The following is a 515,134-nucleotide window of genomic DNA, read 5'->3' as shown; positions in this document are numbered from 1 at the left end:
AGACAATAAAGGTTTTAAAAGTATTTTACTTCTTAGGAAACTATATGTGCCCAAGTCTGAGTTCATTAAAGATAATGTTTTATTTAAAGTTATGATACCAAAATCTTTTAAGTTATAATCCTTAGTCCCTGAGAATGGGTCTTAGAACACACATATTTGTAAGAAATATAAAAGGCAATTTAATAAGAGAGTAATTTTTGGTTTTAGAAAGTTAGCATTCTTCATCGTAACTGTGATATATTATGATGACTTAACCATAAAGGCAAGTGTGAGAACCCAATGAATAATTCATGCCGTCTGACCCTGACATCATGCATTAATTTCATTAGAGCTCAGCTTAAGCTTTCAATGGAAAATCCACTTAAAAATAAACTGAATGGCACTGAACACAAATGGTAACAAGGGCTCTAAAAGACCATCTGGTAAACTGCAGCATTTATTATTTTTAAAAGTTAATTTTGTTTTGTCAAAGAAGAATATAAATAATGCTTAATGTAAAACTTATTCATGGTCCCCACACATTTCTAAATAGAAACATTCAAAATACATTTTCTTAAAAAATCACATCCAGCTGGCACTGTATTTGGAGGGAAACTTCTGGGACTGAGAATATGGTAGCACAAGTTGAGAAATTCAGTGATTGCTCAGTTGCCTGGCAAATCATTAAAGATGCTCATGTCCTGTCGATGTTTGTCTTTCTGATAAGACCATAAGCTTACAAGGATACTGTTCACTATATAGTACCTCATATTTGTAAGCACCCGGTAGATATTCGCTAAAAGAATGAATTAATTTTGTCCAGGTGCAAAATATCAAATGAAATATTAACAATGCTAAATTATATGCAAAAGAAAGACACATCATCAGACACGTGATAAAAATAGCACAGAGCTGGGGCGCCTGGGTGGCGCAGTCGGTTAGGCGTCCGACTTCAGCCAGGTCACGATCTCGCGGTCCGTGAGTTCGAGCCCCGCGTCGGGCTCTGGGCTGATGGCTCGGAGCCTGGAGCCTGTTTCCGATTCTGCGTCTCCCTCTCTCTCTGCCCCTCCCCCGTTCATGCTCTGTCTCTCTCTGTCCCAAAAATAAATAAAAAACGTTGAAAAAATAGCACAGAGCTGGTATTACTGTCCTCATGCAACATTTCTCGGGGTGCCAGAGAGAAAGTCTGAACTTGGCTTATTTTCCTGAGAATGGGAGTATGGAGGTGAGTAGAGAATGACTCTTGTCTGAGAGTTTGTTTTGTTTTGTTTTTTTCTTCAGCTAGTATTAACTGCGGCTAGTACTGGAAGTTAGGTCAAAAATGAGGTGGGTAACAGGAACTTTTTGGTATTAAAAACATATAAATTTTGAATGTTTAGGTACTTAAGGCAGAAATCTTCAGTTACATGGAACATCACTATATGAATCACCTTGTTCCTAGATGTACTGGATTGACAAAATGGTATTACAAAAATAAAATCTTAAGAGAGTACAAAAGTTAGATATCCATGAGATATGCAGAGGATGGGATGCACAGGAGGGCACTCAAAGAAGATAGAAGGAAAGCTGCCTTATAGCTGCATTTATTAACTTTATTTGTTTCTCTTACTAGAATGCTATATGAGTAAAAGCAAGCAGTGAGTGTCCTGATAGGAGTCTTAGGAACATGGGCCTCATACCCTCTTCTTAAACTCTGTTCAATGCCAGTAGGATTATAATCCCCCCCAGAATCCAGAAGGCTGCCTTTCTTAAATAAAATCCAAAACAAAGACCTAGAAACTGTATCATATATAGATATGGTGGGCAAAGGCTAAGAAAGGCAGAATGTGTGCATAGACCATGTTATTTCTATCCCTTCCCTCCCCTGTTAATTTGGGCAAGAGGCTTAAAGAGCAAAGGTTACACTCTCCCTCCAGTTACTTTCATTTTCTCCTGTCTCTTCAATGTTGAAGACCGCCCTGACCTCCTTCCTCAGTGATCCACCTCCCCCTTCCTGAGGTCTTGAGGGTGTGGCAGCATTCCAGGCCTGTGACCTGGTGGTTTTGTAGTCTGAGGAATGAAGTCCTAACCAAATGAAATGATTAACCTGAAATGACACCTTCATACCTGAGGCCATCAGTTTAATGCTGTTGATGAGGGGGCGTGGGGCAAGCTGAGGGCAAAATACAGACTGGCACTCCTCCCCCCACTTCTCCAGCTGGTGGGGAGAATATGTATGATATTCCTGGAACACTCCTGGCTACCCGAGAGCAAAGAAAAGGGGTTTAAGTGCTTGCCATGGTAATGTGGGAAGCTAAGGCAAATGAAAAATTAAATTCTCTTACTGCCTACAGTCCATTGACAAGTCCTTCAAATAAGCAGTGACCTCCCTCTAGGAGCTCAGCTGCCTCAATAATGACACTTTGCTGGGGGGAAAGGGAATCTTGGCTTAACATTATCCCAACCTCGAGGATACTGTAAGTCTACTTCCTTTATCTCAATTGCCCCAGGATATATGCTGGCAAGCATACTCCAAGCTTATGGCCCTCCGATATATATCTGAAGGGTCTCATGACTGATGTTTTACCTAACGGTAATAAATGGTGTTTCCCTAGTAACACCTAGTGCCTCAAGGTCCTGGAAACCTTTCTTCCAAAATTCCATAGAGACTTAGTCTATCCCTGACCACCTCCCAACCTGAGGGTATTTGATGAGTTACCGGTCACCCCAGTGCAACTCTTCCTGCCCACGGGTCCTGTCCCTGTGCTTTAATAAAATCACCTTTGTGCATCAGAGACATCTCGAAGAATTCTTTCTTGGTCATTGACTCCAGACCACCCCCCACAATCACCCCAAAACTTCATCACTGTCACTGACCTCCCTCAGTATTTTCTCTTCTCTTGTTCCTTTAGAAATATCCTTTTAGAATAATATTATTTTTATAAACATGATGCATGTTTATTACAAAAACTTCAATGAACTTAAGAAGGAAAAAAGACAAAAATATAAAATCGCACCACCTGGAAAGAGACATTATCATCATTAGATTAACAGAAAAAAGCATTAGATTAACATAACTCCAGAAATCTTTATGTATGTGTACATATCTATAGACAATAAACACATTTATAAAGAGGTATGACAGTCTGCATGCTATTTTTAAAATCCGGACGGTACATTTAAGATTATGTTTAAGAGAAGTAACTGAATTGTATAACTGTATAAGTAACTGAATAAGTAACTGAATTAATACAAGTAACTGAATTGACTGAATTTCACCATCATTTGTTTGAAGAAAGCTTCTGAACTTTTTTCTTTCCCTGACTTCTTACAGGCTTGAGAATGTCTATGGCCTTCATAATAGAATAATATGTGCAAGTACAGAATTCACTGAGACTTCTTCATTCATGACTTCATTGGCTTGATTTAATTGAATGGTACTTTTTTCAAAAGAAGGACTCAAAAGTGCTGTGGTCCCTGAGTCCTTTTATATTTGAAAGTATCTGCCTTTTGTCTTCATACTTGAATAACAGGATGACAGCAGCATGTATTCTTTTGGGGCATTTCTGCACACATTTTGGATATGCCTAGTCTGTGTTCTGGCATTAAATGTGGCTGGAATGAAGTCTGAAGCTAGCCTATTTTGCTCCCATTTTTTCTGATAAGTACATTGCTTAGATGTGCTTAGATGCGGATGTGTGAGGAATTATCTTAGAGGTAATATAACCCATCCAGGATCTGCTTAAAGGTTGATGGCTCCATATTAATTTTTTCCTGGAAGAGGGTATTTTTTCACTCTGCAGATGCAACTCTTCCTTCATTTCATGGATCTTTTCTTCATATATATATATATATATATATATATGTTTTTTTTTTCTCTGCATTTTCACAGTGGTTATCTTGATCTTTCCTCTATTAAAGCAATTCCAGTTAAGGTCTATTATGTCCTTTGTTATTTCTAATTTATTTAGAAGTTTATCATCAGTTTTGAATACTGTCTTTGTCTTCAGAGTTTGCCTCTGCAATCCTGGATCATCTCATTCTTTGGTTTTATAATGTCTTCCTGCATTATTTTATTCATGTGATAATTATGTTTTCTTTTAGTGAACTACATGGAGAAGCTTCTTCTAATTTTTAGCCTATGTTCTTAGGTTAGGTTATGGGTGGCTTCTATATTGCTGTAGTCCCTTTTTGTTTTAAGTCCTTCAGACATAAAAGGACTTCTGGCTAAATCAAAAGCTGTCATTAGCTATTATTGCTTTTATTATTTTGTCTATTTCAACCGACGATATCTTTTATTGATCTGAGAGGGTTGGATGTGGAAAGTAGGTGAAATCTGGCAGATGTCCAACAGAAGAACTCTTTCACTCTATTAGTATAGACAACAATAATTGATTTTATGTTATCAGCATTTCCACTGCCCACGGGTGAGACAACATTTTTGCTCTTCCGATAATTTGCAATGTATTTTTGGCTTTTTAGTCATTGTTGTTAAAAATATTTTCCTATCCCTTCATTGTTTGAGTCGATTCATGACTTAATAAAATGTAACTAACTTAAAGAATACTCGGGGGGCGCCTGGGTGGCTCAGTCGGTTAAGCGTCCGACTTCAGCCAGGTCACGATCTCGTGGTCCGTGAGTTCGAGCCCCGCGTCGGGCTCTGGGCTGATGGCTCAGAGCCTGGAGCCTGCTTCCGATTCTGTGTCTCCCTCTCTCTCTGCCCCTTCCCCCGTTCATGCTTTGTCTCTCTCTGTCTCAAAAATAAATAAACGTTAAAAAAAAAAAAAAAAAGAATACTCGGGTCCCAAATCTCGATACGTCTTCATTTAGTGATTTAGACTTCTATTCAGTTCTTTAAAGGTCAACAGCCACTTCCATACTTTATAAGTTTTATTTACATTCATATAATGAATGTATATTGTTCTGGCACTCTATTCATTTAATCTTCTCATGCTGAAAATATCCCAAATGTCTCAGCCCCACTCCCAGTCATGTGGTTTTAAAAGGGCTCTGGGGACAGGCATGGGACCTAGACTCCTCCTCGCTTAATTAAGCATTCCATCATTCTGGCATTAGTGATTTTTCAGCAATAGGTTTACATCCAATTCGAGCCAAGAGCGTCAACCCCAAGATTTTAGTGTCAAACTGTTTGGAGAAAGAGTTCTCGCTTCCTCTGTACTTAAACTTGAGAGGATGCTGCTAGAGCTGCTACTGCCATCTTGCTACAAAGAGAAGCCCGAGAATGGAATCAATACAGGGGGAAGTGTGGGTGGAATATGGAGAGGAAAGCTGGTTCCTGTTGTTATTTTTGTGGCTGCTTCCATTACATGAACAAACAATACCTCCTTTAAACTCCAGCCGCTTTGAATTAGAGAGTTTCACACTTGAAATGAAAAGAATATTTCTCAGCTGCTGCTAAGGGGGCTGGACTGACTGAATGGGAGTTGGGAGACTTCAGTTCCCAATCTAACTCTGCCTTTGATTATCTTTGACCTCGTCACTTTATTCACTTGACCTGGCTGTGAAAAGTGGGAGTTAAATGAGACATTCTCTTTGGTATTCTCCAGTTCTATCACTCTGTGAAACAGCTTATATGTGAGCATGTGACTCAAAAGACCATAACATGTCCTGAAGTTCTCCCACACTGGAACACATGAAGTCTGTCTTCTGTCAACTGTTCACAGAGGAGGAGCCAGGACTCATTTGCACAAGTGCCCGGCTTACCTCTCTTCACGTGTTGGTGTCTCCTGCTAAAACAATCATCAGGTGGCTCTGGGACATGTGCTAGAGCCTGTCTAGCTCTGATGCATGGTCCAGCACCGAGCCAAAACATGTCGTTTCCAGGGGAAACCTGGCCATATGGATCACTTAATTTCTATTCCTGAAAATGTCACTTTTTTTTTTTCCATTTTGGACAATTGCTGTGAAAGGACTTTTAAAGAGAATTATCAATAATGAATTAACCACCCCCTTTAAGAAATATAGACTGTATTTTTTAAAAAGTAAGTAAGCAAACTTAAGAAACACATATTGCCATGCATCTGGCTATGCTTAAAGGACGAGCATTAGCTTTAATGGGGTTGTGCAAGGGTACCTAGTATCCGAGTATATGATCTCTAAAGTTGGGCAAGTCATTGAAGTTTTCTGAGCTTCACTTGTCTCTTCTATAAAACAGGGATAGCAATATTATATATCTCATAGGGTTCTTGTGAACAGGAAATGAGAGAATAAACGTTAAATTTTGAGAGCATTCCTGACATGAGTGGTTATTCATGAGCACACATAAGGAAGACACCCAATTATAATATACACATGTATATTAATTATATGTGCATATGTGTATGCACATATCACATTTGTCATGCATGCACCCATTTTTATATGCATTTATGGGTCATCTCAAGCTATGAACATCGAATGTGTTATTCTTGCATTTCTCATTATTTCCTATACGCAATTCCAAAAAAAGTGAAAATTTCAGAAGTCACTTATTTGATACAGACAGTACCCATTTACAATAGTTCAGCTTAAAATTTTTCAACTTTATAATGGTACAAAAGTGATACGCATTCAGGAGAAACTGTGCTGCAAATTTTGAATTTTGATATTTTCTAGGATAGTGATACATTGTCATCCCGTCTCGTGATGCTGGGCTGGGGCAGCAAGCGGCAGCTCCCGGGCAGCCCTGTGATCCCAAGGGCGAACAGCAGATACACTTAACCCTTCTGTACCCAGAAAACCATTCTGTTTTGTACTTTCAGTACAGTTTTCAACAAATTATATGACATACTCCATACTTTATTAGAAAAGAGACTTCGTGTTAGATGACTTTGTTCAACCATAAGCTGCTGGTAAGTGTTCTGAGCACATTTAAGGTAGACTAGGCTAAGTAAGCTATGATGTGTGGTAGGTTATGTATACTAAATGTATTGGAAAATAATAAAATAACTGTATTTTTGACTTACCATATTTTCAACTTTTGATAGGTGTATCAGGACATAGCCTCATCATAAGTCAAAGAAGATCTATAGCTTGTAATGTAAGTTATCTGAATTCTTCATCTAAAGGGATTACCGATAAGTAGGTAAGTTCCAAATTAAACACTTCATCGTCTGCTCTGAGGAAATAGAATACAAAACAGCTTAAAACATTGTGTGTACATATAATGCCTGACTGGAAGTCCCAAGGATCATGGCAAATATAAAAGTGAATGATATTCTAGAATGCTCTGTCAACACTCACAGGGGATATTTTTCATTCAATCTTAAAAGGCAAAAAGCTAAGATTTTTTTCTCATTAAAATATCATTCTGTTATTAGAGGAGGACAAAAAAATCCTGTGTTCTGAGACAATGTTACTTATTGAGAAACAAGAGATTTATATAACCATTTAACCCACTTAGCCTGTGGAAGTCCAAAGACTATATTTAACTAATTTTCCATTAGTAACTTTCTATTACAGTTTTTATAAACTATGTGAGTATGTGCTCACTTCCAAGTCTTAAATTCACACATAGTAGGAGACGGTCTATAATTATCCTTTTTTTATTGAAGTATAGTTGACTTAAAATGTTATATTATTTTCAGGTGTACAGCATAGTGAGGTAATAATTCTATGTATTATACAGTGCTCACCATGGTAAGTGTACTTACTATTTGTCACCATGCAAAATTATTACATATTATTGGGTATATTCCCTATGCTGTACTTTTCATCCCCATGACTTATTTATTTTATAACTGGAGAGTTATATCTATATCTATATATATGATATATATGATATATTATATAATTGTCCTTTTAATAACAACTCAATGGTAAAATCCCTTGTATAAATTTCCACAGCTATTGTCTAAAGAATTCAAGACCTAGAGGTGCCTGAGTGGCTCAGTTAAGCATCTGACTCTTGATTTCGGCTCAAGTCATGAACTCATACTTTGTGAGATCGAGGCCGTCATTGGACTCTACTCTGACAGCGCGGAGCCTGCTTGGGATTCTCTCTCTCCCTCTCTCTCCTCTCCATCCCCTCCCTCTACCAAAATAAATAAATATTAAAAAAAAAAAGGAATTCAAGATCTATGTCTCATGTTGGTTGTAGTTTCAAACTGGCAGATTAACAGCTCTGTTCAGTTTTATTTTTAATGTCCACATTTTTAAGAACATACACTAAAAGTGATATAAAACTTTAGAACATACAAATTCAAATAACTTACTAAAGTTGTTTGTTAAACTTTGCTTTATAATTTTTTTAATCCCGAAAATTTGCTTCAGTTTTTAAAAAATTCTATTTTTTAATTTGTCTCCAACTTAAGTTTATATCATAGAAGAGGAAAGGTTTCTTTCTGGGTCAATCCACATAGATATTATTTATTTTCTTCTCTACAAGTGTTGGGTTTCCTCTGTGAATGAAAAAGGGAATAAGTTGAATCTACACAGAATTAGAGGGGAACTTTTGAAAAATGCAATTGGATTTGTAACAATAGCAGGAAAGACACTTTAAAGTTAAAAGAGAGTGGGGCACCTGGGTGGCTCAGTCGGTTAAGCGTCTGACTTTCACTCAGGTCATGATCACCCAGTCTGTGAGTTCCAGCCCCGTGTCCGGCTCTGTGCTGACAGCTCAGAGCCTGGAGCCTGCTTCTGACTCTGTGTCTCCTCCTCTCTCTTCCCCTCCCCTTCTCATGCTCTGTCTCTCTCTGTCTCTCAATAATAAATAAATGTTTAAAAATAAAATAAAATAAAGTTAAAAGAGAGTAGGGAATTTTTTAAATGATAAAACACAGTGGAAAATTTAATTTTAACAAATGTCATTTGTTTATGTTAGAGCACAATATTTATATTAAATATTTGACAATATAGTATTTCACTACGGTCAAATAACTTTTTGGTTTGAAGGTGAGAATGCAAAAGTTAAACATCGGCTATGCCTTAAAGGCTTGATTTAAAAACTTTGATTTGCATTAAAAAGTAACACACTTACTAAATTTATACACAAATTAATTGCATTTCCAAAAAGGAATTGTGGTAACTCCAGGCTTCCATGCTAACAGGTGGTATTAAGGCCCTAGAAGGATATATAGCATACAGTCATCTTCAAGAATTCTTCACATATGTGTGTGAATGAAAAAGATGGAATATCTAAAGTTTGGGCTACTTCTACCTGTTAGGTTCTATAAATTGTCTCCGCACTGCAGAGCCTTCCTAATGGAAACTTGCTCTTTTTCTATCTTTCATATTTAAAGTCCATTTCCCTCTTTTTTATACAGTCCTGATTGCTCAGACTTGCACACATTTATGGAGTACCTCTTGAAGAGTGGACATTTTTTCTAGATGCTGGATTTACAAAGAGAAATAATCTTTGCCTTATTTACAATCCCCTTCTGTGTAGAGAACTATATATCCTTCAAGTCTTACCTGGAGGATTCCTTCCCTCAAGAAGCATTCTCTGGGATCCCTAAGTAGCATGGATAGTGATACGGTTGTCTTGAATTCTTAATAGATTCTGAACAGATAGCTGGTATATAATCCATAGCACTTTAGGCTGCTACTTTGCTTCCATGCCTATCTTTCAGGTCTGCAGAGGGTGGGGGCCATGTTTTATCTGATTTTGACCCTCCCATTCATCATCATGTTTATCAAAAAACAGGCAGATTATTTCTTTGAATGCAAGTTCAAAGATTAGACTGAATTCCACATGGGAATCCTCTTTCCTGAAATGACTCCATCCTTCTGAGCTTAAGACTTCCTAAACTCCGGAAGGGAAAAAATACACTTAATCTCTTCAGTCTGAGCCTATTCCCAAAAGTTAATTTATTACCATGCCGGCAGCCAATGTAAGCTTTTGTTTAAATTTTGTTATATAGAACCAATTAAAGATTCACAGAAGTTGTAAAGGTAGTAGGGAGAGACCCTGTGGACCAGTTCACCAAGTTTCCCCGAATGGTTACATCGTACATAAGACTAGTACAGCATCAAAACCAAGAAATTAACATTGGCACAATGAATGTGTAATCTGTGCCATTTTATCAAGTGTAGATTTAATAATGTAACCACTATTGCAGTCAAGATGCAGTTATTCCATTACCACAAAAATCTCCCTCTTAATACACTTTTATAGTCACTCATTCCCTCCCCCTACTCTCCCTAATTTTTTCTCCATCTCTATAATTGTGTTATTTCAAGATTATATAAATAGAATCATACAAGCCATTATTACATCATTACACTGTTCATATATAACTTAACACAGTCAGTTGTTAACACTTTATCGGTAGAAGTGAAATGTAGAAAGCTTACTACTTTTATATCGCTTTACTTTCCCCCATTTATAATGTAATTGTTTACAATATTTCCTCCATATATGTTAGAATCACATCAGACAGTGTTATAATTTTGGCTTCAAGTTGTAAAATATAATTTAGAAAATTCAAGAAGAGAAGGTCTTTACTCATATTTTTACCTTTTTGGTTTTCTTTCTTCCTTCCTAATGTTCCAAGATTCTTTCTCTTATTTCTTTACATGCAGCAAATTTCTGTCAGTCATTCCGTTAGAGTAACCAATTAGTCTTCCTTTACTGAAAAATGTCTTGATTTCTCCTTCATTAATGGGGATATATATATATATATATATATATATATATTTCTCTGGAGAATACTGACTGATAAACTCGTGCACTAGATATGCCACAGGGCTATAATAAATAATTTTTAAAACTTAAAAAAAAAAGAAAGAAGAATGAGGGAGAGAGAAGGTCTTTGTAGTAATAGCACAGGAAGAGATCAACAGAACAATGGAATGGAATAGAGCTCAGAAATGACGTTTATGAATATATGGGAACTTTATCACACAAAGAACACCACAAACCAGCAAACTTTAAGGAGAAAAAAAATAGGGCCGAGTCTCTAAATTATAACCTGTACAAAGCTGAACACCAGATAGAGATCTGAATGAATCAATAGATATGTCATTAAAATTGAGAAGTTTTCTTCATGTACAGATTAACAGCTTGGTGACAATCTGTCAGACACCATTTATAATGCCTAAAACTGGCAGAAATTTTTTTGATTTACAATCATTAGAAGAAATGCAAATATAAGTATCCAAGAAATATAGGGTCAGATGCTCAACCTTGGAGTGATCATAGAATAATACATTATAGTAATGATATTGGCAAAGATTAAAGTAAGATAGAACCAAATACTGGTGAGAATATGAGGGGTACAGGATGAAAACTGTACTGTACCACTGTAGGAGTATAAATGAATACATCCTGTCCTAAGAGCATTCTGAAAGTACTAATTAAAATTTTGTGTATCTTGGGATTGGGACTCAATTTGAGATTGGGACTCAAGACATCAGATTACTCCTGGCTCTGCCAGTCATATAATTATGGATAAACTAAGGAATCCAAGAACTTAGTTATATTTTGTTCAATTTCTAAAATGAAACAGTGGAAGCAAATTCTGCAGAATTTGGAAGATGGGGTATATAATGAGGAAAATTGCCAACTATGTACTAAAAACAAACCAAGAATAGACAAAATGGTAGTGTAAGTTTCTCCCAGCAGATGTAGGAATGTATATCTTATAGGTAGAAACTACATGGAGAGCCCATGCATTAGAAGCACTAGGATATGGGCCTCCAGAGGCTTATTTTCACTTTATGGTTTGAAAATATGTAGTTTACCAGAATAAATGACATCTCTGAAATGATTTTTTCTGGAAGACAAAGATTGTTTCTCATGTTTCCCAATCTGAGTAAGAAAATGGTATTACTATTCCCTCTGTTTCCCACTCCAAGTATGTACTCATTTTCTAGTAAAGAAAAAAATGCAATACAAATATGTAATACCATCCTGAAATCGGATGCTGTCAGTGGTTCTCCACTGAAGGTGGTTGTGCCCCTCCCTGTCCCAGGAACAGATGACAATGTCTGGAGGCAGTTTTGGTTGTCTGAGCTGGGGAGGGAGACATTGCTGCTGACATCTACTGGGTAGAGGACAGGGATGCTGCTTAAACATCCTACAATTCATGGGGCTGCCTCCACAACAAAAAATTATCCCACTCCAAATGTCCATATGGCCACTGTTGAGAAACCTTCTGTAAACTATTGTGACATCATCTATTTACATCATGCCTAATCCTAAAGAGCTCTCCTAGGAAATGTTTAGTAAATCTTCCTGCATTTGTTGTATAGATAAGACTATAGTATGAAATATACGCATGTGACTGTCCCTCTATTTATTCATCTGTTTTTTTAAAATTCACTCAACTGATGTGCATTTAAATGTTTACCCTGTGCTAAGAATCAAAATATTCCAACACCAAGGAAGTCTTAAGACCTAGTCACTGCTTTGGAGACAGTCTCGATTTAGTCAGTGAGATATGTCAAAAGTGTTATGATAAATGCTGTAAAAGAATCATAAGATGCTGACATAGAGAAAAGGCTAATTGTATATTGCTATAACACATAAATTAATCAAATGTGATAAATCATCAAAGCATTTCAGCATGTTAGATAAATTGTATATATAAATCAGAACAACAAAAATTTTCATTATGTTAATTTTACACTTTTTAAGTCTTTAAAGAAGAGTCATTGCTCTTTTCTGAAGTTCTCCAAATAGATTGTAAAAGCGTGTGTGGTGATTCATCTATTAACACGCTATAGAGGATGATCAACACAATGACACATGTCGTATATAAGGTGAGATTAAAAAGGTTTGCTCTGGAAAAGCAGCATGAAGAGGGCCACCCTTGCACACATGTGCATCAGAGAGTGAGCCACTAGTACATTAAAAGATTCAGAAAATCAAAGGATGGAAGGAGAAGTATTATCTTACATGTCGAAAGAGAGGAAAAGAATGAGAATATGGCCCATAATATATTCAATATGTGCTTCTGCGCACTTGGAAAATCTCTGTAGAAAGAAGGCAGACTCTTTCTTACTTACTTCAAGAGCCACTCATCAAAGTTTTCCTACTGCAAATCTCTTCCATTCCATTTCTTTTCCAAATTTCTAGAAATTGAGTATGAAAGCTGCTATTCAAATTTATGGGTATTCATTCATTCATTTTGTTTGTTTCCTTCTTTCTTTCTCTTTCTTTCTTTTTTTTTTTTTTTTTTTTTTTTTTTTGTAAATAACTTGGAGATAAATTTGCCACATGGGAAGAGGGACTCCAACAAGCAGTGTGGCAACAGGTTTTGCCTTCTTAAGCAGCATAAGTCTCAAGGAAGGAATCTCTGGGCAGGAAGTGGTGCAGGAAGCCAGTACTCTTTTGGAGCTGGCCAGGAGGGCAGGGAGGTACTCTATGCTTCCAGCATCTCTGGAGAAGTGATGGTGAAAACATCTCTACCTAGAAATCCCACAGTGGCTCTGCCACAAGTCAGGAAAGTGCTGCCTTCAAAGAGTTTTGTGAGTTTAAAAACTATGCTGCTTTTCTCTAAGCCTATGTGATGGGGTGGCCCACATTCTTACTGACAGTATCCTCATTGTCTTTAATACCAGGCTAATTGAAACCAGTGGTCTTGCCTCATAAAGAAAAAGCCAAATCACAGTTAGAAAGTAGATTCAAGGACTGAACTTGTGTGTCATAAGCTGATGTGTTTCCTGAGACATCTGACCAGACAGAGTCAATAAAAAGTTAAAGACTTTGACATAACACAGGCATATGGAACATCTGATGTATGTGATTTTCTTTTTCTCACTAGGAAAAGTCATAACTGAGCTGTCAGTTTCTTCAAACGGATAGACACGAATATAGAAACCTTTCATGGAAGTAAAATGTATCCACGTACCAGAAACATTGCTACTGTAAATTGATCCCTCAAGGTACATTTGTAGATTTTATTTTATTTACTTTCAAAATCTTTTTTTAAGTTTTTATTTATTTTTAACAGAGAGATAAGAGAGCGAGCACAAGCTGGGGAGGGGTAGAGAGAGAAGGAGACACAGAATCTAAAGCAGGCTCCAGGCTCTGAGCTGTCAGCACAGAGCCTGACGCGGGGCTGGAACCCATGAACCATGAGATCATGACCTGGGCCAAAGTTGGACGCTTAACCGACTGAGTCACCCAGGCACCCCGATTTTATTTACTTTCAGAAGATGTTTTTACTATTTACTCTTATTCACTGTGCAAGTTGGTAAGCCTTTCTACTGAAATATACTTCCATACGAACATGAGAAAGTGGTCTGACATGCTGAAGCCTTCCATAGAAGATGAAGAAAAGCTAAAGCATGTAACATTCTAGAATGTCATTAGCAGAGAAGGAAAAAGTGGGTGAGGAAACTTCTGAGGCCAAAAGGCAGATGAAGATAGCAAATAATGTTCACATTTGCAATTTAATTTATAAACTGTACAAACCCAGGAAGGAAGAACTATATATGTTATGTGCCTATGTAACTCATAGACTTTTCTTCTGACAGAAAAACTGTCAGAAATGTCATGATGAAAGATAAGAACGATAAAATACATAACCCAGATACCTAAGTCATCCTTTCTCCACACACCCAAGATCCTTAGAAATTATGGCAGAAGAAGCAGAAAGGGACGAATGAATCCTGCGCTGACTTAGAACTCTCTGAAATGTGCTATCAATTTCTTTCTTTACTTTCCTTAAATGTTTTTTCTCAATTTCTGATTATGAAAGTGATACATGCAAAAAAAATCAGAAAAATACAAATAATGATGAAAATAAAACATATTGTCACCACCTAGGGCTTAAAATATATTCCTCCAAAAACATTTTTGTCTTAATATTAAACTAAAGAATAATTACAGGTGGTAGTGTTGACTTTGCAGAACTGAGTTCTCAGTGAATCTGTATCCTAGGCAGCTTACGCCAGCTTCCTATTATCTGTAGGGACTTTGGGAAGCCCACCAAGACATCCCAGATAGGGGAAGAGAATGGATGAGGGAAAGAGAAAAGAGGAGAAGGAGAGAAAGAAGGGAAGTTTAAACTTAAGTTTCAGCATACATTAAATGAGATGGAATAAGATGATAATATTTGAAATATCAGTTCTCAGTATGTGAAGAGAGGGTCTTTCAGGAACCCGGAAATCATGTTCTATAGATGGTTCCTTACTTCACTTGCACAGTATTTTCTAAGTTGTATCTAAGAACAAAAATGTTACAGGTCTTTCTGCTAAAGAAGAGCATGGACATCCTAGTACCAGTGGATGAATAAAAGACAGTGTGTGTGTGTGTGTGTGTGTGTACGTGTTGATTTGCTTATTTTTAAGATAATAATCATTAATTTTTATTAACGGCTTTCTATATGCCATGAGCTATGATAAGAGCTTTATATGCATTATTTCATTAATCTTCTTTCTCTCATTTTATAGATAAAAAACTAAGGTGTAGGAAAGAAAGAAAAGACATAGCCAATGGTTACAAAATGGCAGAGTTTGAATCCAAACCTAGGTTCATGTGGTACCAGGCCCATTACTCTCAACCACATTTCCTATTCCTTTCCACTCTCCCCAACATCTGTGTGGACCCATTTATTTTAAGAATATCTTTCAATCATGTCGCCCCAAATTCTGAACATTATTGAATTGTTAACACATTATAAGACATTATTGAAAAAAATGTACTCTATAGAAAGGCCAATGAAGACTCTGAACAGCCAACTGGCATTGATTAATACTTTGTTCATAAGGTATTACAGCTTTCAACCATTGGTGGTGATAGGTAATGGCATATTTGTTTCACAAGTTTGCTGCTTTTTATTACTTCTATTCGATATCATATTTTAAATAGGCATCATGTCATAGAATCTAAACTGTGATCATTTTGGGGCCCCTGGTCTTTCAAACATAGCCATGTGATCCTAAAGACGTTGATAATATATAGACAAAAAAAAAGCTTCAGCCTCAGGTCAGACTGTTCTCTCACGGCCTTCTCTTCTGCCCCACTCTGGGCCTTCCTTTCACTGCATAAACTCAGTTTGCGGGAGAAAAAACAAGGTTCCATCATAATTATTAGTATTTCTAAGAAATGTCAGTAGCCCACCTGCTTACTATCAAGTTGTGGGCATTTTCAGTTACTATACATAGTGCAGAATCATTTGCTTTCAGAGCTGATGTATAAATGTTTCTCCTCTCACTCTGGTTTCACTTTTCCTACTAGAATTTTACCCATCTTCCTCTGGGACTTCTCATTGCCCATGCCAGTCTTGATCATAACCCTCACTGAGAATTACCTTTAACACGGTTACCCTTTAAGAGGGGAAGACTTCAAATCTAATGCCTACTGCTTGGCACATTACAAAGAAAGAGACCTGAACAGATTCCCTTTGTTTCATTAGGAACTGAGAGTTAGACCAATTGTTTCTCAGTGGACACTTGGGCTGTTTCTTGCTAAGTGACAGTTCTCTGGCTAAGCATACCATGCGCCTTCTGGTCAGAAGCCAGTGAAGGCAGGTCAAAGAAGGAGTCACTTGACAAACCAATCTTCAGGCAGTTGGCCACATGAGGACATGAGGTAGTCTAGTCCCAAGAGCCCAGGCTACCTCTTTCTAGTGGAGATTAAGACTCATGTAGAATTCCAAGCATATCAGTGCTGCTTGGAAAATGTACACTTTCCAAATTAATCAAAACCCAGGTTTGTTATGGTTCCTCCTACTGGGCAGTATTTCTTTTGGCTTTGAGCTAAGAAACAGTTGCCCAAAATAGGATCTCCATTCTGCTAGAGTCAAACTCAATTGTACTGTTGATCTTAGAGTTTGACCAGTTTCAGAGAGAGAGCTGGAAATAAAGGATCAAGGAAAACTAACAGCTTTCTCAGGATACAGACTGGAACACACGTGCGTCAGGAGCAGCTTTGCTGACCCAGCTTCTCCTTCGAGAATTTGGCTTGACTTTGAGGGGTCCGTTTTCAGGGAGGTGAATGAAGAGTTGGCAGTCTGGCTCTCACTTACTGTAATTGAGTCAGACAATTAAATTGCCTCCCAGTTACTGAAAATGTAAACCACATACACCGTATGTAGGTCACAGCATTCCAGTGGTGCGTGTCCGGTATAGTGACTTAATGCCTGGATATGGACAACTCTTTTGAGTCAAAGCAGCATAGCATGCTGGCTCAGCAGATGCACATGCACGTAACAAGGGCATCACTAAAGGTCTGTAGGTTTGGAAGATAGCCTAGAATCAGCACTCCAACACATGGGTTTATTTAGACAAAACAATGTGTCAGCTTATTGTGCTATAATTTTGGGATAGCTTTTATTAAAATTTTAAAATGAACTGTGTCTATTAATGAGCCCCTTCCCTTACACACAACCTATAAAAATCTCTATGTTTTTTCCAAACCAAAGTTTTACTCAGAGATGTAAAATGAAAAAAAAAAATTACACCAACAAAATACCTAAAGTAAACAGACAAATGTTTCAGTGTGTAACGTTAGACTTTGGAGACGGTGGACTTCACAACATTATCAGAACTGGGGGAAAGGTTTGGATTGTGTCTATGTTTAATACGACAACATTAAGGCCAGTACAGTCCATTGATGATTGTTAGTATAGGTGCTAATGAGGCAGAAATGAATTTTATCATTAATCTTGTTTCACATCAGTGACTGTTTTCACAGCATATAGAGTATCTTGTCTCCTAAATGGGCTACAAACAATAGACTGGTAAAAGTTTCACTTAAAAAATTTCCTTGATCTGTGTTTGGATTTTCCATGGCAACTCTTCAATCTTTGGGCTGTATTCTTCTCCAACTCCACATGCTTTTTGACATCTGGCCCCATCATCAAGTGTTGCAGGTTTAAAGAATGCAGTTTTCCTATGCTAAGAAAAGCAGAATTACCAAGAGGTGTGTGTGTGTGTGTGTGTGTGTGTGTGTGTGTGCACGTGTGTGTGCCAGGGATGTTACCTGTGAAAGCATCCTTATACACCCTTATTTCTTTTTTTTTTAATTTTTTTTAATTATTTTTTTTGAAATTTATTGTCAAATTGGTTTCCATACAACACCCAGTGCTCATCCCAAAAGGTGCCCTCCTCAATACCCATCACCCACCCTCCCCTCCCTCCCATCCCCCATCAACCCTCAGTTTGTTCTCAGTTTTTAAGAGTCTCTTATGCTTTGGCTCTCTCCCTCTCTAACCTCTTTTTTTTTCCTTCCCCTCCCCCATGGGTTCCTGTTAAGTTTCTCAGGATCCACATAAGAGTGAAACCATATGGTATCTGTCTTTCTCTGTATGGCTTATTTCACTTAGCATCACACTCTCCAGTTCCATCCATGTTGCTACAAAGGGCCATATTTCATTCTCTCTCATTGCCACATAGTATTCCATTGTGTATATAAACCACAACTTCTTTATCCATTCATCAGTTGATGGACATTTAGGCTCTTTCCATAATTTGGCTATTGTTGAAAGTGCAGCTATAAACATTGGGGTACAAGTGCCCTTATGCATCAGCACTCCTGTATCCCTTGGGTAAATTCCTAGCTGTGCTACTGCTGATACACCCTTATTTCAATCCCTTCCTCATACTTAGCAAACCATGCTCTTAGAATTATATTCACTATTTAATGAGGAAACACAGTGTTTTTCTGGTGGGCTTGCTCTTAGGTAGGCATTCTAATTATGAGGCTATCTCTGGAAGCACCAATCTTTCTCCTACAGTGTTGGGTTAAGAGGAAAGGTATAAACCTGTGAGGTTGGCTATTTTTCTGCCACCAACTCTTATTGTTTCCATTTTGAGTGTCACAAAAGGATATGAAACTTCTCAACTTTGGAGTGGTTTGTTCTTGCTAGTTCCACCTATTCAGAGCTCTCGCAAAGCAGCTTTCTTCTTGAAGCTTCTCTCACTCAGAGCATGCACCCAAGAGCTCCATGAAAAAGCTGCACATTGGACTATGTTCAACTCTATATCTTAATATAGTGATAGGAGAAAATGCAACCCTGATGTGAAAAAAAGCCATTATTCCAAGTCCAATTTCTATTAAATAATTCAATTTTTTGAAAGTATGAGTTGTTTATAGGGAAGTATGTAGTGTTTGAAGAAGTTATGGATTAACATGGGTAATGCATGTACATTCTATTTTATGTTATTCTTTTAAAGTTTATTTTTATTTACTTCTAGTGAGAACATGCAAAAGTCGGAGAGAGGCAGAGAGAGAGGGAGAGAGAGAATCCCAAGCAGGCTTTTCACTGTCAGCCTGGATTCACAAACTATGAGATCATGACCTGAGCTAACCAAGAGCCAATACTTAATGGACTGAGCCACCCAGGTGCCCCTGTATGTCCTAATTTAGACCAACTGACATATACAGATAGAACACATAACATCTTAGAATATATTTCATTAAAATCAAGGTTCATATTCCTATGAAACCTTAACAAGATTCTATATTATTCTTGTTATATAGAAATCTTTGTTATACAATTATTTGTTATAAAGAAGCTCTTATATAGCCAACATAAACAAGGCATAAATGGAGATGAAATTATTGCATACATTATAATTCTGAAAATTAGTTTAAAAATGTTATAATGAATTTTAAAAGATGCCCAGATGCCAAATAAACTTACCCTCACAAAAAATCCCCCAAACACAGAACATACTATCTCATATATTACCCATAAATACAATAAAAAGCTTTTATTAACAATGACAATGAATACACAAACCCCTAATCTTATCCTTAATGAGAAAAATTTTACCAAGTTAAAGACAAATACAATTTAGTAGAGCATTCAGAAGAAAATTTGAATGGTGAGAAATAAAATGTTCTTATTTGAAAACATGTCAATAATTTTCAAATTATAAGATGATATAATACTAACAAAATCCCAATGAACCATTTAAACAAAAATGACAAAACTATACAAAAATCATCTAGAAAGACCAGATTTGCTCCCATTCCTCAAGTACATGTCCAGAAGCTAGCACCATTGCTCATCCTTCGGGCTATGACGTGGGGAGGAGTGTAGCACCCCCTCTCCCCCCACACACATAGGAAAATGTCCCACCTTAAACAGTGGAAGACTCCAGAAACAGATGATCAAACAGAATTAAAACTTGTGGTAAAGCAAAGTTCAATGCCAGGGAGGCAGGCAAAACTGGTGGCAACGTAAAAGGAAGGAGATACCAAGTCCCAAGTGGTGTGTGCCAGAAATCTCCAAATCCTGGAAGTTGAGAGAAAATTTAAGTGGGAAATAGTACATTAAAAAGGATCTGAAGAAACTAAAACAAGCCTGCTTCTTGTCACTTGACTAACCAGCAGGCAATATGTGAGTGATTTGGCACAGATGTCTAAGAACAAGCAGGGGAAGAAAGAGAAATTTGGGACCGAGAAGAAAGGGGTGACTACCTTCATCATTTGCTAAAGCACATTAACAAAGCCATGTTAACTCAAGCAGCATGAAACAAGTGCAGGGAATAGACAGAATCTAGTAATGATAAATATAGAACAAAGAAAGCATCACAATGTAGTTTCACCAAAGGTGTTTTTGAAAGAACCAGTTAGCAGTTTCTATCTCACATTTCAGCATAAAATAAAATACATTTCTGAGAACATAAAGAATTAAATTCACTATGTTTAAAAACAAAAGAAACAAACAAATAAAAAAGGAAATGAAAATTTACTAATTCAATGCCTATTTATGGAGCGCCTACCATGTACCTGGTGCTATTCCTTGTTCTGAGGATACAACACTGATAAAAGTCCCTGCCTTCATGGAACTTCTATGGTGATAGGGGGAGATGTGCAATAAACAGATAAACAAGTAAAATCAAAGCTATGTCCTAGGTGGCAAGACTAAAAGACCATTATAAGCAGCGAGCACAAAAGCCCCATGATGAGAGCATCCCTGATGGGTTGGGGACAGAAGTTCTTCAGTGTGGCTGGAGTGAATTAGTGAGGGGCAGGGTGGTAGGAGATGAGGTCACGGGCACAGAATGACACGGCATTGGGCCAGGACATTGGAGGTCACTGTGGGTGAAACAGAAAATCACTTCAGAGTTTTAAGTAGAAGAGTGAAATCATCCAACCTATATTTTAAAAAGATCCTTGCCTACAGGGATGCCTGGGTGGCTTAGTCGGTTAAGCATCTGACTCTTGATTTTGGCTCAGGTCATGATCTCACAGTCGTGGGATTCATCCCTGCATCTGGCTCTGCACTGAGCATGGCTTGTGTTCTCTCTCTCTCTCAAAATAAATAAATAAGCATTAAAAAATAAATAAAACAGGTCCGTGTCTACTGTAGTTAAAACAGACCATAAGGAAATAAGAATTAAATTTTATTTAGAGAAATCTAAGTGAGAAATGGTGGTGAAAAGTATTCAGATTATGAATGCATTTTAAATGAATGTAAGGACAAACTCAATGAGGATTTTGAGGGAAAAAAAGAAATCCCAAGATGTGTCTAAGTATTTGGCCAGAGAAACTGGAAAAATGGAGATGCCATTTACTGAGATGGGAAATCTGTGGGAGGACCATTTGGGGACATGATTAGCAGTTCACTTTTGGACATGTTAGTTTGAGATTCTGATGTGATATCCAAGTGGAGTTTTCAAGTGAGCCATTAGATATAGTTTGCAATTTGAGAAAGAGTTTGGGGTTGGAGAATATAAGTATTAGAGTTTTCAGAACCCAGATAATATTTAAAGTCATGAGATATGAGTAAATAAAGATGAGAAGAGAACCAAGGACTGGGCCTTGGAGCAAACATTGAAGAAATGAGAAATCAACAAAGGAGACAAAAAGAGCCACCAGTGAGGTGGGAGGAAAATAAGGAGAGTGTATGGTCTTTGAAGCCAGGAGGGGAGAAAAAGTGTTTCAAGAAGAAGGCATCAACAGAGCTGAATGCCCCTGGGGGTCTAGTGAGACAAGTAAGAACGGAGCATTGTACTTTGTATCTTGAAGGTGGAAGATGTGGTTGTAGAGTGAAGGTCTGTTTTGGTGGAATCATTGGAACAAAACTTGATTAGACTGGGATCAAGAGAGGATGGATTAAGAGGAACCAAAGGCAGTGAATACAGATAATCTTTTGAAAAGAGTTGCCCTAAAGAGGAACAGAAAAGAAAATGTCTGGAGGGAGTAATGGATTCAGGAGAGGAATGTTGGTGTCTTTGGTTGTTTTTTAAGAAGAGAGAAGTTCACAAATGGGAATTACATAATGAAGAAAAGAACTGGTGATGCGGGGGAAAGAGGAAAATTATGGAAAAAGGACCTTGAGCGTGTGCAAATGGATTCTACTGTAAAAGCGGTTGACCTTTGTTAGGTGTGGGCAGTTCATCAATAGTAACATGAGGGCACAGGTATAGGTAACATGGTTGATGTGGTGGTAGGGCCTGGCAAATAATGTTTAATTGGTTGTGGTAATTTTCAGTTATGTCTATCAGTGATTCCTCCCAACCCTTTATTCACATGCAGTTTCTCACTTCAAGAGGTTGAATCTATTTTTCTTCTCTTGAATCCAGCAGGTCTTGTGTCTTGCTTTGACCAATGGAATAAGGTGGGAGTGATGTTTTGGGATTTCCAAGCCTGGGCTTTAAGAAGTTAGCATATCTTACTTCCTCCTTCTTAGATCCTAGCTGCCATGCTCTAAGGAAATCCAGGCTATTGAATACTTAGGAGATTCATGCAAGCCATGGGGGATGAGAGGCCATTTTGGAGATCTAGGCCAGCATGTCTCCCACCTAAATAACCCTAAATGCTGCACATTGTACGCACCTAAATAACCCTAAACAAGAAGTTCTCAGCCAAACCCTCCCTAAATTCCTAATCATTTTTTTGTATTACGCCATTAAGTTTGGGAAGTTTTGTTAGGCAGAAATAATTTATTGAAATATCAGTGAAATTAATTTTTTTTTCACTTGAGAGTGGGGATGTAGAAGGTGCTAGGAGTTTAAGGGGAGAGGAGAAGATATGAAAAAGTCAGAGGAGGAGATTTAGGGAAGAAATAGTGCTATTGTTAGGAAACACGAAGGTGAATCTGAAGGGAGAAGAGTGTGTCTGCTTTTCTCCAGCCATATTCAGCTACACTGGTGCAGGCTTCGACCTGGGGAGGGTTGGATTTCAGTAGATTGGTTTTGTGCCAGGTGAGTGCGGTGAAGTGCATGGAGGCAAGTGGAAGGTATGCAAGAGAGGCATTATAATGAATGGCCATGGAGTTCCATCTCATAGGCAAATAAATCTTAGGTTTTCAACTACTTATCTGCTGATTTAGAAGAAGTAACACAATGGGGCACCTGCGTGGCTCAGTTGGTTCAGCGTGGGCTCTTGACTTCAGCTCAGGTCATGATCTCACAATTCATGAGATCCAAGCCTGCCTAGGGCTCTGCACTGACAGTGTGGAGCCTGCTTGGGATTCTCTCTCTCCCTCTCTCTGCCCCTCTCCTGCTCACTCTCTCTCTCTCAAAATAAATACATAAACTTTAAGGAAATAAAACAGAAATAACACACTTTGTCAATCCACATTGAACTCTACTGGGAAAGTATTTGTACCTGTATTTATTTGGCTCACCTCATAACCATTTTTTAATATTTTCCCAAGAAAGTAAGAAAGTGAAAAGTAAAATATTTATTTTCTATTACTTGAGGAACACATCATGCAGTAATTTTTGATGAGATATTATGGATTGGAAACTGTTTGAAGTTCTGTATGTAATTTAAAAAATCCTTCATAGAGCATGGCCGAGTGCTTTGCAAGGTAATCTAGAAAAAATTATTTAAGTGAATTAATAAATAAATATGTGCTTTAGTTCTACTCAGGTTTTATAAATAATTCTTTTTAATGGGAAGGTCAGACTTCATTAAATGTGAACTTTTCTGGTTGTGTACTCAGGCTAATGAGGACACTTGGTCCACAGTCGACACTCAGTATAGGTTTGTTGGCTGGGTGAATGAATGATCTTTCTGGTAAAACTCACAGTCTCATGAAGTAAATGAAAGGTAACCCTTGCTAAAGATTGTTTCCAATAATTTCCACATACATTTATAAAACGTCCAGTATAAGAGGGTTTTTCTGACACAGAAAAACAGTCTGACATTTCAACTTCTCTCCAAATCTCACTATCCTGATTCCAAGAAAGTCAGTAACAGTGTCACCTTCAAATCCCCACTTCTTGTATTTGCTACAATTGATTTGCACTGTATTTCCAAAACCACGGGTACTTGGGTGAACCACTGACAACATACGGAGCTATCCTAAGTCACACAACTTCTTTAGATTGCTTCTTGTCGTGCAGTAATAAAGTGTGGCCTGTTTTGAAAGGTTAAGACATGTTGATTTAAAGAGAACATTTTTTTTTCTGGTGTGAATGGATACAGACTTTTCCATTTCATTCCAGAAAATGAGTAAAAGTCTACTAATGTACCTGCACTTCGGGAAGATTCCAATTTCATGACTCAGCCAAGAGGGGAATTAAGATTCCCAAAGTAAAAAGTGTTTAATCTGCCAAGGATAGACAATTGATGATACTGTGCTTCATCATCCATTAACACTTACTTTCTTCAGAGAATTGCCATTATCAAACTTTTCAGTTCTTTTTCCAGAAAAGAGTATTACTTACACACAATATCATGGTGAGGAGAGAGATGGTTGCACAGCGACTAACATATGAAATATGATTTATTCCAGCAGTTTCAAAACCTGGTCACATGAATTACCAGCAAAGCCGTTATAAAATAAATATTCCTGGACTGCCCCCAACAAAGATTCAAATTCAGGTGGACTGGGGAGAGGTGCAGGTGGATTTATTTACAACAAGCTCCTTGGGTGAGTCTTCTCTAGCCAGTCTGGCACTGGTTCACTGACAGGTCTTTACAAACCACTGATTTATTCAACTTAAATATATGGCAGCTGCTTGTTTGTGTGACTCTATAAAGTGTGAGATGGTAATAAAATATGTTCTTTTCTCTGCACTATAGCAGATGCATGACTGTTGCTGTCACATATAAAACAACTGATACTTTTAGTTCCGAATTCAACTTTGCAAATATGTATGACCACCCAGTGCTTGCTAGTGGATTTCTGTTCACCTCATATGAGATGAACTTCTCATTGATTCAAGGGAAATAATTCTAAACCATATGTAGTCTGGTTGTCATTCTCTATGGTACTTGTTGCTTCTTCAACACCCAACAAATCCATGATTCTAAATTTGAGAGCCACATCCCCCTTAAGGACCATACTGTCATCTCAAAGTGGTAGAAAGAGCATACGTTGAAAGTCATATTCAATGTGATACTCTAATTTTTAATTTGGGGAAAAGGTTGTTTTTATAATATAATCTACAGAAAAGAAAGCTTAGCAAAACCTTGAAAAGTGGGACTACGCAGAAGACAATGGATTCCTCTGGGAATCCCCCTCCAGAGTAACACATCAAAATTGGCAGGGATTGCAAAAGCATCCGTGTCCTATAGGTATCAGAAGAAATGTATTACAAAATGTGGATCAACACTGGTTATGTGCACGCTGTTTGTTCTGTTCAACCTTGAGGCACTGTGGGTTTTAACATCTTTCAACAGCTGCTCTCTGTGACTCACTTCTTTCCTTCCTACCACATTTTCCAGCTCCACTAGCCCCTTTCCTTTTTTGCTACTTCTACCCAGATTCTAATGCTCCTTGGCTCTGCCCACAGTCAGGATGACTAAGGCACTGTTGCCCAGGAGGGGTTGCCACTTGAGGCCTGCGTACTGACTTTCAAATTAATGAGACAATTGTAGAGCTCTCTTCTGCAGTCCTAGGATAGTTACCGATTGTGTGTTGAAGCCATTTACCCTGAAGCTTAATCCATAAATTTGTAGTGAAAATGAAATAAAGATCCAATGAATTATGTTCGACATCAAACACCCATTACATTTGGCATTTGGAAAATGTTAAACCACTGTAAAATAGCTGAATTTCATTTGCCAAGCATTTCCATTACCATGATCTTTTGTTAGAAAACTCAAAGCCAGTCAGGGAAATTTAATGTTAACGAGGAAATGAATGCACACACACACACACACACACACACACACACATACTTCATAAGTGTTTGAGCCTCAACCATCAAAATGTCCCTCCTTTTCTGTTCCATTTTAGCAGCAAAGAGAGAAGATTCTGAATTTAGGTGAGCAAAGCATATGGCATATTTCCAATTCTAAATATGCTTTTTTACGAATTGGCTAATTCAAACTTCTCTTTGTTATCAATGCAATATACTCTTACTTATTTTTTGTATTTTATAGATTTTTTTGCCTTAGTGTGGCTGACACACAGAGTTACATTAATTCCACTTCTTCCCCAGACATTATTCTATGGTCGGACTTCTATTTTTCTAGCAGGAGAGTAAGATTGAGAAAGATTAAGTGACTTGCTCAAGGTCACACAGCAAATAAGCAGCACAACCATCACTAGAAGCCAGATCCCATGTCATTCAGCAAATACATGTGAGGGCTAATCTGTGCCAGGCACAATGGTCAATGGCACACACTCTCTTCTCCAGTTGCTCATATTCTGCTTGAGGCAGGTGAATGACTAACAAGGTCGCTACAAGAGACAACATGGGAACAGACATAGATCCCTATAGAATAGGGGCAGCTCAGAGAAGACTTCCCGGAGGAAGTGACATTTAATGTGACCTCTAAGCTGCCTATAAGAAAGAAGGAGTAGAAAGACATTTCAGGCAGAAGGAGTATTTCCTCATGCTTAGAGGCAAAAAAGCATATGCTGTTCAGAGAACTGTAGGTATCTCCTCACACTGGAGCATGGGAGGGCCCGGCAAGAGGCTCAGAGATATGGGACCAAGCTGGGAAGGGGCCTCAAACTTGCCAATTTTAGAAATTAGGACATTGTTGTGAAGGCCTTTGAAGAGTCACTGTAGGTGTTTTGGCAGAGCAATAAAGCTATGTAATTTGCATTTTAGCAGCAATTTTCAGACTAAAGTGTAAACATTGGACTGAAGAAAGGGAGAATAAGAGGCCAGGACAATGCTTCCCCAATTATAATACAAAGTTTCTTTGTGTTAGAATTTTAAAAAGGCAACCCTTCCTGTTGGAACATCGTCATAACACTGAGAATTTATCAGAAGACTCTCTTTATTGTCGTTTTCCAGAAAACTATTGACACAGATATAGAAATCTACATGATATGTTGTGACACCTTTGCAATGCGTAGCCTGCCCAACTGGCCGTGACCACACATTGCTTCTAGGAATCCTAAATTGGAAGTGTGACCAACATTGTACAGCTCTTGAAAATGGACAAGCCACTTTCACTAAAATTATTTGTTTGTTCTTCCTGATGAGCTTGTGAGGTCGTTAGAAAGGGTAGTATTTTTATCCTCAAACTTAGATGGTATGTTAAAAATTGGGTTAGGGGAAGTTTGGGTGATTATTTTAATTTTCTTCCTCTTTCAGATCTTCACTAGGAGGAAAAAACAAAAAGGAAAAAACTCCACAAAGTTACATTCCCTTTCTACAGCTAAGTGCTATCCTGTGGTTGCTCCAAAAACGAACGCAAGTAAGTTATAACTGCATGGGAGGGAAACTCTAGGTTAGGAGGGCATCACTGTATTTACTTACATCTGAAAGTCTGATTATGTATAATACAGCATTTCCAAGCTGATTTTGGATGATGACCATACATAGTGTGAAAAAAATGCCTTCAAATATTCAAGCGGTGTGGTCATTGTTTCCGAGGGCATTCCAATGAACAATGCTTAGAATGTAAAGGTAAAGATCAAGGCAACATATGCAATGATTTTAGCACATTTAGTGGTTTCTATGTTCACCTCCTCCACTAAAATAAGAAGTTCTGAAAACAAGAGCTGTTTAACTTTTAAAAATATTTTTACCTAGAAATAAATAGCAAACTTCAATTATTTTTCAGTAAAGAAATTGCTCAGTAACATTCTGGCTATCTCAAAAGAAAAAAAAAAAGAAAGAAATGTAGGTTTGTAATGGCCTAAATAGCAGACTTCTCTGAGTGCTGGTAACTGAAGAACATACAGCTGTGAACTTTATACCGTAATTTAAAACAGACTGGAGGATACTATAACTTTCCATAGATAGTCATTTAATTATTTCCAAGGAAATACCATTCTTCTTAAATTTCAAATGCTTAAAATTTTGTAATACAGCATAGTTTTGCAATAAAATGTTCAGAGAAAAGTAATTTCAAAATTTTTTGCCGTCTGGAGAAAAAAGAACAGGACATTTTTAAAGAGCTGAGTTGTAATGGTTACACTTCTTTTGATTACAAGTGAATGAAAATCCAAACCAAACTGGTTTGTACCAAAATAGAATTTATTGCCTCACCTAACCCAGAAGTTCAGGAATAAATCTAGCTTCGGTCAGAGCTTGACCAGACTCAAATGATATCATCAGGACATGGTTTTTCTCTGTGACTCTTGGCTCTGCCTTCTGCTTGTTGTAGAAAATTATTGTTCAAATCACAGACAAGGTTGACCTCATGGTTGCAAGCTGGCTGCCACGGCTCCAGGAGCTCACACTTCCAGGTTCCATCACGTAGGGCAGACAGTCTGCTTCTCTGAGAGCTGAAATAAAACACCTGGAGTGAAATCTCAGCAGCTAGGATTGACCACCATGGATCACTGTGACCAGAGAAAAAGGTATACCCACCCACGGGTCTGGTCTTAGATCAAATACACCATTTTCGAGCTGGGGAAGAGTTAGTTTTACCCAAAGCAAAGGATGTAACAATGGCAGAGAAGTGGCTCCCCCAGAGCAAAATGGAGGAATCGTGATTGCTTTTGTTTAATGCTCTCTCTGGGTAAGTTTTAAGCGACACGAAAGTAAGGACCTTACTGAGTTTGCTCACCATTTTATCAGTTATGTGCCATTTTATCATTTATTTAGCACACAGTACTGTGTCTGATATAGCAGAAGTGCAGTAAGTATTTACTAATTAGATGAAGATAATAATGGTATGTTCTCATTTCCACTGGGATGAATAAAGATGGGCTATGATGAGGACTCCATTAGTCTGAAACATTTTACATTCTTCCATCCAAGTACTAACCAGGCCCGACGCTGCTTAGCTCCTGAGATCAGAGGAGATGGGGCTCGGAATGAGTGGTATGGCCACAGACAGGAGCATTCTACATTCTTGATGACCCCTCCTACTTGGGACTCATCCTTCTTTGGTTTTGATGATTCTACCCCATCCTGACTCTGCTTCTGAGAATTTTGCTCCCCTTAGCATCCCCACTTGTAGTTCCCCCCTTGCCATTTCCACGGCCACTGTGGTGGTCTTGATCTTTATCATCTGTCACTTGTAAAAGGTATAGCCTCCTAATTAGTTTCTCTGCCTCTGTTTCCTCTCCTCTCTTCATCTCATTGCTTTCAGAATAGTTTGCTTAAATTTGATTAAAAAGTAGTTTGAATCTTGTCACTTAACAGTACTCATTTCCTGTTGTCCCACGTGAAGTTCAAAGTCATTAGTACTCAAGTAACATCCGTAACCTATTACTGTATTCATTTTCCTTCCCTCTTTGTTCTCAAAAACACTATAAATGCCTTAAGAGGAAGGCTTATGCCTGATTTATTGTCTTATTTGTTACTTGCCTTTCTCGAACCTATACTGATGGTTTTGTGCATGATAAACACTCAATAACTAAAAGTTAATAAACAAACAAAATAAAAAACATACACCACATTGAATGTACAATGTTATTTCAGGAATTTCATCTTTTTGGGATAATAAAGACCAAAGATACATCCGGTGAGTATAAGGTTCTTTTTTCCATAGTCCATTGTAGTTGGCTGTGGAGAAACCTTCTACTTCTACTTCTTGGTAGCTTTCAGAGACAGCTCCCTACAACTGGCTTTAATAATGCACAATATTTTGGGGCGCCTGGGTGGCGCAGTCGGTTAAGCGTCCGACTTCAGCCAGGTCACGATCTCGCAGTCCGTGAGTTTGAGCCCCATGTCAGGCTCTGAGCTGATGGCTCAGAGCCTGGAGCCTGTTTCCGATTCTGTGTCTCCCTCTCTCTCTGTCCCTCCCCCGTTCATGCTCTGTCTCTCTCTGTCCCAAAAATAAATAAACGTTGAAAAAAAAAATTAAAAAAAAATAATGCACAATATTTGTACAAAGGAAAGAGGGGAGTAGGTCCACCTTGATTTTGAAGGTGATTTTTCCCTCACTTAATAGCATCTTATCACACATACAGCACAGATTGTGATCTGATATCTTTTAAAAATATCATTGCTGGGCAATTCACTGAAAAAGTAAAACAGTTTGTCAATAAATATAAAATGCTCAACCTGAAAAATTATAATAGAAATTCAAATTCAAAGATAATAATGAATTAGTATTTTTCATTTATCCAATTAGTTAAGATCAAAGTTTGTTGCTGGCCAGTTCAAAAAAGATGTGGAGAAGCAATCATTTTCATAAACTTATGGTGGAATAACAGTGTAGCAGTACCCGCTGGAATTTTAAAAATGTATATTCCTTTGACTCATCTATTTCAATTCTAGTAATTTGTTCCACGTATAGTCTGAAATAATTGCACAAAAATATATGCACAGGGATGTTCATTGCATCATTATTTGTAATAATTTAAAAAAAAATAACTGGAAGCAATCCTAATGCCTATCAGCTGGGAACTGGAAACTAATTACTATTTAGTCATGCTTAATATTTAGCATCAAATTTAAAAGAATGAAATGGGGATATACAAGTAAGGGTGGCAGTGTGGGTAAATGTAGAAAGATCTTCTATTAAGTGGAGGGGCGCCTGGGTGGCTCAATTAAGCATCCAGTTTCGGCTCAGGTCATGATTTCATGGTTCACGAGTTCTAGCCCCACTTTGGGCTCTGTGCTGACAGCTCAGAGCCTGGAGCCTGCTTCAGATTCTGTGTCTTTGTCTCTCTCTCAGCCCCTCCTCCTTTTATGCTCTGTCTCCCTCTGCCTCAAAAATAAGTTTAAAAAAAAAACATTAAAAAATTAAAAAAAAACCTATTAGGTGGAAAAAAAGTATGCAAAATAGTACACAACATATGATGTAGTTTGTTAAAAAATTTTTTTTTGTAGCAACCCTAGAGAATGAGAGATAGGAATGGAGGCAGGTAGGGGGAGAAATCTTTGCATCTTTCTGTGTGAATTTTTGCTACACACAGTCATTACTGTTACAATACAAACTATTTTGTTTTAAAAAAGAAATACATATACACACAAATGTAAAAAAATGAGTTCCAGGGTGCCTGGGTGGTTCAGTCAGTTGATTAAGCGTTCGACTTCGGCTCAGGTCATGATCTCGCGGTCTATAAGTTCGAGCCACATGTCGGCCTTTGGGCTGACAGCTCAGAGCCTGGAGCCTGCTTCAGATTCTGTGTCTCCTCTCTCTGTCTCTCCCCCACTCTCTCTTAAAAATAAATAAAATAAAACATTTTTAAAAATGAGTTCCATAGTATTATACACAGTTCATATTTCATATTCTCTTATACATTAATTTGTTCTGCAGCTATTTGAGTGTTTTTATGGTCCAAACACCATGCAAGCTTCTTATTTCCTTCCTTCAAAGCTGTACATGTCGTTGGTATTCAAAGGTGCTTTTGCACACAGGCCCCTGCCCACATTATGGGTACTTTGCTTTTCCTAATCATGTTAAAATACTATCTTAAATGGCCCCTATATTTATGTAGCTACCTGTCAGGATATCTTCTACTCACATGTACAAAAAGCATGTTAATTCAATTGGCCATTTTCAGCTTTGTGCCGCAGGCTTGCGACTTCCCTTTGGTTTGGATGAAGGGCACTTTGTTTTTCTTGAAACATAAAATAATTGAAAACAGATTTCTGAGCATAGGTTAGCTCCATAACCAGCAGCCTGAGAAAGCAGAGCAGTGCTGCCCTCTGACTGAGACACCGCTGCTGATTGTGCTTTGATGGTATGGGAGGCAATTTCCCATCATGCCCTAATAGCCTAAAAAGAAGAGTCACCTGTTTGCATTGGACTTGGGTCTGAGAGTCAAACTCCACTTTTCTTGGCAGTGTAAAGTCAACTATGTCTCATCACACATTCCATTATTCATCAAGGGAACACCAGATAGTGCTGACATTTGTGCTCCAACACGCATTTTATTAGGGTAGATCTGCCAGGACTTTTCAAAAATAATTAACTTTTGTGGCACCTGGGTGGTTCAGTCGGTTGAGTGTCCGACTTCAGCTCAGGTCATGATCTCAGGGCTCATGAGCTCAAGTCCCACATCGGGCTCTGTGCCGATAGCTCAGAGCCAGGAGCCTGTTTCACATTCTGTGTCTCCCTCTCTCTCTGCCCCTCCCCTGCTCACGCTCTGTCTCTCTCTCTCTCTCTTTCTCAAATAAACATCAAAAAATTAAAAAAAAAAAAAACTTTTCCCTTTAATAAATACGTCTTCATGATGATGTTCATATAATATTGACTGAAAGAGGGATGTAGGCTTTATTCCTTAAAAGACCAGAACACTCAGATTATGAATCAGAATCTAACTTAGTCAAGCAAGAAATTGAAATTTTCCTCACACAGGGTTCAATGTGGGTTTTTTTTTTCTTTTTTGCCAGAATGGGGAGGATCCATTGGCACTGAGCCCAGGCCATAGTCTAATGATGGCTCTTGTAAACATGCGTACAATGTTGCAAGCACTGCGGCCTTCAACATCATCATATTAACACAAAGGAGGCTTAAACAATAATGAACATTTAATGTTTGTACTTGATATGTTACTATCACCAGGTAACCAGAAAGCATCAGAGAACTACCTTATGCCAAGGGTTCAACCAAAAGGTACCTTCCCAAAACTTTCCCCATTTTCTGACTTTAGACACATCCGTGGCTCCTAGAATTTCCTTCTATGAGCCATACATGCATGGGGTAGATCAGTGTAGATGGCTAATGTATGTTCCCAGATTTTGAGGACTATCAACGTTGGCAATACATAATCTAATGAAAAACGGTACAATTTGTGCAAAATTTAAGTGCTATGTTGTAGAATTCTGTGTTGGGTCTTCTTCAGACGCTTGATTCACAGATTTTAAAGCCTACTGCTCATTTCCAGCAGCCATTTTTTAGCTAAGAATGCAAGTGGTTTGCCACTTTGCAAGGATGTGCCCTGATCCTGCAGAGTGTTTATATTCAAGTTACCTACGAGGGTATCATTTCAAATACTTTCTCCTGTTCCCCCATAAATACACTTTAATTTTTGTTATGGCATGTGTACTAATTTTGTGCTCAGAAAATATTGCTTACCAACAAAGGAATTATTGAAAATCTTAGCTTCTTTTATTTCTCAGAAAAATCTGTTAATTATATAATGCTTAAAATTGAGTGACATCTGTAGAAACACCAGGTTTATGGCATAGCTCTACTCCTATACCTTTGAGCAGCTAGAATTTTTTTCTGTCCTTTTTGCATAACACATACCCAAAGTGTCTGCTTGTAACAACTGATTCAACTCCCCTCCTCCAAATCTTAAAGGTCTACGTTACTAAGTCCAAAAATAGGGTGAACCAATATTTTGTATAAAAAGAATGTTCTTTGTTTGCACTGGGTCAATATTTCATCAGTCGGTGAAATATTAAGCAGTTCTAAATATATCACCGTATTCCTCTTGAACTACTGGAATTTCCACTTGCAGAAAATAGAAAATAGGACATATGCATGAAATAAATATGTTCAAATGCAACTTCCACAGCGATGTGAAGAAAAATAATTGAAAGTAAGTTGTATTCATTGGTAGTTTGCTTCTTTGGTTGTGAATCATGTTAGTCTAAATAAAAGTATCCAAAAATGTGAAGGAATAAGATTACTGACGCCAACTATTACAGGATATATAAATACTTGAGTAAATCCTTATGAGAAGGAAAAATGCTTTCAAATTCTCAGCTTTTCAGAACAGAAAGAGCGTTGATTCTGGCATTGAGTGTAAACCACCTACGTATCATTTTTCATGAGCTACCAAGAGATGAAGCCAAGGGCAAAAATGTACACCGAAATTCCCTGTTGAGAAGATGGAAAAAAAGAGAAGAAACCCCAAAATAATGGAAATATTGTCTGCATATTTAATAATTCTTGACTATGCCAACCAAGAAGTGAGAATTATAAATACTTGGTCATATTCGCTTCTTGTATTTCATTTGTTGTCTATTTTGAAAAACACTAGGCAGCTTGGCCTACATTTCATCCATGTGATTGACAGTGTGGATTTGCCCAAGTTGAGCTCCAGTGAAATTAAGTTGTTGTTGTCGTTGTTGTTATTGTTGTTTTAATCTGCAGATTTTATTCCTCTGAACCGTTATCATTAGAGAAAAAAGGAAAAGGTTAATGCCAAATCTCACCATTTTTGTTCGTGAATATATATCTCTTTTAATTCCAAGTCCATATTCTAACTAGAAAATAATATAATGTTCTTACTATGTTAGTACAAATGACGAAGTTAGATTTTTTTTTTTAATGTTTATTTTTGAGACAGAGAGAGACAGAGTGTGAGCAGAGGAGGGGCAGAGAGAGAGAGGGAGACACAGAATCCGAAGCAGGCTCCAGTCTCTGAGCTGTCAGCACAGAGCCTGATGCAGGGCTTGAACCCATGGACTGTGAGATCATGACCTGAGCTGAAGTTGGACACTTAACAGACTGAGCCACCCAGGAGCTCCCACCCCTTTATTTTCTTTTTTAAGAGAGAGAGAGAGAGAAAGACAGAGTGTGAGCAGAGGAGGGGCAGAGGGAGAGAATCTTAAGCAGGTACCACACCCAGCATGGAGCTTGAACTCACGACCCTTATCAAGAGCTGTAATCAAGAGTTGTACGCTTAACTGACTGAGCCACTCAGGTGCCCCCAAAATTAGATCCTTTAAATAAAACAAGAGGGGGGCGCCTGGGTGGCTCAGTCGGTTAAACATCCAACTTCGGTTCAGGTCATGATCTCACAGTTTGTGGGTTCAAGCCCCGCCTCGGGCTCTGTGCTGACAGCTTGGAGCCTGGAGCCTGCTTCAGATTCTGTGTCCCCCTCTCTCTCTGAACCTCCCCCATTCATGCTCTGTTCCTCTCTGTCTCAAAAATAAATAAACATTAAAAAAAATTTAAAAAAATAAATAAAACAAGAAGAAGACTTTTTATATTTTTATCCAAATATGTAGTTGATTGAGGGGTTCCTGGGTTGTTCAGTCAGTTCAGTGTCTGACTCTTGATTTTGGCTCAGGTCATGATCTCAGGGTGGGGCTCTGTGCAAAGTGGGGAGCCTGCTTAAGATTCTCTGTTTCTCACTGCTCCTCTCCCCCACTTGCACTCTTTCTCTCTCTCTAAAACAAACAAACAAACAAAATTATTAAAAAAAAAAAGATGTCGGGGTGCCTGGGTGGCGAAGTCAGTTAAGCGTCCGACTTCAGCCAGGTCACGATCTCGCGGTCCGTGAGTTCGAGCCCCGCGTCAGGCTCTGGGCTGATGGCTCAGAGCCTGGAGCCTGTTTCCGATTCTGTGTCTCCCTCTCTCTCTGCCCCTCCCCCGTTCATGCTCTGTCTCTCTCTGTCCCAAAAAAATAAATAAACGTTGAAAAAAAAATTAAAAAAAAAAAGATGTAGTTGACTGACTCCTGTGAACTACTTGTTTCTCTTTTTTGTTGTTGTTGTTTTTTAATTTATATATTTTAAGAGAGAGGGAGAGAAAGAGAGAGAGAGACAGAGAGGGAGAATGAGTGGGGGAGGAGCAGAGAGAGAATCCCAAGCAGGCTCCGAGCTCCACACTGAGCTGGACTGGGGGCTCGATCTCAAAGATTGTGAGATCATGACATGCACCAAAATCAAGAGTGGGATGCTTAACCCACCAAGCCACCCCGGTGCCCCTGACTACTCATTTCTAAGAAATACTGATCTCATTCCTTGTAGAACATTTTATAAGTACTTCAATCTAACCAAATATTTAGGTGGCATTTATTCAGTTGTCATATGTAGTTAATAGACACTGCCTTTGCAAGAAGTTCTCATCAATTTCCAGAAGAGTGTTTTATTACATAGGCATGCAATACTAAGAAAACTATGTTAAATCCATCCTATGCAGTTATTATTCAGTAACTGTGCTTATGCAGTTATTGAAAGTTTATTTAAAAATAATTTTTAATATTATGAAGTAATGCTTTTTGCAAGAAATGATGCTTTTGTTAAACAAAAAGAAATATAAATCATTTTAAATGTAGTGTTAACTTATGTAAAAAATGTATGAAAAATAAAGACAGAAAGGAAATATTTCACAAAATGAATATTGGTTGCTATCCCTGTGGAACTATGATGATTTCTTTTTTCTTTTCATCCACACATCCTCAAACTTTCTCTTCTTCCTCTCTTTTTTAGTGAGGAGTTTCTTAGTGAGGTAGAGAATAATCCCTTTGTGACCTAACCCTGACCTCCCTCCTCAGCCTCATCCTTCTCTCCCCATATTTTTTCTGTATACTATAGAATGTATATATTATGCAATCTCAATCTTTAAGGGTTTGCTCAGGCTAATATGTCCTGAATAAAGTTTATTCTTAGTGTAACTTATAACTATGGTAGCTCTTCCTTCCTGGAGCATTCTTATCGGGACTAAGTCAACTAAGTATCTCTCCCATAACTCCTGGTGCTTCTCAGTTAGCCTGTATTATATAATACTGAGTTAATTTACTTAGAAATTTGTTTCCTCCACTAGATTACAAGCTTTTGGAAACAGAGGTTGTGAGTAATTCATAATTCATTCACACTGATGCTTAGCATGGATCTGAGGTAGAGCAGGCACGCAATAAATGTCTGAGGAATCAACTTATAGTCACCTAAAATTAACTGTAGACTCAATGTCTTGCTTCAGAACAATAATGCTCAAGTATATTAGGAAAAGGCAAATAGATGTTGAATACTGCAGCTGGCCAGCGTTGTCACTTACTTGGTACGATTACTAAATATTTCAAGAAACTAGTTAAACTTTTGATGTTTTGCCTCTCATTCTATTCTAGAGAACTCGTATACTAAAGTTCCTTAGACATATGAGGGCAAAGGAGACATGTTCTTCTTTAAAGCTGCATAATAAAAAAAGTAGGCAACAATACTATTTCACAAATTAGGTGGGCACAAGGTCAAGCATTGTCTCAGTTCTACATAGTTTTTGTGGCTTGGAAACTTCTGTTAGAGGCATCGTATTTTTCCTAACACTTACCTAAAAGGACATACCTAAGGTTTGGAAATCAGTAGAGAACATCCATTCCTGAGAAATTTCCAATTCTTTGTGGTTCTGGTCAAGATGGTCAAAAGCACTGTGCCGTATATCCTCTTGGTCTGGTCCCAGGCTGAGCAGAAGAAGATCCCTGAGGTCCAGGTTCAGATACTGATTAACCACAGCCTCTGGGAAAAGCAAATAAATGCCTGGGTTTCAGTTTCCATCTCTGTGACGTGTCAACATCAATTCTGCTCAGCCAAGAAGAGGTTGTCTATCCCACAGAGTGAGGCCAGACTGCCACTTTCACCATCCATTTCAGTCTCAACACCTCCCTGGCAGAAACACCGACCAGAAAAGCTCTACCTTTTAGCATGGATTATTAGTTCTTTAAGATCCTTGTCAGAAATTAAGCCTATCATTTCCGTTTTTTTTAACCATGAGCAATATTCGCGGGACGGGTTCTGCTTCTGTTTTATCTAGCCTCTGCTGACCATCTATACTCTGAAAGTTACCAAGACCTGTAACTTCACTTCTTTCATCTTTTCAGGAGCAATTTTTATAGCTTTTTTTCCCCTTTCCTCGTAAGCCAAATATTAGGTGCCTGTTGCTCACACATATTATTTAAATAAAGACACAAATTGCATTTAATATTACCAATTGGAAAAGTGTCTTTGAAAGGTAGTGAAAGCATTTGGATAGTTCTCAAAGAATTAGGTTAAATGTAATAATTTTTTCTTGGCCCCAAACTGTATTATTTCATGATCAAACATTATTTGTCAGAAATAAGAATCTAATACAAATATTTTAAATGCATTTAACTCGCTGCAATCTTATTTAGGATTACGAGAACAAGATGAATGTATTTTGCACTCATTTTTTATTTTATATTTTTATATTTTTATATTTTATTTTTATATTTTATATGTTTTATTTTTATATTTTATATTTTTATATTTTATACGTTAAAGTAAGCTAAATTTTAGAGGCATGTGAGATTATAAGAAAATGTTGCCATGATTATCTGTGTGAGGAAAATATTAAAATGAAAATATCAGTTATGATAAGTCTTGCATATTTTATGGAGATAAATGTGAAAAATAAAGGAATTTATCCTAAATAATATAATCCACTCCCTTGGATCAATTATCACTGTCATATGCTGAGTACTTTCAGTCAGTGCATAGTAATAACCAGCTATACTGGTCAGACTTTGCCATTTGGAGAACATATCACCTATCCAACAATTCCTGATGAGACAAATTCTTAGAAACTTTAGAAGAGAACTATGGTAAAATAAAGCTGGTAGCCAAATGTATTTAAAATTATGTAACTTGGGGCGCCTGAGTGGCTTCATCGGTTAAGCATCTGACTTTGACTCAGGTCATGATCTTCCAGTTCATGAGTTTAAGCCCACGTCGGGCTCTGTGCTGACAGCTCAGGGCTTGGATTCTGCTTCGGATTCTGTGTCTCCCTCTCCCTCTGTTCCTCCCCCACTCACACTCTGTCTCACTGTCTCTCTATCAAAAACAAACAAAGAATAAAAAAATTTTAATAAAAAATAATAAAAAATAAATAAAATTATGTAACTTAACTCCTGATGATTTTAGAAAATTAAGAAGCCAAAATGTCTTATTAAAATATATTATGAAGTCAACCTATTCAAAATAGTAGCATGGAAAAGCTACTTAGAAGAATGCAGTTTTTGTCCTTAAAATTGAAACACCCTAACTGTAGATGTATGAAATGTATCATGCTATGAGGCTCAAAAAAACTCAGATCAAATTCACAGGGGGGGGGGGGGTCTGGCTCGCTAGGGGCCAATCTTTTCTCCTTATTTAGAAAAATGAGTTATGGAGTTTTTGTAAGGTTGGGTTGTATGCAGTTGCTGGAGGGAAAATTCAAGAACTAGAAGGATAGAAAAGGAGATGACCTCACCTGGTCTGCATTACATAGTGAATAGATGGGTGGGAAAAATCAGAAAAGACATTATATGGCCCCTTCGATCAGGAGTCAGCAACCTTCCCTGTACAGGGTCAGACAGTAAATATCTTTGGTTTTATGGACCATTACAGTTTCTGTTGTAACCACTCAACTCTGTTATGTAGCATAGACAATGTGGAAATCAATAAGCATGACTTTATTCTAATATAACTTTATTTATGGGCACTGAAATTTTATTTTTGTGTGCCATGAATTATTCTTCTCTTGACTTGCTTTCAACCATTTAAACACATAAAATCATCGTCAGTTGGTGGACCATGCAAAGACAGGCCGTAAGCCAGTTTTGGCCTGCAGGCCGTGGTTGCCTTAGATGAATGGATGGTTTTTTGCCTGGATGGAAAAAGAAGACTTGGAACCAGAGTTGTTGCCTGGGGAGCATCCACATGCCACATCTCAATGCTTGTGGTGAACACGACCAGGGCAGATCACACCCAGTTTTGTTTTGACCAGCACTCAAGGACACTGTGGGTACAGGATAGTGGCAAGCAGCGAAAAAACAACTCTTTTGAACTATAAAGACTGGGTTGGTTTGTAGCTCTTCATAGTCAATGTGTGTCTTCTCCAAAAGCCTGGAAACTTAGGGAAAGAAAGGGTTCTGTCAATCACATTCCCTGCTCTAGCCAGTGTTCATCCCCATGCCTGGCACATAGCAACAATCTTTACATATTAGATGAACTGAACTGAATAGGGATTTCAAAGGGACCCTAGGAGGGTCCAGTCTATTCCAAATGAATCAATTCTGTTGCCTTATGATAAGGATTCTGATGTGGAAAGAAAAAAATAAAATAATATAAAGTAAGAGCTACGGCAGAAACTTCTACTTACTTATTTCACTAGCGAAAATGTCACATGACAGCTTTGAGTGACTTTGACAGCTAAGAAGGCAAGAATACATTATGTAAATGCAGCTCTACGTATTTTTAACAGAACTTCATACAGTTGCTGAGTCTATATAAAGTTTTCTGCAAACTTTAGCTGATATATAAAGAACACCACCAGAACGAGGCCTAATGAAATGTGTCTGCTTCAGCTGGAGCACAGAAGCTCAGCCCGTCCTCTGCCCCTGAATCAAATCAGGAGCAGATGGTAATTGGGACCAGATGAAATTTCAAAGGGGAGAGATGCAGGACATTCCAAAGTGCACACTAAACTTTTTTCCACAAAGACTAATGTTAATAATACAGACATCGTATTCACTGAACTTACACACACTGCAACTGAATTACCTCGAAAGTGAAGCAATTCATTTTTACAGATTGACATCATTAAGTATTTGGGGAAAAATTAATAGCAATCGGTAACTTCATAGGTCTTTTTTTGTTGTGTTTTCACATGTTTCATTTTACAAAACCACTCCTTGTAAAAGGAATAGTCCTTTTATATTTTGCTTTTCTTTACTCACAGCAATCCTTCAGTTTCAGGAAAAATGGACTAAGCCAGCAAAACAAAACAAAACAAACAAAAATCTTTCTGGAAAGTATAAACAGTAAAGCTGACTTAAAAATTTCTGTCATATATTCTATTTTTCCTGCTATATAATCCCAATACATTCTTTAAACAAATAAAAACTCGGATATTTAAGTGATAATGCTCTCAACTTTAGTACAAGCCTGAAACAGACTTTTTGAACTTCAGAACAGCAGTGTTTGACAGCTATTTATCAGATGACAGCAGCCATATGGAAAGGTATTCTTCCCTATTTATCCCCTATGGTGCCCGTGCATATTACTCTAGTGGTGGCTCTCACCACCAGCCATCAGCCATGCCAAGGAGATCATGTCTGCTGCAGATTAATCACATTGAGTGGAAATCACTGAAGATTACTACTTGGGATGTTAGACTAGCAGGAAAAGCAAGGCCTGAGTGTGAAATAGTCACCTTGTAATGATGTAGGGGACAGGTTAGTTAGATAAAAGAGAATGCCAGGATCACTGTCCTCCTCAAGAATCTTTGGGTGCTACAGTTAATACAGTGACCCAGCCAACTAGATTACCTATTTCTCAGGACACACACCTTCTGCTTACTTGTCTTTGGGCTTTTGTTCATGTCATCCTATTGTCTATTCCCTGAAACTGATGACTCCTTATCTTCAGGACCTCAGAACCCAAGTCTGTGGTATCTCTCTCTTCCACAGTAGTCCAACAGAAGTTATCATTTTAACACAGAGGTTACAAACTTAGCTGCATACAGAGGCCAAGATCATGATGAATGAGATAGGCTGGATGTAACAAGGTGCCCCCTTACATGGAGCCTCACTGTTGCACAAATGTGTTTCATCTAAATAGAGGTGATTCCTTTCTGACCCACTCGTGTGTGCCACATGGGAATGTGGGCCCAATGTTGCCATGAGTTCTTATTTTTAAAAGAATTTTGTGATGTCAGTGTGAAAATTTCTAATTTGTAAGTGTTGGCCCTTATAAATATAAATTATCAAATATGTGTATTGTACATTATTGGCCTGAGAGCAATCAGATTGGAATCTCTTCTTAACCATTCATTTGATAAATTCATTTATATGTGGTACTTAAAGTGTTTTACATTCACTATATGAGCATCATAGGTTTTACTTAAATGGGCCATGATTTTATAACACTTACTTTTTCTTCCTTATACAAATAGAACACAGATTCCTTTATATTGAGACTATATCATGTACATTTTACTTCACATACATTTTACATGTACATTATGTTGAGACTATATCATGTAATTTATACATACAAGTGTTTAATAAGTGGTAATTTGGTTGATAAGCTAATTAAAATTTTAAAAGAAAGTGAAAATTAAGTTATCATAGTAAGGTATAAAGGGGTAAAATCAAAATGGAATAATAGAAATTTTTCAATAAAAATATGTCTTAAGAAATATTATTTAGCTACAAAAAAAGAATGAAATCTTGCCATTTTCAACAACATGGATAGAGCTACAGAGTATGCTGCTAAGCAGTCAGTCAGAGAAAGATAAATATCATATGATCTTATATGTAGAATTTAAGAAACAAAAGAACAAAGGAAAAAAAAAGAGACAAACCAAGAAACGGACTCTTAACTATAAAGAAAAAACTAATGATTACTAGAGAGGAGGTAGGTGGAGGGATGGGAGAAATAAGGGGCAAGGAAATAGGGATTAAAGAGTATGCTTATTATGATGAAAAAAATTAAATAGAGCACCTGAGGGTTCAGTCAGTTGAACATCTGACTCTCGATTTCAGTTCAGGTCGTGATCCCAGGGTCAAGGGATCTAGCACCATGTCAGGCTCTGTACTGAGCGTGGAGCCTGCTTGAAGTTCTCTCTCTCTCTTTCTCTCTCTCTCTCTCTGCCCCTTACCCACTTGTGCTTTTTTTCCCTCTCTCTCTCAAATAAATAAATAATAAAATGGAGAAAATGAAGATACAAATACTCATAAGGTTGACATTAATGATATAACATGCATTGTAGGCTATTTAAAATATTATAATTGTTCATAAAACTTCAGAGATTTTATTTATTAATACAGATTTTATTTATGTCTACATTAATGAAACTACAGTAGATTAATATGACATACAGATGAAAGAGACACAGGAGGCCCATGGAAGTCAGAGTTGAGAATGTGAATGAATTTCTTACCTAGTTAAGAATACCTCAGGAACTTGGACAAAATGGGAAGAGTAAAGGCGTGGAAAAGAGAAGGCCTAACGCATCTGCTATGCACTTATTTCAATGGAGCAAATCTAGAAAAATTATTAAAGTAACCATTGCTTGATAAGCACCATGTTTACCACAAATGATTTGTCTATAAAGCTGGAACAGTTATCATCTTACTAAATATCATCTGCTTAACTCTTTAGGAGCTAATTACTCACAGAACTTTGCTTTTAGCAAGATAATGCAAAAAGAGAAAAATACCCTACAAATGCACTCAGATACTTTAATTGACTCCACATTATCAGAATCTAGAAATCTGATTATTTTTAAGTAATGAAAGTTAAAAGAATTCTTACTAAAAGGTTTAGCCATGGTCATGGTTCCCAAAAGTTTTCTTACACCATTGCACATTTCTCCAAAAATAAACAAACAAGGGGCACCTGGGTGGCTCAGTTGGTTAAGCAGACGACTCTTAGTTTTGGCTCAGGTCATGATCTTGCAGCTCCTGAGTTCCTGAGTAGGGTTCTGGGCTGACAGCACTCTCTGCCCCTCCCCCAATCGTGTGCACATGTGCGCTTTCTCCCTCTCTCTCTTTCTCTAAAAATAAATAAATAAATTTAAAAACAAACAAACAAAAAGTAGTTCTGGCTTCTTGAGCGAGCACACAATATTGGGTAAAATAACTTTTTTCTGTCACTATTAAATAGTCTGTTCTTCTTAGGCTTAATAATAAACAAAGTATTAATCAGAAAAAATATATATATATATCCTAAGAGAAACACTAGCCCAAAAGAAGCATTTGCTACAAGGCTCAGATGAGATGTGGGGTCTGAAAAATCTTTGTAAATTGCAGAGAACTATATAGATGTTAACTGTGTTATTGTGCAAAAAATACACAGAAACCTTTGTACTTCTATAACAACATAAACAATGACAATTTTATTTGCTCACCCATTAATGGTTGATACTTGTGTCTACTTCTGATGTATTGTTGGTAGTTTGACACAAAAAAGAAATATCTGAATAAAGTCATTTTCAATTCTTCAGGATTTCTTTCCTCTGTATCAATTTCCTTTCAAAACAAGCCTGTGTTTTGGATTTCAGGAAGCCCATAAGTTTGAGCAGGACAAAGAGAAATAATGTGAGAAGAAATAAACTAGGAAATTCCAAGGCAGAGCTTTTTACTTCTCTTTGTTTACTCTGGTAGCATAGCTCCCTTGAGACAGAAGTTTTTAAATGAAATCTGTTTCCAGATGAATAACTTCTTAAGAAAAAGAAATAATTAAAGTTGTTTGAATGAAAATCAAAGTTTTATACTATTACAACGATGGGAAAGATATAGAAAATGCGCCTTTTCTTTATATTTTATAAGGTTTTATATACACTCATTTGAAAAAGAAAACAGTGAAAATAAAATGTTATTATGTTTATATCAAAAAGCAACAATTCTTTCTGACCTCCTTGAGATGGTCAAAGAGGGATGTCAAAGAGGGAGTTCTGTTTGCGGTGAAAGGTAGGTCATTTATAAAATCACTTTCCAGTACATGTTACATTTTAGAGGACATCATTATGCTCTAATTGTTTCCCTTTCTCCCCAACAAGGGGCCTTTTTATGTCTGAAAGGGATACATTTGGAGTGACCTGAGGTTAACTCAAGCCTCTCTTTTCACATTTCTACTTGGGTTCCAAATGATGGGCTTGCCTCTGTCCTTGGCATCCAAGCAAGCCAATTCCTGACTGCCAAGTCTAAGTGAGAAATGGTGAGCAGATTAAAAGGAAAGTGGCATGAAACCCTCCCATCAGGAACCAAGAGTAGAGTCAACAGTGAAAGAAAGTGTCACTGGGAGCAGGTCTGGTTGGCCAAGAAGGGACTGAGAGACTCAGGGTCTCTTTGCTTTGTGGTCAGTCATGGGCCTTCCTCTGTGAGTCTCTCTCTCTCTCTCTCTCTCTTGCATTTTTCAGTTGATTTGAGATGTGAAAAATATTTATGAAAACCAATGGTGTTTGGGGTCAATATTTTGCTTTCGATACACAAGCTTATTCAACCGTCTGGGTTACTTGCAGTCTGTGTGTGAAAGAAAGAGGTTAAGAAAAGAAAAATTTTAATTCAAGAATACATTTGAGAGGGAAGGAACTTTTCAGTTACAGATTCTTCTGACGAAGCCTAGCGTAATTGAAGACCATTTTTGAAGTTTATTAGCTTGCTGGTGACATTGATGAGATGCCAGTATCCAAGGAATATATTTGTTGTAACTTTCGGAATGTGAGGAATTTGGGTCAACTATACTTTCTATAACTAATCATCTTTCCTGGAAGCTTCCACTCTGGTCCTCCGGCTCTCACCTCAGCTGCCTTCAGCATCTTGCACTGGGAGCCCATGGAAACTTCTAAAGGCCAGAAAAAAAGTGAGCAAGGGATGGGCACATGTGGAGTATTCTAGACAGAAGCAGCTAACAGAATAAGAGGATTTTTAACAACCCCAGTGATACCTCTTTTCAAATCATCCCAAATGTTAATCTTTATATAAAACAAATATAAAGCTTTGACCCTGTTTTCTTACTGGAAAGTCATCAACTGACAGCATAACAGAGTCCAAAATGGAACCTCTAGGTTCTGCTTTAATACATTGTTTTTATGTTAAATAAATTTTCATTGTATTGACCAACTATTTATAAATTAAATAAGCTTTTTGAGCCTAAATATACTCATTAGTAAAATAGGAAGAAGGGAAAGTTGGCATATTTCCCATCTATATGATGCCTTCTGAATTCTTTGTGTCAAAATAGCTTCACTAAGCAATTTAGGATACTAAATTGGCCTAAACAAATGAGGCCACCTCTAATATTATTCAGACAAAATATACATCCTAAGGCCAGAAAAAATCATGGTCATAATGATTTTTATTTATTTATTTTATTTATTTAATTTTTTTTAATATATGAAATTTATTGTCAAATTGGTTTCCATACAACACCCAGTGCTCATCCCAAAAGATGTCCTCTTCAATGACCATCTCCTCCCCTCCCCTCCCTCCCACCCCCCATCAACCCTCAGTTTGTTCTCAGTTTTTAAGAGTCTCTTATGCTTTGGCTGTCTCCCACTCTAACCTCATTTTTTTTTCCTTCCCCTCCCCCATGAGTTTCTGTTAAGTTTCTCAGGATCCACATAAGAGTGAAACCATATGGTATCTGTCTTTCTCTGTATGGCTTATTTCACTTAGCATCACACTCTCCAGTTCCATCCACGTTGCTACAAAAGGCCATATTTCATTCTTTCTCATTGCCACGTAGTTCTCCATTGTGTATATAAACCACAATTTCTTTATCCATTCATCAGTTGATGGACATTTAGGCTTTTTCCACAATTTGGCTATTGTTGAGAGTGCTGCTATAAACACTGGGGTACAAGTGCCCCTATGCATAATGAAAAAGAGAAGCCCATTTTATTTTTAAAAAATTTTAATGTTTATTTTTGAGAGAGAGAGACACAGCACAAGCAGGGTAGGGACAGAGAGAGAGGGAGACAGGCTCCAGGCTATGAACTGTCAGCACAAAGCCTATAAGGGGCTCGAACTCACAAACCTTGAGATTGTGACATGAGCCAATGTCCAATGCTTAGCTGACTGAGCCACCCAGGCACCCCGAGAAGAAGCTCAGATAAGATGTTTAGTGCATGATCCTTTGGGGTTCTAAGATTTGAAGCACTAAACACACAAAGTCTCCAACCTATGCTTCTTTTATTCAAATGAACTTAATGGAGTACTTATTGAGACCAACAGAATAAACTTAATTTGCACAAACTATAGGAAGCCCCAGAGATTGGAGGGTAGCAACTACTCAATGTACACCCAATGTCTGTTGTTTAATGTGTCTTAGAGACACCCTCTCAGATAGCAGCTTGCAGAACAGCGTCCTGTGAATCATCAGGAGCCATCCGCCCCTCTTTTAACAAACCTGGGTCACAGTCAAAGTGACCATTTGGAATCGCAGTTTTATTCCATGACCTCACTCTCATATAGCCCTACTTTTACTTAGTTGTTTAGTTCTACTTTTTTTTTCTTTTATATTTCAAACACCCGACTTTTAAATCAGTTTTTAATGTTGAAGGTTTTTAACAAGGGTCATAAATTTAAAGGCCTTCATTGCATGTGTACCATATTCATAGGATTTCTCAAGGTCTATTTCTCTTCCATTGTCTTTGTTATCTGCTAGGATTTAGTTGGCCTTCCTATCTTGTAGATTTCATAGATATAAAGTAAGGAATGCATGCTGGGCTGCCCAGAGCTATAACTTTTCCACGTAGTCAACAGAAATAACTCAAAATACAAACTAAATAATCTCTTTTTAAAAAGTGAAGTATAATTGACACACAGCTTACATTAGTTTCAGGTGTACAACAAAGTGATTCAACGACTCTGTAAGTTATGCTGTGCTCACCACAAGTGGAGCTATTGTCACCATACAATGCTGTTCGAACACATTGACTATATTCCCTATGCTGTACCTTTCATCCCATGGCTTATGCATTCCGTACCTGGAAGCCTATACCTCACCCTCCCCTTCAACCATTTTGCCCATCTCCCCCACCGCCCTCCTCTCTGGCTGCCACCAGTTGTTCTCTGCATCGAAGGGTCCGTTTCTGCTTTTTTTGGTTGATCAGTTTTTTTAGATTCCACACATAAGTGAAATCATGGTATTTGTCTTTCTCTGTCTGACTTAGCATCATATCCTCTAGATACATCCATGTTGTCAGAAATGGCAAGATCTTACTCGTTTATGTCTGAGTAATATTACACTGCATATATTCTACATACGTATATTATATATACATATATAATATACATACCACATCTTCTTTATCCGTTCATCTATCAGTGGATACTTGGGTTGCTTCCACATCTTAGCTATTGTGAATAATGCTGCAACAAACATAGAGGGACATAGATCTTCTCAAATCAGTGTTTTTGTTTTCTTTGGGTAAATACCCAATAATGCAATTACTAGATCATATGGTATTTCTATTTGTAAGTTTTTGAGGAATCTCCATAGTGTTTCCCCCAGTAGCGAAATAAACTAAAATAATCTTTTTTCAGTTTTTTGACGTTAGGAAGTAATTAAGACAAAAAGAACTACAGTAATATTTTCTCAAAGTAATTTTGATTTCAAAAATTTCTACTGGACAAACACTCTCAATGTGTCATTCAAGCATGAACCTAACAGAGGATTTAGTTAGTTGGAAACCTTGGACTGGGTTAAAACTGGTTTTAAAACCTGTTTAAAACCATGTTTGCCAGCTAAGATTCATAAACCTCTAGGGGATACGCAGCCATCTGTGGGAGGAATGAATACTCAAAATAGTAAGGGAATCAATTTTCAAGTCCTCCCCTTAGGCAGTCTTCCCTAAAACTCACTTGCCCCTGAAATATCTTGGTTGAAAGCATTCAGGCAGGGCTGGCTTTATGGGCGTGTGTGATCCATGCAGGAGCACAGGGCCCTGCCCTGGGTTTAGTGTTCTGCTATGATGACCTTAAAATTCTTAATCATTTTTTAAGAAGGGCCCTGCATTTTTTATTTTGTGGTGGACCCCACAAATTATGTAGCTCATCTCGCATTCTGTCACCACCCTTGCTCTGTTTTCTGGCCACTCCTTTTCCCAAAGCATTTCTTCCACTTTAGAAAAGCTGTACCTTCACTTACCAGTCTTACTATTACATTGTCCTGGAGAAGGGAGGACGAGGAGGATTTAAGAACCATCTGGCAGCAAATAAAGGGACAATTAGAAATATCGATGAAAGTCTTGGTAGGACCTCCTGTTCTTCTCTGCTTCTATATATCTCCTTAGGATTAAATTTGGTGTTAAAAATTTGGGATCTTGTCATTTGTGTAAATGTTCTGACTGCTAGAGTAATGAGAATTCTTATTCTTGCCCTCACTGATTTCATCCTTGGATTGCCTCCAAAAAATGCAGTGCTCTGGAGGGAGGGTCTCATATGGGCAAAGCCAAGCAAACAGTAAGAAACGCTGAAGGTGGCAGCACCCAATTCCATCTAGGTCACCAGTCTTAGGCAAGGCTATGAGCCTTTTCCATCCTCCCCACCCCCCCTCCATTGACCTGCCCACACCCAACCTTCTTACCCAGCTGTTCTGGAATTCAAATTCACAATTAAGATACTTGCCTTGAGGTTGAAAACTAACACAATTATTTAAAAGGAAAGATAAAAGTAGACATTTTCAGACAGAAGTTAACTCAAATTTAGTTGATTGGTTGATAACTGGGACTGGTTTGGAAAATTAGATTTTTTTAAATAAACTTTTTTTTTTTTAGAATAGTTTTAGATCTACAGAAAACTGGAAGAGAATTCCAATAGACTCCTCATGCGTTTCCTATTATTAATATTTCATATTAACATCTTACATTAATTAGTATGCTACATTTGTTATAATTAAGAACGAATATTGATTCATTCTTATTAACTAAAGTCCATATTTTATTTAGATTTCTTTAGTTTATACTTAGTGTTCTTTTTCTGTTCTGGGACTTCATCTAGGATATCACATTACATTTAGTCATAATTTCCCCTTAGGCTTTTTTGACTGTAACAGTTTTTCAGACTTTCCTTACTTTTGATCACCTGGGCAGTATTGTGGAGTACTGGTCGGGTATCTGGTCAAATGCCCTGCTATTTGGATTTGTGTGACTTTTTTTTTTTCAGTAGACTTTATTTTTTTTAGAGCAGTTTAATGTTCACAGCAAAATTGACTGTGACCCCCTGCCCCCACACATGCATAGCTTCCCTGACTATCAACACCCTCCCACCAGAGTGGCACATTTGTCACAATTGATGAACCTACATTGACACGTCATTGTCATTCAAAGTCCATCATTTACATTAGAGTTCACTCTTGATATTGTACATTCTATGCTTTTGGACAGCAACTAGATATTACAGGGATGTTTCCCATAATTGAATGAAGCATACCTGAAGTTCCAGTGTTTTTTACTGAAAATCAATTATTGAGCAGGTGTTAAATGCCACACATTATTCTAAAAGTTTGAGATACATTAATAATTAGAGGGGGAAAAAGGACCAAGGTTACAGCCCTCACATTCCAGAGAAGACAGACTAAATAAGTACGTTATGCTTTCTATTAGAAAGTGGTAAGTGGTAAAAAAAATAAAATAAAATAAAATAAAAGGTAAAGTAGAATAAAGGTGAATTCAGAGTACAAATTGAGAGGGAGCTGGAATATTTAATAAGGTTATAGGCCTCACTCAGATGGTATGACATATACAAAAGGTTTCTTTAAAATATTATTTTGGCAAAAATATACTTAAATTAATAACATTTACATTTTCCCAATGATTGCTGAACACATTGTGTTAAATGAGATGTCTCTAAGTGAAGAGGATGGTCCTAATTAATAGTCATTTCTGAAGTCATATTAATGACCTTGGTCATACACTTCCCAGTAGATAAACACCTCTACTGTGTAACAAAACCTTTTGCAGATCAGGTGTTTTCCAATTTTCAAATAAATTTGAAGAAAATCTAATTGAACAGCACCTTGATAAAGTATGGAAGTGTTGAATCGCTAAATTGTGTATCTGAAATTAACATTACATTTTATGTTAACTATTTGGAATTTAAATAAATAAATAAAGCATTAATATATACATTTCGATGCTATCTTTTGGCATATAACTCAGAAGTAGGTCAAAGAATTGACTCGCATTGCCATACCAAAATCTATTTCTATCTAGTTGTTGATGTAAACAATGTTCATACATATCTAGCTAGCTAGCTACCTGTCATCTATATCTATAAAATCCGTCATCTTCTTATATCTATAAAAACTAAAAAAAAGGACAGAGTTATGTTGAACCTTATTTTATGCTAAAAAAATACTTATTCACAGACACATGAACTAGCTGAAAAAATAGCCTAATTCATCTCATTAAAAATTCACTCTAGATTTTACTATTTATGCTTAATAATTATAAAAACAAATATATTGGTAGCTTTGATTATTTAAAAAACATTTTTAACCTTTATTTATTATTGAGAGACAGAGAGAGACAGAGCATGAGCACGGAAGGGGCAGAGAGAGGAGGAGACAGAATCTGAAGGAAGCTCCAGGCTCCGAGCTGTTAGCACAGAGCCTGATGCGGGGTTCGAACTCACAAACCCAGAGAGACCATGACCTGAGCCGAAGTCAGACACTCAACCAACGGAGCCACCCAGGCGCCCCATAATTTTATAATAAGGATAATTGTAGTGTTAAGTTAATCTGAAAACATATATAATGTTTAAGTGTCATGGTCACAGGTAATCAAAAATAATATTTCAGTTTATGTATATGTCTTTGTTATGAAAAGGCAAGAAAGATCATCAATAAAAGGATTATGAAGTTATAAAATCATATTCATTGGGATTAAATTCTGTGGGAGAAAACGAAATGGAATTGTAAACTCAGGGAGTAAAAACAAAAAGATAAAATTTCTAACTGTTAAAGAAGAGTTATTTCATATGTTTTTATAATAGACAACGATGGCCATCAGATTGCTCTGTTTTTTATATTCCATTGCATACATCTGGAAGAGTCATAGAACACTATTTTGTGACAATATTTATAGCTGCTGTACATTATACTATCTCTAATTATTTATAGTTATGTTGGAAAATTTTCGATATTAAACATGTGAGAGGGGACAGTTTTTCAAAATTATTTAGGAATAATCTCAGCAAATATTTGCAGACGCCACACCGCTGGCCTGGACCTCCTCTATGTTTTCATAAAGAATTTTCCTTCCTTGGGTTCTTTGATGTTGCATCCTCTGTCTTCCAACATCTCTGACCTTTATCTTCCTGTTTGCTTACTTCTCTTCTCCATATAATTCCTAAATCGTGAATACAAGACTCTTTCTTCAGGCTTCTCACACTCTTATTTCACATTCACTGTCAAAATAATCTATTTCCTTTAACTTTCATTCTGACCTCGTTGTGGATGGGTCCTAAACATAGATGGTGGGGACACCAGCCTTTGTCCTGTACCTCAATGCCTCACTGCCAACAGCCTGCTGGTAATGGTATCTAAAACTGAAGGGGCTCTATCTCCTCTCCCTTAAGCAAAATCACTTGTTCTGCCTCATGTACTGAAATAGTTTTGCTATTCTATCAGCAACACTGCCTAAAACTTGATGTAATTTCCCTACTCTTCTAAACCCCTCCCATTGTTGATTTTTGTTTTTAAAAAGCTCTGAGTATTTATGTTTGGCAAAAATGTATATGAACAGTAAGAGATGTGGCTCAGTAACTGAGTATTACTCCTTTCTTTAATCAATGAAATCTAACTAGGAGGCGGCTTCATAAACAATGAGTGGTTGATATGTTTAGCAATGGTATAAAGCATCTGGATTTAGTACTTTTGTGAAAATGAAAGCCCTTCTAATTATTCATTCTATGGTAAAATATTGATGAAGTGGAACCCATCTCCCAAGTCTCTCAAGTCCATAGGATTATTTGTTGAAGTTCAAGTTTAAAAGACAGTGATAAATAAAAAAGAAAAGCCTTATTTAAAAAATAACAAATATTTCTTTTAAAGCAATTTCCTATATGTCCTTCACTATGAAGATGTGCAAGGTGTTCATAAAACAACTGTAAAAAAAATTCCAATTATCAATATGTGCACTTGTAATAACCCTACGAAGATAGCAAAGTATATTGTATACTTGTCACTGCTTTGAAATAAAAAAAAATTCCTTGATTAATCCTGTATTTACCGGAAAACAAAATTACTCAAAACACATCTTATCCCTAACCAGTAGAATTAACAAGGCTTTGTTAATTTGTTTCCAAATGTATACAGAATTACCTACTACATACCAAAGTAACTACCACTTAGAATTACTCAAAGGGATTACCTTTTTTTTTCAAAAATAGAAAAATCAAGGTTTTTGAAGTTAAGAAGTGTGTATTTTAATCAATAAGGAATACTGAATGAAATGTCCTTCTAAATTAAAACCAAAGAGGGGGCCCGTGGGTGGCTCAGTTGGTTAAGCACCCACCTTCCGCTCAGGTCATGATCTCAGAGCCTGGAGCCTGCTTCTGATTCCGTGTCTCCCTCTCTCTCTCTGCCCCTCCTGTGCTTGCTCTCTCTGTCTCTCTCTCTCTCTCTCTCTCTCTCTCTCAAAAATAAACCTTAAAAAAATTTTAAATTAAAACTAAAGGGATATAAGATATATATTGCTAAATTATATGGTCAAAAATCATGGCTGAACTTAGCAAGATTAAACATAGTTCTTATTATTAGACACATACATTCAAATCCCTTACTTTATGGCATCATTTGTGCCATATTTTTTATGGAATAGATAGAATATAGACCGCTTTTTCTGGGAAATTTTTTAAATCACATTTAGTAGGAAAAAATATGTTCTAATAGGGAAATGGATTCATAATTGGATAATTTTTACATAAGTGGAAAATCCATAAATCTGATGTAGAAATTGTATCATTATGGGTATGAAATAATGTAAGTAGTTTTTCATTCTAAAATATCTAAAAAATAATTGATTTATTGAATCAGAAAACCAAGTACTTTTACTCTTTCAGTTTATAAACTGACTAAATTTATGTTTGTACCTATAGTTTCTTAGATATGGACCTATTTAGGTAGGGAATATAAAAGTATATTACTTATTTTAATCACATCCCTAAACTCTGTCACATAGATTTTAAGTAAAAATAATTCCTCTTAGTCTTTTATACTAATAGTTAAATTTGAAACTATATCACTTAGTAAAAGAAAATAGTATATGTTTCATAGAGCAAGATAAAAATTAGTTACTTCTTTCCTAAACTAAATGCAACTTAACTAAGAACACTCTCGATTAACTTGCTAAAAAAATATCAGAAGGTCAATATTTTAGCCCATTTTTAAAAATTTCGCTGCGTAGAGACAGTATTGTTTTGCTTCAAGTTCTGCGATATCTACAATAATGGTAAGAACTGCGAACTCGCCTTCACAAAATTACTAGGAGAATTCACTGAAAACTAAGTATGACATAGTGATATACTGCTTGCCTGGAAAGCTAACGAAATTTCCCTAGTGCTTGATCAATGTTTGATTGTCAAGGAAATTAGGTCAATTTATGTATCATTATTAAATTGACAACTACGAGCCATCTCTGAGCTGAGCGCTGCCAGTTTCACAGTTTCGCTTCGTATTGGTTCTTTCAATGTGTGCTTCACTCCACAATTGTAAGTTTTGCTTTTATTTATTGCAAAATGCTTTAAATCAGATAATGGTGGGGCGCCTGGGTGGCTCAGTTGATGAAGCGTCCAACTCCTGATTTCGGCTCAGGTCATGACCTCACAGTTGTGAGTTCGAGCCCCACACTGGGCTCCCTGCTGACAGCGCAGAGCCTGCTTGGGATTCTCTCTCGCTCCTTCTCTCTCTCAGTCCCTCACCCACTCACATGTGCTTGCTCACACTCTCTCACTCTCTCTCAAAAATAAATAAACAAAAAATTAAAAAAAAAAATTTTAAATCAGATAATAGTAATGCTTGAATAAAATTTAACTTAATTATAGTAATTTAAATTACCAAGTCCATTTTTCATGGCAGAATATTTTGTAGAATTTGGGATGATAACCAAAAAACTCTATTTTATTTGGAGGATATGGGGTACATCAGAAGTTCCACACAATAGAGTCTAGTGTTAGCATGCTAAAACAGATATCTATATGAAAAGAATATGATACAAAAACCATAGTATTGAAAAACATAAAATTTTAGAAGCTAAATGACTTTTTTGAGCTATGTGGAACATATTTGTGTTATACTTTGATAAATTACTGCAATAAAATATTTTATAATAGTTCCTTCTTAAAACAGGGGTTTCACAGCACAAAAGCAGGCAAGGGGAGAAACTATCATGTATCATTTTTTTAAATGGCTGTCATAAAACTTTCTAGAGTCTCTGACCATGAAAACTTTGTTAGCAGTGGTGTTTAATAGGTCAAAGAAAGCCAAATAGCTAAATAAATCAGGCTGAATATATTAGCTTTTTTCTGATAGATAGTGTATATTGTATGCATTCTTTCCATTAAGTTAATCTTCCATCAAAATCCAAAGAGGAATCCTTTAAAGATAGGACATAATCTTTCTGTTTCAATAAAATCTCACATGATGAAAAGACTTCCCATATCAAAAAAATATATAAATGCCACGTGTCTAACAACAATTCAAGCAAAATGATTCATAATTTTAAACATCATTTTTACTTTTTTTTTAAGTGGTATAAATTAGCCCAAAGTAGGAACTACCTGATGATGAAAGAACTGCCAATCTGACTTACAGTTCAGGAGAGACCTTATAAAATGCCGTGGGCTATCACGAATTACATTTTAAAACATGAGGTATGTTAGTTTTTAATAGTAATGTAAGGAAGGCCTACTTGAGTTGGAAAAGAGTCTGGGAAGGCAGAATTCTGTAAAGGAATCTGTTTTTGTGGGAGCCCACTCTGGGCTGTGGAAATTGCACTCAGTGATGGTTTGCGTCTTCCTGGATTCAGACAACACTTTTTAACAATACCTGAAGACAAGTGTATGTGCTTGGTGTAGGGAGATGATTTTTAACTCAGGAGCCAATGAAAGGATTACTAGAGAATAAATACACTACATATAAGTCATTAAATACCAACTGCATACACACATGTTCTCAGATAGAGTATAATCACAAAGCTCAAATAATAAGCTGTATAATCCCAGCGCTAAATCCAAATGTTTGCAACTAGAAAATTTGACGAGATCCTTATTATTGGTTTAGGAAACATGTTTTCATCCCCTAAAGTCTGTCCAAAACTCGACTCTGTGTGGTTTGTTCATGCTTATCTGTCTCCATACTGGTTCAGAGCTACAGTAGAAGCACTTTCTTGTAACAGAGCTAAGAAGCTCCTTATACACATCTCTGTGTTTGTTCATAATTATACAACATTCACATGTCTAAGATTCTCCATCACTTTTTTTGGTAGTTCTAGTTCTTTCTGGTTTGCTACTACACATACCCTTAAAATTCTGGCATGTAAGCAGGTTTGCTACTTTCTCTACATCATTATTGGGTGGTACATGGCCAAACTTAGATGTCTAGCCCAGCCCAGCAATCATTCTCGGTCTCTGTCTCTCTTTCTTGGTCCTAAGGCCCTTTGTGGTCATTTTTGCAGGACCCAAACTCTAAAATGACAAATGAGTATAGTATTATTCCTGGATTTCATTTCTTAAAGCCTGGGTTGGTCTCAGAGTGGAGCTGCTCTGGTTAAGAATCCAGAGCATGGAACTGTTGGGGATCTAGAGCTAAAGCCTGGATCAGGCTGAATGGCCTTTTCTGCTGAGGCATGAAGAGACTGAGAAGAAAAAGAAAACAAGACAGGAAACGGGAATGGGTTTGGAGTAGGAAATGGAAGGCAGAGCCTCCTATAAGGAGCTGTAGCTGCTAGTCCTTTCAAAGGACACCTTCAGGCCTGCTTATGGATAGAAAGGAGGCAAGAAGGGGACTGCGCATGATTGGACATCAGCTTTATGAGAAGGATACTTGCAAAAATGTGCTTCCATTGAGCCAAAGTCACTGACCCTATGTCATTTCCTTTGTTGAACTATCAAACACCTTTCATTCTTGTACCGGTTTAGAAATTCCACACCGTACCGTCAACAATTGGCTCTCCAGGGTTCTCTTTCTGGGTGTTACTTTGTTTGTGCTTGACCTGTATCTCAGGGATTATGGCTTACAATTGACCACTGGGGTTCAGGTACAGTTTAGCAGAACTGAGAAAGACTTTTTGAAGATCATTATCAAGGAACAGAAATCGGGGTGGAGAAAATCTTCAAAGCATGTTTAAATTCCATGGTTTAGATAATGTGAACTTAATTTTAATCCTTTGGGGATTTGTGAATTTTTATTTGGAAACTATAACATACAAATTGGAACTTTATTATATTTTCTATTTTCTAACATAGGTGAGACCACAACATGATTTAGTAATTCCTTTACTCACTTATAGTCAGCAATTCTTACCTGGGAGGTTTGTTATTTTCATAAAATTCCTACCTTCAACGTCACATTCTGTTTTACAAAGAGAATAAAAGCCATTAAACATGTATTTTAGTCAACAAGTATTCATTGAGCACCCAATATGTGTCACAATCTTCTAGGTGTTACGATGCAATGGTTGGGAGATACAGTTAAACTGCAACTATAATAAATATGGCCCAGTCCCAGCTAACTGGACATCAAGGAACCTCCAAAGGGCTTTCTAGAAAAGATGATCTCCCTTGACAAAATGCAAGGACACCGAAAAGGGAAACCTCTTTAAAAAAAAAAATTTAATGTTTATTTTTGAGACAGAGAGAGACAGAGCATGAACAGGGGAGGGGCAGAGAGAGAGGGAGACACAGAATCTGAAACAGGCTCCAGGCTCTGATGTGTCAGCACAGAGCCCGACCCGGGGCTTGAACTCACGGACTGTGAGATCATGACCTGAGCCGAAGTCGGACGCTTAACCAACTGAGCCACCCAGGTACCCCCCCCCCTTTTTTTTTTAATGTTTAGAAAAGGGAAAGCTCTTTTAATCCCTTCCCTTTGTCCCTGCTTTGGATTCTGATGCCTGTGAGGATAAAATGGGGCCATTTTGCAACCAGCAGGGACAAGATGGAAGATGAGAGCCAATTTTCTGATTGTGGCAAAGCAGGAGAATGGAAAGAACCTGGGTCTTTGTGAATACACTGAAGTCACTAAACTAATGATGATACTCTCTACCTCCAGGCATCTGACAGATAGGCACTTAATGTTCTTATGATCTACTCCACTGATAAGCTTTCTGTTATTTGCCTCTGGAAGCATCTTAATGGAAGAAACGCCATGGGAGAGTTTAGAAAGGGCACCTACTCCAACATTCATGGAGAGGTAACATCTATGATGAAACCTGAAGATTGCTATTCAATAGAGAGGCAATGAGTGGGAAGGATGTTTCAGACAGAGGCAGCTGCATACAGAGAGATTTGGAGGAAGAGTAACAATGGGAAACTTCAAGTCATTAGTGTGCCAAGGAGAAAGGGAGATGAAGCGACAAGTCCAGGGAGATCATGTCATTCTTCTGTTTAAATCCCCGCAGGAGCTCCCCTATTTCCCTCTTAATAGAAGCTAAAAGCCTTAGAATGATTTTGAAGGTTTCATGGTCTGGCTCTAGACACTGGTATGACTCCTGCTTCTACTTTTTACTATTTTCCTCTCAATCTTTCTGCTGTAGCCACAACGGCCTACTTTCTGTTCTTCAAATATCTTTTGCCTTGAGAAAGAACGAAATATGGCCCTTTGTAGCAACGTGGATGGAACTGGAGAGTGTGATGCTAAGTGAAATAAGCCATACAGAGAAGGACAGATACCATATGGTTTCACTCTTATGTGGCTCCTGAGAAACTTAACAGGAACCCATGGGGGAGGGGAAGGAAAAAAAAGACAGGTTAGAGTGCGAGAGAGCCAAAGCATAAGAGACTCTTAAAAACTGAGAACAAACTGAGGGTTGATGGGGGATGGGAGGGAGGGGAGGGCAGGTGATGGGTATTGAGGAGGGCACCTTTTGGGATGAGCACTGGGTGTTGTATGGAAACCAATTTGACAATAAATTTCATATATTGAAAAAAAATATCTTTTGCCTAATCCTGCCTCAGGGCCTTTGCACTTGCTGTCCTCTGCACCTGAATATGTTCTCCACACATACCTGCATGGCTTATTCTGTCTTTCTTTCTTCAGATCTCTGCTGAAATATCACTTCCTCAGGGAAGCTGTTCCCGGCCACTCTATGTAAAACGGCAACTCCTAATCTCCTCTCCCAGCACCTCCCTATCCCCTTTATCCTATTATTATTATTATTATTATTATTATTATTATTATTATTATTTGCTACAGCCTGTGTCACTATCCTACATGCTCTAAGTTTACATATTTATTGTCATTATTTTCCTGTGAGAGCAGGGATATGTCTGTTTTGTTTCACAATATATCCCTAGCACCTAGATAAACAGCTTCACTGATAGATCCCTAGCATGCCAACTCTTATCAGGAGGCTCACAGAAAATATTTGTTGATAAAATAGGTAAATGAACAAGGACAAGCCAAATTATCTAGGTAAAGACACATTATCTAGGTCCATGGTAAAGACACATTAATTACCTTAACTTGCTTCTTTCCCCTTCCTTTCAGAATGTAACCAACTCTTCTTTAATCCTTCCTTTCTGACCGGATTGTAGGGAATGGTGGGTATCAGGCTAGAGGAGTCGGTGGGTCCCAAAGTAGTGTCATATGGCTGCATAAAAGAGTCTGGGTTTTATGCTTTAACATTTGCAGCAAGAGAGTGATATTTACCAACTCACACTTTTGAAAGATAATGTTCCCTTCAGTGTAGAGAATGGATTCCGACAGGAAAATAGAATAAGAAAGGAGTCCCAGGAGGAGGCTATTGCAACAATACAAGTGGGAGATTATTAGGATCTCAGCTAAATAACTGATGTCTGGAATTGGGTCAACGATGTTGATTGACACCTGGTTGCAAGGGAACCTGCAAATAATTTAATGTAAGAGCAGATGAGGAGTATGAAAGTGAGGACTCAAACTTGGAGTCCTGCAGACCTAGCTAGACAGTTCATCAAGAAGGGGCAGGAGGAAAGAGGAAGTGCAGTTCTGGAAACTGAACACAGTCGGCTCAGTTTTGGACATCCTGGGTTTCAGGTATCTGTAGATATACGTCTAGGCAGTTGGATATGTTGATCTACGTCTCACAAAGAAGCAACAACTACATCGTAATGGGTGTGCAGAGAAAAAAGAATTGCTGAGAGGCTAATAGAAGACTTTGAAAGAATGAATCTGGGAAGCTGGGCAAAGCACTACACAGAAGCCAAGCAGGATGGATCCTGGAAAGACACTACTGCATTTGACAACCCTAAGAATACTGATGACATTGGACAGAAACATTTCAATAGTCTGACAAAGACAGAAGCTAGATTCCACTTTCGTGAAAGACAATAATAGTAATAGTAACTGTAACCATAATGGTAACAGTAATAGTAATAGTTACATTTTCTGCATATTTACTGGGTGGCAAGACTTGCCTCCATCTTCTTTGCGTATAAATGCATTAGTCCCCACATCTGCTCTATGAGGTGAGTGCTACTAGCACCATCATTTCCATTTCTCTGATGAGGAAAATGAAGCAGAGTGAAGATAGTAACATTTGAACATCACACAGGTTAGGAAAAGTAGCAGAATCAGGATTTGGAGCAAGCCATTTGTGCTCAGAACCCATCTTAACTACCATGCTCTACTATTCTCTGGTGAGTGACAAGAAAGTGAAGACAGTAGGTACAGGCACTCTTGCAAATATTTAAGATGAAACAAAAGTGAGACAGAAAACGACAGCTAAAGAAGGAGGCGGGTCAAAGGGGGCAAGACGGTGCAGAGGCTATGAGCTTCATAGTCAGAAGGAGGTGACTCCACCATTTGCTTGCTCTCTTATCTCAAGAAATTAACCCATATTCATTACCTTAGTTTAGAAAACAGAGATAATTACACCAAGACATTAGAAATGTTACAGGCACTAACTGGATGATAGATTCTAATATCCTGACGTGGCTCTAAACACGTGGTAGATACGAAGAAAAAAAAAACATGTTTCCTTCTCTAAATAATAGGTGAGGTGCTGGCGTCCTGCCAATCACAATACCGGGTGATTTCACACAGATCTTCAAGGCTTGCTCGTACTTGACCAAGAGCTCTTCTCATTCTACTGAAAGCATTTCTTTCCTTTTCAAAGCCTTTCCCTGTCCCTACTGTCTCATGCCAGCATCTTATCCCTCTGGCAAACTGAGGGCGCACGGGCTGCCCCCAGGTGGCTGCCCAGAATGGTAAGCTGCACTGATGGCTCCGATTTTCCACCCACTTTACATCTATGCCCTTTGCTATGGCTTGGCATTGCAACTGCTTTTGGCTAGTGGGATGTTAGCAAACAATACCAGAAGAGGATTAAATGTATACATTTTGATATCACTTTTGCCCTCTCGTCCCCTGCCACCACCACAAGTATATACAGGGGCTAGCCTGTTGAAGGAGGTACGGATCCATAAGCTAACTAAAAGTTTATTATTTTAAGCAACTGAATTTTTTTCAAAGTTTGTTACCTCACTCTATTTTGGCTACAAATAACTTATAAGCTCTATCAGAGTTGAACATTTTATCATTTATCTGCTGAAGCTATCCCTGCTTCTTGCTGAGTTACTTACAATTTGTCCATGAAGAACTCCTAGCTCTGCTCTGCCATAGAGAAAAGGAAGTTTACTCAGAAATGGCTCCCTGATGCTACAACATTCGTCCACTTTGCCCCCTTAAAAAAATTATGTTTAGTATTTATTACTGAGAAAGATAGAGACCAAGTGCAAGCAGGGGAGGGGGCACAGAAAGAGAGAGGGAGACATAGAATCTGAAGCAGGCTCCAGGCTCTGAGCTGTCACCACAGAGCCCCATGAAGGGCTGGAAGCCACGAACTGTGAGATCATGACCTAAGCTGAAGTCGGATGCTTAGCCGACTGAGCCACCCAGGTGCCCCTTGTCCCTTTTGTCCCTTGAAGGTTGGTGGGAGAATTAAATCAGCCTAATGGCCATTTGCAGACCATATATTTCTGCCTCTCCTTAATTCTATGTAGTTTGAGTGTTAAAAATTCAATTCAAATGCTTTGACAACTCTCTTTTAGTGGGATGATAGAGCATGACACAGATCCTCCTGCTGAAATGTCATTAATCAGCCTTTCTTCAGCCCACACTCTGCAGTATAAGCAAATGAGTAAACTCTGGCAAGTGCTGGAGCACTGCCTGCATTTCTGCCTCCCACACCCCATTCATTTGAATACATTCAATCACCACTGGGTCCTGTTGCCCTCAAGCTCCTTATGTCTGGGAAATTATTAGAGGATAATTAACTCTTTTTACTATGGCTGGTGCAGCATAGCCACAATCACAGAATGTTCCACCTTGGGAGGCTATGCAGCCATCGGGTGGATAAAGTTGCCTCCCCTTCCCTGACCCAAATGTAAAGTGTTAAAGGCAATGCAACTATTTAAGCAATTGCCCTGGAGCTAAGCTCGGTCCAGGTTTCTTTAATGCTTTGCTACAAGGTAGCATTAGATACATTAGATACAAAGTATCTAATATAAAGTAGGTGAAATTCTAACTCTGCTGTCTTTGTGAAACTCATGGTATAGAAATACAAGGTCAGAAAGGTGTCAGAATAATAGTTCCAAAAACTTCTTGGCCAGTATGTGCAATTCTTGGCCATCTTTTGGGGAGCACGGAAAAGCTCGAGAATATTTGCTCCACTCTCCGAAGACCATCCTTTACCCTTCCTGTCCGCGCTGCCATATACCCCCATTAAAATAATTCAGTAATTAGCTTAAATATATTTGCACCCGGTATATGTTTGCTTCTGTTATGATTGGCCTCTTTGTTAGACTTTCTGCTCTTAAGTAAGAAATGCACCTCTCTTCATGCAAGAGGTGAGAAAAGCAGTTATCCTTGATTTCTCTTCAAAAACTGGGCTAATAGCTCAGTGTGATAGAAAATTTGAGGCTACCATCCTTACTTGGAGACTGTTTGGGAAAGGAAAATGACATTTTTGTATAATGCCTGTTAAAAGAGTAGGAAAATCCTGAAACTGAGTATTACTACAACATCAAAAACTAGGAGGCTTGTGCACATGCACACACACACACAGACACACACGCACCCCTTGGACCAATCTGGTAGGCGTTTTAAATCTTCTTGGCCTGCCCCAAAGCAGAGCCCCAATATAATGGGGTAGAAGACAGAACGAGATCAAGACCAAGACATCAGGTTTTCTTTCTCATTTCTTTTCCTTGAATCTCTTCACTTTTCCTGTGTTTCACTTACTTGTTGAGTGGTCAGAACAACCCTTTAGGGAGGTGAATAGTGAGTAATTTATATTCCTTATTTTCTTAATCCCTGACAGTGCTGGTTCCCCCTCTCTCACCCTCCCCCTCTCTTTTCTCTGTCTCTCTTCCCCTCCCTCAAACAAAAGTGTTTCCTCCCAAAGAATTGCCTCTGCTACCGTTGTGGTTACTCTCCCTGTCTTGCCTTTTGGAATGTATCGTGAAATGCCAGACAAGATGACTCAGGGAGAAAAGGGGAAAAAAGTTTGCAAGTCTCTTGGTCTCACATGGTGTGTGTAATAGAATACTATTAAGGAGAAATCACTTTGCCAAAGTAACTAGAATAATAAGCTGATAATATTTTCCACTATCAAACGCAATACCATGAGGACACATAAATGATGAATATGAGCACGAAAATGTCCTTAATGGCTTAATTTGTGGAAGGAACATGGAAGTGGGGTGTCACAGTCTGGCTAGGAGCTCTGTGCACATTTAGGCACTGAAAAAACAATGTGAACTTGGTCTAAGGAATGGAACCAAATGAACAAATATGTACTTAAGAGATCTGTGCTTTTCATTTAGTGAAAATATGCTCTTGATTTCTGTCAATGTACTTTTAAATGTATCATTTAGTATTTGAACTTTTGCCACCTTTGCAAAGAATCCTCAAGCATGGAAACTCAGCAATTCCAGAAATCCCTTGATCTCAGTCTCCCCATTTTCATGCTCAAAAACATTTCCCTCTAGGGTGGAGACACAAAAGGGACCAGGAACAGGGAAAAACAGCAAGGGTTGGAGTTGGAGGGAGGGGTAAAGAGAGATGAAAAGATGAAGCAAATAAGAGTTTCCATAAACAGACCTTGTTTTTAGTAGGCTTTTCAACTAAGAAGTACAAAATTACTAGGAACTGATTTTTATTTTATTTTACTTATTTTTTGCTATATATTAGAGTTGATTTCATGTCTGGGGAAAAACAACTAATGATTAGTTATGTCAAATTCTACAACTTACTTTCCTTTTGTCGTAACTACTCAGATTATATTTTTGAAAGGAGGAAGGAATGGATTATTACTAATAATATGACCTCAGGTTGTATAACTTCTCAAAGTAATTTTAATTCTGATGATGTTATTTTACCTTGTGTGATCTTTTGTGAAATGTTGTCTTAATCTTCATAATGTCAGAACCCTGAAAGAAACTCCTGGAATAACTCGTAGATCACAGGATAACTTGATTCTTTCCAAGGGATATCTACGTACTCTATTCCATGTGAGTGAATGTGGAGTCAGGGACATTCTAACTTACATCCTGCCTTAGGATGTGTTGTTCTCCATTTACTCATTCACAAAATTAGGGAGTTGGACTAACAATCTTCCAAGATCACTTTTCCTTTGAAATTCTGCGGTTTTACAAAACTATGATAACCTGTGTTCTTACTCTTCCTCCTTCTTTCCACTTTCATGCCAAGGGATGTATCCTCCTATGTGGAAATATCCAGCTTCTGGAAGTTCCTAGAATAGGATCAAGTTTTTATCCTCAGACAGTACAGCCTGTTATTGCGAAAGTATGTTCTTGCATATGTGTATCTATCTCAAATTCTTTATGGATAAACATAGAGTCAAAAATAAGCAATTAAGACATCTACCTTGCCAGTTTCCTGTGAGTATACAAAGCCTGGGTTAAAACTGTAATTTATGAGTGGAAGAGAAAGATCAGATCCAGATACTTCATGGATAATTCCAAGGCAATATATGAAATTACTTGGAAAACAGGTGAAAATTACCTGTTTCAAGAGAAAACAACAAACAACTCACAGGGGCAGACTTGCCAGATCATTTGCGATCAGTCTTTTGGGATCATTTTGTAGCAAAGTATAGACACACTGAAACTAGTATCTTCTGCCAAAAGCCACAGCTGACCTTGTCTGCTTTTGGTAAAAATGTTTTGTTTCCTTTTTGTTTTCAGAACATGTAGATAGGGAGTCAAACTGGCCAGAGGCTGCAGTTAAATGAAATATGCTACCAGCAGAAAAATAACCTGGGCCTTCACGTGTTGGCATATATCTCAGCCATGGAAAGGAATCACTCTGGACACTGTGTATCCCCCAGAGAGGCACCTGCTGCGAAGACAAGGTGGGGCGCTCATGCAGGTGTTCTGGCGATAACTCTACATCCCTGTAGTTCTCATTCCTTCTTAAAAGATGAAAAGGCAGCAACTCAGGGAAGTCACATCAATGGTTTGCCAAAAGACGCTTACTAATTAATGACCAAACTGTGACCCCCAGACATAGGCTGGTTTGAAAGCTTTGAAACAGACTGTGGCAGGATTAATCTGAGTACTTAAATGGAACTCTATACTTCAAGGAAAAAATTTAAAGCTATGTTTCCCCTCTAGAGAACTATATTAAACTTAACTTCATATCCAGGCGGCTAAGAGGCTTACTTTAAATCCACTGACACTATTTATCATAGGTTCAAATCATGCACATTGCCTAGAAGAGGAGGACCACGGACTTATCAGAGAAAAGACGGATTACAGAGGGAGAGATTGGGTTTTGAGTCCGACTTGAAGCTGAATCTTGGCTCCACTGTTTACATGGAGAAGGCACTTAAAGTTTGTCCAAAGCTTCTCATTTCTCATACATTCAATGGAAATAATACTACACAGAACTGTAATGAGATCAAAGGATGTACGTATAGAAAGGGTGCAGCACGGTGCCTGGCAGGTAATAAATGGTACGCAACTCTCATTGCGATAAATTCTAAATCTGTTTGCATAACAAAATAAAGACAAAACCTAAGACTGACAAACTTTTTCTATAAAGGGAAAGATGGTATTTTAGGTTTAGACCATACAGTTTCTGCCATAACTACTCAACTTTGTTGTAGCACAAAAGCACCATAGATAATTAAAAAAAAAAAAATGAATGTGTGGCTTTGTGCCAATTAACCTTTACTTACAAAAATGGTTAAATACACCAGATTTGGCCCATGGGTATAGTTTGGCCACCCCTGGCGTAAAGTGGCAAATAGATTAATTTTAAGAAAATAAATACTATAATTATGTGTCTCACAGTCTTTAAATGAATTACATCCAGAGTTAAAGTGCCATAGTATACTGATCTCCATGGGTAATTTCCAAATGTCTGGTTTGGTAGGCAAACCTCATGAACTCTAACCACTTTAACTCACAACTCATCCTTTGTGTGGGATGGCATTTACCACTTTATAACAGTTAATCACTCTTGCTGACTAAATTGCAAATGGAATCACTACTTCAAATCACATGCCAGGGTGTACCAGGCAAATCTGGGATTGGAAGATCAGTTTACATGGTATCTCATAGCAAACTGAAATCCACTGTTGAAATGCCACACAAATTTTCCAGTTGAGGGAGCCTTTGGGGATTTGAAGCTTTCTTACTAAATGTAAAATTTGGCAAAGCCCACCTTGGTTGAATACATGAAAGCCTTACATATTTGAATGATGCAGTGCAATTTAAAAAGTTCTATTAATCTTTCTGAGTTTTGCACAAAGATTTTAACAATTAAGCTCTATTTTTTGGTAATCACTTCATCTTTGATTGCTATGGGAAGTTTTTGTGCTATCATTTATAATTTGATGTGATCACACAGAATTCTTTCCAACCTTGGAGGAAAAAAGTTTAGTTGAAACAAAATTCAAAATCAATTTCATATATATAGTCAGCCAAAAAAAGCTAAGTAAAGTTTAAAAATAAAATGACTATAAAAATAAATAAATAAAAATAAGAGGACTATGATTCATCATTAACCAATGTAAATTCACAATTGTATTAAACTGGTGCCTCATATTCAAACATAAACTTCCTAGGGGCGCCTGGGTGGCTCTGTCGGTTGAGCGTCCAACTTCGTCTCAGGTCATGATCTCACAGTCCGTGGGTTCAAGCCCCACATTGGGCTCTGTGCTGAAAGCTCAGAGCCCGGAGCCTGCTTCAGATTCTGTGTCTCCCTGCCTCTCTGCCCCTCCCCCGCTCTCGCTCTGTCTCTGTTTCTGTGTGTCTCAAAAATAAATAAAGATTAAAAAAAAAATCTTCAAATGTAAACTTCCTGGAATGGGAACTATACCATTGAGTCCTCAAGGACTTTCGTATTTTAGGAAAACTACTTGGCTTCTCTATACCAGAGTGGAATCTGAGTGAGCCCTGAATTACTGAGTTTTCTGCCAGAAAGCTATTCTCACATCAAGAAAAGGAAAATATTCCCTGTGATTAACCATAAACTGAGTTGCTCACTTCGAAACTTAATTTGCTTATAAAGTCTCCTTTTCTCTGCTTTATGTCATTATCCCAAAGTTTCATTAGTTTTCTTTGTATTACTTTTATATTAGCTCAAGACTCCAAGGGCCTGGGGTAGCTTCCTTACTTTCCTTTGGGCAAACATGCTGGTCATAATAAACCAAAAGGAGAGACCCCTTTTATTAATAGCTTCTAGAGTATAATGATTTGAACAATGACACTGTACTATTGTTCTGCTTATGACCTCCCTTTAAGCTCAAAACTTAAAGGAGGACTCCATAGGCAGCAAGCGTTTTTTGTTTGTTTTTAGCATCAAATTGTGGATTTCTCTCTAATCCACCCTTGCATAGCAAGTAACCCTGTTTTCTCTAGTACCTTTCCTTGAGGTGGCTTGGTGGGGCCAAAGGAGATCATGGGGTGTCTACGGACCCTCAAGCTACCTGTTGTCGTCACCATTAACCCTTCCAGCTTCCTCAATTCCCCAAGGTCCATATACTATCTACAGTCTTCTAACACACAGGCCATATTATGTATGCGCACCACACAGGAAGTGTTGACATTTTCTGTATGTTCCTCAGTTTCTGTTCTTGGCACAACTCCTTGCTTTACTTTAGGGTTAAAGAGAGGATAAAGAAAATTCTATCCCACATAGGAATTTTTCTGGAAGCCTGTCTCTCCTAAAGATGTACACAGCAACTATCCAGTTAAGAGCTGACCGCACAACAGTACTCAGGAATATTTACTGAAAATAGAGGGGAGGTATTCAGCCTGTAGACCAGTTAAATAGTGTTATGAATTTGATGTGTTTTTATTGTAACCTTTCTCTAGATTTTCCTGCTACTATAAAATAATATTCTGCAACCGAAATAGTTTAAAAGCAATCTTCTCTGTAGACATCTTATCTCTCCTTTCCACCTGGAGGGCACAGTATTTAAGATATTCTTTTTTTCTATTACAACACTCTACTCACAGAATTCTGGTCACCAATCGTTTGGTTTCTTTTCCTTCTTTATCCCATGCCAAGATACCAACTGAGTCTTACAATTCAATTCAGTTCTGACACTATCTACCCAGAGTTATATCACAGCCCACAGGAACCCAGTCTCACAAGATTGTCCCCTCCTTCACTTCAGATGCCAATGGCAAGTCCAAGTTGTTCAGATCCAGATCCACTGGCTATATAGATCAGAGATTCCCACTATCTACTCCTTGAGTTCCATTAACTTGCTAGATCAGCTCACAGAATTCAGATTCACCTACTAGATTACTGATTTATTATAAAAAGATGTAACTCAGAAATAGCAGGATGGAAGCTAAGTGTAGGGCATGGTGTGTGGGAAGGGGCCAAGAGCTTCCGCGTTCTCTCTGGGTGCCACCTTCCTAGCACCCCATGGGCTCACTAACCCAGATGCTCTCTAAACCCCATTATTTAGGCATGGTTGATTAAAGCATTGGTCATTGGTCACAGATTTGACTCCAAGCCCCTCTCTCTTCCTCAGAGGTCAGAGGGTGGAGTTAAAATTTCTAACCCTCTAATTACACAGTTGGTTTCCCTGGCAACAAGTCCCCATCCTGTGGTTATCTAGCAGCTTTCCAATAATCACCACATTAATATAAACTCAGATGTGATTGAAAGAGGCTTGTTATGAATAACAAGAGACACCCATTTCACTTCTGTCACTCTGGTGCTATTTCAGGAAGTGGGAACAAAGATTAAATATTGTAACAAAAGATGCCTCTGTGCCTTTTATCACTAGGAAATTACAAGGAGTTGTGTGCCAGGAACTGTGGATGAAGACCAAAATACATATATCTCTTATTATAAATCATAATATCCCAGGTATTCTTCTACGTTATAGTAAAAATATTATTCGTGACATTTAAATTAGCCATCAAAACTTAAATATCAGTAGATTGATGTATAGTTTTCTTAGAAAACTATAATATCTAACAATGTTAGGATGGCCTTCCCCTTTATGAATTTTAAGGGCACAGCTTTGTTTCAGTGAGAGATAAGGGAGGTTGAAGGAGGCAGTTGTTTCCGAGGATGGTCCAGTTTTTGTGCTCAAGTTGTGCTGCCCAAAAAGGCAGATAAAAATCGATGGTGTGTGAGTAAAATTCTCTGTGGGTCTTTGAGAGCTCGCACTGTGAATGGCCTTGATGTCATCGGCTTGCTTTTACAGTTAGAGATTGGGGTTCTCTCTTTCCTGCAGATATGAGACTTGGGGACACACATTGCTCTAGCATCAGCAGTGACAGGAAATGTCACCACAGCAAGCAGGAATCAGTAGGCAGGGAAATGGGCCTGAACACTATTCAGGCCAAGAACACTACTGTATAGCACGTCCATGGAGTAAGTACACTGGTAGATTTTCCAAACCATTGGGAGTGAATGCGAGAGTGTTTTTTATTTCCCAAGAGAACTTCACAGAATTCCACAGAAAACTACTAATTACAATTCTTTTTCTTTTCTTTTCTTTTCTTTTTTTTTAGTTTACAGGCTGCTGTAACAAGAAATTTGGGTTATTTGTGTTAAATGTTGTTATCTAATACATCTCTGATCAAAGGACTTCTTCAAGTGTTTAGACAATTTACATTGCAAAAGAGTACCCGATACATGGTATAAATATAATACCATCATTACTATTTCAGTAATCTTGCATTTTTAAACGAAGAGAGTATCTTAAACCTTCAATCCTTGATGTAGTTCTTGTATTCAGAATGTTAACCAAAAAAAAAAAAATCACTATAACATAGACTTTAGAAGCTAGGTATTAAATTTTATAATAAAACGTTTAGTGCTTTCTGGATGAAGCTGATTTCAAGTCTATGATTCTTTTGAAGTAAATTCTTACAAAGCAATACTGAATGCTTGAGATTATTATTTAATCCACACACACATATTGAAATATTTAAGGATAACACCATACTCATTAAGATATAGTTAGCAGCATCAGAGGATGAAAGAATTCAGTAGCCTTTAAAAACACCGAGATTGCCAGTGGTATTACTTATGCAGACAGTTTCTGCTCTTAGCACTCTGCCACATTAAATGCACTGGCGGCTCACTGACAAGGACTGTCGAATAGAATTTCCTTTGCAAACTTCCATCTTAGTCAGTGAAATAATATGAAAGCTATTTGTCATGCCACATAGATTAAACATGAACTGCTTGTAAAATAAATTACCTGTGAGGTCATTTGCAGGCCAAGTATGATCCTGGAAAAAAAAAATGTGTATATGGAAAGATAATACAAGTCAGTGAAGGGAACAGCTGATATCCTGAGTAAAGAACAAGTATTAACATTTTTTTTCCAAATTGGAAAAAATGAATAATTAAAAAGGTCTTTGCCTTTTCATTTACATTGACCCTGTTTTGAAGGCAGGCACTGTGTGGTGATAACTCCAAATGAGACTGCTGTTACCTAGGCTAGCATCTGATTTTGATGCTCAAGTTTGACAAATAAACAGATGAGAGATTTTTTCTGCCGATGGAAGATGTTTCTGTGGTCACATCCAGCCTTGAAGTTTACTCAAAGAATAGAAAAATGAATATCAGGTATGGGTACACACCCAAGCTTGTTATGGAGTATGTTTGTGTTTGTGTGGTTGCATGTATATGTATAGAAATTCATCCTGCAAATAGAATTTTTAAAATTAAAATATAAGGTTTTTCTTACGCAGGCTTTACACAATTTTGCCAGAAATTATTGCAATATTTTTGTGTGAATTTACTTGTGAAAGACAGAGAGCTCTTTGGATATAAGGAGTGTTTTGTCTTTGGATCGCAAGCACCAATAGAGTGGCTAGCTCATGGTAAATATTTAACACATCCTCCTGTGGCCAGAAACTGCCAATGGGAAACTATATTACAAATGAATGGACTTCTTCTAAAAAATATTATAATTAGAGGTGGCACCATAATTTAAAAAAATGTATTTGAAGTAAAAGAAAAAAAAATGATGAAAAGATCTGGATTCAAGTCCTGGCCCCATAAATCACTCATCTAAAACCTGGAGGTGAGCATTTGTGTCTTCAAAGGAAAAAAGTATAAGGGAGGATGTGAAAAAAATAACTACATAAGCAGAGTAGAAGAGGATCCTTGATTTTTAGGCAATTTTTTTCAGTCTTTCAAAAAGCATATTTCAAGTTCTTACTATATATCAAGCACTGTCTATAGGTGATAGAACTACAGAAAGAACTTTCCTGTTTTTGTGTTCTTAAGGAACTTACATTCTAGTGATTTATATTATATTATATTACATTACATTACATTACATTACATTATATTATATTTCAAGTGTTATACAATTTCATTTTATTCTGTATCATATACAGTATATTGGATAATATCGTGTTGATTGATATCTTGAAAATATATTGACATATATACTATTAAATAGTGACACATATATAATATAATAAGCAGTATGAAGAAAATGAAATTACTGTAAGGTAGTGGTGCTACCATTTTGAAGTGGTTAGGGAGGTGATATTTGAGCAAACCTTGAATGAAGTATGGCAGTAAGTCATGGAAAAAACAGGGCTAGAGTATTCCAGACAGAGTAAATCTCAAATAAAAGGTCTTGAGGAAAGACTCAGCTTTATTTCTGCAAGAAAAAATAAATCTCTTTGGAGTTATATTTACCTTAGATAGGTATTCTTAAGTCCAACAAGACATTTCTTCATCTTATGGCATTTGTAGAGTTTTGTATTTTACGGTAGATGTGGGTATATTTTTATATATTATGGATATCCTTATTTATATATGTGTATGTTAAAAATTCTAAAATGTGTGTATATTTATTAATACAATCAGGTTTATTTCTCATTTATATAAATTAATCACTTGGCAGGTAGCCAACCAGATGATTCAGCGACCCAGACTTCTTCTTTATAGTGAAGGATACTCTATGGGCTCCTCTGAGTCTGGTCAGAAGATGCAGGGAGAGAGATGGCCAACAGAGAATTTCAGGGACAATTTCAGGGCCTACCTACAATAAGAAATATATTCAACTGGCCAGAAGTAGACACATGGCCCCAATTAATTTGTTCCTATTCTCAAACTGAACTTCACAAGACTATAGCTGTAATATACTTTAAAATATATTTATTTATGATAACTTTAGCATTCTTTTTTCTCTGGAAAAAAAGTTCAGAAAAGTTTTATTATAAACTTTCAATAATGTTTCTGTGTAGCATTTAATCCACACATGTGGTAGACGATCCTCATTAACATTCCATGCTGGGGAGTCAGCATCCAAAGAAGCATTTCTTCCTTGTGTTAAATGTGTAGCCCTAGTCTAGAGCCATGGGTCACCGGGAGGTTTGGCTATTGAACATAGCACTTTCTGTCTTCTGGTTTATAAACATTATTCAGCATTTTGAAGTGAGATCTTTTTTCCAGAATTTTATGGAAATGTGGTATTTTTCAAAGCATTCACCCAAAAGAAACCTAGCTGAAAACTTTGTCTATGACAATATCACCATGTTTCCCAAATTTTGCCTTTATTTTTTTATTTTTTTCTTCAAATTTTTACTTAAAGTCTACTTAGTAACATACAGTGTAATATTGGTCCAATTTTTGCCTTTAAAAAGCAGATGTGTTTGTGTTACCATGCCCCCTAGTATAAATTGTCTCCAGGTACACTCAAGACCCGAGGTAGCTAGAAAACTATTTTTCTGAACAACTGTGTAAATTGAGAATGGGCAAAACCTCTAAAATTTGGGTAACCATGTATAATTTATCATCCTTTAAGACCATAAATTAACATGCAGTTTATCAATGGCAAAAATTACATATTGTGAAACTGGTGTGTATGATATAGATACACAAGGTAGAGAAGAAGTGAGTTAACATAGCAACCATAATCAAAGGGACAATATGAGTGAACATCTAAGGTCAAAGGGACTCAGTAAGGACAGGAAGAAAGGATGATATTCAAAATATTCAAAAACCTGAATGGCGGGGGACACTATCTTTCAGAATCAATGTTAGCCATGAAACTGCTGAGTATTACCTCTTCATTTGCTTGATTGGTCAGCCATCTGCAGGGTCCTGGAGGAAGGGCTGAGTTAGCTGGGACAATGAAGGACTCTTGGGGGCAATGGCTATTTATGAATTAATACAGAAGTAATTAAATATTTTGACAACCAAAAAGACAGAAGAGTGTACCTCAGGTGGGATTTCAGCCATGACATGAGCCAGGCAGTCCTGGTGAACCTTCTTAGCAGAAACTGCTCAAGAGTCCTGTTCAGGCATCTGAGACGAAGTGAATAAACTACAACTGTTTTACTCTTCTTTTCTAGCAATCTGCAAATATTCAAATTTAGGGAAAGACTCTACTGGCCTGGCTTGGGTCAAATGTTTATTCAGGGACAAAAGGAAAATAGGGCATCTAATCTTATCACCTTATTTCCAGTGGGGGAGAGATTTTTGGAAGTGTAATTACTAAAACAAGGTGGAATGAATATTGTCATCTGTGTGAAAATAACCATAATTTCTTTAATCATTTCTCCATTGTTGAACTATTAAGATGTTTCTAATTTTGTTATTATATATAACACTGCATACCACATTATATGTATAATGTGTATTACACATAATTCTATAGAATCTTTGCTCCCATTTCTGGGGTTTAAAATTATTTTCCTAGAAACAGTATTACTGTGTGAACAATATAAAAACCATGAAATTTTTGAAACGTAACAGGAAACTACCTTTCACAAAGAGGGTACCAACTTATATTCTGACTAGCAGTGATTGAAAGTTCTTTGAAAAGCACTTAATACTACATTTAACAAATATTTGTGATTGCAAAGAGCCAGTAACCATCCAGTCTCCAGAGATACAGTGATACACAGATGTCTCTGCTACTGTAGAGCAGAGAATTTATTAAATTCTAAATAAACAAGAGCATTTCAGAACAGATGAGTGCTTTGAAGAAATTAATCAGGAGAAGGAAATGGAAAATTATTGTCATGTGCATGTGGAGGACATCAGATAAGGTGATCAGGAAGGCCTCTCTGAGGAGGTAATATTTAAGCTGAGTTCTTAAATGATAAGAAAAATCTGTCACATGAAAATCAATGGGAAGAGTTTTTTAGATTCAGGGAATAGAAAGTGCAAATGACCTGATGCAGGAAGGATCTTAATATATTTAATGAAGGAGAGAAAGCCTATGTTGTTGGAGGTGAATAAACCAGGTAAAGAGTAGGAAGAGATGAGAGGAACAAGATAAGAAAGTAGCTGCTATGTAAGGGGAAGAGGTTTAGATTGTATTTAGGTATTGAAATGTTCTAAACAGGACAGGGATATTATATTAGTTTACTAAGGCTGCCATAACAGAGCACCACAAACTAGATACCTTAAATAATAGAAAGGTATTTGTTCACAGTTCTGGAGGCTAGAAGTCCTTCTGAGAACCTCCCTCCTTGTCTTATAACTGACCATCTTCTTTCAATGTTTTCCAGTGGTCTTCTATCTCTGACCTAACCTAATCTCCTCTTCTTATAAGGACACTGGTCATATTGGGTTAGGAACCACCCATATAATCTTACTTTGCCTTGGTTAAAGGCCCTGTCTACAAATACAGTAACATTCTGAAGTACTGGGAGTCAGGATTTCAACACACTGCATTTAGGGAGACACACCTCAACCCATAATAGATATATCCTGATTCTCAATTAAAAAAATATATTTGTCGAGTTGTTCTGTAGAAATAGAGGGTAGGCAAACAACAGTGGAAGTAAGAGGACAGCTTAGCAGGTGTTTAGAAAAGTTTGAGTAAAGGATGATAGAGACTTGCAGGCTGTAGAAGGAAATGGAAAATGTTAGGCAGGTTTGGAATACACAGAGAAAGTAGAGCCAACAGCTCTCCTGGACAATAAATGTATTAGTTACAACAAGTTAATTTGAAGAACCAAATAGCCACATAGAGGGACTCAAATATGATAAAACATTGTTCCTCACTGATGTATGTGGCACGGTATTTCCCAAAGCATGTTCTGTGGAATATGATTAATGGAATTCTAGTAAGCGGTTAGGGAAAATGGATCTAGTGGTCCATTAGTTTTAAAAATGCTGATTTAAACAAAATAGCCTGGTATATTTAATGATGGACTTCCTAAAGTCTTTACAATACAAAAATTGTACATCACCAAGAAAAGGCTGCCTTTCCCAAAGTTATTAATCCTGTAGTATTGATCATTCCCTTTTTTTAGAATTTTTTAATGTTTATTTATTCTTTTTTTTTTTAATTTTTTTTCCCAACGTTTTTTATTTTATTTTTGGGACAGAGAGAGACAGAGCATGAACGGGGGAGGGGCAGAGAGAGAGGGAGACACAGAATCGGAAACAGGCTCCAGGCTCTGAGCCATCAGCCCAGAGCCTGATGCGGGGCTCGAACTCACGGACCGTGAGATCGTGACCTGGCTGAAGTCGGACACTTAACCGACTGCGCCACCCAGGCACCCCTAATGTTTATTTATTCTTGAGGGAGAGAGAGAGAGAGACAGACAGAACGTGAGTGGGGGCGGGACAGAGAGAGAGGGAGACACTGAATCAGAAGCAGGTTCCAGGCTCTGAGCAGTCAGCACAGAACCCAGTGCAGGGCTGGAACTCACAAACTGTGAGATCATGACCTGAGTTGAAGTTGGACGCTCAACCAACTGAGCCACCCAGGCACCCCAATCATTCCTTTTTTTTTTTTCTTTTTTTTTTTAGGAAACAATGTGCAAGGCTAGATTACAAAAGAACAATTTGGGAAACAGTTGTCGAATGCCACTTTAAGAATGGATGTGGCTATTAGTTTAAGATAATTTTTATCCTACTGAGTGTAGAGCTTCCCATATACCTACTTTACCTAGGAGTTTGTTAATTTGTTTTTAATAATTAACTAGCATTACATTTACTTACCAAAGGGCATAAAAATCTATTGAGTTCACCATGTATCCACTGTTTTCTAACCTACTGATGACAATGTATTATACTAATAATTTTCATAATATTATACTATGCTTTAACTCCCGGACTAATTGTACTTTAATAGAATGACTAGTTCTTTTATGAACTATAGAAATATGCTAATTAAGTATTTACCTAGAATTGTATCATACAAGAAAAATTGCTCTGTAATTTTCACTTTTTTGTGTTATTGTCAGCCTTTAGTCTCAGGATCATGCTGATTCAAGCAAATAAAGCAGTGGTGGTACGTTTTTAATCCTTTGGAAGAGCTTTTATTATATTTAAATTTGAAAGAATGCCCTATGATGGACCTGGAGCTATTTTTATCCATAATTCTTTGAAAAACTGTAATAAAAATTATTTACATGATGTCTATCTGCTATTTCCTTTTTTTTTGCTACACTTGACTCATTTTTAGTAATTTTTAAAAAAAATTTTTAATGTTTATTCATTTTTGAGAGAGACAGAGACAGGGTGCCAGCGGGGGAGGGGAAAGAGAGAGGAGACACAGAATCCGAAGCAGCTCCAGGCTCCGAGCTGTCAGCACAGAGCCCAACGCGGGGCTCAAACACACGAACCATGAGATCATGACCTGAACCGAAGTCGGACACTTAACAGACTGAGCCACCCAGGTGCCCCAGTAGTTTTTATAATGTCTCTCTATTTTACTCATGTCTTCAAATTAATGAGCAAAACCCATTACATGACTTTCCTTACAATTAATGAATATCTTCTATGTTCTCCATATCTCTACATTTTCCTTTCTCCTTTCATATTTTTGTTTCTTCTATTTTCTTTTCTTCTTAATTTTATTATACCTTCCATTAGTTTTCTATCATGTTGATAGTCTGTCCTCAAATAACCATACTGCATTTGGGATTTATGTAACTTTTTATTTTCTGTTTGCTTATTTGTCTTATGTATTTTTATATATGAAATCTTTCTTTGTCCCCATTTGTTTAAACCATATTACAGACAAAACATAAGTTACAACAGACAAATGCCTACTACATTTGAGGGCAGTCGGAATTTTGAAACTCATTTGCTATTTTCTTTGGCTTTTGATTTTTGCTGTATTAATCATAATTTGGTTAATCTTCTCTACTGGTAATATGCACATAATAATTTAAATTTTATAACAGTAATGTTTAAATTTCTGATAAGTAGGTTTTAATCTGTATTTTTCTAATTATCAAAATCAAGTATAATTTTGACTACCACTCATATTCAACATTGTATTCCTTTTTCCATCTCTCTACTCTCTAACTTAAAGCTCTGGGACCTGATGATCATCATTGGGTTATTATTTCATTAAGTATACTTTCAAGTACATTTTTATATTTTCAGTTGTATTCCTGGTGCTATCATCCTACAATTTCGATAGTGCCTTTCCTTTCTTGAGTGGCTTTTTCATACTCCTCTTTTTAGTTGGCATATATGTTCAAAGAAGTATTTCCCAGAGACATACAGATGAAAATGGGGTTTTTCTTGCCACGAAAGGAATCCATTTCTACCTCCTTCTTTACTGGTCATTTTTTTGCTATCCCTGAGGCTTGAGCATAAATAGCCAAAGATCATTCTTTAATACAGCATATTAATTCTATGGTTAGGGTGTTTTTCTCATGAAAACTGACAGACCATTGATCAATATCTTGCATTTCTAATTATTTTTTTTTATATGTGTGAATTTTAAAGTGAGTTTTAAACACGGGAAATTGGAGGAATTAGCCTCACTCATAATCTAAATTATAAGTAAATTTTTAAAGACTTAAAAATAAGATAGTATCTGTGAGATTGCTGTGCCTATACAGCAAGGGTCTGAAAACTTTTTCTATAAAGGGTCATATTGTAAATATTTTAGGCTTTGTGGGTTACACAGTATCTGTCACAGTAACTAACTCTGCTATTGTATGAAAGCAGCTATAAAGAATATGTAAACAAATGAATGTGGCTGTGTTCCAGTAAAACTTTATATTCAACATTAGGTGGTATGCCAGATTTTGTTCCATGAGCAGCATTTTGCTGATTCCTCCTCTGCACTTTTATAATGCTGTGATTTAAAGGAGATAATTCTGTGAAATAGTTTATTATTAAGTTTCTGTGGTTGACATGAAACATTGGGATATTTGTAATTATCCACAATTTAATAAAATTTTCAGACTTTAGTTATGGGTGCAGTCTTAAAACCATAAATTGATTATAACCTTTGTTGTGGTATAAATAGCTCAGCTATAGTGCATTGATTCTTAGCTTTTCAGTGGGATGATAATAGACAAGATGCATGTAAGTTTCCTATGGAATAACATCATCAACAAGCATAGCCAAGTTTTCGTAATTATTAGATCCAACTAATCCTTATTCTCAGAGGAATGAATCTTGGCTTTAAGAGGCCCACTGATAAAGAAAGACCCTTTGTACTACTGCTAATTAATAAGGGTTTGAAAGATTAAGACTAAATTAGGGTTAAATGAGGTCACAGGCAATCGAAACATGTACTTCCTGCTGACTGAAAGGTATGTTGAGGTTCAGGAGAGAGCTGTGAAGGCCAGACATACAACATGGCCATTTGAAGAGGGTCTCTGAAAGAATTCTCTTGCTAGCTAGGTAAATTCTTTTAGACAAATACGATTAATGAAAATATCTGAGGAGATTTTTGTTTGCTTGTTTTTCAGATTTGGTTAGTTTTCCATGGCTAGTATAACAAATTACTATAAACTTAGTGGATTAAAATAGCATAAATTTACTTTCCTACAGTTCTGGAGGTCAGAAGTCTAAAATGGGTCTCGCCGGGCTAAAATGAAGGTGATGGAGGGGCTACATCCCTTCTGTCTGTTGGCTCCAGGGCAAATCCTGTTTCTTTGCCTTTTCTATCTTCCAGAGGCTGCTGCATTCCTTGGCTTGTGGCCACCTTCCTCCATCTTCAAAGCCAGCAGTAGTCCTTCTTACATCACATCAATCTGACCTCTTCTTCCCCTCCTTCCACTTTTACAGAACTCTTGTGGTTACTTTGGACCCACCTGGATATTCTAAAATAATCTCCCTATTTTAAACTCAGCTGATTAGCAAGCTTAAATCTACTCATAACCTTTATTCCCCTTTGTCATGCAGTCTAAGATAATTACGGTTTCCAGGAATTAGGAATTGGCCATCTTTGGGAGGCCAGTATTCTGCCAAACGTAAGGATCAAATTATGCACAAAGTTAAATATGTTGAACTTTCCTTTAGAGAATTTGATTAGCCCTGAGTCATCCTTACATCTGGTGCACCTGAAGAACAAGACCATGGATTTCTTAATTTGTTGGAGAGCTAGATATACATTAACTTTTTTTTTTTAAAACAAAAGCCCTGATTTGAATATCCTATCATTTACTTGTGGTTAAAAGCATGGCCTTGAAACCAAAGAACCTGGGTTCAAACTCCAGCACCACCATTTATTGCCTACCTGGACTTCAATAAATCACTAATTTCTAAGCTTCAATTTCTTCATGTGTAAAATGGACTTGGTAAAAGATCTATTTTTATAGGCTTGTTGTGATGATCAGATGGCAGCACACTTACAGCTCTTACAAGGGTGTCTGGAGCACAGGGGTAGCTGCATAAGTTACCAGGCAAAAAGGGCACACGTGCCTGACTTAAAAGACTCTTTATTCTTCCCCAACATTACTTGCTTGGAGAACACAGAGAAGGAGATGAGGAGTGGGCTGGAATAGGTTTTTCTCATTTTGATTTGGTATTTGTTTTGTTTTTCATGGTGGAAGAATGACATTCTCCATTTATGATAGTTCAGATACAAATTATTTTCCTGGCCTCTGAGAAAGATGAACAGACCAGTGGGCATGTTCCTTGGAGAAGAGCAGCATGGAAGCGATCTGTGAGACCGCTCCGCCTTGCATGTCCTCATTTGCTAGTTTGACATATAAAGTGAGAGAATTGGGAATATTGGGCTCCACCCACTTTGCTTTTTTTTTTCAATATATGAAATTTATTGTCAAATTGGTTTCCATACAACACCCAGTGCTCATCCCAAAAGGTGCCCTCCTCAATACCCATCACCCACCCCCCTCCCTCCCACCCCCCATCAACCCTCAGTTTGTTCTCAGTTTTTAAGAGTCTCTTATGCTTTGGCTCTCTCCCACTCTAACCTCTTTTGTTTTTCCTTCCCCTCCCCCATGGGTTTCTGTTAAGTTTCTCAAGATCCACATAAGAGTGAAACCATATGGTATCTGTCTTTCTCTGTATGGCTTATTTCACTTAGCATCACACTCTCCAGTTCCATCCACGTTGCTACAAAAGGCCATATTTCATTCTTTCTCATTGCCACGTAGCATTCCATTGTGTATATAAACCACAATTTCTTTATCCATTCATCGGTTGATGGACATTTAGGCTCTTTCCACAATTTGGCTATTGTTGAGAGTGCTGCTATAAACATTGGGGTACAAGTGCCTCTATGCATCAGTACTCCTGTATCCCTTTCCACCCACTTTTCTTAGTACCCTAGAGCTCTCTGACATTCTCTTAGCCCCAAATAATACTTAATATATTTGGCTAAAACCCTGCTCTGCCATTATCTTAGCCAGTTAACAGGGGTAAATGTATGATTCATATCTATATTGGTATACATAAATATTTCTATATATTATGACTAATATAACTTCATACTTTATAGCTTTGACACATACAAAAATTCATATCCTAGGCAACATATCCACAAAATTCCTAAACCAAAGGTGGTTACAAAATGTTGGAATAGAAAAGTAGGAAGAGCTCAAATAAAGAGTTCTCTCCTAAGTATCTCTCTGCCATGCTGGCCATGCTTAAGGTTTCAGATTCAGGACCTATTAAGGAACAAAGGTCATTTGTGTACTCACAAAGGAGTATCTGCTTTTTTAAAACCATATTTTAAACAACTGAGTGGAAGTCACAGAATAATTCTAAGTTTATGGTAGTCTGTGTTATTCCTTTCTACTTCTTAATAAGTATTTATTTGTGTGTATTTCTATTACAATTTAAACTCAATGTGCTGATCTGGATATGGAAAACTAAATGCACATTGCTTTAGGTGTGGTATTTCCAGGAGCCTCACTAAGTGGTTTTTTGATTTTATGCTTTTTTGTTTCCTGCAACTATATTTAAACAAAATAACATCAATTTATACCATTTTTTATACTAGACAGTATAGAAAATGTAAGGAAATAATATTTATGGGATAGCCTGTATGTCTAGACAGATTATTTTACCTAAGGCTTGAAAGAATCATTAAAGAAACACATTACCCCATTATGATTATGCAACTGAGACCAAGAGATTAAGCAACTATCCAAATTAAGACAGCTGGCAAACAGTTGAATGTGGGTTCCTGAGTAATCTCTGAGGTCTTTGGCTCCAAGCCAAGGTTCTAGTCCCTGTACGACTCTGTCTCCTTCAGATCCCATTCATCAAACTGAATGTGCTAGTCAGAGAGATGCTACTTGATAGGTATTAATTATTGCAGTCACTCTTAAATCAGAATTTCTTTGTGGGTTTTAAGATCTGTAAATAGTACTGCATGTAACCTGGAAGTTCATGATTAGAAAGCCCTTGTACACTGGCAAAAAAGCATTTCCTTTACTCAGCTTTCTACTGATGCAAAACGTTACATAGATTTAGATAGTGGAAGTGTTGGAATTATATGTGCATGTCACAGAGAGTCCAAAGAGTATAATACAATATGCACTTACTTAGGGAAAAAAAAGCTATATCCCTACAGAGTTCAATACTACAAGTTATTTAAAACACATATATTTACCTGGCTTCAGATATATTCTGCTAAAAAAAATTATGTGAAACATATCTACTCTTTTTATTTGGCCAAAATTTATCTAGTGACCTTTCACACTTACCAAAATGGTCTAAAGTGGATATGAAAAGATTATTGTTGGCCTATATCTACTTGGGATTTTTATATGCTAACCAAATAAACACATTCTCTTGCATGATATTATTTTCATTCTATGGAGACTTTAAGATCTTTCTGCTTTTGATTATCTCATTTTATGGAGAAAGTGCTTATTCCTTTTCCTAAAAAAAGAAACCTACTTTTTCCGATTCAACAGTCATCCACAATCTTCCATGGTTGCTTATACCCAACATCTGGTATTTCTAAATAAAACACCAGAAAATCCCTGAATAAAAATCTGAAGAACTAATTAACATATCAAGTTGTATATAATGATATACTTCACAGAACAGGAAAAAAAAAGTTCTGCTCAATACAAGTGCTATTCAGAGATCACAGTGTCTACATTACTAATTCTGTGTGGAACAGATCCTTCATGGTATTAAAGGCCTAGCTGTTCCACTGATGCACATACGTAATTGCCTTTAGAGACACTAAAAAGAACAGGCTTATATACTCATACACTCCTCTGCCCTGACAAGAGAGTGAATTGGAGCAGTGAGCTAAGACTCGAACTGCTAACCACTGTCAGACGGTCCTGATCAATGTCTGAGAGCATGTTAAAATCTTACTTTTAGGGAGTTAAGAAAAACAACAGATTTCTATAGCTTCTCCATATCCTTTGCATTTTGTTTTTGTTTTTGTTTTTGTTTGCGGGGGGGGGGGCGCAGACTGGGCAAATTTTTTTAGTTCTTTCTCCAAACTTATGCCAATAAAATTACATACTCTGATTCCATAAAATATAGTCAAACTTGATATAGGATCTAGTCAGTAAAGATCCCCAGAATTCCTTTATCAGTGCCTAACAATTACATTTTAAGTTCAAATAATACAAGAACTGTTCTGTGTTCGTGGAATACATTTTCTTAACTAATAAAATAGCCAGAGTCATACAGAGCCCATGCATTTTACTAGTCCACACATGTGGACATGTGGTCATTACACATGTAATGACCCCAAGGCCGACGTTAAATAGTCAACCTTCCTGCCATCCACACTGCCTGCCCCATCCTCCCACCAGGTCATTCACCCGGTCCTGAGAGGCTTGACCAGCTCTACTTTCAGCTGGGCACTACAACCTGTCTCCCTTCCTGTTTTTACTGGTAGGTTATGTATTACTTTCCCCCTCTTGCTACACAGCCTCTCTGTGTGAACCGGTGGATTTGTCTGTGGGTGGTATTCCTGGTGTTGGACTTGTGGTCTCTCTGGATGAAGAAAATGGTATTGATGATCCCCCTAAAAATCTAAACCACAACCCAGGCTCCAGCCCCACTATGCAGGGTCCAGCTCAGTCTAGCCTCTGGTCCTCTTAATTAAAAATCTATCCAGTGACTAAGCAAATCCATTCTTGGACTTGTAGGATTTCTATTCAACTTTAATACCATACCATTGTAATGGCACATGAGGTAAATTGTTCCCATTTTAAGGCAAGATAAAATTATTTTTATCAAAATGATGTACTTTGATTATTGGAACAAAAATCAATCAAAATTCTAATTCTCAAGAATTTAGTTTTGGTTTCCAGTCTTGTACTCAGTTTAAACACTTAATAAAAATGTCTTTCCATTTCCATCCTAACTACTCTTTCTACAACCAGGTGGTTTATTTCTGCTCTTCCCTTTTCTCTCGATTATAAAATGATCAAAGGCTGGGGACAGTCGGTGCAGCAGTGACATTTTCTCCCCAACCCTTCCCTAGATGCTTCATTCCCTCAGGACTCTGCTCTTGCTTTCTGATTCACCCAAATTCACCACCTTTCTGATGTGTCCCAGCTGCTGGACACCCACTGCCCAGCATAATCTTATATATTGTTCATTTTCCTAACCTGAGGAAAATGCCCGTCTGCCTGTATTACTTTGACTGGGACCTGGGTGGTCTAGAGAAATTCTTTGCCTGTGCTAAACCAGTCTTCAAGGGTGTTTGCTAGCAAGAGATTCAGACATGATTCTAAGAGCATGGTTAGGTATAGAGTAAAAAGTAACCACAAATAAGTTACTATGTGAGAACTTGGTGTTTGTATTTGAGGCTGCTGAAATCCAGCAAAGCTAGACTGCCAACAATAATTTATGAATTCAATGTAACATGGGCTCTGGTTCTATAAAATACTGGGTTTTTGTTGTTTGTTTGTTTCTTTGAAAATTTTCTTTAAAACTTAGAGCCCCAGAAAGGGAATATTTAGTGACATTCTACCACTAGAAATCTTGTGTTTGGTTTTGATCCAAAACCATATGCAGAAAGGTTGTTGTTTGTTAATGTGTTTGTGCTTCCTATATATTGAAGTGTATTTTTTCTTTTTTCTTATTTTAAGGTTTATTTATTTTTGAGAGAGAGAGAAAGAGGGAGGAAGGGAGGGAGAGAGGGTGCTAGCTGGGGAGGGGCAGAGAGAGGGAAACAAAGAACCCAAAGCAGGCTCCAGGCTCTGAGCTGCCAGCACAGAGCCCAACAGGGGGTTGGAACCCACGAACCCTGAGATCAACCTGAACCATAGTCGGATGCTTACCCGACTAAGCCACCCAGGCACCCCCATCCTACACTCCTTAGTGTAGGCTTCATCATAGGCAAGTACGGCTTTTTTTTTTTAATTTTTAAATGTTTATTTATTTTTAAGAGAGAGACAGAGACAGAGACAGAGCTTGAGTGGGGAGGGGCAGAGAGGGAGGTAGACACAGAATCCAAAGCAGGCTCCAGGCTCCAAGCTGTCAGCATAGAGTCCAATGTGGGGTTTGAACCCATGAGCGGCAGGATCATGACCTGAGCTGAAGTCGGAGGCTTAACTCAGTGAGCCACACAGGTGCCCCAAGTATGCCTTATAATCCCCAAATGTTTTCCATCATGTCTCAGTTCCACATGCTTCTGCACTATCATGAAGGAGAAAAGAATATCATTGTCTCAGCATTACAGAAAAAAATCGTAGATTTATAATGTTTATACCAGCTGGGATTATATAACCATCTCTGAGTCATTTTTGCATTCAGGAGGATAGAAGGCACTGATTAGCTTAGCCTAGGTTATGGATTTTATCTTTAAAATCGAGGCTGGGGCCATATTCTCTGGAATTCAAATGAAAATGGAGAGCTACTGGGAAGGAATGGCCAGAGATTGGGTGAATGGCGGTGGTGGTTGAAGGTAGATGGGATGTATGAAAGCTAAGAAGGCAATAAAAAAATGACTACTGCCCAAACACCAAGAAATCTCTCTAGGATACTAGGTAATTGGAATTGTCAGTAAGGACAGGTATGAAAGCTAATAAAGAAATTAACGCTACATTAAATGGATCAACAGAGTTTATGTGAGAGATTGGAACCCGGGATACTTCTTATATTTCTGGTTCAGATGACTGATAGGATAGTGCTACTTGTGGAGACAGAACCACAGTAAAAATAGTGAGAATAGAAGAAGAAGCTGGACTTGAGACATGCTGAGCTTGAACTGACCTTGGACTATACAGGTAGGCTCCCCAGTAGATTCTTTTATTTGTTTTTCTGTTACCGTCTGCTAGTTCTCCTCATTCTCCCCTACATTGTCAAGGTAACCAATGTATCTGGTTAGAGATATAAATGTCCCAATTTCTATAGCTCCTCAGTTGAGATGACCAATGAAATCTAAGAAGCAGCTGGAAGTTAGAAAAGTGTTTCATAGGGCTAGACCTAGCTGGCTTGGTCTTTTCCTCTTTCTTACTCTCTAAGAACTCAGTAATGAACTCAGTAATACTCGATACTCAATACTCTCATGAACTCAGTAATATACATCTGAATATAAATTTGGATTTTAGGGGAGACACCTGAAATATAAATTCTTCACATTTTAGTATAATTTAATGTACATCTATCTAACAATACATGCAATATCTGATGCAGTTTGAAGAATACAAAAGTGACAAATACACAGCTACTTGCCAGCAAGAACTCAGTACAGTGAGAGAAGAAAATAAAAAATAGTGTTGAAATTATGATGAAGATACATGTTACGAGCTATGAAGAGGGAGATTTCAAGGAAAAGAAGATACGTTGGGGGTTGTGTGGCATGTGATATAAGTGTGAAGGGTGAGCCAATTTTCAACGGGAACTTGAGGAAAAGGAAGGATATTCCAACTGGAAGAAGCAGTTTAATTACTATGTGAGATTTTAAGGGAATAGCCAATTCTACACATCATCTGTAAGGCAAATTCTCACATTGAAGAAATCAAAGCTGTTGCAAACAACTAGGAAACCAGATCTATGAATATTTTGGGACTCAGGATATACTCTTTTGATTGACATACAGTCAAAATGGTTAAACTTTTTTTTCCTGCATCTATTGGTTTTGTTGGCCCATATGACCATAGCATCTATTTTGGCATCATCTGGGTACATAAGCTCTTATTAAATTTTATTTGTAATTACTGATGATCTATCTCAACTATGAGTTTATACAATCAGTAATATTAGTCTCCTATTAGCTTTTTTTAATGCTTGTCTGTGCACTGGTTTCTCAATCTGTAAAATATGAAGCACTGGGTCACTCAGTTACAATGTGGTAAATTAAATGTTTGTGCAAGAGCCAGTTTTGAGATTCTAGAAAAAGAAATTTTATATTCTATGTCTCAATGTTAGTATATCGTGAAGCACTTTCTACAAAGAAACACATGGATACAACAAACTGAAACAGAATTTTAAAACTAGTAGTAAGTCATTTGACATCTTTATGGAGAAATTGAAACATAGATATTTCCTCCCAGTTTTATTCTAATCCTTCAACCATTTAGAATCTGAACCAGCTGCTCCAGACCAGAACATAAAAAATTCCCTTCAAATGGAACACTGAATGAGACAGTGACATTAAGACTGGGTGTTTTGTGGCCACAGTGAATGCATGAACCAAGGCTGGAAAATGTACTTTTTATACCAGTCATTTAGATTTACTGCCATATTTGGTATTGCAACTTTTGTATGTGTGTAGAGATATATATGTATCTAAATCTCTATCTGTATCTGTATATAGGTACAGATATAGATATACAGACATAGACATAGATAGCTATATTTATTTATTTATATTTTTTAATGTTTATTTTTGAGAGAGAGAGAGAAAGACAGAGTACAAGGTGGGGGGGGGAGGGGCAGACAGCAAGGTAGACACAGAATCCAAAGCAGGTTCCAGGCTCCGAGCTGTCAGCACAGACCCTGCTGAGTGCCTCGAATTCAAGAACCGCAAGATCATGACCTGAGCTGAAGTTGGGCATTCAACCAACTGAGCCACCCAGGCACCCCTATATTTTATTTATTTTTAATTGAAGTATAGTTGACATGATGTTAGTCAGACATTGGTCTGTGGTGTACAACATAGTGATTTGACAAGTTTATACATCATGCTATGCTTTCTACAAGTATAGCTATCATCTATCAGCATATAATGCTATTACAATACCATTGACTATATTCCCTATGAAGGACATTTCATTCCCATGACTTATTCATTCCATAACTGAAGCAGATACTATTTCCAACTTTATTTTTTTCATATTGGAAAAATATCATAGGTCATTTAAAGCATTAACTGAACTTAGGTTAGTGGTTTGTTATCTCAAGAAAAGAAAAGTAAAAACTTATAAATGTTTTCAGAAGCCAGAAAGTTGAAATGGATTTTATTATAAGAGTAAATGATGGCTAAAATAATCCAAGAGGAAAAATATGTACTTCACACCCACATGCATGCACATGCATGCACACACACACACACACACACACACACACACACATACACACAAAGCTAAAGTGTGTAAAATTTTCATATGATCAGCCTCTCAAGAATTATGGGAATCACACAATCTTTTGATGTCTCCCGTAACTTTTGTCAAAATGGTTATTCCATCAGGGAATGCTTATAAAAGTCTTTGTAACCCACAACATGGTATTTATCAGTAGATAATAGTACCTTGCATTCATATAATATTTTTATGTTTCTTAGAACTTTAGCATTCAGTCTTTCATTTTATTCTGATAATATCCCTGTGAGTTACAACATGATAGATGATGGATTTCCCTTTTATGTTGGAAGAAATTGGTTTGGAGAAGAAAGTAACAGCCCCAAGACTGCACAGGAAGCAAGCCAGTTTCTAATGTCTCTTCCATAACTCTTTCTACTGCAACATAAAGCTGCCTTTTACTGTTATGAATCCAGTTTTAAAGCTCTCCCTCCACAGCACCAGTCGCTGGCAAATAAGGAATTAGACAAATACTGAAAATCTTGTGGGCACAACTCAGTCAAAAAGTTGATATTCTTCAGGGAAACATAATAATTAGTCTATTTGTATGATGAAAATATGGCTTTAAAAGTTCTCTTAGACCCTCTTCTATGAGAACTACTAATATAGCTAAATGTCAATAATGCTGCAATACCAGGTTTATCCTTCAGTGCTATATGAAGTGCAAAAGCAGATGGGATGCCACGTACCCAAGACAATTCAATCCATTTCTGGAATCAGTAGCCCTCAAAATGCCTCATTACCAATCCATTTGCAAGGTTGCCCCAGACATGACGACAACTCAGGAAACCCCAAACTCAACCAACTTGGATGAAATTCCTAGGTCAAACTCTGAATCCATTCCTTATTTTCTTTCTGCCATCACAAAGTACACAAAAAATGTCTGAGTCTCTTTATGATACAAGTAGAGAGCCATTTCCAAGCTACCCAAAATGGCATTCCACGTGGTAACTTGAGTGGGGCAAAAGAGATGGCAGAGAAGTTATTCATGCCCCAAACAGCAAACTAAAGACCTTCTACCCTGCAATTTGGGCTTTACTTAAGGTCCCACAGAGAGAGCTGCATTCAGGAGCTTGGGTGGTACTGTACTGGCAGGGCCTCGAGGGAAACTGAAGCGATGCATGAGGCACGAAACACAAGCTTACAGAACTAAATGCAACTGTGACATTAACACATTAGCCGATATCCACCCTTCTTTGTTGTAATGCAGGTTCTTTTTAAATTTAGTGATTTGTTCTTGGCAAACATGCCACATAGTATGTTCTTTCATTCTTGAGTTTTCCATTCAGAACACTGTGTTCTAAAGGAGACTAGTGTCCATGATGAAAAAAAATTGGTATGGCCACGTGAGTGGAAACAAAAATGATTTAAATCCCTTTTCTTCTACTCATACACTAGCAGTGTTCAAGTATGGATAATAAAAAAATAACAGGATGGGAACAGTCAGTACATGAAGGAAGAAATACAAACAGCCAGCTGTATTAATAAACAAAGAGATGCAAATGAAACCAACAATCAAATAGATCTTCACCTATCATATGGCAAAATATTTAAAATAATGAAAAATATCCAGTGTTCAGAATACAAGGAAACAGATTCTCATTAAATTGATAAAGACACATATCTGGAAATGTAAAAATTTGAAAATTTATCAAAAACATTTACATGTGTGGAGGGAGGAACTTCTTTGTCAATGAATGTGATCTATTTTGACATATTATTCACCAGAAAGTTTATAAGAGTTTATGTTCTGATCAGAACAGAGAGGCACTACCCGTCCAAATAAAAGGTTGTTGTGATCTTAGATAGTGAAAGAATTCTAAAAATCTTTAGTATTGTATTTTGTTGTGCATAGTGTTTTTAAAATAGAAGATTTCTTTTCTTAATTATTTTGTCCTTGGCTCAGATGAACAGCAGTCGGGAACTACTGAATGCAGTTCTGCTAACATGGGAAACAGAAGTCTGGCCCAGGACAACACGAAGGTACAACTCACCCAGTTAATTCACAAAATTAAGAAGGTCCACCTGGATGGTAAAGGGCCATCTTTTCCTTCCACAACTCCAGCCTTTCACTGAAACAGCACTATGTGAATTCTCCTACTTCAAGATTCGTGTATTTCATAGCTCAAGCTAGGCAAATGACCAGATGACAGTTTCATAGCATAATAACCTTTGCCAGCTACTAATTACAAATTAACTCATGGCAAATTCAGATCAGATATTTAGAAGAAAACTGCTTAAGTTTTCTTTAAAGCATCCTTGAGAACAAGCTTCTGGCATGAAAATGAAAAATAAGTTGGAGAATATTAATAAATGTTAATAACCCTTGAAAAAGCATTAAAGTATAGAAAAATTGCATGGGAAAATGTTTTGCTCTGGAAAACAGCTTGAAATGCTTGTCCCTTAAAACTCCATAGATGATTTCCATATTCACATCTGAGTTGTCATGCCAGAAAAGGATGAAAGAGAAGAAGAAAAGGAATGTAAGTGGCTGGGGAGGAACAGGAAAGCCTGATGTGCTTCAGGGATTCGGTTTGACATCATGCATATTCAAGATGTTAAGTCACACCAAAGATAGATCATCAGGTTTCCCCTTAATTACATATGTACACTTACCGTGGAAAGACTTGCAGAGTTAAACTTAGGGTTTATGTTCAGGGTTCCTTCAGTATATTTGACAAATCCACAACTGAAGCAAAATTTTAGTTGAAAATACTTCTAAAAGAAATGCGTGTTTTCCATCTATTCATTGATTTCTAGCTACTTAGACTTGGGCCTTAGTTTCTTAATAGTAGTTCAAACAACAAAGACCGTATTACTTTACAGTGGAAATAATGATTTCAGAATGAAAAATTGCTAAAGAGCAGAACTGACTTTCATGTTTATTTAAAGACTTTCCATGGAACAATGATTTTTAAATTAAGGCCTTATCTCCTCTATTATAAGCTTTTTATGGAAGAATTGCAGTTGGAAAAGTGGCCTCTTTCTTAAGTTTAAACTCAGTCCCCCACTGCAGCATGCTGTACTTATTAGGGCTTGTAGAGTTACAGTCCCTCCATTGAAGCTAGTATGTATACAGACAGAAGATAAACCCCACTGAACTCAAACAATTGTAAAGTTCAGTGGAAATAGGTTACTGAATTTCTATCACTGACAATACAATAGCACAAGACTTGTATTTTCGATATTCCCTTAAAAGCAAGGCTAGAAAGAAACTTGCAGTTAATCTATATAAATAAAAATCTTTTTAAAAAAATTCATAGAAAATGATTTTTTTTCTTATTATAATCCATATTCTGGATATAAACTACTTTGATAAAGTGTCTATGAAATAAAGTTAAATTATGTTTGTTTCTAAATGTTGCTATATTTGGCTCTTACATTGTCTAATATATGGAGTATTAACCAAAATTTTCATTTTTAATCCAAATATTTTTATCATGTAGTCACAGTAAAATCTTGATTATTAATTTTTACTGCATTGGAAAACAAAGAAAAGATTTTTTAAAATAAAAAGAAATTAACTTTTGCAATTGAAAGGTTGCATAAATTATGTATTTAACTCCTTTAGAACTTATTGAATTTATTTCTTTCCTATTCCTTTGCCAAGAAAAAAAAGGTAACAAAGCAGACACAGAATTTAAGACAACTAAATTGAGAAAGAATATTTGAAAATAGATTAAGAGAAAGATACCAAACACAGTAACAAGATATGATACGGCATAAAACCCGGCTTTTAACCTGAAGGAACCAAGGGTGGTAGAAATCAACACTTATTTGCTCTTCCTCCTGGACACATAGCTAGAGGTTATTTCCCACTTAGCCTTGCATCTAGGGTAGTCATGTGACTGAGGCCTGACCAGTGAAATGTGGGCCACCAGTGATGTGCATCACTTCCATGACTAGCCTTTTTCCAACTGCCAGTTGAATGGATGCTACTCTAGGACTCAAGGAAGGATGGACCAGCAAGCTAAAAGGAGCCAGAGTTTCTAAATGACCATGAAGAAGGTGATCTATAGCCAGAAATACATTGGCTTTTGTGTGAATGAGAAATAACTCTTACTGTGTTAAGTCACTGAGATTTTGGGGATTGTTCACCACAACAGCTAGTATTACTGACCATAAAAGACACTTCAAAAAATTAAGATTTTACTTTAATAAATAAACACACAAATGATAGCACACATAACTGGAGAAATCGGAATAAGCTCCATGGATTGCACCAGTGTCAATTTCTTGGTATCCCTATCTTACTATTGCTACACAAGATGCTAACTTTGGAGGAGGCTGGAGGAAGAGTGCAGGGACCTTCCTGTACATTTACTGGCAACTTCCTGTATATCTATAATTATCTCAAAACAAGAAAATATTTAAAGTTTTTCCTTGAAAAGTTGTATCAAATATTCAGAGAAAACCAATTTGATTATTCTTAATTGTTCACTATATATGTAAAAACGAAGTATTTATATTATGAAAAAGTGTGTACAATACAGATAATGCCAAAATGGAAACCTTATTTCTTTTTTTTTTTTTTTACTTTTATTTTAGATAGAGAAAGAGAAGGCATAAGCGGGGTAGAGGGGCAGAGCATTATCTAGTACGAGATAGAGAATTTCTATAGTAGAGTCTGAGAATTTCAAGCAGGCTCCACACTCACTGCAGAGCTCTACATGGGGCTCAATCCCATGACCCTGAGCCAAAATCAAGAGTGAGACACTCAACGAGTTGAACCACCTAGATGCCCCAGAAATCATATTTCTAATGCTTACGGTAACTTTTCATAAAAACTGGAAGGCAATGAAAGTTGAAGCATTATTTGGGAAAGATGATTTGATGATGATCTAATATAATATGGTCCAAAAGTATAAATTTCTATTTGGTCTTCATGAAAAATTAATTTTGAAAAAATAAAGGAGAGGACGACAGGCTAGAAATTTTCAAACATTTTTTGTTTTGACTCATACTAGATAATGCTCGTAAGCACAACACACTCCCATATGTGTCAGATGCAAGTTTCCTCTGTGACCCAAGAAACATAATGGAATGCCATGGCATAGGGATAATATAATAATTAGGTCCACCTTGATTTACTTTTTGACATAAATTACTTATCAACTTCAGGACTTTCCCGTTGTTAAAAAATCAGCAGTAACACACTGTGGAGGAACTCTTCGTTTTTCCGTGGTTTAGAAAGAATTTGTCAGAATGAGTTACCTGCTCTGTCAGAGAAAGCAAAGACCAGTATCCTCAGGCCTTTTGACAGGTAAGAAAACTCATGTCATGCTTCCTGTAAAGCTAGATCTCTGCCATCTCCTCACTAGTGGGTTCCACATAGCATCGGCCTCACTGTTGGGAGACATATGTCTCTGACTGCTGCCTCAAGAGTTTCTCACTCTGACCTCAAGAAGGCTGGAAACTCATTTCAGTCTTGTACCCCAGCAAAGCAAGAACTCACAAGAAATCTCTTATTGTAGGAAAGGGTTCAAAGATTGGGACAACCAAAATGAGTATCAAATATTTGCTACAGAGGACAGGTACAGATTTAATGCAAAAGATAAAATGTTTTCACTTTGCAGCACAGAATCCTGACAGACACTGCCTCAGTCAAACGGTGAAGGAAAACCTCACCCCAGTGATAAGTCGTGTTGAACACACACCAGCCTGATATGACAAGAATGGAAGTTTATCTCTGTGGTCACCCCATCAAGGATACCTAACCCCATTTTAACCATGGGAAAAGCAGCAGACAAGCTCAAACTGAGAGACAAATACCTGAACACCACTTGTCAAAACAGCCAAAATCATCAAAAACAAGCAAAGATTCAGAATCTGTCATAAACCAGAGAAGGCTAAGGAGACACAATGACTAAATATGATACCGTGGATTCGATCCTGGCACACAAAAGACATTAGGGAAAATCTAATGAAATCTGAATAACGTGTCTCACTTCTTGGCATTTTGGCTAAGATGGTGTGAATAAAATGTGGAGTTTAGTTAATAGTAATATACCAACGTTGGCTTCTTAGCTGCGACAAATGTACCATAATAATGTAACACAATAATACGGGAAACTGAGTGAATGAAGAGTATATGGGAACTCTCTGTACTATCTTTCCAACTTTTCTTTGAATACAAACCTATTTATTCTAAGACAAAGGTTTACTTAAAAAATAATGCTTTTGCTGGATAATGTTCTTATGGGCACTGGTGTGAAAATATTCTCCAATTTTCTCCTTTTCCGTTGCCTAAAGCAGTAATGACTGGTATATACTACTTCAAAACAGGAGTTTCGCTCTTAAGTTTTTGTACTAGATATCTTTGTCATACCTTCTTTTCATTTTAATCAAGATTGACGCAAAGTATTTAAGGCTTACACTTTTTTATTTCTAGAACATCTCGCAAAAAATCCCAAGCAACTACAATTAACGATTTTCTTAGATGATCAGATCTGGAAAACATTTCTTTTCTGAAGTTATATCTGGTTAGCAGTGGTTCAAAGTCACATCTTCTGATAGGCACTGGGGCTGGGAACGTTCTTACCATGTTAAAAGACAGGATACAGCATGCGATTATGAAGATTAAGGAGCTTAATCAGTTATTCTCATTGAATGAAAGGCACTACTTCTCTTCTCCATGTGGAGATGAGCCGTAGAAGATTTGCCTCAGGAACTTAATAAACCATTATAAAATCTGTTCTGAACATTTTCAAAAAAATATTGCTTATAACACTGATGTATGACTGAAATATTTTAGGGCCGACCTTTTAATTAAAGTCAAATCATATTCAAGAACACACTTGTGTTTCTAAATTCTCAACCACTAAGGAGTAACCCTACTAAAAAGTGTTATTTAAATCTTATTAGCTGCTGACTCTACCAGGATTTCAAAAGAGAAGGAATTGTAAACCTTGGGCAGGATATGGGTTTCATGGAAGGTTGTTAACAACCCTGTGTTCATAGGCATGCAGTAAATACTCTGTCTACCCAGAATGTTATAGTATCTATCTGCCAAAATTCAAAGGCTAGCTCTCATGTTTATAATAAATAAAGGAGATTTAGTTATGCTTCTGTGATACAAGCTGTTCTTTACAGGCGTCTCACCAAAGACACCTTCTCGGGGCGCCTGGGTGACTCAGTTGGTTAAGCATCCGACTTCAGCTCAGGTCATGATCTTGCAGTTTGTAAGTTCTAGCCCTGCATCTGACTCTGTGCTGGAAGCTCAAAGCCTGGAGCCTGCTTCAGATTCTGTGTCTCCCTCTCTCTCTGCCCCTCCCCTGCTCTCTCTCTTTCTCTCTCATAAATAAATAAACATTAAAAAAAATTAAAAAAAAGACAACTTCTCATGAAAACAATTATTAAGTGGCAGAAGAATGTTTTATAGGAAAATACACTTACATGACACAGAAGGAGAGGTATTTTTATATCTTAATGATTAAAATATCTAAGGAATGTATTTCTTTAAACTATATTGAAGAGCAATTTGATTTATCTGAAATAGATTTCTGCCAATGTTTTTTTCAAGTGAAAGCTACTCAAATGGAGTCTCAGAAAACAGCATAAAGATTTTTAGGGAATGATGCTACCTTAAAAATGAACCCAGCTATAGGGTATGGGCAACTCTAGAACAGAACTTGTTAAACAACATTTGGAAAAAAAGAATTCAGATGCCAAGGCAGCTGATTAATCTATGTCAACCTTCTGTGCATAGCTAAAAATGCCCATTGTTTTGTACTTTCTCATAGAAATTATTTTTCTTTATTCTTAATAATTTTTAAGTTTTTTAATGTTATTTTTGAGAGAGGGAGAGAGAAAGAGAGAGCAGGGGAGGGGCAGTGAGAGAGAGAGAGAGAGAGAATCCCGAGCAGGCTCCAAGCTGTCAGCATAGAGCCTAATGTAGGGCTTGAACTCACCAACCATGAGATCATGACCTGAGCTGAATGAAATTAAGAGTTGGACACTCAACTGACTGAGCCACCCAGGTGCCCCTAGAACTTATTTTTCAAAAACCATTGATCATAGTTAGGTACTCATCTCATTATTTCTATGCTCTTTCTTCCTCTGGGAACATTTTGACCCATGACTTAAACAAATGAGATGTCTTCTTTATGCTACTTCTGTTGCTTTTCATACTTATAATTGGACTATGGAAAGTCTTACACAATTACCCCAGAGAACTATTCCATACTATACAGAATGGAAAGATAAAGTGATTTTAAACATCTCCACATTGTACCACGGTGCGCCTACACATGCACATAGAGTCATTCGTGTTTTGACTGTGGGGTTACAAAGTAAGCATAGCCAAAATAGGTAATGCCATATGCTTGCAATTGGGTAAAATCTTCCTATAGATGGAACTTGGTTGCAAAGTACCTCTGTGTCTCCAAAATCACTAACTGCAGTTCCTTACACTATCAAATGTATATTTGTTGATTAAGAAATTATTGGGAAATTATTGCAGTTGCAGAATATGGATTGCCTCTTTTACATTATGTTTGTTTAGTACTGTTCTTACTTTTTTATCCAGGATTGATTCTGCACACAGAATGGCCAACCATGCAGCATAATTTAGGATACAAATTATGTGATAGAGAATAAAGGTTCAAGAATCTAGTCCTTTCCCATTAATCTAGCAGCATAAATTACAGAGCCATAGCTATGCCTGTTAAACTTTTACTCCCCTTAGAAAGGAAAAAAGTGACTTCCTGAGTGAATGTGCCATATATCCAAATAGTTTTGATGGAGAGACAGTACTAGGGGCAAGAAATGACCTGAGAGTGGTAGACTTCAAGGCAATAAGATTCTTGGCTTTTAGCAATGGCTGTAAAGTAGAAGGACATTACATACATGAAAACAGGGGACTCTAAAGATATAATAAGTTCTCTTGGAAGAAAAACCACCAGCTGCATGGTTTAAAGCTGACCATATTTGTGATTTCAAGGGAAGTATAAACATAATTTTTAGTAAGTCTTACATTTTTCTTTTATACAAACTTTGACTTAAGAAGGTCTTGATCTTTATTTTAGCTTCTAACCTTCATTCATTTCAAAAACATTCATAAAACATACTGATTAGTTTACCTGCCAAAATTGTTAGTGATGGATTTAGTGGTGTAGGCATCGATGGCTGTGGCTGGCCTGTTATCACTCTGCTCCACATGTCTTCCTATTCCAGGACTCAGGCTAATGACAACACACAGACTGGAAAAACCTGTTACAAATCATATGTCTGATAAGGGGCTCATATCTAGAATATATAAAGAATTCCCATGACTCAACAATAATAAAAGAAATAACCCTATTAAAAAATGGCAAAAATATGAAAAAACATTTCTCCAAAGAAGATCACAAATGGCCAATAAACAAATGAAAGGATGACAAACGTCATTATCTATTATGGAAATGCAAATCAAAGTCACAATGAGATAGTACTTCACATCTGCGAGAATGGCTATAATCAAAAAGACAGATAATGACAATTGTTGGCGAGGATGTAGAGACATTGGAATCCTTATATACTGCTGATAAGAATGCAAAATGATGCAGCTGCTTTGGAAAATAGTCTGGCTATTCAAATGTTAAGCATAGAGTTGCCATCTGGCCCAGAAATTCCACTCCTGGGTATATATCCAAGAGAAATGAAAACATGTTCACACAAAAACTTGTACACAAATGTTGATAGAAGTGTTACTCATTAATAGCCAAAAGTAGAAAGAGCTGAAATTTCCATCAATTCATGAATGGATTAAAAATGTGGTATATCAATATAATGGAATACTATTCAGGAATAAAAAGAAATGAACTACTCACACATGCTAAAACACGGATGAATCTCGAAAACCTTGAAATCATATTGTATGATTCAATTTATATGAAATGTTCAGAATAGGCAAATACATAGAAACAGAAAGTAGACTGGTGGCTGCTTAAGGCTGGGGATGGAAAAAGTGGGATGGAAGGAAATAAAGAAGAACTGCTAATGGGTACAGGATTCCTTTTTGGATGATGGAACTGTTCTAAAATTGATTTTGGTTATAGTTGCACAACCCTGAATATACTAAAATGTTCTGAATTGTACACTTTATCGTGTGTGTGTTTGTTTTGTTTTGAGAGAGAAAGAGCACAAGTGAGTGAAGGGCAGAGAGAGGGGGAGAGAGGGGGGGGGGGAGAGAGAGAGAGAGAGAGAGAATCCCACTAGGGGCAGAGAGAGAGATAGAGAGAGAAGCAGGGCTCACCCAAAGCGGGGCTTGAGTTCATCCAATGCCAGGACTCGAGCGCATCCAAAGCAGGGCACAAGCTCACCCTATGCAGGACTCAAACTCACAAATCATGAGATCATGACCTCAGCTGAGGTCAGATGCTTAACCAACTGAGCTACTCCAGAGCCCTGTGTTTGTGCACTGTTAATCCCCTTTATTTATTTCATCCATCCCTGCCCCCCTTCCCCTCTTGCAACCACAGTTGTATTTAAGAGTCTGGTTTTGGTTTGCCTCTTTTTTCCCTTGTTTGTTTATTTTATTTCTTAAATTATCCATACAAGTGAAATCATATGGTATTTGTCTTTCTCTGCCCGACTTATTTCACTTATCATTATACCCTCCAGGCCCATCTATGTTGTAAATGGCAAGATATCATTTTTTATGGCTGAGTAGTATTCCATTATATATTTAAGTGTATATGTATATGCACCACTTTTTATCCATTCATCTGTGGTGGAACACTTGGGTTGCTTCCATGTGTTGGCTATTATAAGTGATGCTTCAATAAACATAGCAGTCTATATATCTTTTCGAATCAATGTTTGTTCATTTTGTTTTGTTTTGTTTTTGTATTCTCCAGGTAAATAGCCAGGAGTGGAATTACTGGATCATATTGTATTTATACTTTTAATATTTTGAAGAATCTTCACACTGTTTTTGACAGGGACTGTACCAATTTGCATTCCTAAAAACAGTGGATGAGGTTCCTTTTTCTCCACATCCTCATCACCACTTGTTTCTTGTGTTTTTCATATTAGCCATTGTGACAGGTGTAAGGTAATACCTCATTGTAGTTGTTTTTTTTTTAATATTTATTTATTTTTGAGAGGGAGAGACAGAGTGCAAGCAGGGGAGCAGGGAGAGAGAGGGAGGCAGAGAACCTGAAGTAGGCTCCAGGGTCTGAGCTGTCAGAACAGAGCCCAAAGTGGGGCTCAAACCCACAAACCGTGAGATCATGACCTGAGCCAAAGTCAGACACTCAATCAGGGAGCCACCCAGGCGCCCCTCATTGTAGTTTCGATTTGCATTTCCCTGATAATTAATGATATTGAGCACCATGTCATGTATCTGTTGGCCATCTATATGTCCTCCTTGGAAAAAAAAATGTCTATTTAGGTCCTCTGCCCACTTTTTATTCAGATTATTATTATTATTTTTTTGGTATTGAGTTGTATAAGTTCTTTATATATTTTGGATATTAACCCTTTATTGGATTGTCATTTATAACTATCTTCTCCCATTTAGTAGGTTGCCTTCTTGTTTTGTTGATGGTTTCCTTCACTGTGCAAAAGTTTTTTAGTTTGGCACCATCCCAATAGTTTAATTTTGCTTTTGTTTTCCTTGCCCAAGGAGACATATCTAAAAAAACATTTTCTATGGTCAGTGTCAAAGAAATTACTGTCTATGTTTTCCTCTAGGAGTTTTATGGTCTTGGGTTTCACATTTAGGTCTTTAATCTATTTTGAGTTTATTTTTGTGTATGGTGTAAGAAAGTAGTCCAGTTTCTTTCTTTTGCATATAGGTGTCCAGTTCTCCCAGCATTATTTGTTGAAGAGATTGTCTTTTCCCATTGCATATTCTTGCCTCCTTTGTCATAGATTAATTGACTATATAAGTGTGGGTTATTTCTGAACTGTCAACTCTGTTCCATTGATCTATGCCATACTGTTGCCATCAGTATGGCCAACAGTGCCATACTGTTTTGATGACTACAGCTTTGTAATGTATCTTCAAATCTACTACTATAATACCTCTAGCTTTGTTCTCCCTTTTCAAGATTGCTTTAGTGATTCAGGGTCTTCTGCGGTTCCATACAAATTTTAGTATTATTTCTTCCATTTCTTTGAAAAATCCTGCTGGTATTTTAATAGAGATTGCATTAACTCTGTAGATCGCTTTGGGTAGTATGAACATTTTAACAATACTAGTTCTTTCAATACATGAGCATGAAATATCTTTCCATTTGTTTGTGTCATCTTCAATTTCTTTCACCAGTGTTTTGTAGTTTTCAGAGTACAGGTCTTTCACCTTTTTTAGTTAAGTTTATTCCTAGGTATTTTATTATTTTGAATTGTACACTTTAAATAGGTGAATTTTACACCTATGTATGAATTACATCTCAGTAAAGCTGTTATTAAAAACATATAATAGGGGCTATTTAACTCAAAATTTGAAACAGCATATGTGAACAAATTGAAAGAACAGTTGCAGAAACTGATCAAGTAGTTTTGTCAGTAAAGTCTCAGGTTGTCAATGGACTATTGATAACCCATGCCTCTGGTCAAATAGACAAGAGGATTAAATGGAGAAAGAAGGTGTCTTCAACAAAAGACACTGCAGTCTTATTTGCATACTTGAATAGCTGTCTAAAGATAACTTGTTTAAGACTCAGGATATGGATAAGGAATATCCTACCAACATCAAAGTGGATCTAGAGCATCATTTATCATATGAATCTTTCATTCCATAAATACAAAGTGAAATCACAAGGTTAATAGGACAATCTTACTTCCAAAATCTTTGGCACAAAAATTGACTAAAGAATCCAGGAATCTCATTTAGATCAGAGAGTATCTGACTCTTGATTTCAGCTCAGGTCATGATTACGTGGTTCACTACACTGTGCTGTGCTGACAGCATAAGCCGGCTTGGGATCCTCTCCCACTCTCTCTCTGCCCCTCCTCTTGCTCACATGTGCTTTTTCTCAAAATAAATAAGTAAACAATAAATAAATAAACATAGATATTTTTTAATTATAAACAAAATAGGAATTTTCTACCTTGTCAAAACAAAAATGGTCTTTCAAGGATATTTTATTGGTTAAAAGACTCCCATTCCAATATCAATGTGTCCCAGTTTTCACCCGATCCATAATTTCCATAGATCCGTTGATCAAAAAGGCACAGGCAGACAGAGAGATGTGTACTTGAATAAAAGACCTTGAGAATGGACTTTGAAGGCGGATAGGGGCACATTATCTCTACTTCTATTCAAAGGGAAGCTGCTTCCTACCTTACCAAGACCAGAGATGCCCACTCGGCATAACTGACTGTAACTATAAATCCTCAGTGTTCGTATGTATATGTGTGGTTGTGTGTGTTTCTGCCTGCTTGTGAATGAAATCTCATAACTTACAAATCTACCAAAAACAATTATTTCTAGTATTTTATTTCTAGATATTATTTTGTAGGATTTCATCCCTTAAGTTCTCCTATTTGGAGAAATAAAATTTCCTTCTTCATTTGACAAATAGGCCTCTGATATTTTAAAATATTAAATTAGAAGTGTTATTTGAAAATTCTGATAATATATGTGGAAGAATATCAAAGCTATTTCATACATCTCGTCATGAGAGCTGAAAGTAGAACATCATCAGTATAAGATTATCTGGTCAGAAGATATAATTTACTGAACTTTGTACCTCAAACACATTTATCTAAAGTAAATTTTGGAATAAAATAGTGGTTGAGACATGGTTTCTCCTAGAAAGTATCAAAGACAGCACTGATGATGAGCCTTTTTACTGAGGAAAAGCTAAATTCAGAGCTTATTTAAAATTGTGTTCAAATTTCACCTTCATTCCCAAAAGGTAACTGAATATATAAGGGTACACCCATGATTAGTTGACCATAAGAGCAGTTAAGTCACAGTCCTCTCCCAGAAACTGTTTATGCAGTCTTTGGCAGCTGAGAGTTCTGATGAAACACTGCAATTTCAGAAGACTGTATTACATATTTTTCTTATGGAGTGATAAACATATCCTTATCACATTTCATCTTAGATTTGTAACATATTATTGATGACTACAAGCCTTTTCTTGTGGTTTGAGAATTCCTCCAGCACTGTGAACCTCTTCTGGGACCCTTCTCCAAGTTTAGTTTAAATGACCCAATATGAATGGTGTACCTTATTAGGTAAAATGACTAAAAATGTATTCAACCTCAGCATTCCAAGTGAATGAAGTTATTCCATTAACTTACATACAGAAATGTCTTTATAAAAAAAAGAAGAAGAAGAGCAAAAGGGCACAGTTCTGTCTGAATATATAGTTTAAATCTTGAGTAGATTATCATCTAATGTTAATATTTAATTGATTCATTTTAAAGGAGAAAAGAGCACATGAGTGCAGATATGTTTCTTAAGACCCTCTCCTACAAGCCAGATTTCAGTGAGTAAGATCCTATATTCTACAGTCTGCAGCCTACTAAAAGCAAAGTACCAGGTAGCTGGAAATCCGGATGACAGTAGGATAATTCTTCAACTTCTGAATCGAAATTTTAAAATTTAGAAAGGAATTTATAGAACAGAATTGTATACCTAATCAAGCATTTTCAAAATATCCTATCATATTAAATCCAACGAATGTCCAGATTCAAGCAAAACCCATATCAAACACCATTCTAGAATTCTCATGACTAAACTGCGATCGGAGATAACAGTGCCCATGTCTGTCTCAGTCAATAGTGAAGTAAATATTCTGAGTAAATAAATATAACAGCTTGAACTTGCAAGATAAAATATAGCATAGGTAAATACAGATCTGAAAACCTAAAATCTTACCCCCTTTAAATGTGGAAAAAAAGACAAAGCAGCAATATGTACAAATACAGCTTGCATGTACCCAAAATTTTTTTTTGATGTTGTTAAGTTTATAGTATCTGCATTCCTGCTAATTGGAGTCTGAATGAAATTAGGAGCAAACCAATACCTTCCCACACACACACACTCACACATATACCAACACACACATACCTTTTAAGACGATATGTTGACATGGCTTTCATTGATGCCTTCCAAATGTCCCAAGTAGCAAGCAAAGTAATTCCTGGTGTGACAAGCAAATTCATAATCAAGAGGAGCCAATTATGAAGACTCTATTGACAATGAACTTGAAGCAAGGTCATAAACAGCTACATGGTATAAAAGTTGTCTTCTGCTGCAGACTATAGAAGAACATATAATGTATTTCACATATCCAACACTAGGATAAATAAAGCTGACATAAGTAAACAAAATCTGCCATGGGCACATGGTGTTTGAGGCCATGACTAATGGTCCACAAGAAGATTGGTAGGATATGAACAATGCAAGAAGAGAAACTCATATTAGCACTCAAGAAGAGCCAATGGGCTTAACAAACTAAGAGATTTGCATCAATCTTATGTGAAAATTTTGGAAATATATATAGATGCTTAATTATGATGTCATTCCATGGCAATTGTACATATTTTATGTGTTAAATGATCACATTAAATGTGGTTCTAGGTAGATACCAAAAGGAAAACATAACGCCTATCAATTGCACTCAAGATTCTGGTTCTCAGAGAAGGAAAAGCCAGAGAGGAAGACCCCTAACAGATGGCTTATTCGGGCTTACTTCTTAACTAGAGAGAGGATCACTGGAACGATAGTAAAATAATAATAGTAATTATTTTGAATTTTTACTAAGTGCCATACACTGTTCTAAATGTTACATATTGACTCGCTTAAGTAATGTGATATTGAGACACAGAATGGTTACAGAAAATGAAAAAGAGGATGTCCTAATCTAGACTATGAATAAAAGGAAGTTTCTTTTTTAAGCAGTTTAGCTCCTAGTTTCCTATAGGAGTTAGGAAAATGGTTAGAGAGTATAATTTGCATTTTTACATGTCAATACCTAGTTAAGATGAATCGATCGTAATGGTGACTTGTAATTCACAACCAGACAGGACTTTTATCTTTCTACACTCATGTGATTGCTAAAAGCTCTTAGATATGAGAGATTCTGATTAAGAGACACAGATATTCCTGGGGTTCCTGGGCAGCTCAGTCGGTTAAGTGCCTGATTCGGCTCAGGTCATGATCTCACAGTTTGTGGGTTCAAGCCCCATATCTGGCTCTGTGCTGATAGCTCAGAGCCTGGAGCCTTCTTTGGATTCTGTGTCTCCCTCTTTCTCTGCTCCTCCCCTGTTTGCTCTCTCTCTCTCACAAAAATAAACATTAATTTTTTTTTAAAAAAAGAGACACAGATATTCCAGAAATTAATTCTAAAGATTATAACTTCTGATGACATAATACAAATGAGTTTATAATAATTTAAAATTCCACATCTAACCTTCAGTAACACATTCCATTGGATGGATCATTGGCTTAGCATCATTTAAAATATCTTTCATGTAATGTATAGTGTGTTTCAAGCCTGGTAGTGCATCAGAATCAGTCTGGGAGTATATAACACCCAAGATGAAATAAATCAAAATGTCCTATGGAAGAACCCCAGAAATTTAAATTTTTAACAAACTCCTTAGGTAATTCCTATGAGTTTCAGATTTGTGAACCAATGATCACGTACTAGACCTAGACTGACCTGGGTTTCTGACACTATGTACATAAAACTTTGGAAAGGACCTCAAAGAGGCAGTGAGAACACATTCAAAAAATCATACACACACAATTTCCTGAAGGACTGTTAATGAAGGAAGTAACTTATAAATCCTCCAACTCAGCTTAGGTTTATACCAAAAGTCTGAATACTAGAAAATGAAATATGTTAATGTCCAGATGTGCAAAGTCACTCATACAGAAACATGTCAAGACTACAGTGAAAGCAAACTTTAAAAGGAGACTAGAACTGGTTTTAAATCATTTATTAGACAGAAATTATTTAAGTGTCAAAATCATAGGTCTAACAGCTGGAATAAAGTTCGTAACATTATTGTGGAAGATCATAAAGAGAATTTGTATACAGGTAAATAAGTACCTATTTTCAAGATACTAAAGATTGTTTACCTGAAAAGTTTGTTTCTATCAAAAGGGAGACAGATCTTAATTTTCACTGATGCCCAGAAGCCCATGAGACTGTGTCTATTGCACAGATATAGGTGTGCTGTAGATGGAAAAGATGATGTGTTTTTAAGTAGTGAGATTTCCTAAGCACTTAGAACTCTGTAGGTCAAGATGTTTTTAATCATCTTCTAAGTGGCATTTTTCACAGGGTATATTTCTCTCCGCAAAGAGGCCCATGGTGAACTAAGTCTAGGAATCTCCACTTGGTATTTACTCTCTACCAGATATTTACAGTGTGCATTTGTGTATCAAGTCTTTGGAGCAGTCCTGCCATTATCTGTTCAGTTTAATTTAATTCAGTGTCTTCCAAACTTATTTCACTATAGACTCCTTTTAAAAAGTTTTAAACACTTTTTATACCACATGGAACATGCTCTGGAAAACACAGCAGCAAATATAAAAATGTGATTAAGTGGGGGAAATGGCTTTTCACCAAGAACACAACTTCACAGAATAGAAGGAGTAGTCTTAAGGATTTTTAAAATACTATAGTTTTTTAGATAAATTAAGATAAAAACACTCAGAAAGCTGTGCCTTCTCAAAAGAGGTAAACAGGTTAGCTTTATCTTTACATTTTAGTGGCTGTTTTCCTAATGAAACATGGCATTTCACGTAATGATAGTTTGTTTGAATTTTCCCTTTTAAAAAATCTTTGTATATGGCTTCATATACCTGACCTTAGTACTAGTCAATCCTAAACAGCAAAATGTATATGTAGACTAAACAAAGGGTTGGGAAATGTAGACTCAACAAAGGGTTGTAATAGAATCTTCATTTTTAACTACTAATTTTTGCATCATGCAGGCAAAAAAGAAACAAACATAAAAACTCAGGCTATATTCATGAAGCATAAGTAAAAGTTAACAATTAGTCAAAATCCAAGAAGTATCATAGTCTGTATATATTTATGTAAATAAAATCTATATATTTTAAACAAAGTTTTGCAATTTACAAATACATAATAAAATACAATTTTAAAAGTAAAAGGAATTTTAGAGACCGTTTCAAACTCCTCATGTTACTTACAAGATAAAAAATGATCCAAAGTAGTAAAGAATCTTAACCAAAGTTATACAGGGACAGCCTGTATATCTTCCCTGGTAAGATTTGCTTCTATTTCCTAATGTAATTCAACTCATTCAATATTTATTTAGTACTTTTATGAATCAGGTATATCCAATCCCAACTGTAATTAGCTAGCTCCTTTGACTGTAGAATTTTGCAATCACTGAGCAACCTTATCCCAAAGGAAATGAGGAAGACTTAAGACAGAATTCTGTCCAAAACCATTCAAACACTCAGAAAATAGATTGTAAAATCATATTGGAAAATGGACCCCAACGTGCAAAGTGTTTACAAATGAAAAGCAAGTTTCTTCTCAGAAATAATAAATTTCCCCCAAGGGAGCCCAGCAGTCGTCCCCTGAAATGGCAGCGTGTGGCCTCTGCACAGCCTTCAGAGATTTGTGGATGACACTAATAGCATGCTTTGAAGCCTGAGAATGAAGTAGAAAGCTCTCTTTCCTTTCCTTCCTCAGTGAATACATTTCAGGAAAAAGTTATGAAAGATTACAAAATTCAGGGCTTGAGCCTTTGAAAGCTAAAATTATAGAGTTTTGCTAAACACTGACCATCTGAGGATACCAGGCCACAAGTGCCACTCTGGCTGAGCCTCCTGTTGACACAGCCTGTATTTACATGGACTCTGAATTCCAGGGGGTTTGAAAATGGGCAAGGGTGTACAGCCCATGGGATGCAGAAACTAACCCAGTTGGGTATATTGTTGGGCTACAAGGAAAACCCAAATGCAAGGCTACTATGTCTTGGTTTCACTGTGATGAAAAACAAACTTTAAATCTTTGGGGATCAAAATATAAAATATACACACTTAAACCATTCACTGTTTCCCACAGTCAACAGCTTTTGTGCCACTCCTAGAAAATTCATGTCCAAAATTTCCATTATTTATATTTTATTCAAAGATGTACATACACACACGTGTGTGTGTGTGTGTGTGTGTGTGTGTGTGTGTGTGTGTATTTCTTGCAAGGGCGATGAGACAAAATTGTATAAATTGTTTTATTTAGAGATGCCCTTCTCCCTTCAAAACAACCATGTTACATCCCAGGGTATGTTTCTAACTATAAAAACATGAAATGTGTTTATTTTGTGTATACAGAAACATTTATTTTACTGTTTCAGAGCTTGCCACTGATTGTGGTTCATTTTTCCTTGCCATGTAAGTTGAGAGTTGTATGAGAAAGAACATAGTCCTAGTCACATATAAGGTCCACTGGGGCTTGGTCACACAAGATCTGGTAGTAGACCAGTGGAGAGGATGCCAAGATGAATCCCAAGGCTTCCACGTCCAACCAAAACGGGAAGCAGATCACACTTTTCCAAAGTCAAAAACATTAATAGTGAGTGGAAAACGTATAGAAGCAGCTAAAGTGGGGCTGTCACTTCCACTTTAGTGTTGCTCTTAGTTTTGTGGCTGGAATTGATTCCGCACACAGGCAAATGAGTGGCCATCTATGCAGTGCTAGTATAAAAAGTTATGGTCAGGGGCACTTGGGTGGCTCAGTCGGTTAAGCGGCTGACTTCAGCTCAGGTCATGATCTCGCAGTCCATAAGTTCGAGTCCCGTGTCGGGCTCTGTGCTGACAGCTCAGAGCCTGGAGCCTGTTTCAGATTCTGTGTCTCCCTCTCTCTCTGCCCCTCCCCTGTTCATGCTCTCTGTCTGTCTCAAAAATAAATAATCGTTAAAAAAAATTTTTAAAAAAGTTATGGTCAGCAGAGTCAGAATGAAAAATTGTATGTAAAAAATTAATACTATTTCTATACACTAGTAATACAAATTTGGAAGCTGGTATTTTAAAATAATAATATAATTTATAACAGCATTGAAAATATGAAATAATTATTTAAAAACATAATAAAATACATGGGAAATCTATACCCTGAAAATGACAAAACACAGCTGAGATAAATTAAAGAAGATCTAAGTAAATCATGAGTTATTCCATGCTTGCAGGTTGGAAGACTCAAAATTATAAAATGTTGGGGCGCCTGGGTGGCTCAGTCGGTTAAGCATCCAACTTGGGCTCAGGCCAGGATCTCACTGATCCTGGGTTTGAGCCCCGCATTGGGCTCTGTGCTGACAGCTCAGAGGCTAAAGCCTGCTTCAGATTCTGTGTCTCCCTCTCTCTCTGCCCCTCCTCCATCTGTGCTTTCTTGCTCTCTCACTCTCTCTCTCTCAAAAATAAACATAAAAAATCTTTAAAAAAATTATAAAATGTCAACTTTTCCCATATTGATTTATAGACTCATTAGAATCCTTATACAAATTCCAGGAGTTTCCGTGTTAAAATTTACAAGCTGATTCTAAGGGTTTTATAGGAAAATGCCAAGGATCTAGAATAGCTGAAACAATTTTGACAAAGCAGAACAAAGTTGGAAGACTTATTATAGAGCTATAATAACCAAGACAATGTAGTATTGGCATAGAATTAGACATAGAGCAATGGAAGAGAATTAAAAATCCAGAAATATTCTACACATGTATGGTCAACTGATTTTCAGTAAAGGAGCAGGCACAATTTGATGGGGAGAAAAGGCAGTTTTTTAAACAAATGGTGCCAGGACAATAACCCTGTGCAAAAAAAGAAAAGAAAAGAAAAAGAAACAGGAAAGGGAAAATAAAAAGAACTTAGCCCTTATGTCACATCAGTATTTACCAACCTATCCTACTCATTATTATAAACTCAGTGTTATTGACCCATTCTATAGATGCTGCATATTCAAGGTGATCATGAGGATTCAATGTTTGACTTTGGGCAGGTCACCTCATATATCACCATCAGTTAAATTAGAGACAGGAGGATTTCTACTCTTCTATTTTCACTACTGGTGTAAAGAAAAAAAAATGTATGTGTTACAAAAGTCATAAAATTTTTTATCTATTATAGACATATACATTGCATATGCTATATTTATACATGTTTACATGCATTAGAACTTTGAAAATTTGAGTGTATATTAGATGTATGACTTGTAACAATCAAATCTAATCAAAAGGGAGATTTAACTACATGCAATGTTTAATTCACCAGTTTTTTCAAAAGGCAAAAGAATGTTTGAGCTCATTAAAAACAGTGCTTTTATGTGTATGTGTGTGTTTTCCTTTCCAATTAGTAATTTGAGCTATTTCATGGCATAAGGAACAAGTAAGAATTGATTAGTTCTTATGACTTGATCCTATGGGTCTAATGGTGCCTTTCTAGAATCTAGATTTATTAACTTCTCCATATACACTTGAGAATTGGCTGTTTTCTGAAGATACAGAAAAAATAATTTTGAGGTATTTTGGGGTTGATTGAAAACTGGAAAATGATGAAAATATATTGGATGGATCAGAGTTTGGGGAGCAGATTAAAGGGGAAAAAAAGCTCCTACAGTACTTAAAAAAAACATTGATTATGAGATAGAAAACTACTGTGAATTTTTATGAAATCTCCTTAGTAGAATTCTGCAACAGTTTTAAGAGACTTTTCCTTTAAAAAAAATATGGTTAATTCCCAAATTGTGCTGTAGGCAGACTTTAAGATATTCACTAAAATCATAAAATATTCATCAAGGAGTGTTTCCACGCTAGTGAACATTTAAATATGCTTTAAGACATTTGGGGGTATTAAGAAAATATTGAGGAAATATATGAGCTTTGTTTTTCTGGAAAGTTAGGCAAGGAAAGCAGATGAGGCATAAAGCCTGAAAATACCAAATTTCCCAACACAAGATAGAATGTGTCTTCCACTCCTTCTTTTTCACTATTAGAAAGTGGATAAAATGAACATATCCTTCTTCTAGACTTAAAGTTTAAATGTCTACGTGAGTCAGACTGCGACTATGGTCTGTATGTCTTGCAAGTCATAACCAAATGCAAACAAGCTACTGTGGAAAAAACCTAACCACAAACTCCTTTTTCCTTTCTCTTCTCTATAAATTAGATTATTTTAAACCAAACCAAACTCACATTGGTTACAAACTTTATTTTGATTTGCTTTTTAAGTGACCCTCTCAAAAAATCTCTAAACCAAAACACCACAAGAAACCTTCTGCCTCTTCCTCCCCAATTCACCCACAGTAGGATTCTGGAATTAAACTATGTTGGTTACAATTATATAGTCACTTTAAAAGTATATGGTAACCCCAGTTTTGTCATTGAGATATACTTACATTCTTGAGCACAGTATATTGCTAATATTTAGCTTTTTGGTCCCTAAAGGAAAATATTTTTTAAGTGATGTCATCAATCACTATGGAGTATACTTGGCAATATCTATCATCTATCTATCTATCTATCTATCTATCTATCTATCTACCTACCTCTCTCTATCTCTCATCTATTATGTATTAAAAATGTACCTATTCTTTTAATGAGAAATTCTATCTTCAGGAATTTACCTTGCAGCTGTATTTCAACAATTTTGCAGAGATTTATGTACAAAAATATTTACCACAGCACTGTTTTGTAATAGCAAAAGACTGAAAAACCAACTCAAATCTCTATTAATATAGGGCCATCTAATATATGAAGAGTAGGTCAAGACAGTAAAAGCCTTACAGAAGTTAAAAAGCAACTATATTTGGGCTGATATGGAATACTGAACGCAGTGAGACACACTGTCAGAAGAGAAAAAACTAGATTCTGTAACAGTATGGAAAGTATACCATTGCCTAATGTATAAATGCATATATATGCATACATATAATATCTCTGAAAGGATACATAAGAAATCGGTAATATGGTTTGCCTGTGAGGGAGATTAAATTGCTCAACCAGTGTACAGAGTGGCCAGGAGACTTGCCTTTCATTAAGTCCCATTTTGTTGGTTTTAAATATGTATTATGGCATGTATTATCTATGAAGGTAAATTAATCATGTTAAAAGGGAATAAACATCTAAAAAGCATTGTCTATACTGAAGATAATGAAGAAGAGAAACACTGCTGATGTGGAAAAAAAAGACAATAATTATGGCAGAGAAAATAGAACTAACCCAAGAACACAAATGATTATAAGCTGTTAGTATTTAGTGCTAACATTTAAAAATATTACTGAGAATATTGCAATGTGGTAAAGATCTTCCCTATTTGCATAAATTTTGTGGTGGCAAAAGAATTGGAAAATACTTGTCAGCAGCAATTAGAAAAAAAAAATTAAAAGTAAAATATTGTTGGCCGATTGAATGTTTGCAAACCACACACATGATGAAACAGGCTCTACTCAGAGTGGTTGGAGTCAAGAACAAAGTTCCTAGAAGGAGGCTAGACTTTTCTTACATGATTCAGAAGCAATGCCCTGTGTCTTTATTACCACCTGCATGCCTAAGACCTGGAGCTAATACATACAACCCAAGACCCAGGGAAGAACACAAGATTTATCCAAGAATATTCCTACAAAGTGAGGATTAGGTAAGGTGCTAACAGCTTTTAGTAAAAGAATGAACTGTAATCAAAAGTTTTCCTTGAAAAGCATGTTTTGCTGGCTGAAAGAGAGAAACTGCAGTTCATGCTTCTAGAATTAAAAAATCCACAACACATCCAATTTATCAATCCAGTTAGAATTACGTGCTGTTTGTGACTGATTGCTTCTGGATTCTTCTTAAGCCCTATGCTTTCAACACTTTTGACTCATTTTGAGCCAATATCAATATCAATAAATCTAATATTTGATATTTATTATCAAATAATATATATTCATATATATTATATTATATAATATATAAATATATCGACTAATATATATATATATATTTATAAAGTTTGAATGAGTTCAAGTAAGACCTTAAAGAAACTCATTGTCTCCTCTCTGACATCCACACATCCACACAATAACTGAAGGTTATTATTAACAGATAATGACAGAGATATTCTATCCATTGTAAGGAAAAGAATCACTTTACTGTTGGTTACTAAAAACAAGTATCTTTAAATTTTAAACTTTTAAACAATGAAGTATGCCCAGTGGGAGAACATGAAAATTCTTAAAAGGCATATGTTTGGCATGCCCTCCTCCCCTACTCTGAGTAGCCCTTTTTCCCTAAGCCTTATCCACTATACCAATTTACACTTAGTTGCTATTTAGTAGGTGGGTATTATTTTCATTAAAATTATTTATATTTTTATAACATATATAATTTTCAATGTACTTTGACATGCATTATTTCGTTAGAATTTCAGTGAGCCTAGGAGTTCAGAATAGAAGTTATTAGTGCCATAATATTTTACATGAGGAAACTAATGTTTGTAGTTTGGTTTTAAGAAAGCTGCCTAGGGCTTCTGGATGGCTCAGTTGGTTCAGCATATGACTTTGGCTTAGGTCATAATCTCACAGTCTGTAGTTTGAGTCCTGCATTGGCTAGCACGAGCCCCACTTTGGGTGAGTACAGCTCTGCCTTGGGTGACACTTTCTCTCTCTCTCTCTCTCTCTCTCTCTCTCTCTCTCATTCCCTCTTTCTCTCTCTGCCCCTCACTCACTTGTGTCCTGTCTCTCTCAAAAAAAAAAGGGGGGGGGAGGGGGGCTCCTGGGTGGCTCAGTCGGTTAAGAGTCCGACTTCAGCTCAAATCATGATCTCACAGCTTGTGAGTTTGAGCCCCGTGTCAGGCTCTGTGCTGACAGCTCAGAGCCTGGAGCCTCTTCAGATTCTGTGTCTTTCTCTCTCTTTCCGCCCCTACCCCACTCACACTCTGTCTCTCTCTCTCTCAAAAATAAACATTAAAAAAAAAAAAAGAAGAGGGGCACCTGGGTGGCTCAGTTGGTTAAGCGGCCGACTTCGGCTCAGGTCATGATCTCACGGTCCGTGAGTTCGAGCCCCGCGTCGGGCTCTGTGCTGACAGCTCAGAGCCTGGAGCCTGTTTCAGATTCTACGTCTCCCTCTCTCTGACCCTCCCCTGTTCATGCTCTGTCTCTCCCTGTCTCAAAAATAAATAAAACGTTAAAAAAAATAAAAAAAAATAAAAAAAAAAGAAGAAGAAGAAAGTTACCCAAAGTTATACAATTAATGAATAATAAAAACGAAAACACACTCCAGTCTGACCGCTTCTCACTGGGAACAGCAAATAACGCCCCTCCCAACAAACAAATAAACTACCAGATAAACGGATGCCAAAGAAATACAATAGAGCTTGTTTTTTAAGGATCTAATAAAAGTTTTAGTTAGTAGGTCTTCCTGATGATAGGTCAAATCCTTTGTTTCATATGATGCCTTGAAAGATCCTCTGATCCACTGTAAATCTCTCTGATATCAAAGAGCATTCTTGTCAAAAGACTTCATTCAATAATGAAATGTGACAGAAAACATCTCATCCATCATTGTCACCATATTGGGTTTTAGACAGTGTATCGTTCCTACAAAGAGCTATTATTGTTCAACTCTCAATTTTATTTTCTTTGCAAATGTTTAATCACATGCAATAAAAATCTTTTAAAATATATTTTTGGTAAGGATTTATCCTTGGAAAATATCTGCTAAATAATCTGTTTAAAAAGTTAAGTTCAAAATGTAATGGATAATTGTTTGTTATTTCTCTAAAACTTTCTAACAGACCCTATAGACTAAAATTTAAAACCCACCTTTTACTCTACTCCTCCCTGTTCTATGGGAATCCATTGGAAAGATGTATGTGGGTTATCCTTCCAGAACGTTATGTAGAGGGAATTTATCTTTTTAAACAACCTTGATTTAAAAATGAGTTTCCACAGACTTCCTCATTTGTCATCTACTGTTTAAGTTGAATTGTGTCCCCTTAGAAAATTTGTATGCTGAGATCCTAACCTCCAGTACCCCAGAAGTTAACCTAATTTGAAAACAGAGAATTTGCAGCTGTAATTGTTAAGATGAGGTCATACTGGAGTAAGTTGGGCCCCCTAGTCCAATATGCCTGCTACCTTTAAAAAAAGGAGAAATGTGGGCGCACACACACACACACACACACACACACAACACAAGGTAGAGATGAAGGAAGAGAACAAAGTGATGCCTTTACAAGCCAAGGAATGCCAAAGATTTCCAACAAACCACCAGAAGCTAGGCAAGATTCATGGAATAGGTTCTCCATCGCTGCCCTCAGATGGAACCATCCCTGCTGACACCATGATCACAGACTTTGTTGAAGCCACCTAGTGGGACTCTGTTACTGCAGCCCTTGCAAACTAAAACACCCACCAGAGAAATATGACACCATCTTCTCAGTTTATGTTTTTTCCAATCTAAGGAGAATTCCAGCTAAGTATGAGATTTTAAGATGCATAACAGGAACACTGGGAAATTAGGAACAGAAATTACCAAGAGAAAAAATAATCAAAATAGAGAAAAAAAAAAAAGGGTAGAAGGATTAAGGACAACAACCGATGTAGGATGGATGATAGGAAAATATCCTGGTTGAGGGTCAAGGGTGTGTGAGGATAGTTAAGAAGGGGCTGCTGTAAGGGACACTAAGGCAGGCGGTAAGGAAGAAAGAGGGATTTTAAGCTGTTTGGCTGTGTATTCAAAAAGTACTCCTCCAAATCTCCAACACATACACCCAAACACCCTTCCAACTTTAGAGATTTGTCAGAATATTAATGCATCGATTTTACATATACATATTTATTTAAATATATACACACATATTTTTTCTTGCTAACTACTATTTCTTTGAATGGACACTACATGAAGACCAAATCAAAAATTATATCAACTATATTTAGATTATATGTACACAAAATATGTAAGTTTGATGTATATTTTTATTCAGTTTTAAATTGTGGATTATTTAAATATATATAAAATACAGAGACTCATGTACCTACCGTACAAGTTTTAGATATCTACCTTATTTAATGAGATAAAACATTAATTAGTGTTTACCACTATCATAATAAAGTACCACAAACAGTGGCTGAAACAGTGTAAATTTACTTAATTATTCTGGAGATCAGAAATCTGACATGGGTCTTAATGAGAAACAAAATCAAAGGGCTGGCAGGGCTGAATTCCTTGTGGAGGTTCTTAGGAAGGAATTCATTTTCTTTCCTTTTCTGATTTTTACAGGCTGCCTGCATCCTTAGTTCACAGTCCCCTCCTGTTTTCAGACAGCAATGATGGGTCTAGTCCTTCTCACATCACAGCACCCTGACCTCCTCGTCTACCCCCCTCCACCTCCTTTAAGGACTCTTCTTCAAGGGCGTACCCAGATAATCCAACATAACCTCCAAATCATAAAGTCAGCTGATAAGCAAGCTTAATTCCATCTGCAGTCTGAATTCCCATTTTCCATATAACCTAACATATTCATAGGTCCCAGGGATTAGGATGTAGACATCATGGGAAGGTGGGGAGGTGTTCTTCTGCCTATCATACATAGTAAACTCCAATTTCCTCACCCTCTCTTCTTCATTCCCAGAATACTGTTATGTTTTTTTGACACATACATGAAATATAGTTTCTATAGTGTTATTTTGTGCATTTAAAAATTTCCAATAATAGTATAATATTTAATGAGAACTATATCCCAGTTTGCTCAAGAGAGTCTGTTTGCACTCATTACCTACCATAGTATTAATAGTACTTTTTTATGCTCAAAAGTATTTCAAACAATACCGTTCATACAGACCTGCCCGCCGGCCTGCAGCCCCACAGCAGCTCCAAGAAGGAACCAAGAGACCAAGGCCTTCCCACTGCCTGGACCCGACACCGCCACCCTCGCTCCTCAGCCGGCAGCCAGCAGCCAGTGGCAGCTGATCGACCCCGTTTTGCAGCTAGCCTTTTTCACTGAACACTTTTTTAATATACATATTATTGCCTATGAATCAACATCATAACAAACTAGCTATATTCTTTATGTTCTCACTTATTTTGGGATATCTTGGTTCATCAACCCATCCCATCCTCTCCCTCTTAAAAAAAAGATGTGCTAATCTTCCTTTTTGATTGTAAATTATTTTGTTTACCTTTTATTTCTATCAAGTTCTCATTCAATGCGTTGTTAAAATGTCAATACTACCCAAAGCAATCTACTCATTCAATGCAATCCGAATCAAAATTGCACCAGCATTCTTCTCAAAGCTAGAACAAACAATTCTAAAATTTGTATGGAACCACAAAAGACCCCAAATAGCCAAAGTAATATTGAAGAAGACCTAAGCGGGAGGCATCACAATCCCAGACTTTAATCTCTACTACAAAGCTGTCATCATCAAGACAGCGTGGTATTAGCACAAAAACAGACACATAGACCAATGGAATAGAATAGAAACTCCAGAACTGGACCCACAAAAGTATGGCCAACTAATCTTTGACAAAGCAGAAAAGAATATCCAATGGAAAAAAGACAGTCTCTTTATAAAATGGTGCTGAGAGACCTGGACAGCAATATGCAGAAGAATGGAAATAAACCACTTGCTTACACCATTCACAAAAATAAACTCAAAATGGATGAAGGACCTGAAAGTGAGACAGGAAGCCATCAAAACCCTAGAGGAGAAAGCAGGAAAAAAACCTCTCTGACCTCAGCCTCAGCAATTTCTTACTCAACCCATCTCCAAAGGCAAGGGAATTAAAAGCAAAAATGAACTATTGGGACCTCATCAAGATAAAAAGCTTCTGAACTGCAAAGGAAACAATCAACAAAACTAAAAGGCAACCGACAGAATGGGAAAAGAGATTTGCAAATGACATATTGGATAAAGGGCTAGTATCCAAAATCTATAAAGAAGTCACCAAACTCCACACCCAAAAAACAAATAATCCAATGAAGAAATGGGCAGAAGACATGAATAGACACTTCTCTAAAGAAGACATCCAGATGGCCAACAGGCACATGAAAAGATGCTCAATGTCACTCCTCATCAAGGAAATACAAATCAAAACCACACTCAAATACCACCTCACACCAGTCAGAATGGCTAAAATGAACAAATCAGGAGACTATAGATGCTGGTGGGGATGTGGAGAAACGGGAACCCTCTTGCACTGTTGGTGGGAATACAAACTGGTGCAGCTTCTCTGGAAAACAGTGTGGAGGTTCCTCAAAAAATTAAAAATAGATCTACCCTATGACCCAGCAATAGCACTGCTAGGAATTTACCCAAGGGTTACAGAAGTGCTGATGCATAGGGGCACTTGTACCCCAATGTTTATAGCAGCACTTTCAACAATAGCCAAATTATGGAAACAGCCTAAATGTCCATCAACTGATGAATGAATGGATAAAGAAGTTGTGGTGTATATATACAATGGAATACTACGTGGCAATGAGAAAGAATGAAATATGGCTTTTTGTAGCAATGTGGATGGAACTGGAGAGTGTTAAGCTAAGTGAAATAAGTCATACAGAGAAAGACAGAGACCATATGTTTTCACTCTTATGTGGATCCTGAGAAACTTAACAGAAGACCATGGTGGAGGGGAAGGGGAAAAAAAAGTTACAGAAAGGGAAGGAGGCAAGCCATAAGAGAGTTAAAAACTGAGGATAAACTGAGGATTGATGGGGGGTGAGAGGGAGGGGAAAGAGGGTGATGGGCATTGAGGAAGGCACCTGTTGGATGAGCACTGGGTGTTGTATGGAAACCAATTTGACAATAAATTTCATATTAAAAAATAAATAAAAAATAATAAAGTTATGTCAGGGGTGCCTGGGTGGCTCAGTCAGTTAAGTGTCCGACTTCGGCTCAGGTCATGATCTCACAGTTCGTGAGTTCAAGCCCTGCATCGGGCCCTGTGTTGACAGCTCAGTCTTGAGCCTACTCTGGATTCTCTGTCTCCCTCCCTCTGCCCCTCCCCCACTCATGTTCTGTCTCTCTCTATCACAAATAAACATTAAACATTTTTTAAAAAGTTATGTCATTAAACTTATGAAGGTTCAGACTTTATTGCTTTACTCTCATGGTGAATTATTCCTGATATTCTTAACAATTTTTTTCTAATAATAAAATACCTAAATCTTTTCTTTTGGTTAGTATTTATGTAGTATATCTTTTCCTTCCTTTCCTTTGTTTATTTTATATCATTAACATTCAATTAATGTCACTAAAAATTTTTATTTTGTAATTACATTTTGTATTATAGGGAAATCAATCCCTCTGTACTTGCTACAATTGATAATATTTGCATTTTTCTGCCATACAATATTATGCTGTCTAGATGTTGTGCTTTTCCTTTGCTTCCTTAATATGTTTGATTTGGAGGCAATCTATATCCCTTCGCTCCCCATGAGTAATAATGAGGACATTTTAACTCCAATCAATATATTTCCCTCAAGGTATTGCTGTCCCATATTTTAGATGCACATTATTTTTTCTCTTCCCCATTGTTTGGTGCAATTATCATTGGCTATGACATTCTGTGCTCTTTAGGTTTTCCCATATGTTTACAACTTTCTTCGCTTATGATTGCTTCTTGCAACTCACTTCATATTGAATTCAATTTCCTGAAGTATATTTTATAGAAGAACCTTCAGTATGGGCCTGCACAAGGTCAACTCTCAGATTTTGTTTGAATAAAAGTATCTTTACGGTGGCTTTTACGATTTAGGTTCTTTTAAAATTTTTACATTGCATATGTTATGTTTTTGACCTTTATAAACATTACTTGTGGCAGACTACAACTTCCAAAGCTTGACACAAAAATGTGTCACATCTTACAAGGTCTTCTACAATATGACCTTGCCTCTCGCACATAAAGAAATGGGAACTATGCTACTCTCCTCCTCGCACCAAACCTGACAGTTTTGTGGCTCACTTGTAACCAAAAGATTGTGGCAAAAATGAGACTGCATGACTTCCAATGCAAATTAAAAACGGTTCATGCAACTTCTAACTTTTTCAAAGGCATACTACCTGAGTGACCATTTAAGAAGTGTAACCATCCTGAGGCCATCTAAGGAAATATAGGCCACTAATAAGAGACCACAGACTTTGGCCATAGCCTCAAGTGAGGTCTCAGTTACTAGCCAGAATCAGCCAACACACACACGAGTGAAGACACTTCTCAATGACTCCATTCCCGAGCTGTGGAGTAACTCCAGCTGTTTGTTATCCCAACTGAGGATCTAGACATTTTGGAATAGAAACAAGCCATTAGCTCTATACCCTGTCCAAACTCCTGGCCCACAGACTCTGTAAGCACAATAAAAGGGTTGTCTTCAGACACTGATTTTTATGGTAATTGGTTATGAAACCATACTAACTGAAACACTAATTAACCATCTTTTGATCCATTTGTCTTGTTCCAAAAACTTCTTAGTCTCATTCCTTTTTATATAATCTGTACCATCACTTTGGTTCCTTTTAGATTTCTCTTTGAGAGAGAAAGAAATCTTCTAAGTGGTACCGTGGGAATAAATAAAGAAATAGATGTAGGTATTATGTGTGTTTAAATAAAAATGCCACCTATGTATCTGGGATGGTAAAATTGCTTCTAGCAAACCAACCTCCATCTGAGAATGACCACAAAACTATATAAAATGTTTTAAAAATATGTTTGACAACACTGAAGAAGTATCAAGACAGCAAGAACTTGGGACAGCAAGAGGCTGGAGAGAAAGGAAGTATAGCATTGAGCCCAGTATTCAGGGCTACTTTTCTCCTCAAAATATTTCTTGATTCATAAATAGACACCTAGAGTTTGTGATGTTGAGAAAAACTTCAGGTAGCCTAATTGGATTATATTGACCAAAATAATAGTTCATGGTTTTTCAAGAAGGAGATCCCTTCAGACTTCCATTTGGGTACTGAAGAAATACAACTTGGGAGCAAGTGGAAAGAGCCAAGCATTTTTGAAACTAAGACTTATCTTGGGGTGCCTGGTGGCTCAGTCGGTTAAGAATTCGACTTCAGCTCAGGTCATGATCTCAGGGTCTGTGAGTTCAAGCCCCACATCAGGCTCTGTGCTGACAGCTCAGAGCCTGGAGCCTGCTTCAGATTCTGTCTCCCTCTCTCTATGTACCTCTCCTGCTCACACTCTGTCTCTCTCTCTCAAAAATAAATAAACATCAAAAAAATGAAGACAAAACAAACAAACAAAAAGAACTAAGGTGTATCTTAAAATCAACTCAATACCAAGATGGATTATCTTTCTCTGTGTAACTGCATTTTGGTGTCAAAATAAATGACTCTGGAGGAATGATCTCATCTAGAGCTTTAAATAGTTCATATAATTTTTCATCACATTATTTGGCATTCAATAAAAAAAAAAACTATTCAGAACATCAGGTGGTATGACCATATTATCCCCAAAAAAGCAACAGATTCACAAAATATGTATATATTAAAAACACCAAACATCTATAAAATAAACAAAGAATTAAAATATATATGCATATAGATCAGTATATGTGTATATATACACATAAATACATATGCATATGTAAGTATATATATGCATAAATGTATATATTGCAAATCTTAGAACTAAAAAATAAAATAATTGAAATTGAGATTCAATATATGGTTTTAATGGGATACTAAAGCTTGCTATAGACAATAGTAAACTAAGATGGAATAAAGATCAATAAGAAATATCCAGACTAAAGCACAGACAGATTAAACGATAGGAAAAAAGACAACACCATAATAATTGAGTGGGAAAATAGTTTAAAAAGTTTTAGCATATGTGTAAATGGTACTCCAGAAGAATACGTAAAAGAAAAGGGGGCAGAAACAATATCTGAAGAGATAAGGGTTGAAAATTTTCCAAACACTACAGATTTAAGATGTGTAATAAAACTATACCTAGGGGCACCTAGGTGGCTCATTCGATTAGGCGTCCGACTCTCGATTTTAGCTCAGGTCATGATTTCACAGTCAAGCCCATGTCAGTGCTGTCACACAGACAGCATGGAGTCTGCTTAGGATTCTCTCTCTCCCCTCTCTCTTTGCCCCTCCTCTGTTCTTTCTCTATCAAAAATAAATAAACTTAAAAAATGAGAACTACCCACAGCAATCACACTACTTTTACCCAAAGAATAGAAAAACACTAATTTTTCAAAGGGACACATGCACCCCTATGTTTATAGCAGTGTTATTTACAACAGCAAACATATGGAAGCAGTCCAAATGTCCACTGACCGATGAACGGATAAAGAAGATGTGGTATATGTAGACAATGGAATATCATTCACTCATAAAACGGAATAAAATCTTGCTATTTGCAACAACATGGACGGAGCTAGAGTATATCGTTAAGTGAAAGAAGTCAGTCAGAGAAAGACAAATACCATATGATTTCACTCATATGTGGAATTGAAAAACAAAACAAATGATAATAGGGGGAAAAAAGGGAGGCAAACCAAGAAACCAACTTTTAACTATAGAGAACATACTGATGGTTACCAGAAGGGAGGGGAGTGGAGGTATAGGTTAAGCAGGTGATGGGGATTAAGGAGCACACTTGTTGTGACGACTGGATGGTGGAAGAGTTGAATCTGCTATATTCTACACCTGAAATTAATATAACACTGTATGTTAACTAACTGGAATTAAAATAAAAACTAGGAAAAATAACACTAACAACCTATTGGTTATTTTTATTTTTCTTAATGTTAGATAAACCTTACCAGGAAAAATATTACTTGAGTAAATCAGTGGTTTTTTTTTTTTGTTTTTTTTTTTTAATATCAGATTTTGCCTACCTCCTTCAATGGGTTTCTTTTCACCTATTAATCTCTACTGCATACGATTTAATTTTGCTTAAATGAAAATTATGGTTCTGTGTAACTACTTATCTATCATTTATTTACATATGTATCTATTAGCATATCTAGCACTGAAAATTGAGCTGAAAGATGAACACAAAATGATAACATTGTTTACTGTTCAACTGTTTGTTGCATTCAGTATTGTTTTTACCTTTTTACATGAAGTGCTATAGTTTTTTAATAAAAATGATAAAAGGTTTATACACGAAAAAAACCTCAATCTCCTAGGTAGTTTTTTACTCATACCTTCAAAAAATATTAAATATATAATTTGTTAAAGCCATATCTGCTCACATTTATACCTCATGGCTTTGCCAATTTTTCAAATTCTTTCTTGAGCTTCACTATCCAACATAATCATAAAAAAAAAAACTTAAAAAAAAAAAGGTTCAAATATTTTATCCCTATTCAAATTTGCCCTTTATCTTTTTTTTTCTTACTACTCAACACTCCTCTGTTTTTGAAATTTCTTTTAAAATTTTCTGGCCTGTTACCTTCAAATTTGCATGGATGGCTTTTTAGTGTCATTTGAAAGAGTGATGGCTCTAGGTATCATTGTCCATGTTTTCTCAAGCAAGATCCCAAAATTAAGATCTACTTGTATCTCTATAATAACACTAAATAATCCTATAAATATGTGCATATGCCTTATGCCTTTCCATTGACTTTTGCCGCTTACTACCAATTTATCAGTTAAAGTTGGGGCAGCACAATCCTCAAGTGCACTTTGGGAAGTTCACCATCACAGCATTCTATGCCTTGCCACATGATTCAGTTGATTCTTTATACTTCGTTGCATATTTTACTGATTTCAAAGTTATATACAAACTTCCTGTTTAAGCCACTGAGCCATATTCCTAATTGAAACCATTTATGAAGACTACTATGTCTTTAAACTCTCAACGAACAACAACCCAAAATTACACAAAGAAAGCACTCAGAATTTTAATTTTCATCTCATCAGGAAACTCCCAGCATTAAGCATGCTTATAAACATGTGATAAAAATTAAACTAATTTGTAGGAGTAATCAAAAGTAAAAAGATTGCTGATTTGTTGAGTGACAAACGGACTTGTCTTTCAGTGATGTGGAGGTATAACCCTCTCTGAACTCACCCCCATAACTGTTATTTGCTCTCCTGCGCAAGCCCTTTTCATGCAGTCCTGGTGCTTTCAACATAATCTTGTCTTCCCACCATAGTAGATGGAGTGACAGTGGCAAACAAAGATAAACAAGGTGACTATTGGGCCAAAGCGATAAGGTTCCCCACTAACAAAACAGTAAATCTTCTAATCACTCATTGAACATAAAATATATTTGTTCTATGGACATTTACGAATAAATTAGAGATTGGTCAATAGGAACAAGTTGCTGATTTTCCTTATGAATGAAGTTAATGTTAAATCATTTGAAGTGTAAGAAAAAATTACAATTTCTTTCCCTAAATTTTGTATATCTCCAATATCATTATACTTACCCAAGGAATTAATGAGATACCCACGGAATCTAAGTACCACAATTTGAGAAGCACACATCCAGGGGAAGAGGTCAGAGTGGTACACTCACCTAGCTTTCAGCTCAATGAGCTAAATCCTTTTTTTTTTTGAAGACTCAAGAATCATCCACTTCATTTCCCTGAGGATTTGAGCCCCAAACACTTGATAATTGTAAAGTGTACTAAGTGTCATATGTAATTGTTTTAGAAATAAAAAGGTAACAGGATTCATGCACCCAGGGTCACTGAGCCTGTCTACCTGTAACATGAAAACCAACTAGTGGTGTTTGATACAGACGGACTCCTACATGATGTGTTAGTGTTTCATTGTATCAAATAAGTGAATTATAGGTAAATAAAAATATCGATAGTAGGTACACTTTGCCACTTTGTACCTATCACTGCCTCTAACAGCAGTGACTTGCAGACTAAATTCTAGTCCCATTGGCTTCCTTTAGTTCCTTTCCGTCCCAGGACATTTTCACAGATGGTTTTCTTTGTTAGGGATAACACACACACTCATACACACGCATGCTTTATGGCAAGTCAATATCCATCTTTCAGGACTCAGTTTGAATGCCACATCTAAGACTAGATTAGGTCCCTTTAATTATATGTCCTTATAGGACTCTGAACATCTCCACGGTCACCTCACACTCAAAAAGGACCACAACTATCATGATCATGTTTGCAAACTTGGGTGTAATACCTCATTTTAAAAATATTCTCATATTCATTTTTCTTCTACTCTTGGAAACAACATTTCACATCACACGGAGGCAGCATTGAGTGCTTTGGGCTCTGAATTCAGATGGCCTGGTTTGTCATCCCATCTCAGCCATGTACTAGTTGTAAGAAATGACAAGACACATAGCCTCTCTGTGCTTTCATTTCTTGATCTGTAAATGGAAACAATGGCACCTGTATCACAGAAACTGGAACAGTGTCTAGCACTTTGCAATTACTCAACAAATACTAGCATTTATTATTTCCTCTATAACTTTTTAGATGAAGCTAAGTGGTTTGGTCAAGATCATACAGATAGTCCTTTGATATCTTTTACAAGTCACTTTGGGGTTTTCTTCTTCAATGCAGATGCACTGTTTTTGCAATTATCAAAAATAATTTAAAGACTAGCATTTCATTTTGAGATTGTGCAGATTTTCATACAGTTAAGTCCTGCCCGAAGACCTTGCATTTAGTTTTCTAAATGGCTGGATGTTTTCAAATTTACAGTCAAGAAAAAACGTTTTTTGGAGCCCTGTTTTTAGCCAAACACATTGATATTTCTTACAGATGACATCCTGTACCAAATGAAACCAGCACAAAAAAAAAGAGAAGCAAAGGTTATGACATTTAACATTGAATGCCGCGCTCTCTCGTCATTAGCAAACAGAGCCTCTTTTTGTTAATTTCTGTAATCAGAAATTGTGACCTTTGTCTCTTTATTCAGCGATGACTTTAGGCTTGTATTATTTGCCTATTCAGTTTCTTCCTGACCACTTGTTCTTTTCAATTAGTGTTTTATTTTTTCTTTACAAATTATTTTACTCTTATTTTAAAAGAAAAAAAATGTCTTCATTAACTTTCTTTTTTTATTATTTTTTTAATGTTTATTTTTGAGTGGGGAGGGGCAGAGAGAGAGGGAGACACAGAATCTGAAGCAGACTCCAGGCTCTGAGCTGTCAGCACTGAGCCTGACGCAGGGCTCGAACTCACCACCTATGAGATCATGACCTGAGCAGAAGTTGGATGCCCAACTGACTAAGCCACCCAGGTGCCCCATTAACTTTATTTTTTAAATTAACATCAATTGATCACAATTATCCTGTAGAAATCTAAAATAACTAAGAAATTCCCACTCTGTCCTTAAGAATATGTTTCCTCATGCATGAGAGTGTAAATGGTACACCTACTTACTTGTGGATCTCTTGGATTTTCTTCCAGTTAGTGTTTCTAAGAAGCTAGAGACTTCTGGATCTGGAGACTTGACAGGAATCTCCCAAGTTATTAATACCTGAAATGATTATAATATTTGTTAAATAAGTATGATTGTAAAGTCAAGTGTGACTGTCAAATTATATGCTTTTCTTAAGGAATGAGTAAGTGAGTCTTTATTTCTCAGTGACATCCAGGACCCACAATTTAAAGTTCATACATTCAAACATCATTATTCCTGCATGTTGTATTTGCCATCAAACTACTTACTAAAATTTCGTTGTAACCCCCAAGTCAATATCCATAGTGGTTTCACGGTCATTCACAGACATGTGCACTGCTGCAAACAATTTGAGTCACCCAACACACACTTCACCAGCTGAGGTCAAACAAGGCAACGCTCTGCCTTCTTGTTTCAGATCTCCTACTGTAATCAAGTGTGTCTTTTTCACAGTCTATGTAGTGCCACATTTCCAGGTGTGCTGTTTGTTGGTGATTTTGCTGTTTAAAATGGCCCTGTGCTTGTTGCTGAAGAACAATCTAGTGTATAAGCACAAGAAGATTGTAATGTGCCTTAAGGGGAAGACACAAGTGTTAGATAAGCTTTGTTCAGGCATGAGCGATAGTGCTGTGGGTCATACCTTCAATGTTAATGAACCAAAAATGCATACTAAATTAGGTGTCTTTAAACAGAAACACATATAAACAAGGTTAGGTGTTGATCAGTTGTTGATTTGTTTTGATGACAGACTCACAGAAACCCCACCCTGCATTTCCCCTAGGAGCAATAATTCAATATTCATTAATTCAGTGTTCCAGGTAGCTTTATAAAACACAACTACTGTGAATAATGAGAACTGACTGTATTTTGCTGTCAACTCTAAATCTTTGAAATCAGAATCCACCTGAATATACTTAGTTTAACTAAAAAGGCTGTCAATGTGTTAATTTGGACAATTTAATGAATTTTTAAAGCAAAATTGAACAGTTTCACTAACTTGATGAATCAATCTTGTTACTTAATCTACAGTTATTGCTTTATGTCAACATATGTCAAAATATCCAGTCAATGATGCTAATTTTGTATTGGCAAAAATGTTCCTGGTGCTTCAGATGAGCTATTTCCCAACGAATACACTGAATTAATATCTTCATATTCTACTTTTATTGATGTTATCCAGACATAGTTTGTGTGCTTATTACAGTATTGCATGAAGAGATCCTTCCACAAAGACAAGTCCTAGAACTGAGAAGATAGCCTGAAAATGAAGAATATGTTATAGAATTTATTAATAAAAATATTGAAAAAATAAACTTAAATATATACAAAACGACTCACATTTGCATAGATTATCCATGTAGTCAATAGGTTAAATAGCAATCGATCCTGAAGAAGACATAATTATGATGTATTTCATAAATATGTGTTGAGAACCTACTACTGTTAGAACCTGGAATTATAACTGTGAATAAGACAGTCAATGTTCCTATTCTCATGAATAGTCTGGGGGGTGGAGATAGACAATAAAAATCTTCACAAATAAATACAGATAGTGATATGTGTAATGAGGATAATATTAGGGAGATGTGCTAGAAAGTAATGAGAGAGGAAGAAGATACTTTAGAGAGTCCGAATGACAGGAAGCCATGTGAAAGTTTGAGGACCAAAGCAATCCAGACTGAGAGAGTAAGTGCAAAAGCACCAACTCTTGGAAAATTGTGGCAAATCCAAGATGCACAAAGATAGCTAGTGTGGCTGGAGCTGGGATCTTAGTGAAGCCCATGTAAAAATGGTAGGCTAGAGATCTACACTAATAACCTCCTCATTTGATGGAGACATCCCCTCTAGGTGTCTGTCCAGGTGTTCACTGTTCTTGCCTCCTCCTCTTCCCTGCTCCTTCAAATGGAACTACAGGAATATCTAAGGTCCTTTTATGCACACTTCTGGAGCTACAGAAAATTTTGGGAGTGGTTCTTCATCTTTTCCTCTTTATCCCAGGAATCAATATCCCTATGTCTCTATTTCTATCACAGGTTCTGCCCCTAGAAATCCCCATGCGAGAAGCAAGCAGTACTATGTTCATCTATGTGGTTAAACCCAGAGACACAAGTCAATCTCTCGCAAGAATTTCCTCATCAAGTAACCCATAGTCCCAATAGCAGCACTAGAGTGTGTACAGTATGAACAGGAGATAAACTCTGACCTAAACTTTATAGGAGTTTGTTAAGAAAAAATGCAAGGGGCAGTGCAAGAAAAAAGAAGATAAGGAGAAGCATGAAGAAGTCATAGCTTCAGGATCAGAAAGAAGTCAGCTCTGCAGAATAGAAATTTTTGCCTATGCCTACCTCTTCCATTATCCACTAGGCATGTGGAGACTGTGGGATGGAACCTTGTCAGTTATCCCCAACTTGCAATTATGTGAGCAGACACAACTCCCCGCGCCTCTCTGGGTGCTGAGAAGCACTGTTGACCATACTCACCCTGTAGTACTGTGAGCTGATGTCATGCCCTTCCTTCTGTGCACCTGGGCAGGAGGAAGCTCTCTATGGGAGCTGTGAGGTGGAGCATGTCTACCATATTTGCCTGCACTAAGGGAAAAACAGCAAATAGGTGGCACCTTAGTCCCTTAGAACTGGAAAGTGAGAACAGAACTGAACTAGAGAAGAGGGAGCTAGAGAAAAGGGTTCTTTGAATCTATATAAGTAAGTCCTAGGAAGTTTTCAAGAGCCCTTGCATGGAACTGCCTGTAATCCACGTGGCAAATTATTTGAGAACGGATCCACAGTGTGTAAAACCACTAAAGTTTCAAATTAGCCTCTGGATAGCACACAGAGCAGTCCACAATAGCATAGAAAAAATCTGTGAAAGTTAAATTAGCATTTGAATCATAGCCCACAAAGTCAGACAGGAGGTGCATTCTGAACCTAAACTTGTTGGCTGCCAATCTCAAAAAGCTGCATGCTGTGTGATTCCATTTATACGACATCCTTGAAATTATGAAATTACAGTGTTGGAGAACAGATCAGTAGTTACCAGGGTTAAGACCTTACCTATAGACAATTCCCAAAAAAGGTAACATCCTAAAAATCCTAAGAATCCATTAAAAAATTAGATGTAATAAACAAATTCATCAAAGTTGCATGGTATGAGATCAATACACAACAATCAGCTGTGTTTCTTTACTCCAGCATTGAATAATCTCAAAAGCAAATTAGAAAAGCAAATGCATTTATAATAATACCTAAAAGAATCAAATACTTAGGAATACATCTAACCATGGGGGTGGACTATAAAATACTGCTGAAAGAACTTAAAGACCTAAATAAATGAAAAGATATTTCATGTTCATAGATAAAAACACCAAAATTATAGGAACAAAATAAAAACAGATACATTGGACTTCATCAAAATTAAGAACTTTTGTACAATTAAAGGATACTACCAAGAAAGCAAAAAGACAACTTATTCAATGAGAGAAAATATTTGCAAATCATATATCTGGTAAGGAAGGGATTAAAATTCAAAATCTATAAAGCACTCTGACAACAACAAACAAAAAACACAGTTGAAAGGGGCAATGGACTTGAATAGATATTTCTTCAAAGACATACAAATGGCCAATAGGCACATGCAAAGATGCTCAACATCATTCGAAATTAGATGAATTCAAATTAAAACCACAACGAGACATCGCTTCATACCTACTAGGATTGCTAGCATTTCCGAAACAGGGAAGATAAATGTTGATGAGGATATGGAGAAATTGGGACCCTTGGGCATTGCTGATGGGAATGTAAAATGGTGCAGCCACTGTGGAAAATAGAATGGTGGTTCTTCAAAAAGGAGGAAAATAAGTCAACAATTCCATTTATAGCATACTATAACCGTCAAATTTATAGAGACAGAAAGTAAAATAAGGGTCTCAGGAACTGGGGAGGAGGGGGAGTTTTTGCTTGATAGGTACGGAGCTCTTGGTGGGGTGATGAAAAGGTTTTAGGTATAGATAGTGGTGATGGTTTTACAATGTTATGAATGCATTCAATGTCACTGAATACTATAGTTACAGATGGGAAAAAATGATAAATATTATATAATGTAAATGACAACAAAAAATACTATAAAAATAACTCCTTACATAGCAGACTTTTAGATTTGCTTTTCAAAACAATCTTTGTCTCCTATATTCACAGTAAATATTTAATATACATACATTCATTTTAATAAACTACTTCTAATTCAGGTTTACTGCTTCATAGATTTTTGTAAAGTGAGGTTTAAATTTAAAGGCATAAAGGAAAAAACTGAAACATCTGGCTGTTTTGAATGTCTAAATTTTTAAAGTATATACTTGTTAATAGTCATTTGCTATTACCCCAAGTCACTTCAGTTATGTGAACAATGTCTGTGTGTCATTGCTATTAGTTTCTACATGTCTTTTGCAAGCAACATTGGCAAAGATAATTACTTTAAAGAATGGAAGCTGCATTCTGCCAAAGGGAGTGGGATAAAACAGGAGAAAATTCACATTTTCTTCAAAATGCCAAGCTTATGAATTCTGGGTGGACTCTAATTTTTGGTGCTGGACTTTGCCAGTGTTTTCTGGACAAAATGTGTGATTGGAATTTATTTGAGTCCCATTTTAAAATCAAGATGTGAAGACCCAAAATTTTCCAATTTAAAATTCTAAGCTTTTTCTTAAAAAAAATTTTTTTTTTAACATTTATTTATTTTTGAGACAGAGAGAGACAGAGCATGAACAGGGGAGGGGCAGAGAGAGGGAGACACAGAATCCGAAGCAGGCTCCAGGCTCTGAGCCATCAGCCCGGAGCCCACGCGGGGCTTGAACTCTTGGACCGCGAGATCGTGACCTGAGTTGAAGTCGGACGCCTAACCGACTGAGCCACCCAGGAGCCCCCAAGCTTTTTCTTTTTTAAAATAGTAACTATTATTAATTCTGTAGCATCAGTGGTCCTATACATGGTCATGACTGCCACTAAAAAAACTCAAATAAGGCCTGGATTCACAGCAAATGTGACAGCCCAAGTACAAACAGTTTAGTGTGCCAAATAGCATTGACGTGGTACACTATCGTTGAACCATAATTTTCTCTCAAACCTCAGTATCTCCCAGTATTTAAATGCATGGATTCCAGAACCTTTCTGCATGGGTTCAGTTCTTAGCTCTGCCACGTATTAGCTATGCAAGGCTCAGCAAGATACATCCCTGTTTGTGCCTCAGTATCCCTGTCTACAAAGTGGGATAATTATAGTATCTAGCTCATAGAATTGTGATACGTATTACAGATAAAACATTTAAAACAGTACTTGCAATGCCTGGATGGCTTAGTCAGTTGAGTGTCCGACTCAATTTCAGCTCAGGTTATGATCCCAGTATCTGGGATCAAGCCTCGCATTGGTCTCTGTGCTGAGCCTGGAACCTGCTTAAGATTCTCTCTTACTATCTCACCCTCCCTCTGCCTCTGTCCCCTCCTCACATGCTCTCTCTCTGTCTCTAAAATATAAATAATAAATAAATAAATAAATAAATAAATAAATAAATAAATAAAGCAGTACTTGCACAGAGTAAATCTATCTAACTGGTAGTTAACATTTTCACAGTCCACACATCTGTCCACTCATCAGTAATGTTTTAAATCAATACTTCAATAAGTTAATAAGGCTTTATCCTCTTTACTACAAGATTACTTGTGTTTTTTTAAAAAAGCATTCTTTCATTTTCTTGCTCCAGTTTGTTTATTTAGGGGATAAATATTTTTTCACAGTGACCATACGCTTTCCATGAGTAACCATGCGGTCATTCTAACCAAATCATGGCTCCTATTTTTTGTACCCAGGCAGCCATCTTTGTTTATGAGGGTGTTAACAGATGGTGGTGCCTGGTAAAAATTTTAGCAGAAATGATAGGAATATTTGGTTTGGTAATAGTTTATCTAAAAAGTTAAGTTTTAAAAAGTTTAGCAGTTATCATCATATCCAGAGTCTAACATGTCTTTTGTTAACCTTAATGTGCCAGAAATCATAGTGCCTGACATCTACTGGCCAGCATTAATTAAAAAACAGACAGACAAAGGAAAAAACCTCAAGGAAAACCTCTAAGGGAATGATTGGTTTACCTAATTTTTTTCTGCATTATATAACTTCTGAAAGTAAAATAATGGCCAGCCCTTTGATTCTTACTAACAACAGAAGAAAAATGTACATCACAGATTAAAATCACCAGCAATTATTATGTTCATTTAGTTTCAACAAACCATGGAAAATAATAACAGCATTACTTATATGTTTTTAAGTATTAGATGACTCTGAAATATTATTAACCCTATTTTGGTTATTCTTTTTGAGGAAATCTCTTGAAAACATTCATCATTAAAATATAATTTTAATTCATGACTATGTTAATAATTTAAAACATGTCCAATTCTGAACACAAGTCATCTTCGGTGTTTCCTATTTGAAATAATTATTTCTATGAAAAATCTATTTTTAATTAAGGTGTAACTGACATATAACATTGTGTGAGTTTAAGGTGTATAACTTGCTGATTTGATGCAATTATATATTGCAATATGATTGTGGACATAGCCAGCATAGCATTAGCTAACACTTCCATTACATCACATAATTATCATTTTCTTTTTGTGCCAAGATCCACTCTTAGCAGCTTTGAAGAATATAATACGGTACCATTGACTATGATCATAATACTGTGCATTAGATCTCCAGAACTTACTCATCTTCTGACTGCAAGTTTGTACCCTTTGAGCAACATCTCCCTGATTTCTGTAACCTCTCCCAGCCCCTAGTAACCACTCTTCTACTCTGTTTCCAAAAGTTCAGTTTTTTTAGATTCCATGTATAAGTGGTATCATAGTATTTGTCTTTATGTGACTTATCTCACTTAACATAATGCCCTCAAAGTCCATCCATATTGTTGAAAATAGCAGGATTTCCTTCTTTCTCATGCCTGAATAATATTCCATTGTATGTTTGTGTGTGTATGTATCTTCTCCCTATCCATTCATCTATTGACTGACATTTAGGTTCTTTCCATATTTTGACTGTTGTGAATAATGCCACAATAAACATGGTAGTGCAGATATGTCTTTGATATCCTGTTTTCATTTCCTTTGGATGTATACCCAGGAGTGGGATTGCTGGATCATATAGTTGTTTTACTTTAAATTTTTTGAAGAACTTCCACACTATTTCCCACAGTGGTTTCACCAATTTACATTCCCACAAAGTGGTTTTTCCTTTCATATTTTGCCACCACTATTCTATTCTATCTATTGTCTTTATGATAATAGCCATCCTAACACGTGTGAGGTGATATCTCATTGTGGTTTTGATTTGTGTTTCCCTGATTAGTAATGTACCTGTTGGCCATTTGGATGTCTTCTGTGGAGAACTGTCTATTCAGTTTCTCTGCCCATTTTTTTAACAGGACTTTTGTGTTTTTTGTTATTGAGCTTTATGAGTTCTTTATATATTTTGGATATGAACCATTTTTCTATTACATGGTTTGTAAATATGTTCTCCCATTTTGTAGGTTGCCTTTTCATTTTTTGATTATTTCTTTTGCTGTGCAGTATTTTATTTATGGACTCTCTATTCTGTCCAAATGGTCTATATAGCTATTACTATGGCAGTACCTTACTCTTTGGCCTACTACAGCTTTGTAGTATGTTCAAAATTAGGAAGTGTGATGCCTTTAGCTTTGTTTTTCTTTCTCAGAATTGCTTTGGCTATTCAGTGTCTATTTGACTTCACACAAATTTTAGGATTGTTTGTTCTACTGCTGTGAAAAATACCATTGGAATTTTGATAAAGATTTCAATGCATCTATAGATGGCTTTGAGTAGTATGAACATCTTAACAATACTAATTCTTCTGGTCCATAAAATGCCAGACAGCTTTCCTTTTGTTTGTGTCTTCTACAATTTCTTTCATCCAAGTCTTTTAGTTTTTACTATTCTTATTTTTCACTGCTTTTGTTAAATTTATTCCTGGTATCTTATTGTTTTTGATGTTATTGTGAGTGAGGCTGTTTTATTTATTTATTTTTCACATATTTTGTTGTTTATGTATAAAAATGCAGCTGATTTCTGTATGTTTATTTTATATCCTGCAGCTTTACTGAATTAATCAATTAGTTCCAACTGCTTTTTGGTTAAGTCTTCAGGATTTTCCATCCATAAGATCATATCATCTATAAATAAAGATAGTTTTACCTCTTTCTTTTTTACTTGAATGTCTTTTATTTATTTACCTTCTCTGATTATTCTAGCTAGGACTTACCATACTGAATAAGAGTAGTGAGAGTAGGCACTCTTACCTTCTTCCTGATCTTAGAGGAGAAGTTTTCAATATTTCACCATTAAGTATGACATTAGCCGTGGGTTTGCCATATACAGCCTTTATTATGTTGAGGTACATTCCTTCTGTACCAAATTGATCATGAAAAGATGTTGTGTTTTGTCAAATGCTTTCTCCCTGTGATTAAACATAAAATCACCAATTCCATTCCCAGGTATATTGGAAGTTTAAATTATTAGAAGATTCAAATTTTTCCAGCTTGATGAAAGAACTTTATTTAATAAGATATATTGTTAATAGCTTAAAATAAAACTAGTTTTCTTTAGGCTTTTCTTGTAAACTAATAAGTAGGTTGTTTAATCCAAGTGCTTCTGAATCCTTATAGTGTTTAGCAACAGGGCATTTTCAGAAAATTTCCCATATTACATTAGCTCAATTATCGGCAAATGACTGGTCTTGCCCTCCTTTCATTCAGGGAAACAATTTAAAGCAATTTGTTAAACTTTAAGAAAGAGGTTTAGTAATACAAATGTCAGTACTTTTGGCTTGTCTAAGGAGACTAAACAAAACAAAGAACACATTATTAAATAGTCATAAGACTTTCAAACTTTGAGAATGTTTACTTAGATCATTTTGGAAGATTAGAACATAGCAAACAAATTCTTAGTTGAGTCAGATTTCTTTTATTCTTTCTATATCAAGCCAGAGTTAATAGTACCAAAGAAGTCAATCATCTTCTTCCTTTTTTTTTTCTATTCCCCCAAACAGATGACTATAACAAAATCTTATTAGTAATAGAGGCTAATGAAAGTAGTATTCTATGGAAGAATGGGACAAGAGATAATGGGGGTGGGGTTTTATATCAAAAATCTTAGCTTCATTGGAAAAAGTAGGTCTATAATTTTAAAAAAGTCTTATGGGTGAATCTAAACCATTTTTCTCCCCACCTCCTATACATACCTACCCAGATCAGAATTACAGTATTAAAAAGAGGTTAAACAGTAAACTATTCTCTCTACATTTGAGCACATACCATCTGTTTTTGACACAGGAATCTTATATTGGGGGTCAATCAAAAAGTGAGTTAGATGGTGAGGTAGGCAGAATAATGGCCTCAAAAGATGACCACATCTTAATCCCCAGTAATATGAATATGTTAACTCACATGGCACAGGGGACTTCACAGATATGATTAAAATTGACATTGAGACAGGCAGATTATTCTGGATTATCCAGTAGGCCCAATCTAATCACACAAGTCTTTAAAAGTAGATCTTTCCAGGCTGTCAAAAAGAGATATGATAATATAAGAAGGGTCAGATGCAAGGAGATGCAATGCTGCTGGCTGTGAAGATGGAAGGAGCCAGGGGACAGTCTCTAGAAGCTGGAACAGATGAGAAATGGATTTTCCATAAATACAGGCACACTTACATCTAGATTTCAGTCCAACGTACCCACGCCACACTTATAACTTACAGAACCATGAGAGAAGAAATCTTTGTTGTTTTAAGCCATTAAATGTATGGTAATTTGGTATAGCAGGTAAGACTTTGACTTTGACTACTCTTGCTTAACAAGCATCAGACAGCTATAGAACTCCTTTCATTTACTCAAATTGTATTATTACATTAATTAATATATTATATTTGGGCATATTTCAAACAAAGATTATTGTAAGCAAGAAAGCCATTCTTTCACAATCATGCCATTTGATTAAATGTTTTCATAGTATTTAATTAGCAACTTCAAGTTTACTCAAAACGTCCCTAATCAAATTGATATGATCACATAGCTATCTGTAAGTAATAAAGTACAAATGAATAGATTTTTGCAACTTTTCATAGTCTCCATAGCAGGATAAATATAATTTAGTAAGTACTTTTTGTCAAAGCATCCCCAAATCACATATAATAATGTCGAAAACAATGGATAAAGTGAAATTTTTTATGAAATATGCTTACTAGTTTTTCATACTCTGGCCTCACAATCTTGAATATAATAATCAAATAGTGTATGCCCAGATTAAATGAATAAATAATAATAATAATACTTTGAGACATTATGCAACTTATGATTCCTAAATATAATAAATTTATTTAGGAGCCATGACCAAAAAGGGAATATATATATATATATTAAAATGTATTATGTTTTATTTGTGGGAAAAATCCCTATTTTTGGCCCAGAGGAAATGTACACTCTCAAACAAATAAGCAATTTCTCTGCTGAGTAGTCTCTATAGGCAGATCTGCTCAACACTCAGGGGCTTATGAGCAGCTGATAGGGTTGAGGAACCTGAGGTAAGCATAGTTCACTGCTCTCCTCCATTTGCCTTCTTGCCAGTTGACCACACATACACACAGACACCAACCCTCAAGTGGTACTTAAGTCAAAGTATATGGTAGTAAAATTGGAGAAGGGTAGAGGGAGCATGTGTGAAAATTTTTACAGCGCTTTAAAACGGTTAATCCAGACGGGGCCCCTGGGTGGCGCAGTCGGTTAAGCGTCCGACTTCAGCCAGGTCACGATCTCGCGGTCCGTGAGTTCGAGCCCCACGTCAGGCTCTGGGCTGATGGCTCAGAGCCTGGAGCCTGCTTCCGATTCTGTGTCTCCCTCTCTCTGTGCCCCCTGTTCATGCTCTGTCTCTCTCTGTCCCAAAAATAAATAAACGTTGAAAAAAAAAATTAAAACGGTTAATCCAGAGCCCATCATGCTCATCGTATGTAATATTCACCTTTGAGATGAGTATCTTTTTGACCCCAGAAAAGTGATACAGAAAAAATACATACAAATACTATATACGTTTTAATAAGCAATGCACTATTAAAATAGCCCATGTTTTTATTTTGTTGATATATGTTTTTAATACTTTTCTGGAAACACAGAAATAAATAAGAATTCTCCAGTGACCATTCCAAAATAACTCTGCAATGCAGGAATTGCGGCCAATATTGTAGATTAGATGTAATTCATTCATCGTGTCAGCCAAGATCTTGTCAGGGGACAGAAACCGTATCAGTTATTTGAACAGAGTGAATTTAAATAAGGATCTGTTAGGTTGGTATAAAGTTTTTAACCAGGTAACTGAGAGGATAAAAGGAAAGAAAAACACGAAAAATCATGGAGGCAGTTAAGTCTTAGAAGGAGGTCGGACCTCTTGGGCTGGAGGAACAAAGAGAGGAGGTCTGGGGGGAGTATCCCCAGGAACTGAGACAGCTCAGCTGAGGCAGGTGGAGGAGGAGGGCCTCCCAGGTCTGAAATACAGAAACCCGAGGAATGGACATTGGCCAGCTGCTATCTCTGCGGGGAGAGCGTGAGGCTGGTTCTGCAGGTGTTGGCAAACTGCAAAGTGGATTCTGTTAATGCCACTGGCAAAGGGAGGGCACTACGTGGGATGCTGCTCACAGAAATGGCAAGCAGCCAAAACAACAAATATGAAGGAGCCACTCCACCATCGGAGAGCAAGGACAGAAGGGTGGTTTAAAGTTGAGACAGTAACTTAATAACTTGCACTTAAGTCAACAAAAAAGCACCTATTATTGACAGTATTTAAAATATTTCCACTTTACTGATTTCATAGTCTCCAACCAAAATGGAAGAGTAGATGTTTTTGCTCATATACCATTGACCTTAAATTCTCTTCTTTATTTTTACATATCTGCATCTATCCCATAATGCTAACTCAGCACCATGCCACTGACCTCCCTAATCACCCAAAGAAAAGTTCTTTCTTCCTTCTAGGAACACTCATACAATTTTGTTTTTACCTCCTTTGTGATATTCATCACTTTTCACTGTCCATTATGATTGTTTATAAACATCTTTAGAGCCCCTCGTAGGCAGAGGCCATGGCTAATTCTTCTCTTTAGCATAATGTCTGGAGAGTAGTAGCTGTTGACATAGGGACTGATTCTCCCATGACCAGAAGAAAAGGACTCAGATTCTTGCAGATGTGCAGGGACCTGAAGTGAATCAGACCACTCTCCTTAACCCCCCACATCAAAACCCTGCCTGGAGAGAAAGATAAGGTACCTCTTCACTCTTTTCTCTCACACTGGATCTTAAAGACTGAGAAGCCGTGTTAGAACTCATGTACTGTTATTCTTTAAGAGGAAAATGAATTTGCTACTAATTCACCCTGTACAACCACTTTGTATCTGGTTTGGAGGGAGGGTAACTTGTAGAAGCCACATTCCAATTTAAGTTCTTCCTGGAGTCAGGCGTAAGTACCATAAACACTCAGAACATTGTATTTGCTGATGAGATTGCTTCATAATACAAAGTCCAAAGGGAAGGGGTGAACAGAAAATATTTGCTGAACATGTGGAAAACAAAAAGTGCCATCAAACACTAAACAACACCAACAACTAAAATATGAAGAGAAGAAAATTTAGCAATGGAAGTATAATAATGTCACAGAATGACTCACTGGAAAGACCACGACTTCTAAGTTATAAATTACTGTGCCTATTTGCACTCATTTCTGTTCCTTCAAATGTTCCTTGTATGCTTATATCAAATATATTAATAGAGAACAACTGGTCCATTTTAATTCATTAATTCAATAAATATATTTATCAAATACCTACTGGTTGTCAGGACAACATTAGGGGCTGCTGGCAAAGAAGTTGTAAACACAGAGCCCATGCCCTCACAAAACTTTGTTCTGAAGTAATATTCAGTATAATCTAATATTCATTATACAATTTTTGAAACTTAAAGCTAAAAATACTTTGTCAAATAAAGATACGCTTCCCTGAGGGTGTAACTAATCTTTGGAGATAGGGAGCAGAAGAGCAAGCATTATGTTTTATGAGTACTGTTTTTCAAGAAGGAGACAGGGTTATAAAAGGTTTGTGAAAAAGATTTTCATCTTTCTCACTTGATAGATTGAGATAGAAAGTGAGAATACTTTTTAACACATACCATCTATTACTTGGGATTTTCACTAATTCTGAGAACCCCAGATATGTGTTAAAAATGAGTCAGTCTCATTTTTTGCCAATTCAGTTTAACCCAGTCATTAAAAATCCTTAGGCATGGGCGCCTGGGCGGGGGGGGGGGGGGGGGGGGGGGGCGGGGCTCAGTCAGTTGAGTGTCTGACTTTGGCTCAGGTCATGATCTTGCAGTTCATGAGTTTGAGTCCTGCGTCAGGCTCTGTGCTGACAGCTCAGAGCCTGGAGCCTGCTTTGGATTATGTGTCTTCCTCTCTCTGCCTCTCTGCTACTCATACTTATCTCTGTCTCTGTCTCAAAAGTAAATAAACATTAAAAAAAATTTTTTTAATCCTCAGGCAAAAATATACCATACTTCCTACATTTAAAAAATGCACATTTCCACATTTTGGCATATCTGAAATTGAGATTAGCCTTAAAAGTGTTTCGTATACTTAATCTGTTATTTCAGTGGCACATCTTACAGCTGATTGCTTCCCACAATAGAAAAATTTATGGTACACAAATGAGAACTAAATAACTCTTTTAAAACAGTGACTATTATAGAAAACACATAGCTTTTATTTAAAACTGATGACATAAAAAATTATATGGCCAGAGAAATAATAAAGTGTTTTATTATTTTCATCTAAAATCTAAAGTGTTTTAAAATTTTAATCTAAAATCTTTAATGTTGGAAAATCAAATAAGAATCTCAGTGAGAAGATTGTGATAAGATGTAGATCTTTAAAAAAAGATCGAAACTGATATAAACCTGTATAATGAGTTTTGCAAAAGGATTTGTTATATTAACTCATACTGCCATGGAAAATATAAGTAATTTGTGTAAACCAAATTAAGCAATTTCCTACATCAGCCAAGGATTCCATTACTTGTCATTGATCTGACATTTAAATAGTAGCTAAAGAACCAGTCTCACTGTGAAATGGAATAGTCTACAAGTAAACTTCAATATTGTGTTCTTAATGCCTTTAGTAGATCCCGAAAAGAGTTTAGAAAACCAGAAATGCCCTTATCTTATTTTGTAGAAAGTGAGAGTGAACGTAACGGATTTGATTTTGGGTAAAGTTTCACCATCTAAACTTAAAATGCTACTTTAATGGAAACTCTGAATCTTTATCTACACTTATGGTCAATTCTTTTTTTTTTTTTAATTTTTTTTTCAACATTTATTTATTTTTGGGACAGAGAGAGACAGAGCATGAACGGGGGAGGGGCAGAGAGAGAGGGAGACACAGAATCGGAAACAGGCTCCAGGCTCCCAGCCATCAGCCCAGAGCCCGACGCGGGGCTCGAACTCACCGACCGCGAGATCGTGACCTGGCTGAAGTCGGACGCCCAACCGACTGCACCACCCAGGCGCCCCATACTTATGGTCAATTCTTAAGAAAAATAGCAGTAGGCTGATTCAGTTCTGTGTGGCCTCTTATCTCCTCCACGTATACGGTCCAAGCTTGCTTGTTTTTCTAGAAAGAATATGTATTAAAAGGAACACGTTTTTCACAATTGAGAAAGCATCCTGACTTTTGGAGGGCTGATATCTAACTAACCTTGGGAAAGCTGCTCTGTGAAACTGCTTATCTGTAAGGTACAGGCAAAGATAACCTTCTAGCTTTGTTTTAATAAATAAATGTTACAGAAATGTTATCCTTTTCATGTCAGACATGCAGTAAGTGTTAGTATTTACCTATCTGGGTGCTATGAAATTACAGACTGAATTTTTTCATATTTCATATAGTTATTTTGCCTTCAAATAAACAGGATCAGGCTTGATCAAATCAGTACAGGAAAATAATATTTTTCCGCTATATAAACTATTTTTGCTACATTGTCACAGTGCATAGAAAAGATAAATATATTTTATTATGTTGTAGAAAAATATCTAGAGTTTCTGTAGATAACCTTTAGAAATGCAAGAATTTGTGCAGAAATTTGCTTTTCTTTTTATTTTTCCTAGATATTTCCTACAGTTTCAAACTAAAATTTCACCTGAGCTTAATCCAAGATGTATCAAAACAATGACCAGTAAAAAGATTTATAATTAACTTATCATGTATAATGAAGTTTATTTCTATATGGTCACTTCCAACATAAATACCTCAGTCTTTTCCATCACACCTTTCAAATTAATTTTTTTACTGTTGGTGAATTGTATAAATAGGAGTTGTGAAATGGGTAATCAATGAATTTCCAGGCAATATAAGCCAAAGAAATATACGGGAGAAGGAAAGAGAAAGAAGAAAGAAGGAAGGGAAAGAAGGTGGAAAACAAGTGAGGGGCAGAGAGAAGATGAGGGAGAGGGAGAGAGAGAGAGAGAGGTTGAGAGAAAGAGAGAAAGGTGGGGAATAAGCAGAGTAAAAAGCCATTGTTCAGCATTGAGTATCGGCTATGAAAGTTTTACTCAGTTATCTTTCAGAAGCAACTATTTTTCTGTCTGATATTTGGTAAGGACTGTTCTAAATTTAAGGCAATTACAGCAAGAACATAAGAATTTCTGCAGTTTGCCTCCAACACCCAGACCTTTTAGCAGATCTCTAGTCAAGAAGCATCTCCTCAGAGAGGCCTCCGAGCATCTCACTGAACAATGGCAACCGCACTGCTCTCTATTTAACTCCTTCTTGTGTCTGCTTCTCTATATAGCACTGAGCACTACCTGAAAGAATTATGTGTGATTTTGTGTTCTGTCTCCTGTTCTAGAAAATCTAGGGATACCGAGTTTTGTTATTCACTTTTCCACTATATTCCAATACCTAGAACAGTGCTAGATAAATAGTAGGGATTCCGTACAACCCTGGTGAATGAGTACAAGAAAGTGACTGCAGCACAGTCCAGGGAAGAAGAAAACAGTGTGAGACGAAGATCATCTAGGCTGAGAAGAGTCAAGAAGCAGCAAAGTTGCAGTCATTCCAGAAGCAAAACAAAATCCACCATTATATTGAAATAGAGGTTTTACCAATTTCTAGAGAGGAAGAATTATAAATTTATATCAGGAACCCCTCTATGTAGTTTTTAATGTATTTTTCTATTTGTTTTTATGCTTAAACCACTACGGTAATCAATGTACAGTTCTTCATCTACAAAATGGATCAACCATTTTTGATGAATATCTTCTGTTGTATTTACAAAGGCACGTATTAAATCATTCTTTCAGACATTGCTTTAAATGCATGTTTGAACTTGACCATAACTTAACAACTGTAGTCATGCCACTGGTGCCCAGAGAAGACAAACCTTTAAAACATGGTACATTAGCAATACCTTCAGAGTGCAAACCAACACACAGATTGTTTTGCCAGTCGGTTGTGAACTTTGACTTGGTGGGACACAGAAAAGGAGTCATTGCCGTGCCTTTTCCTTCATAAACCTCAAGTTGCAACTGAAACTGTTACCAGAACCTTCTTCAAGAGGCTCTGAAAACAAAACAAAGAAGAGAAACATGGCTTTATATGGTTGATCTTTCTTAAGTTCTTACTATGTGCTGAGCATGGATTTACATCCTCAAAATAATCATATATAATTCTCATTAACAATGAGGCTATAAGTTTAGAAATGTAAATGCTCACCCAAGTTCACACACACAGAATGATGAACCTGGGGTTTAAACCCAAACACCATCAAAAGATCAGTGGCGAAACCCACTCTTCACAATGTTCCTATCCGGTGTACACACAATTCATTTAAAATATTCCACAACGATCTTTAGAACCTTAACAGAAGTCCATGGGGGAAGAAGGGAAGGGGAAACAAAATAGTTACAAACAGAGAAGGAGGGAGGCAAACCACAAGAGACTCTTAAACACAAAGAACAAACTGAGGGGGGATGGGGAGTGGGGGAGAGGGAAAACAGGTGATGGGCATTGAGCAGGGCACTTTTTGGGCTGAGCACTGGGTGTTGTATGTAAGCCAATTTGACAATAAATTATAATAAAAAATATTCCATAACGAATTCTGCAATAGTGATCATCTCTAGTGCATAGTTCTCTTTCTTGTTTGAATTGGATGCTTTTGTTTCTTCAAAGAGTTAATCTACTCCCACAGAACACTGGACATATTTTTAAAGGTCAAAACTAAATTTGAAATACGATTCATTGTAAATAAGTTTGTTGTAGAACCTGGCACTAAAATGAGTTATAAGTCTATTTCTCCTACAGTTTGTACAGAGACCCAATTAATATTGTTTCACTGAATAAGAAGTTACTGCAAAAGAGAATTCAAAAGGCTGTTTGCCTACCTGCAGGTTGTAAGTATGTTTTACATTCTCCAGCATGAGCACAATTTTAAGCAACACGAAACAGGTTCTTTCCCAGCAGAAGCTTCTATTTTCTCAAAATAATAACAGCATTGATTAATTGATGACTCTTTTTTTTAAATCACTCATATTAACAAGACCTATAAATATATTCCCATAAAATGCCATCTATTTCTCTGTATTCTCAAAAATACATTTTTTAGAGGCTAGTAGAGAAAATGTTCTTCATACTGGGAAGGTTCCCAGCCCTTTGTTGATATGATACAGTGAAAAGACCACTAAACCAAACAATAAAATTTTAAAAAATAAGGAAAAAATATTGGCTCTGACATCAAATAGCAGTCTGCAGTAATTAGTCTATGCCTCAATTTCCCCCTTTTGTAAAGAGGATAAAACACTGGTGTCACTTTTTTTTCATTTGAATTCCACCCTCTCCCCAGTTCCCCCACTTCTACTTAGAAAATTATAACCAATAAAGTCCAACTGAAATGCTCCTTTTTGTTTCTGTAACATTCATTCAGCTTCACCTCTGCCGTTTGAACTGGATTACAATGGCATTATACATACTTCTCTCTTAAAATATAATATTACATGATAGAATAGAATATAGTATAAAAGATTTTTTTTCACATTTATTCCTTGATAGATATAAGCTGCTTGAGCAAAGCAAAACAAACAAACAAACAAACAAACAAAACCCACCATAGAACATATAACTTTAATATCCCTTCACAGTCCCTAACTAAGTATTAAAAAAAAGTACTTATACTAGTTATACTGCTGGAAGTATTAATAGTGATAGTAATAGATGCTGGGTACTAAGGAGGGCACTTGTGTTGAGCACGGGTGTTACATGTAAATGATGAATCAATAAATTCTACACTAATACACTAGATGTTAGCTAACTAGAATTTAAATAAAAACTTGAAACAAACAAAAAAATAATTTTAAAAGTACATCATATTACCATCCTTTTCCTTTCTATGGCAGGGATTTGATTCCTCCCAGAGAGAGGAATGTTAGTGGCTCTCAATAGGTCAGTGACGATACATTACAGCCTCATACAAGTTATGTTTGTTTGTTTTTTAATACCAATGCCAGGTCTCAGAGCAGGACTGTCAAATTAAGGTCATTTCTTTTTTCTTCCTCCCTCCCACCCACCCTTCCTTCCTTTCGTTTCTTCCTTCCTTCCTTTTCCCCCTCCCTTTCTTTTTCTTTCTCTTTCTTTCTTTCTTCTTTTCTTTTCTTCCTTTCTCTCTCTCTCTCTCTCTCTTTCTTTTAACCGCAGTGGGTAGGAGGGCAGTCTCTAATGTTTACAGGACTGAAGACCATTGTTATAGGGGACCCATTCACTGACCTGGGTTTGAAGAAGGGCTGGAGCAGAGAGGATGCAGCACAGGTAGATGGTGACAGGTGGTTTAACTGTTGGGCTAGTTAACTGGGCATAATGCTTCTGAAAACAAAAAGGATAATTTTAAATTTTAAATTATTGTTCCATGATTCGTATACCTTTATCTAGGCTTTTAAGAGGATGGAATCAGACTGTCAGTGCTCCCAATTTTTGTTGTGCAAGTTCACCCAGTTCATGCTCAGTTGAGCTGTTCTTCACTAACACACACTTCAATGAGATGTTTTCTCTTTTCACTAGCAATTCCAATAAATGTTTTCTTATAATTGGCAGATTTTTACAAAAAAAATTAATAAAGCAAAAAGTTACTCCCAAAACAAACATTTTAAAATTATTTTATTTGTGGTTTCATATGGTGAACAGGAGTCCTCCCTTCCTCTGCCCTCTGTGCCTTTTGAAATTTGGATACAACCTTTTTCCAACAACAATAAAAAGAAAACATGTTTTCCCTTAATTGTGTCACCCAATCCTTCAGCCATGGTATTGAATGAATTAAGTCCGAGGAAGGCAAACTTTCCTGTTTCATTTTGGAAACCCTGGACTTCATCAGGAACATTTCTCTTAAGGAGATGGGACCGGGCATAAACCTCAGGCACAGTTATATGAGTTTCTCTGAGTCCCGTGACCTGCTAGTGCACAACTGGCCATAGTCTTTCTTCTTGGGTCTAATAATATCCTCCATAGGCATTTACTATCACACTGACAACTTCTTTTTTTTTTTTTTTACACTCGTTTACAAGTACTTTCTCTTCTATTACATTATCAACTTTTTGAGGAAACAAATATATACCCAGCACCTGGCACACAGACTAGCACGTGTGACTCAGCACCTGTTGCATTCCAAGGTCCACAAATAAATAAAGTAAGAAAATTCAGATTTTTTTCTTCATTCTTTTCTTGGACTAACTTACTTTTCAGATTTATAATAAAGGGCATCGAGCAATACACAAATCTGGTCAATTACACATTCTCCTTCTTTCTGATTTGTCTTTATTTTCTTTATCATAAGATTCCACAATTTGGGTAAGAATAAGTTGATTCCCTATCAGAATGTTAGAGTTTATAGTCTATTCAGTGTCCCATTCTCAATCTAGTCATTTTTATTAATATTTCAAGAAAAATTAGAAATACAGGTTTCCATACCAGAAGAACACAAAATGTTAGTTAAAAAAAAAACTAAGGCTACTTCATATTTATTCTTATTATGTAAAAAATTAATAGCTGAATGACTACAGAGTGTTGAGTGAAAATGTTTATAAACCAGGACTTGTTATTTTTTTTACCCAGAAATCTTGGTGTTTTTTTTTAATTTCTGAAGAAAAATAAGCATATTACATATATAAGGACTAAGGAAATATACCTATGGGCTCAGGATGAAAATACTTCTCAAAGATATACTAGCCATAAAACCACTTAATTATGGAATTGAAAATAAGTAGTTTCTGTGAATGTAATTACAAAATTATTCAAATGTTTAAAAATATTGTAAGAGAAGACATAAATTGCAAAACCCAATAATTTAATAAAAAATTTATTTCACATGTGAGATTAGACTAAGAAAAACAGGAAAAAACAGATGAGAAATACAAAGATGATAACATTTTCCAATAATGAATAAAATAAGAATCAGGTAAGAAGTGAAAGATTAGTATGATACCTTGTCCAAACACTTATGATTAACAAAAAAGAGAAACAAAATGAATGTAATTCTTCTACATTGCTATTGGAAAAAAGAGCAAGAATGAAAAAACTTAGCTTATAAAAATAAAGATACAGGGGCACCTGGGTGGCTCAGTCAGTTAAGCGTCCAACTTCGGCTCAGGTCATGATCTCACAGTTCATGGGTTTGAGCCCCACATCGCGCTCGGTGCTGACAGCTTGGAGCCTGGAGCCTGCTTTGGATTCTGAGTCTCCCCCTCTATCTCTGTTCCTCCCCTGCTCTCACTCTGTCTCTCTCTCTATCTCAAAAATAAATAAAGATTTTTTAAAAATTTTAAAAATAAATAAAGATACAAAACACAAGGAACAACAAAAGAGTGTAAGAATCATGAATAAATTGAAATAAGTAAAAACTGATAAATCTGTTACCATACTATATGCAAATGTTTTAATTCCTCTATCAAAGAACAAAGACTCTTAGATTGGGTTAAAAAAAAATAAGTCTAACCATATGTTTCTTTTTAATGTTTATTTATTTTTGAGAGAGACAGAGACAGAATGCGAGTGGGTTAAGGGCAGAGAGAGAGGGAGACACAGAATCCCAAGCAGGCTCCAGGCTCTGAGCTGTCAGCACAGAGCCAGACGCAGGGCTTGAACACATGAGCTGTGAGATCATGACCTGAACTGAAGTCAGACACTCAACTGACTGAGCCACTCAGGCGCCCCTAACCATATGTTTTTTAAAACAGACATGTCTAAATAAATTATTTGAAAATTTTTAAAGTAAAAAAATGTGAAAATATATATGTAGAAAATATACAATAAAATAAAATAGGAATCTCAAGGGGTATAGTTGGTAAAGTGGGACTCAAAGGAAATAAACAAGGATGAGATTTTTAAATATTATTTTATATGAACCTCTAGTATGTCTATAACTGTTATCAACCCTTATGAATACTACAGCATTAAATTGAACAAAAAGATTCATAAATATACGAAATATCTTATATCTTATATATTTATCTTATATCTTCTTTCTAAGAAAGTAACAGTACACAAACAAGTAGGTGAAAATAAATTAGAATATAAAGGACTAATTATGTGGAAATTAAAATTTCAAAAATAAGGAAATCATACACAAAGAGCTTTTGGAGAAAAAAGGAAATGATGCTGTAATTATACAACGTTTAGAAAATATTTAAAAAAACCTTTATGTGAAAATATAGAATGTATAGTCAAATTTTCTCAAAACCAAATTCATGGCCTTAAATGCTTTTATTATTAGAAATGTTAGGAGCTAGATAATTAAAATATAAGACAGAAAATGTAAGAAAGGGAAGAAGGAATGTATAAAGATAACTGAATAAATGAATTAAAAACAAAACAGTAATATATAAAAATTTGAGAATACAGATTTTGAATAAAAATAAGTTTATAATAACATGTATAAACTTAAATTAGTGTAATTGAAAAAAGAGAAAAATAAGATAACAGGACTAAAAAAAGGCATAAAATACAGATACAGGGAGTTTACAGTTATTATAAAGTACCACATATACTCTATCATAAATATGCATGATTTTACACATAATCACAAAAATTTAAGTTTAAAATATTTTCTTCTACAGTAATTTTAGTAGCCATGCTAAATTTGGTTGTTGTTGTTGTTGTTGTTTTTAGAGAGTGCGAGTGGGGGAAATGGCCAGAGGGAAAGACAGAATCTTAAGCAGGCTCCACACTCAGCGCAGAACCCAATGCTGGGTTGATACAACAACCCTGGGATAATGACCTGAGCCGAAATCAAGAGTCAGATACTCGGGGTACCTGCGTGGCTCAGTTGGTTATGATCTCACAGTTTATGAGTTCGAGCCCTGCATTGGGTTCTGCGCTGGCAGCTCAGAGCCTGAAGCTTGCTTTGGATTCTGTGTGTGTGTTTCTCTCTGCCCCCCATCTGCTCGCACTCTCTCTCTCTCTCAAAAATAATTTTAAAAAAACATTAAAAAAAAAGTCAGATAAACCTCCCGATGCCCCCATGCTAACACTTATTGTAACAATATAAGTAATCATAATAATAAATCAGACAGAGAGAGAGATTCTATTCCTATTAAGTAGAAATATTTAATATATCCTTGAGTAAGTATTTTACAGGAGAAGAAGGAAATAGAAAGACATAAAAGTACTATCTGTACATTGTCTTCTTTCCCTTAAAGAAAGACTCATAACGATTTTACTTTTCTCAAATAAATTCAAAGATAAATAAAATTTTAAATAAAACTTCATAAAGCCTGAAAATGGAAATAGAATATGTTTCTCATTTAAAAACTGAATATAACTTTTGAAATAATTTATAATACTATTTCTATTTCCAATCATAGACATGACTGACTTTTTCGGGGCTTACCACTCAGGTCACAAAACCATGCTATGAAATACAGTGAGTACGATGTATCACACACTCAGGTGCATATTCAGCCACGAGTAGATCTAGACTCTGGGAACTTTGTAGTCAGTATTTTCTCACCAGACAGCCAAGATAGCAATAATAAATTGAGGGAAAATATCTGGTCATTAAGAAAACAGACTTTAAAATACACTATAGCATAGGTTTCAAGATTGGTTCTGATTCCCTAATGAATTCATTAGCCATTTAAATGCACTGTTTTCTAAACCTCTTTCAAATGTCTGATTTCAAGTTTTAATTTCTAAATGTTAACTCCATGAATGGGTAGATATTAAACATTTAAAGCAGATATCCAGGGATTCTCCATCCATCCCATGTTTTCCATCTACGAGGCAGTTTGGATTCCTCAAAGTTCCATAAGTAATGTATAATATGTGAGGAAGGTATACAGATGCCAAACCTCTGTCTGCAGAGACAACTTTTTCAGGAGATGGAAACAGACACAGAGCTTGTTAAAAGGTTTCCAGGCCTGGGAGTCCAAAAAGTTGGGCTGAAATGTGACCTCTGAAGCACTAAAACCGCTGGTGATATTTAAAAGCAAAATGTGGGCTTTAAATAACATTTCACATGCTGACTATAGAAAACGGAAACAACTTCTGGGTGTCCAGGCAGGACATCTAGAAGTCTTTACCTAATGGTGAATCACAAATCTAGTCAAACATGGGGCCAAGAATAAAAATAGAGGGACACTGCATTGTTAGGAGGGAGAGTGAGTTTTCTTAAGTCTTTGATCTCCTTGAAGTTTGCTTATTTTCTTGAGTTTTAGAAGCATGCACACCATAGGCATAGCATATTATTCAGGCTTTTTTCCCTGCAAAGTAAGGTCTTTTCATGTTTCAAATCTACAAATCAGAGCATTCTTAAAAAGGAACAGCCTTTTAAACCTCATGCTCCAAATAGGTGTAGTTTGCTGAAGCATAGACATAAAGAATTGTCAGATATTAGTGTGGTATCTTCAGGGCTCCTCTTTTCTACACAGCCTGGCTTCAGCCCACCTCCCTCATTATTCTGCCCAGCTTGTGTAGACGGAGTTTCACAGCTGTGGTAAATTTAATTATGTTGCCAGAAGCCATGGTGTTCCCGTTCTGCTCCTCTTCTTCTCTGTTAAATTCTATTTGTATTTAAAGATATAGAAAATCCCAGCTGGAAACAGCCTTCAAATTGTCCCTAGGATGTTTTGTCACTAATTGTCCCTACGTGCTACCAGAACAAATAAATAATTGGGAGAAAAATCAAATAAGTTTATTAAAAAGTTAATCCAAAATGAGTTTGGTTTTCCAATTGCTTTCCTCACTGGTACTACATACTTGTTGCAGAGTCGAGCCAGTTTCTTACCGAATCGTGGGCTCAAGGTGAAGTTGAATGGGAAGTCTCAGACTATGGTCGGCCTCCACATTCCTACCTGGCCCCGTGACCCACTGGTCACTGCCTTAGAGCAACCCATCTCAACGTTATAGGGTTCTAGCCCTGCTAGAGAATCTACGTGCTGCTGTCATCCTTACTGCCCTCTGCGATGCAACCATTCCACCATGGCTCTTGGCCTCGCAGGAGACTTCCTCAGTGACCTACCTGACTTTGCTTGTCTGAATTACAGCCCCCTGACCCTGGGACTCAGACTCAACCAAAAGCAATGATCATGGGATCATCAGTCATGGACTGAATGTTTGTGTGCCCCAAAAATGCACGCATTGAAGTCCTAACCCCCCAGTGGGATGACATTTGGAAATGGGGCATTTGGGAGATTAGTACATTTACGTGAGGTCATAAGGGTGGAGCCCATTATGGGATTAGTGCCTTATAAGAAGAGGAAGAGAGACCAGAGCTATCTTTCTCCCCACTACGTGAAGACACAATGCAAAGCCAGAGAAACCTCATGAGGATCTGAATCTGCCAGCACCTTGATCTTGGACTTCCCAGCCTCCAGAACTGTGAGAAATAAATGTCTGCTGTTTAAGCCACTCAGCCCATTGTATGTGACTATAGTGGCCTTAGATGACTAGAGAAAAAAAAAAAAAACAAAAAACAGTGAGGCTTCCCTCAGTACCAGCCCAGAGCATTTTTCCTCACTCAGCTTGGGTGCCCTGAATGTGTCCTTCAGTCAGTGCCTTAAAAGCTGAGAGATTTTCCTTATTCTCTATTAGGTGGGGCCTCGTTGTCATTCTCCACATGTCCAGCCCATTACACTTCCTCACCAAACCCTCTAATCAAGGATGCCTGGTAGACATGAGTGTGTAAATGATATTCAAATTAATGGCATGTGTGTGTGTGTGTGTGTGTGTGTGTGTGTGTTTTAAGTTGTTCCTTATATTAAAATGGGATATGATAGAATCAAGCAGTTATAAGCTAAGCTGTAGCTTGGAGATCACCTCTGCTGTAATACCTTTATTCCATAGCTGAAGAAACAGAATCTCAAAAAGGTTAATAGCTTACCCAAATTCACATAGTTAGGGTAGAAATGAGCACAGGAATAACGCTCTGTCAATCTGTGCTGCTCAGCTCATTTTTATTGTATAAGATGCCGAGAAAAAGGTTAAGGTAAAATTTTAAAATCACACACACATACATATGCCCCATTCTATCCTCTAAGATCTTGGAAACATTAATATCACCGTGCATGCTTAATATTTTGCCACATGCCGCAATGACAGCATGACAAATCAAAACCATAATAGTAACCATAGCTTCATGTTGTTTCAATTTCAATTGTCATTCCCCAAATTAAAAATCTTGCACATCAACTGAAGCAAAAATCAGACAGACCTGCTTATTATGCATTTGTGGATGGGGAGATAAACAAGGCAAGTCATGCCTTAAGCAAAATACGGCCGATTTGGAGAGACTGACAGATGCACAAAGTCTGTCGGTTGGAAATACGTGGGGATCATTTCTAAGGTGCGATAATCAGAAACCAAAGTCTTACGCTGCAACAAAGGAGGTAAAGTCATTTCTTTTGGGAAGAATGAAGGAAGATTTCATGTAAGATATCTCAAATGGTGAGTAGGCTTTAGGTAGAGAGAGACAGAGGAAGAAATGAGAAATGGAGGAAATACTAAGAGCAAGGAGGTGGCTTGAAGTAGACAATGACAGGATTCTCCTGAGAGGGATGACTAGGTCAGTGTTGCAGGGGGTAATGGAGGATGGATGCAGTGGTAGTCATGCAAAGATTTGGGAAGCCTGCTCAGAGCCAGCCAGATCTTGGAGGACTTACCACTGCATGCTAAGGAGTTCGTTTTAATGTAGTAGACAGAGGAGCCAAGAAGAGTGATTCTCGGCAAAGAAATGATCAGGTGTCTGTTAATGACAAAATTACAACAACAACAACAACAACAAATAATAACAATAGACAATTTTCAGATATTCTCTTTCTTACTCTTCATTTAGATATTCAGAACCTGGGTAATCCAGTTTATCATCAGTTATCAGCGAAACTGTATTGCCAGAGTTATCCTTTCACTGTGATTTGTGATTTGTTTAATCTTTTCAAAATCTGCTGATGTTTTCACTTGTTGGCTGCCAAGACCCTGGCTCCGGCTCTAGTCCTCACTGAACAGCTCCTTGGCTGCCCTTCTCCATTCATCCATCACATGCTTAAAGTCCATCCAAAATACTGCAGCACATCTCACTTTTTCCATTTCTTGTAATGCTCGTGTTACACTGGCCTCATGTACACCTGAAAATTAGATTCAAATAATTTCTGGTTCTGATGCTTCAAGCACTTCAGACCTCCAAGCTTACAGAGTGCCCTCTAAGGCCCCGGTTGCATCCTTGTTGTTGAGACTGGATTTAGGGAAAGCTCATGGTCAAGCTTTAGCTTGATCAAGAATAAGAAGAACAACAGTTGTCCTGGACTTGTCTGTTAAGCTGAGTTAAAGAATATCAGAGTGTTGATTAATATGATATATTATTACTAAAACTGACCTCTATATTACCTGCCTCCTGTCCCCTTATATATTTTTCATAAATGTTAAGCCACCTTATCCAATTATTTAGTATTCTGATTAGCTGCTGAAAACAGCAAAGTGTTGTAATTTCATAGAAAGATAAGCTTTAAGTGAAATGTGCAAATCCCTGTTTCAACAGACAAATCACTATTTCCACAGATGAATTCCTCTTGAAAGTCACCTGTTTCCTCTCTCTCAATCTTTTCCACTCTCTCTCTCTCTCTATCTTTGACTTTCTGTCGGCCTTTCTCTCCCTACCCACATATTTTTCACCTGTTTTTCCTATTTTTCATCCCCGAGCACTTATCCCTAGTGGCTCCTTCAGCAATTCTACACTGAATACTTTCAAAGATCAGAAAACACTCCTTAGAGAAATATGCTCATTTGTGGGATGAAAATACTGAAGTACAGAGAAGATGTACTTTAGGTTTGTTCGTAAAGGTAGTTCCAAACCTTTATGATGGAAACACAAAACTCCCAATCCTTAGTCCACGAAGAAAATTATAACCCTGGTTTATAATTAGTTTTAAAGAGATCAGGATTCTTTCTTCTGTCTTGGAAATAATCTTGGCTTCTGGCTAAGAATCAATCACATCATATCAATTAACTCAAGAACAAAAAAGTCTAAGACCTGACTGGGCCTGCACTTAGAAGAAATCCAGCTGTGGCTCAAGGAACCTCTTCTGGAAATGCACTAGCCTCAGCAGCTACTGCAGAATCCTATCATTTGCTTACATCAGTTTGCACTAAATTCTTAATTTAGAAAATGTCATAGGCATGATGTATGTTAGTTTTCTGTACCAAGAGAGATACTTGCATTCAGTTTAGGAAATAATTTGTTTCTAGACTGCTATTACCTATAAATTGATAATTTTTCCTCTGTGATTTATTATCATTTTTAAATAGCTTTTTTCAATACCATTATAAATTTTTCTTTAATTTCTGAACACTATAGAAATACCTCTCAAGAGTTATTATCATATCTGCATTAAAACCATCTCAGTTATTCATCCTTTATGGAAATTGACTGAATTTTTGGCATTACCTTTACTGGTAAATAATTGTTTAAGTAATTATACATAAGAATAATAAAAAGATTTATTACTTATAAAGTAAATTGGAGACAGCTGGTTTTATGGAAAGAGGTCTGGCTTTGGAACTACAAAAAAATGAAGCTGTGCCATTTATTACATCTAGGGTTTAAGCAAATTACTTGATAGTTCTTTACATGAAATATGGGCTGATTACAATAATGTTAAAAATATTTAATATTATGGATGTGTTAGAAATTCCCCAGTTCAGGGATGGATCATAGTATGTGCTCAAAAATATTAGTTCCCTTCTCCTTTCCCAAGATCTAAGAATATTGCACCATTGCAGCGATCCTTTGCACTTGGACTTTATGATTTCCTGGAAGTCACCATTCTTAGTTTCAATAGTTAAAGAACTTACTTGCAAATTGAAAATGAGTCCATTTGCCTCTTTTCGTTGCAAAAGCACTTTGCAAACATATTTTAAAAGAGAAATATTTTAAAGCATATTGTACTTTCCTCAATCAAGTAGTAGAGTATTTATGGAGATGCTCTCCTACAAATTTTACTTTACTTAAAACCAAAAGTCCAGGTAGTTTTTCTCATTAAGCTGAAAGAAACTATTGCCTGATTATATGTCTATTAAAGCCTTTGTAGGGACTTTTACAATTATTCAATTAAATTAATACGTACTGTGTCTCAACTATGTGCAAAATCAGAGTCCCATTTATAAGGCAGTATATTATGAGCACTCACAATGGACTAAAGATTGAATAAAGGAAGGAAAAATCCACTAGAGAAACCAAAAAAAGAAAAAAAAGAAAAGAAAAACCTTGCATCTATTTCTTTAACAAACTTTCAAAATGTTAATATTTTGCCATCACTTTGGCTATATCACAAAGTAAAAAATGATTTATCTTCTGTTTACCAATGTTTGGTCTTGAACATAACAAAAATTTCTATTTATAAATTTATTTTCAAAATTATTACTCAGTTGTTTAGAAAATCTTGAAAATGTTGGATTTACTAAGGGAAAGGTGAAATCAGATGCACATTGGACTAAGCAACTTAAAATGTTGTCCAAACATTTTAGTTCTATAAAATCTAAATTTATTTTCTCAGAAATCATCAAATGTTTGTTTATGTTGAAAAATCATGAAGCCATTTTCCAATCTCTTTCATGCAATTCAGACTGCTTTTTAAGAACTATTTATTACACTGAAAGACTGAATTTCTTTACTGAAACTAGTAAGTTTTTCTTTTAACAGATCTAGAAAAAATTTAAAATTTAGTAAGTAAGGGTGTTAATTTTAATTTGGTTTGAAATGTATGACATTATTTTTGGGAAGAGAGTAAAAATCTGTATAATTTCCCCAAAGATCCTTACCCCCCATGCAAAAAGTAATTTTAGGTAGAAGTGTCATTCAAATCAATGCATTCTAAAAATGTAATAGAGGAAAAAGTACCATTACATAACTGTGAAAATACCATCTTCTCACCTGATAGGTTAGTTTCATCTATAATCAAAAGGGAATCCATTTAGAGGAAAAAGAAGTCTTTTACACACATAAACTCCTTATTTTCAGAAAATTTAAGTGCAGATAGTAATAACAAAATTGCTTGAATGGTAATTATAAATTTGTCTTTATGTATCTGTATGTGACATATATAGTCATAATTAATTTACTCATTCATAAAATATTTATTGAGAAAATTATATGTGTCAAGCACCATTCTAGGCTTTGAAACCATAGTGTTAACAAGAAAGACAAAGATTTTGTTCCTGCAGAGTTGACCTTTCAGTGAGAGGCAGCAGATAAGGTAATTTCAAAAGAAAATGAAACAGGTGATGGAGTACATAACAGTGGTGGGAAGAAGCATGTTCAGATGAGCTTTCCTGTAATGAGGAGGTGATGGCTGAGCTGAGATATGAGGAGTCAGCCATGGAAAGATTTGGAGGCAGAATTCCTGGAGGAAGGAACAAGTATGAGAGGCACTCAGGGATGATCTTGGAGTGTGCCTGTGGTGGATTAAATTCTTAGACAAATTTCCATTGTAAGGTGGTATTGTTCCCCCAGCCCCCTTGAATCTGAACAGGCTTGCAACTGCTTTGACCAAACAAGTGTGTTGGAAGTGAGGCTGTGCCAGCTCCAGGTTAGTCTCTTGGAGAGCAGGCAGCTTCCACCTGGTCTCTTAGAGCTCTTAGAAGACATGTTACCTCTACTCAACCTTGTGGAGAGAAGGCAGGGAGAGGACCCATGACTGCAAGGAGAGGCAGATGGAGAGAGGCCCCACTTAACACAGCCTTCTGCCGGCCCATTCTGGGCTCCAGACATGTGAGAAAAGCTATCTGTGATCTCCCCAAGGCAGTGGCCAATTGAATACACCATGGAAAACAGAAGAATCACCAAGCCAGATTCTACTAGAATTCCTGCTCACAAACTTGTGAGAAATAGTAAGATGGTTGTTGTCTGAAGGCACTAAATTTTGGAGAAGTTTGTTATGCAGTAAGGGGTAACTTGAACAGAAAAAGACCAAAATCTTGAAGCAAGAAGACTGATCTGGAATGGGGCCAGACATGTTATTCTGGGGGTACATGAAAAACAAGATGGGGGAGACAGTATGACTCTGACCTGATGTATATCTTTTAAAGCACAGCCCAGCTACTTGTCAGGTAATAGATTTTAGAGAGGAAAGAGTATAAGAAGGAAGAACAGTTTTCAGAAAAGTATTATAGTTATGGGATTATCTCATTTAATTCTCATGAGCTTGAGTTAGTATCTTGTACTGTCTTTATTTTATAAATAAACACACTGAGAAATATAAAGCGTAAATCATTTACCCAGGGTTGAATTGTAGAAGTATGGCTGAAAGCCAGGCCAATTCCAAAGCATTTGGTTTAAAGTTCTGTAAACCAGGGATTGTGAAAGAGTGGTCTCTGATCAGCAGCATCATCCATCACCTGGAAATATGTTATAAATGCACATTCCTAGGCCCCACCCTAGATCTACCAAATCAGAAACTCTGGGAGGGGGGCCCATGACTGTTTCTTGACAAATGCTACAATAATTCTGCTGCAAGGACAGAAATTCTCTCTATGCCACAAAAAAAGGAAGAGCATTCAGAATTGAGCTGAAACAGCACAATCCTGGGGGGCGCATGGGGGGTGCCTGGGGGGCTCAGCTGGTTAAGCATCCGACTTTGGCCCAGGTCAGGTCATGATCTCATGGTTCATGGGTTTGAGCCTCACGTCGGGCTCTATGCTGACAGCTCAGAGCCTAGAGCCTGCTTCAGATTCTATCTCCCTCTCACTCTACTTTCTCTCTCTCTCTCTTCTCTCTGTCTCTCTTTCTGTCTCAAAAAAAATGAACATTAAAAAAATAAAAAATAAAAGAAGAATTGAGCTTAAAGGTAACTCCTGCATTTGAGGTCCAGCCAAGAGCAAGGAACCAGCACAGAAGAATGAAGAGGAGCAGTCAGTGTAGTTGAAAGGAACCTAGGAGACTGTGGTGTCAGCCAAGACAAGAAAATGTTTCAAGAGGGAGAGGTTGTTCCACTGTGTCAAACACGGCTGAACAATCAAGTAAGAGGAGGCTGGAGCATGATTAGTGGACTTGCCAGGATAGATAGAAACCACTGGTTACCATGAAAATGGGCAATTTTGTGGATTGGTGAAGAAAGCCTAATTAGAATAAAATAAAGAATAGAAAGGCAGGAAGGGACACAAAAACATAATCAATCTTTTTGAGAAGTTTTTTTCCTATGAAGTATACAGATATGGAATGATAAAAGGATTCAAAATAAGTGTTGATTTTTTTCTTATATAAAAGATGTTCAGGCATTTTTTATAGGCCATTAGAAACCATCCAATATGGGGAGCAACTGAAGTTGAAAAAGCAAATACAATAATCACATGAGAAAAGTTCTTGAGTAGCCAAGAGCAGGTAGACCGTTCGTCCTCAGGTAGGATCACAGACTCTTATCTTTACAGGAAGTGAAGTAAAGTATCTTGGAATCAATGAAGGTTAGTCTGAAGACAGGATGGTGAGGTGAGGTGGGTCTTGTCAGTGTTTGTGATGTATGGTCTAATGGGTCTAAGGTTGTATGTCAGAATTGGTAGTGATGTCAAGGAGAAGAGGTGTAGAATAACTTTCTTAGAATGTGGGAACAGAAATCTAGTAGAAGAATGAAAGACTGCTAGCCAGTGCTGGAGACCATCTGAGATTTGTGATTATTAACTTAACGTGAGACCATTGACAAGAAATATTTTCTCCAGTGAGTTGAGTCCAAGGCAGGTGCTTTTCTGGGTTAATATAGTAAAGTAAGACAGGAGAAAGACCATTTACAAGAAAGCAATTATAGTGATGGACATGGAACAAAGGACTTCAATGTGAGTAAGGAAGAAATTGAATTATAAAAAGTATGCTGTGCAGTGAAAAAGAGAGTCAAAGGGGCAGGTTCCTGGAGGGATAAGAAATTGTGGGTGTAGGAGTTACTGGAATAAGTAAGCCAGATGGATGGGAAGTAGTGGTTGGAGACCCAGATTCCTGAAACTGAGAAGCTGAAGTTTATACATAGTCATTGTTGATTCAGAGTTACAGGAACGACCGTAGGAGTGAGTGACCATGGTGGTTGGAGAAAAAGCATGACTGTAGTAAAGGAAGCCAAGTGTGGAGCGATCAAGATATCAGGTAGACCATAAAGGGGGTAGCCAACAGCAAGAATGTTGACATGAGTAGTGATAAAAAGAAAATCAATGAGTCAGGTACTAAAGTATGTGCTCATGTGTAAATATAAAACACGTTTTATCTCTCTTTTTTAGAACATAAAGTTCTTGAAGGCAAGGTCCATATTTGGTTAATTTGGTCTTGCCTGTTGTACTGACTATACATTGTTATATTTAGTATATGGTATGCTAATGTGATTTGGATAAAGGAATCAATTGCTAACAATTTAAGAAAACTAGTCAGCACGGTAGAAAGGCTTAAAAAATAACATTTATTTAAATCCTGCTAGGCGGAAGGAACTACTAACTTCCTACACATACAATTCTTATATCAGTCTTGTAAGAACACAACTCTATAAATCTGTTTTGTTTTTGCCTATGACTATTCTCAAGAATCACACAAAAACATAGATACAAAGAAGGAAAATGTTGAAGAACTGCTTTTAAGAATTGCCATAGTTTCCAAACTTCCAATAAGGTGAAGCTCCAGGAACCATAGTTAATTTTAGGGTAACTATGTATGCCAGTTTTCCTCATTGATTAAGTATTTGTCCCAGTTATGATTATTAACAATTTCCATTAAAATTAGGTTGATTGGTCTGATGGTACTCTACCTGGTAGTTCTAACTTCTGCCACGGTATCTCTTAACTAGTTGTGTGTAAGACACATATGAAGCACACAGAGGTCTTAAACACTACCAGAACCTACCACGTTTCTTTTCTCAACTATTTCCTAATGTGAGGAATGAACATTTCACTTTCTAGGACAGTTTACAGGGTGCTTTCTGATAAAATTTTAGTGCACTAGGCAGGCAGGAATGGCTGGGGACTATTCACTCCTCATCTTAGGTAATGATGGGAGGAGAGTTGGCATGCCAACCGGGTGTGCCACGGGTGGTGCCTCCATCTTCAAGATGCATAAATTCCCCAGGACACTGGAAAGTGAGGTCAGCAGAAACTATATAGGGTAATCAGAGGGGGGAGATCCATAAAACGTATGCAAGAAACCGAGGCCAAGCCCTACCATAGGGCAAAGCTTTTGCTGTACTGTTGGCATTTAATGTATGACACAACCTACAACTATTTATTTTGCTTGTAATGCTTTGTTTATCACTTTTTAATAATTTTTTTCAACAACTGAGGTCAACTGAGATCAGCAAAAGGAAAGCACATATGAAATAATAAATTAAATACAGAGCTGCTATTCATCAAGAAAGTTTATAAAAAATGTATACAGTATACAAGATCTTTATTGACAGTTGCTACTCACCATAAGGGCCATAATAATATTACTTCTGCAAACCAAAAGATATAAAAATGCAGAAGAAGCATGGTCATCTTTTTTTTTAATGTTAGTTTTTAAAAAACTAACTGTGCCAAAAGACAGTATGTGTAGCTGTAGAAGATATGTTTATGGATTTCTCTAGAAGAATGACTTTTTCCTTCAGATAAAATGGAATATTCTTCTAAATTAATTTTGCTCGTTTTTTGCATTTTACATTCCAATTTTGTTCGTTTATTTTTAACATACAGAAAATTAAACGGTTGCTCTTAATGTTTCAGATCCATTAGCAGAGGTAAAACCTTTACAGACATATAAATCATTAAAGGTTTAAAAAATGATTAGCATCATCATGGAATAAAAATAATGTATTTGGAAGTTCATTCTATTAAGAGTAAACTGTCTGATATTATTATTATAAATGCTATTATAAATTCATTTAAAAAGATTAACTTCTATAGAAGATAAAATTTGGGTTTTGCAGTAATAATACAAATATTAATTTTATTGGAGCACAGCATAATGGTACAAATAATATTCTTTACTGAAAAACAAAAGGAAAAGAAATATACCTAGAATTAACTGCAACACATACATAATTCACAATTTTGCTCAAGATTCTGTCAGTCTAGAAACAAACCACAGTTGTTAAAATTTATGCCATTTTTATGTATTTCACAGAGTATACCTCAAATTTTTGTTACAAAGCAGATATTGAATATGAAAAAATTTTTCTACAGCCTGGCACTTTTACTTTCTGTTACCATCATCATTTAGATTTCAAAATGTTTGGAACTTTGAAGAACTATTCTAAACCGATGAATCCTACAATTTAAATTAAACATTTTGCAAATGAGTTCTTTATATTTCTATTGCACTGCGTTCAAAATTAGACATCTTTAATCAAACTATTCAGCAAATGGAGTATCAAAAAACATAGCATTTAAAAATTTTACTCAATTGCATTTATTGAAAACCAAAATTGTAATTGGGAAGACATCAAAATTTCTCCTTACAAAGGCACAGGATGAGCTGAATCAATTAAATGATAACTCAAAAGTGCACAAAATTTATATTGAAATTTGATAATTTTTCTCTGGAGTATCCTGACACATGAGAAATCTTTTGATACAGTTCCTATATTTAACTATATAAAGTTAACTCTCTCTCTCTCTCTCTCTCTCCCTCTACATATATATATATATATATATATGTATATGTATATATATATATGTATATGTATATATTCTTAGGATTTTGCAGCACCTAAGTTTAGCAGAAAATCAAAAGGGTTATAAATAGAGACCTGCATTTTGGTCATTTTTCTTTAAAAACATTTGCTGAGGTAATTGAAGTTTAAAAAACGGTATCTGTGAAAATATTTGGGTGGAAATATTTACACATTTTAATTCAAGATAGAAATGAGAAATCCCTTTTTAGCAAGAATTTGCTGTGAACTTTTCAGGTAACTTAGTATCTATAGTGAAAATGTTTTCTCAATTAAGAAGATAACGCAGAGAAAAGTCTAATGTAAATAACTTTTCAGATTTATTGACCACAAAATGTTAACTTAGAGCAAGATTTCATGTACTTCCATGAAAAAAAAAGTATTGCAATAACAAATATATTAATTGAAAAAATACCAGTGATGTGGTATTAGAAATATATATAGATTAAAAAAAACTGATTAAAGTTCTTGAATGTGGAACAGGAATAACAATTCTACTTATGCTATTTTTAAAATTAAAATAAGCAATACGAAAATTGTTTTGCATTGCTTTTATGTACTATTTTTTAATATAATATTGATTTTAACATAGTTTTTGAAAAGAATTACAGATTAACCAATATAATAAAAACAATGTGTTAATAGATGAATACATATATATGTAGTTAGTTAATCTCAAAAACTAATATATTTTTAATTATTTTAGCTTTCCTTTCAAAAATGTTCTGGTTTTATGACAAATTATATAATTGCCATAGTCACAGATTTTGTTTTTTGTTTTTAGAATTACTCTATTATTTTATTTTATTCATAATGAATTATGGAGCAATGTTCTGGAATTCAAATAAACGAATGTCCACTATAGGTGTTTTGCACTGGAGCCTCAGAAAATTTTAGAGCTGAGATATTAGAGATCATATAGTCCAGACTTCCACATTTTACTGCTAGGAAGCCAAAACCTGAGGAGCTAAATGTTAGGCCCAAGTGTATACCACTAATTAGTAGCGGAGTTGGGCCTGGACTCCCCTCTCTCCAACCAGTCAATCAACGTTCCTTTCAGTAGACCATGCTTTAGATGCCAGCTTTCTACTCTGTAGTCCTACAGAGTGCTGGTCTTTTCCAAAACGTGAATTATGTTTTGCTCTTATGTTCTTTGTTAGTTTTAATTGGCAAATTTACAAGTCAAAATTGCATGTTTTCACCAATTTATTTCTTCCTAAGAATTTTTCCATATACTGCCCAGATAAAAACAATTGAATATGTAGTTTTCTGGCTTTATTTTTATTTTATTTTGGTTTTGATCATCCCAAATTTTTTCCATAACTTTACGATGACATGAGAACAATAATTTAAGGTCTTGATTTTCAATTTGTGGTTTAAATGCTGACATTAGGGAATCAGTAGTTCTTATTTATCTGAAGACTACTATTATGATGCAATTTCCTTTTTACAAAGCTTGAAAAAATAACCAACCCACGCTTTTACTGATTTATAGAGGATGAAATCATATTTGTATTTCAAGAGAATAACCACCAAGTTAAAAAGCAAGTTGTCTTCAGTTGCACTATATTCTCAATAATTGTGGATGGGGACTCATAAATCAATGTGCTCCCATTGCTGTAAAATCTACTTGAGATATTTCTGAAAATCTCTCCTAGGTTATGAGGAAAAATGCACTAGCAATGTTTTGTGCATTTGCTGATGGGAACTGACGCTTCCTGGCTATTCTTTCACTGACTTTGATACTTTTCACTTTGATTAGAAAAAATAAAATGTCAGTGTCCAAGTAAAGATGAGAGGTTTTCCTGAGACTATGTGTTTACCACAATCATTATCAGTATTAGTCTTGAGAAAATGATGCACAAAAATTGTCAAAACAAAAAGGTCTTTCCCCACATAATGCTAATGGAAAAAAATGGATACAATAGCAAAAATTATACACACACACACACACACACACACACACACACACACACACACATACAGTCAATCCTCATTAATCAAGAATTCTGTATTTGTGGATTCACTTCCTCTCTAAAATGTATTTGTAATGGCAAAATCAATACTTCCCTCCCCACTCTGTAATTTCGCCCTCATTCACAGACATGAACAGAGTGGCAAAACATTTGATCTACCCAATGTGCACATGCCCAGCTGAGACAGAACATGACTATTTTCTCTGCCTTCTTGTTTTAGCTCATGTACAAATGAGCTAACAAATGTCCTTTTCACAGTTTATTTAGTGCCATGTTTTTTCATACTATTGTGCCACTGCATGGGGGTTTCACTGTTTAAATGGACACTAAGAGTAGTACAGCAGTGCTGTCTCATGTTCTCAGATGCAGAAAGACTGGGATGTACTTTATGGTGAAAATGTGTGTGTTTGGGAAAACCTTATTGAAGGTATGAGGCTTACTGCTGTTGGTCTGTGTTCAATGCTAATGAATAATATATATTAAATAAAGTATCAGACAGAAAAACACATAAAGCAAGGTCATCTGTTGATTAGTTGACTAAAATGTAACCAGAGCCCTTGGGAACTTAACCCTGAATTTCCCTTAGGAGCAATGGTTTAGTATTCACTAATTCAGTGTCCACAGCAATTTTCTAGAACATAACTACTGACAATGATGGAAACTGAATACACACACACACACACACACACACACACACACACACACACACATATGGAACAAAGCCTCAAATTTAGCAGATGAATTTCAGGAGATATTATTTACAACACAATTCTTGTCTGGTCTGACTCTACTCTTTACCTTTAGGGTTCCATTCAGAGCTGTTCTGAGCTCATTACTGTAAATAGACAACAAATAGTCATTTTCTTCTCTTCATCCTTTCACCTCTTGGTTCTTGAGAATCCAAGCAGAGAACTTGCCATGAAAACACCCCCCAAGAATCATAGCCCTAACTAGTCCCATTTTATTTCCCTGTCCAAGAGGAAGAAAGTCAGAGGACGGCCCACAAGAACACTCTCCTCATTCTGGGGAGGCTACAAAGCAGATTCTTCAAGGCCCAAGAACCCCATACAGACACAGCACAATCAAAGACATATAAATTCCTCTCTACACTTTGAAAAAGAGAATATAATCTCAGTATAGTTTGTTTTCAAATGAAAAGCATAATTCCTCACATTTAAATAGTAATATGTTAGCTCCAACCCAATGTAAAAGTTAAAAAAAGTTTTACTAAAGGCAGAGTGGTGTTTTTGTTGTTTTTCAAGGTGAAGATATTATCATATCATTTGTAGAAATCACATTAGAGTTCATCTGAATGAAGTGAAATTAAATGAAATTAAATTTAAATTAAACTTAAATTAAATTAAATTAAAATACTGAAATAATGATGTTTTCCCAACATTTAAGATAATTCTAAGCATTTCAAGAGTCAGTTTTTTTTTTAATTTCTTTTTTTTCAACGTTTATTTATTTTTGGGACAGAGAGAGACAGAGCATGAACGGGGGAGGGGCAGAGAGAGAGGGAGACACAGAATCGGAAACAGGCTCCAGGCTCGCAGCCATCAGCCCAGAGCCCGACACGGGGCTCGAACTCCCGGACTGCGAGATCGTGACCTGGCTGAAGTCGGACGCTTAACCGACTGCGCCACCCAGGTGCCCCAAGAGTCAGTTTTAAAAAATATTTTATTTCACATTTAGATTCAGGTTATAGTTTAAAAAAAAAAAAACATTTTATGGCTCTGGATGTTTGAGAGAGATTGGTCGACAATACGCTATCTAACAGAAACATGCTGTTTTCTTGACCTATCTCTGTCTTTATGGCACTAGATGAACTGTCTGGCAAAGATCAACTGTCTCCCAGACAGTCTCACTGGGTCAACGAAACATGCAATTAAGTACAAGACTATATTGTCTGTGAGGACACTGGAACATTTACATTTCCTGCATATCTTTAATACACTAGAATGTGTCTATTTCCACCCTGATGTTGGAATACTCTAACATAAAAATTCTAGAACACAGAAACTGTTTAACCTTTTATTAAAATGAAAAGGTAGATGCACACACACTGCAAAACAACAGTATTACAAAATGAGTGATTAATTAGAATTGCTACCTCTCACTCTTGCATAAATTCCCACTGCACTAGCAACAAAATCCAAACCATCTTCCGTGGCCCAAAGGCGTACCTGACTTGTCTCTGACTACCTTTCCAAACATAGTTCCTGCCCCTCTTCTTCTCCAGCCACTTCAGCCACATTGTCCTACTTTATGGTCCTTGGACAACCAACATTGTCTCTGCCTTGGAGTCTGTACTTTCTCTTCACTCTCCCTGGAATGCTGACCCCACGTCCTCATATTGCTAACATATTCTTGTCTTTCCGCTCTAAATGCAAAACTCACCTCCTTATTGACTACCCATTTCAAGTTAAACCCAACATCCTTAAACCCTCTATTACAATACCCTATTTTATATTTTTCATTGCCTTAAGTCTATCTAAAATGACCTTCACATGTATTTTGCCTGTATACCCACTGGTACATAAATTACACTATTATCTATCTTATTATACACTATTTCCCTAGCTCCTAGAAATCTGCCTAGAACATAGTAGAGCTTATCAAATACCTGCTGGAAAGAATAAACTATTTATACCACTTAAATGCAAAATATAGGCTTCCAGAGTTTAAATATAATTACATGTGGATGATAGCATAAACTACTGTTGAAAATCTTTAAACTTATTTTAACTGGTTGCTGTGTATATACAATGTATAAAAGAGATTTTCTTAGTTTAGTTTTGTTTTTTTTTTTTTTTTGGATTTAATTCTTATCAAATTTCCAATACCAGCAAGACCTACCGTGAAGCTTGTAAGAACTTCTGTGGGCACAAAAAATAGCTCAGCCTGCCTAGAAGGGATGGAAACATGCTTCCTGAATCATTTGTAGACATATTCATGGTCAGGTGTACAAGGCCTAATTTCTGGAGAACATTGTTAACCATCAAAACACTGCAAGAGATTAAACAAAAAGTAATGGAAAAACTCCCATTGTTGACAAAGGAACAAAGAATTTTAAGTATGGTAGTAAAATAAAAGATAAGGATGAGCAAAGTTATCTCCCATCTACACTAAGTCTATGTCTCCAATTGTAATCTCTGACCAGTATTTCAACCCATGTCTGAAGATATCTAAAGAACACTTTATCTAAGATACCTTAGGGCCACTCAGGCATCCATGTGTCTACAGTCAGATTCATCCTTCTTCTTCTGCACATTATTATCCCTTTCATAGACCAAAATATGTGCAATCATCTTCTGCATTTTCCTCTCTCTATGCCACATGTTCTCCCACATACCAAACTTACCCAGCCTGTCTCTTGGAAATGTCTTTTGGCTCTGGTCCTTTCCTCTGTCTCAGAGCCCCCACCTGGCCTAGATCCACGTGTGCATTCATCCTCTCCTGAGACGGGCTGATTGCCCCAAAGCTCAATTTCAAACTCTGACTGAGGTTTGGAACATGGCCCTCCTATTGAGCTCTATTATCACTTTCACCCTCAGAATGATTTCTCTGTAGAAATGGCTTAGGGCAATAATCTGATTGGAAAGAGAGGCTACAGGACTTGTTTTGAGGCTTCATATATATAACATTCTAAGAAAGTCAGGGCAAAATATCCATTATCCAAATCAAAGAGTAGGTTAAAAGGCTGATGTAAATTATGGGGGTGACAGAGACCCAAAGCTCACCAAAGCCATCTCTTGTTGCCACTGATACCTAAGACCCAATTTGCCCTATTTATATATGTACTATGGTTTCTTATTTGTGCAGTGGAAAGTATGGTGTGTTGAGGGCATAAAGGTCTTTAGGACAGGATTACCAGATCTCCTAACTCTGATTCTAAGTTCTCATCACTACACTACGTTGTCTCATTCAAATGTAGACACAGGAGGCATCATGACATATATCCCTGTATTGTTTCTAAAATAAAACTAATCTGGTTACTAACCAACCTTGAGTATGACTAAATTGTGATTTTTAAAAAAGTCATTATTTTAATTAATAAACATTTCCCAAGAAGATGAAACTTTTAGTAAATTTCATAATACATGGAAAAAGATAGCTGCAAATTTACTCAAAAACTAGTTCTTATTTTATTTGTTGAGGAATTTTGGTACTGTAAGAAAAATATAAATGCAAACTTACTTTAAATTCCTAGGCAACACAAGTTTGAACCTCAAACAATGCATACGTTTTAAAGAAAAGTACAAGAGGTTGTTAACAGTGGTAACAAAGCATTTGTAACAATGGTCCCTATGATACACTAGATCAGCTGGCAAAAGTCTAGCTGATTAGGCTGACATTCAAGCTCACCGCATGTGAGGTAGTTAGTTCCAGTCTGCTTCGTGGCCACAAATTACATACCTAACTCTGGTCTACCAATTAAAGTGTATGGCTTTGGTTGTACAGATGGCCAAATCATAGGATGCAGCCATCTTGTGGCAACATCACTACTGGAAAAACATTACCTTAAGTTCTATGTCTTATTGATGATGGATCAATAGTGTCACTGATACATAAATGAAGGTGCATTTTAATGAACTCTACAAATCTACCTTCAGTGCACATTAATTTTATAAAGAGGAAAGATGAACATGTTTCTCAAGGCCCAAACACATATTACATATACATACATATATATATATATATATACATATATATATACATACATACATATATATATATATACATATATATATACATACATACATATATATATACATATATATATACATATATATATGTGTATATATATATATATATATATATATACTAAAACTTTTCATTTTACCACTATCCCAATACACCTCATTCTTCATTTCCAGTTGCACTTACTCAGCTACAGATTGGTTTCTGTCAACTTGGCTAATCAGAGAATAGGACAATGTGTGCATTTTCAAGATGCTGCCTCTTGGCAGTCCTCCTTTGGAACTATTTTCTGGGAATACGCTCCTTCTGAAAAACAGAAATGATCTGTACCCAAAGGTTTTTGACAATAACAATAAAAACCACAGTTAACTAAGAAAAAGTGGTAAGATACACTTTCTAACTAGATGGCATCTTTCCATACTTTAATCTCCTCTGAACACAGAAAGAACAAGAGAAAAGTAGCAAAGATGAAGTTTGATGAGCCCCACATGCATATTCCGTCACACCACTTAATCTTCTCTTTGTAATCCTTAGTTTAATTTTTCCTTAGCTTGTCTACCAGTCAAAAATCTATTTCACTAATATGGCCATAAGGATGTCATACACTAGCTGCCGGTAACCACAAGGCTTGCCCTTCTAGTGGCACTTAGGGTATTCTTTCCAGGAATTCAAGCTTACCCAACCCTTATGCTGTGTGTTTGTCCCTATATTAGCAACTTCTAACACCATAGTTTGTGCTCCTATCGATTTTTTTAAAGCATGGCAATTGACCACAAGCTCAACATATGCCTTCATTTGTGTGCAAATAAATTTGCGTGAAAATTGATATATGTGTTTTACTTAATATAAAGAACAAGTACAAGAAGGAATGTGATATATAGGAATCAACACCAGGCCAGTGTTCTAGAAGGCCCTTACTCAGCTAGGACCTGGATGAGATGATGCAGTGTTCACAGTCATGTGCCTGTAATTCTGAGGCATCGATTTTATGAGAGTATCATGGGCTTTGACTGCTCTCTACTGGATAGAAAATAAATTTAGGTATTCTCAAATGCATAAGAACTTCAGAAAAGAGTAAATACATTTTTTAATCTTATATCTTTTGTAATATTAGGAGATAAAGGTTCCATTTCCTTATTCTACTTTTCTCTATATAAGTTATTATTCATATCCTGAATTCCTGGATTTTTCATGACAATAATAGGCAATGATATATTTATTTTTAGCCCTACTTAAAATTGTATTTTCTCCTGAATTTATCCAAGTCACTTCCAGCAAACAGTATTAGTATCATAATTTCTTTCCACACATGTAGCACTCAATGTTCAACCAACAATACTGTCATGTTGGTATTGTAAAAAGAAATTCCCTATCTGTCCGTCACACACATGCACACCCACACCCACACACACACACACTCATGGGATACTAAACAATATTATGATGATCCTAAAAGTTTTAAAACAACAACAACAAAAATAAAACAAGCATATTTAAATTTTGAAACTAAGAATCTAGAAGTTAGATCTCTGAAAAGGAAACATGATGCCTCTGAGACACTACCATCATAAATACAGGAAAGGTCATGCTGCCTTCCTCATTAAGGGGCCTATTCCTTCCAAGTGCTGATGTCATAGCTGTACTCCTATTAGGAGATAGTTGATTGGGAAATACTATTTATTGCTTCATCTGTCAGCCTTCTGTGCATCATTACATGAGTAAAGAGTAAAGGGAACAAGAAAGAAAGAAAGAAAGAAAGAAAGAAAGAAAGAAAGAAAGAAAGAAAGAGGAAGGAAGGAAGGAAGGAAGGAAGGAAGGAAGGAAGGAAGGAAGGAAGGAAGGAAGGAAGGGAGGAAAAGAATGATCGGGGTGCCTGGGTGGCTCAGTCTATTAAACGTCCAACTTCAGCTCAGGTCATGATCTCACAATTTGTGAGTTCGAGCCCCGTGTCAGGCTCTGTGCTGACATGGACCCTACTTCAGATTCTGTGTCTCCCTCTCTCTCTGCTCCTCCCCTGCTCACGCTCTGTCTCTCAAAAATAAATGTAAAAAAATTTTTTTTAAATAAATAAAGGGAAAGAGAGAAAGAAAGGGAGGAAGAAAAAAAGAGAAAGAAAATTTGGTAACACAAAAGAAATATCAACTGGCAAAAAGAAAAATGAACATAACAAAAACATAATGCAAAATGAAAATGAACACTTAGAGCTTTCTTGAAAATAATCTTTCCTGAAATAATAAGCTGTCTCTAGACATTGTAATTTCTGGCATTCAGGTTGAAAAGGTATAAATAAAATATATATTTTTTTTAATTTAAAAAAGAGTCTTCAAACTGACCTAGATGTAGTCCTGGGGTATCTTCAGTTTTTCTAAGGAATATTGATGCAAGGATGGCTTTAAGGGAGTCCATTTCTGATGTTTCAATTTTTACATATCTGTTTCCTCCTCTTTCCAACTTATTTGTCTGAGACTCAAGGGGTCTCCTTTATAATGGGTTTCCCCACACACTTTCTCAAAAGAAAGATATCCACTCCTCACTCATCTGGATTTTTAGTATGGTGTTTTTCTGAGGTATAAAAAAAAAACAAAAAACAGAAAACAAAACAAAACAAAAACCCAAAGTTGCCAAAAGTACAATATGTAACATTGATTGATATGTTTGACAAAATGGTGATTTTTTTTTTTTGAGAGAAAGACAGAGACAGCATGCAAGTGTGTGGATGAGCAGGGGTGAGGCAGAGGGAGACAGAAAGAGAATCTTAAGTGGGCCTCAGGCTCAGTGTGGAGCCCAACAGAGAGCTCGATCCCACAACCCTGGGATCATGACCTGAGCTGAAATCAAGAGTCAGATACTCTACCGACTGAGACACCATGTGCCCTGAGAAAATGATGATTTTAATAACTTTGCAATCAAGGGGTTTCCAATATTTTGCCTTCAACATAACTGAAGGAGGAACTGACTGAGTCATGCAGAGCTCAGAATTCACTTGAAGAAGTAAATGGTATTGGTATAATAAAACTTCCATTCTCATACACTAGATCCCCATCTTAATAAGATTTATCATTTATCATTGCTTAAAATACGAATGTGAAATAATGGAATTGAATTGATAATAAAAGCTGAATCATTCCAGTAATAAGTAATATCCATCTATGTATACAGACACTATTTGGGGGAAAAAAAGCTCGATCTATCTCATTAGGAGATAGATAAAGGAATAGATTTTTCTTCAAGAATATTTTCAAAAACTATATATCTAATATATTTCCAATAATTAGAATCTTATGTTTATAGCAAATATTTTTAAAATAACTTCAATTTATATACATAATTTTGTGGTATAGAAATATAATAGGTAATCAATAAACACTGACATGTTATATACACACAAATAAAGATTATAAAAACAGAATTAAAATTTGGGTTTAAAGACAAAAAAGAAATGATGCAAATTGTCTGAGATGACATTTTCCATATATATCTTTAAATGGATGATAGACATCAAATCATTATCAGATTTACTATTCACTATCAGAATCACTATTAGATTTTATTGGTTACACTGTATATATAAGTATATATGTACATACATATACCAATTTCTTTTTAATTTAATTTGTAATTTCAATACCAATTTTCTTTATTCTAGGTAAATGGAAACTTTCATTATATTTTGTAAGTGACTGATATTTGTAAACAGAAAGGCTATTGGTAATTTTATATGACCAAAAGACAATTCAGCAAAATTGTTTTATTTATACTAATCATTCAATGGATTCTCTCAGGTTTTCCATATATATAGTTATAATTTAAGACGAATTTTGACAAGACAGTTTTACTTATAATTTCATACTATTTTCCTTACCTGATTATTTTAGATAGTACCTCCTGAACAATGTTAAACAATAGAAGCCATATTAATAAAGGTACAGGCTAAGCTACTGTAAATGAAAGATGGAAAAATTCAGTGGTTTAAATAATATAGAAGTTTATTTTCTATCATGTAGAAATCCAAAAGTGAGTGACCCGAAACTGGACTATTCTTAGTATGCTGCTGCTATCTCTATTTCCAAAGGGGACTGTTCTATTTGCCAACATTTCCCCACTAACAGGAAGAGAAAAGTCAGTTCAGAGCAAACTGTTTAGTCTTCAAGCAGGTTACCTGGAAATTGGACACTTTACAACTCACTGGACAAATCTCAGTTACATGCTCACGACCACACCTAGCAATGAAGTTATAAAATACAGACTCTTGCTGAGCAATCATGTAACCCCTTGTGGGCTTTCTATCCCTAAATGGAAGGAGAAGAGAATGGATACAATACAATTAGCATAAAGAACATCAATGCCTTCATCCTCATGTTGATGAGAATGCTCCTAGTGTGTCCCATTAAGCATCATGCTGGCTATTGTGTTGAAATATACTTTAACAAGTTAATAAAGTATCAATTTATTTCTATTTTATTAAAGTTCTTTTATTTGAAATATATATTGAATTTTATCAATTTTTTTCACATGTATGAAACTGATGTATTTTCTTTTTATCCATTAATATATTGAATTTCATTAATTTACATATTCATAATATTGAAGGCATGCTTATATTTATGATATGACCATCACTATGGACACCTTTTTTAAAAGATAAAGAAAAACCTCAATTTGAATAGTATTTTATTCAAAAACAAAATGTAGGTCAAGTAGTCCTGACATTTTAGGAGACAGGTTTAAAAGACATTTGGGTTTGGGAGGTTTAAATTAAGCAGGAGACACAGTCTCAAATGTCTTCTGAGACCAGATGGATAATGCAAGTGGATAAAAAGAGAGTAAAGTGGTCTTGATGAGGCCATGGCAAGCCTAAGGCCAGAGTAAAGGGATACCTAATAGATCCATCCTTGAGGGCTGCTATGAGGACATCAATCCCTATGACGCCAGATTGTCCTTTTTTTTTTAAGTGAATCAAAAATTCATATATTTTTTAATTTTTTTGCTTATTTATTTTTGAGAGAGAGAGAGAGAGAGAGAGAGAGAGAGAGAGAGAGAGAGAGAGACAGATCATGAGTGGGAGAGGGGCAGAGAGAGAGGGAGACAGAATCTGAAGCAGGCGCCGGGCTCTGAGCTGTCAGCACAGAGACCAACGTGGGGCTCAAACTCACAAAAAGTGAGATCATGACCTGAGCTGAAGTCAGATGCTTAAATGACTGAGCCACCCAGGTGTCCCCTCAAAAATCATATTTTATATAAAATCTTGCAAGTTCTAAATATTGATAACAAATTTAACATCACACACACACACACACACACACACACACACACTACTGCATTACTGCACAGGCTGAAGAAAACAGTGAGAGAATGGATCAGGTTGCCATTGGTTACCTCTGGTTTAAAAAGCATTTGCCCCAGTCTATGAGGAAGTTGACAAGGAAGAGCAAGAGGCTGAATGGCTTGGGGTTCATAAGGCAGCAGATACAAGGACCAGAACTAACGGAGATCTTCTAGGCTGACCTGTCCCCATAGTGTCTATGTGCACTGACAGTGTTGGTGCCTGGTTACAAAGATCTGCTCAGGCCTTAGGGCATGAGCATCCCATGACTAGGGTGATATTGAGGATTGCCATTCCTCAAAGAACCGGGGCTCTACAGTAGAGTAAAAGCCCAAGCTGAGGACCCACCATACAGCCCTATTGCCCTACTCTCACCTCAGAAAGTAATTGAACCACTTCATGTTTAGTGAGAAGCATTTTGTCTAACTTTAGTCAACTTCCCCCTCACACTGGGGCACAGCCCAGGAAGAAGGAAAACTACTTCAAAGGACACTACTTCCTTAGACTGTAGGAAAGCTTCAAGCATGGGGAACTTTTTGTTTATTGCCTCCAAAGTCACATACCTGAAATATAAATCTGCAAGGTTAGAGCCCTATGAGGCTTCCCTATCACCACAGTGCATCATCCAGGCCCACCAGCATGTCAGACTTGGCCTGCCATAGTCCTTGCTACTACTCAAGCCCACTACCCACCCCCCCCTTACTTTGCATTTTACACCTTAGTAATACCGAACTGCTCATGGTTTCCCAAATACGTGATTCTGTTTGATGCCTGTATGTGGCCCATATACCCTACCTACTTTCCCTACCCCACTTTTTTACTTCCTGTTAATACTTCAAGGTCCACTTTGGATGTCAGCTTTCCCAAGGAGTTTTTCTTAAGCACCAGCTCCTTTCATCCCCAAAGCTAGACCCAGGCTTTGATTCTATAATGCCATTATAAACCTTGCCTGCCTTCATCATCATTCTGCTTTGCTTTCAATTTATCTGTTAATATATTTGTTTTACATCAAAGGAAATAAAATATTTTGGTTTTGGGTTTTTTTTTTCATCTTTAGATGCTCAATTTCTAGACTCATCTGCTACCGAACAGACACTCAACTGAACTGACCTGAACTATACTGAACCTTCTCTGGCCTCATCAGGAAATTGAAGCTGTTGGCTTAAGTTTTAGAAGATTTCTGAGATCTCTTCCAATTCCAAAGTGATTTAAAACATTCATTCCACAGATTTACAAACATTTACACTATTGTTTTAACTAATATGAGACTATATCAGACCTTTCCAACTCAATCAGACCACACCTTGAACCATTTAGTGCACGTTTTTGGTCAGCAATTTTATGGTAATTTGTATAACTCCAAATGGCCAAGTGATTTCTCCTGGCCTCTCTGCACAAACCTTTCCTGGACTTCAAGACGCTGCAATCAGCATTCAGTGTCTTCAATCTGCTTACTTACTTCAAATAAATGTGTCATCTTATGTTTCTCCCTATTTTTTATTCGGCTACTAGTGTCTATGCAAAATCCCTCAAAATTTCTCCAGAATAAGTGTCTCTCAGGCTAACATAGTCTAGTTTATAAGTCAGAAACCTCTAGAGGAATAATTTTTTTCAGATATTCCACCGTCAACTCCTCCTTCATTCAGTCTTCTTGATATGTTACAAAATAAGTTCTAATACAAGATTATTCCTCTTGACTTCAAACCCACTGATCCTAAAGTATTCTACAACCTATAGGTAGGCAATGGAATTCAATAAGCTTTTATCAAGCACATTCTAGTCAGGTAATTGCAGTAGACCAATAGATGATTTTTGAGACAAGATTGCAAAAAGCTTGAATCTATGCTAGAGTATAAATGGGGTGTGAACAAATTATCCTAAAACAAAGTAATAGGTGATAAATATCATGAGAGGGTTAAAGCAAAATTTTGTAGGAGTCTGAGAAGAGAGTTCCTTTCTATTAAGGTGACCAAAGAATGCTTCATGAATGACTCAGTAATGGGGCTGTCCCTGGAGAGTCGATAGGTTTGTGGTAGTTTTTGATAGGAGGGGGAAGATTGGCATGTTTAAAAGGATGACATGAGGAAAGAAAGGCTTGGAGACCAAAGAATACATTAAGTTACTGAGCAGCTTGTTTCATTGGAACATGGGGAAGCATCTGAGCTTTAGGTGAACAAATTTGGTTGCAGAGGGATCATAGAGAGACAGGGTTCAAACAAGAAATTTTAGTTTATTCAGGAAATGGGATGTAGAAGACTGATGAATTTTGTGGATTGCAAAAAGGGACTAGAGTTATTACGCTAAGCAAAATAAATCAGCCAGAAGAAGACAAATATCACATGATTTCACTCATGTGTGTAATTTAAGAAACAAAAATGAACATACAGGAAAAAGATGAGAGGAAAACCAAGAAAGAGACTGTTAACTATAGAGAACAAACTGATGGTTACCAGAGGGAATGGGGTGGGAGAGGGGTTAAAGAGGTGATGGGGATTGGGGCACTGGGTGGCTCAGTCAGTTAAGCGTCAGACTTCAGTTCAGGTCATGATCTCATGGGTCATGAGTTGAAGCCCCATGTCAGGCTCTGTGCTGACAACTCAGAGCCTGGAGCCTGCTTCAGATTCTTTGTCTCCCCCTCTCTCCGCTCCTCCCCTGCTTGTACTCTCTCTCGCTGTCTCTCAAAAATAAACATTAATTTTTTTTTTAAATAGGTAATGGGGATTAAGGAGGGCACTTGCTGTGATGAGTACCAGGTGTGTATGTAAGTGTTGAATCACTATTTTGGACACCCGAAACTAATATTACACTGTATGTTAACTAACTGGAATTGAATAAAAACTTCTAAAAATAAATAGTTTTTTTTTTAAGGGACTAGAGTCTAAAGCAAAGAAATCTGGACTCTGAATGTGAGACAAGGAAGGTAGAGTCTATCCTCTAGCTACATGACTAGGGTATCCTTCTCTTCAGTTGTGAAATGTATAGTGTGTAAATTACATTTTCCCAAAATAAGTGAGGTGATACTATCAGTACCTTTCTCATCTGGTGGTAGAAACACTGTAAAGAAGTTAGTTCATAAAGTATTTAGCACAGTAACTACACATAAGAAAATAGTAAATGTTTAGTAAATGTTAACTATTATTAATAGTAAAGTATTCTAAGAGATCATATTCTAAAGATAGTTTTTGTTGTTGTTATATGCAGTGAATTTTAAGTACTACTCAGAATTGTCTGTTAACCAAAATAATTATTGGAAGCCTCTATGAGAAAGCATATAAATAATCAAATAAGTGCTATATAATTATTTATAAGAAATATTTCTCATATATATGTGCCCTTCATCCACAGTTCCTGAAACCAGGTGAAATGAGTGTCTTGTAATTAATAATGGTGACTTTTGGACCCCACCCAAGAGCAGGGCTGGTTGCCGGGATAATCAACCATATGATTAGAGGGTTGAAACTCTCAGTCCCCTTCGCACCAGGGGTTAAATCAGCCAATGGCCAATGACTTAGTCAATCATGACTAGGTAATGAAGCTTTCACAAAAACTCGAGACTACAGCTTTTTGGTCCTCTTTATCCAGACAGCTTCTACACTTAGAGAATTAGCATGCTTTCACATGCCACCCAGCCAGACCCAAGCTCCATAGGGACAGAACTCTTCTGTTCAGGAATTTGTCCTATATAGCTTTCCATCTGGCTATTGATTTCTTATTCTTATTATATCCTTTCATAAACTGTTCAATGCAAGTAAGTGTTTCCCTGATTTCTGTGGGCCTCTCTAGCAAATTAATCGAAACTAAGGAGGGAATCATTGAAACTTCCAGTCTTCAGATGGTAGGACAAAAGCACAGGTAAGCACAGAAGCACAAGCCTGGGGCTTGTGACTGGCATCTAAGGTGGGGCGTGGGGGAGTCTTATGGGACTGAACACAGCCTGTGGAATCTGATGTTATATCCACCTAGATAGTATCAGAATTGAGTTAAACTCTCAGATACCCTGCTGGCGTTCGAGAATTGCTTGGTGTTGTCGGGGAGCTTTCCAAACGTCGGAACTGGGTCTGGAAACATTAGAGTAATGCACTGTAATGTACTGCATTCCAGAAGGCACGTACACAAACCTAACCTGCTAAGAGGGATTTCTCTAGGGGTTGAGATCATAGTGGACACTCACTTTGTATGATAAACATTGCTAAGATGTTTACTTTTTAAACAATCATTAATTTCATAAGAAAAAATAATGGTTAAAAAAAACCATATAATAGGGGTGCCTGGGTGGCTCAGTCAGTTGGGCAGCCGACTTCAGCTGGGGTCATGATCTCGCGGTCTGTGAGTTCGAGCCCCGTGTCAGGCTCTGTGCTGACAGCTCAGAGCCTGGAGCCTGTTTCAGATTCTGTGTCTCCCTCTCTGTGACCCTCCCCCGTTCATGCTCTGTCTCTCTCTGTCTCAAAAATAAATAAACGTTAAAAAAAATTTAAAAAAAAACATACAATAAAGGCAAAAGGATGTTTGTTTTAGTTATTCTTTTTGTTAGTAACAACAAATGTGTGTTCTACATATATTCAGGACTATGTTCCTTTCCAGAATCATGGTCTCTCCAGTATGCAGTGCTTTATCTAGTCTTGTTAAATCACTCTTCATGCCATTATATTTAGAAATTACAACAGAAAATGGAAATATCAAAGAAAAAAACGTTGAAATATAATGATGACTTGGCAAATAACCTGATGGACCTCTTAATAACATTTAAATTTTTAAACAACTATTCAATTATTTACCTGAAAATAAATATTTTCAAATGCATAAACTTTTTCTCAGTTCCAGTAAGTGAATTAACTTTTTCCATCTTTCCAAGAATAATTTCCATGGTTTCTTCCAATTGGTTAGTACTGAAAGCTAATTTGACAGTCTCATCATACAACTATGTTTTCCTGCACACGTATTTATTCTAAAGGTATATTTTGGTGTTAGAACTTAAAAATCCATGGTTTAACTTTAAGAGACCTCTATTAATAGTTTATAGATCTTCTATGCAATATGTCTTTAGGATATTTGCAAAGGCAGTCACATTAGTAGTTTTCCAGTAAGTTGGTTCCCTCTCCTCCACTATTGCAACTGAAGAAATAATTTGATGCAGGGAAGAAGCTAAATTGCTATTCATCTAATGTGTTTCATATTGCAGATATCCCGCTAGATATGAAATTCACTTTCTAAAAATGTTAGAATACCCAAAATGATACACTTAAAAAGAATTTCTCATGCCATTCAGGCACAGAGGTTTATGTGAATGTTTCCAGGACGCACAGCTGGTTAGGGGCAGGGTGTGGGCCAGGACCCAGATTACCTGACACTCACTTCTATGTTTTTCCCTCCACACTGGTTTTCATACCCAGAAAATATCCCCATTCCTAATTAACCCTAATCCTATTTATTCACAGCACAATTCTTATTTAACCTCTGCAATGTCAAAGACACTTCTTTTGAACAGGACTCTCTTTGAAAAAGTTCTACAAGGAGTAAGAAATCGTGCAGAGTTTTGTTACTGTTTTTGTTATTTTAACACATAAGCCATGTCCTCCTACATACATGTTCATCATGAAGCCTTACCTGCTATGCTCCTGACATGAAATTTTAAGTTTATTGTTGTGGTTTCGATAGATTGCAGAATGTTTCCTAGCCATTGGAATAAGAAGTCACACTTCTCTGTAAAATTGGATGAGGGAGGGACTGAAATATTCTGTTTCGGTCTTTCTTTAAGTTGTGCGATCCAGAGTCTGATCCCAGAAACAATATGATTGTTTCTATCTATATGACCTCAATCAAATTAGAGCTAACACTTTGTTGGTTAAGATCATTATTAACTGCGAAGCAGAACCATTACTTTTAGACTATGGATACTGAAATCAATTGTGAAGATAAGCTGAAGAACTTAGTAGCCTGTTTTGGTCATCTGGCTTTTGTTTCATGTTTAATCACTATGTTATATGACTTTTAATTTAAATTTTTGCAACTGACTCAGAAATCTGTAATAACAACACTTTTTAATATGTTGCTATACCTTACAGTATACAATGGAAAAGGTCCTTTCCCCCTGAAAATAAAAGCTTTTGCAATTGAGGGACAAAAACTCTCAAATGAAATGTTTCCAGGATCTATAGAGACATCAGACAATCTTTAGTTATTTTGAATACTCCTTATGTAAAGAGTTGCAGAAAAATAAACTAGGTATTATTTAATTCACTGAACACACATTTTATCCAGAAAAAAATGCTTATAATATACTGATAATTTAGTTTACAATTTTTAAGAAACTCTCTACTTCACAATTAGCGTTAAATGAAATAATGAATAGTATTATGAATGAATAGTAATATAATTAAGCTCAATATTTTATTTTATTTTATTTTTTATTTTTTTTTATTTTTTTATATGAAATTTATTGACAAATTGGTTTCCATACAACACCCAGTGCTCATCCCAAAAGGTGCCCTCCTCAATACCCATCACCCACCCTCTCCTTCCTCCCACCCCCCATCAACCCTCAGTTTGTTCTCAGTTTTTAACAGTCTCTTATGCTTAAGCTCAATATTTTTTAACATTTATTCATTTTTGAGAAACAGACAGAGCGTGAGTGGGGGAGGGGCAGAGAGAGAGAGGGAGACAAAGAATCTGAAACAGGCTTCAGGCTTTGAGCTGTTAGCACAGAGCTTCATGTGAGGCTCAAACGCACAAACCTGAGACCATGACCCGAGCCAAAGTCGGATGTTCAACCGAGTGAGCCACCCAGGTGCTCCTTAAGCTCAACATTTTAAATAGCACCAGGAAGAGAATTCCTAAATATATATTTAATATTCTACATTAGACATTAATATAGGATACTATGGGATATTCCTTATTTACTATAGTATTATATTAATATACAACCTTTCAAACTTTAGGAAATTATTAACTTAGGAAGCTACATGTGTGAATTTAGGAAGCTAAATTCTCTTATAGAATTGTAGCACTGATAAAACAAGTTAATTATTTAAGAACACATACAGATGGCCAACAAATACGTAAAAAGATGTACAACATCACTCATCATCAGGGAAATTAAAAGCAAAACCACAATGAGATACCATCTTACACCTGTCAGAATGGCTAGACTCAAAAAGCCAAGAAGTAAGTGCTTGCAAAGATGTGGAGAAAGGGTACCCTTGTGCACTGTTGGTGTGAATGTAAATTGGTGCAGCCACTGTGGAAAACCATATGGAGGTTTCCCAAAAAATTAAAACTAGAACTACCATATAATCCAGCAATTCCACTTCTGAGAATTTGGGGGGAAATGAAGAAAATAAAAACTCTAATTCAAAAAGATACATGTACCCCCTATTCATTGCAGCTTTATTTACAATAATCAAGATATGCAAACAACCTAAGTGTCCATTAATGGATGAACGGATAAAGAAGATGTGGCATATACATACAATAGGATACTATTCAGCCACAAAAAGAAGAAAATCTTGCCATTTGCCACACATCAATGGACCTTGAGGGCATTATGCTAAGTGAAATAAGCCAGACAGACAAAGACAAATATTTGTATCATCTCATTTATATGTAGAATTAAAAAAAAAGTCATAGATACAGAGAGAAGATTGGTGGTTGCCAGAGGTGGGGGACAGAGTGTGGGCAAAATGGATGAGAGGGGGGTCAAGAGGTACAAACTTTCAGTTATAAAATAAATCACAGGGATGCAATGAATAGCACGGTGACTATAGTTAATAATATTGTATTGCATATTTGAAAGTTGCTAAGAGTAATTTTTAAAAGTCTTCATCATCTCAAGAAAAAAATTCACAGCTATGTATGGGGATAGATGTTAACTAGACTTATTGTGGTGATCATTTCACAACATATACAAATACTGAATCATTATGTCATACGCCTGAAACTAATACAATGTTATATGTCAATTATACCTCAGCTAAAAATTATTTGAAAAGCATTTCAAAAAGAAGCCAAGAAAAATTCTTTTTTCCTACATTTATTTAGTTATGACAATTTCTGCGTTGGGACACTCTTGACACAACTTAATTAGATTTATTCTGAAGAATCCTCAGGTATGGACTTTGTCAGTGGCTGTTGGCATACATTAAAGTCAGCATTCTTTGGGAGGCATTTTCAAAGAAAAGGAACAATTTCTCTGAGGAATGTCTATTGGCAAAAAACTCTCAACTGTTTTATTAATCACATTCAGAAGATGCACTTCCTTGCCATTCAGAGCAACATATTATATGCTGCTCAGGTCAACTGTCTTTGTGGCAAACCTAAATAAAACTGGAGAATGAGTGACGACCAAAAATCCAGTAGTTGTAATTTTCCTAAAAACAATTGAAAAAGAAAGGGAAGGAAGGTGAAGGAAAGAAACTTCACAACATATTTAATCTCTGTATTTTCTAATGCTCAGGAAATAAAAATAATATAAAATATAATATAAAAATACAAAAATACAAAAATACTATCAAGTCTCCCCAAAACTTTGATGTATGCAAATAATAATGCAATACATGCCATTTATAAATTGTAAAATTAAAATTGTGTATGGTATTCTAGCTATAAATACCACATGCTTATACAGCAAATTTTTTGGAAGTAAAAAAGAGAGAGGATAAATAGCCTTTGGTTTTTATTCAGTTGATATTTAAATATAAAGTGACAGGGGCGCCTGGGTGGCGCAGTCAGTTAAGCGTCCGACTTCAGCCAGGTCACGATCTCGCGGTCCGGGAGTTCGAGCCCCGCGTCGGGCTCTGGGCTGATGGCTCAGAGCCTGGAGCCTGTTTCCGATTCTGTGTCTCCCTCTCTCTCTGCCCCTCCCCCGTTCATGCTCTGTCTCTCTCTGTCCCAAAAATAAACGTTGGAAAAAAAAAATTTAAATATAAAGTGACAGATCAGTGGGTTTGACCTAGATGTTGAAGCAGGGACCGTGTTGAGCCTCCAAATCCTCCAGGCCATGAAGAGCATAACCCTAGCAAGGTGCTTTGCCCCAGTGCAAGACAGAGAAAGAATGTCTACTAAAGGCGTAAGAGTTCACTGATGGCCTGCACCGTGGACATCTCGTCAATGTTGTGGAAGTATAGTCTTCCTGAAAGTCTGGTTTGGCATATCCACATCCTTTATAGGGTCCCAAGTCCAATTTTATGAAGTCCAGATTGGGATTGCCCAGCATATACATCTAGCAGCAGGAAAATTATGAACAACCTGCTGGTTTACCCCAAAGTGCAGATATTCCCCATCCTCTTCCAGTTTTTTTCCTGATATAGATTCAGTCCATCATTTAAGTTCTATCTCCTCCTTAAAATTTTCCTAGGCTTTTCTTCTCATGCATAGAAAACTTTCTGGAGATCTGTGGGTATGACCCAGTAATTTGCATTTAAACAAGTATCCCACCCAGACGATTCAGCCACCCAAACATATATTTGAGGAATTTCTCTCTAGCAAAAATAAAAGCTTTTGCAGTTTGTACACAGAAGATTGACAAAATCTAAGTTATGTTTTAAAATAGTTACTTCTGTCTGCTTTATTGAGATAAGATTCTAGGGGTCCAGAGTAGAATCAGGAAGACACAGTAAAAGGAATTTTTGCAGCAATCCAGACAAGAGGTGATAGTGGTTCTCACCTTGGCGGCTGCAGTGGAGATGGTGATATACAGTCAAATTCTGGATATTTTTGATGATAAAGACAACAGGAATTTCCTGACATACTGAATGTGAGAAGAGAATTAGACAACAATTAAATATAATGCCACAATATTTGTCTGAACAACTAGAAGGATAGAGTGCTATTAAATGAAGTGAGGCAGGCTTCCAGTGAAGCTGGTTTGGAGGGTGAATGGAGCAGTTTGGTTTGAGAAATTATGAGTTTGAGACGACTGTTGGGCATTCAAGTAGAGATATCAAGTGGGCAGTCAGATATACAAGTCTGATATATATAGGAGAGTTTTAGGCTGGAGAGTTCAGATCTTGAGGGTTTTCAGTATCCATATGGCTTTTAAAGCTAAGTAGATGAGCCAGCCCCACAGTTTGACTTTTCCCTCTTTCCAATCTGAATTCTTTCCCTCCCGGCCACAAGTATTGATCCCAGGCTGCTTCTTAAAAAATTTTTGCATGCTAAAGTCACCTCTGAGCCCATATCCCAATTCAGCTTTCACTGATTTATCTAAAATATGTCTAAAATAAGATTAACTCCTATATTTTGTTTGCTTCCTACCCGTAAGACTCAAAATTCCACAGTCTTTAATTTTAATTTATTCATTCTTTCTTTTATTCCTTTCATAAACATTTATAAAAAAACCTACAAAGTTTTGGTTACCTTTCTAGTCACTAAAAGACTGAGAGCTTCTTACTAGTAACCAACTAAATGAGTTATAAAGTCTGCATATAAACTAAAACTAGAATGTGAGTTTACTGAGGCATCACACTGTGTAGTGTAGTAAGGATTCTGACACCACCCATCACTTAACAATATAACTCATATCTAGTAGTCACATTGTCAGATAACAGGATTTTCCATAATGTGGGGGATGAACTTTTTATTATAAATTTCAGTGTTTTCCTCCATTGTTGGTGGTTACCAGTGCTGCTAGATATTTATAGAATTACTGTTATATTTCTCTTTTATTTATCATTTTGCCTTGTTTCATATCTATTGTCTCTAATTCTTTGTTTATTCACTAGCAAATAAAGCCATGCCTGGTAGGTAACTGATGAATTATTTGCCTTATAGTCGAAAAGGTTTGAGAGTTATTGGTAAGATACAATTACTCATGGTCTAAGAGGCCACCTATCTAGTATAATTTCAGGAGAAATTTGTAACCCAACACGTCTGCTGCAAACTAGACATAAAATTACATATTCAAAAATGTATTGCTTCAGGTAGAGCATGCCTAGTAGATCCCAGTTTACCTAGAAAACACAAAAAAGACAAATACTTTGTGTTGTTACTTAAAGTTGCTTCATCATTTTGCATTCCAAAGTAATATCTATATGTGAGCAAGATGGCAGAAGAGGTAAATTTAGAGAGTTTAAGGGAAGAGTAAATCATGGTTGATCATGTTTACTCTAAAGATGTTCTTTTGAATCCCAAGGGCAGGCTTTGGGAACCGTGCTCAAAGGAGCTACTCTACGGGCTGTGGAATCAAAAAGTTCCATAGAGTCCTGCCTTACTACTTCCCACACACTGTCTCTATGGCTTCCTGCTGCTTAGCATCATCCTGTCTTGATCTCCTGACTCTAGACTGCCTACACCACGAAATCCCAGAGAAGTTGTTAGGAATTCCAGATTCATACCCCTAAATTTAAGATTGGCACCCAGACTCCCACTTGGTCTAGAGAAGGAAATCAGAGAGTCAATGTGAATTAAACGCAGGGAGAGCTGGGCGTGGAGCCAAACTGGGGTAAACCATACAAGCAAAATGGAAGAATGAGCTATTGGTTCAACAAGGTGGCAGGAGGCCAAGATAATGGTGCAGCAAAAGGATGAAAAGAACAGAAGACAGGCAGGCATAAATGTCTCTGAGACCACAGTGACAAGTTTGCCTACAGGAACATGTCAGGAATTGATCATTTCCCACCTCTGAAATGAGGATGTTCTTGGGTGCTGCTTTGAAATCACCAAGAAGACAGGTGAACTTTTTACACTTGTGGTTTTCTTTTCTTTTTCTTTTTCCAAATGCTGAGAGATGCTAAGTTCAATTTAAAAAACAAAATTTGAAATCTTTAATTAAAAACAGAAATCCGAAAGATAGGAAATCCTAGGAAGACTGCTGGTGGGTTATACTTAAAGTCTGTGGGACTCAATTGATGAGTTCAGTGTTTGTCAACATCAATTCAAACTGAAGACCTGCTTGATGGTGCTCTTGAAAAGCTGTAGCTACTGAAAAACGTGCACCTCAGTAACACCTACAGTTGTTTCTGGTCCAACGTGGCACGCTCTTGACATGGAGCAAAAGCCTGGCATCTTTAGGAAACGTGGTTCCTCACAGATAGGGAAATCTGGACCCTTGTGAAGGCAGCAATAAGTAAAAAAATAAAAAAGGTCAGGTGGCTTGTCATCAGTGCTTTTCCTTCCCAGATTTTCTTTCAACTTGTGCCTGATCCAGGAATCCCACTATTCCTCCACATAGCTTGCCTATTACTACCCTCCTTATTGACACATGACTATACAGTATCATGTCCTCAGAGACCCAGTTACCAGTTCCAAAGATTTCAGCCAGCAATCTATTAACATCTTTAGGCTGAGTTAAAGATATGCTATAGTACCTCCAACTTAAATTACAAAATAAATAAATTCCTTCATCCTGTGTTCCCTTCCACATTTTATGGAGAAGCCCCTCAAGACCCAATTTTGTTTTTCAATTTTTCCTTGAATCCACTCCAATAAAGCTTCTGTCCCTACTACTTCACCAATTCACCCCGAGTTGCCAAATCCAGTGGACAATTCTCTATGACATAACAACTTTTAACATGGTTGATCAACTTCCCCCTCCTAGAAAATACATTTTATTTTCCATCTGGGACACCACTGTTTTTAGTTTTTCCCACTTGCTTTTCCTTCTCACTCTCTTTTGCTGGTCCCCCTTCATCTTCCTGACTCCTAAACAATCAGACCTTGGAACTCTTCTTGTGACAGTTACTTCTAGAGTAATCTCATCCAGTCACAGCAATAAATATTGTCTACACTCTGATGACTTTCAATTTTATCACTCCTGACTGAATGTGCCCCTGAAATTGAGCCTTAAATATTCAACTGCATTTTTCACATCTCCTCTTGGATTTCTAATAATCATCTTACCATATACAGAATAAATGTCTTGGTTCCCCCCCCCCCCCAAATGTTCTCTTCTAGCAGTCTTCTCCACTTTAGTAATGGAAACTATGTCTTTCCCATTAGTCAAGGGTCATATGTGTCTCTTCCCTTATCTCACATTCTACATCCAGTCCAACCGCAAGTTAGCTATACTTCCTGAATGTATCCAGAATTCAGCTACTCCTCACTATTTCCACTACTTGCACTCTGGTTCAAATCACCAACATCTCTTACCCGCATTACTATAACAGCCTCCTAACTAGTGTCCTTCCTCCTACTTCCGCCTCCTTATATTCTACATACAGAGATCCCCTAGATCAAAATCCAGGCAGATCAAAATTCCAGTCAAGCTGCTACAATAACTTCCCACTGCATGCAGAATAAGAACCAGAATTCTTATCATGACTTATCAGGTCATGTTCCATAGCCCATCTGACCTCACTGTCTCCCTTCTCTATTTGTTTACTATGCTGCAGCCACACTGAGGCTGATTTCCTTCCTCTTTCTCAAACACAGTTCTGCCTTAAGGCCTTTGAACTTGATGTTCCCTCTGCTTGGAGTAGTCTTCCCACAAATACCAGCATGGCTCAATCTCACTTTCTTCAGACTTTATTCGGTTTATATGCCTCATCTTGTCAAGGATGTCTTTCTTAATATCACTCTATAATAAGTAGATCAACTTCCTTTCTTATTTATTTTTTATCTACCTCACCCTGCTTTATTTTTCTTCAGAAGTTTTATCACTGACATATGGTATAAGTAATGACTGATTATTTACCTTACCCTCACGGGAATGGAAGCTCCAAGGTAAGCTTCCATTTTGTCTCTATGTTTCACTGTTGTATCCACAATTCTTAGAATAATGTCTGGGCTATATAGAAAATATTTAACAAATATGAGCTCACCTATTTAATTAAATAAATACTAAGTGTATTTATAGACTCTTTAATGCCAGTTGGGAGTCACTTGTTTCCTTCCTGGTGCTCTCTCCTGAATCTAGCTGCCAGTGTTGTGGTAGGGTTCCCTGCCTAAGGAATGAAAAAAAAAAAAACCCTCAAGGCAACCTGGCTATACACGTTCGTGACATCCCTCATGACCTTGTAACATGAGATCACTTAATCAGACTGCGTGTTTGTGTGTTACCATATATGGGAGACAAAGAAGTAAAAGATGTATAAAGAACTATGCCATGTGGCGTTCCAGGCTCAGTTCTCAGGGTATGAACCCAGCTGAGCCAAGCTGGCACAAATAAAGTTGCTTCCTGGGAAGAAAAGCCTCAGTGTCATGACTCTCTGTGTGAGATTCCTGCTACATTACCCCAGGGTCTACTTGTGCTGGCTCAGGTGACCATTCTACTTCCTCATGCCGCAGGAATATTTCTTCATACCATGGAATAGAGGAGAAAGAAACAAATTGGGATTTACCTGTTTAATCGTCAAACTGATCCAAACTTTATGCTAGGCACTAGGGATCCAGAGATGAAAGTTTTAGAAAACAAACTGCTAACAGTTTAACTGGATGAGAAAGACAAAACAACAACTTCGATATGTTATTCAAAGAGTACATAAAGGATTCTATCGGAGTACAGATCTGAGTCCTAAACCTCAATGAGGTACAGGGACACAGGAAGTGAAAAATCGGAAAGGTTATGAAGCTTGCCGTATCAGGAGAGCAGGGATGGATACTCCGGGTATAATACATAACTTGTGGATAGTCTTCAGGGTATTAAGAAGACTGCAGAGCAGAACATAAGCTAAAGAAGTAGACAAGAGTCAGATCAGCAAGAATGTGCATGCCGTGGCGAAAGAGTATATATTTTATTTTGAAGTTGACAGGGAGCCATTGAAGAGGTTTGAGCAAAGGAATGAAATGACCAGGATCTAGTCCTGGCCCCGCCCCTCACGGACTAGGATTTAGGCCAAATTATTTGTTGCAATTCCTATCCAATTTTTTCAGCCAAAAAAAGCCCTTGTTCACACAAAGGGTATCCAGAACTAACACATAAATCAGATAAAACAGAACACTCTGGTTGAAGACTGGCCTGTTTGACCTTTTACTTTTTGCACAGTCTCTGAGGCCCCACCATGAGATCCTCAGAGCTCCGAGGATTACAGGCACCAAAACCACTGACTACGTATCTGTTTCCTCATCTATGCCAAATTCCATAATCTCTAGAAGACTTAAAATATGTTTTTTAATCAGCCTTACACAGTTGATTTTCCCCTAATAAGATTCTAAATCAATCTTTTTAAATCATTTGATTGTGACAGAGGGGTCAAAACTGTACTTTCATTTTTCCACTAGAGAGCTTGCTTCAGTCAAAAAATATCCTTCCAGAGAATAACTTTTATGGGAAAAGGAGAGATGTCCAGATACGATTGTTAGACTAAGTATAAGAACCTCATGGCATCTTAACCAGCAGTACATGCTAAAGCCTAACTAGAATTATAGGGCTGCTAAATAGCAGTACTATCAATCGGTAGAAACACTGAATACCAAAGTTACACTTCAAATGTAAAGTTGCTTAACTCTGTTATCAGAAAAGAGTAGACAGTGAGATTTTGTCGCCTTTCATGTTTATTCTTCTCAGGCACTGCACCCTAGAAGTCACCTTTTAATGAAAGCATTCTTTCTCTTCATTTTATTCCAAAACTAAGAGAAGTCTCTTTCTCTATGATTCTATTAGTTTAGTTAACACTATCCTGGATAAGTCATTTAAATTTAACCAATATAAACGGTGAAGAATAGACATTTTGGAGAGAAAAATTATGAGACTACAGCATGAAAAAAATGCAAATATAGTGGGATAGGTTGAGGTATTGAAAGATGTGTCTGATCTCCATATCCATTGTACTCCACGGCCCTTCCAACACCTAGAGCATCATGCCATTTCTGCCTGAAAGAAGGAAAGTCACAGCAGAAACACTAAGGAAAAATAAATCAATCTTGGACTTGGCATTTCAGAACATAAGTAACAGCTTAAGTGGGGAAAAAGAAGGGTCTTAAATTTAAAAATTTAAATTTCTGTAGTATTCAGAGCTTGAAATTTATACTCCCAAATTAGGTGCATGTGTTAGGCTGAATAAAAACCACCCAAAGATGTCCACATTTCAATCCCCAAAACTTGCAGCTATGATGCCTCACTTGTCAATTATGTACCCTGAGAGATGGATAGATTATTCTGAATTAGCCTGATAATCACAATGGAATCACAATAGCCGTTGTGATTGAGAAAAGGGCAGCAGGATTCGAGTCAGAAAAGGTGTTTTATGGAACAAAGAGTCAGAGCCAAAAAATATTTTTTTCTGGCTTTGAAGATGGAGGAAGTCACCACAAGGCAAGGAATGCTGGAAAAGACAGGAAACAGATGATACTGCCGACCCATTTTGGATTTCTGACCTCCAGATAATTAATCTGTGTTGTTAAGCCACTAAATTTGTGATGATTTGTTGCCAGAGCAATAGAAAACCATTACAGATTGTGGCACTGAGATGGGGTACCTGACTATGTAGAAGTAGCTTTGGGGTTAGGCAATGGGTAGAGGCCGGGAGCATTTTGAGGAGCATGCTAAAAAAAGACTAAAATTCATTGAACACACTGTTTGGTAGAATTACACTTAAAGGCATTGCTGATGAAGGCTCAGAATGAAGTAAAGAGCATGACAGAGAAACCTTACGTCATCTTAGAGAAATTCTTCAGGTAGAAATAAAATCATTCCAGATGGAAACACAGAAATGCAAGAAAGAATTGAAGAGAAATGAAAGGCATAAATATGAGTAAATACAAACAGATTTGATTAACAAAATATAACATAATGTCTAGTGTAGTTTAAAATGTATGTAGAAATAAAATCTATGCCAGCAACGTGGAAACAGAATAGGAATAAAGCAGGTTAAAGTTTTTCAGAATTTTAGCATTATTATAGAAATAGAAATGTGATAATCTGTTACAAGACATGGACAGATATTTCTCAATTTAATAACAGCTGAAGAAAAGTATAGGCTTAGTTTTAAAGTGTCACTAATAAATTAATAGTAGGAAAAATGAAATAATAAAATTTATTTAATAAGCCAAAATATGAAAGCAAAGCAGAGAAAATAGAACATACAACAGGTGGATCAAATAGAAACGATTAATAAGATGACAGATAAAAACCCAACTGTATCAATAATTATATTAAATGTAAATGGACTCAATGCTGAACTTAAAATACTGTATTTTCCAGACAGATTAAGGGAAAACTATATGCTGCATGCCAGAAACACAATTTAAAGACAAATTTTTAAAGTAAAAGAATGGAAAAATATATACTACATATATGTTAGCCAAAAGAAAGTCGGTATAACTATACTATTAGACAAAGAATATTTTAATTAATAAAGTACTATTAGAGGTAAAGATAGACATTTCATAATAACACAGCCAACGTGAGGTAGTTCATCTTCCAGGAAGATAAAACAGCTCTAAATTTGTGTGTGCTATCAAGAACATAGCGTTAAAATATAAAAGGAAAAAATTGACAGAATGAGAGGAACAGTAGACACACCCAAAATCATACAAGAGATTTTATGCTTTTTCTTAGCAGATGGTGAAGGAAGTAAACCAAAAATCCATAGGGATATAAACCTAAAAATGCAATTCATGTATTTCATCTAATTAACATATATATAACATTGCATCTAACAACGACCAAATTAACTTCTTTGTAAGTACACACGGGTCATTAACCAAAATTAATGTGGTTAATGCTGATACAACAAAGTCTTGACGAATTTCAAAGACTGAACTCATGTATTATATGGAATTAAGCTAGAAATAAAGGCAAAAGATAACTAGAAAATTGCCAAATGTTTGGAAATTTAAGAAATACAATTATAAGTGGCCCATATATAAATGAATATATGAAATCAAAATTGTAAATTTACTTGAAGTTGAACTAGAGTGAAGTTAGAACATACTGAAAATGGTGGACTGTATCTCAAGTAGTGTTTAGAAGAAAATGTAATGCTTTAGAGCTGAACATCAATTCTCTAAGCATGTATCTCAGGCACCTAGGAAAAGAATAGAAAACCAAGCCCAAAAAGTATAAAAAATAATAATAAGTATGTAAGCATAATAAGTATATAAAAAATAATAATAAGTATAAAAAAATAATCTGGCTCAATCAGATAAGCATCTGACTTCAGTTCAGGTCATGATCTCACCGCTGGTGGGTTTGAGCCCCACATTGGGCTCTGTGCTGACAGCTCAGAGCCTGGAGCCTGCTTCAGATTCTGTGTCTCCCTCTCTCTCTGCCCCTCCCCATTTATGCTCTCTCTCTCTAAAAAATAAATAAACATTAAAAAAAAATTTAAATGATAATATAAGAGCAGAAATCGATATATAGAAAAATCAATAATCAGAGTTATTTTCAAAAGATTAATAATGTTGAAATATTCCTAACAGAATTGATCTGGAAGGAGGGATATAAATCATCAGGACTATAAAAGGACACATCTCTACATATATCTAGTAACTTAAAAAGACAATCAGAATATTATAAACACCTTTATACCCATAAAAATTTTAGAGAAAATGGATGAAATCCTTGAAAAATACAATTTACCAAAACAAGAAGAAATAAAATATGTGAATATTACAACAATAATTAAAGAAATAAAATCTATACCCAAGTACCTTTCCACAAAAAAAAAAAAAAAAAAAAAAAAAAAAAGAGGCTTAAACCCAGATAGCATCACTGGTGAATTCTTCCATTTAATTATTTTATTTAGGGAAAACATAACATCAATCTTGCGCAATCTCTTCCAGAAAACAGAAAAATGTACAAACACTTCCGAACTTTTGTATGAGACTACCATAACTTTGATACCCAAACTTGACAAGGGCACTGTTAGAAAGGAAATTCATAGATTTCCTATATGAAGATAAACACTCAAATGCTAAATAAAATATTAGCAAATTGAAAGCAGTGATATTTAAAAAGAATATACTACAACCATGAGAGAATTAGTCCAGGAACACAAGGCTGGATTAACACTCAAAAATAACTCAATGTTAATAACCCCATAACTGTTAAAAAAGAAAAGATATATGATCATTTCAGTATTTACAGAATAAAAATACTTGACAAACATTAATACCCATTCCTTGTAAAAAATCTTAGCAACTAGAACAGAACTTCTTAATATGATAAAGACCTTCTAGCACAATCTACAGCAAACATATTTGACAGTGAAATAGTGAAAGCTTCCCCCCACCTGAGATTAGGGAAGACGGACAAGGATTATGCCACCATTTCCAATAAACATTTCAGTAGTGTTCACTGAAGCACAATCATGGCCACCAGCGGGCAATAAAGCAAAACTGTAAGCAGTATTTTGTCATTTCCTTTTCCACTAAGTGTCTTTTGTTCTCAAGCAGAAAATCAGCTCGAATGAATTCTTTACTTAGTAGACTAATACAAACCTTCATTCCTGATGGGCCACTCTCCTCTGTTGTTGTTGTTGATTGCTAGAATTATTTGTTTATTTTTACTTTGGACATGAAAGTACTAAAAGATGTCTGAGAGAATCTTCTGGGTCTCAAACATAGAGAACATGGTGTTGACACCACCAAAATAAGTGATCTTTGTGGGGAAAAGGTGCGGTAGAGAGTAAGAATGAAGAATAAGATGTTTGCTTAAATTCAGTAAAGATTCAATGCATGTAGCCCAGGGTCTAAGTCTGTGCATCTCTGAAGTCAAAGAGTTATTTAAATGCCAGATGCGACACTGATTGTATTCAGATGTTTTGACTCGAGGGTCTTGCTTTCTGTGAAGCCTTTATTCAGAGTCCCCACCTCTGTCACCACTCTGGGTTTGTTTTGTTCAACCCTGTCATGTTTCTCTGGTACAGTTATAATATATGCATCTGGAACTAATTGATGCTTGCTTACTTTTTAATAATCATCAGATGGGAGTAATATGAACTGATCAGAAATAAAAGCTTATAAGTAAAGGGAGTAAAGAAAAAGAAGAATCAAAGTGCTTTAAAATTATGTTTTTTAAGTTTATTTATTTTGAGAGAGAGACACAGAGAGTGAGGGGAGGTGCAGAGAGAGAAGGAGAGAGAGAATCCCAAGCAGGCTACACACTGTCAGCACAGAGCCCAAAACAGGCCTGAATCCCATGAACCATGAGATCATGACCTAAGCCAAAATCAAGAGTTGGATGTTTAACTGACTGAGCCACCCATGCACCCCAAAGATATTGTTTTTCCTTAAGAAGAAATGAACCACCTTTGACATTCCAAGCCCAGAGAAGGAATCTCAGATAGTTTGTAAGGATAAAGGGCTCTTGTCTCCAATATAGCCTAAAAACTGGCAAGTATGGTAAAACAAACACACAAACAAGCAAACACCTTGTACTCAGTAGAGTAAAAGTCAATAGACAAAACATTACCAAAGGTGGTTATCTAAGGTGACATACCTAATATCTCATGCCACATATCTTCCATTTGCCCCTCCAGATTCCTTCTCCTCTTCTATTTTGCTCTCTTCTTACTGGTTCCAGTGGGATTTGACCAATGGGGACTACAGAAGAAAATGAAGAAAAAGTGTGATATCAAGATATTTAAACCCCTGAAGCCCTTCCTGAAGAGTCACCCTAGGTTGGCTGCATCCCTTGGATGATCACTCCTCCTTTCAAGTCAGCTTCACTTCCTAATTGTCTCCCCTTCTAGGTTCTGGTAGCCTCTTTCTCCTTTCACTTTTAGGGTCTGCTACTAGTTCTGTGTACCTGTACTATCCTTTGTTGTCTCCTTACATTCACATCTTTAGAATTACTTTCTGTGTAAATAAACTCTCTCTGAGATACATTAATTTGAATGTGCCATTTGTTCCTTTTAGGGACCCTTGTGAATATGAGTCTTATGTATCCCTGTGCATCCTACTGTGCTTCATGGAAGCAGAAAAGTTCAATTGCTTATGTTACCAAGAGTTACATGGACATAGCAGTAAGCCCTAGTTATCTTGATGGTCTTTTGCACAGAAAGAAAAATGAATAATGGTGACAGGGTAAAAGATCATATGGAAATGTAGCTGTCTTTACAGATGCTAGCACCAATAGATGATGACCAAGAACCAGACCCCTCTTCATTTAATACCCTGCCCCCAAACCCTTGGCATTGCAAAGCCCACCAAAGCATAACAGGGTCGGAAAGTATAAATTAAGCTTTTACAGGTGCAAAATTATTTTTCTTGGAAATGAGTCATTTCATTAAGGAAGTCATTCTTGTTATACAAGTGACCAAGAAATCTTGAAAATTTGAAGTCACTTTAAACTACTCCTTCTCCTTCATTTCTTATCAATTAGTGACTGAGTGTTATAATTTTTCCTGCAAAGTATCTCTTGAGTATATTTCTTCCTTACTTTTTTCATTAATTACACCTTTCTTAAGTACTTGTCTCTTAACATGTCTTTTGTATTAATTTCCAAAAAGCTGGAATTCCCCTCAGTCTATTCATTTATAACATAAGCATATCATAAATATATAGATATTGACATAGTTAGTATACATGACAATTAAGTTTCAACCCCTGGTACCAAAGAAATAAGAATGTCACTCTCAAAACTAGGGCTATTTCTGCACCTAACATGAATCTTGTTCCATAGGTGTCTGCCTCACGTATGACACTTAAAAGTTTATAATAAATATTTACCCTACTCTCTGATTACAAAGAAATTATAAATTAAGTAACACTTTAGTTAATTTAATTGGATGATTTGGATATAGTGGAGTGCAAAAAAAAGAGAGTAATGTTATTGTTTCCGACCACTGTCATCGCAAATCTGTTCCATGATTTGCACTCATTTTAGGTAAAATTTGGGGAAGTATTTATAGCTTTCCTGATCACTGCAAGTCTCTTTTTGTGAGGCAAAAAAATGTCAATTCCCACCTTATATGAAAATTCTAAAGGTAATTAAATTATAAATAATTTAATCTAAATTCAAGTGTTTGACTTCGCTTTTGGAGGGTTGTGTTAGAAAAGAGAGTCATGGTGTAGACTTTTCTCTTTCACCAGTCCCCCAAACTTCCCACTGCCATCGGAGATCTTTGCAGGGCTAGAAACTGAGAAAGGAGAGGTATGGGACAGAAATGCTGTGCATGACTGACTTGGTTGTCATCTGGAGCTCTGCTAACTGAGCATGCTAATTCCTTCAAAGTTTTTCTCTTGGCAATGACACTCTCGGCTCTCCCATTGGCCCACCAATACTCTTAAGTTTTCAGATTAGGTTGTTCTCTTCCTTGCTCTAATCAACCTTGACTGATAACCCATTATGCAAATAGCAAGCTCTCTCAGACCCTGTATAAATGAAAGATTTAGAAGTGTTAAAAATACACTGTCTCCATTTACGTATCTGATGCTTTCTAGGAAAATCTATAATACAGAGAAAAATGATTATTATGTGCCAGGACCTTACAAATGATATTTTATTTAATCTTCACAAAACACTTTGAGAAGACTTTCTTTATTCTATAACAAATGAGAATACTGACACTCAGAGGAGTTAACTTGCCTAAAGTTATATAAGTAGTGAATACCAGAGCCATGATTCGAACCTCATAGAAGACTGATTATAAAAGTCAAATGAGTTAACATGTATAAAGGGCTTAGCTTTACATAGTAAACATTATTCAACAGTTTCTTGGGTAAATAAAAATAAGTTGACTCCAAAAAGACATTCTCTTCTTTCTACTTGTCATTCAAAACACTCTTGAGTGTAGTTCATTCATTCTACAAAATCAACCAGCATAGACTACTATGAGACCTTAATTTTCTGTCTTTCTACAGCTTAATAATACATTTGAAAGTGAAGCATACATATCTGAAACAATCAAGTAACACTGCAAGACATATTCCAAGATATGCTAATCATTATTTGAAAAAGGGAGAGATTAATGAGGATACAGCATCTAAAACTTCAGAGCTAACATAGAACTCTAGAGATCTGGTCACAAAAGGCAAACAGTTAAAAAGAAATGCATGTGCAAAAGTCAAAACTGAACAAAACACCCACAAGTCACTTTTATAGCTACCAATAAAGGCAGAACCCCAAAGCAAATTCTGTCAAACAGTAACTGTTTTACCAAATATTCTCAAAAGTAGGGTGAATGGTTACTTAATGGCTGAGGAAGATAAGTGTTCAGAAAATAAAAAATTATTAAAAAAAAGAAGAAAGATATTAGTTCATTGACATGGAATAAAAAATATGGAATAGTCAAAATAAATAATTTAAACAAAATGATTATTCAAGGCAATGTGGAAATAATAAGTTCTTAGTCAAGCTCCAAAAATAAAAATGGAAACTTTAAGGGAATATACTTAATGTGTTCTCTGGTTTTATAGCTGTGTGGCCCAGATTTAATCATTAGTTGAATAAAGGTGTTTGGCACTGAATATAAAGTTAGAGCATATATATGTAAATTTTTATATTCAAATTTAAGACCTAATAAAAGACTAAAATTAAATTAAAAGTATATATGGATTTTGTTTTATGTTTAATTTATTACTTGAACTTAATCGTAAAACTATTTTTAAGTCCTTCTCTTAAAAGATATTTCAACAGATAATTGGCTAAAACTGGATGCACAAAAAATTTTTAAATGAATTCCACATGGATGGATTAATTTTATGACTCCAAGTGCATTTTAAAGTTTAGCTTCTAACCAAGATTGTGTTTTGTCTCAAATTATCATTTAATAAACATACCTATTATTAATTCAATTATAACTCATCTTTCTGCCTCATGTTTTTCAATCATATTTTTTAAAAGTCAACCATCTTCTCTGATAAGTAAATGTGGAAACAACATGCATAAATTAGAGAAACTTAACCTACCTAAAAAATAAGATTAAAAAATATAAATCAGATAATATAATAAAATACAGAAGAGAAATTTAAGTTCAGAATCAATTGACTGAAAATTGTATGTATCAGCCATGTCTTGAGCATTTTGAGATCAAGAAAACTAATTATCAAATAGTACAAAGTTATGGAAATTTATGGAATGAATGAATGAAGGGCCCAAATTATGACACACAATTTTATTATTTCCTCAACCATTTTAATATATAATACATAAAAATATAATAAAATATCAAACTTCATCTTCATTATAATAATCAAAGAGAACACTCATGTAACCATAGAAGACTGGAATCAATATTATTCATATTTGTTTTTTATTAAATTAACACATACTGAACTTATTCTCTTAAGTGCTAAAAATTTTAACTCAGAGCAAGATGGCAGAATAGAAGTAGTTTTACCATCACCCCCCACAGAACACTGATCTTGACAACTATCCATGGTTGAAAATACCTTTATACAGATACCATATGGTTTCACTCTTATGTGGATCCTGAGAAACTTAACAGAAACCCATGGGGGAGGGGAAGGAAAAAAAAAAAGAGGTTAGAGTGGAAGAGAGCCAAAGCATAAGAGACTCTTAAAAACTGAGAACAAACTGAGGGTTGATGGGGGGTGGAAGGGAGGGGGGTGGGTGATGGGTATTGAGGAGGGCACCTTTTGGGATGAGCACTGGGTGTTGTATGGAAACCAATTTGACAATAAACTTCATATATTGAAAAAAATTTTTTTAATTAAAAAAAAAGAAAAAAAGGAAAATACCTTTATGAGAGTCCCAGAGTCCATCAGAGAAGGTCCAGCAAAAAGAGAGAGAGCAAGAGAGATAGAGAGAGAGGGAAAGAGAGAGAGAATAGATGCATTGAAGAGGGTAAAAAGAACAGTTTTACTTTACCTACATCATCTATTCCCCAAAACAGCACTGCTCTGTGCCAAGAGATCCATCAGCCTGCAATTTCTCCCACGGGGGAAAGTGAAAACATAATGTATGAGCACCTGGCTTCTCCAGCCAAGCAGGACATTGCCCAAGAAGTCCACTTCTTTCTCACCTCACCTACAATATTGAAGTGATAGGCATGGCTGGGCGGGGGGGGGGGGGGGGGGGGGGGGGGGGGGTGCCGCTGGAAACACAGCAACAATGTCTCCAAATCATCAAAGGGCTGTGGATCTTACTAAACGCCTCATTGAATTCATAAATAGGCTCACCCAGTAGCCTCTGGAAACACACTGCCTGCAGATCCCCTCAAAGGGTCCAAGAGCAACTTCTATGTTGTATACCTCACCCATCACACTTTGGCCAGTTCCTCATGCATGCACCCCCCCAACAGATGTCCAGTCTGAGCCTTCACAGACAGCTAACAAAGCAAGCACAGAAATCCCCTATTCTGGAGGATTAGGAGAAAGCACACAAACTTGAGCATTGCAGGACACCACCTGAGGGAAAACAAACAGGTGACTCAGCATGCAGACTAGCTCTGCAAGATTGAAAGAAGGCATACAACTTTAGAAATCCCCCACAAGAAGGAACAAGAGATATGGAATGGGTACATCCATACAAAATGTCAGAGAGAGCATAAGAGTGCCTAGCCAGGCAAACTGGTGAAGGTGTTCTCCCCTGAAGCAGTGCACTCAGTAAAGACTGCAGGATATGACTATTTCTTAAAACACAAAGGCAGCAATGCAAGAGTTCAAGGAACTAAGAGAAAAAAATCAAGGAGAATGACATCACCAAAGGAACACAATAATTTTCCAGTAATAGACCTCAAAGAATTGCCTGAGACCTATGAATTGCCTGAAAAGAATTCAAAATAATTATATTAAGGAAACTCAGTGAGGTATAAGAGAACACATATAGACAACTCAAAGAAATACATAGTACATGAACAAAGTTAGAAGTTCACCAGAGAGACAGAAATAATAAAAAAAAAAAGAACCAAAGAGAAATTCTGGAGCTGAGGAATACAATGAATGAAATTAAAAATACAATAGACATTGTCAACATTGACTTGATCAAAGAGAAGACAGAATCTGTAAACATGAAGCCAAATCACTTGAAATTATCCAGTCAAAGGAGATAAAAGGGAAAAGAATAGAAAAGGACTGAAGAAACTCCATGTGATTTATGGGACATCATCATCAACAAAACTAAAATACACATTATGGGAGTTGCAGAAGGATGCAGAGAGAAAAGAACAGAAAGCTTATTATTTTTTTTTTTCATTTTAGAGAGAGAGGGAGCACAAGTGAGGGAGAGGGGCAGAGGGAGAGAGAAAAAGAGGGAAGGAGAGGAAGATTCCCAAACAGCCTCCACACTCAGCATGGGGCCAAAATCAAGAGTCAGCTCAGGTCATGATCTGACAGTTCCTGAGATGGAGCCCTGCATCAGGCTCTTCACTGACAGCACAGATTCTCTCTCTGCCTCTGTCTCTCTCTTTCGCTCTCTCAAAAATAAATAAGCATAAAAAAGATAATGACTGAAAACTTCCCAAATCTGGGGATAGATATGGATATTCAGATACCTGAAGCTTATTGGTCCCCCAAACAGGTTTAATTCAAAGATTTCACTGGAATACATTATAACCAAATTGTCAAAAATCAAGACAAAGAAAACTTTGAAAGTAGCAGGTGAAAACGTTCGTCACATTCAAGGAAAACCTCAGCAGATTTCTCAACAGAAACCTTGCAATCAAGGAGAAAACAGGATAATATATTCAAATTGCTAAAAGTAAAAACTGGCAGCCAAAAATACGCTAATGTAGCCAGAAAAACTGTTTTTCACAAATGAGAAAAAGAGAAAGTATTTCCCATACAAATAAAAGTTGAGGGAATGCATCACCACCAGATCTGTCTTACAAGAAAAGCTAAAGGGAGCTTTCCAAGCTAAAATGAAAGGAAGCTAACATGAGATGTGAAAGTAATGTGAAGACACGAAAGCATAAAACTCACTGATAAAGATATGTATATAGACATATTCAGAATATTCTAATAGTATTATATAAATCACTTTTAACTCCAGTATAAAGGTTAAAGGACAAAGGTATTAAAATAATTATACCTATAATTTGTGGTATATATATATATATACACACACACACACATATATATATGCTATATATGGTATATGGTATATTTGTGGTATATATACCACAAATTATAGGTATAATTATTTTAATATATTTAATAATTTAATATATTTAATGCAACAACACTGATGAACTGGAGGATATATATACTAAGAGAAATAATCCAGACACAGAAAAGCAAATACTGCATGATCTCACTTACATGTGGAATCTAAAAAAAAGTTAAACTCACAGTAATGAAGAGTAGAATTGTGGTTATCAGGGGCTGAAGGGTAAGGGAAATAGGGAGTTCTGGTCAATGGGTACAAACTTTTAGTTATAAGATGAATACGTTCTGGAGACCTAATATAGAGCACGATAACTATAGTTAATAATAATGTATTGTATATATGAAATTTGCTATAAGTTGATCTCAAGTGTTCCTATCACACACACACACACACACACACACACACACACACACAAGTAACTATGTAAGTATGTGAGGTGATGGATATATCAATTGGTTTAATTGTGGTAATCATTTCACAATATGTATGTATATCATAACATCATATTGGATACTTTAAACACACACTTTTTATTTATCAATCATACCTCAATAAAACTGAAAAAAAGAAACCAAAAATATAATAACTCATTACTTTCATCTTTATAGCATCCTATGAGATAGGTACTATCATTATCCCCATTTTACAGATAAAAAACTAAAGCACAGAGTATTAAAGAACATGCCCAAGAAAAAGTGGGCTTCAAACCCAAGCAATCTGGACCCAGAGTGATATGTGATGCTTAACTACACAGACCCTTTACATTGCCAGTCTACATTACCTTCTTTGTCTTTACTGAGTAAATGTGTGCCTTGAAGTAAAAGCTGTTTGGGTGGCTCAGTTGGTTAAGTGTCCGACTTCAGTTTAGGTCATAATCTCACAGTCCATGGGTTCAAGCCCTGCATCAGGCTCTGTGCTGACAGCTCAGAGCCTGGAGCCTGCTTCGGATTCTGTGTCTCCCTCTCTCTCTGCCCCTCCCCCCACTTGCACTATGTCTCTCTCTCTTTCAAAAATAAATAAACATAAAAAAATTTTTTAAATAAAAGCTGTTTATCATAGTCCACAATAAAGTATTTTCTTGTTTGTTTGCTTTTGTCTGGTAGGCTCCATACTGGGTGTGGAGCCCAACACGGGGCTTGATTTCACAACCCACAGATCAAGACCTGAGCTGAGATCAAGAGTTAGATGCTTAACCAACTGAGCCATCCAAGCACCCCAGTATTTATTTTTTTCCATAATGTCATCTTTCTTTAATGTCCCACCTAAAGAAATAGGACCCCCTCATTCATTCCACACTAAACAGAAATCAGATGTTTATAGAATCAAAGAATTTTTATGGTTCATCTCAGATTTCTTAATCAATATATCCCACTAATCCAATTCTGAGTACCAAGAACTCATATATAGCTCCTTTGAAATTCCAAATGAAGTAATGGCTTCCAGCCCATTTGAAGACATCAATCCTTTGAAAAGCAACCATAGTAAAGATATTAAGCAATCAATAACATTGGTCTCTAAGTTCAAGATACGAGTTTCTCTTAGATTAATGGTGCTCAAATTTCAGTATGCATCAGAAACACCTGGAAGGCTTATTAAAACACAGATTGCTGGGCTCCAACCCAATACTTCCTGATTCAGGAGGTCTAAGCTGGTGCACAGCATTTACATTTCTAATAATTTCCCGACTGATACTGATGCTGATGATCACAAGACCAGACTTGGAGAAACATTGACCTATACTAAGTTTTCCTAATTAGAGTTCCAAGGAAACTGCTTTCTTAGAATAATACTGTTTTCTATGAAAATGGGTTTTGTGGTTAAAAAAAAATCTTGGAAAATTATATACAAACTTGAGCAATCACAAAATACCATAGTATATTATGAGGAGACTTGGAAAAAATCTCCCATTTAATTTAGTTAAACCTAGCTTTACCCAAACTTATATGACCACATTTTTTGGCAGAACATCTATGAAATCACATACAATTGGTGTTATGAGGGACAATGAGGAATGCTTGGCTGCCATTCAACATTAGTAGATGCTGCTCATAAATTAATTTAGCCAGGTGTTTTTATTTTTCTCTTTGATTTACACAATATCCCATTAATGGCCCCAAAGAATACATTTATTCCTAGTCAAGATTTCATTTTTATTAGTGACATATAGTAAGAACATTGCCAATCCAAGTATCAGATATGAAATTATGATGTAGCTGACAGTGCACAGAAGATATATTAAGTTCAAAAGACTGTCAAATTGAGACCAGATATCTAAAAAATCTGCATGCACCCTGGCAGGAATAATATAATTGCCATGACACACCATGTTCATTTTGAATTTTGCTAAATCAGCATCAAAAGAAAAAGTTTCTCTTACGTGTGCCAGGTAGTTAAAAATCATAGTTCTAACATTAAATATGATTAAATTATTTTACCCATTCTTATCTATGCCAATATCAGCTTGCTGTATGGCAAGAGAAAAAAGGGTTCCAAAGCTTTGAACATATGGGATTTTGTTTTCTAACAGAAATGTCTCCTCTAGCAATATTTGAGATGACTGTATTCATTTAGGATGGGCTGATGTTTCCCTGAGCTAAGATTAACAAAAAGCTCTAGCATGGTCCTAGCATATAGAATGTATTCGGTAATTGAAATATTTTCTCCCAATTATTTTTTATTATTAATATACATTTTAAAGAACAATTTTAGATTTACAGAAAATGTATACAGATATAAAAACAGTAGTTTCTATTACTAACATCTTACTACATACCACATTTGTTATAATTAATAAGCCTCTATTTACACATTATTATTTTTTATTTTTTTAATGTTTATTTACTTTTGAGAGAGAGAGAGACAGACAGAGTATGAATTGAGGAGGGGTAGAGGGAAAGAGGGAAAGAGGAAGACACAGAATCCAAAGCAGGCTCAGGCTCTGAGCTGTCGGCACAGAGCCCGACGCAGGGCTCGAACTCAGGAACTGGAAGGTCATGACCTGAGCTGAAGTCGGACACTTAACCTACTGAGCCACCCAGGCGCCCCTCTTTACACATTATTATTATGTGAAGTCCACAGTTCATTCAGATTTCTTTGGTTTTTATGCAATTCCCCTTTTCTGTCCCAGGATACCACATTACCTTTAACTGTGGTGTTTCTTTTGGCTCCTCTTGACTGTGACAGTTTCTCAGACTTGTTTTTGATAATCTTGGCAGCTTAGAGGAGTAGTGGTTAGGTATATTGCAGGAGGCCCCTCTGTAGAAATTGTGTTTTTCTCACAATTACCCTGGGATCATGGGTTTGGGGGAGGAATCTCACAGAGGTAAAGTGCCATTTTCATCACATCATTTCAAGGTTACATACCATCAACATAATTGGTGACTGTCAACATTCACCTTGATCACCTAGCTAAAATCATGTTTTTCAGGTTTGTTCACCATAAAGTTATTCTTTTTTCCACTTTTCTATATGGTAACATTTATAATAAATTATTTATAATAACAAATCATTGTGCACAGCCTACACTTAAGAGGTGGGGAGTTATGTTTCCTCCTTTAGGGCAGCGTATCTCCATAATTTATTAGGGATTCTGCACAAATTTTTCTCTCCTTTATGTATTAATTTGTAATTTATTTACATAAGTAGGGACTCACAGATATTCATTTTATAATTTGGGTTATTATCTAATACTATTTGTTGGTGTTGCTCAAACTGTTCCAGTTTGGGCCACTGATGTCTCTTTCACTTGGCTCCTGTGTTCTTTTTGCACACCCCCACCATCCCCATCACTGTGGATTTCTTTCTTTCTTTTTCTTTTTCTTTCTTTCTTTTTCTTTCTTTCTTTCTTTCTTTCTTTCTTTCTTTCTTTCTTTCTTTCTTTCTTTCTTTCTTTCTTTCTTTTTCTTTTTTTCAAGTTAGTTGCTTCAGGCTCATCCTGCCCCTGTCCTAGAATCAGCCATTTCTCCAAAAAGACCTGGTTCCTTTTATTGGGGAAGGTACCAGAAGCCAAGACCTGGGCACTAGGTGTGATTGTTGCTACTGGAGTGTCTTTTCTCTTAGACTTTCTCAGTTGTCAGATCAGAAAAATATATGTGTGTATACTAATATTTTTAAAAATACATATACTTTTATTATTATACCTACTTACTCAATAAAACCTTTATTAATTAAACTTGAATTCTTACAGTAATCTTAATTTTAATTTTCTGAATATGAACTATTTTGTAATGAGAAATAGGCTTCCTAATCAGGTCACCATGTAGCAGTGGTACTGAAAAGCCAGTTATGTAAAACTTACATTCTGTAAATGGAAAGAGTGAAATCAAATGTGGGTGCAAGTCAGTGGGAGCACCGAGTCTCAGAAAGGCAATATGAGGAGGATGAGAAATCACTCTAATCCATTAAGAGGAACAACCAAAAACTGGGTATGCAGTGCACATCACCAGTACTTTCCGATACCCCCATTCTGCTCTCCTTTGGGCACGATACACTTACCAGTCCCCTCATGCTCAGTAGAGCAATGTGTTAGTTCTGCCCATTGATTAAAAGAGGAAGCTATGTGTACCACAGCAAGCTTGATACACAGCAATCATCGTTAAGAACCTGGTGTATTAGTCTACTAGGGCTACTATAACAAAATACCACAGACTGCTTGGCATAAACAATGAAATTTGCTTTCTCACAGTTCTGGAGGCGGAAAGTCTAAGATAAAGGTGTTGGCAGGTTTGGTTTCTCCTAAGGCTTCTCTCCTTGGTTCGCAGAGGGCCACCTTCTCACTGTGTCATCACATGGCCTTTGCTTTGTGTGTGTGCATGCATCCCTGGTGTCTCTTTCTCTTCTTACAAAGATATATTAGATTAGGACCTACCCTGTGTCTTTATTTAACATTTATGGCCTCCTTAAAGGGTCTATCTCCAAACCCAGTCTTATTGGGAGTAAGGCTTCAACATATAGATTTGGAGGGGACACAATTCAGTATATACTGCCCAGTACTATTTACAACAGAAAACATGAGTTTCAAAAAGGGAACACTGTTATGATAATTTATATTTATTTTTTATCAAGACTAGAACTAGGGAGCTAGGAGAGTTACATGAAGCCTGATGGCAGTAGGGATGGAAGAGTCCAAATGTGAAGCCACTGCTTTTTTAGGGCATGGTAATTCCTAAGGTACTCCTCTCCGAGGCCTGTCATACACATACATGCTATGTTTGCTTTTTCTAGAACAACAACCATAAAAGATAAAAGATAAAAAGATAAAATAAAAAATATCTAAGAGATGAAAGATAAAAGATAAAATATACATTTTAAGTTAAATTAGAAAATTAGTTAAAAGAACATGGTAAAAATTAAAATATACACAATTAACTAAAATTAATTAAAATGTATACATTTTGAGATAATTATTACAATAAGTTTGATTATAATTAAGACAAGTAAGGATAATGTAAGTAAGGACATATGGAAGCCATAAGGACATACTGAAAGCAGTTAATATAGATTAAAATGAAGACATGAGAAGTACCAAGGTCAAGAAAAGGGTGAAGGAAGGATCCTTTGAGTAGGTGCAACCTTTGTGAATTTTCTTTGGCAGAACACCTCTTCAATCACATGCAACTAGTGTTCTGTGGGAATAGGTTTCACTATAGGGGTCTCTGCTGTCCAAACATTTCAAAATATTCTGCAGAACACTTCCCCCTTGAATATGTTGCCATTGCCCTAATTTTAATATATTTCAAGCTGAATTCATTTTTTATTTCTTTCCAAAATAAATTCATCTTTCTGAATTCAATATTTTTTCAGCTGTGGTATATTTACCTTTTTTAATCCATTTTCTCAGAAGAAAAAAAATTGTTACCTTGGACTCTTTCTTCTTATATCTTCTCCTCAAACTCATCAACCAGCAAGTTCTACCTACCCATACCTTCAGAAAAAAACAAATTACTAAGAAATTAACATAGGTCAGGAAGTGTTCTGGGCAGTGGGGATACAGTGATGGGCAATATGAAAGTCCAAGGATCTTATATTCATGTTGTAAGATAGGCCATGAAATAAATAACTAGGAAATATAGAGTGATAGATGCCCTGATCAGAAACAGGGGAGGAGGTCAGATAACAGGAGATCATTGCTTTGTAGTCATTAATCTGTTCCTTTTATCTCTGTTACTGTTCTATCACACTTGCAATAAAATCCAAACTTCTTAATTGCATAGCCCACAAAGCACTGCATTTTGCCCCTAAAAGTCTTTAAGGTCATCTCCTTGCTTCTTTTCATTCGCTTCCCTCCAGCCACACTGACTTTCTCATCTGGCAGGTAAGCCTAGCTGCTCTTAGTCAAGGTCTGTACATCTTCTCTTCCTGTCAGCCTAGAATTTTCATCCCAGACTCTTGTCTAACTTCCTCTAATTTCTGCTCAACACAATTCCCTCACTCACAATCTTTTTCCCTGCATCATTTTAACTGCCTAAAACTGTATTGTTTACTTGTTTGCTTGTTTATCATCTAATTATTTTCAAGTAAGAGAAACAACTTTAAATACAGAGCTTTGTAATAAACTAACCCACAAAAATAAGAATGAAATTGTTAAGATTTAGTGCTAACCTAGTTTTTCCCACTCTGGGCATCAAAACTTGACTCCAGAAATAGAACAAACCAGTGATGCCAACTATATATATATATATATATATATATATATATATATATATATAACAATAATGTAAGGTATTCTTCAAACAAGCAAAAAATATCTATTGGGAAAAAGTAAATTCACACATTATAATATGAACAGTACTTTTGTACCATATGTTCCTACTCACAACTGACTAGAAAGTGTATACAGAGGATTCTAATTAAAACATAGTCTCAGTTCTTCCTCACTAAAGATATGGTCATAACCATATGTCCCACCCAATCTTTACTGGCATGTCCATTTCTTTTTTTTTTTTTTTTTTTTTAGTTTTTTAAACACTTACTCATTTTTGAGAGATAGACACAGAGCATGGGAGAGGAAGCCAGAGAATGCAAAGCAGGCTCCAGGCTCTGAGCTGTCAGCACAGAGCCCAACACGGGGCTCGGTCTCATGAACCCTGAGATCATGACCTGAGCAAAAGTCGGATGCTTAACTGACTGAGCCACCCAGGCATCCCTGAAGTGTCCATTTCTTGTTTCCTATTAGCACTCACAACAAATTTTTTGGTTTTTGCTCAAGTGCTTACTCAAAGTAAGGTGTTAAGAACCATGTTTTTATAAGTTCATTTCTATAGTAGCCTTTCCAGAATGTTCTACAACCCTGCTGTGCAAAGTGTGGTTCAGAGACCAATAACATCATCTAGAACCTCATAATAAATTTATAACTCCTCAGATCTGAATTGGAATCTGTAACGTAATATGATTCCCCAGGTAGTATTTATCCATATTCTGGTTCAAGAACCTCTGTTCTAATATATACCAGACACCTTGCTTTTCTTGTGCAAGTGCATAAGCTAAAGATGTACTCTATCTTTCCAGATAAAAAATAACTCCCAATCAGGGCCATTTATTTATCTTGCTTATTTATTATAAAAATATTTGTAAATGTTCTTTAGATTCATTTCAGGTAAACAAAAACCTAATACAAATTTATATTTAAAAACTATTTTCAAATTGTAGAAAATCTTGATACAAGTCTTGTCATGTCACTTTCTGGCTATAATCTATAACTTTATTTAAAGAGATATGTGGTAATAGCTGATTAGTGTATAATTTATAAGTCTTCTATCAAATATAAACCAGAGTTCTATATGTGAACTCAAAGGAGTTTATCTGCTAAACTTAGAGCCTTCATAGAATATTTATACTGCCTCCTAAAATCCTGTGTTGCATGAAGCAAAGCATACTATGATGTGATAAGCAGAATTATTACCTCCCCCTCCCAAAGATGTTACCTTACATGGAAAAGGGGGCTGTGGGGGTCTGGGTGGGACCCAGTAATCACAAGAGTATTTATAAAGAAAGGAAGGAGGCAGCAGAGTCAAAGAAGGAGATGTGACTCTGGAAACAGAGGTCAAACAGGGGCCATTGCTGGTTTTAAGATGGAAGAGCATCATAAGCCAAGGAATGAGAACAGCCTTTAAAAGCTAAAAGACACAAGGAAATAGATTCTCCCCTGGAGCATCAGAGAGAACACAGCCCTGTGGACACCTCGATTTTAGCTCACTGAGAAATTGGATCTCTAAAACTCTAGGATAATAAATTTGTATTGTTCAAACCACCAAGTTTGTGGTAATTTGTTACAGAAGCATAGGAAATGAATACAGTTAATTACATCCACTTATAGCAATAGTATTTGAAACAAATGCATACAAACATCTACAGAGACTGCTCCCAAGAATGGGCAGAACTGTCACTGCTGCTTCAGTTCCTTGTAAAACACCAAAAGTACTGATTTGTCTCCAGGGTTGAAATCCTTATTGTGATCCAACCAAGGTCTTATAACGCATCTAATTTTTTATGGAAATGGTATATGATCTCTAAGGTTTTATATATTTACTAGCCTTCATTTCTATGTTAAAACATCAAGTGTTCTCTTTGCTACTTAGAGGAATTCTTTTTTATTATTTTTTTTTAATTTTTTTTTTCAACGTTTATTTATTTTTGGGACAGAGAGAGACAGAGCATGAACGGGGGAGGGGCAGAGAGAGAGGGAGACACAGAATCGGAAACAGGCTCCAGGCTCTGAGCCATCAGCCCAGAGCCTGACGCGGGGCTTGAACTCATGGACCGCGAGATTGTGACCTGGCTGAAGTCGGATGCTTAACCGACTGCACCACCCAGGCGCCCCGAGGAATTCTTTTTTAAAAACCACTTTATTGAAGTATGATTGACATTCAAAAAGCTGTATACATTTAATGTATATAAACTAATAAGTTTGGAGATAAGTATATACCTGTGAAACCATCACCACAACTTATACCATGAACATATCCAACACTTCCAAAAGTTTCCTTCTGTCCTCTCTGTTACTAATTTTGTGATAAAAACACAATATAAGATATACTCTCTACACAAACTTTTAAGAATACACTAGAGGGGCGCCTGGGTGGCTCCATCAGTTAAGCGTCCGACTCTTGGTTTTGGTTCAGGTCAAGATCTCACGGTTTCATGAGATCGAGCCCCACATCAGGCACTGTACTGACAGCACAGAGCCTGCTTAGGATTCTCTCTCTCCTTCTTTCTCTGCCCCTCCCCTGCTCAAGCTGTCTCTGTCTCTTCCCAAAATAAATAAATATTTTTTTTTAAAAAAAGAATACAGGGGCGCCTGGGTGGCGCAGTCGGTTGGGCGTCCGACTTCAGCCAGGTCACGATCTCGCGGTCTGTGAGTTCGAGCCCCGCGTCAGGCTCTGGGCTGATGGCTCAGAGCCTGGAGCCTGTTTCTGATTCTGTGTCTCCCTCTCTCTCTGCCCCTCCCCCGTTCATGCTCTGTCTCTCTCGGTCCCAAAAATAAAATAAAAAAACGTTGAAAAAAAATATTAAAAAAAAAAAGAATACAATCCAATATTGTTAACTATAGGCACTATGCTGTGTAGCAAACCTCTAGGACTTACTCATCCTATATAACTGAAATGTTGTACCCTTCAACAGATACCTCCCTATTGTCCCCCCCCCCACCTCCTGCACCTGGCAACCACCATTCTACTCTCTGCTTCTATGAGTTTGGCTATTTTAGATTCCTCATATAAGCAGTATCATGTAATATTTCTTCTTTCTCCTATGTCTGGCTTATTTCACTGAACATAACGTCCTCCAATTTCAACATGTTGTCACAAATGACAGCAAAGATGCTTAATAAGAATTGAATATTTTTCCATGTAGTAAATATTATTTTTTTATGGATACATGTTCAAAGATTTTCTAAATGGGCACTTCCTTGTGTAAGCTGGCAATATAAAAGAATGCAATTGTGGTGTAATTATTAGCCAGAATTTTTATTGAAAACAGTGAGATACTTGTTTTTGATTTGAAATTTCCATGGGACAATATTTTCTTAGGTAGTTCAGACACTCTAGATTTTCTAATATTTACAAAATGCAGATTTTCACTAACTCTTGGACTTCTCTAATTCAGTGTGTTAACAAGTGGAGAAAACACATGAATGCCAACAAATAAAAACAAAGAAAAAACCATGAGCTCAATAGATGAAGGAGAGAAGTTAGATATATTTGTAAAATTATTAACTCATCTATATGCAACTTAATTTGCTTTAATTTTTTTATGCTTATTTGTTTTTGAGACAGAGACAGAGTACGAGTGGGGGGGGGGGGCAGAGCGAGAGGGAGATACAGAATCAGAAGCAGGTTCCAGGCTCTGAACTGTCAGTACAGAGCCCAATGCAGGGCTTAAACTCCCAAACCGTGAGATCATGACCTGAGCCGAAGTCAGATACTTAACCAAGTGAACCACGCAGGCCCCCTTTTTCTTTCTTTCTTTCCTTCTTTTTTTTTTTAAGATTTGGTTTTAAATACATTAGAAAATCATTACATGGGACAGTTATAGTCCATTTTTTTTCCCAACATAAGACCGTGTTTAATACTATAGGTGAATGTGGTATGAAATTATCCAATTCACCTACATTATCTTCCGCCTTGTCCCAGAATCATTTCCTGTTAGAATGAGACTAGAATTTGAGGCAATCTGTTCTGGCCCATTTGTTTCTGAGTTAAGAAAATTAAACCCAAGAAAATACTTCAAAATACCAAAAACCAACCTTCTACTCCGAAGTTTCCTAAGCTTTCTCAGTTCACAGATCCCTTAGGTTCTCAGCAAATTTTTCATGCTGTTCCTAGTACAAAATAAACGTGTACCAGTTCCATTTATTAAATAGTTATATCCAAGCAACTTAATAAATTATTTGAGCTCTAACAACTCAGCAGTCTTTTAAACAAAATCATACATATTAATTGAAAGAAAAAAATACCATCTTTACTTCATTCTTAACTATAATTACTTATTAATGGGATATATTCTCCTGCTAGGCACTGCATGATTTCTCAAAACTTGGAATCAGATTGTACACCCCCACCCTCATTTCTGTTCCACGTTGATTTTCATGTGCTAGTTGATTTTTATCACAGTAACTGTTGAAACTTCAACTTCACAAAAATACGATGTAATTAAATGTTATGTAGTGTGACATATCATCAAAACCGTGAAATACCTTGAACTAGTACTTTGAGCAGTATCCAACATATGTCAAGTGTCACTATGTTTCCCCTGAAAAATGTTAAAATACCTCACAGTACCCATGAGATCACTGCCCATGTCCCATGGTGCTTTGGTGCATAGTCAGAGATCGATGCATCTAGACAAAGATAGAGATAGGGCTAGAGTTCATAATTCCTGATTCTAAGTTCAGCGTTCTTGGTATTATCTTAATGTGCAAGATATATTATTTCTTTTTAATTTAAACACACTTTTCTATTTCAGCAAACTTTTTTGTGTAGCAGGCAGAATATTAACATAATTTGTTCAACATCACAAAACTGCAGAATTTACCCTTTCATCTTATAAGGTGTTTTCTTATCCCCAGCCTGAATCATAATGTTAAGTGTTATATATGTAAATTCTTCTCTCAGTATAGTGAGGTAATTTTAAGATCAGAAATCCTTGGGGTGCCTGGGTGGCACAGTTGGTTGAGCATGGGACTCTTGATTTCGGCTCAGGCCATGATCCTAGGGTTGTGGGAATTGAGGGGGTGTGGGGCTCCATGCTGATCATGGAGCCTGCTTAAGGGTGTCTTTCTTTCTCCTTTCCCTTCGCCTGCTTGTGTGCTCATGCGCATTCTCTCTCCCTCTCTCTCACTCTCTCTCTCTCTCTCTCTCTCTCTCAAATAAAAAAAAAAAAAAAAAGGAAATCCTAGAGTCTATTACCTGGGTTCAAATACCAGTTCTGCCACTTATTCAACTATAGGTTAAATTACCTAAACTCTCTACTTCAAGTTCTCCATTTGTAATAGAGAAAATAGTATCTACTTTAGAGTAGGGGTGAATATCAAATTAGCAGCTCTTAATAAATTATCTGAGTTGGATCAGAATTGAATTCTTCCATTATTTTTCAGTCTTCATCATCACACACATATCAGGTGTATTTCAAATTCACATAAAGTAATATTGCCTATTATTGTCACTTTATAAAACACCTTAGGCTCTATTAGTTTCTACCTACCTTTATTTTTAAATGTAAATGGCATATTAAATCTCATTTTAAGAAACATGACATTGAAATATGAGACCTGATATACATGTTATATAAGTTTTCACATAATAAGATGAAAAGGTACATACCAAGAACAGAGGGGACATAATTTACACATGACAGAGCTTGTAAACACTATACTTTGGAATAGCATTTTATGCTCTGTTATATTTACATGAATCTGAAAATATTAGTCCTTGTGTATCATGTATGCTTAAATTTGTTCTCACTGAAGGACCAGAGGGATGCGTAGTATAGTATCGATAGTACTCAGAAAAAAAAGTAATTATTAAAGATTTTAAAATGTCATCATATTGTGATTAGCTTTGCTCTCCAAGGTCACATCTTTTGTTCATGAGAAAACATAATTTTCTTAGTCATATCTACATTGACCTTGAGTAGTGAGCTAATGGAATGCCTAATAATAAAATCCCAATCCGGCAAGATCTAATTAAATAGAAAGGGAAAGCTATGGGATTTGACTCTTCAGAACATCATGTCTCAAAAATAAAAATACTTTATTCTTTATTTATACTTTGAAATGATGCATGTATCATAGCCTGAGAAGGCAAATAATTGAAACCTTATTCATTAAAAATGCTTACTAAATTGTCAAAGAAAAACAAGTCATCAACAACTACTCTAACCACATTATTCACCCACACAAAGCCCTATGACTAATGTGAGTGAGCATCAAAAATGCAGAATTTAGAAAAACAGCAGTACTCAATAATGACTAACTCTTTAATATCCTATATGGATCAAGGAGACATTTTATTTCCTGAGGTTTTCTATAACATTTATGCAAGCTGAGAAATTTGGTTCAATTTGACTGTGAATTAAAGTCCATCTTGGCATTACATACAGATAATATTTATTTTAAAATCATGTATATTTAAAATCCTTGCTTTGTTTTAATCCGAATGAGTACAGTGGGATGGCACTTCTTGATGGAAGCATGTATGAGGACATGAGAGGACAAATAGATGAGTTTCCTTATCCTCAAGATGTTTATGTAGGAAATTCTTCCCTGATTTGACCTATTATGATGTCAGAGTAACTATGCACATTAAAACTGTCTTCCTGAGGAGCACCTGGATGGCTCAGTCAGTTAAGCATCTGAGTTCAGTTCAGGTCATGATCTCCCAGCTCATGGGTTCAAGCCCCATGCGTTTGAGCCTGGCGTCAGGCTCTGTGCTGACAGCTCAGAGCCTGGAGCCTGCTTCAGATTCTATGTCTCCCTCTTTCTGCCCCTCCATGGCTTATGTTCTGACTCTCTCTCTCTCTCTAAAAAATAAACATTAGGGGCACCTGGGTGGCGCAGCCGGTTAAGCGTCCGACTTCAGCCAGGTCACGATCTCGCAGTCCGTGAGTTCGAGCCCCGCGTCAGGCTCTGGGCTGACGGCTCAGAGCCTGGAGCCTGTTTCCGATTCTGTGTCTCCCTCTCTCTCTGCCCCTCCCCCGTTCATGCTCTGTCTCTCTCTGTCCCAAAAATAAATAAACGTTGAAAAAAAAATTTAAAAAAAAATAAAAAAATAAAAAGTAAACATTAAAAAAACAGTTTAAAAATTATCTTCCTAGTATAAAGAAAATAAAATGGTACAAAGGTTGCAGAGAAACCTTCAATTTGGCCATTACATCTTTAACTCATTCTAGGTTTTTGCATTTGGTAGGCCATTGGTTCAGATCAGAATGAACTACGAAAAACTACCAACTAGAACTCCTAAGGGGCCACGGTCAGTCATCTCAGATAGAAATCTCCAGAATCAAAACCGCTCAAGTGGAGCCAGGGCTTCTGTTTTGTGTTTGTTTTGTTTTGTTTTGAAGTACCAGAGGTAAATGTAATGCTCGGATAAGGTTGATAAACACCAGTGTGGGAAATTTTAAGGACGTTGATTTGACCCTGGGTAAACTTTTCTGTAGTTTGGAAATAAAGGAAGAATTCTAAAATTAATTAGTATAATTAATGATGTGTGCAAAGTTAGTATTTTTTAAGTTAGTATTATTTGCCAATTGTATGCATCCTTCAAAGCCCAGCTCAAATTCACTTTCATGAATACCATTCTGATTCCACATGCTTTGTGTTGTAGCACTATTGGCCTATTATGTATTCTGAAAAAGCCCATGTCACAGGTTCACCTTGCGCTTTTGCTCTGCCCCCTCCTTCACCTGGCAAAGACTAATCAAGAGGAAAGATCAAAGGAAGAGCACCCAAATCTAAACAAAACCCATATATAAATGTGAAAATGCCTTTTATATCATCCTTTCTGTGAATGTTTCCAAATATTCCAGCTGAATCAATGTCTCCCACTCTGTCTTCTTATAGCATTTTATCCATGCCATTTTTACAGATTAAATTTATGATCCAGGGTAGAGTCAGTTGTGTTTTGCACAGTTGTATTATAATTTTTTTAGAGAGAAAACCAAATTGAATATTTTTGTATCCCTAAAAAGCTAGCACAGTACCTGGCAAATAGATCTATATAAATAGCTGTTATCTTGTACTGAAGCTCATCTGGTATTCTGTACTTCTTAGTAGGACTTACTAGAAGTCTGTCTTTTATTACCAATGTGTGAGAGTGTATATCTGTGCATGTTTGGGAATGTAATGTCTGCTATTTGAAAGTTCCTTGAAAGAGGGGACTGAGTATTATCCTAATCTGAATCCATCTGTCCCTTCCATAGAATATAGTAGATACTTTTTCCTGTTCATTGATTTGAGACTGGCCTAATTGTATCCAAGACTATTGGGACAGTAGGTTACAAGGAAGAGATTTTGGACAACACTGGATTTTATGATAAAAGTATTCAGTTGATTCTGTAGAGAATTAATTCTCATTATGGTTTCTTAAGAGAAAAAAATTTGAGGTATAGAAGGAAAGAGAGCTTGGCTCTGCTTCTTGTTAGATGTGAAATTTTTATAAGTTCTCATAACCTTTTTACATCTCAATTTTATCATTTGTGAAATGAGAGACCTAGACCATGTCAGTGGATCCCAAACTCCACTGACAATAAGAATCAACTAGAGAGATATATTTAAAATGCAGGTTCCTTGTTCCTATCCAAATTCAACTAAATTTGAATCTCTAGGAGTGGACCCTGAGAGTCCATAGTTTTAAAACATTCCCAGCTGATTCTGATAATCTGCCAAATATGTATTCATGAAGCAGTAGCACCAGCATCACCTGGGAACTTAAAAGTGCAAATTCTCGGGGTGCCTGGGTGGCTCAGTGGGTTGAGCATCGGACTCTTGATTTTGGCTCAGGTTATGATCTCACCGTTTGTGGGATGGAGCCCTGTGTCAGGCTCATCATTAACAGCATGGAACTTGCTTGGGATTCTCTCTGTCCCTCCACCACTTGCACTCTCCCTCCCTCCCTCCCAAATAAATAAGTGAGCTTTTTTTTTTAAATGTGGATTTTCAATCTCTACTCCAGAATTAGATACTCTGCTGTGGGGCCCAGAAATCTATGTTTTAATAATCTGTCCAAGTAGTTGTGGTACACAACAAAATTGGAGAACCATTAAGATAAATGAAGACTAAAATACCTGTCAATTGTGAAATTAGGTAATCATATGATCAAAGGTAAACAGGAAGACTAACTAAGGGAATAGTCTAGAGGAAGGCTACCCAGATCTAAACAAAACATGTGTTTAAATGTGTAAATGACTCTTTTACCATGGAAAATATGAGTTTGGCCTTTAGCCATATAGAAATTGCTATATTCAGCCTCCAAATATCAGATCATGTTACCTTTTCTTAGACATGTGTCCCTACCTCTATACCCAGACTACACTATACTAAATACTCTTGTTCTGTCTTCCCTCTACTCCAATGGCATCCTCTATACATACTTATTATCACATTTATAATATAGAATTATTATTATAACCTATTCTCAACTGCTTATGGACAAGGACTATCTCTGTAAGCCTACCTCCTAACATAGTATTTCACCACTCATGGACATCCTAAAATGTTCAATAAATGAGTAAAGTGATAGGCCCTTAAGCAAGGAAAGATACAAAATGTGATCCTAATGGATCATGTCTGCTGCTTCTTTAGTCACATGAAGATTATTGTGTGATTCAAAATTTTCTATTTCAAATAAAAATGCCAAATTTTCAGTTGATGATATAATACTTCATAATTATTTGAGAGTAAAGCTATAACAAGAAAATTCCCCAAAAAGATAAACAATCAAATACCTAGTAGCAGCTTTGACTAAATGATCTGTAACCATTAAGCTACTTCAGATTTGGACTGGACACAATATTATGATAAACTGGAAGCTTAAACTGTGTCTTAAGAGACACCTGAAATGTTACAATAATATAAAAATAAAGCAGAGATTAAAAGTTGTTGTTAAACAGTGTTGGGAAAACATTTTTCCTAAGTTGCAGATATATAAATATTTGCACATGTTTTAGAGATTGAAGTTCAAAGTTCATTCCTTTAATGGCTAACAGCTGTGTGGTGGGAAAAAAGATGCCTTCTCATTATTAAATTTGAACAAAAATTTACTAAGTATATTAGGAAAACAATTTTCAATTTTTCAAAACAACAGTATGGGAAGATGTATTTCATAGCTGAAAAGACCAACTTTATTGCTCTCCTTTTTTCTTTAAAAAAATCTACATAAGACACTCTTAAAAACTGAGAATAAACTGAGGGTTGATGGGGGTGGCAGGGAGGGAAAAGTGGGTGATGGGCATTGAGGAGGGCACCTGTTGGGATGAGCACTGGGTGTTGTATGGAAACCAATATGACAATAGATTTCATATTAAAAAAATACTAAAAAAAAATAAAAAATCTATTGATTTAAAATAAAAACCCAATTTGTAATACAAGGGGTTTTAGCCTATTCAAAGGTCTAACATTTTCTTTCTTGTGATATGTCTGATTTTTCTAGGCTAATAGACAATGGGAACTGATACATATATTTTCATCTAATTTAGGATATATCTATTCTACATATAGTTGAACAAAGAACTTTTCAGCCACTTTCTTTTGATTGCATTTCTTTATTTTGAACAGACACTATCCAAATGGGTATCATTATTTAGTTTTTCTGAGCCTCTTCTTTCTAATTAATTCGTGACACTCTGAAAATTCCATTACTCTCTTTGGTAGCTGTTTTATACAATTATAAATAATTATATCACCTGATATATCACCTGAGGCTAATAATTAATTCATTAGTAGGAGGCTACCCACTGGCTGTCCTGCACAGCACATTCTGAGCCTGTGTAGAAACAGACCTTCTTAAATTCAAGACTGCCTCTCTTTTGAAGGCTATGTCTTCAGAGACATAAAGGGGGGAAGGCTCTGGCATGGTTTGCCAGGCTCCTCCATGAAGCATTTTTCAATAAATTCTATTACTCTATAGACCAACATCTGCACATCTTTTTTAGGGGAAAGTTTCTGGCCTTAGTCAAAAGCATTCTCTTCTTTCAACTAATTCCACCTCAAAACTAGTGCTTCAAAGTGACAGCTAGCAGCTGGGCTTTGGGTACTGGAGCCTCAAGCTGCTGCTGACAGCTGGAATTCTCAGGGGTGTCCAGTAAACTCCAGGATGTCTATTACTTTGCTGTGGTAGATCCTAGCTATAAGAAAAGATACAGCTAAACCCTGGATTAAACTGAAATGTAGTTTTACCATATTATTGCTGTTTTATTGTAGTTTCGCTACATTATTCAATAATTTGAGGTGCGTTCTTTCAAGATAAAGATGACACCACTGCCCCTCCTTAGGAAGATTGTTTTGCTAGTAACTTTCAAGAACGTACAGTGACTCATGCACCCTCATTTTATTTCCCTGTGTGACCAAAAACAAGTATTGTGAGAGAGCTGGCTGCAATTAGAAGTTCAATTTGTGGTCACTGAAAAAACTGATGGTAACTGGACCAAAGGGCTGGACTCCACAGCATGTTACTGCTCCTCCAACCTCCTCCTCTACCTTCCCCAAAAGAAAAGTAATAGATGTCTTGGGTCAATGATTCTTCACACTGATGATTAAAAAAAAATTAAAACATAAAAAGCTGAACTCTTAAATAATGCACATAAGTCTAAGGTTCATGAGGATCTCTTAAACAAAATATTGAAGCCCATGGAATAATCCTGAATAATGAATGTTGATGCCGAATTCGGGCCTATTTCATTCTCAATGTTAATTTGCTTCATCATTGCCTTCCTCTTAAAAAGACAAATATCAGAGAATCCTTTCTTCTTAGCTCCAAGTTTATTATAAATATTGAATTGATATTCAAAATCCTATATTTAAAGAAATAGTATGCTTTAGAAAACTCTAAGTATGATTCTTCTGTAAAAGTCCACCTTTAAAGAAAAATAACTCTCAAAGAAGCACAAAACCAAAGATAAAGATATAAAGTAGAGCATGTGTTTTACTTTTGAAAACAAAACAAATTATCCTAATATTATTTTTCTTCTAGGATTTTAGAGGTATACGTGTTGAAACTATTAAAGAATTTTGTGGAAAAAAAATTTTAGGTAGAAGTCCAAAATGTTAACATTTATCTCTGTGAGATTTTAACTGAATAGTTTCTTTCTCCTCTCCTGTTTTTTCTAAGCATATGTAATGAATGTATATTATTTTGAAAATGAGAGCAGATACATTCCATTACATATACTCAGAAATTTTAATGACATTTGCTGTTCTGCAAATATTCAGTATGTTTTCAATTTTTTGGATGACAGAAGTGACTCATCCTTTGTTCCTTCTCTTACTCATATTCCCGAGGAGCAGGAATCAAGACACTTCCAGTTGAGTTCCTCAGACATGACTTTACAAGATCCTTGGCGTGATCTATTTTTATTTTAAAAAAGATATTTCTGGGGGAAAAATTGCAATAGATTTCAAGGTGTTAAAAAAACAATATCTGAAAAAGTAAAGAAAAAGCTACCTTGTTCACATAGAACCAAGATCTTCTATTTTAAAGTATACTGCCTCAAGAATTATTCACATACAGTCAAAAAGGCAAGCAAAAAAATAAATAAATAAATAAAATAAGCTTCTACTAATCCCACTCTCAAAACAGACTCAGGGGTGAAATTTGGGACCAAGAATTGTGACCAAAGATTATACTTGGGACAAACAAAAGAGATTGAGACAGAGAGACAAAGACAGAGAGAAGAAGAAAGAACATTTTATTGCCATTGTTCCAAAGCCCATTAACACAACCCCTTACTACTGTAAACCATTTTCCACAGAATCCTACCAGAGAATTTATTACATCCAAGAATCAGATAACTCTGGAAAACGTCCTTGTTAAATAAAAGATTTTATTGCTAGCAAAGTCTTGGAAATTTCCATTCTATCCCTTCTCCTTATTCTTACCTGCAAATGTTTATTCCAGTGGTTCTACTAAACTTGGGAGAGTGTGTGGACACCTTCTCCAGAGTTAAATGTGCAAGACCCCATACTGTGCATAGTTGCCTCACAAAAACGTTGTCCCACACAGCTCAGTGGTACAGAGAGTTTGGATCTGAAATAATTGTATCTCATCAGCCTTAAATTTCAAGAGTAGGAATGTTAAGGATAAGATCTAAGAGCCCATACATCCTCAGGAAAGAAGTTAATATTCTTCAGAGAAGACATTTCTCACCAAAGAATTAGTTTTCTTTTAAAAAATGAGAATAAAAAAAGAGAAATCTTATTATAGGTACAATCAGAAACCAAAGGCAGCTAATCTTAACATTTTTGTTAGCAGCTCATTTAGATCTGACAATTAGCAATTAGGAATGCATCTTTTCAGTTTAGTGACAATTTTCCCAGTGGAGAAGCATTTTTGTTGTAATGATGGATTTTAATGCTTTAATTTCTGTATATTTAAAAATTTTGGTTATTCCATTTTAAGAAAACTAGTTCCTTTCACAGCTTTATTTTACTTAGTGCTTTATATAAGAATGTGTGAATATCTAATCAATATAAAAGTGTTGAATATAAAGTGAAAAAGTTAACAAATTATTAGGATATTTCCACATATTAGGATGATTAGAGTGAATTTGTCCATAATTATCAAGAAACCTGGCATTATGACAAAATTTTCTATATCTCCATTATAGACATTAACAATTCAAGTTAAGAAAAAATTCCCCAAACCATCATTTGGCAAGATAAGGGGGTTTGTGTCTACATAACTATTCAATAGACTGGAACAAAGAGTTATCATCAATCAACACATCATTTTGTCAACACAACACCCAACAACAGGACAAATGTGTTGGGTTTGGGGTTTTTTTCACCGAATTTACTATTTGATTTGGCATCTTACAAACACACAGTCTGAAAGACAGGGGAATTGACTGCAAAAACATTGGAATATAAATAAAATATTGTCATTTTTGAAATTATATAGACATGAAAAATGGATTAGTAGCTTCTTCATATCAGGCCAGGTTAGTTAAAGATATCAAAGCTATGCAACAACCATGTTATTGATAGACTTAGTTCAATAGTAGGGAACTCAACACATCTTTCTTGTTTTTCCCTCCAACAAATACCAAATTGAACTTGATGAACCACAAAGTTTTGCAGAAAATACTGGCCGTCCACATTTCTCTTCTCATTTCACTAAATAGCCAGTTTTACTTTTAAAACTTTTTTATTCATGTTATTCATATCACTATAGATACTTGCCAAGTTATTTTTCATTGAGCAACAGATACTATTTGCCATTATGATGACTTCATGATTTGATCATCAACAGATCTGGATGAGGTCTGAGGGCTCTAGAGGAGTATAAAATCTTTGATCTGATGCTGCTTCACTGCTGCTGAAAGACAAAAATCCTGTCCTACCCATTATAACTCCCAGAAGGCTCTTTACTCCCACCAGAATCAGCACTAGCTACAGAGCCTCTGGTATTGAGCTTTTGAAACAGTGATTCCCTGTTAATCATCACAGGAAATAAAAGCAGATATATGTTCGTGCTGACCATTGGCTTTTGTCCCTAAAAAGAAGGGTTTTGAATGCTCAAAAAAGCTGTCATTTAAAACACTTTCACAGCCGAATGAAAATAAACATATGTGGGGGCACCTGGGTAGCTCAGTCGGTTAAGTGACCGACTCTTGATTTAGGCTCAGGCCATGATCTCACTGTTCATGAGATCAAGCCCCACTTGATCTCACCCTCTCTCTCTGCCCCTCCCCAGCTCATGTGCACATGCTCTCTCTCAAAAATAAATAGATAAATATTTTTAAAAAAGAAAATAAACGTATGTGAAAATATATGTATGACAACATGCACATACAAGCCATGTGGGTTTCTGAACACATAAAAATGACCAAATTATAACAAACATTAAATTGAAAAGTGGACACTAAGACTCAACATTATGGAATTATCAATAATATGCTGAACTAATGATGGATATTCATGCATACTCATGTACATGAATGTATGTATGTACAGACACATACATAAAGCAACATGCAAAGAGCTTTCTTTAAAATGAATAGTTTGCATTTATTAAACTTTTTAAATTTTGCAATATTCTAGAGCTACAGAAGAGTTGCAAAGATAGCACAGAGTTCCCATATACCCTGCCTCAGTTTCCCTACTTTATCATCTTTCTTAACTATGTTACATTTGTCAAAACTAAGAAACCACCATCGCTACATTATTAACTAAATCGAGATTTTGCCATTTTTTTCCATTAATGTTCAATCTCTATTCCAGTATCCAATCCAGGATTCCATAATACATTCTTTTGCCCTATCTCTAATTAGGCTTCTCTGGTCTGTGACAGTTTTTCCGTCTTTCTTTGTTTTTCATCCCCTTGAGAGTTTTGAAGAGTTCTGTCAGATATTTTATAGAACGTCATTCAATTTGAGTCTTTGTAACATTTTTCTCATAATGAGGCTGAGGTTAGGAGTTTGGGTAAGATTATATCAAAAAAAGGATGAGTCCCTTTCCTCAAACCATATGGGTGGGGAGGGGTACATGCTATGAACATGAATTAACACCAGTGAGGCTAACCTTGACCGCTTGGTTAAGACGGTGTTTGCCAGGTTTCTTCACTGTTAAGTTACTATTTTTCCCTTTTTATACATTATTCTTTGGAAGCAAGTCACTGATTCTAGCCCATACTCAAATTGGTGGGTAGGGGGGCGGGTGGAGGGGTGTGGTAAATTCCACTTCCTAGTGAGAGGATTATATACATATATTATTTGGAATTTATTTACAGGAAAGATTTGTCTCTGTGACTCAATTTATTTATTCAACAATGGGTTGATTATTTAATATGAACTCACGGACATTTATTTTATATTTTAGATTATAATCTAATACTAGTTTAATATTAGTAAATACTACAATTGTTGCTCTAATTGTTCCCGGTTTGGCCATTGGGAGCTCTTTCAGATTGGCTCCTGGTGTCCTTTGAACATTCCCCTGTGCTTTTGTTTTGTTTTTTGGAGTTACTTTGGTTTTGGTTTTTGTTTTTTTTTTTTTTTCCCTCACACTTGTTTACTTTCTAATACCATAAAATGGTCCAGCTTGTATTTTTCATGTCCCAACTCTAGAATCAGCTCTTTCTCCAAGGGCTATGGCTCATTTTATTGGAGAAGAGTATTCAGAAATCAGCAGCCAGACAATGGATAAAAATACATTTTTCACAAATTTGCTAACAAATATGTCCTGTCCTATTTATTTTCATAAGCACAATTCAACAATGACAACACTTACCTTATTTCACCATTATTTCCCAAGGGGGAAAAAAAGTTATTATTTACTTTCAGTATAATTTTGAACCTCCCCATGTTGTTCACAAGACATTCAATTTTTTTTTTAATTTTTAAAGTTTATTTATTTATTTCAAAAGAGAGAGAGAGAGCATGAGCAAGGGAGGGGCAGAGAGAGAAGGAGAGAGAGAATCCCAAGCAAGCTCCATACTAATGGCACAGAGCCTGATGCAGGGCTCAAACTCACCAACCGTGAGATCATGACCTGAGCCAAAACTAAGAATTGGACATTTAGCTGACTGAGCCACCCAGGCGCCTCAAGCCATTCAATTTTTTATATTAAAAAAAAATCCAATAGTTCATTTTTACAATTTCACTTCTTTTAAAAAGGTCCTTTTAAAAAGGACCTTTGTCTCATCATGGCTATTCTGCCTATTATTCATGTGGCCTTGGGAAAATTACTTAACCTCTCATTGTATCCACCTCTCAGGATTTTTGTAAAGATTAGATGAGACTGCAGACATTGAATAAATTATAGAGTACTAAAGACATATACACAAGGCCTTGAAGTAATACAATTACTAATTTTTGTTAACAAATACCTTTTTAAGGGTGAACTACTTGACTGCTAAAACATGCCATTTTAACCTTCTAAAATCAAGTATTTCCCATTGTGGAGATAAATAACTTCATACTGTTGTATAGCATAGGCATCCCAAGCCTTCTTAAAATTCACAAATAACACACTTAACCAATTACTTGCAAGCCTGATATTCAGCTAGAAGGCCCTAACACTGACTTGTGGTTGGGATTTACATGTTAATTGTTGATGCAGCTGCTCTGATTGTGGGTGGCTCTGTCACACTGGTTGTTGGATATTTTGTATGTCACCTTGGCCACACATATTCAACTCAGACACACAGATGATACACAAATGTTTCTCTCTTTCCTGACATCCTTACATCAATCTTACTCCGTTCTTTGTTTCCTTTTGGCCTGACAGTCCCATGGCTCTCTGCACTTCAAGATGGTGCATAAGTGTCTCAGCAGAAGGCAGTTACGTAACCATAACCCCCGCCAAGAAGGGGGGAAAGATAAAGAGACAGTATGTGTCATTAAAACAAAAAAACAGCAAGTATCTTTCTTGGGCTTTATAACAGTACAGAGTAATCTGGCAGCATTGATTCTAAAAGATGCCAGGCTCCTTAAAATATCAACATAGGATCCCCTGGTGGCTCAACTGGCAAAGTGTCTGACTCTTGATCTCAGCTCAGGTCTCGATCTCAGGGTAGTAAGTTCAAGTCCTGTGTTGGGCTCTGACCTGGGCGTGACACCTACATATATATATATATATATATATATATATATATATATATATATATATTCACACACACACACACATACACACAGACACATTTGTATATATCAGCATAATTTGTTTGAATTTCTGTGATTTAAAGGAAGTTTACATGTATTATTCACGCTTAGTAATAAATACTATAAAACACTATAAATTTCTCAGAAAAGAATAGGATGATCTAAAAACTGTAGGGGCGCCTGGGTGGCGCAGACGGTTAAGCGTCCGACTTCAGCCAGGTCATGATCTCACAGCCCGTGGGTTCGAGCCCTGCGTCGGGCTCTGGGCTGATGGCTCAGAGTCTGGAGCCTGTTTCCGATTCTGTGTCTCCCTCTCTCTCTGCCCCTCCCCCATTCATGCGCTGTCTCTCTCTGTCCCAAACATAAATAAAAAACGTTGAAAAAAAATAAAAATAAAATAAAAATAAAAACTGTTGTAATCCAGAAATGTAATGCAATTGGAAGAATCTGCAGCCAAGGCAAAAGCACTTGAAATTTGTGTTGTGAGGACTAAATGAAACAACCTTGTTATAACCTGTTAATATAGAGTTGGCACAAAGCTGTCCCTGGGTAAATGCTTGTTCCTTCACTCTAAATTTACAGGATAAACACTGTTTTATGTTGAAACCATGAATCACATTAAATTTGCTCTAATATGGATAATAAAATTGCCAAATAGCATGTGGTTTCATCTCAGGAATTAGCGTTCCCCACTAATAAAAAGAGGTAGTGATGAACTACAAAATTATAGTGAAAGCACTGACCTTATTTGTATGGAGGAAATATGCATGACAAAAAATGAGTGTTTTCTCTCATTCAAATCTGAACTCTATCAACAGAAACCTTTAAGAAAAACTCATCTTGATGCACACACACAAAAAATGTTATATCAAAGTCCCATAATATTTTAATATATTTTTTTGTAAATATATGATCCGTTTGTTTTATAAACCATCACTGAGTCTTTGCAATACATAAAGCAAAAGCTTGATAACACAGTTCTGACCTCAAGCAGTTCACAGGCTGAATTAAGACTCACCTCCCAACTCATGCTCTCTGGTATCCCCTCTCTCTGCAGATTACCCATTTCACAAATCCAGAAGTCATCATTAACATCTCCTCCTCCCTCATCTCCCATAGCCAGTCAATAACCACATCCTGCTGTTTCTACTTTGTGAATATCTCTCAACTCCTTTTGTCTATCCAGGTCTCTTCCCTCAACAGTAGTTGATCTCTCCCCTAGACCCCTCTGGCTACGAACTCAGTCAGTGAAGACAGACTGTTGAAAGTCTGATTCCTGGCTCTGCCATTTAATACATCTGGAACCTCGGGAAAATTGCTTATCTTCCTTGTGCCTCAGTTTCTTCATCTTTAAAACAGAAGAAAAATAGCCTACTTCATTGTGAGGATTTCATTAGCTATCACAGGTAAAGTGCTTAAAAGAAAGCATGATAATTTTAAGTACTTGATAAATTTTAGATCATCTCCCTTACTGCAATAACCTCAATGGTTACTTGCATTCTTGTCGTTGTTGTTGGTATAGCCAGAACAATTTTTTTTCTTTTCTCTTATAAAAATATTTTGACTATGCCAACATATTACTTCAAAGACTTCCCACGATTTTTGTTGTAGCTGGGGATCAGGGGTGCAAGAGGACCTAGCCCTGGAGGTCCCACATAGACCAAGTTTGGCCTATTTCTGCTGACAAAATCCAAAGGCAGAGAAATGAGTGGTGGTGAAATAAGAAAGGAATTGATTTTAGTGAGGCTAACACCAGGAAGACAGCTGGCTAGTGTCTCAAAGTCTGTCTCCAAAATGCTGAAAATACTCCCAGGTTTATATAAAGAAAATGCAGGGCAAAGGTGGATGGATATGTGCAGGCAGGCAGTGAAGGTCAAACTGGTCTTTGTTTTGGAGTCAAACACTGGTGGGATCTTGCTGGTTCAGGGTGGTCCTTATTGCTTGAGGGGTAGTTTTGGTTCCTATCAAAGGATGCTTTGCCTTTAGGATTCCGCCTAAGCCAAGAGACCAGCTGGAAAGAAGAACCAACCAGAAAGTTTGAGGTCTAAAAGGAGGCAGCCAAAGTCCTCTTTCATTGTGATTAACCAAAGTCATTAATATTACTTATAATTCCATGCGTGGTCTGGCCTTTCTATATCTCTCTGGCTTTTTTCCCTCAATGTAATTTAGCTTATGTTGAACTAGTGATGTCCAACAAGCAAATGCACAAAATCTCAGTGGCCTATCACTCCACAGGGCCATTTATTTGTCAGCCAGTTAAATCTCTGTGACTCTTACTTAGGCTATAAGGAAAACGTGATTCACACCCCTGTTTCACATTTGGGGATGAAAGCCCGAAGGATCAGCCTATATCCACAGCGAATGCTGTGCTGTTGAGGCAGACAGAAAGAAAAAGACGGCCCACTTACACCATACTATTGCATTTAAAGTTTTAGTTCATACATGAAAAATGTTGTGTCCACTCATATCCCATTATCCAGAGACTGCCATATGGTCAAGTTTGAAAGTCAATAGGAAAGGAAGGTATCCAAGGGCAGATAGGGAATGAATAATTGTGAAAATATATATATATATTGAATTCACCACACTTTCTGAACTCCAACCTTGGATGGTTCTTTTCTCTATGCATGTGCCAGCTTCTTCCTTTCAGTCCTTTCCATGTATGGTTTCCTCTGCCTGGCATTTTTTCTTGTCCTTCATCTTTCCATCTTCAATTTCAGCTTAAAAATGACTTTTTCAAGATATCCCCAAGCATATGTATGTTTCCTCCTATTTGGTTTTCTGATAACTCTCTATAATTTTTTTTCATACTATTTATCAAAATTGTAAGTACATATGGAGCACCTGGGTGGCTCAGTTGGTTAAGCGTCTGACTTCAGCTCAGGTCATGATCTCATAGCTTGTGGGTTTAAGCCCCGCATTGGGCTCTGTGCTGACAGCTCAGAGTCTGGAGCTTGCTTTGGTTTCTATGTCTCCCTCTCTCTCTGCCCCTTCCCTGCTTTAGCTGTCTCTCTCCCTCCCTCCCTCTCTCTCTCAAAAATAAAAACACTAAAAGAATTAAAAAAAAAAAAAGAATAGCAAGTACATAAATAATGGACTAATTGATTCTTTAATGTCTTCTTCACCACTTCAAAATATACATTTGAATAAAGGAATGCTTTTGGGAGACAGAAGGGGTGTTAAATTTCTTCTAAAAGATTACCACTTGAGTCATACTTGAATTATCCACTTACATACTAAGGCCACTGAGACTGTGTTGATTAATTTTGTGTCAACTTGACTGAGCTAAGGAATGCCCAGATAGCTGGTAAAGCATTTGTTCTGGGTGTGTCTGTAAGGGAGTTTCTGGGAGAGATTAACATTTGAATGGTAGATTTTGTAAAGAATAATGCCCAGACCAATGCAAATAAGCATCACACAATCTGTTGAGGGCCTGAATATAACAAAATGCCTAGGAAAGGCAAAGTCACTCTCTCTGCTGGAGCTGAGACACGTATCTTCTGCCCTCAGACATCAGTGCTGGTGGTTCTCAGGTCCTTGGACTCAGACTTGGGTGTCTGGATAGCCATGTATCTTCTTGGTTCTGCTTCTCTGAAGAACCCTATTACAGATACTGACTTCTTGATTAGCCAAAACCCATCAGACTTGAGATAAGCATGTGAATCAATACTGTTTCAATCTCTACTTTTTTATTTTTTTAAAGAGAAAGAGAGCACACATGAGCAGGGGAGAGGGGGAGAGAGAGAGAGAGAGAGAGAATTTTTTTTTTTTTTTAAAGAAAGTCTGTCTTTACAGAAAGACTGTCATGCGCAGCACCTCATTTGGATGTGCCTGGAGTCTTGGAAGCTGACTACCCTACCTTCTACAAATGCACCTTGAGAGCTTGTTTGGAGTTTCTAGCAGGTGAGCGCAGCTACTTGTTATTCCCTTGACAGACGAAAGGTCCTCTTCTATCGGGAGAAGATCATCCTCTTCTACAGAGCACGCAGCTTCGGGAGGGATGCACTTGGAGCGGTGAGGGAGGAAGGGGACACCCGTCTAGCCAGCCAGATCAACCAAATCAACACCGGCGATCAATGGGGTACAGATGTCACAGCCAGATTGCCCTCACATCCAAGAGAGAGAAAGAATCTTAAGCAGGCTGTATGCGGAGCCTGACACAGGGCTAGATCCCACAACCCTGGGATCAGGACCTGAGCTGAAATCAAGAGTTGGATGCTCAACCAACTGAGCCACCCAGGCGTCCCTCAATGTCTACTTTTGATTTCATTGTGGAGACACAGTCCAGAGGACTCTGGAATTAAGACAACAATAAAAATCAAGATTAACTTGCAAGCAATAATAAAAACAAGTTATAGGTACTACAGTAAAAGAATCTGTTTTGGAACAGCAAAGATCTTTAAGAACAACATTATTCCCATTCTGTATTCTCTTAGGATTCTGGAACTATTTTTTACAACACAGGAAAAACTAGTCAGAACCAAGCTTCAAATCTGTGTGTTATTTACAGTGTATTTCCTTTTTCAGAGACCTCACCATGCTGGATTTATTTACTTTTCCTTTATAAGGCACACCAAAAAAACAAAACAAAAGAAAAAACTTACTTTCCATTTGCATACAACAACTGGGTTTTGCATTCCAAAAGTCTTTAGGAATTGTTCTGGAAATAACTGCAGCTAGGATTTCCCTTAACACTCAATCATGTCAGTCGAAAGATTATTTTTAATTATGTAGCAAAGGGAGACCACTCTTTCTGGTTTTAATTTATTTATAATCTGAAGACTTGCAGAATCTTTAAAAAAAAAAAAGTAAAAATCTCACAAGGAGAGCTACAGTTGCCTACACCTCCCCCCTTTGCAACACAGTGATGAAGGAATACCCCAAAACACAGAATGAACACAATGTACAGCTCAACCTAGATGCAGTCACGACAAAGAACAGAGGTCACGTAAGATATTCACTCAGCTTTCAGTGTGCCTCTCCTGGGGATTGCATAGCAAAGCGAAGAGTAATTCTTTGGGAAGCAGAGAGCAAAGAGTATGCCTTACACGCATGTTCTGTGCATCTCTGTGTACATCTGTGTGTGTTTTACATTTTCTAATTTACAGGCATTAAGAAATCTTCTGCTGGCTTTTAGACTATCACTGTGTGAATGTGCACAACCACTTCACACCTACGCTGTGCAAAATCCATCTTTTTCCCCTTTTCTCCAGCTTACCAATTATTGCCAGAGCACTTTCATCATGTCATGCCATGATTTGAAACCTACAATAGCTCTCCATGGCCTACAGGACCAAGTATAAATTCTTTACCCTATTGCATTACTATGTCATTCTCCTTGTGAAAATTGATCTCCATACTTGCTTCAACAGGGAATCTCTCTTCTGTCTAGACCTGGTCTTCATTGACCCTCAAGTGCTTCTGCCAGTTCTCAGCCTTCTTTCATGCTGCTTCCTATCTCTCTTCATTAATTCACGTGGAACCCATTCTTCAAGGTCCACTCAAGCCTCCATGGATTTCTGATTTCAGTGAACTACTATATATTTGTTCTTTCTATGAACAACTTTGGCACTTGCTTATACACTTCTTTGTATAGTGTTGCTTAACTGATTCACATGCATATATCAGTCTCCCTTGTTACAAGATTATCACCTCAGGTAAGATAAGTATTCTGATTTTTTTTTCTCTTTGTATACCCACTATACCAACTAACTCTGAACATAATGCTATACACATAACTATCAGATATTTTTAAAGTATATATTAAAGCAAAGTTAAGTATTTATAAGTGTGTTTTAAGGGATGTTTTTAATGTTATAATTTTCCTTTTTCCTCTTTCTTAAGAAAGATTTACAATATTTCTGAAAGAATACTTATAGGTTACCCTGAGATAAACACATGTGAGAACCAGGATGTACCTTTGAACACATGCCGAAGGCCCATGCTATTTCCTCTACTAAAAAGGAAAAGAAACAATATGGGGTTGGTTTCATAACTCTTCCCAGACAAACTCTCTGTGACTCACATGATACATTTTTACTCTCTGCAGCCAATCCCCATTGCAAGGCACGGAGGGCAGAGGTAAAGTATGATGACCGCCATGGTAGATAACTTCTTCCTAGGTCTGTTTCCTGCTAGGTAAGATCAAAATCAAGGTTAATCTAAATACTCTCAACCCAGAGGTCCTTGGGGAGCTTATTTAATATAACCCCGTGAACTGACATTTGGAGAGCTACTCCAAACGGAGCTTCAGGCATAGCTCTTCTTCTGAAGACTTTCCTCAGAGAATCCAGAAACCACTCTGGCAGATATTTATCATATTGGCTCTGCAACTCCAAATGAAGTTAGTGTGGAATTTTTCCCTCAAACCAGCAAACTACAGTGGTTCATTTTTAAGACCAGGAGTTCATTCTTGAAGAGTTAAGATGTTGGCAGAAAGGTTGAGGAGTCTTGACAGACTTGTCTGTGTGGAAGTTTTTCCACAGTCCTTGTGGCAACTGTGGAAGAAAGTTGCATCTAGAAGAATCAGCTACCAGGTAGAGTTGCCATACAAAATACAGGATACCCAGTTAAATCTGAATTTCAGATAAAGCCACTTATTTTGAATTTCAGATAAAACTAGTTATTTTGAAAAGTAAGTATGTCTCAAATATTGCATGGGGTATAATTATACTAAAAACTTATGTATTATTTATATGAAATTCAAACTTAACTGGGCATCTTGTATTTTTACGTGTTAAATCTGTCCAATCATGTGGACATATTGTTAAGGTGCTCTTATCAGGGCATTAGCAAATAACATTTCCCATAGAAATTTACAGTTATCAAAAAACACATCTTCTGTGAGCCTATTCAATATTATCATCCATACTTACCTTCTAGAGATCAAATAATGTGATACTTGTGTAAAGTATGAACTGTACTTGAAGAAAATAAATAACAACTGTTGAAGAAAGAATACCGCTGCAAAACCTTAAATTTTTCCCTCATTTGTTTCCATTTCATCTCACAAGGTGAGACACTAATTATCTTAGCCTTGAGCAAATTCAGAAATGAGAAAAAATTACTATCAAACTGAGAGGCAAGTGTCATAGAAGCCATTTATAAAAAATTGGTCATAGTTCCAGCTAAGTCAGTCAGTCTTAATGGGGCCCCTCCCTTCTCCCTGACAGTCTTCAACAACTTTACTAAATTTACCAACCTCAGGACATAGGCTATGTATCACATATGAGCAGCAAGTGGTACAAGAAGCCTTGCCTTGTAGCAAATGCATGGAGCTCTCTTATTTGCCCTTGTTCTCTCTAAATAGCAAAGATCTGTTTCTGGGTTCTCAGCATGCTTGTTTATCATCAATGAATAAAATTCCAAAGAAAACAAGACATCATCCAATTTAGATCCTACTCAGTAAAAATGAAAAATGGAAGTCTTTCGTGAATATAGGAGTGTGAAACAGAATGCTTTTCCACTGACTGATTGTGTTGGGGTGACAAAGGGAAAGTATGTTATGGAAAAGGCCACCAAGGAAGAGCAGCATGGATAGTGTGAGAGTTTAGCCAGAGATGCAGGAGCCACGCGCCTGGACAAAAAAATGTGTAGCCAGCAGACTTGGCCCCAAATTGTTTAACTTGGAAGATCCACACTGCCAATCTCATGATTTTGGACAAAATGTTATAGTGTTTACCTAGGAACTTTTGACTGGCAAGTTGATGACTGATTTACAAATTAAATTAAATCTTCACTTAGGACAATCAATTGCTAAATATACTCTGGTGGCTGTGCTTTCTTAAAAGCTAAAGAAGGCACTCAAAATGAGAGCTGGTTAGAAAGATCATATGAAAATTAAAATTTGGTGGAACTTAAGTCCTGTGGAGTTCAGGTTAAACCAGAATTGGCTTTATTTATATTGACTTAATTCTTCCCAAATTAAACATATTATTTAATTATGCATTTTACTTTGGAAGCACCTTAGAATAGTTTAAGTCTTATTAAGTATTATTTTCTAGTGACTCAATTCCATTGGCTGGAAGTTTTCCAGTACCAATCCCACTTCTAAAATAATAGTGGGTTTCCTCAGCCTTTAGAATCTTTCCAAAGTTCAAAAGGGGGGTGCCATCTGGTGGAAATGTAGTAGAATCTATTTTGATTACAGTTGGACCATTTAGAATCTGTACATTTTTCCTCCTTAAAAATGTATTTACTTCCTGTTCATGAGAAGAAATTGTATCTATCACTTCAAGGGGGAAAAAAGTCTTTTAGTTAACCTTAAGTAAGTTGTTTTATGACAGAAAGATTAGGAGGCTCAAAAAACTAAGTTGGGAGAGCAGTTGTGTCAGAGAAAAAGGCTCCCTAAATCAGCACTGTTGCTAAGGTAAGCTGGTGAGAGGAGTTTATAAAATTTCACTTGATTGGGGCACCTGGGTGGGTCACTTGGTAAAGCATCCAACTCTTGATTTCAGCTCAGGTCATGATCTCACAGTTCGTGAGTTTGAGCCCCACATCAGGCTCTGTACTGACAGTGCAGAGCCTGCCTGGGATTTTCTCTCTCTCTCTCTCTCTCTCTCTCTCTCTCTCTCTCTCTCTGCCCCTACCCTAATTGCTCCCTCTCTCTCCCTCCCTCTCTCTCTCTCAAAAATAAACAAAAAATAAAAATAAAGTTTCACTTGATTAACCTACATCATTATTCATCATATTAAATCTAGCTCCTATCAGGGTTTATCCAACAGTACAAAATTGTATCCTTCCAAAGAAATAGAAAATTAAGAGGAAGAAAAAAATAAAAAACAAGCTTTTAATTAATGATTGCTTACACTTCATTTTTTTAAATTACCAAACACACTTAAATATTATCTAATTAAGGACAGGAGCAACTTAGTTTGAGTACTTTCCATATACTTCTGTAATGCTTAAGTTGTTCTCCAAGAGAACATTAAATAGTATAAGGTTAAGGGCTAGACTGCCAAACAAAACATTTCAGGAAGAACTGTTTATCTCTTGTTAATTAAAAGAATGAAAGAAAAGACAAAAAGAAACTAAGAGAAAGAAAGACAGCCTGAAAGAGACAGAAAAGAAGGAAGTGAAGGAGAGAAGAGGGAGTTGAGGCGGGGAAGGAAGGGAGGGAAGAGGTATCCCTGTGCTTGTGTAAGGACTTACAGAAGCAGTAATCAGATCTCTGCAGAAATAAAAGTGAGACAGCTTTTCTCCAAGGGTTGTCACTTCTACGCTTGTTACCTTTGAACAATCTTCAACAAGTTAGAACTTTTACATTATAAAGGGTGTCTAAATTCTTAAGTCTATAACTAATGTCAAAGTTTAAGCACTTCCAAAATGAACACACTTAGAGGACGTTTACAAAGACGTTGAAGGCTCTGTTAACTCTGCTTTGACCGACTCCTAAACACTGCTTTGAAAGATTGTTCATTTTAAACTGACAAAAGGTAATGAGGCCACTTATGAATTTGTTATCCGGAAACTAATGCCAAGACTATATAATCTGATGTCACTGGGCTTTTTAAAATTATTATTTTAGTAAAATCAGGAATATCATCTTCATGGCTTCCCCATCACCTTTACAAAGTGGGCCTTGGTTCATGGTTCTCAGCACCAAGCAAGCAGCTCCAAAGTTTTTCCAAGATAATGTGACCCAGTTGACCAGCTTTCCCAAAATAGGTCTACACCACAGGAAAGCACTGAAGGTCAAGGCAGAGGAGTCCATGCCAGCCTTGTGTTACTGCAATCAATATATTTTCAACTACAGTACTCTCACAGATACACACAAAGTCTTCATCCAAAGCCAAGCACCCCCACTCTGGCCACCATCGACATATTGTAAGTGTGGTCATTTCAGTGTCAGCTGTAGCATGGCATATCAACCTGTTGAGGCATGCATCATGTGGCTGTGCTTGGATTTGAGAGGTTTTAAGAAAAGTAAAAAAAACCCAGTATATGATAGACTACTACCAGTGTTTACATTGGCAAAGTAAGAGAGCCTATTCTGTACTTCTAAGTTCATAAAGGATTGTGCTTTCCTACCTCCTTGAAGTTAAGAGTGATAGTGTGCCCTGATTTAGCCAATGAAATGTGAAGGGAAGTAACACATGCTACTTTGGGAGGAAGCATTTAATCACCAGCATTCAACTCTTGCCCCCTTTTCCTCTGAAGCCTAAAACTTTGAAGCAGAGCCAGCATAGGATAGTGAGGACTGCCTTGTTGGAGCAGACCCCCACCTCCACTCGCGGACATGTAACATGAGCACTTTACTTTTAGTTAGAATACGCCATTGAGGTTTTGCCATTTTTGTTACGGCAGCATAAACTAAACTATCCTGACTGATACGTTGTAAAAAAGAAATGAGAAATTTTAAAATACCAGTAAGTAGGGACATAGGATTAGGATGAAAATAAAAATAGATATATTTTTAAATGAAAGTAATAAGAAATTGAAAAATATTATACAGACATATAGGATAGGTGTTTCAACTGTAAGAATATTTCTAAAAGATAAAGAGTAAATCATATCACCTGTAAAAAATTCTGTGTCTAGGCAATTGATAATCAACAAGCAATGGCAACTCACAAAATGAAAAAACCTACTTTTAATTCAGGAGAAATATAGGAGTTTGAAAAATTAAAGGCTAATCAGGTAAAATACCATTGATAAAATTTTCATCACAAATATAACTTTTACCTGGTATTATGGATTCAAATATGATAACAGTATGCAGATTACTACTGTTAATAACAAAATGTATACCAGCAAACGATTCTGTAAAAATATCCCTAACAAGAGAGACATCATTGGGATGGAATATGCAAAAATGCAAACCTTTGAAGAACTCACTTACTAACCTAGTTCACACAGATATATTCTGGACTTCAACTTAAAAACAAATAGGCCTAACAAACACTTTATTGATAAGAAACTAATATGTTTACAAAGTAAGAAGCATCTGTATATAGATACCCATTTTAATTAAGAAATTTAAAAGAAATTCTAAATTGTTAATTTCAAAGAGGAGAGCTTTACCCGTTCTCTTTCTTTCATTTTTCTTCACTTGGTCTTCTCTTTCTCTATCTTCTTTTCATGATTTGAAGTTCATGACCTTTCCTCTTCCATGTTCAGACTCCATTTGCTAACCTTCTATAGATTTTTGTAAAAGAAACTGAGAGCTAGAGTCAGTCCAGGTGAGTCAACGGGCACCTTGCATGGGACACTTGAGAGATAGCTACACTTGATGGCAAGGTTTCAAATAGACATATCCACATAGTATCATTGACTCCATGATAGGAAAAAAAAAAAGAGTTTTAAAAATGGTTTAACTTTGCCCTGCAGCAAAAATATTCATTGCAACATTTCCAATGAGTCTTCATTACATCTCCAACAGAACATCAACCAAGAGGACAGCAATCATTCCTAAAGCACTTCATTCCACTTTGTACAGATTTCATCTTTACAAAGTTTTGTTCTTTTTTGTTTTTTGTTTTGTTTTATATTTTGCCCTCACTTGCCTTGCTGTGACTTCCTTTGGTCAATGTTTCTTGTCTTGGGCAGAGGGATAAAAAGCAAAGGAAGTAGTAAGTTGGAGTGTTTAAGTAAGCCCCCTGAGGTCAGAATACCCACATTCAACTGTTGGCCCCACCATTCCATATCTGTGTGTCCTGTGGAAAATTATCGAACTGCTTTGTGCCTGGATTTTTCCATCTGAAAAATGGGATAATATGATAATATAATGAATAATGTCTGTGTAATAATGTTGATTTTAACTTAAATGGGGCAATTTATGTGGAGGCACTGAGTTTAACACCTGTCACATAATAACCAAATAATGAATGCTAGCTGGATTATAAATCTCTTTCAAATTACAGCCACTCAAACATTTAAGGGTTATTCCATCTAATGTCTATTCTGTTTGCTATTTCCATTTATTACATAATATTTATTCTTTAAAGCTACAATTTTATGAAAAAGCAACAATTTTATAATGGAGCAAGAAGAGATCCAGACAGATTTCAGAGTATTTGAGTAAATCACCAAGAAAAGGAACAGCAACCTGGCCCTCTGAAGGCATAAAGAAAGTCCTAGAAAATAATCATATTTCAGAAATCACAGAGTACTCCAATGTAATCACTCCCAGGCAAAATCCTGTAGAAATATTGTTCTTTGGCTTATGTTTATCTATCCAAACAGATTAATGATATTCCTGGTATTCAGATTATAATCTTTTGTAGTCATTTGCATTTTACTTTCTTAGGATTGCTTCAGCATTAAAAAAAATATGTTTTTAGCCTTAATGTTTTCCCTTCAAATTCTTTTCTTCTTCCAAAACCAGTAAGCAGTATATCAAGCAAGATTTCAGATTTCAAAAAAACTCCAATTTTTATTTCATAGAAACATTGAAACAGCTAAATTTTCATCAGCCCTGACCCAATACAGCATCAAGTTGAATCAGGTGAGCCATACCACCCAGCACTAGTATCTTTGAGTTAATTTAATATAAACAAAGTCCATCAACTATCAGATGGAGAAGAATTTATCTTGATAAATGAAGGATTCACTGATCCATATAAAATGAAAATTAGTATAAGCTAAATAATGAATTTATTTATAACACACAAATAACAGTGAGAGACAAATGAAGAGAATGAGGTGTCACAGAAGCCAAAGGAAGAGTTTTTGATGAAGACAGAGTATTCAATTAAAGTGGATTTCTGCTAAGAGAGCAAATGATATTTCCCATCTAGCTTCCGCGGGTGGTAGGCAGAAAAAAGTTATGCTATGCCCTTCTATAGAATTTGCTACAGTTGGATTCTCATCTGTCGTGTGGTTAATTGCATCTAGGACACCTTAAATGTCTTACGGGTAATAATATGTGGGACAACCAACTTTCTAACAGATGAACACAATGACAAGGCATTATCTTCTTGGTGTTCTTCCCTGGAATTGGACTCTCTTGCCCCCTTCTTCTCAGATCAATTGGGACCCAGCTGGCTATTTATCTCCAGGGAACATGGTGGGCTGTGGAAGCCTGACACTGCTGTCAGAAGTCTTAGGTATACCTAAGGACATACTTCATATTTCTTTTCTCATCTTGGAGGAACTGTCATTTCTTGCCTCAGGCTCCCATCTATTAATTTGTTTATGTTTCCAGCTACCTTCTTATTGAAAAGGACTACAGAAAGTGAAATGCTAATCTTTCTTTCCAACCAACAATGGATTTCCTCACTTAGAATTGATTTATTAGAAAAGTAGTGAACTAGTGCCAAGGAAAGTATTTGCTATCGTTCTATTTATAAAGGAGCTCAGAAACTTTGTAGTTTAGGCTTATTCTTCTCTAAAATCAATTCTTTGCTGGTGTTTAGGAGTCTCTCTTTGATCTCTTTCTAAATAGTAATTTTAAATATATGAAATCATAGAGTATTTCCCCATCAAATTTATATTATTTCTATACTAACAAAATTGTTATATCTTTGGAAAACGGAATGATTCAGAGAGAAAATGATTAAAAATAGAAAACAGACTTTTTTTTAAGATTTAGGAAATATCATAGATGTATTATATTTGCCAAAAGTAAAACCTATTTAGTGAATGTTAGAAGAAATTACTTTATCATAAAAAATACCTGCTTCATCTTGTGACTGTGTAAAAAAATAGAAGACATTAAGGAAAGAAGATGAAAAGAACAGGATGGAAGAAGAGGAAGAATGGAAGGAAAACAAGACACCAGGGAAAAGGGAAGACTATGAGGAAGAGAGACAAAGGAAACAAAAAGGCAGGGACAGGGAATAAAGCTAAAGCAAAGAGAAGTCAGCCTTTCTTCAAAATAGAGTTAACTGGGGAGAAAATTGTCTTGTGTACTATAAATAAATTAAGCAACCCAATTATTCACTAAGGCAGTAGTCATCAGAATAAAATCATACCCAGGCTTCAGTCCTTCTGAAATTTTTTTCTATTCAAATACTGAGATACTTCTCTCTAAACAGCATGAATTTAATCAATAAACACTTTTTAAAGAACTTACTATGTGCCAGATACATAGGTATGGCTAGAGCAATTATAGGTTGTGGAAAAAAATTTATATGTGCTGGAAGAGCTGAAATTATAACATTTTTCCTTCACGGAAGCTTTCTAGGAAAATCCCTATATTGCCTTTGCTAAATATAACTGAAGTTCAGGCACAAACCCAATGTCCAAGAGGCCTGAAGCAAGAATGAAAAGTAAGACCCACAGTTTGGCTTATTCTTAGAACTAACTCTTAAAGGCCATAAAAAAAGTAAATACATGTAGGAAAATGTAGGAAAATACATGTAAGGAAAGCTCATTTAAGTTTGAGACCCCCGTTTGGTTTTCTTGTTTTGCAACCTCCAACCACATTCCTTGCAGTAAACTCTCCTATACTCTCAGTTATCCTCAGTGAGATCCCAGGCATATAGAATTATTGACTTTTAAAATCAAAAGTTATTGCCTCCTTCCACAGGTCTTTGCAGACAGGCTTAGTTAATATTCACAGCTTTTTAGATGCTCCTAAATCTGGTAACAAACCTTTTGAGATTATAGGTCTTCTCTTTTTACAAGCTCATATTGTAAATGAAAAGATGGAGACCTACAGAGACTTGGCTTTTGTCCAGGAAGAATCAAATACTTTATTGAAGAAACCAAACCTATAAAGTTCTGAAAGGTCATATGCTTAGTATTAAAGATAACAGCGGCCTGGGGTAAGCTATGAAATCTCTTGTTCTTTGAAAATAAGGTCTATCTTAAAGAGAAATGTCAGATCTAATTACTGAATGCAAGATTCTTCCAAGGCTGCCTGGGTATTTCTAAGTGACTGCCTCTTAAAATGCCTGGTGAAACATTCTTCACGAACTAGACCCTGGTGGCTGATACTACCATCATTATCAATTCTTTGTACTTCTTGACATCAACCATCAATTAAGTCAATATGCAAAATAAATCACTGTAGAGGATCTGTCTGGTAATTTTCTTAGTGCTATGTTTACTAAATAACTGCATATCCTAATAAACATTGCTAGGTCCATATTTATAATTTTAGCCAGAAGCATTGTATTTTGTTATTTATTTGCAAACTATAAGTGCTGCTAAAAAAAACAAAACAAAACAAAAACAAAGGTAAAATACCCTGTACTTTATTATAGATAGCACACATACATATCTCTTAAAAAGTATGTGCATATACATATTTCTGGGTTATGATGTGATCATAAATGTTAAGACATTATCTGCCTAATAAAAACTTATCTAAACTCCTAAACTTTAAAGATCTTTTCCTTAGTCTTCTTCTCACTCAGTCTCCCAGATCTTGACTTCTCTACTAATTTCCCAAATCCATGCTCTTTGCATCCAACAGAACCTTTAAAATCTTCAAATAAAGTCTGGGAAAGAGTGAGTGGTGAGGGGAATGTTGTCAATGAACTTAATTCTGGATGGAACTCTGGCCCCAACTCAACAGAAAATCCACAATAGCTCCCCGCTGCCTTGTCTGCCAACTTCCATTAAGCCAGAAGAGATTAAGATGCCTCCAAAAACAATTTGGGGGCAGACTGAAGATATGGCCAAACAGTAATTTACATGAGTGAGTTATTATAGCTACCCTATGCGCACAAATTCTACTTGAAGGACCAAATGATCAACTTGAAATACAGAGGGTTTATAAATCCATAGGAATTTTGCCACTCATCATTTTCTGGCCCACTGCTAAAATTCAAATAATTTTTATATTTTACTTGGCCTTAAAAATGCATATTAAACAGTACTGAGCATTTTGTTCAAAATAGAATTATCAAAAACACATTGAATCTCATACATTTCCATTTAAATAAATGAGCCCTTTTCATTTTGTAACAATACACGTAGCTGATTGCACACAGTATTATTATTACTCATCTAGGTTTTTTAAAAAATGTATGACATTGAAAGATTTCCTGTTTTGACGTTATAGAATATACTTATTTCATGCAAGAAAGCTACTCTAGGAGAGCCCTTCTGGGTGAGTTGAAATCTGCCCACACCTTAGTGGTGGTCTCTAGGCAGCCATTTTCCTTCAAGACCTCGTGTCATGGTCCAGGCAGGGAGGATCAACTCCAAGCCTAGGCAGTAAAACATGTCTGCAGAGCAGCAGGAGAGAAGCTGGTACACAAAGAAAAGTAAAAATAAAGACCGACAGTGTGACCTACTCCTGGGTCCCCTCCCAGTCTAGCTGATGTTGGATTCTGTGAACGCCTATTATCCATCCACAAAAGTCCCTTTCTAGCTCACACAATTTAATGTGTATTTCTGTTCATTTCAATTAAGAGGTCATTGACCAAGACATAATAATTTTTCCAGCAGAATGATCTTCAATTTTATTATGATCATCAATAGTTAAAAAGGACCAACAATAATTTTAAAAATTAAATGAAAACCTCAGCCTTTGTATAAAATATCAATTTAATTAAGTCAAGGATCCCTACTTGCTTCCACATTTATTTTTTCACCTCCCACCCTTTCTGTTCAAATCAAAAGATGGTGGGCTATGTCTTCCATAAAGGAGCATAAAAAGAAGTTGACCAGTAATTTAAAGCTGTCAAGACAGAGTCTCAGGTTAAAGGAACCACACACAAAAAAGATGAATCTACTTAACGCAATCTTGACACACTGAGTACTTAGGACACTTCAGGCTCCGTTCAGAGAACGTTCTGCACACTATCTCATTTAAACATCACAACAGTCCTGCAAGGTCAGCTCTCTTTCTACGGCCATCTCACAAATGAGGAAACTAAAGCTCTGAAAAGTTGCACAAGAATTTCTCAACAGCCACCTTGTTCTTAAATTCCTTAGCCCATCAGTGTTTTAACATGTTTGGTAAAGATTTTCAGTACCTTAACAATAACTCACATCAGTTTTTTTTTTAATATTATAAAAGGTGTGGCATAAACCTAAACTCATTTAATCCTCTGGGGGGGGGGGGACCCATCAGGATATTATTATCCTCTTGTACAGATGAGGAGAGGATAGTTCAGGAAAGTTAAATGACTAATCAAAAGAGAGAGGAACTAATATTTATTGAGGACTTACTATGTTTTCAGAACTCTACAAGGCACTTCTTAACTAGTTTATCTCATGTAGTTAAAGTAAGAGCTACATAAGGCCTGCATTACTCGTGTGTTATAGTAGAGAAAATGAAACTTCCCTGTGACTCAGCCTGAGGACCAGAGCTAGAACTCAAGTATATTTGACTTCATTTTCCAGCAATTATTTATTGAGTGCCTTTTACTGTGTGCCATGCACTGTGCTAGCTGTTTCATCCATCAAAGAGGGGAGTATACAAATGAATAAAACAGGACCCGATCTCAATATAAAATCTTATTCTCGTGTTCAATAAACAGTGCTGTATTCCCCTGGCTGCTTCTATCCTCAAGGCATGTGAGGATGAAGTCGTGGGATAAAAACAGAACTAATGCCAACTATTATTTACCAAAAGGGTCTCAGCTCTTCAGAATCCAAAGCAGGACAGGAAGAGAATGTAAGAAAGTTGAAAATTCATCAGAGGCACTGAAACCAAGGGAGAAGTTTCGTACAAAGAATATGAGAGGATGATGAAAACTGAGTTGCTGGAAAAATGTTGCAAAAAGGATTTTGTTTTGGAAGGAAAGGGATTCAAACTTTATTAAAAGAGATGCTCTGCTCCTTTCTTTCTTTCTCTCTTCCTCTTCACTAGTCTTAAGCATCCCAAGTATAAAGGGATAGCAGGGCAAGGGGCTTAAAGGCAGGCTAAAGGATCTGGCTAGAACACTCTAATCATTTACATATTGACACATGCTTACATAATGGCATTTTTCATGAAAAATGTCACTGCTTGTTTTTTTTCTGAAGTAGTTAATGGATTTGTAGCCACAAAATGGTGGTCTGAAGCAAATACCACAAAGACTTTTCTTCTTCCATTGTGGACGTGTCACGGTACACTGAGTCTACAGAACAAAACGTACCTTCTTTATGCCTGTTTGAATATAACAACTTAATAGCATTACCTAGAAAAACCAATCCCAGCCTAAAACTGAAAAAGTATAGGGAAGAAATCTGCTGCTGTATCACTTAAAATATTTTGTGTGCCTATTCGCTCATCTAACCCTTCAGAGTTTATCTTTGGAAAATATTACATTCTAAAGATTCCAAAAACTAATGTTACCCTGACAAAACTATGAAAGTTTTGGGCTTTTTAAAGGGCCCCAAAAGATTTATAGCTAGTTTGTTTTCTATCTGGAAAAGTAACAAGTGAACTATTTACACAGTAGCTGCTTCCTTCATTCATCTGGTTTAGATCAAATTAATCCCACTTTTGGATGAAAGTTATCATGAACTTAATGTTTATGATGCACAGTGGTATTTACTAGATATTACATAATTGCATTCATCTATGCTTCTGGCTACTTCTGTTCCTTTGACATCAAAAAAATATATAAAACTTTTCTGCTTATTAGGAAGAGAGCTGTGATTATTTTATCCCAGATAACAAATCAGTAAGGAGATAACTCATTTTTAAACAGTGGCAGTTGCTCTCTGAGAAGAGCTGATTTGACAAGATGACGATCAAACCAACGTTCCTATCTGCAATCTCCTCTTCCGGGACAAGCTCGGCAGGTGTGCCTAGACCAACTTTCCACTTCATCTACTTCTGCCCATTCCTCCCCACCCTACCCCTTAAATGATGCTTTCTACTATTGGGTATGAGAAATCAGAAGACTTAACTTCCAAAAACACTCTCTGCAACTGACATTCTTCAAGGTATCTTTTTCAAATCTAGCCATGAAATCAAAATAAATATTTTAAAGAACAAAATTATAAGCTGGTATTAGAAAAATGATTATCATTCACTTGTGTAGCAATGTATTTATATACAGACATGTATGTGTGCTGTGTCATGTTGTCTTTAATCCGAGATTTATAAAAATAGATATAGATATCTATCATAGTACTGTGCTTCAAATACAAATCAATAATGGCTAGTAACCAAAGTAAATGTTTTAGAAAGATATGATAATGAAATAATACTTTCCTAAAATATTGAGCTCATTATTTATTAATCCTGTGTAAGGCAAGAAGCCAGGAAAAAGGATTTGTCACCACCACACTTGGGAACTCTGATAAATGTGATCAGTGCTAAGATGCAGCCCAGCCTGGGGATGAACTCAGCCTTTTTTGTTATTCTTTTTGCTATTTCTTCCACATCCAGCCTCCCTGCTCCTACTCCTCTATCAATCAGATTATGTCCAAAAAGAGATAGAATGAGGACACGGCCAAAATGATTTGCAAATTCCTACTTTGGTTGATCCAACTTCTTTTAAAGTATGTTGTTTAGTCTCATTAATGCCACTGCTGTAAAGTTACAAGTAAATTACCAAACTGTGAAAAACAGAGTAACTTCCTGCAATTGCTAAGTAGTTTTAAAATTATCTTTTATTAAAACAAGCAAACAAATAAAAAAGAAACAGATCACATGCTATTCCTCTGAGGTAAATGGACAATCCAAAATTGATTAACCAAAAAAAAAAGTGACAAGGACTATGTAAGACAGAAATTTTCTGTTCTTATTTGTGTTGAGATTAACACATCAATTTGATATAGTGCTGGGAACCCTTATTTTCATCTCAGTTTTATCCTCTGAACAAATACTCCTAAGAGTGGCTTTGGGAAGAATTTTGTTTTCTTTCTTTGTAGAAAAAAGCAGTGAGAACTTCACCAATTAATAAAGAGAAACAGAGAAAAGGTCATGATGACAAAGTTCTTTCTGACATCAGACTGCTCGCCTGGGTAAAACAATCACCTTTTCTGACCCTTAGCACTCACACATGCCCAGTCCTGAAGCCTTGTCTTGCAGGATGCCAGTGTTATCCTGTTTAGCATCCCTTGGACACTTCTGCCTGCCATCTATTCTGTACCTCTGGATCTATCTTTGCGTTTCCCAAGCTGAGCTCCACATTTTATACATACAATTTTGATTACTACGCACTCTCCCCATTTTGAAAAGAGAGAGGTAAATTATGGTAACAGCCATCTCATCTCAGGGGCTACAAATCACCAACTTTGAAACCCAATGTCCATGTAAGTCCTTGCTGAAACTTGGTGGTACACTGACCTTATGCCTGGACTTGAGACCCCCAAGTATGCTTATGAGAATTTGGGTTATGTCATTGTACCACAAATAAAATTGCAACTTATTTTCCAAAGGCACACTTAGTGTTCAAGGGTGATGCATGTTAGTGTGGGGCTAGGCTACTGAAGTAGGAGTCTCATCTTGGCTCTAGACTAAGATGTGTTAAGTTGGGCCCAGCTGTCAGATTTTCAAGTGAAGAGTATGTACGTCATTGCTAAATCCTACCGAGGAGCTCTCTCATGAATAAAAGGACAGAAGACAGGACTCTAAAGAATGTCATTATCTAATGGATGAGCACAAGAAAGGAAACAAATACAGAAGATTAGGAAAAAGAAAAATTATCAGGATTTGGTGTTGCCTTAGAAATCAAGATGGAAAAGTGTTTCAAGGGAGATAAGAGGAAGCCGTGACTCAGTTGTGCAATAGTAGTGACAGAGATCAAGATAAACATGGCATTCCAAAAGGTATCACAGAATGTCAAATGATAAGCTCTTTTCTTATCAACTTAAATCTTTAAAATACAAAAATTGTGTGTGTTTTGGGGGGGGGGGGTGGTGTGCCTGGCTGACTCAGTGTCAGTCGGTTAAATATCCAACTCTTGGTTTTGGCTCAGGTCATGATGTCACAGTTCATGGGATCAGGCCCTGCGTCAGTCTCTATGCTGTCAGCACACAGCCTGCTTGGAATTCTCTTTCCCTTTTTCTCTGCCCCTCTTCTGCTCATGCATGCTCTCTCTCTCTCTCAAAATAAATTAATAAAAACTTGGGGGCGCTTGGGTGGCTCAGGTGGTTAAGCATCCGATTTCAGCCCAGGTCATGATCTCGCAGTTCATGAGTTCCAGCCCTGCGTCGGGCTCTGTTCCCTTTCTTTCCCAGGCAAATCAGACCACAAACCATTAGGAGGCATCAAGCAAGCCAGAGGAGCTGCTGTGCTCCAAAGGTGGGCATGAAAGCCTGAGGACAGTAAGGAAAGTGCCTGTGTTGGAAGGCAGCCCAGGGTGGGCCCAAGTGGGGTAAGGAAAGTGCCCATACTGGGAATTGTTGCCAAGTATGTAGTGTTAGAGCCAAGAGCAGGGGGAGTAGGGCTATCTGTGCAGGGGAGAGGCAGAACTGGCAAAGGGAAATTGGTTACATGCAAGGAATTGAACAAATAAGTAACTATATTAAAGATAATTAAGTCAGATTTCTCACTGTGGGAGAAGAGAGTTAACAATGCAAAAAGCAAGAAAACTAGGATGAACCCTGTGCAATGAAATTGCATGTAGCAGTATGAGCTCACGCACTTCGACATACATATAGGTAGGTGTCAAAATTAATATAGCTTTTTCCACCAAAACAGCCTGTAAGCAGCAACACCCAATAACAATGGGCAAATCCACCCCTCAGATCTCCAATTCTAATTGTCATTCTTCAACAAAAGAAGTACAAGAGAAATAGTCAACTTCATGGCTAAAGCAGGGATGATACAAAATGGAAGCATGTTGCTGTGTCAGAAAACATAAGAAGGAACATTCTGTGGTGCTAGAAAGTAACAAAATGCTCAAAACATGAAGAGAAATTTTAATTTTTTTCTAGCTTTACTGATATACAATTAACATAGAACGTTGTATAGGTTTAAGATGTGCAATATGATGATTTAATGCACATATATGTTGTAAAATGATTACCATGATAAGGTTAGTTAACACAGTCATCACTTCACATAATTATAATTTTGTTTGTGTGGGGGGTGAGAACATTTAAGATGTATTTTCTTATCAATTTTCAAGTATATAGTACAATATCATTAAGTACAGTCAACTTGCTGTATATCTCTAAGACTTATTCATCTAATAACTGGAACTTTACCCTTTGACCAGCGTGACCCCATTTTCCCCACCCCTCAGCCTATAGTAAATGACATTCTACTCTTTATTACTATGATTTTGGCTTTTTATTAGATCCCACATATAAGTGAGATCATACAGTATTTGTCTTTCTCTGTCTGACTTATTTCACTTAGCATAATACCCTCAAGGTCCATCCATTTGTCACAAATATCAGGATTGCAGTCTTTTTTTTAATGCCTAAATAACATTCCATTATATGTCTTTTTTTTCTTCACTTTTTCTTTATCACATTTTCTTTACCCATTCACTCACCAATAAAGATTTAGTTTCCATATCTTGACTGTTGTGAATAATGCTGTAATAAATATGGGGTTGCAGATACGTCTTTGAGATAATTATTTCATTTCCTTCAAATATATACCCAGAAGTGGGATTGCTACATCATATGGTAGATCTATTTTTTTTTTAATGTTTATTTATTTTTTAAGGAGAGAGAGACAAAGCGTGAGTGGGTGAGGGACAGAGAGAGAGGGAGGAACAGAACCGGAAGCAGGCTCCAGGCTCTGAGCTGTCAGCACAGAGCCTGATTCCGGCTTGAACCCATGAGCCATGAGATCATGACCTGAGCCGAAGTCAGACACTTAACCGACAGAGCCACCAGGCGCCTCTGGTAATTCTATTTTTAATTTTTTGAGGAACCTCCATACTGTTTTCCATAGTGTCTTCACCAATTTATATTGCCAGCAATAACACACAAGTGTTCTCTTTTCTCCTTATGCTCCCCAACATTTCTTATGTCTTGTCTTTTTGCTAATAGCCATCCTAACACATATGAGGTGATATCTCATTATGGTTTCCATTTGTTTTTCCCTGATGATTAGTAAGTAATGTTGAGCACCTTTTCATTTACCTGTTGGCCATCTGTATAGCTTCTTTGGGAAAATGTATATTCTGGTCCTCGACCCATTTTTTTTTATTTTATTAAAAAAAAATTTTTTTAACGTTTATTTATTTTTTAGACAGAGAGAGACAGAGCATGAACAGGGGAGGGGCAGAGAGAGAGGGAGACACAGAATCCAAAACAGGCTCCAGGATCTGAGCTGTCAGCACAGAGCCCAATGCGGGGCTCGAACTCACGGACTGCAAGATCATGACCTGAGCTGGAGTCGGACGCTTTACCCACTGAGCCACCCGGACGCCCCACGACCTATTTTTTAAAATCAGATGATTTGGTTTTCTACTATTGAGTTGTATAAGGGCATTATATATTTTACCTATTGATACCTTGTCTAACGTACTATTTGCACATATTGTCTCCCGTTAAGTAGGGTGCCTTTTCATTTTGTTTAAAATTATTCTTTAGCTGAGTAGAAGCTTTTCAGATGTAGTCCCATTTGCTTATTTTCGTTTCTGTTGCTTGCGCTTTTGGTGTTGCATACAAAACATCACTGCCAAGACCAGTGTCAAGGAGCTTTTTCCCTGTGTTGTCTCCTAGAAGTTTTATGGCTTCAGTTCTTATATTTAAGTCTTTAATCTATTTTGAGTTAATCTTTGTGAGTGGAAGATAGGAGTCCAATTCCATTCTTTTGCATGTGAGTATCCAGTTTTCTAAATACCATTTACTGAAAAGATTATCTTTTCCCCATTGACTATTCTTGATTCAAAGGGGACTTTTTTTTAAAAGGACCCAGAAGTAAGCTTAAAGTTTACAGAAGCCATTGACTAAGTTGGAGAAAATTTGAACATCAAAATAAATATTTATAGTAATAAGTTATCACTCACTGAGCAAACCAGGAGTTATGAATTCACATGAATATAAGTAAATTGAAATTTTTATGAGGAACAGGAATTTTCAAACTACCTTCACATAAAATATTTATACATTTCAAAGCAAAATGGAAATAACTTTACACTGCAGAAGCCTAGCAGATACCACATCAGATCAGCGATAAAAGAAAATATTATCAGCAATAAGAAAAATTAAAAATTTATGCCACATAATAGGAGGCAGTTAAAAGAACACAGCCTAACTTCTGTCATATTCCTGCCAAATAAACATAACCTGAATGTAAGCAGTAAGAAATATATGCTAAGTCCTAGTTGAGGACTTCTCCAAAGTACCCAAAAATTCAGATGTAACAAAATCATAAAATACAAGGAAAGACTGAGAAAGTGTTTCAAAGTAAAGAGGATTATGAGACACAACTAAATATATACTAAATATATCAGTATTTATAAACTGCATCTTTTTGCTATAAAGAACATTAAGATAACTGGGAAATTGAGTGAAGCCTGAGGAATGAATGGTAGTAAAATATCAATATTAGTTTCCTGATCAATGATTATATTGTGATTGTGTTGGGGAAAATCCTCATTTGTAGTAAATACACCCTAAAGATCTTGGACGGTGGTAGAATATTATTTCTCAAATGATATCAAACAATGACACAAAGCTTTTGTATTATACTTTCAAATTTCTGTAAGCTTGAGATTGTTCCAAACATTTTTTAAAAGTTAGCCACCAAAGGGATTCTCTTATTTTTCTGTCATAGGTAATTTAAATAATTTTACTTTAGCAAATATGGTAACTAAAATGGAAAAGGTGAAATCCACTTTAATCATTAGAATTAAAGGTCTGGGAAAAACTTACTCTGTTTTGATTGTTGTTAATATTGTTATAATATTACCAATAAAAATTAATAAAGTAAAATTAAAAGATCAAATGCATCTATGTCACTCAGCATGTTAGGAATTTCATAAGAAATTAAGAATTATGGTGGGCAAACTATGGATTGGACTAATATGGTATTTCTATATTATTATCCTGCAACCGCACACCGTGTTTTAATTTGAGTATTACCTATTTCTTCTTTATTTTACAGGTTAAAAGGGAAAAATTAAGCCTTTCTTTTCTACAAACAGTAGTAAACATACACATTGTAAAATGTACTTGGGAGAAAATGGGAAAATATATCCCTTAATCATGGAATCAAGAGATTTCATCCTCTGGGATGAAGAATGAGCTACATGTGTATATTAGGAAACTACAAAGACTAACACATTATGACAATCCTATGTTTTCAGAAAAGAAAATCGATATCTTCTATCAGAGATAAGAAGTAGATTATTGGAGAATGCTTTTATTGTTTTAGGAATTCTTAACGTGAAGTTAACATGAAGTCTGTTAATTGAAGCTTTCAGCTGCCTAAATATTATTTAAGCAAGGAATTCAGAAATATAAGAGCTCTCCAATGACTAGGTTCTCTGGAAATGTAAAGGTGAAACAACTGAATGAAAATACTATTTTTTAAAAGGTAAAAGACACAAGCCAACATGAAGTGGGGGGTGGCTCTAACATAATGTGGAAGACACCACTATCGGTAGCAGGACAATGTACAGCTGCACTACACAGTTACCTAGACAGTATTGAAAATATTCTTACTCACTTGTATGGAGTTTGTAATTCCTAGGCTTATCTTTCAAAATATGTATCATTTGGAGATTCTTTTCTTAAGATTTGGCCTCCTAATCCTGCCAGTAGAAACAAGGAGAAGATAAATGCAGACAACTTCTCTGGAATTCCTAATGTGTCTCATCAATGGTTTGTTAAAAGGGTTAGGAAGAATGGTTGGGAGAAAGGCAGCCCTTTTGTTTTACTTTTGTTTTTTACCTGGGACTGGCTGCGTGAAGTCTCTCAATGAGATAGTCCATTTCACTCAGTTCCAAGGCAAAAGCAGAACTACTAATGTTGGCCTGGACTCCAAAAGAGTGCAGGTGATGACCACAAAAGACACTGGGCCAACGGTGTGGATGGATCAATGTAAATCCATCACCACTAATTGAAAAACAATTCCAAGGACATGCCCTGGTGCCTGTGGATAAACAGTATCATGCACAGGAAAAGAAATGAGGAGGAAAACAAAAGAAATCCATGCCACAGTTTTGCTCAGGGTTAGTCCTAAAGAGTCAAGGGAAAGGATGAAAAATAGAAACTGAAAATCTAGCTGTATTTTTAAAAATATTATTTCCTTTGGCGAATAGGCAAAATACATGATTGAGAAATACATGATTTTGAATATTTTTCATTTTTGACACATTATAGATCAAGTTATGTGTGTAATATATTATCTATCCAGGTATCTATTATCTCAATAGTAATTCAACAATCATAGCAATAACATAATATTATATTAGCAAAGAAAAGAGAATCAACAGTGTACTTGCATTAGATTATTTATTGCTGAGGTAGCCTTGCTAAAATATCAAGATAAGAGAGAAAAGACCTTGGTATCAAATTAGTTTTAATTTTTTTTTTTTTTTTTTTTAGCATCCATGTAATGGCCTCATTGTATAGATTCACTTTTACTGGTCTATAACAACCTACTATAGAAATGAATATATTATATTGCTCCCAACTCCATCCATTCTTTGATGTTTTCAGAACTATAAAAAATTACCTCTATTTCCGAACGAGACAATACCAGACATATTTTAATGTTCTGTTGCCAGCATGTGTTTTCACTATTCTCGAAATGATAACATGCAGTTTGGTTATGAAGAATATGTCTTTCAACTTAAGTACTTTATCATAACTCTTTCTTCATAAATTTGAATTATATATAGCATAGGGAGTTTATTTGTTTTATTACATAATATGTCTTAGTCAAGTTAATAAAATGAAATACAATATTAGATTGTCAAAAGTGAAACTAATAGCTATAATAATAAATCATAAAACAGGCACTATACTTTAGAAGTCTCATAATTTTATCAACAGCTTTATGATGTTGCTTATTACCATTTCTGTTTTATAGGTGAGAAATTTAGAGCCCAAAGAGATTAAATAGTACTGCAAAGAGTTAGTAAATGTAGGGCTTCATTGTATATATTTTTTTAATTCTAGATAAGCACATTTTTCAATTACAGTCCCCCAGCACCAAGAGACATAACATTATCTACAAAGACAATCTTCTCTCTTATCCAATTGTGTGTTATTAAGGAACAGATGCCTAACCAATAATTTGAACGGCACGGAGTATGCCAGTGAAAATAAATTTAAAGATACAGGTCTTAGCTTTAAAGAATTATCAAATAGAACTTGTAGGATAACACAAATAGCTGTTTTTCCGTTTTTAAATCTACTAACATAAAGCAAATTAAATAGGACAAATAAAATAGAGTGGGTAAAAGCATCCCCATGGAACATACATTATACATGGTGACTGTATGTGTCACTGGTAACCTGCTCTAAAGGTACAATTGCTTTGTTGATGAATTTCTCTCTGCTCTTCTGCTGAACTCCCGCATATTATTTGATCTTGTTGAAAGCCAAATATTACATTTTAAAATTAACATTGTAACAACAATATTATTAGTAAAGTAAAACAACTGTTTTAAAGTGATAGAGGAAGGAAATGAATAATTAGATCTTTTGTAACTTGTTTCTAAAGATTAGGACTTTTTCCTCAATAATATTTCAGTATTTGTACTGAGCTATTTGTCTCTAAGAACATGGTATAAACTCTTTCAAAATTCTGTTTTTAATCACAAACGGAGACCCCAAAGCCTTCACCAGAAGTGTCACACAGTGTTGTAATCATCCACTGAGCAAAGGTTGGGGGAGTGGGGTGATGAAGCATTCCAGCAGGAGGTGGGAGAGTCCTACATACATTAATAAAAACTTACTACTCGATCGCAACCAGACCAAAGCCACCAGTGATGCTGCTCTACGGATTGTAGGGCCATAAAGTATTTATTTTCACTCTCTTAAAGACCCGTTATGTTCCAGCAAACATACAGGAAATTGGGTTTGTGTTTTTATGTGTAACAAGAATCATTTCCAATTTTCTTGAGTTATTTTGGGGGGAGGGGTGTATTATGTGGGCTCAAAATCTTCTTGTTTTAATTTTGAGTGTGAATTTGTGGAAGAGTCATTTAATTTTTAGATTATGTTTTCTTTTTCCCTTTGTTTTTACAAGACAGCATGGGAATGAAGGAGAGGTGAAAATTGATGGCATTTCGGATGATAGACTTCAGTGAAAGCAGCCAAAATTTATGAGGGGGAATTTCTACATGAGTAACTAATTTCCTATGTTTCCAATTGTTGTAGAGTCCCCATGCCTGATACCGGTAACAGAAATATTTTGTAAATGAAGAGATCTTTCAAGGGACTAATATTTCTACATTTACAGAGTATAAATATTGTTAAATCCTTGAATGTTATTTATGTTAGAAGTGAAATATGTTTGAATGGCAGATTTTTTTTTTTTTGCATTTAAAGCTCAAACAAAAATTAATGAAACATCTAAATTTGAACATGGCTTTTAAAGTAATCTTAGATATATTCTCTTTTACCCACCTATGAACCCAAACCTGAGTAACGGTGTGAACTGAATACATTTATTCCTGAGTGGGAGGGGGAATAGATTATTTTGACTTTGACTTTTTAAAGAAAGAACAGCAGATATTTTAACATCTGATATAGCTTATTCTTACATGAAACACTTCAGCAATACAAGAAAAAGGACGTTTTCAGACTGAGTCTAGAAACAAAGATTTTAATTCAGATCTGGCTCAGGCAGTTTCCTTTTACTTAGCTAGCCCCAGGAAAGCAATTTTTGATTTTTCATATTTTAACAGTAGCTAATCTCATACTGTTAATATGGTGTTGCAAGCACTTTTTCTGATCATTTCCCAAAACCACCCACTTGTCTGCATTAAGTCATTCATTTATCATGCTGCACTTCTACAAAATATTAATTGTAACTTTCACCAAGTAGTAAATGTTCTGTCCATATCATGCTTTAACATATAATTGGTACTCACGGACAATAGGAAATTGATCATAAAACTCTACAATAAAAGTAATGCTCAAGCTAGCTACTAATGATATTTACAGTATCTTTCTACTTACCATATATTTGGAATGGGTGTTTTCTTAGCTATGGCCTTGTCACTCTTTGCTAGTAATTGTGTAACTTGAAAGTTAATATTCTGGTCTCCATTTGGAACTTAAGGTTAACTGGTTGCTACATCACTTCAGTATCACAGAATTCTCTTCTAAAGGTGAAGAGAAATTTTATTTTCTTGAAAAATATGTTCACTGTTAATGTCAATATCAAATATTATCTAATAAATTAAAACTCAGTCATAAATTTTCAACATTTTTAAACAGAAAGCTCCCATTTATTTTTTTCAAAATTAAATGAATATTTATAAATTAATATTTTATCCCTTCAACTATATATTTCACAATTTTTGTCCCTAACCACTCAGGTATCTTTTTCCTCTTTGTTGTAAACACATAATTCCCACTGGAACCAAAGTAAATTAGTAATGCTCATTGTATAAAAAATAGGTCCAAATGTTTGATGACTGCACGGAGGCAGACAGGAAGTGCCCAAAAAAGATTCATCTATAAGACAGATCTTAATTAACACTGGGTTATTAATTTTTTGTCTTCTCTTCCAAGATATGAATACGGAATCTCGTTTCAAAGGTTGAGGTGAAATTTTATAATTCATTTTCTTTATTTCTTACAAACTTAAAGCTGAAAATTGGAAACAGTGAGAGGGATAGGAACATAAGCTAACTTTGTTTTCCAAGTATGCATACAACCACCAGTTGAAAAGCAAATAGAAAAAGTGATTAACCAACTGAGTGCTTTACAAGCAGAAAGAGTAGTGTTTTCAAAACAAAGGTCAACCTTGAAACTTTCAATAGCTTCTAATTGCTCTTGGGATAAAGACCAAAATTCTAATCAAATGACCAAAACCCTATAAGGCTCTGCTCTGCTAACCTCAAACTCCCAGCCTCCCCTGGCACAGGAGCTTTCCCTGTGCAAGTTAACATACCTGCCTGAACTAGACTTCACTGGCCTTCTCACTGTCAGAGCCAACTCCATCATCCCTTCCTTATGAAAGCTTTTACTGTCCTCCATTGATGAGACCGAAGTCCCCAGTACAAACTCTTGTAAAATCCTCTAATTCTCCTTCAGAGCACTTATTACAATTGCAGTATACATGCTTTGTGTGGTCTTTGATTAGTGCTAATCTCCCCAACTAGATTGCTAATTCCTTGGAGGCAGGGACAGTCTCTGGCCTTGTTCACCCTTGGGTCTATAATATCCAACACAATGCCTGGCACATAGTAAAAAATTATTTTTTCAGATGAATCAATCACTCAATGATATAGATATGGATTTCAATCTTAATTCTACCAGATTTGATTCTGGTTGCATGAGCTTAATCAAATTTCTAAAGAATTAAGCCACATGGTCCCCTTTTATAAAAGTAGGGTGATAAAACACAATTTATAGCGTTGTTGAGAAGCTGAAAGATGGCCTCATTTGTGTCCAGCTCAATAACATGTTTTTCCACTCCTTTCCCCTCTCTTTCTCTTAGAAGAAAATAATGAGTAGAAAAGTTGATCTCTTGACAGAGTTGTTTATTAAATAAAAGATCAGCCCTTAGCCTTCAAATCCAGACTATGTGACCTTTGGCAAGTTAGTGTTTCTCCATACATCATCCCCATCTATAAAATAGGCCTGATCGGGGCGCCTGGGTGGCTCAGTGGGTTAAGCGGACGGCTTCGGCTCAGGTCATGATTTCACGGTCCGTGCGTTCAAGCCCTGCGTCAGGCTCTGTGCTGACAGCTCAGAGCCTGGAGCCTGTTTCAGATTCTGTGTCTCCCTGTCTCTGACCCTCCCCCGTTCATGCTCTGTCTCTCTCTGTCTCAAAAATAAATAAACATTAAAAAAAAAAAATTTAAAATAGGCCTGATAGCAGTATATACTCATAGGGCTACTGTGAAGATTGAATATATGCCAATCACCTAGAACAAGGCATGGGACATAAATATCGTATGGGTTCATTGTCATTTGTTTCTTTGCTCCTGATCTATAATTTTGCCTTTTTCTATCACATTGAATATGTCTCTGCACATTTGCCAAGTTAAAAAATTAGCATATTATCTGTAAAAAAAAAAAAGTGTATACATTTAAAAAAGAGTGTTGTTCAATTTTAGGTGGGAAACTTTAATATGTGATTTTTACAGTATTGGTGTATGTTTGTGTGTCTAGAATAGGGTACAACAAAGATTGTGCGATGTCTTTTTCCTTTACATGTCTGTTCAAATAAATGGCTGACCCAGTTTTGTGAACAAGAGAAAAAAAAAAAAAACAGATCAGCCCTTAGTGATAATATATGCAAGTTTAGGCATAGTTTTTGCCTTCCAGATCTCAAATATTTAAACCTAAACACTAAGTAAAAATTATTTTATTATTCAAATCTTTGAACACTTCACGAACTTTTACTTTGAATTGTAATAATCAAACTGTCATCAAAATTCAGAACAAAGCTATCTAAAGCTCCAAATCCTTCTCTCCCATTTTTCTCCATTATTCCATTATTCTCCATTATTCCAAAGTGGTCAGCTCCTCCTGGACCTGTGTGCACACTCTGTGCCAGGTTAACAGAAGAAATCCAGGAAAGGCTCATGATTAGTCCAAAGCTGTGGTTCTCATTTCTGTGCAAACCCTGTATCTTTTGGGGGTTCTTGGACTGATGTATTTTATGTTTAATTTATACTTATATGATATCAAATCACTATATTTTATTAGATTGTTTGTCTTTATTAGAACCATCTTATTAATTTTAAAAATGTGTGGAACTTATTTAACATCCTTTTGAAAAAAAGTAGGAAAAAATTTTCAAAGGTCACTGGAGAATATGCTGGATTAGTCAAATGTACCATCCAGCCAGCATGCCAAGAAGTGTAGATATTAAGTGAAATAAGAGCTTAGGCAAGAGACTATTTTACATTTTTTAAATATTTATTTATTTTTGAGACAGAGACAAAGCATGAACAGGGGAGGGTCAGAGAGAGAGGGAGACGTAGAATCAAAAGCAGGCTCCAGGCTCTGAGATCATGACCTGAGCCGAAGTTGGACGCTTAACCGACTGAGCCACCCAGGTGCCCCGGCAAGAGAATATTTTAAAACTTTAAACGACAGCAGCCAATAATCAATAGTAGAGTCAAACTAACCTGGAATGGCAAGCTTTAGGGTTTAGTTCTCTATCCACATCCATCAGGATCTGAGAGACTGAGAATAAAGCTTTTCTTTTTAAATAATTGAGTGTCTTTTGCAGCCGTCATTAAACATGGGTCACATCTATATCTTTCTATAGCTATTCTTCTTCTACGTCTTCCTGAAAAGACCAAGACACTTCTGTTGCTCTACCCATTCCCTTTAACCTGTCAGCTTTCTTCATACTGACCATCTTCTGCTTTTGGCCAGTGGTAAAACTAAGCCTGCTACTAATTCAATTCTAAACACTCTTTCAGTGGGTGAGTATGATTAGTCCTTTAATGTGCTCCAGTACTCCTCTCTGAAATACACTGAGCAAAGGCAGCCCAGGACCAGCTCCTTAGAATGCAGAGCTCTCCACCATCTCCTATTATGTACCCCCTATTGCAGCCAGACTGGGTTATTCACTGTAATTCCAAGAAACGTATCTTTGTCCACTCTGGCCCACCACATCAGTTAGGATTATATCGATTACAAATAATAGAACCAATACAACAGGTGAAAGTTAAAACAAATGCATACATATATATTATGAATGTTTCTCACTGAATCCAAAGGCAAATGTAACCAGGCCTCAAGAACAAACTGGAATCACTTACAGAAAACAATTTGTTCTTACTTTTCTTTTCCTTTTTTTACTTCTCTTTGATCCCTGATCCCCATGGCAAAAAAATAAAATAGTTCTTTATCCCCTCTCCTGAGAGACGGGTTTAGACTGAGAGTAGGGTCTCATACTCTCAATTTAAGATTCCCAGAGAAGGGCCTCTGATTGGCCCAATTTATGTAAAGTGCTAAAATCCGGGCCAGTTAACTGTGAACAAATATAGTTGATATGGTGGTTCTCAGAGAAATTCACTGTGACTGAGGGCCTGCAATTAAATGGGGATTGTTATGAGTTAGATATTCCTTACCACTTACCACCAAACTAAATTCTACAACCTGGCAAAGCTCTACCTCCTTTTTTAACAAACCTGGCATTTGGTCACAATGCCAGGCTCCCAAGACAATTCTCAGGGGAATACAGATGCAAGACCATTCCTGGGGGACCATCGCCCAGGAAAACCCATACAGTGGGCTCCCTTTCCTCGGGATCAACACTTTCCACTCCAAATACTAGGATGAAATAAATATGCAGGGCAAGTTCGAAGGAAGACAATTTTAAAGGGCATTCCAAATTTCTAAAATAATTACAAGTGGCCCCAAAACATATTTCAAAATGGCCACACAATTAAGTAAACAAATATAGGCGTCCCTCACTTTTCAGAAGTTTGTATTACACCACTTTGCTTTTATAAAAGACCTAAATTAGTACTTATTTTAAGTAATAGAAAGAATTTGAAAAGGATTTTTGCTTTTACGAAAAAGCTGAAAAGTGAAAATAGCATTCAGCATTTCTGTTATAGAGGCAGCACACACCCCAAACAGCGGCAGTGGCGCAGCCAAGATCCTTCCCCGGGAACTATACTCAGCATCTCCGCATCCGGCTGCCATAACTTTGAACCATGTCTGTGAGCATCTGTGAGCATCTGTGTTTTATCGTGATTTATTTTGGCATCCATTTGCAAGATGTGTTCTAAGGTACCAGAAAAGCCTAAGAGGTTATTCTGGTGGTCTGCAAATGCTCAAATTTTTTTCTATATAAAATAATGGCAATTGCTTTTTCACTTTGTACCATTTCTGCTTATAAAAAGCTTCACAGGAAGGGTCCCTGAGTGGCTCATTTGGTAGAGCATCTTATTCTTGATTTTGTCTCAGGTCATGATCCCAGGGTCAGGATTAAGCCCTGTATACGGCTCCACACTAAGAGTCAAGCCTGCTTAAGATTCTCTCTTCCTCTCCCTCTGCCTCCTCCCCAAAAAAAGGGAAAAAAAAGTTTCATAGGAATGCTCTGCTTTGGGATAGCAGGAAAAACCTACATAAATAAGAGACTTATATTATTTTTACCTATAGAATTTAAAAGATTTTATAAGTTTGTAATACCCAGTGTTTGTGTGGGTGCAAGAAATGGGCCTTATTCATTGCTGATGTACTACTTTTTAGGTAAAATTTTAGTAATGTGTATCAAAATCCTTTTTATCAATGCACATTCTATGAACCAGGAAATCCCAATTTATTATTACTTAAAAATAAAGAGATTGCTTCTTTTTCTGATCTCCTACAGAAGTTATTGCCAGTGTTCTTTATTAAAGCATCATATATGTCCTTATGATATCTCTTCTATTCATGTTTTACCTGATTATTTAACTTATAATTCACAGTTGTTCCTTCCTGAGCCTGAACATTTCCTCCATGTCCCCTCAATCTTGTAGAATGCCCACCATTCAACACATCGTTTTATAATTTCCATTTTGATTCCTCTTTAATCCACGATTTAGTTAGAAATTTCTAGTGCTTGATGAACACAGAATTGATATTGATACATTGAAATGTGATTGTATACCTGATAAGTCTTTTGTAAATGTCCTACAGGTTTTATGAAAAGTCAAATTAAGAAGTCTCACAGTTATAAGTCTTTTCCCTCATGCCATTTGGAAACTCATATAATTAAATATAAGTTACCAACTGGTTCTGTCCTCTGTTAATATAATTTTGCTCTTAAAAAATAAGATCTTGAAAAAATAAGACATGCTGAACTTAGAAATTTTTGCCATATCACAGGAAAGTAGCTTTCAAAGAAAAGTCTGTCCTATTTAACAATTTGTTGCCCTGGTCATAATGTTATAATGTGTTCGCTTAAAGCTTATAAATATTTGTAAACATTGCATGTCAAATCAGAAAAAGACCATTGGCCCTTTCTTCTCCCATATGCTTGAAGGAACTAATAAAAGCCTATGAATCTTCTCTAATTCATATTAATTCCCCCCCACATATCCTCCCCACAAATAAGAAAGAATGACTACATTTTTCCTTTTCATTCCACCACAACGTTGATATCCCCAGGAATTTAATAATAAATGAATATCAAATGCTTTCTTGGTGCTTTGCACGCTTAATAAGTTTTGCCAATTTGAAGCACCTGGGTGGCCAGTTGGTTAAGCATGGACTCTCGATTTTGGCTCAGGTCATGATCTCACGGTTCGTGGGATAAAGCCCTGTGTCAGGCTCTCCACTAACAGTGCAGAGACTGCTTGGGATTCTCTCTCTTCCTCTCTCTGTCCCCCACCCCTTAAAATAAATAAATAAATTTTATACAAAAAATAAGTTGTACCAATTTGATTACTCACCAGAAATTCTTGCATTTCATTCCTTCCTTATGAAATCTTCTTTTCACAGTTGTTCTTACTAAAGAGAAGATTTGTAGAGAATTAACTCTTAACTCCTTCTACATATAAAAAGATCCTTATTTTATCCTCACCTTTAAATGCTGGTTTGGTTGGGTATAGGATTGTAGTCCAAATTCCTTTCCTTTAGTACTTTAAAAATTAGAATCCATTGTCACCTGTAGCTGTTAAGAAAGCTGATTTCAAACTTCTGTATCTTCTGAGTAATCTATCTCAGTTACTCTGTCTCTCTCTCTCTCTCTCTCTCTCTTAGATTCTAGCATTTTCTCTTTACTTCACTCTGTTTTTCATTGCTGTTTATGTTCATTTTTTTTCTTTATTAATTTTTCAAACTGTACTATTGGCAGGACATTTGCCTCTTTGTTTCTGGAAAATTTTAGGCTTTGTATCTTCAACTGGGGAGTTCTATCTATCCTTTCCATTCTCTCCTTCTGGAACAAAAATTGGTAATTTCAGATTTAATTTCCACATATCTTAATAGGTCTTTTAGATTTTCAAACCTTTATTTCTTTGTTCTATTCTTGAAGAATCCCTTGTCTCTTTATTTTAGCTCATTAATTCAATCTTTAGGCACATTCATGCAGCCATTCAGCCTATCTTGAATTTTTATGTCAACACTGATTATTTTTATTTCCAAAACGATTAATTCATTTCCATAGCTTCTTTCCCTGCATCACAGATGCTATATTTTCACTTTTGTCTCTGAGAATAACAAATACTTTTTTAGTGTTCTGGTTTCTCTATTAATTCTTTTTTGAGGTGTATGTAAGTTCTCTTATGCAGTTCTTTGCTGAATTTTTTTTCTCTCTTCCATGTGTTTTAGGCTCTTAAAAGATTAGGGATATAATCCAATGGAAAAAAGACAGTCTCTTTAACAATTGGTGCTGGGAGAACTGGACAGCAACATGCAGAAGGATGAAACTAGACCACTTTCTTACATCATTCACAAAAATTAACTCAAAATGGATAAAGAAACTGAATGTGAGACGGGAAACCATCAAAACACTAGAGGAGAAAGCAGGAAAAGACCTCTCTGACCTTAGCTGCAGCAATTTCTTATTTGACACATCCCCAAAGGCAAGGGAATTAAAAGCAAAAATGAACTATTGGGACCTCATGAAGATAAAAAGCTTCTGCACAGCAAAGGAAACAATCAACAAAACTAAAAGGCAACCAACAGAATGGGAAAAGATATTTGCAAAGACATATCAGACAAATGGCTAGTATCCAAAATCTATAAAGACCTCACCAAACTCCACACCCAAAAAACAAACAATCCAGTGAAGAAACGGGCAGAAAACATGAATAGACACTTCTCTAAAGACATCCAGATGGCCAACAGGCACATGAAAAGATGCTCAACGTCGCTCCTCATCAGGGAAATACAAATCAAAACCACACTCAGATACCACCTCATGCCAGTCAGAGTGGCCAAAATGAACAAATGAGGAGACCACAGATGCTGGAGAGGATGTGGAGAAACGGGAACCCTCTTACACTGTTGGTGGGAATGCAAACTGGTGCAGCTGCTCTGGAAAACAGTGTGAAGGTTCCTCAAAAAATTAAAAATAGACCTACCCTATGACCCAGCAATAGCACTGCTAGGAATTTACCCAAGGGATACAGGAGTACTGATGCATAAGGGCACTTGTACCCCAATGCTTGTAGCAGCACTCTCAACAATAGCCAAATTGTGGAAAAAGCCTAAATGTCCATCAACTGATGAATGGATAAATAAATTGTGGTTTATATACACAATGGAGTACTATGTGGCAATGAGAAAGAATGAAATCTGGCCCTTTGTAGCAACGTGGATGGAACTGGAGACTGTTATGCTAAGTGAAATAAGCCATACACAGAAAGAGAGATACCATATGTGTTCACTCTTATGTGGATCCTGAGAAACTTAACAGAAAACCATGGGGGAGGGGAAGGAAAAAAAAAGAAAAAAAAAAAAGAGGTTAGAGTGGGAGAGAGAGCCAAAGCATAAGAGACTCTTAAAAACTGAGAACAAACTGAGGGTTGATGGGGGGTGGGAGGGAGGGTAGGGTAGGTGATGGGCATTGAAGAGGGCATCTTTTGGGATGAGCACTGGGTGTTGTATGGAAACTAATTTGACAATAAATTTTATATAATAAAAAAAGATTAGGGATATAATAGATCCTAGTCAAAATATTTTTAACTTGAATATGGTCAAGGCTTTAGATATAACTTCTACTTTACAGAAAATATAGGGGATAGAAGAACAAACCAAATACTATCTCTAAGGAAGCAAGCAGTCAAACCCAGGAGGTAGAAATTCTACCCTAGGCAGAGTACCTTTCTATCCAGTCATCTGAGTTCAGCTGCTCCCAGGTCCCTTGGACATTACCAGCCATACTGGGTGCTGCTCTACCTTCCTCAAGTGTTGCTTCCTCCCAAAGATACACAACCCCACTTTTGATGCCTGGCTCTTGGGCAGATAAAAAAGGAATCCACAGGAGTCAGACCATCTAGCATTTCCCACTGTACTTCCCACTTAATTCCTTTGCCATTTCCTCCTGGACTTCCCCGTTTTCTGCTGCCACTATATTTGTAGGTAGGGTGCCATATCATCCCCCCTTTATCCCAAGACTCTCCCTTAGGGCCTTCTGTATATGTTCTTGCCTACCATTGTTTTCTTAATTGGATCTTGTCTGTTTTCGGTTTCTCAAGGATTACTTATAAGTTCTTATCCATCAATAATTTCTATTTTTACCTTCAAATGTAGCCACATACAGTATGCACCTTTTTTGTTTTTGTTTTTTTACATATAATATGATTTCAGAATCCACAGCCCTTTAATAATTTCTTGTACATGTCCATGATGTCTTACTACAAGGACTTGGAATTGTCACTGCTTGAGAGCATCTCTGGCTGCAGCAGCCTGCTTGGCCCATTAGCACAAGGAGCAGAGCATAAGTACTGAAGAGTAAATGCTTCCTGGCATGGCCTTCAACCAGTCACAGATGGAAACTGGTGACCAATACACCTGCTTCCTTGCCCTTGAATAGGACAATTCTGAAGCTCTGGACTGAGAGGTCCTCAGCATGACTGAACTCTAATATCCCTCCACAATCACGTGCTAATTAACCTTACCCTTTATTAGCTTCTTTCCCTTACTTATATAACTTCTTGATTTCCTTACCAGTGCTTTCTGGAATTACCCAACCAAACTACTTATATTAAACCCTAGTCTCAGAGTGTGCTTCTGGGGAACACAACCAAAGACAATGGTGAGAGGGAAAAAAATATACATCTATGCAGTCTCCCTATAACGCAGGGTGCTAGGTACTTTTTAGCAAAATTCTGGTTATATTTGTTGAAACAATGCCTGAGGTGTTGTTTTTTTTTTTTTTTCAGGGCCAGTGGAGCCATAAACTGGTAGAAACATTTACTTTTTTTTAATATATGAAATTTATTGTCAAATTGGTTTCCATACAACACCCAGTGCTCATCCCAAAAGATGCCCTCTTCAATACCCATCACCTCCCCTCCCCTCCTTCCCACCGCCCATCAACCGCCTGAGGTTTTTTTTTAAGTTTTATGGTTAGATGACGCAGGATTTTATCAGAAAAATATAAAACCTACAGATATCAAGTAGGAAAGTGTTTAATACCGGGAATTAGGTGTTCCATGACTATGGGAAGGGCTAGGAGAGCAAAAGTCAAGGGAAGTGATGATAGAGGGCATGAAATCAGGACATGCCCAAACCACAGTGCAGCGCCTGTCTTGAAGCCACCATAAGCCTCACTTCTGTTGATTGTGCACCTGCTCATAGTTGCTGCTAAAAATATAATGGTTTCTCCTTCTCTTTTGACTTTCAAACTGGTTCCTAATACCTTCCATTAACAAAATCTAACTGAAACACTTGGGGTAGAGAAATCTGGGAAACTGCCTCCCAAGCTTTCTCCGTGTTCACAGGGCATGGGAGTGAGGATGTAGTCCAGTCGATCTCACACTGGAACACTGTTAATTCATTAAAATCCTAAGTGCTGCATGTCATTTTCCCAACTACCTATTTGCTGAAATTTCCAAGTATCTCTAAGAACAAGCCTGTTTGTAAACAAATCTATTAAGTAACCAGTAACAATAATTCCATTGGCTGACCCATAAAATGCCACAATTCTAATTACTATCTAAGCACTCACAAGGCGAAAGATCTCATACGATCTAAGTACTTCTTAGCAGTCCTGTAGGACAAACTTAAATTTCTCTCTAAAAGATCATATCAAAGCACTGGTAACCATTTTCAAGGCTTTGTACAGAAATATACCTAGTCCTAAAAACTGACAACAAGTTTTAATTACTGCATACAGAAACTTAACGCAGCTTTATAGTTAACGCAATTATTTTGAATGCTTCTATTGGTTTGGGAGAAACAAAGAGCAAGGGAAAAGAATGACATCATTTCAAGGCCCTCATTTACCTTTATTAAAGATTTGCAATGTCCAAATATTCAAATCCCCACTCAATCACACTCACTTCTTTTAATTTCCAAAACACGCAAATCAAATTTTTGGCAATAAAAAAGTTTAATGGTTATTATTATTAGAAGTTAGTTTCAGGAGAAATGTGTCTAGAAGAGAGCTTTTCCCCACATAACCTCAGAATTCTTGTAGCTGTGTAACTGATATCCCTTTGTACATGCACATACATTAATTACAATCCAATGGAAACAGTGCAGAGTTTACAATTTTTGAATATGTAAAAGTATAGAAATCACTTTTTGTTCTGCCATGTAACTATCATAAATAAGCATTTTAAAATTATTTTATGGAAAGTCTATAGTCAGAAATAATGCCAGTTATACTAATCCTATGGAGAAAAATTTTTTGAAGAACATTTATTTAGTTCTGCAAATTTATTATAGTAAAAGCTAGGAACTTTCTTAGAATTAGATATCTTGCTTTAAAAACGTGCCCATAAGGACTACTGAATTCGTAAAATCACTTCCATAATTTTTATGATTTTTCTTTACTAGGAAGCTATGAAATTAAACACTGCAATGTATATTTCACACATTAGAATGTCTTTTAATAATTATGATTCACTATTTTCTGAAAGTTACATTAAACCTTCACTAATAAAGGGAATTCAAAATCAAGGGGGTTTATTTATTCATATATAATAAATTTTTAAATTAAATTGATATAATCAATTAAGGCTTTTTTTCTTTCTGAATACTTCATGTCAAGTTCTTCAGAAAAATCAGAATTTAAGTTTGAAGTTTCAATTATCAAAAGTCAAGAAAGTTAAGTTCTATTTTTCCATCAAAATTACACATTAATTTTTTTAATTTTTTTTTTTTTTTGAGACAGAGAGGGAGGGACAGAGAGGGAGGGACAGAGAGAGAGGGAGACACAGAATCCGTAGCAGGCTCCAGGCTCTGAGCTGTCAGCACAGAGCCTGATGCGGGACTCGAACCCATGGACCATGAGATCACGACCTGAGCTGAAGTCGGACGCTCAACCGACTGAGCCACCCAGGTGCCCCTACACATGTTTATTTTTTGTTTTCATCTAAAAACTCTATGCACATTCAATAAAAATAGCAAGATGTTGCATTTCAGGGGTTGTAACTTATATGTGTTTTAAAATGAGTTTGTTAAATTCATCAGGACTATAACCAACCTCTTGAAATAAAACATTTTCCTTTCATGTAACTAAAATTACTTGACATTAAAATCAGAAAAGCTTAAATGTCTGTACGATCTTACAAAATTCACAACAGAAAATCCTTCTGAACATCAGACTCTACAATATTTTTTGTATTTATTTATTCATTCTACATATATTTTATGAGAATGAGTACTGCAAAGAACAATGCTGAAAATAACAAAGGCAGAAACATTGCCCTCACTCTCTGTGTGAAGCCAGGATATGCAGGGCACACAGGAGGGCTCCAGAGAGAATAAATAAACTAATTCTTTGCCTCTTTCACTTCTTTTTTTTTTTTAACTTTTAATGTTTATTTTTGACAGAGACAGCACGAGCAGAGGAAGGGCAGAAAGAGAGGGAGACAGAATCAAAAGCAAGCTCAGTCAGCACAAAGCCTGATGTGAGACTCGAACCCATAAACTGTGAAGCCATGACCTGAGCTGAAGTCAGACACTCAACTGACTGAGCCACCCGGGTGCCCCTGGCCTCATTCGCTTCCAAATCCACAGGTTCACTTTTTGAACTCATTTTAATTTTTGCATCTTGGGAATAGAATGTCATTGTATTTTAGGATGTTGAATTAATTTTAGATGCATTTATGCATACATATCTCAACTCTATGGAGAAGAATTTTTATTTGACATAGAACAGATCTCATTTTCAATAAGTTAGCAATTTCCCATAAGTTCTTTCATGTTATTGAGGGAATTGTTAAGTGTATAAATTATTTGTACTGTTGTTTTTAAGTGACATTTGGCTGATCCCTGGATTAGAACTGATTTTGGCATTCTTCACAACTTTCAACATTTGTGTCAAAGTCCTTTATCTTCCTGTGTGTATGTATGTGTCCGTGTGTACCTGTGTGAATATAAAACGTTCTTTCTCTTTTCTAAAACTACTTAAAGACATAAAATAAAGGATGAAGACCATGATACAGGCACATATAAATCTGTGATATGGAATATTCAGTGTTTATGCTGATACAAAAAAGGAGAATTTTTATATTTTTAATTTACTTAAAATATCATTGAGATTTATGAACTGGCACTCCAAAAGTATTTTAATAAAATATAATGAAAACTAGGTATGAAAATGTGCTATGCCTTGGACTTTCAGATTTTTAGTATACTACAGTCATAGGTATATTCTGTTTCCAAACCCTAATGAATACCAATGATTAAAAAAAATTCATATAGAAGTAGGAAGTATAGTACATCAAAGACATTTTCTATCTGCTTTATACCTATTAATGTATTCTAAAATATGTATGAATGACCTTTTGCCCTAAGATAGTGTAGGTAGTACAAAGATTTACACTTATATAAGGACTTTATCTCCCCAAAGTCTACAATATAGTTGGGGAGACAGAACATTTGAACATAAAAATTTGCATATATCAATGAGAGAATCCCAATGAAAAGGTGCATCAATTGGCCTCTAAGACCTCTGTCTACCTTTAATATACAAAATAGCAAGAATTCATTCACACATATAAATAAATGTATAAGGATATATGTATTGAGTATAGTAGATGATTATGTGCTCACCATTATTTACAGCCATAACAGAGCAGACAAACATTATTATTATCATGGCACATGAAAGGAAGTCAAAGACAACTAACTAATAAAAATGAATATTTAGTCAGTTGTGTTCAGTGTTATGGGGGAAAATAAAAGTAGAAGATGAGAAGTGGTTGTGCTAACCTAGGATAGAAATGAGGCCAAATATCTATTTTAAACAGAATGGTCAGGGAAGGCCCCACTGAGAAGGTGACATTTGGGCACATACTTGAGAGATAAGAGAGTGAGCCCTGCAGACAGGTGGGCAATAGGCAATACCAAGTGAAAATTCTTGAGGTGAGTGAATACAGAAAAGGAAGAAAGGCGTTGCAGCTGGAAAGAAAAAATAGAGACAGAGAGAAAGAAACAGAGATGAGTGATAGATATAATGTAGATGGGCCAAAAGTTCTACCAAATGTTTGCAGAATACTGTAATGACTTTGGCTTTCACTCTGAATGAGATGGATGCTATTGGAGGATTTTGAGTAAAAGAATGATATGATCTGATTTAAGTCCTTAAGACTCAAGCACTGAGCACAGATACTATAGGGATAAAAAAGAATCCAGAAGACCCATTAAAACAGTTTTATAATAATCTGTGCAAGAAATAATGGTGCATTGGACCAAGGGGTAGTGTTGGGAGGAAATGAAGAGTGTTCAGATTTTGGTTGTGTTTATTTTGATGGTAGAGCCAATAGAATTTACTGACAGTATGGGTATGGGATGGAGAAAAAAGCGAGAGGTGATGACTGTGGTTTTTGGACTGAGAACTAAAGGGAAAAGGTACTGTTTACTGAGGTGATAAAGATGAGGAAAAGTAGATTTTAAAAAAGAATATCAGGGGGTTGATACTGGACTTGTGAAATTCAAACACTACTAGTAAATGGTAACATCAGGGAAGCTGTGGTATAAAAGTCTGGAGTTGAGGCGAGAAGTCCACACTGGAGATATGAATTTGGGAGCTCTCAGTATAAAGATATATTTTAAAGTTGTTATTAGAAAAGATGACCAAGTTGGACTTAAGGATCAGAAATACACTTAGAATGTCTGTAAGGCATTCTCCTCCCCTGCCTCATACAGATTTCAGTGACCAAATACTCTAAGTATGTAACGGGTAACATCCAGCTTAACAAAGCTTAAAACCCCGCTCCTCCTGGCTCAGTCAGAAGGTCAGTTCCTTGGAAAGCGCTGCCCCCAAAGGTGAACAAAATTCCAATTGGAGGCTCAAATGTGGCAATACACAAGATGTTCTCAAAACAAGGCTAATCACCAAATAGGGAGCTTGACTAATTGGTTGAGGATGTTTTCTGCTCTGGTCATCCCTTGGCAGAACAAAGAAAGACCAAGAAAGAAGCCCAATGGCTAGAACACAAGAGTATGAGTATGGAGTTCTGGGATCTGCCTTTCATTTGTGTGACTCCCTAGACAATTCCTTTCACTTCACCATATTTGATTTTACCATAAATGTCCCCAAGACTCTGCATACTTCCAAAGATGTTTTCCAGAAAATAATACCAGCAGAATTATGAAGGTTAAAAAAAGAGGGCGACAGAGAAAGAAAAGCTTCTATATTGAACCATTTTCTTCTGCAACAACTATAATTTATTTCTTCCTAATTTCTTTTCAGTCAACATGCAGAATCACATAGGGGCATTTTCATAGGGTATTTTTCATATGGTAGTTTTATGGAATAAAGAACGACGGACAGTCAAAACTCAGGGGCCAGGGCACTTTCATGACAAAGGGCAGCCTAAGGGCAAATTTGCCCACTCAATGCCTTGCTTCTTACTATTGACCCCAAAGTTATAGATTTAATGAGCACTCCAGAACAGAAATGTAGCCATGTTAGAAACTAGCATTACTTTAAATCTGTGAGTGTTGGGATATTTAGAAATAGACATTATGAAAGCTGGGCAGAAAAAAAAAAACATTTCAAAATTATAGACAAATTTAGAATCAGAGCAGGACGAATTGAAACTTTAATTAATTATTTAATTAATGAAAATCTGCCATTCCTACTAGTCAGTGAGTCCCTTGAGGGTGGATACCACATCTATTTTGTTCTCCCAGGTTTCCCCAGTTCTAGCACAGTGTGATGTGATACAGCTCCAGCTGGGAGAGAGGTCAAGAGGGCAGAACCCAGTAGGCCTGAATTGGGCCAGAGGCAAACCAAGGTCATATGAGAGAACCACAGAAGAGTGACATGACCAATTGTCAGTAGCAGAAGGTACTCACTTTGAGTTCAGGACAGAGAAAGAATGAGTGGCCATAGTAGAACTCTGGAGCACAGAACGGGCAGCAGATGCACCTGAGGAGATGCTAAAACTAGAGACAAAGGCAAATCCAGATCGGAGCACCTCATGTCAGAAATCTAAGAGAAAGTGCTTTCATCAGGGCTCTAGACAGGAATTTTTACAGCATAAGCCCAGATTTTCAGTCCAAGTCTTCTGCTTCTAAAGGGCTTGACTTATTTTTTGCTATGGGGAAATTTCAGTTAAACCAAAAAGAAGCAGTAGCACCAGGAGCAGCAGCTAAATGATGTGCCACAGCTCCACAAGGTGAGACCAGCCAAAATGTGCAGAACTAGATAGTAATCCAATGAAAGGTACCAACACCAAGGGAGTCCCTGATCAGAGTAGAGCTTGGCAGGCTTCAAGCTGTTGTTGGAAGATAATGATACCACCAAGCTTGCATGCACTGGCCTCTCCTGAACTTCTCTTTGTTTTGTCTAACAATTGCAAATTACGGCTTTAGAAGTAACAATAGTTTTATAGTAAAGTTATGGGCTACTATTGTTACATATTAGCAAAATCATTTTTTAAAAACTTGGAAAACATAGTGTTTTAATTTTTTTAATGTTTACTCTCTCTCTCTCTCTCTCTCTCTCTATATATATATACATATACATATATGTGTTTGTATGTGTGTGTATATGTGTGGGTGTGTATATTTAACTTTAGCTAAATTTTAACTCTCTAAATTTGTGAAAATCAACTAAATTCTTTTGGTAGTTCTTTCAGTCAAAAAGTAAATCTACACATCCTGTACTATATTAAGTAAGGAGGGAGTGTGTTTCCTAGTTCCAGTCTAAATGTCTCGACCTTTTCTCTTTGAAATAAATAAGTACTATTAATAAGTCAGTCCCCCAAATCAGAGAAAAACATAGAATTAAGCCCCTTTTCAATGAATTGAGATGATGTAACCAGACCACGCTTTGGCTATGACTAGTTCCATGACTAAAATCACTTGAGAACTCTTGTTTCTCGTCATCATTTGGTCTTAAGAGGGATCGTGGGTGTCTTCTACAGGAGATCAATGGCCAAAAGCCAATGGAGACAAACAGATGTTGTGGTTACCAAGTTGGAAAGTGAATACGTGAATTTCATTCCAAAAACCTCCTGCCAGAAGTGCTATAAAGAGAAAATCCATGCTTGATCCTCTACCTCCTGTTTGACGGAAAATATTGATGCACTTGTCTGAATTCATCAAAAAACCTTGGCAAGTAGGTGTTTCCAATACATGTGGGCCAAAAAGAGTAATTATACAGCTCTTATGTCCAGTGATCTCCACCAACCTCAACATGCACAGTCTTAGAAAATGTGTAAAATATTGAAGAAAATCCTACATATAAACAAAAATTTACCTTCCACTAAAATACAGGGGCATTAATAAGAAGGGATGAGTATGGATTCTTGCTGAGTAAGCTCATTTCAGGAAATGTTGGATATGTGCTCTTCTCAGAAACCTAAATGACCAAGGGACAAAAATTATTGTTTCATTACAAGAAAAAGTGAAAGGGACCAATTTACTGTGTTTCTGTACCAATTTCTGAACCAAAAATCTTTGTATAAGTAGAAAATGTGGCACTTTATTTCAAACACTAGGCAACTAAAACCTATTCATTTGCCATGGACTTCACTTGAACAAGTCTCAGGTATGGAAATGAGGAGAGAGGAGAAGCTTAAGCCTGGAATATTGGCACTAATAAATCAAAAGTAAGGGAAAGTACCTTAAGTCCAAGAATATGTGAAAAAAAAAATAAATCAAGTAGGAATTGATGGTAATAACCACACAAGTAGAAGTCCTGACTACTGTCCAGAAAGCATATTTCCCTGATATAAATAACCCTGCAGAATGCAAAGTTGCAGTTACTGGTATAGATAGATAGATGTGTGGTAGGCAAATTCCTAGCACAGCCCCTCACCCCAGCCCCTCATATGCCCTTGTAAAATCTCTCCTACAGTGTAAGCAAAACCTGGAGATGTCATCCCTGTAACTATACTAACATGATTTGCCAAAAGGAGATTATCTAGGGAGCATAACCCTATCACATGATCCTTTCAAAAGCAGAGAGTTTTCTGTCTTGTGGCAGAAGGAAAAGTCAGAGATTGAAAGCACAATTGTTGACCTGAAGATGGAGAAGGCCACACAGCAAGACCTCAAGGAAACTTGTAAAAGCTGAGAGACATCCCCGGCTGATAGCTAGCCGACAATAAAGTTCAGTCCTACATCCACAAGGAAATGAATTCTGCCTACTAACAGTACACTTGGAAGAGAATCCCAAGCACCAGGTGAGAGCTGCAGTCTGGACAACACCTTAATTTCGGCCCAATAAGACTCCGAACAGAAAATCCAGTTGCACAGTGCCCAGACTTCTGACCTACATAATTGTGAGATACTAAATGGGTTGTTTTAAGCCACTAACTTTGCCATAATCTTTTACACAGCAATAGAAAATTCTTACGAACTGATCATTGGGTTTGATGAATCAATTATGACTAATCTGAGAAGAACTCCCTTAACATAGTAGGTATAAATTGTCTAACGGTCTTCCAACTCTGAGATTCTGTAATGTTAATAACAACCTTCTCCAGTAATGCATCTTTAGTCACTTGTTTAAAAATAACCTCTTGAATCGAACTGATGACATACTTCTTTCATAGCTATGAGGTGTTTCTCCCTAGAAACCATTTAAAATAAAATCCAGAAAATAGATCTCATAATTTCTTTCATTAAACAGGATTTCTTTGTATTAGTGTACCATAGGGGTTTGTATTAAATTTCAGCAAATTTACAGCATTTTATGGGAAATATTTTTACTTTGGTGATGTGAACCTGTGTGAAAACTGAAGTTGTTCAAATCACATGTTCATTTAATGTTAACTAAGAGTGTTTTCCAACATGAGAATTTTATCCAACACCCATAATTTCAAAGGATATAAATCTGGTAGCCTTAAAACAGTAAGAAAACAGAGCCAAGTTTAGAACCCATGAGCAGTGAAGCAGGTATGTTTCCATTCAGTCTCTGTTTCCATTCAGGCTCTGGGGGAGCCCTACTCCTCTCCCAGCCAAATCTTGTTTTACCAATGTCTGTTTTAAATAACTAGTACATGTAGCAAACTACCACATATGGTAAGAAAAACCATATTATTTAAGAGCACATTTAACAATACTATCAGAGTATGTTTAATTAAAACACATGAATCACACACCTCAAATTAAACAACACCTCCTCTGGGTAAAAAGTCTCTCAAAATATTTAAAAGCAACTTTTAAGCAGGAAAAGAAACAATATTCTATTGGAATGAGCCCATACAGCACTTAAAAAAAAACTTGAACGTAACAGTTTTTAGTCTTAGTTTATATTGAAATACTATATCACAAATAGTGATTCTGAAGGCTAGAAACAGTCTGCCTTTTCAAAAAAATACAGTTAGAAGTATGACACAACACTTCCGAAAAGTGATAATTCATCAAAGCAATCCTAACCAGTTCTGTTTAAATGGAATACCAGTGGCATAGAACAAATATAAAAATGTTTAAATAAAATCGGGTATGTTAATAATTTAAGAAAATTGTTGCCAGTATTACGGCAAGGCAGGTGGATCCAATAAAATGAGTTAACATATTTAGACTTAGAACAATGCTGAATTGTTACAAGAGTTCATCATCATCATCCTCATCCTCCTCCTCATCATCATCATTATTTTTAACTATTCTCTCCTCTTGGACATCATTTGACTTCAGTCTCTTTGTAATCTACAATAGTGGTTTCAAGTGTTTATGGTAACATGATTGAAGGGATTAAAATATTAAAAAGATTAAAACAATTCCTAAAGGAATCAGAAATAACCACAGTGCAGTTCTTAGAACTTATGGAGTCCAGAAAAGCATTCATGGTAGTACTTATTCACTTGTCACTATTTATTGCCATGTCTGCTCAGATCTGTTCACTTCTGACCAGTGAGCATTTTGTACCTTCAGTGTGCTTGCAACCCCTCGTTAGCAGTTAGTGGACCTTATGCTCATCCTCTTCCAGCCTGCCCCTCAGCACCACTTTGCATGAACCTCTCAGTTTATCATTTCATCCCACAGATTTCACACAATGATTACTTTATGGGAAATAGAGATAGGGGCGCCTGGGTGGCTCAGTCGGTTGACTGTCTGACTTCGGCTCAGGTCATGATCTTGCGGTTCGTGAGTTTGAGCCCCGTGTCAGGCTCTGTGCTGACAGCTCAGAGCCTAGAGCCTGCTTCAGATTCTGTGTCCCCCTCTCTCTTTGCCCCACCCCTGCTTGTGCTCTGTCCCTCTGTCTTTCAAAAATGAATAAACATTAAAAAAAAAAAAAAGAAATAGAGATACATTGCTCCCATTTACCATTTACCATCATTTGATGGACACCTGGGAAGGGATCCAGTATGCCACAGGACATTGATTTTAGAACATGGTTGCTCAAAAAGCTCTTGTGCAACCAATTTATCGAATGAGCTGAAGAATATAAATAGGAAGCATTCTTAGTTTTTGACATATCTGTCTTCAAACATATTCTGTCATATTTTTCTTCCCCTGCCCCTTGGCCATCTTGAGGCAGATTCCATAGCTTTCTGATTCCTTTCAGGCATTAGAACAGTCTCCTTTCCATCTCCTTTCCAGTTTAACTGAGCTCAAAACATTCATTTCTCACCCAGTTTTTAGGTTTCTCTCCATCCTCACTTAAACATGATTCCCTTCCACTTGTGGTTCACCTGGCCCCACTGGACATCCTCTCTACAGGGCTCTATTCTCACTTCCTTCCACAGTGCTCTCTGGCTCCAGGAAGCACACCTGTGCCTGTCACCCCCATTAGTGGAGTCAGCCACTCCAACTACAGGCCTCTCGTCACCTGACTCAGCAGCTGCCATAAGCAGCCTCTCAGACTTGAGACTTTTCTAGGCAAAAAATTAGATGTGTGTCCAGCGCCTGCTGAAATCAAGGAAAACAGATCAACATCACCCAAGAACTTGCTAATCCCTTCCACTCTGGTGGCCCACTCCTATCTGCAGGTCAGTTGGCAACCACTTGGGACAGGACAGCAGTTTCCTCTCTCCACAAGTGACTCCTTTGAAGGGAGCCACCCCAGTTAGCTCAAGTTGGAGGAAAACAGTTCTATCCTACTAAGGCCAACAATCCTTTTCAAAGTATCTTCCTCCTGTAAGAGGTTTCTACTCCGAATTTATCATCTCATGTAACATGGGCTAAGCATCCATGATACAATCATTTTTAACTTTTCTGGCAGCAAGTCCTATGGAAATATCCGTACTGGTCTTCAGAACAAGAGAGCACTTAAAGCTCATTGTTCCCAGCCTTGAGGTTTCTGCTGAAACTGTGACAACAAGAGGTCAACAAGAGGACAACGTAGGATGCTCTAGAATGAGAAAAGAACAGACACAGCTTCTGTGGGCTCACTTAACCTAAAAATTAGTTTAGCCTGTATTAAGAATATATCTATAGCAATCAGATACACACCCGTAGCTCTGGAAATGAAGAGAAGATATTTCCCAGGTAATAGGAAAAATAGAAAAAGAAACCTTTCAAAATAAAGTTGGATCTTTTGTGGCTCAGTTAGGTTGGATGATTTCCCCCGCATCTTCCTCCTGTCCTTTCGATTTGTGTGGTGGTTTTAAAATATGTCCACAAACTCTTTTACACTCATCTCTTCAACAGGTGGAGCTTAACTCCCCTCTCTTGGGGTGTGGACTCAACTAAGTGATTAACATCTGAGAAATAGAATGTGACAGAATTGATGGCCCAATTCATTGCGGATCCTCCTTGTTCTTTCTCTTAGATCACTTCCTCTGAGGGAAGCCAGGTATTATGTTTTAAGGACACCTAAGAACCCTATAAAGAGGCCCATGTGGCAAGGAACTGAGGCCTCCCACAAAGAGCCATGTATATCAAACATCTTAGAAGTAGATCCTGCAGCTCCATTCAAACCTTCAGATGACTCCAGCCCTGGCTATGGCTTGGCTACAGACTCATGAGAAATGCTGCACCAGAACCTGAGCTAAGCTACTGTCAAATCCCTGACTTACAGAAACTATGATTCATAAATGTTTGTTGTTTTAAGTCCCTAGATTTTGGGGTAATTTTTTATGTAGCAAGAGATAACTAACACAATGTAGTACCTAAAAAACACTCCAATAAATTTAAAATTCCTTATCTTCTTTCCCTAGTTATTTATACCATATATACCCCAAAGCTACCAATCACCCAAAGCATACTTAGTCACTGTTCAATATATACATGTATCAAATCATCACAGTGTATATCTTAAACTTACACAATGCTATATATCAATTATATCTCAATAAAGCTGGAACAAAATACCTTGGCCCCAAATGAGGTGCTGTGATAACTTCTTTTTAATTAGTTTAATTATTCACCTGAGCATGATTACTAATGCATGGGCCGATCAGCTGATAACCTCCCCTACTCTTGCTAAACAGTGTAATTCCAACAGGAGTTACTTAAAAGAACATATACAAATTAATATAATGTGGATCAGCTTATTAGAAAATCATACCAAGGTCCATAGCCACATGGCCACTAGTAGGTAATGAAGAGAAGACCCTATCATATAAAATTACTCCTGTGATGGATATTTGAAATCCAAGTATTACAACTTATTCCTATTTGTTTGAGATTAGTTACATGCTAAAATTAAAAAAAAAAAAAAAAAAAAAAAAAAAAAAAAAAAAACAAAAAAACTCCAGTAGGGATAGACCTTTACATTGTTTTGGATACATTATTCTTTTCAGTATGAAGGAAGTGTGTGAGATTAGGATATGAGCCACCAAGAAGAAAAAGGAAATGATTAAAAAAAAAAAAAAAGCTGAGAGTGCTAAGGAAAACCTCACAGTCTTTGCATTCATTCTGAGGGTGGTCCTGTGCCTTTCCAGGCTCTGTGAATTAGATGGCATCAGCTCCCAGAAGGCAGAGGCCCAAGTGTGTGTCTGTTACAAAGACTACCTGACACAATCCAGTCAGTGGAATGCTAAGCCACAACAAAACCATCAGGCACCAGATAAAGTCAGACATCTCTTCTAATAAGCAGCTGTTAGACTTGGACCTGTCAACAACATCACACATAACTTCCTGGACATTTTCATCAGGGTCACCTAGAAACGCCATCATCAACAAACAGCAAGACAAAAAATTTACCCAAGGAATAAAACCAGACTCCTGGAGTATTGCCGGTCCTAAAACAAAACTTACAGCCACCCAGCTGAGCTCTATTACATGTATGTGATCAAGAGATGACAGCTGAACTCCACAACAGTTAAGAAGGAAAACCGAAGAGATATGACCACAAATGGCACAATTAGAATAGAGCCATGGTGAGGAGCTGAATCGACAGGCATCCATTCCCTATTGGAATCAAAATCAAAAGCAAAGAACAGGCTATGCTGGGGATCAGAAATCAGAAATGTCTCAAAGTGCAGCATTAGCAATAATCAGAGAAGAGACTGTGGACTTGTGGTTGCAATCTCCCTCAAATGTAGAAGAGTCTAACCAAAAAATATACTCAGTATCTTGTTATATACATGTACAGACAGAAAACCAACCATACAGGTTGTGCCCTACTCCTATCAACAACCTGCCCATAATATACACACGTAAGCCACCACCACCTTTGAGCCCACTTATGGAACAATTTTTCCATTTTCCACTGAGACCCTATGGAATTGAAGGGAGATCATTTTCTGCGTATGTAAAACCAAAATGTTATATTAGATGATTGCTAAAGCCCTCATGGCTCTGAATATTTGACATAAGGAACATTTGAGACCACATGAAAACAAAATCTCATCATAAACCAAATTAGAAAAAACAAAACCCTAATTTAGATTCCAGTGAAACTATGTTCAATGGGAAAACACAAAATGGTTAGAGACATGAGGCATATATTACTTTGACACTCCAGATTTTTTTTAACCACAGATTGAAACTAGACATTAGTTTCAAGTGGGAAAAGCCGTTAGAGTTGATTTTTGTCAACTTTATGCTCAGGCCACAGATGTTAGCAGGACATTCAATACTTCTAGTTTATGGGGAAAATTAGAACAGAACGCTCACAACTCAAATGATACATAACCCGCCTGCAACATTACTTTATTTCACTTTTTAAAATCTGAAATGCGATTTTGATGATTAAAAGGATTCCACAATAGAGATTCTAGCTTAGTAGCTTGACAAGGGGATCTATAAAATGGAGGCCAGGTTTTTTTTTTCTTTATTACCAAATTATTTATTGCTTACAAATCCAAATTATATTCCCAACTTGCATTATTTTTCTATGTATATTCTATATATTTTAAAATAATTTTGAGCTAAATAGAAAGAATATGCTTCTATTGGACTTCATAAAGAGAGTTAACTTTTAAAATGTGTTTTTAGAGTGGCAATATGGTACGCGAGATAATTCCTCAGTTTCCTGAATCAGAAGATAAAATGCTTTCTTTAAATAATAGAATTCTCCAATAATTTTGTAGCTAAACTCCAATATCACTCCACAAAGACTAACTAGCATGTTAAACTACTTTCTAATATAGGATTTGTTTACAGATATCATGCATAGACAAAGCCTTGTGACTTGCCAGGCTGATGCCAGGAATTAATTTGCCAGTAAAGCAAAATCCCTTTGATGTCACAGCTTCACTCTCCTTTTGGGCTTTGTAGTTTGTTAGTTCCCCTTATTACTCATAGGTAGACCCTCCCGCAATACCGCTAGTGCCTAATATACCCTTTAGCCACATTCATAAGTACATCATTCTCAAACTACCTCCACTTAGCATTGGTATAAATCTGCAGTCAGCATAAGCATATATATATTTAAAACTCCTGTTAGGCCACAGGAAAATCAGAATCAGAAAATAGCAAGTCATGGTGAATGCCTTGTGGCCCAGTGTGAAAATAGTGAATAAGATATTAGTAAATGAGAGGTCCAAATATGAGGAGCCACTTGAAGGCCTTCAGATTCCTTAGGTTCACCTGTGATCATCAAAATAAATGTATCTTTCCCAAGAGGAATTTCATTCTTCTGACTTCCGAAATCATTGCAGCCAAGCTAAAAAGACTGATTATCTAATAACACCCAAGAACTTGAGTTGGAAAAACTCCTTCAAGAATTTCTATTTCAAATACTATCTTTACAGTTGGGGAAACTCAGACTCAAACATCTGCCTAAGTGTTCAGCCTGTTAGATGTTGAACTGAGACTTGAACCTGGATTCCCAAGGCTTTTTTCTAGCATTCTTTCTTTAAAAAAAAAAAAACAAAAAACAAAAGAAAACACCTTTTTACTGTGGAATATATTTTACATATGTATCTACACACACGCATATATGTATATACACATACACATAACATATATCTATTTTTAACAATATTTAAAAAATAAATGTCCAATGCTATACTTTTTTTTTAAGTAGGCTCCACACATGGAGCCCAACTAAGGGTTTGAACTCATGACACTGAGATCAAGACCTAATGTGAAATCAAGCGTCAGACATTTAACCCACCTATCCACCCAGGCACCCCTCCACCACCATGCTTTGAAATACCATGGGGCACCTGGGTGGCCCAGTCAGTTAAGTATCCGACTCTTGATTTCAGCTCAGGTCATGATTTCAAGGTTTTTGAGTTCAAGCTCCGTGTGGGGCTCCAGGCTCCAGGCTGACAGTGCAGAACCTGCTTGGGATTCTCTTTCCTTCTCTCTCTGCCCCAACCCCACTAATACTCTCGCTCTCTTTCTCTCCAAAATAAACAAACTTAAAAAAATAAAATAATTTTTACCACAAACACAGTCTCACCCAAGCTTGCTATTGTTTAGTTTTATCCATGTTGTCATTTATGTAAATGGAGTCCTCTCAAATGTATTCATCTGTCATACTTTTGCTTAGTCATGTTATGATTTTGATATTCATACATATTGATGTGTGTAATTATAGTTAATTCATTTTCACTGCTACAGAGCATTCCATAGTAAGCATGTACAACAATATGCTTTTTGCCTCCTCTATTGATGGATATTATATTCTTTCTGGCTTTTACTCTTACAAGCAATGCTAACCTGAATCGTCTCATATGTGACACCTGCACAAACACGCAATAGTATCTCTAGAGAATATTCGCTAGGAAAGCAATTGCTGAATCATAGGGCATGCACATTTTCAACTGCATAAGGTATTGTCAAACTGCTTTCCAAAGGAGCCATACCTATTTGTCCAACTCTTCTTCCTTGATAACATTACCAAAATTTAGTATTGTGAGAATTTTAATTGTTGCCCTCCAGTAGATGTGAAATAAATTCATACTGCATTTTGATTTATATTTTCCTTGTTGTCAATGAAATCCAACATTCTTTCATGTATTTGTTGTCACAGCTCTTCTTCTCTCAAATGTCTATTCACATGTTTGCCTTCATTCCTATTGAATTAGTAATCTTTTTTTATTATTGAGTCATAGAAGTTATGTGTTAACTCTGGCTATTAATCCTTTGTTGCTTTTTTTGTGTTAATGATATATTTTGATGAGCAAAATTATTAATTTTAATATCCTTTCATTTTAACTTTACTGGGTTGATCTTGTGTCTTAAGTTTGGTGGTTTCTGCATTTTGTTTATAAAATTTGTTCCTAGCTGACTTACACAGACCACTTCCCCAAATATTCTAAAGGTTTTCATGTTTTGCACTTCACATTTAAATCATGGAATGGAGTTTTTAAATTTTTTTATCATTTCATTCTGGAATTGCTTTTTTTATTGTTTCATATACTCAGGCTAACATTATCATGTGACTCTGTTTCCAGATTTTCTAATAGGTTCCACTGGCCTCTTTGTCCAATGCTGTATTAATTTCCACTCACCTAATCAATCTCAAATTATAATAAATCTCAATAAAGAAAATCTTAACTGGGTATTTTTTAGAATATGTTGCTTCTTCTTGTATCTTTTCTCATTCCATTACAAATTTTAGAATTAGTTTATCAAATTTCATGAAAAAAAATTCTTGGAGTTGTTTTTGCAAATGCATTCAATCCAAAGATCAGTTTGAGAAGAAATGACATATTTGTGGAATCCTTCTAGCTATAAACATGATTTGCCAATACAATTACTTACATATTTTCCCCAAAAATCTCCAGTGCAATACTAAAGAAGTGGCAATAGTTGGAATTTTGTCTCACTCTTCACTTAGAGCGAGACACGTTAAACAAATAATTACACTAAATGAACACAAAACTACAAATTGAGCTAAGAGATGAAATAGTTCATCAAATTAACGATGTGATGCAGCAGGAGTTAATTTGCTGAGCTGTAAAAGAAAACACATTCCTGACAGAGGAGACTTGACAAACAAATTCTTTGGAATGAGGGGAGTATGGTTAATAGAGCTTGGAGATCAAAAAGGAAAGGGTGCAGGATGAGGCTGGAGAGATAGCCTGAGGCCAGTTCCTTCATGACTTTATAGGCAAGGTGCAGAATAACAGATTCGAGTTTAAAATACTAATTATCTAAAACTTGTAATTTAGTCACAGACTTGGTATATATTTGAATATGTGGAAACTCCAAAAGAAATCTCAGACTAATTGTTGCAGCATCCTATTGCTATACTGTGAAGAAGTACCTCGAGAAACCAGAAGGTATGGAGAAAACCAATTAATGGATTATATTCATACGGACAGAACTTCACGGTAGCTTACACTTTAGTGATCCTGTTAGAGAAAAAAAATCAATCCACCAACCAACAATAAAAAATATCCACCAGAGTTTAACCATTCTTTGCTGTATTTAAGAGTTCAAACCATTCCTTGGTCCTAATGAGAAGCAATGATATGCTCCATTTCCTACCCTCTTTCTCAACCCCTCAATTTTTCATCCAAAATCCATATACAGAGTTGTCTCCCAGTTGAAAAGCAAAAACGACCATGCATAGCAATGTAAATAGATGGCATGGTAGGTAAGAATAATGACTCCCCAAAGACATCCATACCCAGAACTTGTGAATATGTAACTTTGTATGGAAAAAGGGACTCTGCTGGTGGGATTATGTTGAGGATATTGAGATAGGGAAATTACTATGAATTATCCAGGCAGGCCCATGTACTCATAATGGTCCTTATTAGGGGAAAGAGGAAGGTAGGAGAGTTAGAGTCAGAGAAATGTGATGATGCATCTCCCCAGCCACAAGCCAAGGAATGAGGCAGCCCCTAGAAGCTGGAAAAGGCAAAGAAATAACTCTCCCCTGGAGCCTTCCGAAGGAACATAGCTCTGCTGACCCATCTTAGACCTCACCTCCAGAACTATATGATAATAAATTTGTGTTGTTTCAAGCCACTAAGTGTGTGGTAATTTGTGACAACAATAGGAAACTAATACAAATGGCAGGAGGTTGTGAGGAGGATGGATTTGTTATTTTCACTTTCCAAAACTGTCGCAGCCCAACCAGTAAAAAATGCTTTGTTACCAATAAAGTGTATTTATTTTTAAGAAAAAAAAAAAAAAAGAATAAAAATGTGTCCATTCACTCAGATAAAACAAGGACTTATTAAATGCTTAGATTCTAGAAACCAGGCTCAGGGAAGCGAATTTGATTAAGGACCCTGTCTGTGATTGTGCAAAGCGGAATGTTTGTTTCTATTAATTCAGTGTACTTCTGGCCAATACATAGTTACTGAATTTGTAGTACTTGTACCAGGAGCTGGTAACAAAGACATAATTTTTCCACGGCTCCAAAAGTTAAAAAACACGCCTAATAGGGGAGAACAACATCTAAACCAAAAAATCTCAATATCATGAAGTAAGAGCTATGAAAGAAGTGGTTGCTGCAATTTACCGGTACACAGATTAGTTTCTACACTGTGGCTGAGGATAACAGAGAAGCTTCCCTGGAACAGGTGCTGCCTGAGCTGGAATGTAAAAGAAGGGCAGGGTTCATCAATAGAAGCAATCTCATGACCAAATGCCTGGTGACAGACAAAAAGCTCACGATGTTTGAGGGAGCCACAGGAAGTTTCATCTCCTGTGGGGGCATTAAGTTAAAGGAAGAAAAATGAAAGGAGACTGAAAAGATAGACACGGAGTTATGGAGGTTCCATTCCATGGGAGTAGATTTTACTTCATGTTGTTGGTAATGGAAAGCTTTTGAATGGTTTTGAGCAGTGAATCAGCAAGATCTGATACGCATGGCGTATAGATCCCTCTGAAGTCTTAGTGGAGACACAGCTATGAGAGCATGAGCAGACTGGGGAGACAGACTATTAGATGCTCCCAGTGTCTAGATCAGAGGCAGGGCAAGTGGCAAGTAGAGATGGGAAGGAGGCAGACTTGAGATGTGATTACAGAGATAGGTGAGCAGCATTTGGAAAGGAACTGGATTTAGTGATTGAGGCAGAAGAAGGGCTAGGTTTACCCTACTTCCCTGGCCTGGACAAGTGGATATTCAGTGGGGTCATAACTAAAACAAGAAACATGGAGGGGGAAGTGGTTATGATTTTGGTAGAGGGGAATAAATGAGTTCCCTGTGAGACACACTTAGCACCAGGGAGAATGTCAGTACCAATGTGTCAAGGGATAGATAGAAAGAAAGAACAAGTCCCTGATTGAGCCATTAGAATTAAAGTGAGCTCACAAGGACAAATGGTTTGTTCTTATCTTCAGAAAATTATTTATCCTAAAAGAGTTTTTGTTGTTGTTGTTTACTGCCTACCATTTGTGTTTGTTTCTGCTTTGAAAGAGTTAAAAAGAGGTTTTGAACAACTTACCTGTACAAATTCTCTGTATTACAAGTTAAGCATCCAGTGACTGATGGGCAACAAGGAAACCTGAGTACTGTAGAGTTATCAAGAAAATATATGTATGTAGTTCATAAGTGAATGAGTCTTAAGTAAACTGTGGAATGGATATAAATCTTGCTCTTAATGTAGTTTATTCCAAAAGGTTGAGCTTCTAGTTGAAGGTAATGTTTATGGCTGAATATGGTGCTATTGTTAAATTGCTTATTTGGATTCTTTATTTGTATTAGCATCCCAAAGGTAAAGAATTGACCATGTAGCAATAAATTTTTTAAGATATAAAACTTAATGTGAATACAGTCCAAACCTATATATATACATACATACATACATACATACATACATACATACATACATACGGCTAGGTGAGAACACAAAAGGAGAAATCTTATTCAATCTCAGGGATACAAAGCTATTATATGCAGCATACATTGATAATTGAGAAATTCTTCAGAAAGCAAACTAACTACATTACAAATAAAATAGAAAATTTTATAGATTTTCTAAAATCCTGAGTAGCAATTTAAATAACTCTTTCAAAGAAATTAGGAAACATAGTATAGTCCAGTCCACATAAGCCATATTGTATGTAGGATATGAAATTTCTAGGTATAAATTCTAATTCTTTTTTCATGAGCATTCATCAAAATTTTTATTCAGTCATTTTGTCTTTAATGCAGAATTTTCTCTTCATAATTAATGGATAAATTGAGGAGATTCCAAAGCCATGGGAAAAAAAGCAATGAAAGACCTCAAAATTGTTCTTGTCTACATGGCTAATCTCCAAACAAAAACAGTCTAGATAAATCCATGGTTACTTTCAAATAATTTTATAGATGACTATTACCCTGCCTCCATCAGTAGCCTATTCCAGTATTTCATCACAGAAACATCTCCTTGAGTTTTCATTCCCCTAAATATTTTTTTCAAAATTGTATGAGTTCTAAGATTACAAATCAGTGGGATATGATCATCTTGAGATAATTTTTATAATTTAATTGTAAGCAGATGCTATTCCAAGGGGGGTCTGCTATATCTAAACAGCACCTTTGGAATAGCTAGTTGTGACCTAAATAAAGGCCTCTTATGTCATATAGCATATGGCATTATTAGAAAGAGACATAATTCATTTTTTTAAATATGAAATTTATTGTCAAATTGGTTTCCATACTACACCCAGTGCTCATCCCAAAAGGTACCCTCCTCAATACGCATCACCCACCCACCCCTCCCTCCCACCCCTTATCAACCCTCAGTTTGTTCTCAGCTTTTAAGAGTCTCTTATGCTTTGGCTCCCTCCCTCTCTAACCTCTTTTTTTTCCTTCTTCTTCCCCTCCCCCATGGACTTCTGTTAAGTTTCTCAGGATCCACATAAGAGTGAAAACATATGGTCTCTGTCTTTCTCTGTATGACTTATTTCATTTAGCATAACACGCTCCAGTTCCATCCATGTTGCTACAAAAGGCCGTATTTCATTCTTTCTCATTGCCAAGTAGTATTCCATTGTGTATATAAACCACAATCTCTTTTTGCCCTCAACTGTCTTTCAGAAGCAGAATGGACTCTGTTCCAGTTTATGTGCAAAAAAATTACCCCCAAACCTAATGGGATAAAATAACCCAGGGCATCAGCTAGAGGACTTAAAAGCCTGGGCTATGAAATCATATAAAAACTTGTTTACTCACAGGTCAAAAAGTTGATATTGGCCCTCAGCTGAGAGTTTAGCTGCAGGGGTAGCCTGGAACAGCTACACATAGCCTATGTTGCCTAGACTCCCTCACAACATGGTAGCTAGGTCCCAAAGGTAAACATCCCAAGAGAGAGCCAGGAAGAAGCCATATCATATTCTATGGTCTAGTATCAGAAGTCCCAAAGCATAATTTCTGCCATATCCTTTTGGTTCAGGCATTTCTAAAGTCCACCCAAAGAGAGGGACCATCATCCCCAACTTTGGATGCGGAGTGGCATGTCACATTGTAAGAGCATGTTGGATAGGCTATACATTGGTGTGGCCCTTTTCAGAAAATAGAATCTGCTTCCAAATCCAATCTGGATTCCAATAAGAATGTGTCATACATCAAGGGACATCGTTTCTAGGAAACAACACTAATTAATATCAATAGACTTAGAGTAATAATGTGACAAACATATGTGCAGAAGAGAAATATCCTTCTTCTCATTTTAAATATTATTTATACACTATCCTCAGGGGAAAAATACACAATTGTGCAGAGTTCTACATAGACAGTGAGTGAAAATAAACTTTGAAACACAAATAATTCCAATTTGAGGAGAACGTTCCAATAAACCATTGTATACAACAAGCAAACAAACAGCTGCCACTATAAAGCTTGAATAGTAAACAATGAGATCACTAAAGGGATGTGGAAAGATAGATGCTTCTGTTACCAATTACAAAAGTGAGGGACATGTCTTGAAATGCCAGTGAGGTGCATTGCAGATTCTTATGGGAAGGCAGTGCAGAATTTGTTAGCATACAAACCAAACTGCTACATTCCAAAGAACCACTTCGATTGAAATGATTCCAGTATTTTCTGCTTTCTGAAATTACTAAAATTTATCATGTCAGGGAAATCTAATATCTCCCATTTTGTTCAACTTATTAAGCCTGGGCACTAAAACTAAGCCACAAAAATTAAAAATAGAAAAAAGGATGAGACAACTACTATCCTTAAACCATATAAAATATGTGGATCATGGTAGGCAATTAGATACACAATATAGTTTGTTCCTGTTACCAACGCAGACTGTAATGGAGAGCTATTGATTTACGTGCCCAGAATGCCCCAGTTCCAATGCCTTCTTAGAGTTTCCCCAGCGCTTTTTCCACCTGTATGGTTTTTCTGGGAACTGTTAATTAATTTCTTTGTCTTTCTTTCTTTTTCTTTCTTTCTTTCTTTCTTTTTTTCTCTTTCTTTCTTTCTTTCTTTCTTTCTTTCTTTCTTTCTTTCTTTCTTTCTTTCTTTCTTTCTTTTTCTTTCTAATGTTTATTCACTTTTGAGAGAGAGAACATGAGTTGGGGAGGGGTAGACTGGGGGTGGGGTCGACAGAGGATCCGAAGCAGGCTATAAGCTGACAGCAGAGAGCCTGATGCGGGACTTGAACTCAATGACCCATGAGATCATGACCTGAGTCGAAGTTGGACTTTCAACCAACTGAGCCAACCAGGTGCCCTGTGAACTGCTAACTTCTTAAAAGATTTCAATCCTCTGGCCCAAAATGATTGATATGTTAATGAAATCTGACCCCAGCCAGGACAAGGAATCCATTCTTCAGCATTTGAGGACCTGGTAGCAGGAACTGTAAGATGTAAAGTGGGGAGCTAGGAGCTGCCACAAAAGCTTTCACCACAAAAGCTACTCTGTTGCAAGTAAAGAATGAAGCCAAAGTAAAAGCGAAAGTGGAAATGGGTAGAGTCCTGACTTTCTTTGTGTTGTTTTTCTTGAGAACCAATCACATTACTGCCCCTAGGTTCTCTGAGATACACCACGCATTATTAGCTGGGTAGTTACCCACTGAACAACATGGAACAGAACACTCGATCAAGGGGCGCCTGGGTGGCTCGGTAGGTTAAGTGTCTAACTCTTGATCTCAGCTCAGGTCTTGATCTCAGGGTTGTGAGTTCAAGCTCTGCATTGGGCCCAGGGCTGGGCCTGAAGTGTAATTAACTTAAACTCAATCAATAGTGGCTTCAGTTTGTTGAGTTTTGGTTTCTCTCTCTCTCTCTCTCTCTCTCTCTCTCTCTCTCTCTCTGCCCCTCTGTCTGTCTCTCTCTCAGATTACAGGAAGTCCAGAGCTGAAGAAAGGATGAAATTCAAGACCAAGATTCCCTTCAGCTTCCCTGCTCCACCACTTGGTGGTACAGGAGGCTGCTATACCTCTTAAGTTTGGTGAGACTCCACAAGGTAATGTATCTGAATTTCAGGCAACACGAAGAAGAACAGGCATAGGGCAAAGTGCAAAACCATTCTCTCTTTGAGATTTTATTTGCAAAAGGAAGATTTTCCAGGGACTCCTACCAGACACTGGACCATTCATAGCCATGAAGGAGACACAGATTTTTAGTTTTCTTAAAAAGTTGAGACTCAAGAATTACCAACATGGAGGGAAGATGTTCAAAAATTTTGATTGGTCACAACTGAAAAGTGTCTACTAAACCCCAGGATACTCTGACTAACCAACCTGACCTTAAGCCTGCTTGAGTTTCTGAAACCTAGAAGCAAATGTAAAAATGTAGTTGATGTCTTTTATTTATTTCTAAAGCTTATAACGATAACCTCACTGTATCTTGTTCCTCTAAATTATATATTTTTTAAATGTTTATTTGTTTTTGAGACACAGAGAGAGAGCATGCACAAGTGGGGGCTGGGGGAGGGCAGAGAGAGAGAGGGAGACACATAATCCAAAGCAGGCTCCTGGCTCTAAGCTGTCAGCATAGAGACCAATGCAGGGCTTGAACCCACGAACCATGAGATCATGACCTGAGCTAAAGTCAGACACTTAACCAACTGAGCCACCCAGGAGCCCCTAAATTATCTTGATATGTCAATTATCACACACACACACACACACACAAAGTAATGGACAAAATGAACATCTTAGACACAAGAGCAAGGAATACCTTGAAGTAAACACCTTTTTAATGAATCAAGGATATGACTTAAGTATAGAACCAAAACATAGTAACAAGATCTCATGCAAGTCTAGTCTTTGTCCTCCATGAGACACCAGCTTTCCCTGTAAGATTTATAGATCACCTGATGTTTTTTCTGCCACAAGAAAGAAAAACGCATATAAAATGCTAAGCACAGTATTTGGCACAAGGTGAAGCCCAGCACATGTACATGTCCGCTCTCATTATTAAACCTGTCTCTGTCCAGGGCTCTTCTTCTAGCAGCTTCTGGCCCCCATCTCAGTTACGTCCTGGATAGCTCCCCCTGGAATCCTGCTGTCTCTCAAACTAAAAAGTGTTCCTTGTATTTCCACCAAAGATAGATTTCCTTACCCCCCATTTCTGAGTGAACCACAATAAACACAGTCACCCAGGCCTGACATTGTACTCTTCTCAGTCACTTTTATCTCCCCGTTCATCTTTACTCAGTCATTGTAAGCCTCTGCAATCAATTGCTGCTTTACCCTCAGCACCCACCAATTTCTCCTAGGCTTTATTTCACAGCAGTTTTTGATAATCTGAGACCAAAAATAGGAAACCTGCTGGTTTATTAAATATAATGCAATGCTCCCAAACCCTCCAAGTCAGTTGTGGGAAGAGGCTCTTCAGCAGAGAAGGTAGCTGGACTTTGTAGCCCAGACACCCCACAGTTCCCTCAGAGACCTCTCTGCAATTAGCACCCCTTTCAGACAAGCTGGCTTGAGAAGATATAGGACTCTTCCTTTAACACCCAATAGCATTACAGACTTGTCTATAATCTTTTAAATAATATTTTAGTAAAGTTCGGATAACAGAAAAAAACAAACAGAAATAATGGCATATTTTCAACGGCTTAAGCCTAATTTATAAGTTATGGCTTACTTCACTTCAACTTGAAGGTCCTTGTTTACTACACACGATTTGGGATTGTCCCAGAGTTCAGTTCGGCAGCACATATACTAAGAACAGGACTGTCCCTTGGGGCGCCTGGGTGGCTCAGTCGGTTGAGCATCCGGCTCTTGATTTCGGCTCAGGTCATGATCTTGTGGTTTGTGAGATCAAGCCTGTGTAGGGCTCTGTGCTGACAGTGGAGAGCCTGCTCTCCCTCTCTCTCTCTCTCCGCCCCTACCCACTAGTGCTGTCTCTCAAAATAAATAAATAAACATTTAAAAAAAGGATAGTATTTACCCCAAAACACGGCTAGATTCCTGAGACAGAGACAGAGTGAGAGAGACGGAGGTGGGGGGGAGAAGAAGGGTGGGATGAGGGGAGGTGGAGAAAGGGACGGAAAGGAGGGGAAAAGGAAGAGAGGAAGCAGAGAAGGAAAAGAAGGGGAGAGCCAGGGAAGGAGGAAAAAAGGGACAAGGGGAGAGAGAAAAGGAAGAGGGGAAGAAAGGAGAAAAAAAGAAAGGAAGTCCTAGGGCAGCCATGTATCTTTCACCTCCAAAACCTTTTTTAAATACAAATTCTACTAACTCAGACTGTCCAGAAGTGGGAAACTTTTAAAACTCCCTAAGCGATTCTCAAGCCCATAGCCACTTGCCAAGGGCCATGACATTCAGTCCCTGACAGGTCCCCGGTAAGCCAGAGTGAATGGGGCAAGCAAGTGGCTGGCTGAGAGCAGAAATGTCTTTAAAGTTTCAAGGCTTGGGGCACCTGGGTGGCTCAGTCGGTTAAGCATCCGACTTTGGCTCAGGTCATGATCTCGCGGTTTTTGAGTTTGAGCCCCACATTGGGCTCTGTGCTGACAGCTTGGAGCCTGCTTTGGATTCTGTGTCTCTTTCTATCTCTGCCCCTCCCTCACTTGTGCTCTGTCTCTCTGTGTCTCTCAAAAATCAATAAATGTAAAAAAAAAATTTTTTTTAAATATAGTTTTCAAGGCTTACCTTAACCTTCCATGTGACTTTTTCTTCCAATTGCACAATTAGCAGTGTTTGTCTTAATGTAGAATTTTCCCCACATCTACTGACAAAATAAATGCCTTAGAAATGTGCATGTTTTTTCCTGTGGCTCTAAGAAGGAAAAAAACTTTTACTACTTTGAGAAGCACAGAACTACAAAGAGAAGTGGCCCCTCCGTTCCCCGCCGAGGGCCCGGTTTCCAGGTTCCTGTTTGGGATCAGCCTGTCCTAACATGACCAGCCTTGAGCACATCTTCTTGTGGGAGATGGGTTTCTCCCTGCCTTCACAGGAGGCCCTACCCTAAGGAGTCAGCATTTTGGGACCCCTCAATTCTACTCCCTGTGTTCTCCACTTGTACCTGCTCTCTTGCTTTATTTTGAGCTCTCATTTTTCTCCATCCTGACATCTAAAATGCATGCCTTCCTTCACTTTCTGTCCAACTTCTAACTTGCCACTTTGCCATTTTTTTTCATCCACATCTTGTCTTCTTACATATCCCTGGCTTTCAATACTTAAACGCAGTGGTTCCAAACAGAACACCTGCTCAGAGTAATCCCCTGGCCCCAGTCCTAATCTTCCTGTATTGCCGGTGCCGTGAGACTCCCGATTTATGAGTCTGCAGATTCTTACACTGTTGTGACTCTGTAGATTCCCCTCCTCTTTCCACATGCTCTTGTTCATGTTCCCTTCATTAATTTCTATTGCTGAACAGCAGGATCAGCTAACATTGTCTGTGGAGCTCAGGGCAAAATAAAAATGTTGAGCCCCTCGTTCAAAAATTAAGAGGTTCAAGAAAGCAATAGTGGAGCATTAAACCAAGCACAAGGCCCTCCTAGAGTGAGACCTTGTGTGAAGATGACCCTGGTTGCCACCCTATTCAAAGAGTTTTTACTATATACTTTTACCTTATGAAAAGTAATTTGTAGCTGGCTTTTCTTTATAGGACACTAGCTGTCTAGTTGTCCTATAATGTCCTTCCATTTTAGTGATTCTGCCATGCCATACCTTATTCATTCAACACAGAAAAACATTGTAAAATCACTATGCTGTTCTCCTCTCTTACATGCCATTACTCTCACATATCTGTCCTGTTCTCTCGACCCAAATGGCTATGTCTTGCCTCTGTACCTTTGTTCAAGCCATTCCCTCAATTTGGAACACCTGTAATTCACTCTACCAGGATAAATCATTCCATCATCCCAGGCCTAGATAAAATTTCTCCCACCTATTAGTCACTCCTCTTCGTCCCCAGCTGAAATAATTTATCCTTCCTCTGAAGGCTCATGGTTTTTATTGTCTGGGTCATCCAAAGTGCTCTTATTACTGTGTTGCATGAATTTTTTTTCTGTACATAGTGGCCTGCCTCCCCTGCCTTAAGATTGGGCTCTATCTTATCTCCCCAAAGCCCTGGGCATGTAGTAAGCAAATACATGCATTGATTGTCTAACAAATTTTAAGTCTAATTATTTTGAACATTCCATACAAACAAGTCCTTTAGCCTCAGATATTTAAATTCTTCTCCTTCCCAGTATGAGAGGGCATTTCTGCTCATTCTTTGCCTCAGAATGAGACCAAGATGTTCATGTATAGCAAGGGGAGAGGGAGGGAGAGAAAAATAGAAGAGGAAATTGGAAATATTCCCAGTTCCTCCTAAATTGGGAGATGTCCAGACCACTTGATTTATTGGTAGTGTCTCTCCCAGGCTTTAGACATATGAAACTGCCTGTAAACACAGAATGCATTCCGAAGGCAAATGGGTTCAGGATTCAATTGCATATTAAGGAATACACGGTTTCTGTTCTCATCCATTAGGGAAGAGGACTAAAAGCAGACTGTATAAAATAAATATGGGAGTAAGAAAATGAGTGAACTAATCAAAGTCCTTTTCTTTTTTTAAGAGAATCTGGTGACTCCTGAAATGTACGTACATTCAGCAACACTGGAAATTTTATTAACTTATAAATTCACTCTGTATTTGTTATAATTGTGTCTTGAGAATTTAAAAACCTGTAAAATACGGTCTCTGCTTCTGAATAGAAACAGAAAATTTTACTCCTTCTAGAAGAGGTGGGTCCTTGTGTCTGGAATGAGAGGTGGGGAAGGGATAGCAGCAATAAAAAGAAGTAAATCATATGATGATTAAGCAGAAAATAGCAAAAGCAAAGGTCATTAAAAGACCGTCCAGGTGTTGGGGTCTGGCCTTCCTCTGCCCCAGGAGAAATCTATGCTGAGAAAGGAGCTGCGCGACAGCCAAGAGCTGCGAGGTGGGAATCAGTGTGGGGCCAGAACATCTGTTTGGGAGCAGACATTAGATGCAAGGAACAAGGACAAGCTGGGCCAGAAGAATGCTCCATTTCCTGCAACTGGGGGATCCAGGTATTAGTAAACAGAACTGCTCCTGGGAGTTTTCTCAAATTAGGAAACACTATGCTACCCTCCCAAGCCCTGCTTTCAGTTTATTTTCTTTTAGAATGAAAGGCCATTTCATGTCCCTGGGAATTGTTACAAAACTAACCTATCCTCACAAAGAACCTTAGGATATACAAAGAGTAAAAGACATAAAATGGCTTTTAAACCAAAGTAAGCTTTTATTTCACAAATACTTGGCTATCAATAAAATGTCCTTAGGAACAATGCCATCTCTTATTTGCTCCTTCTTCATGAACTGAGAGAGAGAGAGAGAGAGAGAGAGAGAGAGAGAGAGAGAGAGAGAAAGAAAGAAAGAAAGAAAGAAAGAAAAGGAGGGAGGAGGGAAGAAGGGAGGGAGGGAGGGAGGGAGGAAGGAAGGAAGGAAGGAAGGAAGGAAGGAAGAAAGAAAGAAAGAAAGAAAGAAAGAAAGAAAGAAAGAAAGAAAGAAAGAAAGAAAAAGGCAGACAGGAAGGAGGGAAGAAAGGAAGGAGAGTGTTGGGAAGGAAGGGAAGTAGTGGGATGAGAAAGGAAAATCCCTGAATTTAGAAACTAAAAGCAATGCATTGCATGTCCCAAAAAGTTTACCTACAAAAATGATACCCAAAAAGTGGGTGAATGTCATCAGTCCCCTTAGAATGTCAGCATGAATCATATACTATCAGTTAAAACTTGAGAAAGTGTGAATGTAGAGGAAGAATTGGAGAGAAGGATATAATTCAAAGACAATGACCTATCTATCTGGGGCCCAACTGGGTCTGGGTAGGCCATCAGGCACTGCACCAAGATATAAGGAGCACCCCTGGGAGGTCCTTGAGAGTAGAGGGTGTCTTGGATGTGGCAACAGAAATGATACAGGCACCCTGAAACCAACACTGTACTTCTACTCCCTGAAGAAGAGGTCATCAAATAATTCATACATGACAGTCTTGGTGCTGAGCCCAAGACTCCAGGATGACGGAAGGACCCAATGGACTCAGGCTTATAGGAAGGTTTAAGAAGCATACTTTAACATGGCTTTTGGAATTGTTTAGAAGGGAGGGAGGTGGTTTGTCTATTTTTAAATTTTGTTTCATTTTGCTTCTTGACAACCATATGATTTCAGGATCATCTAGGATTCTCTGACTCCAAATGGCTGTTGTGGTGTCTGAGTTAAAATAGAATGGTAATAAAAAAGACTGGAAAATATCAAGTGCCACGTATTAGGTGTAAAAGGCTGGAGGGCACTTCTGTAGTACCTACCAAGCAGCTGACCACAACTTTGTTACCACAATAGTCAATTTAGGGAAGTTCTAATAGGGGAGCCTTGCTGATCAAACATCCTTAATTGCCGAGCTGTACCTTTTTTGACTCTGGAAGATTCAGAGCAGGATGGGTGAGAAAGGGTGGCACACAGATTACCTGTCTAGATCAGCTGCCCCAAGCCCACACCTGGCGTAGTCACAGACCTCACAGGAAACCACCCTCATTTCCAGCAGATAAGCGGCAAAGCCAAGACCAGAAACAAAATCTCCTGATTCTAAAGTGCAGTGCTTTTTCTCTACATCACCATATCTGACTTCAATCTTGTTAAAATAAGCAAACATTTCTGAAAGAGGGAATCAGCCTAAGAAAAAAGAAAAATACATAGAATTCATGTACAACTGGGGTTATTATCATTAATTTTATCTATCACAATCCCAGCCACCATACTCTCAACCTCCAACATCTGCTGGACAATTTTAACCCCTAAGATTAAAAGAGATATAAAATTTAGCATTAGAAGTGTACCTTCAGGGCGCTTGAAAGTACCGTCAGTCAGTTGAGTGACAAATTCTTGACTTCAGCTCAGGTCATGGTCCCAGGGTCATGTGATGGAGCCCTGTGTCATGTCGAGCTCCACACTGACCGTGCAGCCTCCTTAAGACTCTCTCTCTTGGGGCGCCTGGGTGTCTCAGTTAGTTAAGTGGCCAATTCTTGGTTTCAGCTCAAGTCATGACCTAACAGTTCGTGGGTTCAAGCCCAATATCAGGCTCTGTGCTGAAGGTGCAGGGCCTGCTTGAGATTCTTTCTCTCCCTCTCTCTCTGCCCCTCCCCTGCTCATGCTGCCTTTGCCTCTGCCCCTCTCAAAATAAATAAATAAAATTTAAAAAAAATAAAAGATTCCCTGTCTCCCTCTGCGCCTCCCTTGCCCCTCCCCTGCTTGCTTGCTCTTTCTCTCTCTCCTCTCTCTAAAATAGAAAATAAAAATAAATTTTAAAAAAAAGAAGTGTATTTTCTATGTACCAGGCATGGTGTTATTGTTTTATATATGTGGTCATCACACTCGGGTTTGTTATAATCCCAGTGTTATAGCTAAAGTCACTGGGGTTAAAGGACTCCCATAACCAAGTGGTGGAAACAGAGTTTGGCTGAGTATAGAATCAGTTTTGTTAATCACTCCCTTCACTGTCTGCTCTCACCCTCAGTAAGGCCTTTCTGTCCTGAGTGTATGAATTGGTTATATCTCAGAACAAGCACAGGTCACAGGACAAACGAAATGAAAGGCAGGAACTCTAAGACAACATGTGGTTAAAAATACAACTACTGACAAATGTACCTATATACATGCAATAACCTATACACCCTCAATGATCCATTCTTTTGCACATCCAACCACACAGTTGTCAAATTGGTACAATTCATATGGGATTAACATTATACAATGGTTTTAACATTTACCCATGGTCCATCTCAGTGTAAAAAGAAATGAGCTAAATAAATTACATAGATTTAGAAATCAAACTTTTGTGACAGTGTTAATATCTCTGAAATGGATATGTAGTGTAAATTTCAAGGTTATCATCCCTTTCCTTACTGGTTTTAATACACTATAAGTTTCCCCAAATAAATGCTAGTTTCCCTAAAAGTATAAAATAATTAGTTGATAAATGTTTAAAGAAAAATATATTTGGGTACTGGCAGAGGGGGGGTGGGGATCTAGTAATTTTCCATCAGATAATTTTTTCCAAAGCTTTGTTTGCTCTTAGATAATACAATATGTTTTGGATTTTAAATTTCAGACTTGGCATGACTGTATCTCAATGAGAAACATATTCTTTTGCAAAAAAAAAAAATGCTCTGTTAGCAGAGTAAGCAAAAACTATAACTGTAATGCAAGATTATGCTCTCCTTCAGATAAAATCTGTGCCATATTTAGCCATCTGCATGGTGTAGTTTAATGCATACCCAAAAAATCCCTTACAAATTACAACAAAAAACTCTTTGTCACTTTCTTCCCACAGTGCCAAAATTGTCACTGTTGGTTATTGCTCTAGATTGGATAAAAGGCAGTTGTCAAACCACATTGCTGCCTTTGAAGAATATTGCAGCTGTCAATACTAATACCTTAGAGATGGTTAAGCGATCATGTTATCTCCTGTGGGAGTGAGACAGAGAATATATGAATATTGATAGATGGAAGTGTGGAAGCATAAAGAATCAAAAACATAATGAGTAAGTGCTACTAGAAAGTTGGAAAAGCATTTTAAAAAGCAGCATACATTAATTGCTAATTTTACTTTTGGTTGCCTTTGTGCTCTTATAACTTAATACAATCTACTTTGGTTATTAATATGTACTTAGAATGCTACAAAAACCCACTCCTTGGAACAAGTATGATAATATTAAAGAGAAACAAAACACTAATTTCAACATTAAATATCATAAATGTTTAAAATGCAATAAAGCATTAAAATAAAATGTAAGACTGACTATTGGAGACCAGAAGGTTTCAGTAAGAGATAATCTCTACCAGTTGTCAATACAAGTCTAATAGAAACACTGTTTGTTTTTTCTTGCTCTTGGTCAAATTATATGAAGGAAATTCAGCTATATTGCTAGAGAATTGTTTTTTAAAGAACTGAAATAGATATCTCTCCTAAATTTTTAGTCAGGAAAATAAAATGCATAGTTGAGGATAAGCTTTAACACAAATGGTAAAAAATGTACGAAGTGGGTTAACTGTCTGTTCCTGAGCACCTCATCCCACTTTTGGAAATGTATAGGTGAGAGTTATCCACCTAATTCCAGGCACCAGAATCCATATCACTCCCTAAAGTCATAAAACATTTCTTTTTCATTGTATATAGAAAATAGTTCTCTTCTGTGGTGAACTATAAAGAATGCAGATCTTCTTCCAAATATGTCACACAAAGAAGATGGAAAACCAAACTATTGGTTATCAGTATGGGTTCTTTTAACTCAGCTGACATCATGATTACTTTCGTAAGGGACACTTGGAAGTATTTATCCAATGCAGCATGTGAGTCCTACAACCGTGAAGTAAAGATAAAGTAATGCCAAAACTCAAGTTGTACCAGATACTGCTGTATTATCCCTGACAGGTAAAACAGAAAACAAACAAACAAACAAACAAAAAGCTTAAATCCTGAAGGCTTTTACACAAGTAAACCATTTGGGTTTTTTACTAAATCGGGAGGCTTGGGCCTACATTTTTAATAAAGCCTAAAAATCTGTAGTACAAATATTATAAATACATAATATAAGCACCATGAGGAAAAAACATGTAATTGCTTATAATGTTCTCATTTATTAATGAAATCATTAAAAAACATAAATACGTCACTGCTTCCAGTATTCACAGCAACAGATGCCAATGACCTATGTACTATTTTCTGAGCTGACACAAATTTCCATTCATAACTTCACAAAAGAAAGAGAAAAATTGGATTTCAAAGGATATTAAAGTTGTCAGAGACTTTGAAATCATCTAACCTAGTTTTTCATAAAATGTAAGACCTAGACCCTGGTGGTACGATCACAGAGCTTTAACATAACTTTGAATAACATTCTAAGGAAATGACTCCCTTTTCAGTTTTCCCCTTTCTGACTAAGTCAAGGAAAAGAATCTCAGTGACTAATCTTTTTTTTTTTTTTTTTTTTTAACAAAGAGAACTGGCCTCAGCTTAGAGCTTTAACTAGGCAATGGTACCCAGGGTTGTGATGCATTGTGTTCTATAGGTGACTTCAGTTTATAGCATTGTTACCCACTTTCTAAAATTTTTTTTCAACGTTTATTTATTTTTGGGACCGAGAGAGACAGAGCATGAACGGGGGAGGGGCAGAGAGAGAGGGAGACACAGAATCGGAAACAGGCTCCAGGCTCTGAGCCATCAGCCCAGAGCCCGACGCCGGGCTCGAACCCACGGACCGCGAGATCGTGACCTGGCTGAAGTTGGACGCTTAACCGATTGCGCCACCCAGGCGCCCCGTTACCCACTTTCTAATTACAGTCATGATAACATAGTTTCCTATCTAAATAAATTTCCTTTGGTAAAATAGGTGTTTTTATACTATGGATATGATCATTTATTTTACAATGCTTCAGTGTGAACAGCAGGATATGCATGTTAAATAAGTTGTTTCCAATCTATATTCCAAGGATGGTTGATTACCCTTTGAGGCTCTAATGAGGACTCAAAACCTAAAGAGAACTATCCTTAAAAGATAACAAGTCCCTATTCAAACCTATACCAAATGCTTTGTGTCATGGTATTATTACGATTATTGGTCAATAATTGTAAGTCGTGTTAGAAATAATCTTTGTTAGCTTAAATGAATATTATTCAAGACAGGTGATGAGTTAGGAATACTGAACTGACCCTACCACCCTCCCATGGGCACTGCCAAACCACAGTGGTGCAGCCCATATCCAGAGCTGTATTGATCCTGCGTCCTTCCATTGCATAGAGGACCCAGATTAGCCTGATACGATTACAGAGATGGCTATAATAACACTGTAATCAGAAAACTGGCATCAGAAAACTCTGATGTCATTTGGGCAAAAGCTTTTTTTTTTGGTAGGGCCAGTGTACTTAGGGCAGAATTATGACTTCAAAGGTAATGGCAGAATTGACAACCTCCTTTGATGCTTAGTTGCTAATACCTTATGTCCTTAATCTTAAAGTGCACAGTTTTCTCACATTTTAACATGCCTGGAATTGGATGTGTCTTAGAATCAATGGCATTTTATAATTATGATTAGTTGTGTTTCTTTCATTCTCAATAATCCACAGAACTACTGTGCATCTTAAAACAGATGGTATCTTAGTTTGGGTAAAATGCAGTGAATATTTCCACATTTGGCCAAATTTTATGTGAGACTTTCATTCACTGAAAGATATCATCTAGTAAAAGTTTCCAGGAAAAGGAAAATATCTTTTACCAACTTGTAATCACTGGAAGGCTAGCAAAATTTAGCAAAGAGATGTTTGCTAAATGGTCTAAATGGATAAAGGGTAATTTTGCATAATGATACAATTCAAAGAACTCAGTAAATAACAGTAGAGACTATAAGTAGATATACAAAGTATTAGAAGGTTTTAAATAAATGACTGAAGTTTAGGAAACATTAATCTAGCCAAAACCTACAAAGAAGGAAACTGAAAAATTAGTTGAGTGGTTAAGTGGCTTGAACAACATTCCACAGTAAACTGAGTAGTGGAGATTGTGTAATGACCAAGGTTCATTTAACTATTTTATGTTATGTCTTAGCTATTTATTTCTCCATAATAAATCACCCAAAACTTAGTGATTTAAAACAATAAGCATGGGGCACCTGTGTGGCTCAGTCGGTTGAGTGTCCAACTTTGGCTCAGGTCATGATCTCACAGGTCATGAGTTTGAGCCCCATGTTGGGGCTCAGAGCCTGGCGCTTGCTTCATATTCTGTGACTCCCTCTCTCTCCCCCTCTCCCACTCATTCTCTCTCTCTCTCTCTCTCAAAAGGAAAATAAACCTTAAAAAATTTTAAAACAACACACATTATGTCACAGTTTCTCTGCAATGGGAATTCAGGTGTGGCTTAACTAGATGTCTCTGGTTCAGTGTCTTTCATAAGACTGCAGTCAAGCTGTTGGTCAAGGCTGAGGTCTCATCTGAACTCTTGACCAGAGAGAGAATCAGCTTCCAAGTTCACTCACATGGTTGTTAGAAAGAGTTTTAAATGATGCCGATCTCCCTAATGCCAATGCCATTCTCCATGTCATTTATTCTTTGCCATAAAAGACACTAAGATTGCACTGGTTCTCTCTAATATTAACTGCTAAGATTATCATGGCCATAGACAGAACTGTCAAATGCATGAAAATTATAATTTAATGCCTATTATATTCCTAAACACATATTATATTTAGGGAAAACACTAAAAGGTTAACAGGGTACCTCTTTGGATAATATAATTATGGTTGATTTTGTTTTATTTCTTCATATCGTTTTAGTTTTTTACAATAAGTATGTAAAATGCAAGTTATTTGAATAAATGAGTTTTTAATGTTTTAAAAGTCATCAGCAATTCAGCTAAATTATGACATAGTGCTTTCATATTTGCTTAAAACTGTGTTATTTTCTGAATTTAGGATTTTTCCTTGAAAGTTCAGAATTATAGGTCCTTGGATATATTTTTCCCTGAACAAAAAGAGACTTTCAATCCTGTTGCCAAATTCACAACTTATGCCAAGTTGCAGAAGCAGAAAAAAAGGTAAAAGAAAAGGCCAAGTTCCTTCTGGACTCTCAGACAGGGTAAAGAGGTCAGAAGAGTCAAATGAATTATTTTCTTTTATAAGTTTGGCTTCCTGAGCAGGTAGATCAATTCACAGTTTTCATTTCTGTCTTGCCACATTGTACAGTCAAACATGGGCTGCATAAAGGAATCATTGTAAAGGGAAAGCCTCTCTGCAGAATCTCCAAGTGCAGACACTTGGATGGCCAGGCCCTTTTCTCACCAAGTTCAGGCTCTTGAGAAGTGGGTGTTAGGTATCTAATAGCCCTGAAATGTTTTCTTTCCTCCCTGTGCCCCAGGATTGACTACTAACTGATGTCCCGATTATTCTAGAGAACTGGTCCTACCTAGTTTAAGAGATAAGCTCAGGGCCTAGAATAAACCCAAAGAAGAAAAAAAACCTTAAAGTGATGCTGATGTAGCCTAAAGAGACTTTGAGGATATGTTGTTTACATTTTGACAATAGAAACAACTGCATAGCTATTTATCCATTTTTGAAGAGAAGGAAAAACAGAACTATCACCCCACACAAAGGACTCGACATTTTTGTCCTAACATATGATTTATTCTTTTAAAATCAATATTGTTTACTTTATTAACAGATCAGAAAGACCTATTTTGTCTTAAATGTTTCCAGTATGTGATTCTTTCCAAGGATCCTGCTGAAGTAATATAAACTTGTACATATGTTCACACACAATTATAAGCTTAGAAGAGATCATAATTCCATGACTTCATCACAGTGGCTTTCAGGGCTGGAATAATAATTACAGCTATGTTCACTGTATCCATTATGACCTTCATTTTTAAAAGCCTCTATATGAAATAATATGCCCTTTCAAATTGTTTTAGAAATAGACTGGTATATAAATAGAATAAATAAATATATTGGAATCCTACTGATGATTCATATTTACAGTTCAGCATATTATTTAATGATTTATGGCAGCTTTCTTTCTATAACTTAGCACTCCGAAATAAAAAATAGCATGTTTACATGAAGAAAATCAGGAAGATTAAATTTTAAATAATATTTTTAAGTTTATTTATTCATTTTGAGAGAGAGAGAGAGAGAGACAGAGAGAGAGAGAGAGAGAGAGAGAGAGAGAGCACAGGAGGGTCAGAGAGAAAGGGAGAGAAAGAGAATCACAAGCACAATGCCCTATGTGGGGCTCGAACTCATGAACTGGGAGATCATGACCTGAACTGAAACCAAGCATCAGACATTTAACTGACTGAGCCACCCTGGTGCACCTTAAATAAATTTTAAACACATAGGAAAGTGGATAAGGAAACTCCTCAAGCTGCCTGACTATTGGCATTTTTTCACACACTAGAAACTTTTCCTAAGACTTTGAGTGGATTTCCAACGTGCTTTTTTCAACCTTGAGTACTGTCTCAGATGAAAACTATTATTAAAAATGTGAAAAAGTCATATACTTGAGACATCTGAAATAAATGAAGCTCAACCTGGAGGTCTTCCTGTCCCCCCCAAGCCCCCTCCCACCACAGTGCTGTGCCTTGTGATTTAATAAATCATGACTGTCATGATTATCAGCTATAGCTAATAAAAAAGAAAAAAGTATGTTAAATTCTAATATTTAACAAATGAGGAAAGGAAGAAAGTAGCATATGTGCAGAGGGGATACAGGAAGAAAAAGAGGAGGAATTTTGGTACAATATTATTCAGAATGGTCTCTCAATGTTGCATGTGATAAACAGCTGTTTCTCAAACTTACCTGCCATGAAACTCTTCTCTGTCGTTTTGCTTTATTTTTTATTTTTGTCTTTTGGCTTCTTGTGGGACACTGTGTCCTAAGGAATATGCTTGGAAAATAGCAACATTTTCCAACAAAATTTATGGGCAACTAGGTACTACAGTAGCCTCAAAACATACTCATACAACAAAATTTAAGGGTCTATTATGTGTTCCACAAGAAAGGACTAATATAATGAATATACACATAGGTTTTTTTCCTCAAGGAGTTTCCCATAAAATGGTCATTTTAGGTCTTTCAGCTGTAAATTTCTACCAGCTCTATATCAGAAGGAGCACAGATAGTAAAAAAAATTAGACCAATCATCATTTCCTGTGTTCCTCAATTAAACTGTTAACATAATCCCTCTTCTACAATTCTTTGATCTCTTCACATAGGCAACTATTAATTACTACTCCAGGCAGAGATAAGCTGTTAGAATTCTCCAAGATATAGTAGTGCTTATCAGTTTTACCTGCCCTCAGCACTGAAACTGTGCATGCAAAGAGAAACCCAGCGGATACATTTACCTGTAAAGATACCTGGAGGCATGATTAAACCAAGTAGTTTACAAAGAGAAGAGGATTTCTTGGGGCGCCTGGGTGGCGCAGTCGGTTAAGCATCCGACTTCAGCCAGGTCACGATCTCACGGTCCGGGAGTTCGAGCCCCGCGTCGGGCTCTGGGCTGATGGCTCAGAGCCTGGAGCCTGTTTCCGATTCTGTTTCTCCCTCTCTCTCTGCCCCTCCCCCATTCATGCTCTATCTCTCTCTGTCCCAAAAATAAATAAACGTTGAAAAAAAAAATTAAAAAAAAAAAAAAAACAAAGAGAAGAGGATTTCTCAAGCATGACTATATGCACATTTTGTAATGAGAACCCTCTTCACTTCATAATATATATCTATATTTACTGGTGAAGGAGGATAATGTGTTTTTTCATACCTCATTACCAAGCTAGATATAAGTATTCCACCACCCCAAGGAGAGCAGAATCAAAGCACAAAGACATAAAATTCTCAGATTTTTGAAAGCACAGTCCAGTTGTATGACAGTAATATTTGAAAGAAAATGTGATTGGGCAAAGTTTCTATCAGCATCTCCCACCCCAAACTAGCTGCAGGCAGATGTGAAGGTAGAGGAGACGGCTATGTCATCTTTTCTCAGCAGAGCCCCAGGGAAGGACGTATTCTGAGGGGTTCCAGAGTCAAGGGGCGTGTGCAGTCGGTGTGTCTGGAACACTAGGGCGGCAGCCTGGCCAAAGCTCCTTCTGCCTCTATGGTGCATAGGGGATGAATGGCTGCAGAAGAACCCGGGCCAAGTGGGATCACAGCCCAGGGAATCTTTTGCAGTCCGCCTGCAAGTGGCAAAGTAAAACAGTAAAAGAGCTGGGAAGTTAGCTGGAGATCTGGAGAGGCCATGTAGCCAGAATGAGCAGAACTCAGATTGATGCAAACAGAGGCATCTCGACAGATGCCAGCATGGGTCACATAGTTCTCCTAAAGCCAGCGCATTATGTAAGCCCTCTAGACTTTAGATGCTTTCCTGAAGGGAAATAAAACACTAGAAGATGTCTGAGCTCATCTGGAAGTGGCTGGATTAAATTTCCTACCATCGAGCAGAATGAGAGCTGAGAAAGTGAGAATTTAAATTGATTTGCAAGAAAAAGAGTTATATTTTTCATATACGCCTGTGAAAATGGTACCCACAAACAGAGACGTGGCGTATTCAGTAAGTTCTGATATTAATATCAAGTTCTCCTTCACTAGAAACTTCCTGATAACTGAGCCAGAGTAACCAAGACAAAGACACTGGCCTTACCAGAAATGTGTCCTTCTTGTCCCCCGCTGTCAACACTCCTATTCCTGCTTCTGGGCTTTCATTCTTAACCAATCATCTCTCCCTTGTACCTTTTCAAATTATAATTTTTAAATGTTGAATCATTATCAGCTGATTTCTATGAAAGTTTTGGCTTTCTTCCAATTTGCTCAACAAAATATTGGCTGTGAGTGTACAGTGTTTCACCCTTCTTGTTGAACTATTTAAACTAACTTAAACTATTTAAAGTAATCTGTGTCTGTATTTCTGGGGACTATGTTCTCTCTGCACTGGCAGAAATTTTGTAAATATGAGACAAGAAAAAGGATGTTGTAGAGGACTTACAATGGGAAGAGTCAGATATTATAGGTCACATAAGGAGAATTGAGTAAGTGCTTTCTGGGAATTAGGGGGGTAGGAAACTAACAATGAATCTGAGCTGAAAAGTAGACCTTCTGTTGTATATTTCTGTGAACTATAATTCTCACACAGGACAGTTAAAAATGAGCCCAAAGAGGGGCGCCTGGGTGGCTCAGTCGGTTGAGCATCCCACTTCAGCTCAGGTCATGATCTTATGGTTCGTGGGTTCAAGCCCCACATCAGGCTCTGTGCTGACAGCTCAGAGACTGGAGCCTACTTCAAATTCTTTGTCTCCCTCTCTCTCTGCCCCTCCTCTGCTCGTGTTCTCCCTCTCTCTCTCTCTCCCCCCCCCCGCCTCAAAAATGAATAAACATTAAAAAAAAATTTTAATGACCCCAGAGGCAATAGCTGAGAAATATCTAATTTCAAACAGATCACACCAACTTCTAAAAAATAATTCCCATACTATACTGTAATCACTGATTTCTTTGGCCTATGTTTTAAACAAGACCATCAGATTCCTGAAAGCAAGGACTACATTTTGTTCTTTGTTGTCACTATTAATACCTACAACAATGACTGAGACATAATAGGTATTCAATAAATACTATAAAAGGAAAAAATAAATTAATAAAAGAAATTGTTAATTATTACATTCATAGATCTATCCAGCTGTGTCTAAAATATACAACATTAATCAGAGCCACAAGTTAATTGTTCTTTCTCATATCCTGCTCTATGTTTAAATGAGATCATTCCACCAAGAACTGGAACTTCCTCCAATCATTAAGAACAAACCACAACATCCATTTCAAGGTAAACAGGAAACCATTTCTAAGGCTGTTGGTGGGCTAGTGAAATGTTTCCATTAGAATGAAATTCTCCCATATGTACACAGGTTGACCAATTTGAATTTAAACTTTGAGTTTGACTCAATTCAGCCAGTGATGTCACTGCCCCTTTACATTTTAAGTGTTTTATATTTGTTTTTTACATTTAACCTGAATAAGGGGCCATTAAGGGTCAAAGTAGTAGTCTACTCCCAGTAGATTCATGACCCAAGTTTCTGTTTGCATGTGCCTCATAACTTTGGAAATCTTTTAATTCATATTATCTAATTTAACCCTCTCAAAATTCCTATAAATTAGAGAGATCCCCTTTTTCCATTTAATAAGTAAACTGAGGCTATGGGATTTGCTCAAGGTTATGTGGCTTTTAAATGGCAAAAACCAAGGCTCAAATCCATCTATGTCTTCTCACTCTATCCCTGGCTCCCACTCTTTATTCCACCTTGCTATCTTTTTTATATAAAAATGTCATTTTGGAATGTTTTACTGAGAAAACTCAAAAAAACTTTCTTTTGTTTCACATACAGGTATACCGAGCAGTCTTACTGATTGTGAATCAATAACATGAATAAAGAAAAATGAGGGTAACTGCTATGTATCTGTTAAAATGTCTAGGGCATAAATATACATCCTAGGGTAACGTATTTTCCTGAGAAGAGTTTGTGGATGCATTATCTCATTTCCTGTAGCAAAGTTTTCCCATCCTGGCTCTGAATGCAGACTGGGACACAGAGCCAGCGTGTAACTCCTGATGGAATCCTGGCAGGAGACTCTGGCTTCACTACAGCTTGCTGTCACCCAGAAACCCTAAGAGAATATGCAAATGTTCCACAGAGTTGCAAAAATGGATTAAAGTGTGAACAGTCGTTATCCTTTGTAAATCACTCCACACTGACTTTCATTCCATACATAACCTTGACATCTTACTAATGTGTATAAATAATTTGACCATAAATTCATGAGGAAAAGGAAGCGGGTATTGTTAGTCATTATTCCCATTCAGCCTAATTCCTGGCATACATGCAGTGGGTGCCTCATAAGGGCACAGATTTGGTATAAATTATGTGGAAAATATTATTTGTTATTATGAAGATCTCCCACTTGCCCAGTTGCCCCCACCGCTTGCCTTCTAAGGGGTATAGATTGATGATAAATGTGGTGGGTATGAAGATGCAAAAACAACAAAGAGAGGCAAATTTAGCTGCTTAATAAACTACAAAGATATAAAAAATATCTGAAAATTCCAGAAATAGAGAAAGATATAATGAATTGAATAACCTTTGAGATGTGTTTCAACAGAGAAAACAAGCAAAGGCAAAACCGGGAATTTGGAGAGGGGTAGAACAAGAACTTCTAATGGCTTTTTTCTTTTAAGATTTATAGCTTATGAGCTATACTCTCCTCTGTCCATAAAGTAAACAGATTTAGGAAAATCTGTTATTCCCTAATATTGTGACATTCAGTTTGTTTGAGGGACATGCAAAGAAATTCTATTTACTTCAAGGTGAGCAAAGAAGTTACTTAGATCTGTTTCTAGCTTAGTGTTTATAAGATCTTTTCATCGTATGTGCAGATTCATAGATTTTTAGAATGAGAACGATCCCCAGAAATCATTATCTAATCTTCTATGTTTACAAAGTGGTAACTGAGACACAGAAATTAATTGGCCTTTACTCTATTTCATTAGCTCTAAGAGTCATTTTAAGGTGTGATGAGGGAGCATAATACAAGCTGAGGGCAAAGTACAAGCTAGCACCGCCCATCCCCCCGAAGGAGGAATATGTGTGATATTTCTCAGATACTCCTGGCTACCCAAGAACAAAGGAAAGGGGCTTAAGTGCTTGCTATTGTGATGTGGGAAACAAAGGCAAATGAAAAATTAAATTCCCTTACTGCCAACAGCCCACTGAAAAGTCCTGGAAATAGGCCCTCTAGGAGCTTAGCTGCCTCCTTGATGACACTTGGCTAGGGGCAAAAGGGAATGTTGGCTTAACATTATCCTGACCCCTGGGATCCTGTAAGTCTACTTTAACATATAAAAATTCCTTTGGAAACTTCCTTTATCTCAACTCCCCCAAGATAAATGCTGGCAATTATATTCCAAGCTTACTGCCCCATGATACACATCTGAAGCATCTCATGACTGAAGTTTTACTAAAAGGTAATAAATGGTGTTTTCCTAACAGCAGCTAGCCCCTGGAAACCTTGCTTCCGAAATACCTTAGAGACTTACCATCTATCCAAACCCCTCTCAACCTGAAGGTATTTAATCAGTTACCCATCACAACCCCGGTGCAGCTCTTTCTACCCATGGGTTCTGTCCTTGTGCTTTAATAAAGTCACCTTTTTTGCACCAAAGGCATCTTCAATTCTTCTTTCCTGGCCATTGGCTCTGAACGCCACCATTACCCCAAAACCCCATCAAGATTCACCATTTTACATATACATATACATATACATATACATATACATATACATGCATACACATACAGAGAGAATATACAAAAAGAAAAAAGAATGCCATTGATTAAATTATAACACATCTTTTATCACTTAGAATTTTATTTCATGCTTAATAAGAGAGCTATTTTAAAGAACATATTAAATGCCACCATGATGATATAATCAACCAAATCCAACATGTACAAAACTCTATTACAAAAATAAACTTGTAACAACGACCACCCCCCAAAAAATCAACATGATGGATGAACTATTATAGATTAAAAGAAATTTGAGACATATTAACCAAATGCAATGTGCTGCTCTTATTTGAAACCTGATTTCAACACACCAACTGTAAAAATTAATATATCAGGTAACTGGAGAAAACTGAAAATGCACAAGGTATTAGCTTTTATTAAAAAATTATTATTAATACTACTGAATGAAACAGTCCTATGATAGTTACATTTTAAAAAATTCATTATACTTTAGAGATACACAATGAAGAATTTAAGAATGACATGATATTTGGACCTCATCAAGATAAAAAACTTCTGAACTACAAAGGAAACAACAAAACTAACAGGCAACGAATGGAATGGGAAAAGATATTTGCAAATGACATATCAGATAAAGGACTAGTATCAAAAATCTATAAAGACCTCACCAAACTCCACACCCAAAAAACAAACAATCCAGTGAAGAAATGGGCAGAAAACATGAATAGACACTTCTCTAAAGACATCCAGATGGCCAACAGGCACATGAAAAGATGCTCAACGTCGCTCCTCATCAGGGAAATACAAATCAAAACCACACTCAAATACCAGCTCACGCCAGTCACAGTGGCTAAAATGAACAAATCAGGAGACTACAGATGCTGGCGAGGATGTGGAGAAACAGGAACCCTCTTGCACTGTTGGTGGAAATGCAAACTAGTGCAGCCACTCTGGAAAACAGTGTGGAGGTTCTTCAAAAAATTAAAAATAGACCTACCCCATGACCCAGCAATAGCACTGCTAGGAATTTACCCAAGGGATACAGGAATGCTGATGCACAGGGGTACATGTACCCCAATGTTTACAGCAGCACTTTCAACAATAGCCAAATTATGGAAAGAGCCTAAATGTCCATCAACCGATGAATGGATAAAGAAGAGGTGGTTTATATATAAAATGGAATGGCAATGAGAAAGAATGAAATCATGCCATTTGCAACAATGTGGATGGAACTGGGAGGTATTATGCTGAATGAAATAAATAACTCAGAGAAGGACAGATATCATATGTTTTCACTCATATGTGGATCTTGAGAAACTTAACAGAAGCCCATGGGGGAAGGGAAGGGGAAAAAATAGTTACAAACAGAGAGGGAGGGAGGCAAACCACAAGAAATTCTTAAATACAGAGAAAAAACTGAGAGTGGATGGGAGGGGAGAGGGAAAAATGGGTGATGGGCATTGAGGAGGGCACTTGCTAGGATGAGCACTGGGTGTTTTATGCAAGCCAATTTGACAATAAATCATATTTAAAAAAAAGAATGACATGAAATCTAGCATTTGGCTTTGAATATTCCACCTAAAAAATATGTAAGAGCAGTGACAGATAAAAATGATAGGAAGTTGATAAATTTATAAGCTAGATAATAGATATATTTGGGTCCATTATATTATTCTCTCTACTGTAAATGCTTTGAAGATTCTGTTAAAAATGTTTTTAAAACTTTTTAGATTTATCTAGACAAAAATTTCATTATATATTAAAATTAAATGAAATGTTCTAAATTGTAAAATATCTCCACATTCAAAACCAAACACTTCTGAATCACTTTTTAAAAACAAACTGCTTCAGAATACTTTTACTTTTATAGAAAAGTTGCAAAGATAGTTGAATTTCAATATAACCCACACTCAATGTTTTCTCTATTATTTCCTCTATTATTTCCTCTATTATTTTTTTTTCTTTTTTTTTTTTCAACGTTTATTTATTTTTGGGACCGAGAGAGACAGAGCATGAACGGGGGAGGGGCAGAGAGAGAGGGAGACACAGAATCGGAAACAGGCTCCAGGCTCTGAGCCATCAGCCCAGAGCCCGACGCGGGGCTCGAACTCAGGGACCGCGAGATCGTGACCTGGCTGAAGTCGGACGCTTAACCGACTGCGCCACCCAGGCGCCCCTCCTCTATTATTAATACTATATTAATTATATATATTAGCATGCTGTATTTGTTGCAATAAATGAGCTAATATTCATAAATTATTCACTAAACTCCAAAGTTTATTCAAATCTCCTTAGTATTTACCTAATGTCCTTTTTATGTTCCAGAATATAATCTAGTAAATGACATTACATTTAGCTGTCATTTCCTCCTTAGGCTCCTCTAGAGTGTAGCAATTTTTCAGGGGCACCTGAGTAGCTCAGTCGGTTGAGCATCTGACTTCAGCTCAGGTCATGATCTCACAGTTCATGGGTTCAAGCACTGCATCCTCTGCTGACAACTCAGAGCCTGGAGCCTGCTTTGGATTCTGTGTCTCCCTCTCTCTCTGTCCCTTCAACACTCACACTCTGTCTCTCTCTCTTTCTAAAAAATAAATACTAAAAAAAAAAATTCAGAGTGGAGCAATTTCCCAAACTTTCCTTGTTTTGATGGCATTCACAATTTGAAGAGGTACTAGTCAGTTATTTTTTAGCATTTCCCTCTATTAGGATTTGTTTTATGTTTATCTCATGATTAGACTGGGATTATGGGTTCTATAGGATACCAAAACATAATATCAAGGCTATAGACTATCAAGATGACTTATCACTATTGATGTTGACCTTGAACACCTAGCTGAAATCATGTTTCTCAGGCTTCTCCACTGTAAAGTTACTCTTTCCACACTGCATTCTTTGGAAAAAAAAGTCAGTATGTACACCCCATTCTTGCATTCACCCTCCTTGTATGACATCTATATAAATTTTTTTTAATTCTTATGCGGGGGAGACTTTTCTCTTCCTCCCCATTCATTTATTTATTCAATTATTTATTTATATCAATATGGACTCATGGATATTTATTTTTATTTTGGATTTTAATCCAATTCTATTCTTACATTGTTGCTTAAATTGTTCCAGTTTGGGCCATTGCAAAATCTTCAGTTGGCTCTGTTATATCTTTGACATACCACCATTATTGTGAGTCTTTTTTTTTTAAGCACTTCCTTATTTTCTGGTAACACAATATTCTCCAGGCTCATCTTATATATTTTTCCAGCCACAGCCGAATTATTTTTTAACCCAGGGTTATCTATATCCATGTTCTCCCACAAACATTATTTTTTGACTTATCAAGAACATTAGAGAAGAAGCATTTATTATAAACATTTTTCTCTGTTGTATCAAGGTTTTTTTTTTCCAAGATGCTGACACTCATTTTGAAGAGTGCTTTTAGAAAAATGTCAAAACATAAACAGAAGTTTTTATACAACTATAAATAAGTTTTCTCATGTGCTTTCAATGACAACCATTTCATAACATCTGCCAGATGGCAGAGACTGCAATATCTTTTAGTGTAGTTTAGCTGTGACAAATTCTCTCCATTTTTGTTTGTATAGAAATTTGTGATTTCACTTTTGATGACATTTTTACTGCATACAGAATTCTAGGTTGGCAGTTATATTTTCCTCTGGTGTCTAGGTCCTCTGCCCAGTACAGGTAGGTGTGTTGGTGTCATAAATAAACTGTAATTATTGCTAGATATTAGTTCCATCCCTCCCCACCTAACTTCAATCATTCAGCAGTTTAAAGGTTTGTGAAATCTAGTGACTTCTTACTTCCATAATTTCAACTAAGAAGTCAGCCGTCTATCTGAAACTCACTGCTTTTAAGATGTGTCTTCTTTGTGATTAAAATTTTCTCTGGTTTTCAAATGTTTTGCTACAATATGTCCAGTCGACACTTTGTGTTAAATTAAAAAAAACTCTTTAGCACAAAAACAGACACTCAGATCAATCAAACAGAATACAGAACCCAGAAATAGACCCACAAACGGTATGGCCAACTAATCTTTGACAAAGTAGGAAAGAATATCCAATGGAATAAAGACAGTCTCTTCAGCAAGTGGCGCTGGGAAAACTGAACAGCGACATGCAGAAGAATGAACTGGACGACTTTCTTACACCATACACAAAAATAAACTCAAAATGGATGAAAGACCTCAATGTAAGACAGGAAGCCATCAAAATCCTCGAGGAGAAATCAGGCAAAACCTCTTTGATCTTGTCCGAAGCAACTTGTCACTCAACATGTCTCCAGAGGCAAGAGAAACGAAAGCAAAAATGAACTATTGGGACCTCATCAAAATAAAAAGCTTTTGCACAGTGAAGGAAACAATCAGCAAAACTAAAGGGCAACCAACAGAATGGGAGAAGATATTTGCAAAAGACATATCAGATAAAGGGTTAGCATCCAAAATCTATAAAGAACTGGTCAAACTTAACACCCAAAAAACAAATCATCCAGTGAAGAAATGGGCAAAAGACATGAAGAGACACTTCTCCAAAGAAGACATCCAGATGGCCAACCGACACATGAAAAAATGCTCAACATCTCTCATCATCAGGGAAATACAAATCAAAACCACAATGAAATACCACCCTGCACTGTCAGAATGGCTAACATTAACAACTCAGGCAACAACAGATGTTGGCGAAGATGTGGAGAAAGAGGATCTCTTTTGTATTGTTGGTGGGAATGCAAGCTGGTGCAGCCACCCTGGAAAACAGTATGGAGGTTCTTCAAAAAATTAAAAATAGAACTACCCTACGACCCAGCAATTGCACTACTAGGTATTTATCCAAGGGATATAGGTGTGCTGTTTCTTTTTTTTTTTTTTTCAACGTTTATTTATTTTTGGGACAGAGAGAGACAGAGCATGAACGGGGGAGGGGCAGAGAGAGAGGGAGACACAGAATCGGAAACAGGCTCCAGGCTCTGAGCCATCAGCCCAGAGCCCGACGCGGGGCTCGAACTCCCGGACCGTGAGATCGTGACCTGGCTGAAGTCGGACGCTTAACTGACTGCGCCACCCAGGCGCCCCTAGGTGTGCTGTTTCAAAGGGACACATGCACCCCCATGTTTATAGCAGCACTATCAACAATAGCCAAAGTATGGAAAGAGCCCAAATGTCCATCGATGGATGAATGGATAGAAAAGATGTGGTATATATATACGATGGAGTTTTACTCGGCAATCAAAAAGAATGAAATCTTGCCATTTGCAACTACGTGGATGGAACTGGGGGGTATTATGCTAAGCAAAATTAGTCAGTTAGAGAAAGACAAATATCATATGACTTCACTCAAATGAGGACTTTAAGACACAGAACATATGAACATAAGGGAAGGGAAGCAAAAATAATATAGAAACAGGGAAGGGGACAAAATATAAGAGACTCTTAAATATGGAGAACAAACAGAGGGTTACTGGAGGGGTTGTGGGAGGAGGGATGGGCTACATGAGTAAGGGGCATTAAGGAATCTACTCCTAAATCATTGTTGCATATATGCTAACTAATTTGGATGTAAATTAAAAAAGTAAAAATAAAAAATAAAATAGAGTTTTATGTATATTATTTAATGTGTAAAAGTAATCAACACAAGATTTTTAAATAATTAAAGAATTGAAACCAATTATAAATAAAACAATGATAAAATGAAGGGAGTACTATCTGTGTAAATAAGCAAAATGTTGCATCTTTTCTAGCAGAGATCTATAATTATTAATTGAAACATGTCAATCTAGAAATAAAGGCATAAATTTTTCTTTTGATTATGGAAATGATAACTATATAGCTAAATATATAAAAAGTTAAAAGTTTATATTTCAATAGTGGGACTTAGTGGTGGGAGAGTATTTTTCTTTGATACCACTATTTGGTTTTGCTTAGTTTTATAATAAATTTTTATATGAAGGATTGTTAATTGATTATACAGAGTGCATCAAATGATAGTCCATATATAGGAGAAAATGTTAAGATAAATATAAATATTTTAATATAACTTCTCTTGACAAAAAAAAATACTTCAATAAATTCATTCATCTTGTGAAAGAATATCTTATTACTAGGCTAAAAAATTAATTACATATTACCAAACTAAAAAGTCTAACTATAATGGAATTGATAATTTTGGTGAGTAAACTAACTCTCTAAATAAAAGGAAATAAAATAGGAGATAAATCAAAGTTTTCAGGTCATAAGAAAGCCAATTAAAAGCTGAAATCACTCAATAGAATCTGATAAAATTAATAAAAGTCACAAACGTGAATTTTCTTCTTAAGTATGCTATCTGTGGTAATTATTTTTGAGGTTTATTGTTCACCTGTTCAGGGAAAAATATAAACTCTGCATATTTATTCAAACCACTTAGATATTTACTCAAAAAATAATAAATATGTTTTCAAAAACAAGAACATATTTTCAATGACTCCATACTTTTGATTTCAATGGGTCTCCCTCCATTGGCATTTATATGATCTTCCTGGAGATTTAACTACATGAACAGAGCAAGTCTCTGCAGAACTTCTTATCCTTCAGCAAATCACATCCTCCAATTCACAGAACACCAATAGTTGGAGAGAAGGGCATCTTGTATAACCTCCATGGAACAGAAGCTAATATGAGAGCACCAGATTTATATGTTAGGACCATGAGTTCATTTTTTAAACTTATTTCATTATAAATCACAGTTCATTTTAAATATTCTATCTGAATCCTATCTGAAATAGTTTCTAAAATATGCATTTTTGTTATTTGTTTTATACATTGACTACCAATGGCTAATAAAATCAATTATGGAGAAGTACTTCTGGCATAGAGTTGTGGAAAGTTAAATAACTTCCATACCCAGCTGTTATTTTCAGCTGAATATTTAGTACATGTATATGCCATTTATGTGTGGGCTCATAATGTATATTCTTCATCTGTTTTCTTATCAGTTATCTCCAGATGCTTTTAAGAATAATTCTTTTTTTTGTTAATGTTGTCAAACTCTTCCAAAAGCAACTGTGTTGTTGATAGGCTGACAGGTATTATTAATGCCCAGAATAGCTCCAGAGACTTGAAATATTTTAGCACTGAGGTCCCCTATGTTGTATCTTTCCATTCTCAGAATTTATTCCATAAAGAATACGTCTGGTGCAGGCATGATATACCTGTAGGGCTATAGCTGAGGATTTTCCCCATAGGCTCTACTATTCAGATCAAGTACTATATTTATAAAGATTCTGATTGGTTATAATACTAGGCTGAAGGAAAAGATGCAAACCTAGGCAAGGCAGTTAGCTTTTCTGAGACTCTGTAGTCAGGAAACAGCCCCATAAATGGGGTCTTGGCAAAAGATGTGGCTGAATCATTATAAATTCATTCCCACTGTCAGCAAAACCTCAGAACACATGCCCCACAGATGGTGGGCCAGTGCCACTTTCACACATAAAATGGAATACATTTAAAGTCATTTTTGCTTACAAAAGCTAAACCTACAAAGCCCAGATTTCAGTTTCATACCAAAACAATCAATTAGTGTTATCAACCATTCAAGCATAATAGCTAGATGGGAGGACAAATTCTGTGGACTTCCATAGTATCACTAAAAAATGGCTTGCAGAATTAAGCAAGTGAAAACTTTTAATGTCTTACTCTTTGCCATATCATCTTCATGTTTTCATCTAGAATAATAATAATAATAATAATAATAATAATAATAGACTATTATTTTTCTGAAAATATTCTATTTTTAAAAATAACAATACCAAAATTTGGGAGGTGAATTTTAAAAATTAATAAAACATTCACCTTCTCTGAAATTTCCTCCTCTCTGAAAATATAACAATTTTCTTACTTAAATATTTGGTCCTACGTTTTTATGTATATTTTTCTAATGCTAAACTTAGCAGCTACAGTATCCTTTAAAATTAGCTTGAATTAAGATACAATGCCTTTGGGTTTGCCTGGGTGGCTCAGTCAGTTAAGTATCCAATTCCTGACTTTGGATCAGGTCATGATCTCACAGTTGGTGGGATCAAGCACAGAGCCTGCTTGGGATTGTCTCTCCCCTCTCTCTGCCCCTCGCCCTGCTCACACATGCTCTCTCTCTCTCTCAAAATAAATAAACCTAAAAGAAAACTTAAAACAAAAAAGTTTAAAAGCATTTAAGCACTTACAAAAGTTTAAAAGCATTAAAAGCATTTTAAAAATGCTTTAGCACTTTAAATAGTTCAAGTCCAAATTAATGGAAATGACTGCCAATTAAATGAGTGACTTCCTTTCCCATAAACTAAGAAAAAAATATTCTAATTTTCCAGAATTCTGCTATCTTTGAACACAATGTTTTAGTTTCTGTATGGTTTTCAAAATAATTTACTGCTTTACCAATAGTGATGTCATCATGTTATATAAAGTACATTATAAAAATGTTATGTACAGATCAAAAAATAAGAGAAGGATATATTTATTGGATAGATGATAAAACTATTTTTAATTGTAAAAACTGTTTAGAAGTTTCATTAATAAAGTAATTTTTAAAATCTACATTAAAAATAATAAAGCTTTTGGGTGCCTGAGCGGTTCAGTCAGGGAAGCGTCCGACTTCAGCTCAGGACATGACCTCGTGGTACATGGGTTCAAGCCCTGCATCAGGCTCTGTGCTGACAGCTCAGAGCCTGGAGCCCACTTTGGATTTTGTGTCTCCCTCTCTCTCTCTCTGCCCCTCCCTCACTCACACTCTCTCTCTCTCAAAAATAAATAAATTAATTAATAATAATAATAATAATAATAATAAAATAATAAAGCTTTGATCAAAATTAGATTGAAGGTCAATATGAAAGAATAAACTAGACATTCAGTTACATGCAGAAATTCAACTTCCATGATCATTCAACATGAATTCAAACCATTCAAGGGTCATTTTGTATAAGCGGTTGAAGGAATTTAATATTAAGTCAGCACAGCTATATGACAGGATTTTTAAAGAGATAAAACATTAGCTTTCTGCATGAGAAACTATATAAACTAGCAAAATGAGGAGAAGGAGGAGGAGGAGGAGGAGGAGGAGGAGGAGGAGGAGGGAGAAAGGAAGGAAAGAGTTCCAGGGCACACTGGAAATCTGGGAACCCTTAACCATGACAAGTTTGGTTAACAGTCAGTAGCCATATTTTATACTGACATTATAGTTCTCTAGGTTACTGCCATTACTGCTCATACAAAACACTGATGTAAAATTAAAATTCAAGTATTTCTGAGAACATATTTCTGAGAAATATTACAAAGAAAAATAAAATATTGTGTTCCAACTATTCAAAAACAAGAAGCCCAAATGAATTGAGACTTATTCAGGAGAGACTATTCAATAACTGGTGAAGAAATCTGGATTTTAGCAGAAGTTTTTCATGAGCCAGCTAATGCATACCTATAAAGTGACATTATAGCATCATTTATGAGCTAAATGCCCAAAAACATTTCCTTCCTAGAAACAGACACTCCTTCAACCCATATGCCAAAAACATAACATGATTCGAATTTTTTTTAATTATAAAATATTAGACTAAGACTAAGAAAGCAAAAAAGTTGATTCCCAGATTGATAAATTGTATAAAATCAAATATTTGATGAGTCACTAAAATTAAAAGTTGCAAAAGTTTAAAGACATTTAAAGAGATTGGTATTTTCAGAAAAAAAAAAAACAATTGGGATTTGTGTAATTGGGAAGTAGTATATGGTGGAGTATTATGCAATCATTAAAACCATGCTCCCAAAGGACACCAAAAGACAAGAAAAGTCTCATGATGCAATGCTGATTTCAAAATCAAAATATAAATTATACTTTCTGTGATCCCAATTTTAATATAACAGTGAAAATGTGTTATTCTTTTTGACTACTTAATATCCTTCTAGTATTTGGGAAATGTTTTACCTTTTAAGTCTTGGTGGAGGCAAGAGTGACCTCCAAAATTTAGGAGCCAATACTATTTTTTCCACATTCTTCCCATATTAAGGCATAGACATGTAAATTTTCCAGTGCAACTGTAACAGACTTTGGCTCAAGAGCTACTATCCCAAGATATAAGAGACAGTATTCTATCTGGCAGCAGCAGGAAGAGTTCCTCCAAAAGAACTAGTTCTGGGTTTGAGCTATTTTCTCTGGCTGCTTAGTAAATCTGATTCTCCTAGACCTACAAAAATGTCTAAGCTCCCCAACATGAATTTACTGAATTCCCTTCCTGCTTAATTAAACCAGAATTAGCTTCTATTGCTTACAACTAACAACTCTGAGTCAGACTAGTACTTACCAAAATGTTAAGTTTAAGTTATCCAAAAGGTTTATGAATTGTTTTTTCTTTCTTCTTTATACTCAAGTTTACTACTCATGTAAATATATGTTATTTTATAATCAGGAAAAAAAGGAATATTATTTTTTAAAACCAGAGTTTTCTTCAGTGTATAGTTAGTTAATTTAATATAAAATGGTTTATGGAGTCAGTGGTGCAGTGGAGCTGTTACCAGACCACAAGAACTTATTGTGCAAATCTCTTCCCAACTTCATCATCAATGTTATCACATTAGCACCTTAAAATCAGCCACAGCAAGAGTATTTATATGAATGAAGTTAATATGGAATTTTTCTCCCTAGAAAACCATTTTTTTTCACATCCAGGCCTTCCCTGGAGCAACTGAGTGGCTCAGTCAGTTAAGCATCTGACTTCAACTCAGGTCATGATCTTGCAGTTCGTGAGTTTGAGCCCCACATTGGGCTGTCTGCTGTCAGCACAGAGTCTGCTTTGGATCTTCTGTCCCTCTCTCTCTGCCCCACCCCTGCTCATGTGCATGTATGCCTTCTCTCTCTCTCAAAAATAAATCCATGTCTTCCCTTATCCCCAGAGTCTGAGGTTAAATATTTATCAGCACCCTGTTGTATGTACCCTAAGTTAAATTTATTAAACTCTACACTCTATCATCGAATTCCCTAAAATTTACTCTACTCTTCCTTGACAGAATTTTTTTTCTATAGTAAACATAGTGGCTCTCATCATCAAGTTTTAGGGAAGCACTCAGGATGTTTTGGCTATGAATACTCCTGATCAAAATGGCTTAATTCCTAAATGCACAAAATATGGTCCATAAACAACAGCACTGGAATCATCTGAACACTTGTTATAAATGCAGACTTTCAGGCCCTGAAAACCCTGAAGTTTGAGAAGTAGTGACTTAAAAATTTGTGGTTTATTTTTTTACAAGCCATTATTTTTCCCAGCTTTATGAGATATAACTGACAAAAAACATTGTATATGTTTATGAATATAAATATGTATATATACATAGATATATATTTAAGTTTCAACACAATAAGTAACTCTAAGACAGAAAAAAAATCAATGATACACTGAAACACACCATAGATAACTAAAAATGCAATTATAAAATATAATCAAGAAACCCACAGGATTGTAGGAAAACAAAAACAAAGCAGTGAAAAACAGAGAACAAACAGAAAACCAGAACTGAAATGGCAGGCTGAAGCCTAACATATAAATAATTATACTAAATATAAACGGTCTCAAAATATCAATAAAGAGACAGAGATTGGGAAGAGTGGATATAAGAACATGGCTCAACTATATGCTGTTTATAAGAAACTCTCTTCAAATATAATGATATTGGTAAGTTGAAAGTAAAAGAATGGAAGACAGCACATCATACAAACATTATTCAAATGAAAGCAAAAGTGGCCATATTAATTTCAAAACAAAAAGTTTACTAGAAGGACGCCTGGTTGGATCAGTCAGAAGAACATGTCACTCTTGATCTTGGAGTTCAATATCCAAAAATCAATCTGTATAATCTACCATACTACCAGGCTAACAAGGAAAAATCACATGATTATATCAGTTGATGCAGAAAAATATTTAAGAAAATTCAGCATTCATTCACATAAAAACTTTCAACTTCCTCAGCTTGATAAAGATCTATAAAAGGTACTTAAGAGTAAAAGATTGAAGGGGGAGGAGAGAAGATGGCAGATCATCATGGAGATCCTCAGCTTGTCTCATCCCTGAAAAGCAGCTAGATCAGCACCAAACCATTTTGCACAACCAGGAAATTGATCTAAGGATTAACACAACTATCTGCATAACTTGATTCACAGAACTCAGCAGGTACGAGGTGTGGAGAGGTGAACTGGGGGAGAGAAAAGCCACAGAGGGTAGGAAGCTGTTTTTGTGGGGTAAGACAGGGAAAGGGGGAGAGTGCGGTGCATCAGGAGAGTGCAGGAAAAAAAAAAACCCAAAAGTAGCTGGAGAGAAAGAGAAAGAGTGAAAACACTCACGGCTACTCAACAAGAAACCTGTTCCCCAAAAGCAGTGATGGGAATAAAGGAGAGGGTGTCAATACCACCAGGATTCTATAAACAGTAGAGCACAGAATCTGAAGTTCCAAAGCTCAGTGCCTGGAAGCGCTCTGGTGAGAAAGAAGGGTGAATTCCCAGGAGCAGGCAGCAGGGTCTGAGAGGGTCTGTCTACCACAGAGGGAGAATAGGTTCCCCTGCTTAGAGACCACTTGGCAGAGGCCATTCACCAGCCACCTGACAGACAAAGGTCTCAGCAGACCCCACAAAGCAGCCACACTTGCTGGTATTGGGACAAAGACACCAGAGTACAGTGAAACCTGGGGCCAGCTGTGTGTTTTGATTGGCCACCTCTGAACCTCTGCACTGCATGATCCCATGAATGTTTTCTGGGGCAAGGTGGCACCCTGCCAATGGTCAGCAAGATCCTTCCCCAGAGAGTTGGCATGAGTTCAAGCTGCAGGGTCTCTGAAGTGTGGAGATTTGATTTTTTTTTCAACGTTTATTTATTTTTGGGGGGACAGAGAGAGACAGAGCATGAACGAGGGAGGGGCAGAGAGAGAGGGAGACACAGAATCGGAAACAGGCTCCAGGCTCCGAGCCATCAGCCCAGAGCCTGACGCGGGGCTCGAACTCACGGACCGCGAGATGGTGACCTGGCTGAAGTCGGACGCTTAACCGACTGCGCCACCCAGGCGCCCCTGAAGTGTGGAGATTTGAAACACAACCCCATCTGACATACTAGATGAGAGGTGCTGCCTGGCAGGCAGAGGGCTTGGACACAGATAGGGTAGAGGCGGAGAGTGGATGGAGGCCTGAGACAGAGGGGTGCTTCATTGAGGGTCGGTGAGAATGCAAAGTTCCCGTGCCAGAGACTAGGGAGCTGTGTGAAGCCATTTCCACCTTTCCAGCACTTGCATGTGCATGCCTACACACATGCACACCACACTGATCCACCCCAGTAAGCTAAGCAGCACCATCTAGTGGAGAACAAAGCCTTTACACGAAGCCCCCTCCTAATTGCACCTCCAAGCACACCCCCTGGAAAACCAGCACAAGTCCCTCCACCCACTTAGTGTACAGACTATAGAGTGCTTCATAGTTTGAGGTTTGGGGGAAACTGGATATAACTTCATTGGGGGTTGCATTCTGTTTGCTGGTTCATTTATTAGTTTGTTTTTTGTTTGTTTTTTGTTTTTTTTTTCTGCTTCTGTTTTTGTTTAAGTTGTTTTTAATGGATTTTTCCCCTTTTCTTTTCTTGAATACAGAAAGAGAAAAATTATTTTTATTTTCTTTCTTTTAATTTTTAATTTTTTCTTAATTTTTTATTTTTTGTAATTTTTTATTTCATTTACTATTTCATTTTATTTCATTTTGTTCTATTTTATTATATAATTTTTTTACTTTTAAAATTTTTTACCTTTTTTTCTTTTTTTTTCTTTCCCTTTTTTCTCTGTTCTATCAAGCTTCTTTCAACAAGCAGCCCAAAACACACGTACAATCTAGCTTCCTTATTTGATTTTTTGTTTTGTTTTTAGTTTTTTTATTTTTATTTTTTCTTTTATTAATTTTTCTTCTTTCAAAATGACAAAATGAACGAATTGACCCCAAAAGAAAGAACAGGAAGAAATGAGAGCCAGGGGCTTATTCAGCACAGATATAAGCAAGATGTCTGAACTAGATTTTAGAACCATGTTAATAAGAATACAAGCTGGGGTTGAAAAAAAGCATAGAATCCCTTTCTTCAGAGATAAAAGAAGTAAAATCTAGTCAGGATGAAATTAAAAATGCTATAACCAAGATGCAATCTCGAGTGGATGCCAAGATGGCAAGGATGGACAAAGCAGAGCAACAAATCAGTGATATAGAAAACAAAATTATGGAGAATAATGAAACAGAACAAAATAGGGAAACAAAGGCAAAAGAGCACAATACAAGACTTAGAGAATTCAGTGACTTATTAAAAATGACTAACATCCAAATCATAGGGGTCCCAGAAGATAAAGAGAGTGAGAAAATTGTAGCAGAAAACTTTCTGAATCTGGAGAAAGACACAGACATCAAAATCCAAGAAGCACAGAGACTCTCATTAGACTCAACAAAAACCAGCTATCACCATGGGTTTTCATAGTCAAATTCACAAAATACACAGACAAGGAAAGAATTATGAAAGTAGCAAGGAAAAAAATTCCTTAACCTATAAGGGAAGACAGATCAGGTGTACAGCAGACCTACTCACAGAAAGTTGGCAGGCCAGAAAGGAGTGGCAGGGCATATGCAACATGCTAAATTGGAAAAATACGCAGCAAGAATTCTTTATCCAGCAAGGTGGTCTTTCAAAATAGGAGAGATAGTTTTCCAGACAAAGAAAAATTAAAGGAGTTCGGGACCACTAAGCCAGTCCTGTAAGAAATTTTAAGGGGGACTCTGAGTGGAGAAAAGATGAAATAAAACAAAAAAGACCAAAGCAACAAAGACGAGAAAGGACCAGAGAACATCACCAGAAACACCAACTCTACAGGCAACACAATGGCACTAAATTCATATCTTTCAGTACTCATTCCAAATGTCAACGGACTAAATGCTCCAGTCAAAATACAGTGTATCAGAATGGATAAGAAAACAAGACCCATCTATATGCTGCTTACAAGAGATCCATTTTAGATCAAAAAGCTACCTGCAAATTGAAAGTAAGGGGATGGAGAGCCATTATCATGCTAATGGTCGTCAAAAGAAAGCTGGAGTAGCCGTACTTCTATCAGACAAACTAGATTTTAAAATAAAGACTGTAACAAGAGGTGAAGTAGGGCATTGTATCATAATTAAGGGGTCTATCCATCAAGAATACATAACAATTGTAAATACCTACGCTCCAAACATGAAACACCCAAATATATAAATCAGTTAATCACAAACATAATGAAACTCATTGACAGTAATACCATAATAGTAGGAGACTTCAACACCCCATTTATAGCAATGGACAGATCATCTAGGCAGAAAATCAACAAGGAAATAATGGCTTTGAATGACACACTGAACCGGATGGACTTAACAGATATATTCAGAACATTTCACCCTAAAGCAACGGAATACACATTCTTCTCCAGTGCACATGGAATATTCTTCAGAATAGATCACATAATGGGACACAAATCAGCCCTCAACAAATACAAAAAGATCGAGATCATACCATGAATATTTTCAGACCACAACACTATGAAACTCGAAATAAACCACAAGAAAAAATTTGGAAAGACCATGAATACTTGGAGATTAAAGAACATCCTATTAAAGAATGAATGGGTTAACCAAGAAATTAAAGAGGAAATTTAAAAGTACATGGAAACCACTGGAAAAAAAAGAAAAAAACAAAAAACACGACAGCCCAAAACCTCTGGAAACACAGCAAAGGCAGTCATAAGAGGGAAGTATATAGCAATCCAGGCCTTCCTAAAGAAGGAGGAAAGGTCTCTGGGGCGCCTGGGTGGCGCAGTCGGTTAAGCGTCCGACTTCAGCCAGGTCACGATCTCGCGGTCTGTGAGTTCGAGCCCCGCGTCAGGCTCTGGGCTGATGGCTCAGAGCCTGGAGCCTGTTTCCGATTCTGTGTCTCCCTCTCTCTCTGCCCCTCCCCTGTTCATGCTCTGTCTCTCTCTGTCCCAAAAATAAATAAAGGTTGAAAAAAAAAATTTAAAAAAAAAAAAGAAGGAGGAAAGGTCTCAAATACACAATCTAACCTTATACCTAAAAGATCTGGAAAAAAGTGCACCAAATAAAACCCAAAACCAGCAGAAGAAGGGAAGTAATAAAGATTAGAGCAGAAATCAATGATATAAAAACAACAACAACAGAACAGATCAGTGAAACCAGGAGCTGGTTCTTCGAAAGAATTAACAAAATTGATAAATCCCTAGCCATACTGATCAAAAAGAAAAAGGATAGGACCCAAATAAACAAAATCAAGAATGAAAGAGGAGAGATCACAACCAACACAGCAGAAATACAAACAATAATAAGAGCATATTATGTGCAATTATATGCTAATAGATTGGGCAATCTGGAAGAAATGGACATATTCCTAGAAATATATAAACTACCAAAAGTGAAACAGGAAGAAATAGAAAATTTTAACAGACCCATAACTAGTAAAGAAATTTAATCAGTAATCAAAAATCTTCCACAAACAAGAGTTCAGCTCCAGATGGCTTTCCAGAGGAATTCTCCCAAACATTTAAAAAAGAGTTAATATCTATTCTTTTGAAGCTCTTACAAAAATAGAAATGTAAGGAAAACTTTCAAACTGATTCTATGAGGCCTGCATTACCTTGATTCCAAAATCAGACAAAGATCCCACCAGAAAGAACTATAGACCAATTTCCCTGACGAACCTGTATTCAAAAATTCTCAAGATACTAGCAAACTGGATCCGACAATACATTAAAAGAATTATTCACCACAATCAAGTGGGATTTATTCCTGGGATGCAGGAATATCCACAAATCAATCAATGTGATACATCACATTAATAAAAGAAAGAATAAGAACCACATGATCTTCTCAACGGATGCAGAGAAAGTCTTTGACAAAATACAGCATCCTTTCTTGATAAAAATCCTCAAGAAAGTAGGGATAGAAGGATCATACCTCAAAATCATAAAAGCTATATATGAAAGACCCACCACTAATATCATCCTCAGTGGGCAAAAACAGAGCTTTCCCCCTAAGGTCAGGAACATGACAACTCTCACCACTGTTATTCAACATAGTGTTGGAAGTCCTAGCCTCCAGAATCAGACAACACAAAGAAATAAAAAGCATCCAAATTGGTGAGGAGGAAGTTAAACTTTTACTCTTCACGGATGACATGATACTCTATGTGGAAAACGCAAAAGACTCCACCAAAAACCTGCTAGAACTCATATATGAATTCAGCAAAGTCATAGGATTAAAATCAATGTACAGAAGTTGGCTGCATTTCTATACACGAATAATAAAGCAGCAGAAAGAGAAATCAAGGAATCGATTTCATTTACAATGGCACCAAACACCATAAAATACCTAGAAATAAGCCTAACCAAAGAAGTGAAAAATCTATATGCTGAAAACTATAGAAAGCTTATGAAAGAAATGGAAGAAGACGCAAAAAAATGGAAAAATATTCCATGCTTCTGGATAGGAAGAACAAATATTGTTAAAATGTTAATACTACCCAAAGCAATCGACACATTCAATGCAATCCCTATCAAAATAACACCAGCATTCTTCACAGAGATAGAACAAACAATCCTAAAATTTGTATGGAACCAGAATGGACCCCGAATAGCCAAAGCCATCCTGAAAAAGAAAACCAAAGCTAGAGGCATCATAATTCCAGATTTCAAGTTGTATTACAAAGTTGTACTCATCAAGACAGTATGGTACCAGCACAAAAACAGACACTCAGATCAATGGAACAGAATAGAGAACCCAGAAATGGACCCACAAACATATGGCCAACTAATCTTTGACAAAGCAGGAAAGAATATCCAATGGAAAAAAAGGCTCTTTTTAGCAAATTGTGTTGGGAAAACTGGGCAGCAACACGCATAAGAATGAACCCGGACCACTTTCTTACACCATACACAAAAATAAACTCAAAATGGATGAAATATCTAAACTTAAGACAGGAGGCCATCAAAATCCTAGAAGAGAAAACAGGCAACAATCTTTCTTGACCTTGGCCGCAGCAACTTCCTACTTGACATTTCTCTGGAGGCAAGGGAAATAAAAGCAAAAATGAACTATTGGGGCCTCATCAAGATAAAGAGTTTCTGCAGAGCGAAGGAAACCATCAGCAAAACTAAAAGAATGGGACAACTGACAGAATGGGAGAAGATATTTGCAAATGGCATATGAGATAAAGGGTTAGTATCCAAAATCTCTAAAGAACTTACCAAACTCAACAGCCAAAAAGCAAATAATCCAGTGAAGAAATGGGCAGAAGACATGAATAGACACTTCCAAAGAACACATCCAGATGGCTAACAGACACATCAAAAATGTTCAACATCACTGATCATCAGGGAAATACAAATCAAAACCACAATGAGATACCACTTCACACCTGTCAGTATGGCTAAAATTAGCAACTAAGGCAACAACAGATGTTGGCAGGATGCAGAGAAAGAGGAACACTTTTGCACTGCTGGTGGGAATGCAAACTAGTGCAGCCACTCTGGAAAACAGTATGACGGTTCTGCAAAGAATTAAAAATAGAAGTACCCTACAACCCAGCAATTACACTACTAGGTATTTATCCAAAGGATACAGGAGTGCTGTTTCGAAGGGGCACATGCACCCTGATGTTACAGCAGCACTATGGACAATAGCCAAAGTATGGAAAGAGCCCAAATGTCCATCAACTGATGAATGGATAATGAATATGTGGTATATATATACAATTGACAAGTACTCAGTGATCAAAAAATGGAATCTTGCTATTGGCAACAACATAGATGGAACTAGAGTGTATTATGCTAAGTGAAATAAGCCAGTCAGAGAAAGACAAATATCACATTATTTCACTCAGATGTGGAATTTAAGAAACAAAACAGATGAACACATGGGAAGGGAAGGAAAAATAATATAAAAACAGAAAGTGAGGCAAGCCATAAGAGACTCTTAAATACAGAGAACAAACTGAGGGTTGCTGGAGGGGTGCTGGGTTGGGGGGATGGACTAAATGGGTGATGGGCATTAAGTAGGACACTTGTTGGGATGAGAACTGGGTGTTATATGTAAGTGATGAATCACTAAATTTTATTCCTGAAATCATTACACTATATGTTAACTAACTTGGATTTACATTAATAACAAAGAGTAAAATATTGAATACTTTCCCCTAAGATGGAGAGCAGCCCAAGGATGACTTGCTCCCACAACTCGTATTCAGCCCAGGGCTGGAAGTTTTAGCCAGTGCGGTAAGACAATAAAAGAATATAAAAGGCACAGAGACCAGTAAAGAAGAAACAAAACACTGCTTATTTGCAAATAACATGATTGTGTTTGTAGAAAATCCCCCAAAATCTACCAAGGAAAATTTTTAAAAACCTGTGGAACTAATAAATGAATTCAAAAGTTTGCAGAATACAAGATTAAAAATTAAAAAATCAATTGTATTTCTATATACTAGCAATGGACAGTAAAATTAAATATATAATAGCATGTTAAATTGTTCAAAAAATGAAATATTTAGAAGTACAAATCTAATAAAGCACATAAAGGACTTCTATGCTAAAAACTACAAAGTGCTGGTAAAATTAAAGATCTAAATAAGTAAAGAGATATGGTGTGTTTATGTACTGAAAGACACAATACAGTAAAGATGTCAGTTATCTTCAAATTGACATAAGGTTTTAACATATCTTTCTCAAAATAACAGCAAGAGTTTGTGTATATGAGGACAAGATCATTCTAAAGTTTACATAGGAAGGCAAAAACCCCAGAAGAGCTACAACAACTTAGAAAAAGTAGAATAAAATGGGAGGAATCAATCTACCCAGTTTTAATATTTATTAGATAGCTACTATAATCAAAACTATATGGTACTGACAGAGAGACAGATAAATAGATCAATGGCTTAGAATAGAGAACTCAGAAACAGACATACACAAATATGCCTCCCTCAGTGGATGAGGGATAGCCTTTTCAACAAATAGTGCTGAAGCAACTGGACACTCTTGGCCCATGTCTCAAAATGGATCACTGACTTAAATATAAAATGTAAAAGAATGAAACCTGAATTAAAAAATCATTTGAGATCTAGGATTAGATAAAAAGTTCTTAGACTTGACACCAAAAGCACTGTCCATAAAAGAATAATGTGATAAATTGGACTTCATCAAAATTAAATACTTTTGCTCTGCATCCCTGACTAGAGGATGAAAATGCAAGCTATGGATGAGAAGAAAGTATTTGCAAAACACATATTCAACAAAGGGCTAATATCTAGAATATATAATAAATTATCAAGACTTAAATATATATTTATTTTATATATATATATATATATATATATATATATATATATATATATAATTAGAAATGGGCAAAATACCTAAACTGACATTTCCCTGAAAATGAAATACAGATGGCAAACAATCACATGAAAAGATGTTTAACATCATTAGCCATTAAGAAAATGCAAATTAAAACCATAACAAGATATCACTACACCCCTATCAGAATTGCTAAAATAAAAAATAATGACAATACCAAACATTGGCAAACATGTAGATAAAGTAGATAACTCATACACTGCTAGGGGAATGATACAGCTATTCTGGAAAACAGATATTTCTTAAAAAACTAAACATGCAACTACCATACAACCTCATAATTCAGAGAAATGAAAACTTATGCTCACACAAAAACTTGTGCATAAATGTATGAGCATCTTTATTAATAATAGAGAAATCCTGGAAACAATCCAGATATCTTGAAAGGATGAATGGTTAAAGTGTGGTACATCCATACCATGGTATACTACTTAGCAATAAAAAAGAACAACCTACTGATACATGCAACAATCTGTATGAACCTCCAGAGAATTGTGCTGAATGAAAAAAGCTAATCTCAATAAATTACCTACTGTATGATGCTATTTATATACATCTTGAAATGTCAAAACTACAGAAATGGAGAACAGGTTAGTGGTTTTCAGGGGTCAAGAATTAGGGAAGGAAAGTGAATTGGGGTGCAAAAGGGCAACAAGAGGGATCTGTGTGGTGACGGAAATGTTCTATATCCCAATTATGTCAATGTCCACTTCCTAGTTATCTGGTATATATCCTGGTACTATAGTTTTACAAGATGTTACCATTGGGGAAAGCTAGACAAAGGTTGCATGGGATTTCTCTGTATTACTTCTTACAACTGCATGTGAACCTATAATTATCTCAAAAAAAAAGTTTAATTACTAATGGAGATAAGGGGTACCTAGGTGGCTCAGTCTGTTAAGCATCTGACTCTTGATTTCAGCTCAGGTCACGATCTCATAGTTCATGAGTCTGAGTCTCGCTTCTGGCTCTGCATTGACAGTGTTGAGCCTGCTTGGGATTCTGTCTCCCCTCTCTCGCTGCCTCTCCTCCACTGGCATTCTCTCTCTCTCTCTCTCTCTCTCTCTCTCTCTCTCTCTCTCTCTCACACACACACACACACACACACACACACACACACACAAATAAACATTATTTTTAAAAAAGCATTCAGCTTAAAAAGTAGGAGGTAAGGATGTAATATTAAGAATAAATTTATGACAATAAATTTGACAGTTAGATGAAATAAACTTCCTGGAAAACACACCATAAAACTCAGTCAAGAAGAAACACACCATCAAACTAAATACCTCTATAATCATTGAAAAACTTGAATTGTAGTTAATATTCTTCTACAAAGAAAGCTCCAGGTCTAAACTGTTTTACTGGGAAATCCTACCAATGTTCAAGCAAAAAATAAGGCCAATTCCATATAAATTATTTGACGAAGTTGAAGAAAAGGGAATACTTCCCAATTATTCTATGAAGCCAACTTTACTCTGATACCAAACCAGAGAAAGACATCACAAGAAAAGAAAATCACAGACAAATATTTCTCATGAATGCAGATGCAAACATTGTTAACAAAATTGTATCAAATCCAATCCAGAAATATATATTACATAATACAGCATGACCAATTTAGATTTATCCTGGATATGCAAAGTTGGTTTAACAATCACTTGGGGGAAAAAAAAGCATTTTATAAAATTTAGCATTCATTTGTAAAAAGTGAAAAAAAAAAAAAAACCTCAGTGAACTAGAAATAAAAGGGAACCTCCTCAACATAAGAAAAGGCATCTAAGAAGATCTACAACTGATATACCTACCAGTGAAGCCTGAATGATGTTCCCTTAGTATCTGGAACAAAACAGTGATGTTTGCTTTGACCATTTCTATTCAAAATTGCACTGGAGAAATAAAATGAAAAAAAGAAACAAAAAGAAACCAGACTGGGAAAAAAAAGAAAAACTATATTTATTTACAGGCAACATGATCATCTATGTAGAAAATCTGATGAAATATACATAGTTCCTAAACATCTTAAGTTAATTTAGTAATTTTTCAGGATAAAGATAAATATACAAAAAAATGGATTTCTCCATACTAATAACAATATTATTTGAAATTTTAAAAATATTTATAATAGTATCAAATTTATGAAACATAATTTTTGTGTGCTCTTATTTTTTCCCTTTTTTAAATTTAAATTTTAGTTAACATAGAGTGCAATATTGGTTTTAGAATTAGAATTCAGTGATTCATCACTTACATATAACACCCAGTGCTCATCACCACAAGTGCCCTCAGTACCTATCACCCATCTAGCCCCTCTCCCAAACACTTCCCTCCATCAACCCATAGTTTGTTCTCTATTATTAAGAATCTCTTGTGGTTTGTTTCCCTCTCTCCTCCCCCACCCTTCCCATATGTTCATCTGTTTTGTTTCTTAAATTCCACATATGAGTGAAATAATATGGTATTTCTCTTTCTCTGATTGACTTATTTCACTTAGCATAATAAATTCTAGCTCCATCCATGTAGTTGCAAACAGCAAGATTTCATTCTTTTCATTCTTTTTGATGGCTGAGTTTTGATTCCATTGTATATATACACCACATCTTCTTTATCCATTCATCAGTCAATGGGACACTTGGGCTCTCTCCATATAGTTTGGCTATTGTTGATAATGCTGCTATAAATATTGGGGTGCATGTACCCCTTTGAGTCTGTATTTTTTATTCTTTGAGTAAATACCTAAATAGTGCAATTGCTAGATCATAGGGTAGTTCTATTTTTAGTTTTTTAAGGAACCTCTGTACTGTTCTGCAGAGTGCCTGCACCAGTTTGCATTCCCACCAACAGTGCAGGAGGATTCCCCTTTCTCCACATCCTGGCCAACACCTGTTGTTTCTTGTGTTGTTAATTGTAGCCATTCTGACAGGTGTGTGGTGGTATCTCATTATGGTTTTGATTTGCATTTCCCTGATGATGAATGACATTGAGCATATTTTCATGTGTCTGTTAGCCTTCTGGATGTCTTCTTTGGAAAACTGTTTATTCATGTCTTCTGCCCATTTCTTCACTGAATTATTTGTTTTTTTGGCTGTTGAGTTTGATAAGTTCTTTATAGATTTTGGATACTAAGCCTTTATCTCACATGTCACTTGCAAATATCTTCTCCCATTCTGTAGGCTGCCTTTTAGTTTTGCTGATTGTTTCCTTCGCTGTGCAGAAGCTTTTTAACTTGATGAAGTCTCAATAGTTCATGTTTGCTTGTTTCCCTTGCCTTTGGCAACATGTCTAGTAAAAAGTTGCTGCAGCCGAGGCCAAAGAGGTTGCTGCCTGTGTTCTTCTCTAGGATTTTGATGGTTTCCTGTGTCACATTTAGGTCTTTCATCCATTTCAAATTTATTTTTGTGTGTGGTGTAAGAAAATGTTCAGTTTCATTCTTCTGAATGTTGCCGTCCAGTTTTCCCAACACCATTTGTTATAAAGACTGTCTTTTTCCCATCAGATAGTCTTTTTTGCTTTGTTGAAGATTAGTTGACTGTATGGTTGATTGCTACAACTAATACATGAATTCAGCAAAGTCACAGGATATAAAATCAACATGTAGGGGCCCCTGGATGGCTCAGTCAGTTAAGTGTCTGACTTCGGTTTGGGTCATGATCTCACGGTTTGGTTTGTGAGTTCGAGCTCCATGTCGGGCTCTGTGCTGACAGCTCAGAGCCTGGAGACTGCTTCACATTCTGTGTCTCCCTCTCTGTGTCCCTTCTCTGCTCTCACTCTCACTCTGTCTCTCTCTCTCTCTCTCTCTCTCTCTCTCTCAAAAACAAATAACCATTAAAAAAGTTTTTTTAAATCAACATGTAGAAATCTGTTGCATTTCTATATAACAACTATGAAGTAACAGAAAAAAGAAATCAAGGAAGCTATTTGCAATTGCAAATAAAACTATGATACCTAGGAATAAACCTACCTAAAGAGGTAAAAGATCTATGCTCCCAGAACTATAGAACAGTTATGAAAAATTTGAAGAGGACATAAAGAAATGGGAAAGCATTCCATGCTCATGGACTGGAAGAACAAACATTGTTTGTTCTATACTACCCAAGTGTAGTGTCTATACTACCCAAAGCAATCTACACATTTAATGCAATCCCTATCGAAATACCACCAGCATTTTTCACAGAGCTAGAACAAAAAATTCTAAATTTTTTATGGAACCACAAAAGACCCCAACTAGCCAAAGCAATCCTGAAAAAAAAAAAACTAAAGGCATCATGATTCTGGATTTCAAGCTATATTACAAGTCTATAGACACCAAGACAGTATGGAACTGGCACAAAAACAGACATAGAGATCAATGGAACAGAATAGAAAACCCAGAAATGGACCCACACTATATGGTGAAACATAATTTTTAGCATCAAAATTAAAACCATTTTTTCTTTGAAGACATATGTAAGAAAATGAAAAGATAAAGCAGAGATTGGGAGAAAGTGTTGCAAAACATACATCTGACAATGGGGCTCATATATGGTGAATATATAAAAAAACTAATACAACATAATTATAAGAAAACAACCCAATCACAAAATAGTCAAAAGATTTGAGCAGAAAATATACAAATGTTAAATAATCATATGAAAAGATGTTCAACATTTCTAGACATCAGGGAAGTGAAAATTAAAACCACAATGATACATCACTATACATCCCTAAAAGAGCTAAAATTCAAAAGACTGACAATATCAAATGTTGGTGAGGATGAGGAGCTACTGTAATCCTCATTGTTAATAGAAGTGGAAATGGTACTGCCACTTTTGGAAAATTAGTATGACAGTACCTTACAAAGTTTTAGATACACTTATCATAGGACCCCAATATTCTATTTCTGGATATTTATCCAAGACAAATGAAAACATGTCTACATAAACACATGTACACAAATGTTCATTGCAGCATTACTCGTAATAGCCAAATACTAGAAATAATCCAAACGCCTGTCAACTGGTGAATGGATAAACAATTTGTGATATATCTATAGAATACTACTTGACAATAAAAGAAACAAAATATTAATGTCTACAGCAACATGGATGAACCCCCAAACCATTATGCTAAATCACAGAAGTCAAACTCTAAATGCAAATACTATATAACTCCATTTCTATGAAATTCTAGAAGAAGAAAAATATAGAAGTAGCAGAAATCAGAATAGTGGTTGCCTATAGCCAAGGATCACAGGAGAGAAACACCTGCAGAGGTACAGAAGAAAACTGTTTAGGGTGACTTTGATGGTGGTTACAGAACTCTATACCATGAACAAAATTCAGCCAACTATGCATTTAAAATAGGTACATTTTAATGTATGAAAACTATACTTCCATTAAGCTGAGGTAGGTAGGGTAGGTAGGTAGGTAGGTAGGTAGGTAGGTAGGTAGGTAGGTAGACAGACAATGATAGACAGAGATAACCAGCAGTAATGCCCCTCAAAATGGTCCTCTGACTGCAATAACTTACTGTGTTAGTGGTCTACTCAAATTTGAAAACTTTTGCCAGCACACTCCTCCTAACCTACCATGGCCACCATGCAGTTTGAACAGCCAGCTGTTAGGTTGACACAACTTGGCAAAATGCAACTTTTCAAAGGTATTTCTTTGAATTCATTTAGGAATAGAGGGGCGTCTGCAAAAGTATCCTCAACTGATGGTTTAAAACTGAACAAGTACTTTCTTAAGCAGTTCTGTAATTTCTCACTTTCATTGTGAGTCCTACTGAAACATAATAATCATTTTATTATTCTAGTACCTTTGTTGGCACCATACAAAATATAATACTTTCCATAGATGGGCCCCAAATGTACATCTGGTTTCTTTCTTTTTCTTGTTTTGTTTTTTAAGTCTTTGATGAAGTTTGGAACTTCTGACTCATAGACCCTTTGCAAAGGCTGACTCTTTTTTTCCCCTCCATTTTGTGAGTATTAAGTATGGTTTACTTCTTTGATATGCATATTTCCATTTACTGTATTTTAAATGATTTGTCTAATATCTTGACAGCTATTCTAGCAATGTATTATTTTTAACTTATCTGAGAATCTTCTGAGAAAAGTACAGAAAATTCAAATTTGCTCTTTCTTACTGACTTCTTTGAATATAAGAGAGTAAACATAATTATATGATAAATACTAAGTTGCAACTATTAACAAAAATGTTTAAATATAAATGTAAGCAGAAAGTAAAAGCAAAATTGCTAGAGGCATATATGATATGAGAGAATTAATACATGATCCAATAATCAGTAATTATAACACATACCATAATGGTAGAGTTAAAAAGAAAAATAAAATGTTGATATCAATTCTAAGAAGCTTACAATCTCAATGCTGAGACAAAACACAATTGTGTGAAATTTTTAGTTAGCATTTAATGTAACATTTTATTTTACATGGGGAAAGTGTTTCCCCTGGTCTTTCCCAGAACTTATTTGAAACAAGTTTTTATTAGTGCCCCCTTTTCCCCCACCTAGACCGGTCTACTGAAACCAGAAATAGAAATAGAAACCAGAAATAGAAAAAGAAATGCATAGGATGTTGGGGTTTTTTTTAACTTAAAAAATTTTTTATTTTAGAGAGAGAGAGAAAGCATGTGAGCTGAGGAGAGGGGCAGAGGGAAAGAGAGAGAGAAAAAAAGGGAGAGAGAGAATCTTAAGCAGGCTTCATGCTCAGCATAGAGCCTGAAATGGGGTTCGATGCCATGACCCTGGGATCATGACCTGAGCTGAAATCAAGAGTCAGATGCTCAATCAACTGAGCCATCCAGGTGCCCCAGAAGGTTTTTCTAAAAGAATTACTATCTTGTGATATAAGAAAAACATAGCAGAGGTAATATAAGATGAATAATAGTGAAGTTTCTTTTTCAACTGATTCCTTTCAAATTTAAGTGCAAAGTTTTTTATTGTCTCAAAATTACTTGAAAATCCTATGTATGTTTGTATGAATAGAATGAATATATTCTTTATTTAAATTTGAGTTAGTTAACATATAGTATAATATTGGTTTCAAGAGTAGAATTTAGTGATTCATCACTTACATGTAACACTCAGTGCTCATCCCAAAAAGTGCCCTCCTTAATGCCCATAACCCTTTTAGCCCATCCCTCCACCCACCTCCCCTCCATCAACCCTCAGTTTGTTCTCTGTATTTAAGAGTCTCTTAGGGTTGGCCTCCCTCTCTGTCTTTATCTTATTTTATTTTTCCTTCTCTTCCCCTCTATTCATCTGTTTTGTTTCATAAATTCCACATGAGTGAAATGATATGATATTTGTCTTCCTCTGACAGACTTATTTTGCTTAGCATAGTACACCCTAGTCCCATCCATGTCGTTGCAAGTGGCAAGATTTTGTTCTTTTTGATTGCCAAGTAATATATCATTGTGTGTATATGTGTGTGTGTGCCGCATCTTATTTATCCTGAGTATATTTTATTGAAATATATTTATCATATAACACATAAATTTAAGGTCTACCACATTTTGTTACATTCATATATAATTACTGCCATTGTTGCAATAATTAGCACCTCTGTCACATTACATAATTATCCTAAGTGGTTAGGTTAATCGTTTATTAGCAAGTTTGTTGATTATAATAAAATATTGTTGCCTATATTAACCATGTTGTGCATTACATCTCTAGAGCCTATTTACTACCCCTTGTAAGTCTGTACTTGTAAACAACAATTGTCCTATGCCCATTATAATTGCCATTTTAATCTCTGTTTTTATGAGTTTGGCTTTTTTAGATTCCACCTAAAGTGATATCATAGGGTACTTGTCTTTCTTTGACTTATCTCACTTAAAGGCATGATGTGCTCAAGGACCATCCATGTTGTCACAAATGGAAGGATGTACTCCTTTCTCATTGACGGAATAATGTTCCCATATATGTGTGTGTGTGTGTGTGTGTGTGTGTGTGTGTGTGTGTGTGTACACAGACCACATCTTCTTTATTCATCCATTGATGGGCATTTAGGTTGTTTCCAAATTTTGGCTATTGTGAATAATGCTGCAATAAACATAGAAGTGCAGGTATCTCTCTGAAATCCTGTTTTCATTTCCTTTCAATGTATGTCCAGAAGTGCGATTGCTGGATCATATGGTAGTTCTATTTTTAATTTTTTGATGAAACTCCATATTTTTTCCATACTGGATGAACCGATTTACATTCCCACCAATAGTGTACGAGGCTCCCGTTTTCTCCACATCCTCACCAGTACTTGTTATCGCTTATCTTCTTGATAACATCTATTCTAACAGATATGAGGTTAGGTCTCATTGTGGTTTTGATTTACATTTCCCTAATGATTAGTGGTGTTTATGTTTTCTAATTATCCAACAATCTAGACTTCTAAAATGACGCATTAAATAAGTTTGTTTTCCTCGCCTCAAAGAACATACAATATGAAAATACTTGTGGTCTAACAGTAGTTCTCACAAATCACTAGTATTGGCTTGAAGGAATTGTATAAATGAAACTCTTTTTTTGCATAGGATATAAACAAAAGATTTAAAAAAGATCTATAATTGCACAAGATTACAGGCATTGAAGTTCAGTTTTGAGAAAAATGGATAGGAGAAGAAAAGTCAAAAATTAACTGAAATGAAAAACAGAGAGAAGTTTGACTACTATACTGATTCATAATTTCTGTTTATGAAAATGCCATGACTATAAGAACCTTGAAAGTAGACACTATGTCCTACTCATTTTACATTCTTACCATTGGACGTGGCACCTGGTATCTAACAGGAATGAATAGATGAGTTAATGAGTATTCTTTCTCTCTGTCCCTCTCTTTGTCTCTCTCTTTGTGTGTGTGTGTGTCTGTCTCTGTCTCTCTGTCTCTGTCTCTCTTTCTCTCTCTCTCTCACACACACACACACAAACACACACACACACACACACACACACACACACACACACACACACACAAAATCCAGAATAGAACTGGGAGACATATGGTGGGACTCAGGCAAATAAAATGTATTTTGAATTATCTCTTTTATGATTTTAATGTTTGAAAACTGTTTAATAATTTAGCAAAAGCAGCTTCATTTATGTAAAACGTTTAAAAACTAGCAATTTCATGGTTTTATATAAATTTAATTAACGGTTGGCCCAGCATGAAAAGGAGTCACATTGACATTTTGCTCAATTCACGTACTAGAATGTTAGCCCTGGAAGAGGTCTGTGCTCCCAAGTGACTGAGCTCTAGGCAGTGGAATGTGTGTGAAAGTGACGTGTGCCCCTTCTGGCCTGGCCCAGAAGCTCCTCTCACATGTGTGCATTCCGCTCTTTGGAGCACTTCTCAGTGTTCTTCCACTCTCCTGGCCAACTGGGGCAGAGACAACCACAGTGGTTGTTAAGTCATGTATGGAGCATGGTAGAGTCTCTGTCAGCCTCAGTTGCTGATTGATCCCATCGAGAATTTCTGGTCCCACTGACCAGAAATACCACCACAAACCTTTATGTGAGTAAGAAACAGACCCCTATTGTTTCTGAGCCACACACATTTTGAGTTTATTTGAAAGAACACCTGATATTACCATAATACACCACCCTTTTCAATAGTCCTTAAATATCTGTCTAAAGTCATTCATTCCATTTTCATTCGACAACACTTTTTTTTTTCAGCACCTCATCACTATGTTTATGAAAGACAGGGAAAACAGTAAAACATATTTTTTGTCACCAAAGAATTCCCCAACTGGTTAGAAAAGGAAACAAGCAAACAAATAGTACAGGTTGTTGCAAAATACAATCTTGTATGCTATTAAAGCACATAGGAGGAATCATACAATTTGAGAGCTGGGGAGGTGACAGATCAGAGAAAGCTTCCTGGAGCAGGTGATATGTAAGCAACATTTTGAAGGATCAGTAAAAGTAATCAAGTGAAGAAAGAGGGGAAGGATATTTTAGGCCAAGGTTCCAGTCAGTTTGGTGCATAGTGAGTTTGGGGAGCTGTCAGTCATTATGAAGGCCCCGGGCATATGGAGAGAGGAACCTGTGAAGTGGGAGAGAAGGCAACATGCAGAGTGGAAAGGGATACCCGAAGCTGCTACACTGTCTGAAATGGTAAAATGCAAGTAGCCGCAATCCCCTGAGAGGCTTTGGCATTGACTATAAATAGGTTAGCTTGAGCAAGGAATGTTCCAATATCTGACCAAATGTTTAGGGGTATCTAACACATAATTTTTCCATCTACCTTCCTGTCAAGGCAAAAATACAGGAAGCAATATAAAAATTCTCTGCAAAAGCCAGGTTAGTTTTTCTTAGTTTTGTTTTCTTTTTTTGTTGTTGTTTATTAACTTTTGGATAATATATCAGAGCAAATTATTTGCATCTGTAACTTCATTTGCTAAATGAAGGGAAATAAATAGAAAGATAGATACATAGATACATAGATACATAGATAGAGGCTCCTGGGTGGCTCTGTCGGTTGAGCATCCATCACCTGGTTTTGATTTTGGCTCAGGGTCATGATCCCAGGGTCATGGGATTGAGCCCTGTGTTAAGTTTTGCGCTAAGCATGGAGCCTGCCTAAAGATTCTCCCTCTTCCCTCTGCCCCTTTCCTCCACTCTCTCTCTCTCTGAAATTAAAAATTATATTAATTAATTAATTAAATTTGCTACTCCATTGTTTCCATTGGCAGCTTATATAGATGCAAACAAATAAATATTAAGAATATTTGGATAGCATATACAATGAATGGTGAACACAATAGCATATTACAGTGAGAGAAATAGGTATATTTATTCCACTTCAATTACCTGGTGCCCAGAAGATCCCATACACAGGACATAAACATATGAAATACCTATAGGCAAGAGATAAAAAAAATTCTGATTTAGAAGAAAAAAATTGTCCCAATTTCTCATTAGGTTGACACACTGGAATTCATGCACACCATTGGTAATTCCATAGTTGTTGGGGGTCCAAGAGTGAGTCTTTACTGACATGAGACTGTTACTTGGCTTTTCTCTAGTCAATCGTCCCTAAAAATGTCCAGTGTTATGGGTATTTTTTAAAGTATTTAAAGAACCTGCTACTGCTGCTGTCGTTTGTCTTTAGCATTGACCTTTGTCTCTGCCTTTTCTGCCTCTGCGTGAATATCTAGTGAGTTTACTTTGGAAGCAGAATGACAGACAGCCATCACCACCAGCAGGGCTTCTTGAAATTGATGCAACAGAGACAGAGAGGCCTTATCCAAGAGTTAATAAAGACCACATTTAATTTTAAAAAAAAGAAAGAAAGAAAAGAAATCTCATTTCCTATTGCAAACTTTAGAAGGGCTTTCAGAATTGCTAGACTGAATGGAGTTGGTTTTAGAAAAGAACAAAAACAAAGTACAACTGGAGATACCTAGCTTGTAACAAAACTACCTGCCAAGAGAATCTTCTAAGTTCATTAGATGGAAAGCTGCCCTTCATTCTTGGAGATGAAAAATGTGGTCTTCTCTAAGGGACAGCTGGAACCCACATGTACTTCGCTAATCATGCATAGCCTTGAAAAGAATCTGAATCCTTTTCTTATTTTTGTCATGGCTTTTTTGGCCACCACCTGCTGTGTCCCTGAGGCTCACCCCAGGAATTCTGTGGCCCCATTTCTATCCTTAATAAACTTTCCTCTCAGACCCGGAGATGAAATATACCCTTTCCTGAGCGTATGCAGAGCAGGTGGTGGCAGGGGCTCTGCAGCTGCAGGGGCTGCCCTTCACGTCCGAAATGACAAAACGAAAGCAGCTGTAGGCCTCTTAGAGGTCTTCTGGCACAGAGTACAAACAGGTCACCCTGGGAAGTGAAAGCTCTCAAGAGGTTAAAATGCTCTGTGTTCCTCATTTGATGATCACACACGTTCCACACACACTGTTCTGCTGTGAAGTATTTTTTAAAACAACAACGCTTATGTTCACAGGCAGAAAAACAAGGAGAAAAGCAAAAATTCCCATTAGTAACATGGAGCTTCTAAAAATCAACCATTTGGACCATAGGAAAAATTGTAATGTTTCATTTTATTTTACCTGGCTGGGTGTCTTTACACCAGGAAGCCATAATCAATAATTCTAGATAACATGGAAATCCATAGATAGTCTGAGACTGTCAATAATCTATCAATGACCTATATCTATGAGGGAGAGAAATCACATTTCCAAGTTAAAAAAGCCAAAAGAAGAAGGATGAGAGAAGAAGGAGGAGGAGGGGTGGGGGGAAACCCCAAATACTTGAGGTTAAAATTAAGTTAAACTCCCATGCTATATACTAAAACAGTAGGTTTCAAAGTATAGTCCCTGAGCCAGCAACTCCTGGGAACATGTTAGAAATGTACATCTTCAGGCCCCACCTATTGAATCAGAAATCCTGGTTGGAGGATCCTGTATTTTAACACAACCTCCAGGTGATTCTGATGCACTCCAAACTTTAAGAGCTATAACCAAATTTTAACTTTTACTAATTAGTATTAAAACTACTACTGTAGCTAAAACAGGCCGGATTTAATTAACGGGTGGTAGGTGATTGAATAAGCACATTGTCTGAATGGGATAAAAAATATTCAAGAATGTAAGGAAGATAAAATGATTGGTGTTTTTATTTTGAATTATGCTATTTAAATTTACATTTGTAAATAACAAAGTCAGGGGCACCCGGGTGGCCAGTCTATTGAGTGTCCAACTCTTTTTTTTTTTTAATTTTTTTTTTAACGTTTATTTATTTTTGAGACAGAGAGAGACAAAGCGTGAATGCGGGAGGGTCAGAGAGAGGGAGACACAGAATCTGAAACAGGCTCCAGGCTCTGAGCCGTCAGCACAGGGCCCGACGCGGGGCTCGAACTCACGGACCGCGAGATCATGACCTGGGCCGAAGTCGGCCGCTTAACCGACTGAGCCACCCAGGAGCCCCAAGTGTCCAACTCTTGATTTCGGCTTAGGTCATGATCCCGGAGTTGTGGGAATGAGCCCCATGTCAAGCTCTGTGCTGAGTGAAGAGCCTGCTTAGGATCCTCTTTCTCCCTCTCCCTCTGCCCCTCTCCTCTCCTTGCACTCTCTATACAATAAAAATACATACAAACATATATACATACATACATAACAGTAAATAACAAAGTGTTTTGAACTTGCTAGAACAAGGGTGTATAGAGAGAGGAGTTAGAGACACTGATCTCTGAAGAGCTTGAATGCCAGAATCACCTGGTACCCTCTTTCTAAGCTAGACATGCCTTTCCTTTTTAACCACTAAAAATTCCTGCCACAGTGAGCCAGTGTACTGATCAGAGTATTTTTATACCTACCAAAAGAATTGGGGTAGGAAAATGCTGAAAAACATTAGATTCAAATATAACTCCAATGATAATAAATAAAAATAGTTGCAAATTATCTGATGCTTCTTTATACCAGCAGTGCACTGCGAACTTTAAAATTTTTAGCTTTAATCCCCACAACAACCCCTTAAACTGAATATTATCCCTATTCACAAGCTAGTGAACTATGATGTGGAGAGGTTAAGTAAATTATGTAAGGCTCCACACTTAGTAGCTGATATGGTCCGGATGTTTGAAGTCCAGCCCAGAGCCCATGCCTTTTTCTCAGAAACAGTGTTTGGGGTATGGTAGAGTACGTATGGCTACAGACACAGAATTGGTCATCACTGATACACAGCAAATAGCTGAAATTATTGCAAAAGGCAAAGATTCCTACTAAGAAGAGATGAGAACTAAGAACAGATGTCTGGGGAAATGACACTGGGACCAAGTTTTGGGTGACCAATCTTGGTTTGCTCAGGACAGAGGGCTTTCCTGGGGAAAGGAGACTTTTGGCACTAAATGTGGGATAGTCCCCAGAAAAATGGGACAATCGGCTATCCTCTAAGTGATGAAATAAGGGACAGTGAAAGAGAATGAGGAGCAATTGGAGAGCCAATGCATGGAGCATGGTGTCACAAAGGCTGAGTAGGTCTAGAACATCCAGAAGAAGTAAATGCTCATTAGCTTCAAAGACTTCAAAGAAGTCAAGAGTTAGAAGATGGAAAAAAGCATTTTAATCAAGTGGTGGTGGCCAAAGCCAATTTATTTATAGGCTTGAAAAAGAAATAGTTGATGAAGAAGAGGACCAAGAAGTCACAAATTACAGAAAAGAAATAAATATCAACTCAAGAGAGAGGTAGGGTTACAGAAGGATTATAGTCTGAGTATTAAGAATAGGGGAGACATGGGGCACCTGGGTGGCTCAGTCAGTTAAGCATCCAACATTGGCTCAGGTCATGATCTGCCAGGTCATGAGTCGGAGCCCCGCATCAGGCTCTGTACTGACAGCTCAGAGCCTAGAGCCTGCTCCATATTCTGTGTCTCCCTCTCTCTCTCTGCCCTCCCCCCACTCGTACTCTGGCTCTGTCTCTCTCAAAAATAAACATTAAAACAAATTAAAAAAAAAAAGAATAGGGGAGACATAAGCACATTTTTAAACTGAGAAGAGAGAAAGTAAGAGACTGGTTTACCCTACTGGAGATGAGGATTCATGGCTAGAGTGACATACCACAAGAGATAAACATGGAAGTTACCTCATACCCTTTTTATAAAAAGATGCACTATGTACCAGATAGAATCTGGGTGCGTTGTTTTAAATTAACATAGGGTGTCTGTTATTGACCAGGCTCTATAACCATTACATTTACTTATGCTGTCACATTAAACCTCTGCTGAAGAAGTCAAACAATCTCAAGAGAAATTTATTGGTGGCAGCACCTAAAAGTAAACATGGTTTCTTGAGAACTACAAATAAGGAGATCAGAGATATTTACTATACTAGATGCATTCACATTTCAAATGGTTTTCTTAACATTAGTTAGCAAAATTCTCTCTGAATGTTGACATATTTATATAAATAATCACAAATCAAGTTCTTATGAAGTGCAATTTGCCCTTCCTATTAAACTGTTGGATGTCTGGAAGACATAACCCTGTTTGTAAATATTAGCTTTCCTTTCTTTTTAATCCACTTCAGTTTCAAGCTAAACAGATGCAGGGAAGGTAAAAATTTTATCTGTAGCCTTCTAGTTTTCATACGCACACTCCAGATAAAGAAAACAAATATTATATATTTTTTAAAAGTCTGTCCTTACATAAAATTAGTTGTTCAAGTGACTTATGCCATTTAAGTTCAGTTTATGCTTTATAACTAAGTAAAACATGAAAATATTTTATCTGTACAAAACAGGAGATATAACTTCTGCACAATGTCTTAGAGCTCTGAACTATCTACAAATGCTCACCACAAATGAACTCAAATAGAAAAATTCCATAGACAAATAACTCAGAGTAATTTATGTCACAGATCAGGGGCTAAGCAAAGGTTAATGCCCCTCGGCTTACAGATGTGCAAACCAGTTTAAGAAGCTTTTCTTATACGGAACCAACGATTCATCTGATTTTTGTTCCCAAACTCATCAGAAAGTTAGTTTATTTTACAGAAAACAAAAAGTCTACACCAATTTTTCTCTGGAGGTTTTTTTTTTCCATTTATACTTATTTGCACACCAACAAAGCTCATTCTACCAAATCAATAGTTTCAAATATTTTAGATTGTCCTTTTGGTCAATAACACCGGTTTTCGTTTAAAGGCCATAAAAACCACAGGGAGTAAATGTAAATCTGTTTAAAATAGTTTGTATAGATACAAGCATGGTAATAAAGCTTGGGAATAGTTAATACATACTATTTTTATAATGGCAGTGATAGTGATGCTAACGTTAAATAATACCTTAAGTTACAATAATCATACTACTAAATTAACAGGTATGATATTATTAACATTTTACATTTTCTTCTTAATATAATAGCTCAAAAGAGCTGAATGTTCTGTACCCAAGAATTTCATAATATTTTAATCACTGGATTATGCCAGAAATAGAGATTTTAAGACCACACAGAATTACAAAGGTCAACTTCAAAGGTCAAAGAATCAACTGATGATTAATTCATCAATAAAGTCAAAGGACAAATCTGAATTTTATTTTTACACACTAGACCAATTGTTTGGCTGATGAAACTAATTTGATTCAATATTTTAAAGGAAAAAACAATTTACCATTTAAATAACTACCATGGTACTGGCTCCTATGAAACCCCATGTGTTTTTATTTGATAAGGTATACACAATAATATAAAACTATAATTACAGTTAAAACATCATTATTTGTCATTGAAAAAACATTAAATCACAGAAATTCCTTGGTTCTGAAACTCTCAGACTTACTTTTAATGAATTGAAGTATTCAAGTTAACGTTGCAACTGTATAAACACTAAAAAATGTTGCACCTGTGACTCCACAAATAAAAACAGAATTGTAATTTTAATGAAACACTGTATAGTAAATGCCTTAAAGAGATTACAATCCACTAACATAAAATATTTTAAAACTTTTATTTTCGGGGCGCCTGGGTGGCGCAGTCGGTTAAGCGTCCGACTTCAGCCAGGTCATGATCTCACGGTCTGTGAGTTCGAGCCCCGCGTCGGGCTCTGGGCTGATGGCTCAGAGCCTGGAGCCTGTTTCCGATTCTGTGTCTCCCTCTCTCTCTGCCCCTCCCCCGTTCATGCTCTGTCTCTCTCTGTCCCAAAAATAAGTAAACATTGAAAAAAAATTAAAAAAAAAAAAACTTTTATTTTCTAATAGTCCAATAGATTCCAGCATATTATTTACTCTCTATAATCAGTCACACTGTCTTTCATTCAAGAAGAATCACTGCTTGCCAGCCACTATGCTCTGGACTAAGCGGAATAAATGGCCAAGTGCCACTGTCAGGAAGCCTTGGTTGACTGGTAAAGCAGAAGATAGCAACCAAAATGTTGCAACATTTCGAATAAAAAAGTACCTATTAGAAAAGCCATCTGTGTATATAATTAAGTTCAGTGAAGTCCTCAACTAGGAGAATTATGGCTAGGAATTTTGCTAAACAAATTTAAAATAAGTATTATAATAAGAAGCATGTGTATTATATTATACCCTGTCCTCCAAAACAGTGTCACAGAACATCAAAGCTGTAAATTTTCATAGGTATTTTTGTTAGGACACTAAATTATTTTAATATTTTGCAACTCCCATCTGTTATAAATCTTAGAAAATATTTACTGGATAATCTTTTTTCATTAATGAAAGAGCTGCCAAAATGGTACTAATTCTCAAACTGGTATTAATTATTGAAATATCATAAAATTTGTTATAAAAGAAATGCTTACTTCCCTACCTTTCCCCAAAATCACAAATAGAAAATGTTAGAAACTAGATAATATGTCACTATAGTGACAGCAAGACTGAAGAGACTAGAGGGTTTGCATTTATATTTCTTTTAGAAGAAGGAGCTGAATTTTAGAAACACTACATTACAGTTTCTTTCATAGAAGAGAAGAGCTTTCAGCATCTGGTGTGTTTTGGGGTTTTTTCTCTTTTCAACCTGCACCTCCCACTATAAAAGGGGAACAGAATACATAATCCCAAAAGATGCCACTTTGGCATGTGGATTATTTTGAGCTTAAGGCAAATCAAAACCCAGAAGAGTCAAGAAAACTTGTACCTTTCTCTTAACTACCTAAAAGAATTTAGTTAGGGGGCTTGGCTCAGAGAGGGAGCCCTTACCAGAGATAACTTTGATCTGAATGAACTATCAGTGTGGCAGAACAAATTATCTCATTACCAAACATCTGCTATTTTTTTAAGATTTAACTGAAGTACAGTTGACACACAATGTTACCTTAGTTTCAGGTATATAACATAGTGACTTGACAAGTCCATACATTATGTTATGCTCACCACAAGTGTACTACCATCTGTCTCTATACAACACTATTACAATATCATTGACTGTATTCCTATGCTGTGCCTTTTATCCCCGTGACTTACTCATTTCATAACTGGAAGCCTGTATCTCTCCCTCCCCTTCACCCATTTTCCCACCCCCTTCCCATCTGGTAACCATCAGTTCATTCTTTGTATTTATGGGTCTGTTTTTGCCTTTTGTTTATTTGTTTGTTTTGTTTTTAGATTCCACATACAGGTGAAATCATATGGCATTTGTCTTTCTCTGTCTGACTTATTTAACTTAGCATAACACCCTCTAAGTTCATCCATGTTGTCACAAATGGCAAAACATCTGCTCTTCCTTATTGTCCTATAAATCACCCTCCTTCCCTTCAAAGCCCCGGGCTCCTACCCCATTCTTTACCTCAGGATGGCACATAAATCTCAATTGTCTGACTTGTCCTTGGGTCTTATATACTCATGAAGATCCTATACATATGTAATTAAATTGTTTTATTCCTGTGAATGTCTTGTATCAATTTACCAGCCAAAGAACCTAGAAGGATAAAGGAGAAATTTTTCTCCCCAACACTATTTAATTATATTTTATTGTACAAATAAATTACTCCCCTTTCTCTCCTCGAGTCTTTCTCCAAGTATTGTATTCTGTCCCTCGGCAACCCTTAATCATCTTCCTAAATAGGCAGCAATATAAGATTCAAGAAACTTGGTTTATCGACTGGTCTTGCCATTTACTTTGTTATCTATTCATTTTCCTTCTCTTTCAGACTCTTGTATGAAAAGTGAAAAAAGTCCTAAAAAGTCCCTGCCAGTCTATCACTAGGGGTTGAGAGTGTTGTTTGTATTTGAGCATAATACAAGAGGTAAACATTTTTGCATCTTAGTTTTTAGAGAATTTTTTTAGAGAAATTTTGAAGGGCTCAGGATTGGTCTCGAATTGTTCCCATGTCAGAAAAGCTTTCCAGAGTTGGTGAAGGAACCAGGATCCCACACAGTCAGGGAGAGCTTGGATTATAATCGATTCACTACTGCTACTTCTTCTTATTATCTCAAGGATGCCAGTGTTTTAGTTAGTCCCTTTGGCAAAATAAATGCTAATACAGGTCTAGGACATACTCAAGTGTGAAGGCTCACTGGCCCACCTTCCATCAGTTTCCACAGTTCTCTGAGGGACGACAACCCATCACTTTGAAGTCTGGTTCAATCAAGTAAGCTGACCTCACTTGGGTTCTTAGTATCACAAATCTTAGCTCTTGCATGATTTAAAAATTTTTCATATGTAGCCATTTCCTAAATGCCAGCCATATCACACTTGAAATCTTTGTCTCTACTCCGTCTCTGTAAACTTCATCAGTACCAGAAATTGGGCACTTTCTCTTCTTTCCTCTTCAAATCTCAATTGCCAAGGGTTATTTGTACCTTGCATAACCTCTTAATCATACTCAACCTCTGAGGACAGCTACCTAGACTGTGTTCAGGGGCCCTACATCTACCTAAAAAAAAGTTTTTTGACTCATGGGCTCCGTTAGACTTCAGATCAACTTAGCTCCATCCTACTCCAACTTTCCCCAACCTTCTTTAGGATATTAGACCTATATGAACCATATTAACCTGACCTGTTTGCCCTCTGACTCTCAACTGTTTGGGCAATGGAGAGTATGACAGCCATATAAACGCACCTCTCAGGGGCGCTTGGGTGGCTCAGTCGGTTAAGCATCTTACTTTGGTTCAAGTCATGATCTCACAGCTCATGAGTTTGAGCCCTGCATCAGGCTCTGTGCTGACAGCTCAGAGGCTGGAGCCTGCTTCAGATTCTGTGTGTATGTGTCTCTCTCTGCCCCTCCCCTGCTCATGCTCTCTCTCTCTCTCTCTCTCTCAAAAATAAACATTAAATTTTTTTTAAATAAATGCATGTCTCAGATCTCCAAATGCAGGGCATGTAGTTACCTGACAGCCCCAGTTGCTGCATTCTGAAATCCATCACTGCATCTATATCAAGGATACACTTCCCAGCAGTTATTGAGGACAGCAGAGAAACTAAAAAAGGTCCATTCCTAAAAGATCTAGGACCTCTCTGGTGGATGGCTTTGGCTTGAGGACTTCCCAATAACTTTTTAAAACTTTATTTTAACTGCACCAGAGTCTGACTTGTCTTACCAAACATTCCTTCCTCCTCTCTTTCTACAGATGTCGGATGGTAGTCTGACAATGCTCACAGCCTCCTCCTGTTCCCTCTCTGTTTTCTCTCACAGGCATCTCCCTAATAAATCTACTGCACGACTAATGTCATTCATCTTAGTGTCTGCTTCTTGAACTAAGAGAGAGGATAAGATAGGAAGATGAGAATATTTATTTCCCTGAGTTCTTTGCTGCTAAGCCACACGTTGGAAGCTCCTATTAAGATGGCTTTCTTACAGCTTCAGGTTTTTCTGGGATGTATTAAGTGCTCAATCAACTTGTTCTTTCGGATGTGAGGTGGGTAGCAGCTCCATCTCATTTCTGTAAGTGGGGTGTTAAAGTCCCCTGCAATTACCACATTCTTATCAATAAAGTTGCTTATGTTTATGAGTAATTGTTTTATATATTTGGGGGCTCCGGTATTCGGCGCATAGACATTTATAATTGTTAGCTCTTCCTGATGGATAGACCCTGTAACTATTATATAATGTCCTTCTTCATCTCTTGTTACAGCCTTTAATTTAAAGTCTAGTTTGTCTGATATAAGTATGGCTACTCCAGCTTTCTTTTGGCTTCCAGTCACATGATAAATAGTTCTCCATCCCCTCACTCTCAATCTAAAGGTGTCCTCAGGTCTAAAATGAGTCTCTTGTAGACAGCAAATAGATGGGTCTTGTTTTTTTTATCCATTCTGATACCCTATGTCTTTTGGTTGGCGCATTTAATCCATTTACATTCAGTGTTATTATAGAAAGATATGGGTTTAGAGTCATTGTGATGTCTGTATGTTTTATGCTTGTAGTGATGTCTCTGGGACTTTGTCTCACAGGGTCCCCCTTAGGATCTCTTGTAGGGCTGGTTTAGTGGTGACAAATTCCTTCAGTTTTTGTTTGTTTGGGAAGACCTTTATCTCTCCTTCTATTCTAAATGACAGACTTGCTGGATAAAGGATTCTCGGCTGCATATTTTTTCTGTCTAGCACCCTGAAAATCTCGTGCCAATTCTTTCTGGCCTGCCAAGTTTCAAAAGAGAGATCAGTCACGAGTCTTATAGGTCTCCCTTTATATGTGAGGGCACGTTTACCCCTTGCTGCTTTCAGAATTTTCTCTTTATCCTTGTATTTTGCCAGTTTCACTATGATATGTCGTGCAGAAGATCGATTCAAGTTACGTCTGAAGGGAGTTCTCTGTGCCTCTTGGATTTCAATGCCTTTTTCCTTCCCCAGTTCAGGGAAGGTCTCAGCTATTATTTCTTCAAGTACCCCTTCAGCACCCTTCCCTCTCTCTTCCTCCTCTGGGATACCAATTATGCGTATATTATTTCTTTTTAGTGTATCACTTAGTTCTCTAATTTTCCCCTCATACTCCTGGATTTTTTTATCTCTCTTTTTCTCAGCTTCCTCTTTTTCCATAACTTTATCTTCTAGTTCACCTATTCTCTCCTCTGCCTCTTCAAGCCGAGCTGTGGTGGTTTCCATTTTGTTATGCATTTCGTTTAAAGCGTTTTTCAGCTCCTCGTGACTGTTCCTTAGTCCCTTGATCTCTGTAGCAAGAGATTCTCTGCTGTCCTGTATACTGTTTTCAAGCCCAGCGATTAATTTTATGACTATTATTCTAAATTCACTTTCTGTGATATTATTTAAATCCTTTTTGATCAGTTCATTAGCTGTTGTTATTTCCTGGAGATTCTTCTGAGGGGAATTCTTCCGCTTGGTCATTTTGGATAGTCCCTGGCGTGGTGAGGACCTGCAGGGCACTTCCCCTGTGTTGTGGTGTATAACTGGAGTTGGTGGGCGGGGCCGCAGTCAGACCTGATGTCTGCCCCCAGCTCACTGCTGGGGCCACAGTCAGACTGGTGTGTGCCTTCTCTTCCCCTCTCCTAGGGGCGGGATTCACTGTGGGGTGGTGTGGCCCGTCTGGGCTACTTGCACACTGCCAGGCTTGTGGTGCTGGGGATCTGGCGTATTAGCTGGGGTGGGTAGGCAAGGTGCACAGGGGCAGGAGGGGCAGGCTTAGCTCGCTTCTCCTTAGGTGATCCTCTTCAGGAGGGAGCAGCTCCATCTCAGTTGCCAACTCTGGATGCTTCACCAAACCTTGTTAGTTACTTTTAACCTTTCCATGTCTTTGTCCCTTTATTAAACTCTCTTTTTTGTTTGTTTATTTATTTTTAATTTACTTTTTAATTTATATCCAAGTTAGTTAGCATATAGTACAACAATGATTTCAGGAGTAGATTCCTTAAGGCCCCTTCCCCATTTAGCCCATCCCCCCTCCCACAACCCTCAGTTTGTTCTCCATATTTAAGAGTCTCTTATGTTTTTGTCCCCCTCCCTGTTTTTATATTATTTTTGCTTCCCTTCCCTTATGTTCATCTGTTCTGTGTCTTAAAGTCCTCATATGAGTGAAGTCATATGATATTTGTCTTTCTCTGACTAATTTCACTTAGCATAATACCCTCTAGTTCCATCCACATAGTTGTGAATGGCAAGATTTCATTCTTTTTGATTGCCAAGTAATACTCCATTGCGGCACACACACACCACATCTTTATTTACCCATTCATCCATCGATGGACATTTGGGCTCTTTTCATACTTTGGCTATTGTTGATAGTGCTGCTATAAACACTGGGGTGCATGTGCCCCTTTGAAACAGCATACCTATATCCCTTGGATAAATACCTAGTAGTGCAATTGCTGGGTCGTAGGGTAGTTCTATTTTTAATTTTTTTTTTAATTTTTTTTCAACGTTTATTTATTTTTGGGACAGAGAGAGACAGAGCATGAACGGGGGAGGGGCAGAGAGAGAGGGAGACACAGAATCGGAAACAGGCTCCAGGCTCTGAGCCATCAGCCCAGAGCCCGACGCGGGGCTCGAACTCACAGACCGCGAGATCGTGACCTGGCTGAAGTCAGACTCTTAACCGACTGTGCCACCCAGGCGTCCCCACTATTTTTAATTTTTTGAGGAACCTCTGTACTGTTTTCCAGAGTGGCTGCACCAGTTTGCATTCCCACCAGCAGTGCAAAAGAGATCCTTTTTCTCCTGTTGCCTGAGTTGTTGCCTGAGTTGTTAATTTTAACCATTCTGACAAGTATGAGGTGCTATCTTATTGTGGTTTTGATTTGTATTTCCCTGATGTCGAGTCATGTTGAGCATTTTTTCATGTGTCGGTTGGCCATCTGGATATCTTTTTTGGAGTAGTGTCTATTCATGTCTTTTGCCCATTTCTTTGCTGGATTATTTGTTTTTTGGGTGCTGAGTTTGATAAGTTCTTTATAGATTTTGGATCTTTATCTGATATGTCATTTGCAAATATCTTCTCCCATTCCATTGGTTGCCTTTTAGTTTTGCTGATTGTTTCCTTTGCTGTCAAAAGCTTTTTATTTTGATGAGGTTCCAGTAGTTCATTTTTGCTTTTGTTTCCCTTGCCTCTGAAGACGTGTTCAGTAAAAAAAATTGCTGCGGCCAAAATCAAAGAGGTTTTTGCCTGCTTTCTCCTCGAGGATTTTGATGGCTTCTTGTCGTATGTTTAGGTCTTTCATCCATTTTGAGTTTATTTTTGTGTATTGTGTAAGAAATTGGCCCAGGTTCATTTTTCTGCATGTTGCTATCCAGTTTTCCCAGCACCACGTGCTGAAGAGACTGTCTTTATTCCATTGATACTCTTTCCTGCTTTGTCAAAGATTAGTTGGCCATACGTTTGTGGGTCTATTTCTGGGTTCTCTATTCTATTCCATTGATCTGAGTGTCTGTTTTTGTGCCAGTACCATACTGTCTTGATGATTACAGCTTTGTAGTATAGCTTGAAGTCTGGGATTGTGAAGCCTCCTGCTTTGGTTTTCTTTTTCAAGATTGCTTTGGCCGGGGTCTCTTCTGGTTCCATACAAATTTTAGCATTGTTTGTTCTAGCTCTGTGAAGAATGCTGGTATTATTCTGATAGGGATTGCATTGAATATGTATATTGCTATGGGTAGTATTGACATTTTAACAATATTTTTTCTTCCTATCCAGGAGCATGGAATGTTTGTCCGTTTCTTTGTATCTTCTTCAATTTCCTTCATAAGCTTTCTATAGTTTTCAGTAACAGATCTTTTACATCTTAGGTTAGGTTTATTTCTAGGTATTTTATGGTTCTTGGTGCAACTGTAAATGGGATCAGTTTCTTTATTTCTCTTTCTGTTGCTTCGTTATTGGTATATAAAAATGCAACCGATTTCTGTACATTGATTTTGTACTCTGCAACTTTGCTGCATTCACATATCAGTTCTAGCAGTCTTTTGGTGGAGTCTTTTGGGTTTTCTATGTAAAGTATCATGTCATCTGCAAAGAGTGAAAGTTTGACCTCCTCCTGGCTGATTTGGATGCCTTGTATTTGTGCTGTCTGATTGCAGAGGGTAAGACTTCCAATACTATGTTGAATAACAGTAGTGAGAGTGGACATCCTTGTCTTGATCCTGACCTTAGGGGGAAAGCTCTCAGTTTTTCCCCATTGAGGATAATATTAGCATTGGGTCTTTCACATAGGGCTTTTATGATCTTGAGGTATGATCCTTCTATCCCTACTTTCTTAAGGGTTTTTTTTATCAAGAAAAGATACTGTATTTTGTCAAATGCTCTCTCTGCATCTATACAAGGGATCAGTGGTTCTTGTCCTTTCTTTTATTGATGTGATGAATCACATTGATTGCTTTGTGAATTTTGATCCCAGGTATAAATCCCACTTGCTCATGTGAATAAATTTTTTAATGTATTTTGGATCTGGTTGGCTAATATATTGTTAAAGATTTTTGCATCCATGTTCATCAGGGAAATTGGTCTATAGTTCTCCTTTTTAGTGGGGTCTTTGTCTGATTTCGAAATCAAGGTAATGCCGACTTCATAGAAAGAGATTGGAAGTTTTCCTTCCATTTCTATTTTTCGAAACAGCTTCAAGAGAATAGGTGTGAACTCTTCTTTAAATGTTTGATAGAACTCCCCTTGAAAGCCATCTGGCCTTGAACTCTTGTTTTTTGGGATATTAAACTATCTTAAATACATCTTCTTCTAACTTTTTATTTTAAAATATGTTTAAATGTATAGAAAAGTAACAAAAATAATATAAAAAGGGCCTGTGTGCCTTCGACTCAGATTTCCCAATGTTGAATACGTTAGTGTTCTGTCTCTGTCTCTCTGGATGTGTGTGTGTCCATGTGTGTACATAACAATTTGGTGTGTATTTCCAAAAAACAAAGGCCAAGGACATCCTCTTACATATCCATAGAATGATTATAAAAATAAGGAACATTCTGGGGTGCCTGGATGGCTCAGTCAGTTAAGCATCCAACTTCAGCACAGGTCATGATCTAACAATTCGTGGGTTTGAGCCCTGTGTTGTGCTCTGTGCTGACAGCTCAGAGCCTAGAGCCTGCTTCAGATTCTGTGTCTCCCTCTCTCTCCTCCCTGCCCCGTTCATGTCCCTCTCTGTCTCTCAAAAATAAATAAACATTAATTTTTTTTAATTTTTAATGTTTATTTACTTTTGAGAGAGAGAGAGAAAGTGAGGAGCGGGGAGGGGCAGAGAGAGAGAGGGAGAGAGAGGGAGACATAGAATCCGAAGCAGGCTCCAAGCTCTGAGCAGTCAGCACAGAACCCGGTGCAAGGCTCGAATTCACGACCTCGATCACGTGAGATCATGACCTGAGCCAAAGTCAGACGCTTAACTGACTGAGCCACCCAAGAACACCCAAATTTTTTTTTAAAAAATAAGAAACACTTTAACATTAATGCAATATCATTTTCTAACCTACAGATCTTATTGAAATTTTTCCAATTGATCTAATAATGCCGCCTATAGAAAAAAATCTGGTTGAGGTCTGAATCCAGGAACACATATGCATAATCACTCTGTATATACAGTACCTATTCTCTTCCAGGATCCTAAAATTTTAAATAACTGGAACCAGGGCAGGACCAAGGAAACAAAAACCTCAAAATTTGATTGTAGGATCAGTTTACGTACATGTTTAATGGGCATATGGATAAGCTTCCTACTTGGTGAGGGAGGAACATAGGACCTTAGTAATCCATGGAATGAAGTAGTCTAACGATGACTCAAATTATCAGTGGTGGCATGGAAGAGAATGCAATTAGAGAATAAGGCATTGAGAAATCAAGTAAATGTAGCACTTAGTTGCTGTGATGATAATGGCTATTATAAAAGTGGTATCATATGAAGCCTTCTTCTGATAATCCTAGAGAACATCACAGGAAAAAAGACAAATTGAAAGTTAAAAATGCATGACACAGGGCATAGATCGAAAATCAGAAAGCCCCTGTAGCAGCTTTAAAAGAGTCCCTTATCTGAATCCACAGAGCAGATATGGTCAAAGATCAAGCACAAAGCCTGAGTATAAGGGTTTAAGAACTGCAACACCAAATGAATGAGTAACCTTGACATATCTCTTATTCCAAGGCAAGGGCCTTGTTGGGGAAGGAGCAGAGCTCTGAGAGATGGGATGAAGACACTGGGAAGACAAGATAACTGAAAAGTTTGAGTCCCCAAATCTCCCTGGACTTTTCCTACCAACAGAAGCAGGTCAGGGCCTCCTGGAAGACAGCATTCTCCTGCTATCACCAGGGGCAGCTGACTAACAAGAAAATGCCTATTTCTCTGAGGACCTATCCCCAACCAACCTTCGTTGTCTCCAGATGCATATGAAAGTTGGATCCCAGCGTAGCCTAGTCATAGTAGAATAAGGCCTGGCCCAGACAGAGACAGCCTCTATACCCTAAAAAATTGCAGAATATTGGCAACATAAACCAGCAGGAATCTGGGAAATATGTATAGAAGTAGGTGGATTCTAATATTATATTATAATGGCATAAATAAGTAAAGAAGTAAATAAATAATCAATAAATCAATCAATCACCAAGGATTTGGGATTTAATGTGTGTGGGTAACAGTAATACTCTGCTAGGTTGATCATCTGAGCTTACACCCAACTGTGGCTTATAATCAGTGAGACCGAAATGCCAGAACTTAAACCCCTGACATTCTGTGGAAGAAGGAGTCCAAAATTCCTTGAGGATGAGAATGTTTGGCTAGATCAATTCCTGTACAACTTGCTCAGCCACTCCCTAATCTTAACCCCTGGGAGGGCTCAGGGAATGCCCTTTCACAAGGGCACTAAGGAATGCACTGGTGAGGGAAGCAACAACATTCTTGCAAAGCTCTATGAAGTTTGTCTCCTGGAGATCATAGATGATGAGTAGAGATGCTTCAAAGGAATCAGGGTCTCTGATTTTAATGGCAATCACGGGATCCTGGCATGGTAGGAGCCAGGTGGGAGGGTCTACCCACCAGGACCATATCAGGTGCAGGGACAGAGCAGTAATCACACTGTTTTAACCCACAGAAATCTGTGGCAATGGCTAATTGATCATGGGGGCACCTCAGAATAAAATCATTGCAGGTTCAGCTTCATATTTATATAGGGGAGGGGTGCCTGGGTGTCTCAGTCGGTTAAGCGTCCAACTTCGGCTCAGGTCATGATCTCACGGTCCGTGAGTTCAAGCCCCACGTCGGGCTCTGTGCTGACAGCTCAGAGCCTGGAGCCTGCTTCAGATTCTGTGTCTCCCTCTCTCTCTGACCTTCCCCTGTTCATGCTCTCTCTCTGTCTCAAAAATAAATAAACATTAAAAAAAATTTATATAGGGGGAATTTGAGGCCTAGTAGACAGAAACCTGTCTCCAGTCACTGTTATGGGAATTCTCAGCCTCTTACCAAGTGGTTAAGCGTGTACCAGTTCACAGAGCCTCTTGAATGAGCACACCAGGTTTCACTGAGAAAGGACCTTGAAAACAGGTATAATGTAAATCACCATCACAGCAAGTGGCCCTCATCCCTGGTTGCAAATGAGACTCACTTAAAGAACTTTTTAAAAACAGTGATGCTGGGGCGCCTGGGTGGCGCAGTCGGTTAAGCGTCCGACTTCAGCCAGGTCACGATCTCGCGGTCCGTGAGTTCGAGCCCCACGTCGGGCTCTGGGCTGATGGCTCGGAGCCTGGAGCCTGTTTCCGATTCTGTGTCTCCCTCTCTCTCTGCCCCTCCCCCGTTCATGCTCTGTCTCTCTCTGTCCCAAAAATAAATAAACGTTGAAAAAAAAAAAAAAAAAAAAAAAATTTGAAAAAAAAAAATAAAAACAGTGATGCTTAGGCTCTACCTCCAGACATACTGACATGTATGCTATATGAAAAACTGATGGAAAACAAAAAGTGGTTAAAGTTTGAAACAACAGAAATGACATTCAGAAGCATCCAAATTAACTAAAACCATACCCACATAGAAAAATAACTCAACTTTTATTTTCTTTACAAGGACAAATTCCAGTATATCTGCTTGGTAGCAGTTTGCCGATAAAAGAAACATGAGGTGTGCCTTGGTGGCTCTGTCAGTTAAGCATTTGACTTCAGTGCAGGCCATGATTTGTGAGTTCAAGGCCCGTGTCAGGCTCTGTGCTGACAGCTCGGAACCTGGAACCTGCTTTGGATTCTATGTCTCCCTCTCTCTCTGCCCCTCCCCTGCTCATGCTCTGTCCTCTAAAAATAAAAATTAAACATGGGGGTACAAAAAAATTTTTTTTAAAAAGAAACATGAAAACATAAATAAAATCATAAAAACATTTAACCTAACAAAAAAGAAGTTAGTAAGAGATTATTAGAATGGAATAATTAGAATTCCAATTATTAGAATTGCAATTTTGTATTTGATGACCATGAATAAAATGATAAAGACATTTTCAAATAATGGGTTGTTTGAAAATCCCCAAATATAGAAGGATAAAATTAATGTATTAGAAATTAATAAGAAACTTGGTGGACCTGGGTGGCTTAGTAGGTTAAGTGTCCAACTCTCGACTTCGGTTCAGGCCATGATCTCACAGTTGTGAAATAGAGCCCCACAGCAGGCTCTGTGCTGGGAGTGGAGCCTACTTAAGATTCTCTCTCTCCCTCTGCCCTTCCCCCCACTCATGTGTGCAAGCTCTCTCTCTTTAAAAAAAAAAAAAAAAAAAAAACAGAAATTAATAATAAACTTCAGCTGCTAATTGCTGTAGGTCATAAACTAAGATTGATATTCTACTTAGGCAACTGAAGATAAAATTATAAAATGCTAACATTTTGGCAAAATAAAAAGTTATTGAAAATATGTTCTAAAAAATCAGTATAAACTGAAAAAATCCATGTTAAGCTCCGACAATTTGTTTTTTGACTTAAAATATACATTTCTTAATATTAAATACATTCATAGTAGATAAAACACTATAATCTTAGATTTTGGTAAATTGAATGTTCTCTACTGCTATCATAAAACAGTCAAATAAAATATTGCAGGAATCATTATAAGGTGTTAATATCATTCCATAATTTACACAAACTTTTAAAATAGTTTAGAAGAGCAAAATTAAAAAATAGCTTAGAAGTAACAAATTTTTACTAAAATGAATAGATTTAGTAAATTTTGTGAATTAAGTTTCTTCAAATTTATTTTAAGCTAATTGATTTTCAGCTTATTGACACAGTACCTGCTGCTCTAAGTGCATAATAAAGAGATTTTATGATCTCTAAACACCTTAATTTTGCCTCAATTCTATGCTGCTTTAGGCTATTTACATGGAATCTAAACACCTAAGTATGTCAATGAAACAACTGTTGGATTCTGAGAAATATGTGAAATTAATTCACTGCTAATTTTTTAAATAAAATGTAAGAATTCCTTAGATCTCATCCAAATGTTCACTTTAACACAACATTAATTCAGTCAAAAAGTATTCCTAAGTTCTGGTGGTAACAATTACTAAAAGAAAATATGTAAGAACGATGATGAAGAAAAGGAAGAGGAGGAAAATGAGGAGAAAGGATGAGGTGAGAAGGAGGAGAATAATTACACGTGTGCTTTCACAGTACCTATGTTACCAACATTTGATTATTCCCACAATTCAGTGAGATTTTTAAGGTAGTGATAACTTTATTTTTCAGACAGGGACACTAAAACTTAATGAATAAATTTAACTCCCTGAAGACTATACAGAAAGGAAATAAAAGAGTTACAATTAAAAACCAGGCAAGTTTGGGCTCCTGGATGGCTCAGTCGGGTGAGCATCCAATTCTTGAGTTCGGCTCAGGTCATGATCCCAGGGTCAGGAGATCCAGCCCCACGTCAGTTTCTTCACTGACCATGGAGCCTGTTTAAGATACCACCTCTCTCCCTCTTCCCCTCTCTCCCACTCGCATTCTCTCCGTCTCTCTCTCAAATAAAAATAAAAATAAAATAAAAATAAAAATTAGGCAAGTCAAATAGCATTTCTCTCCAAAACTATGTTGATATATAGATTATGTTTAGGTAAGGTCCATGATATGATTGTCTAGGACTAATGGTCATGGCAAGGAAAGGTTTAGAGGCAGCGGTTTCAAAAAGAATCTCAGAGAATAACAGTGATTTGACGGTATCAATTAAGAAGCTGAGTCAAGTGCCATTAAAAAAAAATAGCATTTGGGCTTTAAACCCCAATACTAGCGAATAGCTTCTAGCCTAACAAATAACACCTCTTTTTAAATTTTTTTTCTTTGAATCAGTTTGGGGATAAAAAAAAGTTTGTTTTAGGCTTCCTGTGGGATGTTGGAATTACAGGACTTGGGGAAACATTAAAAATTCAATGTTCCCTATAATTATGTTTAAATACCATGGTCTATATTAATCCCACTTCTCATAAAACTCCAACAGGACACCCAACTGCGAGGATGTGTATGAAGAAGTTAAGCCTGGAGGGCCCATGGCCATGGCTAAGTATACTGATTCTGGAGTCAGGTGCCAGAGTCAGAACCCCATGACAACTATGTGGTTACTCAGCCTCCCTGAGTCTATTTCCCCATCTCCAAATGGATAAATAATAATAGTACCAACATCACAGGCTGTTTTGAGAATTAAATGAGTTGTGCATACAAAGCACTTAGTATTCTCTCGGGCACATAATAAGAGCTCAGAAAGTTCTGGCTGTTAGCTCTGCTCTACAAGGGAAATGATTTTGCATTTTTATCCAGGAGAATGGATACTAAAATCCATTAAAATGTCATTCCAAAAATATACACTGTTAACCAACAGCATGCAAGGTTTATACTTTTCTAAAAACAAGTAGGTAAACTTTCAATAATACCCATATCACACTGTGCTCCACTCACACACATGGAGTGTATTACATAAGACTATATTGGATTATAGGTCTGTAGTATAAGAGCACTTGTGTGTGTGATTATAGACATTCCTTTTCTCTAATCCCATCTGCATTATAGTCTGGACAGTGTCATCATTGACATAGCTCAGAATTGAGTCCAGATGGAAGTAAAAATATTTACTAGTCTAGTGGAGGAAATACCATAAGAAAAACATATTTAGTGTGAAATGGAGATAGGAGATTCCTTTCAGACTAAACCAAGTATGGATGCTTTGCAATATAAATTTCACTGTTCTTTTCATGTGCAACCTTTCCAGTTATTGCAAAATATCTCATTCCTAAGCCTAGTATAAGGACAGAGTTACTAAAAATGAATAAGTAACAACTCTATGTTATCATCTTTATGTCTTTATCAATGAGAGATGAAAAGAAAGTAAAGCGTTCTTAAGAATGCTGCCTCGTAAAAACTAAGACTGGGGTTTTAATAAGAACAGCAATCCATGAGAATTGGACATTGACAAAAACAGGCTAGTACTTAAGAAATGTAAAAAATATTTAAAATGCTCTTCTATTAGTATAATTAATCTTCAGCTGTTTCTTAAGCAAGGTGATAAATTGACTATTGTTCATTCTCTTAGTGCATGGAAGAGTATATTTCATAGCCCCTAATAATTACTAGGAAGGGCCATGTAACTAGTTCTAGCTGGTAGGCTATGAGCAAAAGTAGTGTGCTTCAGTCCCTGACCAAAGCATTTAATTACAGATGCAAAGCTCTCTCCTTCTCCTTCTTACCTTCCCCATGAGTTTAAATGCTAAAAGACAGTGTAGCATCTAGCAGCCAGGTCAGTTTAAAGCAGGGCATCCCACCATCCTATATGGGATTGCAGCATCGCTAACTTATGTTAAACCACTGAGATTTAAGAATCATTAGTGTAGTACAACCCAAACAATCCTGCCCAATATAAGCAAGAATCAATATTTTTCCGCCAGATTCCTGGAATGGCTATTAAACCCTTCTCATGTTACTATTATCAGTGAGAAAATGAAATCATCTACACTCACTCAGTGTGCTGTCTTAGGTGACAGTGTACTGTCAGTGATGGGACACTACTCTTGGGATGTCTTCATCAACATGACTTTAAATTCCAAAAAACTTTTGCCTGGAGTGGGGTGGGAGGAGTTTCAAATAACTGTATTGTTTATTTCAGGAATTTCCTGACGTATTTAAATAAATGTCAAACTATTCAACTTCTCAATTGATACTATCAAATCACTGTTTAATCTCCAAGACTCTCTTTGAAACCCTTGCTTCAAAACCTTTCCTTGCCATGCCCATCAGTCCTAGACTATCACAGTGTGAACCTTACCAAACAAGAATCTGTATCAACACAGTTTTGGAGAGAAGCATTATCAGTTGAATGTGGCACACACATCATGAAACCTATTTATTATTTTCCGGGCTAGAAGGCTCATTTTAGGAACTGGAGGATTCAGATATACTGCAAGACAGAAGAGGGGGGCTAATAATCTCAGAACTAATTGAAAATCACAAAGGTACAATAGATCTACATTATTTCTTCTAGCCCAGTAGACAGGATGATTATTCTCCAGGAAGTGTATAAAATGAGGACTATATAGTTGGACAAAGCAGGAAGAAATGAAGGAAAGCATGCCTACTAAATTCAGGGGGGTAATGAAATGGAGAACAGTGAGTTGCCTAGTTTCCTCCCATGCCTCCCGCCCTTTGGCTCCTAGAATGCAGAAGCTGAATCTATACTCCAGGAAACTATTACTGGATTCAAGAGAAAATGCTACAAAGACTGACGTTTAATGATCCCACACTAAAATAGCAATGTTCTTGATCCTGTGAATCCTATAAATTTTAGTTCCTCACTCTCAAATGTGAGTGGATGGAAGTTGCCAGATAATTGAGGAAGCCTCCAATATGAAAGACTAAAATACTTAAATATTATGGACACTGCAAAGCAGAAGAAAACTTCAAAATGAGCTTCTGAAAGATGAGAAATTATTGCATATATGGGGGGGAGGGACAGAAGACAATAAAAAAAGAACAAGAAAAAAACTCTTAAAAATTACAATGATGATGGAGAAATAAAAACATTCAATAGGATGGATTGGACTGGAAACAAGGATTGGAAAACAAAGTTAAACTTGTTCTAGAAAGCAGAATTAAAGAACGTGAAGTTAATAATAATAGGAGGGAAATGATAGATATAAGTGGCTCACAGTAAGAATCTGACAAATGACTAATAAGTGTTGCAAAAAATAGATAATAGGTAAAACAGAAGGCAAGAAATTACCAAATAAATAATAAAAGAAGAATTTTTCAGAACTGAAACCTGAGTTTCTAGATTGAAGTGGTCAGTAAGCAACTATTTACTCATAGCCAATCTCATTCCTTTTACCTACACCGATTTCCCTCTACTCCCTGAGTATTTTGAATAAAATCTAGGCAACATATACCACTGGTAAGTCATTAGTACGTATCTAAAACAATACCCCTTTTGTTTTATTTATCCTAAAAAATTATGTAAAATTCTTTACTAAACAACAAGTCAGTGTTCACATTTCCATGATTATCTTCTAAATGTTCTTTTATTTTGTTTGTTTTTAACAGTTTGAATCTGGATCTAAGAAATATTCATACAATTGCCATTGTTTATATGTTTCTAATCTCTTTTAATCAATAGGTTCCCTATCTCTCTTGTAATCCTTGCAAAAATTTCTTAAGTTTATTTATTTATTTTGAGAGAGAGAGAGAGAGAGAGAGAGAGAGAGAGAGAGAGAGAGAGAGAAACATGAGCAGAAGAGGGGCAGAGAGAGGGGGAGAGAGAGAATCTTAAGCAGGCTCTCCACTGTCAGTACAAACCGTAAGATCATGACCTTAGCTGAAATCAAGAATCAGTCGCTTAACTGACTGAGCCACTCAGGTGTCCCCTATTCCTTGCAAAACTTTTGTTGAAAAAACTGAGTCATTTTTTCTTTAAAGTTTCCCACTACCTGGATTCTACTGATTGCCTCTCTATGATGTAAGTTAATGTGTTCCTCTCTCCCTTGTAATTCCTGTAAATTGGTCATGAGATCCTGAGGTTTAAAATAGATTTAGGGTCATAAGTCTTGCTCTGTATTTCAATCAAGAACTACATAAAGATGATGTTAGCAGCCTCTGATGTTCATTGTCTGCATCCATTTATTCACTGGTGATTGCAAAACTCCACCACTCTTATTCTATCTTTCCTTCTTAATCTGTTAAGTGGAATATTTATATAAAGAGAAAAATAAATGTCATCTTGTCAACAGTATAGTTACCTGTCATAGTTCTTTTTTTTAATGTTTATTTATTTTAAGAGACAGAGTGTGAGTGAGTGGAGGAGGGGCAGATAGAGAGGGGACACAGAATCCAAAGCAGGCTCCAGGCTCGGAGCTGTCAGCACAGAGCCCAACGCGAGGCTCAAACCCATGAACTGTGAGATCATGACCTGAGCCAAAGTCTGTTGCCTACCTGAGATACCCAGGTACCCCTATCTGACATAGTTCTTGTTGGAAAGTCAGATAAATTCCTGAGTCTTCTCTATTTATGAATTTTCAAAATAATGACTTCCTTTGCTAGTATCTTCCAATGGTAACCAATGAATTAGAGGGCTTATATGAATTTGCGAATTTAGGTATATTTGATGTGTTCATATGTTTCAATACACTGAGGTTATTATTCTTACTGATGCTGAAATTGTCCCATCTTTGGCCACCTAAGCCTAATTAAATTGGCCCCTGAGACTTTTTGATATGATTCAATAGCTTTGACAGCCTCCTTTCTTTCTGATATAATAAATATCCCAGGCTTATCTTTTCTATTTCCTGATCCATACCCAGGATCAGCCAAGAATCTTGGTTTCTGTTTTAAAAAAAGTGGAGGAAGGCAGGATTTAAAGAACATAATCTGGGTACTAGGTGGATACATTGATATTGGGTTGCTCATTGTTTCTAGATTTTTTCAGTTGACAGAGTTGGAAGATATGTAATATGTTTGAAACATGATATATCAATGGCACATCATTGATATTTCCAATTAAAATTCAATATAGAGTTTTTGCTTATTCCTATCAAATCTTCCCTTCTCTCGTAAGAAAAATGACAAGTCTATTCTTAAGGACACTGACATAATTACTATTTGTTTTATCCCACATGCAAAGGAAACCATCCAAGAGTAATAATACTATCATCGACTTCATTAGTACTATAACAGTGTAAGATATTTTTTTTTTTTTTGCAGTTCTGTCGTCCTTACAGAACTAGGAATGTATAGTCAAATCACTGTATTATAAAATCACTTGGAACAATTCATCTCTACAAAGTTATCCCACCAAAGCTCCAGCAGCATCAAATTTCCTGTACCCCTCTTAGACTCAATATAAGATTGGACAGATCTCTCTCAGTTTCAGCTGCTGCCTTCACAATTGCCCATGAAGTTTTCCAGTGAGTACCTGATCGTGACAATAGTGTTCTCCAGTCTAGATCATCAAACTCTTACTATCTTCATTCTTCTTTCTCTTGAACTGCTTCTGAATACTACATGGGTTCTTTAGCTATTAGTGGTATGTTCCTAATTCTTTTTTGGTATTTTCTGGAATACTACTTTGTTGTATGGGGAGATTTGGTGGAATTTAAAAGCTATGCAGTTGTCTACATTTTCAAAAAGTTCATCAGCTTAATTTCATTAACAAATCTCATTCTTCAAAACTTTGACTAGCAATACTTTTCAATTTAGAAGACTATCCAATTATCAATCACATTTGAGGTTAGAATAATGCCATTTTCACATTATCCAAATCTCAAAAAAAAAATGTGCCTCTTATGTAGCCTTTCTTAGAAAATTACTAAAGGGTGACTTCACCAAAATTAACAAGAAAACAGAAGGAAGAACATACAAAATCTAGGAAGCAAGAACTCTCAGATAGGTTATTAGCAGAGAAACTTCAGGAGGAAAGTACCAGGATCCTACCAGGCCTAGAGAGTAATTAGACCAATGTGTAGTGGGAGGACTGAAAACTCCCAGAGGCAATTCTTCAAAGACTGACAGATTATCTAATGTGTTAAGTCTATGAAATATAATTTTAGAAGGTTTTACAATTTTATTGGTATATTTGAGTAGTATGGCAGAAACTTCTAAGTGTCCCACAATTTTCCTTCTCAGATTTTTACTCTCATGGCTTCTTAAAATAAGAAGGAAAATATTTCTTAGCTTCCTCTGCAGCTAGGGGCATCTGTATGACTAAGCTCTAGTTAACGAATATAAGTGGGAGTAATGTTTGAAATGCCTAAGAAGTATCCTCAAAGAAAGGAAGTATGCTCCTATTTTTTTTTCTTTCTCCCTGCTTATGAATGTAATGTATGCAAACAGATGGAGCTTGAAGAAATCATAAATCATAAGGTAGAAACCATATGTGCAAGACAGAAGAGAAGGGTGATAAAGAGAAGCCTTAAACACTGATAATCACGGTTCTACCATAATAGCTCTGAACTGCTCACTTACAGACTCTTCCAAGGGAAAAATTAACTTCTACCTTATTTAAGCCACTGTTTTTTTGTTGTTATTGTTGTTGCTTTCTGTCATTATAACTGAATCTGATCCTAACTATCATAGGAAGAAATAAATACATAGAAAACTAAGCAAAGGAAAATACAAGGTATTATTAACCCCAAGGAAAGCAAAAGTTGTATAAAAATGCAAATATCTTCAGAATACATCACTTAGCAATAATATATCATTATGATATCATAAGAATGTAAACACTGAAGGGGCGCCTGTGTGGCTCAGTCGGTTAAGCATCCAACTTTAGCTCAGGTCATGATCTTTCAGTTTGTGAGCTCAAGCCCACACTGGGCTCTGTGCTGACAGCTGAGAGCCTGGAGCCTGCTTCAGAGTCTGTGTCTCCCTCTCTCTCTGCCCCTCCTCTGCTTGTATTTTCTCTCTCTCTCTCTCTCTCTCTCTCTCTCTCTCTCTCTCTTTCAAAAATAAACATTAAAAAATATTTTTAATAAAAAGAATGTAAACACTGAATATTGATTTGATCAATAATTGTTATACAACTATTTAGGAGAAACAAGGTGGTGTTATTAAAAATGTTAACCCTTACCAACTTTAATTAATACTTGACATATAATACTTAAAAATAATAAATGAACAAATAAAAATATAAGTGTATTATTTTAAATATGCAGATAAATACCAGGATAAACTGCTTTAAGAGCTGAAAGTGTTCTCCGGTGGTCACCTCTAGTAGAGTAACTAGATGATGGGTTGCTTCTGGTGTGGGGCTGCTGTTTTTGTTATAAACCTTCAAGTACCATTTGACTTTCAAACTCTATGCATTTATCCCTTTGATTATAATTTAAGTAATTTTTAGTTGCTATATTTGGTCAGGTGGTCTAGCTGGCTTAGATGCAGCAAGATGTACTTTATTTCAGAGTAAAATGTCATCCTGGCTGGTGAGGATAAAGAATACAGAGAAAATATTAATTTGTCACTTAATCTCTGCAATGGCACAGTATCTACTGTGAACTTCTACTGTCCACATAGTTTACTTCATTGAATATCTGTGTCTGACAATCAGGAAGATACTTCCTCTTCTACTACTTTAGAAAAATATTATCTATACCATCCCTTAAGACTCCACATGGAAAACTACATAAACTTCCTATTGATTTACTGTCTTCCTCACTACCCTATAAGCAACATGAGGACTAGAGTTGTGTTTGATTTTCCAGTTATATCTTCAGCTCAGTGTATGGCAAATGGCAATTGTTCAATAAGTGTTTGATAATTGAACGAAGCCATTTCAGGGCCTAATTTCTGTTTTACTTATTATCATCTTATAATGATCCACATACAACTTTTACTTTCTCATTAAAACATTTCCTTTCTTACTAATACTCTAAAAGAAATCATGGGTATGGTTTTGACAAGAGAAGTCATTCCAGAGAGAGGGATCAATGATATCCAAAACAGAGAAATGGAAAAGTATGTACCACCTGACAAATGTAAAGGAGGAAGGGAGGACAAGAGATTGATCTGGGTCCAGCCTCATATATTTTCAGAATGGGAACCTGAAGTTGAGAGATTTTCATTAAATTGTCCAGGGCACACACCCAGTTTGTGGTAGAAAGATCAATTCCCCAGACCTCTAGTGTCCACAGCAACGAACTAGTAATTTTTCATTATACAAATATAGGTTAAAATAAATGTATTTACACTCATATGTAATTCCACAAAAATGAACCACATAACTGAGCTTTAGACGACTGTGGCAAGCTAATGACAGGAAGTTTTTTTTAACATCATTTTATATTATGCTTGCTGTTCAAAGAGCTGTTTTAAGAACAACCTCTTTCCGAAACTTATTCAGTGTCTAGAACTTTGGACAAAAGGTACCATATATAAACTCAGCAATAAATGGATCGATAAATCACATATGTCATGATATGCTCCTGGTGGAATGCTAGATTAAAGCAGAAACAAGGTGTTTTTTTTGTTTGTTTGGTTTTTTTTAGAAATCACAGATATTGTTTAAGAAATGGGAAGTTTGGACCAGTTTTCATGGGTTCAGTATCCTTTTCTGCCCTAGAAGCATGCTAGCAATGCACCCTGCCTGGGTCACAAGCATTCATATTACACTTATAGTCCTCCCTTATCCATCCTCACCAATAACACTGGTACAAGGGCTGGTGCAATGAAATAGCAGATGCTTACACAGGCTTTCTTTAGCAAAAACATGACTTAGTGTTTTGTATTCAAAAATTTATTTCCAGGCTCTCAAAACTTTTAAAGAAAATAAATCAGTTCCCATAACACATAGCAAGGTATGTCATGATTATCAAGCTTGAGAGATGAGGTTGATATTATTTAACAGGGAGATTCTTAAATCTATCCGCACCTCCCCTAACTCACTAGAAAACTGTATAAGTTCTTTAAATGTCAAGGTTCTCAACCTATCAGTGTTAAATATGACACTAATTTATGTTAAAATGAGGTTTTCTGGGAGCGCCTGGGTGGCGCAGTCGGTTGAGCGTCCGACTTCAGCCAGGTCACGATCTCACCGTCTGGGAGTTCGAGCCCCGCGTCAGGCTCTGGGCTGATGGCTCAGAGCCTGGAGCCTGTTTCCGATTCTGTGTCTCCCTCTCTCTCTCTCTGCCCCTCCCCCCGTTCATGCTCTGTCTCTCTCTGTCCGAAAAAATAAATAAACGTTGAAAAAAAATTAAAAAAAAAAAGAGGTTTTCTGATAGTATTGGCTGTTGATTTGAAGGACATTGCTTCAATGCTTTTAAGGGATATAAAACTGCCCCTTACGGCTTTATATCATGTAATTGTTGATTAAATAATCTTGAAGAAAAATAAAATAAAATGTACATAAAAATTTTAAGTAGAAAGTCAAAGCTGGAAGGAGCGTGGAGATAACCTAGTAAGCCAATACTGTATTTCATTCTTTGTTCTGTCTTACCCTTTTTGAGAAAGTAGGACACAGGCCATGAAGTCAGATCCGGCCACCAACTAGCCTTGTCATTTGGATTATTGGCTCTCTCTGCATCTCAGCCCCTCATGTATAAAAACAGAAGGAATAATATCTACTCTGTAGGGTTGATGTAACTATTAAAGAAAACAATATATAAAATTCATAATTGAGCAGTAGATCAGGTAGTCAATGAGCAGTTGTTACTATCTTGATTCCAGTCTAATTCATATTAAAATAATTCTTTGCATGGTTTTCTCTTCAATTTCTCATGACCCTTTCCCCAAACATTTCTAATGCCCTGCTTGGCCTTTCCTTTCTCAATCTTCACCCTGCTATGCTATATGGTTTTATTTAAGGTTGTTCTTATTCCAGTAAAAAGTGTTTCCTTATTTTTGCTGATATTTAAAAGGAAAGATCATTAAAAGTGACAGACTACAATAAATCCCTCCTGAGATTATTATCCCTCTTAGATTTAGTTACAATACAAATATTCTCTTTCTTTTTATGGAAAGATGATCTTGCTGGCAGTAATATCCATGTGTGGGGTGTGTACTTACAAAGGCCAATGCATGAGCTGCAGTCCTTTTCTCAATTATAGCTTCTAGGGATCAGCCTATTTTTAAACTTCAGTAAAATCCATTTAAGCCATTTACTACTTTACAGTACTAGAAACGTGTTCTGAATCACTGGAGTAAGATTAAAATATGTGACTTTGTGGTTGTTCTGTGTTAATTGTTTGCTTATTTTAATGTCTCTCTATATATTATTCTTTTTACCCAAAACAAAATATGATTCAGATTTAGAGAAAGAACACTTCTTTTTAAATGTGTTTGGGCCCATAAGAAAATAGCTAAGAAGCTTTTGGTTCTCCCTCTAGAGACAATTCTCTACTGTAAATAGCTTAGAGGGGGGCCTGAGTGGCTCAGTAGGTTAAGCGTCCGACTTCAGCTCAGGTTGTGATCTCGTGGTTCGTGAGTTCAAGCTCCGAGTTGGGCTCTGTGCTGACAGCTCAGAGCCTGAAGCCTGCTTTGGATCCTGTGTCTCCCTCTCTCTACCCCTCCCCAACTCACGCTCTGTCTCTCTGTTTCAAAAATGAATAAACGTTAAAGAAAATTTTTTAAAGCTTAGAATTGCTGGGGAAAAAATTAGGAGAGACAATCTGTCAGCAGCGTGACTACACATCACAAGAGTTGCCTTTAGCAGCTGCCCCCAAATATCTGCATTCTGGAAGAAATTCATTTATAGTGAGTTTTTGAATTGAAAGAAAGGCAAGAGAACTTCTCACTATCAAGTAACAAAAATGGAGAAACTGCCTTCAAGTTTCAGCTGAATATTTGCTACTACCTCCAAGATGTGTACTTATATTAGCAATCCCCACCTTTTGGAAAATAAGTAATCAAGTGAGATCCCTGAAGACGTGTAGGAAGGGATTTACCCCAGAGGCTCAGTGAGGATGTAGCTTTCATCTGAAAGTCTACTTCTACTGAGATGGGGATGTGCTAAGGATAGATATGAATACAAGTACTGATATGGGCAGGGAAGGAAGAAGAAGCGGAGATAAGAAAGAGGCCACTGGACAGCCTCTACTACAGAAATGCAATACATGCAATACATGTTTGCACACTTACAAAACAAAAGACGTACAAAAACATTTATTCTGAATAGTGACTGTGGTCATATTCATTCTGGTGCACTCCTAAAGCCTGCTTTGGTCACGCTCTCAGAGCTCTCTCTCCCTCAGCCAATGAGAGCTGCACATTGACCAGTGTGCACTCTCCCACTGTGCCTTGGCCAAGACAAGTCTGAATGAACCATGTTCATTTTTACCTCACATGTTTACCTCACATGGCCCTCTCTGCCACTTACTTTGTGATCTGGAGAACTGTACTGATCTGCAACAACCGATTAAAAGATGTGGATAAAGAAGAACATCAAGAATATTAAAATTTCAATTTCATGGCACCTCAGGAACCTTCAAGGATCTGACAGAGGTAAAGGTCTGAGAATATCTAGCAACTACTCAGAATTCTTTGGCATTATAAAGAACATCACAGGGGCACCTGGGTGGCTCAGTCAGTTAAGCGTCCAACTCTTGATTTCGGCTCAGGTCATGATCTCATGGTTGCTGACATCAAGCCTGCACTGGGCTCTGCACTGAAAGCACTGAGCCTGCTTGGGATTCTTCCACTCCCTCTCTCTCTGCCCCTCCTCTACTTGCACACAAATGCGCTCGCTCTCTCTCTCTCTCTCTCTCTCTCTCTCTCTCTCTCTCAGAATAAATAAAATAAACTTTAAAAAATAATAAAGAAAATCATAAAATGTCACTGAAGCCTGGGGTCATGGTTTGAAAACTGTATGAATGGCTGAAGAAAGACAATGACCAGAGGCTCATCCTGACTCCACAGCATGTGTGACCACATGTATTGGACTGAGAAAGTAGACCCCACACCACACCTGGCTCAGCCCTGCTCCATTCACAGGAAGGCATCCCCTCACCTACCCTACCCTATCTGTCCCCTCCATACAGAGACCCGTAAATCTTACCTCTAACATCTGACCCTACATCACAGTGACAGACACCAACTCATATTCACAGCCATGCAAACATGTGTCATCCTCTACCAGGCAGCAGAGAGCCCCTGCATAGCAGCACAGCAGAGACAGGAGCCTCTGAGGCATTAAATGAGGACTGAACAGGAGAGGAGAACATGCACATACCTCTGCGACTCTGCCCAACTCAGGTCTCAGTTTGTTAGAGAGAGGTTATGTAGGAAGGAAAGGGAAGAAGCAAGGGAAGGGGAAGAATGGGAAAGGGAGAAGAAGCACAAGCAGAAAGACAGAGACAGAAGGAGATCAGGCAGGGGGAAAAACATAATAAGAGACAGGTCAACAGCTGGAGAATTTGGGCCATTTTCATTTAAAAATTATATAGTGTTTCATAATCCTAAACTATTATATGTCTATTCTTTTCATATATGGATAATATCTGTAGGATATTGACTAGGTTTTCAAACATGTAATTTCAACCAAATAAATTTACAATCATTCTATTGTATAAGCAGACTTAACTAGTTTTATTCTAACCATGGACTTGGGTATTCATAACTTCCTTCCCCAGCATCATCCTAGCTAATCAAGAATTAACCTTGCTTTATATTAAAAGAAATATTTACTTCCAATGAATTATTCTCTGCTTTTACAATTGCATGCTGGATTTCTTAAATCAGTGCACAAAGCATTTCTGAAAATGTGCTGGCTTGTTTTTCTTTCTTCTGTTGTACCTGTCATGGCTTCTCCCACTATCTGTGTAGTGACAGCAAGAGTTGGGAGTTGATGCCCATCTCATAAAGTAGAGCATCCTTGGAAATGAAGGCCATCACTAGGTATTCATGTCTCTAACCTCTTGTTTTTTTCCATGGGATTATTAACAATTTTTTTTTAGAGCAGGATCCACTTGGGCACTGCTCAACAAAAAAGACAACAGGGAGACTTCAATCTATTTCTGGCTTCAGCTTATCAGAGCATTTGACCAACCTTCAGAGAATGCTATGTATGTGCTGAAAGGTAAATCAGAGTGTAAAGTTAAATGAAGTTTAAGTACTTGTGCAACTATTTTATTTACGTAATTATTTCTGTACCTTGTATTATATATAATTATTTTTCTTTACACAATTATTTTAAAACTCAATAAGTGCATATATACATACCATTTTGCCTTTTTAAAACCCAGGTGTATTCATGCTATTTGGCATTATTATTGTGTTCCCCTGTCACTCTCAAAAGTTCTAAATAATTTCAAAACCTCAGTGGCTTAAAATAGTAGCTATACCAGATTTTTCAAGAACATGTCGATAGTGTTAAAAGGGAAATACACCAGGAACCTCATTGTGCTTCTGTTCAAATAAATATCTTTAATCATTTACCCAGGATATTGCTGAAGCCAACAACTGGGGCAGATTACATGAGAATATCTTGGATGTATGTGAACTTTCTTAAAGTATACTCAGTCGTTCTGCCTTTCAAGTGAACTACTCTATCCCTTTTCTATTCACATCACAGCTTCTTGTGGGGCTGATCCTCGAGGGTTTCCTAGCCTTCTTTGTGATAGAATTCTATCTAGTCAGCTCTAAAGTTCAGGAAAAGTTGTTTCAAAATTCTAAAGTCTTAGAACAGAAATAGTCCTGTATCACTGCATATTTATTGGTTCATACCACAAATACTCCAGAAGTTGTATTTTCTTCCAAGAGAAATCATTTTGATATACTTCGACATGATAAAATAAATGATAGAAAATGAAATTATACTTAATTTTGTTGTGTCATAGTAATTAATATGATAAATGTGAAAAAACATTTTTTTATTGGGGAATTTTTTTATGATACAATCTTTGCCTTCAGTAAAAAACATTTTTCTCCTAATTTTTGTCAAGTCAAAGTGGAAATCTCACCTGTTACAAATAATTAAGTACTTTCAACAATATTTCAGACAAACAGACTGCATCTAGAGCATACATATAAGGTTAAAAGTCAAAACGCTCAATTCCAATTTTTACACTAAATTTGCAAACCAACAAATTAGATCCTACTTGTCCCTACTTAAATTAATTTTTTCCACTAAGATAAAAACTTAGCAATATGCAGCCGCTTTTTTGTTTTTAGGATACCATTTGTTATATTGTTGAGGAAAAATGACTATAGAGTAAGAAATAAAAGTACATAAAGTAAAACCACACAATTTAGAGGAAAATAGTAATACAGTATTAGAAAATAATATATAATAATTGGCTTTCTCTAAAATATTGGTATCCTGGAATTCTGTGATTTATTTAAGAAGTACCAGAGCTAGTAAATTAATCTTATCAGAGCATGTAAGAAGTATGACAACCTTGTTTTGAAATAAAAAATAAGACAGTTATTCTTGGTGGTAGGTCCTGGCCAGTGCTGACACTGATGCTATCTCTCCCAGGCCTGGCATCATGAGCGACAACTGATGGCCATGACCACATGGCAGTCAATATTTCAGAGTTGCAATGTACCAACAGACAACAGTCATATTATACAACCTATTAACCATGTAACAAGGTAACACTGAGTATAGTCAAAAACTGCTCTGAAACTGAATGTTAGACCTAGGATATGTAGACGGCCAAATCGAGTTTTACAATCATTTTATTGTATCAGTCTAGATTAGGCTAAAGCAACAACCCTGAAATCTCAGTGGATTAGAGAACAAAAGTTAACTCTCTTCATGTCCGTTGTCTTAGCATGAGCTGCTGTAACAAATTACCATAGGCTGGGTGGCTTAAGCAATACACATTTATTTCTTACAGTTCTGGAAGCTAAGAAGTCCAAAATCAAAGTGCTGGCATATTTGGTTCCTGGTAAGAGCTGTTTTCCTGTCTTGCAGATGGCTGCCTTTTTTCTGTGCCCTCACATGGCAGAGACAGCAAGGGAGCTGACACAAATCCCATCAAAAGGGACCAACCCTCATGACCTCATCTAAACCTAATTTCTTCCCAAAGGCCTCACCTCCAAATACCATCACATTGGGGGGTTAGGGCTTCAACATGAATTGTGGAGGATGCAAATACTCCATCCCTTAGCACCCCCAAAATTCAAGTCCTTCTTGCATGTAAATTACATTCAGTTAATCCCAACCTCCCCAAAAGTCTTAACTCATTACAGCATCAACTCTAAAATCTAAAGCCCAAAATCTCATTGAAATTTCATCTAAATCAGATATAGGTGAGACTCAAAGTATGACTTATCCTGAGGAAAACTTTCTTTCCAGCTGTGAGCCTGTGAAAGCAGATAAGCTATGTGCTTCCAAAGTACAATGGTGGGACAGGCATTGGACAGACATTCCCATTCCAAAAAAGGAGAAATCAGAAGGAAGAAAGGGGAGATGGTCCCAAGCAAATCTAAAACCTAGCAAGGCAAATTCCATCAGATGTTAAGGCTTAAGAATCCTCTCTGGTTTGATGTTCTGCCTTCTGGACCCACTGGGGGAGCAGATCCACCTCTATGGCTCTGCCAGGCAAAGGTCACAATCCCAAGGCTGATCACACACTGAGGCCCTGACATGAGGGGTGTCCCCAAGACTCTGCCAGGCAGGGCCCTATTCCTAAGGCTCTGGACAGACAGCCTTCAGGGTCATTCTTTCCTTGTCTTGAAGAAGAGCAAATCTTCACAGCTAAATAACTCTATGGTGTGATCCTATAGGAACTAAGAAGTCCAACAGCCTTCCTTCACTTCATCCCATTTCTGCCTCCTTCAGTTAAAACTGAAAGTATTTCTGCTCACATAATCTCATAATCTTTTTGTCAAGTGATGCTCCAGGCACACCTTCACATTCTCTTCCAAACACACTTTCTCATTTTCTGCAATATGGACAGACTAAGAATTTTCCAAATCTTTAAGTTCTCGTTCCTTTTACTTAAAAATTTCCTTCTTCAATTCATTCCTCTCTTCTCATATTTTACTATAAGCAGTCAGGAGGAACCAAGCACACTATGCTTAGAAGTAGCCTCAGCTAAATATCCAATTTTATTGCCTGCAAGTTCTGTCTTCCAAAAAACACTAGGGCACGAATAGAATTCAGCCAAATTCTTTGCCATCTTATAACAAGGATTGCCTTTCCTCTGGTTTCTAATAACATGTTCCTTATCTCCATCTGAGAGTTTTTCAGAACAGGTTTTAACATCCATATGCTACCAACATTCTGTTCATGATTATTTATATACTCTCTAAGATGGAAACTTTTTCCTCAGTTCTCTTTTCTTTCTAAGATCTCATCAGAAGAACCCTAATGCCCATATTTCTCGTATGCATCTCAATACTCCACCAGTCTCTATCCATACCCAGTTCCAAAGCTGCTTCCACATTTTTTGGTGTTTGTTACAGCAGTACCCCACTTCTCAGTACCAAAATCTGTATTAGTCTGGATTAGACTCATGAAACTGTGGCAACTGAGAAGTCCAAGATCTGCAGTTGGCAAGCTGGAGGTCCAGGGGAGCTAATGTGTAAGTTCCAGTCTGGGCCCAAAGGCAAGAGAAAACTGAAGTCTCAGCTTGAAGACAGGCAGAGAGGGAGAACTCTTTCTTACTCAGCCTTTTATTATTTTCAGGCCTTCAGTGGACTGAATGAGGCTCACCCACATTGGAAAGAGCAATCTTCCTTACTAATCTACTGATTAAAATGTTCATCTCAGCCAGAAACACCCTCACAAACACAATTGGAAATAATGTTTACCCAAATATCTCGATACTCCATGGCCCAATCAAGTTGACACATAAAATTAACCATCATACCCATTGTGGATTGGAAGAATGGCTCTAGAAATGTTAGTTATTCAAGGAATTCTCTAAGTGACTGAATCAGCCACCATCTCAAAAAGTTAAAAATCATCATACCAGAGGAGGAAAGAGAGCTCCAAGGGCTTTGTATCAACAGTTAAAGGTGCCGCTCCAGATGTGACACAGGTCACTCTTGCTCTCAACCCATTGGCAAAAATTTATCATATGACTTTACCCAATGGAAATAGGTAAATTTAATAATTGCATAGTACTATTTTATTACAAATTTAGTTTGCATTTCCCTGATGACTAAGGATGTTAAACAGATTTTCAAGTGTGCTGATTGGCCATTTGGTAAATCTTTCTTGATGAATTGTCTGCTTAAATTTTTCCCCCTTTTTAATTGCTTGGTTGCATTTTTATCACTGTGATGTATTATTTTAATATATATTCTGGATACAATTTCTCTACCAAATATATGCTTTGTAAATACTTTCTCCCAGTCTAGGTTGCCTCTTAATTTACTTCATGGTGTATTCTGATGAGAAGATGTTTCAACTGAAAGAAATCTAATTAACCATTTTTTGTTTTTATTATTCTGTACTCACTATCTAAGTGATATTTGCCAATCCCAGGTTGCAAAGATAATCTTCTATATTTTCTTCTAAAAACATCAGAGATTTAGCTTTTCCATTGAGGTTTACTATTCATTCTCCATAGAATTGCTTCAGCACCTTTGTCAAATATCAGTTGACTATATATATGTGGATCTACTTCTAAATCTATTTGTATATTATTATGCCAATACCATACTCTCTTGAATAATAATTCTTTATTATAAGGAGTAAAATCAGTTCAAATTATAATTTTGGAAGTCAACAAATTTTTGCAAATTTTCATTTCTTCCAGTACTTTATAATGAGCTTATTGTTGAAGACAATTTCACGTTTACTCTGTTGTTACATCTTCAACATGGTGTTGATTTTTGGGTTGGTTTGGAATATTCCTAAAAATTCCTCCAAAAATGTATAAAACACATCTGCAAGTGTTAGATTTAAGGGCAAACATTATTGGGTATACTTCTTTCTTATGACTTTATTAATTATTACTTAAATTTCTGTCAAAAATTTTTAAAGTGTATTTATTTTTAGAGAAAGAGTGTGCGTGAGCAGAAGAGGGAAAGAGAGAGAAGGGGAGAGAGAAAGAATCCCAAGCAGGGTCTGCACTGTCTGTGCAGAGGCCAATGTGGGGCTCAAACTCACAAACCATGAGATCATGTCCTGAGTCAAAACCAAGAGTCGGACGCTCAACCGACTGAACCACCCAGGCACCCCTCTGTCAATTTTTAAAAAGTACTTCATCACATCTCTGAAGATTTAGTTCATCTCTTCTAACCTCACCTTGAACACATTTTTTCAAATTTTCAAACACTTTTACTACCATGGCACCTTTTAATAATTGTAAAATTGCCAAAGCAAGAAATTACAATACCTAAAACTCTGTTTTAGATTCTGTGGCTTGGATTCTATTTTCATTACTTCTGAAGGAACTGCATTTAACAATATTATAATGCACAGAGAAATCTAAATCATTAAACTTTTGGAAAACACTAACCTCATGGAGAATATTCTCTATTTAATTAATGTTTTTCATGCAATTTATATTTTTAAAATAAAACATTTTAGTAATATAATTTCTCATCTTAAATATAAATGTCCTCAAAGTGGAAGTCAGAGTTTGGTAACTATGCAGTATTATTCAATAAATATTTTGGTTAAAACCCTCAATAGTTTAAATCATAGAAAGTAGTTATAAATGAACCATGTTTCTGTTGTTTAGATTAAAGAATCATAGGGCGCATGATGAATAGTTTCTTTTAGTGCTGTGCTACTCAGAACAAACTAACCTCATCCTGGTGAGGCTTTGTGGTATGCCTGACACCAAGGCTTCCATGCACAGTTACGAAGGCTATGCATTAACCCTGCCTGAAATCCAGGCATGTGGTTTAGAAATCATGAGGACAGCTTCAGAAGGAAATATGGAGACAGCTGGGTCCAAAGGCTTAATAAAAAGTGAAATGAAGATACCCATGAGTTAGAGAGCAACAAAATCGTTTCAATAGTAAGTGAACAGTTTTCTGGGGTGCAGAGTTAGGAATTCGTCCTTCCTAGGTTTTGAATAAACTTGAATTCTCCAGGGTTGGAGACGTTTAATAATTTGGTTTTCAATCTTCAGCACTTGGTAATAAACAACTGAGATATAGGTAGAATCGGCTGTGAATATAGATTTATAGATGCCTGTGTTTAAGGCATCTTAATCAAAGAGAAAATTATTTAGCCAAAAATCTATAATCACAACCTATGGCTATACAATTTTATGTCAAAGGACCAGAGTTATTCCTCATTTAATAATTAAATGTTCTGATGTATCTCCTTCTATCAGAGAACTTATACAAAGTAGAAAGTTTTCATTTCTTCCATAAATAGTTTTTACTTATTTTTATTGTTTTGTGAGTTTAATCACACATCCGAAATAAGACTGGAGATGGGCAAAGCTCAGAATTCTGAGGTAACATGTGGGTTTCTTTTTAAAATGATTAATCTATATTCCAAATAATTTACATCACTTTACCCTCAAAATTTCTGGGAAATATTCATCCATCAATCATAAGCTGCAAACAAAAGTACAAATGGGGGAAAAAAGATGATATAAAACCTACACTGACAGTGGGGGATATTAGGAGCTACCCATACAATTTCTTGTCTTCAGAAAGTCTAAGAAGTTAAAAAAAAATGTTCTACCAAAGTGAAAGGCTGAATTTCAAGGAGAGTCCAAAGAAAGCATTCATTGAATATAAACATTTTTATATTCTGTGCTTTTTTTTTCCCAAATGGGTTAATACAAAGATAAATAAGAGGTTCTGGAGATATTATTTAATAATGATTATGGATCAAATTTCCTACTTGCAAGAGCTCCATCTTCTGTCTTTCGGCCAGTCTTACAGATTTAGCCATTTAATGAATGGGCTTCACAAAGTATAGATTTTCATGAACTGCAGAACTGTGTCTTTAACAAAAATACTACATTAAAAAAGTTGGACTTAGATAAAACTCTCCTATTCTTAGACTTTGTTAAATTCTAAAGTGCATACTAACTAAATTGGCTGGGAATTGAAGACTTGCTGCCTTTAATTTCACCTTTATTCAAAGTTGAGAATGCCATCCATTCAGGCATCAATCTTGATTAAGTCTTTTTAATTTTCATAAGAGTACCTTAGGCTACCTTTGGACTAGTTGTTACATTTATAAACATCTGCCCTTAATAAGTAACCTAGCTATTCCAGATAATTACCAGTGAATACATCTTTGACATTTCAGCTGCCAGAGCTTATTAAAAACCAGTTGGGAAAAAAACATATTTATAGTCATGAGAAGCAAGTATTACCACTGTAGGTCTTATGTCAGATTTCAGTCTCTCCAGTTAGAGAAATAGCAGATTCCAAGACTGGGACAGGAGGAATGGTACAAAGTGAGTACGAAATGTTTGGACAGGAGGCAAGGAGCTGTCAGACTAGTGGGGTTAATCAAAAGGATATGAGATAATGTGAAAGGGCTCCCACTGCCTAAAGTGAACATTTGAGCAACACAAAATACAGTGGTTCTAGTAAATTAACATGTGGATTTCCTAGAAATTAAGTAATATAAAGTTATACTCAGAAAAAGAACACCAGAAAATTCAGTTGTCATTCTCTAAGGTGTCTATTAAGACAACTTTGTAGGAGCACCCGGGTGGCTCAGTCAGTTAAGCGTTCAGCTCTGGATTTTGGCTCAGGTCATGATCTCATGGTTCATGGGTTTAAGCCCACGTTGGGCTCTGCACTGGCAGTGTGAAGCCTGCTTGGGATTCTCTCTCTCTCCCTCTCTCTGCTCCTCCCCAGCTTGCTGTCTCTCTCTCTCTAAAAGTAAATAAACTTAAAAAAAAAAGACAACTTTGTAGTTTGACAATTGATCATTGAAGTAAAAGAATTAAATAGGTATCCTGATTTTCCAATAGAAACTGTACTTCAGTTGGACCTATTATTCTACGCTCTGGAATAATACCAGCAAATAAATATCAAATGATAGAAAAAAATACGAATTCATTTAAAGATTATCAATTGTCATTAGAATCATCAGGTAACTGGTTGATGGAGAACTGTATACCTATTTGGTGACAAACTAACACCCTACTGATTACTTACATGATTCAATAAGGAAATACATCTGTGCAAAGTGGGGACCAGGCTTTCATCATCCTAACTCACACGTCCGTCTGAGCATTTCTAAGAGTGGGGCAACCACATATAACGTGTTTCCTGATGTGATGCAACGTGAAAGACTCATGGTGTATCCCAGCCAAAATTGTTTAATTGAAATGCATTCCAGTTCATTAGGAAATTTAGGTGATTTTCTCTAAGAGACTATCCAAATAAAACCAGAAGATAAGATATTTTGTAGAACAACAAGCACATTCTTCAGCAAGGTAGTGTCATCATGATAAAAAGCACCACTCCAGATTAACAAACTTTAAACAACATAACAACAAGATTCAATGCACAGACCCAAAATGGATTCTGGTTTCAACAAAGCAGTTATATACAAGACATTCAGAAGATAGCAGGGGGAAATGGAATAGGGACTAGTAATAAAAAGAGGTAAAACTTTATTGTTATAAAAAAGTGAACATTTTAATTGACAATTTCACTGGAGAAAGCAATTTAAAATATTATGCATACCATAACTTTTTTCTACACACTACGATCATTTTGTCTGAGTGGGAGTAAAATGATTTTTCTTATTTTTATCTATTTGTAGCTTTTGATTTGATATATATATATATATGTATGTATGTATATATATATATATATATATATATATATATATATATATACTGTTTTTTGTAATAATGAAAGGTTAGTTTTAATTAGAAAGTATTTATACTCCTAAGACTATGTAGCCCATTCACGTATGCTGTAGCTAGATGGTCTAACGTTTCCCTTGGAACAAGTCATATTATCTCAGAGCTAATAACTGGGCCAAATTATTTTGTTCCCATTCCCAACTCTGGCAATAGAACTGCTTTTGCTAAATTATGAAGCTAAATCATTTATTCACCCTACACCAAATGATATATTCCAACACAATATGTAACTGTATCAGTTATGACATCATTAGGGAGTTTAGCTTGCTTATGTATTGTCATGGGAAAAAATAGTCCTGCTTTTCACGCCTCATTAGTTGGTTTCTTTATCATGGACACCGACTTTTACAATTATCTTTCAATTTTTCTTTGACCTCTAGGAAACTGAGAGCCCAATTCTTGGTCACCAAACATACTCTTCAGGATGGTATGTTAATGAACGCCAAACTAGCTTCTGTCTATGAATTCCTTACGCAGCTTTTCTCCTTGCCCAGATTTCTTCAATTGTCTGCTCTTTTAGCTGTATATGTTAATGTGGTTAGGAACTTTTACAGAATAATGTGGGGTGTTGATTGCTTAATTCAGACTGACAGAGGGAAAAAAAAATCTAAGAGATATTCTAGCCAAATCACTGGCTCAATGCTATTCCTGACTGGTCTGGTCATAAGGAAGTTACTTCCCGACCTCCGTCAGGTCAGCTTCCTGTGGGAATATCTTCAGTACTACGATGTAAAAACTATTCCCCAAATGTTCATTGAAAGCTGACATTGTGGAAACAGCCATATGAAGACATTTTCTCCATGACTGGTAACGCTACTGCTGAAGACGCTGCTTGCTATATTCTTTCACAACAAAGTCGGAGAATTTAACATTTTCTTTTCATTGCTACCTAGGGAGTTTCTGTGAGAGACTACTTCAGAAAAAGGTTTCCATCAAATAGAAACGGCTTTTTCCTTGCCAGGAATTATAATACATACATCACCGAAATTGGATCTAAAGATAAGTGCTTCGGTCCAGTTCCACAGGTCTCAATCTAAACATTCCCTATTTATCATCAGTTTTCAACGTTGCCACAGAGTCATTTTGGCAGTCCGAGGCCAAGATCTGGGAATCGAGCTAAATTTTTAAAAGAACTAATATGTGGAAAGTCTTACCTTTGCAGTAAATGCAGACTTCAAAATGATCATCACACAATGAAACCATAGTACTAAGAGAAATGGTGAATACAACAAAAACTGATTTATAAACCCTTAGCTGGAACTTGGAAGCTGAATCTTACAATTGGGTAAATAATAGAGATGAGGTAATGAGGTTTTCTATCCAGCATGTAAAAAAAATTAATAAAGCTGTTCACATGAAAATCTCAAAAAAATTAGGAATTTATCAACTGGAAAAAGACAAAATATATCTAGAAAGAATAAGCCACTTAATAAACTATTAGGGCATGCTACCAAATAAACTATTTCTCTGTAATTGCTATGTAAAAGGTTTAAATTAAATTAATGATGAAGAGCACTGGCTTTGGGATAGTAGGACATGGGCTTGAATGCTGGCTTTGTCATTTACTAGCTATATGACCTTAAGCAAAATAATAAGCCTCTTTTAGCCCATTTTCTGCATTCAGTATTTGTAGTTAATAATACCCCACCTGATAAAGTTATTGTGATGATTGCATGATATAATGCATGAAAACTGTTTAGTCAAGTGGCTGGAATACAGTATGTGCTTAGTAAATGGAATTATATGATGGCTGTAACGGTCACTAAAAGATCACTGAATCTCTAACATCATGAAATTCCAGGCAGTTATTTTCTTTGTGAACTCAAACCTTCCCTTTGAAAACTGCACCAGAAAAGAATGCCATATTTATATTCAGAGTCATTATAAAAGCCAAAATAAAATGGCCAAAAAACCATGGACCAGCAGAATTGAATATTATAGAAAAGAAATAACCACTTAAGAGAAAATATCATAATATCATTGGAAGAAATATTAGAAGTGGAAGAAGTGGCAAATGTAATCATGAAGACATGACAGACAGTTACCACTTATTTTCATAGCATTTGGTTATCTTATAAGTGTTTGAAAGATATGCATGGTTCTATATGTACTCTGTTTTTCTTTGCCCAAGGTATTTAAACTAGTCCTCTAGAATTGAAGTCATGGAAACACATCTATTTCTAGGCTCCATGTCGCTTTTCTCCTAACTTCTAGCAGGCAAACACACCAATGCCAACACACACGCACTCACACACACTCAGAGTGGAGAGTTTTGAATCATGGGAGTTCAACAAGATGCTTTTGACTGTTCGTAAAATTATATAATCCAAGAAACACTACAATGATTTTAACTCTTCTACCCTAGTTACAGTTCAATTTTCTAATTTCAGATTGTTAAGAACTAGAGGAAGAGTTTTATATCAGTGAACTTGTTATTCTCATTCTGTAGTACATGTGATGAATTTTTAAAGAACACTTGTAATAATAAGTTTCTAAGAACATGCACACACACACAAAGAAAGAAAAGAAAAAGAAAAAAACTATAGGAAACATTGACAGGCACCTCCAGTTCCAAAAATAATTTTTGCGGAATGAATAAAGACAATGCCATTTAGTGAGGGAGTGAAAACTCAGGAGAGGAACAGGTTTTGAAGCTAAGCAAGATCTAAATTTTGTTTGGGGGCACCTGGGTGGCTCCGTCAGTTGAGTATCCGACTCTTGATTTCAGCTCAGGTCATGACCCCAGGGTCATGGGATGATCCAGCCCCACATCAGGCTCCATGATGAGCGTGGAGCCTGCTTAAGATTCTTTCTCTCTCTCTCTGCCTCCCTCCCTCCCTCTGCCCTTCTCTTCCACTCATGTGCATGTGTGCTCTCTCTCTCCCTCTCTAAAATAAAAAAATGTCTTGAAAAGATCAAAATTTTGTTTTAAACATGTGAATTTGGGGATCCTACTAGTTATCCATGTGGAGTTCTTATAAGGCAGATCTAAATCTTAGGTGAGGGGTCTAGGCAGGAGATAGAACTCTGAGCATTTTCAGCATATAATAACAGCTAACATTTATTAAGCACTTACTGTAAGCAATACACTGTTACTATACTCCTCATAATAACCCTATAACTAAGGCACTATTATCCTTATTATATAGATGAAGAAACGGAGATTCAGCAAAGTCAAGTAATCTGCTTGAAGTCACACAGCTAGTAAATGGTGGAGCCAAGATGGAAAGCTCCTCAGCTCATAATCTTATTCCCCACTTTATCCTAGTATTCACAGACTCAGGACTTTAAGAGATGATGTAAGAATAAGACCTGAATATACAGCTCAGAAACATGCCCCAGTGTAAAGGTTGAGTAGAAAATAACAGAACTTTTAATGAAACCAAGGCGCTGTGAGGTCATATAAACTAGAATAGGGAAATGCTTCAAAAAGAAGAGAATGGTGGAATTGAGCTAAATGCTACTGTGAGGTTGATTAACATGAAGACCAAGAAAGGGCCATTGAATTTGGGTACACAGAGACACCAACCTCGTCAGGAGACATCTCGGTGTCTGTAGAGGTGTGGGACCAGATTGGCAAGGGCTGAAAGTGAATGGGAGGTCGGAAAGTGGTGACAGTAATTGCGGGGTACTGTTTTAGAAATCTTACCATGAATGGGAATTGGCAGAGGGTGTTTATAGGGAGTTTTCTGCTTTTGAAGCTTTTTGAGGTTTTTTTGGTTGGTGGTAATGATCCAACAGAAGAGTGGACAACACAAGAAGTGGAATCTTAAGAAAGAATGGGGTGAAAGGGTGCAGAGAACAATTAGAATGAGTGGCTGTGATCAAAAGAGGGCCACTTACTTGATGAAAATAGAAAGGGAGGAAGAGGAGTGGGTGTAGATGTGAAGAAGGAGAAATGGTGTGGTGGAGGGAAGATGAGAGAGTTTCCAAATTAATCTGTATTGTCTTAATGAAGTGTGAGCTGAGATCATCATCTGAGAGAGTGAAAGGGTGTGGGATATAGGAAAAAAGAAGAAAGTATAATAAGTCATCTCCCTGAGTGGGAAAGTAAGCTTAATAAAGAAAAGTAATGATTGCTGAGAAGGGTTGAGGGCCAATTTGAGGGCTGTAATCATGAATTCAAGAAAAACCAATAATCCCAGCATGTGATTTTCTCCAGCAATGTTTACTTGTTCTGGCGCAAGCAGGGAAAAATGAGGATGATGACAATGATAAAAAGGGAACTTACTTTGCACCATCTTTCTAAATGTTTTATACATAACGAATGTTAAATAACTCTGTACGGCAGTATTTCAAATCAAATACCAAAGAGGAGAGAGTTGAATAGTTCATATAACCAAGTGACTATAATTGTATATCAGCAGTGAGAAGGTAGGGCATTGTATCAGCAGATAATAATTACTTCAAAAACCGCAAAAACAAATAATCCCATTAAAAATGGGGAGAAGATATGAACCGACATTTTTCCAAAGAAGACATGTGGATAGCCAACAGACACATGAAAGGTGCTCAACATCACTCATCATCAGGGAAAGGCAAATCAAAACCACAATGAGATACCACCTCACACCTGTCAGAATGGCTAAAATTGAAAACACAAGAAACAAGCGTTCGTGAGGATGTGGAGAAAAAGGAACCCCTTGCATTGTTGGTGGGAATGCAAACTGGTGCAGCCACCGTGGAAAACAGTATGGAAGTTCCTCAAAAAAATAAAAATAGAACTACCCTATGACCCAGCAATCACACTACTGGCTATTTACCCCAAAAATACAAAAACACTACATCAAAGGAGTACATCACCCCTATGTTTATTGCAGCACTATTTATAATAGTGAAACAATGGAAGCAGCCTAGGTGCCCATCAATAGATGAATGGATCAATAAGATGTCACACACACACACACACACACACACACACACACACACACACACTGGAATATTATTCAGTCATAAAAAAGAATGAAATCTTGCATTTGCAACAACATGGATGGAGATAAAGACTATAATGAAATAAGTCAGTCAGAGAAAAACAAATACCATATGACTTCATTCATATGTGGAATTTAAGGAACAAAACAAGCAAAGAGAAAAAGAGAGAGAGAGAAAACAAGAGAACTGATGGTCACGAAAGGGGAAGGCATAGAAGGATGGGTAAAATAGATGATGAGGATTAAAGAGTACATTATAATCACTGTGTAATAAATAGTATTGTTGAATTTCTAAATGTACATGTGAAACTATTATGACATTGTATGTTAACTACACTGGAATTAAAATTAAAAACTTAATAAAAAATAATTTCTTCTAAGAAACCAAGAGAAATTATTTGAAAACAGCCAGGGAACACTGGAAAGCAAGGAAAACATTGCCCATTGATGATTCTGGGATAAATAACTTCAGGGAAACTGGTGTCCTCAAGGACAACCAGATTTTAATTTAGCTAGAAGATTAAAAAGAACACTCAGAGATGTTTAAGATGCAGTGAGGTTTGCTAAACAGAAATAGAGTTCCAGAAGATATACACACAGGTTTAGTAGAAAGGGAAGGGAAAACGGGAAGATTAGATTCATTTTGATGATGGCTAGAGTAAGGTGGGAAGGAAAGTGTGGGTAATACTATTTGAAAAGGATACTCACACCTGAGCCTAACTGAGCCTAACATGTGAGAGAAAATACAGCAAGTTCTGAAAGTATCTGGAAGTTCTAGCATGCTGTCATGGAACGTTCAGCTCGAATTCTGGAGTTGGATATTCAGAGTTAAATCAGAAAAGCAAGAATCAGGAGTGCCTGGGTGGCTTAGTCAGTTAAGCACCCGACTTTGGTTCAGGTCATGATCTCACTTTCTGTGAGTTTGAGCCCTGCATCAAGCTCTGTGCTGACAGCTCAGAGCCTGGAGCCTGCTTCAGATTCTGTGTCTCCCTCTTTCTCTCTCTCTGCCCCTCCCCCACTCGTGCTCTGTTTCTCTCTTCTCTCTCTCTCTCTCTTTCTCTCTCCAAAATTAATTAATTAATTAATTAAAAAAATAAAAGCAAGAATCATTTTAGGTATTTTGAATAGGAAGGGACTTAAATCTGGGAGTTAGGGACTTGAAAACTGTTGCAAGTGTAGGAGTTGCAGAAAGACAGCAGTGATGAGCTCAACTGCTGATAGCAATGAAAGGGGTCATCCTCAGGACACAAAGTTTCAGGATACCCATTACTTTCTCACTGAAACAGTGTCTTCACTTCTCCCTAACTTCTAAATCTAATGAAAGTGCCTCTCGTTGACAGAATCTAAACAGGAAACTTGCTGACAGGCAGTCTAGAAAATGTGGTTTTCAGGATTCCAGTCCCTGAATACAGAGGAGAGGAGTGAAGGGGGAAATAGCACTGTGTTACCAACATAGGATCCCACAAATGACATAACACAACTGACATGACCTCTCTCTTCCTCCCACCCTCCCTCGGTCTCTTTTTCTCTCCCCACTTCATACCCTCTCTGTCCCGGAATTACAGAAAGTTATTGCAGTCCTGGCCATGTCCCTTTCCCTTATACTTCCTCATCCCCATCTAAACAATCACAAAGTTCTACCAATTCTGTCTCCTCCACTTGTCATCACATGTTATACTCACCGAGGTCAATCTCACCTCCAGGCTTTCACTCTCTCTGTTCTCTCCAGCTTCCTCCTCCAAATCCACACTGCCTTTCTGGGCTCATTTCTACCCTTTATTCAGATATTAGTTTGTTACAACTTACTTCCAAAAGCTGTCCCTCGTATCCACCCAAGAGGTTTGATGCCCCTTTCCTGCACTTTCATAATGCCTATACTTCTCCCATGATAACTCATATTATATTTTTAGTTAAGTTGCTTGTTATTTCTCTCTTCCACAGAGAGAGACTTGGACTCTATTAAGACAGAGACCATATCTTCCTTGTTTCTATTTTAACCTCCGTGTCTTTCACACAAGTCCTTAACAAATATCTGTGGAAGGAAGGAAGATAGTGTCATGAATTGATTTTGTTCACCCCAAATTCATTCATATGTTAAAGTGTTAACCCTCAATGTGACTGTATTTGGAAACAGAGCCTTTAAAAAATTAATTGAGGGGAGGGGGGTGCCCAGGTGGCTCAGTTGGTTAAACGTAAGACTGTTGATTTCCATTCAGGTGATGATCTTACAGTTCATGAGATTGATTGCCACATGGGGCTCTGTGCTGACAGTGTGGAGCCTGCTTAGGATTCTCTCTCCCTCTCTCTCTGCCCCTCCCCTGCTTGGACACTCTCTCTCAAAATAAATAAATAAACATTTTTTTAAAGTAATTAAGGTTAGGTGAGTTAAAAGGATGGAACCTTAATCCACTAAAACTGGTGTCCTTATCAGAGGAAGAAACATGAATGATATGTGTGCACAGAGAAAGGGCTATGTGAGGATACGGCAAGAAGGGGGCCATCTGCATGCCAAAGAGAGAGGCCTTGCCTTAATCTTGGAGCTCCTGCCTCCAAAGCTGTAAGAGAATTAATTTCTGCTGTTTAAGCTACCCAGTCTGTGGTATTTTGTTATGGCAGCCCTAGCAGACTAATACAGATGGGAAGGGAACAGAAAGAAAGAAAAGAGAAAAGGAGGAAAGAAAAATGATAGGACTTCACCTTTATTTCTTTATTAGAGTTTCATTGATATAATATGGTCACATTTCAAAATTCACACATCTGGAACAGAGTATGTACCTGGTTTGTAAGGAATTCCTGACATATTTATTTATACTGGTTTTCTTTATATGCTCATTGATGTGAAATGAAAATGTAAGAAAATACACTGCCTACATCAAGAAAAATTGGCAACTATTTTCCCTTTCAAAAATAATTTGACAGGATAGTGAATCCTTGAAAGGTAAGATTTATAGTAAGGATAAAGGGTGAAAGTGTATCCCTAGTCTAGGTCTCTTTTACATGACCCATCCCCAAAACATGTAAAAATCAAATTATCAAATACACCAAACCTCTTGTGTTCCAGGCCCAAGTTTATCTTTTCCTAGAAGAAGCTTTTAATAAATCATATAAAAATTTGATAAGACTGAATTATTTTTTTTCTTGGCACTTTGTTTCTTAAGATGGCAATCTATATTTGCATTGTCCAATACAGTAGCTACTAACTGCATGCAGCTATTTAAGTTTAAATTCAAATCAATTAAAATTAAATGAAATTTATTATTTACTTCCTCCATTTCACTAGTAACATTTCGAGTGCTCAATAGTCATATGTGCCTGCAAGGTGCCTGGGCAACTCTTGGTTGAGCAACCAACTCTTGGTTTCAGCTCAGGTCATGATCTCATAGGTTCATAAGATCAAGCCCCGGGTCGGTGCTGACACTCTGGAGTCTGCTTGGGACTCTCCCTCTCTCTCTCCCTCTTTCTCTGCCCCTCCCCTGCTCGCTCTCTCTCTCTCTCTCTCAAAATAAATAAATAAACTATAAAAAAACAATCATATATATATACCCAATATTTACCATATTGGGCAGTGCAAATCATGGCAGAACGTTATTTTAGATGGCACTGATCTACATCAATAGTTTAATACAAAGGAATACCTTGGAGGGTAGAAATTCAGATGGGTCGATTAATACTAGGAGATAGGCTGAGTATTGTTCCCCTCACGCCCTTTCCCTTTTACCCCCTTTAACAGGAAGTTAGATTTTCATTACCCACACTAGAAAACTCAATTCAAAATGACATAAACAACAAAGGATTTTATTTACTCACATAACTTGAAAATTCAATGGGAGTTCAGGAATGGTTTAATCAAGATGCTGGCTCCACTGTTCTCTAATTCTTTCACAGTCTTGTATTAACAGTTTAACCCTCAGCCTAATTTCTCACAATGTTTACAATTGGCTGCAGCAATTCTGGACCTGTACCCCACATCATTTAGAGAAAGTTTTTCTCTTCATCCTACCTCAGAATAAATATCCTTTATTTCACTTATTTCACCCTGTTTGGCCCAATTAATATTAAGCAAAAATAATGTTCAGGTAAATAACATGAACCGATAGTCAAAGGACTAGTGAATGATCTAACCATCATGGCAGCCATATCATACTAGGCAAATTTGCTTAGGCCTGTGAAGGCTTACTCTAGGAACCAGGATGAAGTCAATACCCTTCCCTCCACCCAAAAACAAACAAACAAAAAACTCCACAGCTGCTATGCAACAGAGAAGGCAGTTCTCCAAAAGAAATTAAGTGCTATCGCAAATGGGAGGTATGGATGCTGGGCAGGCACCCAACATATGTGCCCTTACATACTCATATAAAATACATTTAGAGAGGCTTAAAACTAAGTCCAGGGTACCTAGGTGGCTCAGTTGGTTAAGGGTCCAATTTCAGCTCAGGTCATGATCTCATGGTTCGTAAGTTCAAGTCCCACATAGGGCTCTGTGCTGACAGCTCGGAGCCTGGAGCCTGCTTTGGATTCTGTGTCTCCCTCTCTCTCTGCCCCTCCCCTGCTCATAGTCTCTCTCTATCTCAAAAAATAAACATTTAAAAAAATAAATAAAATAAAACTAAGCCCAAAGGTTATGTTTACCTTTGGTTTTGAGAGATACGTTAAGTCCAAACCTGCAAAAGGTCAGAGATTTTATGCTACTTTACAAGTGTACAAGTTAGCCTACCATGGTTATATATACACGTGTATGTATATCTATATATATGCATACTGACAGAAATACCAGACTTTAGGATCAGAGAATAGACCAGTTATTACATTTATTACAGCACAAAGAGCACCCAGAGTAGCATCCTGCATTGGTTCCCCTTGCTCCAATTCCCACAGGGTGACACATCGGGGACCAGATTTTCACCTCTACATGCATCAGGGTTTGTGCCGTAAGAGAGGATCCTTCAAATTATGAGATTCATAGCTTAAATAGGGTGGCTGCCACATGGATTCCGATCCCCCTCTACTGAGAAAGAGAAACAGTACTTTATAACCCTGGAAGGTAAGTGAATGTTTCTCCAAGAAAGATAAGTTTCCGTGTATCTTTGGAGCAATTCACAACCGCTAGCTTCCAAAACCTTTGCTATTCAAAAACATGCCCCTTGTTCCAAAAGCCCAGAGCCTCCAGAAATATGAGAATATTCATGGAGAATTATCTTCCAAAAGGATATTAGCAAATTAACCTCGAATTTAGCATCCACACCACTGTTTGCAACCATTTCCTCAAACATTTATCACAACGTTATCAAGTTTATAAGGTAAAATTTTATCTCAAAATGTTATTAAAACAAAAGCTTTATATTTTTGTTCTAATTTACACTTCTTGCTAATTATATATATGTGTATATATATATATATATATATATATATATATATATATATTTGTTGTTGTTGTTATTAAATTGCCAACTTAGGTCCTTTGCCCATTTTTCTAGTGTTCTAATCGTCATTTAGCACTGATTTATAGAATTTTTAACAATCTTTCCCTGGGATCCTCTGAAAGCAAAACCTGAAGAAAAAGGTTAATGTAGGCATGATTTATTCAGGAATGTGATCCTAGAAAGTAAGGATAAGGGACAGTAGAATACATGTGGAAGAAGGAAACATCATTACAAAGACTAGTTTTCAAGTTGCAAATGGAAGAAATTCAGATTTTCCAAAAAAAAAAAAAAAATCTTACAGGATGTGTCTCAGAAAGGAAAGGAGAGGCATTTACCTTTAGGCTCATGTACCCCAAAGGTCCAAGGTGATCTTGCTTACTGCGAACTCTCCCACACTTCCTGGCATTTGTGTATGCTTGAGTGTTGGTTGGATGTTTCCTATGGGTCCCCAAACCTCAGTGTCAGTGAAGCTCCAGGGCACGAAGAGAGAGACCCACAACATGGGCCTGGGGTGAGCCTATGTCCAGATATAACCTCAAAATCAGTCAAAAGACAGTCCAGAATCACAGCAGTGATTAGACTGCTAGCTGAGGCTGAAAGGGTGTGCAACTGTGCACAAAAAGCATGCTGCGTACCAGCGAGCAGAGTACCAGCAGGCAGTGTATGAGTAGCATACCATTGAGCACCCCATAAGGCGGAACTTCTTTCCAGCTTCCCTATCAATGAAACGTCTGTCCTCTTGCTCCAGGTTTTAAATTAGGGTAGGAAAAATTCTCCAATAACTTCTCTGGAATTCTCTGGAATTCTACCACTAAAGTTTTTTATTTTGTTTTATTTTATTTTATTTTATTTTATTTTATTTTATTTTATTTTAATGTTTATTTACCTTTGAGAGACAGAGAGAGAGAGAGACAGCACGAGCAGGGGAGGGGCAGAGAGAGAGAGGGAGTCACAGAATCTGAAGCAGGCTCCAGCCTCTGAGCTATCAGCACAGAGCCTGACATGGGACTCAAAATCATGAACCATGAAATGATGACCTGAGCCAAAGTTGGACACCCAACCAACTACTCAAGCGCCCCTCTACCACTAAGTTTTAATCCAGCATCAGAGATGGATGAGGAGGTTCAATTAGCATCACCTTGAATTTCTGGCAAAGATTTCAGTGGTTCCTGTGAAACATTTCCAAAGGGTACCATTTTATTCAAAATTTCTCTATCCCTTTGTATCTGACAACAGATTGTACTTATCAGAGTCCATTTGTACAAGTAACAATGTTTAGAGATCCTGAATGTAATCTCAGGCAGCAATAAAGCCTCATAAACCAATTTGAGAAAAGGCCAAACATGCTGTTTTTACTGTTTGTGTATAAATTGGGTTCAACTTCATGATTCAAAGGGATGAAACATAAAAATGTGATTGTCATCAACAAAAATTATGTATACCCTTTAGAATGAAGCTCTACCCTAAGCCATACCCTAATAACTCAATCTGTGGTTGGGGTTACCAAATATCTCACTACTAGAGTTAAGACCATCTAGTCCCTGAACTAAATTAAGAATATATTTGAAGAAGAATAAAGTCAAACCTGGAGTCGTCCAATTAATTCTTCTTTGTATGGACCCTGGGAAATCGTTAAACATTGAACATAAGGATTTGCCGCAGGGTAAGCAACTTGTCTGGGCCTAAATTCAAGAGGTAAGGCCCTGTAGGACACTTACAGCAATATATTTTCTTTATAGAGCCAAACTTAAAGACAATTGGTAAAAATCAGTCAGGACCACACTAGTGCCGGGCTTCCCCATTAGACTCCTTCCTATTTTCAAATAGCCCAAGAAAATATTCTTGCTTGCCTGCACTCTCCACTCTTATCTGGGCATTTGGAATATAATTCATGGGTCTGAATGAGCACCCTGAACATTTGTTGTAAATCAAATATATATATACCCGCAGCCCAGGTAGAGGTCTTCTGAGGCCAGGAACAGACCCAACTAAAGCCCCAAGCAGAATCAGAAACAAAACAAAAAGCAAACAAAAAAAAACCCCACATTTTTTTCACGTGGTCAAGGGTATATGCAACTCAATTTTCCTTCAGATCATTTCTTAGGTTTCCACAAATTCCTCTCTAATCCTAAACTGGAGGGTAACTCAGTCCCCACAGTTACAGCAGAGGAAGGCTGCTCTGGAGGAGAGCTGAGTTTCTATCCCTAACTCAGCAGCAACATCATGACCTTCAGAGACCCATAAACACAAAGCCTTCCACATTCCCTTCCATTCTAAGCTGCTTTGGAAAAGTAAAGTGACAGAAGGAAGGAACTGTTACCATGAACTCCCAGGATTTGATTTTTACCTGCTCATTTCTATGGTGCTGGCAAGAGTTGAGTACATGAGGCAGACAGAGTCTATGCATTGAATGTGCCCTATTTACTTAAATTCACACTAATATTTAAATCATTTTAAAATGGGAATTCTGTCATCTCTTGTAACATAGTGGTCTTTGGGAATCCTGTTGTTGTTGTTTTAATGCTATCTTGACCCAGCTTTGAGGCTCTGGCTACCCAGCTCCCCTTTCTTGAGCATCAGTTAAGTCCACACCCCAACCCTTATCAACTTCTCACGCTCAGGTCCACTGTGTACTATCACTAATTGCCCCAGAACCAGGCACAGACAACTAGGGAGAGCCCCTGTGCCCCAGAGCCAGCTGAACTTATTCAAATTGGTCATCCAGAGGGAGCCATGGAAACCTAGCTACCCCCACTCAATTTGCCTACAGTTCCAGCTGGCTGTTACTCTATTACCTGGCGCAATCCCCTGGATTCTCTCAGGAGTTACAAATAGCAAAGAGTTGTGCCTTTCATCTATCCCACTGGGCCATGTTGTTTCCTGCCCCAAAAGAATCTTTAAATCTTATCAAACATCTCTGTAGTCACACCACCAATCAAAAACAAAATGCAGACTTTTTCTCCTCACGTTCTTAAAGAATGAAGCCTTGGGGCGCTGGGTGGTTCAGTCAGTTGAGCTTCCAACTCTTGATTTTGGCTCACGTCATGATCCCCAAGATCATGAGATCAAGTCCCGAATCAGGCCAGGCTCCATGTTGAGCATAGAGCCTACTTAATATTCTCTGTCTCTCCCTCTCTCCTTCTGCCCCTCCCCTGCTCTTGCTTGCACTCTCTCTAAAATTAAATCAATCAATTAATTTAATTAAAAAAAGAATGAAGGCTCATTTTTAAAGGAAAAGCCACAGCCTATTTCCATTTTATGTGAAATATCAAGAAGGGCACCGGAATCAAGCAATTCGAGCCACCACATCTAAAAAGTTACTTCATCTATGCCTCAATTCTCAACTTCCCCCTATGAAGACAAATCTTTTTAAAAAGGAATCTCATTATGTCATCTACTTAACCTGAAGATGATGTAATGGTACATTTTGTTCATGTAACTTTTAGTTCTTAAAATAAACTTTGAAATCTAAAAATAAAAATGTAAAGAACAAACAGCCATGTAGCCCTCTCCATTACCCCTTTCAGGAACAGGACCTTATCTCTTGAAGCTCTGTGGCAAATGTCCAAGGATTACACAGAGCTAGTATCTGACTCTGCAGGTGCTGAATCTTTCCACTTCCCCTGAAACTTTCAGTTTTTCCACACATAGTCTGTTTTGACAAAGAACCATTAGGAATAAATGCTTTTTACAGCAACATCCTATAATAAAGTGCATTAGCTCATTTCTGCCTTTGGATACCATCCATGCATCCAACATGGGATGACACTGTGCAAAATCCCCAATGGAGCTGGCAGCCTGTGTGGCTCACCTTGTGAGGATGAAACAGAATCACCTTCCCCAGGACCACAGAGATTAAATTAAGAAGAAAAAAAAAAAGGCCAAACATAAAAAGGGCTGGATAATTCATTCTCCTAGAACTTTGGGTGAAGAGTTCTCCTTCATTTTCCTTCCTAGATACACAGGAAAACAGCTGACCCCGTCCTGTGGAGACTTTTACCAAGTCCCCATGACCCTGCAAATTTCTTCATTACAAAGATGTACATATGAGGGAACAGAGCTGCTCTGTCAGTCTATGGTTGTTTATATTTTTTAAACTCTTAAATACAGAGTTTGGAGGAAAAAAACATTCAGCTGGGGTCAATGGAATGAACACAGTGAAAGGTAAACTTCAAAGTGAAAATCCTAAGGATTGAAGACTTGAATTTTTAAACTTTTCTTCCTCTATTAGAATGAAATGAGGGGCAATTTAAATGGTTTCCCTGCGGCTCCTGACTGGCTCCATCAGAAGAGCATGTGACTTTTGATCTTGGAGTTGTGAGTTCAAGCCCCACATTGGGTATAGAGATTACTCAAATACATAAATTTAAAACATTTTTTAAACAAACAAACAAACAGTAAATGGTTTCCCTAAAGAGTACTGGTGTCATTCCCATCACTCTGGCTTCTTAAGAAAAGTGCAGTCAATTAAGGATTGTAGTTGCATAAACAAGGATAGAAATAAAATGCTGAGCATGATACCTGATATACAAACAACTCTCATATTTATTATTATCATCATCATCATTTTCATTATTAGCATTATTTCCCCACAGGCTTTCCCTACCCACACAAACTTCTATAAATGCTTTCTTAGGCTCAACTATCTAATCATATCAAACTAACCCTGGCCTAAAAGTCCTTAAGTTTTAGGCCATGACCTTTAAGCAATTAATAGAGAAAGTATTTGCCATGTCATCGTTTCTCCACAATTCTGTGATTAAAGATAATCATTCTGCGCCAAAAAACGTGTTATGAAGAAAAGTAAGTAGAAATCCTTTCTGTCCTAATATGTAGACATCATGGTTTTCCTTTGAAATTCAAAGAAAAAAACTCATGAAAAAAATCTTTTGCATTTCTGTCTACACTTGTCAACATCTCTAAAATTAGCAATCAATAACTCAGATGGCCCCAATGGTATACAAATCATGGAATGTGATTTGCACTCCCCTCTGTGTGCAAATACAGCATGTTCTGCTAACAGAAAGTCAGCTGTTGACAGCAGAGCCATTAAAACATAAGTGATCTTTCATTCCAGATCTCCTTGAAATTATTTTGCCAAGGAAGTGGAGTTGCAGTATCCTCTAGGTTAGGAGGGAGGACATAGAGGGGAAAATTAAAAAAAGACACAGAAAAATTGTTTGAATTGTTATAGGCCTCTCTCCTGTATCCAGCTATTTGTGGAGCACAATTATACAAATGTTCCCAAAACTGATCCTTTATAAACTCCAGCTTACCTAATGGTTACTAAAGAATATATAGTTATAGATTGTATTTCAGAATGACAAACCTAGAAAATACTCTTCCTTGCTAAATTGTAAAAGGCAAGAAAATAGTACACAGTTATCATACCAGAGGAAACTACACTGGAAATATTTCTAACCAAAGACTAATTATGCTAATGAACCCAAGGAACCAGATTAGCTTTCAAATTTAGTTCAGAGCAGTCTCCCATTACTTTAACTTTGTATTCTTCAGATTAAACTACTGATGTGGAATTTTTCTGAAAATTTAACAACATAAATGCAAGGCAGTTTTACTACATATCTAATAAATATCAAGATCTCAGAAACAAACTAGAGATTCCCCAAACTTATCAGAGTAACTGAGACAAGAAATAATATCTTTTACCTGAGTAATACTGCCCAAACTTTAAGGAAATGGAAATTATTGCCTAGAGAAGAAAAAAACACGTTTTCCTGTTTTCTAGAACCTGAGTTTATAAGAAGAATATGGCAACCTTCTGGGAAGAAAAGAAGATATGGCAGACTGATAGCTGTCCACTAAGAAATAATGTATCTTCCCTTCTTCCACCAGCTGCAGTTGTGAAATGGCTGCCCAGCCTGGGACTGAACTACCCAACGGCACCCACGCCCTTAGAGTGGCCCTATGATGACACCCACATCTTCACCATTGGACTATAGCAAAAATTATTTAATTTCCATATCACTTGCTCACATGGAATTCCTTACCCCGCAACTTTTGCCCTTTCCCCTTTCTTCTTCTTAAGCTACTTGTTGAAAGTCACTTGAAAAGTCACTTGGAAGTTGCTCGTTGGCCACTGTTCATTCACCTGGATCGTAAAATGCCTGCATGGAGTAGAACCAGTTGCCAACCTGAAGAACTTACCCCAGAGAAAGTGAGAAAGAAAGAAATTACAATCTTTCAGCCATTATATTTTGGAATTTCTTTGTTCAGAGAAAAGTAGGAAATGGGAAATGATGGGAAGAGAACAACCAGAAGAACCAGAGGAGATGGTTTTCCAAATCCTGGCATTACTTAAGTAACTACCAATGTGAGATAGAATTCCTAAATCATTTCAATCTATTCAACAATAAATAATTATTGACTTTATGGCCTTTATACAGACTATATGGTATGTGTATGTATACACACACACACACACACACACACACACACACACACACCATAGGATACTCAGAGTAAACGTAGGTAGGTTAATAAGGAAATACACTGGTTGAAATGAAAGAATTTTCCAAACGGGAAAATAGTACAAGACAGACTAAAGGAACAAACTGAATAGCAAATGATTGAAGAATGCCCTTGGCCATATTGGAAAGTATCAAGGCATGAGGCTAAAAGTGGTTAGATGGTGACACCTGGAAGTAGGAATTAGAGGACCTTGAAGACCAGGCTCAGGACTTTATATGTCATGAGTAATAACAGAAAACCACCGTAAGGTCCTGATGAAGAAAAGCAATGAAATAAAAACAGTTCTTGTGGAATGCTTTCCTTGCCATAGTGAGCAAGGATCTGAAACGTGTGAATGAGAGCTATTGATACACAATATGGAGATTCCATAGGAAGCTTCTAGTGCCTGAAGAAGAGTGATACTGTAGATAGGGAAAGAAAGGGTGATTCCTGAATTAATCCAGAGGAAAACCTAGGATTTGGCATATAATAGGATGCATTTGCCAAAGGAGAAGAAATAATTAGAAATAGGTCTGAGGTTGAGACTAGAGAATGTATTTGCATTGTTATAGTATCATAAGCAAACAGAAATTTTTTTTGTCTTGGTCTCATTATAGAAAATTGAAACACTCATGGTCACAGATCATTTTTCATCATAATTTTCTTTTCCTTTTCATACAGAATGAAATTTAGCTGGAACTTTTTGTTTCAGTCATCTTACATCATCTTACCACACATGCACACACACACACGCAATTACTCAAACATTTTTTTGAAAGGCAACATATATGGTTTTCATATACAAACATTCAGCAAGTACCTATTGTGCAATTTTAATTTATCTTTCCATCATAGTCTCCCATTCTCCAACACTTCCAAGCACAATAAGCTCTAGCCTTCCCAAGTGACGTGCCACTTCCTGAATATTTTTTCATGCCTCTGTGAAAGCACATGATTCTAGATGATGGTCCTTCTATGAAATACTCATCATTCTCCTGGTTCACCTAGAAAGTGCCAGCTCATTCTTCAAACACAGATCATTGATTCTTCCTATGATGCTTGCCTCACATCCCTTCCTCAACAAGAATTTTTGATACTGAGCTGAATTTAAAAAGAAAAACAAAAAGTCTTCAGTACACAGAGATAAAATGTCATCTCTCAAGGAGCTCACAGTCTAACAGAGTGACAAACATACAAATAAGCAATTACAATACACTATGAGATGTTCTATAATAAAGTCAGGGTTTGAACAAGGTAAAGTAGAAAACATTAAGGAAAGAATCATTTTCCTTCCTTTGTGGAAGGCAGGAAAGGTTCCTTCTCATTACAGTCTGTACATATCCCTAATTGTAATAGTTGCCTGGTTTGTATAATTATTTTTTGTGTCTGTGTGTTATCAGATCAGGTATTGTGACAAGCAGATGCCAAGATGGAATACAAGAAATTTGTTGGGGGTCAAGTTTATGAAACATAAAGAAGGAGAACGACCTGGCAAAGAAAGCTTCTATACATAATTCACGGCTGACATCTATGATTGGAAAGGAGAAGGAAATAGCCCTGGGTAGGAAGAATTTCAGACCACAGGGCAGCACTAAAAAAGTCTTGCCCAGGCAAATGGGGAAATCCAGCACAAAGATTACCTGTGGAGGACTCCTGCTTAAGGCAAAAATGGTCAGGGCTAGCACCTCCAAAATTCTCAATCATTGACTGGGAGCTACTTGGGGGGAACTTGACCTCAGCTCTAATACTGCTTTAAGTCCCCAAAGCACAGCAGTCGTCAGATAACTACAAGGAGCAGCAGGTTCTGTCTCAAAGGGATTGCTGAGAAGTACACCTTCATGGCTGCTCCAGTCCTACTTGCTAATATGCTGAATTCTTCCACGCCACAAATCAAGTCATGGTCTACTTGTGTTTCCAGCATTTATTATAGTGCTTAAAACTCAGTAAGTACACAACAAATGCTTGATGGAATGATAGTTTTAGATGCAATAGGGTGAGCTAGGCATTATGAATGCAAAATGTATAAAAATGTTTTACTTATTTGATCACAAAGTCTTATAAAAATATAAAAGACACCATTAGGCATCAAAATCTGGGTGACACAGGAAAAGGAACAAGTAGAGATTGCTACACATCCATAAGTCTTACACAGAATGGGCCCAGTGGCAGGTCTAAAGGCCTGCCAAATTCCAGATTCCCAAAGACATCTGGATAATAGACTTTTGTTATAGCTTTACAGAAATTAACTTAGGAATGTGTTTGGCCCATGCTAGGATAGCTCTGGAGGTTGAGTATGATAGATGTTCAAGGCTAAGTGTACTGAGTGTACAGTGCCTTGTACCTTTGAAATCAGATTGTACATTGTGCAACTCTGAAATTTATGAGATCTGACATGATCCTTGCTCACTCAAACTTAACAAGTGCAACTGTGTGTCTACTAGTAAATTCTATCTGAGGGTTCCATAAACTTACACCTCCATCTATCCCTAAATAGCACTGTGACTTCTCTATTGTAGTTCTGATTGAAATCACTTCTTTTTTTTTAAAGGTTTTTTTTTTTAATATTTTTTTAAATTTATTTCTGAAAGAGAGAGAGAGACAGAGCATGAGTAGGGGGAGGAGCAGAGAGAGAGGGAGACAAAGAATCTGAAGCAGGCTCCAGGCTCCGAGCCATCAGCACAGAGCCTGACGCAGGGCTGGAACTCACGAACCGTGAGATCATGACCTGAGCCGAAGTCAGACGCTTAACCGACTGAGCCACCCAGGTGCCCCTGAAATCACTTCTTTATGTTCACCTGAGATAATTAAATCTTGTTTTATTTACCTAAATGATATCTGCATATGTATCTTCAGAAAACTAAGCTTATTATTAACATTTTCAGTATAATGGTTATGCAAACTGGTAGCAACAGTGATAGATACAAAAACTTTGACACCAAGAAAAACAAAAGCAAAGATGAACTATTAGGACTTTATCAAGATAAAAAGCTCTGCACACTGAAGGAAAAAATCAATAAAAGCCAAAGGCAACCTACAGAATGAGAGGAGATATTTGCAAATGACATATCTAATAAAAAATTAGTATTCAAAATCTATAAAGAACTTATCAAACGCAACACCCAAAAAACAAACAATCCGGTTAATAAATGGGCAGAAGACATGAACAGACACTTTTCCAAAGAAGACATCCAGATGGCTGACACATGAAAAGATGCTCAATTTCACTCATCATCGGGAAAATACAAATAAAAACCATAGTGAGATACCACATCACACCCATCAGAATGGCTAAAATTAACAACATAGGAAACATGTTCACAAGGATGTGGAGAAAGGGGAACCCTCTTGAACTGTTGATGGGAATGTAAACTGGGGCAGGCACTCTGGAAAATAGTATGGATGGTCCTCAAAAAGTTAAAATAGAACTACTATATGACCCAATAATTGCACTACTAGGTATTTACACAAAGGATACAAAAATACTGATTAAGAGGGGCACATGCACCTCAATGTTTATAGCAGCATTATCAACAATAGCCAAATTATGGCATTGAGTGATGAATGGATAAACAAGATATGATATAGGAGCGCTGAGGTGGCTCAGTTGGTCAAGCATCTGACTCTTGATCTTGGCTCAGGTCATGATCTCACAGTTCATGAGATCAAGCCCCACACCGGGCTCTGTGCTGATAGTATGAATCCTGGTTGGGATTCTATCTCTCCCTCTCTCTCTATACCCTTCCCCATTCATTCTATCTCTCTCTACCCCTCCCCATTCATATTCTCTCTCTCTCTCTCTCTCTCTCTCTCTCTCATCTCTCTCGAAATAAATAAATAAACTTAAAAAAATTAAGATGTGGTATACACACACACACACATACACACACACACACACACACACACACACACACACACACACACAATGGAATATTACTCAGCCATGAAAAAGAATGAAATCTCACCATTTGCAATGACATGGGTGGAGCTAGAGTGTATTATGCTAAGTGAAACAAGTCAGTCAAAGACAAATACCATATGATTTCACTCATATGTAGAATTTAGAAACACAATAGATGAACATAGGGGAAGGAAATAAAAGACAGGGGAAGTCAAACCATAAGAGAATCTTAACTATAGAAAACAAATTGAGGGTTGATGGAAGAATATGGGTGGGAAATGAGCTAAATGGGTGATGGGTATTAAGGAGGGCACTTGTTATGATGAGTATTGAGTACTATATGTAAGGAATGAATCACTAAATTCTACTCCTAAAAGCCAATAAATATTACACTACATGTTAACTAACTTGGAATTTAATAAAAACTTGAAACAAAAAATAAAAATAAAATATAAATATAAAAACAAAACAAAAACTCTGAGACCTATTATAGCTACATCTCTGAGAAGAAAGTTCTAGATAAGGGAGGGCAAGGGAATGAAACCATGATGTCTAGTTGCTTTCCTGAGCTTCTCTGATTTGAGATGACTAAGACCTAGATACAAATGATACAAGGTAAAACTTATCAGTGAAGAATAAGTTATATGCCATTAACTCTCAAATCTCTGGGTCATCTGGGTAGAAGTAATAAAAACTTCCTATGGTCCAGTAATTCCTAGACACAGTGACATGAGACTCATTAAAACTTGAGGAATGATAGGAGGTATATAACAAAGGTTGAAATCAATATAAAGATTTGTACCACCTTAAGAGTCATATGATGGGTTGGGGCCATCCAAAAATGCTTGAAGAAAGAGGTATATGTAAGTCTAGGTCATTAAGAAAACTCATAAAAGGGGTGAGCATTATGACAAAAAAGAGTTGCAGAAATAGAAGACAGCTTCCCATGATCTAAATATAGTAAGGAAGTCTTTGAAAAGAATGTTGATAAATTATTTGTTCATTTATTTTGTCTTCTTCCAAAAAGAATTTGTGGCAGCATATTGGAATATTATATTGAGATCAAATTGTATAGGGCCTGGAGGCAATAGTATTTCTTTATTATTCTATGAAGAATGAATAATGTCAGTCAGAATTATATTTGATGAATTTCCATCTTTCAGCAAAGTGTGGAATGATTAGATGTTTAGAAAAGAAAAAAAGTACACACACACACACACACACACACACACACACGCATGCACACACTTATATAGGCAGATGCCCAAACATTAATTTCTAAAAATCACCCTTAAAATAAACATCTTTTCACAAGTAAAATAAATGTACTTGTGTGCATCTATAATATAAACTGTTTCCTTTTATGCTGTAACTTGTGAGAGTTACAAATAGATGCATATGAAAGTAGTCTGAACCACCAGCATTTTTCATAGTGCTAGAAAAAACAATCCTAAAATTTGTATGGAACCACAAAAAGACCCCAATAGCCAAAGCTATCCTGAAAAGAAAAACAAAATTGGAGGCATCACAATTCCAGAATTCAATGTATATTACAAAGCTGTAGTCATCAAGAGAGTATTATACTGGCACAAAAACAGACACATAGATCAAGGAACAGAATAGAAAATCCAAAAATGGACACACAATTATATGGTCAATTAATCTTCAACAAAGCAGGAAAAAAATATCCGACGGAAAAGACAGTCTCTTCAACAAACAAATGGTGTTGGGAAACTGGACAGCAACATGCAGAAGAATGAAACTGGACCACTTTCTTACACCATACACAAAATAAATTCAAAATGGATTAAAGACCTAAATGTGACACAGGGAACCTAAATCAAAATTCTAGAGAACACTGGCAGCAACCTCTTTGACCTCAACCAGAGCAACTTCTTACTAGACATGTCATTGAAGGCAAGGGGAACAAGAGCAAACATGAACTATTGGACTTCATCAAGGTAAAAAGCTTATGCACAGCAAAGAAAACAATCAATAAAACTAAAAGGCAGTCTATGGAATGGGAGAAGATATATGACATTTGCAAATGACATATCTGATAAAGGGTTAGTGTCGAAATTCTACAAAGAACTTATCAAACTCACACTCAAAAAACAAATAACCCAGCAAAGAAATGGGCAGAAAACATGAATACACACCTTTCCAAAGAAGACATCCAGATAGCTAACAGACACATGAAAAGATGCTCAACATCACTCATCATTGAAATATAAATCAAAACTGCGTTGAGATACAACCTCATACCCCTACTAGAATGGCTACAATTAGTAACACAAGAAATAACAGGTGTTGGTAAGGAAGTGGAGAGAGGGGAATTTTCTTGCACTGTTGGTGGGAATTCAAACTGGTGCAGCCACGCTGGAGAACAATATGGAGGTTCTTCAAAAAACTAAAAATAGAACTACCCCACAATCCAGCAATTGCACTATTAGGTATTTACCCAAAGGATACAAAAAAGAGATTTGAAGGGGTATATGCACCCCAATGTTTATAGCAGCATTATCAACAACTGCCAAACTATGGAGAGAATCCAAATGTCCAATGGTTGATGTATGGATAAAGAAGTTGTGGTGTACAGCTAATATCATCCTCAATGGGGAAAAAGTGAGAGCTTTCCCCCTGAGATCAGGAACACGACAGGGGTGTCCATTCTCACCGCTGTTGTTTAACATACTGTTGGAAGTGCTAGCATCAGCAATCAGACAACAAAAGGAAATCAAAGGTATAAAAATTGGCAAATATGAAGTCAAGCTTTCACTTTTTGCAGATGACATATTACACATGGAAACCCGATAGACTCCACCAAAAGTCTGCTAGAACTGATACAGGAATTCAGCAAAGTCGCAGGATACAAAATCAATGTACAGAAATCAGTTGCATTCTTATACACTAATAATGAAGCAACAGAAAGACAAATACAGAAACTTATCCCATTCACAATTGTACCAAGAAGCATAAAATACCTAGGAATAAATCTAACCAAAGATGTAAAAGATCTGTATGCTGAAAACTATAGAAAGCTTATGAAGGAAATTGAAGAAGATACAAAGAAATGGAAACACATTCCGTGCTCATGGATTGGAAGAATAAATATTGTTAAAATGTCAATACTACCCAAAGCTATCTACACATTCAATGCAATCCCAATCAAAATTGCACCAGCATTCTTCTCGAAGCTAGAACAAGCAATCCTAAAATTCATATGGAACCACAAAAGGCCCCGAATAGCCAAAATAATTTTGAAGAAGACTAAAGCAGGAGGCATCACAATCCCAGACTTTAGCCTCTACTACAAAGCTGTTATCATCAAGACAGCATGGTATTGGCACAAAAACAGACACAGAGACCAATGGAATAGAATAGAAACCCCAGAACTAGACCCACAAACATATGGCCAACTAATCTTTGACAAAGCAGGGAAGAATATCCAATGGAAAAAAAGTCTCTTTAACAAATGGTGCTGGGAGAACTGGGCAGCAACATGCGGAAGGTTGAAACTAGACCACTTTCTTACACCATTCACAAAAATTAACTCAAAATGGATAAAGGACCTGAATGTGAGACAGGAAACTATCAAAACTCTACAGGAGAAAGCAGGAAAAGACCTCTCTGACCTCAGCCACAGCAATTTCTTACTTGACACATCCCCAAAGGCAAGGGAATTAAAAGCAAACATGAACTATTGGGACCTCATCAAGATAAAAAGTTTCTGCACTGCCAAGGAAATAATCAACAAAACTAAAAGGCAACCAACGGAATGGGAAAAGAGATTTGCAAGTGATATATCAGACAAAGGGCTAGTATCAAAAATCTATAAAGAGCTCACCAAACTCCACACCCGAAAAACAAATAATCCAATGAAGAAATGGGCAGAAGACATGAATAGACACTTCTCTAAAGAAGACATCCGGATGGCCAACAGGCACATGAAAAGATGCTCAACGTCACTCCTCATCAGGGAAATACAAATCAAAACCACACTCAGATATCACCTCACGCCAGTCAGAGTGGCCAAAATGAACAAATGAGGAGACTATAGATGCTGGCGAGGATGTGGAGAAACGGGAACCCTCTTGCACTGTTGGTGGGAATGCAAACTGGTGCAGCCACTGAGGAAAACAGTGTGGAGGTTCCTCAAAAAATTAAAAATAGACTTACCCTATGACCCAGCAGTAGCACTGCTAGGAATTTACCCAAGGGATACAGGAGTACTGATGCATAGGGGCACTTGTACCCCAATGTTTATAGCAGCACTCTCAACAATAGCCAAATTGTGGAAAAAAGCCTAAATGTCCATCAGCTGATGAATGGATAAAGAAATTGTGGTTTATATACACAATGGAGTACTACGTGGCAATGAGAAAGAATGAAATATGGCCCTTTGTAGCAATGTGGATGGAACTGGAGAGTGTTATGCTAAGTGAAACAAGCCATACAGAGAAAGACAGATACCATATGTTGTCACTCTTATGTGGATCCTGAGAAACTTAACAGAAAACCATGGGGGAGGGGAAGGAAAAAAAAAGAGGTTAGAGTGGGAGAGAGCCAAACCATAAGAGACTCTTAAAAACTGAGAACAAACTGAGGGTTGATGGGGGGTGGGAAGGAGGGGAGGGTAGGTGATGGGCATTGAAGAGGGCATCTTTTGGGATGAGCACTGGGTGTTGTATGGAAACCAATTTGACAGTAAATTTCATATATTAAAATAAATAAATAAATAAATAAATAAATAAATAAATAAATAAATAAATAAAATCCAACTAAAAAAAAAGTTTTGGTGTATATATATGCAATGGAATATTACTCAGCCATCAAAAAGAATGAAATCTTGCCATTTGCAATGATGTGGATGGAGCTAGAATGTATTATGGTAAGCAAAATAAGGTAAACAAAGAAAGACAACACCATATGACTTCACTCATATGTGGAATTTAAGAAACAAAACAAGTGAACATATGGGGCAGGAAATAAAGAGGAGAGAGGGAAACAAAACACAAGAGACTCTTAATGACAGAGAACAAACTGTGGGTTGATGGAGGGAAGTGGTGAGATAGGCTAGATGGGTGATGGGTACTAAGGAGGGCAGTTGTGATGAGCACCGGGTGTTGTAGTAAGTGATGAATCACTGAATTCTACTCCTGAAACCAATATTGCACTGTATGTTAACTAACTAAAATTTATATTGAAAAGAAAAAGTCTAGTGGCACATGGGTGGTTCAGTCAGTTAAGTATCTGACTTTGGCTCAGGTCATGATCTCACAGTTTGTGGGTTCAAGCCCCATGTTGGGCTCTGTGCTGACAGCTCAGAGCCTGGAGCCTACTTCAGATTCTGTGTCTCCCTCTCTCTCTTCCCCTCCTCTGCATATACTCTGTGTGTGTTTCTCTCTCAAAAATAAAGAAACATTTTTTAAAGGTCTGGAGAGAGTTGATATAAGTGGGGTACAGACCAACATCATGATGTGAAACATATGAATCGACTTATAGGTCACCTAAGTGGGGCAAAGGGACCTCAGGGAGCTATACCAAGGGACACCCAAGAAAGCACACTTTCTTATACCATCCTTATAATGCAGTGTCCTTATCCTATTAGTATTCCTCAAATCATTTGTGCCTCAGAAGCAAGCAATCGGCATGCATACGTAATTTCATCATTTTTTTTTAAAAAAAGTTCAAACACAAACAATGAACATTAAAAAGTGTATTATAAAACTGGCACACCTGGATGTCTCAGTCAGTTGAGCACCCGACTCGATTTCAGCACAGGTCATGATCCCGTAGTCGTGGGATTGAACCCTGTGTCAGGCCCCATGCTGAGCATGGAGCCTGCTTGAGATTCTCTCTCTCTCTCCCCCTGTCCCCCCTCTCTATTCACATGCTCTATCTCTAAAATAAAAAAATTTTAATCTATTATAAAACCATTGACATGTCCAGGTAAGAGTAAATGAAGGGGGAAAAAAACATTGGAAATAGAAGACAAATATAAGAAATATCATAAAGAGTTGGCAGGATCTGGCAACCCATTAGATGTGGGAGTTGAGAGAGAAGTCAAAGCCCAAAGGTTTGGGATGATGTTGATAATAGAATGGCAGTGTTTTTGTCAAAGAAGGAGGAGGTGGTGGTGGAGGTGGAGGAGAAGGAGAAGAACATTAGTTTCCAGAATGTAACCTGTGTGGAGAAATATAGCAGACAGGAGCAAGGGACCTAAGAGAGTTTGGACTTGACTGCCTAGAATCTGCACCTTGAGGTGAATCTGGCACCACCCACCACGTATCCTCTGCTATCTGAGATGACCCATGAATTCCCCAAAAAACATTTGTTTTGGGGGAATGATTCTGGATGTTTATAGCTTGTTTTAAACTTGCTTCCATTCAGTCCTTTTTTGTTTTGTTTTGAGCTGACCCTGACTCGGTTCTATTCTTCATTTATATTCCTTTTCCTAAGTAAGCACTTACCATTGATTTTTAGAGTCTCCAGTTTGACTCTTGACTCTTCTTAAAGAACTTAACTTGAAATAACTCTTAGAAGTTCTTGTTGCCTCAGTGATCCTCCTCTGACTACAGCTCCCATCCTGGCCCATTTTCAAGCACTCAGCTTTGTCCATCAAAACAACCATAATGAAAGAATTTAGAAAGAGCTGGAGATGGCAATGTAGGAGTCATCTAAAAGCTGAAACTGTAGGCAGGAATGACAGCATCAGAGGAAAATTACAGAGATAAAAAAGTTATATAACTTTAGAAAAATACCCACTTTTAAGCATGAGAAGGAGAGCATGGAAAGAAGTCAGCACAAAAGGAACCACCAAGAGATAGTAAAGTGACCAGGATACGGCAGGTCATGGAGTCTAAAGAAGGAACGAACTTTAAGGAATAGAGAAGGACAGAAGTTGTGGAAGTCATGTACAAGAGATTAAGCTGTAAGAAAGTGGAGAGAGTATAAATACACTAAACTCTCAAGAATTCTGGAGTGAAAACAGTGTGAGAAATAGGACAAAAACTTGTGGAGATGTCAGGCTTAAGAGAAGGATTTTTCTTTTCTGTGAATACAGAGGTTGAAGTATGTTTTCAGGGAAATGGTCATTGAAAAATGAAAGCTTAAATATAAAACAAGAGAAAAGGAGCAACTGGTGGAACAGGCTCACAAGGCTGGCAAAGGTAAAGAAAGCAAAAATAGTCACAGCCATACAGTAAGAGGAAATAAAACAATGTGGCATCACAGAGATTGAAGAAAAAGAAATTCAAAAAAGGGTAAAGAAGTATGAATAGCTTCAAATGATAGGAAAAGATGAAGAAGGCAACCTGAGAAAGGACGCTTGGTTGCCTACTAAGAGACCAAACTGTCCCCTTGAAAGGAGATTTTTTTGGCTGGTTGTTGGGAATAGAAGCAAGATTGCAAAAGGATAAGAAATGAAAGGTAAGTGGGGCGCCTGGGTGACACAGTTGGTACAGTGTCTGGCTCTTAGTTTCGGCTCAGGTCATGATCTCACAGTTTCATTAAGTTTTGAGCCCCACATGGGGCTCCAAGCTGACAGTGGGGAGATTCTCTGTCTGAGAATCTTGGGATTGGGATTCTCTGCTTGGGATTTTCTGTCTCCCTCTCTCTCTGCCCCTCCCCACCTTTCAAAATAAATAAATAAACTTAAAAAAAAAAGAAGTGAAAGGTAAGAGGTAGAGGCAATAAATGTAGACCACTCTTTTCAGAACTTTTGTGGGAAAAAAGGAGAAATATGGGTAATAATTCAAGAGATGCAAAATCAAAAGATATACACAAAATCAGGGGTACTGAGTGTGTTTTCAGAAGAGGGGAAGATACCTATAGAGAAGGAGAGACTAATTGCTGGTGTAAGGCATGAAGAAGTTAGAAAGAAATTGAACCCAGAGCATAGGCTAAATGCTTAGCTCTGGAGGAAGGATAAACAGCTTGCCTCTGAGAAAGAATAAAAAAAAATTCAGTGAATGCATGTACTGAGATATTTTGAGAAAGGGAGTAACTTCAAACTTAGTCCAAATTCTCTCAAAGTCTTTATGAATGGTTGTCATTAAAGAGTCAACTATGTCAAGTATAAATCATGCATAACAATCTTATGTTTCATTTGACTTTTTCATGTAAACGGTTTTGTTTGAATTCTACTTTGTGTCTGGTGCCTTGTCTCTATGCTCTATTTGCATTGGATTGAGAAAGAATAATACACTTAACAATTTAAATTGAGAGGCTAGAGTCATAATGATGAAGTAAAAAAAAAAAATCACGAGATTTAGGGAATTACTCATTGAAGTAAACAAAGTCATAGGGAACAAAGGCTCTGCCTTCCTCCTGTCAAGAATAAAACAGAGGAATGATGAGGTTCTAGAATAGAAAGGAGAATATTTATGGTCACTGGTATAGCATTGCAGACCTGACTCCTAGTTTTAGAGATGCAAGTCAAAATCTTCTGTGCAGTGCCAGCCCAGGCAATGAGAGACCTAAGAGAAGTCAGAGAACGAAGAAGATAGCAAGTATGGTAAACAGATTTGTTCCACATAGAATCTTCTCTTTTTATAATCAGCTTTCCATATTCTGCAGAAAGCTAAAACGTCTGTTTCTCAGTCCCCTTGTGGTGACACAGACTCTGCCAATCAGATGCATATGCACAAGACTTATATTCAGAATTGACTTAAATGGAGAGAGAGATAGCACTTTAGATATAGCCAGCTGGTACTCATTAGCAGACACCATGTGACTATGAAATCAACAGTTCTCCAAGTGGTTTCCAGATTCCCCCACTCTCCAATGGTATGTTCCTGGAGCCAACAGGCCTGCTAGAGGCTGAGGAGCATAATACTGGAGACAGAGACTGGGACAATGGCTTCCTTGGCAGGAGAGCTCTGCCACGCTGTTCAGGGGTTCATTCTTGGAAGTCCAGTATAAAGCCTACCCCTCCAGCTATTTCAGGGATTTTTGTAAGCATGTCAGTTTCTTTGTTATATCCCTTTCTGCAAGGTTTCTGTTTCTTTAAACTGGAGCCTGAATGATACAACAGGGCAGAAGTCAGCAAACTACAATTCTTGGACCTAAACTGGCCAGCCACCTGTGGTTTTTATGGCCCAGGAGCTATGCATAGTTTCCATATTTTTAAGTGACTACATTTTAAATTATTATATAAGCTATAGTTTCCAAATTTGTTAAATAAAATATTAGATGCTGAATTAGATTTGCATTTCAGATAAACGACAAATAATTTTTATGTATGTCCCAAATATTATAGAAGGCAATATTTATACTACCACATGATTTCACTCACATATGGAATTTAAGAAACAAAACAGATGAACATATGGGGGGGTGGGGGAAGAGAGAGGGAAATAAACCATGAGAGGCTCTTAAAGATAGAGAACAAACTGAGGGATAGTGGAGGGAGGTGAGTGAGGGATGGTGGAGGGAGGTGGGTGAGGGATGGGCTAGATGGGTGATGGGTATTAAGGAGGACATTTGTTGGGATGAGCCCTGGGTGTTGTATATAAATGATGAATCACTAAATTCTACTCCTGAAACCAATATTGCACTGTATGTTAAATAACTAGAATTTAAATTAAATTTTTTTAAAAATTTATTTGGCAACCCTAACGTAAGTACCTACATAAGATCCTTGATCGCCTTTTGGCCTGCAAATTCTAAAAATTTTAATATGTGGTCTTTAAGAGAAAGACTTTAAAGGGATCTGTACACTTCTATAATAAATGACCTCTCTACACACACATTCCTGGTTGTCCAGGGCTGCTGAACCAATTTTGTTAGTTCAAGCAACACTTAATGAACATCTTAGTGCTTACTTGAAAGTAAACTGGAAAAACTTGTGGTGACCAGAACAGCTTAGGGAGGCTCCTTTGTAAAGGATGCGGATACTGAACTGGTTGTTAAGCCTCAGTTAACAGGACTCACTAGCAGAAATCAAGATTCAAAAGATAGGAAAAGGGGGCATTTCTCTCTGTGAGAAAGCATTCTGGTTCTAGTCTTGAGGGAACTAGAAACAGAATAGTCTCCAGAGCAGAAACATCTCTGATGTGCTATTTTATTTCATTCTGCCTGGATCTGGAAAGATGACCCAAGGCTACTCATATATCAGCAGGGGCCAGGGATCCATGTAGATCCACCATAAAGGGTGAAACAAAACATAGGAGTACAAAAACAATGGAAAGCAGTTCACGTGGTGCGCCAATATTAAGGTATTAAGTTATTGTCCCTCGGCCCCAAACCCACCCTTCTTTACTCTGCCTTGTGATGCTGCATTTGGGACTCTACAAACCCTGTTTCTGCTTTGTTGCCTCCTTCCCTGGTCAGCTCCCCAAAGAGAGGCTATAAAGGAGATACAAAGCTGGAGGAGAAGGAAGAGACTTGTTCTTTTCCATCCACTTCCTGAAGACCTCCTGTGGATGGCAGTTCCTCCGAGCAATGCTTCTTTACCTTCCTGCAATAGCACCTGCATTGAGTGTACAACTTTTCCAGCATTCCCAAAACCAGCCTCAGAGATGCTAGCACCATCCAGCTGGTACCTCTCCAGGGACTTTGAATTTCAGCTCTGTGGGACCCCTTCTCTAAGTTACTAAAATTTAATGATTCCAACCATATTAAGCTAAAATTCCCTTTAAAAGAAGTGGCTATGAGGAGCTTTGTTGACTGACAGCCTCAGCTGTGGCTTTCATTGCGGTCCCATCATCACAACTGAGCTGAAGTCAAACCCCTATTCCCCTCTGCCAGTCTCCCCCAAGCCCTAGTCAATCCCTGCTCATGCCTGGGCACAGTGTGCTAGCCCATTCCTATAGGATGTAGGACCCCACTAATGGGCAACTTTGACTAAGGACTCCATACCATCCTGGTTGGAACTTTTTTTTAAACTGCTCCATTGCCTAAAGAATGTTCTGCCTTCCCTCTTTTTTTCAGGCAGTCGGAAGGCTATTTCTGCCTACTTCTGCTTGCTTCCCATTTATCCCTCACAGGTGTTTCTCCCAATAAATCTCTTGTACACGGAATCTCATCTTGGTGGCTGACTCTCCAATGAATAAACACAGAAGTAGTTGTAGTAGTCCAGGCAAGGGAGGATGCCAGCTGAGAGGAGGACATCAGAAGTGGACAGATGTGGTGTGTACTGACATGTATTGCAATGAAATAATGTACTGCACCTGCCTGCTGTGTGATTAGATGTTGGGAAAGGTGGAATGAGAGGATATTAAATTATATCAAATGGCATAGGACTGCAGTCTCTAGCTACTTTGTTTATAACTGCCTCTTGTACTACAAAGCAAGGTTTCCTTGGGGATTCATAGAGGTAAATGCCTCATTTTATGATTTAAATCGTGATAGATAATGTTCCAAAAGGAAGCTGCATGAGAGACAGGCAGAGACTAAATAGCCAGTTACTATACTTATATTTCTCTCCCTCGCCTTTATCACGTGTTCTTCCTTCCTGATTTATTTTGTGTGTCTTCCATTTTAAACAAATTTTATTTCTCTTGACTCCTTTTGCTCTTAGCAACACTTGTCATCAATGGTCTCTCATGGCTTCTTTAACCACTTGGCTTTTAGGACCCCACACACTCTGGGATCTCTTCCCACCACACTGGCAATGCCTTCTCAGTTTCTGTTGCTGGTTGTTCCTTCCCTGCTTGACCTTCCAATGTTGGAGTGCCCCTGGGCTCAACCCTCATGCTTCTCTTCCATTCATACTCATACCTCTCACCTCCTATATTATTTTAACCAGTCCTGGAACTTCAAATACCATGAATATTCTCATGACTCCCAAACTGACATATGGAACCTTGACTCCCAGACTTCTCCCTGAGCTCCAGGTTTGCTATCCAACTGCCAACTCAGTATCTTCACTTGAATATCTAATAGGCATTTCCAACATACCCAGAAGGAACTTTTGACTTCCCACTAACACTTCCCCAGATCCTTCTGCTATCCTCCTCTTTCCCCAGGTTCCCCATCTCATAAAAAGCAACTTCTAACAGCCAATGGATTCCTCTCTTCCATAACTGCTCCCCTTCCTTCTCTGTATACCTAACCATAAACAAATCTACCTGTCAGACCTACCCTCCCCTGGCACTTTGTATTCCCTTTACTAGTTTTCTTTTTCTTTCACTATGCATGCAAGCATATATACTTTTTGTTTACTTGTGTCAAAACAAAACAAAAAACAAGAACATAAGCCTGTCTCTTTGCTCACCACTCTTTCTCCAGGGCTAAGAACTGTACTTGACACATAGTAGGCATCATAAATACTTGTCAGATTGACAAATGTCTAAGGGAATAAATAAATGAATCAAGCAGAGTTCCCTAATGCCTTTAACATTACCTAGTTTTATCCTTTTAGGACTTCCATTCTAAAAATCACTTCTTGCTTGGAAGTGTACAACTCACTAATAGAGCTCCAGGTCACTGAAGCTTTTAATATAACAGTAATTACTTTTAACTAACATTTTAAACTCCTATAGTTTTCATTTTATACTTCACAGGTATTATCTGCACAGTGAGCAAGTGAATAGATGCACCTCTAACTTTTCAGGATGCCCCACCCTTACCAAAGGCACGAACTCCCAGCCAGCATTTTCCCAATGAAATTCAAATCCAGATTTAAAAACAAAATTGGACATCATCTTTTCTCTTGCATTGCTCATCACTGTCTCATAAAAGTAGCCATCTCCCCATTTTCTTCTAATGGATTATTTGATGATTTCTGATCAGTGTTCTACAAATTTTAATGTTGCCAATGTTATCAATTGTTATCTGACAGAATGCACCGGTCCTCATCCCTTAGTTCCACCCCAGAAACCACTACACTGTCCTTGAAAACACTTCTTGCCAGTACATTTGGCCCACACTAATGCACATTTGATTTTTAAAAGCAAAACTACTTTTTCTGGCACCGGTAGCTCCCTAAGCAGATGAACCTAGAAGCTATGCCATGAACTGATTGTTTCAGAGACATTTTAAGGTAAGAAAGTCTGAAAGCAACATATAGGAGGGTCAGTATGCTTTTCTACCAATTGGTTTTCCTGAGAACATTTGGTCAAAAAGCCAATCTTTCTATTCCAAGTTGATGCGAGTTTCTGGGGGGAAATAACCTTTATCACTGGGCTGTCAGAAAATCCTAGAACCTAAGGAAAAAGAAACCAGACCTGTAACCAAGAAAAATGCTTTTGAAGAAAAATGTATTGCTCCGTATTTTAAGTGGAAAGTATTCCTTGTGCTACAGAAAGCAATTTTCATGTTTAGCTGCTGCTGAAAATGATGGATGTTCTAAGCACTTACTTATTTTTTAATACAAAATTGTCAAATTGGTTTCCATACAACACCCAGTGCTCATCCCAACAGGTGCCCTCCTCAATGCCCATCACCCCCCTCCCTCCCACACCCCATCAACCCTCAGTTTGTTCTCAGTTTTTAAGAGTCTCTTATGGTTTGGCTCCCTCCCTCGCTTAACTTTTTTTTTCCTTCCCCTCCCCCATGGTTCTCTGTTAAATTTCTCAGGATCCACATAAGAGTGAAAACATTTGGTATCTGTTCCTCTCTATACGACTTATTTCACTTAGCATAACACTCTCCAGTTCCATCCACATTGCTACAAAAGGCCGTATTTCATTCTTTCTCATTGCCACATAGTATTCCATTGTGTATATAAACCACGATTTCTTTATCCATTCATCAGTTGATGGACATTTGGGCTCTTTCCATAATTTGGCTGTTGTTGAAAGTGCTGCTATAAACACTGGGGTACAAGTGCCCCTATGCATCAGCACTGTATCTAACCACTTGTTTAAAATACAACTTCCTAAATTAATACACAAGACTGTGTCTTTTGTAAGAGCGATTTCTCCTGTTTCTCTCACACTTCCAAAAAACTTAACTCCCCAAAAGTAAATCCAGATATTACAAATATCAAATAAACTTGAAAGTAATATTATTCCTCAAGAGAAGAATATGAAAGGTTTCTGTTTTTAAAAAAATGATATATTTCGTACATTAATTTCAGTTACATATTTGCCACAGAATAAAAAAACTGGGGCTGTGTCATCACAGTGTGTGAGATCTTTAACTTATTTTGGATAACTGAAGTAATTTATTTAAATGTTTGATTTTTGTGACAAAATTGTGCTTTATAACCTTGCTGTATCTCTAGTTACTGAGTCTTTATTCTGGTTTTCTTCCTATGTGTTACATTTTCTTTATTATGGCATAGTCCTATTAAGCTTGCACCCTATAGCTCCTTCCTTCACTCATTCAACAATCTTTTATTGAGCTTCTACGATATGCCAGGTACTATACTAGGTACTGGAAATATACTAGCAATCAATGCCTTGGGGTATTCACAGTCCAGCTGTTTTATGTCATAATGCCTAAAATTGGGCATCTTTGAGGAAAATTTTTAATTAAACACACATATTAGTTGTTGCCCTACTTGTTTCCTCCACCAGACTGGGAACTCTTGAAGGTAGAGATCATAAAGTTGCCCTCCTGGTTTCTCATAATCTGTCCTAGTGCCAGGTATCCAGTAGGTACCCAGTAAATACAGATCATGTCTTCTCATCCTAGACCTGATCAGTTCTAAATGTCTCAAGAATATCAGATAAAATACAATGGTAAAAATCAGTTTTGCTTCCCCTATTGGCATCTACAAAGGCTTAAGGAGACTTAGGTCAAATTAGAAATCATCATGACCATCCTGAAATAAATTAAAATATGAAATGGGGCTGGAGACTGACTTGGCCTGGAATGTTATATTTCTGAGAGTTATCTGACGCCTCATAAAACCAGGTTTTAGAGATACACCCATAGATATGTTATGGGTTTTCTAGGACTAGATAGCTGTCTATTATATCTCTAATGGACAAAAATTTGATCCAAAGCCCACATCTCCAAATCTTTGACCAAGCATTTACTACAGCACACGGTCCCTCAGTGAAAGAGACATCATTCATTCATCCAGTCATCAGATATTTACAGGGTGCTTACCATGTTCTGGAGAACAGACTGAAGTCTGCATTAGATACTGGTCATTACTCAGTGATCTGTACAATTCAAGGAGAAACTCCTCCTGTGCCTCCAGGGCATCATTTCCCCTTCAGCACGAGGCTCAGACAGCAGGCAAGCAGCCTGCCCATATTCAAATGCTGGCCTTGTAATTCTAGTTCATCTCTACTTTTGCTAGAGTAAGCCAACAGAGACCCAGATAAGAGAGCCATCCTGAAGCAAAGAGCTCAGCTAGCATGCTGAGCCAGTGTATACAACCAATTCCATTTCCCATTGGTCTCATCCTGATGCTAATTAGGAATTACAGGAGTTGGGTTATCCCTTAAACTGAAGACACCATAAAGTCTGGTATTTACCCACCAGCATTATTGGAGGGAAAAGAATGAGAGCATGCACCTCATCAGAAAGTTTCTATAGAAAGGTTTTCCTGATGATCCCTTATTCCTCCCACCAAAAGCACTATGGTATTTCACTGAGAATTCCACTCTACCTCCTTTTGGGGCACTAGAATAAGGAAAGAGAAAAGGCTTTAAACTTACACACCCAAACACCTATGCCCCATAGACACTGGACAGTAGGGCCAAAACTATTGTGCTCAGAGACTTTTCACCAGCCCAGGCCTGGTCCCAGTCTGCTGAGGCCGAGCCATAGTAGGCAGGCAGACATAAAGCATGCTGCCTCTTCTCCTACCCACCCCTTCCCCATAGAATTTCATTTCACTGGCACCACAGAGCAAGCCACCAGGTTTCCCATTAAGGGAATAGCAGTTAGGCTACATGCATAAAGTGTCCTCACTTTCAAAAATCTACTAGGAATGTAATTACCACTTTCTCACAAACATACTTTGGTGTTAGAAAAAAAACAGAATCTTATTGTCTCGTTCTTTAATCTGTTTAACTTTTCCTTCCCCATCTTTTGCCCCACTAGCCATGATGCCACAAGTCTTATCAATGTTTTCAAGTCAATGTTTCTTGCATTTCTTAAAAGGAAAGCCCCTTCATGTACTGCTGTGATTAACAGTAAATGGCAGTGTGTAGCTTCTCCATTTGATAAAAAGATGCTCTAGAATCATACGGTTTGGCAATCAACCATCAGGCAGAATAATTCCCTTTAGAAAATCAGCACAGTTTTGTTTTGTTTTGTTTTTCTTTCTTTTCCATATTTCTCCTTAAACCACTTCTTTCATTTAACCATTATTGTTCTGGTTTGCAGTTCATGGTAATTGCTCCCAAAAGAATGGAAAATGTGTTACTTATGTCTCTTATCCACTACTTGGCATATTAGAGGGATTTTATGAATCCTCTGTCATAAGGACTTTTTGAAATTTTATTACTGAAAATCTATTTTCTACACACTTACCAAAGTGATTTAGAAATCCCAAAATCTCCGGGCACCTGGGTGACTTAGTGGATTAAGTGTCCCACTTCAGCTCGGGTCACAATCTCACAATTAACGAGTTCAGGCCCCGCATCAGGCTCACTGCTGTCAGCCTAGAGCTCACTTCAGATCTTCTGTCCCCTCTCTCTCTGCCCTTCCACCAGTCACGCCATCTCCCTCTCAAAAATGAAAAAAAAGAGAGAGAGAGAGAGAGAATTCCCCAAATCTCAGCAGATTAGTCATGTACTCAAAAGTCACATAAAGCTTCAGAATGTATATTCTAGTACCTTTGATGAAAATGCTTCCTGGAAATCTATTTTCTTTAAATAACTCCTTCCACAAAAGCCTAAGGTCTTTTTTCTAGCTTCTACAGAAGTTTCTTCCCTCTTTCTTCAAGCAAGAAGATGGGTCTAACATCTAGTCAGTACCCATAACCTTCCTTAGCATGTGTTCTTTGGAAACACACCACTATTTCTGACTGGATTCAATCCTAACCAAACTAAAATCTTAATATTAAAAAATCAAAGTAGTTACACTGAGGACGACTTCATGTAAGATGCTTATAGTAAGTGGTCCCATTTTTTCTCCCCAAGATTCACATTACCTCTTTAACAGTAATTTTTTAAACTGTTTTGAAAATTTCAATGAACTCTTCACAAAAATGTAAAATTATCATACCTTTTCAAAAACTGCTAATGTTAATATTATCAATTTGAATTCAAAAGCCACTTATTTAATAGATATCACCTGATCCAAAATGTTTACATTATTACAGGCTACACTTTAGAATCATTATGGCTATAAGCTAATTGTTGAAAAAATAATTAAAGCCATTATTCCTACTAATAGCACACAGAATATAAAACTAACCTTAAGAGCTGGTTAATTACATAGAATTAGTAGTCAGATAAAGAACCTCAGGAAGAATTTTTGTCACCTCCACACACTTGCACAAAATGACTGTCTTCTCTCTTTTTTCTCTCCCCCCCCCCCTTTCTCCTTATTCTCTGGAATTACATCTAGTTCAGTAGTTTTCAGGCTTACAGATTTGGCCAACTAGAAAAATTATTTTTTGTTGAGAAAAAAAAATGTCACGGTTCTTTGTTCTTCTGTATGTGACACTTACTGACTTTTGTTTCAGACTCTTCAAGAATGATAGATAGCAAATAGCTTTGCAGGGTGGAGATGGCATCATCTCTCTCCTGACCAAAGGGCAGGCATGCTTATTGTCCATTATAAAAGATTCAAGTTCCATAAACTCAAGTCTCCTCTTTTCTCATGCTACTCACAGTGCACGTGCTAGTGCCATCTGGCCCTCTTTGTACTACCCTTAGGACTCAGGGAACAGATGCAAATATGCTGATGCCCATGCTGTTCATTGTGCCATGAAAATAAGTCTTTTGTCTCTAACTCAGGAGTCACTTATCTTCTGTCAGGATCCATGAAACTGTAATATATTAACTTTTTAGCTTGCAAGTATAGTAAAACTTCAGACCCTTCATAGTTCTTGATAGGTTTTTTTAATACTGACCCAAATAATTGCCAACTCTTTGTTTCTCTAAAATTCAACTTAAAAATACAAATTTCTACCATTTTCTATTACCATCTTTGTATCAAAGAAAGTATAAAAGATACAATCTCATAGTAAAGGACAGAGCAAGGAAATTTTGGTCAAGGACTAATAACGTCCCAGGCCAAAGACTTCCAGGTGTTTGGGGAACACACCCTACAAAGTGCTGCCTCAATTTCAACTCTGTATGGCCCTTAGGGATAGTGCTTCTGGAAGTCCAGAAGGTTGTGAAGTAAAATCTGTTACCTTACGTACAGTCAACCTGTGCAGCTCTCACCAGACACCTTCACATTCATGAAGGTAGTTTCTTGCAATAGTGAAGGAGGAAGACATGAAGACCACCCAAAACTCAGAAAGACACTGGCTTCCCTAAGGCTCAGGAGTCTCTGAGATGGACACTGAAGAGAAAAAAAGCTGTGGGGATGGGGCCACCTGCTATCTGCTTTGTCTGCTGCAGTGGCAGGCACAGGCAGTCATTCAGGGGAGCTGCAATGTCAGGTAGCAAAACCCCTCTGCTTCTTCCAAGTCTAACATTTGGTTACAAAAAAAGAAAATAGCATCTGGAAATACTTTTTTATTCTACTGGATGCTATTCCATACGGACGGTCACTTCAAATATACATTGAAAAGCCAAAGCTTAAATCTACATCAACATTAAGGAAGAAGGAGGAAAAATGAAAACTTGGCAGAATTTTTTTTCCTAAAATAAGCATTCTATATTCTAAATCCCTAGAAGGAACTTTGGAACTTGTCTCAGTTACTCCATCTCTCCAATTTGTATGAATTGGACTCAATGGCCCTTTGGAACCAGTTAAAGAGCTCCTCAAATCAAGCCAGTGTTCTTCAAATTTTGGCAAAGATGATATGGGATGAGAAATAAGGCAAAGCTTCCTGGGGGCAGTTCCGATTCTTCTTTATTTTCCTCTGTCTCTGCTCATAATTGTAAGGGATTAGAGTCCCTAATAATGAAAAATGTTAGGGAAAATACCCAACTATGATCATGATTACTAAAAACAGACTTGGAAATGCTTTTATCCCTGATGAATATGGATGTAAAAATTCTCAGTAAGATACTAGCAAATCAAATTCAACAGCATATAAAAAGAATTATTCACCATGATCAAGGGGGATTCATTCCTGGGCTGCAGGGCTGGTTCAATATTTGCAAATCAATCAATGTACTACATCACATCAATAAAAGAAAAGATAAGAACCATATGATCCTTGTCAATCAATGCAGAAAAAGCATTTGACAAAATTCAGCATCCTTTCTTCATAAAAACCCTCGAGAAAGTCGAGATAGAAGGAACACACTTAAACATCATAAAAGCCACTTATGAAAAGCCCACGGCTCACATCATCCTCAATGGGGAAAAACTGAGAGCTTTCCCCCTGAGATCAGGAACATGACAGGGATGCCCACTCTCACCGCTATTGTTTAACACAGTGTTGGAAATCCTAGCATCAGGAATCAGACCACAAAAGGAAATCAAAGGCATCAAAATTGGCAAAGATGAAGTCAAACTTTCGCTTTTAGCAGATGACATGATATCTACATAGAAAACCCAACAGACTCCACCAAAAGTCTGCTAGAATGGATACGTGAATTCAGCAAAGTCGCAGGGTACAAAATCAATGTAAAGAAATCAGTTGCATTTTTATACACCAATAATGAAGCAACAGAAAGAGAAATAAAGGAACCGATCCCATTCACTATTGCACCAAAAACCATAAAACACCTAGCAACAAACCTAACCAAAGATGTAAAAGATCTGCATGCTGAAAACTACAGAAAGCTTATGAAGGAAATTGAAGAAGATATAAAGAAATGGAAGAACATTCCATGCTCATGGATTGTAAGAATAAATATTATTAAAATGTCAATACTACCCAAAGCAATCTACACATTCAATGCAATCCCAATCAAAATTGCACCAGCATTCTTCTCAAAGCTAGAACAAACAATCCTAAAATTAGTATGGAATCACAAAAAAAAAACCCGAATAGCCAAAGTAATATTGAAGAAGAAGACCAAAGCGGGAGGCATCACAATCCCAGACTTTAGGCTCTACTACAAAGCTGTCATCAAGACAGCATGGTATTGGCACAAAAACAGACACACAGACAAACAGAATAGAATAGAGACTCCAGAAATGGACCCACAAATGTATGGCCAACTAATCTTTGACAAAGGAGGAAAGAATATCCAATGGAAAAAAGACAGTCTCTTTAACAATTGGTGCTGGGAGAACTGGGCAGCAACATGCAGAAGAATGAAACTAGACCACTTTCTTACACCATTCACAAAAATAAACTCAAAATGGATGGAAGGGCCTGAATGTGAGACAGGAAACTATCAAAACCCTAAAGGGGAAAGCGGTGTTTTCCCTCTTTGACTTCAGCCGCAGCAATTTCTTACTGGACACATCTTCAAAGGCAAGGGAATTAAAAGCAAACATGAACTATTGGGACCTCATCAAGAGAAAAAGCTTCTGCACTGCAAAGGAAACAATCAACAAAACTAAAAGGCAACCAACGGAATGGGAAAAGAGATTTGCAAATGACATATCAGACAATGGGCTAGTATCCAAAATCTATAAAGAACTCACCAAACTCCATGCCCAAAAAACAAATAATCCAGTGAAGAAATGGGCAGAAAACATGAATAGACACTTCTCTAAAGAAGACATCCAGATGGCCAACAGGCACAAGAAAAGATGCTCAACGTCACTCCTCATCAGGGAAATACAAATCAAAACCACACTCAGGTATCACCTCACGCCAGTCACAGTGGCTAAAATGAACAAATGAGGAGACTATAGATGCTGGAGAGGATGTGGAGAAACGGGAACCCTCTTGCACTGTTGGTGGGAAGCAAACTGGTACAGCCACTCTGGAAAACAGTGTGGAGGTTCCTCAAAAAATTAAAAATAGATCTACCCTGTGACCCAGCAATAGCACTGCTAGGAATTTACCCAAGGGATACAGGAGTGTTGATGCATAGGGGAACATGTACCCCAATGTTTATAGCAGCACTTTCAACGATAGCCAAATTATGGAAAGAGCCTAAATGTCCATCAACTGAAGAATGGATAAGGAAGATGTGGTGTATATATACAATGGAATGAGAAAGAATGAAATCTGACCATTTTTAGCAACGTGGATGGAACTGGAGGGTATTATGTTAAGTGAAATAAGTCAGGCAGAGAAAGACAGCTACCATATCTTTTCACTCTTATGTGGATCCTGAGAAACTTAACAGAAGACCATGTGGAGTGGAAGGGGGAAAAAAGTTACAGAGAGGCATGGAGGCAAACCATAAGAGACTCTTAAATCCTGAGAACAAACTGAGGGTTGATAGGGGTAGAGGAGAGGGGAAAGTGGGTGATGGGCTTTGAGGAGGGCACCTGTTGGGATGAGCACTGGGTGTTGTATGGAAACCAATTTGACAATAAATTATATTTTAAAAAAAAGAAAAGAAAATACTTTGTCAAAGCAGCTAACAAAGTTTCAGAGTCGTCAGGCATAACACATATTAGTTCCCATTCCCTCAACACATCACATTTCTTGTCTTGTTAAAATAATTCTGAGCCCCATATAAACAATTCTTCTACAGCTCCATTCTAGACATAGACATCCTCCTGCCAGAGGATAAAGTCTTGCTGCAGAAGTACTGCTTTCCAGCAACTGGGATCAGTACCTCTTCCCTCTAATTGTAGCTCATACCCATGTGCTTTAAAAAAAATCTCTAGGAGGCTGGAAAAAGGACAAAATCTTTAGCCCTGCTTATGTAAAGAATAAACAAACTCTGTATTATAAAAATCTTGGCTGGTTAACCTGAAGGTAACTTCCTCTTTAAAAATCTCTCTTAAATTTACAAAAAAAAAAAAAAAAGCTTCACTGGGTAAGGGAAGACCTTCCCCTCAAAGGTCCAAACTTCTCCAACATGGCTCTGTACAGAACACCCTTGGAACATGTACTCCTTCTGAACCTGGCCCCCACCTCCTCGCCCCTGATTCCAAGACTGTTCTCTCACCATAGGACCTTAGCACCTGCTGTCCCCTTTGAATAATACCTCATTGTGTTCACCTTCTTCTAAAAGTCTTCCCTAATGCCCAGGCTGGTTCCAGGTAGTTTCACTACCTGGAGCATCTTTGTGGCACGCATTTCCACCATAAGCGTTTTTGTTGTAGAACTAATTACTGTAAGGCAATTTTGCCATAAAAGACAAAAAAAAATAACTGGTTGACAGTTTACTGGTTTCAACTGGTTGACAGTTTGGTTTCATTTCTCCATTGATGCAGTAATCCCATTTTTATATTATTAAATCTTAGCCCTTATAATAGTCTATACAATGCGACAGAGTTTTGAACCCACATTTTCCAAAGAACTTTGGAGCATCTATCAAGGGATATGTGACGATATGCCAAGAAGAGTGTAGAAGGCTTTCACAATACAATATAAAGTTGAGTTACAAACATGCATCCTAGTATTTGGAAACTGATACCTCTTTTATTTTATTTTTTTTAACATTTACTTATTCTTGAGAGACAGACAGAGCAAGAGTTGGGGAGGGGCAGAGAGAGAGGGACACACAGAATCCGAAGCAGGCTCCAGGATCTGAACTGTTAGCACAGAGCCCGATGCGGGGCTGGAACCCACGAACCATAATATCATGACCTTAGCTGAAGTAGGAGACTTAACCAATGGAGCCACCCAGGCACCCCACTGATATCTCTTTTAATGAAGGAAGAAATTTTAGCAAAAAAAGAAAAAGTGAGATGCTGAACAAGGAGACAAAGTAAAAAAAAAAAAGTGTATATTATGAATGAAAGACATTGAAGACAAGTGCATAGGAAGAATCCACAAAATAAAATCAGTTATGTGCACAGCACTGCCATGAATCTACACACATTTTAAGTGTCAAATATTTTGTATTTCAGTCTTTTTAATTGTTATTCATTTTTCATGTTTCATTATGTCCTTTTTAATGAATGTTCCCCTTTTATTTTTTGTGATTTTTATCTTCTGCAGCAAAACTGCCTTATAGCCAACTCGTTATGCAGCAAAAATATCAGACATGGCCTGGACTCAGTGTACTCTAGAGCATATTAGAGCTCTTCTGTCTCTACCTGTCATAAGTGTATGTTGTGTGCTGTAATGGCTGGTTGTCTTTCCTTAATTTCTTTCTAAACAGACCTCATTAAGGTTGGGGATTTTCCGGGAATTAATACAGTATGTGACACTCTGTAATCACAAAAGATATTTGTTGAAGTAATGAATGAGTAAATTTTTCAAACCTTGTTTTTGCATTTTGAGCCAGATAATATAAACCTGCTTATAACTAGTTGAATATAGTTCTATTTATGTCTTGAGGAGCTACAAAATAACGAAGTCACATAGTAACCTTGCTGTACTTCAATGAAGAAACAAATGGTAGCTCAGAAAGTCATTTTTAATCAAAATAACCAGACTCTGATTTGATATAGCACATTACTGTCTAAGTTCAACACAGTATAGGAAGAGCAGTAAGGAACATCTTAGCATAGAATATTCTTTCTGTTGTGCAATAATATTTATTCTGAAGGGAAGAAGGACTTAATTCATTTATAAACAGAAGATATTTACAAATATTTCCATAATATATCTTCATTAATCACAGACTCTTCTTTCCAAAATATGAAAAGAATTTATTCATCTGTACTAAAGCAATATACATAATATATTCATCATTTTTTCTTAAAAAGTGACTTACTCCTCAAAGAAAATGCATTTAATTAGGTATATAATTCATTTTAAAGTGAAATCATATTTTAGAAAAAAGTCCATTTTAACCTAAAATAATAGTTTCAAAGCCATAAATATATTTAAATGATATTTTTATTATTCTAAAGTGCTGACAGAAGTATTACGTTTGATAAAAGCAATATTCCTCATCATTTATTGTATATTTTGTGTTTGCAGTAGAAATAATCTAATTGTCCTAATTAGGATTGCTATAACAAACTACCATAGGCTAAGTGGCTTACAAACTTTAGAATTTATTTCTCACAGTTCTAGAGACCGGGAGTTCAAGACCAGGGTGCGGGGATGGTCAAGCTCTGGTGAGAGTGGTTTTCAGGTTGTAGATGCAGATTTGTCCTTCACACAGCTGAGCACTGCAAGTTCTCCCTTTACTCTTCATAAGGGCACTAGTCCATACACAAGGGCTCTGCCCTGTGACCTCATCTAATCCTAATCACCTCCCAAAAGTCACATCTCCTAATGCCATCATATTGCAGGGTGAGATTTCAACACATGAATCTGGGGGTACACAACTCTTCTTTTAGCCCATAACAACAACTATTGGGTCAAGAAACATACTTGAAACAATGAGTAACAATTAAAGGTGGTGGTGATAGTGAAGACAACTGGTGGCATGGGGTTTCCTGGAATGAGTAATTAAGAAGGAAGATGAAATCTGGGACTTCACAGAGGAACTGGGGCTTTATTGAGATCAGATGACATCCAGTAAAGTGGGAAGAGGAAGAAAGTCCCTACAGGCAGTGGAAGCACAGAAAGTCCAACAGAAGCAGTGCGGGAACACCAGGAGGACTAACGAGGCCAAGCAACCCACCTGAGGGCAAAAGTGTTGGGAGTAAAAAGAAGCTGGAAGCAAGCACCTGGGGCATTTGGGGTTCATCAGACAGGCATCTGCATTTTTTTTAAAGAGGAAGACATACATACGTCTTTGGTGTTTTGGAAAATTTCTTTCCCTGTGGTTCATAAGCAGATTGTAGATGGTAAAGACCTGGGGAAGAAAGTTGTTTTTCACAAGCATATTAGAAATGAAAAAGGAGAGGGCAAATGATGGAAACATCGTAAAGGATGTTGCTTAATAACTTAAGTAAGACTTAATAACTAAGCTAGGAGGAGGAGTCCAGAATGCCCAAATACCTACATTTCTACAACAGGCCATGGACTGATGCTCTCATTAATCAAAATCCCCGCCCAGGCTCCCCATTACCCTCATGCTGAAGCACGAATCCCTGGCATGACCCTGAGTGATCCGTTCCATGTTTATCTCTGCAGCCTCATCTCTCCCACCTCACTTCCCACCTCAGAGAACTCCAGCCACATCTAGGTTCCCATACATGCAGTTTCCCCTGCCTGGAATTTCTGGAACTCATTCTTCCTTCCTGACTCAGCACCATTATCCCTCTGTGTCTCTCTCACACATGAACACACACCCCACTTCATTTGGCTAACTCCCACTAATCCTTGCTTTCTCAGTTTGAATGTCACTTCCTTATATAAACCTCTCTCTTACCAAACTAGGTAAGGTTCCTGGTTATTTGATTCCACAACGCTCTGAATTTCTGCAAACTACCCATAACAATCATACTCACTTGTGCAATATCTGCCTCTCCACTAGACTCTAATGTCCATGGAGGCAGAGATTTTGTCTGATTGACACTTCTACGCTTATATTCACAATACCCAATCCAGTGTCTTGAAATACAATTTGCATACCAAAAATGTTTATTATATAAATTAATGAGACCCTAAAATATCGAGTATTGTTGATTGAAATGAAGTTCTGACCACAACACTTCACCCAAAATTTAGATCTTGAGAGAAAAAGCCACCATACAAAAAACAAATAAATTGGGGCACCTGGGTGGCTCAATCAGTGAGCGGTTGAGCATTCGACTCTTGATCTTGACTCACGTCATGATCTCACAGTTCGTTGGATCGAGCCCTGAGTCTGGCTTGGCACAATAAGTGCAGAGCCTGCTTGGGATTGTCTCTCTCCCTCTCCCTCTGCCTGTCCCCGACTCGTATGCACACTCTTTCTTTCTCTCAAAATAAATAAACTTAAAAAAAACACATATTACTTTAAAAATATGCAAATAAATAACTCCCAGCAGTTCTATACTGGTTGCTACCAGTATATAGTTATCTCCTTCCTTCAGCTCCATCTACCCAGTATTTGATTGCCTTTGATTTATAATATTCATGAGTATTTTCCACCTATTACCACCTAAAGCCAAAGAAAATTACAGTTGCAAATCTATCCTCTATGTTATCTCCCCTAGTTACCTACATATCAGATTATTTTGAACTATAAAAGATATAAAGTTGTAAAAGTTAAGTATTCTGCATTTTCAATATGCCAAAGGTTATGTATAAGACATATTTTCTTCTTCCTATCCTGAGAGGATTTTTCTCATCTGCTATAATTCAACTTTAGATGCTATTCAAAGAACCACAAGAATGATTCAGCATCTAAATGGCACCCTGAAGTGGCCTCCGTCCTAATGTGGCAACATGCCCGATTTTTTATTTCCATTATCATGGAATTTCTTCTTTTTTATGAGGCATGTCCAGCTGGGGAAATTGGCAAAGGAAACAAAAAAATGCCCTTTCTCTTTGAATTCATTAAACCGGGCTCCAAACACACTAGGAGAATACTGATTGGAGTGTAAGCTGCTAGAAGACAGAGTGCTTTGTGCATGGTAGAAATTCAGTGAACTTCTTAACTTCAAAAATCTTATTAAATTGCCAACTTCAGAAAGCAATTCTCTGACTTAATGGAACACGCTCATATTCTGAACCCACCTAATTAATAAGAATTTGCAAGACTTTAACTCTCAAAAAAGAGAGAGAGAGATTATCAAAAAGCAATTCAAAGATTAAAAAGGAAAACTTGAAGATAGCAGCTGAGGAAACGGGATCTTTCCACCAAACTCTCTGACGTTGAACTTGGAAAAGAGAATTATCATTACCATATTGGTACCACCATCATATAGTCGAGTTTTACTTCAGTTGTTTTACATGAATGGTTTGAGTCTTTCCTCCCTCAAGACCACCGTATCTGTACAAGCCAGGTGTGCTATAACCAATTCCTCTTCTTGAAGAAATGAGAATAAACTAAAACTGTTAGGTTATAGCAGAGTCTAAGAGTAAAGATTATGTAATACTAACAAAACCTGTTCTATTAAAAGTACAGCCAAGTTCTCTTTACCTGAAGTAGTCAAGAAACAGACATCTGGCTAATGAAGGATCCAGTTAAATCTACAAGTAACCAGAGACTACAAGTGCCGATTTAGAAAATAATATAATATGCTATAACAAAAATTATATTTAGTATATCCTAATCTACACTTGACCCAAATCCTCTCAGGATGTTTCCAGGCCCTGTGACCAACATTCGGAATGTCATTAGTCATTACTGTTTGCAAACCAGAAGCGTAAGAAGAGAGGAGTCAAGCTGCACCCACTCCAAAAGACATCTGGAGTGTTTTGTTATTGTTTAATCAGTCCCCGATCTTGATGGCAACTTACTTACTTATTTGTCTCTTTCTCACTTTTCAGATGACAGTGTAATGCCAATTTTGACTCCAAATTAAGTAGTCATGAAGTCAGGAAATACAGATTTTAATCCTGAGTCTGCCATTCCCTTTGTGAGCTGGAGCAGGTCAAATAAGCACTTTGTAAAATAAGGGGACTGTTAAAATAATTGATCAAGGCCCTTTCTACAATAAGAATCTAGGAGGGTAAGAACAGTCATTCTTAGAAAGTTCTGTTGAGAGAACATCATTAATGTAACAATGAAAAAAAAAGTTTGCCTATTTACACCTAGGAAGTATAAAAGTCAATGAATGAACACAACTACCACTCTATTGAGGGAAGAGACATGAACTCTAGCAATGGAGCATTTACCTCTCCTGAAACTTCTCTTAGGAGGAAATCTGGTTGTAATATCTGATATATGAGAGTTAGGCTTTAAGATGGGCAAAGTCAAGGCTAAAGAAGGGCTTCAGAAAGAGTTCAGGATAGACTAGCACTATCTGATAGAAGTGGGAAGGATTAGCTAAGCCCCAATGCTAGCTCCCTGGCTGTCTGGACTCAGGACTGACCCATCTTTCTGCCTCCATTCCTTTTTTTTTTTTTTTTTTTTTTTTTTTTTTGCTTCCAGTTCAGAACTTCTTAATTACCAACTGCATCCTGATATCTGACACTTAGATACCATTTACCAAGGCTGCAATATTCTTACCCAAGCTCTCTTGGCTCCTTGACCTTCTAACTTATATTTCTGCCACTCCAACCATTTTCCACTTTCTTTTCCCAGAAGGCTTGGCAGTTTTTACCAACCACCCTCTGCCACTAGGCTCCAGAGACAGGAAAGAAGCTAGGTGTGGAACATATTTTGAGCCAGTGTTTTAAACACTCTAAGTTAATTCATTCTTTCAACAAGCAATTATTAAGAGCCTACTGTGTGCCAGGCACTACAAATGAACAAGGAAATAGTGGGTAGGAACAGGTGCTAAGGTGAAATGACACACAGTGATATTATAGGAATGTTAAAGACTACTTTAGGTTGATTGGTCAGGAAAAGTCTCACTGAGGAGGAGATATTTAAGCTAAGTCCTGAATGAGAGGAAGGAGGCAGCCATATAGAGAAATGGGAGTAAGGAGACAGACATTAATGGCAAAGGGAACTGCCGTGGCAAAGGCATTCTGACAGAAATTGTCAGAATTGACAGAAATTCTTGGTGAATTGAGGAACAGAAAGAACGATGCGGCCAAAACACAGGGAGAGAGCTGAAGTGAAGACAAGATGAAACTGGAAAGTTATGTTGAGGCAAAGAAGGGAAGTCATTGTAGGCTGAAGTTAAGGAGGTTGGGTTTTACTCTGAGGGCAGTCATGTGACATGATATGATCTACTTTTTTTTATTTCAAGTTTTTATTTAAATTCTAGGTAGTTAACATATATGGTAAAATTGATTTCAGATGTAGAATTTAGTGATTTTGATATTGTCTACATTTTAAAAGATTTTGATATGGTCTACATTTAAAAGATGGTTCCACAACAGTAGAATCCAGGAGGTCCATTATAAGCCCATGGCAATGATCCAGGTAAAATGTACTGGTAGTCTAGTCTAGGACAGTAACCATGGAGATAGAAAAAAAGTGCATATCATTTGGAGGTAGAGGTTGCAAGACTAGACGATTGATTAGATATGGACAATAAGGGAAAGAGGAACCAAAGATGACCATAGGTTTTGGCAACTGAGTACACAGTCATGCCACTTACTAGGATGGGTAAATCTGTGATAAGTAGTGGTATTCTGGTAAATGTTTAACAATCAGCTCTCAGGAGGAAAAATCCCTGATTTGTATTCAATTTCAGAATGTAAATATACCCACCATTGCCTAAGTCACTCTGCAGGTATGACATAAGTAAGAGATGGTCCCAACTCTAGGCTTTCAGTACCTGGGATATGGTGGTGTTAGCATATCATTGTTGTTAACAAGTTTTGAAGAGGTAAATAAAATCAAGAATTCTGCTGTAGTCTGGACTAAAGCTAAAAACCCTATTAAATATCCAGGAGTCAAGAAATTGATTGTACTTCTATATGAGAATTAAGTTGCATAGGGGCACTTGTATCCCAATGTTTATAGCAGCACTCTCAACAATAGCCAAATTATGGAAAGAGACTAAATGTCCATCAACTGATGAATGGATAAAGACATTGTGGTTTATATACACAATGGAATACTACGTGGCAATGAGAAAGAATGAAATATGGCCCTTTGTAGCAACGTGGATGGAACCGGAGAGTGTTATGCTAAGTGAAATAAGCCATACAGAGAAAGACAGATACCATATGTTTTCACTCTTATGTGGATCCTGAGAAACTTAACAGAAAACCATGGGGGAGGGGAAGGAAAAAAAAAAAAGAGGTTACAGTGGGAGAGAGCCAAAGCATAAGAGACTCTTAAAAACTGAGAACAAGCTGAGGGTTGATGGGGGGGTGGGAGGGAGGGGATGGAGGGTGATGGGTATTGAGGAGGGCACCTTTTGGGATGAGCACTGGGTGTTATATGGAAACCAATTTGACAATAAATTTCATATATTAAAAAAAAGAGAATTAAGTTGCATTTTTTGCAATCAAGGTGCCTAGACTGCAGTATCTTAATTCTCTATAAAAATGTCTTCAATGATTTTTCTTTCTTCTCTCTCCTCTTTTTCTTCTGTATATGTGTTCATTTCTGTGTGTGTACCTCTCCATGTATGTGCACAAGTTCACATGTGTATAATAGTTTTCTACTGTTGCTATTACTAATTACCAAAAATGTAGTGGCTTAGTTAAAATTTATTACCTTTCAGTTTTATAGGTCAGAAGACTGGCAGGGCTCTTACAGGGATAAAATCAAGGTGTCACAGCAGGGCTACATTCCTTTCTGGAAGCTCTAAGGGAGAATCCATTCCCCTTGCCTTTTCTAGTTTCAGAGACATCCTACATCCCTTGGCTCATGGTTCTCTTCCTCCATCTTCAAAGCCACAATAGTGGATTGAGACTTTCTGATATTGCACTACTCCGACCTCCTCTTCTACTGCTCTCTTCCACTTTTAAGTACCCTTGTGATTACACTGGGCCAACCCAGATAATCCAAGATAATCTCCCTATTCTAAAGTCAGATACTAGCAACCTTATTTCCATCTGCAACTTAATTCCTCTAATCTAACGTATTCACAAATTCTAGGAAATAGGATGTGGACATCTTTGGGTAGCCATTAGTCTACCTACTACAATATGTATGTATGTATATATTTATGTATGTATGTACATATACACACACAAGAACTACTATGTATGATTATGTTTGCATATCTGTACATATATGTCTATATACATATATAAAAACATGTGTATCCATATCTGCATATATTTCTATAACATACAAACTTACACATTTCTTCTACTAGAATTTTTGTCCAGGAAGGATTCTCTTCTACAGAAACAACTTTTATACTTCTTTTCTCAGTTCAGAAAGGCTGTAAAATCCATCATATTGCCCCTACCTTGTTTTTCAAGAAGCTCAAAGTTAAATTTAAATCTCAGATGCAATAATTTACTCACCCTAGATAATCACTATATCTATTTATCATCGTTTACTTAACTTCAGATCTGAATTTGAAAGTCTTTTTTATAATTGCACTGTATTATATTCATTCCATATTGGAAACCACCTCACATGCATTTTTTGGAAATAGAGTAAGTTAAAAATTATAAACAATAACAGGAATAACGGAAACCCCAGGAAAGCGAAATGATAGCATTATGCATTCCTTAGTTCCATGTAGACCACAACATTAAAAAACAAATCATGGAAAGCTAAAACCATACAGTAATAAGACTCCAAGTCCCTGAAAAGGGAAAGAACGTTCAAACTAGCTTTCCATTTTCCATCAAGCTCTGAAGCATTCCAAGAAAATCAAAATGTGATAATCCCAGTCAGATAGAGTATCCAAAAGAAAAAAGAAAGGAAACTTTCCAGGAAGAAATGGAGCCTGAGTGGCTGGATGCTCTCACTACATGGAAAGCTGTGAACTGCCCCAAGTCTTGCCACTCCCTAGACAGTCATCCATTCCTCATACTCCACCTGAGAGGCCCACAGGCATTTTAAAGGATTTTCGACGAGCCATTGAGCATGAAATACTTCACACACATGAAAAGCCCCAGGCCTCCTGAAGTAGGTCTCCCTTTTCCTCCCCTGCATGTGGGTGATCCTGTTCCTCTGTGGGGACCCAGGGACCTGGCATGCATCAAGGAAAGGCATATAGCCAGAAGGGTCAGGAAGGAGGCCACAAATGTGTATGGAGAGAAGAAGCTCTGACTGCCACACTGCCCACCCAAGAGACCAGCTCACCTCCTTGCAAATGCCTCCTTTCAAACACAGGAGACAGAAGTGAATTCAAAATCTGGCACCAAAATCTACCAGCATGTGGGCAAGTCACTTAAGTTTCAGAAGCTGGTATCCTTGTCTCTAAATGTCCACCTCCCAGATTCGCCATGATGGTGAAATGTCACGGGGCGTGTAAAGTGCCTGGCATACTCTCTGACATGGTTACTGCTCCATAAACGTTAGCTATAGTATCGATGAAAATAACAACAAAAATTAATAATGCCCCATCTCCTATGCCAAAAACACAGTATATACTGGGGTAGTCCAACAGGGTCTATTTGCATGCATTCTCAAAAACAAAGCTCTATAAAGAAATCTGGTTCACAGAAAACAAAATAGCAAACATTTAATCTGTAAACAGCCTGCAGCAAGAACGCCCATCATTTTTTGCATGGTGTACTCTGTACCTGTTATTGGACCAAGCAATTTTTATAAAGAACTTCACATAATCTTTAGAACTATTTAGACTTACTAGTTTTGAACCTGAAATTACTGATCTCAGTAAACTGAGGCCCAGAAGAGTTAAGTACTTATCTATGACCACACAGCCAGTGAGGCGCATTTTGCTCCAGGACTGACTGTTTGAGGCTAGAGCTGATGCTATTGACTTTGTTGAGTTTACTACATCTCAAAGAAAAATGGAGAATCCTACCAAATTGCCAATCTTTTAAATGCTTGATTATATACTTTCCACAGGGTCTCTCCCCAGACTAGATCTCCCCTCACTGAATTTGTGTTCCTTACCTTGCATCTCAAATTATGAGCCAAGCGCCTGTTTGTTTTACAGCTTCTGCAAGATCTCCAGCAGAATGCTCTGGGACCCAGCTCCAAAGTGTCTTCCTCTGTAAATTCAGTTTTCTTGATTCCCTGAGGTCAGCTGTTGGCAGGCAGCCCAACGTCTGAATGATGAAGGCAGAGTCTTTTCAGTTCCTTTCTATGATGGCACCATTTTTCTCTGGCTCCTCCCTCCCTCCCAGAAAACAACAACACTTTAACGTTGGCTAAGAACTTCAGATCAGCAATCAGGCAAACTTGGTTTCAAATCCTGGATCCAACATTTATTAAATGTGTGACTCTGAGGAAGTTATTATGTAACACCCACTTGTAGAATGTAGGTAATAACTATATTTATCATATTGATTTCTTGGAAATATTAGACACTTAAATAAAGACTAATGTATAGGCTTTAGCATAATACCTGCACAAAGTTAGCATTCAATGTATGTAAGACATTATTATAACTCATCACAATTTTAATGTTCGATGTCTACTTTCCTCACAGACTAGAAGTGCCATACTTATTGTTGTGTCCCTAACCCCATCACAGTGAACACTTGTAGACTGAATGAAAGAATGCTGTGAATGAACCCTTTATCAGGCAGATCACAAGCTACACTCATACTCCCTCAACACTCCCCCAAGTGATGATCTAATGAATTCCCCTACTTGGGGATTCCTAACCTTTGCCTCAAATGGGATACTTGAGGGAGCTACAGAGAGATGTAGAAATATTTTTTAGGAAGCTTTCTACATAAAGTGCCGTATGAAACCTCTGCACTACGCTCTTTCAAAAACACTTAAAGATCAACGCTATTTATCTTGGCTTCTAGAGTCAGACTGCTGTTTCTTTGACAGTTATAGGACACAGACCCTGGGCCACATGGGACCCTGGTATATTCTGATTATGTAAGTATTTCCAAAGCCTTCCTTCCAAGGAGGCTTCCTTTCCAAGGGGGTTTTAGTATCTGCTTCCCTAGCCTCTGCTGTGTTGTGGCCACTGAGTAACCACTCTAGTGAGAGAAAATAAACCAGAAGAACAGAAAGAAGTGAAAAGAAGAGGAACAGCCAGTGTGGACTGAGTTTGGAAAGTGAATACTAGGAAGTTTTGAGAAAGGATTACAGGGGGCTGAAGTAGCTGCCAAACAGTAATGTTTGAGGTACTGTGAGATGGATGGAGAAAGTATTTTAAGATAGTTTTCTATGTGACAAATAAGATTCACCTTTAAAATCTCTTCACTTGACTTTAGTACACATTTAAATAGCTTTTCAAGAATTTTTGAGATATCTAAGTTGTGTTTCTTTTGAATATGAAATAAGAGTATCCAAAGGGGTCCTGCTTTCCTTAGCTTTCATACACACCTGGTCAATGAACATCTATTACTATAAACTGGACTTTGTGGATAGGATCATTTCTCTTTTTTCAACACCTTTAACCATACACATCTTCACATGGAGTCCTGTTTATTGACTTTCTCCTTCAAAGCTGCCCTTTGTATCCATATTTATTTATTGCAGCTGTATTACAAGGGCTACTTGAAGAAGCCAGTAGATTATATCATACAGCACAATTCCCCAAGGATCAATTCCTTTTTAAGGTCAAATTTCTATAAAATTGCTTTCCATGCCTCCTTTTGCTGTGTTCTTGAATGAGTAGGCCATTGTTGGCCCACCCGATGTCCACAGAACAGTAACGAGTGTGAAGTTTGTAAGACTGAATGCTTCTCTACTCTACCATCTACTACCAGTGCAAACTTAGTAAAATCACAGAAACTCTCTGTGCCTCTTAGTCTTTACTGTTGTTGTTTTTTTTTAATTTTGAAAAATCTGTATTGGATTTTAAATAATACATGCTTACGGTAAAAATCTCTAACAATGTGAAATTATATATAAAGTGAAACTCTTTTCTCTTTCCATTTCTCACACGCCCACTCTGATAGAAGCTACTCTATACGGTTATCTTTCTACAAATTTTCTACGCAAATGTGTGTGAAACAGTATTTAATTGTTATAAATAAAAATGTGTATTATATTATATAGCATGCAATTTTCTTAAAAACTAGAATATATATCATATTCTACAACTTATTTTTCTGTTTTCAAATAGAAACATTAATAGAAATAGAGTTTTTGTGAGTCTGAAGTGAAACAATATATGTGAAAACACTTTGATAATTACAAGATACTATGTAAAGATATGATATTATTGTTACAACAAAGAGCTCTTTGCTCTTTCTTCCTGAATTGTACTTAAGGTGACCAGCTTTCCTTTTTCCTCCTGTTTTCTTAAAAATAAACTTTTTCCTAAATTCAAAAAAACACTATCTTTAAAATACATATATTTTATTATCTCTAAAATAATCACATATATTACAATCAATATGTGTCCTCACTTAACTTGGTAGTATTTTTTCCTACCTAAAGTGCCTCAGAATGATGGCATCCTAAATTTGATGAGTATGTACATCTCTTCTTCCCTTATTCAATTTGACTACAAAATTGGCACCTTAGCTATACCACATCATTTCCCTATTCCTCAGCATCTTTGTCCGTTAAATAATAGAAGTGTTATTATGAACAAAGTAAATAGTACAGATCATGGCTTATAATAGGTACTTATTAATTATAAATTTCATTCCTTCCTTTGCCCCTCTAAATTAAGTGCAAAATCCTCAGGCTGATATATAGAACTAATCAAATCACTGTAAGTCACATACTTCATTCACCCTTCAATCAATATGTACCTCCTGTTCCCCAAATCTACTCTATACTTCTTCCCAGTCCCATCCCCCCAAATCGTCGTCTATCAAAATCTCATTCACTTCAATGCCAACACACGCAGAATGTTTTCTGTTACTGTTGGTGAAGATGTGACCTCTTCCATCTTTGAGTCTCTACAGCACCTTATTTGTGCTAAGTCATGCTTTCTTTACTTTCGTCTTATCCTCACCACCTACCTCCTAGAAATTCCTTTAGAACATACGAGTTTTTACCCTGTATACTCCATACACCCTATATCACATAAATTAAGTGTTCAGTAAATAACCTCTATATGGAAACGAAACTTCAATATTAATGTCTATGGTTATGAAGGATTGCTCCCAGGAAAAGCAAAATTTTCAGTATTTCAAACCTTACATAATTTCAAGTGTAATTTTTATTAGTCTGGAATTATATTTAAAGATAGCTTGTAGGTAAATATTCTCTTAACTTGTTCAAACCCTTTTTTAGGAAAAGGATTTTTAAACCCAGTTTTTATTTTATTTATTTCAAAGAAAAATACATGAGATTTTCCACATGTAAAATGAGATAAGTCAATTCATTAATTATAGTCAGTGCTTTGCCACTTCTCTGAAGACAAGTTACTTGAATATTTCTGAATGCGAATATCCATCTAATCTCATCCACCCTAGAATGATAACCACAAATCTTGCCCTGTTTAAACAAAAGCTATGACTGTAATACCTAGAATTACATACATTCACTAGCTACTAAAAATAGAAATGCAGCCCATCAGCCTCCCTTATTCAATACTAGTGGGTTTTTACAGGAAGAGTTCTTTTTATAAATAATGACACATACTTATCTTGCTAAAGTTGTACAGAGAAACAGAGACCTCCAGTGGCTGAATGACTTTATATTGAGAAATGCAAAATGTGAACAGCATAAAGCAGATGGAAAAGGCATAATGGATTATTCACCCAAGGGTTCTTCAGTCCAGCCTTTCTTTCCTGCCATGTATTTTAGTACTTCATCAATTCCCGTCCAAATGTCTAGGGAGAACTGTATTCTCAACATCACACTAGGAAATCATTTTCCCATCCAACAGAACTTGCTACTAGAAAGTTTACCTCATACTTATTTTAAATTATTTTTACTAAGTTATATTATATAAATTAATTTAAATCATTATACCATCTAATTATTCTCTATGGCGTTTCCTAGTTAGTTTCACTGCTTATAAGCACTGATACTTAAATATACAAAAAATTCTCAATTGATCATTGTCATATAAACTACAAAAACTATATATATGTAAGAAGAAAAATACAGTCATGGACAAGTATGACAACTTTTTAATAATGGAATTAATGCAGAAAAACAAGATTCTACCATAAAATATATTTCCTAAAACTAAATTTCATTACTTATATTTATTACATAATTCCATTAAGCTTAAAAGAATTTCCAAAGAGTGATTAATAAGATACATGCTTTAATAAAGTCAAAACCACAAAAATTGCTTGAATATAAATAAAGAAGGATATTTTTGAAGGGTTTGGAATCTTTAGAGTTAATAAGTTCTCAATAGTATGTTAATCGTTTGTCCCAGGAGATAAAAAAAAATCCATTGATTATCTTTTGTTGTATTTATAATATTAGCAGACCACATAGCTCCACTGATTCAGTGAACAAGGACTTGGCTAGGTGTTGAAGACATAAGGATGAATTCATTAATTTTTTAAATGATCAGAATCAGTTTTCAGCAAACACTAAAGTAGAAATTGAGATTCATCACTCACTCAACAAAAGGGAACAATGTATGTCAAATGCCTATTAAGATAGCCCAGTTCTAGCTGAGAGGTTAAAATAAAGTTGAAGAGAATAATAAAGAATGCCTTCCAAAACAATTTCTTCAAAAATATTCACACAAGTTTCTTTCCCCAAATCCCCATGCATGAAGGTCTTCTCTCTAAACACAGCTTTGAGACCAAATGCACAGAACACAAAATAAAAAGAAGTTTGGTTAATGTAAGATATTATCTTAAACACACAGAATTATATATTTGAGAATATTTATACATAAGACCAAGACATCTGAGGACAAAGCTACTCAAGGCAGAGGCCATGTCCAGTGCCAGGCAAATGGTAGTCACTCAATAAATGTTCTGTCAGTGAACACCAGGAATAAAGTTACATCACCCATCTCCATCTTTCCCAAACATGTCAAATGGATGAGTCTGTTATCCTTTCCTCAAAGCAACAGAGAAATATAATTTTTATCAATGAAATATCACATTCTATAAATCTGAATTGTAGTTGATGTCAACTACATTGGCTACTCAGTACAGGTGAACACTGTGAAAGCGTTAGAAAAGCCAATTCTTGATTCAGTGATGAAAACGAAGAAAGAGATGCCATGTTTTTAAATCCCTCTACTTGATGATGACCAAAACAAGACTGCTCTCCAGTCTTCCCAGATTTCCTTCTTGCTTTTGTCCTCTAATGGAAATACTAAGAGCACTAAAGTAAGAAAAGACGAAACCACATGGGGGGGGGGGGGGAGAGGGTAATAAGAAGCCAAAATAACTCTTATTCTGCATAATCTATTTCTAGACAGATGTGAATTTTCACCCAAATAACCAACCAATTCAACAGGCAGAATGGTCAAGTTCACTGTTGCAACAACAGGAAAGCAGATTTTTCTAATGGAAAATAATCATAAGATTCAAATAACTCTCTAGTCATTTAGTGAGTTATGACCAGTGATTCAATCAAAATGTGGTTTTCCTAAAATATCTTATTGCTCTTGGGACATCTGGGTGGCTCAGTCAGTTGAGCGTCCATTTCTTGATTTCAGCTCATGTCATGATCCCCAGGGTCGTGGGATTGAGCCCCACGTCCCGCTGAGCATGGAACATACTTAAGATTCTCTCTCTCTCTCCCCTCTGCCCCTCTCCCCTGCTCACACTCTCTAAAATAAAAAAAATAAAAATATCTTACTGCTCTTATTATGCCTCCTACTTCACTCTAAAGTTCTTTACAGCCATACAGATTTGCTGTTTTCCTGGATATTTGGAACTTAGTAAGGATGTTTCTGTCCTGTTATGTGATCTTAAAGTGACATATTTCTGGACTTGGTAAATGGTGAATGGGAACTTGATGTCCCATTTCTGAAGGACCAAGGTAGTAAATTGCTTTTCTTTTTCTTTTAACATCCTATATTTCATATTATATCCAATCTCTCTTGGCTATTTCTAGATCTTGATATTATAAAAATACAATGTGTCTAAAACTTCTCAATCATGACCTAAACATTTGGCTCATATGATATGGATGAAAAAAAAAAAATTGGGAGGCCAAAAAAGAAGATACATTTATAAGAAACTATTACCAAGGAAGCATTATCATTATCAAGGAATAAATTTTACCTTCTATTCCAAAGCACCTTGATAAAAATGCCCTAGCGGGGCGCCTGGGTGGCGCAGTTGGTTAAGCGTCCGACTTCAGCCAGGTCACGATCTCGCGGTCCGTGAATTCGAGCCCCGCATCAGGCTCTGGGCTGATGGCTCGGAGCCTGGAGCCTGTTTCCGATTCTGTGTCTCCCTCTCTCTCTGCCCCTCCCCCATTCATGCTCTGTCTCTCTCTGTCCCAAAAATAAATAAAAACGTTGGAAAAAAAAAAATTTTTAAATGCCCTAGCTACCAATGTCACAAATACAATTTTTTTTTCATTTGTGTGTGAAAGTACATGAAAGTAGGTAAGTAATATACACTAGTGGCTAAGAGTAAGGACCAGGAGATAGGTTTGTTCATTTACCAGTTGTGACTTTAGAGAAATTATTTAATCTCTCCATGCTCATCTGTCAAATGGCAGAATGAAACTACATACTTCATTAAAAAGATTAAATTAGGGGCGCCTGGGTGGCGCAGTCGGTTAAGCGTCCAACTTTAGCCAGGTCACGATCTCGCGGTCGGTGAGTTCGAGCCCCGCGACAGGCTCTGGGCTGATGGCTCAGAGCCTGGAGCCTGTTTCCGATTCTGTGTCTCCCTCTCTCTCTGCCCCTCCCCCGCTCATGCTCTGTCTCTCTCTGTCCCAAAAATAAATAAACGTTGAAAAAAAAAATTAAAAAAAAAGAAATAAATAAAAATAAAAAGATTAAATTAATATGATGCATATAAAGAACTTATTATGGTAAAGAACTTATTAGCATATAGTTATTAGTAAAGAACTTTATGCTTTACACACTACCTTTTTAAAATTTTTTTTAACTTTATGTTTTATTTTTTTTTTAATTTACATCCAAATTAGCATGATTTGAATCAGTGAAGCAATGATTTCAGGAGTAGATTCATTTTTTTGATAGAGACAGACAGAGCGTGAGTGGGGGAGGGGCAGAGAGAGAGGGAGACAGAATCTGAAGTAGGCTCCAGGCTCTGAACTGACAGCACAGAGTCCGACACGGGGCGTGAACTCATGGACCGTGAGATCACGACCTGAGCTGAAGTTGGACGCTTAACTAACTGAGCCACCCAGGTGCCCCAACACACTACCTTTTAAATTGTGCCTTTTTGGGCAAATTTTAAAGCAAGCTGCCTAGGTTAGGGAATGCATAATACACACTAAGAATGATCCAAACACCCCCCCCCCAACACACAATAATCATTCAGAAAAAAAAAATCCAGAGGATTTGAAACCCAAATGGAAAAACATTACAATTCCATAGTCTTTTCCTCATTTTCCCATTGTCATCTGTTGATCACCTTTTTCTTGACTACTTTTCCCTTGGCCTCCAATGAGAAACAGTTTTCCGGGTCTCCTCCCACAACTCTGCTGAAAGAGAGAAAGAAGATTTCTCTCTTCTTTCTTTCTTCAGCTCCTGCAATGTAGGTTTTTATGATCCAAATTTCATTCCATTTTCACCTCTTTCTAGAACTGTCTCTGTCTTGGACAATTTATTCAATCCCCTGTCTTCAGCTAACACTTCTATGAAGGTGGTCTCCAAATCTGAAATGCAAGTCATGCTCTCTCTTCTAAATTTCAGTTCTGTTTGTCCAGATGCTTCCTAAAACTCTCCACATGTCCCATCTGCACTTCCCACTCAGTGTATTTGCCTCCTTCTCCATCCACCCAGCTCCTCCCCTTGACTTCTCCATCTCTACTATGTGTGCCATCTTCCCAGGCACCAAGATTTACAATTTTGGCATCATCTCTCATTCTTTCTTTTCTTATCATCCATACTCAAGTCTTTGATGAATTCCTCAAATTCTACTTCTGTGATATCTTTGTAAATAAGACTCTCATCTTTGTTAGTATTTCCTCTGTCTTAATTTACTCCTTATTACCTATCATCCATGATATTGGTAAGGCCTCATATGGACATCCTGCCCTCAAAATCTTCCCAATCCTAATCCATTTTACAGTATATTCTTCCTAGTCACCATTCTCATTGAGCTACTTACCTAGCTTATTACCTAGACCAATCTCTTTCCCCTAGCATTCTCAGACCTCTCTGATATGGCCCATATCCTATTTCTCCAACATTACTTCCCACATGCTAGTCTCTTTTATGTTTTTTTAATTTTTAAAACAAAGTTTTTTGATGTGTAATTTACATATAATAAAATTCACTCTTCTGTGCCATTCTATGAGTTTTGACAAAATAGAGCATATAGTTATAGTAATGGAACGTCTATCACAATTAAGATAGAGAACAATTCCATTACTTTAAGTAATTCCCTACTGTCTTTACAGTCAATTCTCTTCACCTGTTTCCAGCCTTTGACAACTACTGATCTCATTTTTTCCCTATAGTTTAAAATTTCTCAGATCATCTACATGGAATCATACAATGAATATACAGCTATTTCACTTGTAATGCAGTTTATCCATGTTGGTTCATTTATTTTTTTTATTTAAATCCAAGTTAGTTAACATATAGTGTAAAATGATTTCAGGAATAGGATTTAGTGGTTCATTGCTTACATATAACACCCAGTGCTCATCCCAACAAGTGTTGTCCTTATTGCTCATCACCCATTTAGCTCATCCCCCCACCCAACACCCCACCAGCAACCCTCAGTTTGTTTTCTGTATCTAAGAGTCTTTTAAGGTTTGACTCCCTCTCTGTTTTTATCTTATTTTTGCTTCCCTTCCCCTACGTTCATGTGCTTTGTTTCTTAAATTCCATATATGAGTGAAATCATGTATTTGTCTTTCTCAGACTGACTTAATTCGCTTAACATAATACACTCTAGTTCAATCCACGTTGTTGCAAATGGTTAAGATTTCATTCTTTTTGAACACTGAGTAATATCCCACTGCGTATATATATATATATATACCCCATCTTCTTTACCCATTCATCAGTTGATAGTCATCTGGGCTCTTTCCATAATTTGGCTATTGTTGATAACACTGCTATAAACATTGGAGTGCATGTGCCCCTTCGAGTCGGTATTTTTGTATCCTTTGGATAAATACCTAGTAATGCAATAGCTGAGTCGTACAGTGTTTCTATTTTTAATTTTTTTAGCAATCTCCAATATGTTTTCCACAGTAGCTACACCAGTTGGCATTCCCACCAACAGTGCAAAAGTGTTCCCCTTTCTCCACATCATTGCCAACATTTGTTTCCTGAGTTAATTTCAGCTATTCTGACAGGTGTGAGGTATCTCATTGTGGTTTTGATTTGTATTTCCCTGATGATGAGTGATGCTGAGCATCTTTTCACGTGTCTGTTAGCCATCCCCCATGCTATTCTTAATGACTCCTTTACTCCAGCCCAATTGAATTGCTTACTCATTGTGATACATACTTTGAGTATCCAACATTACAGTTTGTTCATGTTTTCTTTTGCTTGAATCCTTTATCCTATCTCTAATGAGATCCTCACTTTCATCACACATACATGCAAGCAACTTTCATGTCCTCTGAATTTCCTAAACCATCCACAATATTTTTGCAATACTTATCATTTTATATTTTCTAATCTAATTATTTTAATACATGTCTTATCTTCCATATGAACTACAAATCAGTAACTACCAGGATCTATAAATAATGTAATTTTGTATCCAATATTATACAGGGTTTCACATATGCCATATTATCACCAACTTATTTTAATTGTCAAAATCATTTTGAAATGCCCTTCTTGACTTTAATTCTGTAAGAATAAATTTAATTGTTCAGGATCATATTCACCTTGGACAAGAGCATAGCATTATTGGAGTATATATGGTCTTTGCACCATCTACTGAAAATTCCTTAAAAATAAATAGACATTGGCCCCAAGATGCAGTCAGCAAAGCCAGTAGACACAAGTATAACTCAGTGACAAGATAACATAAGAATCAAAAAAATCCCACAATCATCTTTGCAAAAATCTCTTTCTTTGCAACTCACAGCTCCAAATGCAGCTTTATTAATGGGTGGCAGATGGGGGAAAAAGCAACACATCCTTTCAAAACATGTTGACTTAAGGGGTACCTGGGTGGCTCAATCAGTTAGGCATCAGGCTTTGGCTCAGGTCATGATCTCACCGTTCAGGGGTTCAAGCCCTACATGGTGCTCTGGAGCCTGGAGCCTGATTCCGATTCTGTGTCTCCCTCTCTCTGCCCCTCCCTGGCTCATGCTGTTTCTTTGTCTCTCAAAAATAAATAAACATTAAAATTAAAAAAAGAAAAAGCGTTGATTTAAGTTTATGTGATGCTGTTAGATTTTACCATTCTGAATTAAACTTATATGCTGTGTGTTAAGTCATTTTCATTTCTGTTTAACCTCCTGTTTAAGGAGGTTTTGTTCCAACATCACATCAAAATCTAGAGGGATCACAAAACAGAGGATAAAGAACACTACTTTCTTTGCCTGTCTGGTTGCACTTGTAAAATCAGAGTCTGAGGTCTATTTAAGAACTCCCAAATGAGGAAGTTAAAAGGCAGTCCTTTCTAGGTGCCTCCCATGCATGCAGAGCTGAACTCCCAGTTCCCGTGCTCTGATAAATTACCTTACAAATTAGTGCAATCATCTCATCGTCATATTTGCAGGTTTTATTCCTTCTTTGGAACTTTCAGAGATTAAAAATAAATTTTAGTGTCTTCCAGCATAGTTTCCAAATTTACTGCTCTTGTTTCCTTCACATCTGACTCTAAACCAAGCCAAAGGCAGAGTACTCCCTCCCTGGTGATGTCCCTGATCATCCATCAAGCCTTGCTGATGCAATCCAGTGCCATAAGCTGTCTTCAGGGAGAAGGGGTGGCCAACAGACAGGAGTCCAGGAGTGAATGGAAGAACTGCGTCTTGTGTAAGGAACGTGCAAGGGCATGTTTGCCAGATCGCCTGGATGGTTTGAGTCTGCTCCTCAAGAAAAAGAATTCAAGTTCTGTTTTCACCCTTCCTTTCAACATGTGTTTTGAGGTTTTGGGGGTTTTTTGGTTTTGTTTGTTTTGGGGTGGTCTTTTTGCACCTAAGTTTAATTTACATGTACTTTTTAAGATCATGATTAAAAGTCCCCTCAAAAGATGTGGTCTACAGTAGGGAGAGTCTAATTTAGTTAACCTCTTTTCTCCCAATCCACACACACTATTTGCCCTCAACATAAAATTAAGCCACAGTCAAAACAAGCTTCTGTTTGATTTATATCAATAATTGTTCAATTTTCTATTTTACCTCTCCCAGTAAAAACTCAGCTCTAAAGTGAACCTTCTTGTATTTCCAACACTCTAGCCTACCTATATACTGTTTATTAATTTTGCTTGCAAATTTCGTATTTCAATAATGAAAATTAAATGCTATTTATAAAGAATATTTTATCACGTAAGATTTTATTTGCACATTTAGTATGTGTTGATTTTATTATTGTTGTAGGATTTCTTATAATAGACTACTAGCTTTGTAACTGGGAGCCCTATGAAAGCATTCCCCTTCATAGAGGAAACAAAGCATCCAGATAATCTGTGCAGGCATTCAAAAGATCATGTAATGCATATAACCTCTACTAGTTGTGCAGATTTTTGTCATACTGAACCTCACCCTTGGAAATAAGGAATAGGGAGGGGCCAATGATTTTCTGGAATAGCAAGGACCGGAGACCCCTTCCCTTCCCCCATCTTCCTTTCATAAAAGTCAAGGTAGATTTGCATGGCCTCAGGGGCAGTAATGAATAAGGCTCTTGGAATAGAGTTAAGATAAGGGTAGAAAGTGAAAGGGTAGTGAGCAAGGCCAAGGCCTAATCAGGGTGTCATCTGCACTTCCTGAGTCTCATGGCAGGGTGGCCATGAAAATGCACCTGGGGGACCTCCACCTACAGAAGTATAATCAGCAGAGGCCCCAGCGGCCCACTCTGAAATCCATCCCTGCATTTGTGCCAAGGCTATACCTCCCAATGGCTGTCCCCTGCTAATGACCTGTTTCTGGGAGACACAGGACTCGGTTTGGCTGATTTTGGTTCAAGAACTCCCCTAAAGCTTTGCCAAACTTTCCTTATGACATACAGCATTAGAAGAGATTTGTGCCCAAACTTTTCTCCCTCTCTGTTTCACTTGGGATCAGACTAGCATCAAATTCTGATGACCCTCCCACTTCCCTCCTTTCATATAGGCATTTCTCCTTAATAAAATCCTTCGTGTTTAGTTCCATTTTGATGTCTACTTCTTGAGAGACCCAAACTAACATACAAGGTACAAACCCGAAGTTGTCTTTACTTACCTTTCTTAGAACCAGTGTCCTGAGAACTATTAGATTAAACCTTATAAAATTGCCAATATCCAACCATTTGTGACCTACAAAAATGACAATCTCATATAATCCAACCTAACTGTAGTGCAGAAAGTTGACAGGGCTAAAGCACTGGAAGCATAGCATTTCCTTGGGCTGGAAATAGGGCTCTGTACTCCCATTCTCAGAAGGGCTAGAGCTGGAAGAGTTATAGCCTAATCCCTGGGCTCAGGACAACTTTGCTACTTCCTGTTTCCCATGATTCTCTCAGGAGACAACGTAGCTGCTCTTAATCAGCCTAACCCACCAGGGAAAACTCCCTGTTTCCTTTAAGTCCAGCTCTCCACCTGGCTCACCTGTAAGATGAAGGGCATCAAAAATTGTCCTAATTCTGCTCTCTTGGGTCAGCTTTTACCCATGGAAATGATGGAACATTGTTAGACTCTTGATATGCATCCTCAAATATATATTTTACTTTTCTATCAGCAATACATGAACATTCCCATTGGAGACATTAAATAATACTGAAGAAAGATATGGAAGATCATAGGACATTCTTAGTTTAGACATCTTTTCTGATGTGAAGTGACAACTGCTTATCTCATTTAAATCTGCATTCCCATATGAATATTTAACATTTTTCATCAAGTTTTTCAAATAATCTACATCTCTACTCTTCAATATAACTTCAGATTTCTTATTCTAAAACTCTCAAAAGTCATTTCTGTAATCTTTCTGAAAACTCTCTTCAATTACTTAAATACACAGCTTTTTAAATGGGGCTTTTAACCATTCTGCATCACTCAACTCATTTGCCTCAGCCTAAGCCTAAGTGTACAGTGAACTTTACATTAACATATGAACAGGTATACAGCTCTGTAGGTGTGTGTGTGCGCGCGCACGCGTTTATCATCAAGGAACATCAGCAAGCTAATCTTTAATCTCTCAAATCATAATTAACTTAAATCACAACCTTAAGCTAACTCATGACTAAATTCATTTTCTTTCTCAAATTACAATTATTCTTATTGCTCCTCATATTTTCCAGTTTTCCCTAAGAGTTTCTTACGTCATTATTACTAATATGGTTTAAAAAAATCCCCAATATTAAGAATTAATAGACCATTTGATTCAAGTTGGTTTCCTAATATTTTCTCCATGATGATATATGTCTTGGTGTAGAAAATTTGATACAGTGGGGTTTTTTTTTAGATTAAGTAACCCAATTTATTTTCTCCAGACTGTGTATTGGAAGTTGGATGGAACACTATAAATTAGTGTGGGAAATAATTTTGCCAAATTTCATTCCCAATCAGTCTCCATCAAAATTTTATCTTGTTGGTATTTCAATATGTTTATGTGACTTTTAAGTTGTTAAATTTTTATTTATTTTAAAGTCTCCATGAGCATCCTGGATGCCAAATCACTTTTTAAAATTTTGATTATAGGAAATAAAATGAATTAAAAACACATGGAATTGATATTCTCTAAAATATATGTGTTTTTAAAGTTTGGAGAAAAAGGGTGAGAAGAGGTGCTTGGCAGAATGTTTGGATTTTAATAAATCCAAAGTTTTTGAAAAATTGTTCCAGATGCTTGATAAACCCCTTAATGCCCCTAAGTTTCACCCAGGCCTGCTGTAAATGAAGATAATTATAAATAGCAATAGACTGAGATTAAGGTATCATGTAATAGATGCCCGAGGAATCAGAGTTAACTATGAACTGGATTAAACCACAGATAATAATGGACGTGGATATGTTGTAAACATTACAGAGAAGAGTATAGTTTTACACGATGCCTACAGGAAGGAAATAGGAAAATAAAAACAGAACTATTTCACACATAAAAATCTGACAGCATCCTGGCATTTTATCCTGGCATTTAGAAGCTCTCATTATCTTGCCCAATGGTTCTTAAAGTAGGATGATAAATCTTCCATTGAGGACATTTGGAAACGTGTGGGCATTTTTGTTTGTCACAATGACTGGGAAGCGCTACTGGCTTTTATTATCCAGGGGCCAAAGACAATTAATATCCAATCCCCATAAAATGAAGAACTGTTCATACAAGTAACCATTGTGTCCAACCAGGCTCACTCTCCATCTCAAACCTCTGAGTTCTAGCCTCACCAACTTTCCTATCATCTCCCTCATATCACAGCCACTTTGATTTAATTTTCTTCCACTGTTTCTTTACTTGTAATTGTTTACCTCTCCTCTTCAGTGATGCACATTTACTATTTTCTTCACAAAGACTCTTGTCTGCCTCAGGTCCTTCCTCAAGGACCAACCTCCATGTTGAACTTTTATCTTCTCTTGAAGTCCTTTGATAGCCTCATTATTTCATATTTATTTCCCTGATTACATCTACCACAGGATAATTTGTGTACATAGAAGCTACTGTTAACCACAGCTGACCTTTTTTTTTTAATCAAGATGTTTTGGGTTATGTACAGTCAGACATAGTTGAACCTGACAGAATTTTGTCACATGTACATATATGCACACATGTGTATGTACGTTGATTTAGATATGAACATAGATGCAGATATAGACAGAAGTATTAGATACAGTTTTCTAAGCAGAACACAAAACACTGTCTTCTCATTTAAGGATGACACTGTTTGAGTTCTTTGGCTAAAAGTCTGGGTGAGAATTTGACCTGTTGGTTCCATTCCTAGCTAATCATTTACTTCTGATTCTGGTAGTTTTACCTCTCACTAGTTGCACTATAGCACTAAGGAATCCTTAGAAGCTTAAAATGCAGCTGGGAAGAGTTAACTTGGCAAAATATAATCTAATACTTACGGGGGGAAATAATTCTTACAGACATTTGCTGGAAGATACAAACTATACATGTGGACTGTGGTAATGCCTCAAGATGACTAAGGAGAGTTTTATCTTTCAAGCCAGTGAGAACTATATTCTGTGCTTCAGAATAGCCCTTTGCTGGCTTCATGTAAGAAGAGTTAGGAGCCCAGATGAAAAATGAACAACTTATACTTTAATTTAGGATTGGTATCATTTTGTGGTGATGTTTAATACAAGCAACCTTTGTCTTATGAACATGTGACTTTTGAATGACCTTGTCACTGGAGGCTGCCTGCCCTTCTGAGCACCTGCAAAGTGTCCCCTGGCCACTGCAGTGGCAGTCACCAAAAAGAACACACCCAGTTCCTTGTAGCTTCAGCACACCTATAGCCCTATAGTGCACACAGCTTTAAAAGCTCAAATGATTCAAGGTTTAATTCCAGAATGCAAAGGGGAGAGTATATACTCGGTGGAAAAAGGAAGTTCTACCATTAACACTCTCTCTGTTGTCTGTGTGAAATAACTGACTATGGGAACTAATAATAATCTTTTATTAATAAATACACCAAAAATAGTGCCATTGCTTTTTTATGACTATGAAAGCAACTCCTTCATTATTTTAAAATAAGAAATATATACAGCTAACAAAATAACTACAAAATCATCTCTAATTCTACCACTTAATATTCTGGTGAACATTTGTCCAGATTTTATATTTGTACACATACACACAAACACACACACACACACGTTCCAAAATGGGATAATAAAGTAAACATATTGTCTTTAATATTGTTACTTAAGGGGTTCCTGTGTGGCTCAGTCAGTTAAGCATCTGACTCTTGATTGTGGCTCAGGTCATGACCTCAAGGTCATGTACTCACGGTCATGATCTCATGGTCATGAGTTGGAGCCCCCAATCGGGCTCTGCACTGGGCATGGAGCCAGTTTAAGATTCTCCCCCCTTTATCTGTGCCTCTTTTCTGCCCATGTTCTTTCTCTAAATTATATGTGTGTGTGTGTGTGTGTGTGTGTGTGTGTGTGTGTGTGTATATATATATATATATATATTTAGTAGTAGTTATTTAATATATTATAGACATGTTCCAGGCCAAACACAAATAAAAAAAGTAACTAAAATTTGTATGCAACTACAAAAGATCCCGAACAGCCAAAGTAATATTGAAGAAGACCAAAGTGGGAGGCATCACAATCCCAGACTTTAGCCTCTACTACAAAGTTGTAATCATCAAGACAGCATGGTATTGGCACAAAAACAGACACATAGACCAATGGAATAGAATAGAGACTCCAGAATTGGACACACAAAAGTATGGCCAACTAATCTTTGACAAAGTAGGAAAGAATATCCAATGGAAAAAAGACAGCCTCTTTAACAAATGGTGCTGGGAGAACTGGGCAGCAACATGCAGAATGAAACTAGACCACTTTCTACACCATTCACAAAAATAAACTCAAAATGGATGGAGAACCCGAATGTGAGGCAGGAAACCATCAAAACCCTACAGGAGAAAGCAGGGAAAAAAACCTCTCTGACCTCAGCCTCAGCAATTTCTTACTTGACCCATCTCCAAAGGCAAGGGAATTAAAAGCAAAAATGAACTATTGGGACCTCATCAAGAGAAAAAGCTTCTGCACTGCAAAGGAAACAATCAACAAAACTAAAAGGCAACCGACAGAATGGGAAAAGAGATTTGCAAATGACATATCGGATAAAGGGCTAGTATCTAAAATCTATAAAGAACTCACCAAACTCCACACCCAAAAAAAAAAAAAATAATCCAGTGAAGAAATGGGCAGAAGACATGAATAGACACTTCTCTAAAGAAGACATCCAGATGGCCAAAAGGCACAAGATGTTCAACATCACTCCTCATCAGGGAAATACAAATCAAAACCACACTGAGGTATCACCTCACGCCAGTCAGAGTGGCTAAAATGAACAAATGAGGAGACTATAGATGCTGGAGAGGATGTGGAGAAATGGGAACCCTCTTGCACTGTTGGTGGGAATGCAAACTGGTGCAGGTCATCTGGAAAACAGTGTGGAGGTTCCTCAGAAAATTAAAAATAGATCTACCCTATGACCCAGCAATAGCACTTCTAGGAATTTACCCAAGGGATACAGGAGTACTGATGCATAGGGCCACTTGTACCCCAATGTTCATAGCAGCACTCTCAACGATAGCCAAATTATGGAAAGAGCCTAAATGTCCATCAACTGACAAATGGATAAAGAAGTTGTGGTTTCTATATGCAATGGAATACTACTTGGCAATGAGAAAGAATGATATATGGCCCTTTGTAGCAACGTGGATGGAACTGGAGAGTGTTATGCTAAGTGAAATAAGTCATACAGAGAAAGATACCATACATTTTCACTTTTACGTGGATCCTGAGAAACTTAACAGAAGACCATGGGGGAGGGGAAGGGGAAAAAAAGGTTACAGAGAGGGAAGGAGGCAAACCGTAAGAGACTCTTAAAAACTGAGAATAACTGAGGGTTGATAGAGGGTGGGAGGGAGGGGAAAGTGGGTGATGGGCATTTAGGAGGGCAACTGTTGGGATGAGCACTGGGTGTTGTATGGAAACCAATCTGACAATAAATTTCATATAAAAAAAGACTTGTCAAATTACTATGCTGTACTCCTCACACTAATGTAACATTGTGTGTCAACTATACTTCAATAGAATAAAAAAGTTTAGAGTGATATCATGAAGATGATAAAAAAAAAACCCTTTAGTATTTCACTATATTAAATGCATCATGTTTTATTGAACATTGCTTTATTGTCTAACATTTAAATTTTTCTCAGTATTTCACTATTACATGCAACACTGTGATTAACATACTTATATACACATTTTGGACATTTTTTTCTGATAATTTATTTCCAAGGAATAAATTGTAGGAGTGGAATTACTGAATCTTATTAGAGGAGAAAAATAATTTTTATTTACTCTGCCAAATTCTTCCCCTCTCCCAAAATACCATACCAATTTACTTTCCAACCAGAAACATCTTAAATTCTGGGTTTAAAACTATTAATTTACATTCTTTTGGAACATAACATACTCCCAATTTTGAAGCTGCCTGTGTGAACATTTTAGCTGCTTAAAATTGTGATTCTTAAACTGTGTTCTGATTTGTTCTCTTAAGGACCAAGGACCTGGAAGAAGAGGACTGGGGAAGGGGAGGAGGCAGTCGGGGTTTTTTTTTTCCCCTTTTTTAAGGTCTGAATTAAAACCGAGCTTTGGCTTTTTTGTATTCGTATACAATTGCTTCTGAGAAAGATTTAACAAAAGAGTTTGGAATCTTTGGTTAAAAATACTTTTTCACACAGTGCCAAAGAGAAAAGGAGAATTATTATTCTACATTGCTGTCCAACAAATAGCTCTCAAAAGAGTAACACTTCACCATGATTTTAGGATAAAAGAAAAATTGCTCTAAATGTGTCTGACTATACATTTGAACTGTCTTTAATGGGCTGTCATTTGTACAGACCACTGGATGCATATAAATAAAGGCAACTATCTGCAATTTAACCAGTAATTAAATTTTATTAGTGAAAAAAAAGCACTGGGTTTATACACTAAGCAAATGAGACTATTTTAGCAGTTCTCACCAATGTAGTTTTGATAATATTAACAAGATAATGGAAAACATGAAACTGAATGGTTTCATTGCAAAGACATAAAAGACTATTACGATGAAATATTTTAAAGTATGACTTCCATAGAGATGAACACAAGAACAAGACAACAAAGGAAGGGTCCATCTGCTTTATCAGAATACAGGAACAGGAACAAGCAGATTGGGTGGTAAGGAGCCTGAGAGAATAGACAGCACAGGAAAATCAAACAGAACTAAACACCCAAGCCATAAGACATGAGGTCATTCCTGGAGGTCTAATGGAAAACCAGGATCTCAGAGCACTGGATGCAGCACCAGGAACTGGAACATGGTCACACCACCACTCAATCTGCCACCTGCATGAGAGTCTAGCAGGGGACAGTCTCAGGAAGTCTGAAATGGGCACTCTGGGAAACATACGGACAGAGCTTGGAGAGAAGCACATTTTTAGGGACCATAAGGAACAACACTCTGCTTCCCGTTTAAGCTCTCCTTAATGTTTAGAGTCATGAAGAATTTGTTTGAAAAAGGAAAAAAAGAAAGTAGCCCCATTGTTGGAAAAGGTGGTATAAAAGAAACAGCTCTGTGGTCTCTAGACTGTGAAAATAGCCTTAGAAATATTTCACTTGTGTTCAGCAATGGAACATTCAACATAGCATAAAACATAATGTGATCATGTAACAGAACAGAACATAGAACTGAAATTCCTGTATTTGCCAAATCAAGACTCTAATTTAGTAAAACTATTCAAAAATCAACAGAGATGGAATCATCAGCCCCTATACAAAGTTGGCTCCAATGTCTGGCAACTCCTTACCCTCTCTAGATCTTAATTTTCTCACTATAAAACTAGAGAGTTGGATGTCTAAAAAAAAACTTCCATCTCCATAATTATCTAATTCTACAATTCTTAGAATCAAATAAAGTAAAATTAGAAACTTTTTTTCCTCACAGAATTACTTTAAGCCCCATGAAAGGAAACGTGTTTCCCATATAGCTTCTGGAACTAGAATCAGTCCCAACTCTTTCCCCTACCCCTTAGACTCAGCCACCAGCAGCTGCCAAAGCTGCAGAAAGTGGCCTGGCTCCAAGGGGCTCTTTTCCTTCTAGCACAGAAGTAAGAATACTCAAGAGCATCTGGAAAGTCTGGTTAATGTTGCAGTCACTTCCCAGGGTCTCACGCTGCTTCCTCATGGTAGCTAATGATAGCAACAGAATAACGTCCGGGATATTTTCCCCATCACATCCTGGACTTCACCTGCTCTAATGGTGTGACTGGGAAACGTTTGTTTCAGGACTTAAGTGGCAGGTGACAGGTGGTGATGCTGTTTACCACATACACATCTTTTAACAGCTTAAAAAAATTAATAATAATAATGCCTAAGCTCAATCCAGGAAGAAATGTTCAATGCTAACACTTCCTTTAAGGAAAGCAAACATTTGGTTAGCAATTGAATTATAAATGTGCTATCCACTCTGCATACATAAGCTTAGCAACTTGTAACATTTATTCAAACCAGTCTCTTGTAATCTTTCTGTAGACTACTGAAGAGATCCATTATCCTGAAAATTGAAAGTCATTGACTTAGAAATGATTCAATCGTCATGCCAGTCTAGGGAATCAAAAAGTAAGTCACTGGAGTGTTTGAGAAACACATTTTACTGGTTTGGAAAGCATTTAGATCACCACTGCCCCAAAAGTGATTTAAAGGGACTTCAGATCAATCCAGGAAAATGAAGGGGGTGCCTGGGTTGGATCCAGAAAATGCTTCCTACTGACTTTCTCATTATTTCTGCAAATCTGGCTATTAGCACATAAAATCATTTCTCAGCAAGGTTAGGAAGCAGGTGACATTTTAATACCACCCTTCTCCATCCTCCTTTCTCTGGGTTCCTTTTACTTTCTCTACCAGACTCTGCCCATGACATATCTTATGTTCCTCCCTCACTTGTAAAATATACAAAAAAGGATTTTATCAGCTCATTCACAAAAGGGGAGAAATCACAAGTGAGGCATAGTTGTTTCTCTGTTCCTTGCTGTCAATAGAAACAATAGCATAACCAAAGGATGAAGGACAAATGGTAGAAAGATAGGCTTCAGCTAATAAAAAAAGAAGAGAGCTGAAGCATACACTCTCAAGAATTTACAAATAATAACTATGTAAGTAATCATCTCCCTTTTTTTAAGTATAAAATGTTCTTGCTTAAGGTGTTTTCTCCCACAACTCTGTGGAAAATCAGGGGACAGTGAGAGAAACCTAAAGTAATCATTTCACTACTAATGTTCCAAAAAATTTGACCACAGTATATTGTAAAGCAAAAATGTTTAAAGAAAAAAAGAGAAAGTTGAGTTCAACCACTATATCTACAATCTAGGGTCACTGGGAAATCTACTGAGGTTAGTAAATTTCCTTAAAATTCCAAAACAGTGACACAATGTTAAGAATGTAGTGACAATTAAATTACACTCATCATCTTATTTGCTCACACAGGAATAAATATTTTTCTCAAAAATTTTAATTGAACATAATGACCAAAAAGTTATTTTAGTACAAGAATTTTCAGAATGACTCTTTTCAAGGAAACAATTGCCAAGTACCTCACTACTAAGCTGGTGTGAGTCTGGTCTCCATAGAGCAGCAACTAAGTAATACAAATGAACACAACTGCCAAGTCACATGTCAGGCTTTATTCTCTGAGGAAAATACTTAATTTCATTGAACAGTCTTAAAGAGTTGCTTCAGTTTTTGTTATTTGTAGTCTTCTTTGGGTCCTTGTTTTCCATAATTATTCTTAAATTTCTTAGGGAACTCTTAATGATTTTTAGTGCATTAAAAAAAGTTGAAGGAAAATAAAAAAACAACTCTTTAATAAATAAACAAAGGAAATACAAAATAATTTTCCTCCATGTGTTTTACTAGAGTGTTTTATCTTATTTCCATAACCACTTATACAAGCAGTTGCCCCTTTGTCAACATACCTAAATTTATTCTTTTCAAGCAATGTTTTTATCCTTACAATCTGTCCAATAAGGGAGCTTATCTCAAAGGTACTTCACTTTGATTTTCCCTTTTTAAACAGTTATAAAAAGTTGCAAACTTAATTTTTATAAATTGATAGTGTTGTCTCATGGGCTCCCATCATCACGTTAGAGATGCTTTCCTCAAGACACCTAAAATATTTTAGATCAAGAAACACCTCTCCTTAAGAATGTGGCAAACCACTATTATTTTATAGGAAAATTAAATAACTGTTTCCAGCTAATAACATTTTAATTCCAATACTGTACAGAAATTCACTTCAATACTGAACATTTTAATGATTGCTTAGGATGCTGGGTAAAAGAAAGGCTTTGTTTAAACAAAACAGAGCAATCTCTAGGATTAAAAAAAAATGTTCTCATACCGTTTCCAACACCTATCTTTTTTTCACTTTTTGGCCCCATTCCATACAGCTTTACTACAGATGGTGAGGCCAGAGGGAAAATGCAAGTCTTTGGTTTTGCATTTGCAAGAGAAATGTACCCAAGTTAAAACTTCTGTCTCTTCTGCTACATTACCTGAAGTGATCTTATCTTGACGCTAGAGCTAATGGCTCTTTTTTTAAAAAGGCAGATTTTTTAAAACTCATGTAATAGAGTTGGCATACAGAGAAAATTAACAGAGAGGAAGATGGAATCAACATGGATGGTAGAAACAAAGATCATCCAACTACTAAATAACATATCTAACATCGAACTAACACAACTACCAGAAGATTTCTAAAACAGTATGGTGACCCTGGCAGAAGTTATTTTAAGTGTACATATTGAATTATTTAATGCATAAATCACATCCCAGATTGTAACTTTAACTATTAAAAAAGTGCATATTTAACACATAAATAAATCCACTTTTATATTAACTGAATTTAACCTATACTGGACATGATTATTCTAATTATATTCCATTTCCCAATGCAATTATAAACCAGCACAAATTCTGGATAAACTAGTTTGTCAAAAACAAAGACAGGTTAGGTGCTGTAGCAGACAGACATACTGCTCAGTGAGTTCTGGTTCCCTTCTGCTCCTGTGGTTGTACTTCCTGTCCCCTTGAAGCTTAGTGTGCCATGTGACTAGCTTTGGAAACTGCATTATTAATAGAAGAACTCCCCAGGTTTTCCCACCTGTAAAGATGGAATTCCAACAGTATGGGTTCCTGAGTGACTAAAATAAGTCCCTCCTCCCCCATCCTGCACTGGACATGCAGCTTGAGCAAGAAATAAACTTTGTTTTAACTGCTGAGATTGAGGGCTGTTTCTTACTATAGCATGATTGACCTCTACTGACTAATACAGAAAAATAAAATTAGTTAATAAAATTTGCCCTCTAGCATATTAATACATTTCTCCAGTAGTATAATAGTAGTAATTGTCATTTTGCTAGTGTTATCTGCTAAGACTACTTCCTTGTTAAAACTAATTGGTACTCTATGCAGTTTTTGTGACAGAATATTCAGTAATCAATGATGTTTTCAATAATAATTTACTTGCATACAGTACGCAATAAATGGATTTAAGAAGTTGTCTAACTAGGGACGCTTGGGTGGCGCAGTCGGTTAAGCGTCTGACTTCAGCCAGGTCACGATCTCACGGTCCGTGAGCTCGAGCCCCGCGTCAGGCTCTGGGCTGACGGCTCGGAGCCTGGAGCCTGCTTCCGATTCTGTGTCTCCCTCTCTGCCCCTCCCCCGTTCATGCTCTGTCTCTCTCTGTCCCAAAAATAAATAAACGTTGAAAAAAAAAAAATTAAAAAAAAAAAAAAAAGAAGTTGTCTAACTAAAGGACAATGCTATTTATTTTGGCAAATATGCCCTGAACCTGGTCTTTAATTATAACTTATACAGAGTATAACTGGTTATATTCAAACTGATTTAATCTCAAGAAAAATCAACAACACATTTTATTTCAGCTACAATAATTAAAGCAGATGTGAATTATTTTCAGCCACAGAGAATCAATTTTGGAAGTGGACAACCCTGGTCCAAATCCTAATTTTGCCATTTACCCTATGCACAGCCTTGGACAATTACCTAACCAGACTGAATCTTGGCTGTCCCTTTTTTGAGATGCTCATCGCAAGAGGATATAAAAATAAAATGCTTTTAAATTATACATAAAGTGTTGAGTTCATTGCCTGACATACAGTATGCTCTTAATAATACTAGATCCTGCTTCATTTGTCAAAAGTAGAATTTTGCTTGGAAATTTCAGTTTGTAATTTATAAAATAATTATGTGAATCTTTATGATTACATTCACAATTGCCAGTCCTATCATTGCCACTAATGAAATGGTCCTTAAATGCAGACAATAAGCAACATTATTCTTGTAATAAGAAATTCATTTTATATTTTAACAAAATAATATTACATTCATAATTATAGAATTATCAATGTAACACATGTTTTCTGTTTGAATTCATTGACCAGAGAAAAAATATGGTCCCATTTAATAAGGAAGAAAAGGAATAACTTAAAAAAAATTTACTTTCAAATGCATTAAAAGACTATTTGGATTCAACATAATTCTTACAAACAGAATTATGATGACATAGCCAAATGAATCCAAAACATGTGAATTAAATTTCTCTTAAAAAATTACATATGGTTTAAAAATAAATAAGGGAGGGAAAACTTGGTACAATGAGCTTGGACGTTATTAAATGTCAAATATTTTCAAATAATTTGTGACATTTGTAAACTTAGAAAGATTGTGTGCTCATCAAATAATATTTCCTTGGTGTTCACATACATGTTTAAATTACTTCATTTTTACTTCAATCTCAATAATTCCCATTTTATTTAAGCCTTGAGCCTTATACAATACAATTTTATAAATTTTTAATTCACTGATATTTTCAAATTTGGTTCTATAGCTATGAAAAGAAATTTAAAACTAGAGGGTTTTTTTTTCCTCATTTCAGTTAGCTAAACATGAGAAAATTCATCATCATAGAAAGTGCCACTAAAATAAACCTAATGACAACAAACAGAAAGAACGTTTTGGTTTGCAAAGAATTTGACTGAATGAAAGATCCCAACTGCATAGCCTAGAATCATGGCTAATGTTATGGCACCAAGACATTTCTTAGAATTAGTCCCAGTTTTACAATATACCCATCCCCCACCATCTGCCTCCAGCAGTCTTATCATAGTTGGCTGGTTTTCCAAACGTGAAGAGTTTTAGCCACATCATACTGATATTTCAAAATCTGAATAGTCAGTTCCATACTAAAACTATCAACTTGGGAAGCACTGGGCAGAAAATACATAGAGGCCTTAGTTTAAGATAGCTTTTTGAAGTTATCTTGATCTGTATAGGGTCAAGTTCCAGTTATGATTTGGAATCTCTAACATGTTCTGTGAGAAAAAGCTCACCTATAATGGTTCATGTCATTAACACACAGAAATGGTTAGTATATTGCAAAAACAGCTTTGATGACAATTGCTACTTCTGGCTCAGAAATAGATCTCAATCTCCCACCAGGGAACATAGCAGATATTAAGTGAGATATTCTGATTTTCCTGGAATCAATGTCAAGGCCCATAGCTAAGGACAATTGGTGCTGTCGACTCCTATCTTCCAGATTCTGCAAACCTATGATCTCCTTATAAGCCCTACTAAAAGATTAATTTAGAAATATGGTTTTACAATGAACCCCGACATTACACACACACTCACCAGAAAATACAAGAAGACAACTGAGAGATGAAGGTCAACTTGGCAGGGGCATGAGGAAGGGACAGGCCTGTATTTTTGGAATCCATTCTGTCCTATGACTGAGGGAAGCCAAGTGTATCCCTTGTCCAAAGCAAAGGAAAAGAATTTAGATGTGAAGACAGGACCTCCAGTTGAATGCCTGGCCAGAAGCCTTGCCAAACAAGGGAAAAACAACATGAAAAGACAAAATGGAAGAGGAACGGGGCACCTCAAGTCTCTGTTCCAAAAAGATATGTTGTAGGTATTTCCATAGGCCCAGAAGTCTGAATGCTGGCCTTGGCAGGTAGATGAAGTTGAAGGCTACAGTCCTGTTGGCACCACTGTGGTGTAGAGGGGAAAAAAGGAAACACATGGTGCCTTCTTCTGGGGGTAATCCAAAAGGTGTGAATAAATCTCACTAGGAATCACCAGTGCCTAGAGGTGCTACTTGGAGGTGCACCTCAGAAACACCACCCATCCAAGCCCTTGAGCAATAAACTCAACAGCATCTAACTCAGGGGAGGAGCCAACCTCATCAAGTCAGAAGACGTTTGCCATTTCAATAAAAAAGATTCAGATAGTAGACACTGGAATGAAACCAATATGATAATGTCTAAAAGTGGCTGAGAAATTACGGAATCTGGCTTAAGATATTTTAACAGTTTCTAACTGGTGGGAAATGTGTATAGCACAGGATGGAGGGGAGGGGATGTTATTAGAAAAACAAAGTGGAAATGTTTCTGTTTATACCCAAATGAATCAGGATCCTCTAAAAAATATAATACTAATGGATTTGTCTTCATTTTCATGATTGACAATTGGGAAAAAAATATTTGATTCAGGAACACTCAAATATTAGGGTGCATTAAAATAACCTGGGGCTGGTTTTTAAATTGCAATTTCCCGGAGCTCCTGGGTGACTCAGTCTGTTAAGTGTCTGACTCTTGATTTCGGCTCAGGTCATGATCTCACATTTTGTGGGTTCAAGCCCCGTGTCGGGCTCTGTGTTTACAGAGTGGAGCCTGAGATTCTCTGTCTCCCATTCTCTCTCAAAAAATAATAAATAAACTTAAAAAAAATAATAAATAAAAATAAATTGCAATCTTCCAGCTCCACCCTAACACTAAGAGATCCAATGCAGTGAATCTGTGGCAACACCCCAAAATCTCCATTTTAACAATTTGATCATTCAATGCAATAAATTTCCCTCTAAATACTGATTTCACTGCATTCCACATATTTTGATAAATTATATTTTCATTTTTATTTAGTTCAAAAGATTTTTTGACTTACTTTGAGATATTTTTCTTTGATGCATTTTTTTCTTTGGTATTATTTAGAAGTGCATTGTTTAATCTCCAACTATTTGAAGACTGCCCAGTTATCTTTCTGTTACCGATTTCTAGTTCAATCCCATCATGGTCTGAGAATACACATTATATGATCTGTATTCCTTTAAATGTATTAAGGTATATTTTATGACATAGAATGCGATCTGTCTTGGTAAATGTTCCATGTGAAACTAAGAAGAATATGTAATCTGTTGGATGAAATAATCTATAGACGTCAATTATCTCTAGTTGATTGACAGTGTTGTTGAATTTAACTACGTCCTTACTGATTTTCTGTCTGCTGGAACTGTCCATCTCTGATAAAGGGGTGTTGAAGTCTCCAACTGTGATTATGAATAGTGGGTTCATCTATCTCTCCTTGCAGTTGTATCAGTTTTTGCCTCACATAGTTTGACACTCTGTTGTTAGACACATACAATTAAAGATTGTTATGTCTTTGTATGGAATTGACCCTTTTATCATTATGTGATACCCCTCTTTATCCCTGATAATGTTCCTTGCTCTTTAAGAAAATTTGATCATGATATTGTTAGTTCAGAGGATCACAGCTGAAAAAACATTGGGTGTATCAGTTTTCTATGGCTGCTGTAACAAACTACCACAAACTTACAAACTTACAAACTTAGGGGTACCTGGGTGACTCAGTCGGTTGAGTGTCTGACCGGCTCAGGTCATGATCTCATGTTTGTGGGTTCAAGCCCCGCGTTGGGCTCTGTGCTGACAGTTCAGAGCCTGGAGCCTGCTTTGGATCTGTGTCTTCCTCTCTTTCTGCCCCTCCCCTGCTCATGCTCTGTCTCTGTCTCAAAAACATTAAATATTAAAAAAAAAAAAAACTTACAAACTTAAACAATCTTACAGTCCAATGTATGCTAAAATCAAGGTGTCTCCAAGGCTACATTCCCTTCTGGGGGCTGTAAGGGGGAATCCATTTCCTTGCCTTTTACAGTTTCAGTGGTAGCTGGGAAGGGACCTCTGTCATCAGATTGAGCCCACCTTAGATAATTCAAAACCATCTCCTGCTCTCAAATTCCTTCATGTAATCACATCTGCAAAGTCTCTTTGCCAAGTTAGATGATACATTTGCAGGTTCGAGGAATTAGGATGTGCATATTTTTGGGAGATGCCATTATTTTGCCTCCTATACCTTCTTAATCATGTTTGCTCTATGATTTAAAAAGCATTTTCAAAAGTATTTTAATAACCCTTGACCAATTTCCATGTGTGTCATCAGAGAAATAGCTCCAATTTCTCACCAAGGAAATTGGTGAGAATTATTTTTACATGGCAGTAGGATATTATAATAAATTTTGTTAATAATGATTACATTTTTCTGTCTTTGAAGTTGGTCAGGGCTAGCCACAGTTAATGGAGTTCAAAACAGCTTCTGTTAGCAAGGGCTCTAATTCTGACAGAAAAGGTGAGTACTGCCTTGAGGAGGTTACTATTGATACCAAGAAAGTGTTGATTATTCAGGCCTGCAGTGGCCACCACTTGGCTGGCTGAGAGATCAGACAGAGAGAAACTAATCTAGGAGAACAAAAGAAGCCAGACCTGAAAAGCATCTGGAGAGCTTGAGGGAGGGAGTATGTTACAGGATACGGGAAACCATTTTGAGTCTCCCAGACAATCACCCTTTGTCTGAAAGTTTCCCTTGCACAGTTAAATACAGTTCTTAATAGAATCTTCACACTGTTGAGCAAACATGTACTGCAAAGTGAAAGAGCTGTTCATTCATTCAATAAGAATTTATCAAGTACTTGCATTTGTTAGGTATTTTGCATACGGAGGCAGTAAAGTAACTAAGTATGGTATTTAGGGTCAGATTATCTGAGTTTAACTAGGTTTCACCACTTACTAAGGCAAGTTACCTCACTTCTCCATGCCTGGTATCACCATCTATAAAATGGGATAATAGAACGTACTTTATGGGATCAGTAAACAGAATGCTCGAAACTTGCTTGAGATAAAGCAAGTACTAAAAAATTGTTAGTTTTCATGACAGCTTCAATAACCTGCCAAGCACTGGGAACACAAACTAAGGAAAACAAATTCCTGTGCTTAAGTAGCTCACAGTCTGGTAGGAGAGACAGATGATGGCAACAAGGGAGCCTATTAAGTAACATGTAAAGGTAGACCCAACATACCTTAGGAGCACATCAAACAGACACCCAACCCAGTGTAGGCAGTGGTCAGGGATGGCTTCTCAGACACCTGAGCCACATCTCAGAAAATGAGCCAAACAAAGAATTAAGGAAAGGGGTTTCCCAATGGGGACAGCATATGCAAAAGCAAAGAGGTGTGAGAGCAGGCTGCATTCAGGATGCTCTGAATAGGGCCCAGTGAGTATAGGACAAGCAGCAAGTTCAAGATGGATATTGAGGTTTGAAAGAACTTCATTCAGAGGGGAAAACAATTTGCCAGTGCCAGGCCAACTGTTATTAACACCAAAAAGAGAACAGCTGAGGAGTCCCCAGGTAAACTCAATTTCCTCTTCTTCTCATGAAGAAATCAAAGCTATATAATAACTGTGTGCATGTATGAGCACTTGTGTGTGAATGTGCCAGAAGAAGCAAGAGCTCTGGGGAGAAGGAGACTTTGTTTTCTGAAGCTTTAAGAACCACCTGTTTTGAGAAACAGACTGAATTCATGAGAAACTGAATTCATGATACCTATAGTTTTTTTCCCAAGACATATTAACATATTTAAGAAAACATGAAAAGTCAATAGAAATTTTAAAATAGAAACTTAATTTTATTTTATCACTCAGTTAATAAAATTCATCATACATGGAATAAGGTGTTAAAATTGAAGTTTCCTCTTCTCAGTTTCTGTGGAAGACCCAAAACTTAAAATAAAGGATGTCAAAGGCCCACATATCCTAGAAAAATGAGCCAGAATATCTATGGAGAAATTACAGTTAATTACAGTCCCCCAGTCTGCCCCACCCCAAATGTAGATCCTTAATTGGACACCCATATCAAGGGGGAGAGTCTTAAATATTGATACGGAGTTTGGTAATAAGAATTTTCTTTAAAAAAAAGAAAAAGTTGTCAATGTGTCATGGTCCTTTTCTTCTTCTTAGTTTCTCCTTTCCATAAGCCAAGTGAGGAAGGGGATCAGAGACTCGTCCAGAAAAACTGACCTATGACCTCAGGGCTCCTTAATACAGGAGTCATTGAACTAGCACGTGACAAACTACTAAAAATCCTAGTGCGAAAGTGGCTGGGGCAAATTGGTTCTCCTCGAAAGGGACGCTATCCAAAAGAACTAGCTGGAAGGGTAAGGTGATATCAAAGAAGAGTCCTTAAAGGATGGAGCACCAGAAGCCAGAGATGATTGTAAGTGGCCACGAAAAGGAGACATACACACCCTGTGAGGGGACGACTGGCAAGAGACCTCAGCAGCTAAAGTCTCGCAAGAAAGTCAGCATTTAGATACGTGAAAGAGCAGAGAGCCCCATCAGATCACAACTGTACCAGTCCAGGAAGACCTTTCAGCCCTTTTCTTCCCCTCCTCCTCCAGCTCAACCATGGAGAACCACAGACCACATGGGAATCAGGTAAAAAGAGAAGAGCCAAGTGGGAAAACTGTGAAGAAGACATGGAGACTCCTGCTTCTGGCGAAGACATGGTAACAAGGGGCTGAATTTCTCCTCTCCCACGAAACAATTAAAAACCTTAACCAAATGTACAAAACTGGCTTCCAGACTTTGGACATTGGGCTGCAATGGACAGTAACCCCCAAGAAAAGGGTACGGTGGCACCCCATGATGATGGCCCCGTCTTGCTAACTGGAGGGTTAGCACAGTGCAGGGAGGGAGAACCCAGAATGAGCCCAGCTGTTCACAAAGCTGAGAAGACACAGAGGGGTGCCTGGGAGGCCCTTTCACTATAGCCCATCAGCAGAGTGATGGAGAGGAGAACACCACACAAACATGTCCAAGGCCTTCAATGAGTGCTGGTCGATGCGTGTGTGTTAGCAAACTACCCAAAGCACCATTCGAAGGAGCAGAGGGAAAAATCCCCAGGGCTCATGCAAGGTCTGAAGTAATTTGTGCTACCACCAGCCAGAGTAAAAACATGGTAACTTACACAGGACTGAGTATCACTCAGAGTGGGGTGGGGAGGGGAGGCAAAATCATCCCTAGACTAAAGGTTGAACTGACTCTGCCTACCAAAGCTTTGATCCTCAAAAGGATCAAAATGTTTCCAAGAAACAACTCTCACAATCCAAAGTGTGTTCAGAGATCAAGCAGCACCCAAATTCTCAGGCAAAGGGCTTTACTGGCCTCCTAAATAGCTAACCCTGTGTACCAGGCAACAGATTCACTTAGAGTACATTACTGTATTTGCTTTCATTTGGATTGCTTCAAGATGGATAAGGAATTACATCGTATCTATATTATCCCTGGTTTTTTTTTTCTTCCCTGTTTCCTTCTCTAGGTTTTAAAATGTGTGAACCATTTGGCCTCTATAATCAAGTAAAAGACTCTCTTCATTATTTCACAATAAGAAAAAGGAGAATTCAAACTTGGCTAGAGCTGATGAGTTGTTCTTTCCCCTCCTCTTTCCTTTAGCTGTGTACCTCCCAAGGCCACAGTAATACAAGGGACTTCTTACAGTGTAACTGAATGCTTGGGATGGGGGGAACAAGACACTTATTTCTCGTAACTTTCATCTGTATATAATTTAAAACTTACAAAAAAGTTGCAAGTATAGTTCAAAGGCTCCTATACATCTGTTGTAGACAGAATTATGTTTCCCAAAATTCACATGTTGAAGTATTAACCTCTAACCTGACTGTATTTGGATGCAGGGCCTGGAAAGGGGTAATTAAAGTTCAATGAGATCATAAGAGTGGAATGATAATCTAATAGGACCGAGATCTTTATAGGAAAAGGAAGAGACACCAGAGGTCTCTCTTTCTATGCACTCACAAAAGAAAGGCCATGTGAGGACACAGCAAGAAGTTGGCCATTTACAAACCAGGAAGAGAGGCCACACCAGACACCCCTCATGGCGCCTTGATCTTGGACTTACAGCTTCCAAAACTGAGAACATATCTGTCTGTCTCATGCAGGAACTCTGAGAGTTCGCCACAGGGATGAGTAAAATAATCTAGGACAAGGGTCAGTAAACTTTCCTGCAAGGGAACAGATAGTAAATATTTTAGGCTTTGCAAGTCACATATTGTTCTTGTCTGGTGGTGGTGATAATGGTGGTGGTTGTAGGAGTAGTATTCAACTCTTTAAAAGTGTAACAGCCATTCACAGCTCAAAGACCATATAAAAAATAGGCCAAGGGCCTATGGGTGGGTGAACCATTTCCAAATCATAAAGCCCTACAGGCATGAACCCGAACTAAATAACCCCCCCCCTTTGAATACCATGTTGTGCATGTGTCTGGCTAAGAGAGGGATTACCACCACTTCCCCACTTGATCACCTGTTTTGTTATGTTTATTTATTTTTAGGAGAGAGGGGGAGAGAGAGGGAGAGAGAGAGAGAGAGAGAGAGAGAGAGAGAGAGAGAGAGAGCGCATGAGTGAGCAGAGAGAGAGGGAGACACATAATCCGAAGCAAGATTCAGGCTCTGAATTATAAGCACAGAGCCCACACCAGGCTTGAACCCACAAACCATGAGATTATGACCTGAGCTAAAGTCAAACATTTAACTGACTGAGCCACCCGGGTGCCCCAATCACCTGGCTTTCTACAGAGGAAACATGAGGAAGCGAGTATGGCCTCCCAGAGCATTTGCCACCTGACTTATGAGACTATTTACTGCTACTGACTATCCCATTCCCTATGCCAAGACAGAGGACAGACCACTGGGGTACACCCACCAAGACAATATGCAGAAGAGAGAAGAATCAGAACTTTTGTGTCTGAGCTCCTATTTCTAGGAATAAGTAAATTAGAATGGAAGTAGACTTGTGAAAATATATGTATGTGTTACCTTGAGTGAGGATGGATGGTTTTATAAATACATATCTGCCATTGTGGCATACTGATGGCAAAAGCTCTAGTAGCATCTGGGCCCATGAGAATGAGAGCCATACAAAGGACAGCAGACCTAAAGCGCCGAAATGAGTTTGGGTTTCTGAACTCAGAACATGGTGGAGCTGTGACAGCAGCTATAGTCAATCTGCTGCCAGTGGACTTGATTTTCTTGAGTTCAAGACAATGTTATCTTGTAATCTGGACACAAACAGTTGAGACTACCCCTGACGAATAGAGTTTGAAGAATCCAGAGTATCTTCCAAAGAACAAGCCATAATGCCTTTGTTCCTACAAAAATTCTTTTGATGGTGTAAACACATTTGTTAACAAGTCTTAAACAGGTACTGCTGAGCGATAACTTGCTTTAAATTTGTAACAAGTTTTTCTAAAGGGGTTTTGAATGTTATTATTGTACTTACAGAATGTTATAGTAAATGCAGTGAGCTAGAAGACTAGAGACTTAGGATTTAATCAAGTTCAGCCTCTTTAGCTGTGTGAACTTGAGCAGTTTGGTTTCTTTTATAATTGAGGCAGGTACACTAAACAGTATCGGTATGAAATGAATGATGGTGATTATCTAATGTGATCATCACAAGAGACTTGGAAGCAATAGCAGTGTATCAGGGTAAGGTACAAAACTCAGATAGAAATTACTGTCTTAAAACAATATTCTTGAACAGATACCACGTAACCTGTGTTTTGTGCAATCTGAATATGTACTTTTTACCACAATGGCCAAATAGGTTCAGAGAATCCAAGGCTTTATGAAAATGGTCCAAAAAAAAAAAGGACTTAAGTGCAGCTTAACCCACTTGATGGAAAGTGCACTGTATACACTGTATTAAGTATTACTGTATTACAAAGTAGTTTATTCCTGATTACAAGCAACAGCAAAAAGAGTACACAGTAGATTCTGATATCCGCTTCCAAACTCCACTCTTGCCAGCATGGGCAGGGTCTGATTTCTGTTCTGATCCAACTGGAACACTCTCTCAGGCCCTGTTTAGCTGCTCCTCAGGTCTGCTTGCTTCTCATTCCATGTGGCCTGCACTAATCGGGTATTTTCTTTGCTGCCTTGATTGATTACCTTAGTGTACATCTGCAAATTCTTGACCTTCACTTTACATACCAAGTCCTCACCGAGTCATTGTTTACCTGAGTATAGTCTACATCACGCTAGACACTGCTTTTCCTTGTTAACTACCAATAGACTCTTTTTGCCTATCTCTGTCTGCCTCTCTTTCTCCCCTCATACTCTTTACCCCTGCATCTGTGACCAAGAGCACAATTAGTGGTCTTTGCCACAACATGTCCTCTATTGGGTTTCACTGATGGAAAGAATTATAAAGTTCACTTGTTTTGGTTGTGAGCAATCAGTTACTGATAGTGGTGTAAACGAAAACTATACTCCCCTCACTGCCTCCCACCACCACAACTGCTGTAAAACCACAAGGAACATTTCCCTGGGGGCAGTAGTACAAAGGTATTACTGATTAACTGTTTCGTGATACATATCGTATGACCCCTATCAGTACTGAACAACCAAGAATCATTTAAGTTTATTTGTATCCTAGGTCAAACCCTTCTCACTAGCTTATTCCTCTTGCTGAATATTCAAATAAATGTATAATGTTCTCTATTGTCTTCAAAGTCCCAGTGGCAAAGGTCTTGTTGTGACAGACGAAAGGGGAAAAGTTAAGCCACTTGTGTCGTTTCCTCTCATTTTACTAAGTAGATGAATTCCTCCCTAGCCTTATAATATTGATTTAAAACTGATAATATTGCTAGCATACTCCATCCATGGAACTCAAAATTGAATCACGATGGCCAAGATTTGTTCCCCTGAATCAGACTTGTAATTCATTCTAAAACTCATTTCACAATAAGAAAAAGATTAATCATCTCATAGTTTTTTTTTTAAAAAGGCAACTGATGTAATCATTTAAAGTATGTTCTGCATATATTAAAAAAAAACAGATGTTGAATATGATCTTTCAGGATAAATAAATGTCAAGAATATTCCTCTATAGTATTTGATAGCTATGGGAATTTTTAAAGCACATCATGTACTGTACTAATCTTAATCTACCATGTATGCTGAACTCTCACCATTTGCCAATAAAGTACAGTTATTTACATTCGATGAGTTCCAATAACACATTAAGTTTCATCCTGCAATTTTCTAGATAAAGACTGTAAAATTATACACTGTCTCTATTTCACAAAATGTAATCCAGGTTTTTTTTTAATTTCTGCAAAGATAGAATTATAAATCTCAATAAGAGTAAAATAAAACTAAACTGGGTAATTACATAATAATATATATGTCTCAGTTTCCTACATAGCCTGCTAAACTTGGTATCCATTAGAAGAGTTTTACCTAAAAGATAGAAAAAAAATTAAAAGAGTTAAATTTTTCTTTCTTTTCTATTATAGAATTTCCTATCCATTAGGTAGCCTGGAGTATAATTAATATGTAATGTGCAGTGTAAGTGCATTGACTGCATGAAAGAGACTGAACCCATATTGCCTAAAATCTTACGTACAGAATGTTCAGTTGTCTGAACATTTAAAATATCTATTACCTCAAGCTACCTTAAAACACAGTAAATCTTGGGGCGCCTGGGTGGCTCAGTCGGTTAAGCGGCCAACTTCGGCTCAGGTCATGATCTCACACTCCGTGGGTTCGAGCCCCGCGTCGGGCTCTGTGCTGACAGCTCAGAGCCTGGAGCCTGTTTCAGATTCTGTGTCTCCCTCTCTCTGACCCTCCCTGTTCATGCTCTGTCTGTCTCTGTCTCAAAAATAAATAAACATTAAAAAAAAATTTTTAAAAAAAAGTAAATCTTATATATTCAAATTCAGTTAGTTACAAAATTAATAGAATATAATCAAAATATCATGCCTGGATTACCACTGCTCAAGAAATTTTCCTCAAATGAATATAATCATAAAACTATATTTAATATTTTCTGATGAGTCTAATGGCAATTTGGTGTCTTAAAAATGGTTCAGTGTCATCATTCTGAAACTGATTATCACTGTATAGTACTCTACAACACACTGTGGTGCTATTAACATTTATGTTCAAAGTGTTAACTTAGATCTCTAATAAACAGAAATTATCATATCACCTCTGAAAGAGTAACAGTTTATTCTGATTAAGCATTGAAATTCCTCTGCTACATAAGGTGTACAACCTGAAGAGTGTCACTCATTACCTAACAGTGAGAGAAAGCCATGTAAATTATAAAATCGCTTTTTGGAACCCATCAGAGAGAGCCGACATTTCAGGACAACCAAGCAACCTAAAATCCCAGGAAGAAAGACCTCGCCAAGGAGAGGTGGGAGCAAGGATGGTCTCACCTATGGCAGAATACAGGAGGAAGATGAGGTTTCCATTCAAGTGGGTAGACAGAAAATAGCCAGCTTCCAATTAGAAGATGAATAAGTTCTGGGGATCAAATGCACAGCACTGTGATTATAGCTAACAATACTGTGCTGTGTACTTGCAAGTTGCTAAAGGGTGAATCTTAAATGTTCTCACCACAAAAAAGAAATGCTAATTATGTGACATGTGGGAGGTATTAGCTAATACGTAACCCTATAACAATATTTAAGTGTATCAAATCAATACATTGTACACCTTAAACTTTCACAATTCTATATGTCAATTATATCTCAGTAAAGCCTAAAAAAAAATTATACCTAAAAAAAAAAAAAGGAAAAGGAAAGAAATCAGCCATTATTAGCATAAACTGTCATGATAGCAAAGCAAGCCACAAATACAAGGGAGTCCCACACACTTGTAGGCTTTTTTTTTTTTTTTTTTTGACAGTCGTTCAATTCATACTCACAAGAAATACTGGAAGCAGGGAAAGAGAAGACTCCCTCTGTGGGATAGGCATAGAGAGAATCAGCCACCATTGTGGGAAGGCACAAAACCCAGCTCCTCTGCTTGGACCTTTCTCTTAAAAGACTGAAGCTTTGGGGAGGGGCAGTTAATGCTATTACCTACAGAACAGATGTGTTGTTTCCGGAAAGAATAGGAAAATATACCTCTATCCCTGGGGAGAGGGGCAGGAAACAGTCCTGAGCCCAGGATCCTGTGCCAGTACTATTAGAGGTCTCCTGCCACTTGGACTAGAGCAAGAAAACCTCCTGTACAACATCTGCTAAAGATACAGAAAATTGGCTCCTTGCCATGGGAAAGAGAAACAGTGAGAAAACTCCACCCCCAGAGTCCCAGGTTCAAGTGGCCTACCTAAGGCTGAGGCTGAGTCAGAACACTAAAGGACCCTCCTGCCCTGTTCCCCACCAGTCTAGGAAACACTGAGTAGCAAGCCATGGCAGTCTACCACTGTGGAAGGGTCAGGGCCATGGTGAAAAGCCCATCTATGGTACAAAGAAGGACAGCGAAAAGCTAAGGTTTGAAGGCAAACATTGAGATACACCTTCAGCTAACTCAGATCTTCAACCTAAGCACATCATTAGAGAAATCTGAAAAAATCTGAAGATAACCACAGCAACCATAAACCCTAAACCAAGTTTTTCTATATTAATTCCTATAATGAAATTAAATTAGAAACCAATAACAAATATATATGGGAGATCCCTGAATGCATGAAATTAAAACAACAAATTTCCACATAACCCATGAGTCAAAGAGAGGGTTACAAGAAAAACTAGAGAATGCGTTGTATTGAATAAAAATGAAAATATAGCATATAAAATTGGTGAGATGCTGTGAAAACAGTGTAGCTTTATAAAGATGAAAGATCACAAGTCAATATCTAAGCTCCCACATTAAAGAGTTTTAAAAGAACAAATTTAACCTATAGCAAGCAGAAGGAAGGAAATAACAAAGAATGGATATCAATGAAATTAAAAACAGAAAAAAAATTATAGAGAAAATCAATGAAACCGCAACTGGTTTCTTAAAGAGATCAATAAAATTTATAAACCTCTCACCAGAATGACCAGGTTAAAAAAAGAAAAGACAAAGAAAAAAATATCATGAATGAAAGAAGACAGTTCACTATGGGCTCCACAAATATTTAAGGGATAATAGGGAATGTTACAAAAAATTCTATGCCTATAAACTTAACAACTTACATGAAATGGATAAGTTTCTTAAAAAGACACAACTCCCGAAGTTCACTTCAGAAAAATTTATATACCTTATAGGAGTTTATTAGTCCCATATCCACTAAAGAATTTGAAAGTACACATAAAAAGTTCCAAACAAAGACAACTTTCACTGGCAAATGCTATCAAACATTTAAGGAAGATATAAAATTATTGTTTAAAAGCCCATCCATATTAAAAAGAGGAGGGAGCATTTGTCTACTCATTTTATGAGGCTAACATTACCCTGATAACAAACCCAGAAGAAATTATAAGAAAAAAAATTATAGATGTCTATCTCTCTTTAACATAGATATAAAGATCTCAACAAATACTAGCAAATCAAATCCAGCAATATTTTAAAAACAAACTTCATGATCAAGTGAGGTACATCGATGGATTGTAATACTGGTTCAACATTTTAAAAAATCAAATTAGCCAATATAATTCACCATATCCACAGACTAAGAAGTCTAAGAAGTAGAACCATATGTTCATCTAAATTGTCGCAGAAAAAGCATTTGACAAAATCCAACATATTTTTCTGATTAGAAAAAAAAAACTCTCAGCAAACTAGGAACAGAAAGAAACTTTCTTAACATGTAAGAGCATCTACAAAAATATCTACTGCAACATCATACTTAATGGTGGATGACACTGCTTCCTCCCTAAAATCAAGAACAAGGCAAGGATATCTATTCTCACCAATTATATTCAGCATCACACTAGAGGTACCAGCCAATGCAAACAAGGCAAGAAAAAGAAACAAAAGTCCAATAAAAGGAAGAAATAAAACCATCTCTACTCAAAGGCTATATGGTTACCATCTTAATCCATTCAGAGCTGCCATAACAAAATATCACAGATTGAGTGGCTTATAAGCAACAGAATTTTTTTTTTCATGGATCTAGAGGCTGGAATTCCAAGATCAAGGTGCTGGCATGGGCAGATGAGGGCCCTCTTCTGGGTCGCAGACTCCTCATTGTATCCTCACAGAGTGGAAAGGGCTAGAGATCTCTCTGGAGCCTCTTTTATAAGAGTAGTAATCCCACTAAGGAGGGTTCCAGCCTCATGACTTAAGCATCTCTCAATAGCCCCGTCTTCTAATACCATCATAGTTGGGGGTTAGGATTCCAGCATATGGGGCAGGGGGTGGGAGGGACACAATCATCCCTAATTTGTAGTAATTATCTACAAAGAAAATCCCAATGAATCTCCAAAAACTACTATAAGTAATAAATGAGTTTAAGAAGTTTAGAGGATACAAAAATTCAACTGTATTTCTACATATTAGGAAATAACCATTGGAAATTAAACTTTTAAAAAGGTATTATATATAATAACACCAAAAAACATAAAATACTCAGGTATAAACCTCACAAAATAAATGTAAGATTTATATGCTGAAAACCACAAAACACTGATAAATTAAAGAAGACCCATATGAAGGGAGAGATGTATTGGGTTCATGGTTTGGATGACTCAATACTGTAAAGATGTAAATTTTCTCTAAAGTGATCTATAGATTCAATGCAATTCTAATCAAATCTCAGCAGAGTATTTTTATACAAATTGACAAGTTGATTTTTAAATGTATATTGAAATGCAAATATAGGAAAAACCTGGAATATAGTCCATTGATTTTTGGCAGATCCAAAGACAATTCAATGAAGAGAGGAAAATTTTTTTCAGCAGATGGTAACTTGAAAAATCATATACAACTGGATATTGAATATCCACATGCAGAAGAAGAAGAAGAAGAAGAAGAAGAAGAAGAAGAAGAAGAAGAAGAAGAGAAAGAAAGAAAGAAAGAAAGAAAGAAAGAAAGAAAGAAAGAAAGAAAGAAAGAAAGAAAGAAAGAAAGAAAGAAAGAAAGAAAAGACAAGACCACAACCTTTGACTCACACTTCATATCTTATATAAAACTTAACTCAAAATGGATCATGGACTTAAATGTAAAACCTAAAATTACAGAACAACAGGATAAAAATTTTGTGACATCAGGAAGAGTCCTTAGATACAACACCAAAAGCATGATCTGTAAAGAAAAATTGATAAATCAGACTTCATCCAAATTAAAAATATCTGCTCTTCAAAAGATACTGCTGAAAGAATGAAAACTATAGGAACAGAAAACAGATCAAAGCTTGCCAAGGGCTGAGAGTAGGGGAAAGGATTGGCTACAAGGGGCCTGAGGGAATTTTGAGGGTGTTGGAAATGTTCTATAGCTTAATTTGGTGGTGGATATATGGCTGTATGCATTTGTCAAAAGTCTTAGAACTGTATACCTAAGAAAAGTGAATTTTACTGTATGTAAATTATGCATCAATAAAATGGCATATATATGTATATATAAGATGCTAATATACTTCACTACCCTTGTGTTTTATTGAGATGATCCAGAAGAGTACTTCTTTTCTCTTTAAGAAAATCAACAAGAACAGCAAGGTTTTGGCAAAGTTTCAACAAGTAGACCAATGGAACAGAATAGAGAATCACAAAAAAGACCCTCACATATATGGAAACACAACTGATGACAAAGTTCACACTGTAGTGCAGTACACAAAGCCTTTTCTTATGAATAGTTTAGCTATAATCTGATACAGTCATAATCTTTCTTTATGAATGGGATAGTGCCTGATATTTCTGGCAATCTGATATAGTGGGGAAAAGTGTAACTTAACTCCTACATCACACCATACACAATAATCAACTCCAGATTATGCACCTAAATGTAAAAAATAACAATCAAGTTTCAGAGACAACATAGGACACTTTTTTGACTTTTGTGTCAGTAATTATTTATTTCTTAAACAGGACGTAAGATGTAGTAATCATGACAGAAAAGATTGATTTATTTGGCAAAATTAGTAAATTTTATTTATCCAAAGATACCCTAAAGAGAGAAAAAAGCAAGCCATAGACTGGTAGAAAAGCTTCACCACACATAAAATCAACAAAGGACTTGTATCTATATTATACAAAAAGTTCTTGTAAATTAATAAGACAGACAATTTAAAGAAAAATGGTCAAGAGATTTCACAGGCATTTCACAAAGAGAATATCCAAATGTTCAATGAACACAAAAAGGTGTTCAAGCTCACTCATTGTTCAAGAAACCCAAGTTAAAAGCACAATGAGATACCATTTCACAACTACCATAATGGCTAAAATAAAGGGAATGAAAATATCATGTTTTAACTAAGATGCGAAACATGAGGAAATGCTGGATGCAGATATGCAGTTGCAACAATTCCCAGAAGAGATGCAAATTAAGGAGCAACTGGCCTACACAGGCAACAGCAGTGGAGATGGAAAGAAAGGAATGTGTGTAACAAAGCATGCAGAAGAATTGCCAGAAATTGTTAACTGATTAGATACAAGGGGAAAGGAGAACAAGACAATAATGTTTCAAGCAAATAAGGGAAGCCTAACCACCACATACTTCAAAGAATTTTTATCTTCTTTCATTGTAGGAAAAAAACACCATGAATTACGACTAATATTTTACCGGCTTTTTCACACCAAGTTTTATGTTGTACATATAAGATACCCTGCCAGAATGATGCACATTAGAAACCCTGCATCTGCATATTTACCTGGGAAGAATAAATTATAGATGACAACTCATTGCCTTGTAAATCTTTTAATGTTGTCACCAAAAAAAAAAATCATCTTCTACAAAATTTTCCAATCACGAAGGCCAATAAACCACAGTCTTGAATGACCCAACCATGTTTTTCTGTTGGACTTATATCAGTTTCCCAAGAACTTATCAGGCCTAGTCAGAGAGCTTATTAGAATCCATTCACTTAAATATTTGCAGGCTAAATTAAGATGTATCTTATTTATTTTATGGTAAGCTCTGCTTAGCATTTATCATTTAAAATTCCCAGGCCACCAAACTTCCAAACACGAGACCCAGCTGCTTTTTGTCTTAAGTGAGTGGTCACTGGCCAAAGGGCATGTTTTGGAAGCCAGAAGTCTGAGTATGAGTCAGGCTGAGCCTGCCCTGGGCAAAATGTCTTCTATTACTTTGTTTTATTTTGATATGCTTTGTTTTGAGGAATCCCCCACATAAAAATTTGATCTCACTTTCCCAGTCTCCCAGTGTCCTTATCTTGTCCTGCAAGCCTTCTTCTAGCTTTGCCTTCATCACATTTGCTCTGATGCTACATGCTATCATGTCTGAACTTCTCTCTCTCTTCAAAGTTAACCAGTTTCCTCACACTCTTCCTAGGTAACGAGTTAGATAATGGGTAGGCATTAGTGATCAACAATATCTCCCTGAACACGGATATTAAGAACATATGATTTATTACATCCTTTAAGAAAGTTATTAGTACAAAAGTTCATGGTAAAGGATATATTTTTAAAGCACAGATGTCCTTTTAAAGCTCTTTGAATAAGGAGTGTTAATCTTTCGTCCATTTTAGCCAATATCAAATGATTAGAAATACGTGTTTTATGGAAAATTTCTAAGTTTAATAATTTCTGGGGTGCCTGGGTGGCTTCATTGGTTAAGTGTCTGACTCTTTTTTTTTTTTTGAAAAACAGCTATTTTATTTTTTTACTTTATTTTTTTTAATATATGAAATTTATTGTCAAATTGGTTTCTATACAACACCCAGTGCTCATCCCAAAAGGTGCCCTCCTCAATACCCATCACCCTCCCTTCCCTCCCTCCCACCCCCCATTAACCCTCAGTTTGTTCTCAGTTTTTAAGAGTCTCTTATGGTTGGCTCTCTCCCACTCTAACCTCTTTTTTTTTCCTTCCCCTCCCCCATGGTTTTCTGTTAAGTTTCTCAGGATCCACATAAGAGTGAAAACATACGGTATCTGTCTTTCTCTGTGTGGCTTATTTCACTTAGCATAACACTCTCCAGTTCCATCCACGTTGCTACAAAGGGCCATATTTCATTCCTTCTCATTGCCACGTAGTACTCCATTGTGTATATAAATCACAATTTATTTATCCATTCATCAGTTGATGGACATTTAGGCTCTTTCCCAATAGTTCATGTTTGCTTTTAATTCCCTTGCCTTTGGAGATGTGTCGAGTAAGAAATTGCTACAGCTGAGGTCAGAGAGGTTTTCTCCTGCTTTCTCCTCTAGTGTTTTGATGGTTTCCTGTCTCACATTCAGGTCCTTTATCCATTTTGAGTTTATTTTTGTGAATGGTGTAAGAAAGTGGTCTAGTTTCCTTCTTCTGCATGTTGCTGCCCAGTTCTCCCAGCACCATTTGTTAAAGAGACTGTCTTTTTTCCATTGGATATTCTTTCCTGCTTTGTCAAAGATTAGTTGGCCATACACTTGTGGGTCCAATTCTGGAGTCTCTGTTCTAATCCATTGGTCTATGTGTCTGTGTTTGTGCCAATACCATGCTATCTTGATGATGACAGCTTTGTAGTAGAGGCTAAAGTCTGGGATTGTGATGCCTACAGACATCACAATGACTCTAAACCCATATATTTCAATAATAACACTGAATATAAATGGACTAAATGTTCCAACTGAAAGACACAGGGTATCAGAATGGATAAAAAAATAAGACCTATCTATTTGCTGTCTACAAGAGACTCATTTTAGATCTGAGGACACCTTCAGATTGAAAGTGAGGGGATGGAGAACTATCTTCATGCTACTGGAAGTCAAAGAAAGCTGGAGTAGCCATACTTATATCAGACAAACTAGACTTTAAAGTAAAGGCTGTAACAAGACATGAAGAAGGGCATTATATAATAATTACAGGGTCTATCCATCAGGAGGAGCTAACAATTATAAATGTCTATGTGCCAAATATGGGAGCCCCCAAATATATAAAACAATTAATCACAAACATAAGCAACCTTATTGATAAGAATGTGGTAATTGCAGGGGACTTTAATACCCCACTTACAACAATGGATAGATCATCTAGACAGAGGATCAATAAAGAAACAAGGGCCCTGAATGATACATTGGATCAGATGGACTTGACAGATATATTTAGAGCTCTGCATCCCAAAGCAACAGAATATACTTTCTTCTCAAGTGCACATGGAACATTCTCTAAGATAGATCACATACTGGGTCACAAAACAGCCCTTCATAAGTATACAAGAATTGAGATCATACGATGCATACTTTCAGACCACAATGCTATGAAACTTGAAATCAACCACAGGAAAAAGTTTGGGAAACCTCCAATAGCATGGAGGTTAAAGAATACCCTACTAAAGAATGAATGGGTCAAACAGGCGATTAGAGAAGAAATTAAAAGTTATATGGAGACAAATGAAAATGAAAATGCAACAATCCAGGGGCGCCTGGGTGGCGCAGTCGGTTAAGCGTCCGACTTCAGCCAGGTCACGATCTCGCGGCCCGTGAGTTCGAGCCCCGCGTCAGGCTCTGGGCTGATGGCTCGGAGCCTGGAGCCTGTTTCCGATTCTGTGTCTCTCTCTCTGCCCCTCCCCTGTTCATGCTCTGTCTCTCTCTGTCCCGAAAATAAATAAACGTTGAAAAAAAAAAAAAAAAAAGAAAATGCAACAATCCAAACGCTTTGGGATGCAGCGAAGGCAGTCCTGAGAGGAAAATACATTGCAATCCAGGCCTATCTCAAGAAACAAGAAAAATCCCAAATACAAAATCTAACAGCACACCTAAAGGAAATAAAAGCAGAACAGCAAAGACACCCCAAACCCAGGAGAAGAAGAGAAATAATAAAAATCAAAGCAGAAATAAACAATATAGAATCTAAAAAACTATAAAGCAGATCAGTGAAACCAAGAGTTGGTTTTTTGAAAAAAATAAGCAAAATTGATAAACCTCTAGCCAGGCTCCTCAAAAAGAAAAGGGAGATGACCCAAATAGATAAAATCATGAATGAAAATGGAATTCTTACAACCAATCCCTCAGAAATACAAGCAATTATCAGGGAATACTATGAAAAATTATATGCCAACAAATTGGACAACCTGGAAGAAATGGACAAATTCCTAAGCACCCACCCACTTCCAAAATTCAAACAGGAAGAAATAGAAAACTTGAACAGACCCATAACCAGCGAAGAAATTGAATCAGTCATCAAAAATCTCCCAACAAATAAGAGTCCAGGACCAGATGGCTTCCCAGGGGAGTTCTACCAGACATTTAAAGCAGAGATAATACCTATCCTTCTCAAGCTCTTCCAAAAAATAGAAAGGGAAGGAAAACTTCCAGACTCATTCTATTAAGCCAGTATTACTTTGATTCCTAAACCAGACAGAGACCCAGTAAAAAAAGAGAAGTACAGGCCAATATTCCTGATGAATATGGATGTAAAAATTCTCAATAAGATACCAGCAAATTGAATTCAACAGCATATAAAAAGAATTATTCACCATGATCAAGGGGGATTCATTCCTGGGGTGCAGGGCTGGTTCAACATTCGCAAATCAATCAACATGATACATCACATCAATAAAAGAAAAGATAAGAACCATATGATCCTGTCAATCAATGCAGAAAAAGCATTTGACAAAATTCAGCATCCTTTCTTAATAAAAACCCTCGAGAAAGTCGGTATAGAAGGAACATACTTAAACATCATAAAAGCCATTTATGAAAAGCCCACAGCTCACATCATCCTCAATGGGGAAAAACTGAGAGCTTTTTCCCTGAGATCAGGAACACAACGGGGATGTCCACTCTCACCGCTGTTGTTTAACATAGTGTTGGAAGTGCTAGCATCAGCAATCAGACCACAAAAGGAAATCAAAGGCATCAAAATTGGCAAAGATGAAGTTAAGCTTTCACTTTTTGCAGATGACATGATATTATACATGGAAAATCTGATAGACTCCACCAAAAGTCTGCTAGAACTGATACATGAATTCAGCAAAGTCGCAGGATACAAAATCAATGTACAGAAATTAGTTGCATTCTTATACACTAATAATGAAGCAACAAAAGACAAATAAAGAAACTGATCCCATTCACAATTGCACCAAGCAGCATAAAATTCCTAGGAATAAATCTAACCAAAGATGTAAAAGATCTGTATGCTGAAAACTATAGAAAGCTTATGAAGGAAATTGAAGAAGATATAAAGAAATGGAAAAAACTTCCATGTTCATGGGTTGGAAGAATAAATATTGTCAAAATGTCAATACTACCCAAAGCTATCTACACATTCAATGCAATCACAATCAAAATTGCACCAGCATTCTTCTCGAAACTAGAACAAGCAATCCTAAAATTCATATGGAACCACAAAAGGCCCCGAATAGCCAAAGTAATTTTGAAGAAGACCAAAGCAGAAGGCATCGCAATCCCAAACTTTAGCCTTTACTACAAAGCTGTCATCATCAAGACAGCATGGTATTGGCACAAAAACAGACACATAGACCAATGGATTAGAACAGAGACTCCAGAATTGGACCCACAAATGTATGGCCAACTAATATTTGACAAAGCAGGAAAGAACATCCAATGGAAAAAAGACAGTCTCTTTAACAAATGGTGCTGGGAGAACTGGGCAGCAACATGCGGAAGGTTGAAACTAGACCACTTTCTTACACCATTCACAAAAATAAATTCAAAATGGATAAAGGACCTGAATGTGAGACAGGAAACCATCAAAACCCTAGAGGAGAAAGCAGGAAAAGACCTCTCTGACCTCAGCCGTAGCAATTTCTTACTTGACACATCTCCAAAGGCAAGGGAATTAAAAGCAAACATGAACTATTGGGACCTCTTCAAGATAAAAAGCTTCTGCACTGCCAAGGAAACAATCAACAAAACTAAAACGCAACTGACAGAATGGGAGAAGATATTTGCAAATGACATATCAGACAATGGGCTAGTATCCAAAATCTTTAAAGAACTCACCAAACTCCACACCCGAAAAACAAATAATCCAGTGAAGAAATGGGCAGAAGATATGAATAGACACTTCTCTAAAGAAGACATCCAGATGGCCAACAGGCACATGAAAAGATGCTCAACGTCGCTCGTCATCAGGGAAATACAAATCAAAACCACACTGAAATACCATCTCACACTAGTCAGAGTGGCTAAAATGAACAAATGAGGAGACTATAGATGCTGGCGAGGATGTGGAGAAATGGGAACCCTCCTGCACTGTTGGTGGGAATGCAAATTGGTGCAGCCGCTCTGGAAAACAGTGTGGAGGTTCCTCAAAAAATTAAAAATAGACCTACCCTATGACCCAGCAATAGCACTGCTAGGAATTTATCCAAGGGATACAGGAGTACTGATGCATAGGGGCACTTGTACCCCAATGTTTATAGCAGCACTCTCAACAATAGCCAAATTATGGAAAGAGCCTAAATGTCCATCGACTGATGAATGGATAGAGAAATTGTGGTTTATATACACAATGGAATACTACTTGGCAATGAGAAAGAATGAAATATGGCCTTTTGTAGCAATGTGGATTCTGGAGCCTCCATAGCATCTCCATAGCAACTGGAGAGCACTATGCTAAGTGAAATAAGTCAAACAGAGAAAGACAGATACCATATGTTTTCACTCTTATGTGGATCCTGAGAAACTTCAGAAGACCATGGGGGAGGGGAAGGAAAAAAAAAACAAAGTTAGAGAAGGAGACAGCCAAACCATAAGAGACTCTTAAAAACTGAGAATAAACTGAGGGTTGATGGGAGGGTGGGAGGGAGGGAAGGGTGGGTGATGGGCATTGAGGAGGGCACCTGTTGGGATGAGCACTGGGTGTTGTATGGAAACCAGTTTGACAATAAATTTCATATTAAAAAAAATACGAAATGAGTGCTTTGTTTCTGCTTAATCTAACTTATTGTCTTTATTGTTGCAGAAAGAAAACAAAATCTTCTCATTTTCTCTGAGCGCCATTTTTATAAAATAAGAGTTTGCATAGGAAACTTTGATTAACTAGAATGGTTAGAATGTGCTTTCTTGACAGTTGATCAACTAATCCAGAGGTTCCTAACACTGGACCACAAAGGCACACAAATATACAATTTTATGGGAAAACACATTTTATGACTCTCAGACTTTCAGGCTGAGAAAAATGCTAATAGCAAATCAACCTGAAGCCTGAGAGAAGCAGTCCGACGTGGCAAGAGTGCACATCCCTCCCAGATGCAGCAGGAGAGCAACAGTGCCTGAAACAGACCCATTGCCAGCACCCTCACAACCACCCACAAGCTCCAGTATCAGCAACTTCCCCTCCATCTGGAGCTCACAAGGGATTTTAGAAACAAAATGTAGTTCTTTTCCACAGACAGTTTGCAAATGATGCAGGTAATTAACCTGTGGCACACAAAGATGTGTAATGTTATAAAAATTGCAGTCTTTTACAAAACACACACACACACACACACACACACACACACACACACACACAAGGAAAGTGTTCTAAACTTTCTCAATGAACCACTGGACCTTTAGGGGGCAGATCTGCATGTGGATGGAAAGGAGAGTGGTGCTACTAGCAGGACCATAGATTGCTAGGCCCCAGCCCAGAGTTTCTTATTCAGATGGTCTGAGGTGGGGCTTTATAATTGGCATTTTTAATAAGTTCCATTAATGCTGATGCTGCAGGTCTACAGTCCAAACTTAGGGAACCAGTAGGCTAGAGCTAAAACTCTTTTCATAAGTAGTAGATGAAAGAGAAGCAGAAAAAGTAAGGAGGATCTGCAAAACTCATGTATAGGGAGAGAGGCTAAATAAATAAATTAAAAAAAAAAAAGAAAAAGATAGAGGGGTAGCCTCGAGAAATAATCCTGAGATGAAAGGAATTTCTAAAAATCTTCTTTTATCCTATGTCTTAAAGTTCCCTGTCACCAACCCCTGAAGAAAATCCACATTAAATACATTATTCTTTAAAGGATTTGTAGTCAGGTGTGTATCTTTCTGAGCTTCTTCATTTGTCGTCCAACTTTGACTTACTGAGCCTATTATCTATGCCAAGCACTAGCCAAGGCCCTGGGGTAAAATACAGAGACCAAATCCCAGTGAACCTAAGCTCACATTCTAAGGAAGGGAAGCAGATCATAAACAAATAGGCCTGATGGTGTCAAGTTCTGTACAGAAAAATAAGCCAACATAAGAGGGCAGATAGTGATGGGAGGTGGGAAAGATGGCCATGGGATTTGAGAGAGGGTGGTCAGCGAAGGCTCCACTTATAAAATAGCATTTTGGCAGAGATGTGAAAACATGAAAGAGAAAGCCATGTAGAATCTGAAGGAATATGGCAGACAAAATGGAAATCACAAATATTCTGAAATGGAAGCATGTCTAGATGTTTGAGAAACATCTGTGAGGCCCATGTAACTGCAGCAAAGAGATACAAAGGTGATAAGAGATAACATGGGAGAGGTAGCAGAAAGTCAAATAATATAAAGCCAATTGGGCCTCATAAAGAACTCTGATAGAACATGAAATGGAAAGCCATGTCAGGTTTTAAGTTAGAATTATGAATATCTCACTTTTTTTCTTTCTTGGAAGGATTCCATTTATGGGAATGTATGTATGGAGAACAGAATACACTGGGTCAAAGACAGAAGCAAGATTCTACATTGAAGTCTGCTGTAATAATCCAGGTGAGAGGTGGTAGTGGCTCACACTGGGATAATTGCAGAGATGGTAATAAGAAGTAGTTGGATTCAGAATATGTTTCAAAGAGTATGCCATCAGGATCTTCTGATAAATTGAATGCAGGACATGAAAGAAAGGAATCAAGGGTGATTTCAAGGTTTTTGGCCCGAGCAAATGAAAAATTGGAGTTGTCATAAATGGAGGGGATGGCATGACTATGGAAGTAGCAGGTTTAGGCATAGAATAGAAGGCTATGGGTGTGCGGTCCAAGGAAGAGGTAAAGAAGAGTGGTCAGCAAGGAGGTTTTAAAGACGGTACTAGACAAACCTACCTGGAAAAGAAATGACCCGAGGACTCAACCCTTAGAGAACTTTTGACCAATAAAGATTGCAAAGATGAGGACAAGCCAACAAATTAGCTGAGAAGGAGCACTTGGTAAAATGAGAAAAAGAGAGAGAGAGGGAGGGAGAGAGAGAGAGAGAGAGAGAGAGAGAGAGAGAGAGAGAGAGAGAGAGAGAGAGATGAAGGGCTCCACTATAGCCTAACCAAGAAAGTGTTTCAAAGAGAGAATGACCAGCTCTGTCCAACTCTTATAATCGGAGGGCAAATTGAGGGGTGAGAATTAACCCCTGGATCTGACCAAATGGAAGTCACTAGCAGCCCTGACGACGCAGCTTGGCTGAAATGGTGAAAACAAAACTCAAGCTGGAATAAGTACAAAATAGAATGTAGCTCTCCTTCTCAGCATTGTGTCAATCTTTCTGAAGCTGGAAATTGAGAGTTAATCCCTGACGTTGCTGTCTTCTTCACTACAATAATGATTCAGCAAGTTCAACACTGATTCTCCTTCTGAACATCTCTCTGTCCACTTCTTTTCATGCCCAAGCCACCATACAAGTCTTCTGTCCAAACCAACATCATCTCTCACTGGCTCAACTTCTTGGGGGGGTCTCAAACATCAACTGTTGGTCCCTTCCAGCCCATTCCCCACTCAAGTGCCAGTGGAATCCCTTCTCAAATCGGATACAACCATGTCACTCTCTTGCTTAAAATTTGTTCAGTGGTTTCTACCGGTCTCAGCCTAAGTATAAAACACATAAAACACACACCCATAAGAATAGCTATTCAGCCCCCAGAGTTTTCTCCAAATCTTCCTATCTATTCCATGTTGCCTTGCCCTCAGCTGATTTCTTTTCTGGGAACTTGAAACTTTAGTCAAGAAGCATACAGACCTGAGTCTACCTCAATATAAGGGCTCTAGAAAAATTCTACAACCAAACTCATCCCTAAAATTTCCTGGTTGGGGCCAGGATAAGAAGTACAAATGGAGGCACACAAAGCACATGTATAAATATTCAAAAGTTATAAATCAAGCTAATAAACCATCGGGCAAAATGTATTCTGTACTCTATACTTCATAATGATCTGGAAGGTCAGATCAAATTTAGAATTTTCAGATTCCTGAAAGTTCTGAGCCAAATGCCCTCCTTCTTCTTCCAACTGCTGCCCCATCTGGGTCTGTAAGGGCATTATATGCATTTCAATATACCCCCTCTGACTGAATCCTTGTTTCTTCATTGATCATCAATGTATTGAGTACCTACCATGCACCAAACAGTGTGTTAGACAATGAGACCTCTTCTCAGCCTGCATGTCCTATCTCCAACCATAAGCCCCTCAACTGGCTATTTCCAGGATTTTAATTCTGCTGGAGGGTTTTACATTTGGAAGAAAGAGGTCTAAATACATCCCAAAAGCAGGCTTGTGACCTTTAGGGCAGGAAAGTCCCAAATCCCAGGTACCTGGGCTGTGGTCTGGATGGGTGAGCATGAGCTCTAGGTGGCATTTGCCCTTTGCCCTGAGAATCCCTTGGTCCATGGAGACAGGACTCTCTGGAAGAAGGGCAAAGAAGGAGTTCCAAAAGGATAGGCCCTGTGACAGGAGAGCTTTTTTTCTCACATTTAAGGGCAATACTGATTACACAACATCCTACTGTCAAGCTCCTGGGGCTGCCCAGTCTCTGCCCTGCACAATGCCTGGCTGTTTAGCTTTTCTTCCACCTACAAGCCAACCCAGTGTCATACTTCCAAGCACTCCCTTTGCTCCATTTCAGCCAGCCAGAGTGTTGTCTGTTGCTTGCAAGCAAAAGAAAATTAATCAATACAATGTGGCTTATATGACAACACAATATGGCCTTAAATTGCTTGCATGGTTCTGCATAATCTGGTTCCTGCCCACCTCTCCAGCTTCACTTCATTCCACTCTCCCCATCACTCTCTGGCCACACCAGCTTCTCTCAGGTTGTCACAAAAGCGAAGTTCCCATCCACCTCAGCACCTTTGCACATGATACTCCCTCTGCCTAAGGAGACCTCCTCCTCACCTAAGCATTACTTTCTTTCAGGAACCAGATTAAACAGTATTTTTAAGGAGGCCTTTCTGCTCACACCCCATTCAAGCATCACTACTGCACACGCTCATAGCAACATGCATGTCTTCTGGGCACTAATGGTTAATTATTTGTGGAATGTAAGTCTTACTGATAGAGCCTAAGTGCTACCAGGGAAACCTTATCTATATTTTCACTACTCTGTAAACACCTAGTGTAACACATGACACAGAGTAGATGTTCAATAAATAGTTGCTGGATGAATGAGCCAATGGTACCCCCTGAATCCTGATGATTTAATCCCCTATCAACAGAGTCCAACTTTCTTCTTTGTGCCCTGTATCCCAAGGTCTTCCTTCACACCCAATTTCTGAATAAGTCAACTGTCTCACATTTACCCCCAAGAGAAACAGCTCTGTGCTTTATTTTCCCATTTAACACAATGTGTTGAGTGCCTATGATGCACCGCAAAATGTGTGAGGGAGGCCACACAAACAATGGGAACCTGCCCCCTTGCCTGCAAGGAGTTTTCAGTCCTCACAATAACAACATGCTGGTCCTCACATCAACGAGATCCCTTCTCCTTAACTCTGCTCCGTATCACTCAGTTCCCAACACTTGCTGCTTGCGGGCCCTCTAGGTCCATATTACCTGCATATTCGCTTCCACTAATAGAAAATGCCTGGACAGTACTACTTGCTAACAGGGGGTATAATCCTGACACAGACCAGCACAATTTGGACCTCCATATGGGATAGTTTCTTCACTTTCAGATCTTCTTTCCACATATCCAAAACTCAGGCCAGGTATCTCACCTAAACGCAACAGACCTTGGATTCCTGTCCTCAGTCTTCTTCCATTCGTCTTGCTTAACCACTGACCTAGCCCTGATCCTGTTGTAAAGGGAGTAGGGATGGGAGGTGAAGAGGAAATCTTTCTTATTTCAGATTTCTGGATACTCGGATTCTAGACTGATGTCTGCTATAAAGATATGTTTGCTAAAATCTAGATAAACGGATGTCTGCTAGAAATAGAATTATATTCCTGACATCCTCACTATAGAATGACTTCTGTCCACACAGAAAAAAATACCTTCTTTTAAAATTCCTACCTTGGGGTGCCTGGGTGGCTCAGTCAGTTAAACGTCTGACTGCAGCTCAGGTCATGATCTCGCTGGGTTTGTGAGTTCGAGCCCCTCATCGGGCTCTGTGCTAATAGCTCAGAACCTGGAGCCTCCTTCAGATTCTGTGTCTCCTCCTCTCTCTGCCCCTCCCATGCTCATGCTCTGTCTCGGTCTCTCAATAATAAATAAACGTTAAAAAATTTTTTAAAATAAATAAATAAAATTTCTACCTTCTAAAACATAAAAAGATATAAAATTACTACCCCAGGATAAAGGGATATTTATGTATGCTCATTTCCTTCTATACTAGTTTTTTGAAACATGCAACGGAAGGAAGAAGACTTGGTGTTCTGAAAATGCATGCTTTTAAAGAGGCTATAAAAAGAAGTCATTCATCCATAAAGGAAAAAATCAGGAGAACAGGGAGCCAAAAGGGGCTATCTTCATGCTTTTTGGCAGTCTTCCCTTATAGCTGGTTTTCCTACTAAAAATTAAATATCTTCTGGTTTTTACAAAACAAAATATAGAGATATTACTGTGAGGAAAAAAAAATGTTTGCTAATGTAATTTATAAAAGGTAGATCACTTTAGTAAAATGTACCCATAACAAGTAAAAGATACCTTCTTTTCCTTCTTTCCAATAACACGCCTAGGCAGAACTATCTTAAGGTGATAATTTCTTAATTAACTACTCCAAATCATCATGAGAATTTGAGAAGCTTCCAAGTAGATTATCAGGCAGATGCTTTCACTAAGTTTAATTTTTTTTTGCTTAATTAAAAAATAATTAGCATTGACCATACTTCTCAATTTTTCTCCATTATATTCCATTCATCACACTTTCCTAGGAATGATATTCTAGCATGTGTTAAATTTTTCAAGGAAAGAAGTGACACCTTTATAGTAATTAATTAATTTTGAAATATGATTCTAATTAGAACAAAATAATTTATTCTTTTTAATCTATCACTATAAATTATTTTATACTAAAATTGAACAAATGAAATATTGACTGAAAAAGGCTGTTCTATATAAAATTGGAAGAACATGTTCCTAAAATTATGAAACTGTGAAAAATCATTGTCCAATATATTTCTTTTTTTTAAGTTCATTTATTTATTTTGAGAGACAGACTACAAGTGGAGTAGGGGCAGAGGGAAAAGGAGAGAGAAGTCTAAGTAGGCTCCACACTGTCAGCACAGAGTCCAATGTGGGCCTCGAACCCACAAACCATGAGATCATGTCCTGAGCTGATATCAAGAGTCGGGCACTTAACCAAATAAACCACCCAGGGACCCCTCTCCAATATATTTCTTTAAAGAATTCGCAGAACATAAATACTACACTGAAACTAAGAGTGAAGTAAGTTGTTCTGTGGGATGATTTATGGCTCAGTGCTATGCATAGACTAGGAATCGTCTATGCTACTTTTCAGCAATTTATGTTGAGATTAGCCAAGTGTTTACACTAGTGTCTCTTATTTGTTATTTCTTTGTGAGAAATTTGAAGGTTAATTATTTGGCATTCTTAAAAATATTTTGTGCTATTTTTTTTAATGCTACTACTACATTTTTTGAAACTTTTAGAGTCTTCCAAAAAGCAAGATCACTGAGCTTTTCTGTTTCCCTGCCAGAGAGATGAAGGAGAATCACCCTCTTTATTAATTAGGATTCTTTTGGTTGCAAATGTAAGAAAACTCCATCATAAATGAGTTAAGTAAACGGGGTAAATATTTGTCTCCCCTAACTAGAAAGTCCAGAGGGCTTGCCTCAGGCTCTATTATGACTGATACTATCTATATGTGATTGTAACTGCTACTTTCCTGGAACGTAGTGGTCTCACGTCTCTGCTCCTATTCATAGCAAAATTCCTTAAAATAGTTGCCCATCCTCACTAACTTCACTTCTGCATTCTCCATGCTTTGACGATAGTGCTGGGCATGAGAGCTGTGTGCCCATCACTGAGCTAGATCACAGGGATACTCTCAAAAGATTGGTCCAGCCCAAACTTGGTAGGGGGTTGAGGCCTCCTTTCACAACCCTCTCTAGAGTGTCCCAGCTTCTCACCACCAACAACAGCTCTCCTTTCCAAGATCAACCACAGGTGGTGAGCTAGGGGAGGAACAGGGACAGGAAGCTCTAGACACCAGGGAGAGTCTCTGGGAACAGAATGCTCACTCAGAGTGGAGTCCTCATTCCTCAGCTCCCAGGTGGTTCTTCTCCACTCCTACCCCTCCCGGGTTTTTTCCACATTCCTTTCTCTTCTGTGAGTAGTTCCTTCGCTTTCCTTTCCCTGTTCTCCAGCCTGGGGCTTCTGAGAACTCAAAGAAACTCTGAATCTGCCAGCCTGACATTCCAGCCACTGGCCTTTCTCCATAAATTTCTTAGTCTTTGGGGCTGCTTCAGATGCAGGTGACTATTGTCCGGGGACAAGGACTGGGGAAGGAGGAGTTGTCAGGGTTCTCCTTCTGACAAGAGTAGGAAATATTCAAGGTACAGATGAATACATTGAAGTATTATCCAGCCACAATGTTTGTGTTGTTGTTATTCTTTTGCTATTATTCCAACTGATGGTAAAATTAACATTAGCACCTCTAAAATTCACACTTCCAACAACACAAGTAGAGTTGAATTTTTACTTTCCACGTTAAAAAAAAAAAGAGAGAGAGAGGTAAATTTAAATGATATCTTTACCTTGGGAGAAATACCTTCAAGCAAGCACTATCCATTCGGTGAGACATTTATCATCTTTAAACCAATTAAGTCCCTCGTTGAATAAATTATTCTACATTCCTGCACTAAAGAAATTATGTAGTCATTATAAGAATGAGGTAGGTCTCTATGGGCTGCTATGAAAGAATCTTTAAGACATTGTTAAATTTCGAACAGCAAAGTATAAAATGGTTTAATCCCATTTGTGCATATGTGTTTTTAAAATAATACTATTTAAGTTTTTAACATGCTTTTAAATTATGCACTGATGTTGGGACGCCTGGGTGGCTCAGTTGGTTAAGTGTCTGACTCTTTTTTTTTTTTTTATTTTTTGATGTTTATTTTTGAGAGAGAGACAGAGTGCAAGCAGGAAAGGGGCAGAGACAGAGGGAGACACAGAATCCGAAGCAGGTTCCAGGCTCTGAGTTGTCATCACAGAACCCAATGAGGGGCTCAAACTCACAAACTGTGAGATCATGACCTGAACCATAGTTAGACAGTTAACTGACTGAGCCAACCCAGGCACCCCAAGTGTCCTACTCTTGATTTTGGCTCATGTCATGATCTCGTGGTTCATGAGTTTGAGCCCCACGTCGGGATTCTTGTCCTCTCTCTGCCTCTCTCTCAAAATAAATAAATAAACCTTAAAAAATATGCATTGATGTATATACCTGAAAAATTTCTGGAGGCATCCATTAGAACCTGTTGAATGGCATTACCTCCAGTGAGTGAAACTATGGATAAGGGTCAAATAATCACTTTTAACTGGATAGACTTTTATTGTTTGATTTTTTTTACCATGTTTACATCATTTCACAATATGAAAATAGATAAGCTTCAATTCTTTACTCAACTATATTTGAAGGTTTATGTTCCTTCAAAGGATATGCAAGTTATATCAACAAGGGGTACAGATTTTTGCTTATAAAAAATGTTTTTAAGTGTCTCAGGCATGGGAAATTAATTCAAAATCCTGTCCTTAAATGATCTCCTCTCCCTGCAGGGTCTCTGAGAAACACATATGCACAGAGGAAAATATATGCACAGAAGGGAATGGCCATCAAGTAAACACTTTATTGCTTGGAGCTGGCAGCCATGCAGGATGCTAAGCCCTAGTTGACCACCTGGAGACTCCAGGTAAGTTAGGTAAACTCACATAACCTGGAATCAAGACAACAAAAAAGGCCTCATTTGCCCCTTACGCATTCATCCCTCCAACCAAATATGAGGTCCTCCCACTTCAGCGCAAGGAAGGCTGACACAGAACAAACCAGAAAGAAAAATTATCAAAGCACTAAGGCATCTGCCCATTCCCAGAGCAGTGAGAGCTGATCTACAAGTCTGAGTCCAGACTGCTCTTGGGAAATAGGCTATCGACGTGCTGGTCAGCAGCAGGAGGCTCCCAAGAGAGTGGGACCTCAGGACAGAGGCAGACCACATCCAGTATTATTGCCCTAGTCATCATCATTGACCCTGGGCAAGGGTCTCCACTTTGGGGTGGGCTCAAATGCCTGTCCTGAGCCATCTGCAATCAAATAAGGAAAGCAATCCACTCCTGCTAGGAGCCAGCCCCAAGTGTACTTTGTACAGAGTATTTCTTCAAGATCCAGATGCTTGCATGGAGACACCATCTGGTTGGCAAAGTCACTTTTAAAAATGTATTTTCAAATGGTCACCGATGTATTTACCTTGATTAAATGTGTCATCTTTCATTTCAGACCTAATTTGAATTAAATTTGGCTAGTACTCCAGAGGATGACAGATTATTTCAGTCTGGTAGAAACATTAACATTGAGAGGCCAACTGACAAAAAGCATCAAATCAAATGGAACTCTGAGGGTTTCTTCGTTGAAATAACAACATCATCTTTAAGTGTTTTTCCACACAAGATAGCACTGTAATGCCCAGCCCCCAACATTATCTCACCACAAGAAAACACACACCCAAAATAGAGTCAGAGGTCCGGGCTGTGGCAGATGTTTCAAATGTTTGTTGGGCTAATACCTGAAATACTGGTCATCGATATTTATTTCTAACATCTTTAACACCATGTATTCCAGAATTTCAAACAGTGCATAGAACACAGTAAGCCAGCAATAAATATCCATAGAATGAATGAATGAACACTCAAAAGAAGTCGTAACCCAAAAGAATATTTTTTCAATTTTGTGAACTCTGTTAATTAACAGTTTTATTCAGTTACCTCAATCTTTTATTGTCTCTTTCCTAATTATATTGTGCTTTTGATCATCCTCAGAACTGAAAATATTTCTTGGTAAAATAACAGATAATAATATTTATGTGCTATGTCACTCCATTCTTCTATCTACTATATATCTAAGAAATCTTGCTGCTATTTTGAATTTGCTAAAAAACTTAATGGATACGCTTAATAACTCAGAATTGAAAACATATATAAAAAAATACCAGTCTGAATCCTTTACACAACTCACACTTATGGGTATGTCTCAACATGTCCATTTCCTGATGACAACTCAATTGGATAAACATAGGCATCTCTCATTATTAGGATTGGGGAAACAGGATTCAAACTTCATGCCAATCCCTGTAGAATCAAAGACCTGATCCTAGGCCACTGTCAGTTGTAGCAAAGATGTTAAGTTAGTTGGGGAAGACAAGATACCAGAGCTGCTGAAACCAGAAGCTCCTGTTGATGGGTGACCCAACTAGGATACAATCAACACAATATACTAGAAGATCATTTGAGATGTGTGTAACTAAAAATAATGGCGGGGGCACCTCGGTGGCTCAGTAGGATGAGTGTCCGGCTTTGGCTCAGGTCCTGATCTCACAGTTCGTGAGTTCAAGCCCCACATTGAGCTCTCTGCTGTCAGTACAGAGCCCGCTTTGGATCCTCTGTCCCCCTCTGTCTCCCTGCACCTCCCCACTTGCACTCTCTCTCTCTCAAAATAAATAATGTTTTTTTTAAAATAATGGTGAAATGATAGGCTGGTGCCAGACTATGAAGGGTGCTGTATACCAAGCTAGACATATTGAATTTTATTATGTTGCAGTGGGAACCCATCAAGAAATTTTAAGTAACAAAATGACATGACTTTGACCAGGAGTCGGCAAACAAACTGCCCAAGGCCCAAATCTGGCACACTAACTATTCTTCTAAATAAAGAGTTTTTGGAACATAGCCACACCCATTCTTTATATATTGTCTATGGCTATTTTTCTCTACAACAGAAGAGTTGAGTAATTGCAATAGACATCAAGACTCTATCACCCATAAAATCTAAAATACTTACTGTCTGACCCTTTACAGAAAACACGTGTTGACCCCTAATATAGATAGACCAGTGCCTTAGAAAGATTTCTGGTGGCATAAGACAGAAAGTTAGACACAAGGCAAGGAAACAGCTTATGAGGTTCATTACTTGTGAACACTTTCAGCATTGTGGATAAAAGGTGGGGCTGGGAAAAGACTTCTTTGAGAATGAAAATCTGCATTCTTACCGAACACAGCCAGGACCTTGTAAGATCTAGGGCTTAAAGAATTTTGAATCACCGCTTATAAATTATCTTCCCAAGAAGGCAAAATACCAAACTGGATGGAATATATAGTTGTCTTTGTGTGGATTAGAATATGAGGATTTTTGGTTTTTGCTTGTTTGTTGCATTTGTTTTGTCTACGACAGCACTAATTTTCTGGAGTTATGTATTCTTAGAAGCCCCTCCTGGCCACCTCCCTTCTTCAGTCATTCGTGACAACAGTAACAAATCTTTACAGAATGCTTACTGTGTGATGGAAAAGCACTGGAAGATTTTGAGCCATGACGTGACATTATCTAACATATTTTTAAAACCTCACTGTGGCTGCTGTGTGAACAGAGCAAGAGGGCAAGGATAATTATAGAGAGACTACTTAAGGAAGCTACTGAAAATCCAGGTGAGAGACGATGGTGGCTTCAACTAAAGTCGTATGGATGGAAATGGTCAAAAAGTGGTCAAATTCTGGGAATAGTCTGATGGTGGATCTAATGAGTTTTCCTGATGGATTGAGCATGAGGTATGAGAGAGGAGTTAAAGGGGACTAAAAGCTTTCCGGCCAGAGCAAACTGGAAGTATGAGGTGTTGTTAAACAGAATAGGGAACAGCTGTGGAGGTTGGGAAATCAGAGGCTCAGATTGGGATATTTTAATTTGAGATGCTTATGGACAGCCAAATAGAGTACTGAATAGGCAGCTGGCTATACAAGTCCAGAGTTCAAGGAAAAGGTCCAGGCTGAATAAATATATATATTCACAGCATATACATGGTTTTTTAAATGCCACTGGACTCAATATGATCATGGAGAAAGGGAATAAGAGAAGAGGCCAGAGTCCTGGGTACACCAATGCTAAAGGTCAGGTTGATGAGGGGGACCCAGCAATAAGAGACGGAGAATGAATATCCATTGATGAGAGGAAAATCAAGAGAGTGGGGAGGCTGTTTCTGATCATCTGTATTTTCTAGGTTTTCTGTAATGAGCATGTAAGGCTTTAAAGAATTTTTAAAACATAAAGCATCTTTATTTTTTTTAAAAAAGGATATTTGTCCCATTCCCTTCTTATCACAACCCAAGCCAGTGATGATAGATATATGTTAAAAGGAAATGCACTTTCTCTCTTCTTAGATAAATCAAAAGGGTCCAGTATTTATCCTTAGAGCAAAGGCAAATATATCAAGCCAAATAGTTTAAATACTTATTTAAACCACTAGAATTTTTTTGTTCCCTAAGACTATGTGTTAGATTTATTGGTTTGAAATCTCCCCACAACCGCAGTAATAAATAAGTAAATGCTCTGTCTGAGTCTTCTATTTAAAGTTAGACTTCTGAGTGTTTTTAGTTAATTATAATCAGCAGTTGCCCATAAAACTTGAGAACAAAGCTGAACTGCTAACAGAGTGCCAGCTTCCGGGGCCCTACCATGAGGTTTTATTTGATGTCCTTTATTATTCAAAAGGAATTTGTTTATAAAAAGAGGAGGGATCCAAACCATCAGAAGCAACAAACAAATGCCCTGCATGGCTGAGTCTATCAGCTATTGATTTATGAATCATTTAGAAAACTCCTTTGAAGAGCCTCAGGCATCACAAATTTTGTTCAGTTCTGCTTTGCTATTTGCACCAGAAATCATGGTCTTGGGAATGGAAAATGAAGAAAATGTTCTCTGGACTCTTTAAAACACACATGCAACTGGATCCATGAGGCAAGGCTGAAATAACAGCAGCCATTTTTTGTGACGGTTTGAGAATTCCATCTCTCTAGGTTAGGTTTATGCATTGTGTAATCACAGTACAGCGTCATTGATTTAGAAAATGGTAAATAACTTGAAACCATGATAACCAGCAGCTTTGTGTGAGAACAAAATCCCTAATGATAACATTACTGCTTACATCCCCAACCATCTGGAGTAGAATTTATCATCAATTCTTCACTAAACCATTGTTAAAATACGACCTCTAATTATGATTACCAGAGAATTCAAGCTCCCTCCAAAGGAAGCTAAGCATGTGTGATGTGGAAACATTCATAATGCATGTCTCCCTGGGTGAAGACTGGCCTCTGAAATCCTGACCAGTACTGGGGATAACCCCCTTCAGAAGTAAGGATGCCCAGATCTCCACAAACTTCTCCTCAGAGATCCACAGCAACTGGGGTAGTCATATCCAAATGGCAGGCTTCTGTAATCTGGTATTTTCCTCTCAAAAGAAATAAGAAAACTTTGTATTATCAACAGAAAGCAAAGGGCTTTCATTCTCATGGGTTTACACAATAGTAATTTGAAATTATTGATTCAGTATACATTATCAAATTTTAAATTTTTAATCATATAACCTACTGGATCTACTTACCCTTCTAGAATAAAAAGAAGCCTTTAAATTGCATGTGACTTCCTGAAGATCTTCCTTCCATTAAAAATAAATATTCTACCTACTAGTTGGTACCTACTAAAAAAAAAATTTTTTTTTAAGTCTCTCATGCTCTGGGTTAAAATAGCCAACCTTTGCTGCTTGTAGTATAATAGACTTGTTGTCAACTGCTTTCCCTTCCCTCTTTGTCAGTCTAGATTATAGCCAGTCTCTTTCTTCAAGGTCAGTTTAAATTTCTTGTCCTCTTAGAGCTCTACTGTGAAGACTCCATCTCTTAACCTTCAATTCTGGTGCTCCCACTCACAATGTCCCAGTTCCCTCGCCTTCCCAGTCCCCAAACATGCACTCTGGAACCTCATGGAGGTCTCCAGCCTGTATTTTCTCCCAGCTTTCACCTCCTTTCCTGCTTCACTTCATTGTCTTATCAGCTAAATCCATCTTTTGGATTGTTCTTTTGCCACTGTCCACAAACCCCTGAACCTCTGCCCTAACCTCACAGCGGAACTCCAACCCTGGGTAACCCAGCTGACCACTCCCATTGCACTCATAGGCCACTTAGTGCTTCTGGAGAACGGCCCTTTTTCCTATTCATACCAAACTATTTATGATTCCTTGTTATGTTTCTTATCAGGCCATATAATCTTCCACATATTCTTCTTACCTGAGACCCATTTTTCTTCCCCTATTCTTTGTTAACCCCATTCCTAGGTCAAGACTTGTTCAGGAATGCAGCCTCAGAGAAGCAGCTCCTGCTACCTGCTAACTGCCCCATTTAAATGTTCTCCTTCCATACTTCACATCATGCCTCTATGGTAGTGTTTCTCTAACTCAGCAGTAATTAGTGGTTTCCCCATCTATCTTTCCCATTAGACTGTGAGTTCCTGAGGGAAAGAATCCTAGAGAGATAGATTCCAGCCTGATACCAAAATTACCCGAGGTGCTTTTTAAAGTATACATCCCCAGATGTTACCTAGATTTACTGCATCAGACTAGCTGGAGGTGAGATCCAAAAGTCTGTATTTGTAAGAGCTTCCTTAGTTGATTTTGGTAATCAGCAAGATTTGATTATACTTGCCTAGAGTACAGTTTATAGTACCTAGTACAAAACAGTTGCCCACTAAATATTTCAGAGCAGGACAAAATGGAAAAAGAGATGGGGAGGAAGACAGCTTCCTAAATGACTTCCAATGATCTCCACCCCCTGGCAGCCACACCATCTGTAATCGCCTCTCCTTGTATATAGCCTGGTTCTAATGACTTGCTCGCAATGACTAGAGTAAGACAAAGGTGATGAGACAGCACTTCCAATTTTAGAACCATCAATAAATTAACATTATATATTAAATAAGGTGTCTTCAAACCCACAAAAATCAAGGTTACGTATAGACTGGATGATGACAATATGACCAGAGGCCCACAGGAACCTAACTCTGTATTTCCTCCAAGAGTAATGATTCAATATTCACTAATTCTGTGGTGACTTTATAGAACATGACTACCACAGGTCATGAGAATCAATTATAGTATAAAATTTGCTTAACAACATCCATCCATTTGTTTATTACAATACTATTTAAATGGGGCGATGGTAAGATCTCAGTGTCTTAGTAGGATAAGGTATAAATATGAGGATGGAGAAGTGAATGTGAACTATTCTTTCTATAACATCAGCAAAGGGAAGAAAAGATAGGATGGTTGCCAGATGGAGAATGAGGCCAAGACTTTTCCATATAATGAGCATATGTGTACATTGAAAGATGATGCAATTCAGTTAGATGTTAAAGATAGAGGGAAAGTGGAGGTAATTATGGATCAAATCCTAAACAATCTGGGGAAAAATAGGATCTATAATTAGATGGTAGATTGTCCTTGAAACCAGGGATAGTGCTACTTTTGTGAGCACGTGGGTGATTTTGGTAATCAACAAGATTTATTTATACTTGTCTAGAGCCCATTTAATAGAACCTAGTACAAAACAGTTTTCCCCTTTGACACAGAAGAGAGTCAGAGAAGGAGCACCGAGTGCCTAGATAACATTGCAAACGGAGAACAGAATGTTGAGAAGTTTATACTTGTGATGATTGATTTTATTTAATGTGATTTCCTGAGGAAAGAAAAGGAGGAAGAGTAGGAGAATATGCCAGCGTGGCAAATTCTTAAATGATAAGAATGAATTTTGACTGGTCAAAAATTACATAATTTCTTTTGCTACTGATCCTTATATAAGACAAGGTACTTGCTTTTCCTATGAAATAAAGTTTTGAGTTCTAGTAAAGATTTCTTCTTTACAAAGTGCATCCTTTAATTTTCTTGTCTATGCAATATTGGTTTAGTTGTTCTGCAAGTATTCTTTAAGCTCTCTTGTGTCTATGACAGATCTCTAAAGTCACATCTACCTATCTACCTATTTAAACTGGAAGAATAGCAGAGACCAGCACTCAGTGTTAAGGCTTCCGGTTGGTACCAATTATCTGGAAATTAGTTTCTGCAGATATATCCTTAAATAGTGCCATTTTAAATGACAATGTTAGCAGTCACCCAAAAGCAAGTTTTTCAAATTTATAAATTGATTTTTTGAAATTATGACTAGGTGTGAGAATGAAAATGAACTGAACAAGACATGTTATTCAGCATCTATATATGAATGGCATTTTTAATACCAATAATAATAGGAAAAAAATGCATAGAATATCTTCAGATCCCAGTCTTTAGAGGACTTATAATCCAGTTGAGGACACAAGATACACAGGCATAAAAAGATAATCTAAACTTTAAAATGACACATGGACAATAAAAAATTTTATGAACCCGACATGAATAGGTATAGCACTGAAGAGGGGCCATTACTGTGTGCTAGAGTGATTGAGAAAGTTGGTGTTTAAGTGAGGTTTTGAAAGATGAAACAATTTTCAAAAGTAGAGAGGGAAAGTATATAACATTCATATCAAAGGAAATGTTTTTTAATGCAATAAATATAAACTGTGTCATATTCAGAATCCCATAACTAGACAATTTGTCTCACATACAGATTTGAACACCTACTACAGTCCAATCCTGTTCTAGGGACTAGGATATCACAGGGAAGAAGTCAAAGAAGTCAGAGGAGGCTCCACCTCACAGGGAGCTCATAGTCCAGTGGGTAGAGTCAGATAATAAAAAAAATAAACAGTAATAATTTCAGATAGTGATAAGTTCTGCAAAGAATGTAAAATTTGCCTATAGAATCGAAAGTGTACAAAACGCTAGCTTAGATTGGATGGGCAGGGAAGACCTCCCTGGGAAGGCAGCACTTGAGCTGAAATCTAAATGACCAAAAGAAGCCAGCCATGTGAAGTTCTGGGGAACCAACACTCCAGTCAAAAGTGACAAAAGGACAGAGCAATGGGGAGGGAACAAGCTGGCATGTTAGGAACAAAAACTTCCAGTGTGATGGAGCATAGTGAGACGTAGAGAGAATGATAGCAGAGGAGGGAGGTCAAGTCATGCAGGATCTTGAGATCATGGTATGAATGTAGACTTGAATCTAGGTGATATAAGGAGTTATTGGAAGGTTTTAGAAGGGGAGTGCCATGCTCTGACATATATGGCTTAAAAATTCCTCTTTAGGGGCGCCTGGGTGGCGCAGTCGGTTAAGCGTCCGACTTCAGCCAGGTCACGATCTCGTGGTCCGTGAGTTCGAGCCCCGCATCGGGCTCTGGGCTGATGGCTCAGAGCCTGGAGCCTGTTTCTGATTCTGTATCTCCCTCTCTCTCTGCCCCTCCCCCGTTCATGCTCTGTCTCTCTCTGTCCCAAAAATAAATAAACGTTGAAAAAAAAATTCCTCTTTATATGTGGAAGTTGAAATGTTGGAAGGAAAGCACAGAAACAGGAAAATGTCTAGGAGACTACTAGCATCATCTAGTAAGAGAGGATAGTAACTCACATTAGATGGAAGCAGTGGATGTGACAGGAAATTGTCCTACGTGGATGTATTTACAGGCAACCTGAATAGAACATGCTGATGGGTTGCTCGTGTCGGGTCATGAGGAAAGTGTAGGAACACAGGATGACTTCTAACCTTTTAACCTGACGGTAGATGGTGATGACATATCCTGGGATGGGAAAGCCTGGGGGAGGAGCAGGTGAGGGAAATAGGAATCACAGTCTTTTTGGATATATATTACGTGACACATTTATACCTAAGTTGAGATGTCAAGTAGTCTGTTCGATTTGAAAATTAAGTGCTACATGATAGGGTTACAAATGAGTGTTACCAAGGTACAGAAAAGTTGGTACAGATTGTACAAACCTTGAATAAATGTTGAGAATATGATCTTTAATTTGGAGGAAGAAGAAGCCATTAAGTGTCTCTATGCAAATAGTGACATAGATATTTTTAGGAAGGTTTATAAAACCACAAGGTGTAGGACTGAAGAGTCTAGAGGTGGAGCAGCCCATTAGAAGGTAACTGAAGCCATCCATGCTTAAGAGGATTAAAGTTATTTTCCATAGAAACATAATTTAATCTGGAATACTAGCAAAAGAAAATGAAAAAATATTTTCTGACTATGACCTTAAGGAGGCCATAAAATTCAGATGTTTTCCCACAATTTTGTGGCATGGCCCACTTTTTTTCATCAAATGGACTATAAACATGACAGTTTCTATATGTACAGTTGATTCAGCCATCATGGTAGTCAAAATCCCTATAAAACCAGCTAACTCTGTCAACCCATTGTCTACAATCTGTTTTGCCCACGTTTTACAACTGACCTGACCAAAGTGGTATTCCCATATACCTTAGCCTGACCTGTGTGAAAATGGACAAGCACTTGCCCCTCACCCAGTTCACCAGGACTGATGCAGCAGCTGTTCCTGGGCAGTTAAATCTCAAGTGCAGAATTAGAAATCAGCATGCATCCTGCTCTACAGTCACCAGCTCTGAATTTATTTTCCCATCTCTCTTATTTTCCTCCCCTTTTTTTCTGTCCATCTTCAAATTGTGGCCTCTATTCTCTAAGTTTCTAACGTGAGTAGAAAAAAAATACAGAAGATGTCCTTCTGAGTGGATTGAAGAATCATGCCAGCGGGGGAAAAAATCATGAAATTTTTTTCAAACATCTGCAAGTAGAAACAAGTTCCAAACATGGTTATTCCCTAAACATTCACAGCAGAAATATTCCCCGATCTCCCTAACTCAACTCTGGGGCTGGTGACATTAGGAAAGACTGAAGGAATTGCAAATAACACTATTCTGTCTCATTTTTTTTTTTAGTTTTTGTATATCCACATGTTTTTTTGCCCATGCTAGTAAATGAACAAAAGGTGGTCAAAAGAAATAATTTAAACACTTTTTTCCTAGACTTGTACACAACTTTTTGACACATTAAAAATAATCATGAAAATCATATGTATAGCTATAAAATACTGCAAAAGTCCACTTATCTCTCTGAATGACACCTCTCTCACCTGCAAAAGTACTATACTAATTTTGCCTTCACAGAATTTTTGAGAGTATTAATATTTTTGTGCTGAAACTGGTAGAATACTACACAAACACTATTTAATATTATATCATGAAACAGTAAAGGAAAAGAGTTTAATAAGTGTAGAATTTCTACATAGCCCCTGTGAGATAAACTGCCTTTTAAACAGAAAGGTAATAACACATCAGTTCAAATTATAAAATTAAAATAATTACAGTTAACACAACCTATTAACCAAGTGGTAAGTGGCCTATAAAATGATGCCTGTCTCCTGGTATTTACAACTTTGCATTATTCCCTCCCCTTATATGTGGGCTGGACCTAGTGACTCACTTGTGAAGTCAAAAGTGATGGGATATCCCTTCCAACATTAGGTTACAAAAAGACCCTTACCTATCCTGTTCACTCTCCCTCACTCTCCAGGTGCTCACTCTGATGGAAGCTAACTGCCATGATGTAAACTGCCCGGTGGAGAACTCCATGTGGAAAAGAACTGAGAGAGGTCTCTGGCCAATAACGAGCAAGGAACGGAATCCTGCCAGCAATCACATGAGTGAGCTTGAAAGGATATCCTTCCCCAGCCAACATGTTGATTGCATCCAGGGAAAGATCCTGAGTTGCACCCAGATTCTGGACTCACAAAAACTGAGACAGTAAAATTCGTTGTTTTAAACCATGACGTTTTGGAGTAATTTGTTACACAGCTATTGGTAACTAATGCAATCCATAATTAGCTGTGTCCATGGAATAAAATTGTGAGTAAACAGATTTCAATGTTTTTAAGTGATGGCTTATAATTAGTTATCAATTTTCAGTGATTTTGATCGCTAGTCCATGCCCTACAGTACACAAGCAAACAGAACTCCTTGGAATAGAAACAGACTCTAAATGGGCTATCTTGTTTTGTCAAAGGAAATTTATTCCTATCAACTAATTTTATACATGGAAATTCACAAATCTATGCCTAATCTATGACCCTTCGGTAAGGATAGATACAGAAGAATAGATCCTTCTGTAAAACTTTTGCCAAAATTTCTGCCAACCTAGTATATGTCACTAAGGAGCCAAGACATTTCCAACACACCAAGGCTGGATACTTAATCCTCTCTTGATGAAACTGTCTGCTTCCTTCTACTAAAAACTGGAAGCTCATAATCATATTTTCATTTGCTGTGACTGCTAGAAAATTTAAAATTAAGCTTACTAGGGAAAAATAATAAAATTTAAAATTTCTGTCCTTTGAATCTCTAAAGTAGAATAAGTAGTAGGCTAAAGACATGCATTATTAAACCACCAGTTGGTTTTATCAAGAGGGCATGAAAATACCTTTTACCTTCATTCTCTCTTCTGATAATTAGTTGTAGCTTGTCGGAAGTGTTTTTGAAACAAGCATCTTTCCTCTTTCATAGCAAAAAGATTAATATTAATCTTCTGTTCCCCACTTGCAAGGTAAAGGAACTCTACTAAAACTGTATCTTGAGATCAACAGCAAAGTTGAGGAATCACAAAAACCAGATAGACCACACCCATGCCTCGAACTTGAATCTACTAAAATGCCAACTTTAGTCTCCTGGACAAAAGTTGTCTGGGCTTTGACCAACACCCGATGATATATGTGGCGACCCAAATGGTATAGAAATCAGAGAAGAATGTAACTGACAATATGAAGAAAGAGTGAATCTCTGCTTCAGGAAGTATCACACAACACTAAACAATATAAATCAAAGCTGTACAATTTCCAAATAATTGCCAAAATATCTAAATTTTTTTATTTTTCTGGGCAGTATACTGTATATCTATTTAAAGGAAATATTCCATCATTTAATGACTAAGGAATATCTACATATGACTCTTTTTCATACGTGTTAATTAGGTTCCAGCTGAGATGTGGATGTGACAGAAACGGGCCTTTCATCTAGCCTTTTCTAAACACACCTCCCGCCCCCCACCACTCCCTGACAACAATTTCTGTCCCAGTTTTTTCAGTATACTTTGGCTCTGGGATATCCTTGGAGACAGACTTAGATGACAAGTCTTAGTAACAGATGTGACCACAGTTAATTCCTCTCTTCATTGTTATGATCACAAGCTAGAGTTGTGAATTGACTATTTTTTTAGGAACAGTTTAAGATAAAACTTTGCCCATATTTATTTAGTAAATGAGAATTCCTGCATTTCAAGTACTACTTAAAGTTGAAGACAGTTTTGAATCACTGAACCACCCGCACATTTTATTTGCTTCTGAGTCCAATTTAAGTTGTAGTAGCAAAAATATTATCAAATATTAAAGAAGAATAAATTATATTACCTCTGGATGGGAGCATTCTTCCTACTAAATCTACCACATGTCCCAAATTATATAAAACTTGCTGTTATTTTGAATAACACAGTAATGTTGACTTTGGTGGAGTACAGTGCAGGAGGCAGGACCAAGTCTTAGTGATTTCCCAGCCACCTAGGAAAACCTACATTCAACACACAGTTCAATGACTCCATTGAATTCCCACTGGAGTTGTATTCATTTGCTAGAACTGCCATAACAAAGTACCACAAACTGAGCAGGTTAGATGACATAAATTTATTGTCTCATGATTCTGAGACTAAATTTATTGTCTCATGATTCTGAGACTAGAAGTACAAGGTCAAGGTATTAGCAGGACTGTGATTCTTCTGAAGGCACTAGAGAAAGATTTCTCCCAAGACTCTCTCCTAGCTTCTGGTAGTTTCTTGTCTTGTGGCAGCATAACTGCCTGTGTGCCTGCCTGTTTCCAAATTTCCTCCCCTTTTTAAGGACACCTGTCATATTGGAATAGCAATCCACTCTACTCTAGTATGACCCCATCTTAACTAGTTACTTCCGCAATCACCTGATTTCCAAATAAGATCACATACTAGGGGTTAGGACTTCAATATATGAATTGGGAGAGAAGGATACAATTCAAACCATAACAAAGGTCACTGAGCATTTTTGCTAATAAGTTATCTTGGCAAGGCTTGACAGACCACAGTGGCTACTTTAGAAAGGTGATGTTGCAAGAAACATTCCTGGAAGAGAAACCGGACCTGGTAGCCAAGACAGAAGGGGGAGATTTATTTATGGAGAGGCTATCCTAATACCTCTTTAAAAGTCAGAGGTAAGCCCTAGGATGAAACTGAGCATTGAGTAGGGCACAGGGAAATGGGGCAGAAGAGAAGAACGAGCTGACTCATAGATTTTAGGAAATATTAGAACCACTTAATTTTTCAGATGAAGAAACTGAAGCCAGAGACCTAAAGGCACACAATTAATCAGTAACAGAACTAAGACTAGATACCAGATGTGCTGACATTGTCATGCCCTTTTCTCTACACTATAAAGATTAGAACGGCAAAGTGAGGCCAGGACATCCAGGCTCAAATAAAGTACTAACTCACAACATGATTATTTATCCTTCTACGTCTAGAACTCCAGGAAAAGTGGATGTCCAAGACCTTCAGTACTGTTTATCCCATGTAGTCTTAGACACGGAGCGCAGTGACTGACTCATAAGGTAGCACTGCCCTCTAGAGGCCTGGTGCCAGTGGCTCATTCGCGTCTGTCTGCCATGCCCAGGTTCCTAGCTTTGCCTGGGCTCAAGGGTAGCACTGTCACCAGCAGTCCTTCCCTAAGGGGAATGCATCCAGTCCAAGTTTCTCCCAGCAGAGCATTCTGCATATAATTAAATACACACAGCCACCAGACAAGAAGGCAAAAGCATGTTTTCTCAGCATGTGGGATAGCTACCCCTCACTTCACAGAAACTTTGCATAATTCATTTGAGTTCATTTATCTGGCCTCAGTTCCACAAACTGACAGAAAAAAAAAAAAAAAGCCAACCCCTAACTCCAAAGGAAACATCTATTTTAATTATGCACAAAATTAAAAGGAGGCCAAATTATTAAACTGGAAACACCAAAAACAGGTTGCTTAGATGCATCTCAGAAAAGGTCAATAAACTGAAAAGTAGCTGAGCAAAACCCCTTTGAAATGTTATGCTTCTCAGCTTCATCCCTGGAAATCCATTAAAAAGCACCTATGAGAGCAATGTTTACCTCTTGTTTTGTTTCGTTTTTCTGTTTGGTTCTAATCCTTTTCGGCATATGGTAGAAAGATAATTAAACTGGGAATCAGAAGTCATAGATTCTACAACCATTTCTTCTGTTGAAAGATGTGTGGCCTTGATTAACTCCTTTAATCTCCTGAGTTTTAATTCCTTCAACCTTAAAACAAGGAGCTGGTTTAAATGATTTCCAGGACATCTGCAGCTTTAACCCTCTATAATTCCCTGAAATCAGTTCTGCTAGTCTAGCAAACCTCTATGGTCTGAAACATTCCTACCTACACACCATATAAGGGCCTATATTACAAATGGATTTGCTTGGCAATGACCCAAAGAGCCAGCACAATCAAAACAATGATGCCCAAATAATTATTTCAAATAGCAAAATCATTTCTTTTTTTAAATTTTTTAAATATTTTTATTTTATTTTTGAGAGAGAGAGAGAGCCCACGAGCAGGGAAGGGGCAGAGAGACAGGGAGATACAGAATCTGAAGCAGGCTTCAGGCTCTGAGCTGCCAGCACAGAGCCTGACGTGGCGCTCGAACTCACGGAGTGTGAGATCATGACCTGAGCCGAAGTCGGAAGTTTAACCCACTGAGCCACCCAAGCACCCCAATTTTTTTCCTTTTTTAAAATTTATACCCTTTGGAATAAAAATAGCTTCCCCAGGAATTTCCAAATATTCAAAAACATCGTGTGCTCTTGTCTCATACCTTTTGACCTGACAAATAAGCTGTTAGGCAGCAACATTTCATTGCAGCCAGCTTGCCACGTTCACAGTGAGCAGCTGTGACCGCTAATGGGAATCAAAAGCTCCTGCTGGTCAAACTCATAAATACTCTCCCCCAAAATCCGAGTTCATAAAGCAGAGTCAAATAACTTTATTTTCACTCAACTATTCCAAAATCATTTCTAAATTATTAAATTAGTGACTGATTCCTACCAAAGTAACCTACAAGCTACAAAATTGTACGTAGTAAATCTAATATGCAATTAATTCATCTTTGGGGTTATTTTTGAACAAATAAATTGAAGCTACTCAGAAATGACTCCATGTGTTACAAACAGGCAATTAATTAACTTCCCCACTAGTTCTGGCAGAGCAATTTGCTATGCACTTATTACCTATTAAAGACAAGAAATATGTGTAAGCATTTCTATTGATGTGGTCAACTCCAGTTCTAAAGTACTTTAGTTCTGGAACACTTACAGTCTCAGATTTCCAGGGGAAATATATGCCAAACAACTAACACCCTTTAAAAACTCTACTGCACAATCCCAAAACTGTCAGTAACATGATAGCTCATTTTCCTGTTTGTCAAACAATAGTACCTTATGGTTCACCTGGCAGAAATTCTAAGATTTCAATGATAGTCCATAGGAAAAACTGAGCTGAAGGACGGAGCTAGGGCCTGAGTTATGAGTCAATGGTGATCTGAAGTCCAAATTGCAAAGAAAGAGGATATAGAAGTCTTGGGTGCAATCAAGACTGATGTCCAAATCCAATAATATCAGAAGTCTGCAGTATGCATCTATACTTTTAGTCTGGTTGGTGAAAGCATCATGATGAGTTGAGGTCCATTCCCCATGAAGTCAGATGTCAGACAGTGAGTGGCTGGGGGTGTGGGGATCAGAATCCAGTATCTGTTATAGACAGAATTAGGAAGCTTACAATAGCCTGGTAGGTCAAGGTCTTCTAGTCTCAGGGTGGAAAACTGGGTCATTCTCAAGAAACAAAGAAGAATAGGAGTTGAAAATTGTACCAGTACACCCAGAGCTTCCATAAGATTAGCAGATTCCAAAATTAGGAAGAGTAATTCAGATACCTCTCACCTACCTACCCACCCGCTCTCCCCACAAGGATGATGAGGATGGAGTTCTGGATGGCCTTCTGGCTTAGTTCCCACTGTCTCAGGAACTCCACTGATACTAGAAGATAAATCTCTTGACACTAAGCTCCAAGATGTGCCAGGGCAGGCAGAAACTGACACAGCTTGTGAATACTCCATCAACAATCTCTTCTTTTCCTTCTGACCTGCAATCTGCCTTTTCCCTCCATTGAGTTCTTCTGATGAGGTAAGGGGAGAAGTTCAAGTGGAGCAAAGTGAAAATGGAACTCATTATTAATAACCATTCAATAGCACTAGTAAGATTCCTATACTACTTAAGTTGAAAGGTTTTAAAAATTGAGTCCCAACCATTAGTTTCTAAATGAAGAAACTGGCTCATAAAGAGGGAAGCGTCTCACTCAAATTCACCCAGCCTGTGGGTCACAGAACCAAAACTAGAAACCAGGTCTGCTGCCTCTTAATCTAATATACACCTCACCACAAGACATTGTCATCAAAGCACATGGCACCAAAATAAAGTTCTGGGGAAGGTAAACATCCCAGGGATTCATGGCTATTTGTCCTACTTGACAACTAAGTTATGTGGATCTGACTGTATTCTTTTCTAATTACTGCTGTGCCAGGATAACTTACGGGTTTTAAAAACATATCAGTCCTGACACTGCATTTCATGAAATCTAGAAACAAACAAAAATAAAGGATGGATTTGGATCTGATACCTAGAGAACACTCCAGGAGGAAAATGACAGAATCCTAGAATGAAATGGTGTGCAGTCAGCCTAAGAAGTCCCTGGAAACCCAGATTTATGTGTCAGACACACCATGTTGCCAAGCATACCCTTAGAACATGTCTGGAGCTTGAAGGGCACCACTTGAAAAACGGTCATCCAAATGCATTTTTCATATATAGCACTAATAAAGATGTGTTCCTACAATAAGCTAACATTTTTCTAATTCCCGAATGTAATGCCAAGACTTGAGGGTAAAAAAAAAAAAAGATGTCGGCAACATATGTTGGAATGGACCTTGCATACTCAGGTCAATAAAGTAGGATCCCAGATGACTCCTCACACGAATCCTAACATAAGTGGTTGGATGAAGGAAAACTTGGTTTCCAGATGAAACACCAGTTTTAAAAGCCAAAATGATTCTATATCCCAGATGGGATATAGTGGAATACTATAGGCAACCAATGGAAAAAAATGTGTTTCCTTCTGCCAGGTCACTTTGGCCATGTCAGGACACCCACTGAACATTCCCAATCTCCTTCTGCCTCTGACAAGTTTGTGGCATGCATCAACTGCTTGATCAGGGCAAACTTAAGTTAATTGCAATGTGAAATATACATCAGCAATCACCAACTGAAAATCCTTGGCAAAGTAAAGCAATGCTGAATTTGCCCCCTGGATAAAAACCCATGTGATCTACAATGATTATGGAAAAACAACATGTTAAGAATATTGACAACTTCAAGGTAATTGTTAGGTAACTTACATAGGAATGTTGTTGTCGTTGTTGTTTTTGTTGTTGTTGTTGTTGTTGTTGTTGTTGTTTTAAGGGAATGTCTTCCCTGAGAAACCTAGGTGGCTTGTTCATAGAAAAAAAAAGTGGTGACACCAAAGAAACATTTCATCTCTAGGCTATACACTTATGAAATCCTGAGAAGTGGATTCCTGTAAATTCCTTTGATCTTCATTCTCTGGAACACAGGGCACCTGTAACACAGACCCAGCCACAAATGAAAGCCACATAAATGACCGGCAAATATGGATAGAATTAGTACTCACAACTTGCAACATATGGTGAGTAAGGGCTTTCTCTGTGCCCAGAGCCTGCAAACATTCTATTCTAAGGAGTGCCCAGCTCCTGTCCACTTGTATTTTTGATCAGATTTGGGGGAGTTGTGTTTTGTTTTGTTTTTAGTTTTTCCTTTTTCTTTTTTCCTGGCTGCAACTCAACAATTATAGGGGAACTTTAATTTATTTACTGGTTCAGAGATTGTGATCTATCTCCTTCAACTTTACTCCATTCCTGCCAAATCTATTGGCAATGGAAAATTGTTTAGTGGGCACACAGAAACTTGCTGGAAGAGATGAAGTTTCACCAGTTGCTATTGTATTCAATGTTGTACCTAGTACCAAAGCACGTGATAGTTCAATACAATCAACTCTATAATTATTCTAAAATGGAGAAGATCTCCCAAAACAGCAATTCTCAAACTTTAAAGTGTTTCAGACTCCCCTCAAGGACAAAACATAGATTTCTGGGTCCTATCTCCAGAGTTCTGATTCAAGAGGTCTGGGATGAAGTCCAAGAATCTGCCTTTCTAACAAGTTCTCAGGTGATGGCGATACTGCTTGTCCAGGGACCACATTGGGAGATCTACTGTTCTAGAATATCCTACCTGATTCTGCAGGTCATACAAACAAATCCAATGTTTAAGTGTAGATATTGAATCATAGTGATGATTAGTTTCAACCTTGCTTTGTGCAAATTGTGATTATGGCATAATAAGGACTATTATATTTTTTCAATGTAAGGTGTGAGTTTGGGCAGGGTTTCTCTCCTGCATATTGTATGTATGTATATATGCATGCACCTAAGTATGTATGCTAAAGGACTCACTTGATGATCTGGTACTCCACATTTCAGAGGAGCACAGAACTAAAACCTTGAACTAGGAAGATTAGGATCACCCAATGGTGCCTAAAGGCATCGAGGACTCATCTCATGTACCAGGAACCAAGTCTAAAAGGGAGATCCTCAGCAAGGAAAGTTGAATAAGGAAAAAGACTCAGCTTAAAGAAGTTGGTATTTGCTCTTAAATTCAGTCAGGTGTCCAAATTGAATATTTTCCAGATGCTAAGGAAACAAGATAAACTCAAGGACTTCACCATGAACAGATAAGAGACTTGGAAGAAAGGAATTCAGGTATTGGCAAATGTATGGCACCTTATTTGGGGCTAGAATAAGTCCTCATCTTAGGATAAAGGCATAACGGAGTGTGAAGTACAGTCCAATTTACTGATGCTTTTATTGGGTCACAATGTTAAAAACTGTATTCTGAGGACTTGCTTATTTTTATAATGTTTGTAATTTTTGTGGTTATTGCCAATCCCTCCTGGCTTTTCATTTCTTTAAATTGTTGTGGTTCTTTGTATCACCCATTAGAAAATAATTTATTCTCTTTTAGCTAAGTATAAAAAAGCAATATTTTTTCATATTTAGGACAAATGAAAAAATTGAATTATGAGGGTCAAGAACTGTCATAATAAAAGTGATAGATGCCACAAAGAAAAGCAAGAACTCCAGAGGAATGTTATAGAACACTTAAATCTCACACTTGGACATTTCCCACCAGAGGGTTTCCTTATTTGGTCGTTAGAGGATTTTTTTAGTTTTATATAAGTAACTCATTTATTTAGACCATAATGAGTTCTCTAGGTTTACTTGCCCCAGATCAGGTGTTTCCATAAGTGAAGGGTACATATCATTGCCTCAAAGCCTAGAGAATGTGGTCAGTAAATATTTGTTTTATAGCTAATTGTTCTACGTGCTAGATATATTAGAGTAGGGGCATAGAATTCCCCATCCTTCAAAGAGCTTATAGTCTACTGGGATGCATAAGCAAGTGAACAAATTGCTACAATGGTCTATTAAATGCTACGATGAAAGAATGACAGGAGGGCTAAAAAGTAAACACATGGACTATCAGGTAAGGCTTTATAGAAGAAGTTTAATGCAGGCTAACACCTGAAGGATGGATTGGAGAAATAGGAACTAATCAGCCAAAAGGGAAAGTCAGAAAGAAGAGAGTGCCCAAAAGCCAGCAGTGAGTGATATACATGAACTGAAAGGAATTTAGTATAATCAGAATGCAAAACAATGGAGATGTCATAAGCAGAGCAACCATATACATTACCAATGAAACCAGGACACTTTGGAAATGGAATGGAGTTGCTATTAATAAACACAGAGTAACAATGATTTAAATTGAGATGTATGATCACTCTAATGATGGTGCATATTAAGGAGCTTGGACTTTAATCAAAAGATATAGGAGATCATTGGGAGAATTACAAACAAGAACATGGCATGATCACATTTATATTTTAGAAAGATGATTGTGGCATCTGGGTAGGTTGAAGGTGCCATATGGGAAGTACAGTTGACAACAGTTCCATAGTTCCATAAAAGATGATGGTTAAACTAGAAAAGTGCCTTAAAAAAATGGAGAGTCATGGATGAATTCCAGGGAGTCACAGAGGCTACTTGGGGTTTACCTGAGAGCTACAGAAGTTGCTAACTGGGCCAGGGAGAGAGCGCTGTCATGAAGATGTGACTGACTTGTTTTGCCTTCAAAATCTGGCTATCCATTCATGGTCATAACTTTAATTAAGGAGCTTTGATCAGCCTGTGTTTTAAATAAGTGAGAATAAATCATGTTACATATTAAAAATAGAAGCAATTGTGTTACTAACTTCCGAACTCCTCCAGAATTGATACAAAAATAAAATAACATACATTATGTAAGTTGGGAAGACTAGATGTCCCAATGTTCTCAGTTTGTTTTTTTTTTCAACATTTATTTTTTGGGACAGAGAGAGACAGAGCATGAACGGGGGAGGGGCAGAGAGAGAGGGAGGCACAGAATCGGAAACAGGCTCCAGGCTCTGAGCCATCAGCCCAGAGCCCGACGCGGGGCTCGAACTCAGGACCGCGAGATCCTGACCTGGCTGAAGTCGGACGCTTAACCGACTGCACCACCCAGGCGCCCCTAATATCAGTTTTTATTTCATTTATATTCACCGTGATCAATCTTGGTTACAAATCAGTGACTCATTCTGGGTTAAGTAAAAGTTTCTTTGATACCATAAGATAAGCATGATTCATAGAAGAAAAAATTAGTATGTTGAACTTCATCAAAATTAAGACTTCTGCTCTTCAAAAGACATTGTTAAGCAAATGACAAGAAAAGTTACAGACTAGAAATGTTCTCATATTATACATGTGATTAAAGACTTATGTTCTAAATACATATTTTTAAAACTCTCAAAGTTCAATAAAAATAAAACAAACCAATAAAAAAACAAAACAATTTGAACAGAAACTTCACCAAAGATGATATATGGAGGACAAATAAGTACATAAAAAGATGTTTGACATCAGTTGTTATTAGGGAAATGAGAATTCAAATTGCTACACATTTATTACAACAGTTAAAACTGAAAAATACTGACTATACCAACTGTTGGCAAGGATATGGAGAAACTAGAACTCTCATGCACTGCTGATGGGAACGTTAACTGGTACAATCACTTTGGAAACAGTTTGGCAGTTTCTTAAAAGTTGAAAATAAACCTTTCATATAATCCATCCATTCTACTCCTATTTATCCAAGAGGAGTGAAAGTATCTTTCCATAAATGGATGTATCCGCAAATGTTCACAGCAACTTTATTTGTAATAACTAAAAACTGGAAAAAACACAAAAGGCCATACATAGGTGAATGCAGAATCCATTCCACATTTCACATTCATTCCACATTCCACAAACTGTGGAATATCTATCATTGGAATACAACTCAACAAAAAAAGGAATACAACAACATGGAAGAATCTCCAAGAAACCAGACCAAAAAAACAAAGATAATATACTGTATGATTCCATTTATACAAAGTTCTAGAAAACACAAAATAATCTATAGTGACATAAAGCAGATCAGTGGTTGCCTGGGGGTGTGGGGGAGAGGTAAGAGGGAGGACTACTTTGGGGAGCAATGGGTATATTCATTATCTTGATTGTGGTGACATCTCACAGGGCCATACATATGTCAAACCTTATCAAATTGTACACTTTAAATATGTAGTTGTTGTACATAAATTCTACCTCAGTAAAGCCATTAAAAAGAAAAAGAAAAAATCAATCACTCTTAATAGTGAGACTTTCTGATGAGCTGAAAAGAAACGTCAGAGGTGTGCCTGGGTGGCTCAGTCAATTAAGCATCTGACTCTTGATTTCAGCTCAGGTCGTGATCTCTCCGTTCATGGGATTGAGCCCAACAGTTCATGACACCAAGCCCTACATCAGGCTCTGCACTGGTAGCACAAAGCCTTCATGGGATTCTCCCTCTCCCTCTTTTTCTGCCTCTCCCCCACGTGTATACATATTCTCTCTCTCTCTCTCTCTCTCTCTCTCTCTCTCTCTCTCTCTCTGTCTCAAAATAAATAAACTTAAAAAAAAGTCAGAAAGTCTTTTGCTAGATCATCAATTATCTGATTATCTAAATGTCTTTACTCCCAAATATGAGCAGAAAGTGCATGAATAAGCCAGGCCAAAAATGGGCTATCAGGCAGGGTGATCATACCTCCTAGTTTGCCAAGGACATTTCCAATCTCCAGCTATTATCTGGCATAATTATTAATTAAATGCCTTTGCATTCTCAGAAGTGTCCTGATTTGTAAACAACCAATTACAGATATTTCCCCCACTTTCCAAAGTTCACATTATACCACTTTGCTTTTACAAAAGACCTACATTAATACCTGTTTTCAGTCACCAAAACAAATCCGAAGAGGATTTTTGCTTTTGCAGAAAGTGAAAATAACATTCAGCATGTGTGTTGCTGTGAGTCCTCATAGAGCGAATGTGCATCACAAGCAGCAAGAGTTGTGCCACCAGGCTCCTTCCCCAGGAACTACACTCAGCATTTCAGCATCAAATGGCCACAGCTTTGAATTGTCTGTGAACATCTGTGCTTTATCTCAATTTATTGTATGCATTCGTTAGCAACATGTGTCCTTACGTATCAGAAAAGCCTAAGGTTTGGGGGTCTGGGGATGCTTACAAATTTTTCCATATAAATTAATGGTAATTGTTTCTTCACTTTACACCATTTCAACTTATAGAAGGTTTCATAGAAACACTCTACTTTCAGATAACGGGGAACCTGTATCCAGTTACTGTACTTGTAGGCAACCTAGGAAGATGTGATCATCTTTTTTTATTGTCTTTTTTTTTTTTAATTTACATCCAAATTAGTTAGCATATAGTGAAACAATGATTTCAGGAGTAGATTCCTTAATGCCCCTTACCCATTTAGCCCATCCCCCCTCCCACAACCTCTCCAGTAACCCTCAGTTTGTTCTCCATATTTGAGTCTCTTCTGTTTTGTTCCCCTCCATGTTTTTATATTATTTTTGTTTCCCTTCCCTTATGTTCATCTGTTTTGTCTCTTAAGGTCCTCATATGAGTGAAGTCATATGACTTTTATCTTTGACTAATATCACTTAGCATAATACCCTCCAGTTCCATCCACATAGTTGCAAATGGCAAGAATTCATTCTTTTTAATTGCCAAGTAATACTCCATTGTATATATATATACCACATCTTCTTCATCCATTCATCCATTGATGGACATTTGGGCTCTTTCCATACTTTGGCTATTGTTGATAGTGCTGCTATAAACATGGGGGTGCATGTGTCCCTTGAAAACAGCACACCTGTATCCCTTGGATAAATGCCTAGTAGTGCAATTGCTGGGTCATAGGGTAGTTCTATTTTTAGTTTTTTGAGGAAACTCCATACTGTTTTCCAGAGTGGCTGCACCAGCTTGCATTGCCACCAACAATGCAAAAGAGATCCTCTTTCTCCACATCCTCGCCAACATCTGTTGTTGCCTGAGTTGTTAATGTTAGCCATTCTGACAGGTGTAAGGTGGTATCTCATTGTGGTTTTGATTTGTACTTCCCTGATGATGAGTGATGTTGAGCATTTTTTCATGTGTCGGTTGGCCATCTGGATGTCTTCTTTGGAGAAGTGTCTCTTCATGTCTTTTGCCCATTTCTTCACTGGATTATTTGTTTTTTGGGTGTTGAGTTGGATAAGTTCTTTATAGATTTTGGATACTAACCCTTTATCTGATGTGTCGTTTGCAAATATCTTCCCCCATTCTTTTAGTTTTGCTGACTGTTTCCAGAAGATGTGATCATCTTCCCAGGTATTTAAGGCAGGAAAGCCAACTTGAAAATCACCGAAGTAGAGTTTTTGTTGTTGTTGTTTTGTTGTTGTTGTTTTTTAAGTAGTCTCCACACCCAGCATGGGGTTTGAATTCATGACCCTGAGATCAAAACCTGTGCTGAGATCAAGAGTCAGATGCTTAACCCACTGACACTCAGGTGCCCCTGAAGTAGAATTTCAAATTAGGCTTCAGAGCATCCAGGAAGATGTTAATCAAAACAGAATTTGGTTTATGAAATACAAACAAAATAAAGAAAGCAAGACATATTGGACTTTAAATGAAAAATGAGAATATGAACAAAAGGATCAACATCCATTTCAAGGACTGAAAGCACATTCATTTGTTTAGCACCCACAAAGTGACAGGACTATGCTGAATGGTAGGAATGTACATTTTGAATGAATAGCATGAGCAAATAGGATGGTTGTAATCTTTAAAAAAAACATGCACAGACTGAGACACCCAGTTCTTAACAGTGAGATTATTTCTAATGGTATCAAAAAGTCTTGAGGACAAGGGTAGGACTCTGCTGCAAGAATTTTGAGCTCATTGCCTTCCATTTATTTCGAGGAACTATTTTGTTTTGGCAATACTGGGCACTAAGTAAATATTTACTAAAGAACAAATTAGTTAATTAATTTTCACTCCATGTATTTTCTTAGGCTAAATTAATAGCTTTTACCAGAGGTAACCATCAGCTTGCTGCCTAGACAAAGCCTCCTTATTAGGTCAATGTACAAACACAGTAATAGCTATAATCACTAGTTAGTTTTATTCTTCTGGATATCACATCATAGAGTTTGTAGAAAAATTAAAATAAAGTATACATTGAAAATAAATATTAAACACACAAAGCATAACCAAGTAGTGTTGGTTAATTTATTAGAGAGGAGGGGAGTGGGCCAAATCAATGATCCTGGCCTTTCACCTCTTCATATCCACCAAAAATCCTTCATAGCCAAGAATGGTAAGACATAGGTACTGCCCTTGGGTAAGGAACTCCTTCAACCCCAGATACATACTCCTCATTTATTGCTCAATACTTTGCCAGGAAGGGACCTTGGATCTCAGAGGCGTGTGATGCACATTCTGTTCATCTCTGTCCTCATGATACTCAAAATTTGTCTGAAGAGGAGAGTCTAGCATTATGTCAAATTCTTTTAACTCTAACATTTCAAAAGGCTTTTTTACCCATTATTAGAGATGCTCATTTTCAACTAACTAAACCACATACAGTTGTGAATGATGATGACAAATTTAAACCCTGTGTTCAGTTCATAGACAATAATATCTGTGCAGTGGTTTTTTTTAGACACAACATATATAAATTCTAATGAGTATCTCTGAAAGCCATAAATTAATTGGTGAATTAATTAACTTACCTCAAGTCTCATTCATAGTGATGGGAAAGTCCATGCCTCTAAAGAAGCTATAAGCACACAGTTGAATTGGTCTCATTCATTCTGCTTAACTTAGAGGTACAAGTAGAATTTTTTAATTCTTCTCTGAATCTTTTCAGCATCCCTAGAAGACTGACCACTTACTTAAAATGTAGCCAAAAAGAAAAAAATACACATAACTAGGATGCAGCAAGCCTAGCCAGGCTAATGAAGAGGTACAAACACTAACATGTTTTTCTCATGACTTTGGGAGGTAAGCAGACATGTGGAATGGAGAGTTTTCTAATGGAGTTTATGATCATCTCAAACATTCACAGCACATATCAGGTGGAAGTACCGATAAACATGAGGCAGTGCCCCCCAAGCTCTCTCAAAGAGCCCTTAGACACTATAAACAAAACTGTATTTCATTCTGTAGTTTCAAAAACTAATAGTTAATTTTTTTATGTTTATTCATTTTTGAGAGAGAGAGAGTACAAGCAGGGCAGGGACAGGGGTGGGGGGTGCAGAGGATTCAAAGTGGGCTCTGTGCTAACAGCAGTGAGCCCTATGTGGGACTCGAACTCCCAAAATGGGAAATCATGACCTAAGCTGAAGTCAGGCGGTCAACCAACTGAGCCACCCAGGTGCCCCTAAAAACTAATAATTCTTAAACAAACTTTAAACTGCAGATTTCTTTTAAGTAAGAATTTGTGTAATTTGTCCGTCCATCTCTCTGAATAATGCATTTCTTCTCATTATAATTTATTTTAATCCCCGTGGTAGGTGAGGACACCATTTATGGTTTAAGAAAATTGGGGGGAATAAAAGGTCAGTCTGGAATCAGTTGTGGTAGTGGAAAAATATCTGGCCGGTATATTTCATGGAATGTCTTGCAATCACTTTTAAAATCTCTGGAAAACTACCACTGAAGAACTTTATAGAAATTAAGGAGTTATTGGCAAGCACTGTTGACTGAGACAGCTCAGTGGAAATATACCAATCCCCCAAAATATAATTCTTGTTCCCCTTCTTCTTTATCTAGCAACCGCCTGCCATCTAGTGGATGAAATGCAATCTAGTCATGAATCTCTTAA

At 37.1% G+C, this 515,134-nt stretch overlaps 1 long non-coding RNA gene across 5 annotated transcripts; it reads right to left on the bottom strand.

The window, feature by feature from the left end:
* Positions 1–27,949: 27,949 nt before the first annotated feature.
* LOC111560482 lies at positions 27,950–499,218 on the bottom strand. Of its 5 annotated transcripts, XR_006597917.1 has the most exons (15): positions 499,100–499,218; positions 431,427–431,581; positions 258,620–258,677; positions 252,222–252,367; positions 248,755–248,839; positions 192,456–192,559; positions 143,763–143,858; positions 142,388–142,472; positions 141,720–141,862; positions 141,415–141,566; positions 124,847–124,943; positions 102,622–102,694; positions 96,692–96,793; positions 37,073–37,257; positions 27,950–28,451 (listed from the first exon to the last, which is right to left on the bottom strand). It is a non-coding gene; the product is annotated as an uncharacterized LOC111560482 (long non-coding RNA). The 5 variants fall into 5 exon arrangements; XR_006597918.1 differs by lacking the exons at positions 141,720–141,862; positions 248,755–248,839; positions 252,222–252,367 and adding an exon at positions 337,051–337,097; XR_002742325.2 differs by lacking the exons at positions 141,720–141,862; positions 248,755–248,839; positions 252,222–252,367.
* Positions 499,219–515,134: the final 15,916 nt, after the last annotated feature.

The sequence above is a fragment of the Felis catus genome, chromosome B2 (genome assembly GCF_018350175.1).
Source record: "Felis catus isolate Fca126 chromosome B2, F.catus_Fca126_mat1.0, whole genome shotgun sequence".
NCBI lineage: Eukaryota > Metazoa > Chordata > Mammalia > Carnivora > Felidae > Felis > Felis catus.
Note: the sequence above shows the minus strand (reverse complement) of the source record. Positions and strands in the feature narration are given on the sequence as shown.